Below are 576,716 nucleotides of genomic sequence, written 5' to 3' on the forward strand. Positions count from 1 at the left end.
AGAGACTCCTAAAGTAGCCCAAGCATTTAGAAGAAACTATGCCAAGTCCCACACCTACATCATAATGCAAAAAGATGGGAGAGGTTTTTTCTGGAAAATAAGCAAAATAAGATTAGAAGCTCAGCACACAAAGATTGTACACATTACTTGTTTAAACTTTGCTGTGCTACCAGTCTCTCCATACACTGAAAGTGCCAAGCGTGAAAACCAGTGGCCATGCAGCTAAAAGCAGGGTACCCTCTGCTTATCCTCCTCATTCTGACCATGACCACCACAACTACCCCTCCAGCAGGCTGTGACCTCTCTCCTGGGTTGACTGTGACTGGTTTCCCTGCTCAACCCCAGGTGTGCACTTGCAGAAGCGAAGGTGGATGAAGCAAGACTGCCTCGAGACTCCACTCTGCATTACCTGCACAGGAGCTGGTTTCAGCCTGGAAACTATGAAGTTGGTGCAAAAATAATTGCTGTTTTTAACCATCAGCTTTAAAGCAGTATATCTCAGTCTAGAATAAAATCTATTAATTGAAATAAGAACCATTAGAATCCACACATATTTGCCAACAAGAAACAAGCCTATTTACTCCAGTAACATAGAATTCTGGAGTCCTGGAGCTGATGATTTCTTTGAAGGTGTTTTGAGCTGCTGCTTGGTTGTGGAAAATGTTCCCTTGGAGGAAGCTGCTGAAACGCTTGATAATGTGATAATCGGTGGGAGAGAGGTCTGGTGAGTTAACTGGGTGAGGTAGACATTTGTAGCCTGGTTTGTACAGCTTCTTCAGAGTCACTACCAAGACATGCCGTCAGTCATTGTCGTGGAGAAGAACTGGTCCTTTTCAATTGACCTGCATTGGATGTAAATGTTGCAGTTCCTGGTGCATTGTGTTGATGTCCTGGCAATGCTCCTCTGCTGTGGTGTTTTCACCAGGATTCAGGAAGTTGTAGCGGATGATTCCACTAGCACTCTTCTTCAGATGCAGCTTTGACTTGGGGAAGTGTTTTGGTGCTTCACCTTGGTCCAGCCACTGCAGAGAACACCTTTGGTTGTCATACAGAATCCATTTTCTGTCACCTGTCACAATGCAATCAAGAAATGGATTGTTTCTGTTTAGCAAAAGAAGTGTAGAGCAGACTTCATAATGGCAATTATTTTTGGTTCTCGTTCACCTCGTGCAGCACTCATTTTGTCGAGCTCTTTTTTTTTCTGCTTTGGAGAAAATGTTGAACAACTGTTGAATGATCAACATTCGGTTCTTCTGCAATCCCTCGAGCTGTTTTGCTTGGGTACACTTCAAAACTGGCCCTCAGCTGGTTGTTGTCTATCACAGAGGGTCGTCTGCAACCCTTCTCATCAAGAAAGTTTTTAAATCAATGTTGAGCTCTACATTCATTGACAGTCCCCTGGCCAAACGCTTGGTTGATATTGCTAGCAATTTCCACTGCTTTATGTCCATTTATGAACTCATACAACAAAATCTCCCAAATCTGCTTTTTTAAATATTTAATTTGACAGTGTAATATAAAAAAAAAGAATAAATGGTGAAACCCAAACCATTAGTATAAATAAGAAGAGTGAATTTTGCCCTTTAAAATAGTATACTACATGAAAGCAGTTAAATAAAAGCTTAATCCAAAACAAGCATCACTCTCTACAAGGACAAAAACTGCAATTATTTTTGCACCAATGTAAATAGCTGTGCTAGCAGGCCTGTGAAGTCCTGTGCTTTCCTGCAATGCAAGGATGTCATAGGAGCAGCAGGCCTCACAGTTCGTGTCCATTGTGGCATGGTTCAAAATGGCACTGTCATTAAGAAAAGAGGATTGCCCCAAGTTAATCCCAACTTCCCTCAACATACATGCAGGCATGAAGTCCCAAGGCAGAAGTGCAGAGGTAGAAGAAGTAATGGTGTCAGAAAGCAGCCCCAAACCCTCCCTTCCACCACAGAAACCCATTGCTAAATCATTTGTACCACACTCAGACCTCTGGGTAACGAGAGTGATATATAGCTGTCTAGCAGTATTTATACTACAGCGATCACTGCAGTATCTGGGGAGCATGGTATAAATACAGACCAAGCGATAGCCAGGGAAGACCAAAGAGTGGGCGAGAAGGGCGAGTGGCCAAAGCAGCTGAGAGACGTGCTGATTCAGTGCATCTCCTTCAGCTGTCCTCAGCAGCAGCAGGTTGCCATGGATTGGAGGTCGGCAAGGTGAAAAGAATCAATTTTTCACCCCCAGCACCCGACTTTCAGAGCCTGTATCAGATCACAGCATTTTGCATTATTACATAAAGTATAATAGACAACTATTTCCTTTAAAGTGCCCGCCAGTCTGCAGCACTCAGCAGAGAGGTTAGAATTGTCATCCTTGTCTTTCAGATGGGGAAACACTATGCAAAGGGAAACTGCCCTGCCCCAGCAGACCTGTGGCTGTGCCAGAAGTAGAGGACAGGTTGATGCTCTCACACCAAAATTCAGCCACAGGTCTTTTAAGATGGCAGCTCGAAATATATTCCTCTTTAAATGGAAGGGAAATAGAAATGGTTGTTCAAGAAAAACTCCTGGATATGCATATCTCAGTCACAGGTTTAGTTTCTTCCCAACACATATTATTAAAGGCAAGTGTTTTCAGCTGACTCTGAATAGGGCCTTTCAGCAGTGAAATCAGTGAGAATTTGAAATACGAGCTTTGTATGTTGACTACAAATAGAACATAATTTTCTATTCCCAAATTAAACCTTTGAAGTGAAAAATAAGCAGGGAAGAATCTCTCATACAAACAGGGGATTTTGCAAGAAGGTTGCTGGTTCAGGGGAGCTTCTTCCCCTCTGGCCTAGCAATGCCTGAGCAGCTCTCCTTGATACAGAAGGGAGGGCAGTTTGTCCTATTTTTTCCACTCAGGATATTGTATTTTTTCGGAAGAAAAGTCACAGACACAGCAGCCCCCCCCTACTTTCTACGATTCTCACAAGAACAGTTTATTTTCTGACTCCATGACTTTGCAGAGAGCTGGACTTCTCAGCAGCATCCCAGCATGCAGATTAAATACTCCACAACTACTTTTCATCACACCTTCAGAGCCCCTTGCAAGGCTGGAAAGACTAGAGTGAACTGTTCCGGGGGGCAAGATAGGATTTGGGAGGGTAAGATCTGATCTGGGAGTCCCTCTTCACCTGCAGCAGTGGAAATGGAGGGTTGCGTGGGACTACACTTACAGTGCAGTCCTACTTATCCATGATTTCTGGAATTATTACCATTTGACTAATTTTGACTATTTCTGCTCTTACAAAAGGAAAATCCGATTAGTGTATTGCTGGAAAGGACTGTAATTACTACCCATCTCTTTGTATGGCCGCTCATCCAGAAGGGCATATGGACATTACTTCTTGTGAACAGCATTTTTTAAGCTGTGTCTCCTGTCTTGATCCACTTAGCCTGTCTAAGGACCCTCTCTCCCTGCTGATTTGGCACTCCAGGCTCTTCAGTAGAAGATGACCAAGGTAGGCTAAATCAAGCTCAGCTTTATCTGAGGCCCTTGCTTCTCAGTTTACAAACATTAGGAGAGCTTTTGGGAAGACCTCTCTGATGTCAGACCACTTCTCAAGGTGAGTAAGCTGCCACAGCACTTTGGTTTGATCACAGTCCATGCTCAATAATATACTGCAAGTACAGGATATCTTTTCAAAACATCTCAGCCCTAGTCATCTTCTCTCCAGCTTTGCAGCAAGCTTCAAAGGCAATTTTCACAGCAGCTTTGCTGTGGACACTCAAGTTTTTGCAAGGAAAAGACCTATAATAAGAAAAATCTACTTATCAGCCCAGCAATACATGGGCGCCCTGAGGCCATGGGTTTTGATCATGAAAGATCCAACATAGCCTTTTGTTTTCCTTGCAGTTTTATTGGTGTGCACTCCTCTATATAAGGATCTACTCTGTATCAGTTTGAAGGACCCGACAGCACAGCTCCTCCAGTAATTTTGCTCTTCATTCCTGCTGCTGTTACTCACCAGTAGTGTATGTGTTTGTGCTTGGACATCCCTGAGACAGCTTTGCTTCAATGTCTTGTATATCTATATATTTATGATGTTAAAGAAAAATGGAATTTAAGAGCAGAACAGAAAAATAAGGTGTTTTCTGGTGTTAGGCTGTTGAATTTGCAAGAATGGTGGTTTACACGCCCTGCAGTGTAACAGGAAGCTTTCAGTATTTAAATACGTGCTGGCACCACAGAACAGCCACAGTGTGAAGCAGCACAAAAATGTGAGCAGAAACTATTGCTTATAACCCTGAAAAGCAGTTTTAACCTTGAATCCCAAACAAGCAAGCTTGTTTTTCAAAGTGCTATCAGGGGCTGCTGCTGCCCAGGTTATTTCTTGTAACCATGATAGCAGACAAAGAATCAAAGTGACATTTTCCTTCTTGGCATCAACTAAACTGCCCCCTCCTCCACCCCCGCATCTGACTCCACAGGTTTTTTTCTGGAGATGCTGAGTGTGATCCCTATTTGTATGCTGGTGAGACATCTCCAAGGTATGCTGGATGTGCAGGTCCCCTTTGATTAACACGATTATGAATATACATATGTTATTAAAATTGGTTTGATTGGTTTTTATCTCTTGCAAAATATGCCACAGATTAAATGCTGTCCAGCTTCTTAGTTTCTGTCCAGCTTTTTGTTACATCCAGATTGGATTGCTATAAATTCTTTGTCAGCAGCTTTGCCAGAAACGCTCTGACATGACTTGCAGCCGATACAGAAGTCAAAGTAATTCTCACTACCCGAAGTAGATAAACATTTTGCTCTGTTCCATGATCTTTACACCAATTCAGCATTTTTTTATTCAGAGTGTTTTTGTTTGATGGACTTTTCATTTGCAGAACTTCAATTTATTTCTGTTAGCCTCAGAACTGCTACTAAGCCTGCACTAAGACAACTGAATTTCAGCAGCATCTCCAAAACAACTGAGCTTGATTTTAGCAGTCTAAAAATAGCTTCAATCCCATTAATACTTTTCACTGTCACACCATTTCCTTCCCAGAAGCCGCTGCTTTGCAAACTTTCATTAGTGAACACAGAAAGGGATTCGCTGGTAAAAGCACCTGGGTTGTGCTCCTGGCTGTGGTGGAGGTTGCTTGGCTTGACCAAACCCCACAGCTCGTCTGGACATCTGACTACACACCTCTGATAGTTGGTGTGATTTTGTGCACAGGTTTGAACCATGCCACAGGCATGAAAGTTGACAGGTCCCTGCCTGACGCTGGGACGCCCTTTGAAACCCCCGGGCAGCACCTTTCTGAGTCTATCCAATAAAACAGTACCATTTATATGTCATTACCTGCAGCCTCTTCGCTTCTGCCTACCTTTGTAGGCACCTCATACTAGAGCGTGACTGCTACTTGGTGCTCAGGACTGCAAGGGTGAGTACTACAAGCAGAATCCTCCGGTCCCTATAAACATATGGCAGGGAAGACATCTGTGTAGCACACAAAGCTCTTATGCTTTCTGTAGTAACTTATACACGTGCAATGTGTAATTTTTACAACAGATAGCAAAATGTTGGCTGTAGGTATAGCACATTTACTTTGTCTGAAGTGACAATGTATGGTTTTTTTTAAGGCTGTGAAGATCTGGGTTATTATAGACAAGAAATGCACTTAAAATAACTAAAATTTCCTGGATGTATGTTGGAGCGGTTCACATCTATGAACCATTACACTTCTCAATAGATTACAGACGATTTTTTTTTTTGTTTTAATTTCACCTCTCACAAACAGAGTCCTGGACTGCTTTTGAAGCAAGGAAGAAGTTAATTGAATTTTAACATTCATAAAAATCATGATGTTGAGAGCTAGCACCTCATGAACTTCTGGTCTCGAACTTATGATTTCCTGGGACCCCACACATAACCCATCCACGCTCCAACCTATGTCATTCGTAAATGCAAAAATTGGAGAAATGCCAAGAAATAAAGGTGGCTAACAAGAGTTCCTAAATTCCGATTCAAGGTATTACATCTTAGAGTCTGCCAGGACTGTGAAAGAAAGACTCATTGACTGAATACATGTGCAAATTGAATTTCTGAGTCCAAAAAGGAGATTCTCAACTTTCTGAAATCAAATCAGGCCACAATAACAATACAAGCCTCATGTTTCTAAAAGACTCCTCCATTTTCTTTACAGTGTCATGTCTGCATCTCAAATCTCAATTTCCTTAATTCATCCTTTTCAACAAGAAAAAATCCTCACTGGTTTATTTTCAGAGCATACACAAATTCTCTCAGTGTTTATTTGCAGCTTATACTTCACTCATCCAAACTGCAGAACAGAACTGTGTTTTAATTAGTTTCGCCTACCTGCAATGAAATTAGATCAGTGGCTCGACTATGAGCACATGCACAGTGTTGACAAGGTCTGTGCTATATCAATGTTTGCAACGGATAAACATGAGTGAACCCTACTCTGCTGTAAGGTAACGTAAGCGAAGACGACGATGACTGCTCTGCAAATACACCACACGATATTCCTTCCTTGCACAGCCAATTGTCTTCAGTTTAGCCAAGAGGGAAAACATTTTTTTTTCATGCTGCAAAGTGAAACTACTATGTGAAAACTGTGTTTTGTTCAAAACAGAGATGGATCACTACACCAAAGTCATGCTAGCAAGGACACATCAAAACCAAACTCCCCAGCCCCTCGCTGCATTACTTGTTTATGTCAATCAGTTTGGAGATTTTTAACATTTGAGTTATGTTTATCTGAACCAGTTTTCAAGGTCTAATTATAACATGTGAAGCGGGGTGAGATTGCTGCTATGAAAGTCGCAATATAAATAAGAGGACTTGACGGGCTGACTGATATGTTGGCACAGACCAGACATGTATGTCACGTGGAACGCCAGTGCAGCTGTTGTAGTCCATGCTACAATAAATAGCTATGGGGAAGCGACGTGGTCACGTGGGACTTTTTAATACCACCTACTGTGCTACTTGGCTGAATGCACTTGTCTTGCAAAAAAAAAAAAATAATAAAAGGGGCAATATCTGCAATTTAAAACCAGAAAAGCATCATTCCTGGCAGAACAAGGCTGGTGATTTTGAAGGCTCTGCAGAACACAGCATGGTTGCTTGCCTCCCCTGCCCCATTCTCCTTTCACATAGTCCTCCAAAGATGACCCAAGCATGGCTTTCCACTCAGCAAAACCAACAGAGCACATGCTCTCACATTTTTGAGCTGGAGGAGCGCACCGTGCACAATAACGAGTGCAACCTCTCCTTCCATTGAAGGACAGCTCCTCTGCAACTGCCCAGTAATGAGTATGCAAGAAGCATGTCTGGTGGAACACACAGATGGATGTCTCAGGTAAGAGAGGGCTTCTGGAAAGGATCTCTATTTATACCCTGGACTGTGATAGATGGCTGGTCTTGGGTGCTAATGTGACAAAGTATTCTTTTTTAGAGTCGCTGAAATGCCTCAACACGAAATGGAAGATGAAACCATTGCTGGCTTACAAATGGTCATTCATGCCATGTGCTGGTAAGAGAAGAAGCCTTCAACACTGGGCATTTGCAGTGCATTGACCACAAATTAAACTAATTAGGGTCCGTGAAATATATATCGTAACACATCTGTGCCTTTTCTAAGGCTAGGTTCTTATCCTTTATAGAAAAAAATTGTCCAGCCACAGGGCACATGTAGCTTTAAATTAGCAACCGGCAGCGAACTGAGCTTTTGACAAGGCTCTGGAAAATGCCTGGCATCCATAAATCCAACAAGATGCCTTCTGGGTTTCTATTACACAGATGTGAGCAGCATATTAACCCACGTTTCCCCAGCAAGGAAGAGGCACTACAATTGCAATCATTGTCCTTCACAAAGGAATTGGCATCCCCTTTTTGACTCAGATTCTCAGTATTGTGTTTATGCAGCAATGGTGCCATAAAAGGCAAATGATTCACCATTCAAGTGTTTTCAGAGCTACTGGCATAAAGCAATTTATTTGAGTAAAATGTTTTTTCTCCCTAGTTCCTTTCTACTCACATCTCAGTGTTACTCATGAAGTTTGTCCCTGTATCCATAACTAGTTGCATAAAGGGAAGGGGCCATTAAGTTTGATAATGCATGCATATATTTCACATGTCATTTAAACCCAGACTTTGAAGCTGCAAAAAGCCAAGGTGGCAATTTCCAAAATGGAAAAAGAAACTCAAACAAAAAATCAATAAAACAAAAGAAAAAACTTACATAAACGAGCTGTAATAAGATCACACAAGAAACAGTTTCACAAAACAGCCATTAAGAATATTATCAGCCTTTTTTCCCAGCCTCCTTTCTAGTTTCATAGCATCATAGAATCACCAGGTTGGAAAAGCCCTCTTGGATCATCAAGTCCAACCATCAACCACTAAACCATGTCCCTGAGCACCTCGTCTACCCATCTTTTAAATACCTTCAGGGATGGTGAGTCCACTCCCTCCCCGGGCAGCCTCTGCCAGGGCCCCATGACCCTTCCTGTGAAATTTTTTTTTCTGACATCCAGCCTGATCCTCCCCTGGTGGAGCTTGAGGCCATTCCCCATAGTCCTGTCCCCTGTCACTTGGGAGAAGAGGCCAGCTCCCTCCTCTCCACCACCTCCTTTCAGGTAGTTGTAGAGAGCAATAAGGTCTCCCCTCAGCCTCCTCTTCTCCAGGCTAAACAACCCCAGCTCTCTCAGCCACTCCTCATAAGACTTGTTCTCCAGCCCCTTCACCAGCTTCGTTGCCCTTCCCTGGACACGCTCCAGAGCCTCAACATCCTTCTTGTGGTGAGGGGTTCAGAACTGAACACAGTATTCGAGGTGCGGTCTCACCAGTGCCGAGTACAGAGGGAGAATCACCTCCCTGGACTTGCTGGCCACACCGTTTCTGATACAAGCCAAGATGCCATTGGCCTTCTTGGCCACCTGGGCACACTGCTGGCTCATGTTCAGTCGGCTGTCAACCAACACCCCCAGGTCCTTTTCCTCTGGGCAGCTTTCTAGCCACTCTTCCCCCAGTCTGCAGTACTGCATAAACAGTTTCATTCTGTGTTTCAAGATACTTCCCCCCTAAGCCTAAAAGTATATGCTGTATCTCCATCAATTTTGTCACTGTCATTGGACAGCAGCACCTGTGCTCAGCTATGGCCTGGAGGCACTAGCAGTCTAGTTTAAGCACCTCAGATAGGTCCTGTAATCCCAAGTGTGATCAAATCTGAGCAAGTGGCCAGATGGAGCTGTAATTTGTTGCAGATGTGGAGCTGGGCCCCTGGGTTCGGCTGCAGGACAGAGCTATGGGGTTAGCTTCACAAGCAAGTGAAAAAAGAGCAGCAATCCTTGGTGGGACTGTGGGTGTGAGGATGTTCACGACTCCAACCCAGATGCTTTCCCCTACGCCAGATCGCTATAGAACAGTGATTCAAGGCGGTACAGAGAGCTTCCTCTCCTCTACATCTTTAATTTCACAGTCCACAGACTTGCCAGGCAGGCAGGGTGCCTCTTGGACAGAGACCTGACTGCTGTAAGGTCACTTGGCTCAAGGCACCACATGGCCCACAAGAAGCGTTGCCTGGCTCCATCCAAGCACTTTATCCTGGCCTTTGGCAACAAGACCCGCTCCCCTCCACCTCCCCATTTCTGCTGCCACTAACAGCTACTGAAACTCACATTTTCACATATAGAGATAATTCCTAGATGCCTGGGTTTATTTCTTGAGTGTATCTTGGTGATTGTCAAGACAGAAAAAACATCTGCAACACACACTGTTTGGAGAGAGTGACATTGCTCTAAGGTGGGAAGTTTTAAAGAAAGTTTGGCTGTGTCTGAGGAGGCCTGAAAAACATTTGCATTAAACAGTGGGTTGAGAAAGTTCCTAGAAAGATTTCCTTGTAGAACTAAAACGGGGAATGTGTAATCTTCACATCTTTATCCACATTATTAAATCCGTGAAAACCGAACCACGTTCAATAACACAGCTGTTCTAACTAGAGGCATTTAATCTCCCACTATCATCTCTTAATATACATCCTTCAGTTCTTGGTTATGTACAGAGAAAGAAAGGACTAAAAAAAATTAACAAGTACCAAGGGAAAATTCCTGTACTGACTTCCATATCCCGATTTAAGTTCACAAATCAGGAAAAAATCCTTCTTTACTTACCCATAAAGGAGTAGCTGAACTCCCTAGAGCTGAACAGGCAAGAGGAGAAAGTGTTATGTGGCTAGAAAGGCTAATTACATTTGGACTTGTCATATCTTTAAGACTATGGGGAATGTGAGTTTTTTTTATTAAAGGCAGAGCTGAGAGACTTAAAACATTGAATTATTAGATAAATAGCCTTGGGATCCCATATGTGATCATATTTGCATGAGACATTACTGTGCTCATCCTACGTGGCAGGAGGCTCTTCAAAGACTTAGGAGGACATAAGTGTCGCATCTCTTGCCATACCCAGGTGGGAATGTGGTCACGATCCAAGCATGGGGAATGAGTCTTCACAGCGATGCAACTACAGCGATCTTCAGGTACAGAGGCACTGCCCAGCTCAAACTGTAGGAGAAAATGGGAGAGGAACAATCCTTCCTTTCACACAACTTGTCTTCAAGCCCCTTTTCCATAAGAGCCTGGGTAATTTCACATCCCTTTTCTCACCTCTGTTCTGTGTTGCCTGTTTGAATCGCCTGCAGACAATGCAGGGTTAGCTAGTGTGTTTTGAAAATGTGTTGACCGTGGAAATTTGGAACACAACAAATAAATATGCCTCAGGAGCCTAAAAATCGGCAAAGAAAACTTATCACTATGCTGATATCCAGTAGGACAAGTGTTTTCGCACAAAAAATGGCTTTCAATAAATACTCCAAGACAATCTGTGGCACAGTCAGAAGGGAAGAATCAGATTAATTGCAGATGATATTAGTGTGCATACCATGTGTGAAGACAGTAGGAGGATTTCTGTAGCTGTTTTAGTGGGTTTTATCGTCCCCCTGGAATTATACCGAACTATGACAGGGATTGGATGTCTTGGACCCTGCAAAATTGTTAGATGCAGTTACCTGAAAAGGAATAAATTAATTGGCAGCTCTGTGTTTTGTAGGAAACTTTTGCTCTGCAGTTGACCACTCCACTGTAGGGGAGGCTGACCTCTCCTGCTGACCACTGAGTAAAGATGTAGGACCTCTCCATCACAGCACGCCCTTAGTCACCTCACACCCACTGCTGCTCAGGGCAGTGACAAACCCCATCCTGCAGCTCCAAACTCACTGTGAGCTACAGCTCTGTCCCAGCCTGGCCCTCATCCCAATAGTGTTGACGATGGCATTGTGATATTTCTGTTCCTTACTGTTTCACCTCTTCCTTTAGGGTTTGTTTGGCTGGTTCACAGATATCAATAATCTATTCAGATTATCAGAAGGTGAGGTGAAATGGTAAAAGGAAAGAAATTAAAGTTCTAATGCTTTCCTGCCAAGTTCTGTCAAGTAACTGGACTAATTTAATTACACTTCAGCAGCAATTGTGTCTCTACTAGCTTTATTAGTCGCATGGCTATCTAAGCCAAATTCTCCTTTATTACATTAATATAGCTGAAAACTCAAGTACAGAATTACACACATCTGAAAAAAAACCCAAACCAAAGCAAACAGTTTTAAGCAATTGCTCTGTAAAAACATAAAACCTGGAATAATCACTGTGATCCTGGGATGTGACCACTTGCAGGACACACATGATATAACCTCACCTAGCGATCCCACAATTTCAGCCTAAACACAGGTACATCATCTTCAGATGCACTGTCCTAAAAGAAAGGACCTGCTAGTCTGAGAGACCTGGTGGGTGCAATGTAAAGCATTTATTGGAATTTAAAGTCTGCTGGTAATTATCACATTGTATAATAAACCAGTGTGACACAGAAAAGAAGAGATAATCGCAGATATATCAATCATTGTTGGCCCTCCCTAGTTTGATGACCATAGTTTTTCTTCTGTACACTCATATTAAGATGATAGGGTCTGGCGTTCAGTTCGAGTTTTTTTGCTTTTGTTTCTTTTTTCCCATGAGATAGGGCAGTTACTCAAGCAAGACTTCAAGACTTCGGTTTATGATGACTGACAGATGAGAGGAGAAGAGAACAAAACCAAAATCACCCACTGGTTTTCAAAAAGGCACCTTTCTGCTGTATTGTTTGGGGGTGCTTTGAGCTCCTTAGCGCTCTGGGCAGAGCAGCGAGTGCTAGAGCACTGCTGCTATCTACAGGTCTGCTCTGCATAGTGCTCAAACCGGACACAAAACCAAGTTCTGCAGCAAGGAAAGGGAACACACCCTTGATACCAAAGTACACTGGCTTTTGGGAAATGCAAGCTGGCGATCTGTAGCCTTTCTCTCCTGTGGCTATCTTAAAAAAACCCAAAATCAAGCAGACTTCATAAAAGGGAAGGCGGATCTGTGCTGCACCAGAGTACAATTTCTGCTTTTATTCTCTTCTGCGAACCAAGAGGAAACGTTGCACTCCCAGGTGCAGAGTAAGAGGAAGCATCTGCTCCCAGATGGGAACCCTCTCCCACCACAATGCACTGGTGCACGAAATATGGTGGGGTACAGAACGGCTGGAAACCACCTTTGAGCGCGTAACACCAAACTTTTAAGACAATTTGTGATGCAATTAGAATTTACAAAAATTTAGTTTGTTGTTCTTCATCATTGGAATTTACTGATTTTTTCTTTCTCTGCCTCTTCCTCTGTAACCCAGGAATTTTGATAACTGCTTGTGTGTGAATTACACAAACAATTTAATCTGGAATGGGTTCAGCATAGCTGAAAACAAGCAAAGCAGCTTTCACAACAGGAGAACAATAACAAATAAACCTATCAGCAAAGACACGCAAACCATGGAGATGTGAAAAGCACCTTTTCAACTAAAAACTGTGGATTTCAGGATCAGGTTACCAAGGACAGAACCACATCACAAGCTTTTTCTAAACAGTAGAGAAAGGGACAAATTGAGAAAGAAGAAATATTTTTTTCCTAATAAAAAATAAAATAACTATTTTTTCATAATAAGGAAACCCCAAGATTTGTGAAATCTGTGTCTGAACACTTGGCTGCTGAGAGGAACAGTCAAGTATGGGAGCAGAGCACCCCTGTAGCCAAGGAAAGCACAATTAGAAGATCAAACAGCAGGACAGTCTCATGTGACATACAGAAACTCTGTGAAGCTTTTCCCATTTGGGAGGCTAGAAAAGCTCTTCCAAAACTGATTCCCTGAGACCACCAGGAGCAGCAGATTTTTACTGGGACTGTTCCAAATGACTCTTGGTGCCACACTGAGCATACTGGTAATATGATTGCTTATAAGAAAATAATAACTATTCTGACCTCTTTAAATATCAGTTCTTCCAGAAACAAGGTATTTCCAGTACTGGATATCCAGTGAAAACTTCGGTGTGTGAGACTGGAAAATAGCATTCTGTCATTTATTTATTCTTAACATTGGAGTCCTGTCTTTTTGTCAAAGAAGTTTAGTAATGAATTTGCCAGATGTATAATAATTACTGCCTGTGACCTATTGGGGAATTCAAATAACTGCTAGTGCGCAACAGATCATTGAAGCATTTGGAAGGACAGGTACCATCTGAGACTCAGGAATTTCTCATCCACACAGTTCATTCCTCATCTGATATAACTTCATTCCCTGTTTAGTGGCATCTTTTCAGCAACCTATGTTCCCAGTACTGTTTCTGAGACACAGTATGATCTCTTTATAGTCTACATGGAGAGGGTTAGCAATCATCATGGCATTGGTTGGTGCTAGGGTGCTACGACCTGTGGTGAGGCAGTGCCCTTCTTCTCAGGCCAGCTGTCCTCAGCGGTGGTGTGACACCCCAGAGAGCTGTGCTCCAGGGGGCAAGCTACAAACCCCACAGGACTCTTGGTGTCGGTTGAGCACAGTATTTCCTAGAATTAGAGAACCCCTAGGGTGGAAAGGACCTTTGAGATCATCAAGCCCAACCACACTTGTCCACTACTAAACTATATCGCTAAGCACTTCATCCACCCATCTTTTAAACACCTCCAGGGATGGTGACTTAACCACCTCCCTGGGCAGCCTGTTTAAGTGCCCAATAACCCTTTCAGTGAAGAAACTTTTCCTAACGTCCAATCTGAACCTCCCCTGGCGCAGCTTGAGACTGTTCCCTCTCATATTGCCTATCCCTATTCCCTCCTCTTGCCTGTCACTTGGGAGAAAAGAACAGCACCCACCTCATTACAACCTCCTTTCAGGCAGTTGTAGACAGTGATAAGGTCTTCCCTGAGCCTCCTTTTCTCTAGGATAAACCACCCCAGTTCCCTCAACTGCTCCTTGTAAGTCTCACAAGCCTTGTTCTCCAGCCCCTTCACCAGCTTCGTTCCTCTTCTCTGGATGCGCTCCAGGACCTCAATTTAACAGCCAAGGCTTACAGAATAAACACAGATTTCATCTTAATCCAGAAACCTCCACGGATTTCTTCACTTTGGCAGAAGTGAGGAGCAAGAGAAAAGCAGACACATGTGAAACACTTCAGAATATGAGTGTCTGGGACACACAGATTAAAGTAACTGGATATATTAATCATTCTGGGAATAAAATAAAACGCTCCCAGTATGGGTGAGGCATGGCACGCACCGGGTTCCCCCGGCTGCCCTGGGGGCGCTGGGTGCCGCTGCTGGGGGGGTCCCAAAAAGCCCCTGGGAGGGAGATGCCGCACCTGGGGAAGGGAGATGCTGTCCGCCTGGGAGAGGGAAGTATAGCGCCCGGGGATGGAGATGCTGCACTTGGGGGAGGAGAAGCCACACAGCCGGGGGAGAGAAGGAGATCTCACCCGCCCAGGAGAGGGAGATATTGCACCCGGGGATGGAGAAGCTGCACCCTGAGAGGAGATCCTGCCCTCCCGGGAAGGGAGGAACCGCACCCGGGGACGAAGGTGTCCCGAAAACCCCCTGGAAAGGAGATGCTGCATCCGGGGGAGGAGATGCCACCCATCCAGGGGAGGGAGATGCCGCATCTGGGAGAGGGAGATGCTGCCTGCCCGGGAGAGGGAGGTATTGAGCCGGGGATGGAGATGCCGCGCTCCGGGGAGGGAGGGAGAAGCTGCCCACCCGGCAGAGGGAGGCATCGCGGCCGGGGATGGAGATGCTGCACCTGGAGAGGAGATGCTGCCGGGGGATAGGGATGCTGTGCCCGGGGGATAGAGATGCTGCACCCACCCACCCGGGAAAGGGAGATGCCCCCAAAAGCCCCTGGGAGGGAGATGTCACCCCGGGGAGGGAGGCGCTGCCTGCCCAGGGAGGCTGGAAGATGCTGCGCCCCGGGAAGGGAGGTGCCGCCCGTCCCGGGGAGGAGATGCTGCCCCCGGGGGAGGAAGGTGCTGCCCGCCCAGGAGAGGGCGGGAGGTGCTGCCCGGGAGGAGGAGCCGGCAGCCCAGACGGCCGCGGGGCCGCGGCGGGACGATGAGCCAGAGCCGGGAGCCGCTGGAGCGGGAGCTGGAGGCGCTGGGGTGAGCAGCGGGAGCGGCGGCTCCTGCGGGGGAGCTGGCAGAGCTCGGTCCTGCGTTTGGGAACAAAGGGGGGGATAAGATAACCCGGGCGTTGTTTAACGAGTGTTAAATGGCTTTGAATTGGAAGGGGGAAGATTTAGATGAGACATTATGAAAAGATTCTTCACGCGGAGGGTGGTGAGGCACTGGCACAGGTTGCCCAGGGAAGCTGTGGCTGCCCCATGCTTGGAGATGTTCAAGGCCACGTTGGATGGGGCCTTGGGCAGCCTGGGCTGGTGGGACGTGTCCCTGCCCATGGCAAGGGGGTTGGAACTGGATGATCTTTAAGGTCCCTTCCAACCCAAACCATTCTATGATTCTGTAACCTTAGCAAACGGTTCTTCACTCAGGGTGGTGGAGCACTGGATCAGCTCCCCAGGGAAGTGGTCATGGCACCAAACCTGACAATCATAGAAACATAGAATAGTTTGGATTGGAACAGACCTTAAAGATCATCCAGTTCCAACCCCCCTGCCATGAGCAGGGACACGTCCCATCAGCCCAGGCTGCCCAAGGCCCCATCCAGCCATGCCTTGAACAATATTCAAGAAGCATTTGGACAATGCTCTCAGACATGAGGTGTGTATTTTGGGGTTGTCCTACACAGGGATAGGAATTGGACTTGATGATCCTTGTGAGTCCCTTCCAACGCAGGTCATTCTGTGATTCTGTGAGCCTGGCAAGTACTCTGCAGCCCGAGGCAGTGTGCAGACCCTTGCGGATCCTGCTGCCTCGTCCCCGTGGAGGATGCAAGGGACCAGCCAGCTCCCACATACAGAGGATGCTGGCATGCTGCAGATGGCTGGGAAAAACAAGTGATAGTTGGGAAAACTAGAGCATGGCAGGTGTTTCATATGCAGTGGAGAGTTAGGCTTGGCAATGTCAAAACCCCCTCGGTGAGGAAGAGGCCAGGTTGTGCCACAAATGTCACCTGCTTCCCAAGGGAGCACCAAGCCCAGAGCTTCTCCTCAGGGCTGGCTGTCCCCTCACCCTGCTCCTTATAGCTTGGTTGGGTCTTGGCCCAGCAGGCTGCATCCCCCGCGCTCCATGCTGGGCTCTGGGATGCAGCAGGTTTCCCCGGGGATCTGTGGGCTTTGGCAGCCAGAGCAGCAGATGGTTCGCAGGTGTTGTGAGGACGTCACCCTCACTCAAAAGCAAAACCCAAGGAGCAAAAACGGAGGCTGAAGGTTGCAACAGGCCTTGCTCCCTGTCCAAAGTGGCTCATCCATTTGGCCTCCCAGTTAGTTTTAGAAGGCTTTTCACTGGCAGCGTTGCTGTGGGTGAGAAGAAACGTGGGCTGGAGGAGTGGCAGAGGTGGGCATGGGGAGGTCAGTGAGGAAAAGGTCAGTGGCAGCAAAGCCTCTGGTGTTACCTTTGCATTCAAAAAGAATAGATTAAAAAAGTAAGGCTTTTTCACTTCCTGAGAACTTACAGATAAGGACCAACTCGTTGTTTATTTTTGTGTTAATTCACTTAGTGAAGAAGTTGGAGTGCAACAAACGGACTTGGAATTACATTTGTCATACTGCACATATTTTCCCACATTCATGCCTGTTACTAAGCATCTAAGAAATATGAAATTAAGTGGTACCCAGAATTCCCATTTTATACTTTTCCTTTGCATCTGTAAGATTACGTTCATCCTAAAGAAGTATCTACAGGGGGGAAAGAAAGAGTGGAAGCTGCTGTAGGAAACATGGTTACCAGAGTTGAATTGATTTAGTCTATATGGCCTGTGTTGCTGTATGCCAGTGATCTGTGCTTATAAAAACTTTACTTCTCGGCAAGGATTTTCTCCACATAGATGATCTTCTAGGACTGCAGCCTGGCGTGGTACCAGTGAGAAGGAAAGGCTACAAACAAAAAGGCTACAAAGCTGTGGCTTCTTTATTTTATTTCCACTTCAGTGGAGAACCTAAACTTTTCGCTTTGCCACAAAATACTAAGCATCTCCTTCAGGGCAGTGTGTTGAGTTGAATGCACTAAAAGTGAATAAGCAAGGCTAAGCAGAGATTGCCTGAAAACCATTAAACAAAGGCCTTTTTTTTTTTTTTTGGCTAGTACAAAAGCCATTTTTCTTCCTTTTCTTTGTTTTTTCTAAAGAGGAAAAAGAAGTCCTCACACATCAAACATTCTGGTAGCATAGTCTAAAAGATCTCTTACTGTAAATACTTTTTCAGCTGTGAGAAGTAGGTGTGTCTCTCTACAGACCGTAACATTAAATTCTCAGTGAGCACAAGGGTGTTTTATCCTAAACTTAATTATAGAATGGTTTGGGTTGGAAGGGACATTAAAGATCATCCAGTACCAACCCCCTTGGTCATGAGTAGGGACACGTCCCACTAGACCAAGTTGTTCAAAGCCCCATTCAATCTGGCCTTGAGCACCTCCAGGGATGGGGCATCCACAACTGCTCTGGGCGACCTGTACCAGTGCCTCACCACCCTCACATTAAAAAATTTCTTCCTAATATCTAATCTATATCTACCCTCTTTCAGCTTAAAACTGTTACTTCTCATGCTATCACTGCACTCGCTAATAAAGAGCCCCTCCCCAGCTTTCCTATAGCCCCTTCAGGTACTGGGAGGCTGCTATAAGGTGCCCCCCAGAGCCTTCTCTGGGCTGAACAAGCCCAGCTCTCTCAGCCTGACCTCATATGAGAGGTGCTCCAGCCCTCTGATCATCTTAGTGGCCATGCCTGATGTTGTCACAGTGCTGAGTGTGACACCCAACACAGTATCCAGCAGAACCGAGACCCTGAGTCTGGCGAGGACCATACATCATTGCCACAGTAAAGACCAAAGGACACAAGGGTCATTCAAGTGAGGAACAACTTCGTCATTCGTGTACCTTTAGGGGTGAATCTGAAGCACGTTATTTTACAGCTTCTGCTTACTGTGAAAAAGTCAAAGAAGTTGGGGAAGGTTTGAAGAAGCGTGAAATGGGAAGGGTTTTTTCATTGCTTTTAAGAAAGAGGAGGTTGGGTACTGGGATGTCCTCAGAGTTTACCAGGTCAGCTGGTCATCAAAACAGAAACTTGACAGCAATCTAGACAGGTGTACAGTGTAAAACCTCTCTGACTGCCTGCTAGGTGTGAAGGACCTGATGTTTGCTGGACTGGTCTAGATTAGTGGTCCTATAATTACACTGAGACTATTGGAGCCATTGAGAGGAAGGTGTGCGGGAGGGAAAAAAAAGTCAGGATATATGAACCCCATCTTTATTTTACCCCTGCTCTAGGAGTATCTCATCTGTCACAAAAAAAAGATCAAGAAATAAGATTTAACAGTCCCAGTTATAATCAGGGACAATCACAGTCACTGAAATATGTGGATATATCTACTGCTGTTTATCAGATTTAATTTTTTTTTGGCAGAGCCTTAGTATTAGTAAAGATGGACTTTCTGACCTTCTGCATCACAATAAAAGAAAGCAAGAGTAACAGATTTTATTTTATTTAAAAAAAAAAATTTCATTCAATCTGAGGGAAGTAGGTAGGTTATATTTATTTGGAGAGTTTGGATGTTCAAACAATCGAGAGTTTAGAGTGAACATTCACATAACTGTCAGCTTCACTTACAAAGTGTCTGTCAAGGTGTTTATAGGTAGAATTAATGCCTAATGAAAAGAAAGATCAGAATTGGAACATGTTAAAAATGCGCTACCTCATTCATTCATTAACTTCTTCCCTAAGTCTACCGAAGAATGCATAAAGGAGCACTGAAGTTTGTCGAAAGGGACATAAGCATCTTGGTTTATAAGAAAAGGACACTGATTTTGTAATTCTTCTTTGAAGGTCTCTGGTTATTCCCAGAGTCAACCCTTTTTCCAACTGCATTTATTACTGTTACTGCTAAAAGGACAACCTATACACTGTGGTGTGAGCCCGGGGAATTCCACACTGCAGTTCACATTATTTGCGCAAGAGATAAGAATGTGGAATATCTCGTCATCCGAGTAACGAAAGGCTGGTCTAGTGTCACAGCTTGCATTCCAGCATAGCATAGCTCGGGCAACACTATCATCTGGAGGTGAAAGGAACGGGGCAAGAGGAAACAAGTTTTGTAGCCTTTTTCTTTTGCAGTCCAAGCATTCTTTGTCATCTCTTTTCGCACAGCTTTTACGTTCCTCCAGCTCCAGGTTTGATAAAACCATGACAGACGGTGTTTGTAAGACTGAACAACACGCTAGCTGAGCTTTAGTAACAGAAGAGAAATTAGGCCACAGGCCTAGATGAGATGATGATAAAATTGGGGAATTGAGGAACTGGATCAGAGCAAATGGTCATAAAATTTTTTTCTTCATCTGTGTTTCTAAAGTACACAAGGGCAAAACTACAACAGTTAGAAAGTGGGTGAAAGAAATAGGTAATAATCAGAACAAAGGCAGTTGAGAGAAGGGGAGAGAAAATGGAAGTGAAAAGCAGAAGCTGAACTAGTGAAAGCCTACAGTTAGAAGACATGAACTTTAATGCTGGATACGCTGATGTTACTTCCTCGTATTTCTATTTTTAAATTATTTTCCTATGAAATTGCACCCCTGTATTCCAACAAAGTGTGTGAGTGTTTCAGTGCAACATATTGAAAGGATATCTAATAAATCATAGAGTCATAGAATCATAGAATAGTTAGGGGTGGAAGGGACATTAAAGATCATCCAGTTCCAACCCCCCTGCCATGGGCAGGCACACCTCCCACCAGATCAGGCTGCCCAAGGCCCCATCCAGCCTGGCCTTGAACACCTCCAGGGATGGGGTGTTAAAATACCAGTCCTTCTGAGAGTACATCTAGACCATCTCCTCTCTAATGTGGATCCCTGTTCCCTTTCAGAGGTGGATGAGAGACGAATTAGGTGTGCTGTGTCTGCTTGGCTCCTGCAGCTCAGGTAGCCGAGGTGCTTTCCATGGGGATGCTCACCCACCGAGAAGCACAAGCAGTATTGCACCTACTGCGATACGGGAGGGAGCTTCTAGGAAGGGAGCAGGGAGGTCACCCAGCTGAATACCGAGAATCTTCTTCCTGCTTCAGAGAAGGAACTTTGAATTGCCTGACTCTACGTGCACACAGTTTCTACAGCCTCTATTCAGGCTGTAACTATCTGAGAACATAATCTGATCAGGACACATAAAATCAGTGTGACCTCTCGTACTGCCTTTAGCTGATAGCTGGGTGTATCTCAGAGTTATCACTCCAGACACTAAAACCATGTGGCAGTCAGAACAACTAGCTGTCCTCTCTTCTAGCGCTAGCTATCTTTCCTTTGCATGAGGAAGAAAAGTGAATGTTTCTACTGTTATGCAATTTGCATGTAGAAATGGCTGAGAAGAAAATTATCCAAGTGACTCAACATTTATATTAGGATTAACCAGGGATGAGCGTTTGTATTTCTTGTGTATTCTGATATTATTAAACAGTTAATCCATCTGATGGATTATGAATATAATATATATATACACACAGATTATGAATGTAATATATATACTGATGAATAAACCTATGGGTTGATTCACCATTCCCTAGTTACACAGGCAGAAATGTTTTGCAAAATATCCATATGGTTTCTTTGTCAACAACATTATTAGAAATGACAGATTCCGAAGCTAAGGGCTGTCTGATCTGCAGGGGACATAGACAGGAACTTTCTTTAACAATTTTCTTTAAAACATCCAGGGTTGTTAAAGAAAACAACAAATGAACGTTTTGAGATTGATGCTTTCATCTGAAGAGTGAGTTTCCCATCCCAAATATGCCAACCTGTATGGGATAAGGAGATTTAATGTAACTCAGGATGAAGTTGAAGTAACAGGAGTGGATAAAGAACAGCAATTATAAACCCTGGAACTGAGACCGCTAGTCAAATCAGTGAGAAGGAGCCCCCAAAAGGGGAGCATGCAGGACTTTTTATAGGAGAAATGAACTAATTAGGAAAGAAAACCTGCCAGATCTTTGTATGCATTTAAGACAAGAGCATATGCAAGGTCAAGGCCACCCAGCAGAAGTGGCTCTCAAGCAGTAAAGCACTTTCCTCTTGTCTTGTGTTTGTTCAGAGAAATCTGGATCAGGAAACTCAGGCATTTTCTACAGTACTGTTAATTTTCAGTCTGACAAGTATCAAAGTACAGGGCATATATATGGATTTATTTTTAGTGGATACAAGAGTCTATAAGTTGTGTCAAATAAAGATGACTTTTGGAAGGACCTTCAGAAACAGCCCAGTATACAAGATATGCCCCAAGATATGCTCTGTGTTATTGTCTTCTATCCACTTCTACTTTTTAAGCTGAGCAAGAGGAACACAGTAATGTTTGAGGGATTTTTGTCTGAGACAGCATATATAGGCAAGAAGACTGGTGCAACCTTGTCAGCAAAGATTTAAAACTGCACTTTAAAACAACATTGTTTTCCCAATTAACTGGGTGGGGTTTTGTTGCTGCTGTTATGGTTTTTTACTTAGTGGTAAAATTTCATTAGTCACTGTCCTTTTACATGTAAAGAGAGAGTATATTTAAACACACCTATTTTAAAATCATAGTAAAAAGCTTTTGGGAAATAAGGTAACTGCATTTTGAAGCAACCTCAAACTGAATACACTGCCTTTATGAAAATGACCACTTAGAGGTTTTCTCAGTGTATGTTTTTTTAGCCTAGAAGTGAGACAAATACTGCTATGAAATTCCACCCAAAACACAGTGTTGCCTTCTCAGCTGTAGGTCTGGCTGAGCATGTGTGCTGTAAGATCCTCATCGCATCAGGACAGATCTGACCTTTGGCTATTACTTACTTGGGCAGTCCATACCAAAGCAGATTTTGGCTAACAGGTGTTTCAAAGGATGATATTTTGATATTGAAGTATTCATTATGTGTTATTTAAGTATTTGCAATGGGTATAAACTGGAGAGGGGCAGATTTAGGCTAGACATTAGGAAGAATTTCTTCACTATGAGAGCGGTGAGGCCCTGGCACAGGTTGCCCAGGGAAGCTGTGGCTGCCCCGTCCCTGGAGGTGTTCAAGGCCAGGTTGGATGGGGCCTTGGGCAGCCTGATCTAGTGGGAAGTGTCCCTGCCCATGGCAGGGGTGTTGGAACTGGATGATCTTTAATGTCCCTTCCAACCCAAACTACTCTATGATTCTATGATTATTTTATTCTACTGTGTAGATGACCCACGGAGCACATTCTAGAGCCAAAGCAGCAATGCTCTCCCTGTATTGAGTTTCACATGGGTCTTCTCTTCCACAGGGTTAACATTCTGGAGTTTCTCACAGATCAACTTGTCAGCTAGTTGGCCTTTCAAATAGGCTGCCACCTAAATTCAGAATTAGTACTTCATGGGAGATGCCCAGTTTAGTAGCAACTTGTGATGAAAGGATAAGGAGAAGGAGTATACGATTACACCTCATTTCAGTTTGAAGACTGCCATGATACAAATGCAGGAAGGTGCTGTGTAAAGACACTTCTGCTTTCAGTCAAACTGTATTTCTCTGGCTGAAAAACTAACAGGCACACATAGTTTAAAGGAAAGGGAAGGAGGCTTGGCATCGCTCTGCATACAGACAAGGAGAGAAGCTTGCTCCTTGCAGAGCTGTGCCCTGGGTACAGTATCTCTTCCTCCTCCTGCAGCAGAGGTTGTGGTGTGTATGTAACTGCTGTTAATACCTGCATCTTACAGGACTGGCACTCCAGCCTTTCATAGCTCTAGCCAGTTTTTGCGTTCAGTCTCAGGATCATTTCTACTGACATCCTTTCCTATTGAAAGAAATCAGGTGCTTCTATTGTCATTCTTGATGGAAATGAAGCAGTAAACAACATTTAATAATCTTCTTTGTAGCATTTTTTTGCCCATGGGATTCCTTATGGGTTCTTCATGGAATTTTTCATACTAAAAAAAATTAATAAAGTTGGTTTTAACTGAAGTTAAACAAAGCAGGTGTTCAGATGTTTTCCTGCATTGTCCAGACCACGTATGGCCGAGCTGAAGCAACGGCAAGATTTCCTAGATTTTCACTTCAAATTCTGCCAGTTAGCCTTTTGCCTTCCACTGTTCATTCTTCTAAAAACATTTTGCTTCAAATGAAAATTTAAAGCTTAGGCACATGTTTAATTGCAGATCTTAGTGGTGCAAATGAACCGAGTTGCGGGAAATGAAGAGTCTGTGGGGAATTTTAAGTGTTGCCCATTTGCCCCAAAAGAGGAAGCGTACTAAAGTGTGTAGATCTGTCAGGAAGTACAGATTCTGAAAATAGACAAAGGATTCTACATACCCCCCAAAATTGCTTTCACCTTACCAGCACAGACCTGGGTGATTTGTTGCTCATGCAAGCAGAATCTGCAGGGCTTTGTAGATTCAGCAGCGCCAGCTGTGGGTACACAACTTTGTAGTTAAAAAATTAACAATTTTCTGAGCTTGCCAAAAGGAGGCAGATGAAAGGGGTTCTGTGCAACGTGCCTCTGCCTGTGAGAAGGACGGGAACTTAGAATTGTAGCAGTGTTGGTTGCAGTCCGTTCTGTTTCTCTAACTTGGCTCCATGACACAGCAGAAGCTGCCAGTTAAGAGCTGAGCAAATGATGCTTCAACCCCTTATGTCTTTCCCAGGTGGTATCACGATAACCTTACTCGCCATGCAGCGGAAGCGCTGCTGCTTTCCAACGGGAAGGATGGAAGCTACCTCTTGAGGAAGAGTAATGAAAGAGAAGATTTGTACTCCCTCTCTGTAAGGTGTGTAATGGACAGAAGTGAATTTATCTCACGCTGCACAGCTAGCAGTTTTAAAATCTTTGCTTACTCCCATGTGTGTCTCATGCATTGATATGACTGCAGATTTCTTCGTAGGGCTTGAAGTAATTAAATGTGTATTCCTAATGGTGTAATCCAGCCAAACGACGCTTTGTTAGAAGAAAACCAGAAAATTTGGTTTGGATTTGGAAATTTCTCTTGTTTTTTTCAAACAATGAATTAATCTTATTGATGAAAACCATCATCCCATGATTTTTTTTTCATCATGATGGCCTGTAGGTGTCCAGTCTGCATGGTAAAAACTTGTGTGACAGTTGTAAGTGGTTAAGAAACACCTGATGGGGGGGGTTGAAAAGCTTTATATTGAGGATAGTAGTGAACATACCAGTTAATAGGCAATAACTTCACCAGTGTCTGGATCACTGTCTAAGAACTGTCATGCAAGGGACAATAAATTGTTTTCTTGGATGGTTTTACTCGCTCTGGGCTAAACTTCATTTTTAGCCAGTAACGCGTGACTGGTTTGAACAATATTTCCTAAGTGACAGACATCACAGCCTTGAAGTCATCAGAATGATGGCAATTTACATTAGTTCAGGACACAGGCATTAGAGAGCACAAGTAGCTTCCAGGCCTGAGTATTTACTTCGCTACTGAGTCGCATTTAAGGACTCTACCAGGAAGAATAATTTAGAGAGGCAATATGAAAGATGCTTGCATTAAACACACAAGGTAGTTGCTGCATCTCAGCTGAATGGAGGTAAGTGACCTTAAATACATTCTTAACCTTTGGCAACTGTACGTTAAGCCTCTTCAATGAAAGTTTAAGCTAGTGCATTCAAGCTCATTTCTGCCCCAAACTGAGCCTCTGTATGAGTAGTGACCACAGCTCATCTGAATCACAGTAAATTCTTAAGCTAAAGTCACTTTGATCCATATGATGATGCCAGTTATTCACAGCCTTAGTAGACAGAAACACAGCAAATGCCCTAAAAATTGTGCCTTTCTGTGTATTTAGGAGCTGCTGTAATTTGAAGTGTAGTCACTTGGAAAGAGAGGAAAGTGAAATTTGCACATACCTTGTTCCCCAGAGGTATAAAAGGCAAATACGAGTTGCTTTGCAACTCCTATAGAAGACCCAGGAGCAAGCGTGCCTATACATACCCTGTTGAAATTATTACTGCTATGGACAACTGTTTATACAAGGAGCTTCTGGGGTTGCCTGACAGATCGGAAGGTGATGTTTAAAAATGGGTATTCAGAGTAGCAATGACTGAATTGAGTGCCAGTCTTGTGAAACAGAATAGTAGCATTTATAAGTAATAGCTTTCTGTAAAAAAGCCATTCTAAATGAATCATTGTCTTGCTGCTTAATATTTTTTTACTGTAAAACGTAACTAAACATTATTTGTCATAATCTCCTTCAGACCATTTTAAAAAAAAGATATATACCTTGAAGCTAGTTGCGAAGGGCATTCAGGAAACAACATACTGTAATAAAATAAAATTTATATGGTTGTCTTTTTAATAGGAAAAAAAAGCTGAAGTGTTAGTTAATGAAAATAAGTTTTCTGCTTTAACAAATTCTATCCTTGGAAGATCTAGGAGAGTCTACTTCAGACCAGTTCCAATATTTTGTTTGGCTCTCCATGTAGGAACGAGAGTAATTTACTGCATTTCCATGTGAACTCAATATCCAGAACTAGAGTTTGATCTTTTGTTCTGTTACATGAGGGTTTTGATGGTACAGCTCCCTTGAAATACTACATTTGATTTTAAAATGTTTTAATAATTTTCTAGTGTTTGTTTAACTCTACAGTTTTCCTTTCCATTTTCCTGACTAATATTAAAACTTTGTTTTAGAATAAGTAATTCAATTTTGTTCTGATACATTTTTGTATGAAGGATAATTTTAGCAATTCTACCTGTCATTCTCTCTCCTAAAATTTCTTTTACAGCTTTTACTATACTTTCTGCCTCTGCCTCACAAGGGACTTCAGTCATTATTATAGATCCTTTTAAAAGGAAACTGTGCTCAGAGACAGCCCTTAAGGGTTTTTTTTATTGACAGCTATAAGAAGGCAGCAGTGAGAGACATCACGTATTGCCTGAAATCCCCTCCCCTGGCTAAATTAGCCAACTTTAAAAAGGAACTAGGAAACCAAGTAGAAGTTGCTCTCATTGCAACATTACATTTCTTGTGAAATGAAAGGAAAAGATGAAAACTGAGTCCTTCCAGCAGAGTCATAGCAGCTGTTTGCCATGTAGGGCATCTGCACTTGGCTTGTGTGCGTTCTGTCTGAGCTGGCTGTAGCACAAAGCATGCAAGAGGTCAACAGAAGTACGTTCTAAATATCATGAGTACTATTCAAAGTGTACTTGACTAGTGTTCAAAGATAAATGTTTGTTTACATACCTGTTTAAAATTATAATCCGTTGTGGAAGTGACAATAAACAGTAAAGATAACATTATAAATCCATTTTTTCAGCATATTTTCAGTATGTTGGCTACATACATTTTTCCTGAGGCAAAGTTTTCTCTGGAATATTTTGGTTGCTAGCGAAATTAACAGAAGTAACTTTTTCACAGGAGAGATACTTAGATGCCAAGTGTTTCACAGAATTCTGAAATCAAAATAATTGCATGTCCAGGAAGTGAGACCTTGCACGCTTCTCTAAATACCATCAGCTTTCACAAACAAGTGCTGTTACTTCCCTGAGAGAAGGAGGACCCTGGTTCATGTTTGACAGCACCCAACCAACCATAGAGGAACCATTCATCTGAAAACAGAGACAAAGCAGACAAACTCTAAAGCCTTAAGTATCTAAAGTTAGGTTATTAAATCCCTGTTTGGGTGCAAAAAGGAGGCAGCCTGTTTTTTGAAAGAGAAACAAAAAACGTTGACAATGAGACTAGGATGTTACCTAAAAAGTAAGGCATATAATACAGGTACAGTATGGAGGCTAAAGCCTAGGCAGTGAAGGGATGTCATCCTGCTGAGACTGAAGGCTGGAAATCTTGTTTATAAGTCTTCTTACTGATTGCTGCAAGAGTTAATTTAACTTGTCCTTTCCAGGCTTTCATCATCTCATACCTGTAAAGCAGCAGTGAGATTTTTCGTAATAAATCTAAGTCTCAGATGTGTTATTAGGGAGGAACAATAATGGCAGTAGTACTACTGCTAGGAGAGTTATTTTCAGCCTGTGATCTGGGACAGATTTCCTGTAGTGGAAGCGGCTTTTTAAGGGTTGTACATGCTAAATGCCTTTGGCATTTATGCCTTGACATATTTCCCTTTTTTATTTTAGGGGAAAAGATTCCGTGAAACACTTCCACATTGAGCATACAGGAACTTCATTCAAATTTGGATTTAATGAATTTTCTAGCTTGAAGGAACTAGTCATGCATTTTGCAAATCAGCCTTTAATTGGAAGTGAAACAGGTAAGGAGAGCCATATGTTTGTATGGCCACGTTTGTAGTCATGCTTCATGCAAACCTGAGTAAAAGAAGCTTCCCATGTGTTATCAGGTAGATGTACTGCTAAAGTGTTCCTCTTCAGAAATTCACATTTGTATTGACCTGAAGTATCCAAGATGTTCCTCTTCAAAAACTCTTTCAGGCACTCCAAAGACAAACGACACGCAAGGTTACAGGGTTTTGCTAACCAGGGTTATGAGCTTCTTTTGATTCCGCAGAGACAAGAGGAAGCATTTCAACATATGCATGTACTAAGAGGAGCAGAACCTTCTCAAAAAGGGCAAAACCAAAGTAGGGCGTTGGGTGAGAAAATACATGCTTATCTATGAAGTTGAACCCTCCCTCCCCCAATAAGAGCAGATGAAAAAGTGACTTGAAATTGTTTAGCTCCACTCTTCTTCGTCCAAGGAAGAAGTCTACAGTGATACGGTTCCTCTTTCCTGTAAGGGAATGTGCACTTTCTGTCTACAGTGGATCAGCCTGCTGATGCCATCTGCCATCACAGTGATTTATCTTGTTTTTAGGGAAAAGAAAGAGAAAAGCACAGGCTTCTTTAGCAGCCAATGTGCTACCTGAATTACGAATTAAATGATTAAACTTGATTCCTACAAGTGAGCTGAACACTTGCAGACCAGAACCCCTGGAGAAACAGATGCATATTATGGTAGCACCACTTCTAGGTTTAGGTTCAAATGTGAGAGTTGAAAATGCGTCAGTACAAGTTAGCGCCAGAAACTTCTGCATCCTCTGTAAAAAGTGTATGCAAATATCTCAGAGGAGTACTAATTAGATATGCAAGTGACCAGTTAAGTAATAGTTGGCACATGCAGTATGTCACACACTAAATACACACCAGTGGGCTTCTAACATAGCCATTTGAATTCAAGGGTTACTTTGCAATTCCCCTGCCTCTCTTCACCCCCCAAGAAAAATACAGTGGTGCACTTGATATGGCACTTGTATCTTTCAAAAAGCATTATCTTTTTAAGTTGCTTTTAAGAGTGCTTCAGACTTGAAGGTCCTACATGTACCTTTTGTGCCAGTAAGCTATTTTTCCTGTGAAGTCAGACATGCACCCACAGGCCTAATGGTCTAAAGATTTCAGTTGACGTGCAAAACTCTTACTTCACTGTTCCTTCGCTGCATGTGTCACAGACATTAGTAATCAAGGCATTGGTGTTATGTGATCTCCATGGATAGGATCCACGCTGCTGAATGATGGGCTCACTTGTCACCTTAAAGCTCCCTAGTCAGATTCTGCTGGCTCTGTCAAACCTTTTTAGGTTGGATGCGCTACAGAATAAGAAAAGCCATTGGGACATCACATCAAGAAACCTTCCACTTTTGCTTACTGTGGATAGCAGTTGAGAGGAACAAACAGTTAGCACTCAAGCAATGTCCCTTCAGGTTCAGGTGGTCAAAGGTCTCTTTTTTATATACTGACATATATAAAGAAGAGGGCAGGTGCTCATCAGAGCCTACTCTGAGTCAAGTGTCACCGTGGCAGACGGACCAGACCAACACAGGGTCGCACAGCAGGATGGCAGAAGGGCCAGCAGCAGAGCGATTTCTTAGCCCACACTTCCTTACAGTGAAGAGCAGCAAGCAACTTTTCGCTCAGACAGTAGTAGTTGGACCAGTTTTTCTTATTCCTTGTTACATTTACAAGCAATTTTCTGTAGAAATACTGCGAGATAGGAATGATAGAGTGAAGCAGAATAGCCTGAGAGCATTTTTCATCTCCTTCTTCATTATGGACAGGATTTTATAAGACAGAGACCAGAAGATAGACTACATAACGTTTCCACTCTCTTCCATTTAAGTTTTGTCTCACCAGAGCTAGTTTTGTGTATGAAGAGGCATATCAGACTTTCTTTGACCAGGCCTGCACTCCTGTGTGCTGCTCTGTGGAACACAGTGGTTCTTTCATACTGGGACAGTTGCAGGTTTGTGCTTCAAGCTCAACAACCCTTGTCTTACTACAGGTTCATTTGCCACAGCAAGCTGCTACATGGACTCGCATCTATTTTTCTGCAGTGTAATGTGTATAGTTGCTTCTGAACTACAGATCATTAAAAAGAAATCGGGGCTACTGCATTCTGTGAGATTGGTTACCGAACAGGCAAACTGAATCTATTCAGTAACAATGTTAAAGCAATATACTATCATATTTCTATCTTTTTTCAAAGCAATAGGTCAGCATGTTACCTTAGGTAAAAACTGATAAAGCAAATGGCTAAGTTATTTTGAAAGCATATAAAAACTCTACACAGACGAAAATCCAAAGTCACTTCATGCTGACATATCCAACAATGAGATTAATTTTTGTTCCTAGAAAAAGATATGCACAAACATGCAAGAATATTGCTACAGTGCAGCATTTACTAGTTCTTCTGTAGAGTTACCAGATGGTTCTCTTTTGTGACGAAGAAACATGGAGAACTTAACTAGAAAACAAATAGTTAAACTAGTCCTCCCAGTTCTGCAGCAGGGCTTGTGATCCGTGGTGTACCGATGACAGTAGTCTGCTTCCAGGCAACAGCATAAGAGTAGTTTCTGTAGACTGGTGATGGGGGTGTTCTCAATTTCATTTCAAATGATAAAGCAATTTTTTTCCTGTGAGGCCAGAGAGAATTAAACTAATTTTTGACTTTTCACCTATTGCAAGATGAATATATCCCATTTGCATAAACTCACTCTGCCTGCAAACCGAATTCAGTTGGTTACTTCAAATACAACTTTTCCACTTCCCTTTGTTGCCCTTTCCATTACAAAATATACTTTAAACTTTATTTCACTTTTAAATTACTCAGTCACCTCGGGGTTTCAAGTCTAAGTTCTTACTAGTTCTAGCATCTCTACTCCCTAAGAGCTGACGAGATCAGTATAAAATGCAAATGGAGCGGCATTTGGTATGCTGTGATGATATTTTTAAAGAATGAGAGTAGATGGTGTAAAAATTACTGTTTTAAGGAGATTCTTCACTATAGTGAATAGATTCATTATTGAAAATGCAACTTTTTGCAGAGAACATGCAATAAAGATGACCTTATTTGAAGAACAGAGAACGACTATAATCAAAATGTTACTAAATGGAAAGAGCTGTGGTAAAACAGTTAAAAGAGATGGTAACGTGGACTTACTGTTGGGAAGTCTGTCTGAAGTTCTGACAGATTAACTGATTTATGCAGCAAGCAGTGGATTATTGGCAAAACCAGGATGACTGTTAGGACCTCATATCTATTCTAGCGTCCTACCTACCCGCCTAGCCAGCCTCCTGTGCAGGAAGAGCATTTAATGTGTCAAGTGATTCCCTGCAAGCATTAATAAGTTTAAAGGTTTTTAAAAGGCACCATATGTACAGTTTTCACAGTTGCATAGGAACTGCAGTCTGTAGTCACATCTTCAGGAATGCAATGAAAGCGTATGCCACGTGTAGGTCAGCATTTCAGCTGGAACTGTGAAATCTATGTTTCAGTTTATTCTATGTTACTTAGTTACTCCCTGACTGGAAAGCCAGTTGCAGCAGGACAGGATGCACCTGCCTTTGAGGGTTGTCTGGTGGTCCTGTTCTGTTGCTATCATGACTTTTTTTGCCACTTATTATGCATTGCAGAAAGGGTTTAATTACCTGCTGCTTAGAAGAAGTGAAGAGTGTTTTCACTCTTCTTTTCAGAGACACAAGAACAAATTGACTTCCACTGTACAGGGATAAGGGAATGGAATTAGGCAAGGTCCAAGTGCCCAAGATATTGAGGAGGCTGAGCAATACAATAAAGCCAAGGAAGTGAGACTGGTCAAATCAATCCAATAGCAAGTGTCCCTCTGTAGTTCGCGTGGGTGAATTTTTGTAGCAAATACCCTTCACAAAGTCTAAACTATTAGATGATATGTGTTAGAAATATTTTTCTAGTCTTATCAGTATGGGAGATTCTTTTATAGCATCTGATTGTTTTCTGACATGGATGTGACCTACAGTCCTGCCCCTTTCCGAGGAAAACTCCTTACACGTAGTATCACAGAAATCTTTGGGAGGTTATTACCTTTTCCTAAAATTAGAAAACCTATAAAAGCTAAAGTTAATCAGTCTACAAACAGGCTTCTACCACCGGCTCTTTTATAAGATTGTCTTGCCAGATGGTTGACTCCTGCTTTTTTTCTCTCCAGGAACATTAATTGTATTGAAGCATCCCTACCCACGAAAAGTAGAAGAACCTTCCATTTATGAGTCTGTCCGTGTTCACACAGCGATGCAGACGGGAAAGACAGAAAGCGATCTTGTTCCAAATGCTCCCTCAGTAAGTTGTGTTCTGGTGCAAGGGGTGCTTCTCCTGGCCTGACTTTAGTATGGTTGCTGGGGTGAGCTATGGAATAGCACTAGTAATTCATCCCCTCATGGGTTCATAAATACAGGACCATGGTAAAACAAACACAGACCTGCTAGGTCGACTACTGATACAAATAAAGCCTTTCACAGTTGTCACTGAGACCTCTGACGCTGTCACTGGGATAGCATTGTCTGCCCCTAACCTAGGTGAGTCTGACCGTCCAAAGAAAGACTACATAAAAGGTTTTTATTCTCCTGTTGACTTCCTTTTAGAGTGCTATCTCAGCAGTAACATTAGCAAGAATATGAAAAAACAAGCACACCACTTCTCACATGTTTCTGACAATGCTCATCAGGATGTGTGCAACAATTTGTGTGTCAGGTTGCACAGTAAGCCATTGTTTTGCCAGGCAGCTTTTACAGCTAGTGGGAAGTCTCTCTCTCCCCACACAGGTGAGCAGAGGAATACACTAAACAGAAAAAAAACAAGTAAAAGCTATGGGATTTACCATGTTTTATCTCACTCAGTGAACATGAGAATTAGTTGACAGGAAACAGACAGTAGTCCTGACAAGACAAACTCATTACTTATTATTATAAGTAATTATAAATATTATGAGACCTGTCAGCCTCACCTCTGTGCCTGGGAAGATCATGGAACAGATCCTCCGAGGAGCTATGCTAAAGCACGTGGAGAACAGGGAGGTGACTAATGGCAACCAGCATGGCTTCACCAGGGACAAGTACTGTCTGACCAACTTGGTGGATTTCTATGATGGGGTAACCACAGCAATGGACACAGGTACACCAACGGATGTCTAGACTTCTGTAAAGCCTTTGGCATGGTCCCTCACAACATCCTTCTCTCTAAATTGGAGAGAGGTGGATTTGATGGGTGGACAACAAGGTGGATAAGAAACTGGTTGGATGGTTGTATTCAAAGAGCAGTGGTCAATGGCTCCAAGTCCAGATGGAGATCTGTGATGAGTGGCATCCCTCAGGGGTTCGTACAGGGACCGGTGCCGTTTAATATCTTTATCAATGATATTAGCAGCGAGATTGAGTGCACCCCCAGCAAGTTTGCAGGTGACACTAAGCTGAGTGGTGTAGTTGCCACACCAGAAGGACGGGATGTCATCCAGAGGGACCTGGACAGGCTGCAGAAGTGGGGCTGTGAGAACCTCATGGCATTCAACAAGGCCCAGTGTAAGGTCCTGCACCCAGTTCAGGGCAATCCCCGATTTCATTACACGATGGGGGATTATGGGCTTGAGAGCAGCCCTGCCGAGAAGGACTCGGGGGTGCTGGTCTATGAGAAGCTCAACATGAGCTGGCAGTGTGTGCTTGCAGCCCAGAAGGCCAACCGTATCCTGCATCAAAAGAAGCGTGGCCAGCAGGTCAACGGAAGGGATTCTGGCCCTCTATTCCTCTCTTGTGAGACTTCACCTGGAGTACTGTGTCCAGTTCTGGAATCCTCAACATAAGAAGGATGTGGAGCTGTTGGAACGGGTGCAGAGGAGGGCTACAAAGATGATCGGAGGGCTGGAGCACCTTCCCTACGACGACAGGCTGAGAGAGTTGGGCTTGTTCAGCCTGGAGAAGATAAGGCTCAGAGATCTTGTAGGGACCTTCCAGTACCTGAAGGGGGCCTACAGGAAAGCTGGAGAAGGGCTATTCATAAAGGCATGTGGTGACAGGATCGGGGGAATGGGTATGAACTGGAGAGGGGCAGATTTAGACTGGACATTAGGAAGAATTTCTTCACTATGAGAGTGGTGAGGCACTGTCACAGGTTGCCCAGGGAAGCTGTGGATGCCCCATTCCTGGAGCTGTTCAAGGCCAGGTTGGATGGGGCCTTGGGCAGCCTGATTTAGTGGGATGTCCCTGCTCGTGGTGGGGGGCTGGAACTAGATGATCTTTAAGGTCCCTTCCAACTCAAACTATTCTATGATTCTATGATTGTCAGGAAAATACAGTCTCCTTCCTAACCAGAAGGAAGGAAAGAACATCTCAATTTCTAGGTGAAAAACTGACCTTTTGAGAAATAACTGTTTAAAGATGTGCAAGACAGGCAGGGACACACTCAGAAAAGGAAACTTCAACTGAAGTGTGGTACAACCAAGTTAATAACAGTACCTATATCTCTATAGTTAAATTACTCAAAAGGATTTTTTGGTATTTTCACAGCTGAACTTCATTTCTTTAGAACTACCTTGTCTTAAAGCAGGAAGATGGCTTCCTGTGTTCTGACACAGACTTACACCCAAAATAGAGCAATGTGACAGAGAAGAGCCTCCACCCTTTCACCCCTAGTAATTCTGAGCAGAGTAAAAAGCTGTCGTGTTAAAAGCTATGCCTAGGGGTGTGAGAAACAAGAGAACGTCTGTGTATCAATTTGTGCCACCTGCTCTGACATCTGTGACTCACTCAGACAGTAATTAGACACTTTAAACGTCTAGTAACTCATATCTAAGTGAGACAGGTGGTTTGTCCAGAACAGTATTGCTCAGAACAGAGAGGAAAGGTTTTAATGACATACTATATTTTTGGAGAAAAAGATGAAAAGTTATATTAAAACAGTTTAATGAAGCTGATAAAAGAACTGCTTCTGATGTCTCGCAACCAACCCTCCAGGTCCGAGTTCCACTTTGTCCTCCAAAGGAACTTGACTTCCACATACAACCAACAAAAAGGCAGTATGTTTTCAAGAGCAAGTAGTAATTAACTTGGCAAGAATTTGGTTTTCAGAGGTCAGCAGTCTCACAATGAGGTCTCTGCACAGTCTCAGTGAGTACCTGGAGAAGTCATAAGGTCCCAGTGTCACTCATGGTGGCAAAGAAGCAGTTCAAAAAACAATTTCTCAATATGCCCATTGAATGTAACAGGTTTTTCCTCTTTAATATATGGCTGTTTGACATAAGAGAATGCTGAGGTAAAACATTCTCTGCCTCTTGCTTTTCTGTGGATAATTCCACTGTCCGGTAAACCCCCCGGGTACTTCTGGTTACAACATCCACTGAGACAACCAACTGATTGTACTTCATAAACTGTAACAGCAAATATTTTTCTGCACTGGGTCAAAAACATATAGTCCAGAAGCTGAAGGAGGCACAGACTAAGAGATTACCTTCAGCAAGCGCTAGTGAAGGTCCACGTTTAACATAGGTGTGGATCCAGCCATGGGAGGGCAGCACAGGAGTGATGACAAGGCAAGTGGCAGTGGGAAGTTTCCCCAAGCACAGGCTGCTTTCCTATCTTACAGGTGTAGGGGATGTGGGAAAGAAAAGCAGAGCTCAATCTCTAACCCTGATTCCTTTCCTTGTTACTTCACAGCTTGGTACAAAAGAAGGATATTTGATAAAACAAGGCAAAATAGTCAAGGTAAGGAAAACTCTTACACCTTGCTTCCATTTTACCATCACCCAAAGAAGCTAGAGAAAATGCAGAGCTGAAATAGCTGCACCTGCATTCCCCAGAAAAGAGGAACTATTTGTGTTCTGAGCAACAACAAAGCAGAAGTGCAGACAATGGTATTAAAGGTTTTCTTTCCTAAGCAGCATTACACTAAATTCTCACAAGACAATTGCTATCTGTTCTTGATCTTTCAGAATTGGAAGACAAGGTGGTTTACACTGCATAGGAATGAACTTAAGTATTTCAAAGACCAGACAGTAAGTATCAAACACTCTCTCGACTCTTTGAGCCTCTACAGAGGCAGCTGCAGCCTCTTCATACCTGTAGCTTCCAAATCTCAGATTCCCAAGCTAAAACTTTCTGTACTGTCAGAGGAGTCAAACCTTAGGTTGTGGCAAGAGAGGTTCAGATTGGACATTAGGAAAAACCTCTTTGCCGAAGGGGTTCTCAAGCACTGGCAGAGGCTGCCCAGGAAGGTGGTTAACTTGCCATCCCTGGAGGTAATTCAAAGACGGGTGGATGAGGTGCTTAGAGACATGGTTTAGCAGTGGGCAGGTACAGTTGGACTTGATGATCTCAAAGGTCTTTTCCAACCTAGTGATTCTAAACCTTTCAAACAGAGTCAGAGTTTTGCTAATGACTTAAACAAGAGACAGTTTGTAAGTTTTACAGCTGGAAGACATTTACTGCGCTCTGTCAGTCTTGCCTGCTTTATAGAGATGTTGTTTAGAGGGCATTTTTTGGTTGCTTTGTTCAGTTGATTTTAAGCTACCAGTACAGAACAGCTGTTATTGGTAGCTTTCGCACTTAACCTTACAGACAACAGTGCTATAAAAATATTTCTGCAAATAGTAGTAGTATGTTTTGCATTCCTTGATTTCATCCTTTTCTTTCAAGTGGTGACACAGAACACAGAGAAAGCCATTCACTTAAAAACATCTTCCTTCCCATCACTCTGACATAGATTAACCTGCTGCACCTGTGTTAAACAGCAGGTCTTTACAGTTGCTGTGCCATTTCTGTCTTAAATCTGAGTAAAAATAAGAAATACCTATGCATTTTCTCCACCCTTGCAACACCTCCAGTTCGGGTTCCTTCATAAACTCAGCCAAACTGTTAACCTCTGCTCCTCTGCAAAGCACTGTTTCAAGTGTCTTAACAGATTTTAACATGACAGCAGACACCACTGCCTTCTCTCACCAAACATTACGCCTTACGAACAGTTATGCATTTACAGGACCTTCTATCAGTTTTCATTTCTGTTCAAGCCAACTTGAATAACATTTCAAAAGGCAGCACTCCAAACGGTTGAGTTAAGTTTGTGACTTACCTGGCAAGGAAGCGTCTATCAGGAATACAGCCTCCTCCCAGGCAGCAGTGCGGGTGTTTACTGGCACTCTCATTGTGGAATTACAGATGCCTACAAGCAAGCAACTTGCTGCTGGCTTGAGATGGCATTTATTGGCACACCTCAGCACAAAGGGCTTTCTTCTGGTGTAGTGTATAACAGCCAAAGAAAAACATAAGGAAAGGTGAGAAAACACCAGATACCTCCACACACCTGGTGAAGGACATGGGAACAGCTGAGGGTGTTTGGGCAGAGGGCAAACTGTTCTTCCACTTGAGATGTCTCTCCTGAGGTGCTAAACAGTGTGAGGCCCAGAGAAACAAATCAAAGGACTCTCATTTTTTAGGGAAGGGAAAAAAACCCATAAGGGAGATATGTATAGTCCTACACAGACAGTCTGCATCCCTGCACCTGAGCACTACTGGGCCTATCACAAGAAACTTGGGTACACACACACTGCTCATGCAGCCAGACTCATCACATCTACTGCAAGCACTACTACAGCTTTGCTTCTGCATGTCTCCCTAACCAGCTTCATTCTTTTAAAGCACTTAGGAGTTAATTAAATCTCCAACAGCTGGCTAATAACCACTCCCTTGTCTCTGTAACCTGGAGCTGGAGGTGGTGCTAGATTTGCTGCTGTCAGTTACACGATAATGTATTAACTAAACCCTCAGCAGTCTGCCTCCCAAACTTCCCTACGGTAGAGACCTCCTCTGTTGTTTGTCTAGATCTAATCTGACTGTCCTGTTTTATTATATTTAGCTCAGTTCATATCATGCGTATCATGTTAGCACTGATGTTAGGTTTGCTGGTTTGAGATTACAGGAAGTACAGGTGTTACAGCTATTGTATGGAAAAACCTAGCATGATTGTAAAGGTCCTGGTGCACTGGAGATGAACGAGCCAGCCTTATCTTCTGTTTTCATGTGCTCCCATTTTAAACTAATTTTATTTTCAAGGCCACAGAACCAATTCGGGCACTTGATTTAACTGAATGTTCAGCTGTGCAATTTGACTACTCCCAGGAAAGAGTCAATTGTTTCTGGTAAGTTGAAAGCTGTACTTTCTCCACCTTGCTGGGAAAGTCAGAATAGCCAGAAAAGTTTGAAAAGTAACCACTGGGTGCTTCTGAAAGCTCCCTTGCTGGTTGTGACCCTGCTTTTTCTCTTAACTCACGAGTCTGTTTCTGTCAGCCAGCTTCTGTCAGTCCTGCATGGCTTTGCCAAATCACCACTGGCTAAAGTTTTTTTCTTGACGAGGAGCAGGGTGTAGGCCTATGTCTAGTGGGCATTTCTTTTCCTAATTGTGTAAGCACATATAATCATCACCCAGGCCCATGGAACTTGGGTATGGTCCAGTTCCCCGTTCAGGCATAGCTATGGGTCACACAGGTAGTGTTTCTGTTCCCAGATGTGGGTCTTTTATCCTTACGGGCCTGGGGCAGCATCTTCCAGAGCTTTAATCCATTCTTAGCTAACTTCCTGAACAGGAACGTGGCCTCCCTGCCGTGCTCTGTCAAAACAACTGTTGGTGTAGGCCGGCTGGGTTTAGTTTTAGGAGGAACTACCAGTTGTTCTAGCAATTGAAGAAATAGCTTTGTTTGTTTCCTTAACAGTTTAGTGTTCCCACTAAGGACATACTACCTGTGTGCGAAAACTGGAATAGAGGCTGATGAGTGGATTAAAATACTGCGATGGAAACTGGTAAGATGCTATGCAGCGTCACACAGCAACACACCTCGGGCAGCAGTACCCTTGGTGCTACCATTATAACCCCACACAATGCTATAGCACCCAAGCGCTGCCGTTCTTGCTGACTGCAAGAGGTGAATACTTGTGGCTTCTAGGCCAACTAGGCTGTCATACGTAGTTTTTGCATAATGTATATGCCTGCAAACCCACTCTGGCATTTTGGGGATCCAATTTTAACAAACGTACTCATTGGGAAGAAGAGATTCCTTCTATCTTTAAGGATATCATTGTATAGACAGTGAACAATATGGAGCATCAGCGCAGACTGCATGTGTTGGGTCATGAAGCCATGAGAAGACAATGCAAAGGCTTTAGTGTGTTACTTCCTTAAAAATATCAGTATTTGGGTTGGTCATACTAACCTATACCCACATGCTTGCAGACAAAAGTAATGGATGATCTTTCTATTCTAGTCACAAATACGGAAGCAAGTGGAGCAGCGCAACAGCACCCTCAGTTCCTAGCTACACCTCCAGTACTTCTGCTCCATTGGCAGGAATTGTCTCTTTGCCAAGGACAAGGCATCTCTTACCGGACAGTTTCCCATGTCTCCACTGCTCACAGCGGGCACGCATGTGTTTCTGTATACCTGCACAGAGACGCTTGCATCCAGCTCTGCATACAGAGCCAAGTACTCTGGGGTGCCGAGTCACAGAGCGCTGGTTCGATTTGCACAGTGTGTGCCTGCAATGCACTCACTTCAGACACCTGTTAACTAATCACAGAGGTGGGCACTGTAAGACTTCTGTGGTTACGCAGAGCACTTGGTAATTTATTGCAAGCTCCATCACAACTAACTGTTAGTGGCACATTCTGTACCTCAAGCCTGTTATTTAAAAATCTCTCCTTTCTGGAAACATTAAATATTTCTTTTGTATTACATGTTTAGGCTCTAAACCAAAAGAAAAACAGCAGAGGTTTACATTTTTGTAAATAATATCTATATTACAATCCAGAGAATACTTCAAGGCCTTTTTCAAGGTGCTGGATGAGCAGCACTTAGTTCTGGTGAAATATGTTTTCCTACAGCTTAGATTTGTACTGCAGTGATGGCAACAAGTGAATATATTGTTTCAAACAGCATATGTAGGTAACACTGAGCAGCATGGTTCGAGCATGCTTGTCTATCAACTCAGCAAACCTCTCCCATTCTGCAGATGCTGTGGCACAGAGCTTAGTACTGCTCACACAGCAGGTGAGCGTTCAACAGATGCCTTTATTGTGAGAAGACAAGAAGAGGAGGGGAAAGCATAATGGAGGAAGAAAGAAAAATCTAGATTTGGACATAGGAATAGCATTTTATTTCAACTTAGAAATTAAAAATATTTGTAAATATTTTTTATACAGAGTGTTTTCTGAATGTCATTATAAAACTACCAAAGGTCTTCTGTATTCCTGTACTGTAAAAACTTTGTCCTCCTTTTCCCTTAAGAAGTAGTTTAACAAACTGACATCTTCCATTTAGGTAAAAAGCTTTGATGAGTTTGTGTGAGAGGGGCAGTGCAAGGGGAAGAGAGAGATGGTGTTCTCCAATGGCACCACTGTTCTGTGAAAATGGCTTGGAAATAGAGCTTGAAGCCTAATGACAGAAGCAGGCTTCTTCACAGGAATGGGCTGCATTACAAAATGCTAGAAACAAGTTCAGCACATGGTGTCACGAACTGGAGCCAGAAAGAGAAACAGCATTTTGTCGGCCTAGGGAGCAAAGTCACAGACGGAAGAATTGAACAGAACCTAACAGCAAGAGTTGGCCTTGGATGGGACACAATCAGTTTTGCCAGAAATACATGCAGAGACTCTCTGAGGCTCTGTCTCCAGCTGCATCTGGACCAGCAACAGAAAGCTCAAGCCAGGAGCTCAGTTTAAATGGAAAAAAGTTGACTGACAAATTTTGATCTCCCAAGAGCTTTTGAGCCATGATTTCCCAGTCCTTATTTCCAGCAGCACCGTTTCCCCCCATCCTGCCTGATGCTGAAGGCGGGTGAGGTATAAGGGAGAGTGTGTGGTGGTGCTCCCTTTCCCAGCCTGAGGCAGAGACCTGCCAAGAACTCTCCTCTAGACCAGCACCACTACACTGCACTCATCACAAGGGGAATGTGGGAGGGAATGAGGCAGGGTAAGGAGCATGGAAGCCAGTCGGCACTAATCTACATCATCTTGCAACTCAGTATTCTTACCACCCAACAGAGTCACATTGGTTGGTCTTCAGCCTGTAAACTCCTGCACTTTGTACACTGAGAAACAATTGGGAAAGCTGTTCTCTCCACCAAAAAGCTGACATGCTGTAAAGTACTATGGTGCAACAGAAGAGTGGACCAGGCTCTGTCATTTAAAAATACTGTATTTTATTTGTATTTATTTACTTAGGAAAACCTAAGGGTAAACGAGCTGGGAGTGTCACCAGTGATGAACCCACACAAAGACCATGAGACGCTAGATCTCCACAACCATATTACACAAAAACCTCATGAAGAAGTGAGACATTTGGGTGCTTTTATCTGGGCATCAGGAAAACTCCTAAAGAAACAGCTTTCATAGAAATAGCTTTCTTCTTAGCGGAAGCAGGATGCAGACAGCATCCGGATTAGTAGCATGCCCTTGCCAAAGTATCACCTGCGTAAGACAGCTGGGAAATTTATTGATTGTACTGACACATCACTGCTAGTAAACCCGCTCTCACAATACTCTTCCAACCACGTCTTTGATAATGCTATGCAAGTGATCCGCTTTCCAACATGCAGTGGTAGCTGGCCTGAGGATAAACTCCACCATGTGCCTGGTTCCCTGTAAAGCAAGAGATCTGTGGGTTGCCCACCCGAGCCGAGAGCATCGTGCCGATCTGGCTCAGCCGGCTGAGCTAAACTCCATGGGAGCTATTTTGGTGGTCTCTCCAGTACTGCACGATACAAGAAGCATGGCCTAAAGTAATGTCCTTCTACAACACACTAGTAGATCATTTCAGATTCAGTACTATGTACAATTTACTCTTACTTAGTATACTGAGGAGTTGTGGTATTTCTTCTGAGACGTGTTATTTGAGTGAGGATTATTGAATCTTCTGTCCACTGGGCTGCAGAGGGATGCTGCGCTCCAGCTCTACCAGCAGGTTAAGAAACTTCAACAACCTGCCTCAGTTCTTCAAACAGGGGTGTGAGCTCCTTCTCTAAACTTACAATCAGCCCTGGAAAGAGAGAAGAGACAGAACATCCCATCAAACAACACAATTGAGAAGCTTCTCTCCAAGCCCCACAGCTCCCTCTCTCCTTACAAGTCACAGGCAGTGTTTTCCAAACCAGAAAAACATCTCACTTGAGCTGCTCATCCCCCACGAGAACAGTGGGCAGCACTCCCAGTCATGGTGCTGGCAGCCCCCAGCACCAACAGGGGCACAGCTGCGTCACGAAGCTCTCCTCTGTGCTGCTGCTTGCCTCCACTACAGCCTCGCTGCTTCCCACACCTACCAAGGCCCAAGCAGCTGCAGCAAGAATTAAATCTCTTTTGTTTGTCCCATTAGCCAGTGCCCTCATGAATGAGGCAAGGTGCCTTGATGAAGGATTTCCCCACTCCACAGAACTGAGAAGATGAAGCTGCACAAGTTACCGTGTAACTTGGAACTGACAGAGGAGACCAAACAACAATCACTGTAGTGCAATGAGCACTCTGGCACAGCAAGGGTAAGGTTAATCACAGGAGGAATGTGCTTCTAACCGAATAGCAACTTCATCAAGTCACCTAAAATCTCTGCATTTTTACTCACATCTTTCCCTTCTGCCCTTCACAACATGCTGACAAAATTCCTAACAGGAGCAAAGTTAGTATACCATGAGGTAAATTAATTTATTTTCAATTATTTAAACACCTGGGCCTTAAAATACTGCAGCATTTAAAATACACGTGAAGACATACCGGTATTGGCATTGCTGCTAGCAATGAAACTTACTACCAGAGGTAAGCGGTTGAACTGCACCACCTGCAAGGAGAGAGAACAGTGTTTAGCCAGCAGCTAACATGTTGGATGTCAGAGCACTGCCACACCAGTTCTTTCTGAAACAAACAGCTGCCTTAGTTCAAGAGACAAGCAGGAGCAACAGCCACAGTGCTGCCTTTTCAGTGTAATAAGATTCACAGTTAAAAACAGAACTCACTGACACAACTCACACCATGGTACAGGAAGCAGCACATGAAAAGCCTGCAATTTCCCTCCCTCCTGTGTTCCACAGTGTCGCCCACCTGAAATCTAACTCTACTGCAAACCCTATGCTATGGAGACCACACTCTCCGCAGGTATTATGAAGGCAGGCAGGTTTCTTGTTTAAAAATACTATTCTGTGCACAGAAGTACCTCTTCTTCCATTCACAGGGAACTGGAATCTTGAGCACAATAAGGTACTAGCAGCAACAGAGTCAAAGCAATGCACTCAATCTTTGTAAACTAATTCACACAGTTATGTTCCAAACAAAGCCAGACACCGCAGGCTGTCCAGTTCGCTGCAGTCATAATAAAAAGCTCTCAAGACCAATAGAACTTGAGAAGGAACAGAAACTCGGTAGATGATAGATTTCAGGACACAAATAACCAGTCTGTAAAATAACACAAGTGGCATTTTAGAGCTTTCTTACCCCAAAGTCATTCTGGGAGCAAGCTCAGCCACCTAGTAGGCTGCATGTGCTTATATACGACAGGTGTCACTAATTATAAACAAATACTGTTTGTAAAAGAGAACATAAACTCTTTGTAATAGATTCTCAAGGCCGTATGAGCAGCACCTGCTGCAAATTCCCAATTACTACCTGTTCAGAAAAATTCCCCATTTTTAACCAGTAAATATCAGTTTTGAGAAACAGAAGAGAAGCTTAACAAGCAATGCAAATGTTTAGCTTGGCCATTTAAGCAGTGCAAGAAATGAATCACAAATTCTTCAACAGGAGCGAGGTGGAAGTCTAGCAGAGTTCATGCCCCCTCTCCCTTGCTCAGAACAGCTCAGGTCACCAAGAACAGGCCATGCTGAGCTCACTCACCTGGTATGTGTTGTAGTAACAGATGATGCTTTTGTTTTTAGAAAGTCCCAGCTTACTACCCTGATCTGTGGCAAGGGCGAAGGTGGACAGAAAGCCAGGTCGCAGTGCGTGTTCTGGAGCATTGTCATTGGCAACTGGAACAAAACAAGGAAATTCTTATCATTACATGGTATCTAGAACCACATCACAACTCCTCACCCCACTTAGTGCTGTGCCAAAAGCAGATCTGCTGTTAGGGAATACCTGGCACATCTTACATGCTTCCGCAACAAGTACAGGACAACCTTCATCGTTTAATAATCTGTACGCGATCAGAGACACTTGAACAAAAACAGGTGAAGATGTGCAAATTCTGCTGGGTGTTTAAATACTCTGCAAGATTAAAACAATATCATTTCCAGTACTTGAATCAGTACTCTTCAGTACTTCTAAACTGCAACATAAAAACATCTTAAAGGCTGTACAGATGTGGTAAAAAACACAGCACCAAAAAGTAAGTGAAATTAAATAATGTGTGTAAAAGTTGGATGCAAGTGCTTCCGAGCACCAGCCAAGCCAGCAAAATAACGATGAACTCTCTCAAATACTCTGTATTGGCCTGTGACTTGGAAACACAAGCACCTTACACCACTCCAACCCTTTCCACTGAGGAAAATTTCTGTGGCCCACAATTATTGAGGACATCGCATAAGCACAAACAAAAGGATAAATTTAAGGATGTACATAACCAACTACTGAACCTGAAGTAAAAGTGTAATTTGATTCTTCAGTTTCGGTTATTAGGGTACCAAGGCACAACCAGAGAAGATTCTGCTGTACTCTCCCACCCCCTGCTCTTCAGTTAGGATATTGGTGCAGGGCACAGTGGGAAGCTGGAGTTACCTTTGATAACAGGCACACCATCTCTGTCTGAGACCACGATAGCATGAAGACCTTCAACACTGCAAAAAAATGAAGAGGAGGCACCATTTTAAAAACAGAGTAATTAGCAGCAAAGATTTTTTTTTTCCTCGAACAAATGTGCAAGAAGTGGGAAAACACAGAAGGCACTGATACTTTCATTAATCTAATATAAAAGGGACTTGTTCTCATTGGACAACTGGTCTCCTGGAGCAGCAGAAAGAAACGTAAAATAAAACCACTGAGAACTGCATGGAACTTGAAGCTTCGGGAAGAAGGCTAATATTCTGGAATCCTAAACATAAGAAGGATAAGGAACTGTTGGAAGGGATCCAGAGGAGGGCTACAAAGATGATTACAGGGCTGGAAGCACCTTTGCTATGAGGACAGGCTGAGAGAATTGGGGTTGTTCAGCCTGGAGAAGAGAAGGCTCCAGGGATATGCTACAATGACCTTCCAGTACCTGAAGGAGCTACAGAAAAGCTGAGGAGGGACTGTTTACAAGTGCATGGAGTGATAGGACAAGGTGAAATGGCTTTAAATTGGAAGAGTGAAGATTTAGATTAGACATTAGGAAGAAATTCTTCACTATGGGAGTGGTGAGGCACTGGCACAGGTTGCCCAGGGAAGCTGTGGCTGTCCTATCCCTGGAGGTGTTCAAGGCCAGGTTGAATGGGGCGATGAGCAGCCTGGGCTGGTGGGAGGTGTCCCTGCGCATGGCAGGGGGCCTGTAACTGGATGGGCTTCCCTTCCAAACCAAACCATTCTATAATTCCATAAATGCCAGGCAAGAGTCTTTGCACACTGGCCTGCCTGCAGAAGCACTGGTATCACAGAACTGCACTGGCTGAGCCTCACGATGCCAGTGACCAACCAGGGAGTCAGAGTCATGAGGGATGTTTTTCCACTCCTCCTTACGGCATGAAAACGCTCATGCCACGCTTCTCCTAGCACAGGACTGACCTCTCTCTCCCTGGTGCGGCACAATGAGAGCACAATGAGAGCAGCCTCCCCACGCTTCACACCTCCGGGCACCATTCCTCCTTGTTCCCTGCTTGAACCTTGTTCCCCCCCAGCGCTTCTCCCCTCATCCCCTGCTCTGCTCCTCGTGCTTTGCACCTCGCCTCCCCCCTACTCTCGCCAGCACTCCCCCCCAGCACCCCCACCCCTTCCCCTCACGCTTCGTACCCTGTGCTTCATGCCTCGCAGCTGCTCAAACCTCATTCCCTCTGCAGTGCCTCACCCCTCGTCATGTGCTCCTCACGACCCAGCCTCTCCCCTCGTCCTGTGATCCGCTCCTCAGGCCAGCACGCCCCGCATCCCACATCCCGATCCCCGCTCCTCACCTTGCCTCTCGCACATATGGGCACCGTGCCTCGCAGCTGGTCGAACCTCACCCCTCATCTGCTCCTCATGCATCCTGCCCCTGCCGTTGGGCTTTGTACTTCCCTCCCCACACCTCTCCTCTTGTTCCGTGCTGGGCTCCTCATGCCCCTCGCAGCCCCCCCATCCTCCCCTGCCCCTGGCCTCGCACCCCTGGCTCCTCACCTTGCCTCACCCTCTGCACCCCATGCTTCACACCTCTAGGCATCAAGCCTCGCGCTTTGCGCCTTGTTTCCCCCCCCACCTCGTGCTTCTTCGCACCCCGCACATCTGGGCGCCGCCCCCCTCCCCTCGCGCTTCGCACCTCGTCCCCGCTGCTCGGCTCCTCGCTCACCCCGCACTTCGCGCACCCGGGCTCTGCGCCTCCCCCCGCCCCCACCTGGTGCTTCGCACCCCGCAGCTGCTCCAACCTCGTGCCGCCCCTTACCCCGAGCCTCGCACCTCTCTTGCCCCGCCCCTCTCCCCTCGTCCCATGATCCCCTCCTCGTGCCAGCGCTCTTCCCGCCCCTCGCAGCTGCTCGCACTTGCTTACCGCCCCCTCCCAGCACCCCACCCTTCGTCCCATGATCCACTCCTCACTTCAGCGCCCCCCCTGCGCTTCGCCCCTCCCCCCCCGCCCGCAGTTACCTCGGCAGCTTCTTGTAGAGATACCTTTTCAGCTCCTGCGGGCAGAGACAGGAGGCACGTTACGGAATGGGGGGATGAGGGTGGAGGGGTGGGGAAGATAGCGCCCCGCACTCCCGGCCCTGCTCCCATCGCCCCGGCCTCCCCCAGCCCGACCCAGCGCCACCGCACTTACATCGGCCATGGCTGGCGGCCTGGCGCCTCCGCGGACCTGCGGGACGAGAGGGCGCCCGGTCAGCGCGGCGGCGGGGGCGGCCCCGACACGAGGCCCAGCCGCCCCCCTGCCCCGCCGCTGTGGTACCGACCCGGCCGCCTCCCCCCCCAGCCCCACCGCTGTGGTAGAGGCCGCCCCAGCAAGGGTGACCGGCTGGGCCGAACCCACCGCCGCGCGGGGCGGGGGGGGAACAGAGGGTGGGCGCTGCGCAGTCCGCCCCGCCCTACCTGCCGGCGCCCACCCGCCCGCCGCTGCTTTCCCTTTAAGCCGCGGTCACGTGGCGGCGCCGCACCCGGAAGCGCCGAGCTCACCGGAAGCACCGCGCGCGCAGGCGCCAAGTGGGAGGGAGAGAGGCCGGCTCCCCGGCTGGTGTCGCTGATGGGGCGGCAGGGATTTATGGTATCTCTAGGGTGGAAAACACCTTGGAGATCATTGAGTCTAACCGCGCCTGCCTACCGCTAAGCCACATCTCTGAGCAACTCATCCAGCCGTCTTTTAAACACCTCCTGGGACGATGACTCCACCGCCTCCCTGGGCAGCCTCTGCCAGTGCCCAGTCACCCTTTCAGAGAAGACTTTTACTGATGTCTAATCTGAACCTGCCCTGGTGCAACTTGAGGCCATTCCCTAGCATGCTATTGCCTGTCACCTGGGAGAAGAGACCAGCACCTGCTCTGCTACAGCCTCCTTTCAGGCAGTTCTAGGCAGTGACAAGGTCTCTCCTTGGCCTCCATGTGTGGATCTGCGCCTGCAGGCCAGGAACGTGTACCCCAGCATAGCCGAATGAATGGGGCAGGCTCCCTCAGCTGCTGCCCTCACACCCACACCCTGTGGGATCAGACCCTCTCCACCTGTCACTGTCTCCTTATCCAAGACACATCCAGGCCATTGCTGGTACCCGAAGGCTTTGCTTCCATGCCTATGCGAGAGCTTATGCTGACAAAAACCCCACACTCACCTGGGATTTGCCACTGTTTCTGGATGTATAGGCGTAGTGCAGTTTTAAAGAAGCCCCAAGGAGATCTTATAGTGACCTTCCAGTACCTGAGGGGGCTACAAGAAAGCTGGGGAGGGACTGTTTTCAAAAGACTGTAGTGATGGAACCGAGGGCAATGGGTATAAATCGGATAGGGGCAGATTTAGACTAGACATAAGGAGGAATTTCTTCATGATGAGGGTGGTGAGGCACTGGCACAAGTTGCCCAGGGAAGTTGTGGCTGCCCCATCCCTGGAGGTGTTCAAGGCCAGGTTGGATGGGGCCTTGGGCAGCCTGATCTAGTGGGAGGGGTCCCTGCACATGGCAGGGGGCTTGGATCTAGATGATCTTAAAGGTCCCTTCCAACCCAAACCATTCTGATTCTAAAAGCAGAGATCGGTAACTTTTTTCACAATCGACACAGGAAAAGCTCATCCAAAAGGGCAAATTTATTTGAATGCTGAGAATCCACACCTCCTTCTCAATCCAAGCCATGCAGACACAGCAATTTCATAAGGACTTGGTCACACTACAGATACCCAAAGAGATCTCCACAAAATTCTTATCTGTGAGCTTCTTCTGGCAACACTTTGAAAATGTTACCTGAAACAACCTCAGCCCACTCACTAATTAAAATATTCCCTACCATGCACTAAAAATGTTACAAAATGCAACTGGCTTTTAAAAAATTTGACAGTATGATGCCCAAAGGCTGAGTTCACCTGTTTCCCTGTCACACAATGACTGAATACGATGCAAAAGTATCCATGAGACGGTGTCTGTATTGCTAATACTAATGGGAATTGTGTCTCCAGTTCCAATGACATCTTTTCTACACAAAGAGGAAACCAGTGCTGGTGGGGAAAAGTATATTCTGCAGGAAGGATAACATCGTAATTAAATTCTATTTTTAAAGATCCAGAGAAATCTGACAGTCAGACCATGTTCTTGCTAGACTGTAAATTCTCACTATTGTCCTGGAGAAGTATGGGAAGGAGTGTTCATAATGGCATATTTCTTTCCTATATTATTATTACATTTGTACTGTTTGCTCCCCAAAGTATCTTGATCTCGTGCCACAAATATGGCACAGAACTTTACATTTGTTCCACGGTGCTTCTTCTCCAGGCCCTGCCCAGGGGTTTACAAAGGAGCACAGGGAAAGCAACACACAGAAGTCAGAGGCGCTTGCAGTTGTAGCCAGTTGTTAGCAGATGGGGATACAGCACAAGGGCTTCCACTCAATTAACCAGATCTAGATAACTGGGAAGCCAGTACTTTATAAAGTTATAGCTTCAAGAATTTGTATAGTTACTGATTTTTTAAAAACCAAAATATTTGTTTTTACTATTACATTTTTCTTCTGCCCTCTTTGACAGATCTACAAGAAGAAAGAACAACAACTGTTTAGGGGATGAATGAAATTTATGGAACAAACAACCTTAAAAAACATATTTGTGCCCTCCCATTTTAATCCTTTTATAGCATTCATTACAAACTTACATTAAAAATGTATATAACTTAAAGTTGTTTCTGCTGTCATTTAAATGTACCTGTTACATTTTAGTGACTATAATGTGATACATTTTCTTGGGAACTTGTAACAGTATCCAGACTGCTTAAAGCCGGAAAGTGGAATTTAATCTTGTTTTACCTGAACAGTTAAGAGAACTTGTGAGGAAATGTTCATCAGATGTGAACACTGAAGTCACTTGTGACTCAGGATGCTCCCTAAATACAACACAAACTGATGCTGTGTTTCAGGAGATGCAAATCATCTCCCTTTTTCATTATGCTACATCAAAGCATTGTGCCAAGATTTTTCATGCAGGGATTTCCTGCATGCTCTTTTAAGGGAGAAATCGAGGACACATGCTTGTGCTATCTTTAATTCCAGTTTAAATACAGGTAATGACTAAATAAAAAGAGTAAGGAGTTAATCCTAGGTTGCCAGAAAAGTTGAGGGATTTTCAGTCAGGCTGTTCAAACCCAGATTTATTTTCCCCTTTTCTTTCCACTATATTATTTTAATGAGACCCCTCTGAAGAAAGGTCATCTGAAAAGATTCAAGTACTCCACCCTCTTCAATTAGCATCTTGCTCATAAGAAAATTAGTTCTGAACTTTCCAGCAGATTCCTTCAACAAAACCAGGGAAGATAATGACATTTCTGAAGAAAAATGACATTTCTCATCAGACTTGAAAGAAAAGGAACAATCACAAGGAGAGAAACACCCACTTGGAATATTAAAATTATGTTTGCAGGCCATATTTAGAGCAGGTTAATCGTTATGCTACAGGAAATAATAGCACCCTTCTGCGTACTGCTGCATATTTCAAAATGTGCAAGTATTGCACCTGTTAAATGCCAAGTAGTGTTTTTTTTCCACCGGTATAAATATATTAATTGTTTCCTTCTTTGAAAATGGCCATCACAAAAGACAAACCAATTAAATGTGGCAGCCTAGGTCTCACTTGTGAACTGCTGGGATGTCTGTGTTGCCACAGGACACAGCCACTGCATTACTCCAGCGTGCTGAGGCACTGATAGCCATCTAATCAACCCAATACAGCTCAACATTCATCTAGGTTCCATTCACCTGCTCAATCGCAGCAGAAGGAACTGCAGAGCAGTCATAACCCATCCACTTATTGTAAGCAGCTTTGCTAAGACAATCTCTTCCCTCTATGTTCCAGTATTTGATAAATGCATCACATATCCTTTTTCCTCTTAAGTAATATATCACCTACACACTGAGACTCATTTGCGAATGGGAAGGCCCGGGTACTGGTGAAAGCCTTTGGAACAATTTTCTTCTATTAAGAAGACACAGGAGTACCAATATGCACTTTGATAGTTTGTTTTCATTAGTACAATTACAATACATTCTGGACAGTTACAAAATCCGGGGAATCACGTTTTCTTCATAAATTTCCATTGCAAACTTCAAACATTTGGGTGCCTTTCCATCACTTCTGCACACTTTTCCTATAATCTCAGTAAGGACATCCAGTACAGGAACCCTTTTTTGGTTTGTTTCAGCAGCTTTTAGTTCTGCTTTGTGCCGCAGTCTTTGATGTCCACCTTGAGTGCTGGTTTAGCTGCTCAGGTAAAAACCTGCAGCCAGCCCCTCTCATATTACACCAGTTCACTAAAGGACATTTCCACTGGGACAGTTTAGAAAAGGTACATATGCAAAATGATTTCTGGGTCATTTAGAGCTACAGCATTTACTGTATATCTGGAGTTAAATCCTGCTCTAGATCAGAAGGAATTCCAATGAAGTCAGTCAAGTAGTTAAACTTCAGGAAGAGAATTTTGCTCCACAAACCGGTAGCATTGTTCAAAGATAGCAGTTTTCTCAAATACTGCCCTTATTAAGAGCCACCTGGCATTCTCACGCACGAGAAACATTCTCCTGCATAGCACTGTTAAAGTGTAAAAACATCAGCTACTGAACCTAAAAGCATTTTCAACTCAGTTTTAAAACTTCAAGTACATTGTACTTAGCTGCTTCACAACACCTCTCTGCCTCAGCGGGTGTGGCTACACACAGTGTCCACATACGGCCCACTGAGTTAGGTGGTCTCGTATGTAGGAGCCAAACAATACATTTGCTCAGTTCTAGGAAGTCGGTCCAGCAACATTCCGGTCCAGAGAAATGCATACCCTACCTCTTCTGCCTCAGAACAAGTGATATGGCTCTGACCATAGGAGCATACTGCAAACTAGCAAAGCATTTAAATAGTTGGCAAAAGTGTTGAAAGGCACATAGCTTGTACTTAGCAAAATTTCCCTGTTCCGCTTGTGATGCCCATTGAGGAATCAGTGTCGGGACGTACCGCAAAATAAAAAAAATAGTAAGAACATGGAAGCCTCCCAGGAAAAAAAAAAAAAATAGGTCGCCTTTCTTTTTTTTTGAGCTTGAAGATTCTACTATTGCATGTTTTCCTCTACCTCTCCAGAGAAAATTAAGAAAGCTATGGATGCACGTTAACCATTCTTAAGAACTTAACTACTACTGGAATACCAAATGGTAGAGCTGCTGTAAACTGCTGCAAGCACTAAAAGCAATGCTTATAATGATCTGTACAGCAATTGCAAATATTTACTTCAAAAAGAGATTAGTGTAGTTCTTAGTTTTCACAGCATTGCTTAGAAATGCTAAAAAACTACAACAGCTAACTGCTACTCTACACCAGATCAATATACCCCAACAGATATTTAGGAATAGATGCCATTATATTTAAAAATACCAAGTTCCTCTAAGCTGGTAAACCTAGAAGATTTTACATAGAGTTACAGATAAAATATTAAAAATTCTTGTTTCAACTCCACACACTTGACATCTGAATAGGAGTGATGTAATCATACTATTTATTCCATCAGTGAGACAAAATGTTGTATGGAACTATATTTCTGAGATTTTAAATAGAAAGTCATTTAACTCGTATATACACAAAGTGTTCTTTCCACAGATATTTACATGGCAAATATGTTAGAGGAGAACCACTATGACTAAGTCTCTACAAGTATAGCATCCTTTCTGAGCTATTCTCTCTGCTGAAAGAATTCACAGAAGCTTTGAAGTAAAATCTAGACAATTAGAGTTATCTATATTTCACAGTAGGTAAAGAAGCCATTAAATGATATTTCAGCATAAGGTTTCTGGAAACAGCTACACAGTAGAGTTTTACATCCACCCTTCTTTTCCAGCATTCACGGTGAAACTAAATCTCTTCTTAATTTACAAGAGAGAGAACGGCATACGCAAAGATGTACGTGTATAATTGTAGTTCATTCTCCTCGATAGAGGCTGGTCAGCCGTTCCAGTTCTTTGCAGTTGTCCATGGACATGGAGTCTGCTTTCTTTCGGAGACGGTCATCTCGATATACTTTTGCTGCATAAAGTAAGTCTGTTTCTGTAATGAAAAAAAGTTTTTTCAGGTTAAAAACTGAATATTTCACAGTATACATTCCTTCTCAGAGCTGTCCAAAACACCTTAAAGTTTAATCTTTGCCCTTTTTTCCTTCTTTCTATTCTAACTACCTAAATGACACCACCTCTACAGCACTGCTACAGCTTCCTTTTGCTGGATCTTTGCACATATTTCATCTTTTTGAGCTGGAAAAAGTGGTAACAGCCTTCCAGCACCCTTGTATTTTATACAGCAATACCTGATTTGAAACAAAAACCAACCAAACGATCCCGCAGAACTACACATGAACAAAAAAAACCCCAACTACTTCTGCCAGACCTCATTAAACAATACAAATACAGGTCACACTCAGTGATTCTGCATATTATTGACAGCTCTAGCATCTTGTCTGTGCCACAAAACCCATTCTGAATGTTAAATCCTTTACTTCAGCTGCTGCTGCTTCAGGCTGCCAGTGCTCACAGGTATTAATAAAAGAGCTCTCTGTGTTATACTGCTGTGCAATAGCTTGACTTCACTAAGGCATTTTAATTCTATAAAATCTTTTTCTGCCCTTCAACTCAAAATGGATTAGCAAGGCATTCTTAAATGTTAATCAACACTGGAAAGATTTTAACTGTCAAGGAGATCCAACACACAACAGGTATTGCAAATCCTTAAAACCACAAAATCAGCTGTTTCTAAAAATAGAGAAAATCCATTAAGGGCCACCTTCTCAAAACCCCTTTGATAGTTTTTACAACCTGATAAATTGTAAATAGGAAACAACAGGATAGTCACCACCTTCAGGTTATTTTTGTTACAGAATCATGAGCCTCTTTGCACTGTCCAGGATCCTGTTCATGCTTAAAAAAGTCAGCATGTCTAGAATAAATACCGAAAAATGTGAAAGGTATTCTTTCTCCTCTTTCCCTCCCAAGGTGGAAATTGCACACCTAAACCTTTTCAAAGATATTTAGACAGTAAATATATTACAGGAGACACAAATATAACATGCCAGGAAATCTCAATGTAATGACTAGGTCAATAAAAGCAAACTGTCTACACTTCACTGAAAGAATGTACAAATACTATGTCTTCTTTTTATTGTGCTGGATTATAACTTGTCTTTTTGTTAATTTTTTGTTAACACCTACATCATTTTTGTAAACTATTTTATTATAAGACTAGCAGTAGTTCATCTAGCAACCACTTGTAGATGAAAAATCAGGTATACATTTCATGAAGAGTGAACACATTAAAACATTTCAAGATGATCAAAGGACAACCTAGCTGGGAAAATACAAGAGCTTTTTGTATTTGCTTATGAATTATACCTCAAAATTCTTCGATGCTTTCCTCTACTTGAAAAACCTCGGGAAAATACATTCTGATCAAATCTACTACTCTGGGCAATGATCTGAAAGTTGTCTTCTGAAGTACAAGTGTTTCTCTCGCATAGATGTGAATTATTTATCCAGTAAGGTATTACTGAAGTTTACCAGCTGAAAAGTTGAAACTATGTGGTTTCAACACTGATATCATTTTAGCAGCACTGATCTCACAGAGCACGAAAGGCTGATGAAATGGTCACAGATAATAGAATAACAGGTTAAAATTGATAATGATTTGGAGATGGCTGATTGCTATTCAGTATTCTTGTGCTTTAACACTGAATTATAGGATTCTGGAAGAAAACAGCTCCTTGTATAACATTAAATTAGAATGGAAAAATATATGGCAAACTAAAAAAAACACCTAGTTTTAAGGGCTAATATAGCCAAGGTATCAAGTCCAGAGAGAAAAATTATTCAGCACTGGCAAAAGATTAAGTGCCGGTTCACAGCTTATGATGTTTTGCAGGACACGCTGCACGTCCTTAGTCGCCTGAAAAGTGTATGTGTCTACTGTCATCCAAGGCAGCCTTTTTTTCCTCTTTCCCCAGAAACAACCATTTAAGCTTTTATTTATTTAATTATTTACAGAAAAGCACCTAGGAAAATGAGGTACCACCATGATAAAATAATGTGAAAGAGATTAGAATTCTTAGCTCCGGTCCTTAACTCATAGCAATTTATTTCTTATTACCAGTTCGCTGTAGTCTTTAATTTTCTGAGAAATGGTCACAGATAATAGAGTATCAGGTTAAAACTGCTGATGATTTGCAGATGGCTGTTAGGTCAGTGAGTAAAAGCCAGAAATTAAGTCACACTAGGGACACTTTTAAAAGTGAGAAATAGTAGGGAATTTTACTCTTGCTTTCTGATTCAGATATTTGAGTAATACAAGCATTTCTTGTTCTTGCCTGAGGGAATTTTTTTCATAGTAACACACGCTTTCATGAACTGACGCATATCACCAGACTTACTTTGTTGCCTCTCCTTCCAACAGTTATTACGAATGTTGGACACATAATCCTCTTCCACACTTTTTTCCACTTTCTGTAATGACACTCCTTTGTATTCATTTCTAAAGTCCTTGTTGACATAATAAACTACACCCAAATTTTCTGTCTGCATTTTTATAGTCTGCCCCGTGCTTCTGCAAAAAAGGACGGATGGGGGAGAGAGACACTAAATATTTATTCCATTTTTTTTTTACAACACAAATACACTTTAAAAAATATTGTTATTACAGAAGAACAGCATATCACTGAATTTGCCATTACAAGATAAATAATGAAATGAATATCTGCATAATCTGTCAGTGAATAAAATTACTACATTTAAGTGAACCGTAAACTTCTGCTTAAACCTTTGACCTTTTAAAAAAACCACTTTAGTAAGATGCTTGTTTCATACCTCTTTAGTCAAATCTAAGCTCTGGTAATAAAAAAAACTTATATTCAAATTCAACAGAAAGAAAAATGGGTGATTATTCTCTAGTAACCCAACAGAGGCATCTCCATTCAAAAGTGTTTTCTGCCAGCCCTGACAAATCCATTTTCCTGCTGGCATTCTGTGGATTAAAAAAAATCAGATTTTGTGCAAACACTTCGGCAGAGAAGTGTTTATACGCATCACAACAGCTGAGTTGCAGAAGGGAAAAACATCACACTCTGGAAACAAAGAACTCTGGAAAAATAATGCAGGAGAAAAGAAACATTTCTGTTGTGGAGCTGAGAGCTCTGCAAGGAACTAAGTACCTTTAAAACATTTGTGGCAAATGGGCTATATCTACTAGCTAGGTGCATGCTTGATTAAAGTTGTCTATCTCTCTCAAGGAAGAAAGGTTCATATACCCTACTGTACAAAACAGGTACGTTTCACTAGTAGACTTCTTTGCAAGAAAGTGAAGACAAACTATTTTACCATCACCTAGAATGAAGCGAACAATAGACAGTTTTTCTGGCCCTCATCTAGTTTTAAAGTGAAATAAGACAAGAAAGTTGCTTTCAAATAATTGCTACAAGCACAGATGACCCCTAAAAATAATGGGCCTTAGCAGGTTTCATGATTTAATGAAATATGCTGGAGATGCAAACACCTTTGCAATACCCTACGCTGCGTGGACCCACTGCCTTGTATTAGAAGACCTCCTAAACTCTAGGGATTGCTGACCTCTTTTCTCTATTACGTTCTCACAGCATGTTCTTAGTACCTAACTTTCAAGTTCTGTTCTGTTCGTCTAAACCTTCCCTCCCTTTCCTCACTGTGGGAAATCAAGGGCTGACTAATAGAAGGCTTTTTAAATTGCTTCTAATTGTGAGAGGGTGATTACAGTATCACCCCCCTCAGTTTTAAGCTAATGTAAATCAAGCATTACTTACGATCTTGGGTATAAGGCGTAAGGAGGGTTAGATACCATCAACTGGCTCAACAAGGAGACAAGGATCAACACAATAATAGGCATCAGCTGAATGAACATAGAGAAACCTCCCTAAGGAACAAAACAGATTCAGGTATTTCATTAAACAGTATCAGGTAAACGGGTAAATTTGACAAAATTTAATGCTAATAGTGACTTTCTCCTTAAAGCATCAAAAGCTACTATAAAAACTGTAACTATAAACCTGCGAACATCATGGAGTTATCTTGACTTTCCAATGCACACACAATACTCATACAGGGCTCAAGCTGCAATAGTTCATGAGTTAGCATGAAAGCACAAGCAATTCCCAAATAAACCATTTGATTTGGTTACACTGTATGCCATGATTTGGTCTCATCCATACAGTGACACGTAGTTATACAGAACTGTACATAACTCATAGATTAATATTGAGCCTTAAGTACAACTCTTAGCTCAGCCCAAATAATTTTTTACATACAGACCAGGATTAGTGACCAGAATTAGCGGTCTATTTAGGCTAATACTACCAGTCACTAGTAGGATAGTGACAGAGATTAATAGAATTACAAACTCCAGCTATTAGCTTCTCAAATTTGCATGCCTATTTACCAATCAGTGAGACTAACACCCGCCAAAGTTTTAAAACATTTAACTGGCAAGTACAAATCCTCCTCTGCAGCAGAGACCTCCTGTACAGCCACATCACTGAAAGCAACTACCAGCAAATTTCACAATTCACAGTTTGAAGTTAATGGGGCTTAAACATACATCACCCCTCTCTTCCTCCCTCTCATGTCCACTTTGACGGTGTTGATTAGGATGACTGTAGCCAGCACGACCATTAGAAAATGAATGTACGCTACCTAAGGAAAGAAACATCCACATTTTAATCACCCAAACCCCCCCTATTTAGAGGGCATTACAGAAGCAACAATATAAAGCATTTAACATTACTGAACAACAACATGTAAAATAACTAAACCTTAAGATATCTTACCATTTCAAAGTCCTTTAAAATAAATACTTTAAGCTCTAACACAAATGATTTGTTATCTCACATACCACACAATCACTATGGTAACCCCAAAGAACTGAACTCAGATTTTTGAGCAATACTTGGGGAAAAAAAACCCCTGTGATGTAGATTAAAGAGCTGTGATCCGAGGCAGACTGGAGTAATTTTACCGTTTCATAATGTCACAAACTCTAATGCCACTCTGGGCAGCACCACTGTACCCCAATGATTACACTGACATATATGAATACCTGTTGGGAAGGCCCCTCCAAAAAACATGTTGAATAGATCCTCTGGAGTAATATCTGCCTCACAACCTCTATGGAAGTTGAATCTACCGTTGCTAGGATGACTGCAGGTTTGCTCTTCACTGCCGGTAAGGTCATACTGCTTTCGTTTTTCTGGATTACTCAGCACAGCATACGCATTTCCGATTTCTGAAGGAATAAGAGACAACTCCCATAAATGAAAGATAAGAGCTATTCCAGCATTAAAATTGCAATTTCAAAGTCAAGAACAGGCAGCAAATTGCGACCTTTACTGTATGTCACAAATGAACTTTAGCATAAGGTTCAGAAGCATCTTGACTTTTCTGAGCGTGGGTTCCATAAAGTTTCCCACCAACGTTATTCAAAGGTCTTTTATCCTACTGAATAAGGCAGAGGGCAGGAGAGCTTTTATCTTTTCTCTCACCTACACCTGTGGAAATGTTGTCTCTCACTGCAATTACAAAAAAAACCCATCAGGCATTACAATGGAAGCTTTGAAGTGGGGTAATTGCAAAGTTCAGTTTGCTTTAGCAGCCTAGCTTAAAAACATCATGGACTCAGTAGGCTTTCTTTGGCTTCATTTAGTAAGGGGTGACTTCTTCAAACGCATCAACTTTATCACCTACAAGAGCATGAAGGAATTTTTTAATATGCTTCTTAAGATAATTTATGGATTATATTAACACAAAGTTTTGCACGCTGTCATATAAAGAATACAACATGTGTGCCTGACAGCAACAAGTGTGTTCCCAAGGCTGTCATTACGACCTTGATGTCTGCAGTGCCTGGCCAGGATGCTTGTCCCCATTCAAGCTACATTATCACAAATGAACAACTTCAATTTTGTCAGTAGAAACAGTAGAAAGGAAAAAACTGAGGTGAGCATGGAAAGAATCAGTGTGAAAAGACCACGAGCTCTGCTGCCTTTACAGGCTTTGACCCCAGCTGCTCTGCACAGATATGCATCTCCTGCAGACTGAAGGTAAATTTCTCTTGGCACTAAATGAACAATCTTCACTCAGTCCTATCTTCATTAAATCCTTCCTGTTTGCCTTTCTTCTCTTTCCTCCAGGCCTCTCCAACAAGAGTCTTCTTTTGCAGCCTTCCAACTCAAGGCACAGGTATAATGTTTTTCAGTGCTGAAAAGCCATCAGTCATCAAAAGTTCGTGAAAGGTGCAACACTATAACTTCAACACAGGCATATAAGACTATGGCTCTGCATAATTAATGTTTTCAACATTATCCAATCTAAAAAGAACTTAATGAGCCTTAGCTATGTGCCTTTTAAGAAGCCCTTAGATATAATTATTAGCAATTCCTTTAAGTGAAGAGGAAAACCCAAAGAAATGAAGGCTAGTAATTTGCACCAAGAGCACGACATGCACTACAAGTAGATACCAAATATTGCTACAAGGTTCTGCTGTTATTCAGCACAAGAATAACAATAAAGAATTTTGGGACAGACAAATCAGGTGATTGCATTAAAGTGAAGACACCATGCTGTCACGGTACAGTCAGCAATGTTTTTTGACTATGAGTTATTTGCTTTTCATTATTGATGCTAATTCACAACAGATTTGACACAAATGTAATTTTCTTTAAAAAAAGGACATAAAAAATTGAAAAAAATGCTTAATTTTCTTTAGAAAAAAAAATGCTGACTGTTTCAAAGGAAAGATTTTTTATGAGCATGGTAAAAGAGATTCCAAGACAGTAAAAGTAATTACATTTGCACAAACTTTTTAATCTAAAATATAACCTCATGGAGACCGTTTAATACAACAGAAGAGTAGTATGAGATAGCTCAAGATCTAAGTACCTTGCCTAGTACCAAACTCAATTCTATTTTCTAACGTGACTTTTCCTTAAAACAAAGCATTATTATGAAATAATAGCTATTATTATGACACTCCTTTTCTCATCTGGATGTTTTAAACTCAGACACCTTTAAAGGCAAATTAAATCATAAATTTTCTCAGTTGTAAAAAAGATCACAATAATTTCAGTGCAAGAAAAATGCTAGATTTCATTAAATAATCTTTAGTCAAGAAGATTCCCCTACAAAACTAGATGATCCTTAAGGTCCCTTCCAACCCAAACTATTCTATGATTCTGTGAATATATTCTGTTCATTTACTCATCTTCTTAAGAACCAGAAAGTGAAATTAGGCGAAGAAATCAAACTTGTGCAAAGTACTCATGTTAGATAAAAAATTAAATAATAAGAGACCTGATTTCTTACATCTTAAAGATTATTTAAAATGCTATTAACAAGGAAGAATTGTTTTATTCATAGGCCTGGAGACTATGTGATAATAATATCTTTTTTTTCATAAAGCTGTCACACAGCTGTATTAAAATCATCATTAGCAATCAACTTGCCTGCTATGTTCTATCTACTTCTCATCTGGAATTGTTAATATATTATTATAATTACCCCTTAAAGTTTGTATCAGAACTCTTCCTCAGGACTTTTTTATTTCCCTCCACCAATTTAAGAGTTTTATCTGATTCATTTTTTCAAATGCCTGCATGTAAACCTCACATGGGAAAAAAATAAAGTGGTATTCACATGGTTCTTCATCTGTGTCTGAGATGAAGGTGTAGTTTTCTTTGAAAAGCTTTTCTTCAACAACTTTCCCTGTGCAGGGCTAAGCTTGGCAGCCCTAGATCACGTCAGGTCAGGCTGTAAATTTGACCTAAGATATGGTCAAAGTCAATGATTAATAAGGCCACAGAATAGTTTCGGTTGGAAGGGACCTTAAAGATCATCTAATTTTTTCATGCTCATGTACAGTAAAGATTCAAGATAGTGATATTAAATTGACTACACCAACTGAACAACGAGAAGAGCCATTGAGTTTCACAGATGAAGTATTTGCTCCCTGTACCTGAAATTTACTGTCAATCCCCTGAAACTAAACCCCAATGCAAAAGTCCACATTATTTATCTATATTTCTAGGTATATGTTAAGATAATAAATGTTTGTTGTTTTCTTGGATAAAAACATCAGTTTAATATTAGCTAAGAAACACTACATTGATAATTTTGTAAAAAAAGAGTGACCAATGCAGATGAATTTCTTTTAATTTGACCAAGTTTAATCATAAATTTTAAGTAGAAACAGTATTTTACTTTTAAAAGCCTCTGTTGCTCCAGGTGCATGGTTTTTGTCAGGGTGGAATTTCAAAGCCAGTTTTCTATAAGCCTTCTTTAGGTCTTCTTCACCAGCATCCTTTGACACCCCAAGGACTTCATAATAATTTTTACATTTCTTTATACTGCAAAAGAAGATGAAGTAAAATGTTGTAAACAAAAAGATATAGAAGTAGTATGTTAGAACACAGCTGCAAATGAGGCAATACATTGCACTGATGCAATACATTACATCTCTTGCTTTCAACACGAAATATAAGCCTACTTTAGAATGTCATTTATCATAATAAACTCACTCTTGATCACAATAAACTACTGTACTCAAAATTACTACATACATATTTTACTACTTCTACTGCAGAACTACTCACATTGTAAGAAAAGCTTTCCGTTTGCAATGACTGCAGCACCTCCTCATCCCCAATTATATGAATAATGCTGTTAATAATGCATAAAACAAAGATTCCAAATTTACTTCACAGAGCTGGTGGGTAGGAAGGCCTGTTTGGATTGTCAACAGCAAATGCACTCTGGTATGTGTGATATGAAACAAAAACCAAACAATCCCTCCCTTTCTCCAAATGAAAGTCAAAGCATAATACCATGCAAGCATTAATTTTTCAGAATCTTTGCTGCTGGGAATGCATCTAGATCCTAACAAACTTTCTGTAAGCATTTATATACACCCAAAGAAAAAGCAACAGCTCCAGCAATTACAGATTCAGCTCATCTCATACATTCAGTGTAGCACTCGGAAATATTCTTCCCATAGGCAGTCTCACCCAGACAGGAAAAGCAAGCTCTAGAAATGATGTAATGATTTGGTGTGCTTTACAACACTCAGAAGAGAGAAAGAGCAGTTACAGGGGACAGAGGGAACATTACTTTTATTTGGGCAGGAAGAACTGACCAAACTAATGAATGCAGCCTAAAATCAAACCAAGTTCCTTGGGTAAGAACTCAGAAAGTTAAAGAAATAAGGCCAAATTGCAAACTTGCACTGCACAAACGAGACACGGTTATATCCTGGAGTGTATTGAAAGAAAAGGGCTGGTCTGAGCAAGAAATAGTAATTACAACCATAAACATTTTAAAAGCTTTGTGAGAGTCTCTTCAGGTGGCTTTAACTGTGTCCACATTCTCTCAAACACACAGATTTCTATATAAATATGGGTTTAATATTACAAAGACTATACACAGGGTGGCCAAGTGGAAAAAAAAAGGGGGTAAGCCAGCCTTTGGCATTTTCATGACAGAAGAATGGGTGCCCTGTAATTAAGGGAATGCTGCCATCAGAAGCAAACCCATGTCATCGTGTGTGGTCCCTCATAGTTGACAGACTGATCAAATCAAGTCTCATTTGAGGGATCCCTTTTCCTGTGTTCAAATAACACAAGCTTTTATGGAAGTCTTGCAGTAATGCTCACAATAGCAGTGAATTGAATGTGTGCAGGCAGCTGCCAACATCAACATCCTGTGAAATAAATATAGCTCATTATACTGAAATAGCATTTAATAAGCTCCAGTTAGGAAGCCGATAAAGTTAACTGAAAAAAACCCATAGTGAATCCATCATCAAGAAAGAATGGAAAGAAAATACATTAAATTATACTCGGAATACTGGAAACATTTGATAATTTGCACAATAAGAAAAAATCTTGGTAGTGTAGAGCCTTAGCCCTAAGACCTGGATTGAAGTGTATTAAGATCAGGTAGCTTTATTAAAGATGTAACAGTAGCAAATTAAGCTTTGATTTCCAATAAACTGCTATTTCAGCATCCAATCTAAATTTTTCACCCCAATATTTCAGTATCTGAATTATTTGTTTGTTGACCAGACTCTTCAGAACTCTGGTTCATATAAAATTAGGTAGTGTGTCATCAATGTTCAGTTGTTATCTTAGTAGCATTAAAAGTTGTTATTAGCATTAAAAGTTATCTTATTAGCATTAAAAACTGCAATGTTAAGTGTTTGTGTGTTTTTAAGCACTATGCATCCTCAACAACTTTTTCCCGCAACATTTCTCCTGTAAGTAACAAACATGAAAAAATACCCATTAAAGTTCACTTCTTTGCCAACCTGACAGGCATTTATTTTACAACATTTGGACGCAGACAGGAGAAAAATAGAAACAAAAGAACAGCCTAAAGAAATACGAACATGTTGTTCTAACCCTCAAAAATTAACCCCAGATTTTTTTTCCCATTCACAACCAGTGAAAGTCCCCAGGGGGAAACCCTCATGGGAAAAGCACGAACGGTTGGTATCAATCAGAAGATGTTCAGGTCAGCACATGACCCACCAGGTTCCAACACCACAATCTGCTTAGAGCCAATGTGTCAAACCTGAGCTACTTCCCAAGGAGAAAGTGCAGGGAGGAACCTGCCTTGTGGGTCACACAGCAGTCACCCTGGGAGGGGACAACTCTCTGCACAGAGCCATTAGAGTTAGGGTTAGGCTTTGGGTTAGAGGTAGATCTGTCCCTGTGCAGAGTCCTTCTAGACCCCCACTTGCCCTCCAATGGGATGAATGTAATAGTCCTCCATGCAGCGGCTATCCTGAACCTGGTCCACAAATGAGCTATAGTTATTTATCAAGAAACAAGTGTTCAGCGAAGGTATAACATATTTCTACTTTCTCTTAGCTAGTCTTTGAAAATTCTACAAATACAAAGCATCTCCATGCCAACATTCCTGATTTTGTATGAAGCTATGATTTAATATTTCAACCACATTTTTTATCATATCATACCCTGACCTGGTACCCTAGACTAAACAGCCAGTCTCAAACAAAGAGGCCTTTCGGAGTTTGTGATAGCCACTCTGACTTTTATTCTCCCTTGTGTGCTCTTGTCAGGATGGGCATGCTCACAGCAGCCCTGTCTACAACAAACCTGTAACCAATCCTCCAGATCATTTACATTGCCCTCCTTTCTCCTGCCCAGGATCAATGCTGAGACACAGAACCCCTGTTCACTGTTTAGCCCACTGTCGTCTTCACATCTCAACCAAGTCAGTGTTGGCTCTTACAAATGTCAGCACAAACGTAAGCTATGAGTACTCTGCCAGACAGCCTGAGGATGCTGCATGTGACTTCATGGCAAATTATGTCAAACGCGCATATACATATGGCTATTTTGCAGAGTTTAGCGGGACTTCGGATTAGGCAAATCAAGCTTTAGAATACATTAAATGATTGTACAAATCCATAACGGCCAAACCCTACACCTAATCCTGAAATTTCTCTCCAGCTGCTGGGAGCTGTTGGAAGCTATGGCCAGCCTGATCCTTGTCCCTCAGCAGAAGCAGGCCTTTGGGACATAACACTCTCTCCTGGTCTGTAGATGTCTGACAATCCTCACTCTGCCAGAAGTCCTCGCCTGGAGCGTTGAACTGTCCCATCGAGATTTGTCACAGGAGGGTGGGTGGATGGAAGGAATCATCCCCTCCCCACTTGTCTCCTACTGCAGGCCACACAGTATTGACCAGCAGAGGCTGGGAAAAATTAACAGTGAAACCTTTTAACCACACCTGAAACACACAAAATTGCTGTTTGCTTGGTTTTGCTGCACTTAAGGTGCCGTGTTCCCTAGAGCTAATTTACTTGTGTATGTAAACTCCAGACAGGTGTTTCTTTTCAAAACCGCAGTTTACATATCACTTGCTTATGGGCTGCCCCTTTTGTTTTAAGTTGGGTTTTTCAGTTCTTTATTTCTGGCTTGTCTGAAACATGGTGCTTTCACCCTTTTGTTTGGGGTTTTATTTTTTGTGAATTGCTTTTCTTGTGTTTTTCATTTCCGGTTGGATCACTTCTGCACCTACATTACTACCAAATTATTTCTGTTACTGTTACTTTGTAACAGCACTTTGTTAACAGATTTGCTGGCTGGTTTAGGAGGGCACATTGCTGGGTGTTTCTGAAATAATATCTGACTTTTAGAGAATAGACTTCTCAAACAACACAAGGGCAAGTGATGGCCTACACTCATCCACAATCTGTTGACAAAGGTATCTTGCAAAGCTCCACTATCCCAGCTTGCTGTTGACAAGCCACCTGCAGTAGCACTGGTCTGCCAGCTTCAAACTGCAGCAACAGCCAATTCTGCCGGACACTGGGCTCCTTTCCATGCTCTGATGGCCAAAGGCAGAGGAAGCCCTTTGGGTCCTGAAATATCTGTTCTCGCCTGCAGAAACTCTGGGGCTATTACGAGTGGTTTTCTCCTGGGATTACAAAACAATGTGATCCTAGTGCTCTGCTTCTTGTTTCACTTTTCAAATCTACAATTCAGATTAGGTCAGCATCAATAGCTTTTATCAGCTTAACAAAACCTGTCAGAGATGCTTGCATTTCTGTATCAAATACCTGCAGTGATCCATAACCACGAAGTTTTGAGTACAACTAACTAGTTCTAAGGGCCTTCCAAAGCCTCTGTCTCTTGCACAGGGATGGCCCAAAAGACAAATACTTCGACCCTAATCTCCAAAAGCTTGCCATGGGAGGCACAACTATTTCTCCCAATGGTAATCTGGGAGCTGAGCAGCACACTAAGCAGCAATGTGAATGTTATCAACAAAGAACTGAGTAAGAGGAAGTTACGTTGACTGCTGACTGCAGAATTAACCAGCAAAACACAGTAAAATGCAGACCAATCATGTAGGTCAGGTTTCCAATGATGCCATAGGGCCTGATGCAAATGGCAACTTGCAGCTGAATTGGGAACATGCCAGTCAGTCACAGTATGGATGATTCAAGTGTGGTCTGCAAAAAGTGGTCTAGATAGAGAAGAGAACGTCACAGTGTTGTTAAGGAACTCAAGCTGGTACCAGCATACTCCTAGTTTCTGAAGTGAAAGCACCAGAAGTTTCAGAAATCTCAGTTTTACCAAGAGATTCAAACAACACACTAAGGTGCTTGTCTTAGTACCTGGCTCTTGGAGGTACCTGGTCAGTTTGTTTTGTCTGTGTGTGTTACATGAAATATTCAAGACTGTGCTTACATCAGCATACTTTTCTCCAGGTTTTGTTTAAGCTTTTTATTTTAGCTATAATAAATGTAAATTAAAGGCAAGAACTTTCTGATTAAGTCCACCATAGCTTCTGTGCCACTTTTCCATGACAAGCTCTATGACTGTGATTTCCACCTTCGCTTTCTCAACGATTCAACTGGATATTTCAACAATTCACAGTAGCTCTAGCAGCCTAATTAAAGATGTGCCCCGATTTTTTGGCTTTGTTGTTTTTTTTTCCATTTTAGCACATGTTCATTGCTCTTATTATTCCACTTTCGGTTAATTATCTTCTTGATCCTATGTTAAAAAAGTAATGATATATCTCTTTTGGCTGAATTCAAATAAGTCTCAGCAGAAGGCCTGGGAAAAAAAAAATCAGCCACAACTTACATTCCTTCTAGTTTGAGCCATAAAATGTGTTGAGGCAATTTTTTTGTTCACTCCATGAATTCAGATCAAGTTGCTGATTATTCTTGACCACTACCGGATTACATTTCATCCTGCCTTGCAAGGTTCCTACATAAATCATGCCTCTATTGGTTTGCTTTTGTTCTAGATCAAAGATCCAAATAGAAAATTTCATTCTTGTGCTCTCTTCTAAGGGGCAGGAACTGGCAGGGCAGGAAAAACAGTACTCTGCCATGATTTTCACAAAACAGCAGTCTAAATTTATCATACCACTAATCATGGCAGTTATCTTTCAGGTGTTAAAAAGTTAATATGGAATATATGCTATGGCTTGTTTACTAAAAAAGAGACATCAGACTCCACATGAATTTTAAGATTATTTGAAGGGAGTCAGTATAAAGTGTATGACCTATCTTTATCTCCAAAACCATTTTTTAACTCATGTAGGAGATAACAGATAATACGCATTTCACAGCATAAAAAGAAATGGGAAAGATTAATATACAGCAGGCAAATCAGCATTATTTTTAGATTTCATGCTAGTCTACAAAACCTTTCCAAAGGGTCTGCACACCTGGCAGACACAACAAATAGAACTTGTTTGAAAGTAATTAATAACTCTGATCAGCAACTTTCTTTAGTTCTTTTAAGTTAACAAGAAGGAAAAAAACATTTATATTTTCTTTCTTACACAAATGTTTCATTTCTTCACCTCAGGAAAAAATGCCAATAACCTACAGCAGTGAAAGAATTGCTTTAAAGCAAAGATCACAGAATCCAAAGGCAAATTCTCCCTTTTTTGTCATGCACACAATTCTTCTGCATTTAACTTAAGCTGACATTACTCAGATAGCCTTTACTTGCGTAGCAATTTCTAGGGCACTTGTTCTAAGAAGACATAAGTGTACTGTGAGTTCTAACATACTTCTGCTGGTCTCCGGCCAATCTCTCTGATATGCAGGAAAGCGTTAAGGAAACTTGATTCGGCCCTCAGTGACAAGATAAGCATCACTGAAAAAAAGATACATGTAGTACAGGTGGTATTTTCAAAGCATTTCAATTTAAAAGCAACAAAGTGCCTCTGGATACTTCAAGCTTCAAACTGAAGCCACAATGAAACAGTGAGCACCATTTCCACAAAGAACAGAGCATCACCCAGCACTTACGCAATCAGTGGAAAGATATTGCATCTTATGTTTTTCCCTGTCGAGCAACTTGTTTGCAAGCTCATGTAATGCTCTACATAAATGTTATGATAGCTTGTTGGTGATAGGTGTCCCCTGTGTATGTGCAAACAATAAAAACGACACAGAGGTGCTTGTTTGTACTCATACCTACCCACATTACTAGAGTAAACCCTGATGAAAATTAAAACTATTTCAAGTATGTCTTTACTATGCTTCTTAAATCTATTGTTACAACTAGATTCAAAGGAGCTGGACAACTCCAGGAACATTGATCAGTGATCCAAGTCAGATTGCTAAATCAATCCATGTGTCCAACCACCCACTAGAGCTTACAGAAAGGGTTGGAAATGGCATGTGTAGTTAAATTAGGAAGGCCTTCGCTCAGTCTACATTCAATTACTAATATAGAATCAAAAAGTCCTAGAGGGAAGAATACTTGAGGATAATGACAACCTTTCAAATCATAAGAACACAAAACAACCTAGTTTGACAGAGTCAAATTCACGGTAAAATTCAGAATTTATTAAAAATTGAAGATTTTGCTACCTTGCTATCTAGAAATTTCTTTCCTTATGGGAAAAATTAATATTCAGGCATGACACACTATTTAAAACCACCTACTTTCACGCAGCATTTCTTTAACCAATTCAAAGGTCCAAAAACCACTTCACTGCCATACTGTAGTATGGCAGAAGCATAGGATGGTGACAAGCTCTGCTCTCTGAAGAAGAGAGGGAAGCACCAGAGGGGAGCGCTTCATTGAACTGGAAAAGTCTGGGGCCTAACTGAAGCAATAACATGTGCAGCCTGTCATGTTTCCAACTAAAAAGCTCATTTTCACTGTGGTTTAGACATGAACTTTCCCTCAGCTATCATCACTGAATATGTTATGGTTTTCCATTAAGTTTTAGCCCACTGTTTTTATTTAATCCTGTTCTCCTTGGCAAGGTGCACATCTTTATTAATTCTCAACCACACATTTTCTAAGTGGTGCGTTGATGTCACCAACTGACAACACATCTAAACCAAAATTCAGTCTCTCTCCAAAGTTTATATACTAGAGGATGGTAGCATCACTCAAGCTAAGGTCAAGATACTGTTTTAACAGCTAATTTTTAAGTGGTATGTAAAATACTAACAAACATTGGTCATCCTGCAAGCTACTACAATTGCTTATTTGCAAAAATCTGGGAACTTTTAAAAATCCAACTTTTATATTCACAAAGCAGATTGTTGAAATATGTGCCAAGAAGCAATGTTGCATTGAGATAATCCTCAATGTGCAGCTTCTGTGAACATCCCTAACTGGTTCTGATCTCAACAAACTGGATTAACTTTATCTGACTCCAGTGAATCCCTTCAAAGAAGCAATATTCAACACCATGAAAGCATACAATGGAGAAAAGCTATCTCTACATCGTTTTACTCAAGAAAAAGTAGCCAACAATACATTCTCATAAAATAAACATACAAAAAAGAGAACCTGCAGAGAGCCTGATGTCGAAGTAGACTGCAGCTCAAAATGGCACATCATGGGTGAATGAGTACTGGCAGTAACACAGCCTTCCTTGCAGCAGCTTACTGAGAACACGTTACATCTTAATTTGACCTAAGCCTCATTTTACAGAGGCCCTCCTGCTGTATATTTTGTTTCAAATGCACGTGCACACACACATTTTGTGTTCATTTTAACAGTTAATATTTCAAGGTGGCCAAAAATGTACACGCTTATTCAGGTTTTACTTTTAGATAGATCATAAAGGGTAATGCAATAACATCTATGAAGCAGATATGATAGTAAACGAACAGCTCTATTAAATAGCAACATCAAGAGGATAACCAAGCTAGAGATGCTGCTGTCTACCTGCCTGAACACAGGGCGGCTGTATCAACACAAAAAAGCTGCTTTTTCCTCACTGTTAGCACAGCTGCACAGGTTATTGAACTTCAGGAAAAGATCCCAAGATAATATCAACAGCAACATACATTTCACACAAAAAAATTCACACACAGATTTATTTTGTACAACAGTTCATCCAATCTACAAACTAGGAGATGAGGACTTCTTCATTTCCCTTCTGTGCGCCCTGGAAAATATTTGGTCTAGGCTTATCTGAAAATCATAGAATCATTAGGTTGGAAAAGACCTTAAAGATCATCAACTCCAACTGTACCTGTCTACTACTAAATCATGTCTCCAAGCACCTCACCTACCCGCCTTTTAAACACCTCCAGGGATCTCAACCACCTCCCTGGGCAGCCTGTGCCAGTGACTGAGAACCCTTTCTGTGAAGGTGCATTTTGAGGCGTGTAATTTTACACTGGCTATATCCTTATTTCTTTAGTAGAAATCGGGGCACAAATCAAACAATATTTTTCTCACTCCTACAGCCAGAAAGCATGTAATGATAACATGACTTGAGAGTTACTTGCCTCAAAAGGACATTTTTATTGATCTTTGTTTCTTTCCCCACATCCTCCTTTCCTGATGTCACCTCATCTTAATACTATCACGCTGCACAAAATTCAGAGTTTGTAATGCAACTTGGCCTACATACCTCAGTGCTTCACAGATACCTGTACTTCCAAAACAAAATAGTTTTAACACTAATGCCAGCCTGTACAGCAAGACTAGCTTGAAAATAAACTTCAGGAGTGAGTATATAATGTAAATTTAGATATTATGAATATAAAAATATTTAGGAATAGAAACACTGTCTTGCAAGCTGTACTATAGAATTTTCACCACTTCTTCCATTAAGAGCTACTTAATAACTATTTTGAGTATTTTCTTTATAAACCATCAAGGTTACTTTTATAAAGATGAGTACCGTCTTTTTCAAAGAAAGTGATAGTGTCTCATATTGTGTTTAAATACAGCCAAATTCTCTTCCTTTTAGTCACAGTTAAGTTCAAGTAAGCCCTCCTGGCTAACCTTGAATTTTCTACTGCTTCTTTAGATGTGCTAGAGCTGAAAGCATAAGTACGTAACACAGAGAATGAAAAGCAGTGATGTATTTAAGCAAGGCCATACCTGGATACTCCTTCCATTTGGTCTTTGGTGTAGCCTTTTCCACTTTCACCTGCAGCAGATGCATTGCTCTCCTTCGTGCTATTGGGCTTACTTTGATCATTGCTACTGGCTGGTTTTCGGCAGTAAGCGCCTCCCCCAGCAGTACTTCCATTCTTCGTAATAGCTTCCAACAAAACTATAAAACAACAGTATATCATAATATCATTATAGACATTAGCGATTAAGTTGGGGCTCTCAAGTATCTTAAATGGGAGCACCACGTTGTAAAGGATTAGCTGTTACATCCTCCTTTCTCGTCAATCACCACTTTGTACCACAAATATTTCTGAAGCCACTACAGCAACTCCTCTGCGTGGCAAAACTATGGGAAAATGTTTCAAAATTAGGGGCTGGACTCCTCTCCACCACTGCCAAGGTAATTTAATTTAACTGGAGAGAATTTGTCCAGATCCTTAACTGTGAGATGTTTTTAGAGGTACTGAACCCATTCTGTGGGGTCAAAATATCAGAATATCTGGAGAAGCAACTGTAAACAGAGAAGAGGAACTAACCTAACACACTAAAGAACCTGCAAATTATTCCATACAGAGACCAAGCCCGCCCCCAGCACATTTCAGTTGCTACAGTACACAGCTATTTGTGACTTCAGACTTTAGTGGCTCCATACACTCTGGACAACACCAGCTGAAAATCAAGCTACTGTTAAGTGCCACAGAGAAGTCAGGACCAGTCAACTACACCCAACTCGTGAAACCTGGATCTTGTAAACCAGCACGCTTTTGCTAGACCTTGAAATCCTCTTTTCTTCCATGTTCCAACAGATCTGAAACTTAGTGTTTTGAATAAATCGTCAGACACTAAGTTTTCTTCATCTTTCTGGATATAAGCCTGTATTTTGGGGACATCTCTCTTACCAATAGATCAGGGACTGCACACAAAGCATAATGTGGATCAAAAATGATTAAACAGTCTCTCCTGAAAAGGGATCCCGTCAGAGGAAGATGGCAAACTGCATAGGTCAAGTATGTTTTACAAACAATGGAGAGCTACTATCTGCATAAAAAATGCCGTAATAAAAATTCCCAGAGAAGAAATGTCCTGCTCACTGTGAAAGCATGTTGTAACTCTACTATTAAAAAACATTTTCTTCTAGAACCTAGTGAGAAGAAGCCTGAAGGATTTTCTCCTAATTCTAATTGAAAAATTTCTTCTGTGATTAGCATGGTCTCTCTCAGAGCAGCAGCAAACTGGGATCTTATATATCATAGCTTGGAGCTCAGAGAAGCGCAGGGAAGAAAATGAAGTTGAGCTAAGAAGCACTTCTTAAAACTCTCCAGTATTTGCTTTTACTTATTAATGCACCGATTACCCACTGGCCACAGCAGTTTGAAGTGCTGCAGATGAATGGCCACACTTGGCCTGAACATGAAAGGCAGGTGACCGGGCGGTCCTGTGCCCGTGCCTGCCTCAGCAAGATGCATCAATTGATCAGATCAGGCTTTTTACTGCAGAAATTAAGAAAAGGCTAATATTTGGATGCTGGGTTGTATACCAAGGGGAGGTTTTCACTCCAAATGAAATTAAGTTCTTGAAAACAGAAAGCTATAGTTGCATTATGGACTACAGTTGAAGCACACAGACAAGTTTATTCTAAAATTATTTGTTATGGTATTTAAAGTTCTGAGGTAAATGAAATGATAACAACTTCAAGAAGGTGACTGCATCTGCAGGCTAAGAACTAATCAAGATCGGAGATTAGAAGAGACAGTGCCCTCGAATGACGCATTTTTGGTCCAAATGCGCTCCAGACAAGTGATAACAAAACCCAAAATTATTATTTTTCTGTTCCATGATGTTATATATTTAATAATGGCATCATGTGGGATCCTATCAAACATGTGACCCTGACTTACCCTCTAGAAATAATGCTCACTGGATGGTTTTGCAAATCCTGCCTTTATATTGGTACTGCTCTAGAAATTCCCCATCCCTGCAGGAACGCTTGTGCAAAATCAGTAGCAACAATAATGGTGGAAATGCAGGTATAGAAAACAGTCTGCATTTTTAATGCCCAGCAACTCTTTCACAGCGAGCTCAGCTGGTAAATATTCTGTTAATTAGTTTGGCTGCACTATACTTTCAACATGCTATTTCCCAATCACTTTCTCAGACCTCCCATCCTTGTGACAGAGCTCCGCTGCTGAGAAGACAGTGCAGGCCACGTGCAAAAGAAATATCAAATCCGTAAGAGTTAATTCCTTAAGACAGCATACACAAACACACCCTACATTGAAAAATAAAACTGTACACAGGGTCTGGGGCCACTGTTTTCTTCAAATAAATGACACAGATCAGATATTTAGAAACAACTTTGACTCTTTCAACTGTTAGAACAGTGGTACTGACGGTGCACTAAAGAAAACTTTCACTGTGCATCTAGCTATTTTAAAACAGAACATTAAAAGAACCAAAGACTTATTTTGTTAGCAGGTAAGACAATGACTCTTATCTCCAAATGTGTCTGAAGGCTCTCTTGTGTACTGTTACCTGCGCAGAATGAAAGATCCTTGAACTGCATTTGATTCCATCATGCATTGAACATGACTCCTAGTTTCACTAAGGGAAGAGCTGTTGAATTCAGAATTCATACTAATGCAACAGCCTAAAAACCTAAGCTCACATACTTCTGAAAAGTTTGGTTTTACAGGAAGCATCAGAAATAGTGCAAAATTTGAAAAAGCACTGAAAAATAAAGCTGTCCCTAACGTCCTTTTCTGCCTTCAACTTCAAAAAGAATGGCACCTAAGTTTGAAAAGTAGATCTTGTCCTTTGTCATCTTTAAATCCACTCTTAAAAAACAAATCTTTTCCAGGCAAGCAATTAGTTTCCATTCAGTTGCAAGAGGAATTGTTAGCAAAAATCATAACCAAACAATATTTTGAACAGCTGAATTGTAAAACAATTCTCTAGCAGGGAGTGACGTCAACATGAAAACTGCTGCTATGAAGTCATTAGCTAAGTATCATTAAATAAGCACTGACCTTACATTTCACACTAGTAAAGCCTTAAAATAGCACTGCTGCAGTCAGCGTATTTCAGGCAGAAGCTTTGTTTCGAAAACTGAACTTCACTGATGACTGAATTAGTGCTGAATGCACTTTCAATGCAAATATCGCCAAAACCAAACGACACAGAGTATTGTTTTAGAGACAATAGTTAAAACCTGTGCTTTGTCCTTTTACAATCCACTAGGACGGGGAGGAGGAAGCTCTCTTCAGTAAAAGATGCAGCGTTTCCATTCTAAGTTTGCTTTAATCACTGATGATGCATCATTTGTGCAATGGTGGGCAGTTGTTCCCAAAATGATACTAAAGACACAACCTACAAAGCATCAGTGTCTTCACTGAAAACTTGGTACAAACTACCTCCTAAAGGCAGTCCTGAAGAGAAAGTGAGCCCAGTGACAACTGGGGCTGCACTGTAGTATCCCATCAGCATATAAATGCAACACATTATGACTGTAAAATAAGAATTGGTTAGAACTAAGAGAATTCACAAAATCTTAACGGTTTCCTTCTCTTGGGTATGTGCTATGACACATTTTTAATTGCCTAAGGAATTATTGTGGGTTTTTCTTCCAAATGGTTCTTCCACTTAATTTATCTAAAAGATGACAATGAGATAATGAAGGAGTAATTTCATTTGTTCTTCATCAGTGTAAAATTCCAGTTCTAGTTTATTGCACATCTTCCAGATCCTGTCCTGAAAACAGGACATTCTGTGTCCTTGCAGCTTACTGCACTTTTAAGGGGGCTATTTAGGAGCTTCAAACTTCAAAAAAAAAAATATTCAATGAGTGGGTGTTGTTTTGGGAGGAAATGTGATGAGTTGAAAAGAAATGCCATCACCAACTCCAACAGCTGGAAAACTAAAGCACAGAAATGTTACAAGCGTGCAGAGTTTCCTGATATTCTAAGCACCTAGTTCAAATCAGGCCTAGGGCATGATTTTTTTTAGAAGTTTTAGGACATCTGCAATTCTCATTAGCTTTAGATGGAGCTTTAACTGCCCACCAGATCCACAAATCAGGCCCTTGTTTCAAGCGGAATACCTGGAAAACGAGGCACAATCAATTAGCCATCACTAATGGATACCCAGTGAAATGACTTATTTAACAGCACAGAGAAATTCTGTGAAGCATTTAGTCTCAGTACACAATTCTCCACCACCATAACTACCAGACCTTCCTCTTTTCACCAGATCGGCACCTCATTAGTGACATACTTTGCTAATTTCCACAGTGAATAAAACCAAGTGTCCTACAGACAATAGCCTAATTAGCCATCTATTTCTTGCACTTAATACTTTACAATGGTGGTTATGTAGCAGCAGTCCTACTTAAAAGAGAAAAAAAATCAAACACTCAAAACATAAATCAGATGGAGACATCTTTTTTTTTCTTGATAGCTACTCTAAGTCCTATCTTGGTGGTACAAGATAAGCTATGTGAAGCAGACAAAACTACTCACTCTTTTTGGGGGAAGAAGCTGAATTGAAACCCTCAGCCTTCCTGCCTATTGACCAACACCGCTTCCAAGAAGTTAAAAGTATTTTCATGCATCATAAGCCACAGAAATTTAGGGGACTACTACAGCAAACTTCTGCTTGTATTTATTTCAGAGGGTCAAGAATATAGCATGTCAAGAATATAAACAGTACCACATTCCTGATCCAAAGGAACAGTCACCTTCTTCCAGATGATTTGTCAGGAACATCTATCCAGTCTTGCAGGAAAAAAAAAAATCCCACTCAAAAAAAAATACACACTATAGAAGAATAGCGCTGATGAGACCTATGCTTATTGTTCGCATATAAAAAGTGGTTAAGAGATAAGAGAGGACAAAAAACATTTGATAAATCTGCTCACCTGACTTAAAGGTTTCACTGCAGAGTGAACCACAGTACAGAACACTTCCAGTCAGGATTTCACCCCCAATGCATGCTCCAAAAATGGTAAATACTGAGGCTTTTAAGTTGGTACAGAGCACTGCAGTCTTCCCTATTCTTTCCATAGGCATAGATAACGCAAGCCAGAACCAGAGGAATGCAACAAGTCACTGCTGCACTCAAAGGTATTTTGAGCTGACTTCTGACACTGTGTGACAGACAGACGCCAAGAGACAGACCCCAATAGTAAGGAAACCTTATTATTATTCCTTTTAAAAGATCGTTCCTAAACACCTTTTGCTAGAAAGGTGTAACTATTTTTTCAAGTTTTAGCAAGTATTGTCCAAAGAGCCATAAGCGCAGGTTTATAAGGGGAGTCACCTATCCCATTCTCTCTAAGAAAGTTAAACACAGGTGCAATTCCTATGTAGCTACAAAGACAAACCCCATGGAGAAAACCCAAACCACAAGTAAGTCAGAGCAATATCGAAAATCATAGAACCATAGAATAGTTTGGGTTGGAGGGCACCTTAAAAATCACCTAGTTCCAACTCCCCTGCCATGGGCAGGGACATCCCACTAGATCAGGCTGCCCAAGGCCCCATCCAACCTGGCCCTGAACACCTCCAGGGATTGGGAAGCCACAACTTCCCTGGGCAACCTGTGCCAGTGCCTCACCACTATCATGGTAAGAAGAAATTCTTCCTTATGTCTAGTCTAAATCTGCCCCTCTCCAGTTTCCACCCATTGCCCCTAATCCTATCACTACAAGACTTTGTGAACAGTCCCTCCCCATCTTTCTTGTAGCCCCTTCAGGTACTGTAAGGTTGCTGGCAAAATGCTGGTAAATAAAGTCTTAAGACTTGTTCTGGAGTTTTAGAAAGTAAGCATCCTGTATCAGGCCTGGGCAACAAGAGGAGTGATCTCCATCAATCGTGTGCAGCGAGACAAGAGCTGTTACAGAATGTATGTCCCACTTATATGCATATGTATAAATTTTCCCATCTTATGCATATGCTATTACTTTCCAAGGACTAATTTTAATGTTATTATGAACTTCACAACAGTCAGAACTGTTGCTAATTTGGAGCTGGCTCCAGCTCTGCCTGACCTTGCCTTGGAGGTGGGGAAAGGCTGCAAACAGAGGGGACTGCAGGAGAACAGACACCAGTTCAGCACAGATCAGACTGGACACAGGATGTTATCATCTCCAAAGAACGAACAGTCTCTGGAGAAACACCGTCTGAAAGAAAACACGCTGTCAGAGGGACATTCTGGCTAACTTTCAAAACACACAATTGCTCAGATGAAACTTTACTTTAGCTTAAATAGGAAACATTCCACTTTTTGTGCCAGCGCCCGCTTCTTGTACGAGAAGCGGAGGCTGGAGGCGCTGCCCGGCCCAGGGGCAGCAGCGGGCAGGAACTCACCTCGGGCCGTGTCGGTGGGGTAGAGCTTCTGGGCCTTGGCGAGGAAACGGAGGGCGCGGTCGCGGTTCCCGGCCTCCAGCGCCTCCCTGGCGATCGCGATGCACTTCTCGGCCTCGTCGCGGTTCCCCTCCATGAGTCTGTCCTTGCGCCGCCTCCGCCCGCCGCAGCGCAGAGAGAAGGGCCCCGAAGCCAGAGCGGCGGGGCGGCGGGCGCGGGGCTCCCCTCACGCCTCCTCCGGGCTCATCGCGCCGCTGCCGCAGCCCCTCCCCCCGCTCACACCGGTACCGGCCGCGCCGCTTCCGGGTCGGCGCCGCCGCGCGTGCGCGCGCCCCGCCCCGCCCCCGCCGCGGGGGGGAACCCGGGCGCTATGGAAAAGTACCGATGAGGCGGGGGGGGAGCGCGCGCCAACGCTGCAGTGCGGGAGCGGCCGCGCCGCCGATTGCAGCCTGCCGAGGGGGGAGGCGCTCCCGGGCCGCTCCGGAGGGGGAGCGCGGGGACTCGAGGGCTGAGCAGCAGCCGCGATCTAGGTCAGCGCCACCCCGCTACAGCGCTGCGGCACGGGCGAGCCTGCAGGGGCAGCTTGATGGGAAGTACTCGGACGCTGGAAAGCCGCCCCCAGCTGCTGGGAGCAGCGCCTTCTCGTAGAATCAATCATAGAATCACCAGGATGGAAAAGATCTCTTGGATCATCGAGTCTAACCATGCCTATCTGCCACTAAACCATTCCCCTGAGCACCTCGTCTACCCGCCTTTTAAATACCTCCAGGGATGGGGACTCCACCCCCTCCCTGGGCAGCCTCTGCCAGGGCCTGAGAAACCTTTCTGTGAAAAATTTCTTACTGATAACTAGTCTGACCCTCCCTTGGCCCAGCTTGAGGCCATTCCCCATTGTCCTGGCCCGTCACTGAGGGGGGTAGAGGCCAGCAGCCACCTCTCTACAACCTCCTCACCAGGAGGCAGGCCTTCTCTGTGGGGCATGGCCTTGCTGAGACACGACCAGAGACAGACCCCTTTATCCTGCTGCCACCACTTGACTGCCTTCCTTCAACGCCACAGTCTGAACCCTCATACCTACAAGGTTTCAGACTAACAGCATACAAGCACTCCTACAAGGAGTCAGATCCTTCCAAGCAACAGGGGTGAAGCCCACTCACTAAACACCAAACTATTTGCTGCCTTGGGAGCAGGTTCTAGGCTCTTCTCACAGCTCACTGGCTGAGCGAAGAGCAGAGGCTGCTGCAGGATAGGCCCTGCTTCTACGTGGGTATCTCTTCCCAGTCTTCTATAAGAACTAACAGCGAGGGGGGTGAGGCTGCATCCAAAAGAATAATCAACATAAGTTTCAACATCCACTCACCTCCTCTGTCCTTCCTCTTCCATGACAGACCCCTCCTCCTTTACAGATACTGATATTCGGCCAAAGTGGCCTTAAGCAGCACCAGCCTCACCCTCCACCCAGCTGAAGGCTGTCCTCACGCTACCCAGTAGCCTCACTTTGCAGGATAAAACCCGTGCCGCTTCACTGGATCATTTTCACTAACTGCAGTATTCTAGGACTGTGTTTCCAGAGAGCCCCAGCACAGCCAGCGGGTGGCATTGTCAGAGCTGCATGTTCTTGGAAAGACTCTTTGGGAGCTGCGTAGTTGAGACCAAGTATTTTTCAGTTACCAGACAAGAGACAATCCCTCTTCATATAACATTTATTGAATATTTCCACTCTAGTGGATGAAAGGTCTGTACAAAACCAAACATTTCCTTTACTTAAACCAATCTAAAACCAGTCAGCTCAATCAAAACCCACTACAAATACAATAGCTTCTTTGAAGCCATGGTAACACTTAAATACGGTTAAGACTTCAATGCAGAAATTTGGTTTGTTAGAAAGCTCAACAGAGCTTTAACTCCTCAAAGTTACAAAAAGGCAAAATTGTGTTTCACAGATACAGTCCACTGGAATCAACAACACTGGACAAGTAAGTACTTAGAGTCCTGAGATAACAAGGAATCCTGGTATGCTTTAGACAGTTTTCTGTTGTCCTTTCTTTCCAATGAGAGACTTGTGGATATGTGGTATTACACCTAGGAAAGAGCAACAAGCAAGACCACATTATTTCTCTTCAGCAACTTTCTTAAACTTTGCACTTCAAATAAAATGACAGCAGTAAGCAACCTCCACCTCTGTTTGAGTTCTTGCCACCCAACTCCTCCCAAACAGCTAGCAGACAATCTACATACCACCACCAGCAATTGTAGCCTTAATGAGAGAGTCCAATTCTTCATCTCCTCTAATTGCAAGCTGCAGGTGGCGGGGGGTGATGCGTTTCACCTTCAGGTCTTTGGATGCATTTCCAGCCAGCTCAAGAACCTGAGGACAAGACCATTTTCAAACTGAGTTACAGAAGTCAAGTGGGACAGCTGCATGGCCTTCGCTATTTTATTCTCCACACCAAATACGCCATTAGTGTCACCAGGACAGCAAGCAATGTATCTTTTGAAAGGGTTTCTCCTTCATTACTCTGCATTTCGTGATGTGTTTTACAGCAGAGATAACATGGCACATTTCTAATGCTCTAATGCTCTAAACGTGCTCTAATGGCACGTTTTTAATAAATACTTCACACTTCATCTTTCCTGCGACAGCTATCTGACCTGCACAAAATGCAGAACAAAAGGTGCCGTGCCTATTCCATGGTCTCCTGATGATGCCCACAAGTGTGCTCAAAGAAAGTGGAATTCACAGCCCAGTCCAAATTGGCAAAGTACAGCAGGGTCTGGTCATTATACCATTTTAGAGCTGAGCAACTTGCTTGCACTCTTTACAGTAACTTTACCTCAGCTGTCAAGTATTCCAGGATTGCAGCGCTATACACAGCGGCTGTGGCTCCTACGCGCCCATGGCTCGTAGTTCTAGACTTCAGGTGCCTGTGGATACGGCCTACAGGGAACTGCAAAATAACAAAAGTACAAATAGGTTATGACAGCAGAGACAGAAAAAAGAAAGCTACTCTAAGTGACATGCTGAGCAACAGACTCCCAGTGGCAGCAGTACAGCTTGTATTAGACGAGTATTTCAACACTTCAGAATCCAGCTAAGGAGTAACCACAAACAGTAGTAACAACCATAAGGAAATTCTCTGCCCTCCTGCACAGATATGCAAAAAATCTAAAAGCAATCAAGCCAGACATTAACAGGCTCAAAGGCCAAACAGATCCTTACACCACTCTGGACAACAGACAGAAGTCAGACCGTAGAGGGCTTGATAAGGTACAACAAAGAGATAAAACAACCCAACTTCCATCTGCCCATGCCCTAGTGTTTGCTCACCTGCAATCCAGCCCGCTGAGAACGGGACACCGCTTTGGTCTTGGTCTTCCCGGAGTCCTTCCCAGCTTTACCACCAGCCTAGGAGAGAGTAAAGACATGCCAAGAGCCGGGGACTCCGTGCCAGCACCTCGCGCCGCCCGCTCCCACCGCGCATGCGCTCCCCTCCCCCGCCCCCCTTCCCTTCCTCCCCACCGGCCGGCGCGCGCGCGACACAGAAGACGCATGCGCGCTGCCTCTCGGGCTTACGGTACGAGCCGCCCCCTTCGGGCGCATGCGCACCCGCCCCTCCCTCTCCCCAACGGTACCAGTGCGCGTGCGACATTCATCCCCCCCACCCCCCTCCCCCGGCGTGTGCCGGCGCGCGCTGCCCGCGCTCCCTTTCTTCTCCCCCCCGGCCCGCGCGCGCTGTCCCCTCACTTCACCGATGGCGCCAACCCAGTCCCCGCCACCCCCTTCCCAACAGCGGCGCCGCCACTGTTCTTCCACACCCGCGCGGCCCCCCGCGACTCCTCACCATCGCAAAACGGACCGTAGCGGCGCACAAGGGCAGGCAGAGAAAGGGAGCGTCCCGCACGCACAGAGCCTGGCCGACAGCACCGTCCTTCCCCAACCCGCCGCGATTCAAACTGCGCCCGCTCCCGCCTTCCCCCGGCGCTTTATAACCGCCGAGCGCGCCTACATCCGGGAACCCCAGGCGTGCCGCCAGCCAATGGCTGCGGGCAGGGAGGGGGGGAGCCGCTCGCCCCTAGCGACAACCAATGGCGGCGAGGGGCGGGGCGAACCTCGCGCGCGCCCGGCGCGGGGGGGACGGGGGCGCCCCTGTTTAAAGAGACCGGCGGGGGTTGGGGGCGGTGCTTTGGCGGCGGGGGCGGAGACCTCTGGGGTCCCTGTCACCCCGCGGGGACGCGGCAGTGCCTGCTGTGCTTTGAGAGGTCAAGGCTGAACGATAGTGGTTTGGGGTGGAAGAGACCTTAAAGCCCATCCAGTTCCAACCCCCCTGCCATGGGCAGGGACACCTCCCACCAGCCCAGGCTGCCCAAGGCCCCATCCAACCTGGCCTTGAACACCTCCAGGGATGAGGCAGCCACAGCTTCCCTGGGTAACCTGTGCCAGTGCCTCACCACCCTCATAGTAAAGAATTTCTTCCTTCTGTCTCACCTATGTCTGCTCTTCAAATTTCAATCCATTCGTCATCATCCTGTCACTCCATGCTTTTGTATAAAGTCCCTCCCCAGCTTTTCTGTAGCCCCTTGAGGTATTGGATGGTTGCTATAAGGTCTCCATGGAGCCTTCTCCTGGCTGAACAACACCAACAGGCTGAGAGAGCCTGTCGCTGGAGTCGCTGGCATGAGAGGTGGTGGCCAGAAGCCTCCACGTGCCCAAACACGTTTATTAAGTGTTATTTAAGGAAGAATTCTTCCCCAAGAGAGTGGTGAGGCACTGGAATGGTTTGCCCAGGGAAGCTGTGGATCCTCCATTCCTGGAGATGTTTGAGGCCAGGTTGGATGGGGCCTTGGGCAACTTGGTCTAGTGGGAGATGTCCCTGCCCATGGCACGGGGGTTGGAACGGGGTGATCTTTAAGGTCCCTTCCAACCCAACTATACTATGATTCTATGATTTATTGCCAGGTTGTGTTCCTGTGGATAGTCTGCCTCTGCCTCCCCTTATACTCCAGTTGCTTTAGGTCTGCTGTGCTGCCGGGTAAAGCGTTCTCCAGTCTGGGCTGGCCCTACGGCACTGCCTGTCAAAGGAGGCTGCAGAGTTCTGGCCCTTCAACCACAGCCCCTCCGAAGGGCAATTAACTTCTCCAGTGAAGTTAATTGGCTTAGCACACAGAGCACCTTGGAAGTAGCCCAAAGGGGATTACATCCCAGGCTTGGGTTGAGGAACTATCACACTGCATCAGTGGAGACACAGGGTCACCCACTGCCATTTGAATGAGGATGAGGCTGCATCATTATGCTGGGGCAGGGCAATGCCAGCATGGCCAGCAATTCTACACACGTGCCTCGTTTTGTATTTTTACCTCTGTCTTATGCAAGAGGTGCATGATTACTAGGGGCAACCTGCCTGCTACCCATTTCTCTCTGATATTTCACAAACTATGGTTAAAAACTATTCAGCATGAATTTGATTCTGAGTGAAATGTTTAATTAGTGCAGTGCCAGTTGTCCTTAACTTGTGTGCTTCAAATCTCTGCCTGTATTTCCCTGAAATGAAGCCTTAGCCCCATTTTTTTAGGTGCCATTTGCAGTACAGCATTGTTATTTCTACTTAAAAAAAAAGAAGGGCAGGGAAAAAAAGCAGGCTAGCTGTTTGGCCTCAGAGCTCAGCTGGAGATGTTCTCAGTTAGTCTACCTCTTTCAGCTCCAAAATGTAAGAATTCCTTGTATTCACCATAAATCTTGGTTATCTGAGAGACACCCGAGTCATCTGTTGAGCATGCAACAAACTCAGTGAGAAGCCTTGACCCTCTGTGGCTGAATAGCTCTTTAGAGGGAAGACTGGCTCTATCTGTCATGTGCTTTACTAATCTAATCACAAACCCACCACTTTAGTAGGCATTACTGTATGTATTTCATAGAATTATAGAATGGTCTGGGTTGGAAGGGACCATGAAGGTCATCTAGTCCAACCCTCCTGCAGTTAGCAGGGTCATCTTCAACTAATATCAAGGTATTTCATTTACCTTGATATCAAAGGGTTCCGAACATGGTGAATAGTCTTACAGTCTTTAATGGGAAATAGAGCTGAGCATAACATTGTCATGAGGATACCCTCCTCGCCATAACTTTTCTACTTTCTTCACGTCTGTAAGTGAAATACAGAATTCTAAGATAGGAGGGTACATGCTAATCCCTAGAGTTCTTCTTCAAGGTTTTTCGATCAGTTTACAGATATAGTGAAGACTTGAAGCAAACCCTACAGCCAACTCCAGATACTTGGTCTCCTGGTCACAAAGGACGCTCTGCTTGAGCCTCCATATAGCCCAAGGCCATGTCCTCAAAGCCTTCAACATCTGAGTTTCAGTTCAGGCATTTTGTGTTGTCTGCTTCCGCTTTGGGGTGGGGAGACCTACTTCTAGGCACGCACACTGTGAGGGAGAATGGAATCGAGAGCAGACACTCCTACATGCAGGAATCTGGTGGTTTGTGTTTATGTAACTGTCTGGTGCCTCTGCCTATTTGAAGCCTGAGTTGTTTGTGCTCTCCTTCAGCAAGCAAGGAAGGAAGATAAGATGGTTTGTTTTTTTAAAAAAGTTTAAAGAAACAACCTCAAGATTTTACAGAAGCCTGCAGAAATTAAGATTTTGTTCAACTTGCTGTTTTAAAAATTATTTATGTCTAGAGTGCCTACAACAAGGATCCATTTGCCCTTTTCTTTATGGGGAAGAGAAGTCAAGTTGCAGGCCATAAGACCCTCTGGAAACAGCATTTGAGATTCTTTCATTCTATCTACAGAAGCGCTAGGAAGCAGAACAAAAAGGCTTCCTACCAGATGGAGATAATCCTTGTCACAGACGTTCCACACTTCCCACGTGATTTTCCCCAGTGACTTGCTTTGGGTGTATGCTTCCAGATGCATGCGGCTCCTTATGGCTGAGATTACTCTAACAATGCAGTCTAACACTGAAGGTTAAGCTAACTAGTGCAAGGGTGTATATATACCAAACAGATTATGTTAGGGACGTGTCAGGTGGACTACATGAAATTAAGCATCAGATCGCCCTATGCTAGCTAACAAACCTCTCTAACAAGCCCAACCTGAACTCCCCCCTCCTCCCCCACAATATTTAAATAGAGAAATTAAAACTGATTTAGGTACACCAGGAATAATTCCAAAGCAACTTCAGAAGCAGTTGTGAGTGCAGATAACTCAACTCTAATCCGATGTACAGAAAATGATCATTTACCACCTTCTTTCTATTGAAACCAGTACCCTAAGCCTACCACCCCATGCATCTTATCTGTTTTTTCTAATGTAACTACCTCACAGGGGTGGGAGATAGAGGAAGAAAATATGCTTCAAGAGGGGCGGAGTAATTGGTCCATTTAACATGAGCAGGTGCCTTTAAGAAGGTGAAAAATCCTTCTCAAAGGAAGAGTTACAGGAAACTTGGTGAGGAAGGATGCAGTCATGCAGTAGGTCTAGAAAGGGAATTGCTCATAGTTGGGCTTGTGTAATGGTATTCATGCCCTGTGGTCTAAGTGACAAGGTGTGCTGGGCTATCTTTTTATCAGCTCTGAAGGCCACAGTGATGAAAGGCCTTACATCATTTGGACTCGATGATCCAAGAGACCTTTTGCAAACTAGTGATTCTATGATCATTTACCCAGCCCTTGTGCCACTGCTTTGTTTAGTTCATGAAGTTTTTCCGATGCTTCTCATTACAAGATGTAGTATTTGTACTCAACCTTTGTCTGCATTAGGTATCCCGTGACTGACCTCCTTCTCTTGTAGTACACTACACTTAATCCAATGGACAGGCTGCTGATGTGGTGTTCTGGACTGCAGGTGCTTTACACTTCCCCATGAAGCTGGATGGCTTTGCTGGTGTATGCCTGCCAGCTCCAGCCGAGCGCTGTGCCCTGCCTTCGTAGGCTTTGTGCAGGTCCTCGCTGAGAGGCAGTCAGCCTTGCAGTGTGAGCTATTGGGTGAAGATTACCTCCTCTTTGGAGACAGAAGGTTGTGGCTGAGGGACATTCAATTGCCTGGCTACATTATCAGAGCACATTTTTCAACACATTTTAGGATAACTGGTGTGTGATGCTGCTTTCCTTTCTACTCTGTCTACTGCTTAATAGGATTTCCTTGGAGACTAACATTTATTTTCACTTGCCTCCGAACTATGGACACATTCCTTTAAGCAGGGCCCACTTCTCACCCTCACTACTAGGCTGTGAATGATGAAAATATCAAGACCCGAAGTACAAATAGTAATAAGATATCAGGAACCCGGCAAACGGAAAGAGGATTTGTAACATTCTGCAGGTGCTTGAGGATCTGTGTGTAGCAGGGATAATAGGTAACTTTTAAATGTAGAAGGTAGTTAATCTTACGTTCACTTGAAATTACAGGACTGGAATAAGGTCAAGGAGATTTGTATCTGTAACAAACCTTTGGGCAATTAAATTCTAAAAATCATACCTGTCGGAGGAGATCTTAGATGTAAATAAGACACTCCCTGCTTATTGAATATTTAAGAGGAAGATAGGCATGCACCTAGGGATCTTCTACTGTGAAATCATAATAAACCAATAAAAGCTGATAATTTAGTTCTTTGTTTGGGAGTTGTTAAATACCCTGTAATCAGTCTGACAAGGTGTGCTGGCTGTGTTAAATGCGTGGTGCCTGATTCTGCAGAATTGGAATAAATACAAATATTTCTACTCTGGTTTATGCACACTAGGTGAAGAACATTATTTTTGGGACAAAGCGTACACTGTATTATTTGTACTTTCTTTTGAATTTGTTTCTTGCAAAGTTTTAGTTTCTGCAGAAGTTGTGGAGATAATCTTCATTAATAGCCCAAGGAAGTGTTCCCAAAAAGCTTTTTGTATCACATCCCTCATGGAACGTGGCAGTTTCTGGATCCTGAATGAGTGTATATGGGAGATACACACCTAGGTGCTAGGCCCTGCCGCGTTACTCCTGGGATACAAGTTTGAATATTTGCAACTTCAAAACTACACAGGGGAAGAAGGCATTTGGGAAACTAATTTTTTAGGTGACAGCTAAACAGAGACATCTTGGTTTTTTGTATACAGTTTTTAGTATGCCTAGCTTTGACCTAACTCCCCTTAGGTGAGTAATTTGGGATTTTTTTGTTTAGTTGTTTTTTTTTGGTTTTTTTTTTTAGGTCTGCAAGTATGGTTTTACCTTCATTTAGGCTCTAGTTTTGTGTTGAGATCAATTAGAGTTTGGGCTGAATTTGTCACTGGAGTCCTCCCTGCTCACAGAGGGCTTCCCTGCTGCCATTTTGCAGGACCTCTATCAAATAACAGGGTTCTGCTTGGTTGGACCTCCCTGCGGCTGCTGTATTTGGGTTCAGGAAGATCACATCCTCCCTGGTTGCACTGTAATATTGTGTGTGGTGATAAATGCATGCAATGGTCTGGTTTGACAGATACATTTATTAGCCTGGTATCTGAAAAATGTTTTTATAATAGGTCTGTGAATAACACTTGCATACTGATTTCAGAGAGACTTATACTGCCGTTATAGGTATGCTAGTGTTTATTGTATGCTCTTGTATCTGCAATTAATAGTTTCATAATGACTAGTCTGATTAGACTTTTATCTTGTTCTTGTTTAGTCAGTTGTTAGGCAAAATGAAACAAGAGTCTGTCAGAGATGGAGCCAGCCAGAAGTCCTTGCCCTCATCCTTCCCATCATGTTACATGTTAACTTAACCTCCCCCACTCCCTTTTTGTTGCTGTGAGCCTGTTATCAGTGTTTGAGGTCTGTTCAGTATAGTAACTGAAGTAGTATTTATGCCATATTTTGTGTTGTGCTACAAAGCCCTATTTGAGTACCTACTCCAACTGTGTTCAATTTGGGGAACTCTCAGGGTAGACCTGATTTGCCCTGTGATACCTGTGCCCTGGGGACAGTGTAGTTAAATACATTTGTACAGCTTGCAGCAATTTGGTTATATCCTTTCCTTTTCGGAATAAAGCAACCTGGAAAAAACATTTTGGACTCTTCTTGGTTTTTAATCCAGTGTCACTCCTGGAGGAAGCCTACATTGTAAACAGTCTGCATCTGAGGTGGTGAAATCAATGCATTTGGTTTGAACTAGCAGCGTGCTATGAGTATGTCCTATTCTAGTTCATTCTTTCAATAGTAGATAATTACTTCAATAATTGCATGCCTCTTAAATCAGACTGCTTAGTAAAAGGTTTAAGTTAATTTGGAACAAGGAGTAGCAAACTTTAAAAAACAAATAAGAAGGGATGAACACAGTATTTCACATCTGGCTTTCAGTGCAATGCTTAGAAAAGAAAAGAAAAGAAAAGAAAAGAAAAGAAAAGAAAAGAAAAGAAAAGAAAAGAAAAAAGTCCTCTTTCTCCTTTGTGGCACTTCAGTCTAGTCACCAGCTCTCCCAAACAGTGACTTTGTCGTATTAACTCTTTACACTTACAACCACCCATTCTTCTTACAGTACTTGACATCCATGTTTCAATTAAAATGGAATGTCTGGGTGCTTCTAGCCCCAACCATGCCAATGCAGCAAGGAGGAAAAGAAAAAAACATGTGATTAAAGAAATCCTTTGTGTCAAAAAGAAATTAAAGGAAAAATGTGTTTTCCCGAATGTGCCTGGTTCTAGGTTTTCAATCAAAATGCTCCTTTTTAGGAACTGGAAATGGTTCTTCACAGCTTGTTCTGTGAAGATAAAAGGGAAAATAGAAATTCTATCTGTCCCTTGGAAAAGCAGAGGGAAAATTCTGTGGGGATCTTGTCCTTCCCTTGCCAAAGTTGTTGCAGATTGAAGGGATCCGATTCTTCTTTGTTGTTAGGAGTCAGCTACTACAACCATCATTTGTTTCTAGATCAACAACCTGGTTTACTTCCTTGTGTTGTAAGTTGATTTTTGTAGAGAATTAAGTCAAGCTCACAACTGAAATATGACCCTGTACCACACCTGGCTTGTAACACAGATGGCATAGCCCTCACTGCATGATGTGTAATTAATATTAATATATTCTCATTTTTAGTCACCTGCAACAAAGAACCGCAAGCCCTAGGGTCTGTTTTACACCAAGAAAAGTACCTATTTTGTGGAGCTAGGCGAGGTGTCAGTACGAATCTATTACTGATACACCTTTATAAGCAACAATAAGAATAACTCAGGAACACACTTCTGCCCAGAATTAGGGATCTGCAGCTACAGGGTGGTTCATTTCCAAGAAAAGCGACTCCCTGAGAGGTGGTTTTTCTTTATCTTTAAATTTTAATTATTTTAGCTACAAAGAAAAAAGAAGGGTAAGTGGTTATTAGATTCCTCACATTATTTCATCTCTTCCTTGCTCTTTACTACAGTGAAGGTCCTTCTGCTCTAGCCTCCTTTTAGCTATTTCTGAGTTATTTTAGTTTCCTTAATGTGGAGGTTTGCACTTGGAAGCAATTGATCCTGCAGTATGGCTATTAATGTCCAATTAAATTTGATATACTGTGAAAAAGGTTTCACACTTTGACCAGGGGCATAAAAATGGATTGCTTCAACTGTAACAGGGCTATGACTGAGCAAATGAAATTGGCCCAGTGGTGGCAGCAAAACATAAGAAATAAAATACAAAAGGATGAAGAGTTTCCTCTTCTGTACAGTTTTTAGGCTGAGTCATCACTGCCAAGGAGGTATCCATGTTCTTTGGGCGTGGGGTTGCCTTTAAAACCAAAGCACGACACTTACCTTTCTGTAAAATTGGAAAAACCCCCAAACACTTTATATTTCACTCTCAGGCAACAAGACAAAGTCAGCATGAGATGGACTTTGTCCAACCACTATCCAGTTAAAATCCTCTGCTAGGACTTCAGAGCAGAAAAGATAACATGCATTAGGGATCTTTTGTTAAAAACAAATGTTTTCTTAGATTTGAATGCAAACCAGAATTTAGTGTCTGAAAGACACTAGATGGAGTTACTGCAGATGGATAGAGGTATCATGAATTATACAGCTATAATAAAACAACTGACTTTAACCAGTAAGCTTATTTCTAGCTTAAAAAAACCCAAAATTCCATCCTGTCAAATTTTGTGGGGGCTTTGTGTGTTCTGATAATGCCTTGCTCATTGCACCTTTTCTCATTTTCTCTCTTGGGGCTGGGCCTGCATGTTCTTGCATTTGTCCAAAACCATACACTTCAGACCTCAGGTGCCCGTGGAGGCTATGCAATTGAAATAACAAGATACTGAACATTTGCAATGATGAGTAGCATTATCACTTTCCTTCTCATGCAAAAAGCAGAAAAAAAAAACCAAAAAACTTTGAGTTTGTCAAATACAATGATTTACCAGTGGGGTCTTGCAACACCTGGGAGCAGTCTGAAGAAAGACAAATATTCAGCACAGAGAGAGATAAATGTCGATGATTTGAAAGGGTTTCAGCAGGAAACCTTTTCTATGGCTCTTTGATGGGATGTGTGTCGGTCCCTCTTATCTTAGTGAAGCAGCTGGGCTACTGCTACCATAAATCAGAAGAAAAACTAAGGGATGGTGGTGGGGAAGACTTACGGCAGGGTGGCAGCGGTGTCTGGCAAGACAGGGAGCAGACTGGGTTAAAAGGAGGTGCTCAGATCTGCTGCGGGAGGAAGAGATGGGGGACATGAAGCCCAGAGCACGGTGGCGACTGGTGGGAAGGGGCAGTGCCAATACCTGCCGGGCAAATCCTTCTCCAGGGGGTAGGAAACCCTCAAGCTTGGCATGGAGCATGTGGGAGGTAAGTGTGGGGCTGGGCTCACAGTGGGAATATTGTCATTGAGATTTTTATATGACACCATGCAGCTAGTCGGGCATACTGGGAAGTGATGCTAGCCCCTGAAAACCTCTGGTGCCAGGAGAGGTCAAAGACACAGGGAACTACTTGTGCACAAAAGCCTCTCAAATATGAGTCTTGTGATGCCTTTCTAAGCACCGTGGCCTTGCCCATATCTTATTACAATGTCACCGAAGCCTCTGCAGAACCCTGGGGATTTCTTCTCACTGGCACAGGGAAAAGAACACAGGACTCATTGGTAGTTGTTGCAGTGCAGTTTGCTAGCACACAAGTAACATGGCATCACAACCATTATAGGTGGGATTTTTAGGCATTCCTCTCTATCACCTTTTTGATCCGAATCTCCCGGCTTTGGCACACAGGTGATGGTGCAGGCAAGACTGTCGAAGCTACCATAGGACCCAGGTTGCTTAAATATGTATGCAGAGCCTGATTTGGCTCCTCACTGCCTGGTTTGCTAGTGTAGCCCCATCAATACCGCTGGGCTTCCTCTTGCTTTACAACAGCCCCAAAGATGCAAAGTCTGATTCATGCAAAGTAGTTTCAGAATGATTCACCACAGAAGAAAAGGATGGGGGCGAACAACTGATACCTCTCCCTGAGACTACAAAGTTGGCTTCAGGCCACCGGTTTGCTTCCCAGCCCTGCACAGGGTGATGCAACAAAGCTCCCAATGCTCCTGTGTTTGTGGTAGGCTTAAGGCTGATTTTCTGCCTGGGATCTCTGAGGAGCTCTTGGTTTGGGAGACTGCTTGTACACTGCACCTTTGGTTCCTGGGGTCAGCTGCGAGGGCAAGGAGCTGTGGATAACCAGCCTGGAGGAAGCCCCTCCGTCCTCCATCCTTCCTGTGGGGAGATCTCACTTCAGGGTTCCCACCTCCTCTGTCAGCAGCTGCTTCTTGAGAAACATTTTGCTTCCCCTCTCTCTTGGTCTTGGAGACGTTTAAAACAGCACATTTATCTGAACACAGATGTTGTCACAACAGAGGACAAAGGAGTATATTTGCTTACTAATGGTGGGAAGGCCTGCTAACATCTCTGCTTGCTGTAGGACTAGATGTGTGCTTTTAGATGCCTGTTCAGATGTTGGTGGGTATCATAGTATCATCGTATAGTTGGGGTTGGAAGGGACATTAAAGATCGTCTTAGTTCCAACCCCCCTGCCATGGGCAGGGACATCCCACTAGACTAGGCTGTCCAAGGCCCCATGCAACAGGAACAGCTCCTCCCAAACCACATCTTTCACAAGACTTCAGGCAGCCCTGTGTAGAGTGTAAAGGAGATGCCACAGCCCTGAGCTTCTTGCAGACCCCAGCCCTGCACCCGTCAAAGCAGTATTGTGCACCCCATCTTGTACCGTCACCTGAACCATTCCCTGACATATTCCAGCCTCTGCAACAGTGACAACACAGCATAAGGACAGCAGTAGGCATTGCACAGCCATCGTGTGAAAGCAGCCTCTCATCCAGCAGCCTTTACTCTTCTTCAGAAATGCTGCCCTTCCCTTTGTCAGAGATCTGCACTCAGCTTTGCCTGAGATGGACCATTAACATCAACTGCTCTCCAGCAAGGGACACTTCTTACCATATCACATAGCCATCACAATTTTTTTTCCTCTCCTCTTAAATAAGAGCAAAAGCATTCAGTAGCAATCGGATCAATCTATGACTTGCATTTCCCCTTGAACTTGCCATTGGCTTATCAGGATTTAAGTACCCATCAGTGCTTTCAGGCCCTGCAAGTCCCGGGATTTTTTTTTTTTTTTTTTTTTTTTTTTTTTGTCAAAAGATCTGGGAATCATCCCTATCTAATCAGTGGCATCACATGGGCTGAATGGGGCGGGTCTCAAACAGGACAGCAAAATTTCCAGCACCCCTAAGCTCATCAGCTAGAAAATCAAATGTTGAGGCATTTGCATGTTATTATTGCTTAGTTATTTTATCTGCTTAATGTAATTAGCTAACTAGACTAATTTAATCCTCAGTGTTCACTAATCCTAATTAGAGGTAGGCCTGAACCAGGACCTGGGTCCCAATTAAGAGCTAACAAGCTCTTGGCACCCTGCTGCCTCCAGAGGTTGCCACAGCTGATCATGGGAGTGTGGGAGTGTTGGAACCCCCCCAAAAGAGCAAGGAGATGTCAAACCCACACCATTTCTGTCCTGAAGGTCTTTGGACAGCTGAGAAGCAGATGAGGAGGATCCTGGTTTAGCCCCCTGCGGCCAGGTCAGTGGCTAAACTGGGCAGCTTTTAGTCCCAATCTCCTCCCCACTGCCAGGAAAGGGAAAAGGGAAATGAGGGAGAAAGAGACTTACTGGTTGGAAACTAATACTGAAACATTTGCCCCTCACCACAAGAAGGATGTTGAGGCTCTGGAGCGTGTCCAGAGAAGAGCAACAAAGCTGGTGAGGGGGCTGGAGAACAAGTCTTATGAGGAGCGGCTGAGAGAGCTGGGGTTGTTTAGCCTTGAGAAGAGGAGGCTGAGGGGAGACCTTATTACTCTCTACAACTACCTGAAAGGAGGTTGTGGAGAGGAGGGAGCTGGCCTCTTCTCCCAAGTGACAGGGGACAGGACTAGAGGGAATGGCCTGAAGCTCCACCAGGGGAGGTTCAGGTTGGATATCAGAAAAAAATTCTTCACAGTAAGAGTCATTGGGTACTGGAACAGGCTGCCCAGGGAGGTGGTCGAGTCGCCTTCCCTGGAGGTGTTTAAGGAACGGGTGGATGAAGTACTTAGGGACATGGTTTAGGGAGTGTTAGGAATGGTTGGACTCGATGATCCAATGGGTCCTTTCCAACCTTGTGATTCTGTGATTCTGTGAACAATAATAGTAAAAGGAAGATAATAATGATCATTTTAAGGGAATATTAAAGTCTATTCAAGTATACAAACCCCCAATTCAAACTCCCCTGATAACCATACATCACCACTGATACTGCAGAGCAGGTGTGGGGAAGGTAGGGAGCTGGACCAAGGAACTAGATCCAGGAACATGCAGATGGGTTCAGGGGCAGACAAACAGACAAGGTCCTCCCTGAATATCAGCCATTGAAGAAGAGAGGTGACCCTTGTGATCCCTGAGCTTTTATAGTAAGATGTACTGGCATGGGTTGCTTCATTGGCCAGACTTGGATCACCTGTCCTGCCCACTCCTCCCAGCACGTGGGACCCCCTCTTCACCTCCAACTCTGGGATGGCCTTACTTTATCCAGGAAGAGGTGTGAGTTGTGGTCTCTGCACACCAGTGCCCCATTACCTTGATGATAACTGTCAGGCAGTTTTGAAAGAGGCTTAGCCGAGAAGTCAGAGAATATGTTCTGCTTTAGCCCAAACCAGAACATGACCTAAATACACTTTTTGCTTTGCAATGGTCTGCATACACCTTATCTGCTGTACTCCCCCAAAAGATGAAGGGTAGTTGTTTTTTGCACCCATCTGTATCAGTCACATCAAACCATACATCCATAGTGGCCACAGGAGCCCCCTGGTGCTAGAGTTCCTTGTGTCTTGTCATACTTTTCAGCTGCTTCTTGTCCCCTTGGCTGATTCTGAGCATGGTGATAAACCCACATACACACTTCAGTCACTATTCACAAGTACCCATAGCAATAAACTATGCACAGATGAAAAAGTACACATACTCTGTGACAGTCATGGTCACCCAGACAGGATTTAGCACCTGTTTCTGACTTGGCCATTGAACTGGGGCTGCTCATGTCTGCTCTGCTCCTGTGTCCACAGGAGAGGGACACAGTGTGTGGGGAGCCTGCAGGCACCTCGGCACATTCACATGAACATCAGATCCAAAAGTCCAGCACTGCTTGCACCAAAGCTGCAAAACTAAAGGTCAAAGTATTAGCAGTCTCACACACAATCAAGCGTGATTTATCTCAACACAGGGTCACACTGAGAAACCTGCTTGGCACTTGCCTTTGGTGTTGCTTTCAAAGACCATTGTCTTCCACCCAGGACTGTGTTTGGCCTCCATCTCCCCATGTAGCAGGGAAGCGTTTTACCTTCTGCAGTGCTGGAGCCATTAGCAAGATGCATTGCTTTTCCCCACTGCAGGTGATGGGGAGGTAAAGGGCTCCTGGTATATTGTGTGGGCAGGAGCCTCCATGTGGAGTTCCTACAGCCTTTTCTAACCCTGCTTTTCTTTCCCTGGCCAGTGATCTCTGGCCCCACCATGATGTGGTTGCTCACGTCGCCAGCTCCTCTCACTGGAAACTAATAGCTAGCTCACTGAACAAAGAAAATCCAATTTGGTATCAAAAACATCCAGTCAAATTCTGGTCTCTCATCTTTTCTTCCTGCTGAATGCAGCACATCAGGCTTTTCACTGATTTATACCTTTGATGCAAGATGAATTTCAGACCTAAGGTTATTTTCCTGTCGTATCTGGACATTGCCAATGTGTACTCACTGTATACATGGATGAAAGGGTTTAGGAACCGTGGATATTCACAAAGAGAGTGTTCACATCTGTACAGCAATGCTGTGGTTGGCAGTGGGCAGCAGTGGGCCAAGGACCCCACTGCCTGGGGAATGAGGCTCCTTCTGGCACACCCCCTTCATGAATTGCTTATGAAAGCCTGATGCCGCCTTATGAATTTTTTTCCCCTTTTCTCCCAGAGGATCACTGGAAAATGAAATGACTGTAGTTTCCTTTGCTGTAGAAAAGCCTAAAGGGGATATTAACTCAGGAGTTGATCTGCTGCTCGCTGAAGTTGATGGTGCCTTTTCTGCTGGCTTCAGTGGGTGCTGGAACTGGCTCTCTATCAAAGACGACTGATTTTCTGCATTTATGCAAGTCTTTCGTCGTGTTTTTCTTCAGAGCCCAGATGAAATATCTGCTGTAACTGGTTCTCAGATTCTTTTTCTCCTTGCATCATGACTGCTACTGTCTTTTACAGCTGGCAGCTGTAATCACCGCTGGCCTCCTCTTGCTGTACATCCTGCTGTGCAATGAGGACTTCCATTTCCACGTGGCTCATGTATATGCTCACCTGGGGTACTCCAAAGCCCAACACATCCTGGGACAGAGGTATTTGCAAGGTAACATTTCTCCAGGCTGTGGTTAACTTGCTCCCAGAGTACATAAAGGTATAGGCCAGAAGCAGAAATGTGTCTGCGTGCTGTTTGGCACACCATGACACTGCTAGATTTTAGATACCGTATTTTCTGTCTTAGTTATTACTTTGCTACCTTTTCTCACATCCAGGAGCTGGAGTGGAAAAAAATGAGGACATGGCCATGCACTGGTTCAGGTGAGGTGCAAAAAAAACCACCCCTAGCTTCTGCTATAGGAAATGGCCTTCTCCTGGAGAAGGGCTACTGAGGTGTGGGAGGAGGAAAAAGAGCCGGCAGTGCTTTGGAGGGAGAGCTGCACTGAATTGTCCTGTGCTGGCAGAAGAGGGGTGCATGAAGTGGCGGTGGGGAGACCAGGAGTTTCCAGCTTCTTGCTGTCATTTGGATGCTTCTCTCTGCTTTCCCACCTGCTATTACTATTTTTTAAGTCAATGGGAGGTGAGTAAGTATCTAGACAGTGAGAGTGCAGAGGGATACTGATGCTGCTGTAGAGCCTTTTGGGGTGGTTTGAGGCAAAGGTGGGCAGTGGGGAAAATGCACAGGCACAAGAGGGGAGAGGGCTAGGAGCTGTTGAGGCAATGCAAAATCAAGCTACGGCAGCGTATTAATTTCCTGGTCTTGACATGCATTCACAAGAGGTTTCTGCCATGTAAGTGAGGCAGCTGTGCCCTCCATGTGCATTTGCTGTGGTACGCGCCATGGTTACACCCATGCTGGGAGCCTGGGCTGCATGCCTTGAAACCCTCCTGAGGAGAAATGGGAAGGATGAGGGATGGGGGAAGTTACTGCACTACCTAAAATGTGAGGAGAAAGGAGGCCCACGTTGGATGTTTCCTCCATTTCTACTCAAGTTGTAGAACAGCATTGAGCTGTAGCATTTTTAGGGCTGAAATGACCATGATTCTGACAGCAGGGGTTGTGAACCAAAAAGACATCGTTAAGGACACCCATAGTTAAAGAAATGCTGAGCTTTTTCACCTTTCTGAATAAGGACGTTTCCCAAATTAGGGCCTGAAAATTTTAAAGGGAGTCACAGTTCAGGCCACTGGTTTATACTTTCCTTCTTTGCTCTTACCTTGCTTTAAAACATAAAAACTCAGGTTTTCTTCTTCTGTACTCTCTTACAATTTTTCTTGCTTCTCTCTTTCACCCCGTAGGCAGGCTGCGGGTCAGGGCCACCCGCATTCCTCCTTCAACCTAGCAGTGGGGACACTCAGAAACATGACCGTGGTACTCAAAGAAGGGTAACCTGAGCTATTCCTTTTCCTTTCCATTATAGCTTCATTCCCAGCTCCTCCTGGGGAGAGGGGGAACCTGGTGCTGCCAATACGCCATGCATGAAGCTACTTCAGTGTTTCAAATGCCATCTCTTTGTATTGTCAGTAATGTAGCCCTACCTGTGGGGAGAAAACTGAAAAACCCAGTTAGCCTGACAAGGTCTTAAACTTTACTTGACACGGTACTTAAGATGCTTGTGGTCTGACTATATATGTATTTCCATTGGTGATTTCCTGGTCAAGTACTCCATACTGGTATGGAAAGAGCTATCTAAGTGACATGCAACTTTTCCCCCAGAAAGAGATGTCTGTCTTTCTGGGGAAACCTCCTTTCATTCTCCTTCCTGTCCTGTGAGGTCAATGAAAAGTTTCCTGTTGACTACCTGGAGGCTTGGTGGAAGCTGTCTGGGACATGTTTCTCTCCCCGACATGCCTGTGCACACTGCAGAGCAGTGTTCCCAGCAAGGCCCACAGCCAAAGAAAACTTGCCTTGTGCTTTGTATGTTCACTGCAGTGACTCGTCCGGGGCTAAAGAAAGAAACAACTGATGAGTTTCCATCACAGTGAAACCCAGTCTTTTTCTCTTTTTATTAGTTTGTTTTTTATTTATTCTTTTACATTTACTCTGAGTCTGAAAATTAAAATTGGTTTTGGGGAAACCAGTCTTAAGCTAACTGAAACTCAAAAAAAAGCAGTGTTTGAGCAAAGTCTGAGTTGAAGACAGCATGTTTTGTTTCACTCTCCATTGCATGTTGCATGAACAGGCAGATTCATGTATTGAGAGTTATAAGGAGCATGCATTTCAAGAGCTCTAAATCCATCTCTGCTTCAATTCAGCTAAGATGAGAAAATCACCAAACCCAGAACGTACATGCTCATACCACAGGGAAAAGCAGAGAGAAAATCAGATCATTTTCTGAATAGTGGGGTGTTGACCTTGCAGATGCTTTGCAGAGGACACGTGTGGTCCTTTTACAAAAGTCTATGTAAATTAAAGTCAGTTAGGAACAAATCAAACGTCTCCCTAAATCTTCTTGATGAAGGTTTTATATCCCTTAGGGAAGTGGAAAAACTCCTCAGTGTGGCTGCAGCCCACGGGCTCACAGAAGCTCAGCAGCTTTTGGAAAACATCCTCAAGAGCAGAAACACACCCTGAATGACTGCTGCAACAGTGATACTTGTCCAACCTTGTCTTCTGCACTTAGCAACCCTGCTTTCTCCTTGCTGAGTCTCTAGTCTTCAGGCATTTGGAACATTTGTCAGACATAACAGTTGCTTTGCACTGGATCGACAGAGTCAACTCTATGGCAGTGAGGTGTTGGCGTTCCTTCTCCTCCTGCTTCCTGGCTCACAGCTTCTGAACAATGCTGGAAGAGTGGGGTGGAGGAGATAAATAGCCTTCAGGGTTACACTGATGATGGACATGCAAACATTGTTGAAAAACAACTGCTAGTGTTGTAAAGAGGGAGCAAACCAGCTTTCCTTTGTCAAGAATTAATTGCCAGCTGGTGATCACACCTTGCACCAACTGATCTGCTAATGCTAAGCTAGATCCAGATATTGATCTCAGCTTGATGTGATGTTGCCTGTCCATTTGAGCTGTATGCATTTTATGATCCACATATGCATTGCAGTAAATGATCAAGACTGAGGCTTTGGCACTATAAATCAGCATGACATGCATGCATGATGTAATTTGTAATAGAAATGACAGTGATTTAATAGGAAATATAAATAATGCCTTCACTTAATAGCTATTGTTCCTTATCAACTTTACCATTGCCATGCCGATTTCAGGAAAAAATAATTAAATTTAGTGGAAACTGCCTTCATTTTCAGTGTGGTCTCTGTTTAAAACCACACTGGGACCAATTGCATTTCACGGGAAGTGCACTCACTAAACAAACATCCACAGCATTTTACCGGCAATAAAATTGTTTCCCAGGGCTGCCTTTGTTGGTGTGCAATCTTTCCTTCTTTCCCTTTCACGATTATCCAGCTCACTTGTTGTATTACACAAGGTCCTACTCTCCCTTCAGGTGCCTGAGGCCACGCTGGTGGCCCAGAGATGTGAGGGCTGCTGCGGAGGGAGCGAATGGGACAGTAAGCCTGTGGCAGAGGCCAGGCTTTGGTTTCTGACAATTGCTTTTGTACCATGACTTGTAGGTAAAGGCATGAAGGATTTTGCCCAGGCTCCTGTTAACTGTTCCGGCTTGAATGTATCCCTCTATCTTTCTAGGCCATGCCGGCAACACTGGGGCGCATCCTGCAGGCACAAAAGGCTGGCATCCAGCACACTGGGGGCTGGGGGCTTCACATTCAGTGAGGGATGGCCACGCTTTGCCTCTGCTTCACCAAGCTGTCCCCAGGCTGGGCTCCTTGAGGCCATCTCTGCATCTTGCTCCCAGGAGGAAAGGATGGAGCGGAGGCGACTTGGGGCCTGTCTGCCCTTGTGCCTTCCCCAGCTCATCCCTGCCAGCACCTGCTGCAGACCGATGCTCTCTGCAGTGCAGCCGCCTGCTCCCCCCGCCCGCTTTTCTCCTTTCCCTTTTCCTTCTGCGCTCCCTCCCACGCATCGCTTTATTAAATCTGTTACCACAAAACCCGCAGCAAAGCGAGTTTCTCTCTTCCCCAACCCCCCTCAAGCAGAAAAGCAAGACAGCATTTGGCAGCTCAAAAAGGAGCTTATTTCCGTGGCCTCTGCAGTGGCTGTGGACCAGGTCCCGAAGCCAGGACCCTTCAAAAGCAGGGGAATATTTACCTTGACATGAAGCTAGTGCTGCATCATGTCTCATACCCACCTTTTTATTCGCCTTATGCAGTAAACAGAAATGAACTGTAGCTCCTGATTTGGAAACTATACCTATGCTATATGTCTCATGTATAGAGAGATGCACCAGTTATGTGCAGCGAGCATCCTTTTCAGGCCTGTAGTACCCTCCTTTTTGTGTCTGTGACCAGGAAAACCTTGTGTTTGTCCCTGCAAATCAGCTTCCACCAGGCAAATGGCTTGAGAAGCTGTGTCAAAATCGTGCCAAAGCGTGGACCCACGGTATCTATTGCCTCTCCTCTACCCTCAGAGTCATACTCCTTGTTTTCTCTGTCCTCCTTAAACACAGCAGCAAATGTCAGAGGGGCATTCAAGCATGATCAGGGAGAGCCATGCCCTGCTGTAGACCTGCAGCAATCAGTGATGGCTGAGTTCACACTCCTTTTCCATTGCTACTGGATCCAGCGTGCTGCTGCTACATGCTCAGATTTGGCATGTGGCACTACCTCAGTGAGTACCAGGTGTACTAACTTGGGTATTTGAATAGTGAATATGCCAAAGGTCTAGTGGGCAAGGTCATTGCATTTCACAGGACTTAAGAAACCGCCTTTTTGTGCCCCCCAGTCGATGCAAGCGAGCAGATTTTTGCGCGCTGATAAACTTTCCTACCTGAACTGTGTCATTGCCCCACACCAAAATGGGCATTAACACCAACTGCTAGACTGCAGCTGCCACGAGACAAGTCAGCCTCAAGGTTCATGCTGGCTTCGCTTTGGTGGCAAGATGTAATACCAGCATGTTACTCATTTGCTGGTTATTTTGTTCACTTTCTCAAAAAAGCTGGTTTGGAATGTAACATTTTTTCTTTATTTCAGCTGTAGTTTCCTTACTGGGACACATGGTCTTGTACGATGGGCAAGTGACTTATCATCCAATGCTTTCCAGGTGGCCTGATTTTTAATAAGGAGTAGTAAGAGCTGGAAAATAAATTACAAGCAATGTTGCACACTCATCAACAAGAAAAAAAAAAAACAACTGGAGATTTAATAAAGCCAGTTACAAACAGCAGCTGGAGAAGGCTATTGCAGTTCAATGTGGTGCCGAGACTTCACCAGGTTCAGGCAATTTGCAGAATTAGCGCTTGCATTTCTACCCTTGCACCAGCTTCCCTGAGACCCTAGTTGCTGTCTGTAAGATTTCCCCCGGATTGTCTTTCAGTCCAATCTCATGATACATGGTTTCGCAGTTGATGGCCAAAGGTGTTCACATTCCTATTCCTCCTACCTTTTTCAGTTTGTCTTCACCAACTTGCCTTGCCGGGGCTGTGCTGGCTTACGATGGGTGCAGGAAACCTGTCTCCCCACACAGGGCCCCTGGTTGTGGAGTGCTTGTCCTGTGCAGTGTGGTCTGGACCTCCCTGGAAGCTGCCAGCCCTCTCCTCCTTGGCACAGCCTATACACAGGCAATTAGAAGGATTTTCTTCCCCATAACACAGCTCTAATTATAATCTAATTCAGTTTATTTGAAGTACATTTTTGTAGCATTTCCATTATGCAAATATCAATTTATTATCCTCATATTATGTTTTGACTACAGTTGTGTTGCTAATTAGAGGCAATCTAACTGCTTTAAAAAACCTCATCCTTTCCTCTCCATGCACCCTTACCTCCTCACAAACCACACAGAACAGACATTTAGCATGGAGTCAATGATGAAAACCTGCAGTTGTCAGCTCCGTTTTCATCACTCAATTGACATTAATTGTGTTAGAAGCCACTTAGTGCAGATTTTTCTAATTTACTTGGATTTGGGAATGGAGGCACCTAAGAGAGGAGGGCACTTCACTCCAACTGCATTTCTCTGCCCAAACCTTCAGGTGGGTTTGGTGTGGCTGCCCGCTACTGGTAACCAGATATTTTGTTGCCTTTGGCTGTGGGGAGAAATTATAATGGTAATCATGCTGGTCTGGAAAAGATGATATGTTTCAGGATAAGAGGGAAGAAAGCTGACCCCAGAGGTCTGGGTTAGAAACCTCCTAAAATGGAATGTGGCAAAGAGGTTTGTGTGCCCCACCAGCAGGGGCCCCGGGGAAAATAGGGCAATTCCTGTCTTCCCTGGCCAAGAACCACAGAGGGACTGTAAGTTTTGGCTTGGTGTGGGCCTTTTAAGGTGGGCAATGGAGACTTTTTTTGAGAGGAAGTAAAGCATACACAGGGGGTTGTGTAGAAATAAGGACTAGTCAGTGGGAGTTTATGGAGGGCTATGTGCCTGCCTGTCTGTCACCAACGTCCTTAAAAGCCACAGGGTGATTCCTCCAAATGACCTTTACAATGACCATGATTTCTGACTGCTTTTCTTCTGCAAACTTTTCTGTTGTGCAAGTTAGACCTGTCTGCTACCTCAGCTCCAGGCAGGATGGAATGCCACCTGCTATGTAGACAGCATGAAAGTTTCTGCCTCCCAGAGCGTCTCCAGAGGCATCCCCATTTGTTGCATGTTTCCTGACTGTGGAAATGTTTTACCAAACCTCTTGAGGAGCTCTTGAAGATTCTCAGAAAGATGACTTTCAGCAGGGGGAAGGAAGGCTTATTGCCTGGGATAAAAGCCGATCAAGATGATCAAACTCATAGACGGCTAAAGAAGCTGTGCAGTTGTGGCTTGAAGTGTGTGCTTCAGCAGCAGCTGAACATTAGGGGTCCCCAGTGGACTTTCAAAAGCTTGGTAGGGAGAAAAGAAAAAAAAGAAAAGGAAAAAGACTGAAGCCTTCCTGAATTTTTCTACAATATAAATCTCAATACCCCACCCACCTACCAGGCGAGCTCTGTTGATACCGGGGGCGAAACAACAGCGTTAATGCTCTGTTGTAAAGCAAAGACAGCAGCCACTGCACCGTGCCTACAGGAACCTGGGGCTCCCAGGGAGGGCCTTTTCTTCATGCCCAAAGTCAAGCTTCGGAGCTTTCTGCCTCATTTTGACCTTAATTGCAAGTGCTGTGGCTGTGTGAAGGGTTCTTTTTATTTTGCTGCTTTCCCTCTCCTCCTCCTTTTAAATTATTTTCCTCAGAAGACATTATCTTTCATCTGTGGAGTGAATTCAGTATTCCTGTAATGGAGACTTAATGGCCATAGGCAAATGTGAGGGAAACTCAGCCACAGCAATGCCATACTGTGCCAAACCTCCTCTGGCTGGTGAGGAGCCAGGCTTTTCCTGAGGGAGAGGAGTTGGTGACAAGATTAGGCAGCTCGTTTGCACTGGTCACATCCATTAGATGCTTCAATTGTGTGGGACAACCTGGCCGTCCCCTTGTCCCGCTCTCCCACGCCACGAAAAGTCGTGAGTCTTTCCCTGGTTCGATAATGGGAGCATGGCTCTGCCTCCAGGTTGTGACCACGTGAAGGAGGGGTGGGCGCAAGGACAGGCCAGGTATTGGCATCTGTGTCTGGATGGGAGTGAGGTCTGGGGAGCTAGTGAGGCTCTTCCCAGCCCAGCTCAGTGCTGGTGGTACTGGGGACAGTGCCCACTTTTTCCTTAAACCTCCAGTGAGTAATTAGTGAGTGTACCAGGCCAACACATTGCCAAGCCCCAGAAGATCTGACCACTGCCTGAGGCTGTTTGTCCCCTGAGTGGGCAGGGAGTGGGAAGTGGGGCTTTGGCTGATGGGAGTGAGATGCATATCCAAGCAGGTCTCATGGAAGCCCTGGGCAACCACAGGAAGGACATGGACCTGTTGAAGTGGGTCCAGAGGAGTGCCACCAAAATGACCAAAAGCCTGGAACATCTCCCCTATGAAGAAAATCTGAGAGTGTTAGGGTTGTTCAGCTTGGAAAAGACTCTGAGGAGACCTTATTGAGGCCTTTTAATACTTAAAGGAGGCTTATGAGAAAGATGAGGAAAAACCTTTTAGCAGGGCCTGTAGCAATAGGACAAGGGGTAATGGTTTTAAACTAAAAGAGAAGTTTAGACTAGATATTAGGAGGAATTTTTTTCACTGCGGGTAGTGAAACACTGGAAGAGGTTTCCCAGAGAGGTGGTAGATGTCCCATCCCTGGAAACATTCAAGGCCAGGTTGGGTGGGGTTCTGGCAACCTGATCTAGATGAAGATGTCCCTGCTTACTGCAGGGGTGTTGCACTAGATAACCTGCATCATCCCTTCCAAACGAAACCATTCTATGCTTCTATGATCAACATTTTGTGCAGTGCACAGGGTTTATAAAAGGCTTCTATGTCTTTGGAACCCTGCTTAAAGACCTTTGGTATGGTGTTGATGTGACTCCGGGCACTCTGAGAGGAGAAGATTGCACCTACAGTGCAGACAAATTCAAGAAAGCCGTTTTGTTATGTGTCCCACTGCTAAATAGCAGTGCTTTAAGTGAAGGAGCTCCCCAGAAAGGGAAGTCACAGTGGATTTGTCTTCCTGAGGCTAAAACGAGTGTTTCAATATAAGTGTCCAACATGAGCCTGACAGCACTTTAAAGGGCTGTCATTTCAGTGTCCTGTGGCTGACAGCTCTGTAATTCAGCTCTCAGAGATTATTGCATATGATAACCTACATCGCTTCCGCTTGTAGACTGAAAAGGGATGAATACCATAGTGTTGTATCTTTAGTGCATTAAGAAACACTGTGCAAAATAGGCGCATAATGAGCAAGACAACTGCTTGGTCAGTGTTCTGTGTGGGGTGCTTTATGGCAGCTGCTCCCGACAGGATTTAGGACCTTTTGCAAACACACTCTCTGCCAGCATGAGGGCTAAAACCCCTGTTTCCGTTAACCATCCCATTTTTTAACATTGAAAGTAGCAAAGTGGGCATTGTATCACTGCAGGCGCTGCAAGATGGGCTGCTGCCGAGACAATTTCAAACCACTGCATTTTTGGTTTAGGATCATAGAATAGTTTGGGTTGGAAGGGACCTTAAAGATCATCTAGTTCCAATCCCCCTGTGATGGACAGGGACACCTCCCACTAGATCAGGCTGCCCAAGGCCCCATCCAACCTGGCCTTGAATACTTCCAGGGATGAGGCATCCACAACTTCCCTGGGCAACTTGTACCATTGCCTCTCCACTCTCATGGTGATGAAATTCTTCCTTACGTCTAGCCTAAATCTGCCCCTCTCCAGTTTATACCCATTAAACTAGTTCATACCTTGCTCATCTTCCCCAGAAGCAGCAGGCTGCAGCTTAAGTGCTGAAGGTTATCTGAAGGCTGAATGGGGTGGTATTAATCAAAGGTGGTCATCAGCCTACCTGGGAGTAACCCCTGGGCACAAGGCTCCATGGTGCCATGGTGCAGGGGATGCTGTGGCTCACAAGAGCTGGTGGCGTGGCATTAGCCCTTGTGCAACATCGCATCCCCACAACACAAGCCCAGCCTTACAGGGAGACACCAAGGTCTGTCCCACCTTGTATCCTCCCTAACATACAGGGAAGAAAATGAGCGTGATGCAAAAAACAGGCTGCATGGAGGTCTCCATTATAAAATAAAATCCAAATATTCCCAGGTTGTTTTGTTTTCCCTGATGCCTCTGAGGGAAGTTTTCTTCTGCACCCCTGTTGCAGCAGGATTCCAGCAATTTCTCAGGATGGCCAAGGTGGCCTTCCCAATGTAGCCTCATGTGCAGTGTAGAGCCCATTGGCTTCAAAACCTGAACTGTCTTTATTTTGAATTGGGCTGCAGTTCTGCCATGCTAGAAGAAAAATGTGGGTCCACAGCCTGAGGGGCAGAATTTGTTACCAGACAGTAAAATAAATCATGGATATTAATGTCAAATTAAATTATGCCTGGGGTGTTCCCAAAGGTGGCGAAGTACCTGCGATTCTCCAGCTCTCTGAACTTTGTCACTATCAGGAATACTCCTGAGCATTCAAAGCCAAAACCTGTTTAGGAAACAGCTTAAGCACAGCCAGAATAAGCGTCTTCCAGTGTTACACACCTTAACTGGGGCTTACTGAAAACCTGAAAATATCACATCATCGAGCTTGAAGTTTTGAACTGGTCACCACCTTTTCAAACCCATTTCTAAGCGGCTGCTTCCCTTAGGCACAAGCCAGGGATAGGGATACCCTTACTAGCTGTGAGTGTAAAAGGATAAAAGCCATAAAAAAAGGATTCACTATTTTATTTTTCCAAGCTGAGGTGTTAGAAAGGCATGGCACCTTCCCACCCAAGCCTCTCTTAGCACTGCAGATAATTACCATCTGTTTTCCAGTTTGCTCGTGATTAGGCAGGGGGGTCTGATAAAAACTCACCACATACTGTGCAAACTGTTTGGAAAACACCTACCTGTGACAGGTCACTAATACTAATCATCTGTAACCTACTCCCTCCTTTCCAGAAGGGAATGAAAGCAGCAGCTACTGTAGACCTCCTGATTCACTTCTCTTTGCTCCACTGAGTAGTCCTGGCACACATCCTGTGGCCAGGGCTGGGAGGGTGATGGTGGCATTGGGAATAACTAGGCTGCAACGCAGGAAGAGGTTCCAAAGTGGGATTTTTCAGGAGATTTTCAGGAAATCCCCAGCATTTTTGGGAAGGCCTGGGTCAAGACCCTCTGTGGGAGATTTCTGGGGCTCGCTTTGGGCACGTGCTGCGTGGCAAAGCACCAAGGAAGATAGACAGCTGAGGCTGGGAAATCTTAGGGATATCCACAGCTTACAAGAAATGTGGTGATAAACAGCATAGCAGTTTGTACAGTCTGCATCCATGCTAGTGGCTGCTTTGCCATCAGCTGCTATCCACATATGCATACAACCCTGCTCAGAGCTGATGATCCAGCCTCAAGGCTGCAGAGAAGGTGAGATCGGCAGGAGGGAATGGGAGGAGGTGGAAGGAGGTCTGGCCAGAGCAGTGTGGTAGAAGCAGATCTGCAACCCTAGCCTTGGCACAGGACCTCAGCTCATCACTCAGTCTTTGCAAAAGAGCTGAGGATGACTCAATCACAAAATCCCTAGGGAAAATCTCGGCAGGCCAGGGGTGGGACCCAAACAAGCTATTAGGAGTGAAAAGGTGAAAATCAAACATAGAGGAGGGGGATGGGCTGCAGCCGTAGCAGTGTCTTCCCAAGAGTAACACGCCATTGAGGTTCTATGTAAGATGATTGCTAGATTTATAAGCTACAAAGCACTGAGTATTTTAATGACTCAACCAGCATAAAGGCGATGCCCTAATAATTTTGGCTGTTTTCATCAGTGTTAATTTTCCTTACTTCAGTCAATCTGAACTTGCTATATGAAATGGGTTCATACCCTGTGCTGGCTTCCAGTCCTGTGAAAATATCCCAAATTGTCCAAAACTATAGTCAGGAAAATATTCCATGCACATACAAGTCGTTACTCAAGTGAACATGATCGTTTTCCTTGTCTTCCATCAAAATATAGTCAAAGCTCCACTGATTTCACTGGCCAAGGAAGAACCAACGAGATGCAACATACACCGTATTAAGGATGACCAACAACATGGGAAATATCTCACGGATTGATCTAAATGTGTTTCTATTCTGCTTCTCAGGGAACTATGACAGTATTTCATGGAATATGGATGTAAATCCTCAAAGAAAACCATGATGTTTCTTGTCGTTTTGCTGTCTTAAGCCTAACAAAGAGAAAAAGCAGGAGCAGCTACGAAAATAAGAGGCTGTGTGAGATCCATGCATCAGCAAGGCACGACTGTAAAGTAAGGCAACGCAGCATCCTGCAGCCAGAGCCTCCATTTTGTGGTGTGCGATCCTGCAGAGCTGGATCAGAGGCAGAACCATAAGTGTGGAAAATAACAACGATATGAAACACGATGGCCACGAGAAGTGAGCTGCTTCCTATATCGTATCAATCACTGCTTTGGCAAAATGGCTCCAAGAAAGAGAATGTTTTACCCGTAATGAAGCAGAAGATAAATGATGTTTGTAATACCTCATCGCACTGAGGGTTAACAGTGTAGTAAAACATCAATGCAGTGTTATTACCTCTAAGACATAACTGCATGTCATATTGTGCAGCACCTGCTGAGGATTAAGCATCTCAATAAAGTCATCCCCTGACACAAAGTCCCTACAGCAGTCATTACCAACCGCATTGCCTGAAACCAGCAGGAAATACAGCACACTAAGGCAGTGGTGCCACGGCTGCATCTGGACCAGGGGGGAAGGCTTTCTCTGCTGGAAGCACTGGGGCTCCTCACTGCAAGGAGGTTTTATTTTCCTTGAGTTGTCCAACAATCCATGGCACTTCATAAACCCCCAAGACAAAAACAGAAGTCCATCCTCAGGCCTGTCAATCCTGTTAAGCCAGACAGCGCCACGTATGGAGTGAGGGGCCAGCAGCGCCATCAGTGAGGAGGCAGCTTGCAGGGAAAGGCCTGATGGTATCTGGGGTTCTTGAGCCTGGTCGCCCCATTGCAGATCAGATGTAGGCACTGGCTGGACAGAAGTCACTCCAAACTCACCAAAAAAACCCGAGCCAGCTGAACAGGAGTCAACAGCAGACAAAGAGAGGATACTTTATTCATTCTTCTGAATGTGGTATCCACCACATAATACATCAGGTGTTTTGGCTGAGGGTGATGCGGGAACATGAAGCCTATGGCTCAGAATATCCTGTTTTAAGGAACTGAATCTCCTCTGCTAAGCCTGGATAACTGCCAAGGGCAGATGATGCTTTAGCTCCAGGGCCTTAGAAATAATAGGTCCAGTTCATCTAGGCTCGGGCAATTTTTCTTTCCCTGCCTAGGGTTTGTTGAACAAAACAAGCTGCTCACAAGGCAAACAGCTCATCCCAGGAAACATCGCAGCTGAGCCTTTCTTGGCCAAGCGCCAGTCACGATGAAGAGATATTTAATTTATTTTAAGAGAGAAGCCAAAAGTGAGATCCAGAATAGCTCTGAGTGCTGTCTATGTACTCACACATTGCTGCCAGACCACCTTCCTTGCAGGTATGCTTCCGACTCTGGCACTGTCTGGATCCACCACAGACCTTCTTGCAAACCTGGTTTTCCTTCCCCAAATTCACTGTCCATCATCCAGACATTAATGAGAGGCATCAGTTACACATCAGCAATCACATCAGCTACGGTTATGAGGCAACTGAATTCACTGCCTGCATGTGCATCACGGAGGTACAGGCAGGTGCACACAACTGTTGCTTGAAGTTTCACCTGGATGTGGATGCTTTTCCCCAGTGAGGAGTGACTTGCACAAGAAACATCGTGTTGCCATCACTGCCCCACATGAAATGATTGGAGCTGAGTACTGGGGACCTGCAAAATCCAGATTGTGTAGGAAACCATCCCTGCCTTCTCCACTTCTTTCAGCTCTGAGTTTGCTGTCTGCCACTAAGGAGGTTGGATTCAAGGTTTTCCAGTTGGCCATTTTCTCTGGTAGCCCCATCCACAGAGGCAATCCCAGTCTTGCCTTGTCAATCATATTTTCACTGACAACCATAGAGATGATTTTCCAAAATGTTGATTTTAAGTTATGTAGACCCAATGTCGCATCTTAGTGGTGTGAAGATACGAATAATTGTATTCCTCATACATCTGAAGTTTAGAGCAGTCCTTTTGGAAGAACACTGTGAGAAGGAGGGACTGCTGGCTTGAGACCTGGATATAATGAGAAGGAAATAAATGCTGTTTGAAAACTAGAAGAAAATTATCCTCTGTGACTGGAATACAGCAGTGGGTGGCCATGGCAGGAAGACAGGAGTCCCTTGGGAGTGCTGTCTTCCTGTTGCAGCCTCCCAGAAGAATGGGTGGATTTTGGGAGAACAGCCTCTCAGGGGTGGAAAATGTTTACTCAGCGTTAAAGAAAAACCCTTTCCTACCACGCAGCTGATGCTTCTGCTCCCCTTAAAGCGACCATTTAATTAAGGAGTCAGCTCAACAAAATTAGAATAAAAGCTGCTGGAGTTTAACATTGACCAGATCCCTTTTACTGCCAATTTTCCTCTGAAATGAATAGCCAGCCATCATGCTCTCCACCATGACTGGCTCTAGCCTGGCTCTTCTCCGTCTACTGCTTGCTTTGGCATGGCTGATTGCCTTAACAATAGCAAAATCAGCTAATTTTCCCCTTCTCCTCTACGGCTCATCCAGCACAATGCTGGGTGATCCTCACTTTTTTCCCAAGATGCCTGTGCACTAGTGGCCAGGTTACTACCAACAGTATCTTTGTGAAATACTTCAAGCAAAGTGTCAGTGGCTTTGCCCACGTTCTGATAAGTATCCACTTAAGATTAGATGATTCCAGCAGGTTTTCCCCCAAAACCAAATTCAGCAGCACACTTAAGTCCATGTTTAATATATTTTATAGTAAATTATTTTATAAAGTGGGATGAATGACTGAGTGAAGGCCTTGGGTCTGTCTGTGTGGCATGTTCAGCAGTTCCCGGGCTGTTTGCTCAAAGCTTGTTTGCAAAACAGCAGCAACAACTGTACTATAACTCACTTTTTCAGAGATGGGGAGAAAGACTCAGGAACATGTATTTTCCTTCTTATATGAAGCAAGAACAAGACCAGTAAGTAGTTTCCCAACACTATTTGCAAGATATCATTTAGGATTTTTATATATTCTACGCATGTATATGTAAAAATACTGAAAAATTGCAGAATGAAAAGTCCCTTGTGGATTCTCCAGTATTTTGAAAAAGCTCATTTAAATATATTTCCATCATGTAAAAGATGTGTGCTTGGCTTAGGGAAACTGTAAAGGAGTAGAGGATGGGCTACATGGCTGCTGAGGACCAGCACAGCATCACTGGTGCCAGCAGAGTCAGTCCAGCTGGTCCTTTCCTGACTGCCTTTACACCCGGCTGTATGAGGGGAACAAGTCTGGTGAACAAAACCCATGTTCACAACCTGTCAGGCATGCAGTCCAGTCCTCAGCAAGTCCCATTTAATAGCTAATAGAATCCAAACCAAAGAGCAGACTCCCAGTGGTTAAGTAAATACAGATCTGCTGCGATGTGTTTCCATGCAAACTTTGCTGGAGCAGTGACAAGTTGTCACTCAGACACGAATACAAATACTCTGCAGATCCCTGGATTTCTTGCCCATATAGATAAAGCTTGCCTTTGGTATCCTCATATTCACTTATAAAAATGGCTTGCCTGGAAGTTGGCAAGTACTCAGCTACCAGCAATATCAGCCCATTATTACCTTAAAAATGGGTAGCTCAGATGATTGTGCAAAATTTCTTTTCAGATATTCCTTCTGCATTCTTCTTGGCTCTTGAGTATGGAAATTTTGCATATTTCTCCATATATTCCTCACCATCATAGCTCTAGCGCGCAGGTCAGCTGGCCAAATAGCTGGAGTATGCTGACGAGTGGAGCTAAATCCACCCACCACAGCACTTGGCATAAAGCCTGCTGTAAACTCCTCTCAAAGCTTTCTTATCTAACTTGCTGAGCCAAAACAACCATGGCAAAACCCCACCCCATGCCAGTGTTAATGCTAAACAGGGCCAATGCATCCAAGAGTGGGTCTGAGCAGTGACTCACTGTGGGAAGGCCTGGGGACTTTGGGAGTTGCCCTGATTCAAGGAGATGAAATAATGGAGCTGTGGTGAGCTTTAAATGTCTTAAAATCAACACAGACATGGAAACATCAGAGCTCACCAATACACCTTCTGACATCCTGTTGCCTCCTCCTAGATAAGAAAAAGGGCAATTTTCAATGTAATGGGAACAGAGCATGCAGCGGTGTTGGTAGCAGCATCCACGGACCAGACACTCTTCCTGTATCATAACATAGGAACTATTAATAACTCTCATTATATTTCCTAATCTGCAGCTATGGACTCCCCTCCTTAGTCCCTGTGTCTCCTGTCCCTGCCCTGGGAGGCCAGGTGGGCTGAAGAACAGCTGCTGTTGCCTCAGCTCTTGCAATGGAAGACACACATGTTCTTGCAGTTTGCTCTGACCACTGTGCCCAGCCCCACGGCAAAACTCTTCCAGCTTCCTGCTTGGTGCAGGAAAACACACTCCTGAAGAGTTTCTGTTCCCTTTCTCGTTGCATTTGTTCAGTAAAGAGGTGCAGATGTACTTGTGTTGGTGAGAGTGGTAGTGGAATAGGTTCTGGCAGAGGGGAAACCAGCATGAGACTGATTTTTTCTGCCTCAGCAGAAGCATCTTTAAGATGCTTACAAAGGTGTTTCTCATCACTAAATGCAGCAGTTCAGTACAGCTGTGGAGTGGAAAAGGTTTGGCTATCTACCTTGGAATAAAAGGTACTGCAAGAGGACTGTGCTTGTGACCACTCTAAAATAACTAGCCTGAACAAAATGATAATTTAAATTGCAGGGTACTGGCTTTCACAGACAAGAGAGTTTTATCAGCTAAAGAAATGCAATCAGGCTACCAGTGACCCATCCAGCACCCCTTGTGTGAACCTTTCCTTTGAAAAAGGATGAAGGGGTTATAGGCCCACAGCCTTAAAGACAGCACCTGGCTGCCCACAGCCCAGGCTTTCTGTCAGTAGAAATCTAGGTTGTGGCCGTAAAGGTGATAGAGTCGTTGTTGAAGCCGCAGGCAGGCACTTGGCACAGGCAGAGATGAGAGTACTGACACGTCCCACCCGCCACGGCTGCTGCTGCCAACCCTAAATCCACCAGCCCCTGCCAAAAAGTTGAAATCTTACGCGATTTCAGTGGGGTTTGCTGTGCCATGTCTTGGTGTTATAGAAGGTGCTTACACAATTTGGCATCCCTCCTTGATGAAAGACATTCCTCTGCTCTGTGCTCTCGCCCTGCTGCCTGGGCAATCGTGAGCTGGAGTGCGGCTGTGGCTTGGTCCAGCAGCCTCGATACTGCTGTCCTACTCCAGGTCTTTTTGTTCTGTTTTGGACATATGCAGGCAAGGAAACATTAAACTTACAGTAGGTACCGGAGGCAAAGTTTCTTTAAGGCTTTAAGCCTAAAGAAGTTGTGAGGAGGAAGTGGAAGGGAAGCGCTGTGGTTTTCTTGCACACATACATCCCTTTGAAGTCCTGCTATTTAGACAGTGTCTAAACCCACCTGAAGTAATGTTAATTTTTCTGTTGTCTTGTATTAGGTCCCTGACCCACAAGTGAGGCTCAGATCTGCTTTCAGAATACAAGAGTACTATGGCACCAAAATACCTCTTGGAGCCATATTTATGGATTAGGGAAAGAGAAAACCCTTCAAGTGCCTGCTGCTGGCTGAATCTCAGTGGAAACACAGGGACATGAGCCCATGTCAGAGAGACAGAGGGCTTACCTTGCTTGCTTCACAGGGAGAAATAACCCCCCATGGTGCAACTGCCTCTTTCCCATTCATATTTGTTCTCCCCCATACAAGTCAGGATATCAAGCAGCTCATAGAAATCCCATACTCTCCTCTGTCTTCCTCAAAAATAGTTTTTGAGAGCTTGTTTTCATCCTCGACCCACTTTCAAGTCTAGACAATCACTGCCCAGTTTGCAATTATTTTTTTTAAAGAATTACCCCTACCTGCACATTGGAGGAGCAGAGTAGTTGGTATCTCAGGTGTCTGATTCACTTCTTACTGGTGTCCCAGTAAGCCACTAGACTGCAGCACAGAAAATCCTTGCCATTGGTGATATAATTATTTTTAATACATGTGGACTGAGCTCTGCAAAACCTCCTTCTTTCACATTCATGATCCCCTGCAGGAAGCTGGGGGGCAGTGGGGGAATAAGAAAATTATGGTGCCTACCAACCTGGGATCCCACAGCCCCACAAACCAGCATGGTCCTGCAGTTTAAACGGTGAGAGCAGCAGGAAGGTGCAACTGGCATGTCCCTACTCTGTGTGAGCATCGACTCACCCTGACCACCTGCACTACAAGGCTCTTGTAGAAAATGGGTGATGAGAGATGAGCACCCACGGCGAGACCAACTGGCCCCATGCCTACCTGCAGAGCCTCATGGTCAGAGAGCCTGAGTGCACCTCAGGAGTATCTGGATCCAGACTTGCATTGGAAAGCAAGGAAGGATCTTGCAATTTAACAAATTTGCCTTTTCTTTTTGAAAAGCTGCTGGAATTTTTTTTTTCATGCATGAGAAGAATACTGTCCATGTTGGAGCTGGAAGGGAGGATGCATCATGGCAGCTGGCACTGCAATGCAACCCCCTTCAGCATGTATGGTACCTTACACCTTTTTTTTCCTCACAGGATCTCTGCCTGATTTGGCTTATGGAGTGGCTTTACACGGATAGAAGACCAAACTTGCCCAGGGAACTATAAATAGCTGTTCTGATTATTCAGTAACCTTTCAGTTCAAGTAATCTAGTCACATGCAACGTGTATCAAAGGCATCAGCGACTGATACATCCACATCTCCTTTCTCACCCATGAGTATGTCTCATTGAAAAAGCTTTGGTAGGACCTAGGGACCTTGCTGCCGTTGCACTTCTTTACTTGGATCTCCTGGCTACTTCTTTTGGCCTGTTTTCCTCTTCCCTGGCCCCATTAACCAGCCCACTGGCACATCTTGAGGAAATCTTCAAAAAGTCACACGTCACAGCAGGATGTCTCTTTGAGAAGCGAAGGCAGGGTGAAGCCCCATAAGCTGCTCCGACAGCAGATTGCAGGGTAGGTGCTACTGTGTGTGGAAGCTCTTTAAAAACATCAATTCAGTTTTGGAGCAATGAGTAGAGAATGGGCACAGCAAATGTTAGAGCTCCAGGAGGATTTTTCTCTGCTTGATGTTTTGTTTGCCGAGAGATGATGAGTTGGTCCTACCTTGGCAACATGCTGTGTCTATCTTGTGAGCAAATTCTTTATGTTTCCTTCTTTCTGATTCCCCGTGGGCAAGGAACATCACATCTGAGTCTTTCTGGATGACAAGGAAATGAATTCAGGCTGAAGAAGTAGATAGAGGGCTGCCTTATTCCAGCAGCCAGCTCAAATAACAGGATTTGTTTCTTACTTCACAACATGAAGGTGTGTCATGCTGGTTTCTGCTCTCCAGTACTAGGCATGTTAATGTACTTCAGACTGAAGTGGGCTCCTCCAAGCTTAGTTTTGCTGTAGTCTCTGCAATCTTGTGTAGTTATCATTGCCAAGGGCTCCTCAGAGCTCAGTGGGAGGCCGTGGTGCTACATGATCATTCTCTTTCCCCCGCAATCCCTCTCTAATGGGCTCTTGTGTTTCTGACACATAGCATTGCCAGGAGAGCAGGGAGGCGGAGGTCAGTTCCTGACACCTGAGTGGGGTAAAGAGCTTACGTACCTTTCCTCCATTTGGAGGCTGTGGCACTAAGGCACCCATTTGTCCTCGTTGCAGCACGTCTCAGCTCCGCTGTTCACACAGCAGCTTGTTAAGGGGGTAGTTGTGGTCCCTGCTGGCTGGGATGCATATCATTGATGGTAAGCAGAATTTCACACCACAGACACCCCAAGATCATTTCTTATATCTAAGGGTGGTCTTGCAACTGCCATTGTGAACCTGGAAAGATGGGGGTGGCAGTGGAGGCTAACACCACATGGTGGGGCAGGAGATCCAACTTCTGCAAGTGATACGACACTTGAAGGCATTGCTTGACATTAAGCCACCATGAGTGTAAAATCCACTTGCACTCACAGGGGGAAGAAGACATATTCCTGTAGCTTGAGTTGCGGCTCAGCTGTGGCTTTTGTAGCAGCTCAAAAAAAAAAAAACCAAAAAAAAAACCAAAAAAAAAAAGGGGGGGGGGGAATGTTGCCAGGATTCTTCAAAATCCTGAAGAGAGCTAAAAAGAACAACCACCAGCCTGGGTTTTAGGGAACCAAACCATCAGCGTGCTCTGCCAAAGTGGAACAGAGAAGCCCCTGGGGAGGTTCTGGGAAAAGGTTCAGGGGAGAACACTAAGAACTAAGGCCAGAGAGTTTAGTCCTCCTGCTTTGGGAGCTGCCTTGCACTTAGACCTGTCCCCAATCTGTGCCAGGGTAGGCTGCGGGGTCAGGTGTTCCCAGGGCATCCCTCGGCTAGTGATCTCCCAGCACAGGGTCCTTGTATAGCTGGGAAGCACCACAGTATGGGTCCGCAGAGAATCCTCTTCCAGCACCTTCCCTTGCCCCCAGCATGGTATGCTAGTGATAATCCACCACTGAGGTGCATTTTATTGAGCTGCATTTCAGCTGATTAAACTGATTATTACTCCAAGATTAATGAAGTCCTTCACCACTCGACTTTATTATATCTGCAATCCAGGTGCAAGAGGTTCACCTGGGAAGCTCGCTGCATTAACCTATGTGATGAGAAGGCAGTAGCTGGTTGCTGAGAGCATTCCTGTGGCAGCCTTGAAACACAGGCAGGGGCTGTGCTGCTGTCATCCTGGGTGCAGCGCTCCGGCTTTGCAGGCGTCTTTGGGCTCTTTCAGGTGACCAGGGTTTTCACAGTATCTTTTCCCAAAAGATTCCAGCTGGCTTGATGAATTACAATTCCTCCTTCACCAAGAGCTGTTTGGGTGGTTGACTAGCTGGAATAGCTCTGAAAGGATAAAAATTGTTAGTCCATGGCTTTGTTAACTCGACTGATTACTGCTCATCTGGAGTGCAGCAGTCTGCTCCTTAAGGCCAGGAAGATCAACTCCCTTTTTTTTTAGGCAACAAAAAGGTTTTCCATGGTATTTTTCTGGAATAACTGCAGCCACCAGGCAGTAAATCCACTTCCAGGAGAAAATGCTCAAGAGCCCACAGGGATTCTTGAATCTATTATGGAGAAATGAGCCAAAAAAAAAAAAAAGTTGAAATCTACAGGTTTTTAGGAAAATAAACATTTGTTCTGCCTCCCTCTTCGAAAGAGTTGAAAAAAGAAACATTTAGGCAAACAATTCTATTACTATTTACGTAAAACATAGGCAGATATTTGTTCCATAATGCATAAAATGAAGAATGAATAGGTTCCATCCCTCCAAAAAATGAAATACCGGAGGTTAGTGCCAAAAATGCTGCTAAAAGTCTCCTGGCCCTAACACAGGACAGAGAGGAGGGGATGGGGCTACCCTGCTGCTACTCCCTTGGAAAGGGTTCGTATTAGCAGCAGGAGACTTCTTCCCTCCCTGAAGCCACCTGTGAACAATTCCCAACAGAGTCAGCTGGAGCAGCTCACCTAGTCACAAAGCCCAGATTTGATCCCCTTGAGTTGAAAATGTGCTTTGCCGCTAACTCGTTTGAGGCCACATGGAGCATTATGCTCATCTTATATTTTTTTAACAGTAGCCATAATGATTTACCAGCAAATGCCCACAATATCCTAGCAATTTGCCCAGATTTCCATGTGTGACCTTGTTCCTGGGAACAGAAGTGATTGGAAAAAGTGCCCAAAGAAGAAAAACTGAGAAGGGGGGATTTCCTCTCCCCCCTTCTTTTTTTTTAAAAAACCCCAACTTTTCTGCTTAAGCCAAAGGAAAAATCTGAATTCATGGCCAACCCACCTGCTTACAGCAGCAAAGCCGGACCCCTCTCTGTGCATCGCTGGTCTCGGGATATGTGGCTACTTGTGATGAAATGTGAGCTTTCAGGAGGCCTCGTTTATCTTACACTTTCCCTTCAGTAAGAGCAAAAAGCATTCCTGGTGTTTCACTTAAATGCTTCTGTTGAAGTGTTTAAGAGGTTGAAGTCATCGACCACAGTTTCTGACAGTATATTCAAAGCAGGTTGTAGTCTCTCTGTATGAAGTGTTGCACTACTGAATTATAACAAATGCTCATGCCTTTGGGGGCAATAAAAATAACTCCAGTGTGTGACAGAAAATGAATTATAATTCAGAATAATTCTTGGTAGAAAGCATACTTTTTTAATTACAATCATGACGGCTTTTTGATTCTGAGATTAGAAGTGGTTACCATAGCGACCCAATCCTTAAAGATAATTTTTGCCCAATGCTGAATAAAACAGTATATGATATTTGCCTTCAGACAAAGCAATTTAAGAAGATGAGTTTTCCAAACGTTAGGCCTTCAGTAGGAAAAAGCAATGCAGGCTATACAGGAAAATAATACCCTTTTGGTTACTGCCTGAGGAGCCTTATATGAACATTTCCCTGCAAGTACCCTCGTAGACGTTGTATCAGATTTGGTGCAAGCTACAAATCTTGCTCACCTTTCAAGCCCATGTAGACTGCAGAAGAATTTCAAACTCCTCTAGAGAATCAGGAAACACAGAAAGAAGGAATCAGAGAGTGTTTGTCCCGCAGAACAAACCACCCATTATTGCCTGCCATCGGGCAGGTTAAAAGGTTTTTTTTACATACTTTGAACAGTCTTAATATGTATTTCTGTAATTGACCATCTACAAGCATTTCCCTGTGAAGATTTCAGGGAAACATTCTGAAGTCACAACCATTCCTATCGTCAAAAAAAGGCACGTTTGGATGCACGAAGTGAAATGCACACCTCAGTGAGACTAATGCATATTATTATTAGTCAATAATAACAACTTTTTAGGGCTCTATTGGTAATCCTTGACTATATCCCTACATCCCTGTTATGGATTTGTAGGGACTGGTCTGCAGGGCTGTTTTGGGGATGCTCCCTATCCCAAGCCATGTGGAGAGACAGGTGCTGTGCTCCCTCCGATCAATAACCCAACTACCCATTCTTGGTTGCAGTGGGGGCCATGCAGCCCTTTTTTGCTTGCGTACCCCTGGAAGCAAAACCAGCTTCTCTGTGGCCAGGGTCCCTGTGGACTACCACAGCCAGCATTGCGGGACCGAAGGACTGTGCTAGTTACTGGACCTCTGCGTGCCGCCTTGTGGAGTCAAGTAATTTGACTACACACAGCTTGAAATCTTTTTGGCTGTTAAGGATAGTGATTCAAAGAGAGAGAGGCAGCATCAATCCCACTGGGGTGGCCAGTGAGTTTTCTCATGTCATTGTAAAGTTTCTCGTCATCAGTGATTGCCCTGCAGTGAGCTACTTTGGTATATAACATCCTATATTAAAATTACCTCACCTAAATTACTTTATGACACTTGTTGTGATCCCCAGTGCACCACTGATTTGGGAGAATACAGAGGTTACAACCCCTGGCTCGTGAGCCGTGGGTTTCTTTTTCTGAAGCATCTTCTGCCCAAAAATGCTGCTGGTCCTTAGTCATCGTGAAAACCCTCACGTTGTAGCTCCAGTTGATTAGTATACCAAACCAGCTCAACTGGGGCTTTGTTTAGGCTTCTAGTTTTAATTGACATTTTATTTCTGGGAATTAATAGACGTAAACTTCTTTCTTTCTGAAATGGCAAAGGGGAGGGTGTTTCAGAGGCGCTGCCACCACCTTGCTTCAAAACTGACCTGCATGGGAGGAGATCAAACAGGTATGTGGCCTTTTCAGCTTCCCTGCTATATGCAGAGAAGGGCAGGATGTTTCTCTCCCTCCCACCACTGAGTGACGAATATTTTCAATAGCAGCTTTAATTAAAAAGTGTTGAGCCTTACAATAAACATCTACCAATTCCCTGTGATCATCTAGCAGCAATGAGGAAGACAAAGCCTGATCGCCTGGAAATGCTCAACTTACTAAAAACTGCCTTTCCTTTTCCTTGGAGCTCCCTCCTCCCTTGCCCCTGATAATACACTCCTGCTAAAAGCCATCCAGTCCTGCCCTAAAATTCAAGGGGAGCTCAGTCTACTCAGCCAAACTTGGCTGTCCTCGGATCATGTCTGGACAAAGTTCCTCCCAGGCTTTTAACACGTGGGATGTTTCAAACTCCAGTAAATCTCAAGAGAAATGCTTTTGCTTCCCAAAAATGTTGGGTGCAAAGGGCAGAGGTTTAGATAAAGAAAAAAGCCTAAAAGAGATCTAATTTGTAAAAAATGCTAAGGTGCTAGAGCAATATATAATACTCATTTAGTAGATGAATAATTAAGTACCTCATACCCACAATTTCCAGGCACTGAATATGAGGAATGAAGAATGTGAATACAACGTCCGAGATGAGCCTTTGCTTCAAGTCCCAGATGCAGGACCGTGAGAAACTGAAGTCATCTCCATCCATCCTCAAGCACCCAATACTTTGCCAATTAACTAAAAGCAACAGCAGTAATAAAGGAAACATTTGTAAGAAACAACTGTCCTCATGTAGAGCATATGCTGAAAATACCTTTATTCTGCCTGCAGCACTGAATGAATTTCCACTGTCCTCCCCACACCCAAGAGCACCCATGGGACCGGCAGCTGAAGAGCATCTCCACATCCAACAAGGCTGAGTTGGGGTCACTGCCACTCTCAGGAGCCTCAGTCATTCCAGGCGCAGATTGGAAAGAATGTAAAACAAACTAATTTCATTTTAATTTCACTTTTTTCACTGTGTCACCTCTTGATCCACACCCTAATTCCATAACGGGCCATCAACACATTTCTCCCTAATGCATTTTAAATGCTGCTGGTGGTGGTGAGCTTTGCAGTTAACCTCTGCCAGTGTGCAGCCTGGGAAGGGAAGGGGATAATGGTGATGAGGCATAAAACGCTCTCAACTACCCTCCAAAAATTTCACTATGAATGGTGGCACTTTCAATCTACCTCCAGAAATGCTCTGGGGAGCTCTGGAGTGTATTTCTTTCCATTAAACAACCTATGCATAAACCTGGGTTCAGGGTCCCCAGAGGTGGGTCCAGAAAACAGAGGACATCAACAAGCAGATTTTGGAGTGCTGGGGTTTAGGAAAGAGTTTTGCAAATGCTGAAGGGGCTCAGGCAGAAGGAAAGGTGCCATCCCCAGAAGGAGAGCAAACCTCCTCCCACGCAGTGTTGTGAAACACAGACAGAGGAGCAGCCAAACAGATGGAAACTTTCAGACTTCAGAGACCAAAATAAGAACCTAAATTGTTAAGTTTCTGACCAGCTAGAAAAAGTTAAAAGTAAAATCTTTTGATTTAATTTTAATTGTTATTTACTAGGGTTAAAGTTAAAATAGTCTCATAAGAGTTTTCAGCAACAGACTAATAAATATTCAGGAGGGAAAAGGAAAGGTTTAATTGTGAGGATTTGGGGTGTTCTTGGTGTTTGCTTTTAGCTACCGAACTAAAATCTCCATGTTTAGAAAGCACCAGTCCTTCTATGAGTCAAATCCTCACCTTGGGACCAGCACTGCCTGCTCTTCCCCATCTAAAAGCCGGTAAGCATAAGGGCAATCACAAGAATATAGCCGTATAAACCTGTGTGTTCAATGTTTAGGCTGCAAAACAGAGGAAACTTTAATTGGTGAGTGAAGACCTTAAGCAGCATGTCAGGGAGGGCACCATCACAGTGATCACTAACTGCATTGTCATCTTCATCACCATCAGCATCTACTGTTTCCACGAAAAAAACAAATTGTCTCCAGAGCCAACTCCTAGCCTCAAGGAGCTGATGCGGGCTGGTGGCAAGCAGCCCCCTCAGTCACAGGGAGGTAAGCGGCTCTTCACTAGTGGGTGCTGATGGCATCTACCCTTCCATATTTTTGGAAGAAAGCATTATGCTGAAAGCACAGGTCTTTTCTCTAATTGCCTGCAGGACCAAGGGAGACCTACACATTTCATGAGCCCTGGTTCCACTGCCTGTGATCATCTCCACCTGCCAGCTGGCCATAATGCTTTGCAGCTCAGGAGCTGAGATACTTTTCCCCAGGTGCGAGTCCTGTGCGGGGGCTTCACACCAAGTGTTTCTTCTTCGAAAATTCTTCTATTTCATTGGTGGAGCTTTCAGCTTCTGAGAATGGCAATCTCTCCGTTCTCAGAGAAAAATAAACCAGCATGGGCTTCAGATGCAGTTACGTACCTACTACCACTGGATGCAGCATACCCAGGGATGCTCTAAAGGGCATTTGCAGTCAGAATGATCTATTTTTTTCAGCTTAGGGAGAAACAAAAGTGGAAGATGGTTGAATCATTACCCTGACATTTCTGGTCTATTTGGATTAAAAGATACAAGTTTGATGCAAGTTTTCCTACACAAAAAGCACTGCTTTCTTCTGTAAAGCAAGTTTTTAATGGGTATTTTTAGGATAGGAATCATTTAGTCCTCTGCTGCAGTTTATGAATTCCATAGTTTGTGTATTTGAGAAGTTATACTTTTACTTCTTCCAAGAGATCTCATGAAGTTCAACCCAAACTGCTGCTTTGATTTTGTTTGCTTGTTCTACACCTGCTCCATCAGCAGCCTGCCATGCAAATGAGCTTTTGCCAAACCCATTAAATCAAATATAAAGCAGATGTGAACAGAAGTCACCTAGACAGGGAGAGGCTGGCAGCCAGGGGAGGAAGCGTCCCTGGTCCCACACTGATGACCCCGGTTGGGAGCAACTCCAAAGGCATGTGCTCCAGAGGGAGCTGCTGCCTCTCCGTAGCTGTTTTACCTGGCAAATTCCTGCTGTGGCCCCAACATGATGCTCCCAAGAACACCTACAGGTTTGTCTGCCTCTTAGCACCACTGCAGGACGAGCTAGTGTGGTAGCCCCACTACCTTGCTGCTCCAGCAGGATATAAATTCTCTCTGGGATGGTGAGGAACCATTCACACTAGTTATCTGAGTGGGCAACACAGCTAGGAAAAATAAAAAAAAAAAAAGAAACTGTAAATGCTCAATTCTTGATAACTTTCCTGTTTTCTGAAGACAGCTAAAACTACTTTCTTTTCCAAGCAAGAACCCAGCAAAAGCTCCAGCTGAAAAAAAAGTAACATAAAATTCACACCCATGAGACACTCGCCAGAGCATCTCCCAGGTGAAGTGACATAAGGGGAAAATAACCCACCAACAAACAGCATGTGGAAACAAGATACAAAACTGCTACGGGGAAGGAGAGAGCAAAAGCTGAAAGCGTTATGGTTTAAGGCTGGCACATTATTGTGAGTATGAATAGCTGTTACCTAGCTTGTTTCACACCTGTATTATAACTACTGTAAAATGGGTGGATGTAACATTTTAGTCAAGCCCAGTTGTCATTGGGAAGATTATCTGCACCGTGGTAGGTTTATAAACAGCTGTTAGGAAACAGAAATAGTTTGTGTACAAAATAGTTCATGTATAAAAAAGCTCAGTGTGCCTGGTTGTAGTTCTCAGTTTATAAAAGCTGAACTCCCTCACCACGTGTCTGCTCTCTCTGTCTCTGCTCCAGCGGTGAACTTCATAAATGCTTTGGGCCATTTCCCTTCTCCCTCATCGAGATGTCAAATCCTTCCAGAAGAACCGAGGCCTCTTGATGAGTGTTTTCACCATTGTGTTAATTTCCAGAACAAACTCAAAGCAAATTCAAAGTGCTCCCACTCTTACAACACATCTGCTGAATAAAGAACTTGAAAAGGTAACATCTCCATCCTCTTCAGTACTATTTTTCAGGCAGATATTAGCTTTTCTTTTTGAGGACAGTGGAGGTACAGAGCGAGGGCTCTGCTTGCAGATCTAAAGGCCCTTCTACTCCAAGGGCTGACGTGCAGCTCAGGAACCAGCTGAAGTCTTGGGTAAAGGCAGGAGATGGATATCTCTTCTGACAGGATTGCTACTTTTTTCTTTCCTTCTTTTATCCCTTTTCTTACAAGCAGGCCTAGAGAAACCTCTTAAGAGAGCACATCCAGGCTACTGTTGTTATTTTTGATTGCAGACCCAAAGCAATGGACCTGCTTGCAAATAAATAGCCCACAGAGCACCTTCCTCCTATGGCCAAACCAAACAGCTCTGGTTTTACCGCCCTGCACAACCTTAAAGCATGTGGATAAAGTGATGGCTGTCAGCCTCTTAGTGGTCTCTGCCTCCAAAGATGAAACACTTCCTGGCAGCATGGGCTGTACATGCCAAAAAGCAAAGACTGTTATTATTTTTTTCAAGATCTCACAAAGGAATTAAAAAAAAAAAAAGGGGATGTGAGATTGTTGAAGCAGTTCAGCTGCCATCCCTCCCTTGAAGGTATTTTGGGGACCAGGTACGGCGGGTAGCAGGTGGCAGTGCTGGTTGAAGTCAGAGCACCAGCTGTCATTCCCTGCAGTATGGAGGAACAAAGGCAAGAAATCGGGTTGTTGTGTGTCTAGAAATCTGCTTGGGACGTTTGGTACAGAAAGAAAGACCCTAACATAACCAGAGATGATCTTACAAAGAACATTACCTTCCTATGCAGGTATTAAAATGCATTAGTAAAAGGCATCAGGTTGACAAACCAACTTTTGCTTCCTAACTTGCTGCTAGGGAAGCATTTCTAGCAGCCAGTTTAGTGCTGTCTTCACTCTCATCATCTGCTGGAAAATTAAGGGTGGCTGGTTTTGTGACTTGCTCACATAAAAGCAGAGGTTGCTAAACCCAAATCCTGTGCGATGTGATTCTGAATTTGGGCAGAGGAACTGCTAGCATGGCAGGACCAGGACAGAAACAAGATAACTTGCTTTTGAAGAGAAAATGAGGCAGAAAGGGTAAGTAGGCACAGTATACTTTTAACTCAGACTATCACCACCCATCCTAGTTCATCAGAGATGGCTCAACATTAAAGGACAGTAGGTTAGAATAAACAACAGGAATGTATCCCAGTCTTTAGTGGCTTTGCTTAAGGGTCTTTGGTGGCTTTTCTTAAGATTCTCCCGTTTCTAACAATATCGTGCCTATTTGCAGAACCAAAGGCAATGCCCCTCTTGCACCCCAAGAGTGGCAAAACACCAGAAATACCAGGTGCTCAACCCACTTATTATGTGTAGTAAATGTGTCCTTGTATGGCAAACTCCTACCCTATGGAACCTGTGTTCTCCCCATGGTGCCACCTTGGCTTTGGGCTGGTTTTGGCAGGGAAGGCAATTCCAGATTTTCCAACTAAACCAACCCAGGATCATTTCATGTCCCAGTACCCTTTTTATTTGTGTGAAGTGATGGAGGACAATTTTCTTAGGAGTGTATCTGGTATTTTGCATTGCTTCAGAGTATTGCTCAGCATACATACATGATTAAGAAAATTGACCTGACCAAGAGCTCAGACCTGACATGCTGAAGGCTCATCTGTCTGGTGTTTGGGGCCACCACTATCTAATGCTAACGTGGATGTGTTTTTTCTATGCAAGTGCACAGATGCTATCAGAGATGGCTTCGTATTAGCTCCCTTGAAGAAGAGGGAAGATTTGTACCAGAAGGTTTCACTGTTTCTCTAGCACTTTGTTATGGAGTGCTGGAAGTTGCAAGTCAGCTTGACTAAAAATAGACCAGTTTTAATTAATACAAGAGATAAATGCAAATGGCACAGGGGCTTCATGAAGTTGGTCTCATCTCATATTGGATATTTCCCCAGCAAATGGGGCAATGATGCTCAGAGGTGGTGAGAGGCAGTTTGGGAGGGTGATGCAACAAGTTTGTTTGCCAAATGTTTCTAGTAAGACAGCTGGTGACAAATAGCACCATTTGAGCTGCAAACACTGCTTGGGGGTGAACAACTTGGAGGGGAAAAAAATGAAAATAGAGAGAGAACAGTTAACATTATCCTTGTATTATCCTTTGAAAAGATTACTAGCGGTTATAACTTCCCTTAATTTCGGTTTTGCCTGCAGGACTTCAGGTCTTAAATATGTTTTCCTGGGCATTAAACTTGCAGAGCAAGGCAGGAACAGGGCCTGCGTGAGCCTTGATGAGCTGCTGTCCCAGTCTCCACTGCAGATGCATGCTAAGCTTTGCAAAGTGATGCACTTTCACTCTCGTTTTTCCCTCTTGGTAACATAGGGATAATGTTACTCATTTTCAATTAGAAAACACAGACTCTAAGTATTAATGAGCTCCTTTTGAAAAGGATCTCTAAAAGCCTAGGAATTATTTAATTCATAATAGTTATGGTTTCTTCTTCTTCCCCGAACACCATCCTAAAATACCTGGAACATTCACTCCAGTAATTACGTTTATTAACTTTTCCTCATCTTGTTCTGTCAGATACACTTTTTATGCTCTACACTAATTCCTGCTGCTTCTAACACACATGGCCAAAATAACTACTTCTACGTGTCAGACCCAGCTGGCAAATAAAAAACCATATGTGCCCACTGACTGAGGCTCTGCTACAGTTAGTGCATTGCCTTTGCATTGCAGTGGAAGCCTAATGATCATGTTTCCAAAATTGGTGCAGTAAAACCAGCTGGTTAGGTGCTCTCATTTAATAATAATAATAATAATAATAACAATAATAATAATCAGCCTCCAAAAGCTGCAGTTTTTCAGACAAGTTTTTTACAAGTGCTAGAAAACAAAGATCCTTCTTTTCTCTTTCCAAATCACACCTGTGTTCTTGCAATGGTATCTGTCCTTCTGTCCCTCAGGAGGGCAGAATTTTATTCTATCAGAGGATGCATGGGTAAATAAATACACACCTGCTTGCCCCAAGGATGCAGAAACCCCACTGACTTTTTTGGTGTCAGGATTTCTCCTCTGTATGCTTTGGGTTTAATCTACGGTCTCTGTGGGGATGGGAAACTGAGCGTTTAGACAAAACTTCACTCTGCCTGACTCAGTCCTGCTGTGTCGAGATGGCCAGCAGTGAGAAAAGCTGTCCAGAGAAAGGCAGGACTGTGTTTCCAAGCCTACAAATTGCACAGGGTTGACTTCTGTGCAAATTCCTGCATGCTCCAAACAGGGTATGGCATGTACCTCACCAAGGGCAAAACCCCTGGGCAGCTTCTGCCATCGTTGATATGTAGGCATGAGAAAATTGGAACTTTGAAAGCCCAGACCAAAGAGACAGCATATTTGACTATTCATCTATTAAAAGCCATAGAATCATAGAATAGTTTGGGTTGGAAAGGACCTTAAAGATCATGCAGTTCCAACCCCCCTGCCGTGGTCAGGGACACCTCCCACCAGCCCAGGATGCCCAAGGCCCCATCCAGCCTGGCTTTGAACACCTCCAGGGCTGGGGCAGCCACAGCTTCCCTGGGCAACCTGTGCCAGTGCCTCACTACCCTCATCATGGAGAAATTCCTCCTTATATCTAGTCTGAATCTGCCCCTCTCCAGTTTATACCCATTGCCCTTAGTCCTATCACTACAAGCCTTTGTGAACAGTCCCTCCCCAGCGTTCTTGTAGCCCCTTCAGGAACCATCACTTACCTCTGCTCCCAAGACACTGCTTGAAGCAGCAGACCGAACCCCTCCCTGCATGGCTGGCTCCTGCTCCTGCTGCTCCTTCTAGATCGTTCCCCTTGGTGGAGAGAAACTCACCACCTTCACTGCATTGTGCTCCTGCACACGCTACTGCTTCAGGCCAGCAAAGTTGCAAAGAGCTGCTAAAATGCTTTTAAAAAGAAGTTGAAAAAAAAATGATGAGCTTTGAGAAACTATTTAAAAGAAGCAAACGTCATTCCAGATTGTATTTTATGGGTGGTGAAGCTGGGCACAGCAAGCAGAAAATTGGGCTCCGAATTTTAACCTTGAGTTTAAAATGGAGTCTTTAATGGTATTGTTTTAGGTACAGAGTTTGATGGTCACTGTGTGGAGAGAGATAGGCAGTGGCTGTCACAAATAGCTCTTCTCTGTATGCAGATGATAACATGGTTGTGTGAAGGCAGCTGATACAGCCTGGAGAGATGCGGGTGTCCTCCCTTGTAACACCACGATTTTTTGGAAGGGAGCAAAAGTAGACCACCCAAAAGAGCAACCAAAAGCAGCACCTCTCAAAAAGAGAAAAAACATGGCTACAGGATAATAACAGTTTTTTCCCTTATCTGCTGTAGTTACTTAGTGAGACACACTGTCACTGTTTGCCAGTGACCAGGGACTGAGATGTCCTTGAATACTGCCCAAACCCTCAGCAGACTCCTCCTTCCAGTGCTCAGCCTTCTTGCTTCTAAGCTAGCAGCCAAGCCTGGGCAACTGCAGGGAGGGGACTGAGTGCCTTCAGGTGTTTAGGGGGATGGAAGATGCCACAAAGTCTCCATCTTTTGCAAACAGCAGCACTTACTGTCCTAGAGGAGGGTGTAAAGGAGCCCCAGCAATAAGAAACCTACCCAGGAGGAAGGGTGGGCAGTGCATGGGGCCAGGTTCCCCGGTGATCACACAGGAGCAGCACCTGGAGGCCATAGTCGGGCCAATAGGGACACATGTGCCTCAGGACCAGCACCCCTGTGAGGTGTCTCTCTTTGCCCCTTGGCTAAGCACAGTATGGCACAAGAGCATAAAAGCTTGCCATGGCTTATAAAGCACCCAGCTTTGTCAGAACAGAAGCGTAGTCTGGTTCACATACAGGTCCCAATTAATTTCTTTCTCCCAGAAGTCCAAGTAAGGATCTCTTGCAGAGCATTAAGCAGGGGTTAAATCACTATAGTTCAATAGGATTAAGTCAATGCTGTCCACGTCTGCAGTGAATACTCATGAATTTGGGGATGCAAGGGAGGCACCTGGGAAGGACATGGGAAATAAGTCTAGGGCAGATAAGTTGCCCTGTTCAGCCATGCAGGGTTTGTAGCTGGGAGGTGCTTTCCCTCCTGGTGCCACCTCTATGCCCCTCTGCCCTGAGCAGGGCCTTTGGCCGAGCAGGGGAGAGCATTTAAGGATTTCTGTCTCTCACCTTTGGGATTTGACCTACAAGTCCAAGCAGCCCTGATGCTCAGCACTCTGTGCAGAGCAGCTGCAGGCACCTGCAGTCATTTCCCCTCTGCCCTTTTCTTTAGGTGCCCTTTTCTTTCTTCACTCTGGGAAGCCATTAGATCCCAGGTGAAAAGTCTCCCTCCAATTACTTTTTTGATAGCAGCAGCTCTTTTCTGACTTCCTGCTACTGTATTCTTTGGAAAATTATGCATGGGGTTCATGAAAACAGGATTAAAAGTATCTGAGTGTGATCAAAATGGCTGGTGTAGGGCACCTGTGGACGCATCCTGACCCACAGCAAATGGCACTTATCGTAACCTGAGGGCTGATGGTCAGACATGATTTTGTGTCTTCTGTGGGTTTTTCTTGGGGTGGATGTGAGCAGCAGAGTTTAGCTGTGCAGGTTTTGTTTGACATGCTCTTCCTCACCCTTTCTCCGTCACTTTGCCAGCTAAATTCAGACAAGGCGCTCGTATGCATAAAAGCTGTCAAAAGAATAACTTACAAGTACAGGAGCTAGGAAAGATTTGAAGTGTAAAGCTGGCAGCCTCAAAAGAGCTGCGGGGACTATCCAATCCATCTGGTGCTCCTGGGTGCACAGTAAATAGGCTTTTGACTAGTTCATAACCGTGGCACACACGAAAAGCTCAATTATTGCTTCTTAGAAAAACCAAATTATCTCCTAGAGTTGGAGACTGACAGCCACACAGTCTCTGCAGCGTTATGCATGGCTGAATTTTTGCCAGCTTATTCTCTGCTGTTCTGTAGTGCCTCTAATTGCATTGCATTTTAATTGTTTAGCATCGTCAGAACCTCAGCCCCGGGGGCAGCGGAGGTGGTGAGAGCTCAACACATCAAATTACTGCCCAAAGAGCAAGCAGACAAAAAGCAGAGTGGGGAGGGAAGGAGGGAGACAAATGAGCCGTGTTCATTAGAAGTACAGCAACCCTGGCCGGGGAAGTGTCCTACTGATGTAAGAAGAAAGCTGAAGGTTGTTAATAATAATAAAGAGCACAATAACACAGTTGCTTTTCTATCAGAAAGCACCACATCTGGATAAAATTAATGCACTGTGGAAAGCGGAGATTAAAATGATCAAAATGTCCCTTGCTTGAATTGCTCTGCCTCCCCTCCCAGTTTTCTGTAGTGGGTTTTTTTTTGTGGGGGTGAGTTTTGTAGCTGCACTGTTTAGTGCTGTTCGCTTGAGTGCTATGGTGTGGCCCCTAAAACAACAGAAACTGCTACAGAAATGCTGCCGTGTGTGGCAGTGAAGCGCACTTTTCCACAAGCAGACTTGCCTTTTACCCTTGGCCAGCCAGAGGACCTGAGTGGTGCTCCTTTCTGTTCCCCAAAAGGTGCTGCAGGTTCAAATCCCAAAGGCAGGTTTGAAAGGAAAGGGCTGTTTGCACTCTGTCCCGTGGCTGTGGGAACAACAACAGTGCTGGGGCAAAGGCACAAACCAAGGGAGTGGGACAGGAGCAACGCAGTTCCCCACACTTGCACAAGTTGGGTAGAAAGTGCATCGTTTTTTTCTCCTCTGGAAATTCTGTCCAAGGGGACCAAGAGGAGTGGATGAAGGGGCTGGATCACATGCTGTTGATGAAAGAAATGAATTTTTCTGCCTGTGAGAGTCCTAACGCGCATCAGAGCCCATGCTGGGGCTGTCCTGCTGAGGCATTGCAGTAGCTTTAACGTCAAAGAATGGACTAAACTCTGTGAGGCACCTGGGGCTGCTTAGTACTCTTAAGTCACAAGAGATTCTTCCAGGGAACAGGTACAGCACAATGTGGCAGCCACAACACAACAGCCACAGGATGAAGGCTTACTTGTAGCTGCTTGAAGAACAGCCTTAGAGCTGGCCTCCATGACATGAGGTCCCCTCAGCCCAGCAGGACCTGATGAGTGTTGCTTGCAGGCCACTAGCAGCCTGCACCTGGGTCTTTCTCCTGGCTACCTGCAAAGTCATGGGCAGAGAAGATTATAGAATCATAGAATGATTTGGGTTGGAAGGGACCTTTAAAGGTCATCTAGTCTATCCCTCAAGATGAAGTCAAACAGATAGACACATCAACAGGCATAGCGAGAACTTCCAGCAATGAAGATGCTGATGGTAGCAGAGAGGTTTCTGACCTTGGCCCAGGTGCAGTCCACTGGGGAAGTGCCTCTGCTGTGGATCCTCATGCAGATGTGCATGCAGGTGGACATGAGGGAGCTGAGAAGATGGTTCAGCTGTCTGTGCTGAATATTTGGAGGGTATTGGCATCTCATGTCAGGTGCATTCACTGGGGTTAATTAAAGCCTGCATTACACAGAGTGCCCTTGGCCATAAACTGAAAAGCTGCTTCAATTGGGAATCAATAGAGTAATCTTTAAGCTCATTTATTTTATTAGATACGGAGTCCTAATTTGAAGAAATTGAAGAGTCATCATTAATGGTACCAGAGAGGTCCAGAGATGTACGTTTAAAGCTTCCTGAGGAGAGCGCTTTACCCTTAGGCACAGTGTGCTGGAAGTGCCCGGCATGATGGGGTGCAGCAGTGGGGCTGGTGAATGCTCTGGTGGGCGAGCCTGGGGCAGTGCTCCAGCGCTGCAGAAATACAACAGCAACTCCATAGCCAGCACACTGTGCTGCTTGCTTGCCCAAAATCTGAAAAGCAGGCTGCAAACAGCAGTGCTACCACCATGAGGCACAGCAGAAAAGCCAAATCCCAGGGTCAGCAGAGGGCTGCTAGCAACCAAGGCATCCCCTCTTGCCTGCAGATCCTGCGGTGCTGGAGGCCTGAATGATTCCTGTGATCCAATAAGCAGAGTAACGAACAAAAGACTGACTGATTCATGAGCAGCTAACACAAGGCCCTTAGTCAAACATGCTAAAATAAGTATTTAAGTATCTAGAAGGCTAATAAGCTGCTTGAGGGATTTTAAAAAGCACCTAATGCCTACCTGTTCAGCTCCTCCTTTTTAGAAATAACTATTTTCATTTTTCCATGTTGTTTTCTCATTTCCGTACCTTTTCTCTGTAAATAATGATCAAAGCCTTTTTATTTCTGATATTTTTTTCCTCTTAGGTGAGTCAAATAAGTTGCTTGATACAGCATCTTAGTGTAGAAAGCCAACAGTCATACACTGTACCACACCTTTTGTTTGTTTTCTTTAGTGCCCACCTGTCCTGTTTGGGACTTGATCCAAAATCCCAATGTGCTGCAATCGATCACTTCCAAAATATTGCAAGCCTTTTAACTGAACAGAGTTAGGACTTTGGAAGGCGCTCAGGGAAACTTTTCTATCCTTGAAGGCAGTGATTTGCTTTCCCAAATTGAGCCTGAGGTGAACGGTGCTGAAAACACCTTTCTACTGGCAAACCTGAGCCCTGAGGCTTTATTAACAGTGACTTCACAGTGACCCAAACAAAGTTGCTGCCAGCTAGTTTTGTTCTTTAGTCTTGGATTATAACATGTGGATCAGAATCATATGCTTGACCTAAAAAGCTGTTTAACTAGTAGCTTATAAACTGAACTAATTTGAAAGTGGATCCAGTTCAATCACATTCATGTGACAAGCTTATGCCACACTGAAATGGATGTCATTCATTTCTGTAGCAAATTATGACACAGAAGCTGAAGAACACTCAATTTAGGTGGGATTGTCCACAGAATCTTTAGTCAAACTTTAGCGGAAAGTGTTCTAAAGATGTAGATCCACTTTCCTAGGCATCCTCATAGACACAAACCTCACATGTGGAGGACATTCACGTTTTTTTTCACTCTCAGTGCTAGTGACATGAGAAACTTCAGTGGATCTTTTAGACACCTATTACACTAGAGTTGTTGAGCCAGACAACTGGAATTGATTTTTCACTTGTTTTTCATCTACCTGTGCCATTGTGTGTAACTTCTCTTCTTTACTAACTGAGTTCCCTCTACAGTCAGTTCATCACCTCCAATTAAAGCCAATTCCAGCATCTCCAGCTTTGCAGAAGAAAGAGCCTCAAATATTCTTCCAAATCCTTTCCGTGTTTTACAGATATCCTTCAAGCAAATCTGTCTTCTATCCTTCATATAAATATCAGTTCCCTCCTGATCTTTCCGAAGGATGAAAATTCATAGTTTCCCTTCACCACAAGCTCTTGTCACCTCAGGGGTTGAGCATCACGGGTTCTTAATTTCTGCCTTCCATGAAACCCTCCTCTTTTTCTTTGCACACACTCATGCAAGCCAGTTACTTTGACGTATGTTTCCCAGCCTTCAAATGAGAGCTTGGTTGTCTGACATGCCCCTTGTCACAAAAAGCCCAAACATCCTCCCCTGTTTTGGTGGTTTTCACTTGTCCAGTACCAAGATTTGCAATGAGCCCTGCTTTCTCCCCATCGACTCTTGCAATGAGGAGGACTTTTTTGCACTCCACTTGCCACCCTTAGCACGCCTTTTGCAAGGTCTCATGCTCCCTCTGCCACCACCATGTCCAGAATATCTAATGTCTACTCTGGAGGCTCACTGTAAGAGTTCAGCTCGCTCTGTGCTACAGGAGTGCAGAGTAATGAACAATAGTTGTTGGGTAATGAATTGCATTTCTGCAAAGAGAAAAGTACAAGCCGCTTAATAAAGAGAATAACTTTTAATAGGCAGTTAAATTTTTTTTCTTGACACACTATGGTAGTTTCTGAAAAAAAATTGTGCAAACATATATATATTTCACAATCTTTCTGCTTTTTCTGCTGTCCTTTCAGTATGATGCAACATGCTACAAAACACTTTTTTTTTTTTTTAATCAACATGAAAATCCACAATGATTGCTTTTTTCATTGGAAACTTCTGCAAACAGGAATCTGAATGGTTGCAGATGTCAACTAGCACATGTTGGATGGCCTGACCTTTCTAAAGTAGGCATCCAAGACTCCTCTGCTCCTGAGCAAACCAAGAGGTCCAGGAATACCTGAATGAACTAGATAAGTTCAGCTACAGCATAGGGAACGCTTGTCGGTTCCCTATCTTTTGCAGAGCTTCATCGAAAGTTTCTCTTGGTGCTACTAAGACAGAGGATTGTTATATGCATGAAAGTGGAAATCAGAGCAATGGTCAAGCACAGGGAAATGAACACTTGTCAGACTTGTGTATAAACATGAATAAACAAATTGCTCAATCTCTTACCATACTGCTAGGTAAGTTTTACTCTTTTGGAGGTGAAATTAGACAGAGAAGTTCCTCAAAAGCATTGTATCAATAGGTATCAAAACTTAGATCATCATCCTGGCTCTTGGTCCTGCACTTATACCACCAGTTATCTTCTTTCCATTCGCCAATAAAACAATGGAGGTTCTTGGCATGCTACCACAGCCAGTGCATTGAGACAGAGCAGATGCTCACAGTAATATAATTTTCAAACCTTTATAGTTCTAGAAAAGTAGGATACATGCAGGTAGAAGCACTACTTGATATTTTTGAATTGCCAGCTCAGTACAAATTAAGAGAGTCTGTAATTAGCACTTGAAACACTCTTTAAACTTCCAGAGTTATTCAATAACCCACTGGAATCCCATGCATTACTCAGAACAGAGGGAAGAAGGTTCATCTGTAAAATTGCTTATCTCGCTGATCCCTACTGTGTGCCCCAGGCTGTATAGGAGATGTATTTATAGCACATGTAATGCAATTAGCAAGGAACAGGTGAAAATAAACTATGTTGCCTACTACATTACAAGGATCAATTCCAGTAATTTACAGAACTTCAAAGAGCCTCAGTGCAAGGTATACTCCTGCCTTCACAGAAAAAACCCCACAATGCAGCGTTTCACCCATGCATCCCATCCTGTAAACATTTATGATAAGTGAAGTATGTGCTACAGTGAAGAGTCTCTTGGAAATCACTGAATTAATTTTCATAGTGGCAATTTGCCCAGTACTGTTTCAAGGGTCAGACCCTGTTTGTATTTTGCTACATAGAATTAAAAGGACCCTATCTACCATAAGTTCAACTAAGTATGCTATCATATTCCTCCTGTATGTGCAGAAAGTATTTTTAGTAAGTACTATGCAAACATCACCTGATTTTACATTATCTTCCACCATCTTGAAAGTTTTCCTGCTTTTACTATATGTGAAAATAATAAATACATACGATATACGAGTTATTAAGCCATCACAAAATTATGTGCCATTCCAGAAGGGACAGGATACACTTGAGATTTAGAAGTCAAAAGCTGGTCATTAATGCAAGTGTCCTGCCTGGTAAAAAGCTTCAGCTGCTCCACATTTCCTTTGAAACTGCAACTTTGACGGGACATTCCCATGTATTGTGATAAAACAGGATGCTTCACATCTGAAACGACAACAGTATCTCAAGATTATTATTGCAGGTAAGGTTGTTCAGGAATATAAGAGTGAGGGGAAATGGATGACAGAGTAAATCCAACATGGGACAGACAACAAGGAGTGAGTCCATTGTAGAGGACATTGTCCTGCATCTGCACAAACAGAACCACCTCTGGGTTTTCAGCAATGTAAGCAAAATTGCATTCTGCTGCTCTAATTCAAGCGACCGAGAAGGTTATTTTGTCCTTGCTGTTGGCATCAGGAAAGCTCAGTTTCTACATCCTGGGGGAAATGAAAATAAGCTTTGTAAAAGGGTCTTTCCACAATTCTGGTCAACCAGACCCCTCTCAGTGGAAGCGGGTGGGAACCATTCTAGAGGGGCTTCATCCTACAGTGGTGGTGGAAGGCTGGGCTTCGTCTGGGCACACCATAGCTGCTTCTGCCCAGTCCATCCCACATATGCTGTGACATCCAGTTTCTCAGGCCATCCTTCTCCTCTACCTTCCTGCACTATTGTGGTCACACAGGGAACTTCCTGTAGTTGCTTCCTTTTCCCACTATCAGGAAAGGATCCCATTTCCCCACAAGCAACGGAAGCAACTCCATGGGAAGATTGTGATGCCTGAGAAGGCTTCATAAATGAAGGGTAATGCAGCACCCACATCACAAACAGTGAGTTTCGGAGGTGCTCTGACAGTCTCTGCCCTTGCACACATAAAAATACCGTCCAACACTTGCCAGTTTTGCACGTTAACCACTAAGGATTTCAAGCCGTTACAAATGACCTCAATGAAAGCTCTTGCTTTTGCGTGATGTAGAATGGAGACAGATTTTTCATGAAAGCCTTGTGGGTACCAAATTCCATTTTTATCAGTAATTGCCTTTTAAAATCTCTTGCTTCTCACAGAAACAAAAAGAAAATTCACCTAGGGTTTTACAGTCAGCAAATGCTGAACAGTTAAACCCAAATACTATGCCTGCAACATTCTACCTCTGGTAGGTGACGGCTTCTTCAGTTCCTCAATTTGCCTGGGACTTTGCTTGGGATGGTGTGCTCCAGCAGAGCTTTGTTTAAGCTCCTTGAGGCTGCTGCCAACCAAAATCATTGCTCTTTTTGTTCTGCATTTTTAACCTTTTTGTTTAGTTACATGTCACAATACTGGGACTAACAAGTATTACCAAAACTAACAAACACTGATGTTATAGGACGTAAGACAAAAGCAATAAACTTACATAATTATTGCTGAGGTGTAAAGAGCTGCCGAGTTTTATTCTTTCCCTGAGATGAGTGCTCTCCTAAGAAACAGAAAATATAATTGCATCAGTTAAACATGCAAAGACAAAAGGACAAATGGGTCTAGAGGGAACACATCATTGACTACCATACAAACTAGCCAGTCTCCTTGTCAGACTTACTTAACCAGTAAAAACTGCCCACAAAATAGATTTTTACTACTCTCTCTGTGTTTTATAGCTTATTTCCCCTATGATTTCCTCTCATATGGTGGCTTACTACCACAAAGTATTTCCAAGGGAGTTCTCAAGGGGCTAGAAAAGGCATAAGACTTTAATTAATTTTAAACTATGATTAGAACATTATTAAAAAAAAAGATACAACCATAACATTAATTTTTGCTGATATCACTGACAGGAGCTCAGTTCCTCCAAAGTAAGAAAATGAACATTTAACCACTTCAGTTAGGGATTATAGACAGTTCCCACTCGTCCTTCCCTGGAGAAGCAGAGCTGTTGCCAGCAATTATAGGCAGACAAATAAGCCTCCAGATCATAGTATCATAGAATAGTGTGGTTGGAAAAGACCTGATCACTGAGTCTGACTCTACCTGTCCACTAGTAAATGATATCCCTGAGCAACTCATCTACCCATCTTTTAAATACTAGGGATGATTACTCAACCACCTCACTAGGCAACCTGCTCCAGTGCCCGAAAACCTTTTCACTGAAGAAATTTTTCCTGATATCTAATCTGAACTGCCCCTAGTGCAACTTGAGGCCATTTCCTCTTGTTCTTCCTCATTACTTGGGAGAAGAGACCAACACTCACCTCACTACAACCTCCTTTCAGGTAGTTGTAGACAGTGATAAGGTCTCTCCTCAGCCTCCTTTTCTCCAGGCTAAACAATCCCAGCTCACTCAGCCACTGCTCATAAGACTCAGACTCCAGCCCCTCCACTGGCTTCACTGCCCTTCTCTGGATGTGCTCCAGGACCTCAATGCCTTTCTTGTAGTGAGGGGCCCAAAACTGAACACAGTATTCAAGTTGAGGCCTCATCAATGTCGAGTACAGGGGCACAATCATTTCCCTGGTCCTGCTGGCCACACTGACTCTGATACAGGGCAAGATGCCATTGTCCTTCTTGGCCACCTGGGTGGGAAGGTCTAAATGCCTCCAGAAAATTGCCTTCTGTCTCTCTGCTCATTTGCAGGAGATAATTCAATTCCTGACACAAACATGAGACGCAGGGAAGTGAAGAGATGTACTACATCCTAGCAGAAGTGAATATGTATTAAAAAGCTTGCATATGATCTCAGGGACTTCGACCACCCTGATGTATGCTGGAAAAGTAGCACAGCAAGCTGTAAGCAATCCAGGAAACTCCTAGAATGCATTGAAGACAATTTCTTAATCCATTTAATAGACAACCCCACCCAAGGAGATGCAATACTGGACCTGGTGATCACTAATATAAATGAACTCGTCAGTGACATTAGGATCGGTGGCAGCCTGGGCTGCAGTGATCACGCACTGGTGGAGTTCAAGGTCCTGAGGGATATGGGACACGTGAGGAGTATAGTCAGGACACTAAATTTCAGGAAAGCAGACTTCCAGCTCTTCAAGGAGTTACTCGGTAGGACCCCCTGGGACATGGTCCTTGGGGACAAGGGAGCAGAAGAGATAGCAAATATTTAAGGGTGCTTTCCATAAAGCACAAGAGTGCTCGGTCCTCAGATGTAGGAAGTCAGGCAGGGAAGGGAAGAGACCAGCGTGGCTGAGTCAAGATGTGCTGGTCAGACTGAAGAGCAAGAGGGAACTGCACAAGCAGTGCAAGCAGGGACAGGGAACGTGGGAAGAGTACAGGGACACTGCCTGGTTGTGTAGGGATGAGATCAGGAAGGGCAAGGCACAGCTGGAGCTGAACTTGGCAAGGGTAGTGAAGACCAACAAGAAGGGCTTCTACAGGTATGTCAATCAGAAAAGCAAGGTTAAAGAGAACGTACCCCCACTGATATGTGAAAATGGTTACAGATGGGATGTCATCCAGAGTGATCTGGTCAGGCTGGAGAAGTGGGCCTGTGTGATCCTCGTGAGGTTCAACAAGGCCAAGTGCAAGGTCCTACACCTGGGTTGGGGCAACCACCAATTTCAGTACAGGATGGGGGATGACATGATTGAGAGCAGCCCTGCAGAGAAGGACTTGGGGGTGCTGGTCAATGAGAAGCTCGACATGAGCGTGCAACGCGTGCTCACAGCCCAGAAGGCCAACCGTATGCTGCGCTGCACCAAAAGAAGCGTGGCCAGCAGAGTGAGGGAGGTGATTCTGTCCCTCTGTTCCTCCCTTGTGAGACCTTTGTGTCCAGTTCTGGAATCCTCAACGTAAGAAGGATAAGGAACTGTTGGAACGGGTCCAGAGGGGGTCTGCAAAGATGACCAAAGTGCTGGAGCACCTCACATATGAGGATGGGCTGAGACAATTGCAGTTGTTCAGCCAGGAGAAGAGAAGGCTCAGAGGAGACCTGTAAGGTCCTTCCAGTTCCTGAAGGGGGCCTACAAGAAAGCTGGGTAGTGACTGTTCACAAATTTTTGTAATAAGATGAGGGGGACTGGCTTTAAATTGGAGAGGGACAGAATTAGAATAGATGTAAGGAGGAATTTCTTCAGCATGAGAGTGGTGAGGCACTGGCACAGGTTGCCCAGAGAAGTTGTGGCTGCCCCATCCCTTGAGGTGTTCAAGGCCAGGTTGGATGGGGCCTTGGGCAGCCTGATCCAGTGGGAAGTGTCCCTGCCCATGGCAGAAGGGTTGGAACTGCATGATCTTTAAGGTCTCTTCCAACCTAAACTATTCTGTAATTCTATAATTCTATGATCTACAGCCTGGCATTGAAAATTGTAACACAAATTAGGATTATAACAAATTCACTGATTAGACATTTAAATAATTAGCAGTCAAATTAAATAGTTGCACTCCTGAAGAAAATAGAAAGGACTCATCAATTGTTTTCAGACAGCTTTTCTTGGCAGAAGAAAGGGTCTTAAATTTAGTGCAGCCTTTTGGAGATCCTGGTATGTAATGGGGTTCAATGACAAACACTGGAAATTGTTCAACAATAGTGTGCTGGAATGCTGTTAGCTTCGTAAGTATTCAATTTTGCATAAAATGTTTAAAAACATTATTAAGTGTTGATAAATTAGAGCTTCAGAAGTTCTAATGATGTTAAATTTCAGCTAAAAAGACCTCCAGCAATTATTTCAATAATTCATGATATAATTTTTTAGAGAAATGGAAAGCACACAATTCTGGTAGATAAAAAAGAAACATTTCAATGATATTTATGCATTTTTAGTAGGTGAGAAGATTTTGTTAGATAAAAATCTTCTTTTGAAAAGCTAAAATAAAGTGAACCAGTTCAAACATTGTATAGTTCTGTTCTAACAAAGCAATGAGATTTTCAAGAACTCTCATTTCTTTTTATATTTACTTTTATGTATTTATTCCTTTATTATTCCTTCCTTGCTTAATACAGAGAAACAGAAGATTTAATAGGGTGTGAAAGGGAGGAATTGGCGAGATTGTTTGAAAGAAAAGAAGGTGTAGGAGAAATTAATAGCAAAATATATTACCACGGAGGAGATAATATTCAGTAGTTGTAATAAATATCAATACTTTGTTATCAGTTCCATTCTCAGCTTGCTGCTCTGCCTACACTAGAAATTAGGCAGACTTACATGGAAGACTAATAATTTGCACCACAGGAAAATAACACATCTAATGACAAGCTCCAGAGCCAGTGTAGCTCCTTGGATAACATCTCATTGATGGCAGCAGGTTTTAGACCAGAATATGAAATGGGTGAGGCAGTGCCGCTGCAGGAAGGAGGCTGCTTGAGTGGAACCTGCCAGCAGAAGCGGTCAGGACTGAAATAGTGAATTTGCCTTATTGCAGACCCTGAGAACACAGCATGCAGACACTCACATGCCCTGTGCAGATTTCCTGGTGCTATGCACATAATCCCTGGAAACAGTTAACTTCTACAAACTATTGCTGGGGTCAATGTCCCCCTATATTATCAGTGATTGTTTGATGAGAGATCGATGCAGGCAGAGATGCTCTGCATTGCTTGGGCACTGTGCTCCCAGGAGGGCAGGAGCATGCAAGAATTCTGAAACAAAACCAAGATGTCTCTACTCCATTGCTGCAAACACATCCGAAGATATTTGCATTACAGGGACTATAATTGTTAGTGTCAACTAATAGTTCAGTGATGAAGAGAGAATGTTTATGCGCTCAGGAAGAAATGGTCACACAGATGCTCTCTGTTCAAGAGTAACAAGGATAACATCTGGTTTTAGATATATGGCTGCAGTATGCCTTAAGACTGCACAAAGAGGTATCTAGAATGATTTTGGGGTCTAATGGCTTAAGAGTTTGATGTTGTACTAAATATCCACCTGCAACACAAAGAGCAGGTTAGTTGCAAGTGAGAAGACATTTTTATTGATCTCAAAATAGCCTTAACTGACAGAAAAATATTCCAAGACTGAAAAACCCCAAACTTGCCCCCAAATCCCACTAAAACCAATGCACTAGACCTTGCTTACCATAAGAAAAATGAAAAACAAAGGCTTGTGTTTAGTATTTTGTTAGAACAGATAATTATAACCAACTGAAGAAATTATTTCACACCGAGCTGTTTAGACAATGAAGAAAATATGCTCTGTAGTGGCAGTGCTAAACTAGTCTAGATATATGACCTGCATGCTTTGAAGGCTGTCCTTGAGAGAGAAAGGGCGTAATTACACAAAATATACCTACAAGAGCAAAATTGCTGGACAACATTATCAGTGCAAAACTGGCTTTTGTTGATTCTAGATTATGCATCTAGTGGAGGATGATACACTTAACCTTTATTGCTGCACTCTAGGAGGTGTAAGATATCAAGACAGACTCGAACCATCACGTTCTCACAATACAGTTAAACAGCACCTTGTACAAAGGCATCAGTTGACCCAATTTGATAAGTGCTATGGCAATAATTCTCTGAGAATGGGTTGAAAATTTGTTGCACTTTCATCTACTTTGAAAAGTAAATGAATAAACTGCAAAAAGTGGGAGATGAGGGGAACTGGAAGAAAGTATTTGGTGCAGTTAAAAAGGCACTGTCAACTGCGCAGCTGCAGCTGCGTGACCCCCTTTACCTGCAGTCCTGCCTTGTGACACCTCTCCTGATGGAGGAGGAGCTGTGGGCTCATATAGATTGGCAGAGGGCAGTGAGAAGCCAACCTCATATATATCACGCACTTCTACAAAAACTGAAAGAAACGATGCACAGTTTGAGAAAGAGGCCTTAGGCAGACTATTTGGAAAATGAAACCAGATTGATACTGACGTGGAAGTCTTAGCTGACAAGCAAACCCTTCCACTAAACTTTTTATTCTCCCTCTTATCCACTATCCTTGCGCCGGTTTGTTGAGTTTTGTCTGAAACCGGATTGTAAACACAAAGACATAGGCACCATGAAGTCTCTAAATATTACTGTCATATAATGCAGACAGATTGGTAGTTAAACTGTCTAACTTATTACCACAGGAGACTGTGGATGCCACAGCAGATAAGACAAATCCATGGAAGTAAAAGCCACTGATACAGCAAAGATAAAACCCCTGATTCAGGATATCTCCAAGCCACAGACTGCGGGAAGGATATAGTGGAGGGTGGATTACTGTAGTCCTTCCCTATATGTTTTCCTTGCCTTCACACCTCATGCTAGCTGCAATCAGTAACGGGATTTGGGGCTACATAGATCCAGGTACAGCTGGCTCAGATCAGAGCTTCTTAGCTTCGATGTTAATAGAAGATACTCTAGCAACTACTGTAATACAAGACTGGTCTTTCTTACGCACAGTCTCCCATGTGGCACCCCTCAAACACTTCTGCTGAAGTTGCAATTGCCGATTCACCCAAGTAAATTAGCACTTTAGGAATACACATTGCGTGCATCCCCCTCTAAAATGGGGCCATGAACAAAAAGGGTGAGGACAAGGAAGATGTAGTAGGAAAAAGTTTGTATTCATTCCTATCTTTCAACGTATTTGTTTTAAGTGCATGGGAAGCAGACTGAATAGACACTGAGGACTCTCCAAAGTTAAATGTTTAAGCAGGAACGAAATAGTAGTTCAATAAAAACACAAGGTTTTCTCCCTAATGAAAATTTCGCTTGTGCAGTATCTGGTTTGATTTTTCACTCTCTCAAATGTACTTGCTTCTATTAGCATTGCATTCTGATGCCCGTATATGTGAATAAGTAACGAGCACATAATCAGCTGAAACTACAGATTGTATAAAATCAGTTTTGGAACTCTGAAACAAAAATTTCTTTGTTTCACCTTTGTGGAAGGCTATTATATTAGTCTCACTGTAATTTCTTTCTCCCCTCCACTTGATTCAGAATTGGAATATATTATTCAGAATACATATACACTGCAGAACATGTTGATTTGAAAGAGAGTTAACAGGTCATATCAGTATGTGTACAGAAAGTCTTTGACCTGAGTAAACTGCTCTTTGACATTATTGGGAAAGCTGGAAGAAAAAGGATATAAGAAATAGTCTTTGACATTAAGAAAAAGATTGTACTGCATCTCAGAATACATTGTACGTAAGAAAAAATTAGTTTGCACTGTTATTTCACTGTAATATCTGCTGCTGAGAAATTACTTATAAATGGCAAACTGGTTTGGAGCAAAGAATTAAAGCAAGTTTTTCAAAAAATACAATTGAAGAAACCCATTTTTTATAAAGTACAAAACTACCTCTGCAGACATAGGAATCTAAGTGTCTAGTTTACTGTGCTGAACTAAAAGAAAGAGGGGTGCATTACAAATGTTGGAGAACAGCACTGAGTGAGACTCAGTGCCTGGATGGACTGGCTGGGTTTGGTGTGGGCCGGTGTGTCCGACACCCACGACATGCTTCCCTGCCACCCACTCCTCTGCAAACCACTCCTCGCTACCATCAGCAGGATGGAAGGATCCATACAATTCACCACGGCAGAGAGTGTGTATGGAAACTTTCAGGTGAAGGGCAGGAAGACAATCGTTGCTGAATGGCCGGCAAAGGGTGGGAGGTGGCTCCTCCAACAGAGGAACATCTCAGAAAGCTACAGGCTGTAAAGTTAACAAATGCTTCACAGGTGAAAATGTCACTTGACTCTCAGCAGTCTCTGACTGTTAAGAGAGCTTTAAAAACTCTTGGAAATATGCATAGCTTACAAACTGAATTAGAAATACAGAGTGAAGCATGCACTATTTAATGTTTTTGACTACACTTTTGCCTAAAAGTCTCAGCTGCAAGTGTGTGCATTCAGATCTGTGTGGTGTGGGGAAACACAAATAGCATCCAGCCATGAGGTGCAAAAAGCTGAAAAAGTTTATTCTTCAGTTTCTATGAAGAAAGAAAACACAACTTCAGGCCATTATACATTACAAAATCGGAAAAAATAGAGTATCAGAGAAAGAGAAGGAAAGGGAAGCAGGTACTTGTTTTATCTCTTTGTTGTGAGTTGGCTCTTTTCTATGAAGCACCTTCTATGTTTTCTTCCTACAGGGGAAAAAAATAAGATAGTAAAGGTACAGCTCATGACAACAAAAAATTATCAATATGGTATCCTCACATTAGTAGGAATACCCATTCTTACTGCATCTAAACAGGCAGCATGCCAACAGACCGCTCTCTGCTGACCTGCATTGCTTATCTTTCAAGTAAGAGGAGGAGGGCAGGGACTTTTCAGTGACAAAGTGCTTGACCTGAAGACCTGGCATCTTTGCCTGCTCCTAGAAGCACCCACCTGGCTCCCAGGCAAAACAAAAGAGAGATGAAACTACCAATGCATGTTGAAAAACCCATGTCCTGCTATGGAAGCATGCTCTTTGGCAAGGATAAGTTTCCCTAGGTTGGGCCCCTAATAAGGTGAAACAAAAGATTTCTTACCTCCTTAAGTGCCATGGTCCATGCTCAGATACATTCAGTGTAATAGAAACCAAGGAGGAAAGGTCCTCTACTCCAGTTCCAGATTTGTCCTATTCTGCCACAGGCAGAATAATTAAACAGTCTCAGCATTTGAAGATTCATGGAAAGCAGTGATGAAGACACCATTTCAGAAGACCACAGGATTTTCCTAGTCCAAATCCCAGTACCACAGTGGACTGTCTTGTCAGGTGCTGGACTTGGTGTGTATTCCAATGACCAAGGCAAGATTTATTGCTGAATAAGAACAAGAGCTCGGTGTTTCTTTTTTCTGTTTCTTTAGGTGCTTGGTCTCTATGAATAGTCATCAGCCTCTGACATCAAAGGCTAGGAATCCTCAAAGTCTTTATGGAGAAGGCTTTGGAAATTTAGGAAGTCGAGAGAAATGCAGTACAAACTGCAGGTCATCTCAAAAGTGACTGAAGTTATGGGATCCTACTAATCTATGCCATGAAATCCCACATGTCTTCAAGGTAGGCAGCTCGTCCTGTGCAAGCGATGCACCCAAGAAATGTTATGATAATCTACAGGCAGAAGGTACATCCCACTGAAGAAGATAACAGCACTAAGGTTGTTATTACTATTAACCAACAGCAGCTTTTGGAAGAGATATGAAGCACATGGGGAGTGCTGGTTTTTCTGCATCCTCTAGTTCATACTATTTTGTACTGCACTGCCATCTGGGAGGACCTCTAAATATTGACTTATCCCTTTCTCCAATGTGATTACAATAAGTTAAGGATGTTTCACGTGCAGGTATCTCCTCAAATACCAATGTTTGCCTGGTATGTTTCCCCAGCTTTGTTTAGGAACAACACTTGAATTTTAATTTCTGTCCACAATTGGTGTCTTGGAAAGCCCTAATGTGGATGTGTACCATAGATCTTTCCCCAGCCACCTTCCATTCCAGGTACCTCACCAAAATCTTAGCCACATCAGATTTGACATATTTAATATTCTTCCAGCAAATACAACACAGGACAGAGAATAACCCTAGAAGCTAAGTAAGTCATATCGTACCCTATCATCTCAAAAAGGCACACACTGGTTAGAAAACATGCCTTCATGAATCGGTTTATCCTTATGTGCCAGAATTATACCTAAGAACTCTGAAATATGATGTCAACTGCCACATTCCTATGAGACTTCATATTGAATATTTAACTGGTGTACTCCTACTAAAAAGGCCCTTCATACATTTTACCTCCACTAGAATGGGTACTCCAGACAAAGTCCGTAAAAGAAAATTGTCAAGTCATTACTCAGGTATCAACACTTCTGTCACGCATCATTCATCTGTATGGAGTCACTCCAATTTCTCTTCCTCAACCTTTCTGTTACTGAGGAATTTCCATCCCACAAAATCCAGTGAATTATGCAAGAATCCTTACTGCAAAAGTTATGCAAGTTTTCAAGATAGGCAATACTTTATCATTAACATCATGGATGATGGTATTGATCTCTTAGTCATCAAGTAAAAACCTCCATCTTATATTCTTAGGAAACATACCTACCACTGGCAAGCCAAACATGCAGTCTGTGGCCAACATTGAATCCCAAGTAAGAAATATCTTTGAGGGTAGATTTTCTAGAGTTCTGTATTGTAGAAGACCATTTATTATAGCAAGGAAAAGCCACCCTAAATTTGCCCATATTGTCAACGTGGAGTAGCGTTACCAAATCTTCTGTTTGCATATCAGTGTAAAACTTTTGAGACTATTTACTACTGTAATCATTTTTTATCCCATTTCAGTTTTTACATAAGAAGCACGCAGAGGCACTTATCTTGTACCAGGTGTTGTAGTTCACTGGCAAATGCGCATGAAAAATTCAAAGTGTTTAGCACTGTCTGTTTGATTTTTTACTCTACATCAATTCACCACCAGTAGCGCCTTAGAGCTCATAAGCCATCAGCAACTTCACATTTCTAAGAGTTTTAAAAATAACAATATTAAAGCTCAGCTTTACCTAGTATTCCTGATGCAATTGCTCAATTAAAACCCCTTACTTTAGTTCAAGGCTTAATTGAAGACTGTTCTTTTACTGTATTCTTTTACATTATTTATAGATATTTGGAATAATATTCTTGATTAAATCTAATTCAGTTATGCTTCTGAAAAAGGAGTCTTCTTTTTTCTTTTGATTTATAGTCAGAACCTAATTTTGGAAGTCCTAAAATAGGATCTTTCAATACTCAATGGACCTTCACAGGTCAACTCATTCCAGTTCAAGACATGCATCTGAGAAGACAGGATAAATAGCCCTCTGGATACTTATATCTCTTTCAACTGACTATGTGCAGCTAACTTGTGTTTTAGATAGATCAAACAAGGCAACATTAGACTCCACATAACTTTTGATCAAGATATATCATGCACAACACTGACACGGGGTTTTTCTAGGTTGCCAGCTTGAGCAGTTTGTAGATCATATACTTATCTAGTTTGCATATACATTTTTTACACATTCTTGAAACAATTATACAATCTCAAAATCTTGTTTGGAATAGTAAAAGTAAAAATTGAAAAAAAACCCTTGAAGTGTACATATAGTTGAATACATGTCAAAGTAAAACTTCGTTGTACGCATGATTGACCTTAGGAAGCTGAGCAGCCAATTAATAGTGAGAGGATGTGAAGTTAAGTAAAGTAAATTAAAGTCTACTCTTAAGAACCTTCCAGTTTTAGGCAAGACTTTTTGTAATTTTGTTGGTACAACCAGAGGCACCCTATAACACACACTTTCTGAACAGCTGGACAACGAATGAGCTGGATTTTATGTGTCTAAAAAGGAAAAGGAAATACGCAGGTATAAAAGTTTGCACAGTGCAATTGTTTTTGGTAGGAGTAAGAGGAACTACAAATCAGACATTTCTCAAGTTTCTATGTGTACCATAAGGAACACTTGCCTTTATGTCTGAGCTTTTAATGAAGTAAGAAAATCTCATTCAAATGGGCAGGCATCCTAACATATTCGAAAATACTTGAATGACTGACAAATACTTCTGCAAGAAAGCAGGGCCTTCTTTCAGAGTGCTTTTAATTTAAGAAGTAAAACGGACCTAAAAACCTGGGGAAGAACAGGACTTCAATTTCTATGAAAGCATGTTTAATTTTGAAAAATATACAGATGTAAGAATTCAAGAGAAAATGGTAGATAGTTTAAATATGAATTGTATTAATGAGAAGAGGGCAAGAATCTTGTCTTCTAAGTGGTTATGACTCATACCTTCCAATTATAACATGCATACATCATACTTCAGTAAAAAAGAATATCAGGCATCTTCTGGATAGAAGAAATTGAGATACTTGGTGAGCCAGTAGCTGATTAACAGACATTAGACCTCATGTTGTGGAAGAAAATTAAACAAAAAAAAACCCAGTGAGACTGAATCTTTTCTCATTTACCCTGGTGTAAAACACAAATAATTCTGCTGTTGCCAATGAAGTTACTTTATTGTTGAAACTATTATGAAGGCAGAATCAATCAAAAAATGTCTGTGAATTCCAGTTTCTGACTTCAATCAGCTTTTAGAAGAAAATACTATGGTTTTGGACGTAATTATAGACACAACTCCATACTCCTTAAAATAAAGCTAAAAGTCCATTTCCAAAGACATATACTTAAAAAAAAAAAAAAGAATCCCAGATCCCGTGCTTAAGTGCCAAAGCGTAGTTCGCATTTGCTCAACAGCAGTGAGGCAGAATGATGCAACGTGCAATGGAGCATGTTTCTTCTCTTATAGCCTGCTAGCATGCTGATATGTGTCTGCAAGTCTGCAGGGGCGTTGCAAGGGCTGCCAGAGCTGCCCTGTGTGTCCTTTGGATTGGACAAAAGCTCCTGGGAACTGGAGAGAAGGCTGGGAAGCACACACGGCCTGACCAGGAACTAAAAGATAGTTCAGATCAAGTGCTGTGTTCAGAGGACTTCTCAAGAATTTAGAGGAAAGGGGAAAACAGCTACAGGGCAACCTCTGAAATGTTGCAAAGGTAGGATCTACATGGCTAAGGAAGCGAACTGCAATGGGTGAACAGGGGGAGCTTCACCATGTTGAATAGCTGGGAATCGGATTAGCCAGAATTTTGTTCTGCCTCAGTCTTACTTTGTGCTCCTCTGTTTCTTGCACCCATCTCTTAGCTTATACTGATGAGATTTTGCTTCCCTTTGTGCTTGTTATCTATAACCTTTGTTCCTTTGGGTTTTATTACAAACATATTTTGCAAGAAACTGGATCAGTGAAGCACAGGACAGAGGAATTTGCATTGAGTAAGATTTTGAATGCAAAAGGTGGTTAGGTGCAGTACTGACCAAACAGTGCCAGCACCATCTCCAGCAGAGCCCTGTTTACGTGCAACACTGACTCCCAAATATTTTGAACCCTGGGGCAATACCAGTACTCAAACTTCCTGGTATAGCCAGATATAGCTGATAAATACCATGATCACAGTAACTCTTGAACATGCTTAGCTGTAGATCTTTTACACCAATCATGTTAAAAAATTATTTTCCCTAAAACAGTCAGACTTCTGAGTTTCAGATACCAATGCCACACTGCACTGCAGTTCTAACAGGGTCTCAGTCTGGGGGTTTGCACTGTAGAGGAATTGTATGCATCTGTTTGACCTGACAGTAATGGAAGATGGTTTTACTATTGGGAATGATATCACCAAATTGCTCCTCTCAGGGCTCAGAGAGACGGACATACACACAGAGGAAGCACTCACCATTCTCAGGAGAAGTTGCCTTCACAGAAAGAAGTTTGACTCCTTCTTTATCTGACTGGGCCCTGTCAAAGTCAGAAAACATTTAAGTAGACAGTCATCACACAGCTCAGAACGCATGTTTGTCAGACAAATAAAACTCTTAAGATTATCACTCAGAGGGGACAGCACCTATGCCAGTTTACTGGCAGGCTTCACATGGGCATTGCATGGGATCATGCATAAGTCTTGGGGGTGGAAAAGGCCATATACCAGTATTTGTGAAAATATTTTCCTCTTAAAATATGTAACATGTCAAGTTGTATGACTCTAGGTTCAATCTAGTGCTCCACAGAAGAAGTACATTGGGGGAAAAGAGAGACTAAAATTTTCTGTAAACACAAGGCTTTTAGCCACATGGAATTGTAAGAAGGAGCACTTCAGCTGTCCAAGGAGTCAAGGCCAGCAAGTAAATCAGCAGCCCAAACATTGCTTTTGGTCATGAAAAACACAGAAGCCACAGCTAGGCTCAATGACCTCTAGTACATATCTTCTAATGGATCTTTCATTCTCCTGAAATTCCTTATGCCAATACTCTTTTAACTAAGCCTCTGTAAATGGACTAGTGGAGAGAAGATGTGACAAAGGAAAATGAAATAATGGAAGGCACAAGGAAAAGAAAAGTAATCCAGAATAAAAACCATTAAAAATAGAAGAAACATGAACAAAAGAAAGGGGGTGGGGAAGGGAGGAGGGTGACACGAACACAATCCGTGAGGCAAAAATGGAAAATAAAGAGAAAAAAGACTGAGCCAATTTGCCCTGTTGCACAGCATAAGCCATTTAGCCATTTCAAAAGGATTGCCTGCAAAAGAGTTGAGAGCCATGCTGGAACAGCTGCCTATCATGCACAGGTGTAGAATAACTGCAAGTTCAGCACTTTCAACAGGATATTTCTCTTTGGGGCTGCAACCACTTATTATTTTTAAACAGAGAAAGATCAAAGAAAATCTCATGCAGAATCTGCTGTATTCACTAGTACCCCATAGCAGACAGATCTCAAAGCAGTGAAAAGACAGGATTCAACCTACTGTTCAGTGCCGTTCTCCTGTCTCTCTGGAAGAAGGAACAAAGTTAATATCATTTTGACTGCTGGAACTCACTTAATTAAACACTTAGACATCCCTATTGCAGTTAGTAGCAGACATACTTGTGATCTTGCAGTATTGCGTTAAGTAAATTAACACAACCAGAGTGAATGGTAATTGATACTTTTCTATTTTGTCTTCCCAAAAGATAACCATGTCATCTATGAAGTTGAACTGATATTGTTCAGGTTAATACTTCCGAAAACTAGAGCGAATGATATGTGACTCGCACAAAAGCACAACAGAAGTGCATTTTTCTGTGCAGCTCCCAAATCCACAGGTAGCTGGCACAGAGATGAGTGTGCTACAGTTCTCAAGTACATAGCTGAGCTAAAAGATGTAGAGCGAGGGGAGTGAGAGAACAAGCTGCCAGACTCTACACTCTAGAGGGGATTTAACCTGACATGACATCTGAGAACAGTATATCACCCCTACCTGTGAGGAATGAGTTTGTCCTCAAAATAAATCATATACCGAGCATGTTTTGCACGTATCTTATTCTTATGTGCAAGTATGGGCAGACAGACTGAGTTGAGGGTTACATCTGAGGCACAAGTGAATTCTAGCCCTGTGTCACTGGGCACAGGGCTCTCCATCTGTGGGGGAAGCACACTGGATAGATCTGAACAAATGCTGCAGGAGCATCACAGCTATTGATCTACTCTAGCTTCCAAGTGAATTTGCTAGTACTGTGCCTGTTGGCATTTATGCATTGGGAAAGCTGGTGTGGAAATGTTCTTCACCTCATATCTTTACCGCTTGACTTCAAATATTCAGTAATTTCCCAACCAAGCAACACATCTTGCTCTGTTTATCTGGTTCTGCTTTTCCATGTCATTGGCTGAACTGGTTGTGACACACAGTTTGCCGAGGTCTACAGCTTCAACACATCATTGTGATTTTATATTTCCAAGGCCTAGTGATTTCACAGCTGAAACTCTACACAGGTCTCCTAACTCATGCCAGATCTCAGACCAGACAAACACAGTCTGAAACGAGATCTGGGTTTTGACTTAAAGGAGAATCACACTTACCTGTGGCCCACTCCGGGAAATCTTTGAAACATTTGGCAAATGTAATTTAGTGCAATTACAGCCTCCAATTATTTTAGATATTTCATGGACAGCAGCAAAACAGATATTGGCTTTAGCTGATCTGTCAAAATTAATGTTTCTGAAAATACTGTTTGCTCAGGGAATTTGTGTCCACAAGCATATTTTACTTCTAGATGTATGTGCGTGTCTGTGTGTATGTATTTGTCAGGTATTTCCTAAAAGAAAACATTGATATTTATTTCCCTGTATCCAGAAAAGACATAAATACAGTTATATTGTTGAACAATATTTCCAAAAGTAGTTTTCACTGTCTTTTCCTACCTGATTGACTGATTGTGTTAGCACAACTGTTTGTCAGCTTTTTTGCAGCTGCAAAAGCATGAACAAAAAGCTTTATGTCATTATATATTCTTCAAAAATCAGAGATGTTTTTGCTCCCTCTGTTCTTCCTACTGATTTTGAAAATGAAGTGTTACTTTCCTACTTCAGGCAAAATGCTTTGAAACACAGGAAGTTTTCTACTGCAATATCTATGGTTAAGGTATTCTAAAAAGTCTCCAGATATCTTTTAATAATAAAAAGCATATTGATCTTTCTGCCCCCACAAAGATAACAAACCAAATACCGGGAGTTTTCTTCTGGCACATTCTGTACAAAGCCACTAGTGAGAAGACACAAAGGGTAATGACTATCAAGGTGATGACAATTGGCAAGATAACACCTGCAAAAGGGAGAGAACACAGTGTCAGTTTTGGGGTCACTGTTAGTATCTGCCAAAACTTTCATGAAATAGTCACGTTTCAGGAATAAATTTTTGATATATACATTTTTTTCCTTTTTTTTTTGAAAACAAAACTTGTCTGAAATTCAGCAATGGAAGTGGTTATGTCTCTTAACACTGTACACCCAGAAAGACACTGAGGACTTATATAATTTAGTAACATTCCCCACAGCACTTACAACTAGGGATAGAAAATGCAAGATCTCCTTTCTAAATGAGGACATTTCTTTCCTTATATTATTTCCCACCATCTGCCATTTCCTGACAGGTGTTTCCCAGCCAAGAAGTTAAAAGGAAAGAATTATGTAACGAAGAGAAGCTTTCCTGGGGAAACATATAAGCCGAGTTTCTCCCCATTTCTTTTTTCTGGTAGCAATTGGCCACTTTCAAATTTAGCAGACACTCCCTCGCCTGCTGCCCTACGCCCTGTGTTGGGGGAGGATGCAGCTGCATTCCCACAATCTTCCTCAGCATCAGCTGTCATGCCTGCCCAATATTTAGAAATAGCATCTTTGATGACTCTTGATGCAATTAATACTTAAGATTCATATAGATATGTGTTTGTATCCATGGAACTAGATGAAGAACCCGGAGACAAGTTTACAGTGGAAAAACATCAAACATATGCTGCTAAGCCAGTTCTTTGGGTAGGAAATAGCAGATCTGCAGCAACACTCTTACCCTAGAGATACATAATATTAAAATAAAAGATTAAATAACATGCGTCATGCAAATATCAAGTGCTTGAAAAGTTTACAGAAGATTCCCTTCTAGTCCTTATGTCCCATGACAATATGAACAATATATTAATATAATACATTCATTAAATATATTCATACAATATGTACACATAATGGTATACGAACAATATTTTCTAATGTTTTCTTGTCCTCTCTCACAGGGGATGACTCAGTTCACATTTTTTTTCAGTTTTATCACTTTGACTTCAGACCTTGGGGATAATTGTGCAGCTCTCCAGTGAGAGTGGTGTCAACTTGTTAAGCTCTGTTTCTCTTTGAGAGGAGTTTTATAACAGGCAGTTAAATTGGGTTGGTAATAGGGTCTATGTCTGGTAAGGCTAGAAATAAACCTGCCAGTTTCATTTCTCTGCTACTCCAGTCACTCATCAGAAGCCAAACTCATTCACTGAAAACGCAAAGGCTGGACAATAAAGCAGGAACACTCACTAGAATAGTGGATGGCAGTCTCTGGCACTTCCTTGTTTCCAGAACTGTTTCCAACACTGCCAGCAGCTAGATTTGCAGAAGAAATATTGCCTTTCAGGTTAATATGCAATAGCCAAAACTCCCCAAAGAATTCCTCCCGAAAAATTACCCTCCCCACACAACTTCTGTGTCCCCAGTTCTGGAGCCATTTGATGTTCCATAGTTCTAGTTCTTCTCAATAATATATGGATAACTTGGCAAGAGGGTGGAAAAGGTTATCTAGCGTGGCCTAGAAGAAACATACACTTTGCGTGGGTATAATCTTTCCTAGGATCATCTCCTTGTCCACTTACAGGCTGAGCTACAAACTTTTTCTCCTTTAGGAGGTTAAGGTATTTTTCAGCATTAGAAGGGGTCTCTTGACAAGAAAATAAACAAGCAGGAAAGTGAAAATTAGGCCTGCCTCCAAAAGAAGGAGGACCAAAATTTTTCACTGCTAATTAAGAAAAATGCTAATAGTCAATGAAGAAGTCTGAATAGGTGCACTAATATTAGCTAGTGATTTTCTTGAGTTGAGTGCTATAGAGAGATGGGCACGCTCTCTCTGCCACACTTGAGAACAGCAATGACTGTTGGGAACCTCTGGGCATTTTTTAGGACAAGGTTATAAAGGAATGCATTTCTACTTTCAGGTGCTAATCTGAATTTGAATCAGGTATCAACAACCCAAGATATCTATTACCTCATTGCATATAGTCTGTGGAAAACCAGTCACTGAACTTTGAGACAGAAAACAGGAAAAGCAAACATTGGTGCTCCTCTAGTTAGATTATACAGCATCCAGAATTGTATTCCATATTGGACAAAGGCGTGAGTAGACATGTGCTTACTGCCACTGAAGAAGCCAACCAGCTGGACAAATGGATAGCTAGATGCCTAGCACTGAAGTTGCACTGCAAGGCTGAGAATTTCCATTGCTTATTTAAATATCAGAAATGTCTCTCAAACAAAGGCTCCTAGGGAAGGTGGTCTGTTAAGTAGATTTTCCGAGTAGAGAGTAAAACTGTGTATATAAGTAGCAAGAACATGATAGCAGCCACTGAGGCTCTGATCCATTGCTCAAGTACCTATTCACACACCACACACCTATTGGGATGCACAGAGCAGGGCTAAACTTGATGGGTAGAAACTATAAAATTAGCTGGGTCACTGAAACCAATTTCCCAGGGCCATTTTGAGGGCTAAAATACAATCCTGTTCTGCTAAGTTTCTGAATGACAGGTCCATCTTTTTACAGATGGATTTTTTACGTTTTGTATAGACAGGACACGTAATTCTAGTTTGCTGAATTAAAGTAATAAACAATGTTTCTTTGCCCCAATCCTGTCAGGGTTCCTTGCTGCACTGATTTTAAAAACTCAGGCCCCACTATGTTTTGGTGATTGCATTTTCTCCGTTATTTTTCCTTTGTCCATATTCCCATTCTTGCAACATCCTGGTCTATTCAGATACATAAAAATATGTTGTCTCCTGATTCAAGAGGTGTAAAGCAGGCAGCAGGCAGGGGACAGCTTCTTCACAGGTTTGCTGCATATGCCAGTATGCTGGATTTTCCAAGTAACTAGGAGCCACATGGTCCTACTTAAAAATTTATGTAGATTGACTGGTAATGCAAAAGGAAAGACTCGAGAGACCTGTGTTTTCACTTCTGTTCTGCTGTTGTGTAGCTGTGTGCATCTTGGGCAGATTGTTTAGCTTATCCGTTTTCTTCTCTTCCCCTTTATCCTTCCTTTTTTTTTTTTTCCTGTCCCCGCAGAATGTGTCTGGACAGAGACTGAAACATCCTGACAGAAAATGATCACTCACTGTGTGCTTGTGTGATGCTAAACAATACAGCCACAGATGAAACATTCTGATGCTATACTGTAAGAAACAAACATTGTCAGAGACCCTTATCTCTGAGAAATCACTATGTTTCTTTAAAGCAGAAGTTGTCTCTCCATGGAGCCTGTCTGCTGAGGGGTGATAATGTAAGGATGGAAACTGTGAGCCATCATCAAGTGACTGAAATAGTTCTTATGAATTTGTAATTCCATGTGATTTCTTTAGATTTCCCAGGGAAATACTACGGCCCTTTTCACTACTTTACCTGATATAACACATGATATACAGGGCAAGCAGCAATTATCACATCAATGACTTATCCTGGATACTGACTGAAAATGCCAACAGAAACAAATTACACTGGAAAACATGAATGTGTATCCCTGCATTTGTGCAGCATCTCCTCAGAAAAGAAAAATTAGTAATGCAGGAAAGACAAGCCCATAGGTTAGCATTTTCAGTACTTGAGACCATCAATGAGAAGTACAGTGGCTAAAAAGAAGCGCTGCTGAATGAATAAAATGGATTAAGGAATTAAAACCTTTGACTTAGTTATCCACTTTATTGACTTAAGTTTCTCATACACCAGACCACCATGTCTACTTTCTCTGGGTCTGGAAAGTGAATTGGGAAGATATTTTCCAGTTATGGAACAATCTGGGACTGGAATAACAACTGTAGTAATATATCCATCATGGTAACAGGAGGGACAAACTTTTGCTGGCAGCAGCAGCAAGAACTGCAAGGACCAGTAGTGAAAAGGCTGTTTCCTGATAAGCCCAGAAAAAAGAATATAGGACAATACAGGTCCACTAGCGCAGGAAACTCTTGCTTTACTCTGGGACCCGCTGGTCCTAATCACAGGACAAGAAATGAGAGCCACTGACAAGAACAAGCTCCTTGGTAAACACACTATTTATATCACTTTCCCATTGCATCACAAAATACGCCAGGCATGATTTTTTTTGTGCTCCCACCCTGTTTTCTTTTCTGTATCTGCTACTCTAACATGGCATTCAGTTGAAATCACAGGAAAGTCACTCATTGCTACAGGTCGAGCATCACTCCTCTGCTTCTCTGTACTACGCTTCAGGTTCATTCTTCCCCAAAAGTCTCCTTCTTCCCTAAATATTTTGCCCCACTCCCACCCCACACCAGCCCTTTTCATCAGTGTGCACGGAGCTCTTACTTGTTGCTTCTGGGGTTGGGCTCACATGAAGACCTGCAATAAAAGAGAGGGAATGGTTTTGTAAGTAGCTGTTTTAAGGTTAGATATCCAGAGTCTTCACGTTCTTCACATCACACAAACTGTCAGACTCCAGCAACGTGCTCAGTAACCCCACAGGAAATGCTGAGCCAGAACTGGCAGGATGACACTATTCCCAAGCCCAGAAACTCTGAGCTGTGAAATTCTGCAGACATCCCTTATAGATGAGAGCAGAATCCAAAGCATAGCCTATGCTGGGTTATTATTCTGCTTAAGAGAAGAAAATCCTGAATTAATTGATACATTCCTAAAAAAATTCCTCCTGCCAAAACCAAATAAATGCCTGGAAGTGAATAGCTGTAATTTAACTGACAAATGTTTTAATAAAAGAACCTAAAATGCTAAATTGAGACATGTCTTCAAGTCTTAATCTTCATTAATTATCTCGGTGCTTTTTACCAGCAGGCTGACAAACAGCAGGAGCAAGAAGCGTTGGTGATGAAGAAATGGACCTCGCAGAGTGCTGTGAATAATGCTTACTGGCCTGCTACTGTCAGTTTCACCTACCCACTTCACAAGTTTTTGGTGCAGAAGACTAATTTTTTGTTAGGTTTTCTGTTAGTCTGCTGCTGCTTTTGTGTGTCTAGACTGTAGCATGCTTGGAAATTAAGGCAGCTGTGAATACTTCACGCTTGGAGATTAGCCACAGACAACCATCAGTCCCACAGTGATTTTTATTACATTGCATTAAATCTCTTCTGTGATCACTCTAAAGTGAAACGGAGCTGGACACCTAACTTGTCTGTGTCTTTGAGAATATCCACCTGTGTGAATTGGCAGTAAAAAATTTCCTGTTTGTATAAGACAGTCTTTTGCCAGGGGTGAGTGACTGGCACTCTGCCTGTCTGGTGAGGCTTCTCACACTGCATTATTGGAGCCACCATGGAAAAATTCCCTCAGGTACTATATCCTCAGAAGTTGCTTATTTTTTTTGAGGTATAAATTACAGCATTTGTTTGCCTTTATTTAAGCTGGAGGGTACTGGAGGATACTATAAAAGTCCCCTTGTTGGGTGTCTTGGTTCACTGCTGCCACAGCATCTGTGGAGAACGTGGTGCATCTGACCCTGGGACAAGAGCTCCGTGGGAAGGTGTCACCCACCAGCATGTCTTCCATGTCTGAGCTGTGCCAGGCTGGGATACCACAGGGGGAGTGGCATGAAGGCAGCCGTAACTCTGGGAAGGCATTGAGCCTCTCTCCTGAGAGCCTGAGGCTGCATCATTCTTTCTCTCACTGGGGTCTCCAGGGAGTATAAATCCACTCTTATGCCCTTGCTGCACTTTCTGTGCTGCAGACTGAGGCTTTGCACAAAGACAGTTCCTACCACCAAGCTGTAACACCAGTGAAGCACATTATTTACTGCTGCAAATGTACTCTTTGAAAACCAGAATGGCTGCTCTTGGATTTCCTCCTCTCTACACCTGGTTGAAAACACGGATCAATTGAGCCACTGGGGTACAAGTAAACACTTTTGTTAATGATATCTGTGACAGAAATTTAGTTGCATTTTAATCACAAACACGCATGAGAAGCATGTTCAGGTTGAAAAGCCAAGTACTTAAAAGTCAGCAGTAAGAGCTCTCCTTGAACATACTAAATATTAGCAATGCTAAGTACTCTGAAGGTACACAATTCTCTCACTCTGGCTTCCTAGGATCCACGGAGACTTTTTTTTCCTAAGCTTTTTATCATCTCATCAATCCATCTACAAAAAGCAGCGTCACCTTGCTCACAGAGGATCTCTGTGATGATTCCTTAGGCACTGTTTATAGCATGTTTGGGCAATATCAACAACAAATGTCAAGGAAAAGCTTTTGGGAAGTCAATAACTCACCTGTTAAAGGATATTTGGAATGACACACAGTACAGAACATAGAAGAACACATATTTGGCACAAGGAAACATCATAATATGATATCATTGCTTGTTACCCAAATAATACCTTTCCTTCAGTCTATAAGGAATGGCATCCCATGGAAAAAATATCATGCGATCACACAGCAATGGTTGAACAAGCAAACGGTAAAGCCCGGTGTGTGCATAACCTTAGAGAAAGGCAGAAAACCTTATCAAGTCTTACAAATAGGCCACTTATCTAAGAAACTTCAAGCCTTGTATCTGAAACCTGAGGAGAGTTGAGCTTTCCTTAGAAGACTCCCTGAGATTATAACAAAATTATACATTTTCCTTTAACTTCATTCTTGCAAAAGAAGTGAACCATCTTGGCTCAAATTAGAGCAAAAGATTAAATAGAAGAAACATGTCAAGCCCAAGGCTGATATCCAAGTTCACCTCAAATACTTAAAAGCTTGTCAAAGCTGTATGCAGGTGACATTAGACTCCGCAAACAAGAAAGGTTGGGCGACCTGCAGGTCAGTACCCACAGGCACAATCAAAACCCACATTACTGTCCCAGCCAGACTTCGACACTTTAATAAACCCAGAGGGCAGAATTGATCCCAGGTAGGAAACATGACAGCAGCACCCTGCCCTTCCTTCAAGGACTGTAGGAACCTCCTGAACCTTTGTTATTTTTTTAAAAGCTGCACACATCTACACACAATAAAACTACAAGTATCTTTCTCAAAGATATCACACCCAGACTCTGCTAGAACATAAAAAATTAAATAGGAAAAATCTCATGCCTTTCTCTCCCCCAGTCTCCAGTATGCAAGTAAGGCTCATGCTCTGTTCCGAGATTTCTCAGCCCTACCACACAAAGAAAGTTGTGTGCTTATCAGAGTGGTTCAGCAGGTACTTTCAATTTGCATTTTCTAAACAACCATCCAGTGCCCTTTTTGGTCGTGGTGTCCCACACTGCTGCTCTACAAAACAAGAAGGACAGAAGGAAAGGCAGCATTTTCCTTGCTAAGATAGTTGCTGTAGCCGTTCTAGCTGCCTGTTCCGAGCTTCCCACATCCTTTCGTGCTGCAAGTTAGGGGGCAGATGCTCTGCATAAATAATCTGGGAAGATTTCCAGATTCATCATGAAAAGCGAGGTGTGCAACACTGGCTGTGCTGAGTACTTATTGTGCCATAAGGAGGACAAGGATAAAAAAAATGGCACATGATGGTGATTTGATTTGAAAATACCTGCCTGAGTCAGTTCAGTGCTAGTTAAAAGCTTGACAGATGGAGAAAGAGACCAATAACTAACCTCTCCCCACTCTGTTCTTCAACAACCACTACCTAGGCAGCCTGGACACCCTGCAGTTTGCTGCTTCTGTTTTTGGAGGGTAGCCACATGAAACTGTGTTAACTGGCAAAACAAATGAATAAATTTGGCTGATTACACAAAGGGGATACCACAATATAAATCAAAGCAAAATTAAGAACTTTAAAAAACCCTTCTTGCCCTGAGCACGCTATAGATGTGTAATTGTGCTACCTGAGGCTTTGCTGTATTTTCCAACTCCCAGGCACTTCAATTTTTATGTCTCTCTCTTAGTGAGGAAGCTGAGGATATGGTGGGTAATTTTTTACCTAATATCACTATCCAAAGTTCCTACGCAGTTTGCTTACAGAAAGAGTCAAATCCTCCTTGTCTTACTCATAAGAATTTTTGTAAGGGAGATGCCTCCTGTGAATCAAGTGAGTAGGATTTATAATTGGAGGAGTGCAATGAAGATATCAATAGATGCAGCAGATTGATTCATCTGACAGTTTATTATAATAGATCATTTGATCTTACCACCCTGTTGAGTGAACTTAAGCTTGTACTGCCTTATTGTTTTTTTGTTGTTTAGGTCACAGAATAAAAAGCTACAGTATTTGCAGTTTCTCAGATGAATTTAGGCTCTGACTGATCCATTAAACCTCAAATTTTTCATTAATTAAACAAAAGGAGAAAATTAAATATTAGCAAGCAATCCTCTGTGGAGGCAGAGAATGAGTAGGAGGTATATTATACATGACAGACAAAGTTAAAAGTTAAAGAAATGTACGTGTCAATGGCTCACATGCAGGTTGCTCTCTTTGTTAAAAACAGTCCCTATTGCCTTCTCTAGCCTGGGTGAGAACTACGCAGCCCCTTCTTTGTGGCTGGTGGTTTCAGTTTTCTTTAATACAGTAGTACTGTTCTCTGATGTTTCTCCAAGTTCTTTCCTAGACTCCCCCACTCATTTCACTCACTCTCCAGCTCTCTGTGGCACTCCTCCCACACCCTGATCTTTTCATAGGGCTGATTGGAAATTTCTCTTAAAAATGTGATTTTTTTTTTTTCTTTCTCTGCAACAAGAAGGGAAATTTTCACCAAAATGGCATTTTTTTAAAAATGGAAAATGGTCTCAAAACTAAATATATTCTTTCGCATTGAGGTTAGCCAGCTGAATTATTTTGGTTGAGCATACCAAATAGAAACATCCAGTTTTGGATAAATTTCATATTAATTCGTCTTCCCTTCAGCTCCCACGCAGAACCTGTGGCTTGGGAGCTTGCAAGGTCTGCTGTCCCCTACGGGCTGCAGCACCAGCCCGGTTACACATACTGGTGTCTGCTCTGGTGAACAAAAAGTATCCAGCCCCCACAGAAGCCAATGAATTGCAAAGAGATGGGAAGAAATAGTCTAATGGTAGCGAGAGAGTCAGCATTTCTTCTAGTCTCAGCACAGAACGAAACAACTGGCTTCACACTTGCATTATTTTAAAAGTTATTAGGGTGCAGTATATGGCTTCCCTTGGCCCTGAGCGATTGCACGTGGGAGAAGAAATTTCAGTAGGAACCAAAACACTTTTTCTTAAAGTCTTCAATGTATACAGAGAATAAGGGAGCAAGGATGGTCTAAAGGTGCACCTGTTTGAGATAAGTTCCTAACCTGTGGGAATCCTGCTGTGGGAAGGAGTGATTTTGAAATGGTCATTTTATGGGACCTCAGAGTACTGGCAATGCCAAGCACAGCAGTTAGACTGACTCCCCCTGGACAGAGGGCCTTTTCCTTCTCAGCCAGGCAATTGTAGCCCTGGCATCTTGAGTAATCCCATAGCTCAAGAAGATTTGTTGGTTCTACAGTGAAGTAAGCTGAATAAGATTATGACTTTCGTGAACAAACCCAAGAAACATTGGAAATCTTTCTGGGAAAATTTTAAATGTAAAGCATAACTGTACAATGTAATAGATGATTCAATACATTGGATCCATAGCCAGATATGTATTACAATTCCATTTTAACCTGCAGAATGTACCTGTGTAAGGGAACCTTTAATTAAAAAACATTGTAATTTACTGCTTTATTGCAGTTTACCAGTGGTAAAGTTCCCATATCATGCACATGTCTGCCGAAAAACGCAAAGCCTAACAGAATAATCCAGTAACTACAGCTCACAATGTATGCATTATGGGGCATAGGCTTATTGAAATAATTGCAAAAATTCCTCTCTAAATCAGTGGCCTTGGAATAAAACTTAAAACATCCTAACTTACTTAAATGCTTATTATTATAATATCTTTTCTTGCATGCTTCTAAGCATTTCAGTGTGTGGTGAGCATGTGTTATTACTCTGCTTTCATATCCAATCCTATCCTGTATGAGGAAAAATCACAGTACATGCACATCCTTATCTCTTACGAACACAATCCAGAGGTTGGAAAAAGAGTCTTTAGCCTTGGGGAATGTTGAACATTAATAATAATTGGGATATGCAAACAAAGTCAGTGTCCTTATTGGATTTACATGCATGTAGCTGAAAGTAAGTATTGAGTGAAGTGAAGGCTCAAGACACCTTAAGAAAATCTGAATAAGCGTATCTTCAAAATCTAGGAAAGTTAGATGCATGGTACATGATCACTCTCATGACCTGGCATCTGCGTTCACCACAATGTTGCTTAGTGGATAAATACAACAAACACATCTAGAAAATAAAAAAACTAGACTGGAGTTGGGAAGGATCAATGTATTTTTGACCTTGCATGTGACCATATTGTACTCTGAACAATGTCACTTAATAAATGCATTAACATGCCCTCCAGTTTTATTAACAATTATAAAAATTATAGCTGTTTTCTCCTTTGTCTCCTTTGCTTTGCAGCCAGAGAATTTATCTTGATGATCTCCTTTGGCAGTCAATGCTACGCAACGACCACATACAGTACGTATAAAGGTTGTTATTATCTTTTGTAATTTATATCCTCCTGTAATGACATTGAGTATCTCAACTGAATGTTTTGAAGTTGACTCATCACTCATTGCAACTTCATAGCTAGATGACACGGACACGGCATACCTTGCATGAATAAGGAGGTGGCCCTTGTTCCAGGAGAATGCACAACAAATGAAAAAGTGATCTGAAACTGCATCTATTTAACTGTTTGTATAGGAAAATAGAGTGCATGTTTTCAAGACTTACCTGAGGTTCTGGTAGCAGAAGTAGTTTTTTGAAGAGAGATTGTAGAAGAAAAAAGCCATCCCGTAGTAGATGAAGCATCCAAAGTCTTATTTTGTGCCAATTGTGTTGCATTTGCTTGTGTAGCTGGAAAGAAGGCAGATGTTCAGGTAAGATACACCTGTATAAACATTGTCTTAGATCCTGGACCATACCTCAGACAAACGTTCCTGCCATCATAGGAGAGATTTAAGATCAGAAAGCACTACAGCTTCTGGTAACTGCTTGTCAAGTGACGAATCATCCCTATGGAGTTGTTACTATTGGCATAGACAAGCCATCTTTAAAACACATCCTAGCATCAGAAACAGCCTCACATCTGTGCCAGAAGACAGCCTAGAGCTGTGACATGGGAGACCAGAATAACTAGACAGTCTTGCACTGAGAAAAACATGAGCAGAAGAGAGAAGCTTACTTACTGCCCTTTATCTTTAATCTTAATTTTCTAAAAAAGGCAAGAAAAGCAAGTTCCAGCAACTGTCACGTACTGTGTAAAAAGTTTTAGGATTGTAGCTAAGTGCAGAGTTAATTATTTCATTCTGTGTTGTTAAGGGCTAGGAAAAATAATATATCCCTAAAAATTAATGTATAAAAGATTAAAGTGTGTTATTTCTGCTCTAATATAGTCAATAGGGGGTCAAGGCCATCTGTGTCACAGGATTTGCAGCCAAAAGTGATTCCAAGATGATGGTGCAGGGCACCGCCTGAACCCATGGAACTGAAGGTCACTAAATGACAACAAGAAAGACTTTAAGCTGTTCCAGCACAGCTGATAATTCCTATGTCTATGCTCAAACCTCAGCATAACAACAGGCAAGACAGTGCCTAGTGAATAAAACATAGGGGTGTCCAAGAGTAACCTTATACTTCCTTTCTGATATAAATCAGAAATGCAACTGAACTGTAAACCGTTTCCAGTGTCTCTTCTTATGAATTTCAAACACTGAAACTAAGACATGTTTTAGTCAAGCAAGGGCAATATCATGCACACACAAACATATGAATCTCGAGGAATGCTTCATCACATGCTTTATTCAGAAACTCTGATTACCAGTTTGCCCCCTCAAAGAATGCTTTTCTCAGGAAAAACAGATCCCAGCGCCCAAAGCTCCCTATTCTGCCACCTTTATCTTGGCATTTCCCTTCCCCTCTTGTTTATTAAGTGCAATACCTTAGAGAGGAAAGATTCAAAAATCAGTGAGATAAGAAAGACTAAGCTGAAGCCGCTGAAGCCAGGGGATTCATACAACTTTGGGAAATCAGAACAGGTGGACAGCCAAGGACGGTGTCTTTGAAGGTCAAGGCATAGAAGGAAGCTGTACTGAAAGTTATACAAAAGAACCTTAATTGCTTAAACCTTTCATTAGGATTCTAGTGATGAGAAGCACAATTTCACTGTTGTCTCCCTCCTGAAGCCTCAGTATTGTGCACTTTCAACATGCAAGCCTAATGTGCAGTAAAGATGAGTGTAAAAACCCCTTTACATTATTTTTCACTGTGGTAAAATACAAGAACCTGAGAGCTTTAATAATTCCTGCAGTCTCATCATAGAAGCCTTGAATGAATCTTTAAAAGCAAACCTTTTCTTCTTTTGGTTCTTTCGGTGGTTGCTTCAGACCCAAATTTTAAATGTTTAATTTTAATCTGAGATCAATTATTTTAAAAAAGCAAAAAACACAAATAAACATAGAATCATAAAATCATATAAAAGCTTGGTTGGAAGAGACCTTTGGGATCATCGAGTCCAATCGTACCTGTCTGCTACTAAACCATATCCCTGAGCAACTTGTCTACCTGTCTTTTAAACACCTACCAGGGATGATTACTCCACCACCTCCCTGGGCAGCCTCTGCCCGTGCCCGATGACCTTTTGGTGAAGAAATTTTTCCTGATGTCTAATCTGAACCTGCCCTGGTGCAACTTGTGGCCATTCCCTCTCATCTTATTGCCTGTCATTAGGGAGGGAAGACCAACAACCACCTTACTACAACCTCCTTCCAGGTAGTTGTAAACAGTGATAAGATCTTCCCTCAGCCTCCTCTTCTCTAGGCAAAACAACTCAGTTCCCTCAGCCGCTCCTCGTAAGACTTGTTCTCCAGCCCCTTCACCAGCTTCGTTGCTCTTCTCTGGACATGCTCCAGGATCTCAATGTCTTTCTTGTAGTGAGGGGCCCAAAACTGAATACGGTATTCAAGGCGCAGACTCACCAGTGCCGAGTACAGGGGCACAATCCCTTCCCTGGTCCTGCTGGCCACACTGTTTCTGATACAGGCCAAGATGCCATTGGACTTCTTGGTCATCTAGGCACACTGCTGACTCATGTGCAGGTGGCTGTCAACCAACACCCTCTCCCTTTAAGATGCATGTGATTTTAACAGTAACAGCCACCACCTTATGGCTCCTTATCACAAGTTAGTAAAAGCTTGCATGGGAGAATGAAATATAAGGGAGAATGAAAAGTAAGGCAGAATAACAGTAAGCCTTCATGCGCAGAAACATTTGAACACAAATATGCTTTTTGAATACTGCAAAACAATCAGGTGTGTGGGAGAGATGAGAAGGGAGGCAGCCAGTTGCCTTGTAACCCTATAGAGAGCTGTTTTCCCATGGGGATCACACATTCCAGGCGTCCTATCAGTCCTGGCAGCAGCCCAGCTCTGGGTGCTTCTCTTGTGTTTGAGAGTTGTGAGAACAGATTGTTGTTGGGAACATGGGCTGTGTGCTGGATATGCGTTGGTGGGGGATCAGGAGAGGAGGAATTATAGTGGTTCCATTTAATTTTTTTTTAATTCAGCCTGGCTAAGATTCTCCCAGTGACTCAATAGCACCAGCTATGACTCATACCTTTACCTTCACAGCCTGGCGTTAAACTTGTTGCATTTATTTCAGCAGACCATAGGAGAGCCTCCCTGCTCCTGATGTCTAGGGTAAAGTAGGCATGCTATGGTGCAAAAATCTGTGTGCCAGTTTTCACCACTTCCAAGATGAAAAATGCAACCTAGTGGTGAAGGTTCCTTTAATTCCACTGTATGACTGTAAGATTAAATCCTAGCAACCGAATTCTCTGCTAACTTGTGGCTTTGAAGTGGCTATTAAGCGGCATCCAAGCCTTATGCCTAATACACAGCATAGGCTTTCCCATCAACACATTTAGCTGATCAAAAAGCTTCTGTGCCAAAAGCCTATGGGAACAGAAGCATCCATATCCAGCAACTGCTCACATACACAATGGCAGCACTGACAGCACAGTGTGCCTGCTAGGAATCCGCCTTTTTGGTAAATCCCATAACTCATTTCTATGCAAGGTTTAATTTGATCTCAACAGGAGAAGATAGCACAAGTCCTTTCTGCAGTGCCTGTGCTTTGCGCGGGAACAGGCGGGGGACTCTGCACAGGCACACGGTGACTCAGTTCTGCCATCCCCACTGACACATTGCTGCAGTAATTCATCACGCTTCGGCTCAGCCAGCTGCAGTTTAGATTTCTGCCTGCCTGGCAGGGGGAGGCCTGGGCTCACAGAAAAGCAGTACAGCAGAGAAGGGCTGCTGCTGCTGCAAAAGCCCTCCCATCATCCATTAATGGGTTTGTTGTCAACAGCTGATTACAAATAAAAGTGGTAAAGCAGTAAAGGCTGTAAAATAGTTGTCCGAATGGGGATGATTGCTGCAGTGGCAGAGCTCCCTGATGGTGATGCAGCTCTCCCTGCTGATTTTTTGATAGGATAAATGACAGTGTGCTAACATGGATTCGTCAAAGGGATGATCAACAACAGGGAACCTGAAGCTGCTCTGCAAAGCTGCTGTCTGAGCCTCAGGTATTGCCTTACTCATTGTGCTCTGAAAACCCTTCACTTTCTTTAACCAGCTGCAATTTGACACATATCCTCACTTGATCTTAACATGATTTTCTACTTAACCTATGTATAAGCAGTACTTTAAGTTTTATTTATAGGAGGCTGTTACCTAACTAACTTGACATCATAAGATGCTTCAAGTAAGTGGCAGGTAGTCTGCGTATAAGCACTGCAAAGAATGCAGACATCTCTATGTGTGTTAAAATCTTACTTGGCCAATGAATCAATCCAGGAAACACCTTTAAGAGGCAGAAGGGACTGCACCCAAACTTGTCAAAACACCAGCTTGAGAGCTTTGTTAGATGGAAGACTAAGCCTTCTCCCTTGAGGTCATACCTCTAGCATAAACACATATAAATGCCACCCCTATAATAAATAGCCTAAGAAAACATTTGCATTAACGAATGCATTCATGAAAGCTTTGAAACATTCTAGTGTAGCAAAACCAATGCAACTTAACATCCATTCAGAGGAAGGGAAATTGGCTAGGGAGGTAACCAAACAGATCTCGGCTTTAATATTTACATCCATAGCTGATTACAACTGGTGTCTGCCAGCTTTCCATTTTCTGGTAAGCAAAAACCCACAAGTATTTAAAAATACATGTTTTAAAACATCTCTTCACCTAACATGTCTCAGCAGCCAACTGTACTCAGTGTTTACCTACTGCATGCAGTAACAACTTGAGGATAACTGAGCAATACATAACTCTTTTTCTGCTAGTTTTAGTGAAGTAAAATTTCCTTCTTAATTACCAGTAGTTTGTTAAATAAAATAAAATAGAAGCATCTCCTTCACTCTTTTCTCACTTTTTAATATTTAGTATGTCATTGCACCATGATGTATCATCATCCAGGACAGCCTTATGAGATAAATCGGAACCACAACAGCCGAAAACCCACTCTTACTTGTAATTTAATACCTTGAGCACTGACCTTGTATAAGATGCTTGCTCCATATCCAAGGGAGGAAGAACATAACCTTTTGTTGCATTTCATTTCATATTCTCTTTAATAACTACAAATTTCCCAGGATATGAAATCCTGGTTGCAGGTGCAACTTGCTGTAGTGTGGCACAATACAAATTCTTGTTTGGGGGCCTGGAGTGCACAAGTGAGGCCACTTTCTGACTAAAATGAACTATTGGATTTGACCCCTGATATTAACAAATAAAAAGGCTAAGGAGATAAGTCTGGTTGCTGTCTTCCAATGTAATAAACAGCAAAGGAGGGCAAAGGGAGAGAGATTGTAGTTATGGCCTGCAGAGGAAAAGAATACTGAAGACTTTAAAAAAAAAGACAAAGTTGTCTGCATGACTTCACAGCATATGGAGCACTGGGGGCTTTTCCTGCATCTATAATACAAAGTGACAGCAGCCACAGAAATTGCAGTGGAGACAGGAAACCCTGTCAAATCTCTGCTGCATGAATGTGATTATTCACTGAAGCTTTTAGTAGGGATTGAAGCAGAGAAAGCAACGGTCTCCATCACAAAACAGCAGAGGCACCTGCTTTTTATTAAAAATCAGATGCAGTAAAGGTAAATGTTGAAGTCTCATAAAGGCACCACCAATTTCTGCCCCAGTGCCATTTAGCCAGCCCAAAAAGGGAGAGAAGGGAGTGCTAGTGAGCGCTGGAAGGATGCAGTGAAGCAAATGTGTGGGGTGGAACTGGACAGACAGCTGCAGCCAACAGGAAGGTCTGTGGGTTTTCTGCAAGGGCTGACCATTTGTCTGCACAGCCCCCGTGCCACACCGTCCCAGAGCCACCACCCCGCACCCCGTCCCACTCCTTTGTGCTGAAGTCAGGGCTATGACTTTCTTGAAAGGTAAACCAGAATTTTGTCTTAAAACACGCTAAAACTTGCTTTCACATGCACAGTTTTCTCAAATATTACTTAGCATTGAAAGAAAATACAAAGTCTCTCAATACAGGGCAGTTACCAATGTCTTATTTAATTCTCTTTTTTACAAAGTGAAGTGAGAGGCAGGCAAGCCCTATTTTTAGGCTAATTTATCAACCATTTTTATCACAAATTTGGGGGGGGGAGGTGTATCTTAAATGAGGAGCTTTAAAAAAAAATTACAACCCAACCAGCTAGAAACTGAACTCTAGCTGGTGGCAAGACAACAGAAGAGGAATAGCAAGGAAATGCTTTGGTGAAAACTTCACATCCAGGCTCATTATACCTCCACCACCATCATACCCTCAGCAGCGGTTTTTCAGGATATCAGTGCAGAGCTGTGTCCAAAGCTAAGCTTCACTGGCAGGCACGCCTTTCCTTGTTAGCTTTCCTTCCCCTGCCAGGAGCTTTACCTGTCACCAAGGTTTATTTCCAGGTGGCTGTGCCACTCCAGTACCCACAAGCCAGAAACCTCCGCCAATGCAGAAGGACTTGGAATCGCAACCATAACATGACGCATCATGCTGTGGGCTTTTGACAGGCCCACGGGGTCACAAATGCAAGTTTAAAAGGATTCTTTGTACTCTTCGGTATCACTTCAGCAGCTTGTGCATTAGCCAGACTGTATTCTGTAATACTGGCATTTAAAGGCCAAGAGGAAAAACAAAAGGCTTCAGCCTGACAATCAGAGAACTCCCTACACCAAACACAGCAGAAAAGTTGCATCAGTAAGACGTAACCGCTAAGCGACAGGGTGATTGCTCTCCAGGCAGCTTAGCAGGCTCAGGTCCATGAGGTGCATCTTTAAAGGAGAATTTGCACAAAGAAAGCATGCAGACCATTTCATAGGGGTCCCTTTTTAGTCAAGCCAACAAAGGGAGGAGAAGTCAAGTTATAATCACTTCTCACAGTTCAGTATACTCTATCAATCCTGAGAACATTGGTGCAACACTGACTGCTGAGTTAAATACCCAGAGTATTTTTAAATATAAACAATGGAGTATTTGAAGGCTCTGGTTCAGCAAAAGATTTGAACAAACATTTAGAGTGTGGTTCATAGACAAAAAAAAAGAGACAATTTCATGTGAAGTTTACTAAGCTCCTTTTGGATATTATTATAGTTGTTTAAATTTAATCCAACTACTTGCTGGACACAGGAGATTTTTTTTTTTTTATTTATTTTCTTTTACTAGAATCCAAATCTGATGCACTGGACCAACAGATATGTTATTCTGAAGATTTATGGGGAATAAAACTATTTCCTAAGATTAATGCAGGGTAATTAGTACTACCTCTCTGCTTTCAGTACTGTGACTCATTATAATATAGAGCATAATTAACTGTAGTATTGGGATATATAAAAATAAAAATAAAAGAAATAGTCTGTTGTTATAGCACTCTGATCACATAGATTATTTTATTTTTGGTGAAATACTTACCAAAAAAAGCGAAACACAGAAGAAAATAAAAAAAAAATTAAAATCCTTCCAAACACATCTCTCGTGGTTACAGAAGATTAAAATCCTGTGTAATGGCTTCAGATTACCTCCACAAGGGCAAGATTCATTAAAGATATGTATTACAATTTGTAGGATGAATAACTCTGCTTCTCAAAACCTCCAAATCCATAACCCAAACTACTCTTTTTGACCTCCTTTTGTTGCTCCACACTGCTTTACGGAAATGTAGCATACAATGAATCAGAAATGGCTCAATGAAATTATCACTTACTGCTTGTTGTTTTGTCACTTTTATCTTCTGCCGTCGTGGTCACTTTTACTGGTGGTTGTGTTGTTGTACCTTGCGTTATCTGCTGGGTAGCATTAGATGTGGAAAGCGTGGGATCTAATGAAGAAATGACATTCAAATTATAACCTCAATTCTGCATATACACATACACAAACCACACCTTTTTGCCCTGCTTGCAGCCTAGTTTTAAATTATCAAAAAAATATTTAATTTAAATTCAAGATCAACATGGACAGGGCTCCTTTTACTGCTGAGAAGCCAATCCCTGTACTCTAGGTGGGTCATACCACTGCAGACAAGGCTGTGATAATGCAGTCACAAGGCCTGCCTCGAGGCTGCTTTGAGCATGACTAGGAGGAAGGTCCTGTGCATACCTACAAGGTTTCACCAGAGTTCACTATCTATAAAACAAATTTCCAAGCCAAGAGGCACTGCTGCTTAATTTTCTGAACATCCACTGGAACAATATCAACAATTAGCTGAAAGAAATTATCACTTACTGCTTGTGATGGATTCAGTTGTAGCTCTGCTTGCAGTCGTCAGCACTGCTGCTTGCAATGTCGTTGCTTGTGAAGTTAATGCATTCACAACTTCCGTTCCTGCAAGAAAGGCATTCACATCTTTATTGATTTATTTTATCATGCATAAAAAGCCTTCTCTCACAAAAGCAATGAGTTTCTTTTTAAAGTCTGGCTCTTGCAGAGCTTTCTTACATGCACATTTTTAAAGAGGATTCAAAGTGCATATCTGCAAGTTGCCCACTGCAAGTTAGAAGCTGTACCTTCCAGCCATCCCCTAAGGAAGAGTCATATGCTCTTCCAGAGTTATACAGAGGTGCTTGGCATGATTTCCAAGGGAAGAGGGAAGGGAAAAGACCCTGTTGTGGATGAATGGGTTCACTATGCTGCTGGACTAGACTGCTGACCAGCACTTTGTCATATACCTGTTTAATAGCAGGAGGGATGAAAACTCTCCAGAAAGATGCAGAAGTGACACACAAACCCACAGCTTTTATATTAATGAATCGAAGGGGAAGGGACTTTACCAGTCCTTGTGCAATTTTTATCTCTCCTCCCTGCTGTCTACCTCAAGCCCTGGCTGAGTCTTCTTCTCTGGCTAGTTTTCCCAGACCCTATTCCTCTGCACTCAGTTCTCTGGGGAAAAAAAGAGCAGCTGGCAGGGCTTCCTTTGAAATGTGCAGCAAATTTAGGACATTGCGCATGAGTTGTATAGCATTCTTTAGTAAGTGATATTCTCCAGGGTGAATATGGTACCCTTTATAAGGTGACTCCTGGTAGTTTTCTTCTCCAGAGGGGTGAGATTTGGAAGCTAAGGGCTCCCTCAGGCAGCAGGGATCAATTACAGCTGCTGCTGGTATAGAAGGAGGGGAGTAGAGTTGTGCAAAACTCACTAAGGCAATAATAAGCTTTAAATCAGTGTGTCTTGCTGTCATGGATGGCATAGTGCAGGTCTTTCATGCCCCTGGCACATACTTAAGGGAATGGACTGGAAAAATTGCTGCCAAGGAATCAGGGCTAAAAAGCCCTGTAACTAACAATTTTAAGAACCCAGCTTTCACTTCGGTAATCTAGTACAAACAGGGAGTTAGAGAGGCACATTTAAAACCCTGACAACAAACCAATGTGTCCCCCACTACCTCTTCTAGCACTTTTCATGGATGGAATACATTAAAGAATAGGAACAAATCATGATATGACATGCCATTTTCTCTCATTTGACTTGAATACTTCTAAATACAACGTTTACACCAGAACTTTTAAAATATAACTTATAGTCTTTCCCTGTTCTCAGTTTTCTGGCTGTTCACATAGAATAACAGTGCCTCAGAGGATGGGTCTCCTTAAGCGCTTGCTCCACACTCACAAAGTGCTTTAATCTCATAGTGGGTTTCTGATATTTTTCTCATAGACATAAATAACAATACTGCTTTCCCTTCTGTGACAAAAATCTGCAAGAGAAATTTCAGTGAAACATTTGAAGAGTTCATTCATTGTGAGGTTTTGGGCCTTAATGTTTCATGTCTTTGAAAGAGACATGAACATCAGGGTTTTCAAAACATAAAAGAATTGCAACACAATTTAAAAAAGGACTAATTCCGTTGCTGTAATAAACGTAACATATGCATACTTCACCTGGCTGCATCTTGTTAATCACCATTACTAGAACTTCTAGTGTATACATTATGATTATTACAGTGCTTTCACCTTCAAAATTAGTATCTCTGGTTCTCAAAAAATAGAATTGTTTTCTTCTCTCATGTGCATCCCTTATTACACGCAGAATTCCTCAATACTCAGACTAACGAAGGAGTTGATATTTAGCTCAGATGAATGAAATATGGTCAATATTGATTTTTCATTAATACAAAGCTTCATAATAAAGACAACTAAATGTGTCAGTTGAAAATGTAAATCAGAATCAAAGACCTTTACCATTTGAAGCAGTCATTTTCTTGTTTAAGTCTTCATAGTTTTAGGACTTAAAGTTTGATCTAGTTAAAACAATCACAAAGGAGAGAGAGAGGATGTAGCTTTTGAAACTGAGGGCACTGGTGCCATTCCCTTACTTCCAAAAGTGAATCTTGACATCAATCGTTTCAAGAAGTCATCAGTAACATTTTTGCAAATGACGACTTTATGCACACATATCCTTTCATATTAACTGAGGTTATTAAATTTCCATATATTGTGTAATTCTTTACTATCAAAGTTTATGTCCTCTTTCCCCGGTCTACACCCATCAAACCAGCGACTCCCTGCTGCCATATCCTTTAGTTGATGCTATTTCCCAAGTTGTTGTCAATCTGACAACTTCTTGAACCATGAGTCTTAGATAATGTGTTAATATCTGATCACACTTGTACCACTGAGAGCATAGGAACTCAGATTTAGCCTTTCTCGACTGAAACAAAACATGCAGCCTGCTCAAATTAACCCTCTCCTTGCTAAGATCCCTGAATCCTTTCTTCTCAAAAGAGTTTTATAAGAGGCTCAGGGAAATACATTGCTCTATAGTCATCTTACATTAAATAATTCACCTAATTTTTCCAGCAGCTGGAAAAGCTGAGAGCCAAAAAGACAATGGAAGCTTCAGAACACCAAATAACAGTGAATTTGAACTCTTACCAGATTTTGATGTTGATGCAGAAGTGGTTGTACTGGTGGTACTGGCTGGAATACCATCCTCTGAAATAAACACAGAAAGTATCATATTACTTCAGCTACTCTCCAGATCTATTTAGCACTACATAGGCATCTAAAGCAGAGATCAGCATGGACTTTCCTGGAAAACCAAGTTGAGAAGACTGTTAGCAGAAGCATTCAAATCATATAACTCTGCTAGCAAACTTCTCAGGGTGTATCCTAAATTTCTTAGCTTTGCCCTCACTGCTGTAGTGATGAACATCTACCATGCCCCACCCCCCTCCTTGAACTGCAGGTTGTTTTCCAATAGGCGTTACTGTCTCCAAGACTAGTTTGGAGGGGAGGAAAAAAAAGAGCAATTAAAAGGTTTTTACTAGGTCCTCCTGCCCTCGAGTACAACTGCAACTGCTCTGGATCTTCAGGGTGGAAGATTAACTAAAATAACTGGCTGCAGGAGTAAGCAGCCATTCTCCTGCCTTGAAGGAACAAACTTTACTAGCTAGTAAAAGCACTTCAGCAGGAGTTTTCAGCATTGCCCTGATCCCTATAAGTAAGAGGAAGAGAAGGAGAGGAGAATTCACAAAATACAGCCTGGGAAGCACTGGGTTGAGTGATGACTGATTTTCCCCATTGCCCTCAAGGTAGTGCTGCAGTTGTTAGTAGTTTACTGCAGTGAACTGTGTTGGTCTTAAAAATCGTAGATGATTCTATGAAGTTAGTAGGTGAAAATCTCCAATATTACAAAACAAACAAACCGTCCAAAAAACTCCCACCAAACCAAAACCAAAATAATTTCTGTATCTTCAGGCTGCGCTGAGAAGTCATAACAGCATAACTCAACTAGAATTTTGGCTTCAAATAGGATTTTCAGTCTTATTGCTGAGAAGTTCTTATTTTTCTACTAAAAGAGGCTAGGGAGGTGACGATGGAGTGAAAAAATGACATTGAGTCAGAAACAGTGGCATTTCTCAACTATTTTCCATCACTGTGAGAAAAAGATGTGTGCATTTGGGGACGAAGAGATAAGCCCTATAACTGAATGGGAGAAGAAAATGGCACAGACTAATCCCCCAGTGCTTTAAGTTTTGGAGCGTGACATCCTATCATGCTACATTAGCGTGCTGTAATACAGACAGTGCAAAACTGAGTCAGGACAACATGTCACTATTCTTGTGTGACTCCATTCACAGTAATATCTGCTGGCATTCTCTCTTTTTTTGGCTACAGGGCAGAACAGTCAGCTCTGTTCCCTTTGCTCAGTGTGCTGTGCTCCGATTAACATTTCACGAGCACCACCGGAGGCCTGACAGAGTCACAGAGCTAACCTGAAAGAAAAATAATACATTATACAATTGCGAGAGCTCTGTGGGGACATATTAAGGTCTCGTCAGATAAGCCCTTACAGCTCCTCTTGAAAAAGCGTAAGGTGTCATCAGCCCTCTTGGCACCTGTGTATTTCTAATGGGTTCCAGCTGGGGTGATGCCCCTTCCCTGTGAGCCCACTTTCTTGGGTATCTTTTCTAGGTATGCTGCTGCCTTCATAATGCCTTGTCACAGCACATGCTTACCCAGCTCGATATGGGTATAGCCCATATCAATTCCAAACAGTTCCCTACTGGTCTGCTGCAGCCCCAGCCCTACCTGCAGGACACAGGAATACAGTCAGGCTATGCACAGCCTCTTGCACAGTGCATTTAAAATACGTTTTTTCCTACCATTTAGCTACCCAGTCAGAATAAGGCCGCATAACCCACACTTAAGTTACTTTGAAAACAAATTTTATCAAAAGAAACCAAAAAGCAACCTGGTTTCCCTAAACATTTTCACCATCTCCCCATTCTCTTCATGAGCTGCTGACAAAGCTTCTGTAATTCCCAGTGCCACAAGGCCACAGCACTAAAACAGAATGTTTTTTCAACAGTGCCTACATTTCATATGGTTTGTTATAAAAATTTCAGTAACTGGCACGTCTGTAAAACCAGCTAAATGTACTAGAAGGACAATTAGCTCATTCCCTAATTCACTCTTCCCCTAATTCTTCTCCTAAGTCAGCATGACTTTGTGGAAAGCCCATTGCAATACTTACATTACCGATCCTTAAATATTGTTCCATTTAATAACCATATCCCTAAGTCAAGATTTCCTCAAAACTAAAAAAATATGGAATATAAGCAACAGTTTTGTTATGATTCACAATTTGTTGATTTTATCAGAGGCTAGAGATAAACTAAGGTAAATTTGATTGACAGAGTAGAATAAAGTAGAGCTTTGTGTATTAACTGTTTTCTTAATATGGTGTGTAATTGAGTATACTTTAAAAACAAGTTGAAAGCAACGTGAAAAGATGCTTAAAACTCACCAGGATTTTTTGGGCAACTGGTTGATTAAAAGAAGTGATAAAACTGGTAGTTTATTATCCTCTTATTTGCAATGCTAAGTTGTGACTAAGAAGAATCCTATGGGGAATAAAAGCAAAAGATCAAAAGTGATTGAGCAAAGAAGTTGGGCCCATTAGAGACTGTTGCTAGACAAAGATAGAAAGATTCATTTCTTCTGCTCATGTCAGGTTGGCTGCAGCCTCAGGTGACAGTAAACAAAGTAAAGCTACAATTGCATGATTTTTTTGGCAAATTTTGATGCAGTGATCCCTTTGATACAAGAGCACCATGATGTACTCTGATGTGGAAGCTGCAAAAATGCACTTAGTGATTGTTTCTGCACGCAACCTCCCCCATTTGCCGTAGTTGTTGCCAGTAAACATAGCCAAAAGATCTTAGGTGACCTGTGTTGTGGCACCCTTGTGTCTGGAGAAAACGCATGGAGCTAAAAGGTGCTCAGATGTGACACTGGGCTGAAAAATGAAATGGCGGTGGTGGTGTTAAGATCCAAGAAGAAAAATATATGTCTGAAAGTAGATAACAAGGTGAGAAGAAATCAGAATTGGGAGGAAGATAACAGGACAGAAAGAAGATAAGAGAGGAAGGACAGAAAGGCCCAGAAACGGCAAGACGATAGGGGTGCAGAGAAAAATTAGAAAGAAATAAGAAGAGCTTGAAAAACATTTGACACGTGACTACAAGGCCAAAATGGAAAAAGAGTGATTATTTTTTTTCCTTTCAGGTCCACAGAATTTTCCTTTACTGTCTTTTTTGGCTTGGATTTAAATGGTACATTTGTTCTAAAATTAAAGTAACAGTACTATCATTTGTATTTGGTCTTCAGACATCATTTTGAAATGAATGAACTTAAACACTGAGCTTACTTTCTTTTTTTGAAATTCAGAAGGAGTCCCTAAATTCAGCTGGGACTGACCAACAGCTGCAATTGTCCTCAAACTGCAGCTTTTGATGTAGTCTTCAGTCTTCAAGGTCCAAGCTTGGAGCTCTTATCATTTCTTCCCTTTCTCTCTCTCTCATTATTTTTAACTTTACACTGGGAAGACTAAGATAAGCATGTTTTGACCTTGTGTTAATTAGGTGCCTTTTACTGCTATAATCAAGACAGATAAAAAAAGCAGAAATGACTGTGTGATGTCACACCAGTAGTTCTGTTTATAAACTATAGGATATTGCAGGGTACAAACCACTAAGTTTAAAACATCATCTGAAACAGATAATACAATAGTGACTGTCAAAAAGTCAAAATAAAAACATTTTTAAAGATTAATAGATTGCTCAAAATACATATTGGTTTTAATCATTACATATATTACTGACTTCAGGTGCTGTCTAGTTTGGCATCAATATCTGATTTTGAAAAGAAATATTTTTTTATGTAAAAGTCACTGTCATTACTGAAATAGTAAGCAAAACGTCTTCTTTGACATTTTTTCACTTGACTTTGCTCTAGGTAGACAGGAGCATACGTTCATATTTAAATCCCTCCATTCAGATGAGCCACAGCTGAAGGAATTGTTGGTTCATCTTCGGCAGGGTGTTGAGAAAGGCATGGATGCCCGAAGCTGTGTGGGGTTAATGGAGAACCACAAAAATCAAGAGTCTAGAAGAAAATGGACATCTCAAGAAGGATTGCAAAAATTGGATTTGTTTAGCCCAGAGAGGGAAATATTAATGGAAGGCATGATAACAGCACTCACGTAGGTTAGTTGCTGCAACAAAGACGAAGGAATAAACTTCTTATTACAGCAATTGAGGGTAAAACTAGAGGTAATGGACAAGGGAAATTTTGACTAGAAACTTTCCAGGTTTCTTGGTGCCCATGTCAAGCTGATGGCGCAACAGCCATAAGCTAGCATTTTAAACATTTACTGATGAGGGTATATGACATTCCCACTCAAAGCCAGACCAATACACAAAAGGCTGTTGCTGAGAGCAAAGAGATGTCTTGAGGAAACCTGTAAATGTTAATTCCCTCTTCAAGGCTACAAAGCACAACCTACAGGTAGTATTGTTATATTATGTTTGTTTATTGTATACTATATTATGTTTGTTTAAGTGACTATAATTGCCTTTGCAATGATACACAAGTCATGAAGAAGTCAAAGTTACTTTCTTGCTTTCCGTCTTTCCACAGCATCAGAAATAAATAGTGAACTTTTCCCAGGCAGCCAGTGATAATTCTGCCAGCACCCACGACTGTGAGAGAGCAGCCTTACTGTAACAGCTGCTCCAACAGTATCTGTGGGAAGACTATAGATTCCACCTGATGTTTTGTCCTTTCTGGAAAAAGTTATAGCTGCCCTTGTGAGAAAAGCTTGTGCTGATATTCTCAGAGCTCCCAATAAATAGCTGCTACCTGACAACGGACACAACCTGTTTACTCTTACCTTGTAGCTCCATTGTCTTGTATGTTTTCTCTTTCATTTTAATTTACTGCTGCTTCATCTCTTCATTCTCTAATCTGATCTTTCCCCAAGCCCAGTGTAGTTCTTGCACTTCTCTTATTTCTGCTTTTATTCCTCACCCACCTGTCTATCCTGGTTCATGACCTTCTACTATAAACCTTGAGATACGTTTCTTTCTTCTTTTATAATGCTTTTTTTTTTTGTGTAAAAGATCCCACATTCTCCAAAGGAAAACAAAATATGTTTTTTACTGATGAGTACTTCATCTCCCATTAACCAGTCATTGCACAAACACTACTCCGATGTTTGCAGTGAAAAAAATGTTTTGGACACTGTTCAAAAGCCACTCAAGCCCACCAAACAGAACTCAGTACCTGAATACACTACTTTAGGGAACAAACTTAAGCTTAAATTTTCTACATAATTTCCTGATGTAGAAATTGGTCTTCTACGTGGGCCTTCTATCTGGTGAGGTTTAGTTTACAAGATTCTGGTCTCTCTTTCTTAGTAACGTTTTGCAGAGGCCTTGGATGCACTCGCAGAAGGAGAAGGCAGAGTGATACAAGCAGTATTTGGGAAACCTGGGCTCAGTTTCCAGCCCAGCTTCAGAGTAATATTCTGCCAAGACATACAAAGTAGCCGCCACCAATATTTATGGCTGGTTTGTAACGTTATGGTGCTGGCTATTTCTCCAAGGATCTACCTGAGTACCCACATGTCTGTGGCACTCACGCTGCAGCATTGAGCTACTATAAATTGTGTTTGAGCCTGCTGGTTTACAGCTCTCCTGGATATATCATCACAAATAAGATAAAATGCTATGACAGTGGAGTAGAAATTACTCAGTCCTCCCTGAATGTCTACGTAGAACAATACAGTTTAATTAGTTTAGATGGAGATTCTGGAACTTAATCTGCCTCATTCAGATCGGCTTGGTATTTCTATGCATTTTGCCACATAGAGACACTCCCCGTGTCCCATTTTCCATTTAATAAAAAAGGAATAATAGTGTGTTCTTATTTTCTAGGGGGCTGCAAACTGCAATACACATTGGCACCATACTCTAGCATTTTCAGGTCACGATCCCAACTGCATTTGCAGTGTTTATCATTTGGATCTACCACAATAATAATACGGATAAAAGGTTGTATTTGCAACCAATCTCAGCTTTCTAAACATTTTGCTCTTTCTGGACCATGTGTTCAGTGCAGAATCAACCCTCGGAAAACACTGCAGAAAGCTGTAATGTAGGACAGAGCAAGGAATTGGATTAATTTTAGATCACCTTTGTTATTTCAGTCTTCCCTCTGCATTTCTGCATCTTATTTTATTTCCACTATAAAAAGTTTCCCTTCCCCCCCTCCAATTTTAATTGCACAAATAAGAGCTGCCTAATACCAAGAGAAAAGCATTGCCAGGAAATCGGCAGATTCAAGACAGGCGTTTTTCTAAGAGCAGAGAGGTTTATCTACAGCGTTTTGATAAATCTTAAGAACAATTTCATCCGGAATGTATTGTTACGACTGAAATTGTGACAAGAAACTTCCCCAAAATATAAAAAACAGTGCTGAATTGTGGTTGTAGGCTAGTTGCTGGTTGGCTGAAAATGACTAACCCATACTATGCAAATCACTTAGAAAGCCAGCAAGCACTGCAAGTAATCTTAGAGGAAGTGTAGATGCTTCCAGATTACAAAACCTTCCGTTTGGGATGTACCATTAGAAGAGGCTTAAGAGCAATTTTAACAGTATTATTTGAAAGTATCAATTCCTTTTTTCCTATTCAAAACCTCTAAGATCATGAATACAAAATCTATAAATTAAACATTCTAGAATTTAAAAAATCCCACATAATAAAATATTAAAACCCTGTGAATATTGTGTTCTAAAAGAATTAATTTGACAGAAGTAACGCTCATTTTAGTACATTTAATCCTTAAGGACTCATACTTTAAATCTTTCCTCTGTAGTCATATCAGCTAGAATTTAAGTGAGAATCAAGATTCTGATGTAATCCAGTGGAGAGCTGTGGCTGATAAGAGTGTGTAGTAAAAGATATTGAATTAAACAAAGTCATTTTCAAACTTCATGAATTTGGAACAAACTCAAAAAACCACACAGCCTTCATGTCCCCATATTTTTTCAGTATACTTGAGCAATAGACAAGGCATGGCTAGCCTTACACATACATTCAGATGTGTTTGTAATAGTGTCTGCACACAACTATTTGCACTGTGCCAGTGCTTGGTGAAAGGAAAACTGCGTTCCTAATAATAATCCCGTGTTGCAATATTGTCACGAGTCAGAATTATGAGGTGTTTTTCCAGCCTGGTCTCACGATGTTTTTGCACTTCTGCAGATGTTCTTCATGCAGACTCCTGCAATACAAGGCATTTTCCTCCCCAGGATTTTCTCGGTTGTGAACATCTCACAACAGCAACTGGAAGGATTATATGGACTCTGAACAACATTATACCAGTCACATTTGAGGTGAACCCTTCTGAAATGTAGTCAAATACTGCAGGCAATGCTAAGAACCATAAGGCAGGGAGAGAGGTCACGTTCTTTATTGCCTGATGCCAGCCACCTCGAAGCCTGTGACTCCCGCTGCCTAGGGAAGTGGGAAACCACCTCCCATCTGCCAAGCTGTTTGTTATCTTCCTTTCAGTTATGCCTTTCTTGAGCAGCAAACCGAAAATATACTATACAAATCCTACATATTGAAAGCTTACGTTTAGCTTCAACTTTCCACTTCTCCACTGTAAATCCTGGTCCTGGTTTGCAGGCTGGTGTCGCAGGACAGAGATGACCTGCTATAAAAGAGCTGGAAGAAGCATGGGCAGGAGCATGGGCGAAGATACCAAGGGAAAAAGGAGAAGCTCCTGGGCCAGAAGGGCGCAGCACCCTCCCTACAGAAAGGAAAAGCACGTGAAAACAGGAAAGAGAGGAAGACATTAGGGAAGGGAGATCATAAATGCAGAGCCCCATAACTGGAAAGGGAGACAGGGCTGCTCCTGCGTGGCCTGGGAACGGAGAGCAGCAGCCAGGGCAATGTGGGACTTGGGCTCTGCAGAGGAAACACATACTGGGTGGGCTGGAGCCACCTGGCAGCCAGAGCTGAAGAGAGGAAGGAAAGGGAGGGAGCTCCTGCAATTTCTCCAACAGGGAACAGGGAGAAGGCAGGAAACGCAGCTTTGGTGCCAGCACTGGCCCACTGCTCCTCCTGCTCACGCAGGCACGTGTCTAGCATGACCCAACGCCAAGCTCTGGCAGAGAGCTAGTGGGAATTACTAATTCCCCAAGCAAACAGCCCTGTTTCCACAAAACCTGCTCAAAGCACCCAGAAAACTGTTCCTGTAAAAGGAGCCAACACACAGAAAAATACTGGAAAAACAAGCTTCCGTGGACCAGCCTCAGCTGTCGCTGCTGTAGGTTGCTGTGGGTTCCCCCTCAACAAAAACAGTAATGAGAAGGGCTGAATAAATGCTCCCGTGTTTCACTGAGTGTCTGAAACTGCCAAAGCATAGCATGCTTTGCCTCTCTGCATGCGTGGACATAGAAATCTGGACACTTACCAGCCAGTTCCACGGTTTCTTTTATTGACTCAGAAAAAAATGCACACTCCCTATCAAGGGCATTTAATCACAAGCATTCTCAGTGCACTTTCTGCTCCTGCGGTGGATATCTTTATCACTGTGTACTACAGAGGGATGAGCACGTTGTGTGCACTCCATCAAATAATAAATATGCTCAGCATGCTCATCAACACTCCAGCCTGCCTTGGACAAAGGCTCCAAGCTCTGTGCTTGTCTTTATTTAAACCTGTTAAACCTATTTAATAGGTTTTAATTAAACCCTTTAAAGCTATTTAAACCACCAGATTGTCACCCTTTGATGGTGATATATTTTCCTGTCCATGTGTAAGATAAAAGTAGGAGTTACTAAGAGTTATTTTATAGTATGAAAAACAAACCACCACCCCTCTTGTGTTAGTCATGCTAAATCAATTTGAAAATGTCTTTAATGGGTGCAGTTTTATATAGAAAGAGCTTTTTACATATTGTGCTCTGCTGAGTAGAACAAGAAAAAGAAAGAAAGAAGAAACCCTTCCTGTGCAACAGGAAAGAACAGAAGCATTGGTGTAAGTCACCTCCACCCAGAAAGCAGAGAGAAAACTACATCCTTCTCTGGGTAATGCTTACAATGCCTTTTCCTTACCATGCTATTTGCAAGCCTATTTTTGTTTCCCAGGAAAGAGTGTGTTAGGGTAGGGCAGATATAATACAGCCAGAGGGGAAGCTGAGCCCAGGTCAGTCAGTAGCTCTCCTTTACGACATGCTGGAGCAGTAAGTAAAATCATAGTTCTGCTCTATATTTGTGATCCAAATGCGTCTCCAGCAACATGACTAATTGTATAATTCAGGAAAGGGTCACTGCAGTGTCTGCTGTGATGTATGTATTTTTAGCACATCCGGGATCAACCTAGACACCCATTTCAGCCACACCCGCCCATGCCACTCTGTTCTTGACAAAGCTCTGAAAGCCTCTGGAGCATCAAAATCCTGTTCCTGTTGGAAAACTTCTGTGGAAATACTGTAAATTGCTGCCATAATTCTTGTAATTCCATGCTCAATTGAGTTGCTCTTCATCTCTTCAAAATTGCATAGAACAAAGGTTAAATGGTACAGAATATTCCAAAGAGAAAAAACAAAACGGGTTTTGCAAGCCTGAAATGGAGGTTTCTGCAGCTCACATATGCAGCTGATGAAGACCTATTTGTCTGTGAGCGTCTTGCCAAGCTGATTGAATACTCATGTTATTTTGAATTTCTACAAATCTGACACCACTGCTAAGCTCAGGTGTGAAACTGAAGTGCTTTTCTCATGTGCTTTACGTTCCAAAGTATTCCTATTAAAGAAATAAAGTTGTTATTAGGAGAGTCTGTGATTAAGCAGAGGGTCAGCAGTGAGGACCTACACTACTTAAAAGCAGTGGGAAGTGCTACAATAGCCAGGTAAGCACCCATGCTGACAAACATCTTTCTACTGAAGCGGAAAGTGAACTATGTTCAGGATACTTAGGCCTATCAAATCCCCAGGTCCCAGTCAGTGCACTGGGAAGCCATGCTGAGCTGGGAGATGATCATCTAATATTGGTGAACAGCTATAGACATCACTTAAACATTTTGTTGGCAATTAGTGTAATTTTATCCCTCATGACAATTACAACTATTGTGAATGTGTTGTTCCATTCCTAGTCCTAGCCTTCTGCTCTTCTTCACCCCTGGGCGTCCATAAAAGACAAATCCCAATTTTCCATTTTGCACCTGAAAACAGTATTTTCTGTCATTTTTTGGAAATTGAAAGTGTAAGCAATAAGGGAGGAAGCAGCCATTGCACTACACAAATGTGTCACAAAGCCAGTAAGATAAATCTTGCACTAGTTCACCTAAATTCAACAGCATTACGATGTGCAAATGGTGTGCAAGGGGAAATAATGGATTCCTCTGAAGCCATTTGAACTAGACTGTATAAAATGTGCAGAGAACCAAAGAACAGTTCTGCATTGGGAGGGTATTGACTCTAACACTTGTGCTGTGTCCTTCCCTTGCTGTCATGGGCACCTCTTGGGCATTGGGTTATTTCGTATAGATCTCTAATGAGTTCTTCCTCTTGTTACACGTTGGAAACTACTCTAGCAAGTTGTTGCAAGTGAAGCCAAACAGTTTGGTAAATATATTTGCCACCTTCTGAACCACAGCGTGTAAATGTATTCACTACTCTTATAAGAAAAAAATTCCTAAAGAGAACCTAAATGTGCTCTAATATAATTTCCAAGACCTGTGTGCTTTGTGGCAAAGTGGAGTTGAATTCTGTAGAATGTCAAGAAAGCATCATAATTTAAAGAATTCAGTAGTTTATGGAAAGAGATTTTGACAGAAATAACTCACTACAATTGTATTGTATGCTGGCCCCAAACGTTTCTTTCAACACACCACAGACCTTTGTGAGCTTTATGACCGTCTGTAGGAGTCAAGGAAAAATGAGGCTTAGAGAATTTGTTAGGAATTTCAGAGAGTCTGTAATTCCTGGGAAAAAAACTGCCCAAAATTTGGCTTTTGCACACCTTGAATGGTAGTGGAAGCATTACCCATGAATCATGTCCAAAGTCACCCCTCTATACTGGTCATGACACTGGGCATTTGAGGGTGAAAACATTTTAAACTATCACTTCAAGTCAGAGCAATCCTCAACTTTTTTGCCATTTCACCTAACAATGTTTGCTGATATTTTTTCTTCCACAGCCTTAAAATAAGTTCGCAAACACTGATTTTACATCACCTGTATTGCAATGATATATAACTCATGCTGAGGGGAAGAGGGGTAATTAATCTGCCAAAGTAAGATGATTTTAGAGTGTCCTCACACTAGGACAGATAGCACTACATGCATCAACATTTAAATGATTATCAACACTGTATTTCCAATAAGAGCCTAGACTCAATGTTAAGCATGCAAAAAAGTAGGAAAACTAGCAAAAGAATGAAGGAATATATGGGATTCTGATCACTTCAAACAATTATAATGCAAAGAAAACATACCTGAAAAGTAAAGAAGGTATTTTACGGAGGAAAATAATATGAATCCTTTTCCAGGAAGGTTAGTTTATCTCCTGCCACTGTTTTCCTCAGACTAACTAAAATCTAAAGCTTTTACCATCCTGATTAATTGTTGCCTCAATAGCTGAACCTGTCAAGCCCAAATATGATACCAATCTCCTGCTAAAGATTATGAAAGAACAAATCTGCATGAAGCATAAACATCTTGTTGATATAATCAAGAATTTAATTTATTTAACTCTAAAGTTTGGATTACACTGACTCCTCAAACCAAGTACCACACTGAGAAATCACGGCATTAAGACAAACTAGATGTGCTTTTAGAAGGATTACGTATCTTGTGGAAATCTCCAAACAGCAAGGCTGGTGTAGTGTTCCCATCCTGGCAAAATGCATAATTTCATTAGAGTGATAAGACAAGGCAGAAAGATTACAGCAGATAAATATGGTGCAAAACTATTGTGCCACTTGCTCTATGGCTTCAGCAACCTGAGATGCATTGCTATCTACAACATGCAGCTAAGACCTAGAAGCATGTTATTGCTACTGGAAAAAAAGAGATTAAAAATTGCTATTAAAAGCCTCTGTTGATAAATAGGCTAGGATTTTCACCTGTACCAGAGTCAGGCAAGCACCTACTTTCCACATAAAAGCAGTCAGAAAATCCTTGCCCTGTTATTTGTTTGAGACACAACCTTTGGAGCAGTAGCTAGTCAGTCTGGCCTGAAAGGGGCTGTTGTCAAGCCTGGCTGCTGAGACAAAAAAAAATAAAAATACTTGGAATTAATTTGGACCCCTCTGGACCAGCCTCTAGAACATGTGCGGGTGGCATGAGGGGGCTTCCTAACCTGTTTCTACCTCTCCTGCACGACGGCAATACCCTAACATATAACATCTGCTGAATTTTGTTCCCTTAGAGGCATTATATCAGGAAGTGATCATCGGAACACAGCTTTCTCACCTGTGGAGGTAGTTCAGAAGGCACAACATAGAGACAGCATCATATTAAATTGTCTCAAACCCCTTTTTCTGTTGCAGGTAGGTATGTCTGATAGAGCGTGCTTCTGTTAGGGCATCCAAAGATCCAGTTTCACAACATGAATGCCAGTTTATTGCTACCTCATAGCTCAGGTGCTGGGACAATCACAGTGGCTTGCATGGCAAGACGTTGTCCAACTCAGGGTCTTGATTCTTCCATGTAAATCTGGGACACCTATTTTTAAGGTGCTTGCTGAAACCAAAACTAAATATTTGTCTTATAGGGGAGCCTGGTCTTTAATTCTTGACTTGTATTTCGAAATAACAGCTGCTACACACATAAATCCAACATTGTGCCTCTGTTTACAGAATTGCAAAATAAAACCATTAAAGTGTCTTCCTTGAGTTGTCCAGGCAAAAAAACCCTAAACAAATAACACCCCACCCTCTACTTCATGAGGAACACAAGTAATAAGAATGTTTTTACCATGTGATTTTAGTAAGGGGCTTTATTCACCTTTAGACTGTGAAGTTAGCCCACCTATCAAATAGTACCAATTAGAAATACCCCCTTCTCTATGTTAAGAGTTTCTTAGAGATTATTTTTAATTTTTTTTTTTGCAGGTTTTTTGCAGAGGACTCAGGTGTATAAACAATTGGTTACCAAATTCAAGGTCCTTTCCTATTTAGAAAAAAACAACCCACAAAAAACCAACCCAAAACATAAGACTCAGCAGATTTTTATTCCTAATTTATAAAGGATAAAGATTAATAAGAACTCTAGGTTTTAATCCAAATAGAAGAAACAGCTAAACAGAAGAGAAAACATTCTGGTGACTTTTCAGAAGAGATAACCTTCCATAGGGCGTGTTATGTGGCATTATGTATTCTCAGGTTTGGAGCCAAATGCTGCAGGCAACTTGCCCTTCAAATTCAGTTTCTATTTATTTTGGCTGCAAATCATAATTTTGTTATCAAGCAGGTATCAAGCCATCTGCTTCTATCCTCAGTAAATGTAATAAAATGGCATTTGGGGTTGGGGCTAGAACAAGCAGTTTTCTTTTGCCCAGTAATGAATACACCTTTAAAACCCATTAGGCAAAACTGGCCTGATATGAGAAAGCTCTAATGAGTGAAAGGAATGTGGCAGTGGGGGTGTTGGAGGGAAGAATGAAAAAAGTATATATAGGGACAAAAAGTCAATTAAAGGCTACACTTTCAGCACTACAATTTGATTTTTGTGAAAGCTAGTCTCGCAGACTGCTAGGAACAGTGGAAACACCCAAACCACATCTTTTTTTCCACAACAGGCAAACTTTCAAGACACTCAAAGATTGGGTTCAAGCGAGCGAAAAGTATGAAAAAGCCCTTGGCTATCTAAAGCCACATTTCTTAAATTTTCGGAGATGACACAACAGCTCAGCTGTGACAGTTTGTGCCTTGCTGGTCTCTCCCAAAGAACAGCCATGAATAATAACCAAGAATGAGGGAACACCATGCTCAAACGCTTTACCTGCTCAAAACAATTTAGTTAGTATTTAATTTTAAAAATGATTTTTTTAAGAGACTTGAAGGCTTGTGAGCTGAGAGCATGGAAGACGGAAAAGGAAAAGGCTATCCATCTCCTCTAGTTAACATCAGCAAGAGCAGAGTGCAGGCAGTTGCAAATATATGTAATCACTGCAGGAGCCCAGGTTTAGTGGAACTTTTCTCAAGCTATGAGTCTGTGAGACAGGATTAATCTGATGTGTTGTAGGGTTGGCATGATGTCCCAGGCAACACAGCATCCCCTTAATGGGGAAGGGGTTTGGGAAGCATGTGACTTACGGTTGATCCACAGTGTAATGTAACAGCTCCAGATTGCTTCCATGGCCTTTGGAATAGGGTCTCAGTGCCAAGGTTTACTCCTACCTTTCTAAAGTGAAAAGCCCCGGTGGTTTTTTGTAGTACCATCAATTTTGACAAGAGCAGTCTTGGAGAAAGGTACTGCTAGCTGTCAATAGGGGTCACTAATCAGACATTAATAAACCCACCCACTGCACGCTTACAACACAAGACACTATGTTCTGGCTCCTATATTTGAGTTCATATCCCGAACGCATCCAGGCTGATATTAAGAGGAGCACAACTCTACTCCCTTCTCTCATCATTTCTGCAAGAAAGAAACCTGGGTGTCTGAGTGAGAAGGAAACTGATGTGCTACGGGCACTTTTTAGAGGACGTCTACCGTGCCACATAGCCTTAGCCATGATGTATTACAAGGCCAAGGCACAGGAGGATGTAACCTTTAAGCACTCACTTTAAAAGCATGTGCCAGTTCCTCTCCATTCATATTTTTAGAAGAATAAACTTCACCTTTACATATTTTCAAAAGTAATTACATCTTAATGCAGGCTCAAAAGCATTTATAATTGATTACTATCCTTTGGCAATGTATTCCTTGACCCATGCCAGTGCTGTCTGTTGTTTCAAGCTGGAATTGCTATGAACCAATCCAGAAAGCATTTCTATTTGAGGTACGTTTTGGAGCAGGTGTGAATAAAGGGCAACAATGCCAGGAGGACTGAACAACTTGAGATAAGCATGAAGGAATTCCTGCTTTAAGCATGTCATTTAGCTTTCAAAGAGTCAAGAAAAGCCTTGAGAGGAGGCAAAAGCTGTCAGGAGGCTATTGGCCTCCACATCTGTACATAACTGAGCCTCTAGTAATTTGCTGACAGAGTAGATCCTACCAAAACATTAGGGACTTCTACGGATGCAAGATCCCAAGATGAATTATTAAATTACCGAGAAAGTACCACCAGTATCCAAGCTGAAGACAAGGGATGAAATTTGGAAGCCCTGAAGAAAACTTGGCACATTCTTTACTAACCACAATGGAAACATCCTTGTCCACTTCTGCATGGTTTACAAAAGATACAAATACAAGCAGCCTGTGTGTGTTGTCTGAACACACTGCAAGCCCATACATTACTTGTCTTGGTAAGCTTTGAAGACAAACTACCCCAAAATCTGGGAGAGGGAGTATTAAGACACTGTGGGGTAATTTGACCTTCTCTAAATTTCGCTAAGTATAATTTTAAAATACTAAAGTGTTTCTAAGCAACTGTAGGAATGTCTTGCTGCTGTCTCAAATGCTCAGAAAAGGGAGACTGAGCACGAGGGAGACTGGTGTCGGCATCCTTACCATCCATTCCTCTCTTCAGATTATACTATTCTGCTATTACAGCCCAGATGTCCAGGACAGTTCAGAGATAATAAACAGTGGAAATCCAAAGACTTCGGTCAAACATCATATAACAGACAATAAACCTGCCTCTGTCTCAAGAGGTTGAAGCATATGGTAGCCTGAAGGATTCACCAGATTATATGCTTTCTCTTTCCAAGGTAGATAGAGACATACTCCATGTATCTCCACACATATTCTTTGTTTGCCAATGTGACTTTATCAACACCACTCTGTCTTTATGTCGCAAAAAACATTTTAAAAAAAACCCAAACTTTTACACAACCACAATTTTTCACAGCAATTTTATCCTATATAAAATTTGCTTATTCACTGTCATCAGTTCTGCCACATTCCTATCACGCAGAGGAGGGAAAATCCTTTTTAAAGAAAGAATTGTATAAAATTGACAGAATTCCTCCCACCTTTGCATGTTGCTTTCTGATAAGCTTTATGGACTGTTGTGTTAAATATGCTCCTTTTGATCCAACTCCATTTTGCTTTTCAGAAGTTGTGAAATTAAAGATTTAACAATGACAGGAAGGCTATTTTTAGTAGAAGTAGCAGACAGAGAATAAATAGTACCTCAACACAGACTTTTGGGGCTTATATTTACTTAACATAGCTTTAAAAGCACTTCTTTCCGTGGCACAATCTTATTTTTATTCTCCTATATTGATTTTTTTTTCTAACAGCAGTGAGCCCAAGCAATAGCATAAGCTACACCACAAAAGACATTTCTAGATTGTAACACATAATCTAAGCAAAACCCAATTAACGTTTGTTTAGATCAGTTAATCTAGTATTATCAAATTTTAAACTTCTGATTCATAAAATTTCTTACAGACAATATATAGGCATTTGTGGAAACTTTGGTTGTAAGTGTTCACACCAGGGGGCCAGCAAATGAAGGTACAGGTAAAAACAAGATTTTACTTCACAAGTATCTTTGACAAAGGCTTTGGTAGACTTTGGCCCTTGTTACAGTTCCTCTCACCCTTGCAGGTTTTACTAGTTAATTCCACTTTAAAAGCATGATCTTTCAAGCTGAAGAATAATGAGAATAGCAGTTCAGTGACCGTATGAACACCTCGAAGTTTGACTAAATCTGTGCATTGAGAATAGGTTTTAAAAGATATTGCGCTCAATAACTAACATTGCCCTTAGGCTCGCATCCCTCATTAGCTGACTCTCAGTAAATTCTGTACGCCCCTATATCTTCGGGGCTTATTATCTTAAAACTAAGATAATTTCTGAGAGATACCCTTGGCCAAACTTATTGCTGGCATAGTACAAGGAAATCCATCAGGATAGATCTAATTTGCAAGAGCAGCATTTGCTAAATGTAAGAGACATTCCATTTCCTTCCTTAAAGCCATCTTTACAAAAGATGCTTTATTTTAAAGCAGAAAAACAGAACTGAAAACCTTTGTAAATACACCTCTACTTCTAACTCCTCTCAGATTGAGGAGCTTCACAACACCTAGAAAGAGAGCTGTCACAATAATACAATGGCAGGAAAGTTTTTCACAGAACACATATAACTCAACTACCAGTTAGAACCTTCTTCTCCTCCAACACACGGTCTTTCAATCACTGAACTGAAAAAAAGGAAAGGTATCCAGCTGCTGACAGCAAAGCTTTTGCTCACAAAACACCCCACAGATGTGATAAGTCTATCCAAAAAAGCCAAAGAACTTACCTCCCACAGCAAAAACACAGCATAGAGCTAGCAAAAAGAAGGCAGTCCCCAGCAGCTTCATGCTTGGTGGTGGTGCTGTCAGCTCTCCCTTGCACAGCTGGGCAGGGAGTGCTCTCTCACTCTGAGGCAGGCCTTAATTACTCCATGGAAAAAGGTGTGTAGAGACTGTGCCTAGTCACTGCCCATTCCTGCTTATTTTGGGGACTTTGATAAAGAACAGGAGGAAAAACAACATACTCCCTCTGGGAGTTCAGTACGGAGGAGATTTATTGTTTCAGTTCTTACAGGAACTCCTTTTCTTTGGCAGTGAACCATGTTTTTGTTAATACATTATTTTGTTCTTCTTCGACCACGAGGTCAGGAAGGTTTCTGAACAGAGGCAAGTCTTTCTTTAGAATATGTTATATATCACTGTAGCTGGGGATAGTCTTAAAGGAGCATTTTGGGCAGCAGAGAAGCTCAAGTAGTAGAGGATAACAGCTAGGAATGGAGGAGGAAAACAAGCAACAGGAGCCTTGAACCTGGCTCTTTGTGTTACATAAGGTGGCTTTGGTGAAAATCACAGCTGCTTCACATTAAAGGCAGAGAAAGTGCCTCCCTGAGAGAGCTGCCATTCTGCAATGGAGAGGATGTGAGGGACCACCAGCACAAAGTGAGGAAGTAACTCCAGCAAGGTACCTTGGTAGGGAGAGGCTCTGGGCATGCAGAATTAGGGCTGGGAGAGGTGGTGGTAGTGGGGGCGTTCTTTGAAATGAAAATTAGGCTTTTTTTTTAATATTCAAAAAGCTGCAACTAGCCTCGACTCCATTGGTGTGCCTGCTCCATTAGTGATAAAATCATAGAATCACCATTTTGGAAAGGACCCACTGGATCATCGAGTCCAACCATTCCTAACACTCCCTTAAACCATGTCCCTAAGCACTCCATTAACCCGTTCCTTAAACGCCTCTGGGGAAGGTGACTCGACCACCTCCCTGGGCAGCCTGTTCCAGTGCCTGATGACTCTTCCCGTGAAGAATTTTTTCTGATGGAACCCTTCTGATGGAAGGGTTTGTTGCTTTTTTTTCCTTCTGTTTAGGTACTTGCTGTGCCATGAGATAAGGAATAGAGTTCCCAGAGTGAGAATCTTACTTGGACTCTCTAATACACTAGAGCTGAATCGCTTAATTCTTGGGACCTGCTGATCTGGGAAACTTTGGTATCCCTCCTTCTTACAGCCACTTCTCTGACTTTTGTGGAGGGATCCCAAGCAGAGCTCTGGAATTAAAGGCTATGAAAACATAGGCTTGTAATATTCTTGTGCTCTGTGTCTTAATGTTTCAAGGTAACTGATAGCAATTGATCACAAAACTTTAACAAGAAGAATGTGGTGCAGTACATTTGCTCATCTCCCTCTCTGTCAACTCAAAAATTTGGCAGAAAATCTGACCTTGCAAACAACACAACTTGTTAAACAGTCAACCTTACTTATTGCAGTAATCAAGATATTATTTCTTTTTCTCATGACTGTTTCTTGCTATAAGGGCAAGATTTGGAATGGCTTCACATGCTGGAACTCCCAGGAGCTAAGCTTCCAACAACTCTACTGTTTTATTCGTGGGATGAGGAAAATGATAGCAGCTCAGCATAGCGTAGAATAACTTTTGTTATTTTGCACTGTTATATCTTAAGGCTATGACACATCCTCTGCCAATTGTAGGCAAGAGAAGGTGGTGCTCATTAGAAATCTTTTGGTATACAATGAGTTTCTGGCCCTTCATTTGGACAAACTTAGGTATTTGCATCCATGAGACATACAAACATTTAAGTTCTCCTTAGCAAGACTGTTTTCACTGCCATTGGAAAGGATCACACAGTAATACAAACTTGACTCAGAGGAGAGGTGGGCCACACAATAACACTTTTGTCAAATGGGTCGAAGCATATGGTAGGAAGTTGGTGCCAGTGCTCTCTTTTTGTGTTAGTTTTGTGCCAACGCAGGACCTAAAGTTAGAATGCGCAAGAAAAGCAGTAACTACTGCAGCAGAAAGCCTTCAAACAAAAAGATAAATGTGAACAGTGTTAATTCATCCCAAGTGAATGCTGTTTCTAATGTGATACCAAAGTATTACCTGAAATGTTAATTCTGAAGAAGGATACAGAAAGGAATATTGTTTTATTGACTAAAATGAAACCTCTGCAAAACCTAAGAGGCCTGAGGACAGGATCTCTTCCTTGGGTTTTGACACACAGAGATGCCTAAGAGAGTACTGAGTCAGTTCAATGCTGTTTATCTGAGTAGCAGCATCCCAAGTAGCCTTCAGTGCACCGCTGCTGCTGTTGATAAGGTGAAGACTATGATGGTTACCTACAACTCACTGAAGGCAGAGAGGGTGCGAAGTGTGGCAGCCCTACAGTAGCTACCCGTATGGCAGGTACAAGTGTAGAAAAGGCTCCCCAACTTCATGCAAGGGAAGGAAAGAGAAAGGACGAAGTGTCTTTGCCTTACACCATGTCATGCAACTCGACTTGTACCTTGGAGAGTCCTAAAGCAACTTACTGCCTCCCTAAAGCTTCAAGACAACTGTTCTCCTCTGAGATACTAATGTCAACATCAAAGGCAGTTAGCTTTTGCTAGATCAAACTTCTTATGGATAGCAGCAAAATGCACGTTAAAGAATAATAGGAATAGAAGGGGAGCAGCTCAAATAACTCGCTGAAAGAGAAACTCTGGCCAAAGCCAAATTGTAGCTTCTGGCTTGGAGTATCAGAGCTGCAGGGAATTCTTACATCTCTTGTCAATGGAAACATTCTTTTTTCATTAAAAAGAAATCATTTAAAGATTTAAAAACTTCCAGCGATCTTTGTGGCAAAGGATTATTCCTATATTCATACATATAGGAATATCTTCATACAATAGGATATCTTCTCTTTTTCTCCCTACAGGCAAATAAGTTTTGCTTTATTGAATAAATGTTTTTCTTCGTTTCCTCAAACCAAGAAATTTTGCTTCAGTGCCAATGTGTGCTTTGTTTTATAAAGAGAAATTTGGTCATCAGTACTGCTGCCAACTGTGGTACTGCTGCCAGTGCTGGAATATCTGGAGTTTCACTTTGAGCCCCAGAACAAGTGACTCTGTGACAGTCTCAGTTTCCATATCTCTTCAAGTAAGATTTTAGCCCTCCTGGTTGCAGAGGAAAACTTGAAACATGACCAAAGAGCACTCAAGAGACTGGAAGGGCTCTATTTTAAAATACCATTATTTTGTAGTCCAATAATGGTTGAGGTAGCCTGAGTTATATATTTATTTTTGCCAGTGTGGTATTTCATTATTAAAGGGAAACCATTTACTGCCACAATGGATTTGCAGTTACAGATTTATTGGTCTCTGGTTGTATTTATATATTCTTTCTTAGTTCACATTGCTTGGAGCAAAACATTGCCTTTTTATGCACAGTTCTCCTACAAAGTTCAAATAATCCCCTTCAGATTTAAAGAATGTAAAAATTTTACATATAATTCAATATTCTTGAAGCACCAATGAATAAAACAGGAAATAATATGGACAGCCACGCTGCCTTGCTGTGGGCTACTGGCAATGTGGGTACAAAGAGTGAATTTGTCAAAGTCTTTACAGAAGCAAAAATAAAATATACAAAAGATAGGTGGTCTTTGATGATTTACTAAAGTGAAGGAAGAAAAATGCTGACTAAATTTGCTCACGTTTTCGTTGATACTTTCTATCCATTCCAATGACGGTTATTTTAGCTCGCATTGCAGAATGATAGAAAAAGATCAAGATAATCTCAAATTCCTATTGTTTTGCTACAACTATATTTCAGCAAATATATCTAAAGTGATATTTTATCAGGTATTGCCTATGACTTACCCGTACATTTGGTTAGGCTCCCATAACAGAATAAATTTGCATTGAAATATGCAGTTGTAATGGTATAGAAGAACATTGCTTAGTTACACTTTCTGTTCTTTTTTCTTTTTAAAAGTCCTTTTTTATTCTATTACATAGACTAAAATTTTAATATAAAGTAGACTCCAAAAAACTTGAATATATCAGTATGAACCATGATATTTTGATGCTAATATGTAGAAGTTACTCTGAAAATTCATGCTGAGGGACATCTTAAAATGTAGATATTTTGTTCTGAGTTTTTTATGGAAGCATTGGAACACCTCAGGGAATAGAAATCTCAGTGCCCAAATACCTCTGCACATAATAACATTAAAAATATGAAAGATCAGGCTTGCAAGTATATTTAAGTGCCTTAAAAAACCCAAGATAACTACCTTTTCTTTATAGCACAAAAATGTTTAAATCTCATTGATTTTATTCAGAGCAGCTGCTGATCTGAAAAATTTCACTAAATCTCTAAGTGCCTAGATGCCTTTATGTTGGTACTAAAGATCAAAATGCATTTAGTCTGTATTCAGTACTCTTTTTATGAAAGATTTGTTTAAGGCCAGATCTAATAGAATCACTGCAACTTTAGCCATCGGGCTTGAGGATTGTTTATTTGCAATACCAACAGACTCTGTGAGGACATCCGTTACTGCAAAGCATGTTTTTCCTACTCTTTCATATCTGGAACTCTACTGATGAACTACAGAGAGTGAAAATACATTCAAAGGAACTGGCTCCATGTTTATTCACTTACAATTGATACAAGTCAGGACCATATTTGTAGAAATGTAGTTGTCACTCTGCTAGAGGGCTGGATTTCAGAGTTTGTTGTATGTTTGAGGTATTTTGTAGATACAGGTCACTGTCAAAATGGTGTAGCAGATTTACAGTCCTGAGCTACCTCTGTCCATCTCTCTTACTCTACAGTGCCGCTGCTGCTGCTGCTAGCAAAACACAAGATAGAAAGAGGGCTCTGCACTTGGGTGCTTGGTGTTCCTGTTCCCCATATTGTACTTCCACCTTGAGCCACAGTTCATTTCACCTTCTTATGAGTCTTGGGTATCAGTAAAGACAGACTTACTTTTGTGCTTGGCCCTTATTTCCCAATCCAGCAATAATAAATCATAATAGAAAGACACAAATTTACCCTGTATTCCAGGACCCAGTTCATGGGCTTCAGGCATTTCTCAGATCTGCATTATATACCTGAGAAGCTGTACTTGGCAGTTTTTGTTGACTAGTTCTGTGCTTGTCCTCTGACTTCGTGAGCTCCTTGCTTGGAGTTGCAATGTGCTACTTAAGAGCTGAGGTCCTTCTGACACCATTCTACGTTCATTCTCTCTCTACTGGTGATTTACTGATGTATAGATATTTTGGTCTTGCTGATCAGAGATAAGGTTGAGCATAACTGCAGTGGCAGAGAGAAGAAAGCTATGGAGGGAAAGGTATTACTGTGCCTAGTCATATTTCATGCTTACATACGTGGAGTCAGGAGAGCTGGAACAGGGAGACCATGAACAGTCATTCCAGGGATATAAAATAATGTAGGCTTGCAAACTTAGAGCAAGGAACTTCATGTCATGTAAAGACTCACCCAGAATGTGTTTATAGGCTTTGCATCCTGTCCTGAGGTAATGAAATGGGAAACAGTGAGTCAGTCTCAGTTTCTCGTGTTATTTGAAATGTGTGGAATGATTACGCGATTGGCTCAAAGAAAACAAAACAGAAGTATGTGTTTGAACCATGGTTCAGTTTTCCAAAAGGCTGAATAAATCCAGCCACTATCTATCCAGACATATATCTCATCTTTGTTGTGGTAAACTGCAATGAGTTCATTCTTCTCGGCCCTGCTTAAAAAAATAGGCAGCAGTATGAGACGGAAGTGGACCTCAGTACTGAAAAGCGAGATGTACTTTCTGTTCCAACGGCAGCTGTCAGTTTTCCTGGGCAAGATGTTGTTGGACAACAAGCTTCTGCTGAGCTGGGTTTCTGTGGCTTCTCTTTCCCATTTGTTTTGCTCTGTGCAAGCAGTGGAAAAATGTATTAGATTTCTCATCAGTCCCACAAGCGGATAGATATTCTGTGCATTGGTCTGTCCAAGATACAGTTTTTAACAGTGTCAGCTCTGTTTTCAGACCACTAGTTCCAGAAAAGAACATCTTAGAACATTATAAAATATCTATTATAAAGAGCCGATTGTACTTAAAATACAAGCATTGTAGCTTTCTCAGCAGCCTATGGATATGCTAATATCACTACATCTTTTATAAAACTATATTTTCAATCATAAAAGGAGTCACCGAAAAAAAATGTGTCCACTTTCCTCATTGCCTGGTTTTGTTTCTATCTGTCGGCATAGTGAGATTTGGCTACTTCTTAGCAGACCCTGGGAGCTTCTGAGTTTCATGACATGAGGCTGGAAAAAGGGCGAGTTACAGGAGATTTGGTAGCTGCACAGAATTTGATGTCGGGCAGGTAGACAGTATACAGCAACTGCTGGGACAGCACACTCATTTCCTGCCTCTTACTCCATCGAGAAAGTAAAGAGTCTATTCACAATAAACAGTTTCTTCTAGAACTCGTAACAAGAAGCCAGAATTCACGTATCATGAATTTGAGAATAAGTTTTGCTCCAAGAAAATGTCTAGGAGACATTTCGTTGCATAGAGCTACTCTCAAACTGAAGATCATTCCTCTCTGCTTGGTATTTTTACTCGCACTTTTTTTTTTTTTTTTTTTTTTTTTCCAGTTATCTACTGTCTCCAATCCAACTTTCAGCATTGATAGGCTTGAACTCCTTGTGGCTTAACCTCCTTATCCAGAATAGCTGTTACTGCTGCAGCTCAGTGTCTGGCCTCCCAAGCCTTCATTCCTTTGCTGTATTTCAGATTTCCTGTTGTTGCTATCAGAATGAGTCCTGCTGGCAAGAACTTTTTGACACATGCAAGATACAATGCATGTCCGGTCTGATAAGGAAACAATGTCACCAAGAAAAGTGGGTAAAACCCCTGTGCCAAAACATACCCCCAGCACTTCGGCTTCCTAGCAGACTGCATATCTGCACCTTCACAGATACCATAAACATTTTCTTATTCTCTGCATTTCTACTTTCTGATTTATTCAGCAATGCAGAAGGGACTAAATGCTTTCCACAGTATGTAATAGTTAGGCAGCAAGAAGCCAACTGAAAATAAAAGCGTCTTGGTCACCTCCTAAAAACACGTATTTCGGATGATCTACAGATACCTGGAACATGCAGACAAATTTTCACACATACATGCTTTCAGGAATTTATTTTACTGTCGGACAGTTTGTCATCACAAATGCATAAATTCACATTCATCTCTGCTCACACTCAATCTAAATTTTTGTTCCAGACAGCTGAGATAAGACTAAAACTTTTTAAAGAAGAAAACCCACAACCAACAGATAAAAATGGACTACCAGCATTCTGCGCTGCCATATCCTGTGCTTAGTAATGTTCAGTAGCAATGGGAAATGCTTGTAGTAACAAAAATCTGTTTATAAACTACTACATACTATGTGAATCACCTTTAAAAATAACTTTATGGTATATGCTGTCATATATTTGGAGTCTTATAGCTATGCTCAGGAACAGTAGCATCATGGGTATTTGCAGCAACAACATCACATCTCAGCTTAACATTAAAAGATGCTGATTTGGAGTCAAAACCTATGCAAATAAGTTTGAAGTACTATGAAAAGATGGCTGAGCAAAGAGTAGCTTTAATATTGTTTTCTCTCCTACAGGACCACATACAACCTACACATTATGCTCCAGCAAAGAAAGATGAAGTATTTTCCTTTACAGTTGAATCAAGTTAGGAAACTATCCATGGCTCAGCTGAACAGCAAAAGCCCTGTGAGCTCCTGTAAATCAACTGGGGTTACAGCCTGAAGTTCAGCACTTCAGACACTGAAGTTAATACTTTGCTTTCATTTTTGTTCAGTGCTGGGAATAGCAGGTGGACATCAATTGCTTTTACAGACTTTTGCCTCTCGAGGGATGAGAAAAGGGAGGAACAATGGCAAATCTGGGACAATGCAGTCCCAACAACTACAGTTTCAGTCTGAGTTCCCTAATCACATTCATGAAGGAAGTAAACATTCAATAAAACTATGGCCTATTGTTTTTATTTGACTTTCTACTGTTGGAGTAGTTTGGCTGAAGACAGGGGTATTGCCATCACTGAGAACATGTGAAAACAGATTAAATATATCAGAGATAACACACCATGGTTTGTGGCAGAGATCTGGCTCCTTTTTCTGCAGGACTCTTGCTATCCTGAGAGTATGTGAGATAGAATTTCAGTCTGGAAAAGGTATCATTTATCAATTTATTAATCCACTGGCTATCCAACTTTTGTCATCATCCACAGATATGGAGGTGTATTTTCAGCCTGTGTGTGCAGACCACAGGTAGGAAGACTGGGTTAGTCCATTACAGTGATAAGATGTATTGCAAAGTTCGTCAAGAACTAGCTGAGGTGGCAGCTTCTCGTACACAGACTATCAAATCCACATGTCAGCAAAAGATTGGTAGAAATAGCCAAAACCTGTGAAGCGTCATGTTGTATTATCACATTTACTGGAGCAGATGCAATTAGAGCACAAAAGTGCTCCTTTGCAGGTGGGACTGTAGGAGTATTACTGTACTGACAGAAAGTTCACTTTGGTAGAATACCTTCATCCCCATTAGGTGATACATAAAATACTGGCAATTGTTCAAATACTCGTTGAGGAAACCTAGGATTTAATTTAATTGGCATAACCTTTTTCTGTCATCTTGAGCTTTACACAAAGAGAGTGTTTCAACATATCTTAGAGCTGCTGGATATCACTATATAACATGATGCTAAAATCTGCTGTACAACTAAAACTGCTTGGATTAGATCAGTACTTGAAAGAAAAAAAAAAACACTGGAAAGCACGCACATATTTCAGGAAGTAATATCTAGACATTAGTACTGCTGCAGCAGGAAACCAATGAGCAAGGGGCAAGACAAGCAATACCTCACTGACAACCCACAGCCAGTCACTCCTCTATAGACTCCTTACTCTCTGAGTAGTTTCTAATAATCTCCCCTTGCAGTAGGTGGCAGCGGTGTCTTCCTGCACTTCAATCCCTTAGTAGCAATTGGTTAGAAAGACTTTCATTTCCCTGGGATCCTGTTGTTTGGCTGGGAGGTCCTGCCTGGAGTGAGTCACTGAGCCACCCACTCTCAAACAACAAGAAAACAACAGGAAAACAACAGTCGCAAAATCCTTCAAGAATAACAATGACTGGGAGGTATCTTCATCCAGGCTAGATTGCTGGTTACTGACAACATTTGCAATTACGTTGAAGATATGCTTCTTTCAGGCCATATTTTTGTTTTATTCCCTCTTCTAAAATGGATTTTTTTCACAAAGCCTTTCCAACAGTAGAGCTGATGGAATACTATATATCAAGCTGACTGTTTAGTGTGGTTTTTTACTTCTTGTTGAAAGATTTATTTGGTAAAGAATTTTTTTAACATTTGATCATCTTCAGAGCCGATGATCTATATCCTTTCAGTACATATTTTGGAGAGTAAATAGCACTATGTGCTGAGGAATTTAACTGGAAATAATGTTTTCTGGTTTTCAGCCAGACAAGACTGGCTCTCAAGCCAGGCCACATTTGCTCTCTAGCCGAAGTTACAGGGCAGATTCTTTCAGGATGGTCTAACTCTGTTCCCCTTGAAGTAAATAAAAAAACAATTGAAAAAAACCAAACCAACCTTTCACCAATTTCAGTGAGCACCATTCAGGCTGATTACTTGGGGAAATTGTGCTCACACCTAGTCTACACCTATTTTAGTGACAGGTTAACAAATCTGTTCTTTGAGTACATAATGATAATTACTATTAAATTCAGCAGGACATCTTAACATACAAAGTTATACATGCAAATGCTTACAGAATAGAGAACGAACAGTGACATGTGACTAAAATTCCCATATTCGTATTTTCTGCAAATATCCTGCATCCTACTCCCACCTCACGTTGCACTCCCATACTTATTAGTATGTTGGCCTGCTCAGAGTGGGAATTACATGGGATGGGGATTATCTTTACTTTGGATTGAGCCCAATTTATGGGGCAGAACAGAACGTACAAGTTAGAAACAAGACCAACAATGGGAAGTTTCTATCACTGAATCATTGACCTGGGACATTCACTCTGCATGAAAATGAGAGAATTAGCAGTATTAAGTAGCAAGGCATGGAACAAGAAGTACACATCACATTTACTTTAAAACATAAGGCAGATGTGATCTGTATGTCAACGAAAGCACACGATACTGCTCCTCTGCAATTCAGCTACTCTTTATATGGGAATGAGCTGTCACTTATAACCACACACGACCTTGCTCATGTGACTGGCAAGTATCTGAGAGCCCAACTGTTAGAGTAATGAAAGAGCAACCCATTGCATATAGACTTGTCACAGTAATTAACAGAGCATTTACACTAACGTGGCCAGTTCTCCCTGGTTTGTGCACTTCTCATATACCATGGGACTAAAGACTTGGCCAAACGCTTCTTTTTTGTCTTCCTTTCACTCTTCAGAGACCTTAAACATTTTGTTTCCAGTTCTCAACAGTTCTGACATGCCTTCCATTTCCCTGCAACAAGAATTGCTTCTGGTTGTTTTCTCCTTGCCTCTTTTGCATCTTCATACACTCAAATTTCACTTCTCTCCTTTGTACCTGCACTGATAACAAGTAACAGTCTTCCTTGTTTACACAACAGGCAACGCAGTATATACTCATCTGGAGTGGGTTCTGACCGTATGACTAACCTGGCAAACCTACACAATGAAGATCTGACTAGCCAAATTATTCTCTTGGAGATCATAAAAGCAGGAGAAATAATTGGCCAGGAAAGAAAAATTAAAGACAGCGCTTGCACTTCTGCCTCTGGCTAATATTCCTTCTCAAATTACTACAGAAAACTACTTTGGATGTGGCATTATTTTACTGCTAAACTCCTCCTTCAGTTTAATGCAGTTATTACCTTTTGGCCAATGCATTTCCTTGGTCAGTAAAAGCAGGGAGAGCAGCTGACAGCCTTCAGCCGATATGTCTGATCTCCTGTAATATTTGATGATGGACTGTGGGGTGGGTGAGGGCAAATATTTTGCAAATGCTATGTATTAACACAAGGCATGAAGAGAAGTCATGGGTTTGCATTTGGAAAAAACTTCACAAAAATAAAAATATGTAAATCAGGAATGAGCTAAAACTCAGTGTCAGCATGCTTCAAAAACGGGTGTCTAATGTTAGGCTCCTAAATCCTTTTTAGCCACCAAGATTAGAGGCTTGGTCTTTGCTACGGGTAATCGCCCAACAGGTTCTGGGAAAGTAGCTTATTTAAGCACCTAAATGTGGAGTTTAGGAGTCTAATTTAGTCCCTCAAGTCTGAAATCTTGGCCACGCATTCTCAACCAAGGACAAATAAGAGTGCCAGGATTTTCAGTTACTATTAGACTTTCACTTCCAGGTTAAACACCAAATCAGAAGGGTTCTAATTTTCTAGTTCCATTTTAGATGCAAACGCAAATTTCACCATTGCTATAGTTATTCTGTAGGTGGAAAAAGGAAGGATGGCAGTGCCTGTGGCAGAGCCCCAAGCATCAAAACAACCCGAAAGCCACGGTTTTGCTTCCTTTCTTCCCTACAGCTGCTTGTGAAATTGTCTCAGGTCTCACTGCATTTCCTCCCCAGTTGTTTCCTTCCTTCCCTCTTGTTATCAATGCAAAAGCCACTGCTAGTCTATCTGTCTGCCTAGCCCACAGTAGGGCTCTATGGGCTCTCACGTAGCTTTCAGCCCATGCAGAGGCACCATGTCCACCTCCTGCAAGACAAGGGACCCCTGATGCCCCAGGGATCTCCAGCAGCCAAAACTACCCACCTTTTTCTGCTGAAGAAGTGGATTTATTTCTGCTGTGTAACTTGTAACAGGATGCCCTACAGGGAATTGGAAGATAAAAATAAAAATAAGCTACTTTAATTGACTATTTCTAAAGAGGCTCTGTTTTCCTTGTCAAGACCCTCTGGAACACAGAAATCATAACTCCAGGCTACGGTTACACTTGAAACCAAAACATAGGCTAAATCTTAAGCAGAAGCCAAATCCAAATCAGAGGCCCAAACCAAAACCAAATGTGTAACTATATTCCTAGAAAGTCATCTTTTCAAATAAATATGTAATTATGCAATTTTCTCAAGACTTGCCTCTACACAAGAGCTGTAACCATTTTACTAATCCCTTTTAGAAGCTGATTTTTATTTTAATTACGATAGCCTTTTTGTGTCCTTTTAGGTTATTCTCAGAACACCTTGCCCCAATTTGTCTTAATTCATTCCTTACAGACCAGGGCAGCTTTTATCTCTGGAGTCCTCAGAGTGAACATACTATATGTTTTTTTCTGTACAGAATATTTTAATGACTACATTTAAATACTTTTATGAAGAATAAGAATCTTTCTGAATTCCTTAATTGAATTTTGCATAAGACTTGTATTTCTAAAGGAACTCATGTAAGTAACTCTCTGCAGGATTGCAATGTGGATTTTGGGATAATAGTGCTGACTGGTCGCAGAAAGGTAGGGACTTTATCCAAAGAGGCACTAAAAACAGTATGAGGAAGAAGCTTTCTTGATGCTGTAGCCACTCTATTTAGTGAGCAGAGAAAGGTGGCAAATATTTCTGCTGACAGGTCTTAGAAAGATTACAAAAAACCCAGAAAGGATTAAAAGACAACTGATGTGAGCTTAAACGCTTGAATATCACTTAGATAAAAGCAAAAAACTTTCACAAAAAAAGTGGAACTCCCACTTTGTAGAAAGGCTTTGGTTTTATTTCCTAGAACTGCTGTCCCTCTGAAATCCACTACAGCAGAACAAGCAGGGGAGAAAATAAGACGGACAACATAGATTAAGTGAATAAATGCAGTGCGCTGTTGAAGCTTACCCATACACGGTTACACCACAGATTTTAGTGCACGCTTGTGCCCAAGTACAAAATTAAGAAACTTTGCAGATCAATTTTCATGGGCTTCCCCTTGGAACACCCCCTTTGAGCAGTGCAATGGATGCAAGACCCAGATCATGAATTCAGGGAGGGCTACATCCTGGCTTCAGTTTCACTATCCTTGTTGATAAAATATAGTTAGTAAACTGGTAAGAACTAATTAGTGGAAGATAACTGCAGCAGCTGAAAGGCAGAATGAGTGAGATGTTCTTTGCTAACGTGGTTGATTTGGTGGACACTAAAGAGCAGTTTAACATTACAGCAAAGGAAACTATATGAGCAAACAAGATTACAGTTGTGAAAACACCCCACCTATAATTTGCTTAAAGCAGAGCCCCACAGTAATTACTAGGGCCTTATGTGTGTTTTCAGTTCTCTCACTAGTCAGAGGCTTAATGAAACCTCTTAAAATAAAGCAGGAAGGGCTGTGCACTGATTCTTGGTGATTCACTGGTTTCCTTCCTTCCATCCCCAGCTAGAGCTTTACAGGACAAGTCTGCACGGTAGCGTGTGCAGCACTGCAGGCAAGTAACACAAGATAGACCCACCAGTCCATCACCTAGCTTCCACAGAAGAGCAGTGGCAAAACCAGCACTGTCCACTGCAAACACCCCCAGAGCCTTTTGGCAAACCATAGGGCTCTCTGAGGAATAATTCGCATTTTAAGTGGCACTCTTCGTTCCCCTCCAATGAACCATGCAGCAGACAAGCATGCCATCCCCTTGTGGCTGCCAGCCTTGTCTTGCTTTCATGGCCTGAGAGACCTCCCTGTTCTCTGTGCCTGAGAAATAAAGTGATCAATTACCAGCTCAGATTAACAACTACAAAAGTGAGTCATTAAATAAGAAAATGTAAGTTTTAAATACATCTGAAGGTGTTCTCTTCTCTGAGCTGTCACACAGGATTTCTCTTAGCTGCACTAGTTCAGATAAACTCAGTAAAGCCCTCCCACAAACCCCTGGCTTCTATATTCCAGTTAGATCAGAAATACCTGCTAGAGTGTCACCATGTGAACGTTCGTCTTCCGAGCAGCTCTTGAGTCCCAATTTCTCCCTTTCTAAAAAAAAATAAAAATGTTTAAATAAATCAGTCTAGAGGGAACTCAAATGTGTTTGCGGTGTAAACGAGTTTGTGATATCTACAAGGGTATAAGTGAAACAACATTCCAAACAGTCCTGGAAAGGTCCTGCCATAAACTGATTTCTCCAACTGTATCTCAATGCCTGCTTAAAAAAAAAAATATTAGGCAAAGTTTACAACACATTTAATGACCATGGAACATGCCAGGATCCTCATGTCTCAGCTGAAGTTTTGCCTGACCGTCCAGCTATGTGCCTGGAATTGACTTGTGTTTTAACCCGTGTCTTTGTAAGTCCTTGATTATTTATGGGCTTTTATTTATTTTGACAGAAAAGATCAAGAATGATTCAAGATGTCTGGAATAACCTTTTCAAGCTTCTTGTGTGCTAAGCTCTACCTACCTATGTGCTTTTAATACTGGTCAAATTAATAACAATAATTAGATGTGTCATTGCAGTCAGCCATAGAAAAATTATAGAGATGGTGACCTTCTTGAAAATTTTTGTCTGAAGCAATTAACACCGGGAAAGGACTCCCACTGGACTGGGGGCTGTAAGTGGGCTTTGGTGTAGATTATACTCTCTTTATACAGCACTTGCCTGACCTGCCATTAGGGAAATCCACTCCACTTGAGAAGGAACAAGGATAAATCCCAATGCCACCCTTAGTCTTCTTTTTATCTTAAAACAACTCATGTAAGCTCAGTGAGACTATTTCAAAATAAAGTTTTGACATATAAATACTAAAAGATGCTGCACAGTTTCACGGAATTGCTTTTTCAGCTCATTATTCCTTTTATATCTTGGCTTTTCTCTTGTAGCAGTTTTTACACAATACAAAAAGGCTAAATATGATTTCTGTGTTACAAAATGAGTGGCATAATTCCTCACTATCTGAACTCAATCAATTCTCTCAATAATGTGAAAAGGGGCAAAACTTGGCCTGTAATGGCTGTAGCACTTGCCCTGTTAAGAGCCGTGGCAAAACAACGACTGGGATTAATGGAAGCTAAAGCTACCCTTAGGCTCCTACATCCCCTATTTGCATTGCAAGAATGATCCAACTGCCCTGTTATTTTTCCCTTCTTTTCAACATGATCCCATCACCTGTTCTGGTCCAGACTTTTCCGTGTATCCAAAGTTCTGTATATTCAATTTCAGAGTCTTATCACTCAGTTTGTATTGGCGTAATGCCACCCTATCTAGTAAAAGGACATGGCTCAGCTCTCAGCAAAATTAGTAAAACCATTTCTATTGGGAACCCAGCAATGTGAAACAAACAACAATCCATAACCGTGAGCCTTCCTACGTTGCTCCTCTGCTCTTTAGCCTTTAATTTCGGCAGCCTCTCAGGAATTCTTTCTGCTTTTTCTTCCAAAGCTTTCAAAACAGAACTGATAAAATGATTTTTCTCCCTGGATTTTTCAAGGTTCTTTCTAAAGAGTAACCAAACAGTGAACGAAAAAAAAGATATTGGCATAATGTTCTGTAAACAGTGATCTCAGAATTATTGTTGTGGATAGGAACTGTTAAACTAGTAGTGAGTGGTGCTTCTGGACCTCCGTGATTCTGTGGATTACAGATCACATCAAATTGTCAAGCATCATTCCCACATATTTTCCTCCAAATCACTAGCTGAGATAATGGAATCCATGCACAAGAATGGATTGATTATTTTTTTTGCCTGTGAAAGTGAAGGGAAGTTATCGCCCTGGCCTGAATGGGAGGGCAGGACACAAGGAGTAACCATATACCCATGGGTTTTACACAGCTGTTGCAGGACATTGGAGACACTGCTGAGATTTACAACTGACTTCTAGACCATCACAGGTCCAGTAAATGAGCAGGGATTAAAACCCCTGCAGTTTTTGAAGAGGACATACAGACCTGACTGCGCTCTGTAACATTATGTGTCTTTGTATTTCACAGGTTCTCGCTCCTGAGGACTGCTTTGCTCTGTTCTTATTTCAGACTGACACAACTTCAATTAAATTACTTAGTAAAACTTCTTTTCTCTCTGCTCCAGTTCCATCAGTCAGATATTTTGTAGAGAGGAGAAAATTAGCTACTTGTTCTTCTACACAAAGTAAGGAGTTCCTCACTTATTTAAGCTGGCTGCTTGCTATCATTAACCCAAAAACTCGTTGCAAGTGGCGGCAGCATCACTGTCTTACACTTTTCCCTACAGGTGAAAGTCCTGAGTCACACTTCAAATCTCACTCATTTCCAAATCCCACTGAATTCCCTTACTTCAAGCAGCTCAGGATGTGATATCACATGTATAGGGGATGTGCATCTCTATATTAATGTGTACGTTAATATCTTTTTTAAGTAAACTGATGTTTCAGTACAAAATACTATCATTTTTCAGTTTCAAAGGCAATTTCTTAGTTAAAATGATTAAGTTTCATTCTTCCCTTTATCTTTTCTTGTTGCAACCCTATTCTGAAATCTGAGATGCCAAGCTTTGTCCTGAAGGACTTTTCCTAGCTGAATTGTCTCCCCAATACTAATAGTATTAGTATCATACAAGCTGGATAATTGGCAATCCCAAAAGAAGTGATAGGATCTGTTGCCTATATATTACTAGCTCAGGGCTATGTTGTGGCCAGCACTAATTGATTTACTTTCTTTCCAGTCATACAAGTATAAATCACATTTAATAATTCTCTCAAGTAATTTCTAGGATAGCGAGTGTCTATAGTACACATGCTGCCACCACAAGTAATACCTTTGGTATGCTTTCTTCCTAGAACAGACAGAAAAACATCATTCTCTATCCTGCCATTAAGCACAGACTGGAAATTTAAACAATGTTAAGCCAAAGCTCAGATTACGATGGTACATGATGTATAATAAAAGCGACTTCATATATGTGAATTCCATTAAAAAAAACCCAGATACTATTAAAATGTAATGACCAAAATGCAGCCTCCCTGGCTCTTACTGCACTCAAGTACCCTTAGGAAGTCATACAATGCAATGACAGCTACTTTCACAGAGCTTTGCATAGATAGTTTGTCATAACTGACTTCTAGAGTTCCAAGACTTTTAAAGCTGGTTAATTGGACCTTTAAAATATATTAAATGTCTATTGAAATTCAGGCCACAATAGCCGCTGCAGAAGAAGGGCTTTAATAGCTTTATGTATTTATGTATAAGTGTGTATATGTATTAAATGCATAATAGAAAAATTCCTATATAAACACGTTAAATAATCACAGCATGAAAAACACTTTACAGAAACATAAATGAACATGTGAGAACAAGAGCAACAGGGGTCAGTGCAAGGTGTAAAAGTACAGCAGACTTTTTAAAGTCTTTTGCACAAAGAATTTAAACAATAAAATATCAAAGTCTTTTGTTCAAAGAACATTCTGCAACATCCCCAAGTAGGATATAAACAACATAGCAGGCACAATGAAATGTTCCATCTCCTCAAATAAACAAATGATGTTTGTTAACAATTGTAATAAACCAATAGAAACTGAAATAACGTCTTTTAGACTGGTTGAGCTGTGCCGGGAGCATATTACAGTAGGAAAAGAAACCAAAGCTGGCACTAACCCAGTTTCCTTTCCTTTCCTCATTTATGGCTGCTGGTAGCTAGAGTTGTTCTGCCATTACTGTGCACCATGCCGAATGCCATCTGCCCTCCAGGGCCAGAATGACTGTAAGAAACCACATGGATATAAGAAATCCTCCTTCTCTTTACCAGATGCTAACACATGACTCCTTGGCAGTTGCAGCCAGGATCAGGTCCATTCGGATCAATGATCCAGAGACATCCCAAAGCATCTACATGGGTGTAATCATTACTCTGTGTATAATCCGTATGTTTCTCTATACTTGCCTCCTTCTGTATTTAAATGGAAGTGTTTATGGCAATTGAGGCAGGTGGACCAAAGCCTGAATAAATCTAGAATATGTATTCTCAGATTAGACACATGTACAGCACAGCTGTTATTTGTATAACTACAGAAGTGTATTATTGTCCACAAACTTTTTCTTTTCTCCTTTCTCATTGTCTACTCAGCAAAGCTAGTTGGAGTTTCTCCTGGGGCAAGAAGTCAGCTGAGTAGTAAGTCAAAGATTTCTTTGTTTCAAATACTGTCCAATTTAAGAGATGTTACATTAAATCATAGAATCATAGAATGTTTTGGGTTGGAAGGAACACCAAAGATCATCTAGATCCAGGCCTGCTGCCATGGGCAGGGAGACCTCCTACCAGGCCAGGTTGCTCAACGCCCCATCCAACCTGGCCTTGAACACCTCCAGGAATGGGGAAGCCACAGCTTCCCTGGGCAACCTGTGCCAGTGCCTCACCATGCACTTTGTGAAGGATTTCTTCCTAATGTCTTGTCTAGGTCTTCCCCCTTTAAAGCCATTCCCCCTCATCCTACCACTACATGCCCCTGTATAAAGTTCCTCCCCAGCTTTCCTGTAGGTACTGAAAGGTACTGAAAGGTTGCTATAAGGTCTCCTCTCTTCTCTTCTCCAGGCTGAAAAAACCCAACTCTCTCAGCTTGTCCTCATATGGGAAGTGATCCAGCCCTCTAATCATCTTTACAGCCCTCCTCTGCACCCATTCCGACAGTTCCATGTCTTTCTCATGCTGGGGATTCCAGAACTGGACACAGTACTCCAGGTGGGATCTCAGGAGAGCAGAGTAAAGGGGCAGAATCACCCCCCTCAACCTGCTGGCCACACTTCTTTTGATGCAGCCCAGGATACGATTGACCTTCTGAGCTGTGAGCGCACACTGCTGGCTCATGTTGAGCTTCTCATCAATCAGTACCCCCCGAGTCCTTCTCTGCAGGGCTGCTCTCAATCACTTCATCCCCTGTCCTGTACTGAAACCATGGATAGCCCCGATCCAGATACAGGACATTATACCTGGCCTTGTTGAACCTCATAAGGTTCATACAGCCCCACTTCTCCAGCCTGTCCAAGTCCCTCTGGATGACATCCCGTCCTTCTGGTGTGGCAACTGCACCACTCACCTTGGTGTCATCTGCAAACTTGCTGAGGGTGCACTTAATCTCATTGTCTGTATCATTCATGAAAACATTGAACAGCACCGGTCCCAAATATAAATTCATTCTATATTGATAATTTACTACACTGCCTACACATACACAGACATACACACGTAAAAACTGCAAGCCATTTCATCACAGTTCATTGGGAGGAAAGCCAGGAAGACAGCTATTACTACTGTGTAAGGCAACGTGTGGGCTGCAAACTCAATCCCTTTTCCCATGAATCAGCACCTTCCATAAAAATTCAAACATCACCACAAGAAATAGGGCAATTGGGATTTTCAGGTGGCCAGCCCTGGACTGCCTCAAATTGGTGGCTGCCCATCTACAAGAAGGGTTGCAGGGAGGATCCGGGGAACTACAGGCCTGTCAGTCTGACCTCAGTGCCGGGGAAAGTCATGGAACAGGTAATCTTGAGTGCTATCATGAAGCACATGCAAGAGAACCGGGTGATCAGGCCCAGTCCACATGGGTTTACGAAAGGCAGATCTTGCCAAACTAACCTGATCGCCTTCTATGACAAATGACTCGACTGGATGGGGGAAAGGCTGTGGATGTAGTCTTCTTGGACTTCAGTAAAGCCTTTGACACAGTTTCTCACAGCATTCTGCTTCAGAAACTGTCAGCCTCTGGCCTGGACAGGCGCACACTCTCCTGGGTTGAAAACTGGTTGGATGGCCGGGCCCAGAGAGTGGTGGTCAATGGAGTTAACTCCAGCTGGAGGCCAGTTACAAGTGGGGTTTCCCAGGTCTCAGTAATGGGTCCAGCTCTGTTCAATGTCTTTATCAATGACCTGGATGAAGGCATTGAGTGCACCCTCAGCAAGTTTGCAGATGACACTAAGCTGGGAGGAAGTGTGGATCTGCTGGAGGGTAGGGAGGCTCTGCAAAGGGATCTGAACAGGCTGGACAGCTGGGCTGAGGCCAATGGCATAAGGTTTAACAAGGCCAAATGCCGGGTCCTGCACTTGGGGCACAACAACCCTGTGCAGTGCTACAGACTGGGGGAAGAGTGGCTGGAGAGCCGCACGAAGGAGAAGGACCTGGGGGTGTTGGTTGACAGCTGACTGAACATGAGCCAGCAGTGTGCCCAGGTGGCCAAGAAGGCCAATGGCATCTTGGCTTGTATCAGAAATGACATGGCCAGCAGGTCCAGGGAGAATCTCCCTCTGTACTCGGCACTGGTGAGACCACACCTTCAGTACTATGTTCAGTTGAGTCTCTGGAGCATGTCCAGAGAAGAGCAACAAAGCTGGTGAGGGGGCTGGAGAACAAGTCTTATGAGGAGCAGCTGAGAGAGCTGGGGTTCTTTAGCCTGGAGAAGAGGAGGCTGAGGGGAGACCTTATTACTCTCTACAACTACCTGAAAGGAGGTTGTGGAGAGGAGGGAGCTGGGCTCTTCTCCCAAGTGACACGGGACAGAACAATGGGGAATGGCCTCAAGCTGCACCAGGGGAGGTTCAGGCTGGACACCAGGAAAAAAATCTTCATGGAAAGGGTCATTGGGCACTGGAACAGGCTGCCCAGGGAGGTAATTGAGTCACTTTCCCTGGAGGTGTTTAAAGGACAGGTGGATGAGGTGCTGAGGTTTAGGGATTGTTAGGAATGGTTGGACTCAATCCAGTGGGTCCTTTCCAACCTAGTGATTCTATGATCCTATGATTCTATGGCCGAATCAGAGTTAGGATAATGACAAAAATTGTCTCTCATTCAGATCAATCACACTGAGATAGTTGTTAAATTGCATCACACTTCCAAATGAGGAATGAAGTCCCTGGAAGGGGTTCCTGATTCAGAGGGGTAGAATCTTTGCCCATTTACCTCACAAGGAGTCTGATAAAGACCAAAGTCAAATGAGGAGAAAAGTGACCTTGTGTACTTTTGAAATTCCCTTTTGCTTTTGGACATCAGAGTACAGAAGTTCGGATGGGTGAATAGGTGGACCATAAACAATGATCTCTGCTTCCATATTTACTTAGGAATGCTATACTTGGCAACGCATGTTTCCAGTAGCGGAAATCTCACTTCCTGATGTCAATATAATATTTGGCAGCTAACACATACTCCCCAAAGAAAACCATGGCACAGTTTGAACACAGTGTGCAAGGGTCTATGATGTTCAGATCCACTGGCTAAGCTGTTATTTTTTGACAAATTTTACAGCAAAATGCGCAATACAGAAGAGGCTTAGGCACACAACCCAAGCAGATTGTGGGCTGTTGTTCTGAAAACACTGAGAGCAACTTTTGGAATATTTTCTTTGCATACGAATGAATTGCAATAATCCCTGAATGAAGGCAGGTTTTTTTGTTATTTTTTTGAAATAAATATTTTCCTTGTAAAACACTTGCCACTAGATTAACAAGCAAATGAAGTACAAGCCTGTGCCTACATTGTCTAAACCTCTAGGATCCCAGGAAGCAATGTCTTGCAAAGCATCACATGTGTACAGTATCGTTAAGAAATGTCAAGGCCGTATTTAACTCTATTCCCTTCATATACAAAAGAGAAGAAGGATCTTAGCCACAAAAACATCCCCCTTTGCCCAAAAAGTATGCAGTTCCCTTGGGAAAAATAATGAATTCGAATTTGTTTTTGAAGGAAGCAATCTTTTTTCTTGACATATCTGATAAAAACAACAGCCCATGATTATCTAATCTGAAGGTCATGTCACACTCAGATGACTAACCTATCTACACAGTGGATGGAAACTCTGCTGCCACCACCCATTATGACAACTGTCGGCAAAATAAAAGCAATGCTGCCGCTTGCCTTCCTGGTCCATGCCAAATTGTCTGGATGGTCAAAATAATTCTTAAGAAGAAATAAACAAAAATCTGTATTATAAGGATATGCCAGTAAACTATCAGACAGGAGAGAAATAGAGGTCAAGAAGAAAAGGAGCTTCAGTGATAACCATATTTTGCAGGAATTTAGTTGTGTTTCTTTTAGGAATGCAAGATGGGAGGGTGGTGTAGCCAACATGCCATGTTGTGACCAGATACCTTAGTGAAGCCTGGTCTTCCTTGGGTTTGGGTCATTCCCCTCTTTCCCTTTCTACCTCCCAGGATCTTCTCCCACCATTGCAATGCTTTCATTTCCCCTGCCCCCACCCCTCCCCACATGCCCCCACCATGCTTGACCCCTCTTACCAGCACTACCTTCTGCCTGGCCACCTTTCCTCAGCACCTCAGCAGACCACACAAGCTGACCAGGCAACGGAGAAGACAAAGCACAGGGTTGGCAGTGCCCCCTTCCCTCATGAGGGACACGACTTGGGGCAGGGGGCTCTGTCCTCTCTCCGGCCACCAGTTTCCATTTAACATTTCAGGGCTTCTTGTCTTTGAGATCTTTGTTCTCGCTACCAGGTGTGGGTGAGGTTACTCCACAAACCCAGGAGCTGCTGGCTGAAGAGGGATAAGACAAGCAGGAGTCAGGAAGGTGCTAGCCTGCTCTCTTGAGGAGAGTTATACGTTTTGTACACCTGAGTGAAACCCAGCCTGGGATTTGCCAACGAGCCCTGCCTGAGCCTGGCCAGTGTCTTCAGGCTCTCTTCGTGAAAGCAACCAACTAAATAACTAATTATCAAATTAGCCTTTTTTTAATAAACACCCATGACATTGGAGCATACCTTAACAGTGGTGAAAGATGTGAATAACCAGGGAAGCCAACACTGCAGCTCAGGTCTGGCCAAGGCTGACTCCTTCTGGTCCTGCACCACCTGGGAAGGGAAGAGGAGGAAAGTTTGGGGCACTTGCCACCTTGGGGGTAAAACACAATATCTAGCAAATTGTAGGGTGTTGCTTGTCAGGAAAAAGAAAACCCAGTTAGTTCCTCACAGCAGCTCAGAGAGGAAAAGTGCTGCCAGAGGGAAGATCCCTGCTACTTCCCCAGCCCACACCAGATGGCACCAACAATTAGTTAAGAATGCACCCATGCTTTCTCTGCTTGTGGTGGGCAGGAGGTACTGGCTGCTAACTTGAATGGTGAGGCCTTTCTGCTGAAGTGAATGCATCATAAAAAAAAATAAAAAAAAATTTTAAAAACTGTATTCCTTGTCAGCCCTTAAAAAACTTTGGTTTTCATGCTACATGCTGCGTTCTCCCTTGCAATGTGAAGGGAGCCCAAACTAGCAGCTTGCTGTGGCTACCAGACTGATTTTACCTTCATTTTCTCTTAATCTATTGTGTAGATTGATTAGCTCCATCTTGCTTAATGAATGGTTCTTACATTATTAATTTGCTGCTAAAGGAAGGGGAAGACCTGATTCAGTCAAATGTTTTCAGAGCAAACCTAAGCAGAATAACCGTTAAGTAAATCACCAGAGCTAATTAAACTATTTGGAGAAATTAAAGAAAGTGAAAGCAAGTGAGAAAAAGAAAACTCCTTCCTTTCCCTTGCTCTACTGAAGAGTTCACCTGAAATCATAGATATGTGTTCCTCCTCTGAGCTCTTGCAGGTTTAAACAAGTATTTCCCCGGATCTTTTGTCTTTGCGCTTGCAAACCTGGCAAGGACATGGCAAATGAAAAACTTCTCATAGTTTATGTTTATGTAAACAACAAGTGTTTGTCACACAGCTGCAGCAACATGTTTTTTGTGTAGCACTATGTCCAGCACAGGACTTGAAAGTGTGCTAGAAAGACCAACTGCTCAGTTTTAGCTGCTGAAATTGGATGGGCCAGGGCTAACTCATGACAGTATTACAGCAAAGACTGTCTAGAAAGTAAAGAGAGGAACAAAGGTAGAAAATTAATGTAAAAAAATTTAATCCTCTCTTAGGTCCTTCAGCCAGGCTGCTCCTGGAGCCAAGGAACATGAACCAGGGCCCTTAAGTAAGGTTCTGGGGAGGGAAATAGAGGAGATGCTTCCCCCTCGGTGAGGACCCAAGTGGCTTCATCTCAGCTGAAAGCTGCTGGTGTTCCCCAGGCCACTTTGTTGATCAAACCTTGTGTACTTGATATCAAAGAGCAGTGGTTTACATTTAAGCGGCATCTTTAAACACAAAGGGCTACCATGTCTTTACAGTCTTTGTATCTAAATTACATCACCTCCTGCTGAAATTCAAACAGATATATTTGATATGCAAAATAGCTGTAGTCTAATTAAAAGCACTGCAGCTAGATTGCTCTGCGTGCCTCACTTGTATCCAAAGATGATTTTATCCTGTATATTTTTATGAGTAAAATAGTGGCTGCATGAGTGGATAACCATATCAGCAGGACATAACTGCAAGACAGAAAGATCATAATTCTAGCAACAATAATAATGAGAAATACAGTCTAATAATAATAAATATTACAATCTTTGCAAATTTGTGATTAATTATAATATCCCTTCTGGATTGAGACCATAACAGTGTTATCACAGTCACATCCCATTTAGAATTAAAGATATTCTGCTAAGGAAGACCACATTTTGCCGTTCTGAAAGGAGTGAGAGGTGATTCTGCACAGAACCAGTTGGAACAACTGCCCAAAGTTTACTGTAGTCAGTGCAGAAATTTCTCCGTTGCTCATGGTAATGGATTGTCAGGTATAGGACAGCGTGCAAATGGAGAGGACAAAGGAAGTGATTTAAATATAAAATTACAGAACAAAATATTGTTGGAAATATTTTTGATTCTAGGAAAAGTGGGAAAAAAATCTAGAAAAATACCAAGGCAGGTGCTGCAGAACTAACAAATTGTTCCTAGTCCTATTCATATGTCACTTATTAGTTAAATGATGCTTTCCAAGGATTAATCTACAGCTAAAGATACTCCAAGTAGAAGAAGAAAGGTATAGCTCAGTAATGTGTTTGATCCTCCTTAAAGTAAAGATTTGCTCGCAAAGGAAAAGTATGTCGTGGGCTTTAATGACTGAATTAATGGGAATATTTTTTGTTATTAATATATTACATATATTTGGTTTGTTAGTATATAACTGAAAGGGGGAAAATCCACTGGCAACTTGATTGCTTTAACGCAAGTGAGATAACATTTAGAATGCTAGAAGTGCTTAAAGTGTAATGCAACAAAAGTACAATCACTTGCAGCTGATCATGCTAATGCTAACTTTACTAACCACTGGTATGTGTCCAACTGAATAGTAAAAAAGAATGAATATTTGCCCCCACCTAATTCTCAGTTCATACCTTTGATATGTTTAATTGGTCATAGATAAGTTGTCTTTTGAACATGGAAATATGTAACAAAACCTTTTGAATTTTTTTCCCTACTTGTCAGTGATATTTTGGAACTACACTTGGCACCCTATTCCATCTACTTGGAATACATGTTCCCACAACCTGATTAACTTTGCATGCATCTCTTGGAAGATCTTTACTATGGTACTACTACTGGAAACAACTTTTTACATTAATAAAGATTGTGTAATTGCCAATTGCAGTTTCTAAGTAATTGAGACTGCAGAAGAGGGAACAATAAAGGAAATTTTTCAGTGACTGAACATAACTAGTATTTCTTTCTAAATGTGCTTTAAGAATTTTATAGTGTGGATTTGAAAAACAATACAGGTTGATTTTATACATGCTGAAGTTCATGCTAATAGATTGACTGAGATAATCACTCTGAAGAATTAATGACTTAATTAATTCCTCATAAATAAACTCTTTCTTTGAAAAAAACCCACATTGTAGTGAAGTAGAAAAACTAAAAAAGATTTTTTAATGCAATTAACTCTTACTGTCTGATTAATGAAAACAAAAGTTACCTTAATAGATTTTTTTTCCCAAAAGCAATCTTTTTAGGACATTATAATGCTTTTTAAGAGTTCAGTATCATTTGTATGAACACTACAATACAGTGTGTATGTGCTCTTACTTGAATGAGGAAATCGTCTGATAATCTGTAGTTTATGAATAACTATAAGATATTGTTTCTGGAGTTTTCCCATCTTATACAATTTAAGGAATCTTTTACTTACATCAACATACTTGAACAGATCACAGAAATCTTCTAAATACTGGTTCTTACAGAGCAGTGCGGAAAGCTGAACTCAGCTCCAACCATCTGTAGAGAGCATTATAAACTAGTGTTAGTGAACAGAGGGGTCTAAAACATATTTGAATTAATAAAACTCATGGGTCCCTCAAGAAGGGACACAAATAGAAGAGAAGGAGATAAGACTGTAGTCCAAGGCATGCTTAGTAAACTAAGACATCAGAAGAGCAGTATTAGGAATACAGGAAAAACTAAAGCAGACTAAACTCACTCTGTAGTGAGCTTTGAGAGGATCGGTGGAAGAGGCCACTGTTATCACAGACAATCCATTCTTCACAAAGTCAGGAGCCACTCAAGGCAGACGAATACTATATTCAGGTACTGAAAAATATCTAATTTGACATGGATAAGAAAAGAATTACAGTTACTCCTTATGAGGGCAGGATCACAGAAGAAACAGGATTTTCACAGCTTCTGTGAAAAGGCTTTTTCCACTTTAACTTGCCAATGAGCTAAATAAATGTGTGCACAATGGCAGTCTCTATCCTACAGGGAGCATGCTGGAAAATATGTTTGTTCAAAAAACACTCAGTGGAACAAAAAATATATTTAACTCAAGAAGCCACAGAGTTCAGCCACATTTGACCAACTTACTGCCTGCTGATTCAAGCTGGCCAAAGACAATTTGTTGAAGTTCATTGAATACCTGACAAATGACAGCAATGCAGAGTCACTGCTGTATGAGAGCTTCTTTCAGATTAACTCTTTGGTAAGCAAAAATTTTCCGTTGTGACTGTACCCTGGTCACCAACATTTCCACAATACTTCGTAGCCATCACACCTCATGGCCTTGATCTGGGAAAAAATATATAGCTTCATTTTTACATATATTTTGCAAGTGCTGGTCTATGCCATTCCAGCATGAGCAGTCTCATCCTAAATGGTTAATGTCTGGCTAAACTGTAAGCATCTAAACCCTCTAAATGATGGATGGCAATCAGGTAACTCCAGGTTTGACATCTCACCTCCTTCCATACTTGCATTTTTCTGCTCAGCTGGTGGGCTCATGTTCACTCTACCTTGAGAGGCAGAAGTCAACGGTGCATCCAGAGAGGGGACAGATCAAGGAATGACATGATAAATGATGATTTCTCTCTTAATTCCCTTCCACACCACTCATTTGTGAATGGAGGAGGAGGGGCCACGTCTGTCACTAGTATGCGCAGACTGCCTCAGCTGGGTGAGCTGCTTCACACTTGAGATGAAAACAGCCCAACATTTGCACAGCTGTGGAGGAAGGGACATGGTAGCTTTAACACAAAAAAGTTTGTGTCGTCCATTCCCTCTGCAATGGTAGATGCAGGGCAACGAAGGGGATTGTTTCTCCCTGACTACTTTTCTCCCCTGCATGGTAAGAGGCAACCTCATTTTCAGCCTTTACATCTTTCTGAACAGTGAGCTGTTTACCTACATGTGTTTAGAGCAAGAGACCCTTATGGTGGCATAGGAACTGCTGGGATGACAGTAGATGAGTGGACATAATCACCACACCAGAGCTAAACTACTCATCAGGAAGGAGTTTTATTTTATGTGACTAAAGCAACGTTGGCTTTCTCTATTCAAATTTATTTTTTCTGTGTTCATTATGTCGCCAAAAGAAAGGAAGAAAATTTGTCATTCTGTAGCAGTTTAATCTTTCCATCGGAATTCTTGAAGTTTCTCTTTATTAGATTTCCATTCAACTTCTTTTTTGTTTGTTTGTTTTTTTAAATGTACATGTGCCTAGAACTGTAAAGCAAGAGGCTGATGTGCTTTTCCACAGCATTCATCTGCTTCTGTGGCAAATCTCAACATGTCCAGAGTCATGCACACATGTTCCCTGCTTTAAAATAAGCAAAGGAATCCATGTTTCCCAGAAGAGTAATGAAAAAAAGGAAACCACTATAATAAGTCACATTTCTTCCTGAAAGGCAGAAGTAGCAGAGAAGGGAAGAGGCAAAAACGCTAATGTAGGATGTGTTCACCCTATTAGCCTAGCAACAAAACACTGGAAGGCTACAGCGCTTTCTGCATTAAACACACTGAAAGTCCTCATGTCAACAAAACAAAACGAAATGCATTTGTGATGGGAAAATTTCACCTTTACTTGATGTGTGTAATTTTGCCAGTGCCACTGCTAGGAAAATAAATTCTGCAATATCCATTTTATGTGAGGCTCTATTTACCATAACAGGATAGATTTGTTCTGGAAAATTTTTTGTCAATATATCCTTTGTTAGGCAGTACCTTCATCTCCTAGCAACAGTGTAGGGAAATCCATCAGAGACATGGACCACATTAACCACAAAATAGAATGGCTCACTGCAGCTTTTAGACTTTGGGAAATCTTCACTGACATGCAAAAAAAGTACTTTCACGTACTTATGGTGTCTGTGTCCACTGGCAGACTGATAAATCAAACTGTAGGATGGAAACTGAAAAAAAACCTCTCCTCTTTCACAAGAAGCAAATTGACCAAGGCACATGAAATACTGAAATAACTGCTCTGCCTCTTGCTCCTGAGAATGCTCTTTCACATCCTTACACATTGCCCACACCTTGTGGGAAACAGGATGCATGCATGCCATATTTAAAATGTTTAAATGTCATCACAAAACAGTTTTTCCAGTGTCAGAGATTTGCAGTGTCGTATTTCAAAAGGTGCGATAGGAATAATAAATCTCTTGTTGCAACACAGAGTCACTGAGCAGACGGGAGCGCAGAAGATGGCAACACTCTTCAGGTGCCTGTGCTTTTCAAGGCATGTCCTAACATCTGCTTTTATTTTATTTTTCTCTCTTCCCTGAGAGAACCTGTGCTCTATTTTAAGGAAGTTAGGGGTGAGCTAAAATCCTTTAAAAAGTCTCTAAGGGATCTTGAGCTTTGCAATATGCCTTTGATCTGCATGCCATTCTGCTGGCTGTTTTTCAAGGCTGAATTTGTCCCTCAGGCTGCTCTCAGCTTCCCAGGAGGTTGCTTGCCTCGGGTGAAGCTGTCATTGCTGCAGCTCAGCCTCTGCAAATGCAGAAAAGGGAGGGATGGCACTGCAGCCTTGTGGTCTGTCTGTGGCATAAGGAAATGGGAATTCCCTATATGTCGCTTTGTGACCACATCTGGAGCCTTACAGCTGACAAAAATTGGCTGTACTTTGGATCGCTCCACAAGGGTACAAACCCCTCAGCTTCATCAGCTGCATGGCTCCAGGAACACGTGCTGCAAGGAAAGGTCTAGGATGTGGAAAAAGGCTTTGCAGAGGGACACTGCCAGAAACTTTGACGGGATGAGTTTGAGGCTGTCTAACTACAAATGTCCTCCAGGTACACATGCTTTGCCCCCTGAGATCCCTGCGCACATTAGCGCACAACATCCTCTGTGCAAACACTGGTTGGTGATTCACTCCAGTGTTCTCTATGGGACAGCACTGTTTGAACCAGTCCCTCACCCACAACAGGTTTTTGTGGACACAATTCAAAGCACAGGGAAGATTCCCTAAGTTTTTGTGGGTTCACACCCCCACCCCATGAAAAACTTTCTTTTAAAAATTGTACAGTTTAATCTCCCACATTAGTGTAAAATAAATTTGTCATTTGCTACCCAGAGAAGAGGAATATTTCTGTGTCGCTTTACCTCATGTTCATAGAGGGGGCACAACAACAGGTGAAATTGCCTCATTCAGTAAAATGTCCCTCATGATTGGAAATTTTCCAACATACATTGTGGGGGCATTCATAACAAAAGAAGACATGGCCCAGAGATACAGTCAAGTGCTGCTGGGGGACTAGGGTAGTGTCACGTTGTTCCCACAGACGCTTATTATTTCAGCTGGGGAGAGAGAAGCCGGGTGAGGTGGGCACTTCTGTACCACTGAGCCAGCCTGAGACTGGGGCTGCTCCTACCAGGATGTTAACAGCATTACCAAATGAAAAAGAGTTTCTTTTTAATTATGCCTTACAGACCTGTGAGGGCTGTAACGGAGGCTTAATTTGCAACAAAGAAAATAAATAATTCCCAATACAAAAAACAGCCATTCAGAGCTTTGTGAACTCTGAAAAGGCAGTTGCATAGACAGGTGGAGGAGAAAGCCAGTCTTCAGCAAAATTCTGTGCTTCCAGGAGAAAAAAAGTACCCAATTATTGGGTATTGCCATTATATGGGGCAATCTGAGCAGTGACTCAAACTCACTTCTGCCCATCCCTGGAATGAAAATGCTTGCTGCAAGGAAATGCCAAGACCCTCTATGCATGCTGCCTGACCCTCAAGCATTTGCAGAGGACACAGGAACCATCCCAAGTAAACCCCCGGCTTTAAAACGGCATTTAAATGGGTGTTTTGCTTGTCATCTACCCTTCAATGAAATTAGCTTTCTGACTTGGGCATAATGATTTCAGTCTCTGTGAATTTATTTCCTCCTAAGCTGTGTTTGTTCTTGAACTTTTTGCTATTGACTCGCACACATGTTCAGTATATAGAGCAAACACTTTGGTGTGAAACAACATCATACACAATGAGTCATCGGTGCTCTGGTCTACAGCCATCCCACAGAGAGCTTGTGCTGTCAGTCACTGTCATTTGCAAACATAGCTACAAACACTCAAAACAAGACAGTTAGCTTGTATAATACCTTATGGAGAATCTGCCTTAAGCAAACAGGAGCCATGTTAATGTATCTTTAGAAGAGTTAGAACAGAAAAATAGTCTTTTTGGTAAGGAATCAGGTTTCGGATAAGTTTTGTCTAAACTGATGCATCTGAGTGAGATGATTTTAAAAATAATTATGAATTAACCTTTGACTTATAGCAGAACCTATCCTGGTTTCTATGGCAATGCACAGCTATCATCAAGCATTAGTTTCTAGTGTGCAGGAAAAAATACATTTACTCATCCTGGGGAACTGCACTAAATAAATTAACAGGACTATCTCCAGACATCCTGATGCCACTATATTATTGACTGATAACCCTTAAATCCCTTCCTCATGTACATAAATTCATGCCAGAACAAACACCAGTCAAAAATTCAGCCTAATATTTGAGAACTAAGGCATTTGCAAAATTTGTGTGTTACCATTTTGTCAATTATTTGATGAATAGCAACTATAGACTAGTAAAACGATGTCAAACAAGATGAACATGTGTCTTTACAGAAAATAAATAGTAAAGGCCTATATTCCCCTTTAAATGATTTGGAGATTGAAGTAACACATGCCCTCAGTACTAGGGCAGGCATCAGTCAGTGTCAGCAAATACTTTGCTTGGCTCATCACTGCAAAATTTGGCATCTCTTATTCCCTGAATAAGCAGCTTGCCACTGGCAGGATTCTGCATGAAAAATAAGCACAAGAATTATTACCACTACTTATTGCACTGATATATATTATTTTATATTAAAATATTTCTAATACCTGTTTGCAGAGTGAAGATAATACAGTAGACAGCTCGTTGCCACAAAATCTGTTTAAAAAAATCTTTCACTGCAGGATAACCCTGTGATGAAAGAGGAACCCAAAATGCACCAATACAGAAGTACAGACCCACAGTTTGGTGCCTCTTCCTCCTGACAGATGCATCCCATAAAAGTGTCAGAGGTTTGTTGGTTGAGGTCCAGTTTAGAAAGCTGATACAAAAACTCTGATAGTTTTTGCCTACCTGAGACAGGTGTGACTTTTGAAAATTTCCTGATATTTTACAGTTACACTTCAAAAGATGCTGTGATTAAATAAGGTTAGAAATAGCCAAAGTAGTGCATAACCCTCTTTAAAAGTGTGATTGCCCACACAGATACAAATACAGGCTGGTGTGCAATTATGCCATCCCCCAGGAAAGTGGGAGTCACAGTCAGAGCTGCCGCTTCTCCCCTTGTTCTAAGTGGCGAGCGACGTCATGTGACGGATTTGCTACCCCAAGCCCTGCTGAGCAAGGCTGTGAGCTCTGTTGGATACTCTAGACAAAGCACTCATCCTTTGCTTCTCAATTCCTACCCCCAAAACAGCTATTTGTCCCCACGGACACACTATCAGGGGACTTAGGAAGCCGGAAGCAACATTCAGCCCTGAATCATAAGCCCAAAATGCTGCTGTATACTACCCCAGTTACACTAACCGAGGCTGCAGGCTGTCAATTTTAACCTGTCGTTGATTTTTTTTTTTCTATCAGTACATACTCTGGCTCTGGGGATAAAATCTGAAATACTTCAAAGCGCAGATGGCCCAGCTTCTGCTCAGAAACATGGCTTTTCATTCCTGTGCAGCCAGAAACAAAAGCTTCTCATCTCTTCAGAGAACAGGCACTGCTTCACGACATTTACAGTTTTTCAACTCAGTAACCAGTTCCTCCCTGGAGGACCTTTATGTCAGGAAAGACAGAGAGGAAATTGTTTAAAACCTCACACATAAGTCCATATTGACATACAAAGCTCATCTGCAGAACCTTGTGCTCTCTCTGAGGGGAAAGAGCTGCTGCCTCCCCTGAAAATGAATTCAAGTGTGTTGAAGATTGGCCTAGAATGAAAGAGAAATCCAAAATCATTGCCAGCAAGACTTTATTCACAGGCCTCTCTGCAAAGGAGGCAGCCTCAACTTCTGCCCACACAGGTCTGAATAAACAGAGGAGATCCAATTACCCACAATCAGAATCGGATTTTATGCAATTTCTTTTTGTCCAGCCAATATGCCCTGCTTTTGCACAAAGATTGTAAATTCAGTTTCCCAATATTGACAATGAGGGTGTGCTAAGGAAATTCATCCTGTTATTGATCAGAGTTGTGTGATCCATGATCAGTGCAGTGAAGCTCATTTCCCTCAATAACACACACACGCGCGCGTGCGCACACACATATGTACAGAGTATAGATTTTGCAATCTGAATGGGAAATGTGGGAGTTTTGCTCTCCTCTTTCCCTACCCTATCCACTTTTGGTCTGGAAACAGAGAATTCAAATTCCACTCAGTCCTGTCACAGCAATTTCCAACCCATCTGCTATCTAATAAAACAACCCGTCTAGACAAACCCCAAGCCAGGCAACAAATCTGAGAAGTCATCTGAAGTATTAACAACCTGCCATTGCTAACATATCAAGCTTCTTCACTGACAAATGGACTCACATCTACAGTCTCAAGATTTTTTTCCTGTCGTTATATAGAGAAAAGCTGCTTAGAAGATGGGACAGAATCTAGTGAGCCCAGCCTTGGCTGTTTACACTCATGCAGTCGATGCCTTTGAAGGGACCTGTCTGCTTGCACTGAGCTCCCAAAGTAGTTTCAGTGTTAAAGTTAGGTAGCTGGCGTCCCATCAGCCATACCTAATCCCATATGATGGAAAGCCCAGTGTATTCAGGATTTGCTGGCAACCTGCTTTTGATTTGCTACGTCTGAGATAGTGGAAAAGGATCTGAGGTTTACTGAACTCAGACTCACTTGGGAGAAATGGATTAAAAATATTGTCTGTCTCCAATGACATCAAAAATGAGCTTTGTGTTGTGTGAGCTGAGAGCTTTTCCTTCCCCTTCCTCTTGTTTTGTTTGGGTTTTTTTCCTTAAGTGAGTTGATTTGAAAAGAAAGCTGTCAAGTCTCCTGATTAAAGGGCTCTTAAATACCTAGAAGCACCGATAAAATAGGGCTCTAGTTTCAGGACATTTCACTGTGCAATTCAGAGCCAAATTAGAGGGCAGCAGCCTTTCCAGGGAAGGTTCACAGGGTCAAGAGATAAGTTTAGTTCCAGCTGTTTCAGGGAAGAGGTTTTGAAGGAAAAACCTTCAAAAAGATTTCCTTTTTCGCTACGAAACCAAATAAGTATGAAGGCTGTTAAAAGGCTTTTCTGAATCTTACTTTATTCTGTTTAGAAAATTTCAGTTATGGAATAAAAAAAGCAAACAAATAATAAGGAAAATGGTTGGGTTACTTGTCTGGAAGCTCTTTTTCCCCAGTCTTTATCGATTCGGTCTACTGGAGCTACACTCAAAACCAAAATACCTCTGACAGGGTCTGACCCAGCACCTCCTTTAAAGCTTCCATCACTATGGAGCTGAACAGTCACAGAAATGAAATCCATGGGAATTAGGCATCTATTTTCAGTGAAAGCTCCTGCCTAGCCTACAAAGTGCTAGTCTACGTCAGGATGCCATATTACATCTGATCAGTGTTTATCGATTCAAAGTTTTGCTCAAGCATGCAAGGCAAAATTCCCTCTCACACGACAGCTGTGAAGGCAGAGGAGGGTTAGTGAAAGTGAGAGAAGTGGATCAAATCTCTTTTGGGCACATTTGAGCTGAGCAGTGGCCAAGACCCCAGGTAAGCTGAGAAAGTGTCTTGTTTTTCAGGCGAGGAACCTGTCCAAAAAAAATTGTCCTGGTCCCTTGCGGCTGTTTTTCCACAAGAAGGGAAAGAGAGAGGTGTTAGACTGGGATTGGGACTAGTGCCCTTTGATATGGTAGCAGGGTATGCCTGAGGCACACTTGGAAACAGTCGAGTCTTTGGCTGAAATAGAGCCAGAACGCTGACAAAAACAGTTATTCAAGGTGCAGACCATGCCACTGCAATGCTTGAAAATCGTTTCATTGTGTTGCAGACCAGCCTGAAATGCCAGCTAAATTCCAAAACTGTGAACTCTGAGGCTTCTGAGAAATGACAGATGAGGTCAGAGCATCCACTGTGCCACTCTGAGAAAACTGTGACTTTTGTTTTTAGTGTTGAGCTGAGTTTGAGTCGCAGCTGTTCCCAGTGAAAGTGTGCTTGATTTTGAGAAAAATGATGGTAAAGTGGTAGAGAGAAGAATATTTGGACAGTGGAGTGGATTACTTAGTTGCACTCACCCAAATAGGATGATAACATGCGATGGTAGGAGAAAGCTGGTGACATTCAGCAGCCAGGGTTTCAAGGAGGAGTCATTCAGCTGTAGCCGCCTGCATCATCTCCGCTGCAGTAGGCATGGATGTGCTATGATGATGGATTCAGTCATCAGAGGTTTCAAGGTTTGCTTTCAGAATACAACATCACTGCTCATTAAACCAAGTCCAGGTGAAGGAAAGTCAGCGGGAAATGGGAAAATGTAATTAAATCTTGCTGGTTTTTGTAAGTCAATGAAAAAATCAAGTGTTTGGAAAAGGATTCTGCAGTAGCTGGATGGCAAGTTACAGGATAGCCATGTCACCTTTAGCAGCATGGGCAAGACCACTTAAAAACCTATTTAAATTCTATGAACTATAATGATATTGATTAGGATTTACAGTCAATTTAGTGATTTTGTTGTAGTAAAGTAGAAGTAAGCTGTTAATCTAAACTGCAGTAAGTGTTATAAACACATCCAATTTTGATTGAACTGTTACTAATGTAAATATGTCATTATAATGAAATTAGTCACAATAACTGTGGTGACATTAAGATAATACATAGAAGTGCAGAAAGTATTGATCTCATATGACTATGAGGCTGCTTAATAAAGGAGAGATGCCTTGAAGAATTGAAGATTAAAAAATATTAATAAGAAATCTGAAGTGCTGATTCTGTTCATGCTTGAAATATCACAAGATGTTAGAAAAGTTCATTTATAAATTAATATTTTTTTCATATTTATGAAGTATGAGAATCCAAGGTAGCATATCTGCTATTGGTGCATGGAATTTTCAATGATATAAATTAGACATAACTGTATTGAGGCAGTTATGCACTTATGTCTGAACATAAAGGAAGAATATAGTTCTGTTTAAAGAGAGACAAAATATTTTTTTTCTTTCCTTCTCACTTAAAATCATAAATCAAGTGTTTGTGTCTCTCCATTTTTCCATTTGTAAGATGGACCTAATATTGCTGTGATGTTTAAAAGGACTGTTCTGAGAAGAGAGTCATAAAGATAAGGGGGAATTCAGTTACCAAAGCACTGATTACCATCTTAATTGTGTTTCTTCTCATTACATCTGATAGGATGTGAACGCTTGCTGTTTATTTTCCATCTGTGAAAGCTATGCCAATCTAAATTCAGATTTTTACCATAAGGAGAACTCTGGGAAAAATGCATTCAGCAAGCGAGAGGTGAGGAGACCCTTACCCCCTCGTAAATACCAGCAAATGCTGCTCCAGGTTTCACAATGCTGAGTATGACCCAGCTGCAATTCACTCAGTCACAGCAAGACAATAACTGCGCTCAGAGGAAACCATCAAAGACTTCCAAAAGAAACCTGCTCTGAGATGAAAGAGAAAATTATTATGGTAATCAAATTTGCTAAGAGAAAAGGAAAGCTATTTCTCTTTGGGAAAATTTCCAGTGTTGAAGAAAGGGGGAGAAGGCAGTGACGGAATGTGATAAGGTCTCACACGTTCAATTGATTGTTCACATCTAACAAAAATAGCCCCAGCCTGTTCCCATTGTCCTGCAGCTGCTGGCTTCATCACGCTCATTGTGTACTTCCTTGTGGCTGAGCAGCACGGTTGCTGGGTTTCCTCTCCTTCATTTCCTAACAAGATCTGCAATGAACTGTAGGAAAAGCCAGCAGCACTTCAAAACAATACTTTTCAAGTTTTTGCTGGGGCCACCCGAAAACCCAGGGTAGTATCTCATAGCAGAGCAAGGCAATTTCAGTGAAGCATAAGTGCAGGTATCTGGGTCCTGTCCTGAATCAGCATCCTGTTACTTGCATATTATTATTTTTAATTTGAGGGGCAGATTTGCATTTATGCGTCCTTCAAGGTTGCTCATTAGGTGAACAGGAGAAGCTTCCTGCACTCAAGACTAAAAGATCTTAATCTTGGGAAAAGAATGCATACAAAGATGTGAACATTGTATTTAAAAGGTCTTCATCTCTTCTATGTATTTAACAAGTGTTAATTCTCCAAGGAATCATTCCTCTATAAGCAAGCAGGTTTTGGACAAAAGGGAAGGTCCTTGAGCCTTTTAAGTTGAAATGTCAAACTGATGTGGTGTGGCAGGGTTGATTACATGGCAAACTTGCCCAGCCCTTGTGGAAATAGAAATCAAGTTATCATTCCCAAGAGGGGTATCTTGTGCATACAGAAGTTAAATATCATAGCATCATAACTGAACAATATCAGATGGTTGAAAAAATTCATATGAATATTTTGGAGTCCATTAAATAAAGCTCTAATTAGCTGAATTTCTCTGTCTTTAATTCCAGCCCCAGGAAATTACAGAACACTTTCTGTAGTGAATTTACAAAGACCAGTATTTTGCATTTATGCCCTTCTTCCAGCATGGATTCAAGATGCAAGCTCCTCACTCCCCATGACTCTTCCTTTTCTTTAAGAAATATTTTCTTCATCTTATACAGAAATAATTTCAGATGTTTCGAATAAAACCAGCTAAGGGAAAGATTTGCTCTTTTAATTCGTGTTTTGTTGTTACTCTTTACTATTTGTCAATACCTTACCTGTTCCACTGGATAAAATCAGCTTAAACAAAATTCTGTACGTGAAACAGAATTAACTTCTGGTGAGAGATGCTGGATAAGAAATCCAGATAGCTATGGACCAGTCTCAAGGCTATTATGAAGCCCTCTGCCCTGATATTTCATTAAAAATTAGCCCTTCAGGATCAAATTCCTTGCACCCAGATGTAGGTGAGCCTTGTACACAGGTGAAGGGAAAAAGCTGTTCAGGAATAATCAGCAACACGGAAGAGCACCTGTGAAAGCATCCTCAGTAAAAAAATAGTTTTCCAACGCCACTCCTCCCTCAGCAATCAGTCTGCTTCCTGGACAAAGGGCTTGCTAGCCCTGGAAATCCAGCCTAACAGATAAGCTACACTTGGGCTCACCGTATTTGCTGCCAGATCTTCAGTCTCAAGAACACCTAGTGCTCAACAACTCTTAATCCAAATGTCAGCCTACTCCTCTCTCCTCTGCTCAAATATTTTGCATCATTTAGGGTAAGGAAAATCTTTGCAGGCATTCTCAGAGGTCCTTATGGCCCTTGCTACAGACCATTCCTGCTCCTAGTCTTTACTGCAGACACTTGACCCTTGCAACATTTATTTGGATTTTTAAACAGGGATTTAATGACACATCAAGCTCTAATTAAAAGTGAGAGGGTGAATAAGTTCTTTTTGGTTTTAAATAACAAAAAAAGGAGGAGAGATAATATACAGTAATGACCAGTCCATGAATTATCCATGACTTCAGGCAACACCTCACACAAAGCTTATTTGACTTCAGGCAACATCTGAAGTACCTGGAACCCACAAATTAATCAGAATCTCAAAAATTGCTGATACGTTCTATTCAGAGTCTCTTTTTACTGTAACTTGACATAAATTTTCTGATAGTCACCAAAAAAATGGCTTGACAGGAGACAACATAAAAAAGCTTATTATGAATGCTTCTATTTATGCTCTGGCATGTATTTTAGCAACTTTATAATATTTTGGTTCAACATCATAGCAATGTAATCATTCTCCGTATATCATGTCCCTTGAATTTGTTAATTACAAAGTAAAGCCGAAAGTAGAAAAAATTGCATTGATTAGTTAACAATAGAGAAAACAAAAAGAAGTAATAGTTATATCTACCTCATAAGCTAAATGATCACTTCAATCATGCAATACTTCATTCAGTTGAATTAAGAATAATAGAGATCAATTCATATCGACTAAATGTGAGAAAAAGGTTTACATTAAATAAATGGCAGGTCAGTTCCTACAGCATAAAAACTGAACTGTGCTGATTGTTTAGACAAGACATTTTGTTTTGAGCTTGTCAAAGCATAGTTAAAGGTGGAAGGAAATCTGTTCAACAGGCAACCCCTGTTGATCTTGGGAGATGTGGATCTAAGAGCAAAGATCAGGTATGCAAATGAATACGGCCCGTGGTTGAGTCTTGATGTGCATGGAGAGATATTAGCCAGAGAAGTAACCTAGGATGACCTCCTCCTAATCACTTCTTTCCTGGGTACTCCTTGGACTGAACTGTGCATTTGTTGTCCCTAGAAGTCTCTAAATCCTTGCAGGTATTTTTCATTACTATAGCAACTGTTTTGAGAGGAGCTGGTGATACAATTAGAGACAACTGCCACTTGACAAAGTAAATCAATCATTGCTTTATTAGTTTTATTGGTTCCTTCATACTCACACACAGAGTTAAAACAGGAAACCAGAGAGTCTACTTTCCCCCTGGCCTGAGGCTTTTTGCACCTTGAGTTGGATAGGCTTTACATAATAAAAGGGATTAGGCTTTATAACCCACAAATCCTGTCGCATCAGCTGCCTAAACACATTGCATCCTCCACAACTTATTTAGTTTTCCTACTCTATCTTACTCCTCAGGCATGCCAGGGTAAGGCTAATGTAAGGCTGTGCTTGAGATGCTCTGCTAACTCTGCGTGAGCTAAACCAAGCATTGGAAGCAGCTTTTCTGCAGGAACAGTCCACATCTGAGCATGTGCACAGCTGCTGCATTTCGGCACCTCCTGCTTATGCTTCCATCAGGCTTAGGAAATGAAATCAGGAAGCTCTGTACTGAGCTTCAAGGAAGGCATCCCTTTTTTCGTGCTGTTATGGCTTGGCAATTACAAAGATCACAAATGTGGCTTTAAAATTTCTTAGACCAACATACTCCCAGTATCTCGAAAATGCCTTCAAGCAAGAGTTACCACAAGCACCCTTCACATTTTTCATGACAAAACTGTAGCACTCTCTGCTCTCTGAAAGTCTGAGGGAAAAAAGCCCTGCCCTCAGGAGAGATGAGCATCTGCTGGCCTTTTTCACAGCCCTGAGAGAGGATCGTGGAAACAAGAACCATTCCAAATCTTTAAAATAATCACCCCAAAACCCATTTTTCCCAAGGAGAGTATTAATGTAATATTTTTTGGTTCTGGTGCACCAAATGTCAGGCAGGCTGACATCTGATTGTTCACTTTCTTTTATTCAGTTTTTTGTCTTTTCTTGCTCTCACTCATGAGTGTTTAAAAACAATTTTGCAGTTCTTAGATAGGTTACCTCTTGATGTCTTACAGAGTGCCAACATTCCATGGAACAAAGTCTGAGAAACTATGATTCCCCACTCTGATAGCTCCACTCCAAGATGCAAAGCACCTACCCTGTCCCAGGTGTCTGGGTTTCCCTCTCTGGGACCTAAGAGTCAAGCACTGCAGTGCCTGAAGACATTTAGCCAGTGTATTTGCTCTAGCTCTACAACCGTAACAAAAAAGTTTTCAGTTCCAAAATTATATTATATGACTGACTTCTGCCTCCCAGAGGAGTGCTAGAACTTCCTCAGGTGTATTTTGGGATGATTAAGTCTCTCCTGACAACAGATTGATGTTGCCCCCTTGTCAGAGGGGTTGGAGCTAGATGATCTTTAAGGTCCCTTCCAATCCAAACTGTTCTATGATTCTATGATTCTGTGTTCTGAAAAACTACAAGTGCATTACAGAATCATGCTGCTTATGCTGTCCTTGCTAGTAGCCTCTCACCTTTTCACATTCTATAATAACAACTCATAAAAAGCCTGCTCTGCCTTTTTGGGACTGAATTGAGAATTTTGCCTAGAGGGAGCCTGTCTCCCCGTCTTCTGCAGGCTGCTAAATAAAGCCAAACCAGACATGCAGACCTTTGTGAAGACTCACACAGCTGGAGTCATGCTTCATAGCAACTAAGAAGTCTTACCAACCTGCTTTCCATTCTGGTCTTTTGCAGATCTCTGTGAATACCAGTGCCACCTCCTGGTACTTGAACATACTGAGATCTAGCCATAATAAAACACAGAATGACCCAATCCCCACTTCTTGGTCAGTTTTTGTTGTTCTCTACAGCCTTTTTATAAGCAGGTATTTATTTTACAGATAATCAAAAAGTTAACAATTCTTGTAACTTTAATTTCATTAAAGGGCAGGGGAGCTGCCAAAGGCAGGTTGGAGGTTACTGTGGATTTTCCTTTCCAGGATATCCACATCAAAGCTAAACCCAAACCAGATATATATTCTCATCAAACCAGCTGAAACTGAACAAGACAAAGCTCGGGAGTATAAAGTTTTTTTCAGAAATATCTACGTTCATTGCAGGACTGAGGAAATTCTTGCAACGTTTAGGAAACTTGGATATAAAAACTGAGATTTCGACTGAAGATGTGAAACTGGGGTTTTACATGTCCCCATAGCTCAGGTATACAATTTACACTGATTTACCCAGGCAAATAAAAGGGAGAGATGCCATGCACATGTTAGGACACAGCAGCTGGCAGGAGACACAAAAGGAGTCTGCTCAGGGCTCTGCCAATATTCTTTCTCAAGGTGACCAAAGGTGTGCTGTTTCTTCTAGTAGCAAGTCAGATGTCCTCAGGCACTGTCTGCTTCAGTATCCTTATCATTTTCAAGCAAAACATCTGAAGCGGTTATTCTTGAGTGACCCCATGGGCGCTGCTCATCTCCAGGGCTCAGTCACACTTTTGCCAGACTATTTACAGAAACCAGCTCCCAAAAATGCAGATGAGGGGGGAAAATGACATATAACCACAAAACAAGTGATCTTGAAAGTTGAAGAATAGTATCTATTTTATTTTTTCAGCAATATCTTCCTATCTCTTCTCTGTTCATCTTGTGCAGAGTCTCACAGTAAGAGAAATCTCAGCTTTGGACCTGAGGAAGCAGTGGTCCTCTCCCTGTGCCCCCATATTAAGCAATTTTCTGGTAGTGCTAGGGTACCAAAAGGGACTAAAAGGTAGCAGAAGAGGCAGCCTCTTGCTCCAGGAGAGGGCAGTTGAAACACGGTTCAATTTGGCCAGGAAAGGTCAAATGCACTGTTATCTGCTCAACGAAGCACAGACTCATGTAAATTCAACAGAAGGAGTCATGAGAGGGGTTTCATGTGTTGAGAGCTTCATAAATTGATCTGTGTCACTATTTCCTAGGGGAAAAATTGCAACCACTTATTCCCTCTCTGTCCACAGAGAGGAAAATAAAAGTCATTAGGAGGCAGTGTTCACTTGCCCTTAGGTTAATAGGTCTCATTTGTTCTGCCAGGGTGGAGGGAGGCAGAACCAATGCAAGAACTTGTAGTTCTCCTTTATAATTAAGATAATTTGATGTGCCAGCCCTCAATCATATTTTTGTATGCTGCAGTGTCCGTGACACATCTTAGAGAGACCACAGCTGTGATTAAATATTTTTGATAACCCATAAATATAACATTAGTTTCCCTGGTTAGGTTTCTGATAACATCATTCATTTCAGATCATTCAATTAGTGCAGACAAAGGGTCTCTTTCCAGGAGACATAATGTCATTGTCTCTGGAAAGGAACGTACTTCCCAACGACTGTTTATCACTCTGTAATTACAGTGCTGTAGCAGCCATGCTCTATATTACAAGGAGTCCTTATTGTGTCCAAGGATGTAGCAGTTCTTTGTTTTAATTTATTTTCCTCTTAAATACCTCCTGCTATTTAAGCAATAATTCCCTGTAAATCAATTGTTAGCAGCAGTTAATGACTAGTTGGTTAATTAATAGCTGAAAGCAAAGCTGAGGGTGTTCGCCCCTCTAACAATCCTGCAGACATTAACTGTGGGATTACTGCTAACATACCCTATAATCAATGTCTTCTTGCAGCGATGAGGTTGTCTATGTATCATTTAGGAAGGAATTGGCTGGGTTGCAATGGGTGGTGGCATCAGGAAAAATAGTCAGCAACTTGTGGGTTGAGCCATACGCCCCTACATGGGCAGTGGGTTAACAGCATTGGTTCAAACACAGCTTAGTGGTAGTGTGTGGGGCCCGAAGACCCCATTTATTCTGGGGAGTAGCTTGTGCAATCTTCTTTTATGGCAGTACAGCTTTGGCCACAGCCTGGTATACCCTGGGAGACACGGCACGCGGGGAGCACATGCCAGGGGCTACATGTGAAGTCTGCACAGTCTGTGCTTTCCTTGTGACAAAGAGAGCACTCACACACAGAACAGACTGCACGGGTGCAGTGAAGCCCTGCGCGTGATGGCCGTGGCACAGACAGCTCTGTCCCTGCACTCCTCGGCTGCCTCTGCTGGAGCGATTTTGGCTCAGAGTCCTGCAGACCCCTCGGACTCATGTGGGGGTTAGCAGTACCTCAACTACTGAAATCGGGAGCTGCACTCTTTCCAGCAACATGACACAAAAGCCTTGGGGTCTGCCTGTGTCTGCATCTGGTTATTCAGAGTATTTAGTGGTGTCTCTCTGCTGGAGAGCTGCATTAAGATGTTTTTAATGCAACAGTCTGATCTGCTGCTCTCTCCAAGGGTCAGATTCTCAGATAATCCCTTTTCACAATATTCTCAATTAATACTTATATAAGCCTGTTTTGTCTCTTACCTTCCACAAAACAAGGTTTGGAGTGATGCTGCCATGGAGAAAGAGGAAGAATCTAAAGCAGACAGTAATTGATGTCCATAAAGAGAGTATGTGTAATGGACCAGCTGGCTTATTATGAACTGAAATACTGCAGTGTCTTCAATACAGAGGATGGTGACAGAGAATAAATGTTGACATTTTTGTGGTGAGCAATGCAAGACCATCAAATCAAACAATTTCTGGCATATAGTCAAAGCAGTGTTAAAATGGAAACTCGAGCGATAAGAACATTTTTGCAATTTTTTTCTCTGGGTAGAAATGTGTGGCTGGAGGAAAACTCATGGCATGAGTTCCATGCACTGACACGGAGCCAGAGGTTCCCAACAGGCACCATCTGACTTGTCTTATGGAAAAATAATAATAATAATAAAAAAAAAAACCCAGCAAGGAGCATCCCTGCATGACGATGCCAGTTCTTCTCACCCTGACATTAAGTGGTAAATCAAGATAATTTCTGCTTGTTGTCTTCTCCATGACCAAATAATGGTTGCTTATTGTCTCATTCACAGCCACCACTGGATGTCTGCTGCCATGTTACTCTCTCAGCCTTCTTTTTCATGATGGGAACAAACCCAATTCCCTCAGCATCACTTCACAGTGTGTGCTCTTGGCACCCTATGTTCTGGCTGCTTTCTTTGGATTTTCTCCACTCTTTCTTCATCTGCAGGAAAAGGTGGCACCCACAATTGGATGCAGATCCTTAAATCTTTTACAAACATGCTGCTGCCTGGTTATTCCTCCAAACCACCACCACCTGCCCCCAAATAAAATCTCTGTATCTCTCCTTCCCAGGCACAGCACTTTGGACTGTTCCTGATGGAATTTCATTTAAATATTTGGGAGTCATTTCTACAGGCTGTGAAGATCATTTCAAATTCAGATCCTGGCCTCCTAGGACTTGCAGCATCTCCTAATTGTGTCATCCACGAGTTGGGTTTGTTTACTTGCTGTTCAGTTGTCAATAAAAACCATTTAAGAGACTTAGATATAAGACAAACTGCTGAATGACCTACTTGAAATATCCTTCCTGAATCCAGCACTAGCTGTTGCTGCAGAGCTATTTTTCAACAGCCTATGCACCTAACCCATTGTAATTATATCTATACCGTATCCCTTAGCCTGTCATATATGTCAAAAGGCATTACTAAAAATCAAGTGCTGTTGCATTTGCTGCTTCCTCTTTATTCACTAGACATGTTACAGTGACAAAGAAGGAAATTCGATTGATTTGACACCAAACACTCTTGACAAGTCTATGTTTTTTGGTTTAATTTTTTTTTCTTTTTCATCACCATATCAGCTGGCTACTTGCAAATTGATTGTTTAATGATTTGTTCCTGAATCTTTTAAGAACCTGAGTTAGATTGACAGGTCTGTAATTCCCTGGATCCTCCTTTTCCTCTCTTTAAAATATAATATACTGTGTTTGCCCTTCTCTTGTCTTCAGGGACCTCCTCTCTCCTCTGTGAGTTCTTAAAGATAATCACTAATGGCTCAGCAATTGCTTCAGACAGTGCCTTAAGTACTCTGGGGTGAATTCCATCAGGCCCTGCTGACTGGAATACATCCATCTTATCTAAATATTCTTTAATGTATTCCCCTCCCCTTCCAGTCTGTACTTCTGCTTCCTTGCAAAAGTTAAGTTTAAACAGCTGGTTGTGTCCCCCGGTGACTGATGCACTCCATAATTCAAAACAATTAAATGTTCTTCTATATATCCTATAATGTTTACCAAGGTTTATATCTCTGACCTCCGCATTACAATTCTAAAAAAAATAAGCTCATCAACTCCTGCTCCTTAGCTACTAAACTGCGACACTACTCTTTAGGACAGATTCATGGCTGAGGGTGGAGAAGAAAGAAGAAACCTGACTAAAACATTGTGGTTCTTTCATTTAGAACTTCAGCATCCACTGACAGACCTGTGCTGGTCACAACAGAGCTTGCCATTTCTCTCCAAGAGAACTAATGTATGACTAGTATCTTCATCTCTGACAGTGCACCTGCAGCAACGTCCATGAGCCAAGCACTGTCCATAATGAACAACTATGGTACTTTGAATTTGGGAAACTGCTAGGGCTGTCACTTAGATGTGCTTTAAATTACAACATACTAAGTCCATTGGGTGGTGAGGCACTGGGACATGTTGCCCAAAAGAAGTTGTGGATGTCCCATCCACGGAGGCATTCAAGTTGGATGGGGTTTTGAAAAAAATGATTTAGTGGAAGGTGTCTCCATGGCAGGGTGGGTGATCTAGATCATCTTTAAGATCCCTTCCAACACAAATCATTCTGAGTCATGTGTTGTGGGGTTTTTGGTTGGGTTTTTGGTTTGGGTTTTGTTTCTTTTCTGTTTAAATAAAACACCAATATCTGCCAAAAGTCACAGTGAGTTTTCCATGTAAGTACTATGTGGAGATCCACCTCCATGTCTCTGTCGGCTGCCTAATGCTGTAGTACGCAGTGAGAAAATGACTTAGGTTTCCACCTGTGATAGCTGTACAGAACTAGTTTTACTGTTGTCTTTAAGAAAGTCTTTTTTTTTACCCACCTGTCTCCTCAGTAGCTCATGATCATTACAGAGCTGAGTGAGAGCGCTTGCATTGGCTTTCTGTAAAGCACAGTGTTTGTATAGTCAACACTCTCAGGTTTGTTTTCATAATCAGTTTGAGGGTTTTCTGCCAGAATAAGATATTTTGTAACAGCAATTACTCTTTAGAGGTCTGTAGGTTTAAGCCTCTCTCCATTCCTAACAAGTCAAAATGACTGCAATAAGTCAGCTTTTAAATGAAGAGGATTTGGCTCAAGTGAGATTGACAAAAAGCTACCAAGAAGCAGAAGAAAGCTGAAGATGCAGTGAAGGTGCTCTGCTCTCCTCCCTGTCTCCTCCAGATACCCAGGTCTTGCAATGCACACTTTCTGTTTGACCCTGCTAAGCCTGGATGACCAGACAGCATTTTTTGTGGCTTGAAACACTGCTCACAGTGACCCTGATATTTGTGACTCATCTGCAAGCATTCTCCTTACCTGATGCCAGATATGAAGAGTATGTTAAGGTATGAGATAAGATAGGATGCAGGGATTGCTCACTACTTTGTCTTCTCTGTGTCTAGAGGAGATTTGTCCTCAAGCCCTTCTACTTCTCAGTTCCATATGTGTGCTTAAGGCTTTACACTCAAGGTGCAGCTATGCTAAAATATGAAATTTATTTTATCACTACCAGCAGTTGCTGCATGTTTTTAAACAAGGCAGCCTAAAAAATCTATGATAAATTTGTAGTGGCTCAGAACAAGCATTCTTGTTTGAAGGAATCTGTCTCTGGAAGCACACATTTGGAAGACACAGGTAAAATCTAATCCTTCCTACGAAAGACTTCTCCTCTACAGAAAGAATGACATTGACATTTGAAATGAGACCTGGCTTTAGAATTTTCTAACTAATTTCTTCATTAAAAAAAGTACAATGAGCCAAAACTTACCATTTTTGAAGTAACATACTGGTTTTGATGAAAATCTCACTGGCAACACTGCTGAGGTCTAGAACAGAAATTAAATGAAATTAAAGAAGTGGAGAGATGCACCAGAGAGCTAGCAATTGCCAGTTGGAAAGATATTGAAAAAAGACACAAGATAATCCCATACGCACTTATACCCACATCCCTTATGAGTACAATGATCATTAGATCTACCTTCTGAGAAACAGAAGATTTCCAAAACCTCCACAACAGACTAACTCTCTGCCACTTAAAATAGATTGGAAATCCTCATGTCTGGGATATTTTCCTATGGAAAACTCAAATTTAAAGTAAGATTTGAAAGAATTGACTGTCAGGTACAACTCCTCCATACAACTCAGGCTTATTTTCTCATTTCCTTCTTGATCTGGAAACAGCACTGTTGGACTCCTCAGCTAAGACAGTTGGCTGACATCTGTTCTGTGCTGCTTGGATGGAACAATTACTATGTTCATCTATGTTTTCTGAATTTGGAAAAACCGTATCAAAGGAGTAATTTTTGTCCAATGAATCTTCTATACCTCATCTGATATATAAACATAAATGCTACTTAAATGGCCCTTCTCTCTGAACTTTACTGACATCCTCCTTTCTTACTACATTCTTGTTCTTTCCACTAGTTTTTTTCAGAAATTTTATTCTGGATGACCCTCACCAATCTGAAAATGTTCCTTTTTCTAGGCTAAAGAATCTGTCCAACCTACACTCAGGTTATCATCCCTCAATTTTGCATTTTTATAAACTGTTTGAGAATGACTGCATTTTCATGCCTGATTTTAAACTCCTACTTGTAAGTTTGTCTTCTGTTATAAAACCTCCTTCATTACCCCTCAAGTGAGAAGATGATAAACAATACGCTCTCCCATTGCCATCTTCGTCAAAGTTCAGTAACTCAGCAGGCCAACTTCAGCAGTAAGCATCAACTTCTGAATTTTCCAGTTCTCGAAGTCCTAGAGGAGCCAAGACTATAAATCAGTTTAAGAATTTCTCGATAGCGATATATAAAACTGACTAGTTGGCCTTAACCAAACATTGAGTCAGTTTAGAAACATTCAGGTTTTTTTTTTCCCCTGTTTAGACTCACAATTAATCTTTGAATCAAGGTTTTCATGATAAGCATCAGTAGTAAAATCAAGTAAATATCACTGGAATTAGTAATTTGTTTATTAATATCTTTAGAGAGCAAAGTTATTTCTGGGAAAGCAAAGTTGCCCATGGAGCTTTGCTCTGCACCACTACCTAGACAACGCCCTTATCTTCTCTGCATGAATTTGCTCATCAGTAAGAGAACGTAAAATTTTGTTATTCTCAGTGTATTGGGTAAAAAGCACTGATTTGATGATTTTTAAACCTATATTCACAGATCTTAGGAACAGCAAATTTTCCAGCAGAATAAATTCTGTACTACTGCATGGAGGACTCAGACCTTCTCACTGAGCTGCTCAATGACTGCTTAAAAAAATAAAGGGGGGGCAGGATTCATTGTTCTCTTTATTGGGAGGAATAAAGTACAGCCTCTGGATCAAGCAGCTGTCCACAGCATCCAATTATTTGGTTTTGTGGCACAAAAGAAAAAAAAGAGTAAAAGAAAGAAAAAAAAGAGTAAAAGAAATACCTACATCAATTCACACACTGATTGCCAGCTGGGGTTTTGGGTTCTCCCTGGGACTGCAGCATCAGCAGAAGTGGTTACTTAGTCACGAACATGCTACACAGCAAGTAACTGGATCACTCTGTGTGAAGAGCCCTGCTTTTCCCTGATTTCTCAGCTGTGCAAGAAGGAAACTCCACTCCCTCTAATCACAGGCTGCCACAGCAGAGAACTCAACACACTCCTCAGCCGCTTCTCATGAGACTCGTGCTCCAGACCCTTCACCAGCTTCATTGCCCTTCTCTGGACACGCTCCAGCACCTCAATGTCTTTCCTGTAGTGAGGGACCCAAACCTGAACACAGTATTCAAGGTGTGGCCTCACTAGCATGGAGTGCAGGGGCACAACCACCCGTAGTTCTCCTGGCCCCACCATTTCTGATACAAGCCAGGATGCCACTGGCCTTCTTGGCCACCTGGGCACACTGCTGGCTCACGTTCTGGTGTCAGCCAGCACCCTAAAGCTTTTTTCCAGACGTTCATCCCCAAGCCTGTAACGTTGCATGGGGTTGTGGCCCCAAGTGCAGGACTCAAAACTTGGCTTTGTTGAACCCCATTGCGCTGGCCTCAGCCCATCAATCCAGTCTGTCCAGATCCCTTTGAAGAGCCTCCCTGTACTCAAGCAGATTGATGTCCCTGCCCAATTTGGTGTCATCTGCAAACTGACTGAGGGAGCACTGAATCCCCTCCATCCAGATCGTTGATAAAGAGATTAAACAGGACTGGCCCTGGCACTGAGCCCTGGGGAACAGCACTTGTGACCAGCTGCCAACTGGATTTAACTGTTCACCGCAGCTCTCTGGGCTTGACCATCCAGCCAGTTTTTCACTCTGCCAAGAGTATTATGATATTAATATTATCCAAAACACAATTCTAGCAAATGACCTCAACGTTGCTTTTTAAGCTTCTTTGAAACCTGGTCATTTTAAACTGTATCTTGAAAAAAAAGCCCTATCTATAATGGGCTCTTGATTACAAAACCCTTATTATAATAAGATCTCATATTAAAGCTGCAATCATGCTCAGCTTCCCCTTGGGCCAGAAGCCCTATAATGGAGCGATTGCGCCCTTTCTCAACTAGCAGTTATACAAAAACATAACAAAAAAAATACAGTCTAATAAGTTGTCAGGAGGAAAGGAACAATTCTGAGTCAAGCCAGAAGACGACATTAGGGCAAGCCAAAAAATCACAGTTAGCTCATAACCTGGTCACTGTTTTCAGCCAGAAAATAGCACTAAATAATCTCTCCTGATTTAAAAGTTGTCCACTGTAACATGACTTACAAATCAGGTTTACATCCTCTATATTCCAAGCTACAAATTCCTGTGGTTTGTGAGCAATTAGAAGGGTGTCTAGCTACATATTGCAGTTAGTATATATCCCATGAATTGATGTTTATGAAGCTGAATAATTAATGTTTTGCTGATAGTAACAAATTGCTTCAAAGATACTGTGTTCTTTTTAATGTCCTGAGGTATTAAAATTAAGTGTTCAAAAGACTTAGAAAGTGTTACGGTTCTGAATGTATTTTTTTTTTATTGGACATGTTAACTTCAGAGCCACTGGCAGTGGGGGAGAATTAATATACTATAAAAGCATCAAATTTATAATGAAAAAAGGTAGAACTGTAATTAGTCACCAATACTACATTATGACAAGCAGTATTTTTTATATCTCAAACCGATCATCAATGGTTACAGTCACACCTGAGTAAAAATCTGAATTCCTATGCAAAAGAGAATTTTAGTGTTTTGGATTAAAATTACTTTAAAACATAAATTCTAATGCGACATTGACAGTTTTTTTCAACATGTTAATTTTGACTGAAACAAAATGTTTTATCTGCGTATGTTGAAGCAAATCAAAATATGTTGCTTTGGCTTCCTTTGAAGTTAAACAGTATTTATGCATGGCTTAACAGTGCCTCCATGAGTTGTGGTTTCCACGTTCTTTGCATCCTGTCCCACAGTGGAGCTTCCCATGTAAAATGTATTTCCTATGGTGTGGCTTAGCCTACAGATATAAGAAACTTAGAGCAGGTTTGTTTTCACCAGGAAGCTTCCCAGCCCCTCACCCCCAAAAATGGGAGCGCTCGTGGGACTGCAGGATACAGATCGACTGGCCAGACAGCACTTTATGATGGGCAGGTATGGCATGGTTTGTGTAGCTGCAGTGGGGGTAAGCTGGGCACATAATATGCATCACCCAAAAGCATTTTGAAGGTTGCGCGTGTCATTGCTGAACTCACTGAACTGGTTCTGAGCTACAAATGTGCATGTTTCAGTCTGTGCTAACCCCTTGGCAAATGAAAGATTTCCTTTGCACTTTCCTTTCTGGAACAACAGAACTCTTCCTTCGTATAAGCCTGATCATGGAAGAACTACATTTTGACATGAAATTCCTAACAAAGAGTATTTACAAGCAAATGATGAGACTGCATAAGCCGAGCAACTGCTGCTCAGCTGTTAAAATATCCAGTAACGGATTAGCAATTTTTTATAATCAGAGCCACAATATTGAGTACAAGATGATGGCAGACAGCAAAGAAAGGTGGCTCTGGCTCACAGCCCCAGCACTGTAAAATAACGATGTTTTGCTCCAGGTGAACCTCTTCCCCTTGAAATATTCACACCCCTTAAGACCTTCCCAGACATCCCCAGTGGCACTCCTTTCCCCTAGGGCTCCATTGCTCTTAAAGAAGACCTTGCACCCAGTGTGTTAATGCTAAATAACACCATCATTTTTTCTAGCTGACAAAAGGTAGCCTCCACCCCGGAGTCTGAAGCAGTATTTTTCCACTTGATAAGCTGCGTGAAGTGAATTGCCTACAGCAGCTTGTTTGAACATCCCGTCCTCAGGGACAGAGAGCTCACGGGGTAGGCAGCTCCTTGTGCCACCCAATCCACTCCTCCTCCTCCTCCCCGCTTGGCTAAGAAAAGCCAAGGAACAGCCATGGCAAAACAGGGGGCTGTGATGTCGGCTGTGTTTCTCAGTACTGCATTATCCTCAAAATCAAAAGGAAAATAAACAAGAGTAACACAGCACATCTTAATCTTCACTGCCAGCAGTGACAGCTTTACTCAGTTTTTGTCAGCTAAAGTAATCAGAATGAATTAAGCAGCAGAAGGAAGGACTGCATCAGGATCCGATAAAGTAGTGGGCACTGGAGTGCTTCGGTGAGTCCCTACTACATATATCCCTCTTTTCATTATCCCTCCAGGTTCCCCATCGCTGCCATCAGACAGCATTTTTAGGCAGCTCCAGTCTACCAGGAGATCAGCTCCTCCTGCCACACCTATCCCCAATTTCAGAAACAGCAGTCAGTGCAGCTTGCCTCTACAAGGTGGTTATGTATGCATACCTGCCTTTCTTCATTTGCTTTGAAGAGTCTAATGATGCTTGAAGCCGTTAACTTGCAGAAAATCTCTCTCCGACCTTTAACAAAGAACAGTGCTTGCACTTGGTCAATGCTCCCAATCTCTCCTGTGCTCCACCAGCTGCAATGGCCACAGTAGTGTGATGTATGGTTTCTTTGAAAGGCCTTTATATGTCCCAGAGAAAGGCTGCAGCCTAAGAAACACTCCACTCTATGTTTGTACTTCTCAAACAAACAGTAGCTGCTTTTAAAGGACTTAGGTCTTGAAGGTCATCTTAGTTGCAACCTTCACACAGGGAGAGATTGGATGTTATTGGTTGCAATAAGGAGGGGCTTTTTATTAATGCCTAGGACATTCCTGTGGTCAGAGATTGACTTTCAGCCCCTAGTTCTGTTTCGCACGTCATGCAAGCCGTGAGGGTATTTACCAATGCAAACTCCCGAGCATGTCATTAGGGCACGAATTGGGACAGCTCTCATGAAATCTCTGACTTCAACTGCATTTTACCACTGCCATTAAACTGTCACACACGGGCTGTAATCTGCAGTAATTCCATCTAACTGCACACACAAGGCAAACAGTTAATAGCTCCTTCATAAATCCCAGCAGTCAAGTGGTAAGCAGGCTACAGACACAGGCTCTACTAATTAACTCAGGTGAAAACCTCGTTTTTACAACAGTAATAACTAACTATTTCCCTGGCAATGGGACTGAAAGAACACAATGCAAAAGGTTCATGGCAGGGCTAAAAGAGGACATCTAAAAGAAAGTGAGTTTCAGCACAAGGCAGTTGCTCCTTGTGAGCCTTGGTACCTTTTCTAACGCAAGGTGATTCTGGCTCAACCTAACTCCAATTAGAAAATAGATTCAGACAGATTATGGTCAAATTTATCCTGAACAGGATGAAAAACACTTCTGAAAAATCTGAAGAACATGCAAATAGCCTTTGATTAAAGAACATTACAAAACTACCCTGATCCAAGGCCCAATTTTTTTTCTAATTCCACACATTATTTGCCTCCTCCTACCTGAAACACCCCCATGCCTTCGAAACTCTTTGCAACATCAAGAAATTCAAATGACTGCTCTTAGAAGAAAATAGTTTCTAATTAAGCTTAATGTGTGTGTATGAATAAAGCTGGGCCCACTCCTTGCCTCACTGATGTCAATAGAAAAATGTTTTTCTTCTTTACCACAAGCGTCAGCAAAGGCAGGGACGATGGGGGATCAGTCCTAGATGGGGTTTTGAAGGAACAGAGGATCATTGGTATCAACAATTAAGATCGTTTTTCTTTAGGTTTGGTGAAAGAGCCTGAAGTTCCCTAAATATTGGACTCAGGGTCCAGGCTTGACTGTGAGGGTGTGCGCCAGAGCCTTGCCAGTGGTCGGAATGCACCCGATGGGCAACAGCTAGTCAAGAAACTGGGTTGTTTGTATAAACACTACCTACTTACGAGTCCACTCTGGATGTGAGTATCAGAGCAGAGAATCTTAAAAACCTTCTTCTGCAAAACATCAAAGCATGATTTTGTGGGGTTTGAATCAAATTTAAATATTTAGGGAATGATACAAGGCAAAATAAGTTATTTTGCAGACTGAATATTTACCTTAACAATTTTCAGATATATTCCTTTCTGTGTCCGAGAACCGTGTGTAAAAGACAGTCCTATAGTTCTTCATTTTTCTCTTTTTATTATAATCTTTCCACAGAAACATCTGAAAAATAAAATAAAGTGTTGTAAGCGTGGACAAACAGAGATAAATCTTGCCAACATCCCAATATAATACAGAAAGGTGAAGATAGAGCACATTTTCCTTTCATGTAGGTGGCAATTCCCTCAGGCCAGAGTAGCTGTAGTAGCTGTACTATCATGAGCTGTTCAAGCTCAGCATGAGTTGATCTCCATCTTCCCAGTTCCCCACCTCATCTTCTTTCCCACTGTAACATCTCTCTGCACTGCTCAAGAACTGCAACAGCATTTTGTCCAGTGTAGTTGTAGGTTACATTTGGTGGTAACTCCCCAGTTCTAATACCCATTTAGAAAACTGGAAGGAAAAAAATAATGAGTTGAAAGTTTTGCCTGACACCACTCAGAACAGTGTAGTTTGTTTGTTCGATATAACTTAGCTTTACAACAGCATGATGGATCCCAGTGGTGTTAGAAAAGAAGTTCTGCTTCTACTCTAGATAAGCCTCCTGCACAGTATGCAAAAAAAAAAGCTGAATGTGCTGATGGATTATGGCACCTCAAACTCCATTTAAATTTTCAGTTGTGAACACTTGAATTATTTTTTGCAGCAGTAGCTGGTAAAGTTAGGCCCTGTGTGAAATAGGAAGAAATGAGAAATTTATTATATTTCAGTAACACAAAATTACATTTTCCTTGTAGAGCTACACTGATTCTCAGGAAAAAAAAAAATCATTAGCTCATATCTGGAGGTCCATCCAGTCCTATAAAATCAAAGTTCATATTCCTGCACCTAATGATATATTTTCCTTCAGAGCTTAGCTTGTCTGGCAGTGGGAAGAAGTGATCCAGTTTTTCATTTTGATGAGGCTAGCACTTCTCAAAGTTCACCTATGAATAATGTCGGCAGGGAGACATGCATCTAGCTGATTCAGAAGACACATTTGTGTCAAAATCCATCTCTCTTGATTTTTGCTGAAGTGCTTCAATATGCTATGGTACTTCACAAGACTGAAATAAATGCATTTCATAGCTCTCATCTCACCCAACTCCCACCTTTCCTATAACTTCCGTCCTTTTGTTGCAGAAATACCTGAGGCTGTTTTTGGTTTTCTTAAAACAAGACTCAGAGTAATTTGAAGACTTCTCTCTTGAACTTGTTTCTCTACAAGCCATAGCGCATCAGCACGGCAGCATCTCCTCTGCACAAAGTGGCTCTGGGGCTTTTCAGAAGCTGAGTTTCCCAGCAGATGAGAGCATTGCCAAGACAGTATTTTCTTGCAATAATTATGCTTTTTTTTTTTTTTTTTTGTCCTTTCCCTCAAATGCAAACATGTTGGTTGTTCCAATTTAAGGCTCAGCTGGATTTTTGGAAAAAAATGTGTGTATTTCCTAGCTGTAATGGACACTGTGGTTAAATTTTTTAATACTAGTAAAGCCTTAGTTGGAAAGCACTGGCCCTGAACTCATTATATTCTCCTAAAACTAAACAGGGAAACCCTTCTCCTTCCTAGACCCCTGTGGAACAGCAGGAGATCTTTGAAAGGGATAGGCATGGTGAGCAAAGCATCCTTTAGCCCTCAGGTTCTCAGCAGCCACCACCGTGGTTGTCAGTGAGCTGGACCCAATTACCTACACTAAAGTGGCATTTCATACTGATTGCTTGAACATTTAGTATATAATGTTCATGATATTAATACTTCTTATTAGAGTAAGTTGAAGGATACAAGTAGAATAAAATGTATTTTTTACTAGATTTTTTTCATGTGTAAGGGTGAGACTTACATAAGTACAAAAATGCTATAATAATATGTGAGAAAGGGACAAAGATATGGACACTAAAGGACAAAAGTATTTCATGTTAACTGAACAGCATTATTCCTCAGACTTATTTAAAACTGAACCAGTTTCACCTTGCTTAAAGAATCCTCCAATACTATGCTTCCGTATCATGCCAGGAAAGATTTGCTGTACCTCTGGGATAGGAGCTGGACTCCTACAGATGTCATGTAGGAAAGCAGAATAATGAGCATAATGGGACAAATAAAAGAGACAAAAAGAACACAGAGATTCTCCAACCCTTGCTCTTTTTTTTTTTTAAACTAAATTTGAATTTTACTTGCATAAAAGTGAAGAACTGATCTTGTTTTGTCTCCAATTTCTGTGCCCTTGCCACACCAGAATGGCTGGGCTTTGCCTTTTTTCTGTGTTCAGACGTTATCAGACAACAAGTACTAGAAATCCCATGCATGAACTCGGAGGTCTGGAGGCTGAAATACCAGATTAAAGCTTTCCAGTTCAAACATTTCAAATAATTGCCAGTTGCCAATTTCTTATTCAGCTTGAATTTCAAGGATATGACTGCTGGCTTGCCACACTAACACCAGCATTGTAGGGTTACACGTGTTTTGCATTAAAAAGAGGTCCCCACCCCACTCCCCATATGTTTGAGCTGCTCCCAACCTGAAATGCGATCTGTTGGGCTGATCTGCAAGGAGAAATTTGCCCCCAGCACGGAAGACGGAAGATGTTATTTTGTCTCTTCAGTAGAAAAGATTTTTTTTTTTTCCAGAGAGCAGTTTCATTTCCTAAAATACTGTGGAGGTCTGGGGCTGGGATATTTCAGAGCCTAAGTAATACAGATTCCTCGTGAAAGAGTATCCAGACCCCTTGGGAGGGTTTGAAAACCACAGGTTTGTTGTTAGTGCTAGTCCAAAAACAACCATGCAAAGCGCTGCTGAAGAACACGAGGATGTTTTGGTCCTGTAGAGAATTTAAAATGGAAGAAAGGTCTCGGGAAAGGAATGACAGAATGAGAGCAGCTTATCCACTGTGAGAGCTCTACATAAAGATGCTTTAGTGACCTCAGATAAGCCTGATTTCCTGAAAGTGAAGAACGGCATAGAGACAGAGAGGATGAAAGCAACCGAGAGAGGAATGGGGCTAGCCCCTGTCCCTGTTTTGGTATCACAAGAAAATAAAAGGACATCCTTCTCTGGGACTCAGTACCATATCTGATTATTTCTCATTCTAGCAAAATTGATATGATGTCAGCAGGATTATTTTGATCTGATAAAATAGCCCAAATATTACAGTGACGATGTGGTCTGAAGTAGCATGAAACAGAGAAAACACACTCATTAATCACTCAATTTTTCTTTACCCAGGTGCCCTTTTCTCACCACCCTGATTTTCCCAGTGGCTGTAGCACACATGCACAGATGTAAGTCATTGTTATTGTACGCCTTGCGCCAGATATCAGATCTGTAAGATGATCTTTAACACTCTGCACAGCTGTCCGGCACAAACCTGCTGCATGACATAGAGCGCCCCACTTAAAAACTTCTGGGACTGAAGCTATTAATGGGCTTTTATGAAATGCTGGAGAAGAATGAAATTCAACTCCAGCAGAGAGTCTCTCTTTCAGTATTAGCCTTTCTAAGATTTTAGCTTCCCGCTCTCTCTTTTTCCCTCCCCATGAGGGAAAAACATCCCAAACAATTTATACAGAAGTTTAGCCACTGAGTAAATATTCACAGCTTGCTACGGGTTTCACAGAATGACTCAAAGAGTCTATTAATTTGCTTTTCAGATTTTGTAGGTTTCAAAAAAGAAACGTCTAGCAAGTCCTGCAGTCCTTCTACAGAACCCGGCTGCTTATGTTCCTCTTAGAGGCAAATCTTTCTGTTCCTCTCCTCAGCTAGAAACTCACCACCTCCTCCATCTTAATTTAGATCTTATTTCTGACAGAGCAACATGCTGGTCCCCATGTACAGTGGCACAGTGTGAACTCTCCAGCAACCAGGGAGAGAGGAGGAGGAGCTATATGCAGCATCGGAGGGAGATGTGCTCCCTGCCTTGCACAGACCTCTCATGTCTCTCATTTTTCTTTGTTCAAGCTCACGACCAGCACAGCCTTATTTTAGCTCAGGCTGCCCTGTCAAAACCACGCTAGGCAAATGAAGAAGGTTTATCCATTTTCGAAACAAACTTAATTTTACTTTAGTGAGAGAGAAGATGGGGTGGGGAAACAGCCTATGAGTCTCTGAAAAACGCTGATTAAATATAACTTGCTCCATAATGATTTGTTGCCATCTCTTGACAAAGATGATCTGGTACTGGCAACTTCCACTGAATTTCATTCCTATTGTAGCTAAATTTGGGGGAAGTGACAGGGGAAGGATTTTAATATATCTTGGGGCTTAGAAGGAGCTGTTTTTCAAGTGAGACAGAAACAATGAATGTTTTGAACACCTTATACTTCTGCAAAACCCAATTTTCTGTCACGGGTTTCACACTGAAGCAAGAGTGCACTTGGAAAGCAGAGCCGAGGATGTGAAGTGGCATCTCTAAACTGCATAGGAGATAAATGATTTCTGTGCGTTTACTGCTTGTAAATGGACTCTTCGCTCTGCAGCAGGAACAAGCATTAGCAGTTGGTGCAAGTCTTTGTGCTCAGAGGGCTTTGCACGGAATGCAAATCGCAGCTTACAGATCCGTGCAAAGGCTGAAGAAAATGACTGAATTCCCATGCTCATAGCAGTTCAGGAATAACGTGTGCCTTCGTACATTTTAAGAAGGTAGGGCATCTCTGCTGAGACAACAGCTTATGACGACAGACTTGGCCTTCATCTGGGATAAGCTCCGGCCAGCAAATTTCTGTGTTTAACCTGTAGAGATTCCCCTGTGCTACGTCTTCTTGCAGCTCCAGTTGGCCCCAGGGGAGACAAACATGGGTGAGAGCCAAGGAGTGGATGAAGGGAGCCCACACTGACGTGTTTCCCATTCCAAACTTGAATTGTTTGGGATGGGAAAGCAGCCCACAATATTTTGGCCAATTTTGTCCTGGCAAAAAGCACGACGGTAATAACAGCCCTCTTAAAAGGATGAGGGCAAATCCCAGCACCGAGGCTGGTGGGGTCTCTGAATTCTTTGCAGCTTAATCACAGCAAAGCGGTCAACCATGAGGGTAGTTCTTAAAGGGTGAGTGACAACCGTGCTGGCCTTGCAGTACAGCAAACCTACAGCTACTTATTGTTTCCTTGCTGTTCTGTGGGTGTGAGACCACAGTGGCAGCAGAAAGACACATTTAAGGCATTAGTGGAAGGACTCCCATTGCCCTCCTATTGAGGGCAGATCATTAGGGCACAGATCTCTGCTTCTTGGACTGAATATTTCATTAACTTTAGCTGAATTCAATATAGCCGAGCCCTCGCATTGTGTCCAGAAGAAATAATAAGCAGAAATAATATGTTCCTGCCTAATTCACCAGTATAAACAAATTAGAGATGCACTTTAAGCTTGTCATAAACCACTCCTGGCTTAAACTTATGCAGCCTTAATAGCACTGTGTTTAGAATAACCTCCCAAGTGAGATAAACATGGTTAGAAAATAAGGCTTTTGCTCTCCTGGAAACAAAAAATATTCTTCTGTCACAACTAAATAATGAGAACATTAGTACAACACATCGGGAAGCATTTAATAGGACATAAGTAGAGAATTTAGTAGAAAGAATATGTAATGGCAATTTTTTTTTCATCTGGAAGAGAAGAGCCTGGGAGAAGCCATGCCATGCCAGAGCCGAGCATGTGGTTCTGGTTGTCATTTCTGCCTTCCTACTCTGGGTAGGGGAAACACGTATGAGCATAAAAGCCTCTTCCTTAAAATAGGGTCAATGACCTGAATGCAGGAGCTGCTGGAGCTTGAAGCTTTGTTTTATTAATCAGTTTTCATGCATTTAGTTGAGGATTAGCATAGGCTGCCAGCTTTATCAGCATTAATTTAGAGTACTTTGAGGTATTGAGGACAGAGCTATCTGCTGCTCATATAGTGTCAGCTCGTTGACCCCACCCCCTGAACTCCTTAACCTGCCAAGGATTAAGAAACCATTAGGCCAAAATGAACCTTTCTGAAATGCACCACTTGTTGTGGTTTTGCAATCGCAGGGAAGGGAAAGGAAAACGTGCCAAAAGCGGCACTCACAGGTTACTTTGCACCTAGAAGACAACTGTGGCAGCAAGCTCTGTGCACGTATGCTACTGTAGTCCTGACCCCCCCAAGCAAAACTGATGCCACCACAAGAGAGCACAGCCCCCTAACAGCACAGGGCCTCCCAAAGCCAATTACTAAATGCATCACTTTTTTTTTTTTTTAAAAAAAAAAGGCTTAAATATAACAAAGAGGGGTGAGACAAGCGTCCTTCAGCCTGGAGTGCGCATGCAGCTTGCTCCCCTGCAGCTCACTTACCTTCTGGCTGGCTAACTACCTCTTGCCAAAGCAAGTCCATCAAACCCGAAGTAATATTCCCTCCCCTTTGTTGCACTGGTACTTTTGATAGATTTTTTTTTTTTTTTTTTTTGCCACAGCAAATTTTTCTCTACTGCAGCAATCTGCACAGACACTGGAAACCATCTCTAGGGCAGAAAGTGGACATGTTTGCCTCCAGTCAGCTGCAGCTGTAACAGCACAGCAATTAATACCGCCCAAGCTGATTAGTTAAAGGTTCTCTGTTTCAGGACACCTGGGCATAGATCTGCTAGAAGAACTGAACATCTCGGCTCAACCTAAATCCAAGGAGGCCTGAATCAGCAGCCACCACCCACATTTGCAAACTCTCCTCGTGGCTGAATCCAGGCAACAGGTCAGACAGTAACAAAAAGTCTGTAGGAAACCTCTGGTAGCATTTGAGCAGCTCATATATCTGCATAGTGTAACTACCTAGTCTCAGTCTAAAGCACCTGCCTCCCCCTGGGCTTGTTCCATGTGCCAGAAATGCAGTCAGGTATCTTCAAGCAGAACAGCTTGGAACTGTGATCAGAGGGGAGGGACAATGGGGGTTCTTGGGGGTGACAGTGCACCCACACAACCCTGTTTCTGCCAGAGCGCAGGGCAGACCTGAAGGACCATCTGTGATCTTGTATCTGTCTATAGTACACTCAGCTTTTCCTCTGGGATGCAATTATGATACAAATGAAATTCAGAGGTAAGTGCACCACCTGTACAGTAACATTGACACCCTACCATAAAATAAAACCCAAAAATCTCTAGAAAATCAGGAGAAGGAGAAGATAGTTAAAGAGTAGCTACGCTTTGCCAAAACCAGGCTGCTTTAGATGCAAGCCCTACTTGATCCAAGCGCCTTTTTGCCAATGCTGAAGAAGAGTGTAAAGAGCTACCTTGGGCCTGGCACATTTCTCAGCTGAAAACCAGTCTCACAGTCATCAGAGCTTATTCAGTTCATCCACATAGCCTGGGACATCCCACAGCTACTATGCTCCATTCTGACCCCTGCAAGAGACTATGGCGCTCCCAGAGTCACAGCCTGTCAGCATCTCTCACCACCAGCTGATCACTCTGCTCAGCAGCACTTGCTACTTTGGCTCCTTTGAATGGAAAAAGCTTTGAGAAGACCTGCCTGATCTCCTGCATTCGAGGTGGCAGTCATGGTGTGTGAGAGGCAGCATTTCCTTCAGCCAGCACTGCAGCAACTGGAAAATGAGCTAAAGCTATGAACCAGGAGATATTTTCCCATGCTGGTGTACCTTGTCAGCCAGTTCACTCCCAGGGCCAGCACACCTGGGCTGCCTGCCTCTTAGGGACTTCTTTCGAGAGGCTTCTTGTAGATTTTGCCACGCCTCTGTCAGAGAAATGGCTTCTGTTATCATGATTTGTTCTGATCTTAAAAGGGAGGGAAGGCATTTACTGCTTTACTGCTTAAGTCTAAGACAAAGGCTCCCTCAATATAGGTGTTCATGACCTATAGAAAGAGTACATTATGGAGTGTTCCCTAGCAGGAGGGGGGCTTCTGGTGACAGGGATGAACCAACAGGTACTTAACATGTTTATTAGAGTTTTGTACAGGCAGATGATGTGTTGCAGAAAGACACTGAAGTTTCCAGCAGCAAGTGTGAAGATACACAGAGCACTGGAGCACAAGCACTACCTCCGAACTTTCAGATCACATGAGAAACTAGTCGTAGCCCTGAAAAATAGCTGGCTAACAAATTAGGTAGTTTATAGGGCTGGGACACAAGTTAATGCAGCTTCTGAATTGCAGCTGGTTCCACTTTGCCTGGCTCAGGACACAGGCAATGGCCCATGCATCTGTACCTAACCATGTTATCCTGGCCTGGGAGAGGCACCATCGAGTTAGAACAGTGAAAGTGCCCAGTGCTCAGCAGCAATTAAAACCTTCTCAGGGATAAGCTTCCCGTTAATTGTTTCTTTGAAGTCCTATCAGGGGAGGCTGCCATGAAATCCAGCAAGAGAATAAGACAATTGCTCTCAAGCCACCTTGCATGACTCACCAGAGAGACAGGAGCGCAGCGGTGTGGAGGAGATAATTACACTTTTGTGAGTATGTGCTTGGCTTCAGTTTGTTTAAGTGTCTAGTTCTTCGCCATTGTATTCAATCTTATTTTTATTAGGGTCTTAAAACTTGTACAGCATGGAGAAGTTTGTACCTCAAAGGGAGCTTTTCTAATACAGTAAAATACAACCATAAAGGCAGAAGCACAGTTTGCTCCCTGGCGTTTACGTATAGCACTCTTCTTTTGCCTCATTAATTTTGTAAGCATTTGAGTTTGCTAGAAATCAGTGTAATTTATACTAAATCAGTAAAGCAAGCAAGCTGAAAGACAAACATACCGAAGCCACTGTTCTTCATTGCATGTCGCTGCAGAGAGAAAAACTGGTTGCTTGAGGGAGCTGGTGAGGATGATGAGGCTGGGCTGTTTCTCTGACAAACATCTCACTGCACACACACAGGGGGAGTTACGGGCGGGGACGTGACTACAAAACAGGGGCTGAAACATGACTGCTGTGGGTGGGAGCACCACCACCCACAGTTTGAGATGTATGCCAGCCTGTGGCTCTGGACATCAAATATATGGAATACCCTGTCTGTGATACACTTCCTTCTTTCCATATTTTTCCCCTTCTTGTTCAGGAGGTTCAAATTTGAGGAAGGAAAGAGGCCAGACTGGTTTGCTTTGTGGGCTATATTCTTATGGGATGCTGCTCCCTAAAGAGCACAGCTGCATTGCTGTGGTGTAAACAAGCCCACCCACCAGGGTTTGAGTTTGTTCTCTATGGGTGGCCAGATTATATTCTCTAAAAAACACCCTAAAACCTCCCCTAACCTCACAGATGATTTACCAACAGGCATGTAGCACTTCCACACTCTCCACTTGCTGGTTCTACATAAACACCAGAACATTATTTTTCTCTTTCTTTGCCATATGCATTTTTAACCAGCTGAGTATCACTCCCGTTTTAGAAAACATCACTCGGAAAAAAAGAGGATGCAAACAGACTTTGTTTTTTACTGCAGAACAAATACATTATCAGATGTGATCCACAGGTTTAGTCCCCTTTGTCCACCAAGGAGATTTCATGTATTTGCAGAATTGTTTTCATGCTTTCTTTGACCAAGTAAATCACTAAAACCAGTATGAATTGATGAAGTCCATCCCTATTATCCACTGTTTCCTGACAAAGGATGACAGTAATGAGTGCTAGAGAAGGGCCTGAAGGAATTAAGAAAAAGCACATTTATAAGTAAACCTACCTGTTCGGCCTCCTTATGTGACTGTGTTTGCTTCCAGTGGGCAGTCAACACAATATCATTTCTGAACAGGAAAAACAGATTTCAGAAAGAAAACTGTTCAGTGTTATTACACACAGACTCATTCTTTTCTGCCTCTTTTCACAAACAGCTCAGCTAACAGCGTATTTAGCTTCCTTAGCTAGAGGATGCACTTGGGCTCCTCTGAACCACGGGTCAGAAGTGCTGGGTGGCGATGAGAGGGTCTGCAGAGAACTGATGGACGTTGCGACTCATTTGGCTCTGCATCACTCTGAGAATCCCTAATTTCCCTATTTCTAAAAGCAGGACATAACAATGCCATAATTACCTTGAGAGGACAGAAAAAAAGTTTAATGAAATAATACTGTTTGAGCATTGGAAAGTCCTCAGGTGTTGTGAGTGGTTTTATGGAGTTACTACATTCCCCTGCTGATCTTTCACAAAATTACAGAAACAAAGGGCAGAACTTATAAGTGACTACTTCCACAGACCTTGGGTTTCTGACTTTGCAGGCTGTGGCACAAAGGCAAACCCCCAAGTCTGCTTGTTCAAGCCTGCTCTGAGGTAGTTAATGTTTGCTAGGTGTTGAAATGCTCAGACACATTTCACCCCGAGGTGTTTAGAGCCATGGTTTGCAAAGGCAAATGAGAGAGACATACTAGGAAACGCATTAGAGTTCTTCCCGTGGTCTTGTGATTCTTTCCCCTAACATTTTTGCACAGTTTCAGGCTAATGATTAACTTTCCATTAGCAAAATAAGGGCTATAAACGACCTGGGGAACTTTCTAGGCGTGCTCTTGAAATAACGGTTTGGGCTGCGCTGGCTTCTGCACCGCTCCAGTGCTGATGCATAGTGGGAGCGTGGGGGCTATAAAGCGTGCTATTACTGCAGTAAAAGCCAGGAAAAACGTTAGCTCGAGGGAGCACAAAGGCTGATTTTTTTTTTTTCTTTCCGCAGTAACTCATCAAGCAGATTAGGAAAGGCTGGAATCAGCTGTCTGTGCAGCGAGCGGGCTGCCCAAGGGGAAGGAGCCAGCAACCTGGCATCGGTCTGCCTCCATGAAGTTAAAGGAGCTCAGAAAACATCCTGCTGTCTTCCCCAAGCTGTTCAAGAGCAAGGAGCCTCAGGTGGAAGAGGAGGGAGTTCTGCAAAACCATATCCCCAAACTAACAAAGAAACCCCCCAAAATAAAACAACAACAAGAAAAAAAACACCAGGAAGATAAGAGCTGCTGAGGGTCCTGAGATGGTGGTGGCTGTGGCTGACCACCACGGGTGGGAGCCAGGAGAACACCTTGGGAGTGGAAGGTCATTGAGTCGATGCTTCAGTAGGCAGGAAGGGGGATGGCGTGAATTGGTGGAACAACTGTCTGGTTTGTAGCCTGCATTGAGACTGACTGTGGTGGCCTCGAGGATGGTGAGTGGTGTGGAGGAATGACACAGGCAGCACGGTGCCCATGAGCTATGGTTTGGTGTCCGACTGATCTCAGCTTTCAGCAGCTGCTAAAAAGCTGCTGGGGAGCACTGGTACGTGTGGTAAAGCTGAGTGTTTTTCCACTTGCGCTCAGCCACACCAGAGTTCAGCTGCTGCGGTAGGGTCCTGGATAAAAGGAGTGGCACTTAAATGAATTGCTCACAGGACCAAACTAGTAGGTGAGGATAAGGATGGCAGAATCAGTTCTTAACAGTCTTAATAGAGAATGTAAGCAGCTTAAAGAGAAGCCTAACTCAGATGCCTCAGTATGCAGCCTTTTTTATTACACCCACAAACCACCCACAACCTCCAAATTGCTATTCTTTAGAAACACCCTGCAGCATTTTCTGGTTTCCAACATACAGCAGTGCTGTAGGCTTAGCTGCTGGATTTGTGCATGCACATGCAAAAATAACTAATGGAGAGCTTGATCAGACAGCAGGATCTTTTCTCAAGTGACACATTTTTGTATTAGAGGAAATGTATTCTGTCATCCTGCTAGCATGGAATAATGAAACCATAGCTTTTCCTTCCCAGTTTTTTTCCCTTCCTCTCCTTTGAGTCTTGCAAAGGAGAAACAATCCCTGTCTTGTAGGCTGCAGCAGCCCACAGGAGCTTGAGAATAGTGTCAGAAACCCACAAACCTGCACCGTTAATTGGGGACTAGATCACTGGTGACACTTCGGAGAGCCAGGCTGTCATTTAAGAGCAGTGAGGTACTTCACAGGTGCCAAAGCCTGACATTTTGTAGCAGAGGGAGGAGGGTCCTGTACTGCTGAGAAATGTTAGTTCGGCAGCTTTGTCAAGTGGAGTGTAGTCTGGGAGATTAAATCCCTCTTCCCACAGGTCTGTGTTCGCAATCTCTGTCCCTCTGTGCCTCTGAGGAGAAGCATGGCTGTCACAAGAAGCGACAAATGCACCACTTCCATGTTTTCATTGTAAGATGTGCATGCTGTTTTTCAAATTCCCAGTTTGGCATGGCTTCCCATATTGTCCAGTCACTGTAGCTCTCAAAGGAGAAGACTAAAGAAAAAGAAAATGAGGCTGATATTTAGGCGACTCCGTGAATTTCTTTTTTGCTTCTTGGGCAACTTGGCTTTTGTTTTAATTGCAATCTCAATTAAAGGCACAGAGGGGAAGAAGATTGAGGGGAAAAACCTCAAACTAATTTTCTTGTTTCACACTAACAGGTGTGGTTTAAGAACAAAATCTTCCCAGAGAGCCCCTGTAGTAATAAATAAATCTAAAAGCAAAGAGAAGAGGAAAGCCCTGCCCCTGCTAACAGCTCCTGGCTTTTAAACATACTTCAAAAATGTTTCAGTGTTCTTGTCTTCCTGTTCATTTCAGACCTCCATATCACCCATTGTAACCACAGTCCACACACAGACCTTTAATGCCTTTTCCTCCAAAAGCTGCTAAGCATTAGAGAGCTATCAGAGGCAAGGAAGTGTTGCTGGTCCTTTTTCCAGGCAGAGGAACACCTCCCTCCAGCTGTGGCCCCTCTCTCCTGGTGCTGCTTTCTTCAGCAGTTGGTATTTGAAGGAAATTGTGTTCTCTTCTGTATTCCCCTTGTCTGGAGTTGCAGTCACAAGCCATCAACACTGCCCCCCAATCTCTCTCTAAGGCTGTGTGCCAGAACACCACCTCCTCACTGTGATGCACAACCATCTCCCACACACAAACCATCACAGTTAGACTTGCCTGCCACTGCTTTCTGCTGGGTGGTGCATCCCCAAAACCGCCCATTGTTATACCCTAAATAGCAACTCCTTTTCTGCAATGCCCTGGTGTTGTAAAGCACAAGGGCAGCCAGCTGCCCCTCAGCTTATCTGCTATCTTTGCTATTAGATTAGTCTGTGGGCAAAAGTGTGGTTCAGTGATTGGAAATCAGCTTATGCTTTTCTGTTAGAAACAACTTTAGAGCTATAACACCACATTAATTAGCCTTTCCAGCAAAGGAATCTGATAGCGTGAAATACAACTTGTACTCTGTAATAGAAACTCATCAAAACAAAAGCACAAGAGGCTCCTCAGCTTAAGTTACCTCTCAAATAAAGCTCCCTCCAAAGCTGTCCTCTAGACTGCCCCCCCATTGCCTCCCAGCTCTTCTCTGACAAGAACCACCCTTGCCAACTCTGCAGCAGGAGAAAATCCCAGACATCCTCTTGTGGAGTTTTCCCAGAGCAACTCGATCCTACATGTATAATTTGGTTTCTTGCCTTGCTAATGATTCTATAAGCTCTCTCAGAGGCCAGCCACAAGAAGCTGATATCTCTGCAAAGTGAAAATTGTTTGAAGTGCGCAGAAAGGTACTCTGCTCTCCTAGCAACCAAAGTTGTAAAATAATGTAATCATATCCAAAATAATGCAATGAAAGATTATGTGATGCTTGTGTCTAGTTGTTATGGCAACTGAAATAAGCTTAAATGTGTGTATCCAGCATTTCAAACAAATAACCTACTTGTATGCAAAGTTACATTTCTAATTAATCCCATTCAGTTCACTGTCATCTCCATTCATTCATGCCTACTACAGGGCTGTTGTTAGGTCTTATTTTCATGGCCTTTACCCTGCTCCTGCCTGACCTAATTTCTAGTTTGTTTTCAACTTTCTTTTTCTTTGACCATGGTGATGTAAGATTGTTGTTTCATCCCTGCATGTTTGAGTCAACAGAGATTTGTACTTCAATGCATCATCTGTAACCTGTTCTTATTTCATTTTCCTTTCTAAACAACTTTGTTGCTTGGAGAAATGTTGTCCCACGGTGGCAGGATTTACTTTACTCCCATCCTACCATCTTGATGAATAATCAAAAAAGCACTTCCCAAGAGATGAAAATATCTCACCAAGGCCTGACTGAGGACAGTCCATCAGCTCAGCCACATTGGCCACAGCCAGGAGAAGAAAACCACCTCAGGAGAGCACACTGTGGGCAGATACTGCAGCCTCATCTGCACTGGCCAAATCCAGCACTATTTCACCAATTACAGCTTACACTTACAGAAATAGTAGCCAATTTCTCAAGAAAAGCAATTGCGTTGCTCCCAAACTCCCAATTCTTATCACAAGATGCGTTTTTAAAAAACATTTTCCACGTCTTTCAATTCCTCCCCTTTGAGACTGAATAAAACTCTAATTTCCATGGAGTGCCATCCTGAAATCAGCCCATCTCCTGTAATAGTTCCAGTGGGTTTATGTGGAGAACTAATTATTTTCTGGATTGGGGTTTTATTCCCTGGTTCATTCCTGAGCTGTGATTTTTAAAGTGATTAAAAAAAGATACAATATTTAAACTGACACTTCTGTTGAAGTTTAAAGGTTCATGCTTTTTCTAAATTCCCTCTTTCCTTCCTTCCCCATCCTTGTTGCACATGGGGATGGTGATGGCTGAGGGGTGGGGAGCTTGGTCTAGCATTGTGCCAGAGCTGCAGGTAGGTGGGTATAAACATCCTGCAAACCCCACCCTTGAGATACAGCCCATGCAGGTCGCCCCTGCTCATGACCTGAAGCAGCAAGAAAGGAAGTGGCTGCACAGGTGAAAGCGGAGCAGCCCTATTGCCTCCCAGGGTCTGACACAAAGGAAAGGATTTAATGGTCTTTGCCCTATGATTTTCCATTACCTCCCTCTGTTCTGACAGCACTACCCATATCCCAGGTGCCTCCCCCTGCATTTAGGGTATTTTTACCTGCTAACTGCTCACTTGAAGCGACACCAAGGTGTCACTGAAAGCTTTGCCACTTTCAGAGAAGAGAAGAGAAGAGAAGAGAAGAGAAGAGAAGAGAAGAGAAGAGAAGAGAAGAGAAGAGAAGAGAAGAGAAGAGAAGAGAAGAGAAGAGAAGAGAAGAGAAGAGAAGAGAAGAGAAGAGAAGAGAAGAGAAGAGAAGAGAAGAGAGAAGAGAGAAACCCAAAAAAAACAGCATTCAAGAAGGTGGAAGGAAGGGAACAGGGATGATGAATAACCTCAGCTGCCTCTGCAGAAATGTGTCTGAAGCAGGGACAGAGAGGCATCAGCTGCCCACTCATCACTCTGCCTGCCCAGGAGAGTCAGTCTGCACAGCCCAGACATAACCCTCTCTCTGTGGGACACATCCAGCAACACTGATTTTCCTTGTTTGCAGAAATATTTGGGGCAGACAATGTTCACATCATGGGACAGCTCCATGCTCTTCCATGTAATTGCAAGAATAGCCCAAACCAAAGATAACCCAGCCCATAAAGTGCCACGAGGAAACCAACCATAGCAATGGACTATCCCTAAAAATGTCAGAGCCATTTGCAGTGAAAGCCATACACACTGCTTGTTTTTATTCCTTAACGTACATTTATTTCTAGCCTGCAGAAAAATTCCCAGAAGACATATGCAAAATGACAGGGAGATGAAATTAACAAAAAAATAATTTATCCGGGTTTGTTTTTTTCTTTTTTTTTTTTTTTTTTTTTTTGCATCATGATGAAAATAAGACTGGTAATGTCCTTTCTTTGAAGGTACAAGTATCTCTTTGGATGTACCAAAAATGCTTTTGTGGAAGAGTTAATACCAGAAGGGTTGTTAAAATAGTATGTTCTACCACCAAATTACAGTAGCAGCCTGTGTAATATTCCTAACATTTACCCATAACCTTCCAGCTTCCAGCACAACTCAGGGAGTAGAAAAATTGGTTTAATTTGTCTGTGATATTGTACTAAGACCCAGGGAAATGCCTGGCTGAGTGATGTTGTGTACGTGGTATCTCTCACACCAACTGTGTCATCTTCTGCATTTGCAGCACCTACCAATTAACCCCAACCTGCAATACCTTTCGTCCATCTGTGTATGATTTGAAGAGCCATCCCACTAGATTCAACAGGAGCAGTCAATACATGACAGTAACTTCAAAAGACATAACTATATCATCAGGTAGGCATTGAATCACACAGGTAGATGCTTTTAATCCGAAGACCAGGAGCTCCAATTCCCTGAACGCATGCTGATGTTTGAGGGACAGCTACAGTAGGTGCAGCAGATGACATTTGCTTATTTTACATCACATTCGAGTACCTCTAAACAGGATGTATGATATCTGGAGGATTATTCTATTTTATCTCACCTCATCTTGCTCCCTCAAAACCAATTACTTTAGTGGATTACATAGAAAAGGTAATTTCTTTGTAAAATTAAAAGTAATTACTAGGAGGCCAACATTTCATTTTCCTTTCTGTTGCTCCCGCTGCTGTTTCTAGGCTTTTACAGAGCCGCCTTTAACTGATTTCCTTCTATTCCACTAGCATTTTTAGCATCCCTAAAAATTAGACGTGCTTCTATATGCTTTACTCAGCATACCCATAAACTTTGCTTACACATTGCCATAAGGTGCAGAGAGATCCCTTGTGGTCAACCAGTGCATTTTTCAGTTGAAGATGGGGAAAGTGGCAATATGAGGTATTGAGGAGCTCCTCACCAAGTCCCATCTCAGTTCGATGGGGCCATTGCATGAACTGACTGGAAGGGCTCAGCTGTGGGTGAAGGAAGGACTTTTGAGATCATGAGAAGTCATGTAAGGAACCAACATCTTTATGGACCGGGTAAACAGAGAGATGGATGGAAGTCTGGGGTTCCCACCAGGAAGGGATCTGGAATCAGCTATGTGGAATAGCAGTCAAGGCCTGTGAAACTAAGAAAGCCTGGAAGTTAAAAATGCCAGATCCTCCTTGAAATTAGGCAACGTGATGTCTCATGCCGGACATCCAGAAAAGCAGATCTTGAATTTAGGAGGTGCTTTAGAAATGCAGTATGGAGGGTGGCAGAGAAGTTCTCATGTTGGAAAAAGTTTGGGGAGGAAAAAGACTTTCAGACCAAGTGGTACAGTGCTTGGAAGTTGGAGAGAAAACTCTATGAGACTTCTGAGCTAGAAGACCAGGGTAAACACAGACTTGTGAGTAGCAAAAACAGTGATGGCAGATGAAACACCCAGGGCAAACAAAGCTTCCCAGAGGAGAGGCAGTGCGGTTCTCTGAAAGTACTTTTTCACTGATCTTTTACCCAGCCTCTCTCTCTCACCCTCCTACTAAAGAAGTACTTGAAGGCATTTATTTACAATAGGAGAAGGTAAATTAAAAGTAATATTTAATGAAATTTAAAAACAAAGGCTTTGCATGCATAATTATGCTCTGCTGAGAGAATCAATCTCTGGATTTGCTGGAAAACTGCATAAAGCAGTTTTCTAAAAGGAAAGAAAAATAAAATTCAACATCTTAGGAGAAAGAACTTTTTTTTTTTTTAATTTTACTTTTGCCACTCTCAAATTAAATTTCAAATTCATCTTTATCATAAATTTAACCAAAAGGGGATACCTGCACATAATTTAATCTTTTAAAGGTCTGTTTTACAGCCCAGAAAATATCAAAATCAGCCTACAATTTGATTTGCTGATGTATAAACACTGAAGTGAAAAAAAAGGAAAAGTTCAGTTATCTTTGCCTCCTTAGAGCTCTCAAAAATTGTTTGAAAGTCCAAAATCTCTGAGTACTTGATAATCTTAGTGATAATATCTAAATAGTTGGAAAAGTATCATACAAAACCACCTTGTGCTAGTTGCTTATCTCTCCGATGCTCTTTGCATGACTTCATTAGAGCAACTTATGCCAGCAGTACAAGAGTGGATCATTTATAAAGCTCGTATAAATGAAGCATTCAGAAAGTGTTTCATGTTCTTGTTGATAAAAGTTAATTGTATGCAAAATGGCATACAGTAACTCATCATATATCTTCCTTGCAAGGTAGTTATTGCCATTCAGGTAGGAAAACCATTTATTTGAATGTTTTTAAGCTAGTCTTACAAGCATTTTAAGCACTTTAAGAAATGAGCAAGGTACTATTTGTCCAATTGTTATAAAAATTAATAGAAGATGCAAATCTAGTCATCTGCATGAAGAAAAAGTGAAGCTAGGAAAGGCTGTTTCTTATCCAGATCCCTGCACTGTCTCCTTCTTCAGCAGCAATGAAATTATTTTTTCTGTTCTCAGCCCCAGTTTTCCTCCTCAAGCACTAATGCTAATTATACCTGCTTTGCTGAGGTTTTATAACAAACAGCCTGCGTGTGAAAACTACTTTGATGCAAGTAAGAGCCAAGTTTTAGTAATAAACATATGGTAAATGACATTTTCTCTGCATTTATGCACTGGAAGAGTTTATTTAGATCAGATTTGGAAACCGATAGCAAGTCAGAGATGCACTGCGTTATTTCTCAGTCAATAAATAAATACTTGCGTGTACCCCTTGCTCTACATACCCGAAAGCCTGGCTCTGCTCCAGGTGCAAGGCAGACAGTTGGATTTTTTTGCCCTTTGCTTCGGATTTTTGAGCACATCGTCCTCCCTGCCTATGCCTGGGTTTAAGGAGAGAGGGGGCAGGCAGGAAAGTGGTGGCACCACACATGGCACCATTCCAGCACCTGAAAGACAGAGGAACACCCTCGCACAGGGAGCATTTGGTAGGCAAAAAGCATCTACAGAGGAAGATGGACCCCATCTAGATCAAACTACACCCCTAAAACTAGGCAGGGGTGGAAATTTACTTTTTTGAATTTGCCAGTATCTAGGCTACTCTGGCCTGAAATACCCTGAAATAAAATCATAACTGGTATCTGTTATTCAGAACTTCAAATTACTGTACAGATTACATTACTGCACTTAAAGACTCTTTGTCTTAAAAGGCAGTCACTGACTTAGGCAATCCACAGTCTAAAATTATTTACAATTCCTATTTGTCAAAGAAGGAGAAGGAGGAAAGGAGATTGAATCCTGACACAGATAAAACTCTTCGCTGACTCTATGCAAAACGATACGCGCATGGAGGTTTCAGCAGTGCAAACTGCTCATCCCCAAAATGCTTTCTTTTAATTGCAAACCTCTGAAAGGGAGAACACATTTTCTTTCATTCTTTGTGCTGAAACTGATTTTTCATTTTCAAACTATTTGAGCCAGATTGACTTTGTGGCTGAGGTCTCAGCCCTGCAAAGGTCCAACTGCCTCCTATGAGGTCAGGAGCACCCTGCCCTGTCTGCACATCCTCCTGCAAACACTTTCCCTATGGCTTCTCACTATAAACACTCAGCAGAATTTTGATTGTGTTAATATTTAATATAAAATCTTAATCTTGAAGGAGAAGGACCTTTTGATTCAGAGGCAAATCTAAAATGAGTTTCATATTAAGGCCCTCAATTACTTCTTCCCAAATAAGTGTTTCCATATGGACAGTTGTATGACAAGTGGGCCAGAGCTGTTTCTGCTTCCATCAGCTGCAGCTGTTGACAATTTTCATAACGCAGAATCGATTCCGTCACTTCAGCCCCAAATTAACTTTCCAAGATATGTGGTCCTTCCTTCCACCCTCCCCCTCCCCAATTTTAAATTACCAACACCACAATCCCACTGGAGAACTGGGAAACGGATGTTGTAAAAATGCTTAATTTTTCTAATAGTTTTAATTACCATGTATTTTTAAAGACCTGTGATGTCTCATGTCACTGTGGGATAGCTGTTTTAATTTGAATGGTGACAATGTACGTGGGTATGGAATTAAATTTAAATCTTTCATGGTTACTAACAGCTATCATCAAGCTCCACTAGCAAAGTAAAGGGCCCTGTATGATCTCCTGCAGATCTGCTCCTCCATTTCTTCTACCCCTTAATTTCTTCTCTGACACCACACAAGAGAATGATGGGTTTAAGGCTTAGAGTAATACGTCAAATAACCTGTTGTCTCTTCCATTAGGAATGTCAGTCTCCTAGAGGAGCTGAGGCAGAACCCAGCACTAGACCAACCTCCCTCCTGACACAGCTAAGACAGACTCAATACTACTTGTCACTGAACTAATTTTATTTTCTTATTCCTTCCACAAGCCTTTGCAATTCAGTGGGATGTTTTGTTTGCCAGCAGTGACAGCTGAACAGGTCTGTCCTCAGGATCCTCTGATGGCTGGCTTCCTCAATATGTACAGCCTTGCTTTTCCTTCCTTTCCTCTAGCAAAATGGTAAAAAGTGACAGCAACACACTGAATCCCTCCAGTAACACAAAACAACACTAGGGTTTATCTGTGTGGTGAGCATCACTGAAATTTCTATTTCCATTTCAGGCTCTTGGCCAGTATGTTGGGCAAATGTGTCTACCATCTTCATCATCTATGCTCTGAAACCACTTTAAGACCCCAAAGGATTTTCTAATATGTGAATTCTGCAATTAGATCTATGTTAATTGGCCACCAACAGTACCTACTTTTTACAATGTTATCTGAGAGGACAGATGCCTCAAGTTCTTGTAACCTCACAGTTTTGCCAGGCTCAGCATTCCTCATTAGACGTCCACAGGAGCTTCCATGTCTTCTGGGGCACTTTTATGAATCCTCTGGTCCACAACACATTGTGCTACCTGCCACCCCTTGAAAAAGCCAGAGAAGATAGACATCAAATTTTCAGCATTTCTTGGGGGGTTTGCTTTTACGTATCCCTTATTTTACGTACTTTTTGGGGATCAAAACTCATGTTGCTTAGTAGGGTTTCCCAGGTGTTGCCTCTTCCATTGGAGGATGCCTGTTCTCCTAGGCATCCCTTTCACCTTTCATCTCCCTTTCACCACCTTGCACAGGATAACCCTGGTGCTTGGCTGTGCAGCTTCCCTTTCCACAGCTAGATTTTCATAACTCAAGCTTTAAGAGGGATCTCAGTGTTTGAACGTCTCCAATTCATCTAGCTGGGCTCTGGAAACCAGTTACACATATTGCTCTGGAATCTCTTTACTGGCCGTGAGACTGCTCTTGAGTAGATTAAAGATCAGAGAGCCACACAGTGGGCCTTTTCAGCATTTTTCTTCAGTATCTCCTTCAGCTCTGTCATCTGTAGTTCGAGACATGCAGATATGAGAGGTGGCTTCACGGAGTTACTCAGGATGGGGCATGTCCTGGAGGACACCTCTACCAAACAGAGAACGTAAATCAAACTACAAACAGCATCCATCACAAAGGCCTTTTTCTGGGTTTCATGAGTCTCAGCCAAAAGGAGATGATTTAGGAAAGTCTTTTGCTACTTAACCTGTCAAAATTTGTAACCTGCAGTGATAGCAGAAGGAAGTTGAGAGTACCAAAGATCTGGAAGTAGAAGGATCTCTCCTAAGAAAAGTTATACTAACAAAGTAGACTAGCTCCTTATATACCGCAGTCTAAAAAGACTCGGAAGGACAAACAGCTTTTCTTCAGTAAACACGATGATCATGCTGCTGTAGCTCCTTTTTTTGCTCTGGTCTTAACAGTTATGAATGCACTCAAGCCTGCAGGGGCAATTGGGACCATCCCCACAGCACAGACCACACAGTCCCAGCCATGGTGTGTACCAGCACCCCAGCTTTCAGGCACACAGATGAATAACCTTCCTAAGTCTGCAAAAAAGACTAATGAGAAAAATAAAAACCAAACAACAAGAAGAAAAGTAGCAGAATAATAGAATAAATCACTATGTAAACACATCCATAAATTAAAGGCATTTTTTTTTAATTAGCACTTCCTAGATGATGCATTTCTGCGTTAAAGAGAATATTTTGTAATCTATAGGAATTGTACTGCTTGACAGGTGTTACATTTTCTAATTTCTCATCAGAAAACCAAAATGCTGATCCAGATGACACAACTGGTTGACATAAGTATTGCGTTTGCAGATTTCTAAGAAAACTGTCAGGATGACTTGAAAAAAATGTTTGGTTTATTATTTATAAGAAATACTAGCTTTCCAATGCCAGCTAATTCACTTAAGATGCTGCACCAATGCGCTAGGTTCAGCTGAGCAAGGGATTTCCAGTTTTGTACAATTATGGCTTTGGCAGCTATTACTGCTTGCAGCAGGGTTTTTTTTCCTTTTTTTTTTTTCTTTTTTCTTTTTTTTTTTTTTCTTTTCATGCAAGTTAGTGAAATCCCTGAATTTCTTTGTATGCCCTAGAACATAAATGTCTATGTTTCAAAGCAAATTTGTTTTCTTTTAAATCATATTAATTCTTTCTTGAACATGAACCCAGGAGTCTTTAACTGCTTGGAAATGCCCAGATCACGCTGCTGGATGTGTATGTAGTGTGTCCTGCATGGTGAGACCAGATGGTCAGAGATCAGAGGATGAGGAAGAGAGAGAGGATGGGGGGAGGATGAAGGCAGCAGGAGACGAGATGCTGGGTTTGCAGTGCATGTGACCACGTGGCAACCCTTCCAACCAGATCCCATAGTGGTGCAGCTGAGGCGAGGGCAACCTTGCTGTGCTGCTGGGCAATGAGAAAAGAAGGAGCCTGGAAAAAAGGAAGTGTCATTTTCTTGTGTCGAGCACTGCAGAACAGCAAGCCATGAGTGTACTTTTAATACATGATGGAAGACAACTAAATAGAAGCAATGTTAAATGTTGGTATTTTCAGCCCTCCGTGATTCTCTGCTGTGGAAATATAACTGCATGTGTTGAAGACTGGAGGGATTTGAGCTCTTTGCTCCTCCATCTCCAGCTGAAAAATCAAAGCAGCAACTTCCATTTCTCTGCACTAACACCTTTCTTCTCTGGAAAGACAAAGGCTGGTGAAGAAACAACTATCCAATACTCTCCGATGGTCTTTCTTTTGAAGATTTGGGGGGGAAAAAAAAAAGTACAAGGAAATATTATACCTTCATTTTAAACACAGGCTGATTTTTTTATTCCCCTCTTCATATTTTACTCATTGCACAGTACTTGCAAACTTCACTTGTGGCTTCACTGTGGGCTGTTGGGACAGTAGCATGGCTCCCAGTGGCAGCCACCTCTGGCTGCTGGAGCTTGGGCAGCAGCTTCCCCCGGCACCAGGGGGGAAGAGGTGGAGACACTGCTGTAATGAACCAAGTGGATGAACTGAAGACAACAGATATCTCTTCCCATGCAAAGGGATGGGGAGGATGCTCAAAGGCTACAGGCTGGCAGATGTCATGGCTCCTCCACATCCCTGCAGGAAAATGCACCTGGGCAAAACTTGGAGACAGCCGACGGGGTGTGCCTGCTTCGTTCACCCTTGTGCCAGGAGGTCACTGGTGATCACTAAAATGAGAGCTGGTATTTTTGTCAACTGCAATCAAAACTTTTGGGATTAAATTCATCCTTGTGCACATCAGCTTATGCAGCCATTAGGAGACATCAGGCCTCAGACAGCATCAGAGGCAGTCGTGTACCAGATCCCAGGCTGCCTCTGAACTTGGTGGAGGCAGAAATGGAAATGGGCATCAGCAGCCCATCTATAAAGTGTAGTGGCTCCCAAAGCCACTGTGTGGCACAGCTTTTGCACAATTCCCTGTTAGAGGAATGGACTACTTCCACAAGAGCTACCAGGCTTAGCGGGGGTTGGGGGGAAGCTTCATTAACCCCGGAATATGTAAGAAGGGGTGACTACACCCCCAATAGGGTGGCAGGGAGCAGACACAGTCCCACAGAAAGCACCTCAGGAGTGCATGTCCTTCCCTCCTCCACTGGCCACTTTTGCTGATGCAACCTTTGCATCAGTACTGCAAGCAGTCACCAGGGCTCCGTCTCAGCAGAAGGCGGATTAAATTAATTAATCCTTGGGTATTTCTCTGGTTACTGTGTTAGGTCATCACCAGCTGAAGAGGGGAGCCAGCAGAAGCAAGCACAGCATGATGGGAACCGGGGAGCTAGAAAATCCTGCTTTAATTTTTGCAGCAATTAACTCTGAATGTGAAAGGCTGCAGTGGTACAGCTGCAGGCATCCGGACAAAGCACTGCTTTCTTTATTAATAATGCATTGATCTCACCAGCTTGAAATCTATCTGCTCAACAGTTAAATGAAATCAGCCCCTCCTGGGTGTCCAGCCAGGGAGGGTGCAGAGGGGACAGAGGTGGAGCTATGGTGGTATGGGTGGACATATGGTCTATGTAGCAGGGGCTGCTGAAGGAAATTAGGGGAGCTTGCAGGAGGAGTATGTTAAGGAAACATGCCTTCCCGACCTCAGAGTTGTCTCCAGGTGTCTTTCCCTAATCTGTTCCCCAAGAAGCTGCCCTGTCACCACTGGGTTTGCTGGACCACCTGCCTCTGCCTGAAGAGCCACACCACAAAGCTTTGCTTTCATTTGAAACCATCTCCCACCCTTCTATCTAAACTTAAAAAACTTAAGTCTATCAAAAACTTAAACCAATTAAACTGTCCTCACCCCACCCCCTCCAACCTGAAACAAAGTGAAAAAAACCCACCCAAAATAACCCTACACGATCTGAAAGCCTTTCCCATGCACCACTCAGCCCTGAGTCAACCTTTTGGCCATGTCTCCAAAGGCCTGGGATTAATTCCACCCCTTGCCTCTCCATGTACCCCAGGACCTGTGCCCACATGGAAGTCTTCACACAAGAATAAGCCCCTGCCATGGCACTGCCTGGAGAGAGGCAGGAAAAGAGAACCTGGCGGCAGCTGGCCACTGCACAGCAGGATGGACTCAAGGAGATGATGCAGAAAGCTCAGCTGGCCAAATTTGAATGCCAGAGCATTGCACAGCCAAAACAACTGTGGCCTTGTTTTGTGTGTAGTTTGCATTACTTTTTATTGGGCTGAGGCTTGCTAAGGGACCTTGAGCCAGAAAGAAAAGTGAATACAACCAGTCAAGGATGACCAGCAACAGGGAGCCCAAACTGACCGAAATGGTGCATCAGATAAAAGGCCAGAAAACTTTATTAATTAATTGAGTCACAGCAGGAACCAAGTAGGCAGCACCAGCCCCTGCTTGCATCTGCTGCCAGATCCCTCCTACTTGGCCTCACCGGCCAAGGTGCTGGGGTGCATGGGGAGGAGGGAAAAGGAGTGTCCCAGTGGTGCAATGCCCACCACTGCTTCCCCAGTCCTTGCTCTCCAGCTATCAAGACCTCCACCCAGAGGCAACCCAAGTGCCTTGTATTTGTTTTTAATTAAGGACACGACTATGCAACCCATCAGCACATGAACATAAAGAGAACCTGGAAGTCTAAACCCAAGGTTTTAAGAAAGGATCATTATAGAAGCAAATGTCTCTGCCAGTACACAAAATGCACTGCACTTCCCCTGGCATCGCAGCAGCTGCCTGGGCTGCCCTTCAGTCAGAGCCAGCCCCCAAAATGTCCTTTTGTGCCCCTGGGGCTAGGGTGGATGCACCACCTTGGCCATGTAGATATCTCCTCAAAAGAACAGCAGCGAGATCCCCAGTGCCAGCAGTGCAAACGGCAGAGAGCAAGCACCACTGCCAGCCAAAACCCGAACCAGCCAGGCTTCAACAACAACTTGCAGTCTCCCTGGAAACACACTGGTGGGTTCTGCAAAGAGTAGGACCCAGATTTAAGGTGGGACTTGTCATTTATTTCTTTATTTCTCTTCACTTCGCTCCCTTGTTCAGTGTCCAAACAGCCCTGGGTTGTAATTAGCAGCGTGCTGCTTTCCCACTGCTTACAAAAGCACAGAGAACACTAGAACATGGTGGGCAGGGAAGCACAAGCAGGATTAAATACCAACATAAATTGTTCTGAGAGTGTAGGACTGGGATCAATTTTATTTTTCACACTTAACTCAGTATTTAAAAAGCACAACCACCTCCAAGCTCCAAAAGACACCTCCTCGCCTCCATTATGAAATGGAAATCAGGGTGATGTGTGGCTCCCATCCTCCAGCCTCCCTCTTCCTGCCCCAAATGTCCTCTCTGCTCCCTTGGATGCCACTGGCTACTGCTCGGACCTCATCCCAGTCTGCCCTGATTGACTCAGAGACCAGACCCAGCGCAGAAGCTGGCAGTCCTGCACAGGATGTCCGCAAAGTCCATGTATCATCTGAATAATTCCTGTTACTGGCCTCTCTCTCTTTTTATCTGCCAAATTGGTGTGCCTGGCCCCACTTTCCTCTTTTCTCCAGCAAGCAGCTGCCCACTGCAGGGCTGCCCCACAGGCTTCCTTCCTCTCTCGCTGCCTTTGCTTCCACGTTTATTGTGTATTAGCTGCAAGCGCTTCTGGAAGTTTTGTGGCATTGTATTTCTCACTCCATGCCTAATACCTCAAATATGAGCTACTTGTCTTTTTTTCAGGAAACTTGACATTAGGAAGGTTTCAGCTGCTGCAAGAGGCCAAAAAGCTCTGGGAGGCAGATTGAGCAGGATCTATGACTTCTGCAATATTCCTTTCTCCTCCTTCTCCTGTCACGAGGCCAGGGGGGACCCTCACCTTGCACCCTCTCCCTCTGTGCTCTAGTTCCATCTCATCTCATGTGCATCTTCCACAGCTTGCAAAGACACGCACGTGGCTCCGGCTGCGCTGCCTTGCCAGCTCCAAAACCTGAGGGAAGCTTTTTCTCTGTTGGGGGCTGGATCCTGATATCCTGCTTCATGCTGCAGGGATCCTCACACTGAAATCAGTCGAGGGAGGAGCCCAGAAGCTGCCTGCTAGGACTAGAGGGGTTTCACCAACCATTGCAGAATAATGTTTTTCTATCTTTAAGATTTACAGTATTAGGAGTAAAAGTTCCTGATTATTTTCTTAGTTATCATCGATTCCGAAGACTCTTTGGGAGTGCCAGGGCAGACCTGTGTGGCAGATTGGGTGTGTGGTCCTCATGGGGCTCTCCCCAACACACAGCAGGGACCAGTCAGGAAAGCCCAGACTGCTGCCAGGAACCCAGAGGCACTGCAGCCTCATGTCCTGCTGCTCCAACAACCCTCAGCTCAGCGTGGAGGCTGTGTGGATGGGCAGGTGGCACAAAAACCTCTCACCTCCTGTGAGCAAATGCCAGCGATGAGCATCACAGGGACCATGGGGTGCCTGGCTTGTGAGCCTCCTGTCTCTCCTCAGCAGGACACTGCCTCACGCACAGTGACAAAAGCATGCATGGCAAGCACTGGGGCTGCAGGCACATCCCTGCCTTTCACACTGTGGCTTTCACCAAAAGGTGCAGGCAAAGGTCTGGCAAACAGATTTCGTTAGTTTCCTGTGCCTCACTGTTATTAGATTCATACACGAAACCCAGGAGGGCATCTGGGCCTTTTGTGTGTAATTACAAGACTGATAATCATATCAGGTGTAATCTTGCCCTACCTCCATTCAGCCCCACACAGATAAGCGTTGGAGCAGCCACATCACTTTAAGTGAGGAAGGAATGCAGCCACATCAACTAGTGAGGATGCTGCAAATCCCTCCCTGCACTTGTAAGATAAATGCATTCCAACCCCTTCTCAGCTGCAGTGTGCAGGGTTCCAGAGCCAGCCCGTGCACCCTAGGGAGCACCCGGGGTGCTGTGGAAGATAAAAATCAGCAACCTGTAATTACCACCATCACTGGTTCAGGGGTTCACCCACCAGTGCAAACCCTTTCTCTTCTGGTGAGCCCCAAGATCAGGTCTTTAGTGTCAGCAGGGCCCCTGTGTGCACCTCAGCAGTTAACGCCCATGCGATTTTGGGCATCACAGGCCATATTTAGGCAGCCTCGCTGTCACCATGGCAACAGGATTCGCTTACACACAGCAATGCACGGGCACGTGACCTCCAAACCCTGGCACGGAGGAAGGCATTAACACTACAAGCTCCTCGCCAGGGTTGGCATCCCTGCCTGCCATGCACCAGGGCTGAGGGCTGTGAGCCTGAATAGTTTGGCCTTTTCTATTATTTTTGCTGGATATTCATACGAATTGCCTGACATGGAAATGGAGGACAAGAAAGGAGTTCCCATTCTCTCTTTCTTCCCAGGAGCTGCAGTTTAGTTCAGGGAAGGCATCCGTAAAGACCGCCCCTGAAGGATGTACCTGGCAAGCCTCCACAATTTGGAGCTGAGTGTATTTTTTGTTGCACCTCATCTGTGGCAGAGAGATAAATGATGTGTTTAGTCTTTCGACAATTTTGCTAAAGCTTCGTTCCCAGCTAATCTCTTTCAAATGATCCATATTTCAGGGATTTTTATTCTTAATTAATCTCAGTGATAATAAGCAAAAAAACCCCCAAAAAACGGCATTTTGGAAAAGAAGTATTTTCTGCTACTAAAAATCATACTTTCTCACATTTCTCCTTCCTAACCCCTCACTGCCCTCAGCCTTGGCCTCACACTGCCCTTGCAAACAGGAATAGCCGAGACCTCTCCAATACATGTGATACTGCAGGGACTGGAAATATTTCTGAGCCAGGAAATAATGACAGTTATTCCATTAGATACAAAGGTTTTCCTCCAGAAGCTTAACTAAAAAAGCATTACACAGTTAATAATATTCCCTAAAATTCCCAACCAGCTCTAAATGGCCCAGATACCCTTTTGTCCCACTGCTCAGGGCTGCATCGCTCTCCTCTCCCAGAAAGGCTTTGGAAAAGCATGCCAGGCTGCATAGAATATTTTCACATTTATAAACATGCTGTTGTCACCCAGTGACTGATGGGGCAGCTCTGCCAGGCTCCTGCAGGTCCAGATTTTCTGCAAATACATGCAGTGCACTCCAAGCAGGAGAGCCCCCAGCCCAGCTGCTGGCTTTGGGTCCTCCATATCACATCCCCACCTATAATGAGCCACCGATAGCCTGTTGCTTCAGCTGAAGGAAGAGGGGTATGGAGAGGCAAGGCTGACCAGTCAGAAACAGCAAGAAAAATAACAATAATATTAGCCAGACACACACTTTTTAGCTCAAAAGTGCTGTTTGCTTGGCTGTGCTCTGTTTTCTGAGAAATTTTGGCTTAGAAAGCCACAGCTCTCTCTGCTGGCCCCTGCCCTCATGGACCAGGTGTTGTGGGTTTTGCCCCCACACATGTCGGCAGTGGGGATGGGCTGTGAGTGCTGCCAGCGTTGGTGCTTCAGTATGCAGGCTAAGAGGTGTTCGCTGCCAGTTTTAAGCCATCGCTGCATCCCTTCCATGCTTGAGGTTTCCCAGGGGGTGGGCAGAAAGTTCCCCTATCTTTCTAGCAAAGGGCAGTGAAGAAACCCACCCAGAGGAACGGTCAGACTAGACATGTTGACACAAGAAGGAGGAGAAAAAGGCAGACACAGCAGAATCCCACTTTTATATCTTGCCTACTGATGCCTCTGGGGTAACGAGGCAGGTCCAATCTAAAAGGCTGAAAAAAGATCATATTCTTTCCCCAAAATACCCAGGTAAGTTAACACATATGTGTGTAGATGTATCTCCTTGCAGGCAGAACCTATGCTAATGTTACATTCACACTCCTGAATAAGCTGTGAGGAGCTGGGAGTAATTTCAACACATTAGATACAAAGGTTATGTCAGGTTAACTGTGCTTAAAAACAAGATTAAAAGCACAACCCATAGGAAGAAGAAGAAGACAAGGTATTTGCATAGATAGTTTTACCTAAATTTTCATATTCTAGGACTGGCAGAGGAGCAAAAGCTCCAAAGATCAGCCTAACAAGAAGTCCTAGATGATGCAGAGTAACTGTGCGCTCCATATCTGTTGCATAGTTATCTTTATTTTAATGGTCATCCATATCTTAATAGTCAGAATAATTTACTTTAGATCTCATAGTGTGTATTTTCACTCCTTACAGAAGACCACTACAGAGATACTCTTTCACAAGATGAATGCTCTTGAATTATGGACAAGCCACATGACGTCTTAGGTGGTGTAGCAGAAAACATGCCATTTAGAAGCAGCCTGCCCAGCCTTTGTGGGAACTGTGGCTGGAAAGCTGGGTGAATCAGGACCACCAGCAAAGACACCTTTCCCCTCTGGGAAGCTGAAGAGAACCTGAGGACCCCAAGGAACCTGAGCCAGGCATGGCTGCTTTTACACCCCTTTTGGAGGGCTGGGCAGATTTCTGGCAGGGAGCTTGGCAGACTCATGCCCCAGCCCTTTCTGGGCACAAGGAAAAAGCCTCATCATGGCACAAAAATCCTGCACTGTGGGCTTCGCCTGGACATTTGAGGCTCTGGAGTGTGTCCAAAGAAGAGCAACGGAGCTGGTGAAGGGGCTGGAGAACAAGTCTTATGAGGAGTGGCTGAGAGAGCTGGGGTTGTTTAGCCTGGAGAAGAGGAGGCTGAGGGGAGACCTTATTACTCTCTACAACTACCTGAAAGGAGGTTGTGGAGAGGAGGGAGCTGGCCTCTTCTCCCAAGTGACAGGTGATAGGAAAAGGGGGAATGGCCTCAAGCTGCTCCAGGGGAGGGCCAGATTGGATATCAGGAAAAAAATTTTCACAGAAAGGGTCACTGAGCCCTGGCAGAAGCTGCCCAGGGAGGGGGTGGAGTCCCCATCTCTGCAGGTATTTAAAAGACGGGTAGACGAGGTGCTCAGGGAAATGGTTTAGTGTCAGATAGGGATGGTTGGACTCTATGATCCGAGAGGTCTTTTCCAACCTGGTGATTCTATGATTTTCCTCCCACTTTGGGAGAGAGTGTGTTTTAGCACTCGGGGCAGGCAGCCCCACCAGTATTGCTTTAGTCCCTATCCTCAGGTCCCTGCTCCAGTCTCTCATTGTCCATCTCCTCTAACTCTTGGTCCACACAGAAGCCACTTGCTCTAACTCAGGGGCCAGAAGGCATCTCCCTGTGCAGGCTCTGACAGCTCAGCACTTCTTCCTCAGCAGCTGAGCTCTCCCAGAGCCCCCGCAGCAGCAGCGGGGCTTTCTGGGGACAGGAATCCCTGCACCCTCTCCAAAGCCCGTGTGAGTCATTGAGCTGTTAAAGGCAGGAGGTTATTTCTGGATTTAACTTTCTGGACTGAGGGAAACACTGCTGTGTCAGCACCCAGCTGCGCTTTCAAGAGGTGCGTTGTTTGGCAAGCCTTGCCAACTTATTTCCATACGAAAGCACGCGCATGAATCATTCCTTATAAGAAAAAGCTGTAGAGGTGAAAAGGCCATGAGAAGCTCTTTGCTGGGAGATAGCAAGGAAAAAACTGACCATTACTTTTTTCTTCACTGTAAATAAAATAGCCATACTGAGGTGGAAAAGCCCAGGAAAAGTCCCCTTTCCCCCGCATCCAGAACTGATCCCTGTGCTGCTCTTCCCTAGCAGCTCCTCAGGAAGGATCAGGGCCATCACTTATTAATGCCTACTTCTGGGCCAACATCAGTGCTTCTCACCATGTATAGAAAAGCTTTTGTTACTAATATTTCTTCCTTGCCTCCTAGAAGAAAAAAATAATTGTCACGTTTTCCAGACAAGTCACCCTCTCCCCGCAAATATCAGTGCTTTCCTAACACCACCTTTTCCCAAGGAAAGCTTCAAACTGTGTTAACAGGAACAAAAAGCTCGAGATGGTGACGTGCTAGCAATGCTTCTGCACTCAGGGCGAGCCTCCATGGATTTTCTCAAGTCTTATTCTGTTTTTTTTTGTGAGCAGCTGCTGCCTGGACACTTGGGCATCTAGGTCCATATGCAGTGGAGTAATGGCAGCAGCATAGGGAACTTAGACAAGGACACTTCTGAGGTCACATGGAGGTGTAATCCTGGTGGAGCCAGGCTGCAGTGGGGATTCTGCCGGCCCATGCCTTTCTATTGCATGGAAGTGGGAGCTGCAAGCCAGGGCTGGCAGTGGCATACGCCTGCCCTGCAGGCGTGCAGCTGGCAGAGCCCCCAGGGATCTGGGAAAAGGAACCACTGGCAAAATGGTGTCTAAGGATAAAGCAAAAGAATGAGGGGAAGAGAAGGAAAAGGGACAAGCAGGGAAGAAAGCAGAGAGGAAAGTTAACAGGAAGAGAAATGTGTGAAGGGGAACTCCCTCCAGCAGCAACCCCTCCTAGTAATCCTGGTGCGTGCCCCCCACTAATCCTAGTCACCCACAAGAAAGCTGGTGAAGGTACACAGAGACAGATGCAAAAGGGAAGGAGGGAATTTCTATCTGCTACCTCTGAGGAACATTTTCACCACTCGGAACTTCCTCTCCCAATACCAACAGTTGTGGTTTTCCTTTCAGCTAACTCCTTTCCACCTTAACTTTCATGTACAGACTCCTGACATCCATAATTTATTTCTATTTGCCACACAGCACTGTAGCAAATAGCACCTCTCACACACATTTTAGTCAATGTTTCCTTCAAGATTTATTTTAAATCTTTGCATAAAATAGTGCTCAGACCCACAGCCCTGCAGTAATTCCTCATTTCTCTATATTTCTGTACTTGCATATTCTCCGAGTATATTTTCAAAATATACCACCCATTCAGAGAGGTGTTAAAGAGCACTGCTATTTAATGAGTAAGCAAATGTGGTATTTTCTATTGCGGCTGTAGGAAAGAAATACTGCATTTTCCTGGAATAAGTACATTAAACTCTGAATTTGCTTCTGGCTTGATTCCTCTAGCTCTTGTTTCCAATATCCTAAATCACATTCTTGGCTTTCCTTCTATGGCCCTTTAGCCAACACATTTACTTTAAATCTGTCCCTTACCTTCATTGCATCATTTCCCACTCATTTATACCTTGCTCTTCCGGAAGCGTCTAGAAAAGTTTTCTGTCACTTTTCAGCCATAATCAGCAAAGATAACTTAGCTGGACTCATGCTAGTTTTCACTGTATTCCTTGACTTTACTGGCCATCCCCAGTTTACTTGGCTGACAAGTCTTTTTTCCATTCCTTGTTAGCATTTTATTTTTTTCTCTTTGTTTGAGGTGTCTGTTACCTGGTTAGTTTGCAAGTCCTGCCTCACAAGTTTAGTTAAGATTTAAGGTCCTGACTTTTTATCCCATAGAGAGCCGAGGCTTTGGCAGTCATCCCAACTAACTTCATGGCAACTCCCTTGCATCAGGTCCAAACCCCTTAGTTGCAGGCATCCTTGCATTTCATAGGATCACAGAATCGCTTAGTTGGAAAAAACCTTTGACATCATAAAGTCCAACTATACTTGTCCACTACTAAACCATATTCCTGAGCAGCTCATCTACCCCTCTCTCAAATACCTCCAGGGAGGGTGACTCCACCACTTCCCTGGGCAGCCTGTTCTATCTTTCACCAGTCTTTCAGTAAAGACATTTTTCCTGATGTCTAATGTGAAGCTCCCCTGGTACAACCTGAGGCCTTTTCCTCTCGATCTATCACTTGTCACTTGGGAAAAGAGACCAACATCCACCTCTCTACAACCTCCTTCCAGGTAGTTGTAGACAGCGATAAGCTCTCCCCTCAGCCTCTTTTTCTCCATGCTAAATAACCCCAGTTCCCTCAGTCGCTCCTTGTAAGACTTGTTCTCCAGCCCCCTCACCAGCTTCACTGCCCTTCTCTGGCCACACTCCAGCACTTCAATCTGCTTCTTGTAGTGAGGGGCCCAAAAATGAAGACAATGAGTTGTGGCCTCATCCATGCTGAGTAGAGGGGCAGGATCACTTCCCTGGTCCAGCACTGTTTCTGACACAGGATAAGAAGCTATTGGCCTTCTTGGCCACGTGGACACACTGCTGGGTCATGTTCAGTCGACTGGCAACCAACACCCCATGGTCCTTCTCTGCCAGGCAGCTTTCCAGACACTCTTCCCTAAGCCTGTAGCTCTGCATGGAGTTGCATCCCAAGTGCAGGACTCGGCACTTGGCCTTGTTGAACCCCATCCTGTTGGTCTCAGCCCATCGATACAGCCTGTTCAGATCCCTCTGTACAGCCTCCCTACCCTCAAGCAGATCAACACTTCCACCCAGCTTAGTGTCATCCACAAACTTAATAGGGGTACACTCAATCCCTGTAAGCTGAACTGATTCAGCTCTCAGCATACAATGTGTTCAATCCTGCAATCTGTGCCTCTTCCTCTGCCAGCGCTGAGAGCCTCAGCCCGCTCCTTATCACGGGTCTGCCCTTCAAAACTTTATTTCCCATGCCATTCCCTACACGCATTTTATGCACAACTGACTTCAAGTCACAGCCCGAACACTAGCATTATCTTGAAGAGCATATCTAGTCTAAGTCAAATTTTATTAGCCTAATTAGTTTCTGTCATTGCCTACCCAAAGCCAAGGTACATCATACAGCTTCCGTATCTTGTCATCTCAACCTTGCAGTGTAAGTGCTCGGGTCTCCTCCACCACCACCATCACCGTCTCTCCTCTCATCTATCTTAAGAAAGGAATGTAATAAATACTCAAAGCTCTCCCACCAGCCCCACTTCTCATTGCTTTCATTTCTCTGGTGCCCTGGTTCATGGCTGCAGGCCTTCCTCATGTTTTGCCTAAACATCAGCTCTACAGCATTGTTTAAGCTCAGCGGTGGTGTCAGCCTCATACTCCCCTCAGAGTGCACTGTGTTCTTGTTTTAGAAAAATGCAGTCCAATTGCAAAGCTTATTAAACGTCTACTGAAACCAATAAACCATCAAGTGACAGGTAAACAAATTACCTTCTCCTCAGGCAACCTCCTCAGCAGGTTACTTCTACCTCCCCAGGGAGGCACAAGATCTCTCATTTATGTGATGTCCTGATAACACAAGTGCGGATCTGCACTACAATAATGACTGTAAACAAATCACATGCTTTAGGGCTTCAGCCACTTGCTTGCTGAATTCCGGAAGAGACTATTTCCCTCAGTACTAGCTTGGCCAGATTTTTTTCCATCACTTCTTCTTCTGAAGCACTGAAGATCAGCAGTAGGTGGGACACAGTACGGGACATACAGTGAAGAGAGTCCTTCCTCTCGCAATTGATACCTACCTGTATAATTTGCTAGTCTAATTTATTAGCATATTAGGCAATAAATATTATTCCAGTCTTCCACTGTCCTCTTAGGTTGGCAATACATTCATTTCCTCTTACCTTCTTGGATCCGTATCTTAGTACATCACTGCAACTACAATGTAACTCCGCTTCTTCTGTGTTCTGAGGTGTGGCTCCTATCTCTTTGATTTACAAGGCCAGAAATGTATTCACTTGTCTTAAATTATTGGCATTGATATACATTGTAGAAATTCAATGGTATATATAGGAAACCAGGACAGGTAATTTTAACTTCTCCCTGTCTCTGCTCAGTGCCGGTGAGACACACCAGGAGTACCACATCCAGGTCTGGGCTACACAGACCAAGACTTACTGCAGTGATTTCACCAAAGGAACATTAAGGTGATTAAGGCACTGGGACATCTGACCTAGGAAAAGAGATGGAGAGAGAGCTGCGACTGCTTGGTTTGGAGAAAAATTGTATAAATACTTGATGGGGGGAGTAAATAAGATGAAGCCAGGCTCTTCTCAGAAAGGCCCAGAGACAGGACAAGAGGCAGTGCGCACAAACTGAAATACAGGAAATTTTTAAATTTAAGAGAGATCTTTTTTACTCTAAGACCTGTCAAACACTGGCACAGGTTGCCCAGAAAGGTTGTGGAGTCTCCATCCTTGCAGATACTCAAAATTTAACTGGACACAGCCCAGGCAACCAGCTCCTTCTGGCCCTGCATGAACAGTTGGGTTGGAGGAGCTGATCTCAAGGGGTGCCTCAGTGAGTCTCGATTCTGTAATGCAATTGCTGAAGTATGAAACAACCACCTCTTGGTTGAATCTTACTGCTGCAAGAATTGCCTAACTGGCACCCAGATCCAAACCTCCAGCAAACAACCATACAAGGCTCCACTCAAAAAGGAGAGAGCGCCTTGGTGAACCTCAGAGCAACTGGTGATGGCCACTAGTAGATGTCACAAAGGACCAGATGCCACCATGTCTGACACCAGACTTCCCACTGGCAGTAAAACCAGTCCTTTAGCACGCTCTTTGCCAAATTTACCTAAAACAAGAGCCAAGGTTGCCTTTTTCTTTGCAATCACGTGCAGCGGCAGAATAGTGTCCAAAGCAAACCGTCAGCTTGAGGAAACACAGTGTCACATATAAAACTGAAACGGGCCTCAAGTTATTAAAAAAAAATAATAAAAAAATTAAATTAAATCCTCATAAAACATACCTTTTAAAATGCTCACCGGGCTTGATACTGCAAAGTCAGCTCAGCAAGACAAAAATGAAAAAAAGAAATCGCCTACCTCTAGCTCCACCAGCTCCTCCTTTTTGAGACCCCATGGAGGTGGCTGCAAGAACTCTGTGCTTTCACATACAAACGAACATATACATATTAACACATGTGACTTTGGGTATATGTTTTTCTCAATCATTGAAGAATCAGAAAGTTCATCCTTTTGCATGCCAAACCAGGCCATTTTTAGCAGAATCAAACATCCTACCAAAAGAAACTATGAAAGCAATCTGCAAACTATTTTCCAAATGGTTGCTTTGGTGCTTGTGGGTTTTAACATTTGAAATAGCTGCTTCTCACATCCGTCTCTTTGTGAAAGAAGTGGGAAGATTCATGAATCTGACTAATCTGAGCAACAGTAGCTTGAAAAAAGAAGGGAAACTGATTTCTAAGGACTAAAGTTTTAAATTCAGTTTGAACCTAGAAAGTATCCCTAAATTTTCATTTTTCACACTTTCAACTCTACTGTTTCACTAAAAAACAAAGTTAAAGTGAAAGAGGACGGAGGTCATGTCTGTGCTAACAAGCAGCATCTTTCAGTGCCTGTTTTTGCCCTGCTTACTGACCTGAATTTTGCTGGCCAAGTTCTCAGGAGAAAGATAAATTAAACCAAAACTCCTCTACCGGTTCCAGACTATCCTCCCCTGGCAATAAAAGAAGGTGTCAAGGAAAATGCTGAAAGAATTTCTATCTGTTCCTGACAGTTGGAAATTCTTGCACAAGCTTAAACAGGGTTAAACCTACTGCAATTTGGGGGGAAACCTTGGACAAAATCTGGATGTTATCTTCTTCAGCAAATGTATGCTAAAAGCTAACACACTTTATGCTTAACAGCTGTTGAAAAGCAAAATTGTGATAGAGCAGAAAATATAATACCTGTATCCAATATACTATCTCACACAGCGGGAAAAAAAAGTGGTTTAAAAATACAATAAATCCTACTGTAGGAACCAATGATGTTTTTGGCATGAAAACAGCATATTTGGTAAGAAGTAAGAAACCTGTACTGGGAGACATGACATACTCCAGTGCATGGCACATGACTGAGTGAGGCCATGAAATCCAAAACTCGGCCTTCAGCGGCACCAGGGTTTTTCTACAAATGCATCTACAGCTCCTTCTGCAGCAAGAGAAAAGGACACATGGGAGAGGTGGGACATCCTGGAAAGAGGTAACCTTTGGAAATTTTTTTTTGTCCTTTCAGGACCATTTGAGTATAGCCTAGACTGTGCCTCAGAGCCAGCCCACAAACTCCCACATCGTAGGACAGTGGGGCTTACTCCAGAAAAGAGCCAGACCATCTTATCTGGACACATGGGACACTGCTATTTTGCATGCTCAGGACATTTTTAATTCTTCTAAAATACAAAAAGTTCAAAAATCTCCTTACTGACCCAACAGATTTTGTACATTTTCTCAATGAGACTGGGCTACCTTGCCTACCCATAAGCTTTTTGGCAATTACAGCAGGCATTTGCAAACCTATCACTGATCTGTAGCATGAATCTTTTGGGTTAAGCCTACCAGTTGAGAGGTTTATGCCACTGCTGAAAGGAAAAACTCCTTTCATGCTGTTACATCGATTTGGGCAACTGCCAGGTCCCAACTTAAATGAAACCAGACAGCCCTACGTTGCACAAAGTGCCTGCTAAGCACTAACTCAGACATCTCTACAGAAAAACTTACCTTAGGTAACTTACAGTTGTTCAGCTAGCACGTACACAGGAGCAAACTGGCAAGCAAATTGGCCACTCAAAACTTCTACCATTACTTTTTGCAGAGACTATTCTCAGTCACCAGATGAACAGATCAGACGAACAGTTAGACTCTGCTTGTCTCTCCCTCATGCAATAGTGCTATACAATCTGAAATAAAAATTTAAATCTAAACCTATTCCAGCTTTCTAGTTCTGTATGGTATGAATTCTCTTTAATATTGCCATCTGTCATATTTTGCCAAAATCAACAAGACACTGAGCTAAAGTAGGAAAAAAACATAAGAAAGCAGCACCGAGTAATATATAATAATGCTACCTGAAAGGAGGGCAAAAGCAACGCCTACCATGTTGCACCACTTGACATCATCCATCAGCTCGTCGAAGGATGACAGGCTGTAGAAGGATGCAGAGCACAGTCAGGGACAAAAGGAGAACAAGGCAGAGCTTTGATATTTCACCCCTGACATCAAAGACAGAGCAACTGAAATCTGAAACTTTTTTTTTTATTTTTTTCTCAAAGGTAAATTCTAAATTATACTAACTGACCTCTTCAAACTCTCCAGATGGGGAGAAGCACACAGAAGGCACGTGTTTTCTTCTGCACTCTACTTGTGGGATTCCTCCTACTAATTTTACTAAAAAAACCAAGTTTCTAAGCAGAACTTGGGGGGAGGGGAAACAGACATCCAGGGATTCTGCAGATTGTTCAGTAGCCTATTCCAGTTGGGTAATAAAGGAATTCTTTTCACAGTAAAGAACTGACCTTGAAACATGAAACAAGTCATTCTTCTCTTACATCGACACTCTTCTCCTGTCCAAAGCAAAAGAGAACAACGAGCACACACGTGTCTGTGTGCACTTCTGTGTCTGAGCCAGCAAGAAAGGGAAAAGCGCTTAAGTTCATGCACGTTTTTATTGAGTAGTAATATAAAATGCTTCTTTCATTGTTACAAGTGCATGCTTTGATTGCCAACATTTCGAAGTCAAATTACAAAGGCAAGGCTGTAGGCTGTAGTGAATTACTTGGGCACTTATACAATTGTTAAAAAATATCAATGGACTGTTTTGTTTCGTTCCTTTTTCTTTTTTTTTTTTTTTTTTTAGAATGAACCAGTTGAAAACTGTAACTGATATACAAAGGGAAAAAAGTGAAAAAATTACACATTTTGTGGCACATGACAGAACAGAACAAAATGACTAAACCATTATGACATTAACAGTTATCATGCATTTAGAATTTCACATGTAACTACAAACTTATTTAAATTTCACAAGGTTTGCTAAACATGCTACCCATCTATATGTGCACTGACAAGCTTATGTTAAAAACTTTAAGAATACTCTCCCCTTAGATTTTTCAAAGCTTTTTTTGATTACAAAATTTCAAAGGCATTAAGCATTTTTTTTTAGAGAATATAAAGTACGCCAGTATACATACATTTCCAGTATAAGTCAGACCACTAAGCGCATTACAGTCCCATACAGGCCTATACAGCCATTTTTTTTCTTAAAAAACATGCATAGGCAGATTTTTACAGAATATAGATGCTTTTCACTGCACTTAATATGGTGTCTTGTTCACTATACTTAAAAATGCACCACTCATAAATATTTAAATTCAGCAAGCCACAACCAAGACTTGATTTACCAAAAAAACCCAGAAAACCCCCCAAACCAAACCCCCCTAAATATAAACAGCAAAAAAAGATAAATGTTATCATTATTCCAGTTTTGTTTTTTAAAGAAAGAAAAGGATAATTGCTGCCGAATTAGTAATATAAGTGTTATCTTTAAAGAAGGGCATTGAAGCACACTAAAGAAACCTGAGGTAAGCATAATCTATACAAAATTAAACTGTCGCTCTCTCTCTCTCTCTCTCTCTCACTCTCTCTCTCTCGGTTTTTTTTTTGGCATTTTAAACAAATTTCCAACACTCTTTTTTTTTCTTTTTTTTCTCTATAAAGACTGCCTAATTTATATCATAGCCATTGTCTGACAAGAGTAGCAAAACATTATCAATAAATAGTCCTTATTTAGTTTGTACATTTTGTTAAAAATGTTTCGATGTTGTCCATGTTTAGTGCTGCAACTGTAAACGTACAATAGTTAGTAAGAAATTAAACAAAGTTTTCATGTCCAGTAACATAATAAAAGGCCTTTCAGTAACATATCTAGACGTTCCAAATGCAGTAGGAAAACACGTTCATTCCCCTAACTTTGCGATATATACCAGCAAGAGCTTTCATTTTTCTACAAGCATTTTAAAGGCATATCCAAAGGAGGTGTCTCTCCCCCACCCTCCCTCCCACCAAATTAAAGTTGACGATCTCTTCGTAGATGATTTTTGTAAACTGAATCCAACACCTGGCCCCCAGAGCAAGTAAGCTATTATCAGAGGCGAAAACATCCCACTGCTAATGTGCAGCAACCCCATCGCACCCTGCAGCTCAACCCCCCTCCCAGACAGTGGTCACTGAATATTGCTGCTATTACTGCCGTTGCTGTCCGTGCCATTAGTCTCTGTGGAGATTGCCTTGTTGATGGAGTTTAGGTTGGCATCGGATGGCACATCTCTGCGTGGAGGCATTCGCTCATTAATTCGATCTAAGCCTTTGGCCTCTTCGAAGCTAGTGATCTTATGCTGGGGTGAAAATCCTTTGATAGCTAAATAAAGGATTATTAAAAAGTAAAATTAGCAAAGTAGAACTGTCGGCAGCTTTTCCCCCAACTTAGAAAGAAGTGTGAAAGTCCTTCTTTGCAGAAGTGGTAATCAGAAGATCTGACAACAGGACCAACCCCTTACCATAGCCAGAAAGACCTGGGGCTTAACCACCACCACAGTCTCTTGCAAGGCAACTGATGTTATCAACATGGTCAGTTTCCAGTATTTTGTTGTCCACTGGGGTTCGGCTTAAAATGCTAAGAAACTGACATCAAACTACAGTTTACAAGTAGGAACCATGCTTAGGGCACAACTGTAAGCCAAGGAGTTAGCATTTGTCATCATCACTTACAGCCTTAAAAGACATCACGCCTCACTATAACTTACTTAATCAGGCAAAACTCTCATTTGGTTTTCAAAGCCCAGGGGAAAAAGCACTGGCCCGTTACCGATGGTGATGACATGGTGAGGCCACTTTGCGGGACATACCTTAAATCTATGGGAGATCTGGGGTGGCCCTACAACATGTTGCCTTAGGTTCTCGACACAGGCAAGCTGCTTGTTGATTGCCCGGGGCAGTTACTCTCCTCAACAGATCCCTAGACTTCTAGAAAGCATCTTGAGCCAAAGAGCTGTAACGCTGTGCAACGTGGACCAAAGATATCATTGTTCTGTCACATTTGTACAATTTAATGTTGGAAACGCACTGATAAAGGACCAAAGTTCCAAATGAACCAGAGGACTTTTGATCTGCTCTTCAGCAGCGACGTTGATGAGGCCACACTGACCCCAGAAGGTGGTCACAGACTGGGGAATGTATTTGTAGAGTGTGATGTTTATTTTTTTCCTCTTTTTAATTGAAGAGTTGAAGTTCTTTAGATTTAAAGCAAAAGAGGAAAAAAGCACCATAGGCAAACAGCAGATCACTGCTCTGGAGATAATTTGTCATAGCCTTCTGTGTGTTTTTCTCTTATCTTCACCAAATCAACGCATTGCATTTTTGGAACTGGCACTTTTGCTGTGCCTCTATTTTAACAGGCCATAGAGCAAAAATGGTGTGTTAGTACCAGGAAACTACAAACTCCCTAGGCAGAAAATGGTAAGGGAGTTTCAAAGATCACATTCAATATTCCTTCTCTCCCTTTTCTTCTTTTCACCCCAAAGTGCTCCTGCTCTCCTTTCTAATATGCAGTCCCGGTTCTGGACAAGCTGGTAGCTTTGGTTAAAAGAAAAAAGCAAACAAACTCCAAACCCCAGAACATCCCTGGTACCAATCTACCATTCCTTGCATTTTATGGGGAGTGAGAAAAGCCTTTTTCATGCTGGTATATTTGCCAATCATTCCTGTTAAAAAGGACAGATCCTGTTTGCCTCAGGGTTTTGTTCCTTAGCCAGTTCCACAAACTTTATATTAGAACTTTGTGAAGTGCATGAGATTTATCACATATTATACTTCAACTCAGAAAAACAACACAATGGTGATTGGTCAAGTGAGCAGGGGAGGAGCAGCGAAAATAGAATGGGCCCTACAGTGACTTTTTTCATGAAGATGTCTAACACATACCCAGGCCAATCTCTTAAAACAATAGTTTAGTGGATATCCATTTTGAAGCTGAAACACTTGCTGTGTCCTGGAGCTTGCTGGCAGCACAGCTCATTTGTTTCATCAGGCCCTGAATCAAACTGTGGAGGGATAAGTGGTGAAGGATGAACCAGTTTCCCCATTATTAGCTTTGTCTACGTAAACTAGTCATTATGACTATGGTTACCACATCTAACTAGTGAGGATGGAAAATCAAGAATTAACTTGAAGAGCACGTATTGCTGGAATGGGGGCAACTTCAATTGATCGTATTTCAAGCAGATACATTATCATCTGTAGTACTGAGGAAAGTGCTCTGCTGTAGTTGCTGGTCAGACAACAAGTATTAGCAGTTTACATTGAGAGTATACTAAAACACAACACATAGTCACAGAAAATCACAGAAAACAGCCAAACTGTCAACAAGAATGCACACTGCAGATTAGAGATTGCCGATAGGAATGGATAATTCCAACATAAATAGCAGCTTACTCACTGCTATTTAGAAAGCAGTTGTATTTTCTCTTACTTGTTTGTTCTGTAATTTTATTCACTGCTTTTCAAAAATCAAAAACAAATTCAACTGGCCAAAAGGGCACATCTTACCAACGGAGAGCAATGATCAGATTTTTTTTTTTTTTTGTTAACTAAAAAAAACACCTGCAGAAAATTTGAGAGGGGCAAGAACAAAATACAACTGAAGAATTTTGTTTTAAAGGGGAATTCTGAAAATTCTTCTTCCAAAATTTTATAATGCTGAATAAATATTCTGCATCTACATTGCAATACGAGATTATTTAGGTTTTAACCATAGCATTAAAAACTGTTTAAGGGTTAAATTAGAGATCTCTCAATAAAGCACCATAGTTTTCCATATTAAATGTTCAGAAACCTTCTGAGGCAGCCAGTCACTTTATATTCATAGCTAAAATGGTGCTGGTTTTAATGGTTGCGCTAGTGTAAATATCCAGTGTGTAAACTGCCACTACCAGAGGAAGCAGACATCTTGCAGACAAATGTCTCATGTTGTTTTACTTTTAAAGAGAAACAGAAACATGCTGAACTGTAACAAAAGACCAATACAATTTTTTTACTAGTGACCTAAAAGAAAAAAAACAAACTGAAACAAAAAAGAAAAAGGAGGGGAGGGAAATCCAACCAAAACAAAGAATATTTATAAAAACTGTGTGTTTTTTCTTCACCAGAGATTACTGAGAATTGTTTGAGGCGGAGCCAAGACCCAGCCATCAGTGCACAGCTTTTGAGCTATGTGTCACAGAGCATTTATGAGCTGCTGCCCAGTTGTGTCCTATGAAATCCAAGTCCCCTGATCTCCTCCTGTGGCACTACTCACTGCTTCGTTGAACATACAGCAATTCCAACGTGATTGTAACTTTCAGAACAAAAAAGACCCCAACAGCAGCAACAGAAAAAAAAAAAAAACAATAACCAAAACCATTTTCCCCTTTAAAGCAATTACATTTTGGTTAATACTGAGCCACAATTGTTAGCCCAACACCCACACAATCTGTACAAGCTACAGCAAAATGAATACACCCAGCAGAGCCCTTATCTGTTGTGGCACCAACAGAAAGGGGACTGGCCAATTTACCTTCATCAGCCTCAATAGCCTCAACAGTAGCTGAAGAGAAGAAAGGGGTAGCAAAACGAATGAGAAAAATGAGCAGAGGATTTTAACTCTAAGAACAAGTCAGTGAATAGCAAAGGAGCTACAACACTAATGTTACTGTAAGTGCTGGATTTTGGCGAAACAGACACACAGAGAAATGCTTACACAGAACCAATAATTTGCAGATTGAATTAAGCTACAGTTCATTTTGCAGCAGAAGTTTCACAAACTAAAAATTTTTAAAGACACAGTTGAGGAGTTTTCTTTTGACTAAAAAGAACTACGAAATGAAAATGTCTCCCATATTGCACATCTGACCTGCAAAGGTTATTGTAAAGTTCTCCCAGTTTTGAATAAAATCTGTTTGAATTGCCCTGTCAAAAGAAAATGAAAAATGGCATAAAGCCATCACAAAAAATTCGTACCACTCACAATGTCAGCTTGAAAAGTATTAGCTGCCATTACAAGGCAAGAGAACCACATATACAACTTCTCAATGATTATTTTCTCTCTCCTGACTAAAAGAAAACTCAGTACAGTATGAGCCAGAGTTTGCTCAGACAGCTTTGCTTTTGTTTGCAATCTCGTCCAGTCTGCTCTATCTGTAAGTGTCCTTCTCATCAACTCAGTCTCTGAAAACAGCAGTCTTCTAATATTTTATTTACATCAATGGACATAGACACTGGACTGAAAGCTGTTGGACCTCCAAAACTGCAAAGCCTCATCAGAGAGAGAAAAGTTTGTAATTGGGAGGTTGCTGCAGTGGTACAAATACCACATTATCACTGTTTTGAAACCATTTGTTGTTCTTAAAGACATGATTTCACTTGAATTCTGCCCATCAGCTTTGGCATGAATTTGTTTCCATAGTCAGAGATTTAGAAGCTAATGCAAATCAGCAAATGCCATCCAGTATAGAAATGGTACAACTCAAATATTTAAAAAGAAATTTTCATTTTCAAAAACTTCTCCAGTTTAGAGACTAGCTCAAGAAGCCAAGTTTTTATGAATTTCTCTCTTCTTTTTTTTTTTGTCTTATTTTCCCCTACGTAAATGTTTTTTCATCCTCCATAAAACCCAAACAATTTTTATTTATTTTTTTTTAATTAGGACGTTAAATATGGATTGAGATCAATATTAAAAGATGTATGGTAATATCTTGCTGCATGGGGAAATGGCAGGAGCTAACCCACATGCACCAAGGTAAGCCTATGCCTCTCAAGCTACAGAGCAAGAGGGATGGCAAAAATCAAGGAACAAAGTAAATGCAAACTTAAAAGAAAAGAAAACATGATAATTAGGATGAAAAATAACCAGATCCAAACCAGCACTGACACATTAGAGAAAAAGACGACTAAAATGTATACTTTCACAACAGAACACACTACTTATATTTTCTGTTAATACATACAGTAATATGAATGTGTGCTTAACAGAAATGATGTAAACTTCGGAGTATTTGGTGAATGGGGTACTACATCTTTAATTAATGCAGAAACTTGTGTATAGTAATGTTTTACTAAGCCAGAATACTGCAGTATGAGGAGATTTTCCTTTTAGTCATTGTAACAAGAACTTTAGGCAATTTTCTCAAATTCATTTCAATGCCTAATATTTCGCTAGGGCAACAACAGCAGTTTCCTTGGACCAAATTTTCTGACAAATGCAAACCAACTGCATGAAGAAAAGCCTAGGCAGACCTAAACCCCATTAAGAAAGGCATCCTGTAGAATCATATTGCAGCATTTTCAAAGCAGAACGTTACTATGCCTGTAACACACAAGTCATCAAAAAGAAAAAAGAGAAGGGAAAAAAGGGGAAAAGAAGGTTTACCACCATATACCTGAATCTTCTAGGTAAAAGAGACAGTAAAGGGAAAAATACAGAGAATGCTCCAGGAAGTAAACGGGAAAACAAGAGGCTGAGACTGTTTTAAGGTTATAAAGCACTACTATTTCTTACATCTACTGCCAACAGAACCTCAATAAGTGAGAGACGTTCTTGCGTGTCTGCAATATACTCTATAGCAATACACACACACATAAAAGGAGAGCTTACAGCAGTAAATTAAATACTTTGCAGCTCTTTATTCCAAAAGGAATATTTCATCAAAGGCAGCCCTACTATAGGCTTACAAATTTTCTGTAACAAGAAGCACTTGGTATAAAACTGAACTGACAATCTGTATTGTGTTTGTGTACAAGGCAGATGTGGTGTTTATAAAAGCCTCCCTTCACTTGGGCTTAAATCAGAGTGAAATTGTTCTCATGCTGTCACTTAGAATTGCTAGGACAGAAAATTTAATTCTAGAGCTATTTTCCAATGGTGATTCTCCATGAGGAAGAACAAATCAGGTAAAATAAGAGTTCGAGTGTCATTATCTAAGCTAAACCTTTAGTACTCCGTATATCAAAGGCTGCTCTTTAAAAAAAACTCAAAAAATGCTGTAAACTGTGGAAAGAGCGCACTTCACATGCAATGCTGATCTAGCATTCTGAACAGTTGATTTTCAGGAACTTCTCCCCCCCACCTTGTTCTTTAAAAATCGGAGGCACGTAATCAGTCTTGAGAAGTGGCCTTACATGAACTGCTCACAAAAGCTCCAGTACCACAAATCACCTGTTTTATTCTGTCCTTTATTTTCTTGTGAGAAGAATGCCATTACTTTTCTTGGGTTCTGCAGTCAAAAACCAGCTGTTTTTTTTTTTTACACGTAATGACACACACAGGAAAACAGGCTTACCGCTCTGCAGTGTTTGTTTTCCTCCAGAGAGCACCCCACTGGGCAGCATTCCCGTTGGAGTCAAACCTTTCAGCGTCAGCACACTTTCACTCTCTTCTCTGCAGAAGGGGAAAAAAAAAACCCAACAGTAAATAACTGTCTTCTTAAAAAATATGGGACACATTTTAAACACCTTAACCCACACCATTCCTGCAATGCTGGACATTGGGAGGAATTTCTTCACCATGGGAGTGGTGGGACACTGGAGCAGGTTGCTCAGGGAAGTTGTGGCTGCCCCATCCCTGGAGGTGTCCAAGGCCAGGTTGGATAGGGCCTTGGGCAGCCTGATCTAGTGTGAGGTGTCCCTGCCCATGGCAGCGGTGTTGGAACTGGATGATCTTTAAGGTCCCTTCCAACCTTAACTGTTCTATGATTCTATGATTTGGTTATCTCCAATCTCCTTGCAAGGATAAACCGAATCCTGTGACAACATCAGCACCAGTGCAGTTACCCTCACTGCTATGTAAGTGGTTCACCTTTGCTCCACAGCATAAACAGAATCCCACTAAAATTAATGCTACAATCTGCATCTATGAAACAATGTATCACCTAAATTTAAATACATATACATAAACCCACAAACCTGATAGTAGGAGAACCAAAGGAGCAGTTATAGGCTCAAACGCCAACAAGACATTTGAGCTTTTTACACTGTGTGGTCTAAGATCAGCTTAAAGTGTTGTTTTGCCTTTGTCTACACTTATTCAGGTGCATTATTTATTAATGATCAACAGCCACTTAAAAAAAAAAAAGAAGCTAAAAGCTTATTAAAATTCATAAGCACTTCCATCCTTACTAGCACTGTTCCTAACAGTTTTGTGTGCTGAAATAGACATGGATTCAAGAAAAATGTTTTAGGAAACGTAAACGTGTTTCACCGGTCTTCCAATATATGTATTTTTAATATTTCACAGAAGGAATATAATAACTCTATCCAGACAAGCTGTTAAATACAGCTTTCTATGAACACTGTAATGCTGTCTGTGATGACATACTTTCTCAGCAGCAAAACTGACCCCAGTTCTCTAAGAGAAACCCATTTTGAAGTGCTTTGCTCTGAAATGTATAATGACATTAAGCTGGAGGAAGCAAACACAAAGACAGAATTTAGTTCCACATTCACTTGAGGATAATGTGGTTTTGTCTGTCAAAACTGTCTTTCAGAAATTCTACCATTTATGATTTTCTTTAGACCTACAGACCCTAAATTATTCATGTATTTCAGACAACCCTACTTTACCTATTACATATACTCTTCAAAGTCTATTTTTAGTTTGAAAATTATTCTCCTTCTATACACTTTTCTTTGCGTAATAGTCAAAATCTAATTGTGACTGTACTGTTTGCAAATTTCCTAAGTAATTACAACTAACGCAGCAGCCAAATATTTCCAGAATTAACAGTGTTTTCATCATCAAGAGTTACGCACCAAAGTTTTTGCTTTCTCTTGATTATTTGTCACTGCAAGCAAACACATAATGTACATTTTCAATGTAGCCTATCTCTTTTAAAAATTAAACTACAGTGATGCTTTTAGCTTCACCTTCATAGAGTAAGTTTATTCACTGTATTTTTAATATGTTTAGAATGCATATTCTCAATAAACCTCTGTATAATAAATTTTGAATTTCTTTTAGCCTTCACGGGTCTTTATTTTCCATTTGATGTATTTAACTTCTGCTTTTAAAAAAGGGAAAATAAACTGATTAAATATTTTATTTACCTTCCTCATGTCTAAAAAAGAAAAGTCAGACTTGAGAAACGGTCACAGAAAGGCAATGACACGGAATTGTGACAACTTCCTCAGCAAAGCTCATTTATAAACTCTGAAACTCAATGCAACACTATTTTAATATCTGATTTTGAGACTAAAGTGGCTGAAATGATTTTTTTTTTTTTTTACATTAATCTTACATCCTCAAGGAAGGTGGTCATTCTGGCTCAGAGATGAGATGTTTGACTGAGTCCTTTGAAGGTGGTCACATCAGGTGCTGATTCAGAAATGCTTTTCAAGAATTAGTGAAATACATTTCCTAATCAGCAATGATTTAAACAGGAAATTCCAAGATTTCTGAAATAGGCTGGTTTAGATGATGGTGTCACTGCAGTCTTTGCAGGGTTATACACAGTTATCAGACACTTGTGTGTTAAATGTGGATTGTATTGTCAAGGCAGAAAAAATAATCTAGGCTATTTTATAGGAACAGTATTCGCAAGATTAACCTTGTGTAATCTTTTCTGTCTAGAAGCCTGGCACCTGGCTGAGGAGAGTCAACTTTTCCCAGCAAAAGAGAAGAGATATTCCCAGGGGTGCAGTAGTGTCTGGAATTAAATGTCACTCATCCCCCTGGAAGACTGGTCAGCAAAATTGCCCACAGGGGGTACCAGCTTATTTTCTGACTATGCCTCCAACCACAATAAGTATTTGAGGTTAAAGCTAAGGGAGAATAAATATACTCTTCAGCTCCAGTCCTCCTGCGAAGTTTTAAGGTCCATCAGTAAACAAGAATTGTAAAAAACTCCGCAGCTTCAGTGAGTAAACATCTGGCTTCTCCAGATACAGTCCATTCTGGTCTTCCGGAGATATTGGGATACATGTGGCAGGGGTAAAAACCTGCCTCATGAACAACTCTGAGATGGATCTGAACTCTTTTCATGGGAAGATCAAGACTGATCTCCATCAGTACCTTAAAATGTTGATTTTCATGAAATAATTCAAGGATGCTCAAAGTTTCAAGCAGTGCTAAAACCCTAAGCAATGAGACTTATGTGTATCACTTTAGACAGGGCATGTGCAAGAATTATCTTGTACTCTTCTTCCACCCCCAAAACCATTGAAAAGCTTCTGCCTCATAGTTCCCTTTGAAAAAGCCTTTGACATATAGGTGATGTCAACCATCTGCAAGTTACAAAACCCCAAATAGATCAGCTGAGCATCCAATTTCAGCCCTTTCTGCATATTGAAGTCCATATTTCTGTCAAACTAATCCTATACTTCAAAATACAGTAGATCCAGAAGCTGCAGTTCAAGACAGTGGGAGAAAGCCAGGTTTCCCAAACTTTGTTTGCTCAACTATTATCAGAAAAAAACAATCATGCTGCTTTATGAAGGTGGTGGCAATGTCAGCTCCAGGCTCTCTGCCAGACTTGGTGCAGAGGAGCAGGTGGAAACATTTGATCGCTCCCCTGGCTTATTTAGGGAAAAGGTATGATGCCAACTTTTCCTTTTTTTATGGGTATCACTTTTAAGTAGTCTGTGCATTACCAGTAATTCACCTTTAATGCTTTGGGAACCCCAGGTACAAAGTCCTTCATTTCAGAATGCTATTTAAAGTTAGGCTGCTGCAATCTGCAATGTGTGGGCGAACTGCTGCATCCACGAGGAGCCCCACTGACAAGCTGCCCACTGCTTGCATGCTGCAGAAGAGCCTCAAATCAAGTAGCTTTTTAAATTTCCTTTTTATATCAACTATACAATAAAAACAATATAATTTTTAAAAATAACTTGATTTTGCCCTAACCATCACAGCCATAAACTGACTACAGCAGAACAACATACGATTTCCTGAAGATAAAAGTCCCTCTGTTGAAAGGCAGGGAGAACTGTATTTTCTATATTTAGACTTCAGCACAGCACAGTACAGCATGTTTTCTCATCTGCTCAGAGACAGCAAATGGAGAGTTCTAAACATTGGGTAGCAATTAGTTACTCATGTTCATGTGTTTGGGAGAGCGCAGCCCAAGGTAATGAGATGCTGTTGTCTGCAAAATGATTTCTTGGATTTTTAGTTAAATTACCCTAATGCTTTCATCTTTAATTATCTTTACTTGTGGCTATAGCAACAACTATGGGTGACAAAGTGGGACAGTTGGCTTCTTTTTTACTGGGACATGATGTGGAACATAACCTTTTCTCCACATTTAACTCTTCCCTTACAGCATCTAAGAGTTAATTAGTACACCTGGTGAGCAAGTCCTTAAAAAAGGGTGATTGCAATCTTCTTTGCTGATGTCACTTGCTTGTTTGTTTCATTCAGCAAAAGCCCTGAGGAAGATAATTATTCAGAGCTATAACAACCAGCTGTATTGTATAAATAAAAGACTCTTTAAAAGGTTCCAGTAAAAATCACCTGGGTAGTATATTAAATATCAAATTTGCTGTTTGATTAACAGTAGAGTGCTCTAAATAATTGTTTAAAGATATCCTTTAACATTAAAATAATCTGAAACAGCACAAAACCTTACCTTAACACTGAGAAAACTCTAGCCATTTTTCCTATTGCTCTTATCTTGTTCCTTATAACCTCCTTTCGAGCAGCAGCTGTTGCTCCTATGGAAAATACATTAAAAATAGTTATAGAGATTCGTAAACAATCATTACATTACTATTCTGAATTCTAAATACAACAAACATCATGTTAATGCCATAGTTTGCCAAACTAAGCCACATTTGTAGTCAAACCCCAAAATACTGTTCTTTTGTTATTAAGACAGATCTATAGAGCAACTTTCTTCCCATCACTACTATGGTCTGTTCAAAATTACAATTACTTTGAAATCTGTGAACTCACACAATAATTTGCCTTAAAAAAATCATATGCTGGGACAGGGACTACAGCTCAGCAACGTTTATGTGTGTACTTGTTGCTTGGATATCATCAAAACCGAGAACGTTATCTGTGCATCCAAAAGAGAACCACCTGAATGGGAAAGGAAGGACCCCTTCCATCCCCAAGAAAATGCCATGTTACACTAAGTAAACCAGTTTCATTTCGTTATCACAATTATAACCATATACACACACCATGAAAATTTCTCCCAAAGGTTTCTGAATGACAGGTCACCTTCCTCATATGGATGCTGCCTGACAATCTTGAAGATTCAAGACTGCAATCTGAAAACGACTACACATCATGATAATGCTTCCGTCTTCATTGCTCCAGAAATCAAGGACAAAAATGAAAATTTCTATTTTCAGTTCCTATCAAATTGATCCATTCTATAAAGTGGAGCCCACCCTGGAAGATAAAATAGCATCAAGGGCCAAAAATGAGGGAGGTGGTTAAGGCAGCAGAGGGAACAGCCCCAGGGAGCCAAAGAAGTGGCAGAGAGCAGGCTCTGCGCAGGGGAGCAAGGTGCTGCTGACCATGGGTGATGGATGCAAGAGGTGAAAAGCTGCAGAAGACACAGCCACGAGGCCTTGTTGTACAAGACTCTCTTTTGTTGTATTACAAACAAATTGACTTCAGCCGAAAGAGCTCATAGCAAAACATGGGGTTCACTAAACTCAACAGCAGTAGTCTCAGCAGCGTTTCCTATATCACTGCTCCTCCTCCATGAGACCCCAAGCTGCTCTGGGCAGTGCTGGAGAAGTCCAACACTGCCACACAGGAGATGTGCTGGGTATTCACTGAGGGCTGACTGTGCAATAACTCTCACAGTTTCACTCTTCTCCACACATCTCTGCTGATGGCAGCACCATGGCTCTTCCATCAGGCACTGTCACCTCTCCTACTGCAGATTCCTCAATTACAGTTCCTAACAGTTTGAGACTACCACTGGAAACGCAAGCACTGCTTCATTGTATTTATTAGATGACTAGGTGGCCTGGCTGACACCCTGACATTTTAGAAGAGGTGAAAAGCATGCATGTTTTTTTTTTCTTGTGCTTGAATCTCAAAATAAATAGCCATCCTTGGCAAAAAAACCTTCCCAAACTGAACATAAGCTCAACTCTTAAATCCTACAGTAGTTCAAAAGAAAGTTAAGTAACTGTAGGAACAAGTATCAAAGATAAGGACATTAAAAACTCAGGATATATCTCACTGCCACTTTTAGTATCACAGTCAAGATCATGTTTAACACAAGTGTGAGGGGCAAGTTTAAGTTTGATAGAGTAGGAGTTTGATAGCCACGCAGAGGGAATCCTGCAGAGCTGCTTGTGGGGTTGTGTCCCTCTGACCAGGTAATGTACAAACGGGTCCACAAGAGCCACTACCACAATCTGCATGCTCAAATGTTGGTAACCGTATGCTTAACGTACTGGGATATGTTCATATGTCTGCTGAGGAGTGTAAACTAGATGTTTTATAATCTGCATGCATTTATCTTTTGGGGCAGCTACTAAACAAATTATTTCCAGGGATTTCTAATTTCCCAGACTCTCTTTAAATTATGAGCCTGTATCTTGAAGTTCAAACTGAAAGAAACTGTTCAGAATGATGGCTTTCAAATCTCCCATATATAAAGATAAAAATAGAAAGAAAAGATTGAAAAAAATAAAGAAACAAATATAAAGATATAAAATCTTAAGCACAAATGCCTAATTCTAGACAATAAAGAGTGGAAGAAACAGCTTAATTCAGCTGTTACTGAATTAACTATAATATATTTGTAACAGCTTAATGAAATTTTAAATCAAACAGCAACGATTCAGTTGGGTTCTTCAGGAAATAGAGGAGGTATATTCCTGCCTTGGTTACTATGATTTCACTGAATTGTACTCTTAAGATACGTAAGACATGGTTTTCATCCTTTCTTAACTTCAAAGCACTTAAACATAATTTATCTCCCCCACGCCCAAGTATCACTATCCCTACTTGTTTGCTACAAATCTACACTGTTGTAGTCGATTTATAAGTATATTTAACCTTTTTCAGACACTGTTTAACTTCCGGAAAAGCTGAGAACTGGCAACACAACTTATAATCAAAGTGAAATACAGTGCCATACACTTCAATATAAAATAAGAATGGAACACCCTACACACCTTAATCATAAAACACAATAGGTGAAAAGGCAGTAGTTTGTTTCTCATCAATACACATAAAAGGTCCTAGAAAATACACTTAAAAGATTTTGATCTCCATTGAATTTGCTAATTTATAACAGATCTGTGAAAATGATTTCAAATATTCCTAGTTTATTAAATATTAGTCATGATATTATTTATCCTATTTGTTTTTTACACATTTCCTAAATTATGCACCTGATATTCACAATGATTTATTGTACTGTTAATTTTGACTGAATACTACTAACCTGCTATTGTATTTGGATTCCCTAGCTATCTATACATAAATCACATTTCAAGTATGAATACTCACTCCAGTTTAGTATCCTGAAATTCAGTATCACTTCAAATCCTTAAAAATTATTTAAATATAAACTTATATGAAAGTAAATGGGTCATGACCTGAGAATTGACTATGGGTAAAAGGGTTAGTTTTAGCCCTTGTAAATGTTGCTTGATAGCCTCTTGAATTTTTACTTCTCTTTTAATATCTAAACAAACTCTATTTGCATGAAGGAACAGTGGACAATGGAGGAAAACTGTTTGGGAGGCTTTGACTCTTACTTCAGTAATTTAGCAAGTTCTACTGCCTTTCAGAGTTGTACTACGCAAACACAGCTCTTGCAAGCTCGATACATAGGAAATGTAATTCTAATCTTCAGATTAAGAAGCAGAGTAATGAAGAAAGGACTTAAACTCTGAAAATATACTGAGATGCAGGATTGAAAGACATAAAACAATACGAGGTGAAGGACTCAACCCCAAATTTCTCACTGCTATCCTCATACTGTATATGTCAACTAATCAAGCATTAGGGAAAATAATGAAACTTCAGCCTTCCAACTTATTGAATACCTTTCTTCTGTGCACAAATGGGATCTTCTTATGAATTCCAAAGGGGGGGAAAGAAAAAGATCAGTGATTGTAGAATGAAAATAAAAAATAATACAGAATATTTGACAACATCAATGGAAATGCAATGTTTAAGTAAAGTCTGAAAAACAGAAAAGAAACAAATTAGACAGGGAACATCCAAAAGGAAAGAAACAGAGTGAGACTGATGGGAAAAAAAAAGAAAACAAAATCCTTTTCATGATAAAATTCTTGTTAGTAGATTTTGCTGGAAACCAACATGCAGGCAGAAGAGCAGCAGCTAAGCTTAGCCCCAGTGCTACCTCCATTTGAACACATGCTTTCTCCTACATTACTGCGACTCCTTTGATGAGGCTCAATCACTTCTAAAAACCAGTCCCCCTGTAGTTTATGTGGGGTGTGCCTGCCTGATGACAAGTCTTAGAATGATGAAGCCAATTATTCCAATTTACTTACATTTGATATCTAAAAGAATAGCTAACTGTTACAGAAGTGTGCTGCTTCTACCAAAGTCTGTGTTGGCTACTGCAGACATGCTTTTGTTCAAATGATCCAGAAGCTTACAGTTATCAAATCCAAATACCACCATGGTATAAGGTATTGTATTCTAAATTCAACTGCATTTCAGAGCAAGACGAAGTGCAGCACTTAGTGCAGACACAACAGCACCATAAGGTGCGTTTTAGGGACACTGGTTAGCCAGTGCATGCTGCCAGGGTGGTCCAGAGGCAGGGCACACCAATGTGCCATAGTAGGGGTCACATGGAAATGGCTTTGGGCACAGAAACAACTAAATGAATGAATAAATAAATAAAAAGATCACATTAAAATGCTCCTCTGCCACCAACTCACAGGGAGCAGGTATACACTGCAGCCCAATCATGCAGTTTTGGAGGAAGAACAGACATAAACCAGTTAGAAAAGCCTTTCATTTCTCTCCTAGTTAAAAACGAACTCAATGAAAGCTAGTACTCTCTTATCTGTCCAGGTATCATCATGAACACCCTTATCAAGGTGCTGATAAGAAACTGAGACCTACTGATGAGGCCTTTGCTTTTGCTCACCTCTCTGTTAGCTGGTGCAGAGCTTGCCCCAGGTGCAGCTCATTGCACTGAAGAGCTGTGGCAAATTTCACATGCCACTGTTCACAGCAGAGCCAGGATTTCACCGGCCTGGACATCTGACTTAGTAATTCTCTTTGGGCTCAGACTACAGCATTGTACTGGGGAAGCTATATCCTAGCCGAGGAATAAATGCTCCAGCTAGTGCAGTGATGGTAGCTTTTCCAAGAGAAGGCTGTAAGCTACAATGTTGAAGGTAATACGAAAATTAAAGCAGGTAATTTAGGAGTGTCTTTGTGCCAAATCATGATAGCAATGCATACAAAGCAAGCAGTGCATTTATATCAAGTTGTCTATTACATCATTGCACCCTTTTAATTAGCAGCTTAGCTTTTCAATCAAATGCAGGAGGCCAGAAATGTTGCTAATTAAAATAAAACAGGACTGACTATAAGCTGGCTGGGGAGGTGTATTTGCAGCTCCTCTTGCTATGCAATATATTTGATGCACAAACCATACAGCACATGAGCTAATGTTCACCCAAGACATTTTTTTCTGGATCAGATTATATTGCATCCACCATAGCCAATAGGTAAGAGAAAGCACAGCAAGAGGAAACTAGGAGAGATAAGAAAACTTTACCTATCATATCCTCTCATTTTTAAAGCAAGTGAAACCAAAAGGCCAATACAGGCCAACAGGGACATATGTGCTAAGGGGCACTGATTGCTATTTAGGCTTTTCTCCACTAAGCATACACAGAAACTACCTACAAAAAATTGATCAGATCCCCACAATGTGTTTCCTTGAGCAAAAAAGTAAAAAAAAAAGAGGGAATAAAAAAGGGAATCCATGCTTTTGAGCATCCTGCTCATGGCTAGATGCAACATGCATGACTTGGAACCAAAAATAATGATAATATTAAAAAAGAGCTCACAAGAACACCATGCAGTGAGGTCAGGTAATACTGATGGAGCTTTGTTTTGAGGGGGAAAGTGAGAGGGGAAGACAGAGGGCAAGAAAGTGTAAGAGAAGATAGCAAATGAATGATCAGTGCAAACCATAGTGATGGATCATTGTCATTACATGTGGGAACCCAGGTCAGGGCATGTTCAAACTGCAAGGAGAGAAAGGAAATCAGCAGTGAGCCCTGAAAACTACTGATGATATAAAAACAAGGGATAATTTTAAAGAATCATTCCATCAAACAAAATGCATCTGCTGTTGCAGATATCAGGCATTTCCTTCTATGGAAAATATGGCTAAAGAAAAATGTTAGTGGGCGAATAGGACTGTACTACTGCAGTCCTCCAAGGAAGCTGGACAGACATTATTGAAGAATAATAGTGGTAATGTTGAACCACTACAAGACTGTCAATATACAGCTCTTACAGAAACAGTTTTAGGCTGATAATAATTTCAGTCTGTTTCACCAGGAACACAAATAAAATACATCATTTAGTTTCTCCTCCACAAGGCAAAGCTCTAAGGAATATCAATAAGAAAGAGAGGGAATTCAACTGTCCCAGAGAGAAAGAGGATCTTCCTTTGTTGTACAGATAATAAATTAGAACCCACCAGGAAATCATTAAGGATACCAGCCCGTATTTAAATTTAAAACAGCCCTCAAATTTACTTTTGTGTCTAAATCCTTCAGTTTCTTCCATGTGTATGATCCCCAGGCTGGAAGTACAAGCCTGCTCCCACAGCAAGCTGCAGCACCAGTGCCAGAGATCCCATTTTACAGCTCTAAGGGGATTATCCAGGAAAGCAGACATGAACATATGCCAGCTCTGGTTTTAACTACACATGCTAAAGAAGACAACATTTCTAGTATCTTCCTTAACATAATGTTTTACACGGAAATGCATTCGTAAAAAAAAAATAAATCTGAAAACAGATTTAGACAACAGTATTAGCATTACAGTACCAGAATGGTTTAATTATTCCTCATGTGGAAATTTTAACGCTGTTAGATAGCATTATGCAGTACACACACATGCAAGCCCAGAGGATTTCAGCCTGCCTCCCTGCTTAGACACCTGCAATGCTGCAAGCTTCACATCTGGAGGAGTGCCACGGCAAAACTCCCAGGGAGCCAGGGGGTTCAGCCTCCCTCCCGGAAAAAACACAGTAGATACAGAGGCCTCCTGCAGCCAGAGAGGGCTGCTGTCCCCCGAGACCCCTAACACCTCATTATTTGTGACTCTGCTTTTGAAAACATGCTCCTGAACTGTAACTTAGGCATGCGAATGCTGACACGGTAAAATTCCAGAAAAGTACTGCAGGCGTTGCCTGTCTATGCTGTTGAAGTTTATAGTACAATTTTAAAAGAAAGTATTAGGCCAATGTTGAATCAATTTAAAAATCCTTCCCATAAAGCCTCTGCTTTGGCATTGCATTCAGTGGGATTTCAGCCTGTGCTTAAGTGCTTTATTGAGCCAAGGATTTTACGCACGTGGTTTACTCACTACTGTATTTAATTTGACACAGTTTTTACTCATTGTATGCCTCTGTACTGTTTCACACGCTGCTTTAATTACACAGTAGCTACTTATTTAAATTTCATGAGAAAAAAATTGGGCACAATATTCAAACAGGTGTTTTCTTCTCTCCACTGATTACTGGTTTCAATACATTCAGTCTTTGTCCTAAGTCCTGCAAGATAATTGTTCACGACCACACTCTGTGGAGGATAGAGAACAGGGAATTCCATCTGGCTTTTCAGAGTAAAAGCAAAGCATTATCATCCATATGCTTCCCCTCCATCGCAAAGGAAACATTTGTCAAAACCCATGATCTAGCTTCCTCTTTCAAAGACTAAAAATAAAGACGCTTTGAGAGACAAGTTTAATTAATAATTACAATTTCATCAACTAGTTTTCTTATTTGAAATTTCTTCATTCTCCCTGTTCATTTATTCTGCCTACAAACATCTTGAGAATCTTTGGCAGTGCTAGATTATTCTGAGTTCTTTTTTAATATTTCTGTTCTTCTCCTAGATATTTTTTTTTAAAATGCTTTTTTTAGAAAGTGTTCATAGTTAAGAATGATGCACAGGAACTTTTTCAGTTTTTCTCAGTTGAGAAGGGACATACTGGAGAGCTTCAATTTACGCTTGCACAGCCTAACAGCAAATAATGTCTAATAAAATCAACTGATTTCTAAAAATCCCCACGTTGCAAGATATTAAGTACCCTTTACAGTCAAACCAACAGGTACAACACAATTTATCATCGTACAAACCCCAACCCAAATGACAACAGAAGTGCCTGTTCCTCTCTTAGCAGAAATGTCGGGTCAGAGCATTCTTTATCTGTGTTTGCATGTTTACTTTTATCAATTAAATTGCTCTTTAAAGCTTTATAAGCTACGTAAGTTGCATTACAAGAGGTGAACCGTGAAATATTTCAAGTACAGGTCTTCCAGTGTTACAGTACTGATGTTTTGCAAGGAGCCCTGCAGGAAGCTTATTTCATTATAGGGAGATCATTATGCTGACATAATTAAGCTTCCTATGGGAATCCCTGGCATCTTATGCATAAAATCAACATCTGACCTCTTCATGATAACATAACTCAGATTTCATGGAAGGGAATATTTTTTTTTTTTAAACAAAAGAGTGAAACCAAGGGAAGGGTTAGAACAGGGCAAAAGTTCCATTAATTCTTTCCAAAGCATGCAGTAAACAAATTCATTGAAGTCTAGCACAACAATTGCTTTCAGCAGCACAGAACATAAACAGGATCTAGAAAACTATCCCAGCATTAGTAAATAAACTGTTAAAGCAGTTTCAAGGCAAACAAACAAGGGGAGGAGGCTCTTACCATCAAACCCATCTTCCTCTGTCCCCAGTTCATCATCTGAGCAGATGTTCAGCACATTTACCAGCATCTCTGTCACTAAAATGGAAAACAAAAGCAAAATGCTGATATTAAGCTTCCCTGGTCCGACAGAGAGCAAACCCTAAATGCAGCAGTGTTAATGACAATTCAGTACAGAAATGGGATCCACTTTTTAAACCACTTGGACCTTGTTTCATGCATGTAATAATATAAGCTTTAAGTGTTTTGTGTAGTTTATAAAAAGTACTAATTTCCATAAAAATTGTTCCAAATATAATGAACATCCCAACAAAAAGACCTTTAAAAAATAATGCATTTACAATCTCTCATTTTGCAATTGTCAATGAACTAGATAACTTTTTTTTTCTCCCCCTCAATACATTTTTGCCTTTCCCTAAAATTGGACAGCAGAGCTGATCACTCTTACTGCTACATTGCACTAGGAGCCGAATCCCCTGCTTAGCAAACAGAATGATATTTCAATTGAAAAAGTTACAGCAAGAGGGACCACAGAATATTTATTTATACATATTTCAGACACTGTACTTCCAGTTCAACAAAACATTAACCCTTGTAAAATGTCTACAAAGGGGGAGCAGCCCTTGAGACTCAGGACAAATAGACTAGATGACTATTGCAGGTTCCTTCCTGCTTTAACTCTTCTATATTCAATAAAAACATCGTTATTGGTAAATTCGGAACACATTCAGATTGCAGGCTTTGCAACTTGGGTATGGAAAGGTCAGCCTCAGGTTACCCCTAAACTGGTCCCAGCTCCCTCCAGAAATGCAACAGCGAGACACTAACCAGAGTGCACAGAGAGTAAGAACAGCCAAGAAAAAAAAAAACAACAAACCCCGATCCCAAAACCCCAACAAATCCAGCAAAAATCACAATGATGGAAATGGAATTTAGAGTTTAAAAAAGCCAAAGGTGTGAGGTAAACCATGAAATCATTAGCAGACTGAGAAACTCTACTACATCTACATGTAGTAATCATCATTAAAAGGGTTACCAGGCATGTCCAGCCTTGCACTAGCTACACAGGTTGAAGGTTTAATTTTTTTAATTAAGTGGTTATTAAAATGCTCTTCTGTGACATCTATGATGGCTTAGCACATTAGAAGGGTGGGACACAGCTATATTTTTCCTACATTAGTGAAGAAAGTAATATTTTCTTTCGACAAGATTAGTGGAAAGACTTTCCACATTAACAACCACCAGTGAAACCAACAGCTTCCTACCTTGGTTGGCTTTTAAGGGAAAAAAAATCTACAAAGAAAAAAAGGAAATAAATAAAAAGTTGTGCAGAACATCACTTCTTATATCCATGAGTTCTGTTTTGCAGAGAAAGGGGAAACACTGATTTTACTGCTTGCGGCTTCAAAATTTCCAAGCAATTGGTAAGAGTGATCACTGGGAACACAGGAAGGAGGAGGACATAAAAAAAACTCAAACAAACCCCCAAAAACAAGAAAAAAGAAGGAAGATGAGGTTTCACTGTCGCAGAACCTCAACAAATCTGACTGCACATCCTGCAGCCTCACTTGAGGAATTATTGATGGGAAGCCTCTGAAAAAAATGACCTTATAGAGCATCTTACAGAACCACGACATGTAAGGACAACAGGCCCTTCCTAAAAACAGCCTAGCTGAATTTACAGCCAAAGAAAATGAAAGCGTTTTATCTGGTTCACAATAGTCCGTAACACGCGTCAGCATGGATTATGTAATGTCTCCATTAGTGGAAACAGCTGTCTATTCTTTGTTAATCCCTATTTTATTGTCTCTCTGCTTTGTTCACAGAGACCTCAGGCGTCTCACCACCGGCTTTCCTAGTAAAAGAAGGAGTTGCTGAAAACAAAGCCAGTCATGACTGCAGGTAAGAGCCACAGCTGGCTGTATTTCCAGTTGCCTATTAAGAGAGAACTGTTATTTCAAGCAGCTTTTAAGAGTTTATTATATTTTCCTGGCAGTAATTGCTGTTGCAGCAATGTACTATAATGGACAGATCAAAGCAAGTTTCATCTTAGGTCCTGAATAAAATGACTTGGGCTTTAAGCAGTTTGCATTATGTATTCATTTAATATATTAGACCAAAGTATTTTCATGCCTTTTGTGTGCTTGCCATTCATAGCATGAAGTTGTCTTCAGGCAACATCAAGAGCATCATGTTTCAATAAAACATCGTTTATGTTCTTTAGAGTCTTCTTGCCAGTGGTGAGGTACTGTACACCCTGGGCAGAGAAGAAGCTGAGGAGCAGATTTTCCTTCTTTCTACCATCTCTCTAATCTCTCCAGGAACAGTTAACCGGACTGGGTCTTAGCATCACCAGCTCTGTGTTTGGTGGTGAAAATGCAACCCATCATCATCTTATCAGAAAGGTTATCTGGGCAAGGATGTAACCATGATGTAGCGAAGTCTGTTGTGATGTCCCTTGAGCAGTAAGCCTTAGCCTTGCTAAGTACAAATGCCCAAGAGCCTACAAAGGAACAACTAATAGGAACTTTATTGAATAAAAGCATCTCTGGCCTGCAATGCCATAAAATCTATTTCTACAGCAGAAACATAATGGCATCATAGCCTGGAAAGAGTGGAAATCAGCAAAACATGTGAGAAGGGTAACTGAACATTGGTAATTTCTTGACCCTCTTTCTTCAAAATTGTCCTTGAAAGCAAGTAATCTTTCTTCAAATAATTCTTGCTGTTTCAAGTAAATGAGGCTATATGCACAGTGACTAAGAACCCATTTTGCAGTTTCTACAAACAGAGCTAATTTATGTACCTTTCTCACCCACAAACGGCAATGACCAGGTAAACACATCCATGAAGTTTGGAAGCCAGTACGGATGAGGTGAGCAGTTGAACTGTCTGATATTCATAACGTTGTTCTCGTATTTCAATACCGCAGCTAGAAGGGAGAAAGAAAAGAAACAAAAGAGAAGTCAGCCATGTGCACGTGACTGGCTACCAGACCAGTAGCGCTCACAGCGCACACAGCCTGCAGAGCTGCTCATCAGCTTTCAATTACTTGACCCAGCAGCAGTACTTGAGGATATTGTTATAATAGGATACAACCTCAAAATTGCAAGCTATTTCCAGTCTAACAGCGGTGTCGTCGGCTTTCCCTGGTACTAAGATGGGTTGGTAAGTGAATTAATAACTCTGAGTAGTCATGAATGTAGGCTCTGGGATCTGCCACCAGTGGGAATGAGGCAGACTATCCACAACCATACATTTCACACAGTCATCTGAGCTTCCCATAACCATACCTTGCAGAGAACAAAGAAAAGCGTTTCTCACTCAGAGTTAGAATGATGCTCTTCCAATGAACATTTTCAACATATTTCAGTCATAGTATTGTACAACTGATGATACTTTTTCGCACATCTTTCAAATTCTAGGCACATAAAACTGTGCTCCTAACAGTATGAATGAATAATATGATTTGCCTTACATGATTTAAAATTTGTAACATCCTTGTCAACACACACACAAAAAGACTACGTTTGCTAATGGGCATAAATGTAGGCATTTATGCCATTCCCACTTTTTAAATCAAGTCAAGTTCACTGTTAACTTGTGTCAAAGGACTTTTGGTTCCTATCTGAAGCAGCATCTGATTAACTTTAACATGTTTTGGCAATATTAATAGGAAAAAAGTAAATAAAGGTATTACAAAGCATATTGGTAAGAAACAGCTATTTATTTTTGGAAGAGACCAAAGCTGTATCCAGGCTTAGTGCAGTCAAAAGTCATATGAAAGAGAGAAAGGTTGAACGTGGCTTATGTAGAGAGGGCAGAGGGCATAGGTGAGACAGAAAAGCACAATATCCATTTGGTTAAGGAGTAGCAAAGCAATGTTGAAAATGCAGCAGATGAAATAAAATGAACTCTAAAATAAGTCCAGATAACTGTTCTTATTAAAACTCATTTTCCAAAGCATGAAGTTTGCCCAACACTATCCTAACACTACATTCCACACTAAAACCAGAGTTTAATGCACTTTTAAAATTTTTTATTGCAATAAGTGGGTTTAGGGTGCTGTAGATTAAACATCAGGCTATTCATTGAGACTGTCTGGAACAACACAGGATTAGGGTGGATTCAGCAGCTCTTCGTATCTTTGATCTATTTGGGCTTTAAAAGAAATATATTGAGGGAGAGCTTTCAATACTATGGTTTTTCAATAAAAATCATCCAGCAAGCGGTTTTATTGTCGACTTTATGGGCCAACTGCCTCAATTTGGGAAACAGTAAAACTAAATCGCACCTCTCCCTTCCCGTTTTCCCCTTTTTCCTATTTTTTTTTCTTTTCCTCTTCTTTTTTGTATTCTTGCAAAGACACATGTAATGTAAGATCTTAATAATGGAGTTACTCAACCTAGTAACAGTATCTCTAACCTAATCAGGGTAGATTTGAATCTACAGAATCAAGTTTCCTGAAATTCAGTAATTTCTAACTGGTACAGGCACAGAATAAATGTGCTCTTAGATGTGAACAGAACCATTTACAAAATAGAAGAGTAAGTATTTCTTTGCTCACGGAGAAAAAGGTAATTTTGAGATGACCACCTAAACCCAAAGAAATTCATAACTACCCTTAACACGAAGACATAACAGTTGTTAAACAACACAGTTATAGGATACTGCAAGCAGGGTCTTTAATCAACATGGGACTAAAACAGTCAACATAATCTGAAGCTTCCATCTACTGTAAAGGGTGCTGGCACTTTTTACATTTTTATTTACATTTAACTTTTTACATTTTTATACATTTTTATTACTGGAAAACCAAGGGTGGGTACTAGCATTTACATACAGCTCTGAACGCAATTCCTGCTCAGTTGCTTACTTTCATCTAGACAGCACTGACTTCACTATGTCCTGCTGGTCATCACCTGATCTTGTAGCAGTTCGAGTTCTGTAGCTGTAGAGGAGCTGTCATCAAATACTTTTTATACTAGAGACAATAGATTGCACATACTAGAAGACATGTATGTAACTTTGCATAAAGCATCTTCAGTTTGCTTTTTTAAGCCAGGAACTAAGCCATTCTGATGAGACCTAGTAACCTGTGACCTTTAGAATGGTCTTCCTCAGCTTTAGTCAAGGAAAAATGAATCAAGACGTGATAATGCCTTCAGAAATGGTGAAACATCATGAACCAAAAGTATGTCAGAAATATACCACACCAAATAAACAAAGATATATCATAGTTTGTTTTCCCCTTTCCTTCTGCTTTCCTACTTGTGGCTCCCCAGGAATGAACATAGTTCCAGGGTGAACAAATTCTTCTGATTATTCATCTTCTTCTATTGATTTAATAGGTTGCTAAATGACTTCTATTTTGTGGCCAATGACAGAACCCAGAGTGACCAGGGAGCTTCTGAAGCCTACTCCCTGATAGACCAGAAACCAGCTCACTATAATTTACACAAACTTTCGCCAGCCAGACACCCTCCATTTAAATAAACCACATTTGACTCTTGCCCATTCTAGCCTGACACTTGGCAGCCATTCTTCTGCTCAGTAAAATAAAAATGGCTTAATGCTGCTATTAGCAAAATAGAAAGAAAAAAAAAAAAGTGTCAATGCTCTTAATATTTCCATCACTTTTTGGCTGAAAGTACACATAGCAGATCAAAATCCATTCTTCTTCTATTACACTGACACAATTGCATAGTAAAAATAAGTACTTTGTGGCTTTAGAGCCAAAAATGAGTCAAAACCACACAAAAAAGACCACTTAATGGTTGTGAAGATTCATTTGGAAGGACTAAACCTTCAAATTCATCATCCTGGTGAGCTGAGGTAGTTCCTCTTCCCACCATTTCTTCAATTTATCCATTAAGTCTATTTCTAAATTCTGTGAAAGTTGAACAAATCATTTTTAAAGGGAACTTTTAAAACTGGCCTCTAAAAAAGCCTGAACCATAAGCAAAAAAGCTGGAAAACATCAAATTAAGAAAAAATAGCTTTAGCTGGGATTTTTTTTTTTTAAAGGAAGATAACTTAATTTTGAAATTACTGTAAAAAAATTCTTCACACCACCACACAAATTTTTACACCTGAATATCTTACAGAAGCAAGTTCTGATAACAGTATTTTAAGAATCTATTCTCCTTTGTAAATTATTTCTACAGCTCCTCCACAAATGACTTCAAACGCCACTTGAAGAAAAATAACACGACACAATAGAGCAGGGTAATAGCAGAGACAGAAGTCTTCTAAAACAAACCCGAATCCTAAAAGAGTAAAATCAAGTAGGCTAGTTATCAGTATCACAAATACTTTTCTGAATTTTTCACTTTAAATCTTTTATTTACAAGCACAATATATACAAAGTATTTTTATTAGGTAACTAATGAAGATAATATTTAACATTAAACAAATCAGCTATTGTTATGATCATGCCGTTCTGACTATTACTTAGCAGTCAGAAGAAGAAAACTTCACCCTGAAGTAGGAGCCTTCCAGTACTTAAAGGGGGTCTATAGGAAAGATGGGGAGGGCCTCTTTATCAGGGAGTGCAGCGATAGGACACGTGGTAGTAGTTTTAAGCTGAAAGAGGGGAGATTTAGATTAGATATTAAGAAGAAATTTTTCACTGTGAGGGTGGTGAGACACTGGAACAGGTTGTCCAAAGAAGTCACAGATGCCCCGTCCCTGGAGGTGTTCAAGGTCGGGTTAGATGAGGCTTTGAGCAACCTCATCTACTGTAAGGTGTCCCTGCCACTCTACGAATCTATGATCATGAAGATGCTTCTCAAAGAATAACGGGAATTTCCCTGAGATATTCTGGTGTCTACAGACCACCCAGCCAAGAAGAAGCAGCTGATGAGCTCTTCTATAAACAGCTCGGGATAGTCTCTAGATCTCTACCTCTTGTCCTCGTGGGAGACTTCAACCTTCTGGATATCTGCTGGGAGTACAATACAGCAGAAAGGAAGCAGTCTAGGAGGTTCCTGGAGTGCGTGGAAGACAACTTCCTCACACAACTGGTTAGTAAACCAACAAGGGAGGGTGCCCTCCTTGACCTGCTCTTTGTGAATAGAAAAGGTTTTGTGGCAGATGTGACAGTTGGAGGATGCCTGGGACTAAGCGATCATGAGATGATAGGGTTTTCAGTTCTAGGTGGGATAAAGAAGGGGATTAGCAAAACAGTCACATTAAACTTCCAGAGGGCAGACTTTGGACTGTTCAGAAGGTTGGTTGGCAAAGTCCCATGGGAGACAGTCCTTCAGGGCAAGGGAGCCCACGAGGGCTGGGAGCTCTTAAAAAATGAAATCTTAGCAGCTCAAGAGCAAGCCATCCCTGTGTTCCGGAAAAGGAGCCGGCAGAGGAAAAAGCCAGCTTGGTGGAGCAGGAAGATCTTGAGATGCATCAAAAAGAAGAAGGTCTATGAGCTTTGGAGAAAGGGGCAGGTGTCTTGGGTTGACTACAGGGAGGAGGTGAGATCGCGCAGGGAAAAAATCAGGAGGGCTAAGGCCCAACTAGAAATCAAATTGGCTAAGTCTGTGAAAGATAATAAAAAATCTTTCTACAAATACATCAACAAGAAAAGGAGGACTAGGGAGAATATTCAGTCCCTATTGGATGCAGAAGGAATGACAGTGACAGGGGATAAGGACAAGGCTGAGGTACTTAATGCCTTCTTTGCCTCAGTCTTTAATAATAAGGAAAGTTTTTCCCTCTGTGTACAAACCCAGGAGTTAGAGGAGCAGAACGAGGCTCCCATGATCCAAGAGGAGGCGGTTAGAGACTTGCTTGCCCACCTAGACACCCACAAGTCTATGAGGCTGGATGGGATCCACCCAAGAGTATTGGAGGAGCTGGTGAATGTCCTTTCCAAACCCCTTTCCATCATCTTCCAGCAGTCCTGGCTGACTGGGGAAGTTCCACTAGACTGGAGGCTGGCTAATGTTGTGCCCATCTACAAGAAGGGTTGCAGGGAGAATCCAGGGAACTACGGGCCTGTCAGTCTGACCTCAGTGCCGGGGAAAGTCATGGAACAGGTAATCTTGAGTGCTATCATGAAGCACATGCAAGAGAACCGGGTGATCAGGCCCAGTCAACATGGGTTTACGAAAGGCAGGTCTTGCCAAACTAACCTGATCACCTTCTATGACAAAATGACTCGACTGGATGAGGGAAAGGCTGTGGATGTAGTCTTCTTGGACTTCAGTAAAGCCTTTGACACAGTCTCTCACAGCATTCTGCTTCAGAAACTGTCAGCCTCTGGCCTGGATGGGCGCACACTCTCCTGGGTTGAAAACTGGTTGGATGGCCGGGCCCAGAGAGTGGTGGTCAATGGAGTTAACTCCAGCTGAAGGCCAGTCACAAGTGGGGTTCCTCAGGGCTCGGTACTGGGTCCAGCCCAGTTCAATGTCTTTATCAATGACCTGGATGAAGGCATTGAGTGCACCCTCAGCAAGTTTGCGGATGACACCCAGTTTGCTGGGTGGAAGTGTGGATCTGCTGGAGGGTAGGGAGGCTCTGCAAAGGGATCTGAACAGGCTGGACCGCTGGGCCAAGGCCAATGGCATGAGGTTCAACAAGGCCAAATGCCGGGTCCTGCACTTGGGGCACAACAACCCTGTGCAGTGCTACAGACTGGGGGAAGAGTGGCTGGAGAGCTGCTCAGAGGAAAAGGACCTAGGGGTGTTGGTTGACAGCCGACTGAACATGAGCCAGCAGTGTGCCCAGGTGACCAAGAAGGCCAATGGCATCCTGGCTTGTTTCAGAAACAGTGTGACCAGCAGGTCCAGGGAGGTTATCCTCCCTCTGTACTCGGCACTGGTGAGACCGCACCTTGAGTACTGTGTTCAGTTCTGGGCCCCTCTCCACAAGAAGGATGCTGAGGCTCTGAAGCGTGTCCAGAGAAGAGCAACAAAGCTGGTGAGGGGGCTGGAGAACAAGTCTTACAAGGACCAGCTGAGGGAACTGGTGTTGTTTAGCCTGGAGAAGAGGAGTCGGGGGGGAGACCTTATTATTCTCTACAACTACCTGAAAGGAGGTTGTGGAGAGGAGGGAGCTGGCCTCTTCTCCCAAGTGACAGAGGGACAGGACAAGGAGGAATGGCCTGAAGCTCCACCAGGGGAGGTTCAGGCTGAATATCAGAAAAAAAAATCTTCACGGAAAGAGTCATTGGGCACTGGAACAGGCTGCCCAGGGAGGTGGTCGAGTCGCCTTCCCTGGAGGTGTTTAAGGAACGGGTGTGTGAAGTGCTTAGGGACATGGTTTAAGGGAGTGTTAGGAATGGTTGGACTCGATGATCCAGTGGGTCCTTTCCAACCTGGTGATTCTATGATTCTATGGTGTCTTGCTTTCTTTCGGTCATAGCTCTTTTTCTCCTCTCTGTTGGCTCAGAAAAGGTTTGGGGGTGATTAGGGGGTGTTTCACCACTGCTTCATTTCTTAGTTCACATTAACTTGATCCCTAAGTAGTTATAGGAGACCTCAGCTGTCCTGAAAGAGCAGAAATATTTTGAAAATTAGATGGCTACAGACCATTGAATCACTGATGGATGAGACAAAAGAAAGTGGGATAGGTTCATTTAGTTATGAAACCCATAACTGAGGAAAATGTGAGACTCTCCAACATTTCCAAATTCAGTTGCTTGTTATTACAGGCTGCAACTCATATACTTTTCTTTCCAAATGTATACTCAGATAGATGCTAGCAGACCAAGCCACCAGCCACAGTTTTATCGTGTATAATCACTAACCAGAGCAAGAATCTTATTTTATTATTCTGAACAGCCACACACATTTTAACCTAATTTTCGTACTTCTTGTTGTAAATGAGTTTTCGAAGCTAATGTTTTGTAAAGTGAAGATGCACAGATATCCCAAATGACATTATACGTCTTTCCAATGTTAGTAAACTGACATACTGGATGCTGAAATCACGTTAGAGTGAAATGAAACACTACTGCATTAGTACTGTTTAGCTTCAAGCACTTAACATTGGTGCGTAAGGATGGAAAAAATGGTGGCTAAAAATGTGCAGGTAAAAAACCTCCTTCCTTCAGCCAGAAATGGAGTCAGCTCTTCTAACTTTCTCATGGTCAAATACAAGCACCCAGTGCCATGTGAGACCTCCCTGGGGCATCTCCTTGGTCTTTCTCTGTCAAAGACGAGCCTAGAGCACCTCCGTCTCCTGTGTTGTACCTGTCAGGTCTGAGTGGATGTCTCCAACCCTTCTGGCATCTCAAATGGCACTTTAAAAGCCTATATGGTGGGAGCTGAATTAACGCCTTAAGCAAGGTGAGCAACTTTAAATTGTGTGACTGATAGTTCAGAATTACCCAAAGATATTCAAGATCTGCTGAATCACTTTTCAGTATAAATTAATAACATTTCCATCAGAAATAAAAAATGAGCATGGTGGAAATACTAGCTCAGAATGAACTACATCTTTTTAGATAAACAACCTCAAAATAATTTTAGCAAACAAGTTAACTAATTTTCTAGTATTTTTTACAGAAAACTTATACTATATTTGGAGAAGAAATTCAGCAAAGGTCTCTCAAGTCTTTAGATCTAGGAAAGAATTTGAGTTTCTGATCTAATGCCAAATTAACTTCAGCAGTAGCTGTGTAACTGGGAGCAGTGCTTTCTCCTCCAGCAGAGTTGCTAAGTAACCACAGCATTTTTTTCCTGAGATAGGTCAGGGATAAGGGTTAGTAAAATGCTTAAGGATTTTAAACATTATCAAAGGAAAAAATGATTTACCATACAAGGTAATGATGTAAATAATCCAGCACAGAAGTTTGGCTAATTGCAGTTAGGAAAAACTTCCCTTACAGAATTCAGAAGTTTTGGGTTTTTCCCGTGTGCAATTGCATCTTCCAAAGAAACGATGCAACAGCATTCAAGATTTTGTCAAGAGACCGCAAAAATCACTTCTGGCAAAACCGCCCTGCAACTGCAGTGAGATGGCCTAGATACCCTGACAGGTCCTCTTTAAAAGCTTTTGTTTCCACAACAAAGCCTCATCACAACAGCAGAGATAAAGCATGAAATAAAGCTGACAGGGCAAACAGAGGTTACCTTGCTTTTCTGCTGTTATAATTTCTCAACTATCACCCTTGTCTTACAAGTGTTTCACTCTGCCTTTTTCCAATATGAAAATAATTTTCCCTGTTAGATCCATTTGGATCAGGTAAATTTCTTAATGCGTATCTGTGGCATGCCACATGCTGATGCTTTATACATGCTTCATTGATACATTACTTATCTCATACTTTCACAAGTATACTGATGTACAGCTGGTTTTGATTTTTCTAGTATGCCAAACTCCCTTGCATACTTTGTTTCTTTCCTTCATCATCTGCTTTTCCTTTCAGCAACATCACATGTACATTGCAGCATGTTGGAAGAGACATCACGTTATTTTTTTCAAAAGCTCCGGATTCTCTGGTGGTTATCTCACCACTGTGAAACTTAATCTTTTAAAAATGTTCAAAAGATAATAGTCTGCCTTTAGACAGCTAGTTAAAATTGTTCACTCAGCCAAAAAGCAAGCACTTACCGAAGTGACAGCCAGACAGTAAAATATGAAGTATTGCCAATGATTTACAAATAAATTGCCTGCCACTGTAGAACTGTGTAAAATCTTACACTTGGTTTTTTTGTTGTTGTTGTGGCAAGAACAGCATTACAACAGTTCCTAATTAAAGCATTAAGAAATAAAATGAAGGAATGAAAATTTAGGCACCAAGACAACAGATCATACTATGCAGTAATTTTTTGCACCCCCTTACTCTGTTGCTATGGAGAATTTCTCCTAGGGATGGGCACACTTGAATCCAGTGGTAAAACTGTACTTACACAACTTTCTCAGAGTTTCTTGATCAGTACAACCTTCCTGCAAGGCCATGAACTCACAGGTAACTATCATAATCCAATTAACATTTATCTTCTTGCATGGAGAGTCTTGATCCTCTCCAGAAGCAGAAGTCTTAGAAAATCATTAATGCGACGGTATTCTTGTAACAAGTTTCAAAAACGATCTTAAAGTATCCTTTTCTTTATGCCTTTTAATAATATAAATGAGAACACAAATGTTTGAGAAATCACTGAAATGAAAACACTGAACAGAAGCTTGGAAGCTGCCAAAAACCATCTGTATAAATTCCTCCCCTTTGCCAATACTCTCCATTATAATGAATATGGAAGGCATTAATAAAAATAATGAAGAAGAATAGTCTTGGAAAGAGGAAGGACACTAGGCTCCCCATATCTAGGCAGTTTCTGAGTATCTGAATGCATGTCTCTCTACCTCCATTAACTACACAGGCAGCCCCTCACAGGAGCCTCCTAATTGAAAAACCTAACTTTGGCACCTCAAGTCGTGCATGTGTGTGGGCTGGAGTTGCAACAGGACCAGCAGCCACATGATGGATGAATTACTCATGCAGTCTTCAAGAGACAATGGCCAGTGACCAAAAGGATACAGGAAACTCCCTTCAGTGCCAGAATCCAGTGGAGCAAAGCCACAAGGCATTCCCATGGCAGGTCAGTACTGTAAGACAGTGCATGCAGAAGGCCCGCAGCAGCATTATTAACAGCAGATATGCTGAACGTGGCCTTGTTTGGGTACCTTATATTCAACTATTCTCGCCAAACCTCCTTTTCTACTGGCAACGTTGCCTCCCTACTGCTCTTTGATTACATATCTGAACCCAGCGGCTGCTCTCCAGGCAGGATTGAATAAGCCCTTGAATAAAGTTGGCAATCAAACCTACTCCTTCTTCAGGGCTTTGAAGAAGCACAAAAAAGTACATCTGCTTTAATGGGTATGAGAATTATCAACCTGGGATAGAAAATAAGCATTCTTAGACCCTTGCAGCTTTTGGAAAAGGGTGTATTTATCTAAACAACACTGCATTTTAAAATTACCCATTCACACCAGTGGGAGATACAATCTTTCTGGAATTTATTTAGGGTGACTATTAGCTAAGTGACAATGAGAAGCATACTAAGAACTCATACTAGAAAAGACAGCACTTACTAGTAGGAGAGTAACTGTCTTTCCAAAAACTGTCAGTAATCAAACCCCCAAAAGATCTGTAAAAATCAATCAGGTTATGCACCAGTGGATGATGAGTCAGCTAGAGCAACTGTCCTGTAACACCTCTGGATGGAAAAACACTTTCATTTGCCTCCTGAAATCAGTCAGTCAGAAGCACTGTGTTCTTATTTAATTTATCTGCTGCAAATCAAGGAAGTTGACAAGTAGCTATGTTTTGGACTGATTGAGGATGATAGTGTTTTTCTTTCTTGAAGAGGGAAGCAAGCACCCAAACACTATCCAGATGAAGATGCATGAGCAATGCAGCATGAAAAACTACGCATTATGTACTTTAAATGCCAAGAGCCAGTGCAATCAGTCACATGAAATAATGCGTCAAAACTTCTGAGAGAAAAGGAGGCAGCTAAACCCAACAGAAATTCATTACAAAGCTGCTAAAGGTCAGCCTCTAAATTTACAACAAGTCACACATTAAAGAGTGGCACAGCAGTGCTGATCTCGCACCAATGTTCATTTGCCTGAGCTCACTCAGGGAGGATAAACCCCGGCAATGCACACAACTCTTGTCGTGACTGCAGATAACCAGCACCTCTCCACAGCTGGCCTCTCAGCCTTTCACCAGAAAAGACCTTCTAGCAGTTTTAAGACCTGTCAGCCACAGTGGAGCATCCTGGAACAAGAGAAATGACTCCTCCAAAATGGAGATAACAAAGAGGTGCTGCTTTTGATCACCCAAACTCTGTTTGCAAATTTAAGATTTTGAATATTATAAATCACTGCTTACATTTAATGTTTGCCTTCATGGCAAAAATCTCATGTGTTCCCTTATTGCTTGCACGTGCACAGAACCGCCTCCATGCATTAAGAAAGAAAAGGTGAATGCTTTCTGTCACCTTACGTGTACAGACCTGTCACTGGTCTGCCTTCTACCCAAAGCAGCCAATCCAGAAAGTAAACACACCTTTTCACCAACAGCAATGATGCTGCCAAGAAAATACTTATTTCATCCTGTGCTTTTTGGGTTGCCAGCAGAATTTCTTTACTGTTTACTTTTACAAAAGTAGCTACTAAGAGCTCTGTTTGCATGTTTTTTGCAGAATGCGTTTATTGACTTTTCCACAAGTTAACATGCACATTGAGAAGATCAAAATGTACAGACCCTATTATCTAACAGTGAAGAGTTTCCTTCCTCTGCGTACAGTGCATGGCATAACAGCTTTTGGATTATAAATTTTACAATACCAAATGATGCCTGAAGAAACTTTCTGTTCCAAGTTTTAAAAAAATAAGTAAAAAATTGCTTACTTCCTTTTCAGGCAAATTAAAAATTTCTCTTCTTAAGAATGACTGATGTCTTTGCAATGGAGCTACTTTCAAGAATATCAATGAGAAAAAGAATTATTTTGTTTTGCTAACAAAGGAAAACAAATAATTTCAGCTTTACTGGAAATAGGAGAAGGTATACATTACTGCTCATTTCAGGATATAGGAGGACAGGTTTATTTGAGTGTTTTATTTTTAGAAATGTGATTTATTTTTCCAGTTCATTAGAGGAGATTTCAGGGAATGCAGTAAACAAACAAACTCAGAGAAGCTGCAAACATTTGTATTCAGTAAAGTCTCTATAAAGTGACCAGTGACTGCTTATTTGTGCAGTAACCTTTTTTTTTCCTAATGATATTTCATTTGCTACGTAATAGTTTTCAAGTGATTAAAAATGCTAAACAAAGGAACTCAGAAAACATATATCCCATGCTTTATCCACTGATGATCCGTCAGTTCATTCCTTGGCTAGAGGGTCTGCATACACAAACTCCATTAATTTTACTGGAAAGGAATAAAGGGATAAATACTTAATTAAAAGGAATGTTGGGCTCTGAACATGTAATTCGCAGCATTTCTTAATATACTTCTCTTAGTCAATAGACCTGTTTTCAGTTTTGCTTCCTGTGTAACATTTACTTAATAACTTGCAGACAAAATACAGAAATATCCCACAGCATGTTAGAATCTATAGTTACATTCAGAGGCATATACATGCCTGTAATTAATTTGTATTATGCAATAAATAGAATGGGCATGAACTAATACAGAAAGAAATAGGTATGAACATATAAACAGAGGAAGGAGTGAAAAAGAAAGCCAATGTAATATATTTGAGTCAAGAGAAATACAGTCTACTGTATGTATTAACAGGAATTAAATTCTTACCTTTGTTATTGTATACATCTAGATAGTTTGGTGCTGAAAAAATTGTGATTAGTGAAGGGAAGCCTGTTGTTTGGCTTTTCCTGTACATACGATATCTAGAAGGAAAGAGAAGATACTAATTATTGCCCAGTATTGGGTGGGCATTTGTTGCTGAACAAATACTCTAGGACATGTCTGCACTGGTGGTTAATAAATATCAAGATAGAAAAAGATGCATATATGCTTTTTAAAGCTGTAGAAAAGAATATTTCCTGCAGGCTTATTCATTATATCAATCTGAGATAGGCAGGGATCCATACCATACACAAAAACTGTGCCTGCACCTAAAATTTAGTGAGTCAGAAGTGGGTTTTGTTATGAAATTGCTCAGTGCTCATCCCTGGAGCCAAGCGGCCTCTCTGTGCAGGCACCCCAGGACGTTCCCAGAGTTGTACAGTATGGCCTTCAGAAGAGAAGTGGAGGGGAAATAGGAGGTCAAATATTTTCAGTGCTATGTCTAATATGATCCAGTTGTTTAGCCAGTTTACTAATGCTTGTGTGTTTTCAATACCTAACCCTGCTTCATTATAAAATAAAAGGCTTATTGGACCAACATATAATCAATCAAGCATTAAACCTGCCGGTAATTGGAAGAAAACCAACCAAACAGTACTTCTGTCTTAGTACAACAGAAGCAACACCAAAACTTGCTCTTTAGCCTTCAGCTACAAGAAATTGAAGAATTTGGCAAACATCCACTATAGTTGCACTGAAACAATTGTATAGTTTCAATGCAATCCCTTCCTCAAAACATTATTTTTCACTTGTTATTGGAAAGCAATAAAATGAAAATGAAATTTCACTACCCTTGGGTATTTCATACCAGTTATTTTTGGCAGTGTAATAATTTGCTTTTAATTGCAATGAGGTTTTTAAGTATGTGATAATCTGAATCTTTGGAATAGCTTTTTTATATGCATAGTGAATATTGAACTCATTCCTACAATCTTGCTACTTTATCTTTTATTCCTCTTCAGGTTGGGTAAAGATTCTACCTCTAAATAAACACATTAATACGCAAAGCTATTTATTCAGACACCAATCCTTCATCCAAATAATTTTTGGTCATTTTATGCCACTTATAATCACTAAGTCAGTAGGATATATGAGGATTCATGAAGTCCTGTAACTCAGTAATAACCATGTAAAAGACATCTGAATGCCAGTGTATGTTTTCATACTATTAATACAAACTGAGAGATGTTGCAACTTAATTTTAAGTTTTCCAGGTCATTCTCATTCAGTCATTCTTTATTTCCTTCCTCTGTTTGACAACGGTAAGCTATTATTCATTTTAAGTGCTCCCTCTGCACACGTACTTACCCAGCATCCTGGGCTTCATGAGCTCGGAGTATAGATAACAAGTTATTGTGCTGTAGGAATTCACATACAGCAGGGTAACTGTTGAAAGACAATAATAGCACCTGTTATGGCATTATCATAAGCACTACATTTAACTCTAGCTTTCAGAAAATGTATTATCCGACATGCATCATTCATTAAATCAGCCCCTGCTCTGCAGGCAGATTTCATAGAGACAACAGCAGCAGCATATTTTTCATTCCCACCCCAGAACTGCATGGAGAGAAATGCTGGAAAGTTGCAATTCATTACATAACAACGATCACCTTACTGCTCATCAGAATGAAAGTTCTTTTATTATACTTTAAGATTAAATCTACTTGGAAAAAGAAAAATGTGACACAATGGTTGCCTGCAACAGAAAACCTCCTCGCCCACTAACTACAGGATGCGCAAGCTGCTTATGGACACTGGATAAGAAGATGGTACAAAGAAAGAAAGGGAGAAAGACAAAAAAAAAGAAAGGCAAATCAGTCTCCAAACTGGAGATGTTCAACCTTCTGAACTTTGTGTCCTTGATAAACAAGAATTATCTTTCCCCTTAGTAATTTAAAATGCAAATTCTGTGACTTCCAAAACCCCCAAAGCGTGCTCATTGAATACATCTTTCCAAGATGTGTTCTACTGTATGAGTGTAAACAAAATCACAAGGTTAAAATGGTGATAGAGGAATTAGATAGAGGAATCTCTATCATATTTTTCACAGTACATGGACAGTTGCTTTCAAGAAGAATAAGGGAGTCGTTTGTTACCAGCTCAGCACTGTAAAAAATATTCTTGCTGTTTAAGACACCAAACACATATGGAAACCACATACAAGAAGAAGAAAACATAGCATAACCTGAAAGCAGTTTTGACAGCACACATGTGAAATATTAAGTTTTCAGAGCAAAGCTGTTTAAAATTATACCTAAATAAATACTACAGAACTTAAAATGACTCCATTTTGTTGCTTTTGAAAATAAGCTTTTTTGTCCTGTAATGACTGTTTTCTTCTTGATTTTAAACCACTGATGACACTCCATGCCTGCACTGAAGGACAACAAGCATGATGGCCATCTATTATTTCAAGACAGGAAGCAAAACCTCTCTTCTCCTGTCATTGGTAATTTAATACAGCACCTAAGAAAGCCAAAACTTCCTGTCTTCCCCTGTAAAAGCCAACTGTAGCAAGAGTGACAGGACAAAGACTATGCATGGAAGAGGGCAAAAACCTTGGCAAAACTTACCAGGTCCCTTAAAAACACCTAAGAGGTTTAAAAAGTCTTTATTCAGATAAAACCTAGAGCTCTTCCCTTGCCTCCTTCTTTGGGCTAGCCCCACACAAGTTATTTTGCCTTATCCAGATTTATTTCCCACCCTTGAAACGAAGCAGTCTTTCAGCTGACTCTTTTATATTTCATGACCCAGCCACAGTGGGGAAAGCAGCCACCCTTGTGAGGTAGCAGGTGGCCTTACGCATTTCCCTGCAGCCTGGTCACTCTACATCTCAAAGGCACTTCTGAATTTAACATCCTTTACTGGCAAGGATGCAGCATGGTATTGGCTCCATTCTCACTAGCAGCTTAAAGAAGTTGCATTTAAAACATTAAACCTGAGCAGAAACCAACTGTTACCACCTTCTGTCACTCTCTGAATTAACTTCCAGTAGAATTAACTTCCAGTAGTGGAGGTTGATGTGGTGGAAAGGGAGGCCTGGCACAGGTGGAGAGTTGGGCTGCCTTCTGAACACAGTCTACCCCAGAGCAACATCTGACCTGAGACTGGGACCAGGAGGCAAATTTTTCTGAATTTGAGCTGTGGTATGTGATACACAGACGTTGTAACTCCCTATTCTCATTGCTGGGCAAGGTGGAGAGCAACAATCCAATTGTTGCTTAAAAAAATAAATCAAAACTGGTGGCTAGAGGTGTAAACTTCACATAGCAGCTCTGAAATGTCACCTTATGGTTGCAGAAGAAGCAAAATAGATTCTGCACTAAAATCCATTCACCATGTTTATTTTCCACTATCAATTCAACTCTCCATAGTTCAAATAACAGAACACTCAGAAAGGTTTAAAGAAGGAAATACAAGGGGAAGACACTAAGGCACCTCCATAATCATATCTGTGCTAGTTCTGCAGCATGAACAGGCTCGCAGTGTTTCTGTAAATAATAGAGAAAATTGTAGAGTTTCTGAATCTCCCAGCGTAACTCACATATAAGCATTATGTTACAGTACTGCACATATTATCAACCACCTAGCAAGAGTACACTGTTTTGCAGTACCTTAGGGGCAAGGTGCAGTCATATACCAGCACTGTTATGCAAAACATTTCAGTAAAAGCTGTTGTGAAACACACTGAGCAAGTTAAAAGACCCGCAAACAACTCTCAAATAAGCATTACACAAAAGACCTGCTGTCCTAGACATGATTTCATGGACCACCTTCAGAGCCCACTTGCAATCACTGAACAGCCTCATCAGTTTCTAGCTTCATGTATGAAAGAGATGAAAATTCACAACAAAAATAATGTATTGCCTTACTCCTGTTTATCCAAAAGAAATGCTGCTGCTTACTTCCAGCCTTCCTGAATATTTTGAAGCTGAAATGCCACTTGCAGCTAGAGGCTACAAACCCAGTAGAATGGTATACTGCTGGTTTTGGACTTGACCCATCTAGCATATATTCCCAGTTGCATTATAAAATAATTTCAATTCCCAGATTACGTGGGGTATCATTTTGGCAACTGCAGTGATCTCAAATGCTGACAGGCTGCCATTCAAAGCACTGGTAAATGAGAACCAATTTGCATACATTTCTTTTCATAATTAATTGTGACTAAATGTAGACTTATGGTACATTTTGTTTAGAAATTTTTACATTAACTTCTGAAAACTAGGGTCTATAATGAAAAATCTGACAGACAGTTGATTATGTTCATTATCAGTGCAGCTGCTCAAAATGTCTAGCCTATTACTTTTTTTTTAATAGTATTTTTTTCATCCAGTGTTAAGCACTGCTTTTAAAGAAGATATAATGAAGAGGTAAAAAATGCTCCTAAGTAGACATGATAGGTTCCTTTTTTCTATTTCAAAGTACAAACGTGTTGGGTTTTTTTCCCCCCCTTAATTATTTTATTCTTCATAAATCTGCGGAAAACAGACTTCCAGCAGAGTTCGGCTGATCCTACAAGGCCCACACCAAGAAAGGCAGAGATGCTACAGAGTGCTCCATGCAAATACAAACACATACACACAAAATCTGGCTGCACGGTATCTGTAATGAGCAAAAGCACTCATATTACCCAGACCACTGCAACCTGTGAGGAATTTATGTGGGTATTTTATTTTGCAAAAGGAAACACAACTCTCAGGTATTTTTCTATAGCCACTTGTTTAAGTGGAGACTGGGGAGAAGCAAAGTTTACACCAAAATACAGCTATTATAGATGCTATACCAGTGGTGACAATAAGTACAGGGCTATAATTTCCAGTACTTTCTTAACATCAGTTTGATCTTGCCCAGGTGCAATTTCATATTAAACAATATTCCTCAACACAAAATCATATACCTTCTAGGCTAACAGCAGGAACCCCTAAAAATGTGAACAATAAGGAGACTATGGCAAAAATCATGAAAAACAAGCTTTTATAGAAAAGACTTCTGCTTGGATTTTTTTTTTCTAATCCTTCTAATGACTATTATCATCTTGTAATCAAATTCCCTACTGTTTTTTTCTGATCACTACCCTTCCAGAAACACTCTCCTCCCTGTCTCACTTTGCAGAGCTCACACTGCAATTCAGATGAGACAGAAACAGAAATAAAGCAGTTGGCCAAGAGGGAAACCAAACAAACAGACCCTCCACTCCCACGTAACAGGCTTTTCCAGAATGACCCAGCCTTCTGCCTGCACTTCATATGTCATGCTGAATCATGGAAGAGTGGTGACTCACAGCAAAAACAAAATACCCCACTGTTAAACTTGAGATGTTATTCTCTGTGGAGTACGTGATTATGATATTCCCTACTTCAGCATCCTTTTTTAATTAAAATGCCTCATGCATAGTTTACTAGCTCTGAGGTCTCTTTTGCATGATCACCGATTACTCCGATGCACTTCTGAAAGAGAAACAATACTTTGCTAACATGAACCAAAATGGCAGATGTCATCAAACCACTTTTCCACCAATAACTGGGGAAAAAAAAAAGTATGGATTTAATCTAATTTTTTCTATCCTTCATGTTAATATGAAAGACAGGTGCAAACATTCCTTTAAAAAGTGGATGTAAAAATTTAGCTCAACAGCTTCTCTAAGATTACCAGTACATGTAAAAACAGGTTTCCAGCAAAACCCGTTGGCCTCACACTTTGGTCTTCAAAGGTCAAAGGCAAACGCTTTTGCTGCTTTGCTGTCATAGGCAGCTCCCAGCACATCTCTTTCCATCCGCTTTTTGTTGCCTTTAGCTGTGTGTTCTGCAGAGCTGCACTGAGAAGTAGAGCAGGGAACTACATGGGATTAGAACAAATAAACATGTATCTTCTTTGCAGAGTCATACTTTATAAAACTGGATGTGTTCCCAGGTCTGATGGAGCACGTGAGCAATTCTACCAATACAGCTGGGCACATAATGCAAGGGCAGCAAACAAGCTTTTGGCTTGGAAGAAGGAAAAATTGAAAAATGGGCAGAAGAATCTGTTTAAAATGCTGCTACTGCAAAAAAACCCATTCATACAATTGCGCTTTAAACTCCCAGGTGAAACATGCTATAGTCTTCGAAAGCTTTTAGCAGACATTTTTCCAGTCTTTCCATACTCACAAACTTCACATGCACGTAAAGTAAAACACTGAAATTATGTGCTAGAAAAGTCAAAATTACTATTATGACCCAGAGCATCTGTAACGCTGAATCACTTCACTGCTGCCCAAGGCTGGCTAACAAAAGTTCTTTGAGGAGACTGCAATGCTGGTCACTCCTACCCCTGCCAACCATGTCTGCTTTTGTTATTCTTCTTGCTTTTGAAAAATCTAACAATGTGATCAACAGCCAAACATCTTTATAAAGCTCAACATTCCTTAAGTACTCATCCTAAACTCACTAGGAAAACCCAAGATGCTGGAGCACTGTGATGGCAGAAAACTTCTGAGTACCTGCTCTACTTATAAGGTCATTCATTGATTTTGACCAGGCCCGTGCTACTTATGCTCTCGTTAAGAGTCAGCAATTAATCAAGTCTTATATACATAAATGATTCCAGAAAGTGACCGTTAAGCTTGCACAAGTGCTTACTCCTGATAGGAAGCCCTTGATATACTTTACATAGGATAAAACACTGCTAATTAACTCAGTGGAGCAACTAATCTCCCAATGTTCTTTACCAAAGCTGGGACACAAAGGAAATTAAACAAACTGGGCATGGATCCAATTGCAATTTTTCACGGTTTGGACCACGTATGTTCCTAGTAACTTTGCCCGAATGTGATGAAACATCATTTTAATTCTCCATCCATCCATCCATCCATCCATCCATCCTTATGGGAATGATTACATTCCTCATCCTAGTGTGGCTTAGAAAGGAGTTTTCCCCACACCTCAATGACTGCCTAAACCTGCTTAGCAAGTTAATACTATTTTCAGGGAGAAAAAATTTCAGCTGACTTATTTAAGCTTTCTGTTCAGTGAAAGAAGCCATTCCCAAGATGGTAAGTAGCAGTATAGCTTGCCAATTTAGGTATGTTTCTTATAGAAATGCCTGAGAGTTACTGTACTATTGTACCATGAAACAAGTGCAATGACCATTGGCAAGATCAGTACAATGCACCTAAGTGAAAATAAATATTCATTAAATAATTTCAAGGCAAAACTAAATAATTTTGATGAAGAGGAGACCTCTTCATTGGCTGGATCAGCTGACAAATTGGAGGGTTGAGGGGTGGGAAATCACTCACGGACAAGTTATTTTTGCCTTGTTCACAGCATTCTCTGAATACATAATTTTCTATGGGCAAGAAAAGCTCAATTTACCTCATAATTAAAAAACAATTTACACAATTAGCACCCCATTAATAATTTTAACTCTTTCAGGAAATCACATCAAACAGGACTGTGAAGGGAACACAATCTTCCACTTCAGATAGGGGAAATGAAGTCTCATCGCTGTTGCTCTTTGTTCACTTTAAAGGAACAGAAAACTTTAATACATTTCCAAGTATTACTTAAATTCCACAGTTACCTTTCACTGTGAAATTGTGCTATTGCTGTTTCCAAGGGTCTATAGATTTTTGACAATCCACACTGCGAAATGCCGCTGGATGCAAAAGGCATGTATTAAGCGTTCACTCTTAGCATCCTTGAAAATTAACCTAACTATTCTTTACATCTCTAAATAACAAGTTAGGCCGTTTCTGACATTTTAGAGTGCAAGTCATAACGCTGTCAAGAACTCTTATGCAACAGAAAATTTCTTGAAGAAAAACTTGATCAGTTTGAAATTCAATTGGCTGTATGGGAGTGATCACCTAAGAAATGCAGTAAGAAGCTTGTCTGTAAGCTACAGTCTTTATACTTTCCGATAGTATTTACCGCATACAAGTGGCTCAATGTTTCACAAATGAGTTTTGGCTGAATAGAGATTTCATGTACAACTCATCTAGGAAGTCCCATGTTAACATGTTGCATGTACACAGTTAGAAAGCCACATTCCTGTTGTTTTCCTCACAGCATTTTGTTATAGGAAATAACTTTAATTCAGAGAAAAGTAATTTGAAATTTGCCATCATAATGAACATGTCTGATAAAATGAAAATTATTTATTACACTTATTTCCTGCAAGGGACTAAGAGACCTTAATAATCTAGAAATCATTTCCCTGGCTCACATGCATGCCCGAAATCTTCCTGACTTCCTTTAAAGTACCCACTGCTATCTTATAACTTTCCTGATTGGAAATGACTGAAGAAACTAAGGAATTGCGTTCATTGAAGAATAAACAAAGTACATCCTATCAACAGGCAGTCCTGGAGTACTGCATAATTCAGTTCTTGTTTGATAAGCTGAGCTGGTTCTTTAGGGAAATTTGCTCCTTTTCTCAGGAAGTAACTAGAAAAGACAAGCAAAATTGGACCTTGCACACTGGTGGATACTTTATTTTTTGCCAGGGATAATCGTTAGGCAAGCAATTAGTGACCATCCAGAGCAACAAGCCACTTCTTTTAAGAGTGGCACTTGCCTTTATAGAGTTTCAGAGAACATGACTCCAAGCTAGTCATCTGCTCATATCATCAAGCAGTTACAAGTGCCTTACACATGACCTGACAATTAGGTATCTTCCAAATATTTCCTCTTTTGCTGAATTATGCACTCTTCTGAATATGAGTCGGGACACAGATTAGATATGATATATTTTCAGGAGGAAACCGATACATATTCTGGGAAAATTTTATGTAATTGTAAGAAACAAACCCCTGAGGAAAAAAAAACCCTAAAATCCCAAAGTTGTTCCACTACATAATAAGCCCTGTATCTAAGCACAAGGCATGTTTGCAATGCTTTTCACTTTTCTACGAGAGGTTCATGAAGGGAAACTGCTATTATTACTCACTGGCATGCACCAGGGTTTGATGCTCCTGAAAGGAAGAGGAATGATTTTAGCCCTCGGAGTCATAAGCCAATTTCTGAACAGATCAATTGTTTGCAATTGTTTGACACCTTCTTTCATAATGAGACCAAACACATTTATTGAGCACCTTTCAGACATTATCGATCTAAAGGCGGCGGTATGACTTGCCCACAAAGGTGTGTGCCAGCAGCCCAGGCTGCAGTGCAAACTGCTTTGTTCTTAGCCCATTCCCACACTGCGACAATTACAGCTCAAGGAAAGGAATAGAAAAACTAATTTCTAAAAGTCAAACCATCTGTTAACTTTCTGTTAAGATTACCAAGAAGGAGGTTGATTTTAGTTGCTCTGTCTCCCAGTTACTGGTGAAAGTCACTGATTTACTTTTGACACCTTCCTAAATAGTTACAGGTCAGCTACATTCAGGACCAGATTTTCTAAAATAACTGGAAGAGCTGGACTCCTCACTTCTACGGAGCTTCCCGGGGAAACTTAAGATGTGTATTGCTAGCATGGGCTGGACCAGAACTGTTCCCTTCAAAAGCTTCCAACAACCTCTTAACATTTCAATAGCATCTGCACATCTTCCCTGGACAAAAAATATTTTTTCAGTTTTCACTGGATACATTTCTCATTTTGCCATTTAACCGCCAGTTTTATTACTTTGGTGTCCTTGTAAGTTGTTCTTAACTACCACAACAAGAAAAAAACCCAAACAAATCCCTCAAAATCCCCATACTGTCAGAGGAAGGTTTGATGTAATCACCACCTAAGGTAATATTCATGGGATAATACAGTCCCTTCCCTATGGTAAAGAGAGAATGGAAACAGAAATTGAGAGATATATTACCACCAGCTCAAACACACCTAACAGGTTGCCTTCTGCCTGGTGTCCACAGCACTTGGTCTACAGACCAAGAAGCCTACCACTGGGAATGGAGAAAGGCAGCAGCCAGCACCCAAGCAGAACCGGGAAAAGGGAACTGTTCGTTGCTCATTTTGGCCTCCCTGTGCATTGCCAAAGAGGGGACCAGTGGGACATCCTTCAGCACACCTGGAAATCCACTCTGATGTACAGGAGAGAGAATCTTCTGACTCTTTACACAGAGACACACACAGGAAATCTTCCTGCTTAAATGACAATCACCACTAAGCAGAAAGGAACCAGAAAGGAAAGCTTCCTTTAAATAGTCACAAACTAACCCACAGATTTGCTTTAGATGTTCTTCTATTCCTGTTACTATTACTTTTTTTCAGGAATATTCTCACAGTTATATTTTACCACGAAACCCCAATGGAAAGAAATAATTTCAAAGATTAATTACAATTGATGTCTTTGCACCTAAGTCTATACATGTTTCTGCAAGGATGTTACAGGCACTTATCTGCATCCCAACTCTTCGAAGTCCCATTTAACCAATGCTGTACAAATCCTGAATTTCTTGGGAAGAACTACTGCCAAACACAAACAAAGGTTTGATACAACTGAAAAAAAAGTACCCACGTGTGTGAAATCACAATTTTTACTTACCCTGCAGAGTGATAGGTAGTGTTTTCCAATGTCAGCATCCTTCAATCAAAACTAAGTTCTAATTTTCAAACTAGAAATGTAGCTACCTACCCTTTTTAAGAAGTGACACATTCATTCTCTAACGTACAACAAGAGAAATAAGCAAAATGAACAGGCGTTGGTGAATGAAAGTAAGTAATTTTAGGGTTTCCCTGCTGTGAGTGAAAGCAAAATACAAATAAACCAAACATGAATTTACCTGAAAACAAGGCAAGCCTGCAGAAAATGTCCAATTATCTAAGTAGTGCCACAAACTTCAAGCAAACATTTATACTGCAATGTCAGAACAAGTTCACCTACAGAAACCCATTCAAAGGAGTAATATTCACCTGTAGAAGTATGAGCACCCCCTGACTGTGTTGTGAGTAAAGTGTTCCTGAGTCTTCTCATTTCCAAAGTCCTCCAACGGGTCTGACCACAGGATATCGCACATAGGTCCATATGCAGGTGGTTCCTTGAATCGATCTAACTAAGAAATATAGGAGACAAAGAAATACTAACTTTTCAACCATGAATCACAGAAATGCTGAGGCAAAGTTACTATTTTTCATTCTATGGGTTGGCAAATAAAGACCCAAAGCAATCTATTTTGCAGCTTTGAATTGCTCTCAGCTTTAAAGCAATCGATTTTGAATAAGTAAAAGACTCTTTGCTAACACTGACAAAGAGGTATAACTGAAAATTCTACGTGAACTATTGTCCGCAATTTTTTTCCTTTTTTCCTTTTTTATGCAAGCATTTCAGTGGATAAAAGAGAAGATACTTCTGTATTTAATCTTTCTTCAAACATCATGTCACTTGATTTATGTGAGTGAGGCTCTTCAAGGAAAAAAAATACAAGTTATTTCAAAGCAAATTCCGATTTTGATTTAAATACATTTTCACAAGAATTGTATTTAAATACCAAGACAACATCCCTGCATTGCAGCATCTTGCCACGACATAGTTATGGCTCTCATAACCTTAGCCCTAATTAAGGAGATAAAAAATCCTTTCTGCCTGAGAAGTGGTATTAAAAAATCCAAATTACATAGAATCATACTGCAAATAAGACAAAGTATAGCAAAAGAGGGAAATGTTAAAAATCACTATTCCTCTGCAAGAACTCTTTAATTTAAAAACATCCTTTGTTAAGATAGTTGTATGAATCGGGCTCACAGTCCAAAACAATCTCAACTCTGACCAGAAAGATCAAATAATGATTTAATAGCATACTTAACATACCTTTTTTCCCTCCCCTAAAAAAACCCCGACGAATTTCAAAGAGAAAGAACTGGTTTTATGTTTTTCAACATTGTTAAAAAGTTTCAATAAGACATGTCTACAATTTTACCTTTGCATCCTAATGATGAAAAATTCACAGCATACTGTGAATACTACACTTCTAACTTATTTCAGTCCTCTATCAATTAATGCTTTTGTAATGATAATTCATTTAAACTAAATAACAATTTATAAATATTTAAAACCAACTCCTGCTGATTGCCACAAATAAATAAACCTGCTAGTGTGTTTGCCTGAAGTTAAAATGTAAATTACACCAATCTAGAATCTGAGAGCTAAACAAGTTTACGCTGCTATTACATTGTTGCAAAACCAGATAATTTTTAGGCTGAGAATATTTTTGCTTGATGAGATAGTGAACCTTTACCTCTGAAAGAAACCTTTACATTCAGTAAGTTTTAAAAGTGCAGTTAATATCTTAATCTAATCACTTTTAAATCAAAACATATAATTACTGATTCAGGCTTTTTGTTTTGTTGGGGGTTTGTTTGGTTTTTTTTTTGCATCATATTAAGTTCTTAGTAGGCTGTAAATTAACCATGGAATGTATTTTATCTTTTAGGAACTTTAAAGCTCACCAGTACATAACCATGTTTGCAAGTCTCAAATTGCAAGCAAGAAATAAGAAAATCTTCCCTGCTGGATACACTAAGGATGAATTATTTAAATACTTCCTTTTAGAAGTACCAACTGCGATCTCTTCTACAAAGAACCTGAAAATAAAATAATCCTTGATAACGTGCAACAGCTCTGCATTACGTGAAGAAACTGTTTGACATTGTTCTCTAAGCTTTCATGAGATTCATAAGAAATTTCTCAGAACACAAGAGTACCACACAAGCATCAGCTTACTAGGCCTTGCTTAGGCAATTTGCTAGGCACCAGCACCCAAGCATACTACTATTAAAAATATTGGACATATTGAAAATAAGTCAACTCTTTTTAGAATAATAATGTTGTTTTGACTATACGTATTGCGATCATACCATACTTTTTTATTAGGTTTTAAGAATTGTGAGGTTCTTCTGGAGCTATTTTTACCTCTTCTCCAAGAAAGCACAGAATGACTAACAAGGCACAGGGAATCATCAGATATTGTGCTTACATCGTGCCAACAGACAATATTTTCAAGATATTAACACTATGCATTCTTTTGCTCCTAAATACTTATATACCTAACATATTTTTTTTAGAAAGATGATAAATCCTTTGTTTTACTGGATGCTGGTGATTTCCTTGCCTCAATAAAACACCACTAACTGCAGCAATTCCTTTTATGGTCTACCTAAAAAGACTATTAAAAGGTGATAGTATCAACATGAATGTCAAAGTGACACAACAGCATCTTGCAAAAATGAACAACAGTGAAAAGAGGCTTCAGGTTTTACTTGCTGGTGATTAACTGTTCACTTCTTAGACTTGAGCACTATACAGACTTACTTTTCTGATGTCATCTAAGGTGTTGATCTCTGGAGACAAGCCACCATGTACACACAGGAATTGCTGGTTCATCAGAGCAGCCAGGGGAAGGCAGTCAAAGGCATCCATGCAGGCATCATATACGCGTTCTGAATACTTGATTTTACCTTTTAAAGATTAACATGGTATCAGAAAGTGCCATTAATATTTAAGAGGAAAGAAGAAATTAGGATGCTACTTAGTATCTCAGTCTTGCTCTCTCTTGCATTGAGGACTGTACCAAAGATTGCCTCTTGCAAAAAATTCTTTAGGATTATTGTTTTTCACAGTTAGAAAAATTCTTTAGGCTCTGAGGTGAAACTAATAAAAGTTCTTGGCAGAATAAGTTCTGCCAAGTTTATTATATTTTTTCTAAAAAACCCGTAAATAAATAATTTAATATACCATTATAGTCTGCTGTGAAATCTATACAGCAAATCCTAAAAGGTCTGCTGAACGGTTATTGTCTACTACATTATTGCTCAATACGCTCTCTGTGAAGTAATCAGAACTTTAGCCCAGTCCCTTATAATTAATTATCTACAGAAATGCCACTATGAAATGAACGAGGTGGTAAAATGAAACTGAAATGTTAATTTACCAATACGCATATTAAAGTCAGTAAACCATGAAGCCTTTGAGACAATTAACATTTCCTTTATCCCTGATGCTGAAAAGCGAACGTAGATGTATGGCAATAGTTGCACCTTGCAGTGCCACAGGAAAAAAAGAAAGCTTCATTGTGCAGGTGAAGGTCTACATCTAATGAGATTTTATATGCCACTTGCAGCACAGAAAGGAATCCCTATTAAAAGAGAACTCTGAAAATTTTAGCTTAGTTACAGGGTAAATGTGAACATGCTATACCTAAATGAAAAAAAAAAAAACAACAAATAGCAACATAAAAATTGTTCGCATTTTCCTCCTGCTGCAGACAAGACCCAGTGAGATGTCACCTCCTCCACTAGCAATCAAGGACGTGTCGCAGAGGTGCCAGAGCTGGCACGCATGCAGGTTTTGACTGCCAAGCTGCTGTGCGGGGCAGCAAACTCTGAGTCGCTGCAGAAAGCAGCAGCAGCATTGGTTTACCAAGAGCATCCAGACGTAAATGACCCCGTGGTAGCCCAGGGTTGCTTCCTAGCCCAAGCTGGCAAGTGAATGTAGCTCAATACCTGCAGCCCCAAGTGACAGCACTCTGGGTTTGTACAGGTAGTCAGTCTCTATCCACTGCGGAGGGTCTAAGCCCTTCCTTTCTCCAGCACTAAGCCACCCTCTCTAACCCCTACAAGATGACTGTCTTCTCAGGGAACAGTAATTACAGTTAAAAATTACTGATAGTTAACATGAAGTGTATATTTAAATTTACTCATAGTAAACAAGTATCAAATGTTCGGAAAATAACAAACTAAGTTGTGGAAAGGGAGCTAAAAGGAGAAAAGTAACAAGGTAGACTTACATTCTTGCTTAAATGTGAAATACTCTGTTAAATGTCTACATTCATGATTCCCACGAAGTAAAAACAGTGTTTTGGGGTAAAGGATTTTCAAGGCCCACAAGTACAGCACACACTGCAAATCAGAAACAAGAGAAAAAGAGAACTCATAATTAAGTAATTCAAGCAATATGTTCGTCTTCATCATCAAAAAATAAATTAAAAAAAAATGGCAGCAGATTAACTTCACTCTTCAGACATTATATGCAAACATTTTGCTGCACTTCAACTTGGACTGTCTGAAACTAGTATCAGTATTTTCTGATAAAGTTTAGAACTTTTCTAAATGGGATGTCCCTGTTTACTCATGCATTATCTCCTGCCGCCCCAGCTATCCACAACTAACGCTGTGCATCTCTGAAATGTGCACTCCCTACCTAGCAGGTTAGGCAGAAACCCGTGATGGAAACAAGTTCAACGGAAGATACACATTTCCTGGCTTAAGGAAAAGTTGTCCTAGAACAATTTAACCCACATTTCAGGAAATACCTCAGCTTCCAGTATTACATAGCTTTTACATGAACACTTAACTTGTTCTGTATAAACGACCAAGAAAAAGTCCACAAAGCTTTTGCATTAAATTGTTACTACAAAACTTCTATAAAGCCTTTTATTTTTCCAGAAAATTTCTACTTAAGATAACATTTCTTCTAGACGTGTTTATAAAGATAAATAAAGAAGACTCAAAGAGGCTAATCTTTGCTAAGACCTCTCTAACCCTTCCAATTAAAATAGTTGTTTTGAAAACAAAACTGACATGGCAATGATACCAAAGCATTAGGAAACTCTCGACAAATTAGTAAACTTTCAAGCTTCATGGAAGATCTACCCTCATGCAGGATGACCTTGTTCACGTACCCGGATGACAAACATACAGTTCCAAGGAAGCTGATGGAAATAAGACCTATCTATCCCATGAGATGAGCCTGTATCTGCAAGAATGCCTCTCAAAAAACGAGAGCTAGAAAAATATCTGAACAATTTCTGCTCCAACCCTTCCTTCCTTGAATATCCATGAACTGCAGAACTGTTGCACAAGAAACAAAAGATATTTTTATTTACAACTACCTCCTAACACTCCACTCTGTTGACAAAATTTTCTTTATTTACTGTAATAGTCAATAGCTTAGAAATTTAGAATGTATTTCTAACCACAGTTTCTGTTTAGAGCAAAATCAGCAATTTTGTCAATGTAATGCCTCTAAACATGTATGGAATGAGTTCCCTCCCACAAATCAGAATGTCTTGATAAACAGAAGAATTACTTTAATCACATCTGAACATTTTGATTTCTGCCTCTGTTTCTCACACAGTTCTCACCTTAAAAAAAAAAAAGAAATCAGGAAAACGGACACAGCATTTTTATGTTTGTGCTAAACCTCATGCTACCCATAGATAATTACATAGCAGCAGGGGTTTTTATACTACTACTCTTTGTATTGAATTTATTACATGTAAATGTCTGGATGCTTTGCCTGTGCTTCGTAGTTTCTATACTTCTATTTAAAGGATTTAGAGTCAGGTAAAAAGAGCAAGAAGTATAGGCAGCATCCTCCAGAACTTGCAACAACAATTCTCCTCCTTGGAAACACATGGAAGGTCTACCAGCTCATGCCGTCTCCTGGGTGCTACTGCCACTGCAGGAAGAGAGATGAGACATTAGAATGCCAGGTAGATCATGCTGACATAAACCAGCATGAAATGATGGTGTTAGATCCGAGGAATTATCTGCTGTGACCCAAAACAACCACAAAGGATTTGCCTGGGGAAAGTTTGCTGGAGTTCATGCAGAAGAGAGAAGACTTTGGTTTGAGGATTTCACTTCAATGGAGAAGGAAGCCTCCACTTCTCCATGTTACCAGTACAATTCTTCCTCTTTTTGATGATGAATTCCTCATTCCTCCAAGAATTCCCAGAACCTTCCACTTCTTTGAACTCACTGGCTAATACAAAAGTTTGATTTAAATGTTGTGAGACAAGAAGTTTAAAGCGACTTCTCCATTTGCGCAAGGAAGGTTTCAGCTTTTAATGTTGTATCCAAGTTACCCTAGAGCTTCTAATCCTGCCAAAGTACTCTGCAGTTTAGAAAAGTACATTGATTAGTGCTTAGATGAAGTGCTTTATTAAAAGAAAAAAAAAAAGGAGTGGCTTATAATTCCTTTATAACTAAGTTCTCAATCTTCATAAAGACTTGGGAAGATCGGAAGGAGCACTAGAGACTTAAAATATCAGCCAGATGTGGGAAACAGGCAAAATAGGGATAGTGTTTTTTTGGCACTTGATACTTGCTTACAGGTAGATCTCTCTACATTTCCTTATCATAGATTTTTTTTTTCTTTTTTTTTTTTTTCAATACTTCCTTTGAAGAACCAGAGTGGGAAGATGAAAGAAAATCGATGCAGTTCAGGAAGTTCTGCATTTCTCTGCCAGTACTGAAGTAATGTAAGCCCATCATTTATATTTTGTGTTGCTTTCAATGGTACCAAAATAAAGGTTTATTTTGCTCACATAATTTATTTAAATTTCTCCCTTTTCTGTTCAGAGGTCCAGTGATGCAATATATAATAGTAAACAAGAACTAGACACTGATTTTTTTCTTTTCCCACGAAATCTAAATAACATGAATGAGGGTGGCAATTTTTCATGGCTTTTCAACTTACACATACAAAAAACTCATGTTCAAATAATATATCATGAGCAAACACTCTTGTTTTACGTTTTATTAACTATGCTTTGCATATAGTAATAATTACTGAAGTCAAAAGATTCATGATAATTTGCCCTTGTTGAAAACCTGAGTTTACAATCTTCAGTTATTTAATAGAGTCATAGAATAATAGACTGGTTTGCGTTGGAGGGGACCTTAAAGATCATCCAGTTTCAACCCCCCTGCCATGGGCAGGGACACCTCCCACCAGACCAGGCTGCTCAAGGACCCATTCAACCTGGCCGTGGACATCTCCAGGGAGAGGACATCCACAACTTCCCTGGGCAATCTGTGCCAGTGCCTCACCACCCTCTTCGTGAAGAATTTCTTTCTAATGTTGAAGCTAAATCTTCCCCCTTCCAATTTAAAGCCATTCCCCCTCGTCCTATCACTCCATGCCCTTGCAAAAAGTCCCTTCCCAGATTTCTTGTAGCCCCTTCAGGTACTGGAAGGTCACTATAAGATCTCCTCAGAGCCTTCTCTTCTCCCAGCTGAATAAGACCAAGTCTCTCAGCCTCCTAGGGAAGGTGCTCCAGCCCTCTGATCATCTTTGTAGCCCTCCTCTGGACCCGTTCCAACAGCTCCATATCCTTATGTTGGGGATTCCAGAACTGGACACAATACTTCAGGTGGGGCCTCACAAGAGAGGAATAGAGAGGCAGAATCACCTCCCTCGACCTGCTGGCCATGCTTGTTTTGATGCAGCCCAGAATACAGTAGGTCTTCTGGGCTGTGAGCGCACACTGCCGGCTCATGTTCAGCCTCTCATCAATCAACAGTCCCAAGTCCTTCTCTGCAGGGCTGCTCTTCAATCACATTATCCCCCATCCTGTATCAAAACTGTGGATTGTCCTAACTCAGGTGTAGGACCTGTGTTGAACCTCACGAGGCTCACACAAGCCCACTTCTCCAGTATGTCCAAACCCCTCTGGAAGACATTTGTTAATTTAGTAATAGTGATTCCTCATAGCAATATTTTAAAATCTGGTGGGTTTCCCTCTCTCTCCCCTCCAACTTTTTCATTAAGAGAATACTATACATCAGCTCTCCTATGACTCTGTGTAAAATGTAGGGCAGTAATCTTGCAATGCAGACATCTCTAAGGTATTCTTGGCCTTTAACTATGAAATAAAAAAAAGGTTACATCTCTCAAATACCAGCCCTCAAACGGCACCCCTGCTTACTTGCTTAATGTCTTTCGGCTGTTGAAATAGCAGATATGTTAATTTTATAACAAAGAGGTATCTGCTCACCTCCCAGCCCCTATAGTCAAGCTGTTTTCCTGCTGAGGCTTTGGCAGCCTCACCATCAGGAAAGAAAAGGCTTGTGCAATTAAGTACTATGTAAGCCAAAGGCACATATTTTTGAAATGGACTCGGTATGTAACTCTACTTTTGCATGCTAAAATTGAGCCTTAGCACAATTTGACATCCCAGCTCCTTCTGAAAAGGAAAACCAAAAGCCCCAGACCTCTTGCACACATCTCAAGTCAGGTGCTCAAAACAAGGAACCCTGAGAAACCATTACCATTACCACTAGACCGCAACCACAGCAACACAGTCACTCACTTCTGGGTGCATGTGTCAAGAGCGAGCTTGTTCTGTTAGCTCCCCAAATGACTGATGCCATTGGGCACTCACCAGCAGATGAAATTAAGTGTGAATAAAGGCAAGGTAATTAATATTCAAAAGGGTAGTACCAGCCACATGTTACTAAGGTCTCTACTGATGTTCTGTGAGCTGTGGAACAGTATATCTGAATAGCCTCTTCGCTTTGTAACTCACCCCCTTGCCTATATAGAAAAATTGCATTACTTTAACTGCACTAAAATAGTTATACCATTGCAGTACCAAGTACAGGTACAGCTGTGTGGAATGACAATAGAAACCACGTACCTTTCAACAAACATAACTGCCTTCACATTACTGGTATGACTACTTATTATGGCTGTATTTCTAAGAAAAATAAAGATACGTTGCATCTATAACCAAACCAAAAGAGATCCAAGGTCTTACCATTTCTGAACTACCAACCCTGAGCACAGAGAAATAAGACTCTGTACACTACTGAAAATAAAGAAAAAATTGTATTGTCTTCACTGCAATGAGGATTTCTTCCCCAACTCTTTTCTCCCCCCAACTTTCAAGGCATAAATTATGATCCCTTCTCTTAACAGTCTGCTGCAGAACAGGGACAATACGGTTGCATTAAACCTTTCATCAACCAGACCTTCGGTGACAACTTACGGTCTCTATCACAACTTTTTTTACCAATGTGCTCTGGCTTTTACCTGGTTTTTGTGTTTCTAAAACCAGAGATCACGTTCACATAGGCTGCATATTTGAAAATCAAAAAGGTTACTGCTGTGCAAACAGAATTCTTGTTGAGTAACAGTGAATCCGTTTCTCACAGTCAGGGTCTCAGCTATTTCCGAAGTGTTGCTCAATAATGTCATCTTAATCATTCAACTTCATTTTATATTTTTTTTAAACATCTGTTGAATAGTCTCAAGCTGCTTTGAGATCTTGTTTTGCCACCTGCATGGTGCTTTAGCACCTCTAGACTTCAAATTATTGCAAGACTCTGTTCCAGCTAGTCTCACCGGTGATTTTATACAAAGTGATCAACTCCAAAATATCGATACTTGCTTTACATTCTTTTCTAGTGTTTAGACCACCAAAGTCCCATTTCAGCCCCTGAAAGTACCTCAAAATGTCCAAAAACAAAGGACCTCTTTTTCAACCAAAAAGTGACTAGAAAATTCTTTTTCTTAAATGTTCCTTTAATTCTTACAGCTAGTACTTTATAAACAGATATAGAAATGCTGGCTCTTATCTCTCTTCATTGGACTTTGAGTCTTGACCCCAGCTGTTTTCTGTGGAGATGGATCTCGGAGAGATGGAAGCAGTATTGGGGCAACAGTGTGAGCAACCTCCAGGGCATCGCCCCATGCTCTCTCCCAGCAGCTAAAAGGAGTTCTTGGCTTGTTGTAGACTTGGTCTGGAAAGGGCTGGCACAGGAACCACAAGGACAGCCCTGACACAAACACATGTTCCCATCTGGGAATCTAATATATAAAAAAATAAACTGAATTTGTTGAATTAGTTAATATTCATGACTCTGAGGAGCACTGCTTAGGAAAAATGAGATCTTACAAGATGCAAATTCTTGCTACAAAGAAACATATTTGTTACTGTTACATAGAAGAAAAGGACAAGGAAATTTAGGACAAGCAAGGTATTAGGATTTTATTTGCTCCGAAAGAAGTGAGAAAATTGACTTCACAGGTAAATTATTCCTGATCAGCCAAACCCATTTTAAATTAAGATGTTTATTGGAAAACATTAACACAGTAGAGCAATGGAGGAAACTAAACGGCGTTTATTCTTTCAATAGAAAGTGAGCGGAGACTTGGGAGATGACAAGCACATGGTTTCAATAGCATTCACTTTGCTCACAGTTTGCTAACACAAATTTGTTTATATGTAATTATTTTCTTGGGAGATACCAGTTAATAATTTCACTGTAGTGAGTTCAGAAGCATCTCAAGTGCCAGATGTTTTTTTAATCGATGCAAGGTCCAATGATTAAATTCACGACTCGCTTTATTCTTGCTCGAAATACAACAAAATCAGTTTAACCTTCTGGAATTTCAGTCTCTGTGTTTAGGAAATGAAAATGTACAAATGTTTTTAACTTTAAAACAGAACTCTGGTTTTGTTCATTTTTGAATGTTGGTTTAATTCTCCATATCTTAACTAAATATTCTGTCAAAAATGATCAGCATGTGTCTTATGATATTCAATTGACATTTAAGACTGTATGTTTTTATGTGGGATTGAGCCGGAAAATAATTCCAACTATTCATTTACATAATATTATTAATGCATTACAGTTGGTAATTACTCTGATGGTAATTTTTCCAAGACTGTGATGAAAAGCAGTCTATATGTATATTTCCCCATCACTGCATGGCACTCATGTTTGACTTTCAAAAGAGAGTTTTCATTTCAGACTCAGGTAGAGATTAGTCATTCTTCCTTACAACCCATTCCTGCAGAACCACTTATGCTTTAGCTATTCTTTAGACTTAAAAATAGCCCTCTGTTTTGATCATTTGGGTTTATTTTCTCCATGACCATAGAACTTGCTTGAAAGCAAGAACGGAGGGGTTTCTACTCTGGAGTCAAAACCCTGGAATGGTGCACAAGCACAATAGGGAAATGTTATCAGTTACAGAGTCAAGGAAACAAGTGTGCTGTATCAGATATTGCAACTTGCAGAAATTTGTTATTCCAAGTGAAGAAATGCTCAGGTTCTGCCAAAAGGTCAAATGGAAAAGAGAGTGCAGCTACAGGACAAAGGTTTGGTCTGTGCTGAGAAACCTCATTTCAACCTACCTAAAATTTTGACTTATATGCTGTAATTTCTTTATTACTCTCTCATCCTGCAATACCTTCCTTAGAACCAATTCTAAAGACATAAATGACCCTCCCTTCAAATGGTGAAGTTAACTCTGGTGAAAACGGAGCACAGACGTGAAAGATTGAGCCCTTAGATCAAAAGCTCCGTGGGGCAAGGGCTGTAATTTCTGCTGAGTGCCTTATACAAATACTTCTCTCTTTCTCCCTCTGCATTATCAAATGCCTTCCACCTACCTTATGCAATTTTTTCCTTTGTTCTTAATCATAATAGCTTACATTATATAGCACCTTTCATCCAGAAGAATCCCAAATGCTTTGCAGCCCACAGACAAGGATTATCTCGCCCACTACCAGAACTCAGTTAGGTCTAGGCTCAATGGTGTCACTTTTACGCTAGATATCACACGAAAATCAAAGGGATTTCTTGTTAAAGCTTATGTTACTCATGACTATTACTTTGGACTAACTACATACTTCTTTTGGAAAGACTTGAGAACTGCAATAGTCTTGTGTCTACATAGAGGAAAGAGGAGCCAGCTGACTGATGGAATAAAGATCGTTGTGTGACTGACATGCACTGAGATTAGGCTAGGATTGTCTAACACCACAACTTCTCCAACACAAAGTACTGGCAAGAGCTAGTGCCTTCTGGACGTGCTTACGGCCCCTTCTCCACAAAAACCATCCTCCCCCCACTCCACCCTGACATGCCAAATTGCATTCTTCACCATTTCCCTTTCCTTGTCACTACTTATTGTGCTGAGTTCATGTCTGAATGCATAACTCTACATCCAAACACTTACAAACCAGAAATCTGCCTTTCCTTTCAAAGGCATTTGTTAATCAAGTAGTGTTCCAGAATGGAAAAACTAAATTCAGAATATAATTTGCTAAACATATATGCGCAGGTTGCTAAATGAGGAATTTTAAGGGGCTTATTCCCCACCCATAAGCTATTTTGCTTTGTGGTATATGGCTTTCTACAATCAGCAATAGTCCTGGAGCAGATTTTCCCAGACTGTCAAGACAAACACTTGAAAGCTGAAGCAAATCCACGTGTTCTATTTCTTAGATTAAAAACATATCTAGAAATGAAGACAAAACGCTCCTCTTCAAGATACAACTTGGCTTGGTTGAATTCTACAGGAGATAATGAACTAGGGTATCACAACCAAAAAATGGCAGTTCAAGATAGAGCTGCACAACAGTTTAAGCCTGTGAAGCAATTCCCTACGCTTCCAGTGTTCCCCAAGCAATCCAGCATGGTAATCCACAACGTTGATTCGTCTTACAGCTCACTGTGGATCAGAGAAGGGAGGAAGTAGGCACACGTATCTCAAAAAAATGATGATCAAAGTGCTGACTTCAGTATGAGGCTAAATCCTGACTATACTCATTTTTGACAGGTGGGCTAAAGCACCTTGCTGTTCTTAACTTTTTACAGCATTTGCATTTGGAACAGTATATTTCCATTTGTAAAATGTAACAAAAGATTCTGTTAACATTTTAAATTAAGTTTTAAAATGACTAATAAAGCAAAAGTTGTTTAATTGAATCGTATTTTTAAGAAATTTCTTTTTATACTATAAATATAACACTGGCAAGATAACGCACTGATTTATTTTACAAAGACATTATAAATAATTCAGATGCTTGGGATTACATATTTTGATATCAATGTGACAACAGTGTACTAAGATGTGCCATGTAGAATGAAACAGCAGTATATGTGTTTTCCCTCGCTGCTATTGTATCTAGTCACAGACACACAGCAGTGTATCATAGGACCTACATTCCTTCTAACAGATAACAGGTGTTCTCCCCTGACTCAGAGGGAGTTAAAGTCTGAATTTTTCGGAGAAAGGCGTCAAGCTCTAAATCAAACGCTGATGCAAGGGTTTCTGACTGAGCACTCGGTGACTAAATCAACTCTGACCTGTATGAACAAACCCAGGTTAGGGTTTATTCGATAATTGTGCATCTTGCCTGTCAGACTGCAAAACAAAGCGGCCACACAGAACAGAAATAAAAATCTCATTTGTTTTGTGAGAACTGAAACAAAGGATCTACGCTTGGTATTTGACTCATTTCTAGTTAAAGGTGCGCAGGTTTGACTGGACACTGTTTCCTGCAGAAGCCAACTAAAGATGCTGTCATTTGGCCTCCACATTCTACAATCTAGTACTTGAGTCTATACTAGGTCCTAGTATCTTCAACAGAGCACATATGCGTCACTTATTCTCTATGTATCCAGGAGCATTAAAAGTCAGAGATCGTGTATTCTTGCATGCTATATCTAAACAGAACTTGTTTGTTGTCCCTGGCACAGTGTGTTATCTGTTATCTGCTCATCTGTTTATGTCTCTTTGACCCACTATCTAGTCCTTCCATTTTCTTAAAATTTGCATCCAACTGAACGATGAGAGTTTGCATTTAGTTTACCTGTTATGCCTCTTTTCTAATAGCTGATGTCTATTCGTCTGATTTAGTCTGTGCAAGCTGCAGAGCAGACTGCCTTCTGTGCTACATTTGGATGGCCCCTAGTTAGCACCAACGTCCATTCTCCATCAGCTTTCCAGCACAGTTATAGTGGAATTTGGCTGGACACCAAGCAACCTTTATGAAAACCCCAAAAGTGACATTAACATGGATTTATTCCGCTGACAAGTGATACTTGCAAAGAGCTTTAGTATTCCTGAATGGGTTAAATTATGATGCTAAATATATAAAACAGGCTGCAAGCAGTTTCACAGCCAAAAACAGAAATAAAAAACTTACTTCAATGCTGAAGTACCCTCTGTCCACGTAGTCCCCCAGGAAGAGATACCGTGTGTTGGCAGGAGAACCTCCTACTTCAAACAGTTTCATCAAGTCGAAGAACTGACCATGGATGTCTCCACAAACTACGAAAAAAAAAAAAAAAGCAGCAATATTCAGATTCTCCATGCTAAGATTATCTTAGGTACATGCATTCTGAAGTTACTCTTTTTCATAAGAAATGTGTTATGACAATTTTTTTGCATCATCCTCTAGTTAAATGGCCAGTGAAAGCTGGCAGATACACAGCAGAAGCCGTTGTTCTATGATGTGCATCCATATATGTGCAGAAAAGCCTACCAACTAATGAAAGGAGAGTCATTGGACAAATTTGACCTGCAATTATTTTCATACATATCTGTCCATTTCTCCTCCTACTGTCAAGAAGATCACACAAATCTGGCAATAGTAATAAGACAAAACAAAGTAGTCCTGAAAACAGAACATATTCAAGCAAGGTTACTCTTCCTTTCAACATCACGCCTCTATTTCTCCTATTCTTAAACCCAGATGAACACTCACAGGCCTTCTGTAAAATGCAAAGCGTGCCTGTCCTATGGATGCCACTGGTTAAACTGACAAATTTCTGATTTCCAGTTTCTGTATAGAAAAATAACCTGCTTACTTTCTCAAAGCATGTCTTACATGACAGGACACAGATTTTTCATGCTTTAACCTCTACCACTTTATTTAACCTCATATAATTATGATTTGTTTCACTTCACTGCAATGAAGTCAATCTAACAAGTGACTTCTCTAGAAAGAGCAGCTCCCAGTAAACATAGCAGAAAAAGCGCAAGTGATTTGCAGTTGGGGGCTGAGTAAGGATCCCTCTTTTTGTGCCTTAAAGTCAAGAGATTGTCTTGGCTATTTTGTAACACTGCAAACTCCATGGTGGGCAAATTTAAGTATCTGCAGGAAGTCAGGCAATGCCTTTGGAGGCCTGCATCAAGGCTTAATTAACTGTGCTGCACCAAAACCTGCTTTGTTTTGCCTTGCTTTATTTCCTCTACCCAAAGGAAGAGGAGAAAGAACACCCCCCTCCCCCCGCCACGATTTAGGGCCAAGTCCAGACCTTTTCTGGCAATGATCTGTAACAAAGAAAATGTTAACAGCCTTGACTGTTACTGAGGTCACTTTACACTGATTCTCCCTTTGATGACTCAAAAAGAAAAAATCTGATTTACAAACTCTAAGGCTGATTATAAAGAAACTGAATAAACCAAGGGTCCCAAATAGACCTTATCTTACAACAGCAGCACAGCATCTTATTTACCTCTAACACAAAATTCAGTAGACTTCAGATGCTCGCTCAGAGGTAATGGTTCAAGCTTTTGTATTCAAGCAGCGCTTTCATTTGAGCTTTTATCTGGAAGTTGATACAAAGGTCTTGTTCCATCACAGATAAATAAACCTTACAATTAGCACATGCTGCAGAGAAGCTGAAGTCACATCTCCCGATAGATATAAAAAAACTATGTAGGATAACAGCTGTAACACCAAATCCAACAAACTTGCAGGGCAAATAGTGTACATTCATTACTGTCTTTCATCTCAGTCCAATGTCACATTATACTTTTAATTGCATCACTTTTCTCTGTGAATGTACATACTAACAATAAGATCAATGGAATACTAGCATTCCATCCAAAAACTAAAAACAAAAAATATTCCCATGAAAACCAAACAACCCTGCTCAAGTACAGAAAAAACCCACTGATGCCCCAGTCCCTGCTTTCACGTATATTTATGTAAAATTTTGGCACAATTTATGAATGCTGGCTAGTTGAGCATTCTTCTGTGATAGCAACAGTGCATTTTCACCATATAATAGCATATAGTACTCATCACCACTGTGCTACATTGTTAAGTCTCTTCTTCCTAGGATTTACAAGGCATTGTTCATGTCGAAAGCCATCAACAGTTATAATTTCAATTCAAGAATAATATCTATCATTAATTATGCAAACCAACTACTATTTAAATCCTCAAGTGCTATACTACCACCTCTATTTTCCTAAAAAAATTTGTACCTCAAAGAAAACTTTTTTATAGCATTTTTATTTGAACACACTAATCTACCAAACCAATACACACTGCTTGACTGTACTCCTCTGCATGGACACTGTGGGAAGATTAAGAACACGTGTTGCATATTGATGGCCAAGCAATCTGCTCTCCTAACTTCCAGCAGAAAAGCTTTTAGTTATATAACTGTACAGCTCTACCAATTATCGCCCGCCCCCATTTGCTCCAACTGCAAAACCCTGAAGTTGAACAAGACTTAAAGATTTTAAATGGATTTAATTTTTGCACTTTAACTAGAACACAACGAAATTTTTTTTTTTAATGCAGATGTATGTGAACACGTATATACATTGGGTCCATTACAGAGAAACCAAGAAGATTAGAAAGCTTTCTCCGAGTAGCTGTATGTCCATGAATTTGTTACAAGTCAGAAAAGTATGGGGTACACCAGTAAAGAAGCTAGAAATAAAAAGTGCAGAGCCCTGTGATCCCTCGACTTGTAAAATTCTGAATTGGACTTGAGAATCGATACTCAATGGATATTGCAGGCACGTTGCACACAGCAGCCTACTCTGTTTATACTTCACAACAGATGCAGAGATATACCCAGGAAAAAAAAAAAAGGTTGGGAAGTTAAAATGAAAGCAAAGTAGCTGCAAAAGAGAAGCTTAAAATCATCAGATAAAAACAGTGTCAGGTGCAGAAGACACTCAAAATTGAGAGCTAGCATTGAGATTTAATTTATTATAGATCAGATCCCAGAATTCCTACTGATAGATCACAATGTTACACTTGGTTAATCCAACTAGCATTTTGCCTGGGATAGTTTAAAATTCGTACACTTTCCAGGTTTGTGTGTATAGACCTGAAACGTTGTTACAATGGAAAGCCTGTGTACTCACATTCTGATGGACAGCTTTGTTTACAATGAATTGAAGGGCAATTTTGTATGCTTACTGTACTATACTCCATTTGTAGTTTGAAAGCAACTGAAAGGAATAGTTCTGCCACTTTTCCAACTCTTATGAGTCTCAAAACTGGAAGATTTCCCAGGCAGCTGCATTAATGCTTTATCTTTCATTAGGTGTGGGCGGAAGAGATGCAGCATTAGATTTCTTTTCAGAAAGGTGGAAGCATCTTTCAGCCAGTTACTCTGCCATACCCTTCCCACCTTGTCTTGCAGCTTCCCATCACTAACAAAGACTGTCCCACTTGCAGTACTGTCCCACTAAAAGCACACAGCAGAGGTTCCATATCCACTCCACACCACAACAAAAAAGTTCTTTAAGTTCACCACCTTCACCCTTCACGTTACAGAAAAAAATGTTGAAAGCAGACTAATTATTATATGCTCATGTTTTCTCTTGCAGAAGCATTACAGTTGGAACTCTTGTTCCTTTTAATTTTGCCAAGAATTTGCTTTTTTATACTTGTGCAGGCCTTCTCTTGGTACTGGAACACTTGCTATCAAAAAACACATCCAATGAGACACGAGCGTTTTTCCACTAAATAATAAGAAAATATAAAACATCACAATGAAGGAGAACATTCAATTCTTAATGAAGATCTCCAGGATCAATGTACTTATGGATTTAAAGTACAAACACAGAGAACATAAAACACCGTTTGCATGTATGGGACATTAACATTAAAAGCATCTGTGTTTGTACAAAACAAATTTATCAAAGGTGGAATACCAAGTCTTCTATTAGAAATTCACATATTTTCCTATATCACTGGTTTCTCAAAAATGGCACCAAGTCATGGCCTTCTTACACTTGTGAATTTATTACAACTAAATAAACTGACTGCTTAGTTTATCCTGTGCTTTCCAACTTTCTAAGTTGCCAGCTGAGCAAATCAATGTTTCCACTGACTTATCACTTCTGGAGATCATTTCAGCACCAAACCTGTTAGCCATGAACGTGTCTCCCTACTTGCCCTCTCCAGGCAGCAAGATCCAGAACTTCATGACATGCTACGTAAAAAAAAAATTTTGAAGCCATTTTAACCTAATCTCCTAGTGAATTAACTGGAGCAATCACAGGGTTTAAGAAACGCGTGTTGTTTGTGGACTCCTTAGAAATTTATCTCTGTTGAGGATGTTTTCACGGAAGACATAGGCCCCTCCAAAATAACTTTAAGGTTCACAGGACTGCTCATGCAATTACTAAGAAATCATGCTTCTGAGCAGCTTTTCCTAATTGTTATCAAGGGTCCTTTGATCTACTACACTGTCTCACACTATACTGCCAGAACTTTCCCAATGTAACTGTCTATTAAATAGCATTTTATTTCAAAAATAGAAATTGGACATCGTGGAGAGAATGGAGAAGGGTGAGGTTTTTTTTATTTATTTGTTTTTAGAAATTGTCACCCTAATACTAATTATATTATGTTTATGATGGCTTCACTGAACAGATCTCACTTGGATTTATGTTAAAGTAAAAAGCAACATTGAACAGGAATCCTTAAGTTCAAGTGAAGGAAGCCCAAAGCTTTGCAGTGGTATTGCCAGCTTATTTGTAGAAGACAAAGCAGTAAGGCAGTGATTTATTACACATTGCAATTATTACTGGCACACAGAAAAAGTCTGAAAATGCTTTTCAGATACCTTCCTTCAGATAAGTAAATGTTCTTCACTACGTACAAACTCAGTCCAGAATTATTGTGTGGCTTCCCACTCCAGATGGATATTGAGAACAAAATTTATATTCATAGTACATTAAACACTGAATTAAAAAAAATCTTCTATCTCCAACAGTTTTGATAAGCTGCACTTATTTCCTCATTTATCTTGTATATACTCAATCGGTGTAACATTATATTCCGATAGCAAAGTACCGTTAACGTTTTAAGTAAATTTACATTCCACATATCACAAGATTGTATCACCATCTTCAAATGTCATCAGGTACTAGGAGCAGATATGCAATACTCCATCATCAGCTTTTGAATCAATGCCTGAAAACTCATGCATGTATGACAATTAACAATAATGAAGCAAAGATACATTTTAAAGAAACTAACACTGTGTAGAGCATATTATCCATCACTTGACAACTTGTTCTTTACATTCACTGAGCTAGAGATGTCTTATGCACTGAGATCCAAGAGCAAACCAGCATGCAATATTGTAAAGCCTAAGGGAGAAAAACATCCTATTAAATTACAGTGTAGAATGCAGACCACAAATCACCAAGGGGTTTGCTTTGTACAGTGTTTAGGAAGTGCTTACCTGCTTACCATTCCACTAGCTGGCACATGCTTCCAAGAGCTTACCATTTGCCAAGGACACCTGGTATCTACAAAGCCTTACTGATAAAAGGACAAGCACATCATGTAAATCTGTACGTGTTTGAGCTGACTTGTAGATTCTTGTTTGTCCAGGTCTACAGGATAATATAGTAAAGAGGCTGCATATACCAATGAGAAGTATGTCCTGACCACTTCTCCAGGGAAGTAGTCTGAAGCAATGAAAAGTCACCAAAGGCAGAACGAAGAAGCTGAGCGAGGAAGAAGTACTTACAAGCAACAGTGGATACACAAAGGCAAAGCAGAACGAACTAGATTAATTTCTGCAGCTGTAGAGTGAAAGACTGTGCTTCCTTAGCCAACAGATAAACGAGGGAAAATACCTGCAAGGGCTATACATGCATGAAATTCTCAGGTGCTTCAAGAAAAACTACTGCATTGCTCCTGAAGGACTCAACTACTAACCAGAGGCTCTTGTTTCCCCCCCTAAGATTTAAGAACAAAGTCATGTATGAGAGTCATGTATCTTTGATTACACAATCTTTGAGCTTGAATGAGCTTCATTTCCAAGTGTACGTGCTTCTCAGGAACATTATATAATGCCACAGCAGCATGAAATGTTCAAAACACCACAGTTTTGTTCCATGCTTTTTTTAATTTTTTTTTCATGCCCAATTTTCTTGCTCACTTTTTGAAGAACAAGGAGGAAGAAGTACAAAATAAAAGAAGAAACTCCAAAAAATTTTATTTGTAGCTGCACAATAAAGCACCACTCAAGACAAACACAGAGGTTAAGTTCCATACATTGTTTTATAGTCATGCAGTTCTGTTTCTGTTTTGAGATGTTTAAAGAACTTGCAGACTTCATTACCTAAATTAGTCAGAATCATTTAAACAGCTTACTAGGTAACTTAGCATCCTAAGAAAATATTTACTAGACTCAATGGCTTTCATATGAATGTTTGTTATACTAAGTGTATTGAAAAACACAGCTCTCTATTTCCAAAAGAAGCATGATCTCATTCATATTCATATCTGGTTATCTAACATGATTATAATCTATCTTTTCATCTATCTTTTCCCTTCAATCACTGCATGCAAATTGACAAGTTTATACTACCGGAGTGAATTGACATCAAGAAAAAGCTGCAATTATCTATTTTCATAAAGAGGCCTGCTTCAAAGATAAAACCAGAAACCATTAGCCATACAGGTACAGCAAAGGGAACAGCAAATGGACCATCAACGCCGCATTTCACAATGTTGTTTGGTTGCCTTTCCTTCTTTGTACTGAGAAAAAAATAAGTATCTTGGGAAAAGCTGTTTTCTGTGCAATACACGAGGACACTATACTGTGTTCTGCTCTGCCAACGCTTGAAATGCTAGTGTCTGTAAAGAGCAACCCACGCTCATTCCCTGCAATAGGAGTTACTCTTCTCCCACCATCCCCTGAAGGCTAGAACAAATTAACGACACTCGAGATTTGAAGAGGTAGAGTGAAAAAGAGCAGGGAAGGGAAAACACTGCATCAGAAAAGACCATCAAGACAACAATCATTAATATTCTCTGGTGAAGGAGGAAGCAAAAACCCCTAAACTGTTCAGCAGCAAGCCTTTGAAGATGTTAAGGCCACGAAGACATCTTCAGCATGAAGTTTTTAAAAATAGCTCCATAAAATTACTTTTTGTATCACAAAATTATTTGCAGTGTATCAGAACAAAATAAAAAAACTCCATGTACATAAACCTGGCCTGTACAGGAGCGCCTTCATATATATAAGAGATACCAGAAGCAACACAGTCTCAGGAAACAGCCTCTACCAAGTCCAGTAAAACATACACTGGCAGAGAAAAATCCCTTCCCTCCATTCTCCTAGCCTAGCTGAATTTTTCAGGAAAGTAAGCAGGTATCACAGCAGTGAGGTGACAAACGAAAACTTTCAATTCCAGGTCAAAGCAACATAGCAGAGTTGTAGTAGAAAGAGGATGGTGATCTAACGAATATTTTAAAGAATTTTTCCAAGATGAGCAAGGGAAGGTGGTCTCATCACATATACCAGAAGATACTGAATCAGGTAAAGGGGAGAGAAACAAAATGGGATGGGAGTAAAACAGCATTCATTCCCATACACATCAAAGAAACAACAGGCTCTTCTTCTGCCACCCTCCAAGGTCAGCACTGCCCCTAAGCATCCTCTGTAGCAAATGATGATAGCGCGTTTTCATGTCCTGTTAATGCACCCTCAGTATCATAAGCAATGCTTCTTTCATAAGTAACCCCATCAGAAGGATTACTTGTGAGGTAAGTGCTTCATTGGTGTAGGGGTCCGGATCTCCAGTTTATATCCTTAGATCATAGTTATTTATAGCATTAGAGAAATTCTCTTCCCCCTACATTTGACAGATGTGAAAAAACAAAGGCCTGGGGAAGTTTAATAATTTATAAGGTCATAAGTTCAGTGAGTGGGAGGGTGGGGATAGTCAGAGACAGAAAAACAACGCATCATAGTATTGCTCCACCCAATTCAATGCACCAGAAGTTGAGCCCTTTCAATGAGGAATGAAGGTCCTGCAGAAGAAGCAGGCACCGTCTGGCTTTGTACACAACTCTCCAAATGAAATTTAGAGAAGGTGAAATACGGCAAAATAGTAAAAGGGCTTTTGAAAAGGAGAAGCTCGAATACGCTCAGCTCCTTAGAAAAAAGCAGCATAAAATTCAATGCTGTTTTTTATCCTGGGAATGTCTTTTATTTACACAGATTGAACCATACTACTGTCCATCTATAACACACAGCTTTGTCATTAGGATTACTCAGTGTTGAGCCTTTCTCACTAATCTGGTTGATGAGATCAACTTTAGCTTTTTTTGCTATACAATATTTTTCCTGAGTCAGCAACATGCCATTAAGAGTAGTTTACAGCTGGTCCTAAGCAATTTAATGTGATAATTTTTTGTTGACGATATAATACAACTCCTAGGATCAGGTTTCTTTACAGTTAGTATTTCTCTCAGCAGTGCAAATTCCAGCCCCAGAAAAGTTAAAACAAATGACTGGTATTACATGGATACAGTGATGATTATATAAAGCCCAAAGAAGCCCTGAGTATTTACAAGGGTTTGATGGACAGTATTCTTGTTTGCTCGTGTTACCGTAGAATTTTAGAGCAGTGTTACCCTAACAGACTGTAATCCAATTACCTTCCAATCACCCAACAATTTATAAGATTTTATGGGTAGCAGTATTAGCATGTTGAGCTTCAATATATGAATGCTTAGCATCTAAAAACCTAACAACAAAAATCGGACGTTCATGTTAGCTTGTAATACATTTTTTTTGATTCTCACCTGAGGGCAACATTTGTTGTCACAGTTTCCTCATTCTGTGCCACTGCAGACATACTTTATGCTCCATCCCACCCCAATTTGGTGGGGTTTTTTAAGAATTTGAAGCATGACTCTATGACAAAAAGCATCCTCCTTCCTTCAGCCTCACAATTTGTCATATCAATGCCAAACATTTACTCAACACAAACATATGCATTTGTTAATTACCTTTGGATCTACAGCCCTCTGCTTGTATTTCCCAGAAACAAATGTTAAGGGAAAACATACTATTTCGCAAAGTTCTGGTCTCTTAATAAGCAACTGGCATTATCAACACGGATAATTGCATGAACCAAGAGTGGGAGGAGCCAGTACAATTAGCTTCAAAGAAATTCTGTGAAGTTAAGCATTTGGGCTTAACATTCTACATTCAGATCCTTGAGCAAAAAGAACCAGCAGTAAAGACCTACTGAAGGTAACCTCAGCTTTTGCACTCATGTCTTTAATGGCCTTGAGCTATTATGTTAATCTAACATTTTCGTACTACGGGTGTTTATATGGGTATAGGGTTAAGGAAAGCAAATAATGTGCAAGTTTTCCAATTCCAGTTCAAGCCACAGGAAATGACTTTTTAAAATTATAGAATCTAAATTCCATAACCAAAACCTTATACAAACATAATTCTTGGCAAAAAAATAACATTAACCTTTGAGGAAAATGCTTTTAGTACAAAATACTAGAGGTGAGAGCAGCAACAGATTCCCTCAAACACTATATCTTTCCTGAGAGCAATTCCAACTCTAAACATAAAAGGAGCAAATCCCATCAGTAGGACATAATGGTGCCACACATCACAAGAAACAGTTACTATCTTTTAATGCAAAACCCCGCAAAGGGTTTTCCCAAACTCCAGTACTGCAGCTTGAGGTGTGCATTACCAGTGGCAGAGTAGCCATACTTGTACGGCTGTACCTAAAGACTGCTGCACCAGTATGAAATAAAGCTTTGTATCTGACGTGACTTTAAAGATAAGCACCAAGCACAATGCACATACTCCTTTCAATATCACAGGTAACACTCTCTTGTGAGAGCATGGAGCAAAATAATGCTTTAATGGGGCACTAAAGATGACCGTCTCCTCGTTTCTATTCGATGCAAGCTGGGTACAGGTCATATGTTTTAACACAGCACTATGTTTATGAGTGACTAAAGAAGTTAAGCCCTTCTTTCAGAAGAACTTTCCTCTAACTCTCTTGCTCAGCAGAACAACTCATTTTTCAGAAAGAACATTGTCCGATTTTATCTAAGAGCACATACATTACCAGTTTAATTCATTCCAGAAAATGCTCTTTCCTACTACAACTACTACAATACTAACCACAAAACCAGTCATAGTTTATTTTGCTTTTGTCCTTTTCACGATATTAAAACAACTGAATTTATTTTTTTCATCTCTCCATTTCTTTAGCATGCACTTCCTGCAGCTTTGAATTCAGCTCACAGCTGTAGAACACAAGGACCATGAAAACGTTTACGGTGAAAAATTTTTCAGTAAAAGTAAACACTTCGATTCAATTCAAGGGAAATAGTTCTCTCATGGATTTGTTACTGTCAAATGAAAAATGCACGCTAAGAAAAAAATGCACTATTTGCACTTCAGTGGCTTTTCAGGCTGCTTGTTACTCCCTCTGCAATAGCACTGTTGTTTGAAGCGTTTGCAAGGCAGAACCCTCACAGGCACATAAAAATAACAAAAGTCTGAAGTATTCATATGTTTGTTAAAGCTTGCCTCTGCTTAACTGAAGCTGTAGAAATTGCTTGGCAGTGTCTTTTTTAGCCTTTTGTATCTGGCCAAGTAATAAAACACAATACCTCTCGGATCATAAACCTGTTTTTATTACACCCAAAAGATTTTATGTACTCTAAAATAAGCTATAATTTCATCAAAAATTTTATATGCTTTTCTTCTATATATATATATTTCAAACTGAAATATTCATGTTACTGAACTTTGTAGAAAAAAAATCATTAAAGACTTTAGACTGACAGTGAGTTATCTACAGCAAACAGCCTGCTAGAAAGCTGAAAAGCATGTAGTCGAAAAGTCAAATCAACAGAACCTTCTTAAAAAAGGAAGACGCATCATCATGACAAAAAATATGAGTCAGTGCAGATAGCATCTTGCCTTCAGAAACCATACAAGCAAAGTAGTCAGGTTTCAGAGGATCATCACCTACAAAAGAAAGTAATTGTGTGTCTGTCTTTTTGGTGTCCAAGAGGAGCAGGCATATCTGCATATCACAGGAAGCAGAGCTGCTGAATCTCCTATGAAAAAGCTCAAGTGAAAAAGAAAGGGCTTTCAATCCTTTTTTCTCCTTTTTCATGCAGTCTTGGACAAACGCACAATTCTAAAATACAATCTAAAAAATACAAATTATCTTAACTCAAAAGAAAGCATGTAGAGATAGGTAATACTCGAGTTTTCCCACCAAAGAGAGTAAAAAGCTATCTAACAAAAAGCCAGTTGGGTATGAGATGGAGGATAGGTATATGTTGCATCTTATCAAGACTACAAAAGATAAAACTAATCTCTACAACTATTGCTAAGAAGAACAGTGTCACCTTTCATAAATGTTAGTACTTTGAATAAGAATTATTAAAATCAAAAAACTATTTTACCAACTAAATAGATGGAAGTAAATCTTCTTGGTTAATTTTGAACACCTATTCAGCTTTGATTAAATCTTATTTAAAATACTCCCTGAAATTGGACCACATTAAAAAGATTTAAAGCACTGGAGATGTTTTGACAATTTATTTTAGGACGGAAGGTTAGAAATTCACCGTTGACAACATTACTGCAACCTATTCTATCAAGGACTGAGAAACCAAACGCACATCTACAGTGGATACCAGGATCAGGGCAGGACCTTGAAGATCCTCCTCCAATACAGGGAAAAGTCTGAGCTGCCCCTGCCAAGCTGTGCTTGGAGCAGCTTCAAAAGGCAAGGACTCAGGACTTTCTTTGGGCCTCTATCATTGATCTACCCTTACAAACAAACAAAGCAATATGGCAATCAAAAGAACAAAGCCACAAGGGCCCTCTGCAGTCTGGCAATGTTCCTGGACCAGGCATAAATCTTGCAAAAGTCAGGAAAGCAGTTTTCATGTTTTTTTTCCTGCAAAAATTGTCACAGTTAAGTTCTACTACAGGTATTTCTATCTCTGCTAAAAACTATCTAAATTGCAGTCTTAGTCAGCCACCAGTAGCATTTGTAAACAATAAGGATCAGGTGTGGTTTGCATTGGATAAACAACTCTTTAAATTCACCGTACTCCTTGTCTCAAGATTGTTCCTTGGATGGCCTGTATATAACCGAATACAAGTAGCTATCTTATATAAAATTATTTCAGCAAAAGAATGTAATATTTTACAATTTAAAAATAATGGTGAGCAGTTTATACCCAAGAAACTAATTAGCATTCAGCATTCCCTTCGCAATAAAATCTTTACCCACTTACAAACTGACTCATAGATCTCATTTACAGACTATTGTCTCTGTTCAGAAAAAAAACCCTCCAGAAATATTTGCAAAAAACTCATTAAAAATACTCAAATAAACACTTACTGCTGCTTTTCTTGGTGGGTTTGGTACTCAAAGTTAATAAATATATCTATCTTACTTGCCTTTCTTCAACTATGATGTCCTTTTGGGCATAGAAGTTTAAGTTGTGAAATGTCAAGTGTCTCATACCCCTAAAGATAGAGGCATTACATATACAGGCGTTAAGAACTGGACTACCCCTGTCTTCTTTCTGTAGATATATCATATTAATGATTTGTGGGATTGTTTCTTACCTGACTAGTCTACCTTTTCTGTCTGAGGTTCTCTCTCTATCAGAGGTTTTTATTTGCCATCTACAAGAACAGTATTTCTGGAAAGTTTGTTTTTAAGTAGAAGGGTAAAGAACCATCATTTAAGACAACTTTTCAGTGGACTGTAGGACTACTGTGCTTTTTCAGGCAGCCCTTGAACATGGATGGTCTAATGGTTTAAGCTCATTAGCTAGAAAGATATAAATCACTGTTACAGAAGGAAACAGACTGCAACATATAAAACTCAATTAGCGACAATGCAAGCAAGTTGTATGCTGCAAAAGTCAGCTTTTCTCTTGAATCAAAAATTTAGAAAAGGAATGTGCACCAGCCTTCTTTGCTACTTCAGTTTCCTGAGAAATCGGGAAGTATTTCTCCATTGTAAATTGCAAGAGTAAAAGTGTTTATTGGTTAACTGAAAAGGCCATTTCTATTCCTGGTAGCCTCGCTTTTGTTTTTCATCATTCTTATGCACAGTATTTTAATATTCACTATTAGCTGACGCAGTTTTTGAGTTGTTAGACAGCATGAAGTAATTTTGTTAGCATTTGTAAAAACCAGAGAGCTATTTCATACAAGAGCGCATACTGGTTTTTAAAATGCATTTTAATTCATTAAACCTCTAAAGACCAAAAATTTGCATTTTGGAATTTCTAAAGGATACATTTCTCAAACCAGAGAAATGGTGTAAATGGTAGGAGAAGAGAGGAAAGTGCAAGGTGCAAGAGGAGCAACTTAAAAGCTGGAGGAGCTCACTTTTCCTGTCCCCAAAATCTCTGTCACAGCTTGCTCATTCTGCATACGGTATGTTAAATTTCTGCATTCTAGAGGACAAAAAAAAAAAAAAACCCAAACCCCGACAAAGCCAACATTTTTCTTCCAAGGCTGTGTATCCTGAGCAAAATACAATTAAAATAATGCAAGCTAAAAGGTTTCGTTCTGCTACTTAGGTACTCATTATAGGGGGTAAAGGGCTGCCTAAATACAGAGAAAATACATTGATTTAATCACACCGTTTAGTTGTCTGCTCTTGACCTGACTGTTCAGGAATGGAGAGAGACAGTGAGGGGTTCAGTGTGGCAGATGCAGACTTTTGCAAGAAACTACAGAGAGAGCAATAAGGAAAAAAGAATCATCAAGCAAAAGTACCACTACTCTTCTGAAATAATGTACAGGCATACTGGTAAAATTACTTTAAAGATGTGTTTTACAACTGTCTTAATTCCTACTTTTATATTGCTCTTTCCCTTGCACTTTGTTTCATCTTATTTTTCATTACTGGCAGAACTGTGCCAGGAGGGAAAGAAGGGAGCATGGCTTCAAAAGCCCTTGCTTGTCCTGAAACTTGGACTGCATCAAAACCTGGGACACCTAGAATCTATGTGAAGTCTCAAGGCACGAATAGGTCCATATTTATGTGACAGGCCAAGGATAAATGAAGTGCAGACATGAAAAAAACTAATTCCAGAAGATAATTTTGAGACAACAAGTTGTCACCTAATAATCCACTAATGCGCTTTATTTTTTAAAATCAGAAATAAAATATGAGAAAAAATCAGAAAATATGTCCTCTGCAATCATCAGTCTAAGGCCAACTGTAATCTTAAGTCATATAGAGATTTTGAATCCCAGGTAAAAAATATATTCTTCCTCATCGCTTCTGTCATGCTATTAGAGAAAAAGAAAACAAAAGAGAATCATGTCATTGTTTCCATTGAAAATCATCAGGAAAAGAAAGTGGAAAATAGCAGCTTCGCAACACACACAAAATGCGTAAGAGTCTGCAAAGCATCATTTCTCCAAGCCTTTAAACTCTGCTAGGGACCTCCAGTTTTCGTACTTTACCTATCAAGCAAAACTGCATCAGCTCAAACCCTGAGTATGAATCAGGTGTCCTGTGTTAAGAGTCAGCATGAATGCCTCGTCATAATGAAGGCATCATCCCGCTTTCCCTAGATTTACACTGTTGCCTGCTTGCTTCACAGGTGACACATTAACAATGGCACTGCACCAGCTGGTGTGGAGCCAAGTCATCTAGCCTCACGCTGCTGGCCTAAGCAAGGACCAGAATGGATGGCCAGAAGGTTCAGGTACTATGGAAGAACAGTTGATGGCTTACAGGAGGCAGTGTTTCGTCCCAGGAACTATCTGCATCTCCTTTATTTTTTGCTTAATAAAAAAGAAAATACTTTTTATAGAAAGATTTTGTGCCATTAGTTTCTCAACGCACAGTACTCTCAACACAGAATAGCTGTTGAATGTTAGGTGGATGTTCTACAACAAAGTAAGGTAATACCTGCCGGTGGTATTTCAAATTCATTTTTAAGGATCATAAAGGACAGTGTCAATAGAGTGCAGGGGTAGGAACCACACTATGCTGAGTAGCCACATTTACATTAGTCACTAAATTAAGTAGTTTTACAGCCTACAGTACAATACATTCAACCCTCACCTCAGAAATTCATGCCAGTTTTTTCTGTCTCCTGAATTCATTTATTTGATTTTCCCATTCAAACCTAAATCTGTTTTTCCACACCTCCTGTGGCATTCAGTGTTTGGAGGGCACGCTTAACATTAACACTGCAGGCATGGGAACACATCTGATTGCCAAACATACTATTTGAAGAGGATTTATAGTATTCCGAGTTGAAAAGAAACAATGCAAACCAGATATCACAAAATCTAAATTAAATGTGTTTTCAAGCTGTCTGGGTATGGAAGAAGACATTCAGAGTACAACCTGTTTAAAAAACTTATTTCCAACAAGTGTCATTAATTCTTTACCTTCCACCTCACCTATCTGTCTCAAGGGTTTACATTTAGCAGGGTGACAGCAAGGGAGAACAAAATGAAGGAGGGGGAAGTAGATTCCACCAAATTCAAGCCTACTTTCACGTAAGTCAACTTTAAAGACCAGAAGTCTATAGCTCAATATAAAATCTACTGCATAGCATAATAAACTAAGTTAAGAACAGTAATATTATTTTACTTCAAACAGTAACTATCACTCTGGGGATGATTAAACTCTCAGAAGGAGCTGAGACTCTGTAAGTAACAGCATCTATAGATTTGAAATAAAGGAAATGAAAGACCTGTAAGGTGTGACTCTATTTTCAAATACGGCAAGTAAAGCCGTAACACCACCACAGGCGTAATCCACATAGGGTTAACTACGTGGATGAAGTACTGACTAAAATGAGCTTTCACAAACAGAAGAGGGACCAGGTGATCATACAAACAAATGGAGAGTTCATAAGAAGTAACTTCCTTTTCCTTAGATCTCTTTTGTTTGGCCAAGTCTATTGTGCTTCAGATGCTGTAGTTTATGGATGGCCATTCAAACCACATCAGATATTAATAGTAGCTGACCTATAGGAATAGGGAAGCTCCCTGAAAAACAAGGCAGAATTGACTACATTAAGCTTCAGGATATTCAGTCAAGCTTATGCAGTAGTTCATGCCAATCAGTTTGGCAAATGGCTTCTAGTTTCCCTACAGCAGATCACTACAACTGCAGGTAGGAAGAAAAAGTGTTTCGAGGTGCGAGCTTTCACCCAGCAGGTAAGGAGGGCCGTGCTTAGGAGGCATCTAGCTGGAGTGTTTGGGGAGAGGGTTGTTCTGGTTTCATTCCTATCCATACTTTGTCTTTTACAGAACAAACAAAAGTTTAAGCACGTGGTCCAAAGCAGGCTGCCAGCAAACTGGCAAGCACCAAACAAGCAATGCCTGGAGATGACTCACTCCTCATCATCTTATGAAATACTACCCCAGTAACACCAGCTTTACAGAAATCTAGACAGTTCACGCTGCTCTCATACAAAAATCTCTTATCACACATTCTGTAAGATGGAGAATTCCATTAGCATCTCTATTAAGAAGTTTTGAAACCAAATCCTGGAGTTAATAAGCATGAAACATCAACCACAAAACACATCTAAAAAGCTTCTGGTTTCCCAGGAGGGTTTTGCCTTTTTTTTTCTTGTTATTTTCCTTAACAGCAAATAAAACGCTAATAAGAAACAGTTCTGATAATTAAATGCCTCCACCTGTTTCTGGAGGCATTCATTTCTTTGCACTTATATACAAGTAAAATAAATAGATGGTATCCTACAGCAGGGTTTATTCTTCAGAAGAATTCCTTAGGTACTCCCTCAGGAAACAAAATTATTAAGTCACCAGATGCAACAGATATCCACATTTCTCCATCATCAGGATCATGCCAAAACATAAAGACATTCACACAACACAAATTATCACATACTAAACTCTCCTATATTAAACAAAAAAAAAAAAAAGAGAGCTGTAAATAAAAAGAGCTAATCCTCACCCAGTGAGATTCCCCTAATTATAAATCCCTAGAAGCGTAAAAAAAGTTTCAGCAATTCCTTATTCACTTCTAAGACTTAACCAATGTCTTCATGCAACAAATCACTTCTGGATGAACTCATAAAAGGAGCTGGGTAAGCTATGCTGGCTTTCCAAAACAAAAGCTAGAAGATTCAAGAAAAGGTCACAAAAAACAGCATGTTGCCTCATGACTCCAAACAGATGACCAGACAGGCCCCTACAAACAACAAGAAAAGTCTAAGTACCAAAGAAAACATTTATTCTTCCCTAATATTAGTATAAAAAGTCTCTGTGACTTTATGATCCTGAGAGTCACAAGAGGAGAAAATAACTTAGACCTGTTTTCATTAACTTTCAGACAGCCTAGAAACATGCTGTGACTTTGGAAACCTTATAAAACTAATGAAATTGTTGCAGAAATATCAGTATTCATCTTCTTACTACTCTTAATTAAAAGTAATTACTTTTAATTAAATATAAGCAATCTTATAATGGAATTTGCCCTCTATTTCTTACTGAACTCACTTACCACGTTAGCTACCGGAACTGTAATTTACTCCATACATACATACTACTGCATGGATTGCAGAAAGCTGACTATCTTTCCAGCTATGACAACTCTGCACCTTTCTGGTTCATGACAGACACGTGGCACTAAAATAAAATAATAATAAAAAAAAGAGTACAGCACACTTCTGCAGAAATTAATCTGGATGTCCTTCAAATCAGCTCCCTGCAATTCAGTCCTCCAACACGCAATAGCAAGGCTTATATCCTCAGTGGGAGGTTATGTTAATAGCACTGCATTTCCCACATGGGAAGAGTAGCTGTAAGAACAAGTGCATCAGCAGATCAAAACCACGCAATTATTGGTTTGAATAAGGTACTAAAGCATTAAAAGATCTTAATGGGAAAAAGCAAAAATCGTTTCACAGGGATGCTGAATGATCCACAGGAAAGACATCCTTTTTTCTTTCTTTTTTTTTTTTTTTTTTTAACTCCCAAATTGATAGCATCCTCTTCTGGCACAAGTTGTTGTTATTAGTCACAGAAGCTTTATTTATTTAGTTAGTTGAGCTTCTTTGGCCAAGAAATTACAGGCATGTAACCTCACCAGCAGGGAGAACAGATGGACTTTCCCAACAGAGTCTCCTGTCCCCCCACAGCCCAGCCTCCTCTTCCCATCATACTCAATATTCAAAAGCGATGTGACAGAGGCTTGGTTGCCACCACTACTACCCATGCACTCAGTTTGCAGGCTGCCCACTCCAGTTATCTGGCCCACTCAGCCATGTCACAGGTGCCAAATATTGGTGACTTATGATGTTCAGGATGCCCTCCTTTTCTGCTGACAGTTCAGGATGCTCTCTTTCCTGCTAAAAATACACTGGATGCATATTGCGCATATTGCCAAAAGATAGAAGAGTAAATAAAAATAATGCAATTGACCTCATTTCTTAACACTAGCTTTTTCCCTTCCATATGAAGTGAAAGTAAAGAACTTGATGATTTTTTTTACCTCATTAAAATAAAAATAATCTATCCTTGTCTACACAAACCCAAACTACAGTACTAAACTGTAGGCATGGTAAAGGAGTTAAAAGAACACTTTAAGGTTGCAAAACCAAGTATTCAATACAAGAATTCAGCCTTCTTTCTATATGTATCATCTTCATCTTCAATTAGAGACCACAGTATTACTCCCTTTCTCCCCAGGAATCTTGCCACATGCAGCGCAAAAGATGGACTGTACTGATTTTCAAAGAGCAATGTTCGTGTTTTCTCCTGCTTCAACATATGGCTCCATGCTGAAGCTTCACACTCTCTCTCTTGCACCAGGATTCAAATTCATAGCCACTTAATGTTCCTGCGGGTTCTTCCAAGGCACACAGCAACAGGCACAGGGAGCCTTCAAGTGATACGTCATAACAATCTTTTCACAGGAGGTGGATTCCTATTAAATACCTATCAACTCTGCATATCAAATTTGAGATGCACAAGGCTAACACAAACTCTCAAGGAAAGAAAACAAACAAACAAATAGCATGTGATAAATTCAAGCATGGTCTCCAGCAACTTCAGGTGCCAAACTACATAATGGGCAATTCAGTGAAATCATAACCCAGGATTTAAACTCAGGAGCTCATACAATGAGACAAACCTAAAAAAGCCAGCTATAAGCTGTCTGGGTTGCACTGGCAAGCAGCCTACCTACACTGCTGGCTCCGCCGGGGGAGAGGCCTGGACAGGCAGCAAAATATCAGGAACAGCAAAGGAACTATATATTCACACCTAATTTGTGTGCTTGTGTTCTTTTTGGGGGCTACCTGACTTCAAATTTCAGTTCTTACAATTACAAGCTCAGGCATACATGTGTACCTTGTCTAAGCTGTAATTTTAACAGTATTAGTAGGAGTTCCCTAGTTTGTACTATGCAAGTGAAATTAGCATGAGATAATGAAGCCTAAAGATGACTCTACAGCTAAAGTTATCCCAGATGCCTTAAGTTAATGTCCCTGTCACTTGTATGAAAGCTGTACTGGAGAAATTAAGTGTAGTATGGTATGTCTGGTCTGATCTTTACAGCCTCCATGCTACAAATACTGACAAAATCACTTTTGGACTTCTCCTATAATACCTCTAATGGCTTAAAATACAATTTAGAATAGAATCATAGAATGGTTTGGGTTGGAAGTGACCTTTACAGATTATCTAGTCCACCCCCCCTGCAGTAAGCAGGGACACTTTCAACTAGACCACGTTATTCACACCCCATACAACCTGACCTTGAACATTTCCAGGGATGGGGATTCTACCACCTCTCTGGGCAATCTGTTCCAGTATTTCATGACGCTCAGTATGAAAAATTTCTTCCTAAAATCAAGTCTAAACTTCTCTTCTTTTAGTTTAAAGCCATTACCCCTTGTCCTATTGCTACAGGCCCTGCTAAAAAGTTTCCCCCCCAACTTTCTTATAAGCCTCCTTTCAGTATTGAAAGGCTGAAATAGCATCTCCTGTTTCTTCTCTTCTGTAAGCTGACAAACCCTAGCTCTCTCAGCCTCTCTTCATAGGGCAGGTGTTACAAGCCTTTGATCATTTTTGTGGCCCTCATCTGGACCCACTCCAACAGGTGCATGTCCCTCCTGTGTTGAGGGCTCCAGAGCTGGACATAGCATTCCAAGTGAGGTGTCTCCAAAACAGAGTAGAGGGGCAGAATCACCTCACTCAACCTGCTGGCCACACTACTTTCAATGCAGCCCAGGATACAGTTGGCCTTCTGGGTTGCAAGTTCACATTCTGGCTCCTGTCCAGATTCTCATCTACCAGGACCCCCAGGTTCTTCTCCGCAGGGCTGCTCTCAATCTCTTCATTCCCAAGCCTGTATGGATACTGAAGGTTGCCCCAAGCCACAGGCAGGACCTTGCACTTCGCCTTGTTGAACCTCATGAGTTTTTCACAAACCCACTTCTCCAGCTAGGAGACCCTCTGGATGGCCATCCCGTCCCTCAGGGGTGTCAACCTCACCACTCAGCTTGGTATCATCTGCAAACTTGCTGAGGGTAAATATAATAGAGTAAAATTATAATATATAATAAAATATAATACATTTTCAAACCTCTAAGTATGTCAGCAGTGTTTTGAAAAGGAAATACTATTTAATGAAATAAACAATTCTTTGACTTCTGTTTTTCTTCTTAATTCTACTCCCTGGCCAGTGAATCGCTGTAAATGAGGCACAAGCACCAAATCCCACCAGCACCTACAACAGGAAGCATTTAAAAGAACAGACTGGTGATTCTAAATCTAAGATACCGAAGAAATTTCTTTGCTTTCAAGATCTGTTGTTGTTCTTCAACAGGTCTTTTCCTCACCCTACGCTAAAGCAGTATTAAAGCTACTTTAAAGACGGGCTTTTGAATCCATTTTTCATAATCAGCATACACTTCCATTTTTGTACTGCAATATGAAATTTTAAAAGAAACCATCAACTGGAATGCTAGCTCATGCTACTCCTGCCCTAAAATTGCTTCCTGAATCCCTCAGAGGAAAAAAATCTAAAGACCTTCCAGTGATGCCATATGATGAGAAGAACTCATTCATGCACTGATAACAGTTCAGTTGATGATCTACACCACTTCTCAGAGTTCAGATGTTTTTTCCTACAGCAGTACCAGTTCAAGCCACAGCACATATACAAATTAAATATTTTCACATAAAAAAAAAATCCTCCACTTTTAATCAGTCAAGATATTGTGCTAAACACACATATTTTCACAGGCATTGCAATATACCATTGAAGGGGATCAAAGTCCACAGTCCTCACATCTTGGTAAGTCTGCTTACAAATCCTTAAAAAAACCCCAACAAATCAAATGACAACAAAAAAATCCAGTTCAACTTTAAGCAAATTCGTTCTTTGCCTTTACTAATTCTAGTGGAATCTTTCCAGAACATTTTTGCTCTGAAGATGAGAAACTTTTCTTCTAACTCCCAGCTGGCTATTTATCTTTACTAATAGGTGACCATGTATTCTTGTACTAATACTGATTTTTAAAGAAAACAGGTCATCTTCCCTCCAGCTTTTTCCCCTCAACCTTTTGTTTTCAGTCTGCCCTGTTCCACCACTTCTGCATCCTCCATCCTTGGAGCATTTTCTCTATACCTGCATCTGTTTAATTTCACCTTTAATACAAAAAATCAGAAGAACATGCATTATTCGAGACAAGTTTCACAAGAGCTTGTTATATTACCTTGTTATGCCAACATAATTAATGAAAATATTATATACTATGTCTCCTAAGCAACCTCCAAGCCCTCTGGAAGAAGCCACTTCCTTTAGCATTGCACAGACCACAACTCAGCATTACCATGTTGATGGACCTGTGGTAAGAATCACAAGGCTGGTGATTTTGATGACAATCAGATGACACAGATGCCCAGTCCACACCCAAGCTCTCACGCAGCCAGTTAGCCCTAGAATAAATCGACTGCAATATTACAAAGAGAACAGCTTTATCATCCTATGTTACGGTATCCTGTGATATTCTCCCGGAATTATCCCCAGTGCTAAGTTCCAGCTTGGAAGGGTGAGACCTAGCAGCCTTTTTTACAGCCGCATCCATTCCTCAGAGCCATCTCTCATCTCCATCATATGCACAGATAGGCAGCTGGGCTGCAGACAGGCAGCTACACTTGCATTTGGAGAGAATGGAGCAGACCATTTCACAAAATGCAATTTATCAGCCACTACACTTGCTCACTTTTCTTTTGCCTGGGTCTTCTTTCTGATCAACTTCCTTCTGCCCTGCTACATGTTGAAAGGTTTATCATGTCATACTTTGCAGGAATGCTGTGGCCAGCTTTGTACCGGACCAACCCAAAAGCCAAAATCCTACTTGCACATCTTTACTCCCTTACTCTGCAATCTGTGACCAACATTGCCCTCAGCATCACATCCTTAGTTGAGATGTCAACTGTGTCCAAACAACAAAAGAAAAATCAGATCACACAAATATTTTCACTGAAAGCAGACAATACAACCAGGCAGTCAGTGAAAAATTGCTGTGTTTTTGTCCCCTCAATACATATCTTAACAAGGTCTTACCATCAGGATAAGGCCTTTAAAAGCATTACATCAATTCTGAAACTCTAGGTTAAAGAACCCTGTAATTCACACAGATATTTACAAGCCACAAACGCACCTAATGTCATCACGAAAAACCATCTATGGACAGCAAGCTTTAATCATACTGTAGATTCCAAAAGACAGAATTGCAGATGCATACACTGCTCTTGCAGGTCATTGTGAGACAGGTTTGCCGTCTCCTTCAGTCCTTTAAAGTGTAGGCTCTCCCAGTCACATGACACAATATAACACAGTTGACTGTGCCCATAACTATGGAGCTCTACATAACCTGAGTTCATTTAGCTTTCTTCCACACATGCCGTTCGGTCCCACAGGTCAGGACTGCACAAGTCAATATAGCACCGCCTGCAAAACTGCCAATGCATTTATTAATCAAACACTACGCCTTAAGTTACAGCTTTAGATCCACAAGCTGTAACTTAAAAACCAAAAAGTGCAACCACACACCATGACACAAATTAAAAACACAACTAAACAACTTCTGAAATGGTAGAGGATTCAACCTCTTTTCACATGAAGGTCACAAAGTAGCAACACACCCTTGCTGCAACAAAGGTTAATGGTTCCCTGGTTGAGGGTGGGGATCCTTCCCCTCTACTCAGCCACACCTGGATTCTTGTGTTCAGTCTGGGCTCCTCAGTACAAGAGGGAAATGCACATGCTGGAGAGAGTCCCGCAAAGGACTGCTGAGATCATTAAGGGACTGAGCATTTCTCCTTTGAGGAAAGGTTGAGAGAGCTAGGACTCTTCAGCCTGGAGAAGAGACGTCTCTTTTCAGTGGTGTCCAGTGACAGGACAAGAAGCAACAGACAAACTGAAATACAGGACGTCCTCTGAACATCAGGGAACATATTTTCACTGTGAGGGTGACTGGACACTGGCACAGGCTGCCCAAAGAGGTTGTGGAGTCTACAACCTCAGAGATATTCAAAAGCTAGCACATGGTCCTGGGCAACTGGCTCTAGGTAGACCTGCTTGAGCAGGGGGGTTGTACCAGATAACTTTCAGAGGTCCCTTCCAACCTCAACCATTCTGTGATAACAGTCCTTTTTAAGTGTCATTTAAAAGAAAAACATTTTCACAAGATGCTCAAAATATCTTAGAAATCTCTAAAAATTTGTCTCTCAAGCCGTCAGAAAAGCACTCTTCCTGTTTGCTCTAGAAACATCATACAGCTGTAATATCTCAGGCGCATAAAAATCGGCAAGCACAAGCATTCCAATTACTGACCAACAGTTCCCTTTGTTTCTGAAAACAGTGTGCTACCCTCATCACACCTTTGGCTCAATAAAAAAACTTTACTAGCTATGTCAACAGAGACCATACGTTCAGGAAAAGAAAAATATAAACCAAAGCAAGCCTCAGGAAAACTTCAGCAGCACGTATTAACTTTGGTGAACCATGGCAGATATGCTGAAGCACGGTAAGGAAGTCCCTCTTTTTTCCTACATGCCTGCCATGATTTATACATGTACGTGGCTCCCAGAAAATACTAGCAGCCTGTTTTACCTCAATTTTACTAACAGAAACCACATGCAAAATCATCGATTGTCCCTTGAAGGCTGGCAAGGTCTAAGAGGCGCACTGACAGCACCCTCTTAACAACAGAGCATAGCTCCTATCCAAAGCCTCAACATGGCTGCATCCAGTTGGTTGCTAAAGGTTCATTAGGATCGTCAAGTTTAGCTGGCAAAATCCAGATGGACAGCAAAAAGCTACATACTTCTCCCAAACACCTCACAAGGAGGCATCCTGTTAGCTCGCTGTTGCAACGTCTTAGGACAGGCTCTTTTAATATCAGCAGAGAACAGTCCCTGGTCACCCCAAAATGTTTGTAACCCAAGTGCTGCAGATCACCCCAGGTTTGATGCATTCCCTGATCCTGCCAGCCAGCACTTATCACAGGGGAGAGCCTTTGCCCAGGAAGCTGACTACAACTCTCAACAGCTGGTTGTCCCTTTTGACTTTATTATCTTTTTGGTGCAACTTCAGACAAGGGACATTGCTGCAGACATTACTGCCAAAGCCACGGGTCAAGTTCCCTAGTGGCACATCAGCCATCTGTCATGGCACAGCCACCACACAGACACAAGGCAAACATCTGCACAACAGCCAAGTACTACCCACAATTAGCCTGGCAAGGAAGAGTACAGTTTGCCAGCAACAATCCATTACCTATTTGACAAGAGCACCAGGTACACAACATGAGTCAGACACCACCGTAGGCACTTTGAGAGAGGAATTATGGGTTGGTTTGTTTTTCTTGACATTGACACCCAGGCAGGAAATTTGCAGAGACTCTCTCCTCACCTCCACTACATACTCCGCCTCCTGCAGCGAGAGCCACCCCCATAGCTGACAACCTCTCAGCAGTGGGAAGCAGCATTGGCCATCTACCCACGCCACTAAGCTCACACTTTAAAAGAAGTTTAACCCTTCCAGAAACAAGCTCACACTGAAAAACAGAACTTACAAGAGCCACCATCTCCACATTATTTAGTAAAAAGTCATGGCAGTACTCTTATCAAAAAAACCCAATGCTTCCCATAGCTATTTTAAACTCTATTGTTTGGTTAGATTTGCTGGGTAATATGCAATTAGGCATACTAACCGTTCATGGTAAAATCATGGATAATGGATTAAACTGCAGGTATTTCAGTTATGGTTTTCAATAAATGTCATGCCTGGTTCTCAAAAAAACCCCTCACCTGAAACTGGTGCACACAGGGTTAATACACACAGGGTGTGCAGCCCAAACCAGGAAGGCTTGCAGCTTGCAGCAATGCCCACCAGAGAGACAATTTCACAATGCTGGATGCAGTAAGTAATTTAATTCAAGTGACAGATTAAAACAAATTTGGGATTGCCTTGATAAATTCACTTGCTGCGTTAGCGCTTACTTTTAATTGGTCAAGAATTACCATAAATATATATATATATGTAACAAGTAACAATAAAAACTCAAGTTGGTAGTTATTTTCCTGGGAAAACAACTGACAGGAGTGAAAGGACTGCAGTTCTTACAAGGACATTTCTTCTTGTTGGAGGGAGAGATGTCCAGACCCTTTGACCCATCTGTCAGATAAGGTGGTCATTTTTTCTTCCCCAAAGAAAGGGGTTTTCAGGTATCGATTCTATACCTTTTGAAAACCTTTCAGTGCTTCTTTGCAAAGAGGGACTAAATCAATCAGTATGTGTTGATCGGCCCTTGGCAAGGCCACTTGTGTCATCAGAAGCAGGGACTTGGCAGTTATCCATGCCTTCAAGGCAGGGAACTCAAGTGCGTGCTTTTGGGGGTGTTTCTGCTCTTAACTGAAGCAACGTCAGGCTGTGAGGCCTCCGTCTCACCCCAGGTGTCACTTAGTTGATATGAGCGTGAGGCCACCACCCAATCTATTTGTTTTACTAGATGCAGTTGTCCGTTGCCGGTTGCTCCCTCTAGCCAGCTGCTTCCTCTTGCAAAGCCAAGCTCTTTGTGATCCACAGGGCCTAGAAGGTCTATTATACCACAGATGTCTAGGATCTAAATTGTACTCCACAAAGCAAGTGTTAGCAATGGCCAATTGACCATACCTATGCTCCTTAGATAGTTTTTTTTTCCAAAACCAGCATGCTATATTGTTTCAGTTCCAAGAGACTAGTCCTAAATATTTGATGTAGGTATACTAACACAGTAACATAGTGTGCACTAGCAATTAGGATAAGAAAACAATGTAAACCAATACTCTTAAGACAAGAAAGCCTATCTGTCCATCACATTCAGAAGTCCCTCAATTTTAAATTAATGCATTTGGTTGAGAGACATCATTTAGGTTCCCCACTCCTTCCTTCCTTAAAAAATAAAAGAATGCTCTAAGTTCGTATTGAGAATCTCATTTTAGGTAATGAAAAACTGAATTTAAACGAACACATCCCCATCCCTTTTTCTTTATATAGAGTTAATTTTATATTATATTACATTTTATACAGAAATAAAACTAAACTTGCTCTACTCTTTTGTTTCTCTCAACCTAGTTTGCAGAAGCTTGATTCCCCTAAAGAAATCAAATCTATTTAGATGCCAGTAAAAATCACCATCTTTAGTAATAGCCTCTTTAAAAAAAAAAGAAAAAGAAAAAAAAATGTTTGATAACGCACATTAAAACTGGGAGGCTTAATTATGCACCGTCAGTTGTTCCAGTAGCTTCCTACTGGGGTACTTCTCTGGGGAAAGAGCTGGAACTAAGTTCCCCTTTAATGCCATTATTAAGATTTCTATGATCTCCATATGTAGCTCTTTGACCTGGTCTCCTTTCACATTTTTCTTTCTTCATTACCTTGGATGTACAAGCCTACCTTGAAAAAGTTGCCTTGTATACACTTAGAACCAAGATGGTCATAAGGTTCATACTATAATCTTCACAATACTGCCCACACTGCACCTCTAGATCTAAAATCTGATTGAGACAGTAGAAACATCTGTAAATAACAAAAGGTCACAAAACCATAGAAGAAGTGCTCAAAAAAGATTTTATAAGAAACATGAATTAAATTGTCACATATATGCTAAGCACATCATCTTTCCACTGCATCCATACTACTGCATATTTATCTTCTCTTTCATGCAATGATCTATAAGGGCAGTTTCCTCTTTTGTGACATGGTCAGCATCACATATTACTACAGTCTCACAGCTGAACCTGAAAAAAATTGCTGAACTATTACTGCTCGAGGAACATATTTAGCTAGATATAAACCAGATCCACCCACTGGAGCAAACAGCCCTTCACTGTTCTGTCTGGAAATCTGGGCATCAAATATCCCAACTCAGGTAGAAACGTTAAGTTCACAGGACTCAGGTCACTCTTTCAGAGAGGTAGGAGACAGAGTCAAAGTCCTGAGGATGCACCTGTTAAGTGACATAAGGACTTTCTTTTTTCATGTAAGTGCAACATCATCAATACAAATGAAAGACAGAAAACAGGAAGGCTTGAACCACCTTTTCTTCTCCTTCGTGACTCTCAAAGTACAATTTCTGTTGCTTCTGAAAGAAACGCTGGCAGACCATGTTTTAGGTACATGCACTTCAGGCTACCCATTACTGCCTTTCATTCTCCTCCTCTCTCCCTCTATTCATACCCTGAGAAAAGATATCAAGTCATACAAAATGATGAACGCTTTTATCCTCCTTTGGAACAAACAAAGCCAGACCACTCACACAGATGAAATGAAGCCCACTCACCAGCCCAAGCCCTCCTCTCTTTCAAATGCAGCCACAGAGGCTGTGCAGTGTAGAGCCCCACACTCATGAACAAGTTAAAGGCCTCTGCAAAAGGAGAAAGTACAAAAGGCCATCAAGAGGGTTGTGTTTCAGCACTGTGTTTAGCCCACAACCACCTGCCTTTCAACTGAGTCATCTGGAGTCAGATAAACAGGACATCGTCAGCAAAGCTTTGATCAGAGTCCCATGTAACACTGACAGATGGTGGGGAGATCCTAAGTTAAACCCTGGAAGAAAATATGTATATAAAATATATATCGCTGGTACCTGTTTTCCCTCAGATGTTTCAGTATGGGAGCAAGTGAAAATTCTTATTCCAAACAAGATAATAAAAACTTGGATTTCTTCTGACAGTTTCGCACATACATGAGCATAAGGAAGCATAAAAGCAAACTACAAGAAAATGCCTCAAGTAGATGGCAACAAGTGTTTATAAATAAATTAAATGCTTTCAACTGTTGGCTTCTTGGAAAGGACAACTGCATAGATCAAAGCACTGTTACACACCAGAATTGCTGCAAACAGAATTAATTCAAAAGGAAGAACACCTCACTCATCTTAGGATGAAACAACATCTGTTATCCTGTCAAGAACTGATGTAATGCACCCCTTCAAGAATCCTCTCCAGTCAGAGATGCTGCAAGACACATTCCTTCTTGCTTTCCTTCCTAGATGAGTTCCCATTTGCTGCCATACTTTCACCAAACCTAGCTACTTGCTACAGAGATATTGAATTAATGCTTGCTGGCCTTTGCAGTCTGTTGTCTGAGACGCAAACCCATCCCTCCTCTCAAATAGGACATTGTAAGCCTCCCAAGGCAAGCAAGATGCAGACATGGTGAAGGAGTTGAAAGCATTAGCTTATGCAAGCAAATCCAGGTTTCTTATGTAGAGGTCTTTCAAGTTGGACTGTCTGTTAAAGAGACAGGAAATTTCCTCCAAGGCCAAAGAAAAAGATGCTTCCATGCTGAGAAGGGAACAACCGTTATTTTCATAAAAGTTATAGTTACATTATCTGCAGGAAATTCTGCATTTTAAAGAACATAACAGAAAGGAGAGGAAAGAGATCTGTCAAACAAACAAATGTGTGAGTGCAAAAATTACTGGATGCTGCCTCCAGAGAAGACAAGAATGCAGGGAATGCAAGATTTACAGGGCTTGCTCTAAGGCCAGGAACAGAATTATTCCTTCAACATCAATTTGCATGCCAGGTGCCCAGCAAACCATGTTATTTATGGGTTTATCAAGAAAGGGGCCATGGCTTTTAAAAGCATTGGTCTTTCCTCATTGTACCGTTTAGCAACTCAATGGGTAAAAGCAGGGAATTAACCTCAAGCATTTATTTATTTAAAATCCATTCTCTCCTTCTGCCATTCTATTATGTCTTTGTGTTCCCTGATAAATAATCCAGTAAATTATGTTCTGCCCCACTTTGACCTATAGCTATTTTTCATACGTGAATTCTGGGTTGTTCCTGTTCTGCTTTCAAGGCAAGCTAAGGCAGCAGATTGTCCTGTACGGTCTGGCACCATTAGATTGCATTCTGCAATTCTGCATTTCAGTCTCCTGGAGAGAGCCATCTGCTCTACAGGTTTTAGATGCTGACCACCTGGGTGGAAGCAACTTCATTAAAAGTTTTTTTAAAAAAAGTACATTTGCAGTGCTTCCACCTACTTAGGATGTACATGCATAAGAAAAATATTCTCTGTGTTTTTAAAAATACATTACATACACACTTTCTAGTCATTACAGTATCAGGACATCAAGGAGTTTTTAGTTTTATCATCTTGTTTCCTTGTAGTGTATTTCTCCACAGTTCCTTAAAATTCTGCAGAAATATGGTGGATACTTTTACATCAGCAAAACTGAGTTCTTGTTGGATTACATACCTAGAAAAGGTGTATGAAGGCTCTAAATTAATTTAAAATTCATAAGGAATAGTCAATATTGAAGTTTGAACAGGTAAACAGAATAGTTATATCAAAGAGGAGGAATAAAAAAGGAAACTAACATTTTTTATTTAGTTGAAAACACAAACAGCACATAAAAATTATGCTCTGAGTAGGGAAGTGCCTCATTAATCCAGTCAGCATGTATGAGCGGGGAGCTTTTCAAAACCTTTTAACAACTGCTTCATTCTGTCCCTTGGAAATCCTGTTCCATTTCAGCAGGATGAAACAAAGACCTAGGCAGAGTGCTGTCTAAAAGCCTTTGGCTACAGATAGCCCATTGCACACACCATTATACACACATCCTAGGGGACACGGGGGACATACAAGGAAATTAACTCAGTCTTAAAATCCTCATTTGCTTGGGTGTTGTTTCCTGGGAGTTCATAAACCATTCCAATTTAACTTTTTAACCTCTGAAATCTTCGTTTTTCTGCTACCGTTATCATTCAAATCACTTGTTTGACACTGTGCTTCTCTGAATAGTAAATAAGCAAACTACACATTTCATCCATGTCCTGCTCCCATTACACCCTTACAGAGTACTCCACATAAGCCAGCTACTGCTGACACCTTTCAGACAAATATCATATTAATGTACCTTTCCAAAGAATAAATCATCAAATCTCCACGTGCTCCAAGAGAATACAAAAGACCACACCACACTATTTCCAAGTGGTTTTTTAAATATGTTTTTTTAAAGTCTTTGACATAAAGGTTAGAGCGACATAGCTAGCCAAACTATAGAGCAAACATGTCCTGCTGTTCCCAAAAGTGTGCGTTTCTTTCAAATTCTTTTCCATTGCAGCATCTGAACGAGGTCAATCTTTAGCTCTTCCTCATCTCGACTGTAAGAAACAGTTCAAATGAATAGAACTAATAAAATTTGCAGAGAAACTGATGCATACATACTATATGCATCATGATCAAAAATAGTGGTTAAATACCAGGGAGGGTTCATTTGTTCTGAAATGGCTATACCGAACATTGCAAAACAGTATTTGCAATCTGTGACTGTGCTTGATCCCAATGATAAGAAAAGGTAACAGCAATATGCTAAAGAGCAACACCACTAGGCATGTTTAGACCAAGGAATAAACGCACTGATCCATGTTCTTCCCAGGTCAATCACACAAGTAAAATAATATTTTGCTTTTTAAAACCAGCTTTCCTTATGGAACTTCCAATTTGTTTACTAACCAGTAAATTAAGTATCCCACTGATTACTATGTATCCACTCTTTTGCCCTTCTCCAAAAAACATCGTGCAAAGATGCTGTGTCACTGTCACTATCCCAGAAGTGATCAGCCATCGTACCCCACTATGGCCCTGGGAGCTCATGGCTTACAACTCAATCCAGCTACATCAGGCTTTAACTTAGTCTAGAAAAAAATAAGTGTTTTCTTCTCCTTCTGGAGACAATCCCACGACAAAAATATCACTACAAATACAAGTCACTTCCACAGTCAACATTGTTGCAAAGGGAAAAGAAGTGGCTACCTATGAGCTGCTTATGCTAAGGACAGCAAACAGCTGCCAAGAGCAATTGATCTGCCCAAGCACTATATAATGAGCTAACAAATAAAATCGGGAATGGAAAAGACACATTAGATTCCCGAAAAAAAATGGTACTAATGTAGGAACCCAAACAGTATTAACGCCGAGCTCTCCGTGATATTTATTGCTACATACTGTAGGTACCTCATAGAAAAAAAGATGAAACAGAACCCGGTATAACTTTTTTCTGACTTCTACAAACACCAAAGCAGGAAGGCTGTATGTTACCTTGGGACAAAAACTAAGCTAAAGGATACCTACTTCAAACTTACTTGCATGCATGCTATTGCAAAATTAGAACAGACTTAAAAAGGCGCTTGCTGGACAAAATACTCTGAATAAAATGTTAATAAGCAAATAAAAGCACTGCTGAAAGCTCTGCAAATGTAAGCAGTGACACAGAGGAGAGACTATGTGTACTCCAGACTGTCAGAGCGCACATGTGTACAGAGCCCTTAAGCTGTTTCTGAGACCAAAGCTCACTAAATTAAAACTCCCTTCAGCAAACACTCTGCCTAATTATGAAATTTTAACTACAGTGAGAATCATCACTCAAGATTAACAACAGTCATGCCTTGAGCAGGGGGTCAAGCTTTAAATTTCCTTTGAGAATTGCAAGGAACTTTGCTCGTCGCCATTTTTATCTCAAAGCCATCCTCAGTAAGTGAATTAGAAGTTGATTGTTCCTAAATTGGATGCAAAGAACACAACATGCCCAATTCTAGAGCAAAAGAAGGTCTTTTAATATCCATTTCCAGACAAAAAAAGGTCCTTTAATACCCCTTTCAACTCTTCTATAATAAGCCTTTGCAAAAAAAAAAGAAAACAAATAAAACCTGCATTTGCATTGCTGCAGGTATAACTAGCTGCCTTGCAAAAGGCACAAGCCATAGGCAGTGGCAGGACTTGCACCAATTCCATGTGTTTCTGTGCAAAGGAAGTGACCAAGGAATGGAGCTCCAGATAGAGCAAACAGAAACAATGGGAAGAACCAAGGGCAGGAAAACAGAAATTTCTGAGCGATTTAAGTTTTCCTGTTTGAGAGCAACTGTTTTCTAATTTAGGAAGAGAATGTCTGAGTGAATGTGGTAAATTTTCTCAAAATGAGTAACTTCCTCCCGATACTTTCGGCAAGAGGTTCCGGTGAAAGAAAACGTGATTTTAAACAAATTTTAAAGCAGACTTCAGTAGTTCTCAGTTCCAGTAGTCAAGCAGTCTCCGCTCAAACGTGAAATAGAAACAGGTGTAATGTTGAGTGCCTCTCCCAGGAAGGCTGGGAACACCATATCAACCACTTAGATGGAGGAGAAGACAACATTAAAAAATCACCACTTCAGGTCTCCACAGCCTAGATGAGAAATACAGCTAAAAGCTTCCCAGCAGAACTAAATACAAAGTTAAATATGTGTTGGCATTCCTTAGGTGAGGTTAGCTTGCTTCTTTAAGGATAGCATAAAAAGGATACAATCGAGAGCAAGCATATTATTTATCAGAGATAAGAAAATCTTTATAAACCGACTTTATGGCTGAAATGGAGGAAAAAGAGGCAAATTGATGCTAAGGCATCAGAAATTACCTTTTCACTGATATTTCTTGGACTACAACAAAATGAAACTTACAAGGATAGAATTCAAAACTCTGGGAAGACTGTAGCAACAGAGAGTACCAGGCATCCCCCCACCAAGAGATACATTTAGAATATAACCAGCTAATATTTAGTATAGAAGCAACAAACACAACTGCAAACTGAGCCATAACTTCAAGCACTGGCATAAGCAAGTTGCTACTTTTGAAGAAGAATGGTAGCTTAATTGCTGTAAACACCTCAACTACCTTTAAGATCTATGGCATATGTATAGACTGTCTGATGCTTCACCAGGGTAGAGCATGGTATGAGCACACATTTACACACAAGTTCATGAAACTCAACTCAGAATGAGCGTAAGCTTTGCATCTTGTGTATTCATACATACCTACTGATTTCAGATTTTCTTTAAGACTAGAAATGAGCAGTTGACCTTCCTTACACTAGTTCCATGGAGAATTTTTTCAATGCAAACAAATGCAACCCTTTCATCTTTCCAGCAAATTTCACAAGTATAATTTAGGTAGATTTACCAGATAGAATTGATAGCAAAGAAGCGTCACACTGTACTGAATTTCTTGATGACAGAAGCATCACAGCTCATTTGACACTGGACAACTTGAGTCGAGGATTATTCTGCAGTACTCAGAAAAATACCAGAAGATTTTCCATATAGTAGAAATATAAGTACTACAGCAAATTACTTTAAAAAAAATTAACATTTCTCCTATAATTTAAATATTATCCCATAAGAAAATGAAAAAAAACATTACTCACTTTGGCTATGCATATTAAACATGCCCAGATTACAACACATTTGACTTGTCTTTACCAGGTACTGATATTTATTCTTTCCTAAGCATTTGGTGAACACTTTATTTCAAAGAAATGACAGAGTATCATCAGCTTCCCTAATAAACAAAAATAATTTCAGCCTGAGGATTCATGGAAGCATCAGCTACTCATGCTCCTGGCCATTGCAGTCCTCCTTACTCCAGCTCCTACTCTCAATCAGCCTTGAGCAAAATGAACCACTTCAGCATACTAAACCGGTAAAAAGCCAGTCACTGCATTTCATTACACAACTTTTGCCAGGCTGTATTTCAGCGGGCTTACGCTGCTATAACAGCTGAACACGGGTCCAAGGGAACTCCTGAGCTCAGGGGGACAGTACAGCACCCAGACAGCTAAGCTGACTGCAACTGTGGCTCAAGAGGTCATTGCCATGCTGGAGGAAAGTGTCACTCACAGTGGCTTAGCATTTCAGGAGATGAAAGGAAAGTAAGAGAACCTAGATGCCCAGTTCTGCTCACCTGAGGAAACATTTTCTGCAGGACATGTTTTGCTCTCTTCAAAAAACAGTATATATAATGGTATTATTACAGTAATTCAGTGGTTGCATCAGGCCAAAAAGGAGACTTCCATTTACGTGGCTGGCAAACTAACAGTAGCAACAGTACAAGGACATGCTCTAGATTCCTTATGTAATGAGCAGAATTTACTATTACAGCCAATTTTCCAAAACTGTCTCAGCATTTTGACTTTAAACTCAAAAAAGCAACAGCAGATATTAAAAAAAAAACCAAAAAAAACCCATAATGTGAAGAGCAATCTCTTCATATATCTCAAAAAAGGAAGCAATTAAGACTTGTACTTTTCCCAATACCATCAAGGACACTGGAAAATTGCACAGATAAGAAGATTGCCAGGAATTACACTATTTTGGGAGGTGAAAGGATGGGGAAGAAGTGGGAGGAGAATGAGCTGTCTTCCATATTGTGTAGTTAATTTTCCAATTGAATTGTCATAGCAATGCTTTTACTTCAAAGTTTACCACACAATTGTAGAGCCATGAACTGCTATCAAATCTTCCAACTGGAGCTCAGATTTTCAGTCCAGAATTAAATTTTCATCTTTATACTAAACCTCACAAAATAAACCATTATGAAAACCTGCGGAAAGGCAAGGTTTCTCCAAATCCCAAGGTAACAAGCATGGATCAATCAGTTTCTACAACTGTCTGCTACTTCTATCAAAAAAGGGGTCACATTAAATTTCTTGCTTTTCTGTATCTCGATTTAAGATACTCGGTAAGATAGCTGTAACCTTTGAAATATCGTCTTGTCAGGCTCCAGATTACCTGTTGGTTTTTGGAGGATGGAGTTCTCTCTCCTGCAGGAAGTATCAAATACTTCTGAATTTGGACTCAAAGACATGTTGCACAAATATCTTCAAAAGCGTATTTACGCAGTAGAGACAGAGAAGGTAAGGAGGGATAATCATGAAAGGCCATCAGGCATAGGCATTGTGAAATGTTTCCTCCACTAGACATACTCACACAGATTGATTGTATCTACAGGATAAGAAACTACTGAAAAATATACATCTGTGCAATATTTTAAGAATACACCTGCCCTTGTCTCTGTGGTCCCAGATTCCTCCCCTGACTACATCCTCTTCAATGTTTGATTAACGTGTTGGAGTAATGCATGTAGCAGGTACTCAGATTAAGGAGTCACTGAAATGAAGACTTTCTGCACATGGGAGTCAGTAACATTAATATACTGATTAGATGTTTCTCCACCATTATCTTGAACAGCCATAACACTTAAGGAAAGGGCAGGAGCCAGGTTTTTTTTTCCTTCAGTGTAGTGTTCTTCTGCATCTCAGCCTTTCTCACACCACCTTATCCATCCTCTTAGCCATCAGAGGCTCCTATCCTGGACACCATTCACTATGTAGACCATTGGCTTCCCTTAGACAGTTTTTAATTAAGAATGCAAATAGTATATAATCTTAGTTTTAACCTTCAGGATAGCCTAAAAAACTAGGCTTTCCTTTTTTCATGTGATTTTCATGATGCTCTTTTTCTTATAATTTCTTATTGATACTTGCAAAACCACACAACTGTTTTACTTAGGACACGAAAAACACAGTGTTTCAGCAATAATAATAATAAAAACCTATCCCTCCAGCTAACTACATCATAATGAAGGGGTTTCTTCTGTTCTCTTTATTTTACGAGTCCCATTGCCACACCAGTGCAGGAAAGGATGCACTCTTGGAACATCTGATGGACCAAAACAGGAAGGTGCTGGGCAGAAGGTGTTACATATTACTTCTTCCTTAAGTAGTTTCACAAGATAAAGGTTTTCTATAATATATAAAGATATAAAACTATACTCTTCAAAGTGTCAAAGCACATAACATAGTTTAAAGAACTCTCTAGTACCCAAAACCTTGTGAGAAGGTTCCCAGTCACCCTGTTACTCAACTCCTAGTAGCAATTTCTCATTGGAGCGTGACCAAACAATTCAAAGAACCATCTTCTGAATTCTTACTGGTTAGGATTTCTAAATGATTCTCCTCCACGTCCTCCTTTCTAATATTTACCTGTAGACCAGGTTTTCCGTGCCTGTTTCTAAATGACATAGATTTCATGTGAGTAATCTCTTCTGGTTGAAAATGCAATTTATTTTAATTGTAGCTGAAAACTTGTTTGAGGGGCAGCAGGAGGAAACCGTTCCTATTTCCTGCTATAGTTCTCTCAGCATCTAATTACACCCATAAAGAGATATAATGGGAAGGTTGCGTGTTATTCAGTTTAATGTGGTTAATTATACGATACCATGTATGCATGCAAATATACCAGAGCCTCACAACTGATACAGCACCCACACAGCACATTTATCAGCACAATTAACAATTGTGCTTTGAAATCACATACGGCGTACCCTCTAGAAACAAACACATATACTGGAAAAGATTTCTAGTTCACAAGAAAAAATGGAAACAACAGCAGAACAGACATAAAATAAAAAATTCTAACTATTAGCATCTATATTTTCCACAAAATTCTTGTCAATATGAATGAATTTCTACCACCTAGAAACATACCCTTGTTACTGAAATACCTTTCCCCATGTGTTCCCTGTAAATACATACTTTGGAGAGATCTTTTTTTATACCCTCATACCCCAAAATATGAAGAGGACTTGAACCTACCACTTCACTTCCGAAAGTCTGAAGAGATTTGGGCCACTTCAGAATGGAATAAAGGTACCAGTCAGATTTTTTGCAAGTTAGATGCTATGCCTGGGTACTCCCAAGAAGTCAAAAATCATATTTTAAAGATTATCGATCACTGAGGCCAAGGTTTCAGTTGGGACACTGACACATCAGGTGGATGGATCCTCTTTATTATTACTTTTCCTTCAAAGTCTTACAAAAGCAAAACTTTTTGAGTCCAAAGGCAGACAGAGAGGGTAGGTGGTCAAGAAAGGTACACACGAGATAGCTGCAGGCACTCAAAACAGCCTCTGAACACCATGCTCTCCCTTATACACTTCAGTAAGCTTAATGGGGAATAATCATCAGTCAGGCACTGCAAAGTAATAGCTTTTAATGACAGCTTAAATGTCGACACTGCCTGTCCCAGGAAGCACACGTGAAAGCATTTTGTTTTAAGAAAAGACATATAACTTAGCGCTGAGAGAACAACTCTTCCAAGGCCAGATTTTTTAAGAATAAAGTCACCAAGGGGGGCAAAAAAAGGGAAAAGGAACGGCATATGGTCCTCCTCTTATGAAGGGTCAAAGAAATATTTCAGAGGCTTAGTGTGAAACAAGCTGAGCTCAGATGAGTCACCGGGGTTTCTGGAGCAAAACAGACAATGAATAACTGACAAAATAAGAGCACATATGAAGAAGGATAGCTTTGATGCTTGCAGAATATATATAATATACATATAATATTTTGTGAAGCGTTAAACTCCCTCCCTCACTACACACTTGGAACAGTGGGAGGCCTGTTCAGAAACAGTGTTAAGCGGGAAGAAGGAATTTGTACAAGTTGGAAGGAAGAAAATAGATTAATTGATAAAAGAAATGGTGGAAATTAGCTCCGATCTACTTCGAAGCTGGCTCTGCTTTGAACGAGGGTCAGGAACAATCAACTTCCAAAGGTATTGGCCAATCTAAGTTATCGTGTGATTTTAAGGAAAGCGCTTAATGTAGGAAGAACATAACAAAAGCAACATTATCTTAAATACTGAATGAAATCCTATGCTGGGAAAAAAACTTTACTTTGGAGAATAAGTCACTGATGCCTAGGGAAAGCATGTGATGAAATGAGAGCAAAAGAACCTGCAAACGTAAGAGAAAATAGATGTCTTATGGCAGGCTAATGCTGTGATTTTGTTTTAACTAGCTTAAGCAAGTAATTTAGCTTTAACAGCACCTTGAATAACAACTATTGCTACAAAGTTATTATCTTTACCTATTCAATTAATGCTAGACTTTAAAAGCTCTTCTCAAAGAAAAAGGAAGGGTTTACATAAAAACTAGGAAAGATAATACTCACATTCCTAATATTCTTGTAGATAAAACAAAATAGTCCTTGAATTTTCAGAACACACAGAGAAAGGTTTAATCGACTAATGAAAAAACTTGGAAATTTTGCTTATGCTGTTGAAATGCATTTGCGTCTGCCACAAAAATCTGCACCATGCAAAGGTGGCAGGTCATCATTTCATTGCCATCTCAATCCAACACCAATCCTGTTTATTTCTCACTGCTTCCCCAAGTAAGATAACCAAAATAAGCAAAATAGAAGGCTGACTTGCATTAATTCTCCCACACATTTGTGAGACTGGAGACTTCACACAGCTGGAGACTTCTGTGTTCTGGCCTTACTGTAATGGTCATTCTTTCTCTCTTGTACATTGAAGTACATATGGCCTTGATGGAAGGTATGCCAGGAACCAGCCAGACGTACCAAAGGCGTACCACCAGATGGCATCTTCAACCAGCTACATTTTGAACAGCTCAGGCCTTCAGAAGATGTTGCATTTGATACAGTCTTCCTATTGTGAAGCCTAAAGCCTCTATCCTATAAAAAGCAGAGGAACTTTTGAACACCTAGATTGGCGCCAATGACTTGAAAGTCATTTTGTATTGCTAAAATCATCAGTTTATTAAGATTACATTTGTTCCCTCAACAAGAGCCCAGGGAGTTACAGAACTATTCTGTACCATGCTTGGCCTCCTATCCCCACACGTCTCCTGAACGCTTCTTTAATTTTTACAATAAAATGTAGGTGCAATGCCATTGGATTTCCACAGAGGGACTATGGATTTCCACAGGATTTAATTACGATCACTGCTGGCCCTCCATATTAAGAGGTAGTTTTAGCCATAGATAACCTCTATGAGCATTTAGCAATTAAGTCTTTTTCTACTATAATGAGCAAGGTACCTCAAGCAGCAGATACCTTAATAAAAACAAAGCAAAACAAACCCCAAATAATTCTAAGTTAATCAGTAGACTACAAATCTATTTATAAATTGCTGCAATCTTTAAAATAAAAAGTAATATATAACATACAAATCGCCTTCAAATCCTTAACAATAATTGCTTTATTGTACTTCGGAGAGCAAGCAAGTCTCACCTCAACACTAGCTTACCATGCTAATCTCACTTCAAAAATTTTTTGGTGAAATGACTATCACCTGTCATATACTGTAATACAATAATTAACTACAGTTTAAAGTCACGTATTTTCTTATTTGTTCACAATCTAAAGATGAGTGAGTTTCTCCTCAAAGAAGTTTTACCCTGTCAGCTGGAGTTTCTGAGATTGGGGAAAAAGTATAACCTAGTTTTAAGTATGTACGCTGATCTCACAAACAGCTCTTAGCTCTGTGTATCTGCACTGAAGCTAGATTTCCCCCTCTTAAGTCTGATCAGAGCCAAAGGAAATGAAGTGGAAGAAGCAACGTTAGATTTCATAATTTATTGTTCTAGACAACTTTGACTATTGCTCATGACACAAAGCAAGCCAAGCAGAAAGAAAATGGAAGTGTTCTTGCACTGCCACTTCACCAAAGGCTGAAGGTACAAGATTGATTTCTATGACCACCAGCTATACCCCCAACACATGATGCCACCCTGCAGCTCTTGATCTATATGTACAGAGGGCACCAAACACAGACGAGATCATGAGTGAAAAATGAGCTGAAATGTGTTCTGGGTTGTTTTCTTTGTTCATTTTTTTTTAAGGTCATAGATTAAAAATGGTACTTTAAAGTGCTCTCTATTAATACAGGTTAATAAAGGATAAATCTGATACAGTTCACCTGATTTTATCTCCTTAATTATCCAGGAAAAAAAAATATTTTTGGTCTGACCGGATAAAATCCTGCAGTTAACTCTCACAAGCAGCTAATTTTGATTTCTGTATTTAACCTGCTTTTGTGGTGTTTTCCACTTGTAAACGTAGAATTTCTTGCAGAGGCAGATTTGGAGGAAGAAGAGGGAGTAAGAGTGACCACCGAACATTCAACATGGCAACTTTTAGAAGTAACACCTGAAAGCAGTAAGGATGACACATCTAAGGAGCCAGAAGGATTTTCTGCTGTGTCTTCCCTTATGCTGAGCACCAGAAGACTAGTTTTGATTCTGAGCCACAGGCTTTTAATTTAGAGCTTAATCCACTGCCATTGTGTCCTTGGGTTGCCTGCTTCAAAGATGATGACGTAGCTGGATGCAAAAAAAAACCCTCACAAAAAGGAAAACTGACTTAAATCAAGTGATTCACAAGCTTCAATATGACTGCTGAGCTCAAGGGATTATTTATGCAATAAAGAATATTGCATAAAAAATTAAATAAAGAATATTGCATAAAAAAAAAAGGGAATAACAAAACAGCATGGGACTTCGATTCCTCTTGAAAATTTAATTCTTGCTGAATCCTCCTCACTTATAAAGAATATTTTCTCAGGAAGTAACAAGCAACCCGAGTGGTATCAATACATGAATTTCAATTAGATTTAGATGTCCAAACCTCAGAGAAGAGAGCAGCAGAGGCCAAAACAGTCATCTTTGAGGCAGCACGAATGATTCAAAACTCACCATTTAATGATTTGATGCCCTCAAAAAGGCACACAATGAAGAAAACATTATAGCTTGACACACAACTAGTACAAATAATGAACCTATTGCCACAATCCCTGGTGACACTTATCAAGACTTTCCAAAATCAACTGCAGATTAAAAACACGTTCCTGTTCAGCATAATTAATCTTCATATCAATTAGTGTATTTATTTAAAAAGCATGGATTTTATGAAGTTTAAAGACAATTCAAAAATATGAGATTTTTTTTAAACTAAATAAAATGTTTTGAACTATAGTAGATAGTCAAAATCACAGAGGATATTACATACAGTTGGAAAACAAATGTTTTATGTAAGTAAACTGCAGAAAATTGAATTGATAAGGTACCTGTCTCAGGTCTGGTAGTATTTTTTAGAATAATTAAAATGCTAAAGAAAAAGCATCTAAAGACAGAAAGAGACAGAAGAAGAATCCACCCCAGAATAACATCCTTCTATAAGCATACTTCTAACTCCTAATGCTCTCTGAGTTATGCTTTTCCTAAGAAATGACAGGTAATGTTTATAGTATCTCTTAAGAACGAACCTGCTAGTTATCTCCTTTGCACTTGCCAGTGCTTCCGTGAGGTTTTGGTGAAAGGCAAGACACAAATGTAAAACACAGATGAAGGCAAGAGGCGTCTGGTGTCAGCTCCAAAAGCACTACTGAAGTCTGAACAACAGGGGCACATATTTTTACAGTGATTCTGAAATGAGATGACCACTGTGACAAATCCAGGTGTCACTGATCAGCTGACACAAACCACTGCTTGTCTCTGTCTTGCATTAGTCCATCCCCCCCACACTCCTCCAGGTCGTTTTCTTCTCTCACATATCTGTTTCTGTCTTGATTTCTACACTACAGCTGCTCTACAGCTGTTGCAGGTACAGTGTGATTAAGACAGAATCAATCCTCCTTCCACCTTCATGCACATATAAATCCTGATCCTCTATTATTTCACACAAGCATATTAAGTGGGGAACGCCGGTCTGTGCGTGACTGGTAGGTTTTTGTTTTGCTGGTGGGAGAAGGCAAACATATGCTGGAATTTCCCTCTGCCCTCTTCTAGGTCTTACTCATTTCAGTAGCTCCTCCATCCAAGATGGGGGAGGAAGGAACGTGGGTGGCTGAGGTTTCAGCAGAGATCCCACTGCATTCCCACACCCTTTGCCAATATAAACTACAACCTAAGATTGAGTTAAATTAACCTGAGGCCAGAAGCAAAAGGAAGAATAACTAGGCAAAGCTAAGAGAACACGAAAGGCAAGAACAAAGGATCTCTCTTTCTCTATTGGGGATTACACAGTGCAAACATGGTTATTTTAAAAATAATCCAAGTGTCAAAGATGCAGAACTACCCAGTTCTAGCTCAAGTTTGTGCCACTGCACAACTGCAAAGTAAATAAAATACCCGATTTACAAATTTCAGAAAAATCTTTGAGAAGGTGCAATAAGCACCACTGCTATGATGTACCATGTATTCTTGAAACAGTCTGAGAATTAATGCTAACATGCTATATACTGTGCTATCAATATTTACATGATGAAGAAGCACCTATACGCTGAAAAGAAATTGGTAACGATAAAGCCCTGAAGGCTTTAGGTAATGGCAAGCAGTTGTTTTGGTATTTTTACTGGTGGTTATTTTTTCATCAATACAATTTCTGTGCTGACTTGAAGCCCAATATATTTGATCCTGCATTTCACAGCATCAAATTAAGCTCCGTATCTGAAGGGCATCTCAGATTCTACGATATCATTTTCTCTTATGTGAGTATGATTTTTTCACTAAAGCAAGTTAACTATAGGTGCATATTTACAAGAACAAGTGAGGTAGTTGTAAAGAATACAGTCTGTAGTATCCACTGTTTTGGCAATAAAGATAGATGTAAGCAGCTGCTTCTAGAAAACATCAGCTCCAACAAATCCTCAGATACTAATGTCTGAAACAGCCTAATTGAGCTAAAAGACGCAATCACTTTGTTCTACCAGAGAAGCAGGCAGGCATATTTCAATCCATATTTGGAACCGACAGAAGCATTTAGGGAAGGAACAGATCTAAAAACATTTGAATACGCACAGCCTTACATCTTCACCTTCCTTCAGAAGTCCCAGTTTTTAAGCCACAAGTGATTTGATTTATTATGACTTCTCAATAAAGCATGTCAAATAGCTGGAGTAGTGTCAGTTTTAATCAGCAACCCAATTAAAGGGTCCAATCAAGTTCACTTTAGCTATTCAACAGTATATTTTTGTCATAAATTATTTTTAACAGGAGTTTAACATAGAGGTTCTTTGTATTTTAATAACATATTCAACAGCAATATGTAAAGGGAAATAATTGTTGCAACAGCAAACTGCATTCATGTGTAGACTAAAAAGAGAGCTTTAAAAAATGACAGCAAATATTTCTTCATAAAGTCTAATTCGTTTAAATCAGAGAACACATCTACATCATGTAGACATGTAAAAAGAACTGGACTATCATTCACTTTCAAGATGGACGCAAGAGTAGATGGTGCTGTTGATACTTTCTTTTTCCTCCTCTAACACCATTTCAACCTGTTCTATTGGAATGTCATATTATTTATTTAAACAAGATTGTGAATTGATATTTAAGAAAGAAAAAAGTTAAAATTTATTTCAAACTAACAGTTAACCCACTGCAACCAAAGTTATTTTTTCTATGATGAAAGAAAATTAACTGCGGGCAATTTATACTGAGTATGAGAATAATTTGCTGAAACGTGGCTGGTTCTCAGGTGTTACTGGTCCATATGCGGAACAGAGAATCACAGAAACATAGAACCACTAGGTTTGAAAACACCTTTGAGATCAAGCCCAACTGCTTCTGTCCACTACTAAGTCATATCCCTATTCGTCTAACCATCTTTTAAACACTACCAGGGACGGTGACTCAACCACCTCCTTGGGCAGCCTCTGCCAGTGATTGAGAACCCTTACAGTGAAGAACTACATGGCTGAGATACAGAAAAAAGTGTAACTAGCACCCTGTTTGGAGGGCAGACCCCATCACTCACTCACTCTTAGTATCACTAACAATATTGAAGACACTTTTTAAAGTTAACTTTAGTGAAGGCATCATGGCAAAGAAGAGAAAAGAATAATTCTTCTGTTTAAGACATCCTCAAAAGCTGCAGGCATCTAGACTTCAAACCAGCATTAAAGTTTTTAGACTTGGGAGTCCGAATACAACAGTCACTCGGGATGAAGTTTTACAATTCGATCACGTAAACGCTTTTTTTCATGACACATAAGTAAATATTTTAGTTGTATCAGTGTCTGGGAAATTTAATAGTTTCCTTAACAGTAAGCACGGTAGATTAGGTTTAGAGTATAAATTAAATTACTTAAGAGTGAAATAGAGACATTTCAACTAAAACTGCTTTTACTGAAATGTTAATTTCAGACAATTTTTGATGTGCTAATATAGATAGATCTCACAGTACTTATAGGCCCCTAATAAGAAATCTTGTTTATTTTACATGCTGGAATTCCTTCTTAAAACTGCTTCAAAGGTAAAAAAATCAAAAAGAACCATTTTAGTTTGACTCTCTAGTTGCATCAGATCATTTAGATGTGTGCTACAGTTCAATGCAGTTTTAAACACTACTGCCTTTTTACTATTACGTGGCCATAAATTCTTTTATTAGCTTGCCTTAGCATTGATCCCTTTAGCTAGAAATTCTTGATTTTCACAAAGGTTTAACTTGCACAGCACTAGCAACTTACTAATATTTTGTGCTACCAAATAAGAGAGACTGGGCAAAGGAAAAAATTATGTAGAACACGTGAAAACATTCAGAACCAGGAGACCCTGCCATCCCATGGAATATTGTACCCAGAGAATATCTGGAAGCCTCACAGATCATAAAGGCACACGCTGGCAGGAAAGGGCTTTCTCTCTATAGTTTTTACAGGCCTATAATGCACCAGAGGTTTCTGGAGGTCACCACAGTTGTCACATTTTTTCTCACATGGGCTATTCCCAGATGCCTACAAGCCCCAGTCCCCCTCCCTCCCCCCATTAATTTAGAGTTCAAATCACAAAAACTCTGTGCATGCTCACCACAATACAAACTTTACAAGCAATTAAACTTTTCTAAGATATAATTCCATAGCACTGCAATATTCAACCAAGCCAACAGAGATTTTTACTCAAAGCCACCACAATGAATCTGCAAGCATATGTATTTCCCCTTTAGCATGCATAAGGCTAGCACTCAAATACCTACTGGAAATACACACGCAACCTTCCTTACATTATGTGATGCAAAGGGAATAGCAAGGAAGGCTTTGCAAGCAACAGTGGTTTCCTTGCATCTAATGCGTCTGTAAATGTAGGATTGTAAAAAACAGGACTATTAGAGGAAAACAATGCGGCCAAGGGAAAGACCTTCAGAGATTAAAGGCTATCCCCTTCTTTTATAAAATTTTCTAGACTGCAACAATAAGCTTTTACTCTGCCTTCATCCAGTGCTCACTTATTTTCACATATGAAGATGCACGCACATGACACCTAAGAAAGCTTTGAACACAGGATAGCACAGTCAGGGCTTTCTCAATGAAGGTTTGAGTAGATGCTTATTTTACCTATTTTCCATTATGTCTACATGACTGTGCCTGCCCATGGCTATTGCTGCCACTGCTGGTGGGGCCACCCATGCAAACAGAATTGAGAACATCTGTACACAGGCAGCTGCCTGGATAATGTTCATACATTAGGTATAAGTTCATATGTTTTATACAAGTACCATATGTAAAAAAAGCACAGATTTATAAAGATGCATACGGCTTAGGCTTTTGCGTCCTCAGTTTACTAGAGGAAACCCTTGTTAAAAACTATGGGCAGAGACTAACAAAAAAGGGGTGCCTGCTGAGTACACAAATGACAACTGTCATGCGCTCTATTTCTTCTTGCAATATATGCTAATTAATTTTAAAATACATAGCAACAGTGAAAAAAGACTTACCTTAAAAACATCAACACATTTTTTATAACATTATTCACTTATACAGTGAAGAGATACCATGAGCAAGAAGAGATACCATGCTATTTTCATTTAGTATCTTTAAATCTAACAATATCCTCAAGAAACAGAATTCAAAAGGTAAAAGCACAGAACACAATGATAGATATTAGCCAAGTATACTACTTAGTGTTCTAAGTCTACCCTGTATTTAAGTATGTAATTTAAGCAGGGATAAATTAAATCACAGAAAAGTTAAGGTGGGAAGGTCATCTAGTGCAACCTGCTCTGCTCAAAACAGGACTAACTTCAAAATTAGGTCTAGCTGCAAAGCTGGAATTGGCTGTTGTCATCAGCTACTTTGCCATTGAAATCAAATTCTGCACTATGACCTTTAGGTTCTTGTATTTTAATTCAAACCCCTCTCATAGCCAGTAATTTTTGCAGATGTTGCAAAACAATAATTAATTGATTTCCAAAAAGATAGATTTGGTTGTTTTTTAAAAGGACCAGTGGAACGAGGTTCATTAATGTCAATAAATCATACATCCAGTAATTAAAGCGAACACCACACCACAAATGCTGGCAAAAACAGAACTCCATATTTAGGATGTGACAGAATTAAGGTTTCAAGTATAACCTCTCTTCGATATGTATTATGGTACAAACTCGTGAATTATATAATCACTTACTGCTCTCTTCTATGTAGTGGACAGAATGAAGCATACTCACACAGTGAGCAACTTTCAAGTTGTGTTCTCTTCACTTGCTTGAAATATGCATCAGTTACAAAACTTCTACAAACCTTGCTCTGAAGACAGCGTGATCAGCTTGCTCACATAATTTCAACACCGCTCAGTATAGCATTATCTCATCACTTCAAAAAATGTGTGAATTACTGTCTCTAAAACACAGGTGAGCTAAGAGGTCCACTTTACAGACTGGGAGCCAAGCAAAGCAACAATGACATCATAAGCTTTACCTCAATTCTTATTCTGACTTAACACATTCAAAACCCCAAAGAACTTATAATTTTATAGATAATTCTATAATATACAGAAGTATACACATATACTCATGCACAGAGAAAGTTACCCATGCACTGAAGTCAAAAAGATATACGCTTGGCAAGCAGTAAAAAGTGTTCAGTACTTAAGAACAGCAGATTTCATATCTGGAAGTGAGGGCTCAGAAAAACAAGCAAGTAATTAGTTAGTCATCACGCAAAGACTAGTGTACATCACTTGCCCAGAATCACTCTGTATAGTAATGAACCTATAATAAGACTACATAACCCTACCCAGGCAATTCAAAATCTGGCATTGCCAACTGATCTTTGGAGTGTGACTTCAGTAAATATTGCCATCAGGAGGGTTCAGAGACACACTTCCTTAGACTTTCAGAAAAAAAAAAACCAATTAAAAATGAGCCAGTTTCTCCATGTGTCATTATAATGTTATGAACATAAAACAGGACTGGAAATTCTAAGGCTGCCATAGAGACATCTTTCCTCTGAACACTGAAGGGCTGTAGTCTAGAGGTAGATCAATCTCATTAAACCCGTAAGCTTAGGATGAAGACCACAGGCCTCCAAGAGAAGACCGTATACATGAAGTCAGGTACAATCAATCCATCTGTGGAAGGTGGCAGCATCCCTGTCCTCTTGCCATTCACCCATTCCCTGGTGGGTAAAGGCTAGCATGTGCATTCCCTTGATTCTGCAGGCAACCAGAAAGCATCCTGGTAGGGCAGGGTGCCTGAATCGCTCCTTCATTTCAGTAGGGAATCGGACGAATCCTCCTACCCTTGTGCTAACCCCTCACTCCTGGCAGTCATGAGGCAGGTCTGTACTGGTAAGTGCTTCCACCACAGTTGTCACTGCAGCCAGGCCCATTCCACCACGTGTCCTTTCATCTCCCAGACCAGGTCCCTGGCCTGGCTAGTCCCAATACCCTGTTACCTCCTGCTCATTCTCCTACTTTACCTCTGTCAACCTCTGACTCAGCCTCTTGATCATTTCCTTGTCTCCCAAGCTTTTCACCGCTACCATATATTCTTTTCTTCAAATAAAGTGGCCAGTCTCAATCACCTCCTTGTCGTTGTGCAATCCCTGTCACCACTTCTCAACCCTACTTTCAGCCTTTCCCCCAATACATTCACTTTCTTTGAACCAATTCTCTCCATGCTTTCCAACTAATGTTCAAAAGTTAAGAGAAAATTGCCTCAACACTTTCCAGATGCAAAATAGTAATAGTCCTAATAGTAGAGGACTTGGAATCTCTTAGTTCAGATTCATACACTGTGAAGAGCAGCCCTGGGTAACAACTGCAGGAATAGTACACCTTGGTAGTAAGCCAGAACTGTACCAAACTATGCATGCACGTAAGTATGCAGAAAACAATGAGAATTTGAGCGAAGGTTGCAAATGAATTAATCAGCAATACTTCAAAAGGCCAAATTTGAAAACAAATTGTATTAACTCAAAGTGACAGTCACAATGGTCGCATTCCAGTTACCCGCAGAGTAAGATTTCTACATAAACACAAAATAATAATTGTGCATTCCATATTAAGGTTCTCGGCATACCTCCCCCCTATTATACAAATAATTCTCTGTTGGAATGGGTCCAGAGGAGGTCTACAAAGATGATCAGAGGGGTGGAGCACCTCCCATAGAAGGACAGGCTGAGAGAGTTGGGCTTGTTCAGCCTGGAGAAGCGAAGGCTCCGAGGAGATCTCATAGTGACCTTCCAGTACCTGAAGGGGCTACAGGAAAGCTAGGGAGCGACTGTTTCCAAAGGCTTGTGGTGATAGGACAAGGGGGAACGGGTATAAACTGGAGAGGGGCAGATTTAGGTTTGACATAAGGAAGAATTTCTTCACCATGAAAGTGGTGAGGCACTGGCACAGGTTGCCCAGGGAAGCTGTGGATGCCCCATCCCTGGAGGTGTTCAAGGCCAGGTTGGATGGCCCTTGGGCAGCCTGGGCTGCTGGGATGTCCCTGCCCATGGCAGGGGGGACGGAACTGGATGATCTTTAACGTCCCTTCCAACCCAAACGATTCTATGATTCTCTCCTTTGTATCCAGGTCTTCTACATAACAACTCCATTCCATATAATTTTGCTTATAAACAGAACTCTGATATTTTTCCTGAGGACAACTATCTCAGCCTCTAAAAGAAACAAAAAATAAATTTTGAACTGAAGGAGGGCTGCACAAAGCTTTAAGAAAAAACTTTTCACGTTCTTTAACATTTATCAAGTATATCACTATACTAATCCACAGTGCTCTTACTTCAGCAGTTATGCTCGTCTATCTCTTCTTTCTGATGATCACCATCTCATTGCCCAGATAAAGGGATACATTTTTAAAAGATTCATGTATCTCCCACAAAGGATACCATATTACTGATTGATGACTGTCAGTCTTCAATAAGACAGCTTGTCATGTCTAAAATCTAAAATATATTTTCTTTTCCACTCTTTCAGTGGTTTTGTCCGTTTTCCCATACATTTAAAAAATGCTTTCCTCGATTCCCTAGTTGTTTCTCAACTGCCTGCATACCCTGCACTTCCACCACATCATTGGCCAATTGATATTCTTATTATCCAGTCATCTGCTGTCAATACTACTCGTACAAAGAAAACTGTCAGGCCCACAACATGCCTCACAAGCTTTCCCAAACTCCTCACAATTTTTTTTTTCCTTCTTTCGATGATCACTGTCATAATTCCAACTTTCATGTTTGCTCATATGGAACATTAGCACTTCTCAACTACCCTGCTAATAAATATTAGGAGCCCAGATATTCAATGGTAGCATAAAAGAGTGTAGCTACCAGCCATTCTGAAGAATGCTGCAGTAACACGATCATCGTATGAGAATAATTTCAAAAGCAGGAACAAAGCAAAATGTAGGCTCAACCAAAAAAAGAATCAAACCCTTAAATTATACCAGTGTTATACAATGAGGTAACCTCCAGGACATTAATCTCCAAAATAAAATCCAGAACAATTCTCATACCTTCAAAAGCACTTAAGAATTAAGATTTAAAGAAAAAATAAAATTTAATTAAAATGTAAATTTTAAAAATAAGAAAAAAAGTTAAAGGGGAGAGAGAGAGAGAGAGAGAGAGAGAGAGAGAGAACATTAAACATGGACTTACGGAAATCAGTCAGGACACAACGCACCAGACTTGTCCTCCTACAGTCTACATCTCTCAATGGATTAACAAAAGAAAAAAAATCACACTCCAAAAAAAAAAGAAAATCCACAGAAAGACAGAATTTCTGCATGTCTACCACACAGTTATGGGCATCAGTATTGCACGTCTATGACTTCTTCCATTTATCATGAGGAGTTAAAGAAAACGTCTGTAGAACTTTATTCTCAGTTTACTCAAGAGATCCTTTTATTCATGTTTCCTTTATTCATCCATGAACTGTAACACATCTTTTCCGTCAGAATTGTATGGCAGCAAGACAAGTTTATCATTACGTAACAGATGACATGCAGGTCAAGCTACAATCCCCTATTCGAATGTAACTTTTAAAATTACAAGTTTTAATAACTTGTGCATCATTCTAGTCCAGACACTACGCTCTTCAGTTTCAGAAAATACTTCCTGAAAATGAAAGTTTTGCTGCTTCTATGTAGTTTTCACTGAATGCTACCAGCACATATAATAAAGACCAGTAATCCTCCTTCTGCAGCAGGTGAACTTATTTCATTTCTACTTTTGTCGTGGCTTTACAGAAACTAAGAGCAACAAAGGACCTGCCTTCTTAAACCAAGTTTTATAGTTTGGTTGCATAGTTCAAGCTGGCTGGAACTAGTTTATCTGTTGCCCTGTGGGTAACTTTCTATATCACACATCAATTTCTTGCCAAAAATGCATTCATATTCAATAACAACAATAAAACAGGGGAGGAGGCACATTACAGCAAGCAAATGCATTCATATGTTCAGAATGCAGTTGGAGGCAGGAGACAATTAGAGAAGGAAATTCAAAGTATAAGGCATTTCCTGAGGATTAATGAGCGGCTGGTAGCACTTGACAGTCAAGGGCAGGATGGCTTCTGCAACCAGCACAATTCATTAATCCCCCAGGCAACACAAACTGGGATTCTGCTATTTTTTTTTTCCTTTTTGCTGCACTTGTTATTTTCCTTAGCCTTTAATTAAAATTTCCATATACTCTGACACCATTGTTCCTTCAGAGCCCAACTCTGCCTGTATGTCTGAACAGTGCTACTACAGTAAATGACATCTATAAAATTAATATTATTAAAATAATACCTGGTGCAAAAGGCCAGATAACTTTTCAAGTTTAAGAAAGTTCTAATCATCTTCTAAAGACTATAAGCGTTCTCTGCCTTCGAAACAAAAAACACTCAGCAGAGGTGATTCTTTCCTCTAATTTACAAGCTGCTTGATGGCCTCCATTATTGTAGTAGTAGCAAAGAAAGAATGGAGTATTGGAGAGAACAAACGCTGCCTTTCAGCTCCTTAGGAAGCCACCTACACTCATGCATTACTTAACATGTCCTAAACCAGCAACCACCTCCTCCGTCACCATAATTCCCTACTAACCTGTGACTGGTGCATCGATGTCCAGCAAATTTTTTTCCTGGCGGAGAATTGAAGCTCCTTCTGTTATTATTCTCAAAGCAACACTCTCTTCCAGTCTCCCTTCTTTCATAAGGTGTGCCTTTAAGATATCCACACGGGGTTTTCCATCATTATCAAATACTTCCTTAGCTGTGAGACGGTGACTTGGTGGAAATGGGACAGCTGAATGGAAAAAAAAACAAACACAAAAATTGCGCGTCACTCATTACAGTAAAGCCTCTATTACCGATAATGACATATTTCAAAAGATATCTCTGCTGCAAAACAGTGTTAGCGTGACTACTCTTATAGTTAGTGGTTTAAATTCAACATATATTAAAGATGCTATCAAAACACATGTATTCTGCAAGCTACATTACTCACACATGCTAGAACAACTAATTCATGCTTATAAAAAAATTGAGAGGACGATTTAGGCCATATTTGCAGGTAGATACATTCAGACAAGCCCACCAAAAGACATGGGAATATCAGGGAAAGCAAGGAATGCAACTTAAAATGCTCTAGTAGCACTACAGAATATTGGTGTAATGCTCCATTCCATCAATTGCTGTCAGATTTAAACATGGGACAAAAAGGGGAAGAGGTGACAGCTTATGACATCCCTGACACCAATGGGATTCTCCTGGACCAATGACACCTACAGCCAAAAATGAAGCTAAAATATAGCCCTCGTCTCTGGAAAGCCCTGCCAGAGATATGTGATGATTTTCTCAATCGACAAGCACTCCTCGACTGTTTTAAATTAGTTAATGCTTTGAATAGTACTTCTAAGGTAAGAGGTGGGCTGTTGAAGACCAAAACCTCATATTGCTTTTCATAGCTACTGCAGTTAAACCTGATGCTCAAAAACTGAGGTTCTATGTTTTGTGACTCTTTCAGATATATCCACAGCAATTCTCAGTTCTTCAAAAGCAAGACAGCTATACACGAGCTATAAACAACACAGAAAAGAACAACCACTGTCAGAAAAAGGAAGGTGAAGGAGAACTCAGCAGTTCTGACATAACACATTCCAAAATGCCAGAAGGCCAGCTAATGATCCTGCATTTCCTGCATCAAGGAAGGAAGAGAGGGACAAGTTGTTACTTGCCCCCAATTAGTTTGGCTGGAAGAAGCATACACTGTTAGCTTGCTTTCCTTTGCAAGACAACTGCCTCTGCTCTTCCACAAAGGTAGCATGGTATAAAAACCTATGCAGTATATTATTGCCTTGAGGTCACTACCATATATACATGCAAGCTAAAAGGAGATTTACACATTTATAAAGATAGAGGAAAACTGACAAGCCAGCAAGCGAGAGCTACAAAATGTTACCTACTGATTCTGAGAAAAATATAGCACAAAGTGAAGCCTTGTAAGAGCTCTGCAGGCAGATTTCTAACAAACATGTACCCATGGCTAATTAAAGAAAAAATATACTGCTCCAATAGCAGATGATTAATGATTAATTAGTGAAAACATGAGTGACTGAATAGAGCACAAATTGCATCTTCCATTATGAGAATATTAATTTTGTATGTACACATACACAGAGCTTCCACTGTGGAAGAACAATGCAAGACATAGTCACGTTCATGTGGAAGTCACTTAAACATCTTTCTTTACCGGTATCACCCACAAATGCCTGGATCAATCAAAATCCTTTTATAATATAACAAACTTTTAATTTCCATCACTTTACTTACAGCGACGTTACCACCCTCAGGTATCCATCAGCTTCTCCATACCTGCTTTCTTTTCCCATTGTGTTATAAACCCATGCCTTTGGTGCTTGATCAAGTAGCTCTTTCTCTCCCAGTGGTTTTGCTTTTATCAGAAATAAAACTGAGAGCCTTATCAAACAGCAGCTGTGCACACAGCATGTACAACAGGGAAAGCTTGGACTCGGGAGAGGAGCCCACCAGGCAGAGGCAGGAGGAGTAAAGAGTTATATGTTGAACTGCCAGCACTGAGTTCCTCACCGTGGCACAGGCTCAGGATGGTTTTTTGTAAAAAGGGATGGGAATCTGTTTTAAGCAAGGTAATTAAAAAAAGAGAGGCAAGAAAATTTGTGTGGATGTACCAAGTACATTTTTAGGAAGTTGAGTGATCCCACTACAAAACTACCACAAGAGAAAGCCATGCACGATTATCTATATCCTGTAAAACTTAAAAACTGGACTGGTCTCCACCTCTGTTTCTATTTATTTATTTGTATTAGCATTAAAAAAACCCAACCAACTAATGACTCATCATGTGAAATACTGCTGTGGTGGTTTGATAATAAAACAGGGACCATAAGAAAAACCAAAGAAACAGTTTTTAACCCTTTACCTCAGCCTGTCAGTAACATCCTCCTGAGATCTGAAAACACATGAAAATACTCTTTAATCACTTCCTCTTTGCTTTTTTTTTTTCCCCCTGTGTTTTCAGGTCTCCTGAGCGTGTTCCAACAAATAGAGACAAAGATCAACTCGCTATTTTACTGTTCTTACAGGCTTCTGCAAAACCCATTTTACCAATAACACAGCCACTGCAAAGGTCAGACACATCGTTACTGTTTCTCTCAAATATTAAGCAGCCTCTCTAGAACAAATAAATAAACCATAAAGAGCTGTGCTTAATTAGAGTGGACCATGTGTGCACACATAAATAAAATACTAGCATGCGGCAAAGCAAGCTTTATTTTGTTTATGTATTATTCATTTAAAAATGAAATTGTAGACTAAATTAATACTCTCAGAGGAAGCTGTCCATAAGAAGAACTATCTTTCATCAATATTAAAGTTCCTTTCAAATTATCTCCCTCTGTAATGCTTGTTCTGTAATTTCATATAAGTTATGCTGTATGTCTGTATGTAACCATGTTTACAGCACACCATGCTTTTATTAAAAATAAATGCTTTCCTCTCCATTCATAGGGAACACACACCAATAACCATCATCATCTCAACAACCTAATGCATTGCAGTTGTTTGACAGCAATTTGCAATTCTGCATTTTGATAAACATTACTGCTGTGGCTAGAGCACACATTATTAAGTCGATTGATGCCTACTCTGTGCAAATGCAAAAAATGTCAGGTCACTCTGCGGCTTTATTTTTTCACATCCATTCATTCATAATCTTCAGGTTCAGGATATACAATTTTTTTCCTCATCTCAGAAACTCCAACAAAATTGTATTGTCAAAAGCCAGGAACATTTTAATAGATAACTAGCATTTTTTGCAGGCTGACATTGAAAATCTACCCCTACTTTACAATGTGGTTCAACACATAGCATATTCTCAGGCATTCCCGTTGAACAATAACAACATCAGCATTAGGGCACTGACTATGAAATCTGAGTTCTGCACATCCATACCATACATGCTGGTCCAGTATATAAAGCAGCAGCCAAAGATCATCTTTTTGACCTAACAGCAATAGTTCAACACTATATAACTTCAATTCCTGTACAGCCTACAAATTTCTCGCTTACAGGGTTATGGTGAACCAAAAGGGAAGGAACAAGGAATTTTCTTCTATTTTCAAGAACACTACTTACTTCAGGTGACAGATAAGAACAAGAGGATTAGTCACTGCCATCCACAGCTGCTGAGAGGAACAGAGCGAAACCTCCCTGACAGTTCAAGGCTCACCAAAGCAGCAGGAGAGGGAAAGAGCACTGCCAAGCCCGCTCAGCCACATAGGACGTGGTGTTCTCACATGAAAAACACCCCTCTCTGCAAACCTCCTCACGTGGCCATGAACGGTCCTTTCATCTCCATGCACAAGTTATCTGGCAACAGATTCACCATTCAAACACATTGGCTTACTGATATCTTTTTTTAACCTACACATTTTTTCTTAGCAGGTATTTTTAGGAGTAGCACACAAAAGGATGAGTTATTTAGAAAACAAAATTTCTTTTCAACACAATGATTTGTACTATTGCATTCATGACATGCACATTCTTAATAGTTTTCAGTCCATTTGAATTTTAGACAGAAAAATATGTCTCTACCTGGCAAAAAAAATAAACATCCAATTATTTATATGACAGCATAAAATTTAAACCAAAATTTTCTCAGTGGAAGTAGAAATGGAACTCATGTTCTGATATTTTCTGACAAAAACGTAACAGGTTTCATATTACGTTAGCTAATATCATTGAAGTAGGCACATGCCTACATGAAGCCTGCCTGGAAGCTACTCCTGACTCAATATCACTGCAATTAGCAAACTCTTCTAAGAAAAAAAAAAAAAAATCAATCAAGCTTTCACCTGTCATTTAAAGATATGATTTGACGACTCTGTTTTACCAAATCTGCTCACCGGATGGTGAAAGTGTCAGAAACTAAAATCTGGAAAATAAGTCTACAATATAAAATAATAAGAAACTATAAGGATTCCTACAGAAATTTAGCATTCGTTTTTCCCCTTGGCCAAGAAGTTCCTGAAATGTAATCAGAAGTGCTCACAGCTGTATTTGTTTGAAGACATAATTAAATTGATGTCACTCAAGAACAAAGAATGTTGCTTTACTGAAAGCTGAGGGTTCCACTGGGCAAGCTAGTTAATACTGCAGAAACACTCCACCAAAAAGAAGGTGCTCTTGCATGAAGTCACTTTAGAGTAGCAGCACCTAAAAACTAAATGATGAGCAGAGAAGAGGGTCATTCCTCAACAAACCTGCATATAGTAAATTTGGAGAGAAAACAGAACAATTCCTTTGACAGATATCTCAGCTGGCAGCATGGAAAACAGGCCACTTGAGAAGAGGGAATAACACCTATGACCCAGGAATAACCATTATCAATAGACTTGGCAGTCAGTTATGGTAAAAGTGGTCAAAGAGCAGTTGAGGGCAGTAAAACCCACCACAACAGAGCTCCTTAATTGCTGTTGAAGCTGTTAACCAGTTCTAGTCCCTGGTTTCATCACCGGAAAGTTCTATAGGTTGGCAAGGAAACTGCTTCACAGAAGACTGAGATGAGCCTTGGTAGCATAAAGTATTGATGTATGAAGGCTCAAAACAAAAAATATTAAAAAGAAAATAAGAAAAGAACCTTCATCAAATATCGCAGCTCTGATGACTATATGCAGTCTCTTCTGACATTTCAATCACAGCAGGAGAACACAACGGCAAAGACCGAATAGTCTCAAGGGAGCTCACCTAACTTTGAACACAAGCTGTGCTAGGAAGGTATTTGTAAAAGGAAGGGCTATGTCAACTGTACAGTGTTCCCAGCATATTGCCAAGTTGTTTCCAGATGCTAAGGCACTTGATGTAGCTGTCTGATCTTTGCCCCTTCACTTCTCACACGAAAAGCCCCACCCTAAGAGATGCAAGCAGTCCTTATGCAGCCTAACTGTCATACCTAAGGGAAGCCTATTCTTTACACAAAACACTTTTGAATTATTCAAGCCTCAAACTTGCAAAGGAAAGATTAAGTCTCGCTCCCCTGCAGCGCCTGGCCACTTCACAGGAGAAGGCTGCACCTGACCAGCTGCGAAGCCGAGACCAAACATCGTGCCAGGAGCTATTTCATTACCTCTCAACAACACGCATGCATTTTTGACAGGGTGATCTTTCTGAACTCCCTTCACCATTTGAATGGGCATACAGGGATCCTGTTGCAAACAGATGAATGGCACAGCAGAGAGGAAGGGCACCAAAAGTCACCATTAACTTGGAATCACAGAACGGGGCTGAAATCCTGTGATTTCTGTCAAACTACCCAGCTGAGGTGTGGTGGGTTGACCCTGGCTGGATGCCAGGTGTCCACCAAAGCTGTTCTATCACTCCCCTCCTCAGCTGGACAGAGGAGAGAAAATGTAATGAGAGGTTCGTGGGTTGAGATAAGGACAGGGAGAGGTCAGTCACAGGTGAAAGACTCAGCTTGGGGAAATTAGTTTAATTTACTAGCAATTAGAGCAAAGTAATGACAAAATAAAGACCTAATCTTAAAAACACCCTTCCCTTACCCCTCACTTTTTCCTAGACTTAACTTCAGTCCTGAATCCTTTACCTCCATCCCCTCAGAGGTGCAGGGGGATGGGAATGTGGGTCCATCACACCTTGTCTCTGTTACTTCTTGCTCTTCAGGAGGAGGACTCCTCACACTCTTCCCCTGCTCTAGCGAGACAGTCCTCCAAGCACTCCAGTGTGAGTCCTTCCCACAGGCTCCGGTTCTCCACAAACTGCTCCAGTGTGGATCCTTTTCACATGGGCCATCTTTCAAGAACAGACTGCTCCAGCATGAGCCCCCCACGTGGTCACAGGTCCCGCCAGCAAGCCTGTTCCAGTGCGGGCTTCCCCAGGGGTCACAGCCTTTGGGCATCCACCTGCGCTGGCATGGGGTCCTCTGTGGGCTGCCAGGGAATCTCTGCTCTGGTGCCTAGGGCACCTTCTCTGCCTCCTTCACTGATCTCTGTCTGCACAGTTGCTTCTCTCACATATTCTCAATCTCCTTCCAGCTGAAATTGCACAGGTTTCTAACCCCCATCCCTTTCTCAAACACACTATCCAGAGGCGCTACCACCATCACTGACTGGCTTAGACAGCAGCAGGTCCATCTGCAAGCCGGCTGGCATTGGCTCTGTCAGACATGGGGGGAAACTTCTACCAGCTTCCTATAGAAGCCACCTCTGTAGCCACCCTCGCCACCCAAACCTTGCATATAGACACAATACGTGTGGTTAAGTGAGTATTTTGGTGTCCTCAAATCTGAATTTCTAACAGCGTCTTTCCAACAAAGTTGTCCTGTTCTCAGAGAACTAAAGGTCACAGTACTACCCCCATCCACCACTTCAGGAATTGCTATCGGCTTCTCATTGCATTACCGACTTTCTCCAAAATATACAGTACTTAATGATAAGAGGATATAGCAATACTCTTCTTCAACTCTTTTAAAGGACATAACCAATTTCCTCAAAAAGTCAGGTCAAATTCTACCAGAAAAGAACAACCATAAGTAGCTATGCCACCTTAAGTCCACACATACACACAAAAATCCATTCAAAACCCACCACCACCACTACAAACACACAAGATTTCCTAGGTGGGATGATTTTTGTCTGTTGAATGGACATGGATGCATTCCAACCACTCTGAACAATTTTAAAACAAAAATAAAATTTTTATAATTCATTTTATAAATTAACCTTGGAGTACCAAAATCAGCCAAATCTAACTCTAATCTTCAATCAATATCAAACAATCAGCAATAAAACCGTTCATTTCTAAAAAAAAAAAAAAAAAAAGAAAAAACGACAAAAAACTTTTACAGAAGAACATTTATAGACAACACATCAGAGCATACCCTGAGAACCTAGGAAGAGGTACAAGTTGGAAAGGGGAAAGGAAGGAGGTACACTTTGAAAGAGCTGCAAAAAAAGAGAAGCCTCATAATTCAAAGAAATGGCTCTGTTTGAAATATCCAATTGTAGAATATGTGGTTATTTACTAATAGCATTCCCAGAGTATCTTTTGGCCAATTACTGGATCAAGCAAACAAATCCCACCGGTCTTACAGAGCACAAAGCAACATGCATGCTCATAAGATACTACAAAAATATATACTTTTCTTGTATTCAAGTTCATATACAAGTATCTTTGACATTTATTATCCCCTCCTGTCCATGGTTTATGGATAAATAAACAACTACAAAATAAAAGAGAGAGGAAAAATTCAGTTTAACAAGAAACATTTCCAGTTCGGACTAACACATACAGTTAAAACTGGAAAATGTGATCATAGCTTCCTGGCCTCATCAGCAAAGTTTGTTTTTCTACTTTTTGTGTTACACCCAAGTTTTTCCATAGGCCTCCAACTGCATACTGTTGAGCTTTGTTTTTATTAGCTTTTGGAATAGAGAACAATAATTATCCAGAGTTTAAATTCCTTTATAGGAACAATTCATTTGGAGAAAACAAAGTCAGAGGGGAAAAAAACGCTTTAACAATGGAAAATACCAAAAGTCTTCCAAGACTTAGATAAGGAATCAGGCAAACTCCTCCATCCCCCAAATACGTGAAGGATGGATAATTTCTTTTCTAGAGTAAGATTTCACTATTGTTCCTAATTGGAAGCAATTAGGAAGTGATTACATGAGAAATTATTTCAATCTGCTGGGAAGAAAAGAAATCTATTCTAGGACCTGAATAACCTTGAGGTATCAATACAGATTTATGGCACCATTTTCTCCTGACTTTCTGGTTGAACCTAATTCAGTCAGTTGACTCTACTAAAATTCAGTCTCTTATCTAGCAATGTGGGTAAAGGGGCACTGCAGACAAGTCCTCACATAGACACTGATGTCTTAGTTAAGACCTTTTGAGAACAGCATGGTACCATTACCAAGTTTGGTCAGGACTAACCTCAGCCTTGAGGTCTACCTCAAAGTCTCCAGTGACATGCGAAAGGGCAGAAAGGTAAACATCCTTTCTTTTCCTAAGCTTCTCCATCAGGACAAGGTTTAAGTAAAATGAAGGTTTGGCTGCCAAAAATTGATCATGATGCACAGTCTGGCATTAGTCACACAAATTTTTTAAAACCAGTCCCAGAAGGAGAGATGAGGAAGTGCAGGTAAAGCAACCATCATCTGCAGATGTTCTGTTTTCTAACACTGCTACAGTGTTATATTAAAGAAGTCCCTCTGCTTAAATGTCAGCCTGCAGTAGTTGCTTCTTGGAACAAGAAACACCAGCTCACCTCTTGCTGCTACAAGAAAGTCAAGAAACTACTAGGTAGAGAAAATGGAAATTCCTGCTAGTGTTACAGAGTAATCCTTTTAACAAAAAAAATCTGACATTTCAATGGGTACCCTGGCCAAAGAGCCTGAAGCCTACAGGGCAAAGAAAGGGGATAGAGATGCTAATAGAGCTTGGTACTTTACTGCCATCATCTTCCAGGCTCTGAGCTGCCAACATTGACCAAAGGATTTGGAAGTAGCATCTCTGAATGCTGTAAGTTTTAGTTTTATTTTATTTTATTTTCAAAGCAAAGCTTGTGGCTTGGGTGAGGGGGGAGGCAGAAATCACCCAATGAACAAAAACCTCAAACACCTTTCCTAAGCCAATAAATATTAGGATGCGAATAACGTTTTGAAACATCAATGTATGAATTATTCCATACAAACTAAATCAAAATTTCATGCTGATATGTAAATGTTAATCTGGTTTAATTATTTTGGACATAAGACATACAGAAAGCAGCAGATTTACACCAGCACTTCATAAATCAGTCAGACAAGGCCAAAGCTGTAAAAATTAAAGAGTAAAGCCTTACAAATACAAATATGCGAATGGAATAAGTGCAGCAGAAGCCAAATTAACCTTGAAAAGTAGTTCAAAACAGCAGTTGATGCAGTTTTTTTTGGTTGAGTGTGTGTTTGTTTTTCTCCTTTGCCTGTTTTAGTAGCATTTTCACCTCTGACAGACTTTTTAAATCAGTATGCTTCTGCACAAGTAAATCTATACTGACTCATATTGGTTTAAGCTGTACGAGAAACTGGTCAAGCTCAATACGTAGTAGTGTGAAAAACAATTTCAGAACTATACTAAAACTGAAAACTGAATTCTGCTTGTCCAGCTATAATCAATACAAAGGAAACAGAGGACAGGCATAAAAAATGCATGTGATCATGTAAGAAAACTGATTTGCACCAGGTTACACCTATTAATGATCCAACAACAGTCCTTTCTTGGTTAGGGGTCAGGTCATATGCCTGCAAAAACAGCAACATAAAAAGGTATTGGGCATTTTATATATATTTTTTTCCCCTCTGCAGTTTAACAGCTAGATACGAACTGTCTTCACAGCATAGTTTTCTAGATTAGGATTTAGGGACATAAATAAGACATTACACAGAGCCATATTAAAAAAAACAAAACAAATCCAATGCAGTCTTTACTAAATACCCAAACACAGTTTAAATGACCGGCTTCTTCTAGAACTGAATCAACTCAGTACACGTTCAACAAAATTTGTTTAGTCTTGTCTGATATCAGAGATACTGCTTGCCAGTTCAAACCAATACTTTAGTTCAAACTAGAACATTTAATAGGGAAATGCAGTCCTTCATTTTCAGAAGGGCATAAGCAGAAGGCAAGGGGTACGTAAGTCCTCCACAGGCCCTCTCATTGATGGTGCCCTTCAATCCCAATGAAAAAGAATTGAAAATTTTCCAGTACATTGCATGAACCGATTCCCAACAACTTGTTCTCCTTCCAACATGCTCAAAGAACTAATTTTCTTGTGATGTTATTACAGTTTGCACAGATCAATGCTAAAGATTACGGACCACACTCACCACCTTGCTCCGCCACTGTCATGCCATTAAACAAATGTTTCTAATCTAGCATTAATGGATCAGACTGTGAGCTCTGAAACAGGGTACAGCCTGCTTTCAATGTCTAAATAGGACTTACCAAACCCAGTGACACTGGCATTAATCTGAAGTAATGTTGATGTGCATCAGTCCTGGAATTTTTGTTTGGTTTTCATGGCTTGCCTCTACTGGCGCTTACACCATGAAGCATCCGCATGGAAATTCTGGGTTACGCTTATCTCCAAAGCATGATTATTTCTATCAACTAACCTGGATTGCTGTACAAAATTGTTTTTATTTTGAGGTTTTGTTGATTAGATAATTACGTACTTTAATAAGCTTTTTCTTTTTTTAACTGTTGTTCTGGGGTTTATCTGGGTGTATGTGGCAGCAATAGAGTTTCAAAGCCCTCAGTATAAGCTTTCATTCCTGTTTTTTGAAGTCTATATAATCCAAATCCTCCTTTTATTTACTAAAGATGCTTTTATATTTTTTGTAAACCATATCTTCCCTCAAATCTCAACTGCTGTATAATAAACGTGTTGGATAAAAATAAATGCGTCTAAACTTATCATTTTGTTGATACTCTCTGAAACATCCTGTTCTTAAGCAGAACATTGGAGTTTAAAAAAGCAGTTTTATGAGGCTATGAGAGAATCAGACACACGAGTTTTATTCCCAGGTCTGTCATGTGCAAACAATTTAATCTGCACTTGCTGATGACTACACCCACAGAGAGACCTCAGTACTGGCACTCTGTTCTGTCATCCACTGACATATGTTGGGCATAGTGGCTCTGTGAAGGATTCCTATATGGAGACCAACATGGCACAGCAAGACTTCCAGTACCCTTTCCAAACACGCCAATGAATCAGTACAGTTGCCAGAAAGAAACCAAGAAGAAAGGTGAAAGAATGCCCTTTTGGCCACACCTCAGGACTCAAATCCATTGGTGCAGAACGGGTCACTATTATTTCAAACCAAGATCAAAAGAAACTTCCACCAACCAGAGCTCTCTTCACTCAGAGATTGTTGTGGCTGAGAGACTTTCACTCAATAACATCTCCTCTTCTCTTGGTGAACGCCTCAGCTATATCCCGTTCCAAGGTAAGGTTTGGAGGTTCTCTGCCTGACCCTGACCAAGCCTAAATCACTTTCCACAGGTGACTCAAAGGCCCTGGATCAGACAAGAGGAAACACAATACTACAACCTAAACAGGTGTAGGCAGCAGGCAACAGAGGAACCAACCCCACATCTTCTACTTCCAGATTTGATACTTGGTGGATGATGCAGGGCTGGGGTAGGAGGAGAATAGCTTCATCTGTTCAAGGGTCAGGAATTTTGGCAGTAGCATCTCTCTCCTGCATACACAAATTTTCTCTGGTCCTAAGGAGTTTGAATTTTTTTTTTTTCTTTTTCTGCTCAGCACGAAGTTTTTAAAAGAAGCTGAGGAAATTGCCTTTTCCTCTAGGAAGATGTAATAGAGCGCTAGTGCATATTCTCAAGAGGTAAGAAATTTTACTTCTCCTTGAGATGAAGATTTTTGATTAGCTTAGGATGGAGATCTGGCTGCAGGATAAAGAGGGAGGAGTGGGCGGGAATGGAGTTATTGCTGCAGTGTGGCAGGACTGCAGTGTGCATACACTTATAAAAGTTATTATTAATGGTCAATGTTAGAACAAATGTAAAATTATTATGTTTTCCACATAAGGAACAGTAAAAAACAAGACTGGTGTCCTGGTTTCAGCTGGGATAGAGTTTATTTTCTTCTCAGTAGTTGCTGTGTTTTGGATTTAGTATGAGAGAAGGTTGATAATACGATTGTGCTTTTAGTTGTAAAGAAATCAAAGACTTTTTCAGTTTCCCAGGCTCTGCTAATGAGCAGGTGTACAATAAGCTGGGAGGGAGTATAGCCAGGCAGCTGACCCAAGCTGGCCAAAGGGAAATCGATATATCATGCTCAATATATAAATAGGAAGTTGGCTAGGGATCAGGGTTCACTGCTCAGGGATCACTGCCTTGGAACAGATTGGGTATCAGTCTCTGCAAGTGGTGAGCAATTGAATTTTGCATTACTTTTTTATATATTATTATGATTATCATTCTCTTCTGTTTGCTAGTCTGTTAAACTGTATCTATCTCAACCCATGAATTACCTTTTCTTTGCCCGATTCTCCTCCACTTCTCACTGGCTGGGAAAGGGTGTGAAAGAGCAACTGGGTGGCCCTAGTTGCTGGTTAGGGTTAAACCATGAGAAGCGGCAAATAGGACTCAAGTGTTCTAGCAAAAGTTTGAAGTTGTGCAAGACTTCTACTAATATATGAAAGTAAATGCCACTAGCCAGCGGAGAAGCCACAGATGCTATGTGTCACAGAAATATGAAAACAGATCCATACACTAATGGGTTGTAAATGATAAAACTAGCCTACACATTTCCACAGGTTCTTAATCTATCAAGACCATTTGTTCACTATATTACCAAGAGATGAGCTTATCTGTAAGGGTTATCAAAATTATTTTACTAAATGACCTTAGCAAGGAACAGGAATCAATCTGAAATATCACTGTATTGACATTACTGATCTAACTTGTATAGCAGGCCTACTACTTTATAACCATAATGAAGCAAAGCAGCAAAAGGCAAAGCAGGAACTAAGGAAGCATCCATAATCACAACCAAGCACCATGAAGCCATCCAACATATACAATCCATGAACATGCTGGTTGATTTTTCTCCCACAGAAAGCATTGTGTTGTTCTGTTAGATGCATTATTTCATTTCTGTGTGTAATCTAATGGAAAACAATTCTGACTTAAGTGGAACATGGTTGTTCCTATGTGGAACATGTTAACTGTTTGTATTCAAATATCAATATCACTGCTACTAGTAAATGAAAAGAAGCACCTTTCCAAGACTGCACAGTTGATTCTCACTCTGAATAATGGATTTGCATTAAGCATATAATAAAGACCTACAGATAAAAGGCATAATTCACAACTCAAACAAGAGGGCAAAAGCCAGAGAGCTCAATGGTTCTTGCCTCATGCAGATCTCCCTATTGCTGCAAGACAGGCAGCAGGAAGGTCAAAGAAGCTTGAAGGGAAAGAAAAAAGTTTGTTCGCGGCCTGAACAAACAGGCAAAACCCACCTCCTAAAACAGATCTGTAGATCTCTAACTATGTACAGAAGACTTTCCTCTTTAATCCAATTCTTTTACATTTATATGTATTCATGCAGTTTTAACAAAGTAAAATGAAGCAATAATGAACAAAATTATACCTCGTGCTTTTGATTTCTCCTACACAAAACAATCTCCAAGACCTCTGGTATACAGCTGGCCTCTAAAGTCAAATGGAGTAAAAATACCAACATAAAACTTGGAAATTCCCAAGGCATCCAAAATCTAGAAATATTTAGGTTTTGGAACTATCCCTTCTTTCACTGGTAAAGGTAAACTTCCAATGTACCACATATTAGAAATCCTTGGCATGGTCTTACTGTGTTGACCTGTGATTTGATAATACAGGTGCAGCAAAATCTCTGAGGCAACACCATATGTTGACTTATGCCCTGATGTCACCCCAACTAGGCTCAATGAAAACATCACAGAAGGAGCCAAATATTTGCTACATCTTGAACAGATTGAGGCTTTAAGCAACCTGATCTAGTGGAAGGTATCTCTGCCTATGGCAGAGGCGTGGAACTAGATGATCTTTAAAGACCTCTCCAAAACAAACAATTCTATGATTCTATGTTTGTGTGATTACTCATCTGAGTCTCACAGGTATCCTGCAGATGTCTGGTATTTACTTGGAAGATGAGTGCTTGAAACCATCTCTTTCAAGGCTTGCTATGGTTCTGACCTTGGTAAGAGGATAAATTCCTTTGCAAAGTAGGTTTTTGTTGAGAGAAAGGACAAAGCTCACCTAGTTTTGACCATATGTGAGGATGACATTACATATATAATATCATTAACTGGAAAACCAAGTTAAAATAGATGCCTTACTGACCTGAAAGTTTTGTGAAGATTTGCACAGTTAGTACCTCATAATCACTTCTGTGGATATGCTGTGACCAAGGCAACAGTTACTCTGAGGAATAGCATAACAAAAGGAAGCACCTTTAAAATGCACAGAGGTATCCCCAAATTGAGCAATTTGCCCTATACATTTTCAAAATCAAGACTTTTGTGGTTTTGTTTTTTTAAAATTTCTTCAGCTTTTAAAAATAATTTTAATTAAATAATTTAACTAAACAATTTAATTAAATAATTAAAAATTTCTTCAGCAGATTAAAAATAATTGCAAAAATTGCAATGACTGTGCTTCTTAAAGCATTTTTAACTTTTGTTACCCTGCACCAGCTGCAGTGAATGCAGAATTACCTGTAAGGTGGAGAGAGATTTCACCTGGACATGAAGTATTATAATAATATCTGTGCACAGTTATTCTAAACAAAACACTCTGGCATGTTTTGTATTTAACGGACAATCTGTTGCGGAATTAATGCACACCATGGTAGTATCAAAAAATACCGCTGATGCCCCTGTTATACACTCTTAAAAGTATAATAAATAAAGGACTGAATTATGACTACAGAAGTTGTAATGAATTTATATACCCACATGCCTCTGTGTGTATGCATGCACATAGATGCATTTAAGTAAAAACTATACAGATTATGGATTTTACATATTAAAGTTATACAGAATAATAAAGAATACCAAAGGCAGTACTGACTTCTATTACCTTTTCACACAACCCCCACACCCCAACATGCACAGCTGAGATACTGAAAACCCTTCTCTAGCTTAGCTGATAGGTAATACATTAATTACATTGCGCAGATGTGAATAATCAGTCACTTCTGAGAGCGCCGCTTTAAGAAATTAAACCAGTTTTCTAAGGGTTTGGGGCAAGTCTCACCACCTCAAACGAGAGATTCCATCTGAATTCAAACGGTAATGGACACTAATCCCCATGCTCCCCAAAGTCTCTAGGATCATATGCAGCAAACGTGATGAAAAGTTGCAAGGCTTCTCAACTACACTCTCTTGATTGATACAAATTCAAGTACACCCCCTCCAAAAGCAAATTACCACCAGAAATATCTATTCCATTTGAACAAGTTTTTGAGAGAATTGGTAAAAAGTGTCTTGGCGCTGTGAGTAGCCCAGGCAATTTGGATCCTTCACATACTTCTAGAATAATGTGCATATACCTGAAGCGCATTCTGAAAGAAACTCCTTAGCACAAGCTACCTTCATTTTGACCCAAGTCACTACCATAACCTTGCCTCTGTTTAAAGAGCATCTTCAGCAAAGCTATTATCCCTAGAAGCAATATTGCTTTGAGAGGAGGAAACAAGAGTCTCATGTTCTATGGGCAGCCAGTGCGGTAGCTTCAGATATCAAGTACTGAAACATGTTCTTTTATCACCACAAAACTCAAGGGAGAGGGCGAGCCTTTCAAAAGCCCTCCCCATTTCACAAAAAATACCTGTACAAACAAATTAAACCCAGTCAGACATTGCAGGTAAGTGCTCAACTGAGGGATAGATACTTGTCTCCTCCTTACCGTAATGGAATATTTTTTGATAAGTATAAAACTCTTGCCCTGTTACGAAGGTCTCCAAAGCACAATCAAAAAGGTACAGAATACCTTTGTTTCCAATTTATTTTAATCTATTTTTTTAAGTTTTCCATCACAGAACAAGTCAGAAAGGTGATAGCAGTTCCCAGCCCTCCCATTTTGCCAACTGTTCCTCTGGAAAACCGCTGGAGAGATGAAACAAATTTTAAATTTGCTTCCACACTTTTTTTAATAGTCTTTTCATATTTGTAATGCAACAGGTACTAAGCAGGGTGGAATGGTTGTTTTTCCTGACTTAACTACAGCTTTCCAGTATGGCCTACAGCATTTCCTTGTAGATGCAGCTAAGAGTTGCATTATTAATACATTGTATACAGATCAGCAAAATGATAAAAGATTCCAGTATACAAAGAAAATAGCTTAAACATAAATAAACATATAAATGGAGTCGATAAAGATCAATAACCACCTTTGCATTGAAATAACTGTGCTTTTTCCCCTAGAGCATGTTACAACTGGAGACACAAAACCAGTTTTCTACACTTGTTAAGATCAGCTACTTGTAGACTATGTTGTAGATGTCAGAACACAAAAAGGTTCTATTTCAGACCAGAATGCTCCTAGTCCATTAGTCTAGTTCCAGTACTGACATGAAGGAAATCACATCGTTTACCATTCACTTCACAGTTTTCCAGTAGCATGTGCCTAAAAAGACTGAAGAATCCACCTCTCCCACTCTGCTTTCCCCCTTCTCATACTCTAAAGCATACTAAAGATATGATTAACCATCTCATTTGTACTTTAGCCTAAAAGAAAACTGTATTTTTCATGATGCTTATACTCTATTTAGAGTACCTCAACAGAACTAATAATACCTCACATCAAACGTGCAAAATCTCAAAGGGAGCTGCAAAGGCCTAAGTGATTTTCATCTAATTTGGTTTCGAAAACATGTCGCTGTGTACCTTCTGAACACTGACGTGTAATTCATGTCTTTTTATTACACTGCAATAAACTACTATGGCTAAGGGGTGATGGAAAGGGAGTTATTACTTTCCAAGATCCAGCTAGCTCTCCAAGTGTAAGTAGTTCTGTGCATTCTGCCTACCACACGCTCATGGCCAGCTGATCTGTCCATATCTCTGAAAAAAAAAGTTGGTTGGAGGTTTGGCCTGCTTTTTTCCTATTTGGACAGGCACTTCCAAGAATTACTCCATCTTTGAATACGTAAGTATTGCGATTCAGTTCAACACGTATTCAAACTCCAGAGAGTAGGGGTTTTTGCTCTTGATTTCAGCACAGCCGATTTCCTATCACAGCCTGCAGAAACAGTAAGGTTTCCATCAAAGCCAACAAGGTGCAGAACAGTGTACTTCAGCTCAAAGTAGTGCATTTAACTAAGGCACTTGCACGGAGCCTTTGTTTGTATTACCTCCCTGCTAGGAAAGGTTACTATGCTAAAAAAGATACTCTGGTACTTCAATAGGTGGCAAAACCTTGTCCAAGTCTTCCTCCAACAGAACTGCATGTTAGTTTTCCAGCGTGCTTGGCCCACCACTCATGAAGTACACTGATTATACTCCTGACTTGGTTTATGAGGTGCAGAGAAGCTACAGTTGGAATAATTTTGGCCCTACCTGAGCCACAGGCTTGTTATTAGTTTACTTTACCGGGGACCTGCCAAGACCTGTGGAAACTCCTTGGCACAGAAGCCGATCGGTATACTCCATCTCCAGGTCCTGACAGGAATTGGTAGGCTTCGCCTTCTTGATCCATTTTTTTCCAAATGGTTTTATTGAATGCTTGAATTAACAAGGGTTTATGCCATGGTTTATGCAGCCATGGACTGCCCTCTGTCTCTTTTTAAGGTATGAAGTGAAACCCCATAATTATCTACTATATTACTTCTCCATTAATGCCCCCATCATTAATGCACAGCAGCAGCAATAAAACAGTTTGTGGAAAGAATATAGTTCATCTCGCAATGGGGAATTTCTTTTAGATTTTGCTTAAACTATAAAATATTAGAATTAATTACAGTCATTATTTGCTTCAAAGTTTTGTTCTTCCCCTATCTATCTCTATCTCCTTCGAACTTCATGAATCTCTTTGACTGCTCTGCTCATAGAGAAAGATCAGATATGTTGGTTTTTTTAACAGACACTCTTTTTCTGAATAGCTTTAAAAACCAGTCTTTAGCAAAACCATCAAAATCTTGCTAGACAGGATGAAGACTTTATTTTCTACAAAAAGGAGGGCAAAAGACAGGGACAAAATTGGCTCCACTGAAGATGGGGTAGTATTTCTAGTGTTGTTTTCTGGGACAAAATGCAGAATACCCTACACTGAATTACTCAGTACAAAGACACTTAGAACAAAAAAGACACTGATTTTCCCTCTAATTAAAAAGAAACGCTAAGGACATGTATCTGAGACAGAAAGAGTTGCCTTTTTAACTCTGGTCACTATCAAAGCAATTCTAATGACCGAGACGAAAACTGGTAGGGAACCTGCGTTATAGTGCCAGCACCTGATGGGCCCTTTCAGCAAAGTACCATTTCTGAAATAAGCAGCAAAACCAATCCCAATCTTTCATGTGTTCTCCTCACACATTCTTTCCAAGTTACTATCATAAATGACCGAAAAGGGACTCATTAGAAAAAAATTAAGACTCATCAGATATTGAATTAATTAGTGGCCACCGCATGGCCAGTGACAATTTCTTTGGACTACCAATTCAGCATTCACACTGCAAAGACTGAGAATAATAACAACTACACTTTAGATACACATTTAACTGACTGTTCCATCCACTCAGGACTGAGTCCATAAATGGCTTACTTTCCAGCATAATTCACATTACAAATAAGATCCACTGACCTTTAAGAGAGAGCGGGGGAAAAATAAAAGAGCAAACCAAAGTCTGGCTTAACTACAAGTACAACTTTCTGAAGCACAAGTTGAGGCATTTTCAATTATCTTTTATAAAATAATCAGTGAAACAGAGGAGATTAAATTAAGTGAACTTCAACTGAATCATCTTCTGCAAAATGAAGCAGTCTTGAATTGCTTGGCAACTCGATAAAAGTAGAAAATCCTGTCCTTCTGTCATGTAAGTGAAAGACAAGTATAAATGTATTATATATTGCTTTCGTATGACACAAAGGCTTTTATAAGATTAATATTATCTTAGAATTAAGAACATAAAGATACTAATGTTTACTAAGTAGGATTTAGCATACAAGAAAAAATCCTTTGTGCTTAACTTCTTGAACATGTATTAACAAAGTCAAAGACCACCTCTGGGAATTTCCCAGAGTAGCAGAGAATCCAACCCTCATCCAGATGCAGGCAAGTCAGCAAGTCCTCAAGTTTTATCACTGTCAATCATATTGTCATAGAATAACGTTCACATTTTTTTCCTCTTTTTTTTTTTTTTTTTTTAAGATTAGACTAGCTACTGTCTCAAAGATTGCTGGATTAATTGCACCATCACTGAAAACGGAGTAACGCGAGTGTATAAGATTTGTCCCTAACTACATTCTGCTCACCTAGATGCAAAGAATGTCATACTTTCCATCCTTCCTCATACTAGTTCAGTATAGTATGTCAGAATTAAACTTAATAACCTAAATAATATGACTAGAACTTAATATGATTAATTTTTGACTCCTGCATTGCTGCTACTTTCTACCTTAGGCAGCATCACATGCCGTGCTTTGGCAAACCCGACATCATCATCTTTCAGATCCCTGCTTTGATGTTACTTTTTCTAGACTTAATTTTATAGAAAGCCTGTCGACCTGAAAAACAAGAGATTCAGCTGCATGAGGGCAGTTACTGCACTTCCAAGGCCTTCAAGTTCAAACTCAAACCTGTTTTACAGCTGTGCTTTCCGGGATGCATTAAAGAATACATGGATATCCAGTCTTTTTTTCATTATCTGGAGATCTTAAAATCTGTGTCACTGTCCTAATGGTTTAAAGATATTTAAATATTAAAATGAGTACTTAATGGCAAATCCAAAAGGATAAAACCTACATTTAAAGTTTTACAGTCAAACTTAATAGCTTCTGATTTAATTCCTTTGGGGAGGTGAAAACCCATCTTACTAAATTCTCAGTCTTATGAAAATGCTGTTTCTAAATTACTCGATTCCTACGCTTACACATCGTATGCTGGTAGTTTCACTGTCAGAATCTACATCACCTATAGTCAGGGGCAGGTATAAAGGGAAATCTGTTAAACTGAATGACAAACTACGAACCAGTAATCATCACTTGAATTGGCAACCTCAGCTGACAGGACAAACAAAACAGTACTGAATTTATGGTTTTAGTATTTCCCTCTTCTGCAGGCAGCCAAAATGATCTGACGACACATTTACGCACGTCAACTTTAGCAGCAGATGTCAAGCAAGTTAAGTTGTTTGTCTATTTTTCACTTCCCTCATGTTGAAAACCTTTCCAAATGTAATCCCAGAATGTTTCCTGGCTAGAAGCTATGTATGAAGCCATGTTTTCAAGAGGAAAAAAAGATGTTTGGACTAATCCAGCAGGCAAGAATAAAGTGGTGTTCCTCATAGCAAATGCAAGGAAAGGGATGATGAATGGGTTTTTGTGGTTCACAGAGTCCCAGAGAATGGGAAGAAAACATTGTATATCCATCTTTTCCATATGAGGGACTACGTGTTATTTTTTAATGCCACAGCATAGATAAAACATATTATGCCGCCTTCTACAAATGAAGGGCCTTAGCAGAGATCCTGCAAAACAGAACAGATGTGGTTTCTACAACATTCCCTCTTTTCCTCAAACTTCACCTTGAAATTTTTGGTATGTACATTGGACTGCATCCAAATTCACTCTGTGGGATTCCCCAGGAATGAGATAAACATACTGAAATATCAATTCAAGTAATGCTCACGCGTAGAGCAAATTCAAAATGAGCAAGATTTAATTGATTTGTGTTACAGATAGACATTGTAACACAAGAGCAACAGGCCTGCTTCCCAGTGCACGAGGTCTGTTAGCTAGTAATAACACACTACTTCTCATAGCATGAGAGCTATATCGTGTAAAACACTAACGGTTCACTCAATTAAACTAACTTCATACAGTTTCCAGCAAAACATAATACAGAAGTATGCTGAAGATGTATTCATTGCAAAAATCTTGCCAAAGGCAAACAAATTACTATCAAAAAGCAGAATATATACTTATATATACATATGTTAACTGAGAGAACTAAAAATCTTTTCCTCTGGATTTCAAAATTAACCAGGACATGCAATCACACTTCCTTTTGGTTTGTTTTTGCAGCACTAAGAAGAGAAGTCTGCCACCCAAGCCATTTAACTATACCTGGTTACTTGAGAAATGATGTTTCAAAGTCAATACTTGAAACATATTCTCTCTCTCATCTTCCCATCTTCAGAAGCACATATGGGAAAAACTCTAATGGCAAACCACAAGCGCAGAATAAATGCATCTGTAAGGCAATGACAGAACAGGGGCATGCATGTTTCTCTGAATTATACAGGCAGATATAACTAACTGAAAACACAAAAAGCAAAAATAAAACCACATTCGGAAACAACCACCAACCTCTCCTGCAGCATTAACAGGCAACTGCACTATTTCCAAATAGTTTTGGTGTAAACACTGAGTAGTTCTTTAAAGATAAGTTTATACATAATACACATAGCAAGCCTTTGTTTCATACAGGAGGCTGGACTGCCTGCCACTGCCTCTACACTACCGATGATTTTAATTTCCCCTACTTCCTTTTCATGAAGCCTCAGGCCCAAGGAAGGGCTTACTCTTTTCCAGAATTGAAAATAACCCCTGAACATCTGGTAGCTTGCTTTAGGTCAGCACTCCAAGGTCTGCCACAGAAGTCAGGCAACATTCACCCTCAGAGACTCCACCAAGAAAATTCCTAACATTTTTTTCCCCCCCAATACAAGGATTTCCAATTAGAATAGCTCTCCTCGTCCTAGGAGCACGTTATTCTAACATCGCATGAGGGTCTGCAGGGCTGGCAAGGAGATGACTGGGGCTTGGAGTTGGCTTTTTTCTTTTGGTTGGTTGTTCTATTTACCTTGGGGTTTTTTTGTGCTAACCGATACCAAATCAGATACTTAACATATCACTATGTTTATATAAACAAGTATCATCACCATCATAATACAATCAAGCTTTTTGATAGGTTAGGATTATCTCCCACTTTCAAAAATAGAAGAATGGGAACACCTGGAGTTGAGGAACTTTGAACCTACTTTTTTGTAGTTGCTTTCAATGGTTTTCTTCTTCTCAGATCTTTAATTCACTTTTTCAATTATTGGAAACTTTCATCTTAGCTTACCACAGTATTCAAAACAGGCTGTCATAGACAAGCTATAGCTTAACCATGCTGCACGGCAGTCCAGAACTGTTCTGAACATTTAAGGTACAGGCATACCGTTGTATAACAATGTCTTAGGACATATTCTTCATCTTTCCCCTAGTAATAACCTGCCATTTGATTTGCCATGCACTACCTAGCCCTATGGAGCATCAAGCTCTGCCTTCCCAGAGTTATACATGGGAAGCTGATCCTGGAGTGACAACTAAGTGACAAGAGCCAGGTCAGAGCCTACCATCGTAGAGGTGTAATTTTCCCATGTTTCCTGTTCCCATGTGTGTACTCACATTTCTCTACATCGAAGTTCTCTTACAATTTTGTAGCTTCGTTAAGCAGGACTAGAAGGTGGTTGCACAATTCTTTAGAGCTGGCCCTTAACTGCCCTGAATAAATTGGTACTTCATTATCTCACTGTTCACATGCTCTTCCAGATCATTCATACAGCCAACACAACAGGGAGCAGAAATTTCATCTTATTTTTCCAACACGTATTACAAGGTTTCCAGCTTTCTACAGTTGACACTGCCTATTCCAAAGCATATTTATACTTGGAAGTTATCGTTTAACTTGACATTTAGGGCTACGGAACACAGTGCTTTTCTGCAGGGGAAAAAACACCCCACTGTCTTACTCATAGTCTTCACTTTTGGCAGTCTCTCTCAGAAACACTTTGTCTCATCACAGAGATCATTATCCTGAGATGATGCAGCCTGCGTGCACAAATGAACTATGTGCTATTATGTCTCTCGCAGTAACAGACCTGATTCCAGTTTCACACTGTTACAACACATCACACTTTGTCCTTATTTTATTGCTCTTGACTCCATTAAGAATGACAGTTTGATCTGTTATCAAGGACTTGGCTCAAAGGGAATGCAAAATAAGGAACTCCAACTTCACGCTAAGTATTGCGCCACGCTACTTAGAAAACTAGAGTATGATTGTTTAAATGCCATTTATATGCAATAAAAAGATTTTCCATGCTTAGAAGACACAATTTGGCCTTTGCCAACAGATCATTCATTTCATATCATAAAATTTCATGTCTACTAGATGCTGCAGTCTTGATGCAAGATGAACTAAGACTTCAGTGGGCCTCCTGCCCCAATCAGCTCTAAAGGATAGGGATTTATTTTGAAAAGAGTTAACAAAACATAGATTGGTAGACCTGGTGAAACTCCATGTTTGACCAAGGTAGTAGGTAAAAGGAGTGAGGAAAAGATATCAAACAGTTGAAATGAAGTCTAACTTAGCAGCTTAAGCCTAGCAAGGACAGGGTACAGTGTCCTTGCACTTAAGTTACAAGATAATAAAGGAAGGCTGTCTCGTAAACCTTATGTTTATGAGACATGGCTGAAGTTTAGAGGAATGTCTAATACCTAACAAATGAAATACAAAATCGACAGCCATGTAAGTCAGTAATAACCCTTCCACTCAACATAACCTGGTTTCATGTAATATACATGAATAGATACAGTTAGAGGAGATAATAGATTTTTCCTCCATGCTCATCAGTCTCAGCAGCTGATACTTTTGCAATGTAATAAAGAACAGGTACTAACAAAAATCTGGATGCAAGGATTATAAACCTTATGGGGAAAAAAAATTAAGGCAGCTATTTCCCCTATATAGCAAAGTATCCTGACCGTTGCTGCTGCTAGTATGTTACACTAGTCTCCAACACCACAACATCAGACATTATCAAACCTTTCAGAAGAAAATATACGACACCAAAATTGGAGGGCTACAATACAGAAATAATATTATGAATAGAAATGCATGTGTCTGCATGGAGAGGTACACCCTAGCCATTCAATTACAGAGAGGGAGAACTGGTGCCATTCTTATGTGTGCCTAACTGTTCTTTCTGTTCAGATTCCTAGTCATGAGCACTTCAGAGGCCTGCATAAAACATTTGGTGCCAAAATATTTAAATTACTCTTCAACCAATTAAAATGTGTTCATCATGGTATCATTATGTTGTGGTTTATTCCCAGCCAGCAACCAAGCATCATGCAGCCGCTCGCTCAGCTGCCCGCTCCCTGCAGTGGCATTGAGAGGAGAATGGAAAAGAAAGAAAACGTAAAACTCATAAGTTGAAATAAAGACAGTTTAATAGGACTGCAAAAGGGAGAGAGAATAACAATACAGAATATACAAACCAGGAGATGCACAACACAATTGCTCAGCACCCGATGACCCATGTCCAGTCCATCCCTGAGCAGGATTGTGTCCTTGCCCCAGCCAGCTTCCCAGTTTATTTACTCAGTATGATGTCATATAGTCTACAATATCACCTTGGCCAGCTTGGGTGAGCTGTCCTGGCTGTGCCCCCTCACAGCCTCTTGTGCACCTCCCCACTGGCAGAGCACAGGAAGCTGAAAAGTCCTTGACTTAGTATAAACACTACTTAGCAACAAACCAAAAATGTTAGCGGGCCATCAACATTATTCTCATCCTAAATCAAAAACACAGCACTATAGCAGCTACTAGGAAGAGAATGAACTCCATCCCAAGCCCAAAGAAGGATATATTAATAATCATGTCACAGATCACACTTTTACAGTCTTTCTTAGGTAGCACATTCTCCTATGTAGTAAATTTTGGCACTTCCACACTAGAAGGAGTGGAGAAGAAAAAATTTGATAACTGTAAGCACATGGCATGAAGGAACACGAGCAGCACTGGCTATCCAGACCTTGGCTTGTCACTGGTGCAATGCCTGTGTGGTTCTCTCTCTGTTCACTTTTAAAGTACACAGTTGCTAAGAGTTGGTTGGCTCACATTATTTTATTGCTTTAGTCCAGCAGGGAGGGGAAGATTGGCATGGGGAAACTGCAGTAGAGGATGCAGGGAGGTCAAACACGAAAGAAGGCAAAACCAGAAGAGGCAGCAGGTTCTGCTCCACTCTCTTGTCACCTCAAATAGTGGTTGCAGAAAATCCAGTGCAACAGCATGAACAAAGAAATGACTAAAGGACTTAATTGGAAAAAAAAAAATTGTCCTAAATTTATTTTCAACCTTATTTTTTTTTTTTACCTCAAATAGTGGTTGCAGAAAATCCAGTGCAACAGCATGAACAAAGAAATGACTAAAGGACTTAATCGGAAAAAAAAAATTGTCCTAAATTTATTTTCAACCTTATTTTTTTTTTTTTTACTATTTTCATTAATCCTGCACTGGTTTTCCTTTATATCTTTAAATTCTGTGTCCAGTCTGATTGTGAGCATCTCCGAGGATGGAGATCACAACCTCTCTAAGCAACCTGCACCAGCATTTGACAATGCTGGTTTTACTCTCAGAGTAAAACTTCTTATGTTTAAACAAAACTCTGCATATTTCAGTTTGTGCCCACCATATCTTGTCCTGTCAGTGGGTACCAATGAGAAGAGTATGCCTGTTGTCTTTATTGCTCCCCATGAGGTATTCATACATGCTGGCAAGATTCTCCCTGAGCCTTCTCTTCTATGGGCTCAACAGCCCAAGCTCTCTCAGCCTTTCCTCATGTGAGAGATACTCCAGTCCCACAGCCAACTTCATGGCCCTTTGCTGGTCTCACTCCAGTACATCCCTCTCTTGTCTTGTACTGGGGAGCCCAAAAATGGACACAGCACTCCAGGTGTGCTCTCATCAGTTCTGAGTAGGGTTGATCCTGTAACTGGGTGTTTCATGTTTGTGTCAAGATATCCCAACATATGTTGAAATGCTGGTGGAGAGGCATCAGTGTTTCATACCACATACAAAGACATCAACTGATGTTTAATAATGAGCACAGTTCTGTGGATTGCTCTACCGCACAGCAATAATTCCATATCACTCAAACAATGTCATCACAAACGGAGATGACAATTGCACTGAGTTTTCAACTTGAAAGATAGTTAAATTGGTCAAAAAGTGACCAAATCCATGAAAAACTGAGTTACAAACGCAAATTGGCTACATTCTGGCTAACCAGAGCATCCATTTGTACTCTGACTCACCTGACTATCTCAACTCAGAATGACACATAGAAATACTAGTATTCTGACACTGAGAACCGCTAACCAAAGGAAATCTCGCAAAGAAGAATTTATGTTTTCTTAATAAAAAGAATCGCTACAAGAATTAAGTCAAATGCATGTAATGGTTCCTTCCTTACTCAACATATGGAACTTAGTGGCACAGAAACAGGAGCTAAAATTCAGGGGCAAAGAGAAAGCACATCAACAAAGGACATGAAAAACCGGGAAGCTAGGGCAGACTAAAAAGAAACTCTCCAGAGATTTCAGTTGCGATCACATAACTGACAGTGGTCCCACTATGCATATGTAAACAGCAGTTGAAAAAGGTATTCACTTTAGAAATGCTTGGTCTGTAAGCTTCAGTGTTTGTTACTGACTCTATGTCATCTCCTTTGTGACTAGGCTGTGTGTGTTCCACTACCCTCACTAACACTGCAGAACCAGCAGCTTAAACCTACAGGAGTAGGTGCTTGATTCTCTTTTTCATTGAAAGAGATATTTATATTTAATTGCAAAATCTTTATAAAGGAGGAACAATTTATGTATGAAAAATGTATATTATATACATAGGAGCAGGAAAAGCAATGCCAACATGCCCTAAAAAAACCCCAACCCTCACACCTCTGCCCTGACTCTAAAAACAATGATGACAACAACAAAAAAAGAATCTCCAAAAATCCAGTCTGTTAGAGACTAGACTAAACATACAATGGGGTGACCACATCAGTGGACAAAGGAAAAACAATGAATGTAATCTATCTGGACTTCTGTAAAGCCTTTCACACGGTCCCCCACAACATAGGGATCATAGAACATGGGATCATAGAATCATAGAATAGTTTGGGTTGGAAGGGACCTTAAAGATCATGCAGTTCCAACCCCCCTGCCATGGGCAGTTCCAACCCCCCTGCCATAGGCATCCCACCAGCCCAGGATGCCCAAGGCCCCATCCAGCCTGGCCTTGAACACCTCCAGGGATGGGGTGTTCCACAAGTTCTCTGGGCAACCTGTGCCAGTGCCTTACCACTCTCATAGTAGAAGAATTTCTTCCTAATGTCTAATCTAAATCTTCCCCCTTCCAACTTAAAGCCATTCCCCCTCGTCCTATCACTTCATGCCTTTGTAAGAAGTTCCTCTCCAGCTTTCTTGAAGGCCCCCTTCAGGTACTGGAAGGCCATTATAAGATCTCCCCAGAGCCTTCTCTCCTCCAGGTCCTCAACAACCCCAACTCTCTCATCCTGTCCTCATAGCAGAGGTGCTCCAGCCCTCTTATCAAGCTTGCGGCCCTCCTTTGGACCTGTTCCCACAGTTCCATATCCTTCTTATTTTGGGGATTCCAGAACTGGACACATACTCCAGGTGGGGTCCAACAAAAGAGGAATAGAGGGGCAGAATCACCTCCCTCAACCTGCTGGCCACGCTTCTTTTGATGAAGTATACAGTTGGCCTTCTGGGCTGTGAGCACACACTGCCCGCTCATGTCAAGCCTCTCATCAATCAGCACCTTCAAGTCCTTCTCTGCAGGGCTGCTCTCAATCACATCATCCCCCATCCTGTACTGAAATCAGAGATTGCCCTGACCCAGGTGCAGGACCTTGCACTTGGCCTTGTTGAACCTTATGAGGTTTGTACAGGCCCACTTCTCCAGCCTGTCCAGGTCCCTCTGGATGACATCCCGTCCTTCCACTGTGGTAGCAGCACCACTCAGCTTGGTGTCATGTCCAAACTTGCTGAGGTTGCACTCAATCTCGCTGTCAGTATCATTGATGAAGATATTAAACAGCTCTGGTCCCAGTACGGACCTCTGAGGGACACCACTTGTCACAGATCTCCATCTGGACATTCACCACTACTCTCTGAATATGAGCATCCAATGAGTTTCCTGTCCTCCAAACTGTCAACCCATCAAATCCATATCTCCCCAATTTAGAAAGAAGGATGTTGTGGGAAACCATGTCCTCAGCAAATGTTGATTATACCTCACCGTGCTCTCGTTCCAAGTGGACAAAAAACCCCTAGGACAGTATCAACAGCCAAACTAGACAGAGCACAATCAGCAGATTTATCAGGTGTTTATCAATATCAGGTGTTTATCAATAAATCATCTTGTTATGTCAAGGATATGATAGACATGTGGAAATAATTTTGTAGGTTTTTCTAGAAACTTGATAAACTACCTTTACTCTTGTAAAAAAAAAAAAAATCTGATAAACTACCTTTACTCTCGTAAAAAAAAAAATCTGATTTAAATACACCTACAGAAGAAAGGATAGAGGGGAATTTTATTCTTAAAACATCTATATTTCTAAATTAAGAAGCTCACAAGCATGTTCTTGGAAATGAAAATTAGCTAATGGCAGATTTCAGATGTGATACTGCTACCTCAAGAATAAGGTGTCCACTCAACATTTCTCATTCTCTACTTGAACTTTTCTTTTGCAGTCAATTACAGCAAGGAAAAAAAGTTGAACAAGCGCTGTATTCCCTACTGCCCTAATTTCCTAACATTTTGATTTCAGGGAGTTATCAAGAAGATAAGTCGTAGTCTATCAAAGCCTTTCACTTTAACACTGCATTCACAAAACTGGAAGACAAATGCATACACACATAATGGAAGAGCTTCACCTTTTGAACACTTACCCTTTACATACATGGTCCCTCTAATATCCTCACTTTTCCACAGTTACAATCACTGACCTTCCTATTCATATTAAATATGGCTCTCCATATGCAATGAACATCTCTTTAAATGGAAGAGTCAGTTGCAAGAAGCTATTAGAAACTTAATTCCCTCCAAAACAGACATACATGACCGTCACTGGAAAAAGGAGCAAGAAGGAAGAACAAATTCCAAGTGTATTACTTGTTTACAACCAACAAAATTAATCCCTGCAAATGCCCTTCACATGACCACTGCTGGAAATCAGCACAAGACAGAGGAACAGGATGCCCACCTCCTCCTCCGAACGCAGCAGCCAAGGAAGAGAAGAACGCACTGCCTGGGGGAATGCCATGTGATGGCAGCACTCACTCAGGCAGCAACTTCGTATTTACTTTAAAAATCTCCCGCAAGTGCCAGCCACGAGGAGTATACAGTTTATCTGCTTTACAGCAAACAAAGCAGTTGCCAAGACAAAGCCATTGTGCACAACCCAGCAGGGTTACAAACATAAAAACAGTAAGCGTAAAAGGTAGCAGGAATGGTAATAAACTACAACCCACCTCTCGTCTGCCACTTTAAGAGTATATTGAAGTAAAAGTATGAAAACATTCATGCCAGTTTGAAGGCAAGGGATAAAAAGAAGTGGATAATCTTTGGCTCTTTACATGATTCTGCTGCGTAGACAGACCTGTCTGCTACCTCCTGCTCCCCAGTGCAGGGGCTTGACTTTGCCAGGGACTCTCCTCCCTCTATGAGCTTCTGTAACACACCCTCATACAAGGGATTACAACAACAAACTTCTACTAGAAACTATTGCTAAACATTATCATTCAAAATTACCTTTAGATTATGTAACAAATCACAAAAGCACAAACAACATATTTTGTCTTCACAGTGTAAGTTCCAACCAGGTTCTTCCTCTTTTCTTTTTCCTTGTCAAATTCTTTGGAATTGAGATGAAAGGGAGACTAAGGGAAAATGAGATTTTATCCCAAATCCCAACTACACCTGAATTTGCAACCAAGAACTCTTCCTATCTCTTAAATCTCTTGTTGTCCTCCAGTAAGGACAGGGATTTACAAACAGAAATTGAATGTCAGGTTCTAAAAATGGCAGTTGCATGTCAATTTCAATGTGCTTTTGTCACTACAAATCCATTCAGCTTGTCACTGTCCACATGATTTTCTTGCAAAAGCAGGTTTCCAGTTTTGGTTTATGTCTAATAGTTGCAAAAGTTGTCCATTTTCTCCAGTGGAAGACAAAATATAGGACATTATACATCTAATCTATAGATTCGCATAAGAAGCATAACCATCTTTTCACAGCACTCAGAAAGAAGAAGCTGAAACTCAGATGAATATATCAGATGTGTTCATTCTCAAGTAATATACAAAATAGAGGAAGTCATCTTTTAGCCCGAGTTCTTTTACTTAGAAAAGACGGCTAGGGAGATGCAATCAGGGCTTTTTTTCTCTACAAGCTGGACCTCCCTTATGTTACCAAAGACCTCTTTACATTCAGTAAACTAACACCACAGTGCAAAAAGAACTCATCTAGCTTTGGCTGGCCTACTCACAAAATTATAGTCAGGTCATATTTAGACTTCCAGAGATGATCTAATATACCCAACATCAAAGCTGGACCAACCTATGTTTTGTAAATGTTTTTCTGTTTTGTAAAATGAACCTAAAAGTTAGTTCAAGTCTGGAGGAATGGCTCTCACATACTGCTAACATTTCTGGCTCTGTCATGAATCTGCACTATGACTGCAAGGAAATGTACTCTTTGCTTGGCTACTCTGCATTTTGTCTGAGAACCCAGGCAAACCAGAACCCAGATCACAAAATAAGCTTTGTGAGCACCCCATACAGAACCACATTAAACACCTTTTCAAGTCCCCTTGAAGTTTCCACCAACATAACAGATGTTGAGACACTGTCCTAAAGTAGAAGGTGATCCCAGAGAAGAGACTTCAACTGCAAGACCATCTAGACAAAGCTCATCCTTAACATACTATTACCTACAGATGTTCATGGCTAACTGTGCTGGTATTGGCTGCAGTAGATTTCATTTTCATCCTATTATCTTTAGACTCCCTTTACCAGCGTTTGACAGCATGACTGAGCTCAATCTACAGTATGAATCTTAAACAGGTTAGATTTATGCCCCACATGCCTGTTGCTCTCAATTGCCTAGAAAAAGAGGTGAAGTCAATTAGCTGAGGCGGAGACACAAGGCAGGTTGAATCCAGTCCCAAGTCCATACACGTACCTCACAAAATGGCCTCTTATTTTTTGCTAAGGCCTCTAGCTGCTACCATCACACAGTTTCAGCAATGCAGTCAGTTAAAAGACTTGAGTCAGCATAGCAAACCAACCCAAACACCACACTGGTCATAGTCCATCCTCTGGTTATATACAACATGATAGAAGTACCCATAAACCTCTAACTGTAAAAGCTGGGCTATCTACCTAGTTGGCTTGAATGCTTACAGGACAATAATCAGAAAAGAGAAGCTTTTCTCCTATCTACTGCTTTTCTGTGAATTTCTTTTGAAGAAGATGACAACCACACTATCCACATGCAGAATACCTACAGCAGGGGAAACTGTCAGCTTCCACCAGCCTCCCACCAACACAACTGACACCATCTGAGCTCTGAGATATAATCTGATTCAAGTGAATCAACCTCCTGAACCATACTTGGCAAAACGTATTTTACATTTTCCCTTTCAGGAATTGCTTCTTGACCTCCACTATGAGCACATTAGAATAGTGCTCAGAATGACTAGCTGTTTTGGAAATGGATTTTTTTAAGTGACATGACAGACCGATCTGTGAAGAAAGCAAAATTAATGCCTTCATTTTCAGTCTATATGCTCAAGATGTAGCTTTCCACATGTCTATTACTAGGCAGCAAAAATAAGCATAAAATCCTGACAAGCATGAAACATATCATTTAGAAGTAACGGGTACATTCCAAATGCAAACTCAATTAGAATGGTATTGAAAAGTTAAGAAACCATAAAAAATGTTAATAAAATATTGCTAAAAAGTACAGATAATGGATAAAACCCCCTTCTTGTTTTCTCCCTCCTCCTTCTTCCAAGTCTTTCCTTGAAGTCTGCTGCTTCTATAGACCAATTTTGCTCAGTTGGACATTTGTTAAACTGTTGGAGCGCTGCAAGGCTCTACTCCTGGGATAAAAATCTGGGTTAATTTCTTCTTCTTTTACTATAAAAATCTTCTACAACCAAAAGAATCTTAAAGGACAAAAGCAATTTCCTTTCCCCACCTTGCAGGTTTTCATGTATACATCTCCCAGCTGTGGGATACTAAATGATCCCTAAAAGTAAAAGAATGGTGAGGGAGGCCATCCTTAGAAGCAATATGGTCAAGCCCACACTATAAAGCTTCAAATCACTGCCTTAAAAAGACCTGCTGATGTAACCTCACAGCTGCAACCCTACTTGAATTACAGCAAGTGCAATATTCCAGTTGAGTATTGTACCATCTACAGACTACAGTGAAAACATAAAGCAAAACCAGCTTTGCATATGAAATACCTTTAAATCAGCAGATGAGTGACTGGCCAAGCAGCAAGTTTTCAATATTTCAATTTTACTTTTAAATTTATGTTTAGATTTTTTTTCATTTAAAGGTAATAACAGACATTCTGTAACCAAGGAGAGCTTTTATAGATGCTGTCAAGAAAACAGTCTATGATTCCAGCTTTCCTCAGAGCTGACAGGAGAAACTTTGTGTATCTCTACCATGTAAAATTAGAACCACCATGCTCCCCCAGCTCCCCAAAAGGATTCTTGCATTTAATGAGCCCTTCTCCTTTCTTTGTTCAACTGCTACAACCCAATCAGAGTTCTGAATACATGTGCAAGTAACAAAAGGCATCATTTATTAGCAACTGAAATAAGCAAAATACTTCATCTGTAGGTCACTATCCATTTCGTTTGAACATCACATAGCTAAAGATCAATTATTCATTTAGTTTAGCACAAAGCAAAGTTTTGGAGAAGTTGCACATTTGCTTGTTCAATCTCTGCTTTATTCAATCTCTTGCTTACTGTTAAACTTAGTTACCAAAAGAAAAATGAACACAACTTTCTGCTACCAGGAGATACTGTACCGAGGACTTTGGATATATTTTCTTTATACTTATATTCTTACAAGTTATGTATATAAGAAGCAGATGATGAGTAGCAATTTGGCAACACTTCACCCTCTGCTATTTGGAAATCTAGTAAAATCCAGGGAGTTAATTGAAGATTAAAGACAGAGACTGATACTGTTGAAGCAAAGAGCCATCTTCTTTCCTGTTACGACTGTAAATAAATAACTTCGGTAGATTGTTCCCACTCACTCAAAGCATAAATCTGCAACATCATAAGGGCAAAACAACTTGCATTCATAATATAACTGTACATCTTCTATTTTAATTGATAGAAAGATATTAAAATCACATCAGCTTTATTGGAATGACATAATCGCAACAGGTTACCCAAAGGCCTATTCAGGAAAAATGTGTAATGTGGCTGCCTCTGTAAGAAGCAGAAATTATCACTGAAAGCCTCTTGCAGAAAGGGTAATTGAAAACCCTAGCTGGAGAAAATATTTTTTAGTCAGCTTGCAACATCTTTCACCTTCTATTACAAACATATTTAAGCAAGCAAGGGTGAATGAAGAATGAGATGATTATGACTGTTTTCTTTCATTACTGTCTTCATAACAGGCTACCTCTCCATCTTCCAGTCTACACCTCCTATGCCACTTCTGCAAGAACCACCCCATGTTAGGATACCACTCTCCCTCCTTTGGGGTCCCAGATCCTCTCCTCCTCAGCTTTACTTCCACTGTGTCCCCTCCCTCCCCATTCCCATTTGTCAGGGCTGGGAAGGAGCAACCTGAAGATGCGAAACTGGAACAGGTACAACAAGTCCTCTAGAGACGCTGATCCAGGTATATGAAGCCAAGATTTCTGCTCTACTCTGAAGAGCAGTATCTTGACTTTGCTTTCACAACAGGTCTGAAGGCACTGCTCTGCTTCCTGTGCTACCTGAGACAGCAGCTGCACCGTGCCAAGTCCAAAAGCTGCACCAGGCTGCGGCACAGCAGCTCACCATGGCCAGCTGCCAGTTGGAGCAAGACCAGTAAAGCTGAGCTCCCCAAGATGCTGGCTGGCAGATGCTCCTGCCTGCTGCTCAGCGCTCTCAGCCGGAGAGCGATTAATGTAACATCATGACCACAAGGTTGCAGGGATGTGCAGGTACAGAAGTTATTCGAGGATGGGGAGCAAGCTTAGAGGATGCTGCAGGGAGAGAGCAGGAGAGGGCTATAAGCTGAAAAATAGCAAACTCTGCCCTCCTCTCATGAAACGGAAGCTGGCGAGGGGTTGAGAGATAATTACTAAAGAGTAATTATACTAGAAACAGATTACTTCTGTAGATTGCCAACAATTTTTTTTTTAATTAAATTCTATCAAACATCAGTCTTCTTTCTTTCTCCTGCTCATTTTCCCAGCAGTGAAAATGTTCAGAACTGGCTGTGAGAGCATCATGGCAGCAAGCAAGCTCTGGTTCACCAACACTTTGTTGAAGGTCACCTCCCATGAGAGGCCTGTATCAGAAATGGCATGGACAGCAGGACAAGGGAAGCGATTATCCTCCTGTACTCTGCACTGGTGATGTTGCACCTTGAATACTGTGTTCAGTTTCCGGTCCCTCACTACAAGACAGACAGGAGGGTGTCCAGAGAAGGGCAACAAAGCTGGTGAAAGCTCTGGAGCACAAGTCTTAAGAGGAAAGGCTGAGGGAACAGGAGTAGTTTAGTCTGGAGAAAAGGAGGCTGAGGAGAGACCTTATTGCTCTCTACATGTACCTGAAAGGAAGCTGTAGCAATGTGGGTGTTGGTCTCTTCTCCCAAGTAACACGTAACAGGACAAGAGGAAATGGCCTGAAGTTGCACCAGGCAAGATTTAGACCAGATATCAGGAAATATTACTTCATGGAAAGGGTTATCAAGCATTGGAACACACTGCCCAGGGATGTGGTTGTGTCATCGATCCTGGAGGTATTTAAAAGATGTGTAGATATGGCACTTAGGGGTTTAGTGGTAGTCTTGGCAGTGTTAGGTTTATGGTTGGACTAGACGATCTTAAAGGTCTTTTCCAACATAAATGATTCTGTGATTATGAATGTTACATAGGAAACAGGGCAAGCTAAGAATTTATGGAGCCTGATTTGGGTTAAGTAATATTTTGTTTACACTAAGAAAACTTGAACCAAAGGAATTTATGTCAAAACATGTAATTTCATTCTAAATGTCAACATTAAATTATTCTCAACTTTTCGAGTAGAATTTCTCTGCAAAAGATCAGAGAACTATAGAATCACCAGGTTGGAAAGGACCCAGATAAACCACTGCAAAAAATCAAAGTGAATCCAGAAATCATTTAGTGTTTCTAAAATTGCATTTACTGCCACAAGCACCAACTGAAAATTCTGCCCAGTTCATAGTAGGTGATGAGTTGAGAGTTTCCATGACAAAGAGGAAAAGGAAGGGCATTGTTTTGATAGATATCATTGCAGGTCTAGAGCAAAACCAAGATTTTCACTGGTCCTGTGGTGGGGAGGAACTATACCACCAGAACAACTCATTCATGACCAAAACATGCAAGAAGCTGCAAAAATGTCTCAGATGTCTTCAAAAACTATTCCCTAGCTGACAGGTATTATTTGTTGAAAGCAGGCAATTGTATGAGCAAATTGCGAACTTATAGCTCTTAACTGCAAAGCTGAACTGAATTTACACATGCAATACAATCTTTGGTCCTGTAGATCACACCTGGCTGTTACAGAGAGTTGTGTAATGTATTCATTGTAGGCAAAATATTCTGCAAAGAATACAACTGTCAAGCGAACTTTCCACTAGACTACCTACGCCTTATTAACCCTTAGAGAAAGATATCTAGATTAATTAAAAGGAGATTTGCTGCTATTTATGAAATAGAATTCCTGCCACTGTAAATTCCGTGTTGAAATTACAAAGTCAGTGTGTGATAACTCAGATGATAAAAACCCAATAGGTCATTTTCTAGTTCATATACCTAAAGCATTTCTTCAGAAATGGAGTAGGATACCAAGGCATTTTTCCTTTTCACCGCAGATAATTACATAGCCCTCTAAGTCTCATGCTGCAACTCCCAAAACACACACAGTCCACACAACCAGCGTAAGTGTCTTACAAATTTTGAGACTGCCATTTCCAATCATGTAGTTTGAAGCAGCTTTTTATAGTCCCATCTCTATGCAGGCATCTGCAACAATCCATGAGCAATTCAGTGTCCCCACACAGTTTCAGGATCAGGGGTTCAGCATATTCCTAAGTTAGGACTCCTATCTAATTCCTACTTGTTTAACTTTAGGTGTTAGTTTTGCAAACACCTGCCTTGCTGTTAAATTTATCCCACTCACCTCTAAGAGTTCATGCCATGTTCAAAAGGTTTTTGTAAACAATGGTCACCACTACCATTACTGCAGAGATTGCATGGAGTTTGAAATAAATGGGGTGAAAAAAAAAATGTCTGAAGCAAAAGTAAACACGTCACATCCACAGCGATAGCAGTAACAGAGCATAGAGGTAACATTTCTGTAGCCTTTCCTAGGATAGACACTCAACAGCTAAGAATTACCTTGAATTTCACGATTTTTTGTTCTGTCATGACAACAGCAAGTATTTATAGTAAACAGTTGTGCTTGCTTTCCAAATATGCTCCCCACTCCTAAAAAAGTAGGGAGAAACAAAAGCTTGACAAAAAAAATTGAGGTACGTATTACTACAGCATCCAAGGCAAGTACTCAAGGTCTCCAGTTCTATATCCTGAACACCAAAATTGCACCACAGCATTTTTTGATGTGCAAAGAACCAGCTGATGAGTTCTCTCAAGCTGGTTACTGCACTCAGAGATTTAGTGTACCACATTCAAGATCATCTGTAGGCTGTTTCCACTGCAGTCTATTCCAGGCTGTATCTGTACATGATTTTCTGAAGTGAATATCAATGGTATATTACAGAAACATTGAGGTTAAAAAAGGAAATGCTGATTGCATCACCCAGAACATTCTCCTAACAGGGTAAGATTTTGTTCCTACTATGAAATTTAGCATGTTTTGTGCAGTCCAACTTGAAAAATATCAACCACTAACTTTTTAAACAATTCTTGTCAGGGATATCTATTTATCAGCAGTGGTTTGAGGGTCTCTTGTTTTTTGGTTTTTTTTTTTTTCCTGAAAAACTCCACTAAAAAAATTCATTGAATTAGCTGAAGTTCTATATAACTATTTCTCAAGCTTTGTAATTTCAAAGTGTGCCCTGGTTCCAGACCCTCACCAACAGATTACTCCTTACTTAAACTTACTTAAAAAAGACATTCAGTCCTTGCGCTTCTAAATGCATTTAAGAGAGAGGAAAGAAGTGCTGTAAACAGCACAAATTATTTATTTTAAACAATCCTAGAAAATATGAGGCAAGTTGGAGGAGCTATCACCAGGAAGTTGGGAGCTATCACCAGGAGCACCATACACAGCTCTGGCCACCTCCATTCAAGAAATAAATTCACAGGTGCAGAACAGGGCTTTGAGGACGATCACAGCAAGCTTGGGTCTGTTTCAGGAGAAGCTAAAAGAGTTTGCCTCCACCAGGTAGGCAAAGTGAAAGTGGGGCAAAGGGAGGAAGATGAATACTTGCTGTACGGATGTCACAGCAGTAAAGGGGAAAGATGGAATGGAAAGAAACCAGTGGACAGTGCTGACCAGAGCACAAGTGGGTATAAATTGGGTCATAAATAAGAAGCTAGCCAGACACAAGCACTGAAAAGGTCTCACACAGTCTTTGAATCCAGGTAAAGAAAGAAACAAATCTCAAAAGTGTTTAAGTGGAGTCTGAATCATTTCTGGAGAGCGTTGCAAGAGCCCTGGACATGACAGATGAGCACATTCAGTGCTCCAGGAGAGGTCCTTCCTGTTACTGTAACTCCTTTTGCAATTTTAAAATAATCCCTATAGATACCTCATCAGTTGCCATTACTGCTTTACTAATTTTTGTCAGTAGTGCCACGCATTCAGTGCTTTGTTTTACAAACACACCATGGAGTTCAGCTTTCCAGAGGACAAACAACTGCTAGTTTATTATCAATCAAGTATTTATATATGCACAAACACAGGGAAGAGCCCTGAGAGCAATAAGGCAGCGCTACTACTACAGGGAGAAGGCATCCCGAATTGGAGGCAAGGCTTCCCTCGGAGACCAACATTTGCAGTTACGGTTTGGGTTTCACCAATACCGGGCAGCACAAGCAGCTCTTATGCAGCTGTCACTGTATCAGCATTACTCAGTGGCCACTATGTAAAATACATCTTTATATTTTGCATAACTTCATATGTATTAAATATATATTATTTTAATAATTTCTAGTGTGCAAAGATGTACAATAGACTTCATTTACATATTTCAATATACGTTGCATTCCTATCCAAAAATTACTTCAGCTGAATGTTTAGGAAAGTATTATTGCATAGCAACTTCTCTACTGAATATACGGTTGAAGACTGTCTACATACCGTCTCACTGAAAAATACATAATTTTTCTAATATTGAGTATAAAAGAATGGATGACAGCATGAATAATATCATGATGTTCTTTAAATAACATTATGTCCCGTGTACCTTTCCAAAGCACTTACCTTACAGTGTTTCCTGTATACTATCCTCAGAGATGCTCTTGCAAGTGTTTCTCTTATGAAACCCTGCTATGTATTTGGCACTTCCATTTCAAAAAACTCATTTGGCTCAAGAGGAGGACAACTTTTACTAATTTTATTTTATCACATAGGCTATTTCTGCGATGTAACATGCAGATGCAGGGAGGGTTTATCATCTTAAGACCAACATTTTGGTAGAGATATTTCTCTATAAAACTGGACTGCTTCCAACTTGTATTTAAGCATACTCTTAGAACTTTCCTCTTCTTTCACTGATACACATTTTTGCTACATTTACACATAACATGGGTGATCTTCAACGTATAAAACGTCCCCTTGGTCGATCCTTATTTTTTGGCTATTCTGCAGATCAATATGAAACTGCATATAGACACATCTCAAATGCCATTAAGGCATTAAATGCTTTATGAATAATACTTTCTAAATTATTATTAATTAGTTAACTTCAATCAGTTTGCTCAACAATTTGACTAACAGCCACATGTGAACACATTTCTGAAAAGTACTTTAGCAAGAAAAATTACTGTATCATTTTAACCCAACCTAATTTCTCCAAAATAAACTAATGGTAGAAAAACTAAGTATTAGGTTAGAGGCTTATACGTTTGCTTAGAAATGCACAATTAATTGTGAATCTTACTAAGTCCCAATTCAATTACTGAAAGAAATGTGATAATTTAAAACATATGGGGAAAAAAAAGAAAATTTAGCTATGGAAAAAAAGAATGTTACCAGATGTGAGCTTAAAAATCTTAATAAACAGAAAACATAACCAGTGTTCAACTATTTGACTGGAAAGGATAAAAAGCTTTAAATTGGACAGAAAAACATACAGCTATGTTTCATAGAGTGATTGCTTTATAGCTGAGGGGGTTGTCATTTTGCTTTGTTTTCTTGTAATCTTCTTTTCTTATCTCTAAGATGCATTAAATAGCTTAAAGTACACTGAACAGCTTTGGTTTAGGGAAAAGCATTATCAAGTATCTGAAGACTATCAATGCCAATGGTTTTGTCTCACCTATACGCATTTTAGGTTCCCAAACATCCTATTTGAAAATGCAGGTGTTTTAAGACTCATTTCTTTTGGCGGACTTATCTGCTTGCTTTTTTTTTTTCTCCTAGTTAGTATAATATTATTATCATAAATACCAAAATTAGTTTTAAGTGCAACTAAGTTTTAAACGGTGGCATGTATTTGAATCTGCATCACAGAGTTCTGATTTTAATAACTGCCATTTTGATAGACTTTTTGATAAGACATTATACATTCCTTGACAAAATGGCAATACAGGAAACAAATTGCTGAAGATTAAGAATCTTGGTATTTACACAATTCACATATTACTTTAGCATCTTTTTTACCCTTCAGTTTGCAGTAGAAAGACTGCATACAGTCAAGATATTCCATGTTTCGGGTTGAGAGTTAAAAAGTCGGCGTTTTACCAGTTTAAGGAAGACAAACCATACTTCTGCAAAAGAAGCTTAACAAGTTTCCTATTTGTTCCCTTCTTTTGAACAGTCCTGTGAACTAAAAGAAGTGGCAGACCTAAATGATGGCCTGCATGCAGCAGCAAACAGTAAGCAGATGTAGTTTTGGAGTCTACAAGTCTCATATACAGTGATCAAACCTCTTCAGTGGAAAAAGCTGTTGCAAAACATACAGCAATAATTAAGCCCCACTAAATACTGAAGAGATCCAGGTTTGGTTTTAAATGGGTAGGAAGAAGAAGCCTCGTTCCTTCTGAAATACTTTCCAGCAAAGGCAGCACTGTGCTACATCTGACAAGGATTACAAAGGTAAAGATATACAGCAGTCTCAAGCTCACAGATGGCTACTTTTTTCAAACCAAACAGGAACAAGCAAATCAAGCTGGGAAGCAAATACTTAAATAGTTTTAACAATTATCTTAGTAAAGAACTAACACAGACCAAAACACCTACACACACTCATGTCCTGGAACACGCACAGCATGTTCCTGCAAATTCAACATTAAGAAACCAAACGGAAAAAATGTTGATAACTTTAGTTACAGAACATATTAGAACAAATACCAAAATAAAGCTAAACATAAGAAGTCAAACAGTGAGACCAAGTCTAAATGTTTGATCCTGTGAAAGACTATCCTGAAAAAAAATACATTAGTAGGAGATCACTTGTACCTTTTTTGTCCCAGTAGAGTTATCATACATGTGAGCTGGGAAATATTTTAAAGTTTTAAAGCACCATCATGTAGGTTTCATTAAAAAACAGAACAGAAGAAAACTGTCCTTACTGCAGAAAAACATTCATTATGTTCACACATGTATAGACGTTAATACTAAACTCCAGAAAGCAAACAGCGTAACAACCCTGTTACACAGAAAGCTGGACTAGATCTTGCCTGTCACACAAGGAACAGCAGTTACAACACATCCCTGAGCGCAGATGGCTCAGTACATCTCCCTTTGCAATCAACAGGTCCAAGTATTTTGACATGAAAGAATGGACTCCCAATAGGTCCTCTATAGCATGTCTGTCAGACTTCACTAATGCAAAATGCCACAGAACATCCATACATCCAAGACTCAATATTGACTATCATTAGAAACAAATGTTAAAGTGAAGAGGAAACAGTGGTGGTACAGAGGAGATCCCACCATCCCAAAAAGTCTCAGCAGTGGGTTTTTTGGAAGTTGATTACTGGAAAGCAAAAGTTACGACACTTTTTCCTTATGACACTTATTTCATTTTTGGGGTAAAAAACAACGAAACACCATTCTTAGAGCCACTGCTAAGCTTAATACAGGTTGAAAACAGTGCTGCTATCAGAATGAGGTCGAAAGGGAAAGTTTAGCAGCAATGGTGCTATTTAGATCAAGTTATATTGCCCAAGTTAAAAGAGTAAATAATCAATCTGAAAGTCTTAACATCTAAAGCAGCAATTACTCCGCTTAATTTCTTCCCCAATAAAATTACCTATGTAGACAAGAATACAATTAGCACTTAATTAGTTTAAGATTTTATTTCATAAATGAAAAACTTCATAACCAAGTCTCAAAATGAAGAGCCACTCCCAGTTATCCATTTGGATTTCTAAGTAATACAGAGCTGCTGAGCTCTTCCCTCTTCTCCTCTTCCACTCTAACACAATTGCAGGCAAAAGAAGAACACTTTGAACCCGCTCAGCTAGGGATCTTTCCCTGTGGTACTACTACTGCCTATGAACACAACAGGAGTTCATGCACATCCACACCCCAACCTCATTAGTCCCAAGATACAATAATAAAATTGTAGCATGACACTCTACTTATTAATGGACTTGGCTAATTCCAGGCAGAGAGCACAAAAGCTAAACTCAGCTTATACCTGCAGATTTTCAAAGACAAAAAAGTAGGAAAGACATCCCTTTCGGTCTTGATCACCACCCAGAAATTCAAAAGGAGGGAGATCAAAAAGGCCCACAAGCTATTTTACTTTCACTCTGTGTAACTTACAAAACAAAATTGCAGATTTAATTTAATCCTGTCCTAAACAGAAGGAGTTTTTAGAGATCAGGTGCCAGTGCATACATTTTACTGGATGCAGAAAAGCCTAATATACACAAATGTAGCAGCCTTCAGACTCAAGTTTTTAGTTTTAAAGTACTCATCTATCATCTGGGAGGAAAAAAAAAAAGAAAACTCACTTCCTTTTTCAAGAGTATTTGTTGTATCTATTTTAACATTATCAATACACCCCCAACAATCAAACACATTCATCAGAAATAGCAATCCTAGCTTAACATACATTTGGCAACTTTACCACTGACCTCTGGAGAGAGGCAAGTACCCACTTTATCCCTCTCTTACTCAAAGTATTCCTGGAAAGCACGATACATGAATGTTAAACTCCTACTTCTGATGCTAAAATGCATGTTAACCTTTTACAGTCTGAAGCGATAACAAATTAATTTCACATATTAAAGTATGCAAAATAATAGAAGTTAGCCAATGATATCATCTGTACTCAGAATGCTCTCTTCCATTTTTTCCAAAATGTTTTGGAGCCAGATACTATTCAAAAGCATAAACCATAAAAGAAGGTGGCTCATTTTTCTGTAGCCTTGCAGTAACTTTTCTTGACTTTATCTGGCTTTTAATTAGAAGTGCTGAATAATAATAAAAGCAATCTTTTTTAGTATCAAACCACAAGCACACTGTTAAGTGTCTCCTTTTATTACGCATTAATCTTTTACTCCATGTAATCTCCACTTAGTTTTGAATCTAAATGGTTTGTTTATGTAAACACTCCCTATTTGTCTGTACCACCTGCCTGAAAAATGCAGCAGTTGCTGTTACAGTCTTAAAATGCTGTGCCTCCCTGTGCAACACCCAGCCACCTTTTCCACTGCTCTGCATGGCTTTCAGACCTTAAACACTACAACTCTGCCAATTCCAACCAAAGGCTGCAGGCTGAACTTCAGCTATCCAGATTGCACTGTTACAGCATAATATCTGGGAAGACACAGCAGAAGACAGAGAAGGACTGATGCCAGTTAAAGCTGACACTAGAATGTCTCTCTTCTTTCTTGAGACACTTCAGAAATTACCTTGGTTTGTTGATTTTTGGTTTTGTTCGTTTGTTTCGTTGTTTTGGGGTTTTGTTGTCAATTTGCTTGGTTGGGGTTTTTTAAACATAAAAGACAAGCATGTTTATGAAAGACTGACCTACAGTTTAGATCAGTAAGAAATAGTCAGCGGTGACTTGATTCTACAGCCCCCTTATGCTCAGCTACTGCTACACTGGGCCACTGAGCTGGATCTCAAAATTATTATTTTCTTAGTACACACAGACTACAAACACATTAAGGAGCTAGTTTGAGCTCTTGCCACACTTACAGCAACAGAACTGCACTGTCAGTTTAATACCACCATACACGAATAAGGCATATGAAATTAAATGCACTTCATACGCTCAAAAAATCTCTCCCAAGACCTGGCTACAAAGCTTAATCCTACACATGCATATTTAAATTAGGCACTCCCATCAAGCTGGAAGCATATATATCTTGTCAACTTATTTATTTCTCTCCCTGCAAATACAAAAACTCATAGAAGACAGCTTAAGCACCAGCAAAACTGATACTGCATACAGCTTTGTGTCCACAGGCCTTGGCTCCCTCAGCCCACTCCCCTTCCCACGCAGAGTGCCTTGCTCTCCCATGCTGTTATGGCAGATATCACTGGGTGGCACTGTTAGACAACGTTCATGTCCCTGTCAAGGTAAGCAATATCCTCTCCCCACACCTCTGCCAGTTTTTAACAGCTGGTAGTTCAGCTGTGCAGGTTTTTCAAGGATGCTCTTGCAAGCAGCAGTAGCATTGCTCTCCGACATCCCCTTTCCCACTACAATGTACTCTGAAACTCATTGGGAAAATAAAGCCTGGTGCTACGCAGAAATTCCAGAAAGTATTTTTTCCCTTGAATACTGTAAGTGTAGAGTGCTATATTTGCTAATCCTCAAATACAAAATAGTTGTACTAAAACTCCAACATCATGCTGTATAGTAATTTTTACTGTTTATTTCACCACTGTCATAATGATCCCAAAACTTGCTCTCAGAAGGGCCCATGTCCACTAGAGCTGTTACAGAAGTGCTCCCAGCCTTGCCTAGTCCATGCTCAGAAGTCCAATTTTGCCCAGCTAGAGAGACAATGCTTAATTTTTTACTTAGCAAGTATTGCTCTGCTCTTTAAGACACTGTCAACTGCTAGTTATTGAATTTGGCAATAAAATAAAACCAAACCCAGTGAAGAATAATAATAATAAACTTCATAAATAGAGGTAGCTTAGTTGCAATTAGGGTATTATTCTTTATTCTTTTTTATTACCCTTTATTCTTTTTTATTATTCTTTACTAGAATAGTATTCCTTCCAGATCAGTATATGCTAAGCAATAGGCTCAAACACAGTAAGACACCTACTGAAAGGTAAGAAAGGTTACTCTTGACGGCCAAAAATGTGTGAGCTGATAATTACCAGAAACTTGAAGTAGGTTCTTCACCTTCCAGTACAAATTAGAAGGCTGATATGATATTACATGATGCACTATTACAGGACGTGGAAAATTAGATGCCACCCCCGTGACAATGGCTACAGGATTTCATATATAGTTATTATTTGACTAAAACTGGGCTTGACTCACATATATCCCAAAAAACTTCCAGTCTACAAAGATGTTTGAGGGTCAGAAATTAGCCATTGTATTTCAATACTGCAGATGGTACAGGGACATTTAGAAATAATATTTGAAAGCTTATTTAGTAACACTATTTACACTCACATTGTACAATACATAATCAATATTACACATAATGAACAGCTCGACTGAAAAAACATCCCTTACTTTTCAAAGAAATAGGATACGAGGAAGGAGATTAAAAAATGTTAAGATATAACAATTTTACAGGTTATGAATTTTCAATTCTGTGCTGTGTGCAAGGAATTTGGAGTACTCAAATACTGAATTCAGAGCCATACAGACATCATGACATAACACCACTGTGATATTAGAAATGAGAAAAATGTGGACGAAAGAGAGCCTAGTAAATATAAGCTAAGCCCTGATGCAAACATCTCTCAGTTCAGTCCCATGTTGTCAGAGTCTAGTGGCTAAACAGGAAAGTCAATCAAAATAAAGGAAGCAGCACTACTGAACTGCTGCTGCCTGTGATGCATTTCTCACCCACGAAATATGACCCTGAACTCCTGATACAACATACAGATGCTTGTTTTAAAATAAAAGAAAAATATGAACTTTCAAGCCAAAACTGATATAGCAATGAGAAAGCAACCTTTATTCTCAAGTAAGCTGAGCATTATTTCGGCTTTTCCATCATCATCCAAATCCCTACACCATGCTATAAAACCAAAGCAAACAAACACTCTCCCCACATTACTTCAATAACTGAAAAATTTAAATCCTCCTATGTACTTGGGATCTACCCTTTGAACAGTCAGGAATTAATATGTCATAGTAGGACTAAATTTGGAGGAGTCCAGATGAGCAACGTACACCTGGTCACCAACATAAGCTGCTTTACACCACAAAATGTCTTTGTTAATTCAAGCAGCTGCTGTGAAGAGCTTACTTTAAAGGGTATTGAAAGTGTTTAGCTCTCTTTCTTTTCCTTTCTAACTGAAAAATATATTTCTCTTCTACCTTATCGTACTGTTTTCAAGTTGGTCAAACCCACAAAATTTTATCTCCACAAAGTTGCCATCAAGGACAAAAAGGCCTCCAGCACAGTTTTTTAACAAACCAAAGATTTCAGATCTATTAGCATATACACACTGAGGTCTGTTTTAAAAATAAGTGAATAGAGAAGTGCATAGGGAAAGAGCTTTGTTTTACCAGAAAGCAGTATTACCTGGTTCCTATACATCTACAAGCCCTAGTTTGCAAGTGCTGGCATTCCCACCACTAAAAGCTGTGCTTCGGGCAGTTGCATTTGCTTCTTCTCTCTTTGCTTCCTTAGCTTTTCACAGAAATAGAGAAAAGTCTAAACAAAAAAAAAAAATCTAAGAAACTGCACTGTACGCAGCCATTATTTCATTTATTTTAAGGTTCATAAAAACATCAGTTTTTCAGAGAAAATGACTGAGCTGCATGGTACGACCGATGGAACCGGCTGAAAAAAAGCACTTCAACGTACACTCAGTCCCAAGCACACACTCATGGCCTGGTGATACGAAGAGGAACTAATTGTTTTCCTTCCTCAGGATGGCTGTCAGAGCACAAGGCATGCAGTACATTTCCAAATTCACTTGACTTAAACAACTTGAATACAAGCAGCAATAACAGAGCTACCGATGTGCACACTTGGTCCTTCTCCCTCCCAATACAATTCAGAAAACAAGTAAATTAGGATCCCAGGGGGATAGGCCTGTGCTAACCTTCCATGGGAATTAATACATTCTTTGAAGCAATTAGCAAGGTAAGAAAGGAGAGTTGAATCATGACTACAGTACAAGAGTCACACTTCACTTTAAGCAACTAAATCTTATTTTGAAGAGTTTAAAAAGGGATGAAGCAAAGTGAGGTTTTTATTCTGGCATCTAAAAAAAATACATAAATTTTAAAGGATATGCAAGTCACTCTGTTAAGTGGTATAATTTCATGAGGTTTTCTATCCTTTTATAACCTCCCAACCACCAGACACCTTCCTTTTACAGAAGATTAAACCACGCAGACATTTTGCAAATCGTTCCCCTTTTATCTCTCCACCCTTGGGAATGGTCTTTTATTAAAAGCACCAAACCGTTGCCAATGTGCTGATTTAAACGTTGCCACTAATTACACGGAGGAGACAGAAGATTTCTTGTAGGGCAGCCGGCTGGGGCAGGGTTCCTGCGGGGCGGCTGCGGGTCCCCATCCCTCGGGGGGCGCCAGGGCTTTGCTGCGGCTCTTCAACTGCGCTTGAGTAAGTAGGTCAGCTGTCACCTGCAACGGGGTTCAAGCTTCTCGCAGAAGAGCACGTTATCAGCGGGATCTCAGGATCAGTTTTCGACAGCTGAGGCTGAAATCTTTTTGCTTTTAGAAACGCCCAGTGTATATATATTTTGGCCAAGAAATCGGCTTTCTTCTCCCCCCGGTTCTCTAAGGAGCAGCGAGAGCCCCCCAGGTGCTGTGTCGATCACATCTTCCCTACACACCTTTAGCTGTGTGCTTTAGAGGCTCGCACAAGAATCAAGATGCAAGAGTCCATCATTTAAAGCAAACAAAAACTAACATATCCAGTATTTTCAAGTTTGCAAACATCCTAAATACAAAAAAACCACATTATTTTGTATTTAGGATGTTTGCAAACTTGAAAATACTTGAAAAATATTTTTTTTTTTTTTTTTTTGTGCCTAGCTAGGAACATCACTTCACACCTCAAAATGGAACCTAACAGTGAAGTGAAGCAGGAAGTCCTACTTGCCATTTTAAGTTGCTTCCTAAATATCTCTGTTTGGTACGTATCTATACCGTTCTGGTCCTGCCTGCAACAATACATCACCACATTAATTGTATATATGAACAGTTTGTTTTAAAAAAGCACCTCTCCCAAACTACTCTCTTCTCACACAAATGTTTCTGAAACGCACAGGTCACTGTAGGAATATTATTTTAAAAAGGACTTGTTTCCTCTGCATTTTATCTACAGCTTTATCCCTAACCTGATTCATCACAAGTAAAACCTTCAGAGCAAGCACTACCTTAAACTGGATTTTGCTGGACCACTAAGGGAAAACGAAGGGGAAGGTGGGCTGGAGTTCAAATGTCCTGGCACTCAGGCAAGTGAAGTGGGGATATAGTTGAGCTCAAGTTTCAACAGCTCATCAGCTGTCACTCGAGCCCTGCCATGCTGCAAATCAGAAATCATTCCGGGGAGACCGTGTGCTGCTTCTGCCACGTGGTCACTGTCTCTGTTTTGCCCTGTTACCTGGGCTCAGGGCTGCAGCAAAAGCAAACCACAAATGCAGAAAGCTGGATGCCATTCACGGGGTTAGAATTTTATTATTTTTTAATTAAAAATAAAAAGCCCACACCAAATCCTCATCTGCAAGATTAGACAATATGGTTTATCCACCCTCCTCAGGTACTTGGACTTTCCTAGATGATGAGGTCCCTACAAACCTCTTGTCAAAAAATATTTTATTTCATACCATGAAATAAACAGGAGAAACTGTTGATTCCCTTTTCCCCCATAAAACTTATTTGACTTCCTTATATAAAAAAAAATATAGGTGGCAAGTAAGCTACTTATGTGCCTCATGTATATTCACTCTGGATATGTAAAAGGAGGGATGCTGACTATCCAAGAGGACAAAAAGACAAATCAAGTATCCCCCTTAGCTTTACCTGCCACCAAAGACATATTTGTCAGAATGAAGCTTCTCATCAAATTCATGTTGCACCACTTGGAAGACAAGGAAATTAAAGTCTCTTCTCTTCTCTGTTTGCTCCAAAAACCTTTTAAGTTCCACATGAAAAGAAATATAAAGGAGTCTTCAGAACAGAAAAGAGAGGGTAGACAGCTTAAAAATTCAAGACCAAGCCTGCAACAGGAGTTTTGAGACATTATTTCTTCAGGCAGAAAGAAGCGGGTGAGATATTACGTCTTTGCACATATTCTCTATAAAAGGAGCTTTGCAAGCTCTCTTATCTCAAATGTAGTAAAGGGTTTTTCCCTCCTTGCCACGCCAGCAGGAGACTGCTGTGCAGACAAGATGATGTCACCTCCAGGAATCCCCCCCAAGCCCTGCCAGCTGAGTCCTCCCAGTAACAAAGATACTGGCTATAAATAGTTATCTGGGCAAAACAAGGATAGTTAAGGGATTCTGAGGAAAACAAGAAATAAGGAGGACTTAAAAGAAGGATTTTAAAAGATACTCTTTCTTAATTTTTAGACATAAATAGCTATAATTCTTCAAACAGGAGAGAAACACGGAGAATATATCTGCCATGTGATAACTCTATAAAGCCCGTTACCCAAATTTGCCAGTGTTCCTGAAATTATCTGAGAAGTAGAAGAGAACATGAACATACATGATGTTATATTCACATAAATATGCGTGTGTCAAACAAATCTGCTATTCAGAACAACCTCTAGCCAATACAGTTATTGCATGCTGACTAACATCATTCCCTGCTTCGTAACTTCACAACACAAAGCTGTAGACTTCAAAAGTCTCATTTTGGGGAGCACTGTACTGTTTTCTCAGCATTACACACATTTCAAACACCAGCTCTGTGTGCCATAAAGAGTATGTTGAAAGTTCTACAGAATTGGGAACATGGGAAAATGTCTCTCGAAATATGAAAATTTTTAGGAATTCAGAAAGCCTAGAAGACATGCTGCAGAGAATCATTTAGTTTACACAGAACTACAGGTAAAAAAAAACTCCTATTAAACTACTTTGGTAACTACAAAGTGTCATTAAGTACATAATGTCCAAAGCAGGACAGTAAATGCCACTTGCAAAGGAGGTCGTCAGCAGATCTCTACCAGGAGTTGCCTCAGATTTGCCCAAGCCCAACCCTAGGATGCACAACAATGTACCAGCTGAAAACACAAAGGGTGTCTGGAGTAAGCATTAATTTTAAGTCAGTATAAAGTATGTGGCATATTTAAGTAGTAGTTACATCCTGCAAAAGTACCAGGTACTGCTGGTATACAAAATCCTACTGGATGATAAATAACAAAGGCCTTTCACTTGGCAAAGAAAACATTTTTTGTGCATTTGGGGGGGGATTTTCAGTAAAGTTGGTGTGCAGAAAATCACTCCAAGCTTGGCCTAGGCTGGTAAGAGAACACTAGTATCACTTGAGTGCAACAAGCCTATTTCCGATACATATAAAATATTTACAAAACCTGAATTTACAACACTGAAAATTACTAGTTTGGGTTTTCAGGGAATTTGAGTCCCATCTCTGACACCATTTGATATTACACATGCCAAATCCCTTGATTAAATACCTGCCGCACCTCATATGGTGAGAGCAGAAAACACTGCAGAGAAATAAGAGAACAGACTATCACAAACCAATCATCCAAGCACAGAGAAGGCAAAACAACAAGCCAAACAAACTAATGAGTTAGTTTAAGAGCACAGTGTCAAGGTAGTAAAAATATCCTCTTTGGAGCTGTACTGACTAAAGGAAACAGCTGTCTAAATATTTTAGTTTTTCTGAAAAAACATTTCTATACTATGATGAACAGCAAAGCTAATATTTTCACACATTGAATAAAACTGACCAAAGCAAAGGGAACTATGTTAGTCAATTAACAAAGCTATTTTCACTTGAGGAAAACTGCATGAGAAACTACTGCAGGTATTCTACCAAGGAAGGAAATCAAATTAAAACAGACTAAGCTAACGCAAGCTGCTAAAATGAAAGAGCCCATTCCCAGTGAACTAGCCTTGCTACTGGCAAAGTGTATTAAAGTAACAGTAGTCTTCCAGGGAGCTCCTTCATCATTTAATCTGTTTCTCAACAACTGCTACAAAACAGATCCAGGGACTACATGGGGATAACCTTTACACTATTAATTTTACGCTGAGTGATAAGACCATCTTCCAACATTATCCTTAAACCAGCTGAAAAGGTAACTGCATCGAGCATCGTATCGGATTCACCATGGAGATAGACTCCTCAAAAAAAAAAGAAACTGTAGGGAACAAGACAAGTCTTCATTTCATGCCAGAAGTCACCAAGTCTGAATTAGCACCAGGTACAGCTGCCCAAAGAGGCAAGGTTTCCAAAAGAAATGCTCCCATCTCCCCAAGAAAGACCTGAGTGAGGAATGAACAGCAGAAGTCTGGAAATTACACTCTGCTACCTTTTAATAATCTCCTGTAAATCATCTGCAATATGTGTGACCCTTCTGTATGTGACATTTTAACTTGACTTCCCTGAGACCAATGTAAATGACCTCAACACTGAAAGCCAACGTTTTAGTTCTGTACTTTCTCTTGTCCAAAATAAAATAATGAGAAAGGCACAAATTTCATTACAAATTTGTAGTACATTTCACATCAAGCCCTTATAAAGTGACAAGCTTATGTGAATATCAGCATTTCAAAATTTTAGCTTCTGCATATCACATAAGAGTTTAAAAGCCAGTTTATTGTTTGAATGAGTATAAATGTAATTATTTCACTCATGCACTCTCTACCCTCAAAAATAAAATCATTTCACAGATAGAAGGCTCAGATTAAATCTTCCTTCCTTAATTTACAAAAATAAACATCTTTCTGATTTGAAGTAGCACTCAAGTTAAAAGTGACTTAACTGAGCTCAAAAGCCAATCTCCAGTAAAACACCAAACTAGAGCTTTGCAAATTCTATAAAAACTGTTCATTTCCTTTTCCCTGAAGTTGTCCAATTCCCTCTTTGTGTGCAAGAGTTAAGACATTAATTTAAAAAATATCAAGCATATTTAAAAAGCAGGAGTCATTAGGATCTGTAATCAGGATATTTTTTTTCCCTATGATGTTCAGGGATAACTAATTCTTTAATCTACTGCTCTGTTGTTTAATGCCAGTGGGGGGTGGAGATAAAAAGAGAAGCAACAAAGTCACCCCTTAGTCATCAGTGCAAGCAGTTCCTACTACAAGTCACAGCAAAAAGCAAGCAAACAATTTATCGGAGTCCAGTGCTCTATGCAGCTGGATAGATACAGACAGGAAAAGACAAATGTTTTGACTTTAGCTACTACCTAATAATTCTCCAAACACACTAGTTAATGTAGTCAAGCAGTAGTCCTGCCAAATACAGAGCAAAGGAAAGACTGCTTTTCCACATGCCTGAGACTCGGCAGGTCAGTGCTGCAGAGTCTCTGAAGCTACTTCTCAACATCCTACCTCAGGTACAAGAACCAATGTAGCCCCTGTAGCACAGCGACTCTTGTAGGCAAATTTATACGGCTGTGAAGCTAACCTTGCATTGACTCAGATGTGTTCACTACACACCACTCTGTTATTTTACCTGCTTCTGGGCCTGCTAAACTAAAGGCTTCTTGTGAATCCGAGGTTTGTTTCAAAGCCACAAGCTAATCCTCATACATTCATTTTCCTAACTTTGAAATGCACCTTTAGATAAAACTAAACAACATGCAAGAAATAACCAGTTGGTACTATTTAGAGAACATGAAAACTATCCAATTAAAGTATTCATGCGCACACAGAGGGAATCCAGAAGTACATGCTGTACTTTTCAGAAAAGGGAAGCAATAAAACTACCAGTCACTACAGAGCTTCAATTCATTGCACAGTTGCTTGCAGCTTCACCAAAGCTAAAAAGACACCACCAATCTCAACACCCTGAAATCCCAAGACTGAACCATTTAGATAATTTTAAAGGAAAAAAAAAGAAAAAGCGTATTTTTTTCCTAGGTACTTTCAACACAAGATCGAATTCAACAAGTACAGAACTAAGTGTGCATTGCATTAGCTTACTTGATTAACAAGCACAGTTTAGAGGGTACTGGAGAGAAAATGGAACATGATCTTTGTATTCAGAAGTACAGTAAATATTAACAACATCTTAAAAGCAATATTACTAGCATTAATACTAGATAGGTGAAAGACGCTGTCCTGAAAGAAGCTAGTGTACAAAGAAAAGAAACTGAATGAGCTACATGCAAGGTTTCAAGCTCAATAAATTGCAAACAGTCTGGAATTACACAAAAAGCAGATCATTTTAACAGTGACTGACAGAAAAACAAAACTCAAAAAAATAGCCCCCAGTAATCATCTACGTCTGTTCTTCCCAACTTTCAAGGTGTATGTCACTGTTGAAACACCAGAGAAAACAAGCGATGCATGAAGACCCTTCCCCACTCCAAGAACCACACACTATAATGAGACAAGAATTTTTAATAGGAAAAATTGGATACAGGCTAGAAAAATCAAGAAGCCTCGATTAGTATGAGTCCCTGCCTCCAGGACAGACTGTGGTGTCTTTAGGCCATCTCTACCACACACAGTATAATTTCTCTTGCAGAAGCATCCCAGGCAACTACATGAACAGAACCAGATATCCCTGGCTACCTGAGTACAGCTGTAAGGCCGAGCTGACAGGGTCTTAACATGGTTAACTCATTGCTCTGTTGCTTTTGGAGTCCCGCTATGATCCCCTTTCCTGTACCACAGCTAGGGGACTGAGGGCTTACCTACTTAAGCCAGTTTTCATTTGTGCATCTTTCCAACAGTGTCAATGTTTCATCTACCTCTTCCAAGTCTCTAGAGAACCTCTTTCAGTCCTTAAAATATGTTCAATAATGCAAAATTCCCATCCTGTGTAATCTAAAGGTCCTCCATTACTAATTAAAATAATTTATTTTAGTCCCAGACTCAGTAAAAATGAATAACAGTTTATCTCCATTTTCCTTACAACATCTTTTGACATCACTGAATATTTAGGCATTTCTCAATGTTTCTGATCTCTAGGTTAAACTCAAAGCCTTCAGATTTTGCACAAAGCCAAGTTTTTCAAACTTTGTGTACTAGCCTTGTTGGTGCCACTGAAACTCTGCCCCATTTAGCTACCACAACCTTCTGTAATACAAAGCCTAAAAGCAAAGGATAAACACATCGTTCTAAACATAGAAGAATAATGGCCTCCTCCTGCTATTTATCTGACATGTTTCATCACCTATAGAGCCCAAATGAAATACCAGTGTTGTGCACACCATCCCTGACAAATTCAGTCTGCAATCCACTGCAGTTTCTGGGTCCTTCCTGGCCAGCATGCTGCCTAGCCCACTTATATTTGTACATTTGATTTCTCCTAATTGTAACACTTTACAGTTATCTTTATTAAATTTAATCTCATCGATTTCAGACCATTTTTCCAATTCATCATCTGAAATTCTAAATCTGTACTCCCATTTATAATCCTTTCACACTTTGTCTTCCAAAAATGCTCAAATTATCCTCTTCGATACCAACAAATGGATGATGAATAATGAGAATATCGACTAGTAAACAACTCAAGCCAGCCTCCTCCAGGAATTAACTTAATAGTCTGACAGTAAACAACCCAGTCTAGGCTCAACATTTCAGCCTAATTTCTCAGTGGACTGCAGTGTTTGCCTGTCATCATCCATGCAATAGAAAGAAACATTTTTTCAGCAACTGCTTTAACCAAGCCAATCTCATCTCATCACTGTGAACACTTCTTTCCTCACTGAGTTTGTTGATAGAATTTTAAATGACAATATTTAGTTCAGTGGTCAGAGTTTGAACAAGGTTTATTTTTATACGCATATACCCATTTACTGTCCTAAAAAGACCTATTCGCATTGCAAAAAGTATGTAATTAAGCAGAAACCAAGAAAACAGCTGGAAAAGTCGTCAGTACTTTGGATTAGAACTGTATGAGCTGCAGATTCCTTGCCAATTTTTCAGGCATAAGGCAACTCTCCCCAAACCATGTGTTCCTATAAGCGGTGGGGAAAAAAAAACCCAAACCAAAAAACACCCAGCCTGCCCAAGCACATAAAAGACAAGTAATAATACTATGCTAAATGTTCCACGCACTTCAAATAAAGCAGGAAGACATCTATGTAGATTAGAATTCTATTCACTTGACTGTGGAGCTATTTCATGCTTGCAAAGTTATACAGAAATCCAACTTACTGTTCAAGTCCCAAAACAACAACTGCTCTTCATGAAGCCTGAACACCATGCAAGCTTTGTAAACAGAGATGTAAATAATTTTATTTAATTAAAGACCTACACCTTGAACTGGAATTACTGAACCTTAGAGAAAAATCTATATAAACAAACTGCAGTTTAATCCATCAAAATTCTGTAATGTCAGCAGTCTACTGTAACATTATACAGATCGCTTCAGTAGGACAAGTGCCAGCCTTTTCAGGAGCTGTGCATACCTTCCTGTTGCTGTCTTCTGCACATTAACGCTAAGCTCTTCTTTCCAATGCCCATTACTGGTACCATTTCTTAACTCTACCACCTCTTAGATTTGCTCCAGGGTTTAAAACAAGATGATGCTTAATAATATTCCTTTTCTTAGCTCAAGATGTTACCTGGAACCCTGCCTTACACCTTTCATTTCCTGCACAGGTTACACTTGGGCAGTGATTCTTCACTGAGGAGAGCTTGTGAGCACACCCAGCTGGAAGTGCCTTCTGCAACCCACCTGGAGTCTAGCACCTCCAGCCAAGGAAAGGCTGCACAGCACCAACGCACCTCACCAAACAACACTCACAAGCTTCCTTGCATTGGAAAATATAACAGAAGAGAACCTGAGAAAAGGACAAAGATAGTACACATCACCTCTCATCCTCAGATGCAGTTATAGGGTAACTGGGACACATACGTGGGCCTGGGAAGCTACCCTGATCCCACTTTTTTAGAAGAGTCCCAGCACAATTCATCTCCTTGTTCTACCTCACTACTAGCCCTTCCCTGCAGTTCCGGAGAGAGCTCAACAGAAAACAGACTTACAAGTCACACGGGTGGTTTCAACAGCTTTTATACAGTGTAGCTATGTTTTAATTTGAAGGAAAGCTTTATTTCCTGTTGCATGCAAGAGTGACCAAGGGAGAAAAAAATAATTACATTCTGTTACATTCTAGAAGGAGGGATACATTTATAAACTAAATCCTACTCCTTAGGGTAGCAATTAAAACCTTGTTTACTCATACAAAAAGAGGAATGTACATTTCCCACGCTCAGTTCATATATCTGGGGTTTTTTCTATAAATTAAATACCAAAAAGCACAAGGACCGCCTACTAGTAACCTAAAAACTTAAGGTCATCCATACTTAATTTCCTGCAAGTCAAGTAAAATAATGCAGTAAGTTATAATTCACAATACATTGTATCATAATGAAAGTGAGCGTCTTCATAAACACACCCAGGATTTTGTCAAAATGCAGAACTACCAAGCAGTCACACAAGCTGGCAAATTTGCTTCAAAAGGATGTTTTTAGGTCATGTGAATCTTGCCACTGCCAAATTAAGTTAAACACAAAATAATGATAAAACAGGAAACACATGAACACTGTCTTCCTTTTCAATGGTTTCTATTTCTTATCATTATGCTTCTGTTTAACAAGATTTGCAAGTCCAATAGCAAAAAAAAAAGGAAAGAGTATCTAACAGTAGCATACTTCCAGCTGAAATAATTTTTCTACTCTGAGTTTTTAGGAACTTCATTTTAATTCTTAACAAGTAGCCATCTCAGCAATCACAAAAAATTACAAGAGCACTGCTGCTTCTTCTTGCCAACCACTAGTCAGAGTTGCATGAATTATTCAGGTTTTATTGAGCACTGTAAAGGTGAGATCCAATATTTATGCAGATGAAAGAGATGAGCCATCCCAAAGAAATGCAAACCCCACCTTTTGGATCAAGCCAAATTTTTCATTCATTACATGCTTTGTGCCATGGCTCCCTCAGGCTGTCGCTATCAAGAGTCTGGTCTTTACACCCCAGTTGTGAAATGCAGGTAGTAAGAACTTTATCGAGCACAAGGGTTTCATAAATCTGAAATTAATAATACTCTAAATTGCTCTGAGAGCAGGATAGCACCTACATTAATCTGAGAGGCCAAAAGGCAAAATGTTCAGCAGATCAGGTAACTGGAAATCTCCTCAAGAGCAGTAAAAGGCTTCTGCTGGGCTGCCAGCAGAGTCATACGCCACTGTCCCTGTCCTGATCCCTTCCCCAGGGGGTTCAGCCTTCATCTTGATGCCTCCTAGCATAAATGCCAAGCGCAAACCCACCTTACTGGCACCACAGATGATCAGTATGCTCTGTTGCACTGCATACGAGCACCAACTCGCCCTCCCTTATTTTGCTTCCATACTGTTAACTAAAGCTGCAGTGTCGCACCTCAAGAAGAGATAGGACCACATACCAAGCGATATGGTCTAGTTTCAACTCTGTGACCTGGGAAAACACCTCTACATTTAAAATAAAAATGAGTGAGGAAATGTACCGAGGCACTATCCACACCCAGATGTGGGAAAAGCCTTTGCCTTCATGAGCCTGAAAGAATATCTGGCCAGGCACCAGAGCACACCCCAGTCTCCAGAGAAGGGTGGGAGATGGCTGGGAGCGGCTTGGCAGCGGCTGACAGCCGCCACACTGTCCCTGGGAAAGCCTCACCCCTGCAATGGGACTGGTAGGGAACACCAGGATCCAGAGGAAAGCAGCTGCCATCCGGCATCAGCCATGCATGCTCCAGCCTCTCAGGAGTTTTGCACTTTTCATGCTAGTCTAGAAGATTACAATATACCGCAAGCTTAGCTGATGCTACATTAGACTGGGATAAACATATTTGTTTCTGTTTTACTGTTAGCACTCCAATGGATCTTTAACCAATTAGATACAGAAATAAGAAAAAGGAGTAACAGATTTTTTTCCCATCAGATTCATATCTTCTAAGCTCTAGCAATCATCTCTCTAACTGTCTTCATGCACTGTGTCAAAATAAGCCACCTGACACACAACCACAAGAAATCCAGCACATTTTAAAATGTTATATTAAATGTGTTCATATTGCACCTATAGACACACAAGTACTCTCACTATTTTTTTCTGGACTATTTTTTCTGGAAAAAGTCAGTGACTAAAAATGGACACTATCATAAGTTTTCCCAGCAATGTAATTCCAGTAGAAAACAGCTATTCGCAAAAGAGCTGACCGAAGCACCAAGTATTTTCATTTTTGTTTTTTTCCATTTATGAGTTCTATAGTTTCCCTTGCTATATTACCAACATATGAACTACATATAGACTCTATATTAAAAAAATAACAATTCTAACGGGGCACAAATCATCAGGCCTAATGTAACTTTCGTGCAGCCTGCATTATTTGGGTCCCAAAGAAAAGAGATGGATGCAAAAAAAGCTCAACCCGGAGGTCTAGGTCTATATTCTTCCACTCTTTAACCTCTAAATCAGGATGTTCAGGAATACAGAATATTCCTGGAAACAAAGGGACCAAATCCTTCAGCCCTTAATGAGTAGGAAAGCCTTCCCTAGAGAAGGTGGAAATCACTGCAGAAAGTCAACAGGCAACAGTCTGGCCAGTGTTTCAGGTGCCTGAACTACAAACAGAGAACAGCACTGGGATTCCCAACTGTATGAAATTCAGCTGAGCATGGACAGGGCAGGGTTGTCATTGGTTTCTAAATATCAGTAAAAAATCAGCACTGGGATTCCCAGCTGGGTGAAATTCAGCTGAACGTGGACAGGGCGGGGTTGTCATTGGTTTCTAAATATCAGTAAAAGAAGCACGTCTGGCTGATCTAATTTTGCAGCCCTTTGAGCAATGCTAGAGGCACTGCAGCTGCTTGTCTCAAGACATCAGATAAAAAAAAATACATAAAACCTCACACCACTCCCACCTACAAATATGGATTTGGATCTATTACCAGTCACAGGAGCCTATGCTCCGCACACAGCTACAGAAAGTTTCTGATAGAACAACACAAAGAAAAAGTTTGCAAGGAAACTTCCCTACTGTGGGAAGCATAGCGGAGTGATTGCTGTATGAATACAAAAAATATAGAATACTGCATTTGAAAGGCAAATCTAGATTATAGCAAGTCTACTGAATCTTTTATTGATTTAAAGAAGTCATAAGCATTTTCTTATTACATTTAATCTTTGGAGAATATCATAGCTCACATACTGTGTTTGGTCATTTAAACCTAAAGATATCCTTTAAATTTCTTACATCCACAAAAGCTACTCCCCACAAGCACTTCATGACCTCTAGATGTGATCTCAGATACTCTACAAAATGGTCTTATGATTCTTCATTTTACATTAGATACTTAACAGTGACTTTAGTTAGTTATTTAGTTTCTTAATTAGGTATCATGACTTTTCCCTTGCATCACAGATGAAATTGCTGTAGGTTTTAGCAGTCAGCTAAAGAGTGTTTTCATTTTGGAAAGGAAAAAGAAGGATCAAACAACCCTCAGCTTCTCTTTTCTTTTCTCCTTCCATAGAAATAAAAACATTTTAAACTGGCACAGAAGTTTTGAAGAATCCTGCACCATAGAGAAGACCACAGGCCCTTCCCACCCTTAGGTGAGAAGTCCCCTCACTTGCATTATGTTATGAGGCTCATGGCAACAGCACTAGAAGTGCTGAAGCTGCTCTGTCTGGATGGTGGGTGACTCCAAATGAAAGCAGGCTGCCAGCAGCACCTCTTCCTCTCACATGCAGGGCAACAGCAAACAAGACACGCTTCTCAGAGGTGACTGGAATTGAGTCATTCAGGAACCGTGAGCAGTCACTGTCCACCCCCACCAGAAGGATAGAAGGCAAGCAGCATTTGCTTAAAACGTACTTTTTTACTAATCATAAAATCAAAAGGATTTCACAGGTCAAGCAGAGCAACAGAAAATAGATTTCAAGATGTTCCTAGTGTTTTATACCTCAAAAGTAAAGCAAAAGGATGACAAAGTTTAAAAAGAATTGTAGCTTTTATATTAATGACCAAGATACCATCAGAGGAACAAGACCTGGCAATGCTATCAAAAATACATCATTAAGTTACTGAACAAGTGCTCCGTGCTTGGCTTTAGGCAAGACCCAGAAAAAACAGGTCATCTTCTAGCCTTTGCAAGAAAATGTCAAGAGTTGTACATCCCTCACAGCCAAGACACCATGTCTCTTCATTATCCTTTCAGCTGACCATGGAGCAGCAAATGAGATGTCAGCAGGAAAACGCCTTTTGATCCATGCTTGCTTCTACAAAATGACAGAGCAACAAACTCCAGCCTCTTGCAGATGTTTGCAAAAGCAGTATACAATTAAATTGTTCTTCTCAGCATTCTGAGGGGATGCTGAAACTTTTTCTGTTTCTTGTAGTAACTTCCATAAGATGTTGTATTATATGATTCTGGAAAAAATAAATAACCTTTTAAGAACAGAGTAAAACTAGAGGAAGAGAAATCTTGGTATTTCAATTTGAGCTTAAGATTCCTAATACACATTTAATTAGTCTGTCTCAAGACCACCCATACATTAATTCGTGATTTATTTGAGAACTTACCATCACAGAGAAGTTAATTCTGGCCAGCCTCTTGAACTAATTTAAAATTAAATACTTTATTTTCATAGAACTTAGTCAAGATCACTTATCACTAGTCATTTAGAGAAACTGTTTAGGTTAATAGAGATAAGGTAAACAGTATTTACCAGTCCTTAAGTGAATTTCCTCAGCCCTCTCTAAACTGTTATGCTTATATGATACATTAAGACAGGACTGAGCCGATACGGGGAGCACTGCAGCTGACTCGCATGCTATGCATTATAAGAAACTGGCTTTCCAGCCATACTGCAAAACCAGCGTCAGCAAAACCCCACCTCCCCCCCAAAAAGACAACATCTGCCTCTTTAATCAGCTGGCTCAGTAACAAGCCTGTGAACTGAGAAGACTCAACTGTAAGCTTGTCACCCTTCCCTGAGGAGGTTTTCTTGGAAGACGCATGGGTGAGCCACCAGGGCTGTGCTAAGGCATCCAACCTAGCAACTCCTCTGCACACTAAGTGGCCAGACCACTGTTGCTTGCACAGATATCCATGCACTTGACAGATTTAATTGGCTATTACATTAGTTGAAATAAAGGCAAAACTTAGCCTCCATACAGCTAAAGCAAATGCTGTAACTTTATTAGACCAGACCTAAGAGAGTGGTCCATTTTCACTCATGGCCAGTCCAGTATGTGGAGGCTTAGGAATACAGCTCTGGTACAATAAAAAAAACCTTCTATATTACTAGGAGTGATTTAGACAAATATCCACAACTGCCTCCTTTAGCTTACTTTCAGCTAATTGTGAGTTTAGATAGAAAGTCAGTTTATGTATAAAAATAACTATAACTCAAGAATGATGTATATATAGAATCCTATCCTAGAACTACACAAACTGCCTTTTTTACTTTTCTATACAAATGTCCCCAGAAGGACAATGCTCCTGAAAGCCCACCTGAGCTAGAACACTCTTATAAGAATATAATTTGTTCCTCTTTCATAATGACCGAAATGACAGCAGTCTCCCATACAATATTTGATCTGACTTTCTGTATGTGCCAGAATTAGATATTTTCCCAACAGCCTTCTGGCACCAGATCTCCAAGAATGTCAACCTGTCAACACACTTCGTTTTCATTGTCTTTGGATCATGTCACAAATCAACACAGTTCAGTTAAAAAGAAAATAAGAGGAAAAAAAGGCAAAGAACAAAAGTGGAAGGAAAGATAAAGTAGGACAGGGTTTCTTCCCTGGAAAACAACACATCCTCTGCAAGCCAGCATCTAACCCACAGAATGAGCTGTTCTGCAAACAGGACAGATCTTCATGGCCTTCTTTTCATCAAACGCACACACTACAAGCCATTATAAATACCAGTGTCAATTTTTGCTTGAATTGCAAAACCGCTTTTTCAATTGTTTCCACCTGCTCAAGGTAAAGGAATAAAACCCCTATTTCTCAGTTGCCCTTCCTAATGCTGTAAATTATGTTTTCAATTTGTAACAATGCTTGCCCCTCTGAGAAGCCGAATTCAATATATTCTGGATACACAGCTCCTCTGTGAATTCCACATATTTTCTCGAGGGACAAAAATCACCATAGGAGATTCAGAGTTTATAGAATAATCACTTTGCCTTAGGAAAGTATGTATTAGAGAAAATAAGGCTTTTTGTTTCAGAGGGTATTTGTCTTAATTAGTCATTGCTATACAAAAACAAATTACTGCAAACTATACTGGGATCTAATCAGTTTAAGGGTCATGATAATCTGTATTTGGCTGAGTGCCCAAGAACATCCTCAAGGCTTGAGGATATTCCAGAGCAATGCACACACTGTTTTAATACACAACAAAGCCTTTGGAAAGTTAAATGACTGCACACCTGAGTCACTGTGAAAGGCGAGAGAGTCTCATTCGGATATTTACTTCACAGTGCCAGAGAGACTCTGTATTTTGATTAAGTTAGATTGGAGAGAGGAATCAAAACCAAAAGGCGCTGTGAAAGCGACAGACTTAATCTACACTGTAAACCTTTAAATACTGTGCTGTAAGCAGCTCGTCTGCTTTCCATCCATAACAATTCAAATAACATTATTAAAAGGTAGCAAATATTCCAGTTAGAGGTAAATGAGAAGCTGTGATTGCATTGAAATCCCAGTCATGGAGAGAAGTACCACGGACCTGCAGAGAGGAGAATATATATGCTCTAACTTAGGAAAAAGGCAATGCAGTACAAGAATAGAGCTGTGCATGCTAAATCAAATGCTTTCATCACACAAGTAGCACCAGGTGGCACTATTTTGAGTGCAACATTGATAAAACAGATTGGGGCACTGGATTCCAAATCAGGAGACTAAAATGCAATTCCTGACTCTGCTGCTGGCTCCCTGCAAGACCATAGGAAAGTCACTGAGCAGCTGTGGACTCAGAGAAGCAAGTTGAGTTCCTCTCTGTGCCTCAAAGAATGGAGGAAAAAAAAAAAAACAACACCTCACAGCTTGCATGTTACCAAAAGTATCAGCACATCAAAACACCATTTTTATTGTTGTGTACTTTGGTGTGCAATGTCACGCAAAAAAATCCAGTAACTCACAGCAGGTTTTCAGAGAGAAAATTTGCTGTGGGTCTCAGCACACGTTAACTCCCACTAGGTCCACAAGATCAATTTCTCCTTTCTTCCACTAACTCTCATTGAGAACAGCCAGGACACTAAAACACAACAGTGATGAGAAAAAAAAAAAAAAAAAAGAAAGAAAAAAAGGAGTAATATCCCCCCTTCTTGGTCCGGGCTCAAGTGAAAACCATCAAAGAAAATAAGTTGATAGAGAACAAAACACTGTGTTGCCTCTGCTTTATACTCTTTCCACTTTCTGCAGATTATCCCTTCCTGCAGCACTTTTGCTAATGTCATGATGTATGCCTCCCAATAAAACCCTCCAACACCTGAAAAATAATCCACAGACAGATGTGAAGATGTTCATTATAGTAATTTAAATTTAAATTTATAGGGTTTTTTTAAACACAAGTCAAAATAACCAAAGGCAACAAAGGCGAGGTGAACCTTAGTTACACATCCCTCAAGCCATATCCATTAACAACATGAGGATCAAACAAATGAGACACCAATAATGAAAATATCTGATTCAAGTTATGCCCAAGATACGTTTCTAACACCTGGGTGGGTTTGGGGAGTGCTTTTTCTGTTTTGTCTTTGGTCTTAAGGCTTTTTAAAAAACCCAAATGATTTCTGGTAGATTTATTTTAAGAAAAATAAAAATCCGTATTGGGTTATATTCTGCACAAGAGGAAATTAAAACTGATTCATGACAAATCTTCCTGGCTGTTTTACAAGACGTAAGAGTGAACAAAATCAAAAGAGAAGCCAAAGGAATACAATTGACCTCACTGCACTTTCCTCCTGGGAGGACTAGTGGGCTTGCTTCCACTATTCTTTAGTAAAACCTTGAGGTAAGTTATGTACATCAACATACAAGAGACAAACTTTGGGGGAGGGGAATGGACTCCTAAAAAAAAAAGAAAAACAAACCTGCAAAATGGAAAATTCTCAGAGATTAAAAAAAAAACTGTTAAAACCTGTTAGGGAAGACAGACTGCACAGCCAGGCAGGGCCGGCCAGGTGAGTCAACCAGGCATGAACAGCTCTGAAGGAAGACAAAAGCTACATGGCTACATATGCAGCCATGATTTGTTTCAATCAATATTTGTTTTCTCTTAACTTCTTGTTCTTACTTTGTCCTTCTTGCCAGAGAACCCGAACTGAATTAAACAACAATCAGCATCCACAACATGGGGCCCGAATTCTTCGCCTTTCCACAGCGAGAGGGGCAAGCAAAAAGAGTGCTTTGCTTCAGTAGGAGTTACATCAAACCACCCAGATTTTAAACAGACAATAGACTGCATGAGAAAAGGAAAGGTCAATCATAAATTAGTCCTACAGAGCATGAGATCTAGGACCATTCTCCATCTCAGTGAAAAAAAAGAGGGACTTGATTGCACAGGGGGCCTACAAGAAAGCTGGGGAGGGACTTTATCAGGGACTACGCAATGATAGGACAAGGGATAATGTTTCTAGGCTGAAGGAGGGTAGATTTAGATTAGATATTAGGAAGACATTTTTTACTGTGAAGGTGGTGAGGTTGTCCAAAGAAGTCATGGATGCCCCATCTGTGGAGGTGTTCCAAGGCCAGGTTGGACAAGGATTGACGCAACCTGATCCAGGTGAAAGTATCCCTGCCTGTGGACCCTCCTTTCCAACCCAAACCATTCTGTGATTCTATATCATCTAATTTCAGCCTAGAAATAAACCAAAATCCATATCCTCTTGCTGTGGGTATTTCCCTTGTGCCAGGGGAGCAAAACCACTTACAAAAGCCTCATCTGGAGCTCTAGGCTCCAGCATAAAAGTTTCTATGAGATCCCCAGCAAGGAGCAATCCAAGAGGGAAGTTTTTTTGCCTATTGCTGGGTGGACACATTCTTTCACGCTGCCTCCTCCTGGGCAGACAGCAAATGCCTGGCAATCCAGTTACAGAAGAACATAGTCTATTAGTGCCACCAAATCCTCTCCAGTTTCATGATCTGGACTCAATCCAACCTATGACCAGTTTAAAATACGAGATTCAATTAAATTAGCCTGTAGTCAGTGTTTAGAAAGTTTTCTGTAAACTCTGTCCACCAAGCAGGAAATATTCTGCCTGTAATGGGTTTTGGTTACCTTATTATTTCCCATTGGACTATCACGGTCTGAAATAAGTAGAATTGGCTTCTACAAAGTACTGACTTTTTCAACCATAGATGGCATCAACTGTTCAAAGATCTGGCACACAATATAAAATAAATGTATCAGACTGCTGAGCCTTGCACCAAAACTCATGGAATCACTGAATCGTTTGGTTGGAAAAGACGTTTGAAATCATAGAGTCCAGCCATACCTGTCCACTACTAAACCATATCCCTGAGCACGTCATATCCCTGAATTCCTCTGCACCTCGTACATACTGAAAGTAACACGGGTGAGTGGTTGGTCCCAGCCATTTGAGGTGGCCTTCAAAACACACAGGCCTTCCCAGCAAATCCTTTTCAGGATTTATCCCTCTCCTGCTCTATTCGACTCAGTGGATCCATGAAAAGATTTGAGCCTCTTGATATAAAAGCTGCCGAAACAGAATTTGGCAGCTTCAGTAGATGCTTGAGGGTTTGGTTTTGGCCTGTAAAATGCTTCAAGCTTTGCATAATTGCTCCTTCCTTCTGCTTATTTCATTGGGACATTTTATCAATGTCTACAAGGTAAACCTCAGATACAAGATAAAGTAGTTTATATTTTATTCATTTTTGCCAAATACCTTAGGTTAACAAAAACCAAAAAACAAGAATAGGAGATAAACCAGAATGTAAACTTGAAAGGCAAAAATATATCAGGCAGCTACAGTGTGTGTGTCGGTATGAAAAGTATTACAGTAATCATAGTGTTGTAAATATTTCAAGTACCCTGATTACAGAAGTTGATGACATGCATTCCAGTCATCACAATTTTCTTGGTATAGAAGGTTATGACATTATACAGACCTATTAACACAGGTTTTAGAGCATCTAGGTCACCAAAGCAAGCAAACATTCTCTTTTTTTCATGAGGAGTTCAAATTTACATGTAAGGATGAAAAAAGAGTCATGTAGAGATGCATACATTTTTCTAATTTTTTTTTTTTTTTGTGCAGTTTTCGTTTGCTTAGTTGTGGGGTTTTTTTTAAAAAAAAAAAAATCAAAAGGCATTCATATGGGTTAACTCAGGAACAAATTTTGTTTTCAGTAAGATTTAGCAACCCAGGACCTAAACTTTTTCTTAGGTGATAAAAAGGCAAAATGTTTTCTAAAGCATCAAAATCTCACCAGTACACAGCACAAAACACTCATGCTACTGCCTCTGCAAAGCCTACCTGGCCACACAATTACCCACTGTTATTTCTTCATCTAAACAGGAAGTTAATGGCCGAAAAGGGAATTGGTAGGGTTTCAAGTAGAAAGCTTTTAACACTTACCTTTCCCTTATACACTGGTTCTGGTTCAAGTACCACCTCTTCTGCTGCAACGTCAGTAAACCAGAAAGAAGTACACATCCACAGACCAGGGATGCTATTCTATCAGAAACAAACTAGTAACATGCCAGTATTTACTGTTCAATTCTGCTTCCAATTCTAAAGTAAAAGTCTTTCCTCAGTCTCCTTTCCTCCAGATGAAACACTCTCAGCTCCCTCAGCTGCCTCTCATAAGGCTCGTGCTCTAAACTCTTCACCAGCTTCACTGCCCTTCTCTGGACATACTCCAGCACCTCAATCGACTTCTTGTAGTGAGGGGTCCAAAACTGAAACACAGCATTTGAGGTGTGGCCTCACCAGCACCAAGTACAAGGGAAGGAACACTTACCTAGTGCTGCTGGCCACACTATTCCTGATGCAGGCCAAAATGCTGTTGGCCTTCTTGGCCATTTGGGCACACTGCTGGCTCATATTCAGTCAACTACCAATCAACACCCCCAGCTCTTTCTCCTTCAGGCAGCTCTCCAGCCACCCCTCTCCAAGCCTGTAGTGTTGGATGAGGTTGTTGTGGCACAAGTGCAGGACCCGGCACCTGGCATTGTTGAACTTCATACAACTGGCCTTGACCCATTGATCCAGCCTGTCCAAGTCCCTCTGTAGAGCCTGCCTACCCTCAGGCAGATCTACACTCCTGCCAAACTTGGGGTCATCTGCAAACTTACTGAGGGTGCACTCGAGTCCCTTGTCCATGTCACTGATAAAGATATCAAACAAAACTGGCCCCATCACTGAACCCTGGGGAACAGCACTTGTGAATGGGCACCAGCTGGATTTAACTCCATTCACCACAACCCTTTGTGCCCTGCCATCCAGCAAGTGTTCTACTCAGTGAAGCATATGCCTATCCAGGCCAAGAGCCACCAGTTTCTCTAGGAGAATGCTGTGGGAAACAGCATCAAAGGCCTTACTAAAGTCCAGGTAGACAACATCCACAGCCTTTCCCTCATACACTAGACGAGTCACTTGGTCATAGAAGATCAGGTTAGTCAAGCAGGACCTGCCCTTCCTGAACCCATGCCGACTGGGCCTGATCCCCTGGCTGTCCTTCATGGGCTGCATAATGGCACCCAAGATTATCTACTCCATAAACTTCCTCTGGCACTGAAGTCATACTGACAGGTCTGCAGTTCCCTGGATCCTCCTTCTGGCCTTTCTTGTACATGGGCATCACATTCGCAAGCTTCCACTTATATGGGACTTCCCAAGTTAGCCAGGACTGCTGATAAATGATGGAAAGTGACTTGGCAAGCACTTCCACCAGCTCCCTCAGGACCCTTGGCGGGGGGTCTCATCTGGCTCCATAGACTTGTACATGTATAGGTGGAATAGCAGGTCACTAACCATGGCCTATAGGGGCTTCACTGTGCTTCCCATTCCCTGTCTTCCCACTCAGGGTATGTGTACCCAGAGTACTATTGGTTTTCTTACTAAAGACTGAGGCAAATAAGGCATTAAGTACCTCAGCCTTTTGCTCATCCCTGATCACCATGTTTCCCCTCTCATCCAATAAAGGACAGAGGTTCTTCTTGGTCTTCTTTTTGTTGCTAATGTATTTATAGAAACACTTTTTTTATTGCCTTTAACAGCAATAGCCAGATTAAATTCTAGCTGGGCTTTGGCCTTTCTATTGTTTTCCCTGCACAGCCTCACAGCAACCTTGCAGTGCTCCTGAGTTGCCTGCCCATTCTTCCAAAGACCATAAACCCTCCTCCTTTTTTTGAGCTCCAGCCAAAGCTCTCTGTTCAGCCAGGCTGGTCTCCTTCCCTGTCAGCTCATTTTTTTTTGGCACACTGGGACAGGCTGCTCTTGTGCCTTTAACATTTCCTTCTTGAAGAGCATCCAGCTCTCCTGGACTCCTTTGCCCTTCAGGACTTCCTCCCAAAGGGACTCTGTCAAACGAATCCCTAAACAGGCCAAAGTCTGACTGCCAGAAGTCCAAGGTGGCAGTTCTGCTGACCCCCATCTTTACTTCTCCGAGAGCTGAAAACTTGATCATCTCATAATCGCTGTGCCCAAGACAAGTTTCAACTGTGACATCCCCCAAAAGACCTTCTTTGTTCACAAACAGCAGGTCCAGCAGGGTGCCTTCCCTCATGGGTTCCTTCACCAGCTGTGTAAGGAAGGTGTCTTCCACACATTCCAGGAACCTCAAGGACTGTTCCCTCTCTGCTGTGTTGTATTCCCAGCAGATATCTGGAAAACTGAAGTTCCTCACAAGTACACGGGGAAGCAAACCTGAGACCTCTTATAGCTGCCTACGGAATATTTTACCTCTCTCTTCATCCTGGCTGGGTGACCTATAACAAACTCCCACCATATCTCCCTTGTTTGCCTTCCCCTTGATTCTCATCAATAAACACTCAACCCTATTGTCCCTCTAGTTAAGCTCTAAGCAGTCAATGCATTCCCTAACATACAAGGCCACCCCACCACCTCTCCTTCCTTGCCTATCTCTTTTGAAGGGTACATACCCATCTATTCCAGCACTCCAGTTGTGTGAATCATGCCACCACATTTCCATGATGGCAACTATATCTTAATTACCTTGCTGCACAATGGCTTCCAGTTCCTCCTGTTTATTGCCCATGCTGCACACATCGGTGTAGAGGCATTTCAGTTGGGCTAACAGCCCTGACATCTGTTTGCAAGGAGAAGGCCCAATTCCTACCTGGCCATTCTCATGAGCTTTCACAGTTACTAACTCACCAGTAACTCTTTGTGGTTTTGCTGCCACATGGATCTCCAACCCCACCCTCCACTGAGACAGCAGACTGAAGAATCTCACTAGTGCACTACCCCACAAACATCAACACTTCACCAACAAGTTTATCTCCAGTGAGTTCGCTGGCATTCCTTTCCCTCTTCAAATCTAGCTTAAAGCTCTTTCTATAAGCTCTGCTAACTCTTGTCCCAGAATCCTTTTCCTCCTTTGAGTCAGGTGTAACCCATCACTTGCCAGCAGACCTGGTGACATGTAAATCAACTTATGATTAGAGAACCCAAAGCTCTGCCTGTGGCACCAGTCTTGGAGACAGGCACTGGTCTACTGGCTCTTCCTGTTTATCCCCAAATAATTCCCTGTAGCTGGTGGGGTAGAGGGAAACATTGCTTGTGCTCCCAAACCCTTCAACCTGCTGTCCCAAGGCCTTGAAGCCTTTCTTCATTGCCTTCAAACTACTTGATCTAACCTCATCAGTATCTACCTGAAAGATCATTAATGGTAGTAATGTGAGGGTTTAACTACGGTAGGGAATTTTTCCTGCACATCCTTAGCCCCGGCCTCTGAGAGGCAGCAGACTTCTCTAAGGAATGGGTCTGGTCTGCATATGGGACTCTCCACTCCCTTCAGAAGCAATGACAGGAATGGTTGGACTCAATGATCTAAGAGGTCTTTTCCAGCCTAGCAATTCTATGATTCTAAATCTCCAATGACAAGCACCCATATATCTTTCTTTACTGAAGATGTTGTTATGTATGGCTTTGTCCAGCTGAGCCTTGGTGGTGCCTTCAAGCTAGATGTGTTGCCTTTTCAGTCATTATTCAGTTTCCCTTGTGAAGCATCATACTTGTTTTGCAAAGGCTGCTAAGGAGGTGGATTGGTTACTTGGGAGGGGGGAAACCTGCCCGTCTGGAACACAACACCGTTGCTCCCTATCCTCCAAGCCCCTCTGTTTACGTTCAGCCAAGTGGGGAAAGGCTAGGAAGCCCTCCATGTCCCAAGCTTCATCTGACCATTAGGCCTGCCTCATCAACATACGGGATTCTGAATGTCCAAAGCAAGAGGGGGAATTGAGGACTCCAGGAACAAACTGATTGGTATGTATTATTCCCATGTTTAGAGATGATTGTTTACAAATGCAGCGTTATGCTTTGTAAAAAGGTAGCTTTTTTAAAAGACTGATACTTTGGAGGGAAGAGGAACACCAAATTACTCCACGGTACTAGATTAACAAACTCAGGCAAAGGTAATTACCTCTGCAGTTAAAATATACAGTTGTTGAAGGATTTTGTAGTATTCTCTGGCTAGACAGGCCATCTTATCTCACAGACTCTTCAAATTTACTTAGCTGATCCGCATATTAGAAAAAGAATTATTACTGCCATCATTTGCCTTCAAACAAAGATAAAACCTGCATTTTTGATGCAAAAAATGTTTCTGATAAACCTTCAGGAAAGCAGTTAAAATTCAGGCCCTGCATCAAGGCATGGGAAGAATCCACTGCCCTCACACAGCCATTTATTTTCTGGGAATCATGATAGAAACAAGGCTTAGTTTTGCCAGTTTTATTACGTTAGGACTTCCAAGAAAAATTTTAGAAGCCTTGCAAAACCATGGCAATTTGTTAATATTTGGTGATAACATCACTTATGAAAAGCAGCTTGCATCATCGGTTCACATAAAACATGGCACAAACTGAAGTCAGCTTTTAATCTTGGCCAATACACCACAGCATTCTCAACAAAAGCTCCCAGTATCATGTAAGTTCCCTCATGAAGACATATGTCAACACCTTTATGCTAACTTTTCCTCCATATTCACTCTCAAGATGTTTTTCATTAATATAATCCATTGACACAGTTTCTTCTGGTGACTTATTTGTGACCATGACAGGTGCTCACTGTGCTAAAAAGCCTTCTCTTTGCATGGTCTGTACCTGAGCAGGAGATGATGGTGTAACCATCAGAGCTACCTAGGAAGAAATGCCCTGCAGCACGGCTGGAAGAGACGTTATTGGAATATCCATGCATGCTTCAGGTAAGTGAATATATACTACCAACAGCACCTGCAGGTTGCGGGGCTCTCCCATTTGCTCTTCATTTCCATCTATTCAAAGTACCTCTTCAGCTCCTTTAGCAGGTTTAGTTGCCAGGAATATCCTTTCAGGTCAATGTATCTAGGTTCAATCTGTCTTTTTCTTCCCCTTTTCTTTTTTAGAAGTAAGGCAACTGTTCAACACTCACCTGCCTTTTGCAACCAGAAGTTTTCCAGAACAAGCCATCTTTTTTCCACATACTTTTCTCATTATGAATGATTAGGACAAATATTTATTAGCTTCACTAGCAAGTCCTTTCTTTCATAGGGATGTCTGTTACCGCAGGTTTTTATTATACAGTATGATCTATATGAGCACTGAGGCAATTCACTCTTCAAATTACAGTATCTGTCTATCAATTTCCTCAAATTTATCTAATCAAGCGAACAATCCTGGAAGATGTATTTTCATTACAAAAAAAATAATCTCCATTATCCTGATCAATTATCCATGAAGATGATCCCACCTTGAGAACTTGCTCCATACTTCTATAGTGAGGTAGCACTAGTAACTTTTCTGAAGCAGTCAGCATATTTTTGTCATGCTCAAAGCTTATTTTCATTCCCTGTCACTCACATCAAGAGATTCCCTTATCACAAGTTTGATTTTACTTTCACATGTGCAATACTGAAATGTTTCCTAGCCAGCCTTAGAGGGCAATGAGTATCTTCAGAGGTAAGTAAAAAAGAGTAAGAAAGCAGCGAAGAAAAGCTATATGCCAGAGAATAGTAGAGCTGAAAAAACAAACTCATTTATCATTACTAAAAATGTCAGCATCTTTTAGCTGATTGTCATCATCCTCAGTTTGAATTCTCACGCCACTATGGAAAAATCAGCTGTACCAAGGACTAGTAAGAGGTGACCACTTCCTTCCGTAATTAGAAAATGGGGCTCTCTGATGGTCATGTCAGAAGCATCGGTAATATACCTATAAAAGCTTTTTTGTCATTTTTCTTACAGTTGCCTAAAGCAAAGTAGGACAGTAGATGCACTGGCTGTCCTTGCTTTCAAGGCACACCAAACTCAGGAGATTGTGAAGCTCATCAAGAGTGACCTAAGCAAATGTTTTGCCAGCAACACCACTATCTACATATAAGTCCATCAATTAAAAATCCCACTGCACCATATCTTGCTCCTATTTCAAAATAAGTATCTTTATGGCGGACAATTCCACAAAGCATTCTTCCTGTAGAAAAACATCATTAGCAGACAAAATCTTTTATTTTTTAAGGGGAAATTTCTGTATTTCATGTTTGGTCAAAAGGCCTATGAATTGATAAACAGCTGATATCCATTTAAAAAAAGTTCAGTAGAAGATGATCACAGGATGTTTGAGATTGGAAAAGACTTCCAGAGGTCATCAAGTCCAACACCACTGCTCAAGCAGGACCACCTAAAGCCTGCTTCCCAGGCCCATGTCCAGATAGTTTTTTGAAGTTTCCAAGAATGGAGATTCCACAACTTCCCTGGGCAATCTGTGCCAGTATTTGAAAATCGGAAAATTGACTGTGAGTGTTGTCAGTTTGTGCCCATTACCTCTTGTCATGTCACAGGGCAATACTAGGAAGGTCCTGATTCTTCATTTCCTTCCCATCAGGTATTTATATGCATTGATGAGATCCCCACTGAGCCTGTATTTCTCAGGCTGAAAGTCCCCAGCTCTCTCATCCTCCCCTCATATGAATAATGCTCCAGTCTCGTAGTCATCTTAGCAGCCCTACACTGGACTTGTCCCAGTATGTCTATGTCTTTCTCATACTGGAGAGCCCAGAACTGGACCCAGCGCTCTAGGTGTGGTCTCACCAGTGCTGAGGAGAGAGGAAAGATCCCCTCCCTCGATGTGCTGGCAACACTCCTCCTAATAAAGGCCAGGAGGCTGCTGGCAAGTTCTCTAAGATGACACATAAAAACTCATCAGTTCCCATAAACCTGGGGCAGAAGTGGGGACAAAGTCCAATATGCATTCAGAAGCCATAGCAACTGGATTATAACCAAAAAGATATCTGGAGAGTATCCTTCTGACTCCAAGACTAGCCTAGGTTATACAAACAATATCCTACAGTAAGTATTGTCTGTAACAATAGGATACAAAACACACAAAAATTCACATGCATTTAAAACTTTTGTTAATGATGGTGATATCCCTCAACTTCTATGAGGTAAACAGACCATATTTACATGTGAGGCAGGTGTCATCCGAGATTCAGAGCTCCAGGGGAGCAGCGGTACCTTATTAAAAAGAGTAAGTATGCACTATTCCCTAATGTACGAGTTCTTTCTATGTATAAATTCACTTTTATTTTCATTTAGATTTCACACAGAAACTGTGAGATATGGAGTAACTGTGGAGAGTTCAGAAAAAGGCTGCTAAGATAAGTAAAGGACTGAGGCACCTCTCCTGTGAGGAAAGGAGGAGAGGGCTGGGGCTGGATCAAATGACCTCCAGAAGTCCCTTCCAGCCTCAACCATTCTGTGCTTCTGCAAAGTTGTCAGAGCTCATATTTTTCAGTTGTGACTGATTGATAAAGGGACTTTGACACATCATCCATAAAAATTAAGGATACAGTGGAGAGGTGAACAGAAAATTAAATGACAAAGAAAGAAATACACTTGCTAAGGTAGTCAACAGCCCAGAAGCTAAAACTAATCTCTCAACTGAAATGAATGCAGGTTCATCTCCTTTTGTAGTACAAATATGGGTTTTTTTGGAGCTCGCTCTTCCTTTTCTCCCTTTAACAAAAGTAACCCCATCTCAGTAGGCTCAAAAGATAGCATCTTAAAGTAATTTTCCCCTCCTTATTACTGATAATGTAAGGACAAACAGTTTAAAAGTCTTTATAGTTAACAGAAACTATAAGCACTTCATCACATGAAGCTTTTCTTAAAAAAAAAAAAATGCAGAAAGATCATTCACTGATAATCTAAAATAAACTTCAGGTTATACACAGAGTATACGATTAACTAAAATTTTCACTGTCTTTGCTAATTCTCTGTTTATTGATAGGGTCAGACTCCCTTGTAGCTACTGCACAGCCTTCCACTCCGTCACACACAAACACCTCTAAGATATCCATCTGAGCCAATATAACTCATTAGGCAAAGTACTCCTAAAATAGCTCATATTTCTAAACTAGACAAGAATCCCCAAGAAGTACTTTACTGCATTGAAAATACATACCTTTGCCCATTGTGCTCCTCATTTTTCCTGCCCAAACTCCTCAGCCATGTGCCAAATATACCAAAACACCTCGTTATGCCATTTAGCTCCCCTCCAGCACCCACAGATACCGCCACTTGTGTGACACAAAACAGCAAGTCTCTTAGGGAAGAAAATAATACTCCTATGCAGATCTAGTATTTACATCATTAGCAATACCAGTGTGATTTTAGTACTAAGACAGTCTGTTACATTGGAAAAGTAATTTAAACTGGCTTTATTTAAGGCAACCCAGATGTGTTTGTTACCAAAGATGGTTCATTTGCAAGAGGACACAGAAAAAAAAAAAAATATGTGGGAAAAGCTCCTACTTATTTTTTCCAACAATCAAAATCAACCATACACAAAAAAATCATTTTAGACTACATTCCTGAAGACACAGCAACAGAACAGCAAACTATTTCTTGGGAAACCAGGCACCTACAAACAGACAAGTCTCTTTTTACCTGCAAAATGAGACCGCTGCAAAGTAGAAGTGCATTTTGCTCAGCGTAGAATATGGGATAATGCTGTCCCATCCTATGCTGCGTAAGATCATACATAACAAAGCAGTTCAAAGAGAAATCACGCACTGAAAGGGAAGGCCAAAACTGTAAGTTCTAAGATGACAACTTGATTCACAGTTTACTCAAGTTAATGAAAAGACTCCAACTCCCACAGATTTCAGTGGGTTATGAAACAGGTCCTGCAGAGGGAAATGTTCCAAGTCACAAACAGCAACGCCATATTTTGATACCTAATTGCCACCACTGCCTATGAAGAAATCCCTGGTGTAAAATAGAGAACAAATACAATAATCTCGCTTTGTCATTTTAAAAAATGGCATGAAAGAAACAATAAAAGAAAGTTATTGAAGAGAAGTAGATTGTTCCCAGCTGTTATCATAAAATACTACAGCTGTTCGTGTCATTGTAGCTAATGACCAGTTGCACTTTTTCAAAGACTGTAACACAGTATGACCATTGTAATCTAGATCAAACTGAAACTTGGCAAGCATCGTGGAAAAAAGCCTAAAAAATTATTTAAGTTCTGATTGGTTTGGGTTCTTTTTTTGGTTTTGTGTTTTGGGGTTTTTTTTTGGGGTTTTGTTTTTTTTTTTTTAGATTTCTGTTCATGGGTTGTTTTATGCGTTTGGGGGAATAGGGATTTTGTATGAATGGTTCTGTATTCAAATTGTTTATGCTTAAAAATGATGGTAAATGAAAGATATTGAATAACTAACGTGGTCTTTTCCAGTAATAAAAGCAGAATTCAGTAAAAAAACCCTCATTTTTTTTTCTGAAAGGAGGTATGCAGAATAAAACTATCTGAAGTCCAAACTGGATGATGAAACACCTTTTCTCTGGAGCCAACAACAGCATGGGCTTCCCCATCTGGAAGATTTTAGTTGGTTTGTTAATCATACTATACACAAACCAAATCGGATTTTTCATAAGGATTCAAATACACAAGTACAAAGAAAAGCTTAAAATAATAAAAAAAAACCCTCACATAAATGCAGAAAGAATATTCAGATACAACTCTTTCTTCTGGAGCATTAATCCTTCACAGATGGAGAAAAAAGCTAGGGGAAAAGCACGTATTCCCACAGAAAGTCTCCACAGAACCTTGAACATACTATTTCCAGTATTTCCATGTCATTTCCAGAGAAAATACATGAGTATATGTTCCTTTCTAGCTATGTGCCTTCCCCTTCGAAATCATCTACACAGAACTATAGACCTGAAAGGAATCACAAGCTCCTGCAACTTTTTTTCCCTTGTCACCAAGGAAATCACTAGTTTATTAAGAAAACTAGCATTCACTTTACCAGTTTCTCCACTTCAGAACAGAAAAACACTTCCAGAGGACCTCCAAACACTTTAGAAAGACTACCATCTTTAATACATAGCACGCACTCATCTTCACAGGAGTCGGTCTGGGACTCAGTAAATAGTAACACATACAGCCATAGCAAAAGAACAATAAAAATGAAGCACCACTATCCAAAGACAGAATGAAATAATTGTTAAGCACGTACTTATAACCAAACACAACAATAGAAAACATGTTAAAAGCCGAGCCTCTTTTTCCCACTTTGGGCTATTTGTCTAGATTGCAAAGGATTTCTTTCCAAGTGATGGTTACTTCAAAACATTAATAACTCAGGAACTTTGTTTTATCAGGCCACACAACTACCAAGCTGTCACTATCAGCAAGTAAAAATTTAAAAAAATTGTACAACATACCTTCAAAGACCCTTACAAAAGCTTAAATTAAAAATGAAAAACTAATCACACACTAAATTAGGCCAAAAACGTGTAGTTTGGATGCATTAATTAAGCCTATTGAACAATGCCCAGAGTGAGCGTTAAACACTGTCTACAGCATCACATCTGCGTAACCCATTATTAACACATGTTATTTTCACCATTCCAATCAGAAGTTCAAAGTGCACTTCCTTTCTTGTGGCAACACTGTGCAGGCTTGATATTTTTGTATAATTAACAAGTATAAGAGCCAACATTCTAGCAGAATTTACTCCATAGCAAGTTAGGTACACTTTTTTTGCTCTGCTCCACCAGTTCTACACATTACAACAGTCAAGATGACTCAAGGAAAGTATTTTGGCCAATACAAATCTGATGCAATAGAACACCTAAACTGCATGCCTCTAAACAATGTGACAGAGATAAAAACATGGTGTAGAACACTGGCTTTGTTAGACGAATACCTGTCTTCATCAGTAGAAGTTTGATGCCATTACACCATCTCTCAATTTAAAAGCCCTGTAACACATCATACCAATTATTTTATTAAGCCATATATGACCATCTGAAAGACAGAAAACCAGCTATGATTATTGGAACATTTAATGCAATCATATTTTAGCATCATTTTCCCTTTCTTTACCATGAAGATTTCATACAATCTCTATGCAGATCAGGTTCTGCACTCTTTACGCTTATAATTTAAGGTGGGGTGTTTTAAGTTCATTCATCTGTGAAGAAGTTCAGTATTTTTTTCAAGTATTACCAACTTTATTAAACCTAACCTTCTGATGCTAACTAAATTCTGTGCCTGGTTGCAGAGACACCAAAGCATGAATGCTTATACTCTCTCTCTTCTCAAGTTAACCAGAAAACACCATTGTCTTTGTTAGCCCTCAAAGCTTTTTTGCAAACTACACAAGTTAAAACCAAGAGTCTCACACTAAGTTTTCAACATTACCACTAAGCAACCTGCAAGCAGTAGCTGAACTGCAAAATAGAGACATCTTTCTGTGACAAGCTGGGTAAAGCTTGAGCAGCACACTGATACTGGAGCTATTCACTGAAAAGAAAGCTACAGTCAGCAGCTGGCTTCAGAATTACAACAGAAGCCTGAGGAAGAGACAGAATATACTTCCCCTACTCTCACGTGCTTCCCCAGGCACCTACAGATGCCTATAGATGCACCAAAAGAGAGAGACTTAGGCTGCTTGACATACTTAGCAATAAGTATGAGAGCAATAAGGAGAGAAAAGTTTGCAGAAATGTAGAAAAAGAATAGACAGGAAAAGAAAAAGGGCATATTGAAACACAAGAGGGAAAATGTGTTAAAAAAACCCAACTTGCTGAAAAAAAAAGGAAGCTACAACAGAAGTTCAGTAGAGCATAGCTTTATTTCTAAGTAGAAAGAGTTAAGTGGAAGGCAATCCTAAAGGAAACATTTTCAAAAACTTTGTGAAATACATCCTAAAAGGAAATAAAGCCTCAAGCACCTGCAAACGCCAGGCAGCCAGGGATTAAATTGTAACTAAAACCACCATTTTTGACCTCTGCTGCCTCTCAACTCTGTTTCCTCCCTTCTCCAGCTCCAAATATAAACTGAATAGTTGGAAGTTAGTTGGAGATTGTGTTGGCATCATAATTCAACCTTAAATAAGACAGTCATGTTCTCATACAGCAGTGTTACCATATCAACGTTAACATGCCTAACCTTGCTTATAAGAATAGATACCGTAGTCAGTTTTAAATACACATAAATGACTGTCAAGGAGTTACTGCTCCGGAGGTGTTATTTCAAAAGTAGCAGCTTGCTGGTGAAGGAGTAAGTAGGGTAGGAATAAGCAGGTTCCGATTTTTCTCTTTAAAATAAAAATTTATTATCATAGGACTTACTGGCTCCCTGTTTCTCTACATACAATATTCTAGCTCTTCCTTCATTCAATAATTAAAAGAAAACAACAAGAACGTACCTGGAGTATAATGTTCAGCAATAATACAACTGTATTTGCAACGTGAATGGCAGATTATTCAAAGAGCTGCACACGTAAATGAACTAGGCTCCATATACACTATACTATTTTTCAGAACCAGGATGATGCTTTCCACCGGTATTGATTGAGTAGCCATAAAACAATATTTATGCAGAAAAGTCAAAGTAAATGATTGATTATCAGAACAGGAAATGATTTAAGTGTTCAGCTGAAGAACCATTATACAATTGCAACTTGCATTTGACTTGTGAAACCGCACAGAAAAGAATATAAGAAGGCACCTTCTCACGACAATGATTTGAAGTGGCTTTTACCTCAGAAACTTGTGGCTTCTTTTATGGCACGCCTGAGAAAGGTGTTAAGCAGTATCTTTGTATCTTAAAAATACTCTTAAGGAAGTACTTTTCTCCACATGCTTTAAAGTTATAAAGAGGGAACTATTTCCCACAACATACTGCTTCAGCATTACTATGAAGCCTTGGATGAATTAGTACCCTTATTTAAATGGAATACCCAATATAAAATTTAATCCTGCTTTTTTACTTTCAGTAGGAGCCACTCAGCAAAATATTACAGAAGAAATTAAAACAAAAAAGAAGGTGAGTTTGGAGTATCCCAGCTACAGGTACTTGGTTATTGACATTACCCCAAATGACTTTTGACAGAAAACCTCTTTAGAAATACCAGATGGGAAGGAATGTGAGAGTTCTTGAATTCACAGAACTACAAAAAAATAATTTAAAATATCAAGTTATGTAATCAAAGGTAAATATATTTTGCATTTGATCTTCCTGCCACAACCTGCACAGAAACCCAAGCATAACCATGCAACATCTGTTACATCCAAATGGGATGCACACAATGGAAATAGACACCATTCAATTTGGGAATGGATAGCAGAAAGGAAACAACTGTTCTCTACAACATCCCACTATGGAAAATGACCTCAACTAGCTCATATTTTCCAATTAAGTTAAATGTTGATAACATCCAGTATGAACTCCTCTTTCAAGATTCTCACGGCTACCAATGGTATCAAAAGCACCAAATCTCTGGCTAGGCTCAGACAAAAAGTGCAGGTAACAGAGGACAGCTTTAGCCAATGTGGAATTCAGGAGCATACAAAAGGGTTTTAATACACAAATAAGGCAATTTTGTCCCTCACCTCATCAGTCCTGCGACTCAGCATACTCAGCAAGTCAGTGTTCTAATACAGAGCACGAGAAAAATCTCCCACCTATGCAGTACAACAACAACTGCATAAGAAAGGCACTCTTCAGCATGAGCGCGATATTTTCCCCTGTGCCTATACAGCACAAAAGTTGTTTTGCTAAAGGGCTTATTTAAAAAAATGATCTTAATGACCAAGAGGTTCAGCAAGTTCACAAATCAAAATAAATCAACAGCTTTATTACACACCCATAACCGTTGAGCACAGTACTTCAGTTTTGTTTCAGTTTCTCATTACATTCACAATCTTTTCTAAGTGCTATACACCCATCACTCAGATATACAGGTTTATGCAGTGTAAAACATTCAAAGACTGCAATACCCAAAGAGGATCAAGCTGACAGAATCCACTGGTTTTAAAAGTAATGACTTAGTTTCGACCACAAGATAAGAACAAAGCTGTTATATATAAGAAAATAACAAGCCAACTTAATTTTCTTTCTTAAGCACACACAAAGCCTACCTGAGCATATTTAGTTGTTTTCTGATCTCAAGTGCATCTCATATGGCTTATTTCATGAGGGTACCAGGGGATCTGAGATTACAGATTTACAAAAGCTGAGGTGGGCGAACACCTATCCTTTCAAATGACAGTGAAAGTGGACGGAGGAGAACAGATAATCACCATCGGTACCAGTGCCACCTTTCTGACATAGCTGAAGGTGAATACTTTAATAAGTAAGACTGCTTAAACCCAGATGCAGGCTTCCCCAGAGAAAGGTAGTACATTCCTAAGTACAACAAGGATAAATTAATTAAAAGAAAAAGAGGGTCTGCTTTCCTTTGCAGATAGGAAGAGCTACAAAGCAACACCTTGCCTTCCTTCATGAGGACCAGGTGGGTATTGAATCTTCAGCACTCAGAAGAGAGGCACATAACCGTTCGATCTACTGTCATTAGTCAGCTATAACTATCCAGGTAACACTACTGAAATTTACACCAAACTATATATCAAATTCACCAGCACTACAGACATTCAGATCATCACAGAATTGCTCAAAAACCACAGAAGGACAGCCCGGCACTTTCGGGATACATCCACGCTGGAAAAAATGGCATTTGATTCACGAGGAGATGGAGGCAAGCTTCTGCAGTACACCAATGCTGGATTCCAGCCTGAATCACAAGCTTTTGGCAAGTACACACAAGTCTCCCTGGACTAATGGAAACTCTAAACTTCATTGCTAATTCCCATTATTGACACCAAATTTACTTTTCCCAAATCCGAAATCAACACTGATGGCTAACATACCGATCATGAGCTGGCATTCATACTATATCACAAACAACTGACACCCTGACCATTAGAAGACTATTAACAATTTCATGGTTTGAAATTCAGAGACTAGACTGGCGTCTAGTTTTGAGGGATTCTGTCAGTTGTTGCTATAACCGTGTAAACCTCTGCAGGCAGTGCAGGAGAGGAATTCGTTAACACCAAGGTTCATGAGCGATGGCAGCAGCCCATCTGACTATCTGGCTTGCCCAGAAGAATCAAAACAATCATTGTACCTAAGAAGATTTCCAAGAAATACTGCTTTATTTCTTTTTATGACTACTCTGGTTCACTTTAGGAGTTTTTATATACGATTACTCTGCTTTAAAGGAGTATTTCTAGAAGGCAGTAATGCAACACTGAGTGCTTTGAGGAGGTCAAGTAACACGATACACAGCTTTTCCCTCCAGGTCGGTGGGGTTCAGATCCTGCTAATGTCAGTACTGACCAAAAGCTGTTGACATCAGACAGCTGTTATGTGACCTATGAGGAATGAGCTAGTATCCTCAGTCCAGTTTTTCCTGGACAGGTATTCCTAACTTCACAAGAACAACCAAGCCCACACCCTGGCTGACCAGTCTCAGGACTCAAAAGCAGTGGGGCTAAGGAGTAGCTTCCTCAGTCCTGAAGAATAAGAACTTAAGGACAGCTCTGTCCAGATAAAGACTGCATCATACCTCTAACAAAAAGCAAGGAATTTCAACTCATAAGTATGTCAGGTCAGCAATGGTATGTTGTCTTGAGCCTTGATCCCACAATACTCAATGTACAGGTTACTTGCAGTCAACAGACCGCTCAAAACACTGCTCTTCTACAGGATCACAAAAACCAGAGAGCAAAGGTGAAGTGTCTGGGTCATAACACACATACCATTATAAGGACAGCAAGAGAGTAAATAAAAAACGTACTTCTCAAACTGCGAGTACATCATCTGGATTGACATATAGGATGATCTTCCCCTGTTACTCCACAGAACACAATTTTGTCAACTTCACCAAGAGTTAATTTACTTCCAAAAACTTAACATTACACACAGACTTTCATTTCGTCTTTACACTGCTCTTCGCACAACAGTGTCAGATCCAAGAATTTCACTTCAACTGTCAAATTTAATTACAAACAAGCTGCATAAGAGAGGTGAAAAAAGACCAAGACCTTATAAGCACTGGCGGCTCCTGAGCCTTTTTCCCCTTCTACTAAAAGCGTGTTTTATTTACAATTCAAATTAGTTTAAGCACAGTTCATATAATTCAATAAGCAAAGGAAAATAAGCATGAAGTGAAGTCTTCACCTATGGAAATTCCCCATTTATCAGTATATTTGAGTTTTTTGAGCCTAAGATGACAAAAAAACCCACACCCCAGAGCAATCCCCTCAAAGAGGCAGCTGTCAGCCACAAGCAATCTGCATGAAACTGCTGGAACTGCAACCTCCCCAAATCTACCCTGTCGTTACATAACAGTGCCGAGCCAGGATTTTCACCAGCCAGCCCAGAACTGTTGTCAGAAGGAGACATCTCCTGTCATGCAATAGCAAATCAAAAGGGTTTTTAGAAATATGTCAAACACAACAAAAGCAAGCAAAAAACCCCACACACATGCAAACAGAAGAGACTTTAATCCAGAGCCTACATCCATATGCTAAATCTATTTCCTTTCCAAGTACGGTTTTATATGATATTCTACCTTAAAAAAAAGTTGTTTTCACAGGTTACATCTCACCAATATCAGAATATCTGTTTTCCCTCTATAAAATACCAAGACCCTCCAACTACTTGAATGGGTGCTTTCAAGCTGCCTCTTAAAAAAAAATAAAAAAATCTTATACATTTAACACAGCAAGCCTATTTCAGCTGCTCTTCTTGTGAAGGTATAAATCATAACCTATAGAAAAGAAACAACAAAGTAATCTTTCCCTTCTCTATTATTATTACCTTCAATTGTTTTCTTACTCAATTCCCTTACAGCCTATACGAAGGCAGTGTGAAGTGCCTATGATACAGCAAAGAATAATCCTTTTAAGAATCAGTTTACTGTATACTACTGTCTTCAGATGCTATTTTAAGACCTGAAAGGATTTCAATATTTAATAAAGGACTGAACCAGTTCAACAAATCTTCACATCTCTGGTAAGCATTGATATTATGAGACAACAGCATCCAGGTGAGACAGACACCTAAGCATAGCATAAGTACTGTTCTTTTTGCTCAATACTTTAACTCAGATTAACAGAGTCGATTTCTCTTTTAATTGCATCATAAATGTAACTATATATACTGCTAAATTCTCAAACATCTGAATGAGCCATTTCTGAGATGTTTCAGGTGTGAAAAACACAAAGAGCAACTACTGACAAAACACATCAAAACATCCTGAAGCCACCAAGGGCTTCGCAAATACAGAGATAATTCCTATTCATGATGAAGATCAACTTAAGCTAAAAGAAGTTCTGCGCAGCAAAGATCAGGAGATTTGGTCATGTGTTAGGACTAAGGCAGATATTAAGACAAAAAAATAAAAAAAGGAAAATTGGACACCCCACAATCATGAAGAAGTCTTCCCAATAGGATGGTCACCGATTGTTTCTGCAGAAGATAAGCATCTGCTGAACACAGCTGTTACAGGCTTCTAAAGCCTACTCTTAATGTGATATAAGAACCTTCTTAAGCAAGCAGTAAATACTCCAGAAATTAGAATGTAAAGGTGTATTCTCAAGTAGTTTTTTAAAAATCGTTATTGTGCTTATAGTTGTGTTTAATGCAAAAATCTGAAGATCTACACTTCCATTTGGAGGGAAAAAAAAAACCAACTTAATAGGGGAAAAGGCATAAAAAGTTAAGTGTACATACAAACACAAAAATATAAATATGCCTTTCCGAACAATATTTACACTGCGTGTGTCATTATGGTGTAGGCTCCTATAAACACAGAAGTGTATACATTCCCAGGCCACGTCAATTTCCAGCCTCCAGGGTTCTGGAAGGATGCAGGCTGCACCTAGGGTTTGGGCTTTCCACCACACCTCTCTGTATCGGTGTAGGGGTTAGAAACTAACCGGCTGAAATACACTGTATCCACGTATATCCAGCTACGTGGTGGGGCAGGAGGGGGGGGGGATACCTAAGAAAAAAACCAACCCAAAATCCAACAGACCAAGCCACTAAATACAGAGGCGCTTCATCTGCAGCAAGAAATGCACATGTGCAATAACAACCAGGCACTACCCCAGTAGTTAAGACCCCGGGGTCTGCACTGCAGGGCAGCGGCGTACATCCCAACTCCAACGCAGTGTTAATCCCAACTCCCATCTGCTGGGAGGCTTCGAAACCGAGCTGAAAATCATGGAGCCCGTGCACGTTTGCACATCCACCCACCCCCCCGCACACATCGGCACGCACTGGGTGGATAACTCCACATCCACGCAGGCCGAGCTGGCGATGGAGGAGGAGGAGGAGGAGGAGGAGGAGGAAGCAGCCTTCGCCACCTCCTTCAGCTACCACGTCCCCTCCCCGCTTCGGGAGCAGGAGGAGCGGGCGGCTCCCGGCACGGGTGGTTTGGGGGGAGCGAAGCCCCGGCTGCGGGGATGGGGAGGTTCTGTGCATCTCGGTGCACGCGGGGAGCCAAGGCTCGGGGGGGGCTCCCCGGCAGCGCAGGAGGAAGGGGGGATACCCGGAGGAACGAGGGGGGATGGGAGCTGAGCCCTGCCCCCCGTCTCCCCCAGAAGGAGGCGAAGGAGGAAGCTGGGGCTCCCCCTCTCTCTCACGCCAGCCCTGCGCAGCGCCTCGAAGGCGGAGAGGGAGGGAGAGAGGGAGGGGGGGAGGCGGGGGAGGAAGGGGGAGAAAATGCTGCAATGGAGCAGCAGGCGAGGGAAGCCGCAAACCCCCCTCGGGGGCTCGGCGCTCCCAGTGCCCCGGGGTGTGGGAACAGGGATGGACGCGACCCTAGCCTGAGGGGGGCCGGCGGCAAAGCGGGGGGACCTCAGCACCCACCTTTCACCACCCTGTCCGTCGTCGATAACTTGGGATCTACGGCCTTATGCTCCGACATGTCCGGCGGCCGGGGAGGCGGCGGGGCTGTCCCCCTCCTCGGGCAGGGCAGGCGCGGGTTGAGGCTCCTCCGCGGCTGCCGCGTCCCGCAGCCGCTCGCTGGCTCGGCTCGACCGCGCGGTGCCTTCCTCCTCCTTCGCCTTCCTCGACCCCCGTCCTCCCTTCCTCCTCCTCCGGTTAATTATCGCTCGCTTTCAATCACGCCTCCGGGTCGCTGAGGACGGCTCGCTCCGCTTCTCCCCCGCCACCCCCCGCCGAAGACACGCGCGGAGGGCGGCTGTCAGGCAGGAAAAGCCGCGGGTGGACGCGGGAGGCAGGAACAGCCAGGTTGCACACGCAGCGCCCAACCCCTTGCTTGCTGCTTGCTTCCTTCCTCCGGCTCCTCCCGCCGCCGCCGTCGCCGTCGCACTGGATGGGGATGGGGCTCGGGCTCCGGCTCCGGCTCCGTCTCTCCGTCCCCCCCTCCCCCCCCGCAGGGTCTCTCCCCTCGCTCGCACCCAGCTCCGGCCGCGGCCCCGCGGCGCTGCACACGCTCCGCGGCGCAGCCTGCACCCCCCACCCCCCCCGCGCTGCCATTGGCCGCCGCCGCGCTGCCAATCGCCGTCCGGCAGCCCCGCCCCGCGCAGCGCCCCCGCGCGGCTGCCCGCGGCTCGGCGGGTGCGGGGGCTGCGCGGTCCCCCTCAGGCACAGCCTTCCTCCTCGCCCACATGCACTCAGAACCACCAGGCTGGAAAAGACCTCTCGGAACATCGAGTCCAACCATCCCTATCTGACACTAAACCGTGTCCCTAAGCACCTCGTCTACCCGTCTTTTAAATACCTCCAGGGATGGGGACTCCACCCCCTCCCTGGGCAGCCTCTGCCAGGGCCCGGTGACCCTTTCTGTGAATTTTTTTTCCCTGATATCCAGCCTGATCCTCCCCTGGTGCAACTTGAGGCCATTCCCCCTTGTCCTGTCCCCTGTCACTTGGGAGAAGAGGCCAGCTCCCTCCTCTCTGCAACCTCCTTTCAGGTAGTTGTAGAGAGCAATAAGGTCTCCCCTCAGCCTCCTCTTCTCCAGGCTAAACAACCCCAGCTCTCTCAGCCGCTCCTCGTAAGACTTGTTCTCCAGCCCCCTCACCAGCTTTGTTGCTCTTCTCTGGACACGATCCAGAGCCTCAACATCCTTCTTGTGGTGAGGGGCCCAGAACTGAACACAGTACTCAAGGTGTGGTCTCACCAGTGCCGAGTACAGGGGCAGAATCACCTCCCTGGACCTGCTGGCCATGCTATTTCTGATACAAGCCAAGATGCCATTGGCCTCCTTGGCCACCTGGGCACACTGCTGGCTCATGTTCAGTCAACTGTCAACCAACACCCCCAGGTCCTTCTCCGTGCAGCATTCCAGCCACTCTTCCCCCAGTCTGTAGCACTGCACAGGGTTGTTGTGCCCCAGGTGCAGGACTCTGCAGTTGGCCTTGTTAAACCTCATGCCATTGGTCTCAGCCCATTGATCCAGCCTGTTCAGATCCCTTTGCGGAGCCTCCCTACCCTCAAACAGATTGACACTTCCTTCCAGCTTAGTGCAAAGTATTCGATGCTGTCTCACATGACATTCTTGTCTCTAAATTTTGTGTGTTGGACAGGTAGACAACTCAGAGGATAAGGAATCGGCTGGCTGGTCACACTCTAAAGCTCAAAGACTTAATGAAACTTCCCTTCAGTTGAGGAAGACATCCAGTTCCTCGTCTCAAACCATCCAGCGAGGTCAAACACAATGGTCAAACGTACGGTGTGAGGTGTTTGTTGGAAGATGACAGCTCTGCATGTTTCTTTGGCGATTGGAATTTACAGTGTGTGACAGCGTCCTCCACCATTCCAGACAACGTAAATATTGTTTAGAGCTTGCTTATACACGTAGTTGTTCAGGAGGAGCTGTTCCTGACTAATTTTGTGACTAATTTCCAGAAAAAGGCTGAGCTATTCCGTTTCAGTTTAACACTGAGTTTTAATTAAAGAGGAAAATAGGGCACACCTATTCTGGAAGAGGGATGTTTACGGAATTGTTGTTGAATAACTTCTGTGTAGATGAGCCAAGAATCAACAGACACCTAACCCAGCTTCCCACTTCCCTCCAGGGTGATGTACAAGTTGCTTGCTTAGCAGATACTATTGCTTTAGAAAGCCACAAAGAAAATAAGATGGCAGTTATGACACATATTCTCTGCTTTGATGTGCCTGACATTTTTAGGGGACATTTTGTTGGCTGTCCTTGTGGTATTTTCACTGAACCTGGGAAGACACTGTATGCGACTGACATTCAGTACAACAGCATGGGTTCTCAGCTTGCTCCAACAACCGTGGTGAGCTCCATGTGGTATGACACCCTTTTGTCCCACAAGCACAAACTATATGGGTAGCAAAGTTCCTTCTGAGACTCCTATCGCGATGGTAACACAAGAACATAAAACAGAGCTAGCACTTAAGCAAGGTTATTTTATATACGCCCAAACAAATTCTGAAGCCCATGAAAAGTGTGCAGAAGGCTCCCCATATGCTAGGGATACTTCATAAAGTCGCGGGTGCTCAGAAGAATCTGGACAGAAAAAAACCCTAAACCTTCCTTCCCGCTGCCAGGAAGTTCTACTTGGTGCTTGGACATGGAAGAACAAGCAGCATGTTAGGAATGGTGTATGGCCAGTAAATTCAGGTATTGCCTACACCTTGTAGGCCACAACTTCCTGAGACGTCGAGGACCAGTTTGGATCCGTTCTTCTGTGACCACAGGCTGTTTGCATGAGTCGTCTGGATTCTTCTTGACAGGTTGCAGTAACAGAGACTCTGGGTCTCTGCAGCTTACACTGGCTGCCCCATTAGTCACATGACAACACTTCGGCTCTGATTTTTTGACAAGTAAGTATGATTATTGTTGCTGCTATATAGGGACATTCAGTGTCACAACTCCAATATATTTGTACTAATTCTGAAAGCGATCTAGGACTTTTTTTTAAGTTTCCCTTTGCTTCTAAGATTCCAAATACAATATGCCATCTAGGCTAGGTAAACTTCTTTCATTTTATCTCGTGGAAGGTCTTGATCATGCATATGTTGAATCCATTTAGTCTTCCTTTCCAAGGTAGCATCGCCTTTCCAGGTAATTTCTTTTGTAAAAGTTTCCAGATAAGCTTTAGTAAGACAAAGATGAATACCACTGCCAAATACCACATATCATGCCACTTCTGCAAGGTACGTTATGGCCAAGATTCAGATCACAGGTATAAGTTCTTATGACTATGCTGTCATGATATGATGCGATTGTAACATCATGACTCGTTTACAAAATCCTTATCCTTGCTATGAGGGAGGAAAAGGAAGACAAAAAAAATCACTCAACACCACTGTTTTTCTCTCATGATGGTAACAGAGTAGAAAAATACAGTATTTCAGACCTATGTTAGTAGTAAATGTTGTATAGCTGTTCCTTATTACTTAAATCTGTCTTTTTCTCCCATTTACACAGGTGGTCCTTCAGCTTTTTCTGCTCCCCTTTTCTATAGAGGGTTTTCTTTTTCATGGGACCTGAGTCCTATTAGACTCCTGTTTCTCATTTAACAGTAGAGGAGAACATGAAATTCTTGTATGGAGAGAACACTGTTCATGGATTCTGCGAAATTCTAACACACCTGACATCTTGCATCACTAATCCCTAGTAGTATTGTTAGTCATTTCATCCCCTCGTAGAAGAGAGCCCAGCATGATACACTGGAAGCACTGATCCTGTGAAGAGTCATCACTTCTGATCGCAAATTTTGTAGACGAGATCTGTAAGAGCTAGGGCAGAGAGACCTTTTTCAAGTCTGAGATAAGTCAGTCCTCACATCTTTGCCTCAGATGAGCAATTCTTTTCCATTTTAGCTGAGACATGACAATTCTTTTAAGAACACAGCAGCTTCAGGAAGCAGCAGCATCTGGCTGAAGTAGAAGGAGAAATAAATGCCCATAAGATTGGAATACAGCAATTTTAAGCCAGAGTTTCATGAAGACATACAGACTAACGGTTTCTAAAGTTTGTCATAAATCCCATGAAAAATTAGCAATCAAGTTGCCTGGGCTTTATTTCAGCAGCAACATGAAGATTATCTGCTAGAAATGTAACCATATGTTTGCACACTGACTCAACCAATTAAGATACTCTTTCAGAGAATTGATTGTAAAAGATAGCATTTAAAATTTTAATCACTATTATTAGAGAAAAATTGTTCTAACTACAGGGAGTCTGTCCTTTACACATTAGCTTTTAGCCCCCGGAAGTTCTGGCTTTGCATGTAGTAAATGTAACTTTGAAGGTATTTCAGAAGTACAGGGGAGTTAAGAGAGTGCTCTTGAGTTTTATGATGGCTGTGTGGAAAATATGTACAATGAGGTTAGTCTGGATATTGGTGCTGCCTTAACTGAGTATTTTCTTGACTTTTCTTTTAAGAGATGTTTGTAATTGTTTCAGGTTAATTCCCTTCAGTATGAGAATTAAGGAGGATTCTTTACATTTGTGTATCTAAGTCCATTGCCTTGGCCATAACCTCTATAACATAGTTGACTATAAGATTAAAAACCACTATGTACTAGTCTGTATGTTGACAGGAGATGGTCTATAGCGAAATCAATGTTCTGTTACGGCTCACGCTTACAGCGCTGACTATAATCACGTAAAACTTCCAAAAGAACTATGGTCATCTATATCTGACCAAAACAAATTTAATAGCAAGCACTTCATATTAGCCTCGGAAAGACAATGTAATTTATCAGTACTCCACATGCCATTTGGTTCCATCATATCCAAAAGAGGAAATTCACCACAGCATATATAAAGGACCATACGGCCATTTAGATTACCATCAAGGTTCTCAAACGGTTTGCCACACTTATTCTACCTCAGTACACAAGAGGGAGCTAAACAAAGGGCCAGTAGCAGGTGACAATTCTTTGTACCATTCAAACGCTTTCTGGTTATGCTTGCAAAGGGGTAGAAAGTTCAGATGGCAAAGCATAGCCACATAATCCATCACCACACGTACTCTCTTCTTTCCGCACACATGGTCCTTAGGCAACCACTGTGGGCACTTAACCTGTTGCATTGCCAGTCTCTCTGGAGCTTTGCATGTTTTCCTTTTGCATACATCTGTTAGGCTTCTGGCTCAGCTATTTATAAAGGTTCTGGATTTGGTCCTGAAGCTTTTAGCAGAATTTATACACACTGTTAATGATAGTGTGCCTGGTTTAGAAAGCAAAGCAAAATAGATAATTCTACAGAGAGTCATGGAACGGATGATACCAAAATGAACTGTGTTGGAATAAAATGCAAGCAATGGCATCTGGAATAATGGAGAGGAAAAGCAGGTTAGTTCCAAATTCCAAGATGCTGAATCAACATGGAAAACAGTAACAAATGGTGCCACGAGCAATTATACAGAGTCTGATTGACATTTGAAAAGTCAACAGATAATGAAGGAAAATAATACAAGTGAAGAAAATAACCTTGAACCCTGGAAATCCTGCAGGTTCCCTCAGGACAAAGTTGCCAAACCACTGTCCATATCTGAGAAATTGTGGCAGTCTGGTGAAGTTCCCACTGACCAGAAAAGGAGAAACACAAACCCACATTTTTAAAAATAAAACAAGGAAGACCTGGGGAACTACAGGCCAGTCAGTCTCACCTCTGTGCCCAGCAAGATCATAGAGCAGATCCTCCTGGGAACTCTTGCTGAAGCACATGGAAAATAAGGAGTTGGTTGGTGACAGGCAACATGGGGCTATAGTGTTGGAGACTAAGGAAAGAGTAACTGACATTATCTACCTGGACTTGTGCAAGGCATTCAACACTGTCTCACATGACTTTGTTGTCTCTAAATTGGAGAGACATGGATTTGATGGATGGACCACTCAGCGGGTAAGGAATTGGTTGGATGGTTACACTTAAAGGGTCATGGTCGATGGCTTAATGTTCAAGGGGAGACAGGTGATGAGTGGCATTCCACTAGGTCAGTATTGGGACCGGTGCTGTTTAACATCTTTGTTGGAGACATGGACTGTGGAATTGAGTGCACCTTCAGCAAGTTTGCTGGCAACACCTAGACTTGTGGTGTCCACACGCTGGAGGGAAGGGATGCCATCCAGATAGACCTTGGCAGACTTGAGAGGTGGGCCCGTGCAAACCTCATGAAGTCCAACAAGGCCAAGTGCAAGGTCCTGCACCTGGGCTGAGGCAATCCCAAGCACAAATATAGGCCGGGTGGAAAACAGATTGAGAGTAGCCCTGGAGAGAAGGACTTGGAGGTGATTGTGAATGAGAAGCTCAACATGAGCCTGCAATGTGTGCTTGCAGCCCAGAAAGCCAACCATATGCGGAGCTGCATCTAAAGAAGCATGACCAGCAGGTCGAGGGAGGTGGTTCTCACCCTCTACTCTGCTTTTTTGGAGTACTGCATTCAGTTCTGGAGTCCTCAGCACAGGAAGGACATGGATCTGCTAGAGCAAGTGCAGAGGAAGGCCACAAAGATGTTCAAAGGGCTGCAGCACCTCACCTGTGAGGACAGGCTGAGAGAGTTGGACTTGTTTAGCCTGGAGACAATAGGACTCCAGGGAGAACTCATAGCAGCCTTCCAGTACTTCAAGGAGGTCTACAGGAAAGCTGAGGAGGGTCATATCAGGGAGTGCAGTGATAGCATAAGGAGTAACAGATATAAGCTGAAAGAGGGCAGATTTAAATTAGATATTAGGAAGAATTTTTTTCCTTTGAGGGTGGGGAGGCACTGGCAGAGGTTGCCCAGAGAAGTCATGGATGCCCCCTCCCTGGAGGTGTTCAAGGCCTGGTTGGATGAGGCTTCGAGCAACCTGATCTAGTGGAAGGCCTCTCTGCCCATGGCAGGGGGTTGGAAGTAGAAGATCTTTAAGGGTCCCTTCCAACCCAAACTGTTCTATGATTCTATGATTCTGTGATTCTGTGATTCTGTGATTCTGTGATTCTATGAACTAGCTATACCCCATACCAAAACTGGCCTGCTTACAATAGGTTTCAACATAAAAGAAGAATAACTATGGTCATCTAATGCTGTGGATGAATATTTGCATTCAAATTAAGCCTCTGGTGCAAAACTGATCCACAAGACATGCCTACAATCCCTAGCAGTATGCAGATTCAGGGGAAATCATGCCATGGACTTCCATATCTGTCCTCTTTCTAATGGTGCTATAAAGCTGGGTAATACAAATTTTCTGCATCTCAGTTTCAGATTTCTTAAGAGGCACATGCTTTTACCAGGCTGCCCTAATAGGCCCAAAAGTGAAGACCAAGATAGGATTAAGTTTGGAGACAGGTACTCAAGCCAGCACAATAGTAAATCAAGACACCAGAGATGAAAGTGTTACATGAGGTAGAAGACTGTGGTCAGAAAGTCATAGAGCCAAAAGTTTGAAAACTGAAGAGCCCCTATTCTAAAATGAGTCAGGACTGGAACAAGGTGAAGTATAGGAGCATAACACAAAGGAGATAGGAACCAGGGATCAAGACTAAGCAAATAAGAATGAAAAGCAAGAGACTCAGAAGCAAAACTACAGCTCAATGGCACTGCAGACTGCCAAGAGCAAGTGGTGGAGCTGCCTGACACATCTGCTATTAGAGGAAATTAGCCAAGACTTAGCTCCTGCACAGCTGGGCCACAGTCCCAGTTGCCCTACTGCATCCAGCTGCAGGGCCAGTAGCACAGGCAGGGCCCAACAGTGTGGATAAATGTGCATTGGTTTAAAACTCGACTAGCAGGAGTAATGTGTCCTTATAAATTTATTGGTGCAAGCAGCAGATTTAACTCAACTTATGTATCCAGTAGACCACTGCACTGATTTGCTTAAATGTGTTTAAAATTACAGCTTTGACTAAGTACTGCAAGTTTGCGCGGTGGAAATGCCTCCGTGTAGAAGAAACAGATGTAGCTGAAGGGAGGCAGCAGCATGAAAGTTCCCTGAGGTGGAAAAACATCCCCGCATCTCCCCCTACTGGTGTGCCCATCCCCAAGCCTCTCTGCAGAGCGTTCGCCTCCTCTGCTTCGCCTATGCCAGTACTTGGTGAAACTGCAAGAAAGGACCCTTGGGAGCAGCTTCCAGCATCGAACTGTTCTCATAATGCGGGCAACAGCTTAAAACCACAGTCCTACTATCAAGAATTAGTCATCTGCTCCCAGAGAGTTCATCCTGCAAGCTTTGGTTCTTAATTAGATACTGCTTTTAATGGGAGATTACAGAATACAGATTTTTCAACAGGCCTTAAGGTGTTATCCGGGTAAATAATGAAGTCTTCCAGAAAACATAAATTAAGAAAGCAATTGAAGGAAAACTTCCTTCTCTTTTAAGATATTCTTGAAGTAGCACTTTTATGCCTGTTTACAGAGAGGAACAGTATTTGAAGGAAATGGAGAATAAAATAATGAGATGCATGTTCATTTTGTATTATAAGTATCTAATATGCAGCTAATTTAACTCTGGTGTGATATTAGAAACTACAAGTGCCAGAAGCAGCTGAAGAGATCCTGAAATAAGAAGTGATACTCAGTATGTTTAATCGTGGGGTCTTCTCTGCCTCCTTTTTCACGAGCAATGCCATTGTCAGAGACAAAAGAACAAAGAGTAATTTGTGTAATTGCTTTTGCAAGAGTCGAGCCTTATTTGTGTTCATAAAGATGCCACAATTTATTATTTATTTTTGCTGCCTTTGTGACCAGAAAACAACATAGATTAAATCCATGCAACTTTAAAGGTGACATGCATGGAACATATCCTGGAATAAATGATTTACTCAAGTGCCATCAGTGCCAACAAACAGATCATAACTGGTGTTAAGGGTGAGATAATTAATCAAAATAAACACTGAAACAAACACTGAAACCTTTAATTACCCAAAATTTTCAGAATATAAAATGTCCTGCAATGTATTATTTGAAGAAGCATAGCGAATATGAAAATGAGCAATAGATTAGAATGTGTTTTCCATACTGACCTCCTGTGCTATGTGTTTTCGTAGGAATTTTGGAATGGAAAAAAAGGACAGAATGGACTGATCTCTGAATGTATGTCTGTAAAATTCCCAAATATTCACAAAGCAAAACATTAAAACCTGGAGATTATCATACAGTTTAAAAGAGCTCTGATGAATACAATTGCTATATTGAATTAAATGCAACTAACTTATTCAAGTTGGCTCAGTGGTAGCATTACAAAATATAAAAATTTTCAATTAATTTTCAGTCAGACTGGCCATAATTTATACATTGGGAATTCAGATTCTCACCCCAAGGCTTTAAACTGCTATAACATGCAAAGCTGCTTTATAATGGTTATAAGTTGCACTTACGCTCACTTAAAATCCATTTTATATTCCCAGGGTGGTGAAGAGCAGCCCTAATGTAAGGTAAAAACAGGTTTCTTATTGGCTGCAAACATTCTCAACCAAGGATGCAAATTCAGGGCTGCTGTCTTAAAGAACTGCTGCAAAGGGACTCCTTCACTGTAGTGGTGTCCTATTAGTCCCACAAGGCTTTCCTGCAGGGCAGTTTGCAACGTTAGGTGTTAATTCCTTAAAGAAACAAGAGAAATGTCAACAGACTCTCCCCTTTTCTCCCATGTACCTACGCCATTTAAAAACAAGTCTCCGGCATGCCACAGAACATCCTTTCAATCAGATTTTAATCAAATTGCTTTTCAGCTTCTCAAGCTTTATGTAAGAAGCACATGAGCTGCTTTAATTTTTCCTCCTCCTCCCTCACTCCTCAAAAGAAAGTTTCAGTGCTCTGTGCTTACTCAAAGAATGGCATTCAGCACAGCAACAGACACATAAATCTTCTGAATTGCTAAAGAAGTGCTATCCAGAGGGTGGTATGGCTTTAGATAATGACAATCGAGTGCACAGTACTGGAGAACGCAGTTGAAAAGCACTCAGATAATATATTTTCCTTCTGAAAGATCCTTATTGGTACAGGACACATCCATTCTATAAATAGATGTGCTCTACAGGATAGGACGACTTCATCATCTTGACTTTAATGGTTTGTGAAAAACATTTAAACCATAAGCAAGGAACAGACATTAACGTTATTCAAAACTATGAAGATGTTGCTTATTGAGTGTAAGTAAATATTTTTCAGTTACTCTTGCTATCTTAGCATTGCCAATAAGCCCAGCACTAGTGTTGGTTGCTTTATATGACACTGCTTTCTGCCTAACAAGGAAATATTTGTCTAACTCTCCTGGAGTTCACAGCTATCCCAAGAGTAATGACTTCTTGCTGGTCGTCTTCCAAAGGATGTTGTCAGCCCGTCAGTAGTTCATTTCGGGTGAAAATAACCCTTGTGCTGAGGCCAGGCCAAGATCATATACCAAATAAGTCCCATTAAAAACTTCAGATAAGGCTTAAGTGATATTTAAGTACTACAGTGCTGGCCTTCTGCTCAGGAGCGAATCCATCTAATATCTGCAAAAGTGGGTTTGCTCTGAGTTAAAAATGAACAAGGGCTTATCCTGAACTCAGAGTGGGATTGGTGAGACTTGCAAAATCAGGTAGCCCAGGAGGCACGTGCTCTGCCAGATTCTCAGGAGTTTTCCACTTAAATATGTCAGCTGGCAGAGGGCTGATTTCATCTATATCAGTGGAAGATATGGACACTGCTGCAATACGTCAATCCCTTGAGGCTTGAAAGCTGGGAGCAGCCCTGCCACTGTGATTGGTGCTGAACCCTAAAGTCACAAAGAATGCTAACGACATGTACTTACATCATGTTCCCCCAAGCTGGGAAACAGGCGGCTAGAGGATGCAGTCATGTCATCTCTTCTATGTATCCATCTATTTCAGTAGTGAAGCTTACATCCAAGAGGAGCAGGCAGGAGATAAGACAGAAGAAAGTGATTGCTGCTATGGAGATATAGAATTTAATACGGTCTACTGATACATTGATATCCTACCAGGTGGCAGATGACCTGGAATGGATCGTGACCCCCATCACTTCACTAAAGTTCTTTGCTTTTGCTTCTGTCTTGACCAGATTTAGCTTGAGCTGACACCTTTTATGGTTGCTCCAATTACTTCTAGGCATTGGGTCAGCTGAAAAAAAGGTCTTGTTCGTACTGGAGGGAAAAAAGACAAGCGGATGTTTTCAGCACCATATAATTAGAGTGCAAAGCATGGCCACAGGTAAAATATAGATGCATGTAACATATGGGAACCAGACCTTCTGCCTTACTAATGCAATTATTCATATGCGTGGCAACACATATATGCTGTGGAAGGGAATATGTGTCAATGATAATGTTTGCTTAGATATTCACTTGCATATTCATGGACTCAGAAGAAGAATATGCAGTAAGGAATGATCAGTTTACCTCCTTCCATTTCCATGTCCTCAAAATTTTCATCATTTATTTTCCTTTCTTCTTTTCTCTTTTTAAATTCTGGATTATTTATTCCCCTCCTTATTTCAGAAGTACTTGGAACAATATTTCAGAAAGGTTTATAACAGCATGTTTCCTTTTAATGATGCAGACTGCACCTTGCACTACTATACACATTCCCTTTCCCCTAGATGAACCTTTGTTATACCCAGTTATAGCTACTGCCCCCTCCCCCTTTTCCGACCACACTTCTCTATCCCCTCCTCCCTCCCATTTTCTCTTTCACCTCATCTTCTTAACTCTGTTGTAACCTGTGGTCAGCAGTGATAGGGAGGGCATGGATAAGTCTTTGCTCTGACATTTCTCAGTGATTCTTTCTCAGGAAAGAGCCATTTCACAGCATTCCCAGAATATGCTTTCATAGTGTCAAGAAATCTTTTCCTAAGTATTCTAAGGTTCTTAATCTTAAACTCCATTATTGCAAGTGGTCTCCAATTTCTCCCCATCAAAACATGTTCTTTGAATAACTTCAAGATCTCACTTGCCACTATCATTGAATTATCTACGTAAATTCACTAGGAAGAAGTCTGACTGTGCTACTCAGAAACAGCATTGAGCTTAGTTAATCTATTGTTTTCCCATAAAAAAAAAAAAGAAATTGCTAATACTGCTTTGAATATATAGTCATTGCCAACAGTAACACACAGAACAACCAGCTTCCATCTGCATTGAGATTTCCCACACAAGCTGTACAATATCACTCCAAAAACAGCTAAGCCTTGGCAATGGTCAAAAGATTGATGGGGAGACACTGCAGAGATGTTGGATAAAGTTAATCAGGCACACCAATGACATAAATATTAGCACAAACCTGAGGAAGAAGAGCTGCTGACCCACTAAAGGTAGACATCAGCCTTTTACTCTGAAGTTCTGCATATTCTGCATATCATTAATATCTAACATTCACATTATATGAAGATTGTATAGGAAAACTCATATGAAACAATGCTAAAAACCCTACGTTGACTTTCTGCTAAGAGAACGCTGAATGAGGGAGTTAAAAAAGAGGTTTGCAATTACTTGGGAAAGGCAAGTCCAGCTAAACTAATGTGATATTCTTCTATGGCGAGGTTACCCACTTAACAGATGAGGGAAAGGCTGTGGATATAGTGTTTGTGGACTTAAGTAAAGCCTTTGACACTGCTTCTCACCGTATTCTGCTTGAGAAACTGGTTGCCATGGGCCTGGACAGTCATACCCTTTGATAGGAAAAATAACGGCTGGATGGCCGGACTCAAAGAGTGATGGTAAATGAAGTTAAATCCAATTGAAGGCCAGTCACAAGTGGTGTTCCCTGGGGCTAAGTGCTGCATCCGGTTCTGTTCAATATCTTTATCGATGATCTGGGTGAAGGGATTGAGTGTACCCTTAGTAAGTTTGTGGATGACACTAAGCTGGGAGGAAGTGTTGAACTGCTTGAGGGTAGGGAGGCTCTACAGAGGGTTCTGAAGGGACTGGATTAATGGGCTGTGATCAGCGGTATGAGGTTCAACAAAACCAAGTTCTGGGTCCTGCATTTAGGACAGAACAACTCCATGCAGTGCTACAGGCATGGGGAAAAGTGGTTAAAAAGCTGCGTGGCAGAGAAGGACCTGAGAGTGTTGACAGCTGACTGAAGATGAGCCACCAGTATGCACAGGTGGCCAAGAAGGTCAATAACATCCTGGCTTATATGAGAAATGGTGTGGCCAGCAGATCCAGTGAAATGATTGTGCACCTATACTCAGCAGTGGTGAGACCGCACCTCGAATACTGTGTTCACTTCTGGGCCCCTCTCAACAAGAAGGAGATCAAGGCTGGAGTGTGGCCAGAGAAGGACAGTGAAGCTGGTGAAGGGGCTGGAGAACAAGTCTTATGAGGAGCGGCTGAGGGAACTGGGACTGGTTAGCCTGGAGAAAAGGAGGCTGAGGGGAGACCTTATCATTTTCTACAGCTACCTAAAAGGAAGTTGTAGGGAAGTGTGTGTTGGTCTCTTCTCCCAAGTGACAGGTGATAGGACAAAAGGCAGTGGCCTCAAGTTGCACCAGGGGTGGTTCAGATGAGACATCAAGAAAAAACTTCTTCACCAAAAGGGTCATTGGGCACTGGCACAGGCTGCCCAGGGAGGCGGTTGAGTTACCATCCCTGGAGGGATTTAAAAGACAGGTAGATGAGGTTTTCAGGGGTGTGGTTTATTGGTGGATAGGTATCCACCAATGGTTGGAGCTGATGATCTCAAAGGTCTTTTCTAACCCAATGATTCTGTGATGCTATGATTCTCGGTCTTTAGCAGTAAACAGGTTCTCTGTAGACTTTCACTAACTCTATGTTAGACTGAAAGTAGATATTTATTTTAATTCCAGGTCTCTTCTAATACACTTGCCACTTCCTGCTAAGGTGTATCCTATTAGGGTTTTAAAATCCACTGCTTGGAATATTTCATAATTGTTTGTGCAGAAAGGTAGGAGTGCTAACACTTTTCTGTCCACCCTATTCACCAACCACAGAGAATTGCTTCTTTTCCTTGTGCAAATAAGCTATATAATTAATGAGCAAGAGAGTTTCACATTTCATGTCAAAAGATGCAGGGCCTGAGAGCGGAACTCGTCAAAATTCAAACTAATGACACGTTTTTAACAATGTGGGTAATTAACCATTGGGATTGCTTGCCCTGGAATATGCTGTGACACTTGAAGCTTTTGAATCAAGTCTGGATGTCTACAAAAAGATGCTGTGTGCTTCAATTGCATGATACTGAACTTGGTGTAGAAACCATTGACCTTGTTATGCAGAAAGTTAGATGAGACGGTCCTAAGGGCCTTAGTGGCTAGGAGATATACACAAAAACACAGTCAAGTATAAAACACAATTTGCAGAAATAGTAGTAATATACACTATTTATGAATTCATTTTTGTGGAGAATATCAAGCATTTGTATTTAAAATTACCTTTCTGTAGGTGCAGTGGTCATATTGGAATATGCAATGCCTACAAAAGTATATATACAAGTGGAAGAGATTTTGGCATCAAGTGCAACCAAAGAATTCCCATAAAATGTGAACACAGTGTTTGCATTTTTGTTTGTTTTTTTAATCAGTTCTTTTTAATAGCTCTTTTTTTCATAAAATGAAGAACTGATTTTCGGTAATGATAATGTAGAAAGTGGCTCCAGCTCAAGAACAAAAGGATAGCAGCTCCACAAAGTCATGCCACTCAACCCTGCACTGACCAAGATCGAGCTCCTGATACTCCGAAGTCATTGCGGTCTGCATTCCTTCTGATACACCTATATGTCTTCATCATTTACTTCAGATAAGCTACAGTAAATCTGAACATAATTACAGTTCGGTCAGATGGTTTTAACCTCATGTGAATCAAAATCCTTGTCAGAGAGAGTAAAGAGAAAAACTCCTTTTCACTCTAAGCAGAAGTTGCCAGAAAGGAACTTCAGTCCTGTACTAATGAAGCTTTCCCTTGGAGCACTGGTCACTCAGACTAGGCAGCAAGAAAGCAGTGAAGTGGTTTCCACAGCTCATGCCTTATTGGTTTGCATAAAAATTTGGCTTCCATCCAAAGAGCTACAAACCGTGACAGCTTCTCATTCCTAGGAATTGCATCTTTGAATGCTGAAAGCCCTGCCACCTCTGATTAATTCAGAAAGTTCTTTATGGCATTTTTTTGCCAGCAAAACTATCAATTGAGCCTACTGACTATGCAAGTCTTTTTCCTAAATGCTTCACACCAAGTACCTCTAGGCAAGTAAAATGTGCCATGCGTGAAAACACAGAACTGGGTTTTTTGAAACTCAGTGACAAAGTCTCTTACCTGACTGCTTCATGGCACTGGTAGAATGGGTCATCTTTCTAATGATACTAGTGCAAGTTATCACTCATAATCTATCACTACTTTGCTCAACTTTGTCTAATTATCCACTTGATTGCCAGATGAACATTTTAGCCAGAAATGTGCCCTGAAATGCACCTACCTTATGATTTTATGTTAAAAAAGCCCAACAAAACTACAACAGCGCTCAGTCCATTCAGACTGTGCATGAAAACCACTAAAGCTAGTGGTTTTACCTTACTCCTCAATTACTGCATTTATTTCAGTGATGCTCCACAGCCTCCACATGAGTTAAACATATCTCCTAGGATATTTTTATTGTGTGGAATAGCCCTTGTTCAATTCAGAGTCCCCTGAGCCAGCACAAAAGTGAGGTAGCGTGGTGGTCTCAGAAGAAACAGGCCTCTTAGGTGAGATGTCAAACTGAGTTCCCCAGGACTGCATTTCCAGATGACGTGGATAAACTTAACTGGCTGGCAACATCACAGTCCTGCCTGCATAGATCTCCTATAGCCAGAAACGAGCAAGTTTCTTGTCATTTTGCAACAGAAACTCTCCTCCAGTGTTTCTGCATATTTTATTTTGAGAATTGAGAAGGAAAGTACAGAGCTTAGTGCTTTTTGAAAATATTGTACATGCCAGACACATATTTGTCCACTGCACAGTTATGTAATAGCGTATCAACAAGTCTCTCTGCTTCTTCTTTCCCATGGCACAGCAGACATGATTTAAATCCCAGTCTGCAAAGCTTGCTGTGTGTTGATGGCTTTTCACATGACAGGTTTGAGATTTCAGAGGCCACAGGACCACAGGCAGGGAGATAGCTATCAGTGCTGCAAGTTTTTCCTGGTCTATGGCTAGCTATTAAATAGCTGTAACAAACAAGAGACCTCAATTAGTCTTTCCTCAAAGCTGAATTCCTCAGGCCTGAAAATTGAATTGTAGGATTCTGTCAGAATTTATCACCCTCAAAAAATTCAACAGAATTTTAGGAAAATTTGTCTTATGAATAAACAAAAGTTAAAGAAGAAGAAGACACATATATGCTTTGATTTTTCTGATTCTGTCTCTTCTTTTTTCTCCTTCTTCCCCCTATTTATATGAGTTTTTATATCTAGATGATCAAAGCAGTATCTATTGTAGCAGAACAAGAAAAAGAATGCCCTTCACTCTAAGTGGTTCAGACTCGCACGCAAACACTGAAGTACTATTTTGATGTCCTGTTCTTGCAACTGTGTAATTACATCTCAAGTATCACAAATAGATTCACTGTACACACTCACTGAAAGAGAGAGGAACAACTGTAATGGCTTTCAAAGATAAGGTTGTTATACTGATGCTCTTTCTGCAGCTGTACCAAAATTCTTGTGGTGAAGTCATTGATTCACAGTAATATTTGAGTGTTGACAGCTATTTATGTTAGGTCCTTTTAAATTTGTAAACAGAAGGCAGAACTAAAGCAAATGCCAAGAGGTTATTTTACACTCTCTGAACTACATGAAGTGATATAAAGACATTTCAGAGAAGTTTTATAGAGCTGAGGAAAAAAAAACCACCGTTGAACAGAAATTCAGATTATGTTGGAGAAAAAACCCTAACATGTTCCCTACAGTGAAAGCTTGTTCTTGTAACACCTCACTAGTCCACATGTGTGTAAAGCAGATAATTAACAAACCAAGCGTGCACAGTATGTACTTGCTGACAAAAAGGTTATGGTGCTGAGGCACAATCTCTTTCTACATTACATAAATACGCTGCTGTGGCAAGCATCATCTAAGGACCTAGCACACACACTCACACAAAAACAAACAAACAAACAAAAAGGTTGTGTAAGTTCTGTGCTAACCACATGCAGGATGTAGCCCATAGAGAATTTCAGCAGCCAGCCGCATCCTCCTCCGCTGTTTCTTTTTTAGACTTTATGGGAGTCCCCAGGATCTGCATGCGAGCAACACACATTCATTCTTCATCCTGATCTTCCCCTCAACCTCCCACTCTCATCCCACTAAAAATCACCTAAGACAGAAAAATAAATGAAGACCGGCATATAAAAATGTGAACAGTTTGCTTGGTGAAGCTATAGACAAAATACACTTGGAGTTGAAATCCACAAGAAATCTTTTTTCTGTGTCCCAGTTCTAATTTTCAAACAGATGAATGTGAGGGATTCAGACTTTTTGTATTTTTTGGGTTTTGGGTTTTTTTGTTGTTTTTTTTTTGGTTTTGTTTTTTTTTTTATTGCATTGCCACATTTCTATTTCTGAACAGGTTTCAAGATAAAGGGAGTACTTTCATGCAAGTGAAATTCCCAATTCCCATTTGAAAATGCAATGACTTCTAGCGAGGCTCATGCTGACCCAAGGCGTGCTTAGACTGATCCTGTGATATCGTAACCTGGTTAAGATGATAAACACAAACAGAATAACATGAAAACTAACCAGTCTGGCAGCATGGATGTCTTCACTGCTTCAGTTCTCTAATTGCACGGCATACTCTTCCATCTCCAAGAGCTTCTGCTTATCTGATTCTTGAAGAGAAAGAATATGGAACCAGTAGGAAGGGGCAATGACTGTGTAAGTTCTAACAAGTGAAAAAAACCCATTATTTTTGTTGCATACAGTCATTTTATGTTACTTATGCTAGTATAAATCGAGTAACTCAGCCACTCAGCCAACATGAAGTGGTTCTCAAAAGTGAGATCTGTTGTTTTCTCAGCTCAGAGGGGGTCACAATGTTTTGTGTGAATGTCTACTGTCACCCCTGCTTTCCCCACAAGAAAGCACATTTACTGCTAGCTACAGGAAAGTACTTGAAAGTGCATCATTCTGGGTTAAGAACTTTGAAATGTATTGTTGCTAAAAGCATTATCACTTTCTAGCCAATTTCATGATTTCGAACACTTGGGGCTGGCAACAGTAAACAAGTTGGAACAAATGAGGTGTAAATGCTAAGTAAGGCCAACAAAATATATACACTGCACAAAGAGCATCATATATGAATCTATTGTCCACAGTTCTGTTGGCTGACCTCTAGTTAGGATCTGGAATGCTACTTACTGAACGTTTCTTCAGTAACCTCTGTCCTACTGCCAAAATAAATACTCTTCTTTGTGGTAAAATCGTCTGTTATGATACATGTTATTTAGAGATAAATTCATCATAAAAAGCCTGATGAACACTAGAAAGATTGAGGGAACAGATAACATTTTCAGGAAAAAAAATTAGAAGACATGGAAAATTTTACTTATTTGGGCAGCTGAGCACAGCAGATGGCAAGATCTTCAGGGAAATAAACAGAAAGTTTGGGAAAGCAAGAGTGTGTTCTAGCAATTGCCAATGATCTCATGCAGCAGGAAAATCAGTCAAAACTTAAATAGACACTCAGTAGCACCAGTGTTTTGTCAACATTTTGTAAAGAACAGAGGCTCAGCAGCCAGATAGGAGAGGACAGAGGAGGCTGACTGGCTTCGAGGGCCAGTGTTTACAAAAATAATTGTCAGGATCAGATGGTATCATAACTTTAGCAATTAGGAGTTATTAATGGAGATTCACCAATCATATGTCAAAGAGTGTGCAGCTATAAAACTAAACTAAAAGTGCAGCTGCTGCAGTCCACTCGCAGGTTAGTGACTGTCAACTGATCAAAAAAAGAATAGAGTAAGATTACATATTACACAATGGAGCAAATAATATTTTCCTAAGGAAACATTTTAATCAATTAATATAAATCATAAATATGCTCATTGATTAATATGGGCTTATAAACTTATGAATAATTTTATAAATCCAAGTACAGAGTGCTCATAAATCCATGATATTCCATAGAAGGCCCATAACCATCTCTTTCAGGTAAAGACAGACAGAAATACTGCACAGTAACTCATCTAGAACTTACCCTTTCTCCATTCATTGCTACTCAGATTTCACTTTTCACATCTATGGAATAAATAAGGAAGATAAGATTGAGCCTGCTATTGAATTAGCAAGTGATTTTACTTTAACATCAGAAATTATAGAAGGCCAGTATTATCCATCTTTCTGCTTGTGTTTCAGAATTAAATCTCTGCTTATGGTCTGTTTGTATATGGGATTCCTTCTTAGTCCTCATTTTAAATTACTAACATTACCCAGCTTACAAAACTTGAAAAAAAGCGTAGTCATGAATGCAAGGAAAAGCGATTGTGGGGATAAACTATACAAGTTTTCTGTACATAGATCCTAGAAGTGTAATTATTGTGGAACTGAGAAGAGCTGATTACTATTTACAACTGTACAACTTTTATAACATCTGCCTTATGATCAAGTATCAATTAATAGAGGAAAAAGCTGGGTATAAGAACAAATTGGGCAAAATCTTTTGTATATGTATCTTTATTTATGTGTGATATTTATGTCTGCATATATATGCCTAAGACTGGAAGGGAGCAGGGGTTCAGTCTTGCAGTAGCACCGGGCAAGACCACAACATTGATACAGTTACTTAACCCCAGAATTTTATCTTGGCACCAATTTCTTCCTTCTGCTCTCAGGAAACTCAGCTTTCTGCCCATGGAGTTGAGCTGATAGCTCCTGGTTAAGTCTGTAGGTGAGATTAATGAAGCGCTCTCCAAGGTAAAGCTGAGTTAGTCACTTTTTCTTTAGTAGAACTTACACATTTAGTAGCAATCCTGCAGTGGTGAACTGGGTAAATTCCTTGTCTACTGGTGTCAGGGGTTTCCTCTGGGCATCAGAAAAGGGGAAAGTGTTTCAGGCAGCATTTGAAAGGGGCTGAATCAAGTAAGCTGATGCATGATAGTGCTTTGTATCTGGATACATTAGGCTGCTGTGGGCCTGGACAGTCATACCCTCTTCTGGAAAGAAAAAAGGCTGTGTGGCCAGGCCCAAAGAGTGATGCTAAATGGAGTTGGATCCAATTGGAGTTCAGTCGCAAGTGGTGTTCCCCAGGGCTCAGTGCTGGATCCAATTCTATTCAATACCTTTACCAATGATCTGGATGAAGGGATTGAGTGTAAGTTTGTGAATGACACTTAGCTGGGAGGAAGTGTTGATCTGCTTGAGGGTAGGGGGGCTGTACAGAGGGATCTGAACTGGCCGTAGTGGTGGGCTGCGATCAGTGGTATGAGGTTCAACAAAACCAAGTTCTGGGTCCTGCACTTAGGGCACAACAACTCCATGCGGTGCTACAGGCACGGGGAAAAGTGGTTAAAAAGCTGCATGGCAGAAAAGGATGTGAGGGTGTTGGTTAACAACCAACTGGGCAGCCCAATCTAGTGGGATGTCACTGCCCATGGCAGGGGGATTGGAACTAGATGTTCTTTAAGGTCCCTCCTACCTCAAACTGTTCTACGATTCTATGATTCTATGGTTCTATGATTCTATGATTCTATGGTTCTATGATTCTATGATTCTATGACTGAAGATGAGCCAGCAGTCTGCCCACATGGCCAAGAAGGCCAACGGCATCTTGGCTTGTATCAGAAACAGCGTGGCCAGCAAGACCAGGGAGGTGATTGTGCCTCTGTACTCGGCTCTGGTGAGGCTACACCTCAAATACTGTGTTCAGAACAAGTCTTAGGAGAGGCAACTGAGAGAACTGGGATTGGTTAGCCTGCAGAAAAGGAGATTGAATTGAGATCTCATCACTTTCTACAACTACCTGAAAGGAAAATATTCAAAATATTTCTGTTCGCAGTTCTCACTCAAGAGACTCAAATCTCCTTCAGAAATTATTTGTAAAAATCCATTCAACCACCTCCTTGTTTCACTAATTGCTATCACTAAACAAATAAAAATCATGTGCAAAAATTTATTCTTCAGTCAATGTATATACAGCCTTCATACAGCTGTGGAACTGAATGTATGTTAATGTCTTTCCTATTAGCATCCGTAACATCCTGAGCAAACTCCAAGACAAAGAAAAAATGTTTCAATGGGAGGAACTTTGAGATACTTCCATACATTCAGAAACTTGCAGGGTAAAATCTATGAGTCACTGAGTAGGGATCTCATCTTTATTTATGTAAATCTTAGTGGCAGTAAATAAGTATTGTTCTTCCTAAACAGATAAATGTATCTATAAATATAAGCACATGCGCAATTCTGGCTCATAAAATAGAACATAAATAAAATAACCTGTGTTGTCAAATGTATGGAAAGTAAGTCTAAAGCATTTCAGGCTATGACTATTTCTATCTTCTAGATTGGTGTCAATTTTCCGTGCACTTAGCAATGATTTTATAGTCTTGAATCATGTCACAATTATCATTAAGATACACAACTTATTTACGTGCTGAAGGAAATAACTTTTACAGCTGGATGTGTTCCTGGTCAAATACCATGTTTCAGTCAGGCCAGACTGTATACGTTGTGTGGAGACGCTACCTCATCTTAAAGATTAAATTCTGCATTATTTAACATTTGAACTCTTAGGAATACAGATATGTTCTCTGGTTTACAATCCAATGACATTCGAAACAAGCACATGCATGAGTAAGTTTTACAGCCTGCTTCTCCTCCCAACTTTAAACTTTTGATTAAATGTCCATTTAATGCTTTTGATGAAATTCTCATCAAAATGAAATATATTAACAAAGAAATTCTACATCATTTCCTGGCATAAATCCACATAAAGGTCCAGACTCATGAGTCTAATGAAAGGCAAGTTTGGAGCAGAAAGTCTGCACGATACTTTGCCTCCTGAGGGAAAATGCAGTACACGTTGATGGCAGTGTGAGCCAGCTATGGCAGGAAGTGAACGTAGCTTTTCAATGTAAAATGTCAAAATTACTTTTCTTTGTCAGCCCCGGCATGTCACATGTAAGTTCTGAAAATAAATACATTTACAGTTCGGGTAGTTGTGCTTTTACATTCTCTGTCACAAAGAGTAATGCATTTGGGTTTGCACTTAGATTTCATTTTGAGTTTATTTGTGGGTATATGAAAAAGGTGATGAGGAGTTTCATACTTGCAACTCATTTGAACTTCTTAAACTTTTCAAATGGATCTAGGAGTTCTGTCTGGCTAAAGACGGCTAAGATCAATACTGCTGGCAGATGATACTCCTGGCAAACGTGAGAGAATGGTTATGAAAGAGTCAACATTTTATTTGTAAACATATCTTACAAGTGACCTCTTTTTCATTGGATCATATTTGAAACACAAATTCATACCTATGTCTCCCCATTCAACGGTAGTGTAGAATAAAATGAATTGATTCGGAGAAATCATTATTACTACTAAAAGATTTTTTTTAAATTGCTAACTATTCCAGCATATATGTTAACCTGCCCACAACTGTATAACACTTTGTAACCTGGTGGGCTATTTCCCAAAACAGGCAAGCAAGCACCACAACTATGTCCTTTAGAGGTCCTTGCTTCACAGAACAATCTATCATTGAATACGAAGACATAATACACAGCCAAAACTACTCAACTGATAAGTAGTGGCCTTAAATGGTTTCCTTTCTTGCCTTCATGTAGAAAACAGACAAACTCTTGCTTGCTTTGCTTCAGGGGTTAGCTCAGACAGATAGCCACAAAATTCTCTTGACTTTTCCTTCACTCTTTCATATGCCTGAATTTGGCAACTTGGTTCGGGCAGAGACTGGATCAAATCCAAATATCATATATGCAAACATGTCATGGACTGATAATTTTATCTTTTGACCAGTAAAAAACAATTTTTAGTGGCAAGACTAAAGCTATCAGGTACTATTTTGCACTATTTCTAAATATATCTGTATTATAGAAAAGCAATTATGAAATTTGTCTAATACATTTTCACATACTGATGATTATTTAATGAAAGTAGAACGATAAGAAGAATTATCACCACTGATTGCTTCTAGTATAAGCTTTGGGAGAAGGGCATATAGCCTTCACATTCACATTCTGTTCCTTCACTTAAGCATACAGGGAGGGCTTGGTCTGTAGATCTGTATCACGTTCAATATATATATATAGCTTGTGAGGTGGCCGTAGTTCTGGGATAAGCAAATCCAACTTTTAAGTCTACATCTCTTCCTGTTTATAAATAGTCTTGAATGTTAAATATTATATTGAGGCAGATGGTACCTTCCAAAGGAAGCCATTAAATACTTTAATTTTACTGTATCCATTATTGCACATGCAATTAGAAAATGCATGCACATTTATGTAGATGAAGTTGCAAATTGGGTCTGATCCTAATGCTTCTGACAAGTCCCTAATGTTGCAAAATCTGTGTTTTCCACAGCATAAAAGGACGCTTCACACTATTAGGAAGAGTACATGCCCTTTAAGCCTTACACAGAGATACCCAGGTGGACACATGCACTGGTTCCTGTGGCTGGGGACAGACCCAGGAGAAAGCTGTGTTCCCTGGCCACAAAGGCCACACCACCCCAGCTGCACACAGGCTCTGCAGACTGTTGTCCCAATGCAGCCCTGAGCTGCCCCGCACCTTCTGCTTGCCTAATGTTAGGACTTTACACTTAAGACTTAAATAAACCAACGAAAGCTACCAGGGACATAATCAGCAACTATTTGAAGAGATCCTTCTACAGCAGCTGCAAATAGACTCAGTAAAATTGTTACAAGACTGATAAAATAACTGTGTTTAATAGGGTATGGCAAAGTTAATTCTGAAGTCCAGAGGCTCCTTAGTGGCTGGAGACTGGGAAGGCAAAGGAACAGAGAGGTGGAGAGTCTGCTCCTGGAGCCACAGCCCAAAAAACCTGCAGAATTGACAGCAAACTCTATGTATTCAAACTGACAGACACAATCACCAGGAATCAAACCGAGGAGGGACGTTAAAGGTATTTGATCTCCAGTGAGCTATAGTAAATGAAGATGACTACTACCGAGCATGTTGTGTGATTAAAAAAGACAGAGCATGAGATGAGTATTTCTAGATCAGTAAGGCTAGATCCGAAGAAGCTAGAGAGCTGCTACCCTTGTGAAGAGAGATGGGTAAAAAAATGTACTGTAATAAAAGTGTTAACACCATATACTGGAACAATCTTGGTAAGATAAATTCCCTTTCTTTCCCTGAGAGATTCAACAGTATGATTGCTTCTTTCTCACTAGAAGACTGTTTGATGTATTCCATTTTCTCTCTTAGGAAATAACATTTTATTTATGCTGCTCCTTTCCCATATATTCAAGAATTTCTGGTTTTATGCACTCAGTTATGTTCAGAATGGTTTCTGGCACCTTCTGTGCTGCAGGTACAATTTGTTCAGTTATTTCTGTGTTGTCCTCTGACATCACTGGGCAACAGAGTAATGCTGGGATACCGATGTCTGTCACAGGTCTGCCTGACAACTCAAAACCTCTCCCTAAAAGCACAAATATAATCCTCAATTCCCTAATGCGTTTTTAACAAAAGTATATATTTTGTTTGGATTACATCACGCAATAATTACTTATTCTGAAACATTCAAATTACTTCAGGATGCTATTTAAATGCTTGTGACTATTATTCTCCCCATAGTTACCATAGCGTAATTATATCCCCATCTTTCACAGCAGAGCTCATTTGTGAAACCCTTGCTTAAAAAGGGTCAACTACTTAATTGGAAAATAAAAATAATCCCATGAGATTTAGGTGACTAGCTATGATAACAAAGGCAAAAGCACAGCAAAAGTGGGTGATTCCAAAACAAACCTTATTTTATTAGTGGGATTACCTGAATAAGCATTACAAATAGTGAAAAAAATCAGAGGAAACTGAGACTAGGTCATGAATAATTGCTTAACCAAAACATAGCTAATTAATTATTTTGAAAGAAGTTTGATCTGTATTACACTGTACAAAGACTAATCATTACAGAAGCTCTGCAAATTGGGGGATATTTTGGAGCTACGGTGGGTGTGGGATGTGTAAAGATAGAAGTGCTTCTGCTTTATATGGAGGATAAGTAATGCGCTAAAGTTGCACAGGGATGTTCTGATAAAGAAAGTCCTTCCAATCAGAGATCTTGGTTCCAAGATTTTGGAAAACCTTCAGCAGAGAACACAGTTCTTGAAAGCTGCATTTCAAGTATTAAGGCTCTGCATTTGTTTTGAGACGTGTCATTTTCAGTGCAACATTGAATACATTACGTATACAGAGCACCAAAGAGGAATTACTCTTAATTGTATTGGGATTATAGGAATAGATGACTTTACACACTTTAATTCGCCATAACAATCCATGGATTTGTAGCAGTTGATGTTTTCCATGAAATTAAGGTGATTGGGTCAGTAATGAAGGATTTGCCATATATCTGCAGCTGGGACTTTACTTGCTTTATCAGAATTCTCATGTTCTCACCATTTATATTATAACTAGCTCTAGTGATTCTGGCTACTCTGCCGACTGAGCATTGCTTCAAAGGGACTGAAGCATAGAAATGTCTTCAACTCTTTGGTTTTCAAATTTTTTAAAAAGTTCTAACTTCAAAAGTTTGCTATGTTAACTAAAAATTTTACTAATCATTGGGCTACAGTGCTGCAAGTAATTCTGCCACATCTGAGCAACAAGATGAGAGAATGTCATCTTATGTGGGGTGCAGAAGGAAGGATTACGTTAATTAGAGTCCATGACAGAACAAACCCTATCCCTTTGTCAATTTTGATACTACTTAAATAGTAGTAGTACTTTTAATTATAGGAAGTCATAAAGACAAGCGGTAATGTTGAACTTAACTCCAACAGGCAAAGGTACCCTCATAAGAAATCTGTGCATTGATTACAATGATTTATGATGATATAAATCAGGTGTGGGGAGGGAAGGAAGAGTCCAAAATGTAATTGCTAATCTGCAGGAAATGACCAAAAAATGCCATGGCATTCCACAGCACAGCAGCACAGGGAATGTTGAAGGTTTCATTCACATGGCCACAATGTCATCAGTACCTTGTTGCATACAGAGATGGAGAAGAGTTTGAGTCTGCTCTGAAATTCTGGGAGGAGAAAAGCTTTGCCCACACCATGCAACATGACCTTCAACTTTGAGCGCTCTTAGAGGGGTTTGCTTCCAACTGTTTGCAATCAAACTGCATAAAGGATTGTGCTGGACTTAATCCCTTGCCTCTGGCCTTCATTAATCTGTAGTGTATAGTTACTGATCATGGCATTGATTTTCTTCCATAGCTTTCTAATATAATTTGTCTTCAGACTCTGAGGCACAATATCAAATAGAATTCCATTCTGCTTTGTTTTTACTGACATTTTGTTGAAATCACAGCTTGTCAAGAGCATAGACTTCTATTCATCGCTACACTTCTGTTGGCACGAATGACACTGCAAGCCAGAACCTGGGCAGAACACTAGAAAGCTCTGGGTGTGCAAGTGAAAAATATTGGTGCCCAAGGGATCTTTCTTTCTTTTTTATCAGCTAGAGGAACAGGTGCATCCAGAAATAGACATATAATGCAAACCAACTTCTGGCTTCATGGCTGGTGCCATCGTGAGAGTTTTGGCTTGTATGACAACAGGACATTCTTTGATCACTACAGCCTGTTGAGGAGGGATGGGATTCATCTGTCTAGAAGAGGCTGGCCAAATTGGTGAGACGAGCTTTAATATGAAAGACTGGGGACAGGGTCCAAAGTGGCAATTCTCACACCGTCGTATCCCACTGGGGAATAGGAAAATCAAAGTAGCAATAAATGTTCCTTAGCTGTGTCCCAAGAGAATAAGAAGACCAACCAGCTAGAGTGTATGTATGCCAACGTATACAGCCTGGGGAATAAACAGGTGGAAGTGGAGCTCTGTGCCCAGTCAGAAAGTTATATCAGAGAAATACCTGAAACACGGTAGAACGATTCACATAACTGCAGGATCACAGTGGATGGCTATAGGTTGTCTTGTAAAGAAAGGCAGGGAAGTAAAGGAGGAGTAGTCACAATCTATGCTGAGGAGAATCACGTATGTATAGAAGTCAACAGTGGCGATTGTGGAAGCCCTATTGAATGCCTTAGGGTCAAGATCAGAGATATCATCTCCAAGGGAGAGTCTTAGAGCAGGCATGTACTACTGACTTCCAAACCAAGAAGATAAGGTAAATGAAGCAATATTTGGGTCACTTAATCAATCTTTGTGTCAACAAAACCTGATTCTTACGGGTGATTTCAACTGTCTTGTTGAACTGCCTATTGTTGGAAGCAATACAGCAACTCATGCCTCTTACATCAACTTCCTGGAATGTATTGAGGACTGCTTCCATGTACAAATATTAGATGTGCCAGCCAGGAATGAGGCACTACTGGACTTACTACTCAAAAAACCAAGAAAAACTGCTTCGTAGTATCTCAGTTAGTGATAGTCTTGGCTGCTGTGATCGCAATATTGTGGATTTTCTGATGCTGCTGAGCACACTGAAGGCTAGTACTAAGACAAAGTTTTTAGAAGAACAACCTTCAGCTCACTCAGAGTTCAGTTGGGATGGATCCTGTGGGAAGCTTCCATGGACAATAAAGGAGATGATAGTGAGTTCTGGGAATTTCACAAGAACAGTGTCCTGGAAGCAAAAAAACATTCAACCTCCTTAAGGGTAAGAGAAGTAAATGGAGCAGAAGACCCCTTCAGCTTAACCATGAGCTTCTGAATCTACTAAAAACCATCAGAGAATTGTACCAGAGATGGAAAACAGGTGAATATCCATTAAGAAATACAAGGACATAGCCAGGGTGTACAGAGATGCAGTTAGAAAAGCAAAACCTCAGCTTGCATTGAAACTGATCAGAGATGTCAAAAACTACAGGAAAGGGTTCTTCAGGCACGTAATCAAAAAGAAGAAACAGAAGGAAAATATTTGCCACTCTGTTAAACAGGAGAGGTGAATTAGTCACAAACGCTGAAAAGGCAGAACCTCTGAACAGTTTCTTCACCTCTGTCTTCATCAGCACCGCTGGACCCCGGGCACTGGGAACAGAACCCCAGGTTGATGCAAACACAGACTCACCACCAGCGAAGGAAGAGTTGGTATGTAAACTATTACAGGAGCTTGACCACTATAAAACAATGGGCCCTGACATTATCCACCTAAGAGTGTTGAAAGCTGGCTGATGTCTTTGTGAGGCTGCTATCTATAAGCTTAGACAACTTGTGCAACTCTGTGGAAAGAGACCTGGGGGTCTTGATGGATGATAAGCTGAATATGATTGAACAGTGTGATGCTGCAGTAAAGAAAGCCAACAGGATGCTGCATCACATCAACAAGGGCATCACCAGCAGAGATAAGGTGTTGTTATCCCACTTTACTCAGTGCTCGTCAAGCCACACCTAGAATACTGTGTTCAATTTTGGTCCCAGCTGCACAAAAAAGGTGTGGAAAGGCTGGAGAAAGTCCTGAGAAAGGCAGCAAAGATGATCAAAGTACAGGGAAGCCTGACATATAAGAAAAGGCTGACAGAACTGCATTTGTTCAGCCTTGAGGAAAGAAGGCTTGAGGGAGACCTTATCACCGTGTTCCAGTACTTAAAGGGTGGCTACAAAGAAGATAGGAACCCACTTTTTACAAGGGGTCACATGGAAAAGATGAGGGGTAATGGGTACAAGTTAATTCTGGGGAGATTCCAATTGGACACAAGGAAAATTTTTCACAATGACAACAATCAGATGCAGGAATAATCTCCCCAGAGAAATGGTGGATTCCCCAACATTGCACACTTTTATAATTCAGGCGGACAGGGTACTGGAGCATCTTGTCTAGACTGTGCTTTTGCCAAGAAAGTTTGGACCAGATGATCTTTGAGGTCCTTTCCAACCTGTTATTCTATGAGTCTACAATTCAGTGAAATATAAGCATAATCTTAGAGGTGTACAGTGGTGACAGAAATGCAGTAAAATATTTCACATACTGGGTGCATAATCTGGGCAGCAAATGAGTTATAGTGACTTGTATGCATTTAATACTTAATGTCCATTCAAAACTGATCTACATAGATTTATCATTTCCTGGGTTCATATTAAACCTTGAAGCTGGAGAAATGTATACCTAATAAAGCTATCCAGAGCTGCTTTTGGAGCTTTGAGGAAGGTCAGCAGTGCATTGAAGTTCATGTTGCCAAGGAATTAACTTTCCCATTTAAGCATACATAATTACTAAAAATTGACCTTCCTGGAAGTAAGTATTTAACATATCTTCTGTCAAGCCTGCACTGGATATTTATCTTCTACCATTCATTTTCATGGTCAGTCAACATTTACTTTTCTGTACTTAAATAAAGGAGCAGGGAGCAGAAGCCCTACAGGTGAAAACATGTTTCCTTTCATTTTTTCTGCCATAATTCATTCTGAAAACTACTACCAATTACTACCTACTACCAAGTTATTATTAACTACCAAATTATTCAGTTCCTTCTGAAAGAGTTTTTTAAGCTGCAAATGGAGCTCTTCGTAGAAGTGAGGAAACATATTCTATTCACTCTAACAAAGCAGTTATAGCACCAGAAAATTTATCCATCACTAATGCTTCACCATAAATAGGGAAGTAACCCTGAAGTCCTTTCTGGATTAGGCGTGATGAAGAAATGGCTCCAGATAGTAGCACAAATTAAAAAAATCATGGTGCTTGCAGCAAATTTGGTATTTAAGTCCACCTCATAGGGGCTTTTTTAATCTGAGTCAGTGTTTCTTCCTACTGAACACAGCTGTCACTCTGTGAGAAAACTTACTGTAGAACTGCTAGTATCCAACAGTTGCTCACAGTAAGAGAAATTTTGACAGGACAGTCCCTCTACCTCATTGCAAATGCCAGTGCATAGGCAAAATAAGAATCCATGTACTGGTCTAAATGAGAATCCCATTGGATGCTAAAAGCCAAGAAAATGCCATGAAAATGAATAATTTTTCAGTATTATCACAGCTTACATTATGCAAAACCACAAAGTTCAGGGAAAAAGGGGCATAAAGGCAGCTACATTCAGCTGCAAATCCCTCCAGCTCCATTATCCATTTTTTTCCCAGTGGCCATAAGCATTCATCTAGAGAATAAATGCAAGAACAGTGATGAAACTGTCCGTTCTTTTAAATAGTGAACTGTCTTCCTAACCAGTCATTTAAGAACTTCCCAAGCCGAAGACTGCACCTGAAAAAAACTTTTAATAGCCACTGACCTGTCTCCCATGGGAATGTCTAGTCCTTGCTTTGGCACTCTTTGTTCTTTGTCTTCACAACATCATCAGTTAACAAGCTGCATCAATTCACTCTGCATTGCCTGCACAACTACATCCTTCTATTTATTTTGAAGTTGGTTGATAGTGTGAGTGTAGAAAAAGCCTTAAACTGTAAGAAATAGTGAGTAATCACAGGCTACCTGCTTTCTCTGAACCATCTATCACTGTAGAGGCTTGTGTCATAACTCCCTTAGTCACCTCCTCTGCATAGTGAAGGCAACAACACTACAAATGTTAATGAGATCTGAGTTTTACCTTTTCTTTCTTATCACAACAGTATATTTCCAACTGGAAGAAAATTTCTAACAGAATAAAGATAATATTTGCAAATGCAAGCCAGGTTTCTGCCCTACTCTGTTCCTTGCAACATAAGGTAGTACTTTTCTGCTACTTTTCCAGATCAATCAGAACTTGCATAGCACTTACTAAATAACCTCAGTAATTATTTACATAAGGGAACTCTAGCAATATGTGTCTGTCTATTCATTAGGGCCTAGAAAAGACAAAGATTGTGTACGGTTCGCATGTCAGACAAGTGTGCACAATCTCATTTTACAGCAAGGCGGTAGTTACAGAAGTATCTGTGGCCAAGAAATTCTTCATGCAAAGTATCTGAGTGCATTGATCTGTCTGATGGTCTGTAGGCATCAAAGAGCAGTCAATTACATTGCATTTGGGAGAAAGGTGACTGTTAAATATTAGCACTAAGATGATATAACAAGAGCAAAATTTCTGTAGGATATATTTCTATATGTACTTCAAAATAGACTGCAAAAATATCCATTTAAAGAGCTCCACGGCCCAGAGCTGCCTAACTCCTACTGGAGCCAGTAAGGACTGTGCAGCAAAACCACCATTACACTAAGAAAAGCTGTCTGTGAACCTTTTTAAAAATCTTTGTCTTTAGGCCATTATAATCTCTCAGTAATAGGAGGTAATAATTGTCATCCTTTCTTAATTGCTTTTTGACAGTTCATTCAGTCCTTGACTCTTAGTATCTCTGTATCCCTCTCCTCCTTAATTTGATGTTACTTTGTCCTAAAAATGTCAGCCTTTGTATAAATGGACTAAAATCTACCTCTCTCCTATTGGAACCAGGGTATTCCCCAGCCACCAGGTCTGTAAGGGCAAACAGTGTCCCGACCTAATATGATATTCAGACTCACACCATCTTCCCAGACTCTCGCACCCCACAGAGGAAACCCAGGTATAAGCAGCAGGCAGTGACCAAAAGGAGCTTGGTGATAGTGTGCTAGTTTTGGCTGGGGTAGAGTTAATTTTCTCCGCAGAAGATAGTATAAGACTATGTTTTTGATTCCAACAGTGGAAACACTTGATAACACAAGGATGTCTTAGTTACTGCTAAGCAGTGTATTTGTTTATATTTGTATATTCTTTTGAATGCAAGTTTGATACATTGAATAAGTGTAAGAGCTTTACTAGCGACATTTACATGTCTTACTAGTATTCCTGAGTATACTGGAATTCCTATTCTACTGTCTGAAACCATTCTAAGAATTTAATAAGAACATTTTTTTGACCTGACAAGAGTCAAAAACCCCCAAACATTGACCTAACAAGAGCTGAACTTTCGTTCTGCAGATCGAACTTACAGTGGTACATTTTCAGTTAGGCGTAATCAAAATATGACTATTGGAAGTGTTTAATTTGGATTTCCGATATTTTATATGTAGATGCTTGTTTATGGATAGAAAGAGCTTGGGAAAGAACTCCAGGGACTAGAGCCCTACTGTATATTTTCATGATCTGAGAACCTGAGTCTATTCCACAGAAAAGACACACAAGTGGGTTTTTTTGAGAATGATGAGAAGAAGGACACTGGGAATTTTATTTCAAGATTTAAACTAATTAATTGCTTTATTTTGTCAATGTTTTCTGCTCAATTAATACATTGTGTCATCAGGCTGGGCATTGGAATGGATTTGAGTATAGTATTGATCCATGTTTTGCTGGTGTTTTACACTGTTATAGTCCAGACAGGTAAGGAAGGGAGTAATTGTTCAGCCAAATTTGTGTTGAATCTGCTTCTGTGCCAGAGCAAATCAAGCTAAACTCTTAAATAGCCAGTGGAGTTAATTATGAGGAAAAATAATTGTGCCAGGGAAAGGAAAATGAAAGCCCTCTGACAACGTGCACGACATTGTAAGCATCGGAATAACAAGTACTGTGGCTGAGATGCATGGCCTCCGCCTGCCTTCTGTTTTGCAAGGGGCAAGTATATTTCACCAGGTTTTTGAATCTCTGTAGCTTGTAATGTACCTTACAGTTCTCTGGGATGTGTGACACTGTGCTGAAGTACTGACAGGTTAATCATCTACCACATTACAGATTTCCGCTCATTATGCCATGAACGTGTTGCGCCCACATATAAATCAGATTATCCAACCTAAGATTTCTTATATGCTTTTAATTTACATTTATATTTTGTTTACAATTGTATCACCATATATTTTTTTGAAATTAAAACATTTCACTGTATTTCATATGATAGACCTGAAGTCCATATTTAGATTTTTCTTTCATGCTTTGAAGAGGTACATTACACCCATTTTATGCTGAAAATGTGTGTTTTCTGTGAATGTTACTGAAAGAGGAAATCATGCATGGTTTGCACAGTGAAGCAGAAAAACTGTGTGGCTATTCTAGGGAGATTTCAGCATAAATAGGCAATATACAATTGCAGTACAACTGAGTTTATTTATAGACACATATTATGACATGCAGGTAGGCTGTGAGGAGACAGTAATAAAACAACTTTTCAGTTTTACATGTTTTATAAAGTTATGCATACTTTTTATTTTAAAAGAAAATCTTTCCACTCCACTTTTGGAGCATATATCTACTGAATTTCTTTTATTTTAGTATATAGTGTTCCACATCTTTGGAACCTTTTAAATTCACCAAAGATAAATACTTATATTAGATTAGAAAGCATTTTTTTTCCTGCACAGAGTGCCTTCTGTTTCTCCACCTGTGTTTTTTCTGGAGGATGGAGATTCCCAAACAGAAACCTGGGGGCAGGAAGAAACCCCATTCCATGTCTCAGGGCTGATGTAACCCTAGCGACTTTTTTCTGCATTTTTTTTTAACATTTACTCATAGAACTGCTCCTCTGATATAATTTATTTTTTTCTGAGTGGAGTGCCACTAAATTTGGCATTCAAATGAACATTCAAAAAGTGAGCAGAAGGTCCTAACAAATAAAAGCTGACTTTAAAATATGAGAATTTTTGAACTTTGGGGTTTTTTTTTTAATAATCTTTTTGGACCCAAATCCTTCAGATTCTATAATCTTAAGGTGTCTTTGACAACCATGAAGAAGAGAAGCAATATATCACATTTGTAAATGAAAAATGAGACTTCCAGCTAATTATACACAGATCCAGGAGACCTGTAGTAGAAATGCAGGTTTGGGGTAAAAAAAGGTCCATGACTGGATCATTTATTAGAGCTGCAGAACAAGGGGGGCAAAATAAAAAACTTTTAAGGAAGGAAACCAACATAATATAGCACAGAAGACTAATGGCCAGAAATGTATAAAATTTATCTTTTAATATTCTGAGTTGTTGATTTGTGTCAGTGGGTGGAGAGTTATTGATGGCATCTAAAGATTTTTGGCATTACAGGCGATGAGAGCGTTTTCATATATTTTTATCCTATTTTGCTATATAGTCTTATTATTCAAGGAAGCAAGTCCCAGTCTTTTTAAAACGTAAACTGTGTAAAGATTCTACTTAGGTATTTTTTTCCTGAATCTGTGTGAGGTGCAGTATACTTAGCTACTCAGGGATTTTTTAATACCATACAGGCAAGAAGGTAGTATTAATAGTGTTAGATGATCCTTGCTAAGAAAAGTTCTGTATGGCAGAAAAAAAGGAAAGCATGAACTTTTTTTAATGACATGATACAATTCTTCAAGTTGTAGAAACAGTTCTGTTCTGTGGTTTGGGTTTTCCCCCTCCCCTCTTACTCTTTGTTTAGTCCTAGGTTATTTTTATGCTAAGAAACCACAGAATGCTATGTAGAGTCTGTTGCATTTGTGATGTCTGGTCTAAAAGCGTTTCTCTAAAAATATCAGAGGATTATGGGTTACAGTAGCAAGTTTCAGAGAGTTGCTTGAAGTTAAATAAATATTTTGCATTTGTTTTCAAAAATAACATAACAAATCAAAACATATCAACTTTCTTGAATTTACAGCCAATTAAAATCAAACTTTATATATATATGTACACACACATATATATGGAATGGTTTGAGTTATAACTGTGAGAGAGTATATTTTGTACAGTGTTGTAATTTGGTTGTTTAATTCCTTGAGATTTTTACATCTAAGCATAGTGCATTTTGCAGAGTTTGGTTTGAAAATACTGGAGATCATCATTCATCAGATGGGTACCACACAAGCTGCACAGACAGTATCTGTGGAAGAACCAAGGTCTGACTGAGGTGGCCAATAAGGCACCTACATTAACAGTGCTAATGGGTTTTATGTATGCAGGTAGTCTTCTGCAAAGTTCACTCATTTTTCAAAAGCTGGAAAACAGTTCTAAAAAAAAGACAACAGCTTCTCTGTTATTTGGACTAGAACAAATACAAAATTAACCTGTCAAATGTATTTCAGAACTTTTGTTCCCAATATCCTCATCCTTGCTCCCACTGTCTGTATTTTTTGTTTAATAGGGACTTTTAAAAAAAGTTGAGCGCAAAGTCCTCAATGGAAAGTCCAGCAACTTTTCCACACAGCAAGAGGGTCAAAGGAGCCACAGATAGGGAACGACGCGAAGCAGGGGCCCTTCCATGATGGACTTAATCCAATGCAAGCTGACCACCTTAAGATTTCTGCAGCAGCAGTAGCTGTTTTGGCTTTTCCCCGCACTGATCTTTGTAGAGCCTGCTTCAGCTCTGTGCAGGCAGAAGTCACCCTATGAATTTCCCCCTAAACTCAGAGTGCCTTTACAACAAAAAAGTTAAATACCTGTCTGTATTTACAGCAAGAGATCCCAGAGGTTATGCATTAGTTCTTTAATTCCCATTTAGGCACACTCAGCACACACATGCAAGCAAAAGAATGTAAACACATTAGTTTTGCTGTGGATATGAAAAGGGAGAATGTTTTCTTCTTTATGAACATCTTTCTTAAAAGAAATCTAGCATCAGGATGGCAAATTGAAGGAGAGTGGCTGCTCCACATGCTTCCTCTTCCTGCATGTACTTCTCATGTCACAATTTGTTTCATTTACTGCAGTCAGACACCTGCATTAACATTTAAGAAAATATTTCTTCGCTGACCATGTATGCAAAATTCAACAGAAAACTGATTAGTAAAATCTCCTTCTTGGACTTGGTGAGAATGTCTTCATAGGGAAACCAGAGACCAAAATGCTTGTGGGAAGACAAAGAACTGAAAGCATGAAAGGAAATTCCAAAGTCCATAAATCCATGAGAAAAACAATCTTGTCTGGAACTTTCAGGTTATTTACAATCACACTTTCCCAGACTATTTGCCAATTTCTGTGGTAAAGCCTGAAGAATGATTTCTGTATATCTGTCCCTTCCCAAATTACTTCATTCTATCAATTCTCTTGCCAGTTTCACCCATTCCTTCCCTATTAGAAAGATAAACTTCCAAATTGCTTCTATAACTATAACCCTTTATAATATGATATTGATCTCTTTCTTTTTTTATAATATGATATTGATCTCTTTCTTTTTTTAAATTCACTTCCAGCTGGTCAGTTCATTTGAATTAATCTCAAATTCTGAGTACCATCCTCTTAGGAGACTGAACCTATTCTCTCTATTTAAATTTTTCATCCTCATTCCCCAAACTTACCGTTAGTCAATTTTACTGCAGGGATTAGATGCCCTGTTATATTGCCATAGGATTTTCAAACTCTTTTTCTTAGACCATCAGCTCAGGTCAGTTTAACTTAAGAGGAGTACTGGAATTCATGTTTGTGCTCTAGATGCATCAGATTACTTCTGTGTCTTCTTCCCAGGTAACTCAAACGAACATTTCACAAATAGTGCTAAAACCATCACGCTTCTACAGAAAACAATAGAAGGAAAGTTAGAAGTAAGATTCTGGAAATAGTTTAAAACCACGCACACACATACTCATACACATGTACTTATTTCCCTTGTTGATATATGTGTATGTGTGCTACAAAATGAGTAATTTCAGTGCTTTTACTTTCTATGCTTTGGCTCTGTTATCTCTTATGTTTGTGAAGATGCTACATTGTAGGACATACAAAAAAAGTAATTAAGGCAAAAAGGCCAAAACCCAAAAGGGGTGAATCAACCAACAAACAAAAATAAAAAAGTCAACTGAACCAGAAAAAAATCTACTTTATTCCATCTTTTGCTTAGTTTCGCACTGCCTGCTTTCAAACCACAGGCTGTGCTCCAGCTTTGAGAATGGACCCAAAAGCTCTGAATTTGCAAAACATCATCTATGTTTGACTTATAACCTTGAGAGATATACACCCACCTGGGGCTGAAAGGCAACCCTACGATGCATCTACTGGCGAGAGCCCTAGATGGCAGGCATTCTGGATATTCATATCTTGCATGACTTGCATGGTGGGGTGAACTGCGTCCGGCTCCAGTGTTTGTCCTTCACTCTCTGCTTTCAAGCTTGACCTTTCACATTAATGCAGTGCATTGTTTAGTGTGAGATCATATCAAAGCTCCATCAGTTCTTTGGGTGCCTAATAATTGTTTATCATCAGACTTTTAATGGGAAAGAAAAAGACGAATTAACAGTCCCTAAAATACTGTTTCTTTAAAACATGCCAGAACGGGGGCCTTCTGCATTGGTGGCTTCCATTCGCAGAAATCTGTGACTCTCTGCTTCATTTTATGAGCAAAGCACACAGCATTCAGTAGCAGCAGTTCAGGCACATCGAGAGCTTTCAGTATGCATGGAAAAAAAAGACATGTTCTAGGCAGAAACACAAAGCTCCATATTCTAATTTCCCTTTGTCAAAAAGCATCACCAGGTGCAAAATGATGGATACATAACAGGAAGAACCTAGTATGAGCAGAAAGCTTGCATAACCCCTTCATTTGGCATTCCCGCTGCAGTTATGGGCTGATTATCTCCAATTCTGGTACTGACAATTCAGAGATGACAATGAAAATTATGCAAAAAATGTAGAGAACAGTCATGAGAATGATTAGAGAATTAGAAAATGTCCTTGGTCAGTTAAAAACTATAAGCTTAGTCTATTTAGCTTACAATGGAAAAGGTTAAGAATCAATTTAACCTCTCTCTGTGAGTAAGAGAAAAAGGAGAAAAAGGCCATTTGAATTAGCACACGAGTGTAACTGGCTAAAAGGTGCAAATGGACTGGTCTAGATGAGGAATAAAGTTTTTCTGTAAGTGGTGATAGTTAAGCACTGGAACAATTTGTCAAAGGCTGTGGGGAATTCTCTGTGTCTGATAGTTTTTGAAAAAGGAGGTGAGGTTTTTGTAAGAATTATGTTTTGGTTCTGATATAATGGTTCTAATACATAATGGTTCTATGCTTTGGTTTCCATTTTGGGGAAATTCTAAGACTGGTGTTATGGAGGGAAAACAAGTTGGAGTGTCTGTGACTGCTTCTGATGCTGTAATCATGTTACTTTAAAGAATCCACTAGACTATGATTGTCTGTTTAGGTGCCTTCTGCGGATCAGGTCCTGGTTATTAATAAATTTATTGTGTTTAGGTAGTACCAAAACATTCAAAAAGGGGACAATTGCTGTAGACTTGTCTGGAGGTTTTTCATGGTAGATGTTTAGGTCAGTGAAGAGAACATACCTGGGATATTGATCATAGGTCCCACTTTTATTGAAGAATTTCACAATGGCTGTACATATACACACAGCATCAACATGTGTAAATTTAGCTTATTAATTAAATAAACGTTGAATTTTAAGAAGTGCTTCTGCAAGCATCTGTATTGCAGTATACACTTTACAGATAAGACAAGATGCTTAACAGTATCTTGCTTGAACAAAGGTCAAAAATCAATGCAGAAGGATAGTAGACTCCCAAAGTAAAAGTACCGTTCTGGTTTTGGCTTTCAGTTTGTAGTTTTCATAAGGAAGATATTTTAAAAATTCTGCATTTTTAAAATTTAAAAATTTTATGTAGGATGACTATCCTAGCATTGCTAAGATTTTCTATTACGTGATCACTTCCTAGAAGTGTTTAATGACTGATAAAATCACTTTTCATAGCTTTTAGGTCCATGGAGCCATTTGCTGATAGAAGGCTCACAAACTGAGTCTTATGGTCCAATTTAGCTATGCTGAGCCTGAATGCATATTTGAATCAAAGTGTACTGGCAGCTTTTTACTTAGTGCTATTAGCCTATTTTTTAAGAACGCTGGATTTCTGAAGATTCAATAAGAGTTTCTTGTGGTCAGAAATGTGCAAAGGAAAAGACTGTTCAGAGATATCTCAGCACAAGAAGTGTAACTAAGGGGGAGGAGGGCCTCTTTCATCCAACGCCTTCTTCCTCCAAAAGTGCAAGTGAGGATACAGCAGAGGGAATGCAGTCCTGTACAAATGATTTAATGGGTCCACAAGTAAAACAGCATAAGCACTACCTCAGAGTAGCCTCTGAATGCATTGGCCATTGTTGTGCTCATTACGACACTGAGACATTGAGCATTTGAAGCCTCTTTCTTACTTAAGGCTGTCTGAATTTTTAATGTGCACTGTCGTAGTATTTTTAATAAAAAGGAAACTTGATAAAAGGCATTAAAGGCCAAAAGAAACCACCACCAGCAGCAAGCACTGACTTCATTCAGTCTCAGAAAACAGCTGGTAGTTAGATTTTACTGAGAGCTGCCAAGAAAAGGCTGATTGCCATATCTGGCAGTGAAAATCCTGTGCCTGACCTCACCAGGCAGAGAGCAACAGGGCGTGGGGACTTCCAATAGGATGGGGCTGAAACTCAGCTGTCAAGCAATGATTCAAACACCCAAAGAAGCTATGATTTGAGTGTTTCAGTTTAGGGTAAAGGCAGATTAAAGCCCTGCTGGAGTCCAGTTTGAACTTTCTAAAAGACTAAAGGCATTTCGGTATGGTATTCCTTTTATTTTCAGTAAAGATCTAGCTATTAATCTCCTCTATTACCTTACGAATGGTGTCTACCTCCACTTAAAATGAAATGATAGAGGATCATGTTACCCCTTACGGCTACCTGATACAAAAGAGTCTACTGGACACTTGCAGGTATTAATAAGGTCTTACCGAAAAACAAGTTGTAATTTGCTGTTTCTTGTTAGTCAGCAACTATTTAATCTGTGGAGGAGTTATTGAAACACATTAAACCTTTTCTCCTCCATACACATTAGAATCTTTTATGGTATTTTCAACTAATATCTGCTTTTCTCTATTCAGTGTTCCCTCATATTTAATAAAACAAAAAAGTTAGACACGTTTTGCTCCGCTAAATTGAGAATACTCTGAAAATCCACTTGAGCTTCCTCTGGAGTTCAAGACTGATTATATTTTAGCTTGGCAAGTCAGATTCAACTCTCTCCGTGACCAGCCAGAAATCATTTCCAAAGAACAAAAGTGAGTGAAGCACAGTCATTATGGTCCAGTTGCCACAATACCTGGTAGAGTAAGATCTTGCCAATGAATCAAGTAGCAGAACTGTTGCAAAAGAATCTTTTCAGGGGCTTGGTAAGGTAATTTTACACTACCCCAACCTTGTGTTGGGTACACAGAACATAATAGAATCCTGGTGGCACAGATTAAGTCACATTCCTTAAAAAGGGCAAATAACTCAGTACCAAATTATCTCATGGTCTTTACTTGCTCTCTTGTTGATCAAATTTTCCACAGATGCTTCTGTCCATCTGTATACATCAATATAAATGACCTTTGCAACAGGCTCAGCTCATATACATATGTACATGAATCATCTCTGAGACACGTCAGCCCCTATCACTAGGGCCATGTCAGGAAGAGTTGTATACTTACACAGCTTGTATTGAATATCAGGCTTAATGGAATTTTGTCCGGGGTTCAGGCACATGTAAGAAAACATGCATTTGTGTCACCATGTCAGTCCACACAAGCTCTTCTTTTTAGTCAGAACTAATCCCACATAATATATATTCATACTAAATTGCACAGATCCCAGCAACTATGCAGAATAAGCTGTATACAGAGTCATGGGTAGGAGTTTCATAAAATTGCAACATGTACTGCCATCTGTTAAGATTTACCCATAGTTTCTACTGGTAGTCAACCTCTATTTTCAGAAATACAAATTTCTAGCCAGAAGAAGCAATTTCTAAGCTCAAGACTGAGTAAATTTGAACTCATTGAATGTAAAATTCCTTAGCTAAAGAAAAAAAATCCCACCTCAATCAGATGTTAAAGAATGAAAAAAAGCTTTAAAAGTAACCGAAGTAGGCTACTTTTATTTCAAGAATAGATCATTCTGTTTATACGAGGAGATGAATGTCAAGTTTTCATTTGTCTAGTAATCTTGTCTCTGCATGCTAATCAGTAGCAACAGAAATTACTAAAACCTTCATGTCCAAAATTCAACACTCTTCTCATCTCTGAACAGGACTTCTCCATGCTGATCCAATTCTGAACCAGACAATAATGTAAAAAACAAGAAGACACTTACTTAACATCATGGGAAATGTTAATTCTTGGGGAAAAAAAACCCAGAAATAAACAACAGGAATGTTGTAATACATTAAGAGTAATATATAGATAAAAAATTAAATGAGGAAGATAATTTCCCTTTAGTAAAAAAACGATGTATAAATGCATTTCATATAACATATATATATTTCTTAGAGTCTGGAATCAAGGCAGAGTAAACAACAAAAAAATCTCAAGCGAAGCCTACTCAACAGAACATACATAACTCTGGTTTCTGAACAAGGACCTTTTTTGTTTATTTCAATATTAGCTTTCTTCTGGTATTCAATTTCATGTCCCCTTTTTGAAGCTATCTTCTTTTTCCTACTGAAATTAAAGCATTATTTTCTTTAGCAAAGGATTTGTGATAAGAGGTAGGTGAAATATGTGCTTCCCCAAAGAGGAAAAAAATAAATACTCAGTATTTTCTTCATCCAGAATTTATAGGTTTATTTTAGGAGAGCCACTGCATGAAGCAGTTCTGAAAGTTAGTGCTTAAACTCCACTCCAAAAATAAGGAACAGTTGGAAAGACAGCAAAAGGAATCTGAAAAAAGTTGTTGCATACTTTGGACCACAGAGTTGCGTCCGATCGAATGGAGACTTTATTTGGTGCAAAGAGTCTTTAATGAATGTCTCTCCTAGAACTGTTCTTTGACCAGGAGGAAACAGAAATCGAACAGATTTCCCTGAATGGGAAATCCCAGGTGAGGAGAGCAGTGGGTCTTCTATACAGATGTTCTCTTAGAAATATCATGATGAAAACAGTAGCACAGACTCTATTTGGAGGGAAGTTGAATTGTTCAGGGACTGGATCCTTCTGTAGAGGACAGGTTGATGTGGAAGATTATTCAGAAAGTAATATGGTAGGTCTCCCAGGATGAGCATGTGTACTGAGATGCTGGTTGAATATCATTATAAAATTTAAGAAAATGTTCAAAAGTTGGCTCTCTCTCTTTTGCTGTTGAACTTCCTTATTACTTTTTTGCTATTTGATGACTATTAAAGATTTTCCCACAAAGAAGAAAGGGAGCATGAACATTCAGCCCACACTCTTCATCTGTCCCTTTTGTATCTGTGCTATTAAGTTTTATTATATTTATCTACCTACTCCTGCAAACTTCTACTCAGTTTTCTTAGATAAAATAAGAGCTCCAAAGGGGGTGATCCAGAGTTGTCTTCCTGGGGTTTTTTTTCTAATGGCCAGTAAACCAGGGTAAGAATTGAGCATACTGAAGTTTGTCCCAATTGTTCTATCGATGGGAATCTTGGTTGTTTCAGAAAGAATTTGCTCATTCATCAAAAAAGATACAGAGCAAGTTAAGAAAGGATAGGAACCATTAAGGTGAATACTATTTCTAGACAACCGTAGCTCAATACTCAATTCCTTCCAGTACCTGAAAGGGGCCAAGAAAAAGCTGGAGAGAGTCAATTCATAAAGGTTTGTTAGGATGAGGGGGGAAGGGTATAAATTGGAGAGGGGTAGATTTAGACTGGACATTAGGAAGAATTTCTCCACCATGAGAGTAGTGAGACAGTGGAACAGGTTACCTAGGGAAGCTGTGGATGTCCAGTCCCTGGAGGTGTTCAAGGCCAGGTTGGATAGGGGCTTGGGCAGCCTGATCCAGTGGGAGGTGTCCCTGCCCATGGCAGGAGGGGTGATCTTTAAGGTCCCTTCCAACCCTAACTATTCTATTCTATTCTATTCTATTCTATTCTATTCTATTCTATTCTATTCTATTCTATTCTATTCTATTCTATTCTCCAAAAAGAAAATATTATATACAGCAGTATCTTTTTTTTCAATTGATTTTCTGACTGGCTATCTTTGCCTTAGCTCCACCTGAAATAACAGATGAAAAACACAAGTAACAAAGACCTTCTTCTATGGAGAATGCAGGCAGAAGCATGCAAAAGCAAGCATCAGTTGCAGTAAAAGACAAGAAGGCAGTGGCACAGCAATGATTGTGTAAGAGGCCAGGGAGTCGTTGACTTAGGAAATGACTGTACCATCTCATTTGATGTGATATCTGAAAGGCCATTTTCATGGGAAGCTTTGCCAAATCTGTGCTCACAAGAAACCTCCCAACGTGGAGGTACTTGCAAACACTGAGAAAATGTCACCGCTGTGCTTGTGTGTAATTTGGGGTGGATGTGAGTTAGTTTGTATCATGGCCTTCTTTTACTGACAGTTACTTCTTCACACTGAATACCTGCAAATATAACCCTTGATGGCTATTATAATGATATAATTAGGCTTCAGAAATTTGAAAGCTCTTCATTAGCGCTTCTGTCTAGCCATGGAAATATGCTTTTTAAAGCAGGGTCGGGAAATACTTTCCTTAATGGGAACCAAACAAAAATGTCAAGTACCTTTCAGCAGACCAACTGTTAAGACTACGTCTCGGTATTATTTCTCCATTCTCTGCAGCTTTCCATATTATGCTGTCATCTTGCTTGGCCCACGACCCCGCAGTGCCCTGGCCTTCCAGTCTCCTGTCTTCAGAATCAGCCAGTGCACAGCGCTGGCTCAGTGTCCACCAGCGCACTGCCTGGGATTTTGCCACTGCACTAAGTTCTTTCCACATCCCACAGCAAGCAACCCAATACCACCACCATCAACACACCAACACCGTTGTGCTCTCTTCAGTACTTAGGCTTTCCTAAGGGAGGCCCAGAGCATCTTCCAAACATTGCTCCATTTCTGCACAGGACACATAGGACTGGTTTGGAAGGTCATCTTCACAAATAAAATGGAAAAAAAGAAGTATTAGAGACTCAGGAGCAGTGTGGCTGCATGGCATGCTAGCAATAAAAACTCTGACTGACTCATAAACCAATTTCATCAGTAAATAACTGCTGGGGTTTGTTTCCCCAGATAACTACTGCTATCTTTTTCATGCATGGCACAGTATTCCAGCCCATTATTTCTTATTTAATGTATTTACTGTTTCCCAGCACATTGTACATTCTTTTTGCCATTTTCTATCTGTGAATTTCACAGCAGAATGGAGAACCATACCAGACACATCTGACGCATGAAATTTGTTTGTCTCCCAAAATGGTTGATCAAGCTTAATCCATAGCAATTCCAAACAGCAGAAGATAATATCGAATTATATGTATTAGTTGTTTATAGTATGTATAGATGTTAACAACACTTGGATTTATGCACTCTGAACTGTGAAGACAATTTCTGATGAACAAACATTGAATACAATTGTGTTATACTGTCCCTCAAAGCCTACTTGCAGTAAAGTATGGACATTCATTTAAATAAATTTCACTTTCCTCCTGATATTTTTTGTACTGCTAGAGAAGTTCATTTTGTTGGTGCTTATTTTGTCTCTCAAACATGAACTCAGTTTATTAGAAACAGAAGTAAATTCAGTGTTACAGAGATTAAGTTTAGCTTTGCAATTCTGATAATAATTCATTCTTACAACTAATCACAGAGTGACATAGTTTTATTTTCTGAATGAGCTTGACCTCTTATTAGTATATAGTTACTTTATGAGCTGTTGCCTGAAGCTAAAATGTTGCCTTGGCAGCAAAACATGAAGTACAGATGCCCTCTAGGCCAGAAGAACTAAAACTCTTAATAGTGTTGCACCATGTATACTTAAGTTCTGCTGTTAGGTGTCACCAAATGCAGTCCAAACCAAAGAATAACAAATACTAATGTCCACAATCAGGCATGTCAAACTGCTGGAACAAACTTTAACATGAAAAACAGAATATATGAAATAAATGTGAAAGATGCCTTTGAATACAAACATGAAATAAAAAGGCAACATATGTCCTGGTGCAATTGCTGAACGTTCATAGTTCCAAAGAGACTAAAATACACACCTTCTGTACCTGTGGAAAAGGACGGTTTCTGCTACTGACCTCTGCTGTGAATGCTGATTTCTGCTGTGCCATACGCCTGTATGATGGTGAACAGCTCCACTCTTCCTTGTCTCGATTAATGCATTATTATTCACAGACAGTATTTATTGTTATGTTAATTAATGTCTCATGTATCTATATTGACTCTAATCCTGGACACAGAAGTCTTTTCAGAGTTTTCCTGTATGGCTAATGAAGTCACTCTTTGGCTTGAGAGGTTAGGGTGTCGCTGGGATGTCATCATGCCATATTGCCAACATAAAGTATATCACATACAGTAGCCTTGGCATCAGTGTGAAATTCAAATCAGCACATAGCAGAGGACATAACCCTTTTATATTTTTGGACATTAGTCCTGGCTGTTTCACTGTGTCATGTCACCAAAAAGCCATACTCTATGCAGTACTGACAAGACTTCCCAATGTGTGCCTCTTATATATAGCATTGAAGGTCTTACTGTAATGCAAAGAATAAAAGCATATACACATAGACTGTCACAGCCATCCTATTTATACCAGTTATACTTCAGCTGTTTGTTGTTTTTTTTTTTTAATTTTTTATTTCAATGAATTTATTTCAGTGAATAGTTGTGTTTATCTGTGTTTGGAGAAGTGTATTCACTTATGCTCAGCTCATCTTTGCATCTTAGACCAAATACACCGTGACCCAAGACCCAAATATACAAGTTTACACAAGATTTTATAGAGATCAGAGTACGATACACAATCCTGAAAGCATTCATTCAATACATAAGAAAGATTTTCATTTAATTTATTTTAGGGGCAGGGGAAAGAGAGACACAATGTGCCTCTTCCATAAACTAAATTAAATTGCTTTTCATTGATTTGGGTTATCCTTTGCACTGCTCATTCTAATGCAGACTTATTAAATTCAGTGAAGGCTGTTACCGTGATGTCTGAGATAAACTAACAGTGTTCAGATGATGCACTTCAGAAATGTATTTCAGATGTTGTCTTTGAAGAATGACATGTAAACGGAAACGGTGCTTAACTTGCTCCAGGAATGCATCTTTAAAAAGTCTTCTAATTACCGTTACTGAAAGACATAAAAGCTAGAAAGGTCATTAATATTTTAATCATACACTACACCATGACTACTGCGTATTTCCTGACATTCCTATAAAACCTAGTGCTCCTGGGAAACTCATGGCTCATGGAGTGGAGAGACCCTTCCCTTCTTGATGACTGGTCTGAATTCTGTTTAATCTGGAAGCAGCAAAGAACTACCAGTGGCTGGTGATGTTTATGAATTAATACGATAGCTTCCCTTGGTTTAGACTATAGCGGGAAAATGTCCCAATTTAAAAACCTTTCCTTACTTCCTTTGCCCCCTTATTCATGAAATCATCTCTGATGTGTCTGGATCAGCATGGAACAGAAAACTAGGAACTCCCAAAAGAGACTGTATGGACCAAATGGTAGTGGTCAAACAGCTTCATTATGTCTTGCTGAGGTGACCATATAGCTCACTGGGTACACAAAAGGTGCAGTGTAGACCTTCTGGCTCTAGGTCAGATTACGAACCCTTCTTTCTTTGCAAGGATACTATTATACACTGGGAAGAAAAATTCTTCTTTATGTATAAGTAATGTTAAGTTCTGGGATTTGCTTAAAGGACTGCTGGGCCCTTCTGAGAAACATGAGGGCATTCCCCCCTCATTACCTCATTTGCTTTCAATGAAGGTTACTTCTAAAACATGTTTTTGGTAGAGCTGGTTATAAAATCACTTTCTTAAACTTGGCAGATACACAACCCAGAAATGGCCCCAACACTGGTCTGTTTTCCTGGCATACGAGACTTCCAAATGTACTAGGGAAGAAATGTCCTGGAAGGGAAGGTAACAGAGGTGAGGCTCTTCTTACCTGACAGATGGAGGCAAAGACTCTCCTCGCTTTCTGCTTTCTCTTATATTTCCTCTTTTTCTTTTTCATGTTGGACCTGTGGTAATTTAAGGGAAAACAGTATGAATTACAAAGGAAGAATGGTCTGAATCAGAAAAAGTATCACTAGATGGTTCCTACTACCTTTCTGCTGCATGTCATTCTATTGGCTCTTCACTTTAGAGCCTGATTAAAGCACTTTCCTTATGTGCTGAATGAATACCTTCCTATGACATCTAAGAAAACAAGTGTTACTAGACCACTTATGAAACAGCAGTGTCTCCAGGTAAAAAGACTGAATCATTACTGGTGGTACATGGGCTTCTGCATGTATTCTTAGCTACCTGTTTCATTTTGAAGGCAGAGATTTTCTTAGGCTGCATCTAAAGCAATGTGTGGATATGTGCTCTGATGTTTCCGTGTGTCCTGTGATCACCCAGAGCAGACCAGGATTTCTATCCATTCCGTGTGTCAGGATTCCCACCTAGCAGAAATCAAGTCACTGAGGAGAGAAGAACCTAATGAATGCTTGACTCTTCCCCACGAGCTGTGATGTGGCTAAGCGGGGTACACTATCTACACATATTTAGTTTCAAAAAATGTAGAGCAAGTGATTTTTTAAGTCCTTTTTGTGTGTGTGTGTGTGTTAGTTCAATAGAGTTTTAAGAACTCAGAAGGAAATTCTGACTCCATTGGAGACTATATCAACCTCCTATTGACTTAAGCAAGGACAGAACATTGATTTGGTAACAGCATAGCTAAGCTTCTCACTCCTCTAAAAGTTCTTCCTGGTATGTCTCTGATCTACAAGGAGGCCACAGTTTACACCACCCACAGCAGTCCTTAGATCAAAATATTTTGCTTCTGTTTTCTGACATTATCTTACTGTATTTAAGTCTAGCAACTGCCTGCTCAGAGAGACAGAACGGGAATAAGTGTGATAGAATGTAAAACATTGCTAAGTCTATATGACAACTCTGGTGATATTTAGTGCTTCTCACCTTTTCTTAATTACAAAATCAGTAGAAAGAATCATTCTTCTCCTAATTTTCCCGCCTCTTCATTTGCTGTATGCGACTAATTACAAAAATCCGCTCGCTAAGCAACTGTCTGGGGCCCAGCAACAAGATGGATTCCACGCTGATCTGAGATTAATATTAGTGACTATTTACAATTAATTTGGTATAGAATGGAGATTACTGAGAACAGACTCATGATACTATAATCTGGAAAGGGATGACAAACTATTTAAGGATGAGATTAAAGTTCATCACAGTTAAAGAATGAGAGAACCAAACGCAATCGGTGGGGCAAAATATGGGTAGTATCTGGCATTCCAATAGGAGATGGGGTATTCCAGCCCCCTCAGTGGCTCCTATTCCTCAGGTACAGTTTGTAAGAAACCAGAGAAATTCAGATATATTAGAGAGGCTTCCTGTTTGCTGTCTGTTGTCTAAAAATGGTTCTGTATTGACTATATACTGTTGTTATGTCTGCACAAGTGTACTGTCTACCTAAACAGGGCATGAATTTCAGCACTAGATAAAGACTATTTATATTGTTCACGACTATTTATATTGTTCAATTGTTAGCTTGCTGCTTGGCATGAATTTTGCCCATACCAGTTAGTGTTCCCCTAGAAAGTTACTTAGCATGGTTCAATAGTAGGACAAGGTCCATTTTCTGTGAGTAGCATGGATTGATTATACCAGGAGAAGATCTTAGTCATATAGCTATAAGTGATGACATGCCTCTGGCCAAGAACAGACCATACCATTATAATGTTTGTTAGCATAAATAGATGTAGCCCTTCTGTTTGCATAGTGGCCTTTGGAGGAAAACTACGTATCCAACAAATCTATCCTCTACCCCCATTTTTAAAATAAAGTTGTTGCTGTGACTTGGAATAAGGGACAGATATTGTACAAAAATACTGATAAACAAGTTGGCTTTTGTTACTTCAGACTACAGAGATGATAGTCTCACTATATGTATCATAAGACCTCAAGAAACTAGCTCTGCAGAAACTAATGCATGAAGCAGTATGGATGTTCATCCAGCCAGGAGACATTATCCCAAACATAGATGTCTTTTCATAAGTGGTGATTCCTTATGAAGACATATTTGTTGCTTCAACAATAGTAATAGACCTGTCTCTGCTGTATCTTGAAACAATACTTTCTGAAAGTTTCAACCAAAAAAACCTCATATAATTGAGATGTTTTGTTCCCAGCCATCACTGGGCATATGTGAAGCACCAGAGTAGGAAAATGAGGGCAATTCCTACTAAACTATAGAACGGCCAGAGTCTGGCATCTATTAAGTTATTCCCAGCTGAGGAATAAGCCTCCTGTTTTCCTGCCTTATGTCCACAAAGCCGGACTGTTGATCTTCCTGTCCAACTTGTTGACCTTCAGGTCTTTCTTCAGGCAGGATTGTTTTGACTGATCTCTGAAGGAGGGGTGGTGCCATTTATGATGACTTTGTGAGGTTTTGGAGAAATTCTGGTTGTAAGATGTGCATTATTTTGGTGTCAGTTACTTTTATAATGCATAATAGGTCTAGAAAATGCAAGGGGCAGGGTTTTTCGATTGCTTTTTACACCAGTATGTTTAAAAGATTTATTTTTCCTGTCAAATTTAGCTATGCTTCCAAAAGCGCAAACACTTCTTGATAGGACAGCAGACATACTTGTAAGAAACTTCAAATTGTTTCCTTCGCCCACTCCTCATTTTAGATCATCTTTCACATGGAACATCTTCCCTCCTCCTCACTCACCTCCTCCTCCAAAAAAATTCTGACATCTGTTCCTTTACCTCTTTAGCAGCCACTCTCCCCTCATCATTTGCCTTTTATTTTACAGTACCCACTTGTGCACTTCAGCTCTCTGTTCTTTGAGGTGTGAGCTGTTATGTGTTGCACTTCCAAACCTTTGTAAAGCATCTTAAATGTTATAGACATTTACAGCACAATATAAATTATAATGTAGTTAGACTGGAAATGCAATTCCCTAGTTAACACCTCCCACATGTGGTGATTAAGTACCAGGCTCAAAGCATACAGCAAACCCAGTTCAGATACATTTCTAGAAAGAGACTGCAGATTCTGAACTCCAGATGGTCTGCAGTTGGTGAATAATTACATGGATTGTTTGGTGCTCCACTAATCATTCATGACAGCAACAATGAGAGCAAGCATGTCTGGAAAAAGGAAAATGTCCTTTGGATAAACCTGAAGTCATCATTTTGTGCATCTGATCTGCTCATGAAACATCATCGATTTTTCACTTTTCTGTCCTTATGTTGTTCTTAATTGTTTAAGGATATATCCAGAAAAAAAATAGTTCAGTCTTTTTCCTATAAAATTCAGCAGACGGGAGGCTGAATAGCATCAGCCTGACTACAAAGCTGCATTGTATTTCATAGACAGCAAAAATTATAAATGGGAGAAGGGACAGAGAATTAATTTTCTGCATTAGATTCTGGAGACCATGAAGCCTACTGCAATTGTTTCTATATGAGCACAAACCCTGCAATTTAGAATGTAGAAAACAAGCACTGGAAGGGAGAATGCCAATCTCCAAATTTCTTCCTCACAGTATGAAAACAGTTTGATTTTTTTTTTTAAAGTAATTATCTAAATCAGACCATAAGTGATGAATATGGGGTCAGCTTTAACTGAAACACGTAGAACAAAGTCCAAAACTATCTTGATTACTTACTGACCAGTTTAATTTGATTGCTCTGTGCATCAGAAGGAGGGAAACAGTATGATTAAATATATAAATAATAGAAAGACTGCATAGAGATACTGCAGGATTCAGCAGTAGAATAGGTGATTTGGGCTTTTATTTTGAGATGGGGAAAAAGGGGAAAAAAGTACTAAAATGTCCCAGTATCCTGCTGAAACTTTTGTTCTGCGTGTAGGTATCTTTGTGGTTCCTTGCACTTAGGTATAGTATATATAGAGAGCGATAGATATATAGATATATAAATGTGAGGTTATTCATAACCTAGTATTTGCAAATGGTCCAGGAAACTATTAGATAACCTACATTTTCTCCTAAGGTAATAAGTCTTGAAGAAAAGAACTGCATGGCAATACACACAACAAAATGTATCGAGCGCGATAAATTGTGTAGTTGTTCAAAGTTTCTACTTAAGAGCAGCAGAGAGCAGAGACAAAATTTGCTGTATTTCAATCTGTCTAGATTTTCCATCAAATAAAGCAAAACTAGCTTTCAATTACTATAGGCATGAAAAAATACAAGAAATGCCCTCAGAAAAATACAAGAGGGCAATATAGAAAATCCGTGAAACCAGTGAGGTAAATAGTACAGAATAACTGGGTTTCAAAGATCTAAAATTATAGAAGTTTTATCCATATTAAGGCTAACTACTGTTTGTAATTCGGTACTACTTCATTAGAATCAGGTAGCATAAAACTGCTGTGATCTTCTTAGGGAGGACCATTGCCAAAAGGCGAATACTGCACAGTGATTACATTAAAACTTCCTTTTAGTATCAGCCTAAATAACTTGGAATGAGATCTACATACATTACATGTAGACATTGCTACTGATGGTGGTTTGCTGATGTTTTAGAAGCTAAGCCTGGAACACAGGCTAAGCTAACAAAGTATTGATCTGTGTACAATGGGAAGAAAATCAGGTGAAGAATAAGCTTTTATTTGCTTTTCTTTTCTCCATTACTTGGACTTAAAATGTATTGAAAAGTAGTCTGACATAAAATAGCCACTAAACTTCTATCATTCCAAATGTCCAAAGTTGCAGTAAGTTGCTTTTCTTACATTCATTTGCCTACAGACCTATTATATGATTTATTTCACTGTCTTGCTCAAAGAAGACTCACCTATAAACAGCAGTTCTTAAGGTGGCATTCAAAGCAAGTCACCAAGGGGCTCACAAGAAGTGCAAGAGAATTCAGGACTAATCAATTCTGCTTGAACAGTAAAAGCAAAAACAATGGATTTAGCTGGGAACATTTCTGATAGAAATTTTAGAAGTCTTCTTGAGAGAATGCATTGTTGAAATGCAGAGTGCAGTACAATACATCCCACCTTTCCACACAGTTCTAGATGTTCCCATCTGGCACAAAGCTCAGTCATTTCCTCCTTTGTAAATATCTCATTCACTCCTCCTTATGTCTTAAGCACTAAGATACTCAGTTTGCTCCTGTTGATTTCTTACAGGACACCACTTCTATCTTCCAATATTTCTAACAAGCTTTTTTACTTTTCTATCTACAATATGCAGAAAGCCTACACATCTCAGTTCTCTTTGTGTGATCAGGCTTAGTTTTCTACAATTTATTTCTCCGTGGCAGTACTTTAAAAAGTTAAGATTTTCACCCTTTAAACCTTTGTAGTTTTCAAAATGTTTCTAGGGTTTCTCACGTTTTTCTCTATGAGAAGATACATCTGAACTGGAATTTTGCCTCTGCTTCCCTTTGAATATCTTTGTGGTTGGATATAAATGTTCCCAGATAACCAAACTTATCTATTGCTTCTGCAGTTGATCTCTAGGTGATGTTTCCTTGCATCCTACCTGTGGCAACTGAGTCAGTATAGAGGCATTTATTTCCCTCCCACAGTAAGGTCCTTAATGTAGTTTTCATTCCTGGTTTTCACTAACTCCAGCATTTGCTGCCTATTATCTAGGCCTGCAACTTGCCCTGTTATCTCATCAGCACATCTGACTAGTTCCAAGGTGCGTGGTGGGTGGGACATGCCATTCCTTTTCAGTTTGCAGATTCTTTCAGAGCTTCTCTCAAAGCAAATTCTCTATACATGTTGAACAATTCTGGGCGGCATATGTTACTGTTTCACACACTGTCTTCACAGATGTTCAGAGCCCAGTATTGACATTCCAGGATGTGTTTATTGGTAGCTTGCACTTGGACATTTTATTCCATAGCCCATTTGGGTTAGCTGACCACCCCTCCATGCCAATACCACCAGCCTCTTCTGGGCAGACATCATATAGATTTTTCCGCCTCTGGTCAAGATGCAATGGGCTGCTAAACAGCTAGCTTTCCATATTCTAGAAGACAAGAATTGATCTTCTGACTCGGTATGTTCTTAGCTTGCTACACATTCATCCTTCAGCATCATTTGGCTATTAATTATGATACCACACCTGTCTGGACAAATATCTTGGACATTCCTAAATGAAGACATTCTTGAATGAAAAATGAATGAACATGAAAGAAACAAAGTTCAACCAGATGCTCTCTCATTCAGTAAAAGAAGATGAGTAGTAATTTCCCATTGCTTCTTTTGGAGAGCTTATACATCCGACAACAAAACTTTCACAGTTAGGTCCATAATTGCAAGGGTGATATCTTTGCTTTATTTTTAATGAACGTATCTTCAAGCTGTTGAGAGAACTTACCAACTGCATCTTTGTCATCTGCTGTTGTAGGAGTGCTACTCTGTGTGATCGACATATTGACTGGATTTGCTAGAAAAAGAACTGTAATGATTTTATTGCTCATTGGATTACATCCAAAGATACACTTTTATCTCCTCTTGGATATGACAAACACAATGTAAGTTTCTTGTAATTTCTCTGAGCTTAAGCAGCACCCTGAGTAGCTGTTCATCATCCCAGAATGACACCTATTACTCCACTGCAGTGCTGATTCTGTATTTATCTGCTTCAGGTTTTTCCAATTCTTTTGTCACAGTAATACACTTCTTATTCCCCATGCATTTCATGTTCTTACATTAACAATTGGTCTCCAGAAGATTGATGGCATAATCATCAGGAATTTTCTTCCTAGAAGCTATTGTGGTAGAGCCACAAATACTCTATATGAGCAATCACTTTCGATGATGAAATAATCTATATGAACCTCTTCTGAACTAGTGTCTTGCCTTCCATCATTGGAGAAAGATAAGAGGATGGTTCTACTGGCCATTGCTCTGCCATGCTCTCTTCCTAACCCAGCACCCTCTCCAGTTGTCATCTACCTAGTCATGCCTAAAGTTTTTCAATTTACCTGCCCCATGATCAGCATTTGCAGTTTGCCTACTCCACTGATCCTACAAGTAATGTACTCCTCATCTAACAACAGTCAGGTGACTTGGTAAATATTTGATCCACAAAAAAGAGTGATAAAAGTGGAAGTGCAAAAGGGATGAAAACATGGGTTTGGTAACAGATGGAGTGGGTCATAGAAGTTGAAGGAAGTACAGAGCATTTGCAAACCAAAGGAAGAGTTTGGATATTGAACAAATTACTTTAAGGAATGCATGTAGCAAGTGTTGCTTAGCTGTAAGGAGGAGTCAGGTGAGCACTGTGAAATCTTCTAAATGTAGCAGATCTGGTTAGCACACCTGTGGTCAGTCTTCTTTTGCATCTCACAACATTCTTATATTTATATTTGATTTGGAAACACAGAGAATGTTAAATAACCTTAAATCAGGACGCTGTTAAAACTGAAGCTATAACTCTAGTTCATTTTTAAACTGACTCCATGCTTGGCTTCTTGGAGTGTGTTTGTCTTTTGGAGGTATTCCTTTGCTACAGAGCACAAAATGGCAGCTTAAGGAAAAAGGAAAACAAATAGAATGATTTCCTATTCTCTCTTGAATGCTTACATAATATTATAAATGTGGTTTTTTTCTGAGCCGAAATAAATTTTACTTCTAGGGAAAAGCCTGCCACTCACATTCCATTAAATCATTCTGCTTTTCTGGGGTGCAGGTCAAATCAGAATTTGGGATTTTTCTATGTTCTCTTCATGATTTCACATAATGTTCCTCAGAGGTTTTCCTAGCTCTGTCTAGGGGCATGCTTTCAATACAGCCTGTAATTTTTTCCACTGTTCCTTCTTCATGAGAAAAAGAGATGAATAGCAGGGTGAAAAGCTGTCTTTTATTGATCATTATGAAATGTCATTAGGATAGACTTTCTGCTTTTTCTTTTTTTATTTTTTTTTTCTGTGTACCTGAATACATTAGAATTTCTCTCTCAAGGATTTGTTGATTCTAAGCTATGATGCAGGTATTTTAGGAAGCTCTATCTCTATAAATATAACCAGAAAAATATTCTTCTGACTGAGGCTACCCACTGGTCTAACTGATGTCGCACATCTCAGGTTCAGCAGCTGCCTAGAGGCTCTTCATACGACCACAGCAACCTTTAAATGATGACAAAACCATTTCAATGTGAATTTGGACCAAGTGCTGGCAATCAAAATAGTATATGCTTAGCTTGTTCCTCTCAGGTTCTTCAAATACTTTTCCAGAACAATTCTGTAATGCAAGAAGTCTCATTGATTTAAATAGACTATTCTACTTGGAAAGGCAGCACATGAGATTTGAAAAGTAAAAAAATGTTACATATAATCTTCTCTTACAAGAATTTCATAGATTTATGTAGCTACATGATTAAACTGCTTAGAATGATATCCTGGTACTGTGGAAAAATGTTTTTCAACATGTACAGCATAAATCCATAAGCTTTACCTCTGTAGAACAGAACTATTTTTGTCCTTCTGTTTCTTGTTTTATAGTCAACAGTTATGATATTTAATAGACAGAGAGTCACCTGCAGTTACAACAAATTATTATACTTTTTGTTACGATCGACTAAATTCAACAGCAGTGTATTACATTGCAGATACACACCACTCTTCTCAGTGTTCTGCGTGCTTGTAGCTGCAGTATCATGAAAGTCCATACAAAGCAAACAGAAATGAAAAAATATGAAACGAGGATCAGTGAAGAATTCAGAGAAACCCCTTGTCCAGATCCTGCCTGAGGAAAGTTTGAGTGTAGCTGCATCATTTCCAAATCTTATAGAGCTCATTTTCTATAGTCATGTTATCATGAGTTTTATTATTTTTATTAAATGACGGGTTTGAGTTTTTTTAATTACTCCTGAGAATACAGAGAAGAGCCAGCTAGCAAAAGGAAGCCAGGATAACAATTTTATTTAGAACCTAGAGATGTTTATTTGGCCTAATGACAACTGAAGTGTCCTCATTGTTTGGGAAGCATGTATAGAAGTTTCAGTGACCAAATCCATACTGCCAGCATGAACTATAGTGCTGACCGACATAGACCCTTGGCAGTTATTTAATTTCTGGTGTGGACAAGGATCCATACTTGCATGAATTATTAGGGTTGCCATATGTGCAGAAGCAGAGACGACATCTTCGTCTTTGCCTATTGTTATTGGAGGTAGCAAGCGGTATATTCTGGTGCACCAGTAAGGAAGGATCTTTGTCTACCTTTATCCATTCTGGTGTACTATACCTGACTCCAGCTGCACAAGCTGGTGCTGAAGATGTGGCTCCCTGTTTTGCCACACAGTTCTGGTATGAATTCGAGCAGTGATGGAACTAGAGAGCTTAGGATAGGAAAGAGCTCATGAGGTTATTAAGTCCATCTATCTGCCCTGAGGCAGGATCAGCTGCATCTCTGCCAGGGTTCATCTAACTGCTCTTAAAAAAACATTCAGGGACTGAGGCTCCAAACATTTTAAGGCAGCCTATTACTGTGCTTAATTCATCCTTATCTTTGGGAAGATTTTTTTTCTCTCCCGATGACTAGCTTAAACTTTCTTTACTATAATTTAATCCTCTTATTTTGTCTTATCCACCATAGTCTCAGAAATATTTTCCTTCTTTTGCCACATTATTAAGCATTCGAAGAATGTCAGTGAGTCTCCACTCTTCTCACCTGAAGTCTAAGTACTACGTAAACAGTTAAGGTGTGTGTAAAACCATGCTCCAGAAATCAAACATATCCCTCTGCCAAAGAGAGTATTCAGACCTACAAAGCCATAGCTAATATCAGACATTGCACTTCTAGGAACAGGGCTCTCCAGTTGTCATCTACTTAGTCATGCCTAAAGTTTTTCAATTTACCTGCCCCATGATCAGCATTTGCAGTTTGCCTACTCCACTGATCCTACAAGTAATGTACTCCTCATCTAACAACAGTCAGGTGACTTAGTAAATATTTGATCCACAAAAAAGAGTGATAAAAGTGGAAGTGCAAAAGGGATGAAAACATGGGTTTGGTAACAGATGGAGTGGGTCATAGAAGTTGGAGGAAGTACAGAGCATTTGCAAACCAAAGGAAGAGTTTGGATATTGAACAAATTACTTTAAGGAATGCACGTAGCAAGTATTCAGACCTACAAAGCCATAGCTAATATCAGATATTGCGCTTCTAGGAACAGGGCTGTTGCAATTGCCAACTTCCACCAACAGTCTTTTCAGTAGTCTTTTCATTAGCTGCTTCAGCTAGAACACTATGTTTTTGTATTTCAGTCAAACTCAGGTATTTACCACTAATATGCAACAGGGACAAGTGACCAAGTGCCAGAAAAAAATGTGGGATTATGGTTCTAAGATTTACCTAAGCAACAAAGGTACAGAAAAAAAAAAGCTAAATAGACTCCTAAATACCAGTGTGTGGAAGCCCATGAGGAAATCTGCATACTGAAGTATTTTAAGAAACATGAAGAATTTGTGGGGGTAGCAAGTTCAGTACAAGGCTTCCCTGTATTCAGGTGGGCTGGAGAATAAGAAAACAGAAATATGCTAACTGCTTTCTAAATACTGACAAAAGAGATTTATTCCAATGGATTTTCCAGTAAACCATCATGAAGTTCTTACCCAGAAATTACATTTACGCAGTCTACAAATGTCAATGAGATTTGACCAGAAGGAATAAGACTTTTCATGTACAATTTATGCTTGCATGCATGAAACATACCTCATGTCAGGAGGACACAAACTTTTAGAAGTGTGGTCCAATATAAAATAATAAGTAGAGGCATGGATAACAAGAAGGCTGCCTGACAAACCAAAACGCTGCCTAATAACTCGGCAGTGGTTATGTTTGTCTGCTTTGTATGAGTAAGGATCTGTCCCCTCTTTACTTCCAGGAATAACTGTTCTTTCAAGAAGAGAATTGTGAATAATAAGAAACTATAGAAGTGAAGGGAGGAACACAAGAGGAAAATTATTCACTACCATGACTGAAGTAGAAGAATAACCCATTCATATTGCAAGGTCATCTGTTGTTCTGTGTTACAGTGCTAATGAATCACCTTTTGTTTACACACTGGGAGTTGTACTTTACTACTATAAAGAGGAAAGGAGACTATTTGTAGCAGGGATTGTGCCAGTAATTTTAGTGAAATTTTCTAATTTCAAAACACCTGGCTGAAGAAAAGGCTGTATTTACACCCACATCTGCAGAGACTTCCCTGCTTCTTTGGGCTGAGTGAGATTTAAACATATTTGTCTTAATGCCAGACTTGCGGTCATCTGATCTGAAGTAGAATCTGACAGTGCAGACAGTGATGTATTATAAATTGCCAGAAGTACAAACTAGGGAGCACAATGCTTGTACTTCTTCTACAGCTAGAGTGTTCATTAGTGGTTTAGAGGAGGAGAGAAATGGAAAGGCCGTGACAGGGAATAACTTTACTGGCAATATGACTAATTTATGCCTTAGTTTTCCATCTAAATGTCTTAAGAAATAAGTTACGTCAAGTATGAGCCATTTGTTCCAATAACTTCTTATTTGGCTATTTAGGAATTTTTCAGTATGTTCAAATGTTGCCAAAGAAACTGAACAGAGAGAATCTCGGAGGTTTAATTTCCAAGAGATGATCTCTTGATTTGACTAGAACAATTTGAGGGGCTGTTTTCTGAAGAGTATTGTTTTCTGTATTAGTTTGTGGATAAGAAAACCTAAGGGTCATATGAAATCCTACAATTTAACTAAACAGGTGCTGAATTCTAGTTAAAACCTAAGCAACAAAAGAAAAATCAATAAAGCTTAGGAATATTTTCCTCATAAAACCTATTTTTCTTCCCCACCATGGTAGATTTCTCAATTTTTGTAAAGATATTTTTTCCCTTTATTCACAAGATTTGAGAATTCCTCGGGGCCAGATTCTGAGGTCTGAAAGCAGTTCTTAGAGTACAAAGTAATCCCACCTCCAGACATAAATTGAAGAAATTCTCGGTATTGGAAACATTAGTAATTACAAGGGAATTACAGTCAATGGCATTTTAAAATGCCTTACACTTCCCCTGCATCTGTCACGGGAGTCCACTACATGTATCCTTGTCCTACTCTTATCTGAAAGACTATAAAACAGAACCAGCAAAACCGGGAGACTTGATTTATTCAGGGATTTTTCATGTACTCTCCTTAGTTACTGTTTAAATGACATGTGATGGATAAGGAGTATGTGCAGACTGCAGCTTGTATTTTTAGCATTGGTCCTGAAAGCTGCGAGGAGTCACTTACATGTTTTATGCAGCAAAACTATGGGCTTCCCACTGTATTTTGCTTCCTGATGTGCAGAAGTAATGCAAGATTCAACAACACATTCCTTCAGGCCTCTACTGATTTTTAGAGGAAAAAAACCCCAACAAAACAACAACAGAAAAAAAAACACCCAGGACATAAATTCTATACAGATTCTCACACCCTTGGGAAAAAAATTAACACAGGTGGTACAGCAATACTTCAACTTTTATAACAGATCTGTAAGCAGTAGGCAAATAACTACCCTAGAAGGAACAAAGTAGAAACAGGAATGAGACAGTTCATTTACTACTCTGCGGAGCTATGAACTTCTGTAAGGAGCCTGGCACTATCCACTTGCCTACACCTAACGAATGCTCCACAGCCATTCAGACCTGCTAGTTGCTACAAGGGATCAAGCTTATGTTATTGCTCAACTTCCCATGTGAGCTATAAGCCCTAGATTTGCTTCAATATTTCTTCCTCTAGACCTCTGGGAAACAAGAAGGGAGAGAAATCCCAGACTCCTGGTGATCAAGTCAAACATCTTGTAATAGAAAAAAGCATGGAATATATTGTACCAAATTAAAGACACAAAAGAACAAATAACCACAAATGGCACCCAGGATTGATACCCAGGAACAGTTTAGATATATTAGTACATTCATAAAACTGTATTTTTTGTTATGAAGAAAAAAAGACCAGAGTATGGTTTATGAAATGGTAGGAATAGAGATAATAAGGGGGCTAAAACAGATGAAAAGCATTTTACTGTTACCTTTAGGGAAGAAGCAGAACACAATTTTCAGTAGTTCCACAGTAGGCAAACGGTTTAATTATTACTTCTACACACTTCCTCTACTTGTAAATTTATTCAAAGAGAATAATAACATTTTCATTTGATTTCCCCTCTAAAATTGTAGTGGAAGATGTTTGTTATGCACTTTACAAATAAATAGAACACAAGTAGTTCTACTTGTTGCTTAAAGAATGGATGCTTAAATATATTAATTTTTTGCTAATTTTATAAATTTACTTATACAGTTTCACCGAAGTTTAAATGCCTGCTTCACTTTTTTTATAGCTATGGGCTAATAACTTGTATAGCTCAAATGAGCTTTGCCTAACTTTTCTTTTGTTTGTTTGTTTCTCTATCCTATAAGATAACTGCAAAATTAAATTCGGGATGTAATGGAAGAAACCCACAATATCTTCATCTTCTGATTCATGGAAAGATGGGGAAGAAAATAGAAAATACAATGTAACTTTAATGACCTTATCTGGATAAAAACTATCATCTAAGTTGCTGGTGAAGATTTGGAACAATCTGGCTGAAATCCATGGTCTTGCTGTGTGAGCTCTATACCATACTATTAGAAAATTTAAGAGTAAGAGCAGGTTATGCTCAGCCATAAACACTCTACAAGGCAGAAAAACTCTTCTGTTCTGTGCAGAAATTCCAACAGACTATTCAAAACCTCAAGTATTTACTCTTCTTTCCAGGATCAACTTAATCATAAATATATTATCTTTATATGTTTTGCAAAGTTCTATCATCAGCATGGCTTGACCTAGCCACAAAAATAAGCCTTAATTTATGTCTTGCATATTAGAAGACATCACTAACTTTGGAAATGTAGTTGAACCTTATCTTTTCACATCGGCTAACCCTATAGTACCTATGTTACACACACTAAAGGAGTTCATTAAGTAAGTCAATCAAATGAGGTAATAAAAAATGTAAATAAGAATGAGAAAAAATGGGGTCCATCTTCCCCCTACTCTCTGAACCCACCCATAAGCTGGTGGAGAAGAATGGATTTCTTTCTGAGTAGAGCAATTCCATAACCTTTTATATTAGGCCAATGAGAAAGTTACAACATTACGTCTACACAAATAAATTAAGCAGCGCCAGAGTATGTTTTCAAACTTGGCACTCTCTCAACTCTACAGTTGACTTACCAAAACCATCTCTGGCATGGCTTGTCCTCTACCAACTTTCACTCATCTAAGCATTTCTAAGGATGGGTAAGGTGGTAACACAGCCCCAAAGCCACTTTCAGTAGTAATTCTGGTGGAATGCAAAATATAGTCTACGCAGGGTATACACACCAGTATGCATGTTATGGGCTTTAGGACTACAGGCACAAGCAGCTAGCAAAGCATGTAGAAAGATTAGGGAGTCAGCACAAACATAAAATAGCCATCCTATCACATATTGGACAACAGACACCTAAATAGTAATTATAGATGTGATAATTTCTCTTGGCCGTTCTTGCAGAACACCATGGACATACCAAATGCCCATTCCAGGCAATGGTGCTCCACCTTGCCTTGACACATGTGATGTAAGGCAGTTATTACAACACATATACAAGTTTTATAAAGGACTGTGCCACAGTCCACTGAACAAAACTCTACCATTAAGTGTCTTAGAGTAACACATATCTGAAAGTCACTGAACTGCAAGATATTAATGCTTAGTAGGCCAGTGAAGCATAAATACATGCATTGTCAAAATTAGTTCCTTTTAAATGGGACAAATAAATACATAGCTCTTATAAAGAACTCACCTTCTGATGTGGAGAAATACATTTGTTAAAATGTAACTTGGTTGAAAGGGGTTATCTTGAATTTCAGTGTATTACAGAGTAATTCTATTAAAGAGCTGAATTCCTCATTTTTTTCCCCCTGCTAGGGATGTTAATCAGCTTCTTGATGTGATATTAGTTACATTTAATGTGCAAGGAGATAGAATCAGTCATGCATACATGACTAACTCTGTTAATACATCAACTACAGAACAGAAAATCTACCATCTAGATTTTAACTGGACTACACAGCTAACAAAGGCAATGCTTTGAGATTCGGAGCCTTAAAATACCAATAATCATGTTAAGACTAAGAGGGAAATAAAAACAGTAAGTGCAAAGGGTGATACTCTTAGTGTACAATTAATTGAAAAGGGAAAAAAAGAATATACACAATATTTTTTCTTTATTGCAATTTAGCTTATACTGTCAAGGTTTTCAGAGACACAGCTGTCTATCCAAAGAAAATCAAGTGGCATTTATACAACCTGAACTTTATATAATTGAGCTCCAGACATTTCACGAATTACAGATGTCACTTTTATAATGTATTTTACTCCTTGTGCAGAATTACTCTTTGGAATTAGACCTCTGTCCTGACAAAGCCTTTGATTTGCTTTGAGACAAGGGAGATTATGAAAAGGAGTTAACTGTACCCTAATGGGTTAAAGACTCTGAGGACAGCTCTAATTATACTGACTGATGGAATACAGTTTATACCATTGGGGACCAGTGAACTCAATTCCACCACTGCTTTCTGCTCTGATGTCTTCTTGATTATGCAGGGCAGAAAACATTTTGCAAACGAAGCAGAGCAGAGTGCATTTCTCAAAGAGGTCCAGTATTTCCCATGCACTTCTGGTTTATATGCACTAGGTGGAAAGAGATTCAGAAATTATCATCTGCAGAGAGTGATAAACTATCTTTGAAAGTAAAGATCTTTCATTCTAACAATAAGTAAAGGAGTACAAAGGCCATCAGCACTTCCCAACAGCCAGTTTTCCCTGGCAGCTGTGCAAATACAATTTGTTGCTTCCAACTCTAAAACAAGCAAACAAACAAACCTCTAAAAAAAGTACTTGGAAGTGAAAGAACATCAGAAAAAGGTATTAAAGGTGTCATCCAAAATAAGTGACAAACAATTCTGTATTCATCTATTTGGTTCATTTTGTCAAGTTTCCCAATCACTAGAGTGAGGTTTGAGGATCAATATAAAGATATCTTCTGCTATATTAGATGCTTTAGGATATTTGTTCCCTGCTAGGTAGCCTCTAGCTGTCAATCCAGAAGTGTACAGAGCCCCTGTAGGGTTTCTGACACTACTATCATCCATCTAAATGCATACAATGACACCGGACGCCTTAGCTTAAGTATCTGCATATAGGTAAAATACCTAAACTTTGAGGTTTTTGAAGTGGTATTCTGTGATGAGAAACTGGATTTGTTACAATTCAGATCAAATTAGGTACACCACACAGGCATTCTTCCCATTTTCAGTGATGAATAGGTGGCTAAATTACAATGTCTTCCCCAAGAACTCTTTTTCTTCTCTCTTCATTACAGCTCATTATTACCAGAAGGTTGTTACAGAGGCCAGACATTTGTTCTGAAGTCAGTACAGAAGGCTGTCATATCTTTTGCAGAAAACATCCTTATACACACACACACACACACATACTTAACTCCATTAATTACTTTTGTCCTTCTTCAAGTAATGGCTCGAGGCAGTTTGGGACACTCTGGACACGTAGTCAGGTTTTGTTTTGTTTTGTTTCATTTTTAAAAGACCAACTGTAAGATTTTAGATTTTATTATCTTCAGGTATACTGGAAAGCAGAACCTCAAATTAACATGCCAGGCAATCTGCTCAGTGATAAATAAACCATCTTCTGGATGTGGCATGAGTTACTGCGGTTTCATAGTTTAATTGCTATTATAGTATAATTATATAACTAGAAATCAATGCTTCAACCTAAGACTTAAACACATATTGATCCGAACTGCATTTGAAAGAACTGGCTTAACAGATTTACGATAAGGCTTTTTTGCTGTTACTTAATAGGTCTCTACCTAACTCTGTGCAGAGACACAACCTTTGAAAATGCAGCTCCTCACTTGACTAGTCAAGCAACACAACAGACCTGCAATTTGTTTGCAATCATCTGGCCTCAATCAATTCACCACTACAGAGTATGCAATTTGTTTCATTCTAGCTTAACACTTTAATTTAGAAGTACACAAAATCTTTAAAGTCAAAGAATTCTGCCTGGGTTATGGTAGCCTAGATGAATAAAACTAAAAGTGGGAAAATAAATAAATTTAAATAATATCAAACTCATTTTCTCTTTGGCTGAATAGATACTCAGTATTTCACTGTACAATCACAAGCGCCCTAAACACTTAACTCAAAAAGCAAATTGTTCAAGATTTCTATCTCCTTGATTGTATCACAGTGCTACTATAAGACAACTTAATTTAAGGACAAAAAACTATTAGAACTGACTTCCAGTGCTATGGAATAAACAATGCATGAGCACTTTCATTTCCTTCCCCTTAACTCTGACTGTTGACCTTGGTGGGCAACACTGGGCTCTTTTGAGCACTAAAGGCTGTGTTCTCTGAGGTCTAACAGAAATGGAAAAATCAGTCCTCCTGGATCACGTTCTTTGACTCAGGCAGTCAGTTTGCAACAACCTGAGCTGAGCTGGAATGACTGCTTCCAAAAGGACTTTTGGGTTTGTCTCCTAAATTCCCACAGCTGCCAACACCAACTGGACTCACACTGGAGATCACAAGGCTAGGCATCTATTTTCTATCAGTGATATTATTTGGTTACATGCTGTAAAACACACAAGTGAGAGAACAAGCTGAAAGCTTTTTCTGGAGGCACAGTTGCTGGGGAAACCATGTTGTCTCTGTGTGCAGTAGTTCAATAACCCTTTAGCTCCAATAAAACAAACAAACAAACAAACAGCAAACAAGCCACTGTCAATTTGCCTAGGAATGTGCATAGATTTAAAGGTATGGATTTTTTGTACTGCACCTCCAAGGAAACTGCCTTTCCTTTAAAGGCTGTACTGTTATGCCTATATCTATCTGTCATTGCACCCCCACGCTTATTTTTGAACATAAACATACAACAAATATAGAAAGTCTAATGCCATGTGTCCACACATTCATACTGGTTTGCTTCAGAAAGTATAAACTGTGGACTTCGTTTTAGTCATTAGAACAGAAAAGTCTGTGTACCTGTAAAAGCTGATGAAGTGAGTGAGGAAGTAGAAGCAGCAGAAGGAACTTGACAGATGAAAATGGAAATGATCTCCCTAAGAAATCTCTTGCAGCCTGATTGTCCCTGTCTTGGAGGTCTGCTTTTTACTGTTGGTCTCAGCAACTCTGGAGATGTTATCATTTAAGAAACACTAACCTTTCCTCTAGCCTCAGGCAGTCTCAATTGCTTTAAATTGCAGTGAACAAAATAGGTCAGGCTCAAGCCTACAGGAAACTGCTACGCCTTTGAATATTTTTCAGAGATCCGCATGCTTATGTCTGTAAGGCTGTTTGGCCTGACTGAATCCTCAGCGCCATCACAACTCTGCTTTGAATCTCCTTAATGCTGCATGTGCACTGCTGTGTTTATTTACTACAGCTACTCTTATTAGGTTCCCAGAAGTTGCAGAATGTAAACAGAAGAATCTTCCTAATAATGCAGATTTTGAGTAACCTCTGTCAGCAAACATCACAACCTCAGAGAAGAGCGTATTTATAAAATTACAGTACTGAATGAAGCCTCTTATAAACATGCTTAAGAGTTCTTGTCCTAATTTTGCAAAGTGCAATTATTGTTCAGTTTAAATGTACGTGAATTCCTCCATTAGTTTTAACTTCTTTGCAATTTTAAAATTTGGGTTATTATTTCATGCCCTCTCTAAACTTATATTTGGAATTACATTAGAAAAAAAGTCACCGCAAAACCTCATCTGAAATACAGATCTCAAGAACAAGAGGAATGTAAGCTGAAACAATTTGATTTACAGTAATAACAGACTAGAACTACCTGTTACTTGTTTTAAGTACAAATCATTATACAGAATAACCATCAGTCACACAACTTGAGGTGCATCCAATCTTTCCTGATATAGAAAACAGACATAAATGGCCAAAATGTGTGATGAATTTGTTAATTAAAGCAGTGGCAGAATTCCAGTCCAACTATTTATAAAGTTTACTATAATACAAGTTGTTTTGCAGCCTAATAATGAATGGTAATTTACCACATTATTGTACCAGTTTGTTGAAAGGACATATTTAATTTTTCACTTACTAAAAAAACCCCAAACATGAAAATGTTCTTTCTAGTTCAATTTAGTCTTATAAAGTTCATTTATTTCCTCGTGGTTTTTTTGTGATATTAAATTAACCAATACATTTAAAGTTACATACAAGGAATTATTTCTTTCTGTTTCTTCCAGGACAAAATTGTGTACTGAACGCTAATGTCTCTAACATTATGCAAGAGTTTGTGTGTAGGATTACTGCAGTGCATGGAAAGAATACAGCAACAAGACCTAAAGTCTGCCTGTTACCCAGTTCTTTCTCTACAGTTCGCATGAACAGTAGTGAGAACTTGGTGCCTTCAGCCATTCAGGAGCTGCCTGGTTGTGCAAAAACCAAAGCATATTTAACGCATTTGGAGCAAATTAATATTGCTAATCTCATTGTGTCAAACAGAGGAAGAAGATGAGGAAACTAAGGCCTAGCTAGGCTGTAGTTTTAGTTACCTTTGGAGACCTGTAAATATAACCACTAATTCTGAGTGATGAATTATTGTGAATGACTAACTGATTATTCTCATATAATCTAGACCATAATATTTCTGCCCATCTCAAAGGCTATTCCTTGTATATGTGCTTGGGAAATGGTAGGAACACCTCAATTCCAGCCATGAGGATTGCAGAATCCTATTCCACATCTCCCTGAGGCAAGGGGAGGTCCTCTCCCATACTTTGTCTAGCAGGGAAGTGGCGCCTTTTCCACAATCCTCTGTCCAATGTACCTTCCAGTTTATATCATCACCTCCTCAACACAGCTTGGCAGAAAACTCTTTGCTGAGGTCTGAGTTTCTGAGAGAAAAAACACTGAAGTCTTCCAAAAACTTGTGCTTTACTCTAAAGGAAGAACATGAGCCCCAGGAGGAGATCCCGATAGTCAATTCCACTCCAGCTAAAAAAGAGAAAAGAAAATGCTGCCATTGCAAAACAACACAGATATTCAAGTTTACAGACCCTTTCTTCACGTGCAGGAGGCTACAGCATTACTAGCTCGCAATACTACCTCTTACTGCTCCCATATTTGTAAGGTGGTTGAGCATATCCAGGGTGGCATCGTTTTTAGAGGAAAAAAATCACAGAATCACGGAATCACTAGGTTGGAAAAGAACACAAGGATCATTGAGTCCAGTCATTCCTATTAACCACTAAACCGTGTCCCTGAGCACCTCATCCACCCATCTTTTAAATATGTCCAGGGATGGGGACTCCATCCCCTCCCTGGGCAGCCTCTGCCAGTGCCCAATGACCCTTTCTGTGAAAAATTTCTTTCTGATGTCCAGCCTGAACCTCCCCTGGTGCAGCTTGAGGCCATTCTCCACTGTCCTGTCCCCTGTCACTTGGGAGAAGAGGCCAGCGTCCTCCTTTCTGCAACCTCCTTTCAGGTAGTTGTAGAGAGCAATAAGGTCTCCCCTCAGCCTCCTCTTCTCCAGGCTAAACAACACCAGTTCCCTCAGCCGCTCCTCGTAAGACTTGTTCTCCAGCCCCTTCACCAGCTTCGTTGCCCTTCCCTGGACGCGCTCCAGATCCTCAACATCCTTCTTGTGGTGAGGGGCCCAGAACTGAACACAGGATTCGAAGTGCAGTCTCACCAGTGCAACGAACAGAGGGAGGATAACCTCCCTGGACCTGCTGGCCATCCGTTTCTGATACAAGCCAAGATGTCATTGGCCTTCTTGGCCCCCTGGGCACACTGCTGGCTCATGTTTAGTCGCTGTCAATCAACACCCCCATGTCCTTCTCTTCTGTGCAGCTCTCCAGCCAATCTTCCCCCAGTCTGTAGCACTGCACAGGGTTGTTGTGCCCCAAGTGCAGGACCTGGCATTTGGCCTTGTTAAACCTCATGCCATTGGTCTCGGCCCAGCGGTCCAGCCTGTTCAGATCCCTTTGCAGAGCCTCCCTACCCTCCAGCAGATCCACGCTTCCACCCAGCTTAGTGTCATCCGCAAACTTACTTAGGGAGCACTCAATGCCTTCATCCAGGTCATTGATAAAGACATTGAACAGAGCTGGACCCAGTACCGAGCCCTGAGGAACTCCACTTGTGACTGGCCTCCAGCTGGAGTTAACTCCATTGACCACCACTCTCTGGGCCCAGCCATCCAACCAGTTTTCAACCCAGAAGAGTGTGCGCCTGTCCAGGCCAGAGGCTGACAGTTTCTGAAGCAGAATGCTGTGAGAGACTGTGTCAAAGGCTTTACTGAAGTCCAAGAAGACTACATCCACAGCCTTTCCCTCATCCAGTAAGCAGGTCACTTTGTCATAGAAGGTGATCAGGTTAGTAAAAGACTTCTTTTTCATGCTCATTCATGCTGTTGTCTTTTGCATAAGATGTGAATAATTTTACAGGTTTATACATCAACCTGAGGTTTTATTTCTTAATTAGAAACCTGGTTTGTGGCACTTTAAAAACTATTTTGTCCTTACCTTCTCATCAGTCCTCTGGAGCAAAGTATGTGCACCAAGTAGGATTATTCCTTTTATGCCATTTAGTTAGCACACAGGGTGAGCATGCTCCACTAACTACTTGCAGGCTAACACACCTTTAGCATCTTGCCTAAAAAGCACGTAATACCACCATTTTACCCTGTTTCATTTTTCTCTCCTGATCTAAGGCTCTTGTAGGTGTTTTCTTAATCCTCTTAAGTATCCACGCTAAATTACTTTTGTTAATCAAGTGATTTAGTTGCTTAGAGAATGAAGTGGTCTCCAGGCTAGCTTACAAATGCTGACCATGCACATACACCACAAGTTCTAACTGAGAGCCAAGATGTCTGCTGACAGGTGGTAACTCCTCCAGGATCTGCTCTCCTGCAAACTGCTGAGTTGTTTTCTTGGCTTATTTGTTTACTTCCTAAGGAAAGAAATAGGATCCTTCACAACTTTTGCTTGTTAAGCCTGGCTCATGTGTTCTCTATTGCTTTGGCCAGGAGACATGTTGTTCGAGGATTTATATGTAGTGAAAAGTTTTGATTCCAATAAGAAATCCACATGACCCATCAGGTGTGATTTATTAGTCCCTACAATGACCTAAAAAATTGTTGAATGTTTATATTCTTTCAGTCAGTGCATAGCATTTGAAAACAACACGTTTTTCAAGTGATGCAAAAATGCTTTCGCATCAGTGCATTGGGGAAAAAGATTTTCAACAATGATTACTAATTTCTGTAAGTCATGCACTTAAGATTGTTATGATGATTCCTGACAAAGTATTGTCTGTCTGCTACTTCTGCTCAAATTTTTAAGATTTCTTGGCATTACTGAAAGTCTATTGCTTAAAACAATACAGTCCTAGTGCACATAATTCATAACATCAAGCTGATTACTGTGGGCACAGAGCTGTCATAATCATAGAGCTTTTATGTCACATTCCTTTAGGACTACCTCGATACTTACTGTCCCTGCTGGGATGTCCAAGTGTTTTCCAGGCAGTATTCAATGTCTCTTTCAGAATGGAAGGAAAAGGCAGACATCACAGAAAGACAAAGGATAAAAAGGATTATGAACCAAATATGAAAAACAGTTGTCCAAGGTGCACAAGTAGAATTTAGGAGGATGTGGCCAGTCCTGAAACCTAGCCGTCTGACAACAAACTCCGTAGCTTTTTACCCTTCAGTGCTGTCAGTGCCAAAATCTCTCTTTTATGAATATGTCAAAGCCTGTCATTACTGCATGGTACATACTTCTTCAGCCTTCTCTACCACCCTTGTCTCTTTGTGCACTGGAAATCTAGTGGTTGTCTCCTACATTCTTGGATGTGTCTTAAATACTCATCGGATGCCCCCCTCTCCTAAGAGAGCCCTGATCATCATGCTATTGACATCTCCTGTCACTTCTGCAGTCAGTTGGTTTTTTTACATGGTGTCACACCTTCAAAATGCAGAGAGAGAATGAGAATACAGAAAAACACAATCCTGTGGCAGCTACAGGCCCAGTCCCCACCCCAAAGATCATCTCTCCACTTTTTATTAAGCTGTCATTAAACAATAGAGAATTCTGGGTAGAGGAACTAGAGCCCAGGTCTGCCCCTCCTTTCCCTCTAACAAACCTTTTCCTTCCTGTCACAAAATGTTAATTTGGGGAAGGATGAAGTCCTGAGTATAGTAGAGGGCAGAACAAACAAACAGTAAAACACTCTGACAGCAATTATTTTTGGTCAATTATGTAACTCTGGAGCTACCACACAGCAAGTTGGTCCCTCCTCAGAAATACCCTCCACTAAGCTGCTTAACCAAGCATTGTCCCGTGCTACTCCAGAGGCTGCAAAGTTTCTCCCTGCACTAGTTACAGTGACCAACTGATTGTGTTATGTTACTGGGAAATTACTATTGGACATGCACATCATAACGCTTACGTCCCTTTCTCATCCCTGTTCTTGTATCTCCAAACAGCACACACTCCTAACCATTCAGAAAGTTAGAGTCAGGAAAATAACCTTTTACAGTGCACCATAAACCACAAAATCTAATGTTACAATAAAAATATCTGAACTTTCACCTTTTGAAGCTTTTCTGTTAATGAAGTCCACACACAAAAAAAATCTGCATATCTTTTTCATCTCCAATACAGTTTCTAAATTCATGCAGCAATATGACTGCTGTTTTCCAGCTTTTCAGTGCATAATATGGACTTTCCAAAAGATCAAAGCAATTAAAAAAGAAATGAGTATATGAAACTAGCTTCAAAACTCCCTCAGTTCTCCTGCTGTTCCTGATGTTTTTGATGTGACTTCCCATGGTTTCTCCTTTCTACATCTCTTTTCGCAGAGTGAAGAGCTATGGCCACACACAGAGTTTCCTTAAGAAAGGTTTCTATATAGTATAGGTAAGAGGAGAGTTTTCCTTCTGTATAAATTGTACACAGTTTTTTAAATCTCTGCTGAGTATTAGTTTTGTATTAGATTATCAAAGAAGACATGCCCACTCCACCTGGACTCTGATCTGAATTTGATTTGTGCTGCAAGAGCAGTAAAGCCCTCACCTGAGCTGGAGCTAATAGCATTCACTGTCAGAAACATTATGAATTGCGTATATTCCTTCACAGAGACCTCTTTCTTTCTACTAGCATGCAGAAGAGACTTCAGAATTTACTGGAAATGTTCACCTTTCAATTTATTAAGATCTTTGAGCTGTATTCAGATTCCTATAGTTTCACTGTGCCAAGCCAGCTCATTTTTCTATGAGATGAGATTTTGTGGACCTAGGAGCTACAAACAGAACTCCAGGGACTCCCTAGCTGAATAGTTTTCTTGAGTTCACAGGCAGTTTCTTTGGATTTTTTGAACAGTGAAATAAATATGTTAGATTTTCCCAACAGAATTTTAAGTGCCAGGAGATCTGGTATTGTGAAAATGTAGATCTCAGGAAGTATGGGATCTACCCAGAAGCTGCTGAAGCTGGTGGAAGTCATCTCAATGATTTTGACATGCAGATCAGACATCATGTCAATATAGAAACCTGCTGATGAATGTCACAGTAGATGATCCTTTGCCACACTGAGTTGTTTCCTCCTTTGTTTCAAAGAAAGGAGGAGGTAAAAAGATTTTCCTTTATTTTTGACACTGCTTAACACATTGAAGACTTAGTGGCTCATAGAGTCATCATTCTCAGAATAGGGAACAAATCAGAGACCTCTTAACATGCTTCAAAACAAAAATTTCTCAGCCAACATACTCTAAAATCTTTGGCAATATTCATATCTCACCCTTCTACACCAAAGAGTTACTCCCCATGCTTAAATACAAATCAAGAGTTTTAAAACTGGTATAGTTCTAAGTCTGTTCATTTAATTCTCTCTGTTTAATTCAAACAGAGTTTAGGAGCTAAGAATTCTCATCAGACAAACCTAGACACATTGCAGAAAGACTACAGCATTTACAGACTCAAAGAAAATGTCAAATATACTGTCAGGTTTTTTGCCCTAGGATTTCTTCTAAAGAATGTTTCATAAAACCTCAGAATTGTTCAGTCTGGTTTATGGTCAGTTCTTATCACAATTTGATTAACCACAATCAGAGTTTTGGCATCATTTCACCAATGAACTTCCTGAAGTTGTATCAGTGTATGCCAAAGCAAAAGGTGCTTTTGGATTACTAGGTAACAAATCAAGATTTTTATGCCCTATACTAGATAATCGCAAAAAGAGGCAATTGGCACAGGGATTTTTTCTTTTCTTTTTGCTTTTCTAGGTGATGGAGAGAAGAGGGAAACACACTTATAGTGGCAAAGGTAGCTGAGTTGTCCTCACGTTTACAAAAGTGTAGGCATGCGCTGTGCTGTGCACTGCCAGCTTGTAGGCTTGAAGCCAGTGCAGTGCCACAGTGCAGCTCTCCACTAAGAGTTGTGTCATTCCCTTGAGCTTGTTACCCTCATTTCTCTCCCATGGCATGCTAGGCATCCCTTCCCAGCAGTGCACTACTACAAACTTCCTTCTGCTGGCTGTGCTAGTTACAGCAAATGCAACAGAAGTACTTGCTCAGTAGGACACTGGAGTAACATCATCAGTTTCACAATTCCATTTTTTTTAATTAAATATCTTCCCGTCAGTTAAACGTTTTTTTCTTGTCACTTGGACTCCTGGTGTTGTTTTGAATTGATGTGTACTTCTTGCTGTTAAGACTTAATTTCTTTCCTGTCCCAATTGCCAGCACAGGACTTATAGTTAGTAAGACAGTATCCATTGACACTCTCCAATATGGCAGAGTCTGAAACGTTGTTGACTTTTATGCTACTGTGTATGAAGAGTAAATTACTGTAAGGAAAAACAACAAGCTGTGCTGTAATTCTAAAAATGAAGGAAGGTGATCTTTTACCTTTTCTGTTCTGAATATAAATTTAGTAAGAGTACAATTTATCTCTGATGAAGATCATGGCTACTGTTGAGGTTAATAGACAATGGATTAGCCTTAAAAGTAGTGAAAGGAGTGATTAATAATTCACATTCAGTCTATGAACTCTGCTGTTAAAACTTACATTAACACAAGATATAAACGCCAAAATATTAGAAAATGCTTTGTAAAAACGAAAGCATCCAAGATGCCCTGACATCTTTATCCTGGTAAATGGTCAATACAGCCATGCTCTTCCCTGCAACGTATGTCTTATCTGTTCAGGAAACTGTGAAAAAGTGAAAGGTCACTCTGGTTCCCACTCACATCCCACCCCAAGGAGGAAAGAAGAAAATGGTTTGCATGGGGTCCACACAGATGCCATGCAGAGAACAGGACAAAAGCTCAAATCTGCAGATATGAACACTGAATGACTAAACTCATTAAACTTTCCAGCTTTGCAAGGCACAATAGCAAATGTAAAAGAAGTGAGAGCAGTATCTGGAAAGATGTAAATAGTGAAGGAGGCAGGAGGGTAGTTCCCTTTTAGAAGCTCATATCTGTGCCGTCTGAAAAAGACTGCTAAAATGAACTTTCCTTATCTCACAGTCTTGGAAAGCAAGAAACCATATTTGGTTTGCTGGTTAACAACTACGATACTAAAATATTTTTTAAATAATTTGGAGTCTTTGCTTAGAAGACTTTTAGAATGTCACAATCAATTTAGAGCTATAATTTTATATTTGTGTATATTAATATTTAATAACTATTTTCTATTTCTATACTTTCATAAATTTAAATTAATTATAACCCACAGAAGTAAAAAGCCAAATGTAAGAACTAGTATCTCTGTCAAATTCCTGTGTTCTAACTCGTTAGTAAAAATATTTCTAGACAGGCCAGTGGCAGTTGGCCACCAGAGGGAGCCTGCATAACTGCTAAAATTGCATAATGGCAGTAGGGTTAACACAATTAAAAATGGCTGTGTTATTTATATAGAGATTTAAAAGGGTAAGTGAAGTCTTTATTAGATCCTACAGAAATTTTTCACATAGAACCTGGACTTTGTGCGACATTATTTTGCTGCCTCAGTGTGGAAGAGTTAGGAAGCTATTCAAAGCAAATGAAGACACTGAAAAAAAGTTACAGTAATCACATTGGAAAGGGGACAATAAACAGCTAACTAGTTTAGTGTTACATAAAATGAGTAAAATAGGAAAAAAGTAATTTATAACATTAATTCCATCATACTCCTGTTTCTGTTCTGTGTGTTTAGGACCTCATCTGCCTACAGTGGAAGTTATTTCAAAAGGAATTTTCTCATTTTGTTTTGCCACAAATATGGACAGTACGGGTATAATGAATAAGAAACAATGCAACAGACTCTCTATGCTTATCATTTTCCACATATTTGATATTGCTTCAACAACTGTCTTTATGAATGAGAAAAAAATACTTCTGATTATTCTAAAAAAGCCATGCCTTGAGAATAAATTTAAAAATTTCACCATCTACCAGTCAAATTTGCTTTTCTGAAGAAGAGTACTGTCCTTTTGGATACCTCATATTTGTCGTCATAGCATTTGAAACACATTCAGCGATTTCTTCTCAAGAAACCCCGTGAAATGCCAGGTTGACGTTTATGTAAGTGGTAAGTTTTACAGAATACTCTTTCAGAACAAATTAGAAGTTTCCTGTGATAACTTTATTGGAGAAACATCAAAGAAACGCATCTTTAATAATATTGACTTTGTTATAATGGTAACTATGTCTTTTCCTGCGGGACGCGGGAATGAAGAAACATCAAAAGGGAAGACAGGAAAGGGGACAAGGTATGAAGGATGAAAGAGAACTGAAGGGAAAAGGCAGGGAGGTGTCAAACTAACTAGGTAATCAAACTGACCAGGAAGTATGTGCAGTGGCAAAAGAGGAAATAATATGGACAATGTGTGCATGAGAGGTTTTCATCTTGAATTCAACATTAGATTCACCAGTTAAACTATTAGTGGCTTCTGACACCCCACCAGAGGCTCCTGCTGGCTTCTTGAAATACAGCTTCTGTGCCAATATGGCTATGGTTGCTGACTGCAAAAGATGCAGTATGAATAGGTGGCCACATAGGTCAAGAGGGACCTTGCACCCTTATACATGTCACAGAGGACAATTAAGCTCATAGGAAGTCTTCATCCAGGCTATGATTTCTGCTCAATGCAATACCTATTGCATGTGTGGCAGAAGTCAAAAGAAATTATGTCTTGGGTCTTGCAGTAGTAGTAATGAAGATGCTGGGGCAGATCCTGTGGTCAAATGTCTTCACTCACATCTATGACTCCAGCTACTGTAGGCCACCATGAAATTGTGCTTGCTTACACCATTTTTGTAAGTCATCCAGTCCCTTAGATATCTACCCAATGTCACACAACATTATCAATGTCTTCTGTAATTGGAAAAATTGCCACAGGTCAAAAAAAATTGAAATGTTTAGTTTCTTATTTCTACACTTCTGAAGAAATAGCCACTAAAATTGGGCCAGTTTGCCAATTATGAGTTTCAATCAGTTGGGAAACTATAATTTCAAGCATATTTCTTCCATTTCTCACCACCTACAACAGCATAGATTGGCAGAAGGAGCAGTACAGAGAGCTAAGATTCTTCTATTAAAAAAATGGTCCAATATTACCTCATCCTAACTACAGGACAATCCCTTGTGCAGTGACTAGAACAGCCTCAGTTTTATTGCTTCTACAATTTTGCCAGTTTGCTGTGTTACTGGAAAATCTCAGAGTATTTGATTTTTTTTTTTTTTCTTATGTTGTCAATTATTGCAGTCAGTAGAGTCCAGGAGAATCTTAGCTTTCATTTCTAAAGAAAATTAAGAAAAAAGTGTAGTTCAGACTTACCTATAATTGTATCCAGGATTAGAAAGTGACTAGAAAGAATCAAACAGCCTTTGTACATTTTAAGTTTCATGTGATTCTTTGGGGCCACACACGTTGTGGGCTTTGCCTCTGTCTGATTTTCTGATGATTTTCAGTTTTCATTGTTGGAAGTGGTGATGCAGGACTAATACAGCACTGACAGCCATGTGAACCATGTTTTATCCAAAGCAATTCAGGGTTTGGTACTTTGGAGGGGTGACAAACACCATACAGAGGATTTCTTAGACTTTTTTCCTTCTGAGTCTTCTGATGAACATTTCAATTTGCCAAATTACAAATGGAGAAAAAGCACTCAAAACTTTATGGAAAACAAAAGATTGCAAGCACAAGCTTTGCATCAAGCATTTTAGTTTATGAAGAAGACTTTATTGTTCAGATCAAACAAAAGATTTGACTCAGAGAAGTCAGTGGTATTTTAAGTTCCTATTTCCCTAATCCAAGTAATAAAAGTACTCAGAATGCAATAAAGAAGTGTTTTTAAGGGCTCTAAATCACCTAAATACAGGTCTGTGCATTTGAGACCTGACATCATGGCTATGTTGCAATGAGGCATTCATCTCTCTTCACCCAGATGCTCCTTTGCACATTTAGTATATTTTACAGGGTCCTTTTGTTCCCTTCCCTGCACCAAGAAACTGAAATGTTGTGTTACAACATCTCACATAACAAACAATGTAAGTGATGTTCTGTATCCACCCGCCTGGCTACAGCCATCTCATTTAAATAAAAAGATTTTTTCAGTTACAAAAAAAAAAAAAAACCAACAAGAAGTTAATTTTAAAACTTATTAAATTGGAGCTTTAATTTAATATTCTTTGTTACCTGCAATGCTGAAACAAACAGATTACCTCCTGAGGCCTGCTGTAGTTTCACATTGCAAATTGTACTAGTAGTTTGGGACTAAGGTTGGAGTTTCCAACTCTTTGAGTTAGAGAGAGAAACTCTTCAAGTTGAAACCCTTCAAACTATTTGAGACCTAAGTATTTCAATGTGCTGCTAAATTTTGATGTCAAATTGCATTTGCATGCATTTTTCTTATTTATACAAAAAAGGTCCAACTGAGATGCAATGTTTCACTGACAGAAACATTTACTGGGTTTGTTTACAATATACTGATAAAGGGAACACGCCTGCTGTATTTAAAAGATACAAGAGTTTTCCACTACAGTTTAATTAGAATGGAAAGTGGAGAAAATATGGTCTTCTCTGAATAAGGAGGTAATTCGGCAAAGGAGATACATGTGTGTGCTTCATAAAGTTATCACTTTTCTTTGCAAATATAAAGTGGTAGCTTTTGATGTGGGAAGGAGTGCTAAGTATATTTATTTAAAAATATGGCCAATATTTATAGCATTCATGCATTCTCATTTTTTGATTTTTATAAAATCAGTATGTGTAACTGAAAATCCTGTGTGTATGTGTATACCCATCTATACTTTATTTACAGATATACATAAATGTATGTATATGGAGCCAACATTTCACATTTACAAGGAGTCAAAGAGGTATTTAAAAGTACCTAGAAGGGGTCAACAACCCCTCTGGCCTGTATTTAAATTCTTGTAAATTAAATACAGTAAATTGTATTTACTGTGTTTAAATTCTGAACTGCCCTGATTTTATTTAAACAAAGGTATAGGAAGAAATCAGTCCATTACAAGACTCTATAATACTTTCAAGATATCGCCCGAACATTTGAGGCCCAGATGTGAAATAGGTAGAACGTGTGGTTTGACATGAGTTTAGCTGGCAAGAAATGCACCAAATGTGTATAAGCATTTTTAATACATACCTATACATACATTTTTATATTTCAACACTTAGTTTTGCATCCTTCTGCATCCAAAGCCAACTGCAGGTCTAAAGGTCTGATCCAATACCCACTAATGCCAATAAGAATCTTTCCACTGTTTTCAGTGAACTCAGTTAACTACACTGGTTTAAAAAGGAAAGAAAAAGAATAATGGATAAAATACACCGAAATTCCAGAAAGAACAGTTGTTGGGAGCACAACTATGCCATTGTTTTTAGGTTTACTATTGCCTGGCTTTTTAAGCTAAGTGTTTTGTTTCTAGTTGCTTTAGTCAAGCACTAGGAAACAGACACTGCACCATGGCTTCCACTTAAGCTGTTGGCCTCAATAATGATTGTTCTTTCTTTCAAAGCAGCACTACCTGCAACTAGAGGCAAAAAATGTATGACTAACTGGCTCTTCATTGTGCTCCGTAATTCTAATTTTGGTGATAAAAACCTAGCTCTTGCTTTGAGGATTTCAAATATATGATATTGCATACAGTTGCTGCACATCATATATCATCTTCCCTGTTCAGCACAAATGTAATGGTGAAAAGGCTCAGTAGAACAATTGTTTGTTTTGTAAAGCATAAAAGTCAGCAACTGGCTGTCTTCCCTTTGTATCTTTTATTGCATTACTTGCTTGGTGTCCAATAATGCCTATGAGCCATGATGCTGGAGTTTCACATCTCTGAGCTGCTTTCACACAGCCCACACACAACTCAGCATCCTGCTGCCGCAATTACTATTTCCAAAAACCTGTTTTGAAATATTGCACTTAAAAGGCAAACCCCACAGAACTGCGTTGTACTAACAGAAAGCACAGCACAATTTATTCTGAAGAACAGGAACATGACAGGAAAGCCAGCATTGCCTGAATCCTTGGATTTTATATTGGCATGTGCACCATCAAACTCTGCACACGAGACTGAAAATTGCATAAACTGCTTGCTTATAGGATATCAAAGTAGGTGGGTGAGAAATACAGCTCCATTGCGAGATTCTTACTTACAAGAATACATGTACATATTGCTGCATATATGAACTGATGGAAGAAGTTATATTGTTTATACTGGTAAGTGAGAAAAGCTAACCTGTTCTCCTCTGGAGCACAGAGAAGCAGGAAAGAAAGGCACTTCAATTCTATATTTGACTTTTTGTACATACAGTCCAGAAAATTGTTCATGATAGGAATTAGCATCAGAATTTTGAAATAAAGGAAGCAGATACCTTCTATCATCTGTAGCTAAGGTCTTGTCCTAAAGTCAATATCCCAAATTCAATCTCATTTCTGAAGTTTTTAGTTCTAAGTACTGTAACATTGGAAATGTTTCCATCAGTCTTCAGATCTGCATATTTTTTAATCTGGATTTAGCTAGAATCTACATGAGTAGTATCTGATGAAAGTCACTTTTGGTGAACTGACTCAGTAGTGTAGTTCTGAATCACTGTGATCCCAAGGGTTACTCACTGGATATGATGAAAACAGCTTCTCGCAATGCGGGCTTCCCAGAACCTGGAAATACGAAAAGGCCAGTGCTTTCATTTCCCCTACAATGCCACATTCTGTTTCACTTTGGTGTAGCCCATACCATGCTCTCTTCCCTGAGCCATTCATACGCTCATGCCCTGGTCCGTCCGAGCTCGCTCTGACTCTGCACGCTGTGATGCGCTGTAACACTCAGGACAGGTGAACTCTGTTAGGCCATCACCTACTAGTTCCTACAAAAGGCAAGAGAAGGAAATAGCAGTAAAGAAGGTGAGACAGGGGGGATAGAAGAGGTGAGGGAGGGGACAACTAATGTGCTTAGTCTGTGGAGGCCTTGGAAATCCCATCTTTTTGCCTAGTTAGGGCTCTTATGTTGTCAGCCACTGTAAAGCAGTCATATATGTGGGTACATTGCAGGTCAAACTTAAAAGTCAATTGAAGTAGCGCTACAGGGTGATTACACTGCTCTGACTGTGATGATTGCATGGGCAGAGAGCCACCAGCAGAAACCACAACAGCAACTGCTGAATCAGCTCCTTCTCTAAGGAAAATGAAGATAGGCAACCTGAAAATCTCAGCAGCACTAGAGTCCAACAGAATCGTACACCCCCTCTGAGAATCTTCCATCTATTTTCATTTAGTTTGGAAGAAAATGCAGAGAGATTCATCAGCAAATAACTTCCTGAAAGATTCATATGAGAGCTGTTCAGTAGCTGGACTCTTAAGTTATTCACAAGATGCCTGTATATGATAAGGAACCCAGTGAGATAGCTAATTCTAAGTAAGTGAATGTTAGATGATGAGGGGGGAGGGGAATTATTTGTTTGGATCATCAGCAGCTGGCACCTTTTTTACCTTCTCATCACTAAAAGAAAATAAATAGTTGCTATTCCCATTGTCCGAGATGATTTTCCATGGCAAATCAATCATTTATTTTGATATCAATTATTTTTTAAATTTATTATGTATACAATTGGGAGAATTGAGTCTTTCTATGATAGTCCCTCTGGAGTCTCTGGAACCTGCACTTAAGGAACCTGTGACAAAACCCAGTTTGTGAGATAATAAAGAGCTCAGATCTGTACACATTTTGAAGGACACCCATTCCTCAAAGAATTATTTCTCTGTTTCCAGTGCAGGAGCTATAGGATGTGTGAGGTGCTCATTCTAGTCTTGCTTTTGGAGCTTGCAATTATCTTCATTTGTATTGTCTGCCTTTTGCACGAGTTTCATAGCTCTTCTGTGTAATGGTCCCAGCATTAACAATTCTGCTAGCAAAAACGAAATATTACAAAACCACGTTTCACTCTAGAAGTTAAAACTGATTCATAGATTGTAAACAAACACAACCATCAGCAGGCCTCCATGTAAAAGTAGTAAAATAAAATGTTAAGTACAGAATCAGGCAGGCATATTCTGATTGCTGCTAAATTTTTAATAGTAGACATGTGCAGGATATTAGCTTTTATTGTATTTCGCTTTACACAACAAAATTCAAGGCTGTTGTCCATTATGGCACATTCTCTGATGATGAGAAATGACCAACGGACGTTCCCCAAATATCTTCTTCAATATGAATCTATGATTGTTCACCACCATCTCAGCAATCTATTGCAGGCTGTATCCTATAACACAAAAGGAATTGCTGCTGATTGTTGTTTGCTAGGATTATGTACTTGTATTAGGTTCATCTGCAGGCAACAGTGTGCGAAGACAGGACTGCTAAATCACAGTTAAATCAAACATGCTTTATTGTTCATATACACTATTATACCTTAACCTATTACACCTGGCTTCATAAAAACTTCTCAGCTTACCGACTCATGAATTGGTGTCAACCACCTAGCAAGCAAGGAAGATGGATCATGGTGCCCAGACTGTCAGAGTTGATAGGTAATGCACTTCCGGGGCATCCCCTTGGTTACAAGACGTGCACATATTCTTTCTCAACTTAACCTGTCCAGCCTGCTTCCTTTTATCCTCCTCTCAGGGACTGCAAAAAGGGTTAGCAGCATCACCTGCCCCTCACGTGGCCAGCGCAAGAGCAGGCTGAGTGCCACCTTGTTATTTGTCCCACGTTAGCAGCGATTTTGACACCAGACTCTGTTCTCATAACACCTTTCCTGGCTATTCATGCTCCCCTGGGCTCTGCTTCAAGGTATTGTAAATACTAGAAAGTTCCAACTGCTTTTCTACTTTTTTTTTTTACCAACTTCCTGCCTGTTATCTGCCTAGTTAAGTACAAAGGGTCACATACTTTCTCACTGCAAGTTGGCTTAGAATTGTTGCTTAAGCTAATTCACTACTTTAAAATTTGACTGTACAGTAGTTCAACGATACCTTGAATACTGTGTTCAGTTCTGGACCCCTCACCACAAGAAGGATGTTGAGGCTCTGGAGCGTGTCCAGAGAAGAGCAACAAAGCTGGTGAGGGGGCTGGAGAACAAGTCTTACGAGGAGCGGCTGAGAGAGCTGGGGTTGTTTAGCCTGGAGAAGAGGAGGCTGAGGGGAGACCTTATTGCTCTCTACAACTACCTGAAAGGAGGTTGTGGAGAGGAGGGAGCTGGCCTCTTCTCCCAAGTGACAGGGGACAGGACTAGAGGGAATGGCCTCAAGCTCCACCAGGGGAGGTTCAGGTTGGATATCAGAAAAAAATTCTTCACAGTAAGAGTCATTGGGTACTGGAACAGGCTGCCCAGGGAGGTGGTCGAGTCACCTTCCCTGGAGGTGTTTAAGGAACGGGTGGATGAAGTGCTTAGGGACATGGTTTAGGGAGTGTTAGGAATGGTTGGACTCGATGATCCAATGGATCCTTTCCAACCTTGTGATTCTGTGATTCTGTGATACATATAGTTTGCCTATGTATATACATCATGTCCAATGATGGACCACTATTTATTATCTCTGATACAGTACTTTGTTATATATCTCTCTAATTTTACTTCAGAATCTGAGCAATATCAGCATCAGGCAATTTTGCTTGTTTTCATCATTTGCTCTATGAACACATAAGTGAAAAATAATCTAACAGGCAAATGCAGCACCCATCAAACATTAAAATTTATTGTAAAGATAGAAGATGGGAACAAGGAGTGAGGGACAGAAAGAGAGATCTCCTAGAGCACACTATGCCATTTGGGAAGTTATATAATCTAGGCAAAGCATGATATGAATATTTCTCCTTTGTGTGTGTGTGTGAAGGAAAATATTACATCACCTTCATTTTTGTTCACACCTCCTCTTCATAAAGCGAAAGATCTGCTGTCCAGTGTAATAGAAAAAGGTTCTGGGTATTTTGTGCACTGAAACACTACCTATAAATAACACAAAGACAGCATTTTATTGCATTCTGTCTGGGTTATATAGTCCCCAACACTATAATATGTTCTAGAGTGGCCTAGATATTGGGGTGTAACTTAGACATAGATGAAGATCTTTGGTTTTTAATTAATAATAAATAGCACAGATTCTGAAATGTTATTTATAATTTATGCATTAGTGTCTCAGAAGCAGTCATTCATACATTATATATTCAGACAGAAAATTATCTTGCTTTTATTTTCCAATAAGAAGTGTATTAAGATGCAACTGCGTACATTCCAAAATGGATCAGTGCTAGCTAGAGCTTCATAGCCAAGTTCCATTGATTCTGTTTGCCACAAGCACCTGAATGTGCAAAAGTATTACTGACTGAGGGTTTCTCCCTCTATTCTGAAGTGCTTCTGAATATGATTGGGCCATTCTTGGATACATGCTAATTTACTGATAGAGGTAAATAAATTTATACATTTATAAAAAGGCAAGGACATTATTTAACGATAAGGAGTTTCCTAACTGGACTCAAGAAAAACTGATTATGGTAACATACCACAAGACTTCTATGAAACAGAGGAAGAAAAAAACCTTTTTTGAAATACAAGTTTATGCAAAGCTAGTGCATGTAAAGCGTGTTTAATATTAAGAGTCATTCTCATCATGCTGTCCTATTTTTCAAACACCCAGCTACTTATGAGCACTTTAAAAAGTAAAAATACAAAAATGCGTACTGCATATACATGCAGCTCTTAGAAGATGCTTTTAACGCTGTGTTTTCTCTCTCTCTCTGCCAAGTCGCAAAGCTTATAAGATAGGGATACCAGGCTACACAGTGCAAAGAAAATCAGTCTCCGTTACATCTCAGTCTTTGTTAAAATTATAGAAACATTAATGTTGAAAAGACCTCTAAGATCATCAAGTCCAACTGTCAGCTCACCACTACCATGATAGAATCATAGAATCACTAATATTGGAATGTGTAAAAGTGTTTTATGTGTAAAAGTAATGTAGACAAGATGCCAGCAGGACCAAACAAGCCCTCTCTCCTGCCTCAGGTGCTGGGTAGGGTGGCATTTCTGGGTGGCTGGGGGTCCCAGCTATCTGACAGACTGAACTCATTCACTCCAGGACAGAGGGAAATGAGTCACATCTAACTTGGTTTTCTGCAGCTCCATCACGGTGGATGTGGGACCAACCAAAGTACAAGTTGTGGCTTCTTTTCAGACTTGCCTTTCTTCCACGTTCTACGCTCCTAAAAGACTGTTCACTTTTTTTTTTCTCTAAAGTACTGAAGTAATCCAGCCTCATCAGAGATTTAGTTCAATGGGATTAAGAAATATTTTCTAGTCTCATAAGGGCAAGTAGATGATAAATTAATTAATACTTGTGATGCATCTGGATGTATGATGATTCGTATGTAGTAAGACAGTGAGCTAGGAGATCAGAATTCACATCCAACTTTCTGCAAAGTGAGAAAAGGAGTAGCAGCCCACACAGAAAGAAAGTATAGAAATTACCATTTTCCTAAAGTTGCCATCTGCATTTTATTTCCTCAGTATAATATTATTTTGGAGATAACAAAAAAGTTCAGCGTGACCTACAAGCAAACAATCTAGAAGGGAAACAGTATTTCTTGAGATTCATATATTTCACTTTTGCTTAAAATCAGAGCCAAGCATTAAGCTGCTCCTGCAAGTACGTCATGGGGGAAAGGACTGATCACAAATATTTTTGGGTTAATCCTACCTCTCTCTCTATCCAGCACAACACAAAGCCAGTTTGTGCAGTACATACAGCTAAAATTATCAACTCTCAGGACTGAGACTTGGCGATGGAAGGGCTTTCGAGAGACACTAGTAGCGGTAGAGTGGGGTGTTACCAAACAGAACTTTTAACTTGGGGAGTCTAAAATCATGGCATATTTTTCCTTCACAACTTGTAGCTCAATAACTAAGATTGCCAACTGGGTTTTGGCAGTTATTTTGAATATTACAGTAATTACACGTCAATGAATTTCTTCATTATCATCTGCTTCTTAATGTAATAAAATTTTAGGATATGTCAGTGTATGAATTAGTAGGAAGTTAACGCAGAACTCTGAAATGCAGTAATCCAAATCCATTTCTATTCGAGTTTTGAAATATTATTTCTTAATCTTGCAAACTCTCCACTGTGGTGGAGGACAGGTTCTGATTTTTTTTTTTCGTTAATCTCTGCTGCTAGAATTTTGTTTCTGGTCTGTAAATTTGCATCACTAGGTATTTTAAATAACCTCATGCGTTTTTCCTTATGGGACTATAATGACAGTTTTTGCATAATGCTCTAAGCTAGAAGTTGTATTTTTCTGATATGAAATCACTAAAATGAAAAAGGATTCTGAGAAAAAAAATCTATTGTATCACATTTGTCAACCTTTGTAAAAAAAAGCTTTAAAAAAGCCCTGCAAAATCTCAAACTGAGGCAAATATGAAAAAGAACTGTGACTTAGCAAGCAGTTAACAGCAAGCAAATGGCAATGTGTGCTGAAATTGCTTCTGCAACAGGAACTGTTATATTTTCTCATTAGTTAAGAAGTAAAATATTGGCAAATCAGACTGTAATATCAGCAAAAACCTCTTAGGTCACATGGTCTACCTCTTCTGTTCTGACAGGACTGAGATGCTCATTTTGAAGTGTTTTGTAAAACCTGGTTTTGAGTAACTCCAATTAAAACCTGAAAAAGATCATTCCAGTGAAATGTTCTTCATAACTCATTTGACACCTGATAAGTTTTCCTTGAAAATTACCACAAAGTACTGAAACTTCATGCTATTAGAAAATATTCCTTAATAGACGTGTTACTGGTTTCTTCATTCTGCTTGACCTGTATCTGAAAAGGATTTTCTTACTTGAAGAATAATGACTATAATCTGGACTAAATTAATTTTACTGTCAATGTACAAAGGTATGCACATTGCTAAATTAACAGGAGGAGGCTGTAAATCAACATTGTTCTAACAAACCATTATAGTACAATAATTATCTTCTGAAAAATTACAAAAAATCCTCAACAAATCAAATGGCAGGACTGCATAATGTTACATGGCTACTGAGAAGAAACAATATCACCTTAGTCTCTTAGGCACATACAATCAATAAGAAGTGCATGCTTCTATTGCTCAGGAACTGTACATCACCTTCATGCTGGTTTTATTATTGGATATCTCTTTTTGCAATCACAAACATAGAAGTCAATAGCTTCACTGGTTTTAAATCTCTGTGGTTTTAAATCTCCTCATGTTGCTACGATACTATTAAGTTGCTTTGAACTAGTTCCCTATTTGCAACACGCCAGTTTGCTATTTTTCAGGAATGTAAATAAAATGTCCCTTTCCTTTACCTTCCAGACAACTCTTAATAATTGATGTCAAAGAGGAGTCAATAATTTCTCCTGTGTGGTTGAAGCAGTCACTACTTTGGTTGACATACTGGCAGACACTTCACTAATCTCAAAAAACATACAATAAGATACAAAGGAGGAAGAGTGATACATCTGAAGATATGCCCATGGGCTATGAGGAGGGTGAAGACAGAATAAGTCTGACTTGCATCAGCCAAGAATACAGTCAAAAGACAGTCAGTAATCTAGGTCTAACCAATCCTGTAGGTAAGCACCCAGTGATGCTTACAGTGAACCAAAGAAAGACAGTATTCTGCTATTGGGGATCTGAACTGACTTGAACTACTTACCATCTTTCTGGTCATTCCTTTGTTTGTGGGTTGCATATGGGAAGACAAACCAGCAGTCTATTTATGACCAAGCTTTACTTATGATCCATGAGCTACTTTGTTGCCTATTTAATGGGATTTGAGTCCAAATAAATAATCTAAACTTTCCTAAGGACATCCTGTTGAGCACTGCATCAGCTGATATATTAGCATTGTAGTTCTTCAACACAGATATTCAAATGAAGATATAAAACAACCATTAGGACAAGCATTCAAAATTCATATTTATCATCAATTACTGTAAGACATAGACAAGACACATCAGGTATTATGTCCCTCAGCATGTAAGGGTAGCTAACTGTATAGCATTATATTGTGGCATTGACTGTGCTGTAAACAGCACTTGAACTGGTTTCTAACTACAACGATTAATTCAGTTTGTTGCAACTTAAGGCTTAAATGTCAGCCATTTTGTAGATTTTTGTTAAGCAAAATCTTGAGGATTAATGTGACCTCTATATGCATACTAAAACTTAAATTACAATAACAGGCAATTCTACATGAAGTTATACTCCATAGATGGGGGGAAGAGGGGTATACAGATTTTATTCTTGCTCACTGTTATATCTATGAGGAGGTATATTTTAAAATCCATACAGATGTACAATGTATCTAAAGTTTTTTCAAAATTACATAAAAACTGCTGTGATCATCAGGGAGGCTATGGGAGAAATTAGAATATTTTTTTAATATAAGATTAAAATTAAAGAATGACACAGATAATTTTCATTACATACGGGCTGTGTTTTTGTGTTCCAGGCCACCTATTTTATATTCTCTTATATTTCATCTCTGTCATTAACGAATTTAATCATAATGGTACTAGAGAAAGAAGTTATTAGATTTGTCTCACTTGACCCATTTTTTCCTCCACCGATAGAGTTACTGTGTATAGTACCATTTCCTTTTGGACATGAATTCCTTTCTAGATCTGCTTTATTATTTTTGTAGTAGGTGTGAACTTCAGTAACAAAAGGAAATCTCAAACACTATTTTCTTGCTCCTTGAAAGCTATCATTCAAACTGAGTAACACTCTTAATTCTTTGATATCTCTTCATAGGATTTAACCAATATTTATAAATATATTGTGTACTTAGTTTGTTCTTTACTTCCACTACACAAAAAGGGGGGACACTCAGCTAAATCCTTGTTAATTCTTATAGTAAGATCTCATATTAAAGTATCTGTGTGACAGGCAGATAAACTGACGTGACTACATCATGAACCTAAAAAACCCCACTTATATACAGACACCAGCTATTATAAAAAGCAAACAGAATCACCTAAAATGCAATGCTCCCAACTGCTTATATTAGCTATTACAGCAACATTATCTTTGTTGTAGTATAATGTAGCAGTATTGCCAGTTTATTTCTCAGTGAAAGCCGTAAGTAAAATTAATGAACTGTGAATAAATCTTTTAAGACCACTTCAAGCTCTTGAACAAACAAAAATTTGTTCAAACATTTAGCAGTCCTATAGGGAACAGATATGTAACATAGGTAAGAAATTATACTGGCAATGTATTCAATATTAACCACATGTGAATGAGAAGCCACTATCCCAACAACAGCAGTATATTAATGAAGGGAAGAACAAAGACAGTATTAGAAAGAAATTAGTTCTCAGAAAATCAATGAGAAACTAAAGCTAAAAAGCATTACAGAAGTATATAATTATCCTGAAATTAATGTTATGAATCCAGGATGTTTGGAGGTAAGCTTATACTTGAAGTAAATTTATTAAAATCGAAGCTTGAAACTCATATTGAGGACACTCAGACAACTTAAACACAGCACTGGTATTCCCAAGACATTCTTTCCATTTTTCAACACGTATTTTTTGTTTGTTTTCCCTCTAATACAGCACCACTCCATGACAATTGATGAAGTTGCTTAATAATTTTTCCTTGTCTAGAAACAGCAAGTGTTCTTGCACCTCCAGAATAAATTATTAATTCCTTGATTTTATGATATATACAAAGTGCAGTTATTATGAGATTGAAGAACTGGGGAAACATAATTCTTCTCCTGAGTTTGTAGAGAAGACCTTGACACAAGAGACTTCACAGCTCAATTAATTCATCAGCAGGAGTCTTTGTTGGAAATGGCACTGGCAGTAATATCTAGTCATATACACGCAATACACCTCACCAGAGAAAACGTGCATGACTGGGCTAGTATAGGAATTTATGGCAATAACTCTGATCTCAGAAAATTTAGCTGCTTTGTTCTTAGAAATAAGGTTGCTAGCTGTAGGCCTCACTATACCTAATATTGTCTTGCTTTGCAAATAGTCAGAGACCAGCACCAAGCTCACTGTTACCCTTGTTGTTCCCACTGTTGTCCTGGACAGGCCAGTATTATTGTCTCAAAAGCTGTGATGGCAGCTTCATAGTTCCAGAAATCTGAATGTTTAAATGAACGCTAGTTCAGCTCAGTAGCAAAGGCTCGATCAGGTTCAACTAAAACCACATATCCAACACACACAGCCTACTGTCATCAGGCAGGAGTCAAAGACTGCATACCACGACAAATGATCTTTATTACACCAATAAGTTCTTTTTAAAACTGCCACAATTCTCACCAAGTTTTATCCTCCCCTAAACTGTGATCTAACAACACAACTCCTGCATCACATCCCATCTCTGTCTCAGTTTTCTCAGCAACCTGTCCTAGATGGCCTCCTTCCAACCTTATCCAGATCACCCTGCACTTAGCACCACGCTTCCTTCTTCACGTCTGGATGAAAATACATGGTTTGCCCATATCATTGCAAGCTTTTGTGCACGCTGTGTGCATTGCCCAATACTCTAGCAAGGCTTCCATGTGGAGCACAGCTTCTGTCTTTTGAGCTCTGCTGAAGGTGTATCTTTCTATGACTGGTAGAATCCTGCTAGTTGTTTGGTAACCAAATCTGAGTAGAACAAATTTTATTCCTTTTGAGTCCTTTTAGGACACATTTCCACAGTGCTGGCTTACTTTTCTTTCTTCTCTAAATGTAAATAATTGGCCTAACACAATTTCATTTTGTCCCTCATTTTAACACCCAGGAAAAACTAATTTTGTTTTGTTTCTACTGGAATGTCAGAATTCCAAGTTCCATTTTACTTATTTTTTATATTTAAATACATTTATACTTAATTATCTTTTTTCTTTTTATAAATTCTTATCTCTACAGTGAAAAGCATCACAGTTCATACTGTTAAATCATTTAAAACAAATCCAACCACATTATTTAACCCATTTTTTGAAGCAGCTATCATTATTGTCTTGACATTACTTATATACAATATTTCTAAATGTTTTATCTTTGATATATTACTTCTTCTGTCATAAGGTATTTCCTTCCTGTTCATCCTGCTCACAACTCAAGACCGCTGACACCCTAGTGCTGCATCCTCTGTGTCCAAAAACACAGAACTGGAATGAGGTATTGCGTAGACACACTTCAATGAATGAAAACTGGAGTGAAATATGAGCAGAAAGAAACAATGAGAGGCTTTCAGTGTCTTCCTAATGCAATGTAGACTGATATGGTTGGACCTTGTCTGGATTTTCCATGTGTGTATGTATATAGAGGTTTCCTCTGTGTGGTACACCAGGCCAGAAATTCACTAAAACCACCCACTCATCATCAAAAGCCTACGGAGCCTTCCCCTCCCTCTCACTGCAACGTACCAAATAAAAAACAAATATCTACCTGTATAATGACAGAAACAGGAACAGCTCACAATGGTTCAGTTTTTCTTCTATTTAAGTTGGACGTGGTGCCTGCAGTGTGCAAGGGCTGTATAGAAGTAGTTCTTTGACTGAAGTCCAGCCTCCTGTAGATTTGTGGTTTGTGCTTGATTGCAAACTGTGAAGGTTTTGTCACACTGAGACATCTATAGAGACTGTCTCTATGTACATTTTCCTTTCTCTAATACTGCTTGAATTCATTCTGCAACATTTCCTTCAGTTCAGGCATAGCTGAGCATTTGTCTCCACTATTTTGGACATTCACATTCCTGAAACAGATATTTAGCAACTCCACCTTTGGGATCTTCAAAACCTTTGAAAAGTTAACTAAAATCAGCCACAAGACATTAAAGTTCTGGTAGGGAAGGAGAGCACAGAAATCCAGATGGGCAAGAAGCATGTCCTCATGTGTGAAATGCAGTCAGACAAGATTTGCTTCTTTTGGAAATCAACTCCACACTTGTTTTTCCAGAAGTTACCTTCCATTTTCCTGTAATCCTATTTTGAGGGACAACTCCAGCTCCTCATCATGAATCTGGCCTTTATTTTGAACTTGGGATATGCTACTTTCATTGATGGCTCCTGACCAAATATGACAGCAATCATAGCAGTGAGTGGAAGTGTTTACAGTCTCTCTCATGGGCTGCTTTGTCTTTCTCTTTTAGGTTTTTGTTTTCCTCCATGCCATGTCAAAAAATTAGTATATGGTATAATATAGCGGAGGTGTTAAACCATGCCACACAGAACACCTTCCTGACAGGGCACCTAAACTGCGATGTTACGACAGGGATCTCTAGGGGATATCTCCTGGATGTCCTTTCTCCTCAGTAGGCTTTCCATGCAAAGTGGCAGCTCCCTGGGATGACAGGGGCTCCCTGCTGCAGCCTCACACTAAACCCAAAACTCTGAAGAGCTGTAAAGGCTTGATTCTCCCCTTGTTTTCTCCCCACAGCTGAGCAACTTTGACAGTCAAAGGCTCTTTCCACATCTAAGGAGTGCATGAGGAGAAGAGAGGGCTTCAGCAGGGGCTCCTCCACACACTTCCACCTCAGAGCTGGTCAGTGATACTTTCTGATGGGGAGGATATGGGGAGGAGGCATCTCTTGGCTAGTGAGCAAGCAGAGAGGCAGTGGGTCAGCCAGGCAGCAAGCAGAGGGGTGGAGGTGCGACTAGACTAAAGCAGTGCATGGATAGGCCTTGTGGATGAGGAGGGTTTTTTTTAGGGCTTGGTATGAAGGAGGGCTTTGCTGTTGGAATCACAGAATTGTTTTGGTTGGAAAAGACCTTTCAGATCATTGAGTCCAACTGCAAACCTAACACTGCCAAGTCCACCACTAAACCATGTCCCTAGGAGCCACAACTACACATATTTTAAATACCTCCAGAGATGGTGACAACCACTTCTCCGGGCAGTGTGTTCCAGTCCTAGACAACCCTTTCTGTGAAGTAATATTTCCTAGTATGCAGTCTAAACCTTCCTGGGCACAGCTTCAGGCCTTTTCCTCTCATCCTGTCACTTGTAATGTGGGAGAAGAGACCAATACCCACCTCACTACAACCTCCTTTCAGGTACTTGTAAATAGTGTCAGGTTCTCCTCTCGTTCTCCCTCTCTCCAGACTAAGCAACTCCCATTCTCTCAGCTGCTCCTCATAAGATTTGTGCTCCAGCTCTTTCACCAGCTTTGTTGCCCTTCTCTGGACATGCTCCAGCACCTCAGTGGCTTTTTTACAGTGAGGGGCTCAGAACTCAACACAGTATTTGAGGCGTGACCTCACTGGCACTGAGTACAGTGGGGGGCAATCACTTCCCTAGCCCTGCTGGTCACACCATTTCTGATACAAGCCAGGATGCTATTGACCTTCTTGGCCATCTGTGCACACTGGTGGCTCATGTTCAGCCAGCTATTGATCAACACCTCCCAAGTAATTTTCCACCAGGAAGCTTTCCAGCCATTCTGTAGAACTGTGTGGTGTTTTTGTGGCCCAAGTGCAGGACTCAACACTTGGCCTTGTTGAATGTGATCCCATTGGCCTCAGACCATCAATCCAGCCTGTCCAGATCCCTCTGTAGAGCCTTCCTGTCCTCAAGCAGATCAATACTCCCACATAACTTGATGTCATCTGCAGAATTAGTGAGGCACACTTGATCCTCTCATCCAGATCATTGATCAAGAGATTAAATACAACCTAGCACTGAGCCCTGTGGAACACCACCTGTGACCAGCCACCAACTGGAATCAACTCCATTCACCATAATTATTTGGGCTCAGTGATCCAGCCAGTTTTTCAACCAGTGAAGAGTATGTTTGTCCAAGCTTTGAGCTGCCTTTTTTTTCCAGGGAGAATGCTGTGGGAAACAGTATCAAAGGCTTTACTAAAGCCTAAGTAGACAATATCCACGGCCTTTCCCTCATCCACTAAGTGTGTCACCCTGCCATAGAAAGATATCAGGTTAGGCAAGATCTGCTTTTCCTAAACCCATGCTGACTGGGTCTGATCACCTGGTTATCCTGTAAGTGCCACGTGATGGCACTCAAGACGATCTGCTCCATAACCTTCCCTAGCACCAAGGTCGGGCTGACAGGCCTGTAGTTCCCCAGGTCCTCCTTCCGGCCCTTCTTTTAGATGGGTGTCACATTTGCTAATCTCCAGTCAACTGGGATCTCCAAAGTTAGCCAGGACTGCTGATAAATGATGGAAAGTAGCTTGGTAAGCACTTTGATCAATCCTTTCATTACTCTCGAGTGGATCTCATCTGGCTTTACAAACTTGTATGTGTCCAGGTAGAATAGCAGTTCGCTAACCATTTCCTCTTGGATCATGCAGGCTCCATTATGCTCTCCATCCCTGTCTTCTTCCCCGTTGTCTTGTCTTCCAGAACATGAGAACAGCCTTAAGACTTCCTCCTTGAAGACTGTCCAGCTTTTCTAGACTCCTTTGCTCTTCAAGGTTGCCTCCAAAGGGAATCTATTGATCAGTCGGCTAAAGAGGCCAAAGCCTGCCCTCGAGAAGTACAAGGAGGCTGTTCTGATAACCCTCCCTCCTGACTTCTTCAGGAATTAATATCATTTCATGGTCACTATGCCCTAGACAGCCTCCAACTATCACATCACTCACAAGTTCTTCTTTGTTCACAAAAAACTTGTCCAGTGAGGTGCCTTCCCTGGTTGTCCCACTCACCAGCTGTGTCATGAAGTTATCTTCCACACACTCTAGAAAGCTCCTACACTGTTTCCTCTCTGCTATATTTCCAGCAGACAGCTGGTAGATTGGAGTCTTCCACAAAGATAAGGGTTAGCAGTCGCAAAGTTTCTCCCAGCTGCTTATAGAATAGTTCATGTGTTTCTTCATCCTGGTTGGGTGGTCTCTAAGAGTCTCCTCCCATGATATCTGTCTTCTAGACCTTCCTCCTGATTCTTACCCATAAACACTTGACTCTATCATCACCATAATTAACTTCTACACAATCCAATCTCTCTCGAACATACAGAGCTACGCTACCACCAAATAATGAAAAAAAAAATCAATTTTTTTTAGTTATTTTCAACAGCACAAGGGGATGTTAACTCATGAGGAATTAATAACTCAAGTTTGTTTACTGTGGTTAATGAAAAGTGTTGTTGGGTTTCTTTTAAATATCAGATTAGAGGTACAATTCAAATAGTAAGCGTTATTTGTTTTCTAATGGAAAATATGAGAAATTATGGAAGATTTTGAAAAAAATAAAATTTATGGAATGACATTTACAATCTGAACTTTTAAGAATTTGAATAATATAAATGTTAAACAGTTTCATATAGTGTACTCTTCTAATATTCATATTTTTCATTTGTTCATGAAATTAAACACAGTTTAAATAGCTGTAAGGAAAGAATATAGTACACTTAGAATGAATTGAATAAGGACAGTTTAGAGCCATTTAAGGACCGAAAACAAAAGCCTTATTCTTAAGTAATGCTACTGTCTTCTGTAAAATGAAAGGCTAAATACAATCCAGGCTTCAAAGCAGTTTAATGCTAATGTGATAGTTGGCACTAAATGAAAACAAGCAGTACTTTTATCAGAAGCCACAAGTGCGGTATTCGTATGATTTATTAAGATTTATGTGACTGAGAAGTCTTGAGTACTTACTCTTTGTTAAACTACAGTATGCATGAATGACGAATAATTTTTTTTTCAGTTAATAAAACCTTACAAACAGCTAAACACAGGTGTCTTCTGACTTTGATGATCTTCCTTTTTAAAAATATGAAATACAGAGGGAAACTGGTAGATACGCGGTATTTAGTATAAAATCCTTCACCATGTGGAGATTTCTCTACAGTTTTGTTAAGATTTTTTTTGAAGTGTTTACAATAGTATTCACGTAGTTCTGTTATGACTGATAAGCATGTAACGCTAGCCAGGAGCGCGCGCTTGAGCATATGTATGAAGAATCCTAAGAAGGTGGCCAATGTAGTTAACAGTATACAAGCAGACTGTGTCTGCCTAGAACAAGTTCTTCCCACTATAAAATCAGTTTAGCTGAGCATTTAAAGAGAAGCTGGCTCAATCAGACCTAACACTTTGACAACTTTGGAGGAGAATAAAAAGCCCTTGGAAAAATGACTATTTGGTGATTGCTATTTCTCAAATGTCTTCAGTTTTTTCAAAGGATCTGAAATTAACAATCCAAGCAATTTACAACTCTCGATTCATGTTTACTTTAAAGCAAGCTGATCAGGCCTATAAGTAAACCAGACAGACCACACAACATCTTTATGAATGTCTAAATGATTTCAGCTATGTCCAGAAAGTAATTTTACGCAGTGAATCTTACTTCTAATATCTAAAGATAATATACATTTCAAATTTATCTGCATCTTTCAAATATTATTTTTAAAGGGTAGGGCTACTTTACCAGATGATTTAGTAAAGATTGAATCAAATCATAGAAAAAGTCCTACTTGGAAAGGATGTTCAATACTATCTAGAAAACCCAATAAAATTGCAGAAAACTCAATATACCTTTTCCCACCACCCTGGCAAGATGTCTGCTGCTAGATCATTTCACTGAATGTTCAATTTCTGTAGCCTTCCTCCCTGTAAGGACAATTCCCCAGTTAGTGTGTCAGAACAGATCTATTTAATCAATGAAGCCTTGTTGCTGTGCTCAGTCTGAGGGAATTTTCCAGTGGTTTTAATCAAAACTCTATAAGATTTTCATACTTGCGTTCTGTTTTTGTAGCAACATAATCTTATCATCAAAACTTCCAAATTTGTTTCTCTCCCTTATCAATTCTGTTCCCTGTTCAAGATAACCGTTTTAAAGGAGGCCAAATCTAATTTGGCCTTGAATTCATGAAACAGTCTGTAATGATTGAATTGGAAAAAAGATATTTTCTCTGAAAGTTTGGAGCAGATCCTGCATTTATCAGTGTAGAAACAGAAGTATTTTCTGCTTTCAGGGTATGTACAGGACAGTTTCATTTTGATTTTCTTTTAGTGCTCTTGTCAAACTATTGTCAATTGGTTTCCTACAGGAATTTAAAATGAGCTCTGTTTCATTGGCAAACTTGCAGCCTATATTTCAACACTGAAGCTTATAGAATTCACTAAAATGGCAATCCCTATTCCTATATTTTAGCTTGCAAGTAGACAGTGTATACCATAAAATTTGTACTCCCACATGCTGATAAGTCCATAATGTTCATTGCAAATGACATGTATAATAATCATTATTATTCATATTGTACACAACCTCTTCTTTAAAACATGCTTTACATACCATCATACAAAGGCGGAACTATCTTTCGAAGCTCTGATAGCTCATTCATTGGATTTAACATTTTGGAGACTTCCATGAAAAGCTAGTCCTTTTCACCAGAAATCAAGGGTTGACTATTAAGCAGACTTAAAATATTATTACAGACAATTATACTATTTCATTTCTCTGGACACAATTATGTTACAAATGAACACTGTGAAATTTAAATTGTTAAAAGGTACGTACTGAAAAGAGAAAAGTTTTCACACTCATCTAGCAAAAAAAAGGAAAAAAAAGAAAAAAAAAGAGTTACCTGAAACAAGCCAGTACTGGATAAAAGATAGTTAAGAATATAAATCTTTATTATAGCAGGAGCAGTCTTCAAGGTGTATTTCCAAACTTAAATCTCTCTCTTTTTATAGGTTTATATTTCTTACTGGAAGATCAAATTGATGAAAATTTTCAAAAGAGTTTTAAGCAACTATAATTTTTTGAAAATGATTCTTGAACATGTTACTTTTTATCTGGATGTTTCCACTTTTAGTATATTGTTAAGGTCTTGCTCAGTGAATTTTGATGTCATAATAAATATTCAGTTGAGTACGTATTTCATTTTCTTGCAGTCCTACTCAGCCAACCCATGTCCCTGTAAGACCATTGAACACTCTGGGGCCATATGGTATTGCGGTTTGTACCAGCTGCAAATTCAGTGAGAGGGACTGTTCAAAAGCATCTCTTAAGGAACCTGCTTTGGTACAAATCAGCAAGAGTGAGTGGGAACTCAAATGCGCACTCATGCTACTATGGTTTAGCGCTGAGTGGCCAGAGCCAAATCAGTGAGTAGTTTCCTGGATACTGTAAAGCTACTTTCACAATGGCAAATAGTGTTGCATACAGAAGGGAATTTGTAGAGGCCAGTAAGTAGGTGCTTAAGACCTGAGAGCTGTGGAGCATCCATTGAAGAGATCTCATTTTGAACTCGCTCTTGTCTGGTCCTATGGCATTAGTAGGTGGAGCTCATTAGATGTTTTATCTAAACCACATGTTCTGCTTTACTTTCCTCTGAAAGGCAGGTAGTTTATGTGCCCCTGGGCTAGTTGGTAAGGTGAAGCAAAGCCTGGTAAATGGGGACAATCAGATGATTTCTTTTCAATGTATACTCATGATCTTAACTGAATGTTAATGTTGACTCACTCTAAACTGTAGTCGTTGCTACAAGTGGCAATATTCCCCTCCTGTTAACTTCAAAGGTTTGAGTTTACTCCATGCTTCATTTTCTCTTTTGTCACTAGAATTGTTTAGGCAGCTGTAAGGCAAAGCAGTCTGAGGAGTTGGATGAAGTTGTGAATAAAAAAATAAGTTGCCAGTATGGGTATAAACAACTGCATAGTAGAAATGTGTAGGACTACCCCTTCTGATAGCTGTCAGATTTTGTTGTGTTTTTAAGATGATTGTGCAGTTATTGCAGTAATCTGCAGTAAACGGAAGATGAAACATAAGTAGTATAAACTTCAAAGAAGGAAATGTAGGACTGCACATTGTACTTCATATGTCCACCAAAGATACAATCAGTTATTGTTGAGCAGCTGGTGTGCCTTAGCATATTAAACTGTGGTATCTTGAGGAGTGTGAGACTAGACACTAATAAAATGTACGTACAAGGAAGCCAATGATAAACCTACGACAGCATCAACCTGTTTTCTTTTAAAATCTTTCTTTTTCTGGATATTCAAGCAAAAATAAAAATTTGGTTATATAGATTTGGTCAAACAATAAGGGGCTTGACTATGTAAAAAGCAGGATACTTTAAGAAATTAAGAAATTAATTGGTCCTGTCCTGTTCCCAACAAGCTTCTGACCTTTAGTCTTTGAACTACAAAGTCTGACTGTAGTGACATAAGGTTTAATTTGGTCTCAGAAATGGTTCAAGAAGGATTTTTTTTCACTTTCTGTTCTGTTCCTTTCAAACTAGGCATGGAGTGTGCTTGAAAATCTATAAGTACCAGTGAGATAGTTTTCTTCCAGTTTATGTAATTATGTAGACAGTAAGAATATACAGTGACAGTAAGGTAAATGTGTTCGCAAGAACCTGAACATACAGAACTCCTGAATAGTTCTTTTCCAGGAAGCAAGCCATTTGGTCAAAGGCACATTAAACTTTTCTGTGAGGAGTATTCATTAAAAGAGGACAAAAAATTGGTATGTGAGTACCTCACCAATTGGATCCTGGTTTAGGGCTGGTCATAGTTTGAGTATTTTTGTTTTGCCATGAGGAAAGGTAACTGCTTGTGTTAAAATTACACTGAGGAGATACATTTCCTGGAAAAATATCTTTTTAATCTCACGTAAGCTTTATGAGTATTTAGACACTGTGGTTGATTTTGTAACCCTACGGGTGAATTACATGAATTCAGGCTTGCATTCATGTGACTAACTTGATTTCTTTCTGTCTGGTTGGCAGAAATAAAAGTACTTTGTTACACAGCTAGTGCCTAGAAGATTTGTCTTAGGGCACTAGAGAAGAATCTGAGGTGGGTTTAATACAGAGAAGTCAGCTTTCT

General features: G+C 40.7%; 6 protein-coding genes and 1 long non-coding RNA gene across 15 annotated transcripts; 1 reads left to right on the forward strand and 6 right to left on the reverse strand.

Annotated features, from left to right (window-relative positions):
* The first annotated feature begins 15,394 nt into the window (after window positions 1-15,394).
* On the forward strand, window positions 15,395-40,798 carry DAPP1 (dual adaptor of phosphotyrosine and 3-phosphoinositides 1). Of its 2 annotated transcripts, XM_054064627.1 has the most exons (9): window positions 15,395-15,536; window positions 24,166-24,288; window positions 27,616-27,749; window positions 31,953-32,083; window positions 35,446-35,493; window positions 35,721-35,783; window positions 37,837-37,922; window positions 38,493-38,580; window positions 39,042-40,798. In XM_054064627.1, the coding sequence occupies exons 1-9, from the start codon at window positions 15,490-15,492 to the stop codon at window positions 39,090-39,092; spliced, it is 771 nt and encodes a 256-aa protein (XP_053920602.1). In that variant the 5' UTR covers window positions 15,395-15,489; the 3' UTR covers window positions 39,093-40,798. The 2 variants fall into 2 exon arrangements, with proteins under 2 accessions (XP_053920602.1, XP_053920603.1); XM_054064628.1 differs by lacking the exon at window positions 35,446-35,493.
* An 808-nt stretch (window positions 40,799-41,606) lies between these two features.
* On the reverse strand, window positions 41,607-47,078 carry LAMTOR3 (late endosomal/lysosomal adaptor, MAPK and MTOR activator 3). Its single transcript, XM_054064629.1, has 7 exons — window positions 46,996-47,078; window positions 46,730-46,765; window positions 46,558-46,592; window positions 44,530-44,588; window positions 43,648-43,781; window positions 42,535-42,598; window positions 41,607-41,809 (listed from the first exon to the last, which is right to left on the reverse strand). Exons 2-7 carry the CDS (start codon window positions 46,736-46,738, stop codon window positions 41,736-41,738), a joined length of 375 nt encoding a protein of 124 aa, XP_053920604.1. The 5' UTR covers window positions 46,739-46,765; window positions 46,996-47,078; the 3' UTR covers window positions 41,607-41,735.
* A 3,511-nt stretch (window positions 47,079-50,589) lies between these two features.
* DNAJB14 (DnaJ heat shock protein family (Hsp40) member B14) lies at window positions 50,590-77,184 on the reverse strand. The gene is made up of 8 exons (XM_009558550.2): window positions 76,912-77,184; window positions 70,535-70,709; window positions 60,876-61,021; window positions 57,721-57,906; window positions 57,223-57,317; window positions 56,432-56,541; window positions 55,031-55,203; window positions 50,590-52,665 (listed from the first exon to the last, which is right to left on the reverse strand). The coding sequence occupies exons 1-8, from the start codon at window positions 77,042-77,044 to the stop codon at window positions 52,541-52,543; spliced, it is 1,143 nt and encodes a 380-aa protein (XP_009556845.1). The 5' UTR covers window positions 77,045-77,184; the 3' UTR covers window positions 50,590-52,540.
* Window positions 77,185-78,595: 1,411 nt separating this feature from the next.
* LOC104057221 (histone H2A.Z) lies at window positions 78,596-80,912 on the reverse strand. Its single transcript, XM_054065307.1, has 5 exons — window positions 80,751-80,912; window positions 80,237-80,314; window positions 79,743-79,856; window positions 79,147-79,276; window positions 78,596-78,990 (listed from the first exon to the last, which is right to left on the reverse strand). The coding sequence occupies exons 1-5, from the start codon at window positions 80,751-80,753 to the stop codon at window positions 78,929-78,931; spliced, it is 387 nt and encodes a 128-aa protein (XP_053921282.1). The 5' UTR covers window positions 80,754-80,912; the 3' UTR covers window positions 78,596-78,928.
* Window positions 80,913-131,924: 51,012 nt separating this feature from the next.
* Window positions 131,925-189,501, reverse strand: EMCN (endomucin). Of its 3 annotated transcripts, none has more exons than XM_009558557.2 (12): window positions 189,265-189,497; window positions 171,919-171,978; window positions 169,273-169,371; window positions 168,755-168,868; window positions 161,233-161,355; window positions 154,814-154,846; window positions 151,762-151,827; window positions 150,419-150,514; window positions 148,682-148,706; window positions 147,615-147,676; window positions 134,861-134,923; window positions 131,925-133,634 (listed from the first exon to the last, which is right to left on the reverse strand). In XM_009558557.2, the coding sequence occupies exons 1-11, from the start codon at window positions 189,323-189,325 to the stop codon at window positions 134,865-134,867; spliced, it is 798 nt and encodes a 265-aa protein (XP_009556852.2). In that variant the 5' UTR covers window positions 189,326-189,497; the 3' UTR covers window positions 131,925-133,634; window positions 134,861-134,864. The 3 variants fall into 3 exon arrangements, 2 of the variants coding, with proteins under 2 accessions (XP_009556852.2, XP_053920635.1); XR_008449566.1 differs by lacking the exons at window positions 131,925-133,634; window positions 134,861-134,923 and adding exons at window positions 142,329-142,464; window positions 142,855-143,377 and having other exon boundaries at window positions 189,265-189,501; XM_054064660.1 differs by lacking the exons at window positions 131,925-133,634; window positions 134,861-134,923 and adding an exon at window positions 142,347-143,377 and having other exon boundaries at window positions 189,265-189,501.
* Window positions 189,502-192,971: 3,470 nt separating this feature from the next.
* Window positions 192,972-251,661, reverse strand: LOC128851986 (uncharacterized). Of its 5 annotated transcripts, none has more exons than XR_008449569.1 (11): window positions 251,532-251,661; window positions 242,804-242,912; window positions 236,996-237,118; window positions 236,133-236,190; window positions 224,148-224,330; window positions 215,287-215,372; window positions 212,780-212,867; window positions 211,993-212,082; window positions 203,233-203,294; window positions 201,121-201,176; window positions 192,972-195,181 (listed from the first exon to the last, which is right to left on the reverse strand). It is a non-coding gene; the product is annotated as an uncharacterized LOC128851986 (long non-coding RNA). The 5 variants fall into 5 exon arrangements; XR_008449571.1 differs by lacking the exons at window positions 242,804-242,912; window positions 251,532-251,661 and adding exons at window positions 215,575-215,695; window positions 241,181-241,399; XR_008449568.1 differs by lacking the exons at window positions 242,804-242,912; window positions 251,532-251,661 and adding an exon at window positions 241,181-241,399 and having other exon boundaries at window positions 224,148-224,271.
* Window positions 251,662-281,454: 29,793 nt separating this feature from the next.
* On the reverse strand, window positions 281,455-478,826 carry PPP3CA (protein phosphatase 3 catalytic subunit alpha). Of its 2 annotated transcripts, XM_054065401.1 has the most exons (14): window positions 478,343-478,826; window positions 393,142-393,342; window positions 341,757-341,881; window positions 331,812-331,923; window positions 330,338-330,483; window positions 327,943-328,082; window positions 318,403-318,480; window positions 317,041-317,135; window positions 304,574-304,699; window positions 301,771-301,845; window positions 293,462-293,546; window positions 289,178-289,275; window positions 286,417-286,446; window positions 281,455-283,224 (listed from the first exon to the last, which is right to left on the reverse strand). In XM_054065401.1, exons 1-14 carry the CDS (start codon window positions 478,398-478,400, stop codon window positions 283,031-283,033), a joined length of 1,563 nt encoding a protein of 520 aa, XP_053921376.1. In that variant the 5' UTR covers window positions 478,401-478,826; the 3' UTR covers window positions 281,455-283,030. The 2 variants fall into 2 exon arrangements, with proteins under 2 accessions (XP_053921376.1, XP_053921377.1); XM_054065402.1 differs by lacking the exon at window positions 286,417-286,446.
* Between the last annotated feature and the right edge of the window lie 97,890 nt (window positions 478,827-576,716).

This window comes from Cuculus canorus, chromosome 4, assembly GCF_017976375.1.
Source record: "Cuculus canorus isolate bCucCan1 chromosome 4, bCucCan1.pri, whole genome shotgun sequence".
Lineage (NCBI taxonomy): Eukaryota > Metazoa > Chordata > Aves > Cuculiformes > Cuculidae > Cuculus > Cuculus canorus.

Coding starts and splice junctions, on each gene's coding strand:
- DAPP1 (XM_054064627.1), top strand. CDS start 15,490: ATGAGCCAGAGCCGGGAGCCGCTGGAGCGGGAGCTGGAGGCGCTGGG. Junction 27,750..31,952: donor TTTAATTGGAAGTGAAACAG/GTAAGGAGAGCC, acceptor TTTTCTCTCCAG/GAACATTAATTGTATTGAAG. Junction 38,581..39,041: donor AAATACTGCGATGGAAACTG/GTAAGATGCTAT, acceptor TTTCTATTCTAG/TCACAAATACGGAAGCAAGT.
- LAMTOR3 (XM_054064629.1), bottom strand. Junction 44,589..46,557: donor CTCTACAAGAAGCTGCCGAG/GTAACTGCGGGC, acceptor ATTTTTTTGCAG/TGTTGAAGGTCTTCATGCTA. Junction 41,810..42,534: donor TAGCAGCAATGCCAATACCG/GTATGTCTTCAC, acceptor CTCTCTTTCCAG/GGCTGATTGTAAGTTTAGAG.
- DNAJB14 (XM_009558550.2), bottom strand. CDS start 77,044: ATGGAGGGGAACCGCGACGAGGCCGAGAAGTGCATCGCGATCGCCAGG. Junction 56,542..57,222: donor GGGAGGAAGAGAGGGGTGAT/GTATGTTTAAGC, acceptor TTTGTTCCTTAG/GGAGGTTTCTCTATGTTCAT. Junction 52,666..55,030: donor TTGGAAGGAGAGGCAACAAA/GTAAGTCTGGTG, acceptor TTTTCATTACAG/AAACAGACTTACTTTATGCA.
- LOC104057221 (XM_054065307.1), bottom strand. Junction 79,857..80,236: donor CTCAGCGGGCTGGATTGCAG/GTGAGCAAACAC, acceptor GTTATTTTGCAG/TTCCCTGTAGGCCGTATCCA. Junction 78,991..79,146: donor GGCTACAATTGCTGGTGGTG/GTATGTAGATTG, acceptor GCTCTTTCCTAG/GTGTAATACCACATATCCAC.
- EMCN (XM_009558557.2), bottom strand. CDS start 189,325: ATGAAGCTGCTGGGGACTGCCTTCTTTTTGCTAGCTCTATGCTGTGTT. Junction 171,979..189,264: donor CTGTGTTTTTGCTGTGGGAG/GTAAGTTCTTTG, acceptor TGTTTATTTCAG/AGGATGGTATTCCAGCCAGT. Junction 154,847..161,232: donor TTCTGCTACCAGAACCTCAG/GTAAGTCTTGAA, acceptor CTTTTATTGCAG/GTCTTCATGTGAGCCCAACC.
- PPP3CA (XM_054065401.1), bottom strand. CDS start 478,400: ATGTCGGAGCATAAGGCCGTAGATCCCAAGTTATCGACGACGGACAGG. Junction 301,846..304,573: donor GCCGTTTGTGGGTGAGAAAG/GTACATAAATTA, acceptor TTTCCATTTTAG/TGACAGAGATGCTGGTAAAT. Junction 293,547..301,770: donor AGAGGAAGATGGGTTTGATG/GTAAGAGCCTCC, acceptor TATTTTCCATAG/GAGCAACAGCTGCTGCTCGA.